Genomic DNA, 576716 nt, shown 5'->3' with positions numbered 1-576716 from the left:
TTTGGTGTACTGGGCATGGCATATTACTACCTTTTGGTACAACTTCAGAAGGTGACCAGATGGATAGCTAAACCACTAATTGCTAAACAGATACACCATATAGCTTACCAAGATAATATCGACCAGGCCTCAACATAAGGGAGACTGGTGAACCCTGTGGATCTTTTGCTGGACTGCAGCTGGCATCTTCAAAATGGGAGATCAGTATGAAGCAGGGAAATGCAATACTTTCTTCCATCTTAGAAGGGATAGCGACCTTCCAGGTGAACGGTTTATAACTTATAACAAATTGTTGGATGCAGTATGGAAGATGTGGGGAGCAGAATGGGAAGAACCTCAAGTGGATGATGTGCTGAAGCTGCTTCATACATTGGGCTTGGGACATAAAGCTCAGATTTTATAAAGAAGATGCCTCCTTCTTTTATATGGTATGGGCCTGGCCCAAGCTGGCAGATTACTGGAAAGCAGAAACCCTGACACTAACCAACCAAATTTACTTGTACATCAAATATATACTTATCAGCGTCATGCTTACTGTTGATCATGCCAAGAGCAAGAAAGGTGAAAGTGGAATGAAAATGTGTTGATCTGGCGATCCTGTTGGTAAAGCACCAGCTCTCTTGGTACTGGAAATCCTGCAGCCCGCTGACGATTTTGTATACTGCAAATAATTGACTTACGTACCATAGGCCATAAAAACCTGATCAATCACATGGTCTTTTCATACAGGATTGCCTATGGGTTGTGAAATCGTTTTTTGTAGGATCAGCTTATCAAGGTTTACAGAATGACTGTTTTAATATATCACTGACACCAAAGTTCAGACGAATTGAGGCAAAGGACTCCAAGGAAGATAACCCCAGCAGAGGCATTAGCTCTGCTTATAGATTATAGTATTGACATATCTGTACCTAACCTATAATAAAACATGAAACCAAAAGTAATAATTTTAGCTGTGTTCACATCACAATGCACAAACCTGCTATTCATTGTTGCAGGGTGTGTGCATGCTCTGGTCCTAAAATGGTCCTCAAATAGAATTTGTGAAATTGGTTTCACATAATTGGTCTATTTTAATTTCTTGTAGGCAATAGCACAGAAAATGCAGAAATGACCTGAACGGTAAATACTGTTTGTGGGCAGCAGTCTCTGTTAAAATCACCCACATACAAAACAAAAATACATGGCTGGTTACAACCCCGACCGGCCTCACTACGTCAGGAACGATGTTTCTGGTGGGGACAGCGGTCTTGAGGCTGGTCCACCTGCCAAGGTTGTAATTTGGTGGTCAGACCACCTGGAGTGCCGCAGTCCGACTGCCACTGTGAGGGTGCCGGTCCTAGGACTGCCAGCCTCGTAATGAGTTTGCATGTCTTGAGATGCCTTTTTTGCCATGGAGTGACTACTGAGATCATGTAGCCCAAAAATTGCTTTATCCAGCTTTGAACCAGATCTTGTAACAGTATCTTTGTCTTTTTCAACTTGTGACTTATGTAGGTCTGCATGAGTAAGATCTGATCTGTTGTTACAGACCATTTCCCTTATGTGACCCAAAAAGGCACTTCTGTGTTCAGCCGTCATATAATATCTTTTCACAGCACCTGCCTTGAAGTTGGACCTTGTCGTACTACCTGGAGTCTGTGTGTCTTTGTTGACTGTTACCTCTATCGCTTGATCGACTGGAATTCATCCAAATGGATTAACAACTAAAAAGCATCCATTCATGAAGTTGTGGTGTATCCCTGGAAGTTTCACTGCAAGGAATGTCATTTTGACATACTATACAGGAAGATATCTAGCATCGTGCATCCTGTCATATGCAAAACACCATGGGATCATAGAGCGTATAGCGGTAAAATATAAATGCCAATTTCCTTCTCAAGGAGCATGCAGCAGAGCCAGAAAGCTATTTTCAAAAATATCCACATAAGACATCCAAAATGCAGAGAGATCTCCATTGTCATGATGAAGATGTTCCGGGAATACATCCCAAAGCTGTGTTACTTTGGCAAAGGGTAGCCTTTTGCAAGAGGTTGTCTAATCTCTGTTGGCATAGGTCTTTTACAAAGTCATTAACATCCCCAGTGAAGGAGTAGACTACCTGAATGTTCTCTTTGTAATTCTTCTCCACCCAGGGGATAAATTCCAACCAAGCCAGCCTCAACATTGCTTTTTCCACCACTTGGGTACTTGAACTGCACAATTGTACAGGTGACCCTCTAATACTGATGATATTGATCCTGTCTGCTTCGATGCAAAGGTTTCGAAGGCCAGCCTCTTGAAAGCATTTTCCAAGAAGACCTTTCAGTGAGAGTCGTTACACGTATTACTTCCTTGTTAGGAATAATCACAGTTTTAATGTATTGAAATAGTTAATCATATGCTTCATCTCTCACATTTTTGTAGTGATCATCCGTTTGAATGCTAGATGTATGTTCCTCTTTTGCTTTAACCCTTCTATAGTTCCTATAACAAGATGTATTATAATGGGCTTCTGCAGCCACTATGTCCCTAGTACCAACTGCTAAGATCTTTGAATCACAATTAAGGGTTGAATACCCTTGAAGCCTTTTGTCAACTGTAAGCTCTGTGGCCTTGATTAATTTCTTATGCGTTGATGTTCCCTGTAGCACTTTATCCTTCCACAAAAGATAGATTCTTAAGCATACATCTTTGGTTTTAATGGTGTTCTTCTGCGTCTACTCATGCACTCACTCCTCCCAGCAGCATCCCTGACATTTGCTTCAGCTTTTTGCCTAATAGTCTGTAAATCTCTCTTCATGGTAAACCGGCTACTGGACTTCATGTGGTAAAATACTTGGGAAACCGTGTTGCTTTCCACATTTCTCTCAGAGTTCACAAGTGTGATGTGATTCCTTACTTGAGCTGCCTCTAACAAAGTTTTCCATGATGAGTAGTCCTGTGGGCTTGTCAGCGTTACTCCATGTTGGACATTTAACCATAAATGAATTATACACTAGGGATCAGAGGGACAGGATGTGTTTGTTTCAGTCTTCTTCATGATGCTGCACTGTCATTCACCACCAGCTCTGGAAAAAGAAATTAATTAAATGTATACATTTTACTTGGTGCACTTAATATAATCATAATTCCTATTAGAATTATCAATTTATTTAATGACATTTACTGTAATTGTCATTTTTAATAATACAATTAATAATACAAATTATGAAATATTTCCATTTACCTTAAAGAATCTTGGGAGTGGTAACTCACAAAAGGCAAAATGTTATGACTTACTATTACATATTTACCTTCTCTTGGCATCCATACCTTGCAACTAAATCATATTAGAACTCGTCACCCCAAGTGGTATGTATAATATGATTGGCTCAAGGCCTATGTATTAAAGACTATATTATGGGCCATATTTCTACTTTTGGACGCAAAACTGCGCCGACGCAGTTTTGTGTCAAAAATTTTACCGCCGGCTAACGCCACTTCTTTGCACCATGCATGCGTCAAATTTACACTTTAATGCACAGCGGCGCAAACCACAGGTGTGAGTCTTTTTTTTTTTTTTTACACAAACCAATGCGTCACGTCATAAAGAAAAACAACGTTAACACGGCGAAAATGACAGTGAGCCGGTTTATGACATCGCAAACCGGAAATGCGCAATTTTTTTACGCAATAGCGTCATAAAGCAGCGAAAACACAGCAAAATGTGCTAAGGAGAGCCAAAATGGATCCCAGATGCTTGAACAGACCCAGGAAGATGACAACCGACCTGGAACCGGCCAGGAGTACCCACACAAGACCCAGGACAGGGAGAAGAAGAAAAGAAAGTGTTGCTTCCGTGCAGAGGAGCAGGACATTCTGGTGAAAGAGGTGATGGAACACCAACACCAACTGTTTGTCACCTCAAAGTTGCCAATTAGTAGGAGAGAGGTAATGTGACAACAAATTGTTGATGTTGGAAAGGTAAAGCCAGGCCAGGAGGGTAGGGTACAACGTAAAACTGGCAGCCTGTCACACGTCAGCCAGTATTCTCCCTACATGAACTAGGGCCCAATTAACAACCTCTGGCCATATCTGCAAGTGGAATTTAACATTGACAACAGTTGCCATTACCACCTCTGCTGTGTGTGCAGGTCAAGTAGCTAATGGCAGTAACGTCCCCATGGATCAAACACACCCAAATTAGAGGGTTCAGGATGACAACGTTATCAATCCCCTGAAATCAATACAAATGTTCCAATCCTGTCAGATGTAATTGTCCATAATTGCTACAAACATCAGCCATTGTCATAAACATTAGGAGGTACACATCACAAATGTCATACCCATGCTGCATATGTCAGGGTCTACCCTATGCCTGGGTCATAATAGGTCCAGTGACACCATGCAACATCCCAAATGTCATACTGCTCAGATAACAGCATTGAGGGGGAAGACATATGTAACTGGTTACAGAAATACACCCGCACAGTCAGAGAAGGAAATGGAACACTGCTAGGACGATCAGTATGATCCAATAATCCAATGTAGCACACATTTCCCAACATCAGCAGTACACATTACCAATGCTGACATCCGTATTGTGCCATACCAATGCTATACATAGTATATGCTAGATCTCAGCAACATATAGGTGGATGTGAAATATCAGAGACTGGGGCAGTTCCAGAATGTTAAGTGTGGTGCTAGTGCCATCAGAACACCCACAGCCAGTGAAAGGCCTCACCATGAGAATGGAAGTAGATGGAGTTGAGTAGGACAAGAAGGTGGCAATTCACAATTTGTCCAGAACCAGCACCTAGAGGATGTGATGCTGACAAGTCCACAAACTGACCAATATACATGTGACATGCAGGTGGGGCATAGGCCTGGAAGAATGCTAATATGAAAGACAGGAACAATGAACAGGAACCCAGATCACAATGGGAAAATAATCGGAAGGCAGGCATGTCACATTACAAATCCCACAACACAGACACACTAATTATACCATATGTCATTACAGAGGACGATGGCTCTCCTGTGGATATGCCTGTCCAGGACTACCCTGATGACATGGATGACGAACTGACAAACATCAGCCAGCAGACCCTCCAAGATGTCCTTGGAGCCCTCCAGACTCCACCTTCAGTCACAAGGAGGAGCACAGAACTAGCAGCCATCACAGAGGAACCACCCAAATTGTATGACCTGCCACTCCAACACAGCAGAGGACTCTGACGACCCTGGCACCAGCTTTGAGCGAGCTGTAGTTGGAGTACAGTGGGAGCTGGCCAAGGAGGTGCGGGTAGGGATGCAAACTATGGCAGCCAGCCTAGAGGGGGTGCGTTTGTGCATGATGACAACTGAAGAACAGGCAGCAGCCATGCAAGGGCGAACAACAATCTTGCAGGAACTTGGAAAAAGGTTGAAGGAAATTTGCACAGCTGTATTAGAGTTGACCCAACACCTGCAACAACAATCCTGTCAACACGTGCACAAATGCAATATTGAACCTCTCAGGGAGAACCTGGCTCCCTACCACAGTGATGTGGCTGCTATTCTTAAGAACCAGCAGCTCCTCCTTGCTGCAGTACTGCCCTTAATAGCTCCACAGTTGGCAGCTACTGGGATGTCTGACTCCACGTCTTCAAACACTGAGGTGTGTGTTGCCCCTTTACAACCACCACCACCACCAAGGGCAGAGGAGACAACACACACATCAGAAGATGAAGACGTGGAACATATCTCCTTCACCTGTAAGAGTACCCAGTAGCACTAGTCCCTGCCACATGACCACCCATTGCCAAGGCCTTGTGCTTTGTAACTTGCCAGTCTTGCAACAATTGTACTCAAGCACTGTTCTTCAGCCCACTGTTTATCTTGTCACCCTGCCCTGTGATTGTCTCTCACTAACTCATTGGCAAATCCTGTCCCTCTGCACTGTCTGACACTTCACCCCAGCATGTCCAATGACATGTCCTTTTGCACTTGAGTAGGATCACAATGGAAGATGTCTCACTAATGGACTCACAATCATGGACAATGGACATATAGCACTACAGCACTTTAAAATAAATAGCACTTACATTACAACTTTGTCTCTGTGTAATGTGACACATCAACCGTGAGGTAGATCCGTGATGTTTACCTCAGGTCAATGATTATTGATTGTCAATACACCTGACCTGAACAAATGTTGGCTGATAACTATGCACAATGGTCTGGATTGTACCATCATCTGCCCTTCCTGAGGGTTATTTCAGAGGAAAATAGAAACTATACACCATAATGCTATGTTGGACAGAATAACTCTTCCTCAAGGGATGTCTAAGCCAGAAAATATTGCCTTAAAATTTTTCTTCAAGCCAAAACTTACGTATGTGACATTTGCCCAAAATTTTACCTAACACACACCATACTGCATGAATGGATGTGTATGAGTCTCCATACAAATATGTCAGTGGGCTGAACATTGTAACAAATTATAGGTGTGAGTTATGTATACCATACTACATGAGAGCATACTACCACTCACCTTATAAGGATTTGCTTGGACATCAGGCTGCAGGCAGACTTAACACAGTGTCCTCAATACCAAATCTGGTAGCAAAGTATGTGACATTGAAAACATACATCACAAATTAACCACACTTTGGGATCCATAGTACCTGTGAGTGGTGGGTGCAACGGATGGCAGAATCTTAGCAAAGTAGCTTTGGTGTAGCTGCCAATGTAACAGCTCAGTTGGGATTTGGTTACAGCATGGGGCACAAAAGCTAATACAGAAGAGACACTGTTCACTCATGCCAAGGCCCTGATCTGAAAGCATTTGACACATACTGTAAAGGATTACCTAAATATTTATTAAACAGTAAAAACAGAAGCTAAAACCAGGGGAAACACCTTGCTTAACCTAAACTATTTTAACTACACATTGCCCACAACTGGCCCTAACTAACCTAAGCTAAACTTACTTATCACATTTAACGAAACAATCTAAACATCAACCCCCTCACCCCCCTTGTAAGACGGGACACATGGAGGACAACATATACTAACCTAAACACATACTATCTTATACTAAACAAATATATATATTTTTGTAATTGTTCTTTATATTTATTTTTTAAAACACCAATACCCCAACATCATCTATCACCCACCCACCCACATACATAATAAAAAACAGATATAAAAAGTATCATACATCCACCCCCCACCCACTACTACTAACTAAATTAACAGCCTATACTAACCTAAAACTAAGCCCCCTAAACCCACTAATTAAGAGAATCAGGAAAGAGGAGGGAGGGGAGGGAAACATGGCTGAGGGTATATTGTCTACAAGTTGGCCCTCCGCAGGGTCTTTTTGATGGCACGAACCTTCCGATTTACTTGTGCCACCTCCTGCTGCAGGCTGGTCATTTTCCGCAACATACGGTCCAAGTTCCGTTGCATCTGTTGAAATGCTGCTGGGTCTAGGACTGCAGCAGGGGTGGTCTGGGTTCCAGTGGAGGAAGTATGTGCCCTTGTTGGTGCCATGTCTGTAGGTGGAGGTGCAGGTGGTGCTGTGACAGGTCCTGGAGCAGTGGAGGTTGATGATCCAGCAAAGGTGCCTGCTGATGTTGGTGCCACCTGGGTGGTAGTGGTGGTGGTGGTTGCTGTGGTGGACACGGAAGGGCCCCCTTGGGCAAATGCCCTTCACACTCCGGAGGCTCTTTCATGGTGATAACACCTTTCCATGTTGCGGAACCCCGACTCCACATCCAATATGTGGCGGTAACGCATCGCCCTGCGCTGAAACTCCCGAATCTGGATGGGATTTATATTGGCAGCTGTTAAAACAAATAGAAAACCAAACATTAGGTACTTCATTGTGTGATATGGCTCCAGAAGTAAATCAGACAATACATCTAATGTACCAGAAACAGGCCATATCATCATACAGATCACTGATTGTTCCTGAGGAAGTACATGCCAATGCAGCCTACACATGTCCTATCATTAAACAGCACAGCAATACTCTAAAAGATGGGTAACAACTTGAATGACTTTGGCATCATTGTTCAGCCATTTGTCAGGTAAAAATAATGCTGCAAGTCCTCCACCACTGACAGGCCAACTAATTACTATGTTCTTGATGACAATCAAGGGCCACAAGATCTGCGAGTTGTAAATGGAATTGCCAGGATAGAATGCAGTTGCTAATCATGAGTGGGTATCCTAGGTTTGGACAAGTGATTTACAGATTTACATGTCTTTGTACTAAACTTGGATCATCAGTCCTAGGTACACGTTTCACAACCCTATGCCTGTGGCTGGGGGGGGCAGGCAACAAATACATTCAAACAACAAGGACACCCAGGAAGCTTTGGACAGCTGTACTTGGGTTTGGGCAGCCCACCACAGGTAAGGAGGAAGTCCAACTAGGATACACCCAAACCTTGGACAATCCCATCCACAATTATGTTTGGAAATGCAGACCATTGTCAACATCATTTCCTACCAGTAACACATGACTTACAACAAGCAGATAGATGCAAGCACACATCTGGCCATGAGCTGCGTGCACACCTAGGCCATTTTACTCAAGTGCCTCATACTCGTAGCACAACATGTGGAGCTACATGCTGCTAGGAAGTCAAACATACAGTCAAACATGTTCAGTATTTGAATAGGGAAGCTGAAGTCTGTGGGTAAGACTTTGGCATCCCTATTCTGTGAGAATTAGGGTCTGACTTGCTGACAAAATCACAAACATGGTCCCCTGCTACATTTTCTGATTTTAAGTTTTATCCACAAAACTCATCCCTATTCACATGGCCGTGCCTACAGGACTGACCTACAATCCCAAATTCTGACAATACGCTAATGATTGGCCAACTCAAAGATGGGGAAAAAATGATACTCCACTCAAGGAACATATCCTATCATTGACCAGCGCATCCCACCTTGCTATGTGTCCAAGACACAGGAGTCAATCACACATCATCAGCAAACACAACACAGAACAGAAATATCAACACTTACTGGAGATGTCTGGGTCCGTAAATTGAGCCACCTCTCCGATAGTGTAGGGGGCAGGTCCACCTGTAAGGCATGGAAGGGAGAAATGTGCTCAGTGTCTGTGCACTGTACAGCACTTCCAAATACAAATACTATGTGTAATATTAACTCAGAAAGTCAAGCCTCTCAGACATGATGATATTGCATCCTACATACCACTGCAAACATGTACAGACCCGGGGACTCCAGTGAGTGATGCACACATATCTGCACACATGCAGTGGCCCTAACTATCATATGGTGGCAAGCATGCTCCTTCATTAGTTAGCAGACTAATTCATGGAGTGTATTCCTCTCATCATGTGTATCCATGAGAGGCATGCCAAGCCACTTTCCTGGAGGAGTGCAATACCAGTCACCCAGCTATTGTGACTAAAAGCAATTTAAAACACACAGGTGCAATGTACAGAGGGCCAGGGACAGTTGTTAGCCCTCAATTTGTATCAATTTCTTCATTTGATGTGCAACAGCTATGGTAAGTTGCACCAACCATAGAGATATGAACCAGTGTGCATACCTTTTGGCATCCATCCCTAATTTAAATGTGGCACTACAAAGTCCTAATATCAGTCTAAGATGTTACCTGAGGTCAGCTGTAACTTGTTATGTATGTGTCAGAATCCAGTTCAGACATGTATCCCAAAACATTGAGAAACACAATGGCCCTCATTAAAACCCTGGCAGTAAATCCCGCTTACTGCCGTGCAGAAGACCGCCAACATAGCACTGCGGCCACGGAATTCCGTTATAGGTATTACAACCCACAGCCCGGAATCCGCCACAATACAGACACCCACACAAGTCCGCCACACCAAAGGTCAGTGATAAACTGGCGATAACAAAACCGACACCATCACGCCAACAGGAATACGCCCACACTATCACGACCCACGAATCAACGCAGCGGTCTTTCAACCGTGGTAATCCATTGGCAGTACACACCGCGGCGCTCAAAATACACACATATATACAATACACAACCACATTGGACAATTCGAATTACACACACCTGATACACATACACACACCACACCCACACACCTAATCCAATATAAAGCACAATCCCACATTACATACAAACCCTTACTACCAGAAATTTGAAAGCAGGCCAGAGAGAGACACTACCTAAAACAACACCAGCATCCACAGACACACAACACCATCACTTACACAAAATCCACGCACCTTAAACAACACACACAACACACACCCTCACACATCACAACAGACACCACCTCACACATCACCCACACCACATCATGGCACCTCACCGACACCCCAGGTTTTCTGAGGAGGAGCTCAGGGTCATGGTGGAGGAAATCATCTGAGTAGAGCCACAGCTATTCGGATTACAGGTGCAGCAGACCTCCATTGCTAGGAAGGTGGAGCTATGGCGCAGAATTGTTGACAGGGTAAACGCAGTGGGACAGCATCAAAGAACACGGGATGACATCAGAAAGAGGTGGAACGACCTACGGGGGAAGGTGCGTTCTGTGGTCTCCAGACACCAGATTGCTGTACAGAGGACTGGCGGTGGACCTCCACCTCCTCCCCCACAACTAACAACATGGGAGGAGCAAGTCTTGCAATACTGCATCCTGAGGGCCTCGCAGGAGGACTGGACTCTGGTAAGGCAAATCTTTACTACCTTATTCCCTCAACCCCACCTGCATGCCATCACATACTCCCACCCTTACCCTCACACCCATGACCCCAACAACCCACAGATACCCCACCAACACAACCCGCACATCCCAAAACCAAGCCCTGCATGTAACACCAATGCATGAACACCCATCACCCAAGCATGTCCACTACAGAGACTCACTCATGCCCTAAAATCACCAATCACACAAGGACCAAGCCAATAATGCAAGCACTGGAGTAGAGGGTCAACCACCCATTGCACACAATGGCACACAAAAATACAATAATTATGCATTTACACCCCAACAGGACCCAAACCCAATGTCACTGGACAGGAGGTGCCAGACATATCCAGTACCCCCACAGAAGAGGCCCACAGTGATGACAGCAGCTCTGCACGCCTGGATCAATATGACCAGCCCGGCCCATCTGGGACCTCGGGACAGTTGGTTCCCCTGACACTGTCACAAGCCACCACAGGCCCTCCCCCCTCCGGAAACACCAGCACAGCACCCACCCAGCGGGCCCATCCGTCTGTCCCCAGGACACGTCAGTCAGCAGTGTGTCCACCACTACAGGGAATCCAGGCAAACCCACCAACCCAAGAAAATCAGGGACCTGGGGGCAGTGGCAGTAGGCACACGGTTCAGGGGACAGAGACACAGGATAACAGGGAAACTGGGAGGACTGCTGTGCGACAGGAGAGGACAGGCCCAGGGAACCCACTCTCCACGAGGCACTCTCCAACATCATGGGAGCTTACCATCATTCCCAAGAGACAATGGCAACGGTACTGGCCAAGTTTCAGGAGACCCAGTGGCTGCAGAGGAGGAACACTACCTTGGGATCAGGGAGGACTTGAAGTCCATTAACACCACCCTGGTCACCATTTCAGGGGTGCTGGCAGACCTTGGCAACACCAGGAGGGAAACTGTGGCACAACAAGGGGCCCCTCACACTAGCCTGGACGATGAACAGCCCTCCACCTCCCCCGGCGCTAGGGGACAGGAGGCACCGCCTCAGGAACAACAGGACACCAGCACCCCACCCCCTGCAGATGGAGAACCACCCCGCAAACGGTCCCTGAGATCCAGGAAAAAGACAGAGAACATTGCCAAGACCCCCGCCAGGAAATGAGACCCCCCTGAATGTCACCCTTCTTTCCCACTATGTCACCCTGTCCATCCTTAAACTGCCATTGCTCCACTTCCTATGCCCCTTTGGACAATGCACCTGTGAAACAAATAGACTGGACTCTGCCATGGACATTCCTCGACCATCCCCCCCCAGCCCACTTTACAACCCCCTCCACTTATTAGCACAGGAATAAACACACTTCAATCACAAAACAATCTGGAGTCAGTCTGTACTTTCACAAATGTGTAATTGCAATAACTATGGAATATAGCAATGTCAATTTACTTGTTCACATACCAATGTAACACAGCTGCAGGCCAGCAGTAAACATAGCAGAGGGCACAAAGTGGGACCCAGATCCGTGTAATGGAAAGTCAAAGTGACAAGTCAGGGTCCATACATTAAATGAAAATGACACACTTATGCTAGTTCCAACAATAGAATGAGATGTGGGAAGCAGTGACATCTTCTTACCTGTGTCTCACTGGAAGTATTGCATGATGATGTTGTTTCGGTTGTCGATATCCTCTTCTTCTGCCTCCTCTTCTTCACTTTCCACAGGCTCCACAGCTGCCACAAGACCACCATCTGGCCCATCCTCCTGCAGAAAAGGCACCTGGTGTCGCAAAGACAGGTTGTGCAGCATACAGCAGGCCACGATTATCTGGCACACCTTCTTCGGTGAGTAGTATAGGGAGCCACCGGTCAGATGGAGGCACCGGAATCTGGCCTTCAGGAGGCCGAAGGTGCGTTCGATCACCCTCCTAGTTCGCCCATGTGCCTCATTGTAGCGTTCTTCTGCCCTTCTACTGGGATTCCTCACTGGGGTCAGTAGCGATGACAGGTTGGGGTAACCAGAGTCACCTGCAAATGTTGAGGGACAACTGTTAGACACACACATTAACCTTTAGGGACAGCCCCATACCCAGACAGCAAATGAAACTGCGTGGGGACTTTAGGCTCACCTATTACCCACACATGGTGCCTCTGGATTTGGCCAATTACATAAGGGATGCTGGTATTCCTCAAAATGTAAGCGTCATGGACTGAGCCAGGATACTTGGCATTCACATAGGAGATGTACTGGTCTGCCAAACACACCATCTGCCCATTCATAGAATGGTAGCTCTCCCGGTTTCTGTACACCTGTTCATTCCTGCGGGGGGGGGTACAAATGCCACATGTGTCCCATCAATGGCACCAATGATGTTGGGGATATGTCCCAGCGCATAAAAGTCACCTTTCACTGTTGGCAAATCCTCCACCTGAGGGAACATGATATAGCTGCGCATGTGTTTCAGCAGGGCAGACAACACTCTGGACAACACGTTAGAGAACATTGGCTGGGACATCCCTGGTGCCATGGCCACTGTTGTTTGAAAAGACCCACTGGCCAGGGAATGGAGTACAGACAGGACCTGCACTAGAGGGGGATTCCTGTGGGATGGCGGATAGCTGACATCAGGTCCGGCTCCAACTGGGTACACAGTTCCTGGATTGTTGCTCGATCAAGTCTGTATGTGACTAGGATGTGTCTCTCTTCCATTGTCAACAGGTCTACCAGGGGTCTGTATGCCGGAGGATGCCGCCAACTTATCACCTGCCCCAGCGGACATGCCCTATGGAGGAGAACAGCGAGCAGAGAGTCATCCAACACTGAGGTATCACAATGTGTTATTTGCAGAAACGTTATTAATCCGCAATGTGCCGGTATCTATCTATATTCCCGGCCTAGATAGGTGTGATGCAGTTAACATCCATCCCATGTGGCCTCCTAAAATGGCGGCTGCCTGACCTGTAAGGTGGGACAAGGGGATATGAGGTGACTGCGCTGACGTTCTATACTGTTGCGGTGGGCAGTCGAAGACCACGGCGCAATTCTGCATTGGTTAACATTGGGCCCTATGGGTCCCAGGAGCCAATGACGATGTACGCTGGCGGTGACGGTACGCACCACCGCGGACGTGACCCCCATATTCTGTCTGTTCACTCGCTTGATACCTGACTGTCACCAGGAGAGGACCTACACTGCAAGTGCTGCTGTGACCTGTGTCTGGAAGTGACGATGGCTCATGTGTCTGGGGAAAGGGCCCCTGCCTTCACTTCGGAGCAGTTGGAGAAACTAGTGGATGGGGTCCTCCCCCCAGTACACGCAACTGTATGGTCCTTCAGACAAACAGGTGAGTACACTGTGAGCATGCTGCATGGGCAATGCCTGTTTTGAGTAGTGTGGATGGAAGATACATGAGGGGGCTGAGGCCTGCATGTGCGGGTGGGGAATGTATGTGCGTCAGGGCAAGTGTGGGAACTGGGGGCCAATGAGTATGACGGTCCGGACGGGTCAGTAATTTCCTTTCCCCCTGCACCATTCCTCTAGGTCAGTGCCCACCAGAAGAAGGGTATTTAGCGTGCTATCACTAAGGACGTCCGGACCCTGGGGGTCTACCACAGACGGAGCGCCCACTGCCAGAAATGATGGGAGGACCTGCGCTGCTGGAGCAAGAAGACGGCGGAGGCCCAGCTGGGGATGGTCTCCCAATGTGGGAGGGGGGCCCGTCGCACCATGACCCCATTGATGTTCCGGATCCTGGCCGTGGCCTATACAGGGTTGGATGGGCGCTTGAGGGCATCACAGCAGCCACAAGGGGGTGAGTACACTCTCATTCAGCTGACTCTGCGCGTATTACGAGGTGTCTGGGTGGGGGAGGTGGGCAGTGGGTTCCCCTAGGCCAGGGCGAACTTGGTCGGCAAGGTCCCTTGTGAGGCAGGCTATGTGGCAGCCCAACCCCACCAGTGGTAATAGCCATCTACACCTAGTCAGGCTCCTGTGACTTCCAGGTGTGCAGCAATTGGTCTTAGGCCTCCTACCCAATAGTCAGTTGAAATTTCTAGGAACTGTCAGTGCATGGCGTAGTGCAGAGGGCTGCTCCCTGTGTGTTGTGTCCACCAACTGTAGTGGTGTTGCATGCACTGAACATGTCTTTCTTCTGTCTCCCCCTCCCACTTTTTGTGGTCTCCCTATTCCTGTGTGCAATAGCATCATCAGGCGGAGGAGCACTGGCACTGGAGCAGGAGAGAGCTGCAACCCATTTGGCCCTGTATGGCGAAACAATGGAGTCTGAAGCCACCAGTGGGACGGAGGGCGAGGGGAGCTCCACGGCGGGGACAGGAGCAGACAGCAGTGACAGCGACTCCTCCTCTGATGGGAGCTCACTTGCGGTGGCAGGCACCTCTGTGCCCACCACATCAACAGGTACAGCCGCCACCCCCCCTACCAGCACCGTCCTCCCAGCAGCCCCTCAGCGTGTGTCCCGTGCCCGCACACCCAGGAGGGTGGGAATCTCCTTTGCCCCAGGCACCTCAGGCCCTGCCCCAGTCAGCCCTGCTGCCCTCAGTGAGGAGGCTATTGACCTCCTGAGATCCCTCACTGTTGGGCAATCTACCATTGTGAATGCCATCCAGGGTGTAGAGAGGCATTTGCAACAAACAAATGCATACCTGGAGGGCATTCATTCTGGCCAGCAGCCCAACAGAGAGCATTTCAGGCTCTGGCCTCAGCACTGATGGCAGCCATTGTCCCCGTGTCCAGCCTCCCCCCTCCAACTTCCTCCACCCAGACCCAATCCCCTGTACCTCAGCCTATCCCAAGCACACCATCAGACCAGCATGCACACTCATCAACACACAAGAGTGGACATGGCAAACATAAGCACCACACATCCCACAGGCACTCACACAAGCACCATCCCCATGCAGACACAGCATCATCCACTGCCTCCACTGTGTCCCCTCCTCCACGTCCTCCTCCTCCCTCCCTGTCTCGTCTCCACTCACAACTGCATGCACTACATCCTCAGCCACTACCTCCATCACCAGCACGCCCATCACCACACACCGCTCACGTGCACTCACCACCCCCACTACCATTCACACATCCCCAGTGTCCTCTCCCAGTGTGTCAGTGAGCCCCCCTCCCAAAGTACACAAACGCAGGCACACACCCACCCAACAGCCATCCACCTCACAACAGCCTTCGGCCCATGCACCTTCACCCAAATTCAGCAGATCTACACCTCCTACAACCACTACCTCTACATCCACTCCCAAACCCCCTCCATCTTCCCGTCCCAGTGTGTCTAAAAAACTTTTCCTGGCAAACCTTGCCCTCTTCCCTTCACCTCCCCCCCCCGTCCTTCCCCTCGGGCCAGGCTTTCCAGGTCCCAGGCCAGCACCTCAGCCACCAAATCCCCAGGCACAGTGGTGCCAGCAACTGCAGGGGTCATCGAGTGTGCCACCCATCAGGGCTGCCAGTGTGCCACGTAGCGAGGGCAAGGACATTCCGCCACCTGCCAAGGTGAAAAAGGTGCCCACATCCCGGAGGGAGAAGCCGAAAGTACCAGCCACCAAGGGCTCAGCAAAAAACAAAGGGGATAGTGGCAAGACAACTGCGGCACCATCAAAGCTGGGGAAGGGCCAAAAGCTGAAGAGCAGGTAAGGAGAGGGCATGGTGGCACCGACTGTGTCGCGCCGCTGCATGCGGCACGAGCCGAACATTCAGCTCGGGCTGCAACACGCGTTTCCAAGATGCGGCGCGCCCCCAGTCTGCTGTGTGCTTTCCGAGGCCCCAAATTGGGCATGGGGCCTCGCTCTTTTTCTGTGCACCGTGTTTTCAGGCATTTCTGACCCCCGCTCACCTGTTCTTTTCTTCTCTTTTCTTCTTTTCTTCTTTTCTGGGACATCTGGTTGTACCTTCCTTTATGTTTTTCCCCTTTCCCATGTTACCTTCTCTTCCCGCCATTCCTTGTTCCCTATTCTCTATGGTTCCTAGTCCATTCTGTTCTATGTACTTTTCCCTATCTAAGATGGTGTCCTTTTACTTCATGTTGGTCGTTTCCTGTTTATTGGTATTTAAGGGCTGTGATTCTTTCTCTCCTTGAGCTGCAACACTTTCTGTTTGGATGGTGTCTTCGCTCCTGCTTCCTCGTATTCTTGTACTGGTTCTCGATAGTTCAGAATACTTTTTTCTGTATTTGCTCTTGTTGAAATCTCTTCCTTTTTGTTCCTGTTTTAGGAACATAACCTTGTGGAGTTATTTTCCCCTTTTCTAGTTTTTTTCCCCTCTTGTGCTACTTCTGAGGGACATGGACTGCTCTTGGCATACCCATTGACTGCAGCACCATGGCTACCAGAAAGACTCGCCCCTACTTGGGTCAAGGCCGAACATTCAAGAACAGGATCCACGCCACTCGCTCTACGGCCTCCAGGGTAAAGCAGCACGTAAGTCGTGACAGATTGCAGCGCCCAATACTTCCGACGTCGTCTAACATCATGGATGATACAGTGGCGGCTGCTGCAGATCCTGATCAATCTCTTCTGGCAACCATTCAGCAACAGGCTCAGGAACTGCAACAATTACGCAACGAGAATGCTGCTTTACGTCAAGCTTTGGCCTTTCGCAGTGCGGATGTTCCGGCCGCCTCCACCTCTACTCGATGCATTAACTGTGTATTTCGCCTTCCAACCTACCCAATTCCCCCACGACAAGACAAAGGTAGGATATCTTATCAGTGCCTTATCCGGTCCTGCCTTGGCCTGGGCAACCCCAATGGTATCCTCCAATGACCCAGTATTATCAGACTATCCTGCTTTTGTGAGTCGGTTTAAACAGATGTTCAGTCGTCCAGGATTGGAGGCCTCTGCGGAAGAAGCCTTATGTGACATCCAACAAGGCTCACAAGATGTCCTCCAATATATTACCCGCTTTCGACAGCTAGCGGCTGAGACCACTTGGGTGGAACGAACTCTGGTGACCTTATTTCGTATAGGACTTAAAGAAGAAATCAAAGACGAGTTAGTACACTCCACCCAAGTTGAAGATCTTCGTGGTCTGATGGATCAGGCGCTTTCCATCGAATACCGTCTCCAAGAGCGACGTATAGAGAAGAGAAAGAGTAGAGGATCATCTCAGCCAAGCACTTCACTTGTCTTTATGCATCGTCCCGAGGAACCTCATCCTCCCGCCAGAGACGCTGAAGGCGAACCTATGCAGGTGGATACCACTCGAGGACCACTTTCCGTTAGCGAGCGGGAAGACAGACGTAAGAAGGGATTATTCCTGTATTGTGGTGCTGCCGGCCACATGCTCCGTTCGTCCTCAAAGGCAATCAGGAAACGCCACTTCCCGTCTTCTGTAAGAAGGGAGGGGATGGGATCATCAGCTATACCTTCCATCAGTTCCTTTAAGGACAATGCCACTACTTTGTTTATGTTACCTGTGACGTTACATTTACTGGACGGCCGTCAAGAGAGAACACTGGCTTTACTTGATTGTGGTGCCAGTGGCATATATATGGTCAAGACTTGGGCCACGACTCAACAAATACCAACACGACCCAAAGAAACCCCAGAACAAGTTCACACAGTGGATGGGTCTTTAATATCCTCTGGTCCAGTTGGTACCACCACCATGACACTGAGTTTACAATTTGGAAACCATCAAGAACACATCTCTTTTGATCTAATATCATCCCCCAGCCATACTATCATTTTGGGAATTCCGTGGTGCATAAGACATAACCCTTATGTAAATTTGGAAACCCGGACTATTTCCCTGTCCTCCAAGTTTTGTCATGAGAACTGCTTTGCTTCAGACACTTATTGGTCACCCAAGAGGTTGATGCCTACTGAAAGTATTACTGGAAGTTCCATCAATACAGTTCAAGGGGTTCCTGATCACTATCTAGAATTTCAAGATGTGTTCCAAAAACCAACCAGACCTGTGTTACCCTCACATCGAGATTACGATTGTGCTATTCCCTTGGAACCTGGAGCGATTGTTCCCTTTGGGAGGATGTATTCACTCACTGAACCTGAAAGAGAAGTACTAAAAGAATATCTGCAAGAAAACTTACATAGCGGTCTTATTGTACCATCGTCCTCTCCGGCTGGGGCTCCTCTCTTTTTTGTACCCAAGAAAACGAAGGATCTTCGTCCCTGCCTGGATTTTCGCGGGCTAAATAAAATAACTATAAAGGACCGTTATCCTTTGCCTCTCATTAAGGATATTCTAGAGGTAGTCAGAGGGGCTCAACGATTTACCAAACTGGATCTTCGTGGAGCCTACCACCTTTTGCGTATGAAAGAAGGAGACGAGTGGAAGACTGCTTTCCGGACCCCATTTGGTCATTATGAGTACAGAGTTATGCCTTTTGGTCTTACTTAAGCCCCCTCCGTTTTCCAAAGATTTATGGATTCAGTATTCTCTGATCTCTTGAACCATACGGTCGTCATCTATTTAGACGATATCCTTATTTATTCTAAACATCCTGAACTTCATTCCTCTCACGTTAAACAGGTCCTCCAAAGACTCCGGGAACATCAACTGTCATGTAAACCCGAAAAATGTGAGTTTGACAAGACTGAAGTCAAATATTTGGGATATCACCTTAGTCCCACTGTCATAGCTATGGACCAAGAAAAGGTACAAGCCATTCTAGATTAGCCTTCTCCTACCTCTATTAAGGAAACACAATGTTTTTTAGGATTGGCTAATTTTTATCGGCAGTTTATCTTGGACTTTGCAGAACAAATCAGCCACATAACACAAACATTAAAAAAGGAAAATCTAAAGAAAGGCTTTGTCTGGACCAAGGCGGCTGAACAAGCTTTTCAGAGTCTAAAAAAGGCCTTTACTCAGGCACCGATATTGAGGCACCCAGATACCAACAAACAATTTATTGTTGTTACAAATGCTTCCGAAAGAGCCATCGGAGCTGCCTTACTCCAACAGCAAGAAGATGATGGTCTTGAACATCCTGTGTTCTATTTGTCCCATGTACTTTGGTGTCAGAACAACATTACTCAGTACTTGAAAGGGTGTTGTTAGCTCTGAAAACAGCCTGCCTTGAGTGGAGACAGTTTCTTATGGGTTCCAAATAGCCCTTCGAGGTACGAACAGACCATCGCAATCTACAATGTTTGCGTAACATTTTATGCCAGTCGTCAGGCTCGTTGGGCCTTCTTCTTCAGTCAGTATGACTTTTATGTCACTTATATTCCTGGATCCCAAAACATTCTGGCTTATGCACTATCTCGCCGTTATCCAGATTGTACTTCTACCCCATCACAGTATCTTCTTGAGCCCAGTAAAATCATCAGAGTAGCTCAGTCTTTCCTGGATGAGGCACAACTGGAATACTCCAATCTGACTGATCAAGAAATAACGAAACTGAACATATGTAGGATGCAAGGATATTATTATTATAAGAACTTGTTGTTTCTCCCTACTAATGGAGTCAGAGAAAAAGCACTACAAATGTGCCATGATTCACCGGTTGCTGGTCATAGAGGCATTAAGGCCACACAAGAACTACTATTGTGCTCTTTCTGGTGGCCTACCTGGAAATCAGATGTCGAAAGATACGTTCAGGCTTGTCCCATATGTGCTCAAGTAAAGATTCCACGTACCAGACCTGCAGGATTACTACAACCATTACCTGTTCCACTGGCTCCCTGGCACACCATTGCTACTGATTTTATGTGTTCATTACCTCCATCAGCAGGAAACCGGGTTATCATGGTCAACATAGATTCTTTTACTAAAATGGCTCACTTCACTGCTCTGAAAAAACTACCTAATTCCCAAGAACTAAGTCAGATATTTATCCAACATATTTTCCGTCTCCATGGACTTCCAGACAGCATTGTCTCTGACAGGGGACCTGAGTACATCTCCCGGTTTTGGAAACATTTTTGTAAGACACTGAATATCAACATAGCACTTCATCAGGTTTCCATCCTCAAACCAATGGACAGACTGAGCGTCTCAACCAAGGATTGGAGCAGTACCTTCGCTGCTTTTGTAATTCTACTCAGAGCAACTGGAACACTTATCTCCCTATTGCTGAATTCTCCTACAATAACTCTGTCCATAGTGCCTCCAAAGTCACTCCTTTTTTCTGTTCTTACGGCTATCATCCTACCTCTTTTCCTACTACTCCTCAGTCTACCTCTTCTCTTCCTGCTGTTACTTCATTTTCCAGACGACTTTTACAGATTCATAGATTGATTCGATCTAACTTGTTGAACACCAAGAGATACATGAAGAGAATAGCAGACAAGAAACGGAGGGATGCTCCAGAATATCACCTTCAGGATAAAGTCTGGCTTTCATCTAAATTTCTACCGTTACGCCTTTCTCAGAATAAGTTCACACCTCGTTACTATGGTCCTTTCCGAATCCTTCAGCTGATCAATCCCATCACTGTCCGTCTTCACTTGCCTCGTACCTGGAGAATTCACCTGGTCTTTCATGTTTCTCAACTAAAACCCTATGTACCTGATCCTTACTCTCGTCAGTTTCCCTGTCCTCCTCCCGTGTTAGTGGATGATGTACCTGAATATGAGGTACAGGAGATTTGTGATTCTCGTATCTTTCACAAACGTCTTCAGTACTTGATTCACTGGAAGGGTTACCCTCTCAGTGAATGCTCTTGGGAAGATGCATGCTCTGTTCACGCACCTCTTCTGATTCGTAATTTTCACCCCTTGTTTCCGCACAAACCTGGGCCTTCGGGGGGGGGGACCTACTGTCGCGCTGCTGCACGCATCACGAGCCGAAAATTCGGCTCGGGCCGCAACACGCGTTTCCAAGATGCGGCACGCCCCCAGTCTGCTGTGTGCTTTCCGAGGCCCCAAATTGGGCATGAGGTCTCGCTCTTTCTCTGTGCACCGTGTTTTCAGGCATTTCTGACCCCCGCTCACCTGTTCTTTTCTTCTCTTTTCTTTTCTTCTTTTCTGGGACATCTGGTTGTACCTTCCTTTATGTTTTTCCCCCTTCCCATGGTACCTTCTCTTCCCAGCATTCCTTGTTCCCTATTCTCTATGGTTCCTAGTCCATTCTGTTCTATGTACATTTCCCTATCTAAAATGGTGTCCTTTTACTTCCTGTTGGTCGTTTCCTGTTTGTTGGTATTTAAGGGCTGTGAATCTTTCTCTCCTTGCGCTGCAACACTTTCTGTTTGGATGGTGTCTTCGCACCTGCTTCCTCGTATTCTTGTACTGGTTCTCGATAGTTCGGAATGCTTTTTCCTGTATTTGCTCTTGTTGATATCTCTTCCTTTTGGTTCCTGTTTTAGGAACATATCCTTGTGGAGTTTTTTTCCCCTTTTCTGGTTTTTTTTCCCTCTGGCGCTACTTCTGAGGGACACGGACTGCTCTTGGCGTACCCATTGCCTGCAGCACCCTGGCTACCAGAAAGAGTCGCCCCTACTTGGGCCAAGGCCGAACATTCAAGAACAGGATCCACGCCACTCGCTCTGCGGCCTCCAGGGTAAAGCAGCACGTAAGTCGTGACAGACTGAGGGACCAGTGTCACACTTTCTGTCCACGACCCCCCCAACCTGTATTGCGGCGAACACCGCTGGCTGCCCTGCCACCACAACCGCCACCTGCACCGCCCACAGCACCACTACAGCCTCAACGACAGTCCCCAGCATCTTCCCCAGTGGGCAGCCATCCGAGGCTGCAGGAGATGTCCTGCTGTGTCCCTAAGCAGGTGCTGACCCATGCACCGCCGCCAGCACTGCCGTAACAGACACCGCCGCAAGCACCGTCGCGACAGACACCGCCGCAAGCACCGCCACCTGCACTGCCCCCGGCACGTCTACAGCCTCAGCGACGGTCCCCAGCCTCTTCCCCAGTGGCTGCAGGAGACGTCCTGTTGAGTCCCTCAGCAGGTGCTGACCAATGCACCGCTGCCAGCACCGCCGCAACAGACACCGCCGAAAGCACCGCCACTGGCCCTGCTGTGTCCTCGGACACAGGCACCACAGCTGACGTGGCTACCATCCCCAGTGGTCAGTCGGCTGAGGCTGGAGGAAAGTTCCTGGCCCCTGTCCAGCTTCCATGAGGCATTTTTTCCATCGCTGTTTACACCTGCAGGTGGAAGGTGCAGCCGCAGCAGTGTGGGGTGTGTCGCTGCCTCCATGGCGTATCATGCTACCTGAACCTCGCAAATCTCGTGGCACGCACACCCAGGTGATGGAATTGTACCGGCCACACTGCACATGGAGCACTCTGGGCACAAAGCCCCCTCCAGAACCAGTGGAGTATCACATCCACTACCTCAGTCCTTGGCAGGATGAAGCACTCTGGGCACAAAACCCCCTCCAGAACCAGTGAAGAGATACATCTACTACCTCAGTCCTTGGCAGGATGAAGCACTCTGGGCACACAGCCCCCTCCAGAACCAGTGGAATATCACATCCACTACCTCTGTCCTTGCCAGAATGAAGCACTCTGGGCACAAAGCCCCCTCCAGAACCAGCGGAGACTGTTATCCACTTGAGAGACTGTGACTTTGCACTCCCCAGGATAAAGCAGTGGGCAAACCACCCACTTGAGAGACTTGAGAGACTGTGGCTTTGCACTCCCCAGGATAAAGCAGTGGGCAAACCACCCACTTGAGAGACTGTGGCTTTGCACTCCCCAGGATAGAGCAGTGGGCAAACCACCCACTGGAAAGACTTGAGAGACTGTGGCTTTGCAATCCCCAGGATAAAGCAGTGGGCAAATCACCCACTAGAGAGACTTGAGAGACTGTGGCTTAGCACTCCCCAGGATACATCAATGGGCATGGAGGCCCCTCGTGCGTCAGTGGCGTTGTGCATTCATCAGGCTGAGGTGCCCCCCTTTCCCCCTGAGGTTCCTGTATATTTTCGATCTGATGCCCCAGCAGTGTTCTCTCCGTTTCCAGTCAGGTATCATGTGTGGGCCTCGCCCATGCATTTTGGGCCCAGTGGTCCACGGACAATGATTAGTACACTATCCGGACTGTGTAGTTGCTGTACATATTTGTATATACTGCATTTTGACTTTTGACTAATGGATTTTTAATGATTACACTGGTTACAATCATTTTCTTTTGCCCTTGTGTCCTTGAGGTGTATATGTAATGTCCTTGTGTCCTTGTGTCCTTGAGGTGTATATGTAATGTTGCTGCATGTATTTGTGAGCATGTTGTTGTGTGTGAGGGTGAGGGTGAGGGGTGGGTGTTGCATGTTGCGTGTGTGTGTCACTCTCTTTCCTCCCCCCTCCCCTGTGTTGTAGGTGCAGTACTCACTGTGGTCACGCCGTTCGTACTCCTGGTAGAAGAGGAGGTAAACCAACATGGGTAACACATGAAGTTCGGGCTCCATGGCGTCCTTGTTCCTCGTTGGTTGTCGAGAGGTGAGTGTTTTCCTTTCTGTGTACTATTTCCGCCGTGCTTTTCATAGCGTTGGTTCCGCCCCGGAAAAGTTGTCGGATAGGCCTCTTGTAATACAGTGGGCGGTACTTTGTCTCCAGCCTGTCTGTTGGCGGTGTCCGCCGCGCTGTTTGTTTCTACCGCCGTGGCGGTCAGAGTTTTAAAGTGGCTGTCTATGTTGGTGGTTTCCGCCACGGTCGTAATCCCATTTTTTTTCCGCCGGTCTGTTGGTGGTATTACCGCCACTTTAACACCGACCGCCAGGGTTGTAATGAGGGCCAATATTTCTTGTAAAAATCTGGATTTAAAACGTGTTTCCTGATACACTCACAGACCATGCATGAAACATATGTTAGAGCCACCTTAGCATCATCAATTGACGTGAAGGCAGCACTAATTTATAGGCTCCTGTTGTGTTTTGTAAGTTAGTCTAGCTATTGCGTCAACAAATGACGGTAATGTGTAGGAATTATGGTATATCTCACAGGCAACTGTGGCCCATATTTATACAATTTTTGCACCACATTTATGCCGCTTTTTGACGCAAAAGCGCTGCTAACTTACAAAATACAATTGTATTTTGTATGTTTGCGCCGCTTTTGCTTAAACAAATGACGCAAATGCGGTGCTAATAAAGTAGAAATATGGGCCTGTATGTTTAACTTGCATTCCACATGTTCAAAAACATTTCCTGCAGCATATGAACAAATCAGCTACTGTCACTACAGAACATTTAAATGTGCACATTACTCTGATTTGTACTCACCAACAGGGCCACCAATCACAATCCCAGGTGGTGCAGCAGGTCTTGTTCCTGGTCAACCAGGTCAGCCCAACGGTGTTTCAGATGGTGGTTGTTGCGCGGTGTGTTGTAGATTTGCTGTAAATGGTACAGGACCTTTGCCCACCAGAGCCTCCTTGCCACTGTGTGATAGCCCTGTATCACACGACCACCTGCTTCAATCATTAACGGTAGCAAGTGGCACACCAGCCAAATAAAGCCACCCAGCTCCTCCTCTCCCATCCTGCCAAGAAGAGGCCTACCCAACATGTTTGCACCAAAAAAGGGAATAACGGGGAACAGAGGAGAATGGAGGGAAAGTAGGACAGGGAAATGCAAAATAACTAACCGAACACAGCCCAACTATCCCCAAACTAACACTACCCTCAACAGACTTCCAATAGTACAAAGACAAATGCAGATACCAGAAATTACCAAAAAAAAACTAACACAGGATACCACAGACACTTAGGAAACACAAAAAGACAATTTAAAGACCACACTGGAGACAAATTCACAAAATGCACAGAGAGACAAGTCAAAACACAGAGACACAGTCAGGAAATATCACAGACTGCAAAGTGAAAGTGAAAGTACACCCACTGTACCAATTCTGTAAACAGGATATCCTATTACATCACTTCCTGCCTCACATGCAGAGCATTTTTAATCTTATGCATCAAAATATTATAATGCTTACAGTCTGTGCGTAGTTTTTTTTTGACACACATGCTTAGAAATAACCCTGCATCCATATTTTGAAATATGTTTCATACTTAACCAATTTCAGGGGGTACAGTATGGGAATTACCGCTCAGGGCCAATGGATGTTTCATGACAATGAGCGTCATATTTTGATGCATATGCGTCATTTTTTTATGCAAGTGCATCTTTTTTGACGCGTATGTGTCAAACTTTCTGTCTTTAACTGGGTTTGGGTTATTTCTCATTTGTAATAGTACATAACAGGTGTGACAATACAGAGATAGGCTGATTGCACCAACATTGTGCATTCCGGTGTATGGGCACATGTGACAGATCATACTACTGCAGACCATGATCCTCTACTTGTACCGGATTTGCACTCTTCACTGACGGAATACATGGCCAAAAGTGTGGAATACAATTAGGTATTACCCAGTTTGGGCATGTTTTGCATCAAGAGAGGATAGCAAGGCGACGCAACTCAATACAGTAACTCAATGCCTATGGGTCAATGTGTGTGATTTGGCTCTTACTATTGTAGTTGTCCCACTGTGTGAACATCACAAGACACATTTTTACAAATCTGCTTGTATGCATGTGGAGTCAATGTGTCCAACCATCAGATGATATTCAGTGTGGAAATGAGAGAGGGAATGTGTTTGTCAAACACGTAGCAACAATTGCTGTGTGCACTTCCTAGGTTCTTTTGAACATAAGCACCACCAATGACAAAGCATGCACAGTATAGATAGCAGACGGTTGATCATAGCAATGTTCCAAAACTAAGCCATCACATGTCATGGAATGTTGGATACTACTTCTTAGGCATTTGTTTGTTTACTCCCCATGAGTCAGGCATGGCACAATGCTATGTGGGTATGGTGTTTGTGACACTGAGTCCCAAATACAGTCCACAAATGTTATGTCACGCCACAGTTGGAGTCATGTAAATGAGCCATGTCTCTCCTGTGGCAGTGGAGGACCAGCAGACCAAGCTGCACATGTTCACATATTTCCAGTGGTAAAATGCACAAAGGTGTCCGGTTCAAGTGTGTGGGCTAATGTTTAGCCTGCATCATTATTGGGGTACATGTTGTCACAGTTACTTGCAGGTCTAGTCATGGGTCTGTGGAGCAATTTCCTGCATCTACAAAGTATCCTTCACAGCTGAATTGAAGAAAAGCCAATGAGGAATTGAGAACACATATGGGGATATCCAGCTATGTCACTGCAGATGTGTTATGAGACTGACAACAGGGCAACCTTGGTGTGCTGAGAAAGTTAATGGATCAGGATTCTTAAACCAGCAGGTTTCCTCACAACATTTGTACACGGGTTGGCCTCCAAAATTCCCAGTGCATCTGGGAACATCAGTGCCTCTGTGCTGATTAGTCTCACAGCTATTCACCACGCAAGCCCCATCAATATGTGGGGGGCGATGTGAATCAGCGTGTGGACTGTCAGGGTCCTAACATGTGTAGACATTTCATGCACATTATCTGATGTTGTTTGTTGTGCTGGAGGCACTATACCCAATCCATGCATACAGCCATGGTACACTGTCACTATTTGTCACTCATGCATACATGAAACCCAGACAAGGGATCGGTCATGATTAAGCTATTTGGAGAAAAGGTCCACCCCATGGTACGATAAGTAAACTGATTATGCTATACAATGTATTTGAGTATACATTGTAGACCAACCTGCCACAATACGCCAGGAGGAAAGTGAGGACTGGGAAAGCAACTATGATACAATTGTAGCCACAGGGAAACTTTATGGTAACGCAAAGACGGGAACCAGTCAGGCTAACAGGATGCAGGGTCAATCAGGATCAATAAATTTAACAAGGCAAATACACATTGATCAGACTGAGGCTGGTCAAAGGTGGAACAACACTGTGGGAAATGAAAACTGTGTTTCTCCTGTGTGTTGGAACGTAACACAATAACCCAAGGGCTGTGTTACACAGCTGATTTATACAGCAATGCATAACAGTGTTATACATAAAATGGCAGCTTCTATGCTGTTCCAGGCAGCTGCAAGGGCTGTGCATGTTCAAGTGGCTGGTCTGCATGGAGGTGCTCACAGGTGTGTGCAGCTTCAGCCTCTCACAAGTCCTGTAGGTGAGAATCAAGTTCAAAGGGCCAACAGTACCTTTCACATGGGAAGCAATGTACAGGTGATTAGAGGTCCTACAGACTACAAGGCAGTACATTATGTAACCAGAAGTCCATGCAGACAGAATTACAATGACTATGGCATACCATACTAAAGAGGGAAGCACACTGGATTCACATTGTGAGTCTGGGGGGGTCATTCTGACCCTGGCGGTAAAATCCGCCAGGGCCAATGACCGCGGGAGCACCGCCAACAGGCTGGCGGTGCTCCCTTGGGCATTCTGACCGCGGCGGTACAGCCGCGGTCAGAAACGGAAAACCGGCGGTGTACCACCGGTTCTCCGCTGCCCTGGGGAATCCTCCATGGCGGCGCAGCTTGCTGCGCCGCCATGGTGATTCCGACCCCCATACCGCCATCCTGTTCCTGGCGGTTTTGGCCGCCAGGCAGAGGATGGCGGTATGGGGTGTCGTGGGGCCACAGGGGGCCCCTGCAGTGCCCATGCCAATGGCATGGGCACTGCAGGGGCCCCCGTAACAGGGCCCCACCAAGATTTTCAGTGTCTGCCGGCATCCTCATGGAAGGGTGTTTCCCGCTGGCGGGCGGCCTTCTGGCGGTCGCCCGCCAGCCCAGCAGGAAACCCAGAATAACCGCGGCGGTTTTTTGACCGCGCAGCGGTATTCTGCCGGCGGGACTTTGGCGGAGAATGACCCCCTGGGTGTGTGTAGAGGAGGGATTATCTGGGTACACATATTCCCTTTCCAGGGACCTCTGAAGAAGGGTGGGGAGAGACCGGGAACATGGGTGTGGCAGGACTTAGGACCTGGGCTGCCATGTGCAGGGGATGTCTTGTGAGAAATGCTAGTCATACCTGGGGCACTTGTGCCATCAATGTGCTGCTTATATGGAAACCTTGTTACACATACTCATTGCAAAGGTAGCTGATGTAACACTTACTGGTGTCAAGGGTCTGGTCATACCTTCTTGTCACCAATGCAATAGCACATCCACTGCCTCATGGCATTATTTTCCCTTATTGACTGATGGTGTCTTAGTTGTGTGCCATATGCTGCGATGAACCTTGTTGCCAACATGTATGTATGAAATAGCTGTGGTCCTCTGCTATTGCCCTTCAAATGTGAAATGTACAGGATATATGTCATTTACAGTTTGTGTGAATTTGGCTGTACATTCATAGGCATAAAAATTTATGTGGATTTTTCTGTATCCTAATCTGTATTTCTGCAGTGCTCCATGAGGCTACACTCTGATTCTGATAGTAAGGGATAATGTTATGTAAAAATGATTATCCATGATATAGTCATTAGAATAGGTGTTTATTGACATATGGTAAGACAGTGGTGATGGATGAGTAGAGTTAAAAGACATTTTGGACAATATGTAGTCTCCGACGCAATCCTGCAGCTGTGTTTGGATGGTCCCCCTCATGTTGCTGGACAGCATCCTCCTCTTCCTCCTCTTCAGGCATTTGTGGGTCGGGTTCATGTCGGGGAATGTTCCTTCTTACACATGTGTTGTGCAGGATGGCACAGGTCAAAATGATTTTGCACACCATTTCTGGTGAGTATAGGAGGCTGCCTCTGGTGAATGTCGAGGCACCTGAATCTTGACTTCAGGATGCCAAAGGTCCTCTCAACTATGGTGCGTGTCCTCCGATGTGCCTCATTATAGGCACGCTCTGCTGCTGTGCTTGGGTTTGCAAATGGGTTCATGATCCATGGCTGGATCCCATACCCCTGATCAGCTGAAAAAGAAAATGAGTGAGAACATGTTGATGTAGCTTGCACCATGATTATCACTTTGCATGGCAGTTGTTCTCTTGTGTTGTCTGTGACTCATCTGTGTTTGTGTTATTGTGTGGAATCCTAGGGTTCTAGGATGTACCATCAGCGTTGGGTTGTTTCCTTATCTGAACGGGTGTCTGGCTGATTTACCGGATGTCAGCAGTATTTTTGTAGAGTTGCAGTACATTGTGTACTCCCTTGCATTATGTCATGTGAAAGAGGTGTCCCTGTGTCTTAACTGGGAGTGAGATGATACTTCCATACACAGAATCAATTCCACAGTGGTGGTAACACGGTTTCATCTATATACCCTGGACATCCCATCCAATTTTACATATGCAATAGAATTATTTAAACATCAGTGAGACCCTTAGATTTGGCTAGGTGACAATGTACAACACATCTCCGTACATTGACAGCACTGACGTGTTGACAATTGACTATGCACTAATTTCAAATGTGTGACAAATTTTCAGCAGACCTATTTCTCTGCCCTTGCCAAGTCGACTCAGGTTGTAACGTGTACCTATACATCTGAACATGTTCTAGTTCAGCTGGCTAACTTGGTTGTGAGGTTGTCATTTTGAGTTTCAGAAGGTCCGTATGCCTGTACATCTGTTGTGTGTGTGTGAAATTGTCTCAATCCGTATGTTTAGGAATGTGCACTTTCAAAATTGTCACATCAATATTTGTTCTTCGCACAGTCCACTTGCTTATTGGTAGTGAGCAATATGAGAGCAGGAGTGATGTGAGATATTGGTACAGCCTCACTGTTTGCATGTCACCTTCATTGTAGTCATCATCATGCTATGTGTATCATGGTGTTTGACCCGCAGCATAACACATTACACACCCCTTACACAGTACGTATTGGTTGGAAGGGTGTTTGATTGAGTGTTATTGATGTGATATTGAAGGATTAATCTTCCAAGTTGTACTGCCAGTTGAGGCCATGTCATTGTCACTGTGTTGTTTTAAATTGTTCCCTTGTGTCTGTGGAGTGGCATCTGTTGTTATTTGGTACTGTCATTTGTTCATAGGTCTATATCCAAATGGGTCAGGATATCATACATGCCTACCAGTGTCACAACCTCAGTGTCTTCCTGGCCACGTGTCGATGTCGTGGTGTATGTGTTGTGTGTCCTAGAGGGTTGCTGTGCTGTGTGTATATAAGTAGGTTTCTGCACTTACCAACAAGTAGGCCATTTCCATATCGTCCATCCTGGAAGTGTTGATTGATGGTGCAGTGACGCAAGATGAATGAATCATGTACGCTCCCAGAATACTTTGCCACGATGTTGCTGATCAAACCCCAGTGATCGACAATGTCCTGCACATTGATGGAGTGTGTGTGCTTCCTGTTGCAGTATAGATGTTTGGTTGCAGAAGGTGGCACAAGGCGTACATGTGTGCAGTTAATGGCACCAAGCACGTGTGGGAAGCCATTAATTTGGTAAAACCCCTGTTTTGTCTCCTGCTGCTTCTGCTGTGTGTTGGGGAAGCTGATGTGGCGGGGTGTGAGGGAGATGATGGTTTCCAATACCTTGGGTAGGAAGGTGGAGAATGAGGGCTGTGAGATCCCGGCAACCAGGGCACCAGTGGTTTGAAAGGAGCCACTTGACAACATGTGGAGTACAGCTAGCAGCTTGGTTTCTGGTGGAATGGTGCGGGGGTCTGCAAGCTGGGTGCCAACTGTGGCTCAATGTTGCGCAGCAGCTGCTGAATGGCTTGCCAGTTGAGCCTGTACCTCTGGATGATGTCTTGTTGGCAGAGTCCGAGAAGGGTTGTCCTGGTGCGGAATATCCTCTCCTGCCTTCTGCGTTGCCTTTGGGGTCCCTGCTGGTGTTGTAGAAGCTGCTGTTGTTGGTCCTGTGCTCTGCGTCTGCGTGCATACTGGATGAAAAGCACCTCCATGTCTTCCTTTTGGAGCTCTGCTGTTGCTTCTGTGTGTCTTCATTAAGTACAGGTGTGTTTGCCCCATTTTAATGCCTGCCCTGACCCAGGCGTTATTTTTTGACGCAAATCGGGCTGTGCATAATTTTTTGCGCCTCCGCCTCCCGGCCGTGCGGGATTTTTGCACGATTGGGTAAATAAGGCGCATGGGTGTTTAAGTAATTTTTTGGACTGGAACGCCTACCATGCATGTCATTAATGCAAGGCGGTTTACCGCACCCAGAAAATGACGCACACAGCGGAATTTTGGCATTCGCGTGCATAAAAGTTTAAATATGGTGCACGGTTTGCGCTGAATGTGCGTCAAAATTTGTCAAAAGTATAAATATGCCCATATCTATCTATCTATCTATATATATTCATTGAAAAAAACAAAGGTTACAGGGACATTATAGTTACGAAATAGAATTGAAAAAAAACAGACATTCACTTAAAAAATGAAAGATTACAGGGATGTTCTAGTTAGGCTCACATTTGTAACGTACAAAATCATAGAAATCCACCTGTTATAGTTAGAGTTCTCTCAAGTAACTATAACTTGTGCCCTAAGGTAAATATAACTCGCGCCCCCTCCATGCACAGTTTTTTTTGTGAAATGTTTTACTGCAAATATTACATTGATGTTATCAGAGATATCATGAATGCCGTAATTTGTGGGATAATTGGCAGTGCATGGCGAGAGCAGAAGTTATTACCTTAGGGCTTGAGTTATAGTTACTTGAGAGAACTCTAACTATAACATGTGAATTTCTATGGCTTTGTACGTTTAAAATGTGAGCCTAATTATAACGTCCCTGTAGCCTTTGATTTTTTTATGTGAATTGTTATCGTTTTTTTAGTTCTAATTCCTAACAATACCATCCCTGTAACCTCTGTATTTTCAGTGAAATTGTATTGTTTTTATTCATGTAAAGTAATTTTCATTACTATATGTTAATCCAACCACCACTGAGCATGGCCAAGGGACCTGCAGCCCCCCTATAACTATTCAACCTTGTGCCACGCACGGCCTTTGGAAGTGTTTGGTGTGGTTGGCTGCAGGGCCTGTAGCCAGTCCCTGCGGCTAACTCCCCTAACCACACAATTGCACTCTGCACATGGCCTTTGGCCATGCCCCGCAGCAGTTGGCCGCAAGTCCGCATGGCCCCCTCCCCGGCCGAGTTTGGCACCAGTGTCCTCAACCCCTGGAGCCTGGCCTTCTAAAAAAAATATGGGGGGTAGGGAAGTCATGCAGCACCCTTCCCCTGGCCAATTTCAGCCCCGGGGACCCGCATTATTATATTTATTTTTTTGAGGAGGAGTCCATATGGTCCCCATTCCCAGGCCAATCTCGGCCCTGGGGATCCCATCCACTGGGGCCCAGCCTTCTAACATCTTTTTGGGGGGGAGAGTGGCCATGTAGCCCCCCCCTTCCGTGTTTGATTTCACCCCTAGGGACCCTATCCCCAAGGGCCTGTCCTTAATATATTTATTTTTTGGGGGAGGGGAAACGCGTTGCTCCCTTCCCCGGGCTGATCTCAGTCCTGGGGACCCCATCCCTCGGGGTTGCCCCACCGTCCCAGTCGGATACCTCCCTCCTGTGGGAGCCGGCATTGCTGTCACAGAGAGGGAGCTGCTAAAGATGTAGCTTCTCCTCTGTGAGAGCAATAGTTTCCTCTGTTTCCCTGCCTGCACTGCTGCAGGCAGGGAAACAGAGAAAACTTCTGCTTCTAGCAAGCAAGAGCTGTTTGACAAATCTCACTTGCTGGAACTGGAGTGTTTGCTCTGACTTGGCAGGAGCTATCAAAGCTCCTGCCAAGTCAGAGCAAACATCTATGTCCTGGGGGTGGGCACCCAAGGATGCAGCAGGAGCTGGCCCTGGGGGGTGGATGTTCCCCGGGCCATTAGCGGCTCCACGAGGAGCCGTGTGACCCCTCCAACATTAGAATTTGCCCCGTGAGGTGGTGGTTCCCAGGGCAGGGAGTCCTCAACAGACCCTTATCTTCTTGAAAATCAGTCCCAGGGAGGTAACAGTCCCTGGGGCTGTTGGGGGGGAGGCTGCGCAGCCCCCCCACATATCAATCTATGTTTGGCCCTGGAGAGGTGGTAGTCCCTGGGGCTTCGGGACGGCCTGGCAACCCCTTGCATTTCATTCTATGTTTGGTCCCAGGGAAGGAGGTGATCCCAAGGGCTGCAGGAGGGCCACGTGCCCAAGGGCTGCAGGAGGGCCACGTGCCCCCCCACATTCACAATGTATTTATCCCTAGCGAGGTGGTGGTCCCTGAGGCTTCAGAGAGGCTGCACGCCCCTTGCATATTATTAGAGTTCATCCCGGAGAGGAGGCAGTCCCCGGGTCATGGTGTAGTCCACGGGACCCCCCCTACTTCAATGAAAACATTTCGCCCTAAGGAGATGGTGGTCCCTAAGGAGCAGGGGGGCACATGCATTCAATGTAATATGAACTCCCAGGGATGTGACAGTTCCCCAGGCTTCAGAAAGCCCGGGTGGGGGGCCCATGCGCCTTCCTCCTTATTCTTGACATGCTCCTAGGACCTGGACCACCCGGGGGCTCTTTACAAAACAATTTCAGGAGCCCACTTTTTTTTTTATTTACACCGGATCCGTGGATCCACCATGTCTCTTGGTGAAAAAAAAAAAAAAAATGTGCTCTGGGGGAGTCCCTCTGAGACCCCAGCACCAGAGCTAAGAGGTCAAGGTGTCCCTACCCTTTTCTTTTTTTAGTCTTTTTTTCTGGGACTCAGCTGAAGCTGAGTCCCAAAATGGCTGCCAACACTGCCTTCCCTGAGGTTGGGGGGGTTTGCGTCCCTATATATACAAATCTGTATTTTAATTTCTCAAAAACTGCTAAATGGATTTACACCAAATAACAAAATGATTGCTTTCTGGACCAAGAGCTACCTTTCTGCCCAATTTGGTGTAGATCCGTCCAGTGGTTCATCCGCTATTCCTGTTCAAAATCCCTATGCCTACTAAATTCTCTCACCTTTGACTCATCCAAAACCTCTTTTACTACTATGATCTTCCTAACGCCTTTCTACCGACTCTTCCCTCCTCCATCTCTCCTTTACTCATCCAAAGCCTCATCCTATTATTATAAACTCCCAATTAACACTTCTGGATTTTTCCCTCCTCTATCCCTCCATTACGGTATTCAATCCAACTAGCAAAGTCACATGTCCTCTGCTCAAATTAACTTGTATTACTACTGTACTCATATTTTCCTATACTAATCCACCAATAATTCTTTTATGTTCTGGAGTAGCGTGCTACTATCCGAAGAGCACATAAGTGTTATATAAATTGCAAATTACAACACACAATACAATACAGAAAAATGCATTGGGAAAACGTGTTTTGGGACCCCTTCTTTTTCTCTGCCCCCACTTGACTGATCACCCCAAATCTTTCCAAACAGCAGTTGAAGTGAGCGTCATATTTGTTTGGGAAATTTCATGGAGATTTTTGAAACAGTGCCAAGGCTATTAGCAAAACAAAACAATCTTTTTCGGTAGAAACTAGGTCCTAACTAGGTCCTAACTATGACTACCTAGTAATGACTGCCAGTAGGTAATCTGGGAGGACTTTAATTTCATATCTCTGCTTGAGAAAATGCTAGTAAAACAATTCAAAACTATTTTTCAATATATTTTCAAAATCAAATGTATTGGTGAGCTCACATTTTTTAACATTAGTGTAAACGTAAATATATATAAATGTACTTTGTGCTGCCAAAGACAAAATTGACTTAGACCCCATTTTGAACCTTATTTCAACTCCATTGACTGAGTTCACATTCCTGGTTGAAGTGAACGACCCAGAAAGGCAGGGGTGTTGTCTGGTACTGACCATGAACCAGGGAGTGGCCAGGAACAACTGATAGAACAAAGATCAGCCCTTACGTTACCTCTTTTGACTTGGAGATGCCAAAGTGAGTCTGCTCCTATTCATGCCCAGAGCCCTCCTAGACCCTGTGCCACAACCCCAGCATAAATAGGAGAGCGATTTTAAAGAGAGAGGGAGACGCACTTGGGAAAGAAGGTTTTGGTCAACTTTGATTAGGGACTTCTATGAACTTTTACAGCAAGGAGAAGTGCTTAGAAAGGAGGTAGCCATAGGGTGAGAAAGTGGACAGGCTAGGAGAGGGAAACTTCTCCAAACACTAGCTAGAGCACAGATTACGAAAGGCACCTCAGTCTCATGAAGGTGCTCGCCCCCACTCTCATCCACCTCTGGACCTGGGCATTATTGCCTGCCCCTTCCATCACTTAATCAGGACCTTGCACCGCAGGATGTTGCTAGCACTGCATGACAGTAGTCATATCACTCAGGATTTTGGCTGTCACATATGTGCTGCTTAGTTGTTACCCTTCAATCACCAATGGAGTCAATTGTGTCCCCAGTCTGGCACCTCAAAGTTGTGATTGTACTCCCCATCTAAGAGGCAGGCTACAGCAGAATCCCAGGATCTACTGCAGGATTTGAGTATTCCAGCTTTTGAGGATCTACTGCAGGATACAACACTCCTGTAATCTATAAAGGCCAAATCCAAGACTTGACTGACTTGGTGCTTGGCTTTCCTCTCTGTTGATGAGGGAAAGCCTTTGTCTGCTCCTAGTTCTTTCACTGTGTTCCTGGCGCTCCCGTACAGATTATTTCCATGGAGAGACTGGGGATCTCTTGCCAGACATTTTATGTTTGCTTCAGTTCCTCAGCGTCACCTCAGTGACATTCCTTGTAATATTGGAATTTCATTTCTTTTGGAATGTTACCATTCATGTGAAATCCATCTAAATGAAAAAGAGTACATTTCAAGTTGACTTAAAAGCACAGAGTTGCAGCAGTCTTGTATTATGTTTAGTATGAAAAGTGCAGATGAAACAAGCTGCATGACTGCAAACTCCTACAGTTCCTTGTGTGCCTTCTCTCATAACCCTATCTCCATAACCATCTCTTTGTTGTCAGCGCCAAGCACAGTCTTTGGCAAGTTTGGTACTGTCAACTTGGAGGGAAAGTGGTAGGGTTCATATTGTTCCTGAAGCAACATTTGTATCTACAGGATAGAGGTGACTTTGTCCGATGCTCATCAGCACCTCTTCCAAACAATACTAGACCTGGGAAGAAAACATCTAAAGGAGAAGCCTCTGTTGAATCCTGGGCCCATATTTATGCTTATTGACGCAAAACTGCACTGAACCAGTTTTGTGTCAAAAATTTAAACGCCATTTCTTTGCACCACTCGGGCGTCAAATTTATACTTTGACGCTCGGCAGCGCAAACCACTGGTGTGAGTCATTTTTTTTTTACTCAAACCAATGCGTCACGTCGTAGAGAAAAACGACGTTAACGCAGCGAAAATTACTTTGATTCAGTTTACGACGTCACAAACTGGATACGTGCCTATTTTGCCACAATTGCGTAAAAAAACTGCACAAACACAGCAAAATGTGCAAAGGAGAGCCAAAATGGATCCCAGAAGCTTTGAGAGACCCCAGGAAGATGACAACTGACCAGGAACCAGCCAGGAGGACCCACACAAGACCCAGGAGAGGGAGAAGAAGAAAAGGAAGTGTCGCTTCAGTGCGGAAGAGCAGGAAATACTGGTGAAAGAGGTGACGGAACACCAGCGCCAACTTTTTGTCACCTCTAAATTGCCAATTAGTGGGAGAGAGGCAATTTGGCAACAAATTGTTGACAAGATTAACAGTGTGGCAGAAGTATGGAGAACAGTCATCGAGTGCAAGAAATGCTGGCATGACTGCAAGCGCAGGACCAAGGAAAAGATGGCAAGGAACAGGAAGGCAGCACTGCAGACTGGAGGTGGGAGTCCAGCACCGCAGGAGGCCCTGGACCACATGGAGGAGATGGTGGCAGCTGTCATCCCTGAGGAGATCAGCACAGGGATTCAAGGACAGGACAGCGCAGACTACCAGGAGACAACACAGATGCAGGGTAAGTGGCATGGGGAACTAAAATGCCTAAATGTTAACTGTAAGCAGGGGGGGACATACCTACTACACAATGCATGTAAGTCATGATAATCAGGAAGTGGAAAGGGAAAAGGGGCACGGCACGGTGGCATGGGCTGTGCAGGGCAAACCTGGGGCACAGTACAACACCACACCAACAACCTTTGCATTGGGGTATGCTGCCATGCCAAGGATGTTGGAAAAGCAAAGCCAGTCCAGGAGGGTAGGGTGCAATGTAAAACTGGCCTGCTGTCACAGGACAACTGGTATTCTCGCTACATGAACTAGGGCTCAATTAACAGGCTCCGGCCATATCCGCAAGTGGAATTTAACATTGACAACAGTTGCCACTACCACCTCTGCTGTGTGTACAGGACAAGTAGCTAATGGCAGCTACGTGCCCATGTCAAACACACCCAAATTAGAGGGTTCAGGGTGATGAAGTTATCAATCCCCTGTAATCAATAAAAATGTGCTAATCCTGTCAAATGTGAATGTCCATAGTCGATACAAACATCAGCCATTGTCATAAACATTATGAGGTAGACAGCAGTAATGTCATACCCATGCTGCACATGTCAGGGTCCTCCCCATGCCTGGGTCACAATAGCTGCAATGACACCATGCAACCTCCCAACTGTCATACTGCTCAGACAGCAGCATTGAGGGGGAGGACATATGTTTCCAGCTAGTGAAACACACCCGCACAGTCAGAAGAGATAATGGAACACTGCTAGGACCATCATTGCAATCTAATGTAGCACACATTCCCCAACATCAACATTACACACTACAAATGCTGACATCTGTATTGTGCCATGCCAATGCTATACATAGTATATGCTAGGTCTCAGCAACATATAGCTGGATGTGAAATATCAGAGACTGGGTCAGTTCCAGATTATGGGGGTCATTCTGACCCTGGCGGTCTTTGGCTGCCAGGGTTGCGAATGACGGAAGCACCGCCAACAGGCTGGCGGTGCTTCCAAGCCCATTCTGACCGCGGTGGTAAAGCCGCGGTCAGAAAACCAGGACCGGCGGTTTCCCGCCGGTTTTCCCCCGGCTGGGCGAATCCGCCAGGGCAGCGCTGCAAGCAGCGCTGCCATGGGGATTCTGACCCCCTTCCCGCCAGCCTGTTTCTGGCGGTTGTCACCGCCAGGAAGAGGCTGGCGGGAACGGGTGTCTTGGGGCCCCTGAAGCTTTTCACTGTCTGCCTAGCAGACAATGAAAAGCGCGACGGGTGCAACTGCACCCGTCGCACCGCCGCAACACCGCCGGCTCCATTCGGAGCCGGCTCCTGTGTTGCGGCCCTCATTCCCGGTGGGCTGGCGGGCGCTAACTTGCTTAGCGCCCGCCGGCCCAGCGGGAATGTCAGAATAGGGGAAGCAGTATTTTGGCTGCGTGGCGGCCAAATGGCGCTTCCCGCCTGGCGGGCGGCAACCGCCGCCCGCCAGAGTCAGAATGACCGCCTAAGTGTGGTGCAAGTGCCATCAGAACAACCACAGCCAGTGCAAGGCCACAACATGAGAATGGAAGTAGACAGAGGGTTGAGTTGTACAATAAGGTGGCAACATACAATTTGGGCAGAACCTACACCTAGAGGATGTGACGCAGACAATTCCCCAAACTGCCCACACTACATGTGACATGCAGGTGGGGCATAGGCCTGGGAGAATGCTAATATTAAAGACAGGAACAATGAACAGGAACCAAGATCACAATGTGCAACTAATAGGAAGTCAGGCATGTCACGTTACAAATGCCACAACACAGTCACACTAATTGTACTATATCTCATTGCAGAGGACAATGGCTCTCCTGGGGATATGCCTGTCCTGGACTTCCCTGATGACATGGATGACGAGCTGACAAATATCAGCCAGAAGACCCTCCAAGATGTCCTTGGAACCCTCCAGACCCCACCTTCAGTCACAAGGAGGAGCACAGAAGTAGCAGCCATCACAGAGGAACCACCCCAATTGTACGACCTGCCAGCTTCAACCCAGCTGAGGACTCTGGCGACACTGGCACCAGCTTTGAGAGGACTGTAGTTGGAGTACAGCGGGAGCTGGCCAAGGAGGTGTGGGTGGGGATGCAAAATATGTCAGTCAGCTTAGAGGGGGTGCGTTCGTGCATGATGTCATCTGCAGAACAGGCAGCAGCCATGCAAGAGCGTACATCAGTCTTGCAAGAACTTCAGTGTGAAGGAAATTAGCACAGCGGTAAGGGAGTTGACACAACACCTACAACAACAAACCTTTCAACGCGTGCACAAATGCAATATTGGCCCCCTCAGGGCCGACCTGGCTGCCTACCACAGTGATGTGGCTGCTATCCTGGCTGCAGTACTGCCCTTAATAGCCCCACAGTTGGCAGCTACTGGGGTTTCTGACTCCACGTCTTCAAACACTGAAGTATGTGTTGCCCCTTCAAACCCACCACTACCAAGGGCAGAGGAGACAACACACACATCAGAAGATGAAGATGTGGAACAGATCACCTTCACCCGTAGGAGTACCCGGTAGCACTAGTCCCTGCCTCATGGGCACTTATAACCAAGGTCCTGTGCTTTGTTACATGCAAGTCTTGCAACAGCTGCTCACAAGCACTGTTCTCCAGCCCACTGTTTACCTTGACACTGTGCTCTGTGATTGTCTCTCACTACCTCATGTCCCTCTGCACTGTATGACACTTCACCCCAGCATGTCCAATGACATGTCCTTTATTCACTTGTGTAGTATCACAATAGAAGGCGTCACACTAATGGACTCACAATCCTGGACTATGAAATATAGCACTACAGCACTTTAAAATAAATAGCATTTACACAACCACTTTGTCTCTGTGTAATGTAAGTGAGATTAGTGATGTTTGCCTTATGTCAATGCCCATAGAATGTCAATACAACTGCCTTGAAAGATTGTGGGCTGATACCTATGCACTGGGGTCTGGATTGTACTATCATCTGCCCTTCATGAGGGTAAAATCTGAAGTAAATAGAAACATTACAGTATAATGCTGTGTTGGACAGAATAAGTCTTCTTCAAGGGATGTCTAAGCAGAAAATCATTGTCTTCAAATTTTTCTTCAAGACAATCTTTAGGTATGTGTCATTTGACTCAAAAATGTTATCACACACACCACACAGCAAGAAAGGATGTGTACGAGTGTACGTACAAATAAGTAACCTGGCAGTACAATGTACCACATGAGATTATACCATCACTCACCTTATCAGGGTTCAAATGAACATCATGTTGCAAGCAGACGTACCACAGTGTCCTCAGTACCAAATCTGGTCTCCAAGTATGACAGATTGAAAACATACATCCAAACGTAAATACACATTGGGAACCATAGTAACCTTGAGTGGTGGGTGCAATGGATGGCAGATTCCTAGCGAAGTAGCTTTGGTGTAGCTGCCAATGTGACAGCTCAGTAGGGATTTGGATGCAGGATGGAACACAAATGCAAATACTAAATTGACACTGTTCACCCATGCCAAGCCCCTGACCCCAAGCATATGACACATACTGTAAAGGAGTAACTACATATTTATTTAACTGTAAAAATAGAATGCTAAAACTAGGGGAAACACCTTAACTAACCTAACCTATCCTAACTACATATTACTCACAACTGGCCCTAACTACCCTAAGCTAAACTTACTTATCACATTTAACTAAACACTCTAAACATGAACCCCCCACTCCCCTTATATGACGGGACACATGGAGGACAACACATACTGACCTAAACACATACTATCTTATCCTAAACAAATATATATATATTTGCAGTTGTACATGTTTGGATTGCAGTTGTTAAACCTTATAAGCAGAGATGAGTAGTTCCAGAATGAAATTATAAATGTGTTGGGTTAATTTGGGTTAGAATGTGATACTGTGACATATAAATTCGGAAACATGAACCCTCAACCGTATATGCCCATGATCAAGGTCCTTCAGACCAAAACGCGTAGGGCGGGTGTTTTTGTGCTTGAAAACAAATTTAATGGAGCCTAAATAAATGAACCTTTTGAAATATGAGGTCCCGGGGTGCGGTCGTTCATGAAGAATCTCATGGAATGCTTTGTTGATATATATATATATATATATATATATATATATATATATATATATATATATATTTGTATTTTTTTTAATACCCAAAAACCCCATCTTCCCCCACCCACCCACCCACAAAAAAACACATGCAAAAATATCATACGCTCCACCCCCCAACCCACTAATACTAACTAATCTAACAGCCTATTCTAGCCTAACACTAAGCCCCCTAAACCCACTAAATATAAGAACCAGGAAAGGGGAAGGGAGGGAATCATGGCTGAGGGTCTCCAAGTCACAAGTTTACCCTCCGCAGGGTCTTCTTAATCCCACACACTCTCCTCTTGATCTGGGACACCTCCTGCTGCAGCCTGTCCAGTCTGCGCAGCATCCGTTGCATGTCACGTTGCATTGAACGAAATTCCACATTGCCAATGACTGCAGCAGGGGTGGTCTGTGTGCCAGTTGTGGAGGCTTGTGCAGTTGCTGGTTCCATGCTTGGAGGGGAGGTGCAGGGGCTGCTGTCAGTGGTCCAGGAGCGGAGGACATTGATGGACCTGCAGTGCTGGCTGTCATCCTTACTGCCACTTGGGTCGTAGTGGTGGTGATGGTGGTGGCGGCTGTTGTGGACACAGATGGGCCCCCTTGGGCAAATGCCCTCCACACCCCTGAGACTCTCTCATGGCAATAATGCTGTGCCATGTGGCAGAACCCAGACTCTACATCCAGAATGTGGCAGTAACGCATCGCCCTCCTCTGGAATTCGTGGATCTGGTTGGTATCCATATTGGCTGCTGTTAAAAAAGATAAAGCCAAACATTAGTTACTTCATTGTGTGATACAGCTACTGTTGATAATAAAAAAATGCATCTAATTTAGCTGAAACAGACCATATTACCGTACAGATCACAGATTCTTCCTGAGGAAGTACTTGCCAACGCAGCCTACACATGTCCTATCTAACAGCACAGCAATGCTCAAAAAGATGTGTACATACTCAATTGCTCTAAGTATCATTGTTCTGCCATTAGTAACATAACAAATGCTGCAAGTCCTCCACATGTGACAGGCCAACTAATGACTATCTTCTGGATGACAATCAAGGGCCACAAGATCTGTGATTTGTAAATGGAATTGCCAGGATGGTATGCAGTTGCTAATCAAGAGTGGGTATCCTAGGTTGGAACAAATGAATTACAGAATGACATGTCTGTGTACTATACTTGGATCCTCACACCTAGGTACACATACTTCATAACCCTAAGCCTGTGCCTCGGGGGGGTGGACAAGCAACACATACTTTCAAACATCAAAGACAGCCAGGAAGCTATGGACAGCTGTACATGGGTTTAGCCAGTCCACCACAGGTAACGAGGGTGTCCAACTAGGATAGGCACAAACATTGGACAATCCCATCCACATTTATGTTCGTAATTGCGGACAATTGTCAACATCATTTGATACCACCAATACCTGTCCTACAACAAGCACATAGATGCAAGCACCCATCTGGGCAAGAGCTGCATGCACACCTATGACATTGTACTCAAGTGCCACATAAACGTAGCACACATGGAGCTAGATGCTGCTAGGAAGTAAAACATACAGTCTAACATGTTCATTAGTGAACAGGGAGGTTCAAGTCTCTGGGTAATACTTTGGCATCCCTACTCTGTATGATTCAGGGTATGACTTGCTGACTAAATTATGAAAATGGCCCTCTACAAATGTTTTATCACAAGAAATGTAACAACAAATGTCACCCTATTCACATGGCCATCCCTACAGGGCTGCACTACAATCCCAAAATATGACTCTACTCCACTGATTGTCCAACTCAAATATGGGAAAATAAGTCAAACTCCAGTCAAGTCACATATCAGATCATGTGCTAGCACATCATACCTTGCTATGTGTCCAACACACAGGAGTTAATCACACAACAGTTGCAAACACAACACAGAACTTAAATATCTACACTTACTGGATATGTCTAGGTCCGCAAATCGAGCCACTTCTCCAATTGTGTAAGGGGCAGGTCCACCTGTAAAGCATGGAAGGGTCAAATGTGCTCAATGCCTGTGCACTGTACAACACTTTAAAGTAAAATTACTGGTGTGACATTATATCTGAAATTCCAGCCCCTCAGGCATGATGATACTCCAACATACATACCACTGCAAACATGTATAGGCCCTGTCACTCCAGTGAGTGATACACAAACATATGCACACATGCAGTGGCCCTAACTATCATGTGGTGACAAACATGATTCCTCAATTGATTGCAGACTCATTTATAGAGTGTACTCCATTTCATCATTTGTTGTTATGAGAGACATGCAAAGCCACATTCCTGGTGCACTGCAATACCAGTCACTCAGATATTGTGGCTTGTGCATCAAGGGACAATCAGTTAGTGTGTGATGCTCATATGGTTTGAGTTAAGCTCATGATTTATTATGCTTTCTATGGTCCCTTACATGCGGGCCTGTGTTGTGTGCAGGTTACATATGCTACATTTACAGTGTACCCTGAGCCACATATGTCCCCTATGACACCGTAATGGCAGAGATCCTGTGCGTTACTTGATGACAATCTGACGCTAAACATGGATTGGCCATTTATCGAAATTAATACAACAAAGAAATATATGCTGACAGTATATATTTTGGTCATCCATGACAGAATGCATGGGCACAGGTGTAATCATTGCACCTGAAATGGATCACGCATTGGCCTGTGTACCCATATTGGGTATTGGAATTCACAGTTAGCCACATTCATCATCTTACATTAGCCAAGTTGGGAGATCAGTGGGTATACAGGAACCTGACACTGTCCCATTATTGAAACATAGTTTAGCAAATGACCTACTGTGTCAATCATGATGATGTAGGTTTGTATGTACCTGGGGAATGGCAGCAGTCACAGGAAATGCTGGTCTTCTGTTCTTAGCACACACCCATGTCTGTGATAGCCTTCATACTGGGAAGCTAGATATTGTACATATGCTGCACTAGATCAGAAGGGGTGTACCAAACGTAAAGTAGCAAAGTATTTGGGGTGTTTATATGTATAATGGAATTGGTCAGGGGTCCCTAGCACAACATCATGCAAGTAATACATTGTGACCATGTATTCCCCAACTTCAGGTATCCCATGATGACCCAATAACTTATGAGAAGTGCATGGCTATAAAGTAACACAGATGGCAAATGCATCAGCTCTGTTCCAGGTATTGTGCCCAAGGTCAATTTAAAACACACAGGAACAATGAACAGAAGGCCAGGGATATTTGTTATTCCTCAATTTGTAGCATTTGCTTCATGTTTTACGCTACAGCTATGGAAAGTAGCACCAAAAATTTCGATATGAACCCGTGTGCATTACTTTGGCATCCATTCCTAATTTAATTGAGGCACAAACCAAGTCAAACTATCATCCTAAGATATTAACTGAGGTTAGGAAGAACTTTGTACGTATGGCCCGGAATACAGTTCAGAAATTTATTCAGAATAATTGGGGACCACATTCATTCCTTGCTTTAGCTTGTGAAATACATCTCTTTCCTGGCACACTCACAGACCATGGATAAAACATATGTTTGAGCTGCATTACTATCATCTATTGACGTGAAAGCAGCACTAATTTACAAGATCAAGTTGTGTTTTGTAAGTTTGTGCAGCTGTTGCATCAACAAATGACAGTAATGTGTAGCAATTATTGTATAAATCAGGGCCACTGTATGTTTAACTTGCATTCCACATGTCCAAAAACATTGCCTACAGCATATCAACAAATCTGCTACTATCACTACAGAGCATTTAAATGTGCACATTACTCTGAACTGTACTCACCAACAGGGCCACCAATCACAACACCCAGGTGGTCCAGCAGGTCTTGCTCTCTGGCAACAAGGTCAGCCCAGCAGTGCTTCAGTTGGCGGTCGTTGCGCGATGTGTTAAAAATGCGATGCAGATGGTACAGCACCTTGGACCACCTGACCCTCCTCGCCTCCGTGTGATACCCCTGTATCACCCTGCCACCTGCTTCAATCATCAGGGGGAGGGAGTGGCACATCAGCCAAATGAATGCCCCCAGCTCCTCCTCACCCATTCTCCCCAGACGTGGCCTGCCCAACATGACAGAAATGATAGTACTAACAAAGGGTACAGAGGAAAATAAAGGTAAAGGAGGCAGGAAAATGAAAGTAAAGTAACCCACAAACAGCCCAACTATCCCCAAACTAACAATACCCACGACAGACTCCCAACAGTAGAAACACAAAATTAGACACCAAATAAGAAAAGTACCCACTTACAATGAACAACTGAGACAATTACAAATAAAACAGATGACAAATAGGATGGCACACAGGAGACAAAAGCACAAATTGGACAGTCAAAACTCTCAGCACAGTCACACAGTCTAGAAAAATCACAGACTGCAAAGTGAAATCACTGTACCATTTCTGTAAACAAAATATCCTATTACATCACTTCCTGCCCCAAATGCAGTGCGTTTTTACTATGAAGCGTCACCATTTTATGACGCTTACAGTCTGTGCATCCATTTTTTTTTAAGCAAATGCTTAAATATTACCCCGCATTCATAGTTCCAAATAATTTTCATTGGTAACCAATTTCATGGGGTACCGTGTAGGAATTACCGCTTGGGGCCAATAGATGTATAATGGCTGTGAGCCTCATTTTTCAAAGCATATGAGCCGATTTTTTAGGGATATGCATCTTTTTTGATGCGTTTGCATCAAAATATATGTCATTTACTGTGTTTGTGTCATTTCTCACATTTTTTAAGTACATGACAGTTGTAACTGTACAGAGATAGGCTGTTTGCACCTGCATTATGTATTCCAGTGTTTGGGCACACCACTCTACTGCGGACCATGATATTCATGTTGTTGTACCGGATGAGCACTTTTCACTGACGCAATAGATACCCAAATTGTTTAATGCAAATTAGGATTACCCAGTTTGAGCAGGCTGTGCATCAGTAGAGGATAGCAAGTCTACGCAACTTAATACATTAACTCATTGCCTGTGTGTCAATGTCCGTGAATTGGCTGTTTCAATTTTTGTTGGGCCTCTGTGTGAACGTCACAAGACGTGTTTTCATTAATGTGCTTGTATGCATGTGTTGTAAATGTGGATAACCATCAGAAACTATTCAGTGTAGATATGAGTCAGGCTATGTGTTCGTCATACACGTAGCATCTAATGCTGTGTGAACTGCTCTGACTTTTGGGACAATACATCTCCCATGACAAACTATGCACAGGATAGATAGAGGATGGTTGATAATGGCAATGAGTAAGCCATCACACGTACAGGAATGTTGGATACCACATCCCAGTAACTTGTTTGTATACTAGCCATGAGTCAGTCATTTGAAAATGCTATGTAGGTACAGTGTTTGTAGCACAGAGTCGGAAAACAATCCAAAAATGTAATGTCACTCCACAGTTTGAGTCCTCTATGTGACCTATTTTTCTCATGTGACAGTGGAGGACCAGCAGACCAAGCTGCATGTGTTCACATATTTTCAGTGGTTAATTGCACAAAGGTGTCCTGTTCAAGTGTGTGGCCATGTGTACCCTGTGTCATCATTATCCTCCATGTTGTCACTGTTACGTGCATGTCTACTCATTAGTCTGTGGATCCATTCCCTGCATTAACAGAGTATCCTTCAAAGCAGAATTGACCTATGTTTCTCATGTGGCAGTGGAGGACCAGCAGACCAAGCTGCATGTGTTCACATATTTTCAGTGGTTAATTGCACAAAGGTGTCCAGTTCAAGTGTGTGGCATGTGTACCCTGTGTCATTATTGTCCTCCATGTTGTCACTGTTACGTGCATGTCTACTCATGAGTCTGTGGATCCATTCCCTGCATTAACAGAGTATCCTTCAAAGCAGAATTGACTGAAAGCCAAAGGGGAATCGACAACACACATGGGGATAGTCGAGCTATGGCACTGCAGAAGTTTCGTGAGGCTGACAACAAGTCAACCTTGGTGTGCTCACAAACGTAATGGATCAGTAAACAGAACCCGTCAGCTTTCATCACAACATTTGTACACAGGGTGGTATTGAAAATTCCCACTGCAACAGGGAACATCAGTGCTTCTGTGCTGAATAATCTCACAGCTAGTCACCACGCATCATTGGGTTGCAGCCAATGTGAATCTGTGTGTGGACCTTGAGGGCACAAACATGTTTTGTTCATTCATGCAAATTAGCAAACGTTGTTTGTTGTGCTGGAGGAACCATTTCCAATCCATGCATACAGCCATAGTACAATGTCACTGTTTGTCACTCATGCATACATGAAACACAGGCAAGGGATAGGGCCGGGATTAGGCTATTTGAACACATGTCCCAGACCTTGATACCATATGTAAACTGATTAAACTATACAAAATATTTGTGGATTCATCATAGACCTACCAGACACAATACCCCAGGAGGAAAGTTAGGGCATGGAAAGCAACTATTAGAGAAATGTAGCCACAGGGAACCTCTATGGTTACACAAAGACAGGTAACAATCAGGCTAACAGGATGCACGCTCTGTCAGGAACTAACATGAACAAGGCAAATGCACAGTGAGCAGACTCAGACTGGGAAAAGCCTGAACAGCACTGTGGAAAATAAAAACTGGATTTGTGCTCTCAGCTGCAACGTTACACAATAACCCATGGGCTGTGTTACACAAGTGGTTTACATGGCAATGCACACCAAGGATATTCAGAAAATGGCAGCTTCTAAGAAGTTCCAGGCAGCAGCAATGGCAGTGCATGTTGAAATGGCTGGTCTGCATGGAAGTGCTCACAGGTGTGTGTGCAGCTTCAGTTTCTCACAGGTCCTGTAGGTGTGAATCCAGTTCACAGGACCAACAGAACCTTTCACATGGGAAGCAATGGGCAGGTGATTACAGGTCCTACAGACTACCAGGCAGTGCATTCTGGGTCCTGCAGTCCATGCAGTCAGATGAACTAGGACTATGGCATGCCATACTAAAGAGTGAACCACACTGGAGTCAGAATGTGAGTCTGGGTGTGTGTAGATGTAGGTATCAGGGTACAAATAGTCCTGTTACAGGGCCACCTAGTGAAGGGTGGGGAGAGACTGAATTAATGCCTGTGACAGAATTTATAACCTGGGATGGCATGCACAGGGCATGTCTTGTGAACAATGCTTGTCATACTTGGGGTACTTCTGCTATCCATTTGCAGCTTACATGGACTTCTTGTCACACATGCTCCTTGCAGAGATAGCTGATGTCACACTTACTGCTGTCAAGGGTATGGTCATGCATTCCTGTTACTAATGCAATTGCAAATCCACAGTCTCATGTATGAAGCAGGTTTTTTTTACTTGTGATTGATGGTGTCTTAGCCATGTTGCCAACATGGATGTGTCACATAGCTGTGCTACTCTGACATTGCCCTTCAAATGTGAAATGAACACCATATATGTAATTTACACTGTGTGTGAAGTTGGGTGTACATTCATACCCAACAAATGTGATATGGCTTTTTCAGTATCCTAATCTGTATTACTGGACTGCTCCATGAGGCTAAACTCTGATTGTGATTCCTAGGGATCATGTGATGCATAAATAATTACTCAGACCATGATTTAGTGATTAGATTAGCTATTTAATGACATATGGTAAGAAAGTGGTGATGGTGACTATAGTTAAAATAAGTTTTGTACAATGTGTTGTCTCCTAAGCAGTCCAGCAGCAGTGTTTGGATGGTCACCCTCATGTTGATGGAGAGCATCTTCCTCTTCCTCCTCTTCAGGCATTTGTGGGTCTGGTTCATAGAGTGGAATGTTCCTCCTTACACATATATTGTGCAGGATGGCACAGGTCAGAATGATCTTGCAGACCATTTCCGGGGAATATTAGAGGCTGCCTCCGGTGATGTAGAGGCACCTGAATCTTGACTTCAGGATGCCAAAGGTCCTCTCTACTATGGTACATGTTCTCTGATGTGCCTCATTATAGGCACGCTCTGCTGCAGTGCTTGGGTTTGCAAATAGGGTCATGATCCATGGCTGGATCCCATACCCCTGATCAGCTGAAAGAGAAAATGAGTGAAAATGTTGATGGAGTTGCACCATGATTATCACTTTGCATGGCAGTTGTTATCTTGTGTTGTCTGTGACTCATCTGTGTTTGTGTTATTGTGTGGAATCCCAGGCTTCACGGATGTACCATCAGCATTGGGTTGTTTCATTATCTGAACTGGTGTTTGGCTGATTGACCGGATGTCAGCAGTATTTTTGTACACTTGCAGTACATTGTGTACTCCCATGCATTATGTCACGTGAAAGAGGTGTCCATGTGTCTTAACTGGGGGTGACATGATACTTCCATACACAGAATCAATTCCACAGTGGTGGTAACACGGTTGCATCTATATGGCCTGAACATCCCATCCAATTCAACATATGGAATAGAACTTGTTAAACATCAGTGAGGCCCTTTGATTTGGCTAGGTGACAGGTTACAACACATCTCCATAAGTTGGCAGCACTGAAGTGTTTACAATTGACAATGCACAAATATCCCATGTGTGACAAGTTCTATGCAAACCTATTTTTCTGCCCTCACCGAGTTGGCTCATGTTCAAATGTGTACCTACACTACTGAACCTGGTCCACGTAATGTGGCTAACTTGGTTGTGGGGGTGAAGATTTAATTGTAAGAAGGTCCATATGCCTGTACATCTGTTGTGTATATGTGTAATTGTGTCAATCTGTATGTGTAGCAATGTGCACTTTGCAATATTGTCACATCCATATGTGTTCTTTGCACAGTCCACTTTCTTGTTGGTAGTGGGCAATGTTAGCCCAGGAGTGATGTGAGATGTTGGTACAGCCTCAATCGTTCCATGTCCTATTCAGTAGAGTCATCATCATCATGCTATGTGTCTCATGGTGTTTCAAATACAGCGAAACACACTGCACAGCCCTTACACAGTACGTATTGGTTGGAAGAGTATGTGATTGAGTGTTATTGATGTGATGATGGAAGATTCATCTTCTAAGTTGTACTGCCAGTTAAGGCCATGTCATTGTCACTGTGTGGTTTTAAATTGTTCCCTTGTGTCTCTGGAGTGGCATCTGTTGTTATTTGCATCTGTCATTTGTCCAGAGGTGTGTATCCCATTGGGTCAGGATATCAAACATGACTAGCAGTGTCACAACCTCAGTGTCTTCCTGGCCACGTGTCAATGTAGTAGTGTTTGTGTTGTGTGTCCTACAGGGTTGCTGTGCTGTGTGTATATAACTGGGTTTCTGTATTTAGCAACAAGTAGGCCATTTCCATATCGTCCATCCTGGAAGTGTTGATTGATGGTGCAGTGGCGGAAGATGAATGAATCATGTACACTCCCAGGATACTTTGCCACGATGTTGGTGATCAAACCCCGGTGATCCACAATGGCCTGCACATTGATGGAGTGTGTGTGCTTCCTGTTCTGGTATAGATGCTCCGTTGCAGCAGGTGGCACAATCCGTACATGTGTGCAGTCAATGGCACCAAGCACGTGTGGGAAGCCGTTGATTTGGTAGAAGCCCTGTTCGGTCTCCTGCTGCTTCTGCTGTATGATTGGGAAGCTGATGTGGCGAGGTGTGAGGGAGATGATGGCATCCAGTACCTTGGGTAGGAAGGCAGAGAATGAGGGCTGTGATTTCCCGGCAACCAGGGAACCAGTGGTTTGAAAAGAGCCACTTGCCAATATGTGGAGGACAGCTGGCAGCTTAGTCTCTGGTGGAATGATGTGGGGTGTTTGCAAGCTGGGTGCCAACTGTTGCTCAATGCGGCGCAGCAGCTTCTGTATGGCTTGCCAGTTTAGTCTGTACCTCTGGATGATGTCATGTTTCCTGAGGCCCAGAAGGGTTGTCCTGGTCTGGAATATACTCTCCTGCCTTCTGCGTTGCCTTTGGGGTCCCTGCTGGTGTTGTGGAAGCTGCTGGTGTTGGTCCTGTGCTCCGCGTCTTCATGCATGCTGGATGAATAGCACCTCCATGTCTTCCTTTTGGAGCTCTGATGTTGCTTCTGTGTGTTTTCCTTAAGTACTGGTGTGTTTGCCCCATTTAAACGCCTGCCCTGACCCAGGCGTTAATTTTTGACACAAATTGGGCTGTGCGCCATTTTCCGCCTCCGCCTCCGCCTCCTGTCCGTGCAGGATTTTTGTGCGGTAGGATAAATATGGCGCACAGGTGTTTAAGTCATTTTTGGGACGGGAACACGTACCTTGCATGACATTAACGCAAAGTGGTTTCACGCATCCAGAAAATGACGCACACAGCAGAATTTTTGCGTTCGCTGGCTTGGGCATCAAAGTATAAATATGGTGTTAAGTTTGTGCTGAATTTGCGCCAAAAATAATTTTGACGCAAATTTGGCGCAGACAGAGTATAAATATGCCCCCTGGTGTCTCTCTGGTACGAATAGACAGAAATTGCTCTCTTAGGGTCAGGTGGATAAAAACAGCTTGCATGTTTCAAGTACACAAAAAGCAGAAGGAATACAGAGTCCAAGAGGGTTCAGCTCACTAGAGAGAAATGGACCCTGCAGGAGCCCTGGCTGGAGAGAGATATGGTGCCTAGAAGCCTGACCCAAGAACATGTGAGCTGACATTTGGCCAGAAAGAACTTTTTTCAGCAGTTGAAGAAAAGTAGGACTTAGTCATGTTTTTCCAGAACCTTTTGGAGGCCTTCCTGTCCTAGCCCACTTGAATTTTGAGGACCAAAATAGCAACAAAATCTGAAGGTAAAATGTTGGACTGGTGTGAGGCAGCAAATAAATCCAAGCAATACAGCAACATCAGCGGTTCTGAAATTCAGATTTGCTCTGCTTGGAGGTATTGCAGTCAAAAGCTACACCTTCAGTGGGAGTTTGACAATGATGTATCTGACTTCAAGGAAAACTTGCCTATTTCAGTTTTGGACCTTGTCCCATGGTAGGACTTGACTTCCAGAAAAAAAGAGTAAAAAGTTAAAACTGTGAGCACGTTAACCTGCCTTTTCTATATGACCTCTGCCTGACTGCAGTCAGCCTGGAATTGCACTGAGGTCCCGGGACAATATTCAACTGTTAGTTCTATTTGGGGTTTACTTTTCCTATCTGATTTCAGCATTAAACCTTTAAAAAATCATATTTTCAGTTCCTATTTCCTAAGTTGAATTATTTTGGTGCTCATTAAGTTTGTGTCTATTACTCTTAATCAATTTGGAGTTTCATTACCTTGTTTTGTTTGCTTTAAAATTGTTGGTAGAGCTTGAACTTAACATGCACTCATGTGAGAATTGCCTACTGCTTGTGCCAGACATTCCAGGCTTTTAACAGAGTTTCTGTGACATGTGAGACCTAAACAGGGTGTATTTATTGAGTTGGGTGTCCTCTTCCTAAATTAATAATGCCCCTTCTGGCAGTATTTGTTTATTTTGCTGAATGTGAGTCTTTGTGAGAGAATAAAAAATAATACACACCAACTCTAGACTTCTTTCAGTTAGAAAAACAAAACAGTGATGGGTGGAATGCTTTAAATAAACTCAGTCATTGGTAATTTTTCAAGCAATGTTCAAGTCCATCATCTGTTGATCATTGTATCCCTCTAGAGACCAGTAATATGTAAATCAGACTAAAGAAACGGTCCTAATCTTGAAATATGCTTGTGGAGTTTCTCTAAAATAAATAGAAGCAACCTTTTCCCAAACTAAACATCAGACCATGCAGTTGTGGGAGACTTCCAACAATTGAGCAGTAAAGACTTTGCTACCATAAATAACTTTACAAGCCATTTCTCTGTAGGATGGGAAAATGTGAATAGGGCCATTTTAGAAATTAGGCCTCTAGTTCGAGTAGGTAGGCACTCTGTCCAAGGAAGGACCACATTCCTAGTCAAGGTAAGTCAGATACAGACTCTAACTTAAGCTGTACCCACCCTCTGGTAGCTTGCCACAGAGCAGTCAGGCTTAACTTAAGAGGCAAAGCATATTTATGCAACACACACACACACAAAGTAACACAATAGAAACACCACAAAAAGACTCCATACATGTTTAGGAAAATAGAGAATATATATCTGAGGAAAACAAGACCAAAATTTCAATACGTCCAATCAGTAGAAGTTGAGATATGGATTTTTAAACAATAAACTAAAAATAGTGCTTAGAAGTCAGCAGCGGTCAAAAGGTTACTTAAGGTTGGGAGGGACCGGTGCAAATCCAAAGTTCAGGCCAGCCGCAATGGAGTGCAGGTTGGATAAGGTTATGGGTAAGTCCTGCTGAAGTTTCACTTTCTCAGTTTGGTGCGAAGTGTCTATTTGTGGATGAGAGCTTCCAGGCATCACAGACGAATAGGCTGGAGCCTTGCGGTTACGAGCGATGATGCTGCTGTGCAAAGAGATGAAATTGCTCCAGCTCATGCCGATTCTTTGTGCGAGCAATGTGGTTCTGGTGTAAACAGGCCTGTTTGCAAAAAGCCTAATAGCCTGATAATGAAGAGCAAAAAGAGCAGAAAGTCCACGGATCCAGGGGCTGCCGCAGGTGAGTTGGAAGAAGTATTTTGTGTCCCTGAGCCGTCAGCAAACAGGAGGCAAACCAGCAAGCCCTTCAGGTCACTCTGGGTTCAAATGAGATGGGCCCAGTCTTTGTCCTCAGCAGGGCAGCGATCACCAGGCAGCAATGAAGCAGTTCCTCAGAACAGTCAGTTAAGAAGAGTGGCAATCCTTGTGGCACACCAGTCCTTACTCCAGCAGAGTTCTTCCCAGGTCCAGTAGTGTACTGATTTGGTGGAGTCAGAAACCCAGTTCTTATACCCAAATGTGCCTTTGATGTGAGAGTGACTTCAAAGAAGGGTCTTTGAAATGCACAGAGATCCTTTCTTCCTAGCCCTGGCTGCAGACAATCACTGGGGCTAATCAGCCTTTTGTGTGGGGACAGGCACTTCCCCATTCAAGTGTGTTAGCTCCCGTCCACCCTTTCTGCCCAGGAAGGCCCATTAGAATGCAGATGAGTGCTCAGACACACCTAACCTTCCTGTGTTTGTGTCTGTCTTGAGAGAATGCACAAAGTGTAGATGTTACCTCCCCAGGCATGTTTTGGAGACAGCCTCCAAGGCACACAGAGCTGTGAGGGCATAGTAATGCCCACTTTGTAAAAGTGGCATTTCTAAAATAGTGATGTTAAGTCCAACTTTACCATTAAAGAGGATTTATCATTACCATTCCAATATGAAACATGATATAGCTACTCCTTTCTGAGCAGGAATTACAGCTGAAAAGTATATTAAGGAAATTCCCAATGCTTGCCTATGAGAGGAGTAGGCCTTACACTGTGAAAAACGACTTTGGGAGTTTTTCACTAGCAGGACATGTAAAACTTAAAGGTGCATTTCCTGCCTTTTACTTACATGGTACCATGCCCTCTAGGCTACCTCGAGCCTAACTTAGGTGTGACTTATATGCAATAAAAGGGGAGTTTAAAGCTTGGCAAGAGGTTTTAAATTCTAAGTGGAAGTGACTGTAAAACTGCATGCACAGGCTCTGCAATGGTAGACTTGAGGCATCTTTAAAGGGCTACTTAAGTGGGTTGCACAATTAGTGCTGCATTTCATTTACAGGCCCTGGGTATACGGTATACTACTTTACAAGGGTCTTACAAATAAATAAATATGTAAATTGTGGATACACCAATGTTACCATGTTTAGGGGGAAGTACATGCACTTTAGCACTGGTCAGTAGTGCTAAAGTGCTCAGAGTCCTAAAGCCAACAAAACAATACAAAAAGTGGAGGGTAAGAGGCAAATCGTTTGGGGGTGACCCTGCAAAAAGAGCCCTTTCCAACAGCCTAGTAAAGATGATCATAGAAGGATTTAGCCAAATTATCTAATTTAAAACCATTCTAGCACATACAGCAAAACTTTCTCAATGGTGCTGTGCTGTCTCGCAATTTACCAGCATCTGGGTGAGATTAACCCCTTTGCTGCCAGGCCTTTCCCCCCTTCCGTGCCAAGCCTTTTTTGGCCACTAGGGAAAGTTCATGATTAGGCCCTCATAACTTTTCGTCCACATAAGCTACCCATGCCAAATTTGAGTCCTTTTTTCCAGCATCCTAGGAATTCTAGAAGTACCCAGAGTTTGTGGGTTTCCGTGAAAGAGACCAAGAAATTAGCCAAAATACAGCTAAAAGTCTTTTTTATAAAAAAATGGGAAAAAGGGCTTCAGAAGAAAGCTTGTGGTTGTTTCCCTGGAAATGGTATCAAAAATGGTTTACAGTGCTAAAATCACCATCTTCCCAGCTTTCAGGAACATGCAGACTTGAATCAGGAAACCACCTTTTTTAACACAATTTTGACATTTTAATAGGACGTACCCCATTTTTACTATTTTTTGTGCTTTTAGCCTCCTTCCAGTTAGTGACAGAAATGGTTGTGAAACCATTGCTGGATCCCGGACAGCTAAACATTTCCTAAAAGTAGACAAAATTCAGCAAAGGGTCATTTGTGTAGATCCTTCAAGGTTTTCCTACAGAAAGTAACAGCTAAATTAAAAGAAATATTGAAATTAAGGTAAAAAAACTGTCATTTCTGTGCCTATTTTCTTTTATAACTTTTTCCAGCTATGGCAGATTTTTTAAAGCAATATACCGTTACATCTGCTGGACTCTTCTGGTTGCAGGGATGTATAGGGCTTGTATGTTCATCAAGAACCCTAGGTACCCAGAGCAAGTAAAGGAGCTGCACCTTGCAATGGGTTTTCATTGTATACCGGGTATACAGCAATTCATTTGGTGAAATATAAAGAATGAAAAATAGGTTTCAAGGAAACCTTTGTATTTACAAAATGGGCACAAGATAAGGTGATGAGAAGCAGTGGTTATTTGCACATCTTTGAATTCCAGGGTCCGCATACTAGCATGTGAATTACAGGGAATTTTTCAAACAGATGTCTTTTTTACACACTGTCTTACATTTGGAAGGAAACAATGTAGAGAAAGACAAGGAGCAATAACACTTGTTCTTCTATTCTGTGTTCCTCCAAGTCTCCCAATAAAAATGATACCTTACTTGTGTGGGTAGGCCTAATGCCCGTGACAGAAAATGCAACATGGGCACATCACATTTTTACTTTTAAATCTGTTTTTGGGAAAGTGCCTAGCTGTGGATTTTGGCCTCTAGCTCACCCGGCACCTAGGGAATCCTACCAAACCTGTGCATTTTTTAAAACCATCCACCTAGGGAAATGCAGGATGGGGTGACTTGTGGTGCTCTCATCAGATTCTGTTACCCAGAATCCTATGCAAATCTCAAAATTTGGCAACAAAACACTTTTTAATCACATTTCGGTGATGGAAAGTTCTGGAATCTTAGGGGAGCCACAAACTTCCTTCTACCCAGCATTCCCCAAAGTCTCTTAATAAAATTGGTACCTCACTTGTGTCGGCAGGCCTAGTGCCCACAACAGGAAATGCCCTAAAACACAACATGGACACATCACATTTTCCCAAAGAAAATGGACATGTTTTTTGCAAAGTGCCTACCTGTGGATTTTGGCCCCTAGCTCAGCCAGCACCAAAGGAAAGCTACAAAACCTGTGCATTTTTTAAAACTAGACACCTAGGGAAATTCATAATGGCTCGCACCAGGTTATGTTACCCAGAATCCTTTGCAAATCTCAAAATGTGGCAAAAAAAACACTTTTTCTTCACGTTTCGGTGATGGAAAGTTCTGGTTCTGGAAGCCACAAACTTCCTTCTACCCAGCGTTCCCCCAAGACCCCCGATAAAAATGGTACCTCACTTGTGTGGGTAGGGCTAGTGCCCGCGACAGGAAATGCCCCAAAAGACAACATGGACACATCACATTTTCCCAACGAAAACAGACATGTTTTTTGGAAAGTGCTTAGCTGTCGATTTTGGCCTATAGCTCAGCCGGCACCTAGGGAAACCTAGCAAACCTATACATTTTTTAAAATTAGACAGCTAGGGAAAATCAGAATGGGGTGACTTGTAGAGCTCTCACCAGGTTCTGTTACCCAGAATCCTTTGCAAACGCAAACATTTGCCTAAAAAAAAAAACACTTTTTCCTCACATTTCGGTGATGGAAAGTTCTGGAATCTGAGGGGAGCCACAAACATTCTTCAGCAGAGCATTCTCCCAGGCCTCCCGATAAAAATGATACCTCACTTGTGTGGGTAGATCCAGTGCCCACGTTAGGAAATGCCCCAAAACAAAACGTGGACACAACAAAATGATCTATTACAAAACTGGCTGTTGTTGTCGGGGGGCACCTGTGTTTTTGGTCCCAGGTGCAGCGGTTTTCTAGGGAAACCTACCAAACCCAGTCATTTTTTTTAAACTAGACACCCGGAGGAGTCCAGGGAGGTGTAGCTTGCGTGGATCCCCCAACATTGTCTTACCCAAACCACAAATGTAGCTAAAAAATCACATTTCCAGTCTTTTCTTTGTAGGATCACTGTGCCTTTACAATGTTTCTCTCAGTCTTGTGGGTGGCCCAGGTGCCTGCAACAGGAAAGGGCCAAAACATGTAGAGATTGAGGGGATAGCACAGGCAGTAAATAAGCACAATTTTATTTTATACATTTTTAGGCTGACTCTGCTCTGGGGACCCACACAAGTGAGGTATCATTTTACTTGGGAGACTGAGGGGAATGCTGGGTGGGAGGAAATGTGTGCCAGCGCAGTGATCCTACAAAGAAAAGTGAGGAAAATATGCCTTTTTAAGTACATTTTGAGGTTTGCAGGGATTATGGGTAAGAAAATTTTGGGGGATTCACGCAAGCCACACCTCCCTGGACTCCACCGTTTGTCTAGTTTTCAAAAATGTCTTTGTTTGGTAGGGTTCCCTAGATGACCACCGCACCCTGGACCAAAAACGCAGGCATCCCCCTCAGCAAAAACAGGTAGTTTTGTAATAGATCATTTTGATGTATCCATGTCCTTCTGTGGTGTTCCAAACACTAAAATTGTGAAAAGAAACACACTTAGGTTACGTTAAAAAGACCCCTCACCCACCAACTTAGTCGGTGGCATGCTTCATCATCGGGGTCCGACCCGAGACACCTAGCATGTCACAGGTGTGCTTCAACGCTTAATTACAGCGGAGTAGTTTTTTTTCATTTTTACCATACATACTGGTTGGATTTGGCACGAGGGTGAGTGATGGTTCAGTAGATCAAATTTTATTAACAAGAGATTTCACAAAAATGAAATTCACTGTTAATAACTGAAAGGCCAAAAAACTGAACCAATGACTCACAGCTCGTGAGCTGTAAAGCCGCATCAAGGCACCAACCCCTTTACAGTCCATCAAGGCACCAACCGCTTTACACACACCTTTCATACATGACATGCACAAGACCATTCACGCCGCCAGCCGCGGGCCCAGTACCTTACAACACTCGAATCAACAGACAGCGCCATTCAAGGGCCCATCACTTTCATACCCCCAAATGCCTGACACAGCAATCACACCAGCTGATGGGAGTCTGTAGACTGACGTTTGGCTAGCAGTGTGTTGCAGTGGCCAACAGCAAGTCACTATTTACACTGCCAGCCAAGTGTCACTCCATGCACACCGCCAGCCAAGCGCCACGCCACGCACATCGCCAGCCAAGAGCCACTCCACGCACACCGCCAGCCAAGCTCCACTCCACGCACACAACCATCACTTCTTTTTTAAACAGCAAAGAAAGCACTAAACTACAAATACAAAAGTTCTAACTAAATACATGACAGGAATGCCAAAGGTGAAACTGAACTTATGAAAATATAAAACAGGCAATTTACTCTCACTGTAGTTCTCAGTAATTTTTTGGGGTGTGATAACTCCTGAAACAGCCACCCACACACAGCCCAGGCTTTGAAGGACAATCGTGGCAGTACATACGAGTCTCTTTCCAGATACCTCTTTGAGCACAGACTCTACATTTCGTAGCTGGAAAGTCTTTTTTGGGTGTGGGAGGAATATGCTCAACGAAGTGGCGATCTTTCAATCTAGCCACATCCTCCACCACTGCTTCTCTAGGAACTCATGCCTGTTCCACTACAACAAGGCTTGCTATGACAGACTCCTGAAATTTCACAAATGTCATGCTTGACTCTGGAGAACTATTCTTGAACACAACAAGAGCATTCAAAATTGCCAAATGGAAAAGTGAATTGCTAATTTCTTATACCAAACGTAAGCCTTACGAACAGCAGTGTAAGGTTCCAACCTTTAATCAACTCTATCAACACCACCCATGTGCTTATTGTAGTACAAAATGCACATGAGTTTGCACACTTTGGCAACCTGATCCCAAAGAGTCACAGGGGAAGTACTCTCATCATGGATGGTAGTTAGCATGTAGACATCCTTCCTGTCTGCAAATTTCAGAGCTAGCAGCTCATCATTCCGCAAGGCACTGCACTGTCCCATGTCAATTTTTTTACAGACAAGCTCCCTTGTATAGCCTTTCCAGTAAGAATGGATTGTGCCACAAGAAAGTGTCCACTCTGAACAATTCCTTGAACAACTGCATGCCAGTGTGGAAGTTATCTACGTACAAATGGTGAGCATTGTTAAACAGTTGTCTACCAAGTTCCCACACAATTTTCTCACTAACTCCAAAAGTGGGCGGACAACCAGGGGGGGTCAAAACTTGAATCCATACCAGTAGACCTGATAATTATAAACATATCATGTACTACTTTCAGACAGCAGATACAATTTAATTCCATACCGTGCCTCTTGCTAGAAATGTACTGCCTCAAAACCAAATGACCCTTGAACAGGACCAAAGACTCGTCCACAGCTATTTCTTTGCCTGGAACATAGACCTCTGAAAAACGATCTACAAAATGATCAAGGACAGGTCTAATCTTCAAAAGACAGTCAGAATCAGGGTGATGTTGTGGCAAGGCTAAAGCGTTATCAAAAAAATGCAGCATCCGAAGAAAAAGCACATATTGGTTACGACTCATGGTTGCAGAAAATATAGCAGTTGCCCTCAAGGGAGTAGTAGACCAATATGAAGTCAGTGATGGCTTCCTTTTCAGCTCCATCAAAAAAGTTAAACACAAACTGTTTATTCTTCTAGAGATACTGAATTCCAAAGAAAAGTTCACAACTCCAACCGTCAAAAAATATTCACAGCTTCATTCGTCCGTCAACACGTGTTTCGTCAGGGGAATACCACTTGACTTCCTCAGGACTTCCTACAACAACATTACCCATTATAAAAAATCATTAAGAAAATCATATACATTAGTTATAATCAGTAGTACACAACTTACAAAATGTCATTCATGCATGACAACAATAGTCATTTGGAGTAAATTGTTTTTTCTTACCTAAAACATGCAACTACTCAAACTGCTGGTCAACCACTGCCAAAACCGCAAGGAGTCACAGGAAAAGAAGCAAAAGCTTTGAACTAGAACAAAAAGGAGAAATAAAACATTATAATCACAAATGCAAATACTTTGCCAGTCGACTAACACCCCACCACCAAACATTTTGAAATTTCCCCAGGTGCCTTAGTGCCTTCCACCCCCCCTTGGGGGTAGATGGGCCTAAAAATAATAAGACGATCTGCCCCAAGGGGGGCAGAAAAGGTGTCAGATATATTGGCCCCAAAAGGGGAGTGATTCTTGCCCAAGAGTCCGCCCCCCACAAAAAAAACAAAAAAAAAATCCTTGGTGCCTTAGTGGCTTCTGCCCCCCTTAGGGGCAGATGGGCCTAAACAAAAAAGGCGTATCTGCCCCCAAGGGGGACAGAAATGGCCTACAGTGCTGTGCCCCCGCTGGGGGGCGACCTTTACCCAAGGAGCCGCCCCACCCTAACAAAAAAGCAAAAGTGAACAATCCCTGGTGTCATCGTGGCTTCTGCCCCCCTTGTGGGCAGATCGGCCTGAAAATAATAGGCCGATCTGTCACCAAGGGTGTCAGAAATGGCATAAAACATTGCCCCCTTTGCCCAAGGGGCTGCTCCCCATACTGAAATTGACTAAAAACAAAAATCCCTGGTGCCTTTGTGGCTTCTGCCCCCCTTGGGGGCAGATGGGCCTAAAGAAATAGGCTGATCTGCCCCAAAGGGGAACAGAAATGGCCTACAGTGCTGTGTCCCCTTTGGAGGGGGGTAACCTTTACCCAAGGGGCCGCCTCCTCACACAAATAAAAACAAAAAAAGCAAATAATCCCTGGTGTCATTTTGGTTTCTGTCCCCCTTGTGGGCAGATCAGCCTAAAAATAATGGGCGATCGGCCCCCAAGGTGGGCAGAAATGGTGTAAAACATACAGCCCCCCCAAAGGGGGTGACCCTTGCCCAAGGGGCCTCTCCCCCGTACTGAAATTGACTAAAAACAGAAGTCCCTGGTGCCTTAGTGGCTGCTGCCCCCCTTGGGGGCAGATGGGCCTAAAAAAATAGGTAAGGGTCAGGAATGGCCTACAGTGCTGTGCCCCCTTTGGGGGGGGGGGGATGTGACCCTTACCCAAGGGGCTGCCCAGCCACAGAAAAAAAACTAAAGTAAATAATCCTGAGTGTCATCATAGTTTCTGCCCCCCTTGGGGACAGATCGGCATAAAAATAATATACCAATCTGCCCCCAAGTGGGGCAGAAATGGCGCCAAGCTTTATGCCCCCTTAGGGGAGCGACCCTTACCCAAGGGGCTGTTCCCCCGTGTTAAAATCCCCCCTCAAAAAATCCCTGGTGTCTAATGGGCATTCCTGCTGCCCGATCGCAATGCGATTGTGTATCATGACTGCTGAAAAAGACATTGAGGGAAAGGAAAACCCTTTCCTTTCCCCAATGCCACTTTTAGAGGAATCCCCCCTGGCCGGAGGAGAAACGTACCTTCTTCTCCTGAGGCGTGCTGGAACCAAATGGCTTCCAGTGCGACCGGCACCCTCTGATGTTGTCGGCGCACAGTGGCGCGCTGACGTTATTAGAGTGGGGGTGAGTCGGGGTGGAAGACGAAGTGATTCCCCTTCTCCCCCGCCCTTAGGCCCATGGGGGAGTGCTAGCGCTCCCCCCATGGGCCGGTCCAGGACATATTGGTTACGTCCATGGCATCTGAGCACTGCGCCACAGGACATAACCATTACGTCCGTGGCGACCAAGGGGTTAATATAACTTGCTCCATCAAATACTAATCTTAATATAAGCTTTTTCACTGAATTGAGCCCCCTTTTTTCCAGATACTAATATTCGAAATCCAGCTGAGGCTTTCTTTAATAATTCCAACCTTTCACCAGTACGTATACTATTTTAAATATACCCCTTTTTCTTTCTATACATCATAGCACAGTCCTTACTGATGGTCTTTTCCTTGACAGTTCCCCAGGTCATTTTTTGCCCTGATGAGACCCTAGAATCCAGCATGAGGGTCAAAACGCTGTCGACACGTTAATCAGACAAGACCTCTTTGATTATGTTTTGAATTATGAATCAATGTATCGACAAGCATACTTCATAACTTAATAGGAGGCTGTCTTTGCGAGATACACCAAATATCACAGAACTAAAAGCAATTTCTTTATTGCTTTAAGGTGTGGTGTCTCTTTTCTCACTTGGTGGTCACTTGTTTCAGCTATCACTCTTTGCTTATTTTCCTAAAGTATGATTATAAAAATGATTCACCATTATATGCCGATGCAGCTTCCAAAGCATTAAAATCACTTTTTTCACATGTTGAAAGATTCTAGACAGATGAGTTTCGTCTTCATTTAAGAATTTTGTGCATGAGTTAACAAGTAGCAAGATTTTTCTGCTATAATATTTAAATTGATTGTAAATTAGTTTCACGTGGATATATGTTTTGTGATAATTATACCCAGGTTCACGTGGACATTCTGGGTTGCTCTTGTATTTGTCTACTATCCTCTTGTAGAGCAACCCGCATTCACAGATTGAGTAAATTTATTTATTTTTTTTGCAATTTTATATAGCACAAACCTGACCTGAAGGTAATGGGGTGCTTTACATGAGCACCAGTTACATTACACTAGGTCACATACTTTTTTAGGCACGGGAAGATTAAGGCCTTCATTATGAAATTGGTGGTAAATCCCACTTACCGCCACGCTGACTGCCGCCAACATACCGCCGCTGCAGCAGATATCAGTTCACCATATGACACACACACACCAGTCCGTCAGTATTCAGCCACAGACACAAATCCGCCACACCAAAGGTCAGTGATAAACTGGTGGTATGCAAACCCATACAGTTACGTCAACAGAACAACACCCATCACATTATCACCACGGCGGACAGTCAATGGTGGTAAACCATTGGCGGTACATACTGCTGCGCTCAAAATACACACACTCAAACAAAACAACACCACATTGGACAATTCAAACAACACACACCTGACACCCATACACACCACACACACACCACTAGAAAACACCCACCAACATTACTCACAACCCTTTACGACTAAACCATTGGCACGAGACAGACACCACGACGACAGACAAAACCAGAGCCACACACTACTTACACCTATACACCACCCACACACCCCACATCACACACCCCAACACATCACCCTACACACCCTCACCTACACAACTCACACAGCACACATGGCACCACAAAGATACCCCAGATTCTCAGAGGAGGAGCTAAAGGTCATGGTGGAGGAAATCATCAGGGTAGAGCCACAGCTATTTGGAGCACAGATGCACCATGTATATCTATAGCTCGGAAGATGGAGCTATGGCAGAGAATCGTGGACAGGGTCAATGCCGTGGGACAGCACCCAAGAACCAGGGATGACATCAGGAAGAGGTGGAACGTCCTAGGGGGGAAGGTACGTTCCATTGCAGTAAGACACCAACTCGCTGTACAGAGGACTGGCGGTGGACCCCCACCTCCTCCACCACAGCTAACAACATGGGAGGAGCAAGTCTTGGCAATCATGCATCCTGAGAGCCTGGCCGGAGTAGGAGGAGGACTGGACTCTGGTAAGCCAACTCTATACTACTACTACCCCAATACCTGCATGCCATCACATACCCCACCCTCACCCTCACTCCCATCACTCCACCACATCCCACACACCCCACCGTCACATCTCACTCATCCCAATGCCAAGCCCTGCATGTCATACCAATGCATGGACACCACTCACAGACCTGCATGGACACCTATCACTAACGCATGCACACTTGAGAGAATCAGCTAGCCCACCACATACCAACTTACACCAGTGAAAGCTGCCAGAGCAAATCCAACCAAAGAGCGCAAGCCACTGATGCACAATATGTCAGACACAGAAACAATAGCACATAATTTACATCCCCAACGGTATCCCAGCCAATTTCACTGGAGAGGAGGTGCCAGCAATGTCCAGTCCCCCAACTGAAGAGGCCCACAGTGATGACAGCAACTCTGGTCACCTGGAGCTGGATGACCAACCTGGCCCATCAGGGACCTCTGGACAGTCGGTTACCCAAACCCAGTCACAGACAACCACAGAGCCTCCCCTTCTGGAAGCACCACCACAGCACCAACCCAGCGTACCCACATCTCTGTCCCCAGGACACGTCAATCAGCAGTGTGTCCACCTCTACAGGGACCCCAGGGCACACCTCAAACCCATGACAATGAGGGACCTGGGGTCAGTGGCAGTGGGCACACGGTTCAGGGGACAGAGGCACCAGACAACCTGGAAACTGGGAGGAGTGGTGTGCGCCAGGGGGAGGACAGGCCCAGAGAACCGACTCTCCAGGAGGCACTTGCAGAGATCCTGGGAGCATACCAATGTTTCCAGGACACAATGGGCCAGATCCTGGACAATATGCAGGGGAACAGACGGCTGCAGGAGGGACAGTACCAGGGGATCAGGGAGGACTTGCAGGCCATCAACACCACCCTGGTCTCCATAGCAGGGGTGCTGGCAGACATGGCCAATATTATGAGGGAGGAAGTCTCACAACAGAGGGCCCCTGCCACTATCCAGACATCTGAACTGCCTTTCACCTCTGCTGCCGCTAGTGGACAGGAGGCACCCGCCACAGGACCAACAGCACCTCTCCCCCTGCAGAAGGAGAACCACCCCACAAACATTCCCTGCAATCCAGGCAGAAGCCAGAGACTATTGCCAAGACCCCCACCAGGAAATGAGACTCTTCTGATTGTCACCCTTGTGTCCCACTCTGTCACCCGTTCCACTTTGAAATGCCATTGCTCCCCTTCCTATGTCCCCATGGACAATGCACCTGTGCTACAGACTGGAACTATTTCCTGGAATTTACTCCATTATCACCCCATCCCATTGCACTTGCCCCTTAATATCTTAGCACTTCAATAAACACCCTTGAAAAAAATAGAAGTATTAAGTATGCCACATTTTTTAAGCATGTATACGTTTAACCATGTACAAACATTGCAATTCAACTGTACAGTAAATGTGCACATATGAAAGATCTGTAGTTGGCTGCAGTGATCACACCAGGAGTTATTGTGAGGCACCAATATATGTAAAATGAATTGCCAAAGGGTACAGTAAGTGGGCATAGAAGTGGGAAATAACAGCATGCCAGTGCCAAAAAATTTCAAAATAATGACAATGAATTGTGAAGTAACACTCTTACCTGCATGTCATTGGAAATATTGTCTGATCACTGCTGTTCTGTTGTCCTCATCCTCATCCTCATCCTCTGCTTCCTCATTCTCACTGTCCACAGGGTCCACTACTGCCACACAGGCATTTCCAGCCTCCTCCTCCTGCAGAAAAGGTACATGACATCTCAGGGCAAGGTTGTGCAACATGCTGCATGCCACTATTATCTGGCAGACCTTCTTGGGTGAGTAGCACAGGGATCCACCTGTTAGATGGAGGCACCGAAACCTGGCCTTTAGGAGGTCAAAGGTTCTTTCAATGATCCTTCTGGTGCCTCATTATGACATTCTTCTGCCCTTGTCCTGGCATTCCTCACAGGGGTCAGTAGCCATGATAGATTGGGGTGACCAGAGTCACCTGCAAATATTGAGGGACATCATTTAGACGCACACTATCCCATATGGCTCCCACCATACCCATACACCAATATCTACTGGGTGGGAACCAGGGCTCACCTATTAGCCACACCCTGTGCCTCTGTAGTTGGGCCATCACATTTGGGATGCTGCTATTCCTCATGACAAAGGCATCATGCGCTGACCCAGGATACTTAGCATTGACATGGGAGATGTACTGGTCCGCCAAGCACACCATCTGTACATTCATTGAGTGAAAACTGTTATGATTTCTGTACAGCTGTTCATTTTGACAGGGAGGACAAATGCAAGATGTGTTTTATCAATCGCACCAATTATGTTGGGGATATGTTCCATTGCATAGAAGTCAGCCTTCACTGTGGCCAAATCTTCCACCTAGGGAAATACAATGTAGCTGCACATGTGTTTAATCAGGGCAGTCAGCACAATTGAGACCATTGGCTGTGACATTCCTGCTGCCAAGCCCACTGTCATTTGGAAAGAACCAGTTGCCAGGAAATGGAGCGCTGATAGAACTTGGACAAGAGGGGGGATCCCAGTGGGGTGACGGATAGCAGATATCAGGTCAGGCTTTAATTGGGCACACAGCTCTGTGATTGTGGCCGTGTCAAGTCTATAGGTGAGGATGGCCTGTCCTCCATTGTTGCCTAGTCCACCAGCGGTCTGTACATGGGGGTATGTCTCCATCTCCTATTCATCTGCAGCGGTAGCAATCTAAGGGACAAAAGAGTGAAAAGCCGGTCACAAACTGAACAATGGGGCAGCAACAGTACGATGCATGCTGTCAAATTGTAATGGGTCAGTGAGAATTGTCCTGTATGTCCAAATTTAAACAGTGACACAGTAATTATCCAGGGCCTGCCACCCCCACCTGAAATGGCATCCTCCTGTCCTGTGTGGAGGGACAGGTGGAAGTGAGGTAATTCCGGTGACGTTTTGCGCCGTTGCAGGAGGCGTTTGAGAACCGCCATGCAACTCCTCATTGATTAACATTGGGCCCTATGGGTTACAGTGGCCAATAGTGATGTATGCCGGCGGTGACAGTATGCACCGCCGCGGACGTGACAGCCATTTTCTATCATATTCTTCACTTGCTACCTGACCTTCAACAGGAGAGGACCTACACTGCATGTGCTGCTGTGACCTGTGTCTGGAACCTACCATGGCCCGTGTGACTGGGGAATGGTCCCCTGCCTTCACTTTGGCGGAGTTGGAGAGACGGGTGTATGGGGTCCTACCCCAGTACGGACTGCTGTATGGGCCTCCAGACCAAAAGGTGAGTACACTGTTGGCACGATGCATGTGACATGAATGCATGGAATGGTGTGTGAAGGCATCGTGTAAGGGGGTGGGTGGATGTCCCCTGGGTGGCATACAGGGTGTGTGCTGGGCCATGTGTGTGTAAATGGTGATGTGAAGGGGTATGGTGGGCCATAAGTGTAACAGGCGGGACTGTCTGACTAATACTATTTTCCTGTATGTAATCCCTCTGCAGGTCACCGCCCATCAAAAGAAAGGTATATGGCGTGCCATCGCAAAGGACATGAGGACCCTGGGGATCTATGGCAGGCGGAACACCCACTGTTGGAAACGTTGGTAGGACTTGAGATGCTGGGCACAGAAAATGGCTGAGGCCCAGCAGGGGATGGCCTTCCAACGAGGGAGGGGTGCCTGTCGAACCTTGACGCCCCCTGATGGCCTCCAGAGCCAGTGGAAAAGTCACCCACTTGAGAGACTGTAGCCTTGCGCTCCCCAGGACAGACTAATGGGCATGTCTCCCCCTACTGAACCAGTGGTCTTGTTCCATCTCCCGGCTGAGGTGTCCCCCCTCCCCGTCCCCCTGAGGTGCTTGCCTATTTACCAACTGATGCCCCTGCAATGTTCTCTCCGTGTTGATGCAGGTGACAATTGGGGCTTTGAACTTTGGGCTGTGGCCATGTGGGCCACTCAAACTGAGGGCTGGGCAGTGTCCCTTGAACTGTACAGTTCAATCAATCAATCAATGACACTTATAAAGCGCGCTACATACCCGTAGGGTCTCAAGGCGCTGGGGGGGGGGGGTGCCGCTACTGCTCGAATAGCCAGGTCTTCAGCTTCTTCCTGAAGGAGAGGTGGTCTTGGGTCAGGCGCAGGTCGGTCGGGAGGGAGTTCCAGTTCTTGGCGGCCAGGTAGGAGAAGGACCTTCCTCCTGTAGTCGCTCTTCGGATGCGGGGGACGGCGGCGAGGGCGTGGTTGGCTGATCGGAGGTGGCGCGTGGGAGCGTAGAAGTTGACTCGGCTGTTGAGGTAGCTCGGGCCTTGGTCGTGTAGGGCTTTGTGTGCGTGGGTGAGGAGGCGGAAGGTGATTCTCTTGTTGACGGGGAGCCAGTGCAGGTCTCTCAGATGTCCGGAGATGTGGCTGGATCGTGGGATGTCGAGGATGAGTCTGGCTGAGGCGTTCTGGATCCGCTGGAGTCTCTTCTGGAGCTTGGCGGTGGTACCGGCGTAGAGGGCGTTACCGTAGTCCAGTCGGCTGGTGACGAGGGCCTGGGTGACGGTCCTCCTGGTCTCGGTGGGGATCCACCAGAAGATCTTCCGAAGTGTGCGTAGGATGTTGAAACACGCCGAGGAGACGTTGTTGACCTGCCTGGTCATGGAGAGGGAGGAGTCCAGGATGAAGCCCAGGTTGCGTGCATGGTCTGTCGGTTTGGGTGCGGTGCCCAGGGCGGGAGGCCACCAGGAGTCGTCCCAGGCGGAGGGTGAAGAGCCCAGGATGAGAACCTCCGTCTTGTCCGAGTTCAGTTTCAGGCGGCTGGTCGTCATCCACTCGGCTACCTCTTTCATCCCTTCGTGCAGGTTGGCTCTGGCGGCGGCGGGGTCGTTGGTCAGGGAGAGGATCAGCTGGGTGTCGTCGGCGTAGGAGATTATGCTGAGGTTGTGTTTGCGTACGATGGCCGCGAGGGGGCTCATGTAGACGTTGAAGAGGGTGGGGCTCAGAGATGATCCTTGTGGGACGCCGCAGATGACTTCGGAGGCCTCTGACTTGTACGGTGGTAGGCGGACTCTCTGTGTTCTTCCGTCGAGGAAGGAGATGATCCATTCCAGCGCCTTGTCCTTGATTCCGATGTTGCTGAGGCGCCGTACTAGGGTGCGGTGGCAGACCGTGTCGAATGCCGCGGAGAGGTCTAGGAGGATGAGGGCCGCTGTTTCTCCATTGTCCATCAGGGCTCGGATGTCATCGGTGGCGGCGATGAGGGCGGTCTCGGTGCTGTGGTTGGCTCGGAAGCCGGACTGTGAGGGGTCGAGGGATCCGTTCGTCTCGAGGAAGGCGGCCATCTGCTTGTTGACGGTCTTCTCGATGACTTTGGCTGGAAACGGGAGAAGCGAGATGGGGCGGTGATTCTTGAGGTCGGTGGGGTCCGCTGTTGGTTTCTTGAGTAGAGCGCTGAGTTCGGCGTGTTTCCAGCTCTCGGGGAAGATGGTGGTGTCGAAGGATGTGTTGATGATGTCTCGCAGGTGGGGTGCGATGACAGCGTCGGCCTTGTTGAAGACGTGGTGAGGGCAGGGGTCGGTCGGTGATCCGGAGTGGATGGAGTTCATCGTGCGGATGGTGTCTTCGGTGCTGATCGGGGTCCAGGCGTGGAGGGTGGTGGTGGGGGGTGGTTGTTCGGTCATGGTGTGCGTTGGTTGGTTGTTGAAGCTGTTGTGTATGTCCGCGATCTTGTTGTGGAAGTATGAAGCGAGGGAGTTGCAGAGGTCTTGTGATGGGGTGATTTCGTTGTTTCCTGCGCTGGGGTTGGAGAGCTCATTCACGATGTTGAAGAGTTCCTTGCTGTTGTGTGCGTTGTTGTCCAACCGGTCCTTGAATGCTGTTTTCTTGGCGGCGCGGATCAGCTGGTGGTGTTTCCGGGTGGCAAGTTTGTAGGAGGTCCTGTTGTCCGGTGTTGGTTCCCTTTTCCAGACTTTCTCGAGGGCTCGGAGGTTCTTCTTGGAGCACTTGAGTTCGTCGGTGAACCATGGGGCCTTCTTGCTGCCGGGTCTGCTAGGCGGGGTCCTCAGCGGGGCGAGCTCGTCCGCGCAGTTGCTGATCCACTTCGTGAGGTTGTCGGCGGCCTGGCTGGGGTTCGCTGAGCTGGCAGGAGGGTGCTGGCTCAGGGAGGTGGCGAGCTGGTCTGCTGTGATCTTGTTCCAGCTTCTGTGGGCGGCTTGTTGTTGGTGTTGGTGGGTCGTCGTTCTCTTGAAGGTGAAGTGGACGCAGCTGTGGTCCGTCCATTGAAGCTCTGTGGCGTGGCTGAAGAGGATGTCTGTGCTGGATGAGAAGACGGCGTCGAGTGTGTGTCCGGCGAGGTGGGTGGGGGTGGACACCAGTTGCTTGAGTCCCAGGTTGGCGAGGTTGTCGAGCAGGGTGCTGGTGTTGTGGTCGTTGTTGTTCTCCAGATGGTAGTTGAGGTCTCCCAGGAGGATGTAGTCAGCGGAGGGGAGGGCATGCGGGCTGACGAAGTCGGCGATGTCCTCGCTGAATTGCGTGCGTGGACCAGGGGGTCGGTAGATCAGGGTGCCTCTGAGGGTGGTGTTCGGGTTGGTGTGGATCTGGAAGTGCAGGTGTTCGGCGCTGGTCAGGGTGATGTCGGTGCTGGTCGTGATCCGGATGGTGTTTCTGTGGATGATGGCGATGCCTCCTCCCATCTGGTTGGCGTTTCGGTCCCTCCGGACGATCTTGTAGCCCTCTGGGATAGCGATGGCGATGTCGGGAGCTGAATTTTGATGTGGTTGATGTGGTTGATACTGCCCTAGAAGCTAAATATCTGTAACATTGGCTAAGTTATTTTTATACTGTGTTGATATTACTACACTCACTTTCATAAAGTAATTTTGTCCTTGCATTATTCAGCCGATTTAGGGGGAATAACTTGTTTTCTTGTGCATCTGGTTGTGTGTATGGTGTGTGTATATCGGGTGTGTGTTGTGAGTGTGTGTGTCACTCTCTTTGTCCTCCCCCCCTTGTGTGCTAGGCGGCTGTACTCACAGTGGTCGTCTTCGCTGTCGTTGGTGTTCGTGGTGGAGCAGCACGTAGAAGAGCATGGAGAAGACATGCAGCTCGGGCTCCATGGTGGCGTGGTTGTTTACTGTGTCTTTTCACTTCTGAGTTCAGTTTTCACCAGGCTTTTGATGTGGTTGATACTGCCCTAGAAAATGTGGCGGTTTCCAGGGTCATAATATGGTGAGCAGAACATTGACTTCCGCCTGGCTGTAGGCAGCTACCGCTGTGGTGCCTGTTGTTCCCACACTGGTGGTGAGTGTGGTAACGTGGCTGTCTATCCGAGATCTATCTGCCATGGTCATAATTTGGCAGTAATTACCGCCAGCCTGTTGGCGGTATTACTGCCACTTTTACACCAACCACCGGGGTTGTAATGAGGGCCGAAGTGATTTGCCCAGGATCACAGGTGGTTGAACTGACTCTGAGACTCAAATTTCGTTCCCCAGTTCAAAATTCAGCATCTCTGGTCATAACACTGCAGCTGAGTCCCTGCATACATAGTGCTGAACCCCTGCATATATAGAACAGAGTTTATGCACAGACAGAGCTGAACTCCTACAGACATTCTGTTGAGTTTCTTTTCAAATAGTTAGGCCCTGATTTATAGATTTTGACGCAAACCGGAGCTAAAGCAGGTTTGCGTCAAAAATTATAGTGCCGACTTGCACCATTCCAGGATGCCAGCCGGGCGTCATATTAATGGAATGGTGCTATCCGGCGCAAAGGGTGGGCTAGCGTCAAAATAATTGACGTTAGCCGGGTGGGGGTGGCGGTGGGGGAGATGGGTGCTTAGCACCAACAAATGACGCTAGGCTGGTTAGAGTAAAAAAAGATTACTCTAACCAGATTAGCGTCATTTTATGGCACCAAAACTACCATGCCACATGACTCTTGCCTTAGAAAAGGCAGGAGTCAAGACCACCCCACCCTAATGGCCAGCACAGGGGACAAGGGTCCCCTAGTCATGGCCATTGCACCCTGTGCCATCTATGGGGGACCATTTCTGGGCCCCTATAGCATTAAGGTAAATACCTAGGATGGGGTCCCCCATCCTCCGCTGTCCCTCTGGTGTGGGTGGGGTTGTCCCTGGAGCCCGAGGAGGGCACCTGTGGACTCATTCCTTGGTGTTCCACCCTGGAAATTAGCCCACAGATCCCCTAACACCTGGTATGACCCAGGCATTAAATAATGGCGCTAAGCAAGCTTAGCGTCATTATTTAGGCTCGCCTCCCTCCTGTGCACAACTTTTGCATGGGAGGATAAATAAGGCGCATAGGCCTTAGAGTCATTTTTACCCGGGAACGCCTACCTTGCATCTCATTGATGCTAGGTAGTTTTCCGCAGGCAAAAAATGACTTTAAATCCAACATTTTGACGCTAGACGGGTCTAGCATCAAAGTATAAATATGGAGTTAAGTTTGCGCTGAAATAGCGTCAAAACAATTACTCTATTTCAGCGTAAACAGAGTATAAATATGCCCCTATATTTCTTGCACTGACTGAGAGCAGAGTCCCTATAGACATGGGGCCAGATTGAAAGAAATGTGGTGCAACGCGGTGGTGCACCAAAATTGGCAGCGCTGCACTACCTCACTTTAGTATTTAAGGGAATGCGGCGCACCCCTGCGTTTCCCCCTGTGCTGGCGCTATATTTAGCTGCCAGTGCCAAATCAGCCATCCTTGCACCATTGTGCAAGGATGGCTGTGTTGAGGGTGTGAATGTTTATATGCGGGAAGGTGTCCTATCCAGCACATAAACAATCACTAATGGCGCTTTGGCAGTTCTGTGTGTGCTTCACAATTCAGCACACACAGGCGTGCCAAAGCGTCATTTTCAAATTATTGTTTATGTGCAGGAAGGGACACCTTCCCACACATAAACAATAATTTCTGGCATTTTGCTTTTTCTAGGTGTGCAGCAGAATGCAGCATGCATAGAAAAAGCAAAAAACAAGGAGGAATAAAAGTATTCCTCCTCGTTGTGCCTTGCTAACCCCACCCCTGGGGGTGGCGTTAGATTTTGGTGTTGCCTCAGGTTTATGAAATTTTATAAATCTGTGGCAGCGTCAAAATACAGTGGGTGTTGCTGTGGCATGCCCACAGCAACACCCATTGCACTCCCCTTCCACGCACAGTGCTGCATGAGAACGGGCCGTATTTACAAGGTGGTGTTAAGCCACAAAAAGTGGCTTAATGCCACCTTGTAAATACGGCTCTGTGCTGAGCGCCACAGGAGTGTCACAAAAAGTGACACTCCTGTGGCGCTAGGGGCCTGTAAATATGGCCCTTAGAGCTCAGACCCTGCACAGCATAAGTTGTGCTGATTCATAGATTGTGTTGAGTGAGTACACAGGCAGAGTTCAGCTCTCTCAGTATTAATTAATTCAATGTAAAATCTGAACTACTGTGGGGAATGAGCTACCAGTGACTAACTTCTAATCTGTGGGAGTAACACAGGCCTCTCACCAAGGTAAGTCTCTGACATGGCCTGTCTCTGATAGGGAGTCCTGAGGAAAATGTTAGAGAGAGGAGGAGAATGAGAGGGAAGGGACTGAGAAAAGACATTGTGGAGAGAGAGGAGATAGAGAATAGTGACAGAGACGAGCGAGAAAGTGTGAGAGAATATGAAGTAAAGAAAAGTGTGAGAGAATATGAAATAAAGTGAGAGAGGAAAAAGAAGAAAGGGGAATGTGAGTGAGATGTGAAAGAGGAGAGAAAGTATGTGAAATGGGAGATGGCAGAGTGAGTGATGTGCGAACAAGCAGCTAGCAATGATATTAAAGCAAACTTTACTGCACATTTTGCCTATTACTTTTGCCCAGCAATTGGGAAAGGTTCCCTGCAGAACAGCATCAGTAGAAACATGTACCTCTCTCAGAGAACAAGAACAGATAGGACAGCAGCAGTGCAAGCTTTGATTGCTTATAGAACAGGTGCAACTCTGGTGACAGCAGTGCACACTTCCCTTTCTTACAGAACATGTATGTCCTGGCCAGCAGCAATGTAAGCTTCACTACATAGCAGCCCCTCTAGTGCAAGCTTTCTTTCCTCACAGAACAGGTACCCCCTTGATAGCACAATTATGCCTCCCTTCGTTGCAGTGGATAGCTGCAGTGCAATCTCAACATCCAAACAGAACAGACACAACATTACAGCTGTAGTGCAAACGTTTATCGCTGACAAAACCTGTAAGGCAGAGGATGTAGGTTACACAGTTCTTGGAGCAGGTGCTAGATCCTTTGAAATGGGTATGTTGGTGAAAGTGTAAATGCTACTGCCCCTCTCACTGTGGTTGCATTCTGACAGTAATTGTGTAGGCACACTCATTTACTTAAGATGCCGTAAGAGATGCTTCTGAAATATCCTGAAACTTCTGATGCGGTGACATTGAGTCCTGCTGTTACCACACTGTTGGAAGCTGGCTCTTTATGTATCAAATATGCATATATCTTGCAAAGAGTCCAGGGGTTCCCTTACCGATGGACAGGGATTGCTCTAGCAATCCCAAGGTGCTCTTTTAGGGGGAGTGTGGCCACGCAGAGTGATGTGTTAAACATTTACCATATGCACACAGTCAGTAAATGAGACACACAACTCAAAAAGGAGATCCACAGTAATTTACAAAAAACTATCTTTATATATGGTTAGGCAATACAATCAGTAATGTCAGGTAAGAACATTTTGCAAGAAAAATATTTGTACATTTCAAAAGTCAATGTAGTTCAATTTTCAGAAGCATAATATATAGTGACTTACAACGGCCAATCTCCTGGACTTTAGGTAAGTATTGGGCAAGATTCAGGACCACACCAAAAGTTCACGCCGGGCGGTACTGGGGCTGCCTCTGCAGAGGTGTAGTATGGTGTTAGGTAAGTTGGGGCGTTAGGTGCCCCATGTAACTCAGTGGGGATTGATCCAATCCAAAAGATACAGCAGGTGAGGAATGGGGATCCAGTCGGGGGGGGGGGGACCAACAAATGGGTTCCAATCTTGAGATATCTGGGGACATGGGGACAGCTTGGGTCCACCTCTCCACGGGCCAGGGGTGATGGGTGCAGAGGTGTTATGAAGCATTGAGTTTTCTCCACCAAAGCACTCGAGGTGATGTCGGAGGGTCCACAGCGGGCAAGTCCAAGGTGGGCTTTGTCTCTTGAGGGATGGGGAACCACGCTGGCACCATTGGTCCACTTCAACTCGGCTGTGCAGCATGGGTGCAGTGGTGCTTTCAGGTGTCAGGTTTTTGGTGGTCCGGAGTCCTCACAGTTTGTCTTGGGTTGACTGAAAGATGCAGAGAAGCAGCTCTGCTGCTTCACAGGAGTTCCTGGGTTTTTGTTAAAAGCAGGCAGTCCTCCCGGGCTTTGAATGCACAACAGCTGCAGGACAAGACAACTTTGTCACAGTTTTGAAGGGCAGCAGACAGGCTGGCAGGACTGGGTCCAGGTCTGGTGTTTCTTTCTTTGCTTTTGTGGCTCTTCAGTGTCCTTCCTCATAGGTCAGCAGGAATCTGATTTCCTGGTGTCAAGGGCTTCCCTAAATACTACATTTAGGGGCATTTTAGGAAGTGTAGGCTAGTAGCCAAAAGGCTACTTCCCCTGGGGTCACTACACCCCCATATGACTACTTCCTGTGGGAAGATTTCTAAATGCTTTGGCAGTGCACCTTAGGGGTGGGACTGACCTGACAAATTGATGCACCTCTCTGAATACTAAATTTCCCACCTGCCTAGGTGCCAAATGCTCCCTGGGGCAGGAAGGTCATCAGTTCTCCTTTGTGAAGCAAGATCTGCATGCCAAGGGCGGTGGGCTTCTTTGAAGCCCCCTACCTTGGAATGCAGATTCGTAGGTCATCCTCTTGGGTGGGTTGTGCAGGCACCTCTCCCAGAGTAGGCTTTGTTTGTGACTGCCCAAAAGCAAAGACTCTCACCAGAATCAAGTCTAGTGGTGGCAGACTGGCTCAAACTAGTCAGTCGGCTCACTGGTAGTTGGTAGGTTTTCAGGGGGCTCTTCTAAGGTGCCCTCTGGGTGCATGTATTAATAAATCCATCACTGTCATCAGTGAGGGTTTATTAACATGAGATGTTTGATACCAAACATCCCTATTTTCAGTGAAGCCATCATGTAGCTGGGGAATTTATCGTGACCAGTGTCCAGCGCATGTACTTAAAATGGCTACCCTGTTCATTCACTACATCTACGAATCAAGAAAGTCATAGCAGGGGCATATCTGCCAATGCAGATGCAGGGATGACTTGCATATATTGCACGAAGTGTTAGGTGACATGGCACAAAGGCTGTGTGCCATATCCTGTTTTCATTTTTAGCTGCACCAAGACAGGCAGCCTTCAATGGCAGTCCGCATGTGCTAGGTGAGGGGTCCTTTGAGGTGGCACAATACATGCGGCAGCCCTTGGGGACCCTCGTTGGTGCTCCTTCACTAGGTACCAGGCATACCATTTACTAGGGACATACAGGGGGACAAAGGTATTGCTATATGGGGAACAATTGCACAGTTTTAGGGAAAGATATCTGGCACTAGGGGTATGGTTAGTAGGAACCCAGTGCACTTCCAGTCAACATTGCATCAAATACCAAGTGGGGGTCACCATGTCAGAAAGGGGCATTTCCCTACAACTACTGCTTTTTCATATCCTTGAGCCTTTATGCTGTCACTTAGTCTTACTTTCAGTGCCTTTATGTCTTAACACTGCTATGTCCTGTAGCTCATACTCTTGTCACTGCAAGCAAGTGCTGCTGCTATCATATACTGTCAGCTCCTGATGCCATCACTGAATATTGTTGTCAGTGGATATAACTCTCACTAGTGGCTCTGCTTTTCAGGCCATAATGAACAATGCTGTCATCCACTAGTGATTCAGCGGTCAGTCCTTCTGCTTTCCCATCCTCAGGCTTGAATGCAGCAAGCAGACCCTAAATTGAGAGGATGAATGTGTGAAGAAAAAAGCCTGTGGGAGCAGGTCAACTTCAAAGGTGTAGGAAGAGGGATTTCCTTCAGTAACCTCAGGCTTCATCATGGTTGCCACAACAGATAAGAGATTTAAGCACTCTGCTAGATGGCTAGCTATACCTTTGATCTTCCTGCAAGAGATCATTAGGCATCTGTTCAGGTGGAGGAACATGAGTTCATCACTGGCTGGTACTGCAGGTACTGTCCACGAGCAGGAGTGACAAGATCCCGGTGTGAGGGGGCAGCAGGTTGATGTGTATTCTCACAACTTCCCACATTCAAGCTCAATGCCTAGGTCTCCCCCTGGTTATCCTCAAATCTCTCAATCTAATCCTGCACCAGTGTCTTGTGCCGAGGATACTTACTGTAACAAGATATGATGTAATTTTTACACTGCTTCAGCTCCTTTATGAATATGACTGACATTATTTACAATGATGAATTTCTGATGTATCATAAGTATGTTTAAAGATTTAGGGCCCCACTTGATGTATGCAGTACTTCTTTGTCTCTATCACTACCCATAATATACAACACTCTGTTGCTCCCCAGTTAAGTTTGTGCTATAACAATATAAACTGAGATGTGGTTTTACATTGTGACATTCTGCTTATTCCACTTTATGAATGCCATTTCCTTTTCAATTCTTTGTGAACACTCGTCATTTTGTGACATTCACATAGAAGCCCTATATAGTTTCCTTTATCCCAGTACAGGTGCCACACCTTTAATAGGATCCATATAATTCTCCTTCTCAATGTCAGAGGGGGCACATTTTTGTGCTTATCGGAGAACCCCCTCATAGACATATTTTTGTTCTCTGAATAATTTTTTTATTTTATGACAAGACCGGAGGCTCCTATTATGCGTTTCTCTTCTCGCTTTATTAACACAGCAGTCAAGAAAGAAACTACAAATCCCATGTGGCTAACCTAGAGAGCCAATGGGATTAGAAACGTAGTACATAATATGTTAACCAATAGGAACACCCTCGTGCCATTATGATGTCACTTGACTGCAAGCAGCCTTCTTTTCTTGCTGCTGCAGTCAAGGATAAGTTCACTTTTTATTTCCTCTAACATTGTAAAACGGTTTATGATAATATGTGGTATTTATGGTATTATTCTTATAACCTGTATATTGTTATGTAGACGGCAAGTTTGCCGCACTGTTTATCCTGTGCTTCCTCGCGCTGGCGTCCGTTTTTTCCTGCTCTCGGGCGGCGACTAAACCGTTCCCGAGGCAGGAGCTTAAACAGTTTTCAAGCGCGCTGCGCGCGCGACGCACTCTGGCTTTTCCTCGCGTCTGGAGAATAACCGTCACTCGGTTTTCTTCCTGACGCGAGGAGGCCACTATAATTTATGTGCTCCGGCTTCAAATTACATGCCACAGCCATTCCTTCAACGCAAGCCGGTATTTCCCTTCGTTTGACAACACCTCCTTTGGGCCCGCCCTCCGATAGGAGGGATTTTGGTTTCCATAGCTCAATTGATTTTTTTCCTACTTTGTTAACCCCCGGTTGTCTGTATCCTTTTTTCAAGACAATTTCCATTAACTTCAACTGTTTTTTCTCAGGAGTTGTTCTCCTTATTTGAATACAATTTTTTTTTGTTTTTAAATGATAAATCTTAATATGGAATCTAATATTTCCTCTGGGGAACAAGGTGTGCCCAATGATATTGAGGATATTAGAAATGAACTTCGAAATTTTATAAAGAGTTCTGTTCAACAGGCTATGGCGTCATCCATGCAAAAACTATCAAAAAATTTAGAGTCAAATTTTTCTAATTTATTATCAAAATCTTCGGCCCAGTCTGCGGGGGAATGCAGTCAATGCCAGCCTGTCAACCCTACGGGTTCGACTCAAATGGAGAGAGAGTTTACCTCACATATGACAGAGGACGCAGTTCCTCACAAGGCTCCTGCCAAGGAGTATAATAATATGGTTCCTAAACTTTCCCTAAAACGGACAGCAAAACAACGCAATATTTCCCTACCCATACCCTCTGCATCTACTCCTGACTCAGATGACGATATCCCTGATGCGAATTCCGATTACGTGGTATCTGATAAAGATGATACCGATTCTTTTTCACCTCCCCCTCATAAGAAGCCTAGAGTCCCCTATGTTTCCCCTACTCTCTTTGATGCTGAAGGCTTCCCCATGTTTGACCCTTCCCACATACTCCGTCCCAATTCCACGGAATGGTTCCCTGCCGACCATGTTGGTCGTTACGTGGCTCAAAAATTATTTTCTCCCCTTGACAAGCAAACCAGAGCTAAACTCAAATCAGAATGCCCTCGCCCCGTGCTTCCACATAAGGCTACTTCTACCCCTTCCATCGACCAACAGATGCTGACCTTTTTCAACAAGCAGGGCAAAGACCCTCGCAAAGGGGTAGACAAAGCATGGTCGTCCTGTCAGGACAAACTGTTGGACGTCATTGGTCCACTTACCAGAATTTTTGACATGGTTGAAACGGCTAGACTGGATGGTAGTTTCTTAGATCCAGAAGAACTTTCTTTGTGGATCCAACGTTGTTTTTGTCTTCCCTAATACACAAGAGACAGAAGGGTTTCCTTATAAAATTAGACCCTAAATGAATCAACTTGGCTACGGTTCAACCTCAGATTCACACTGAGGGACAACTATTTGGGGACTCGTTCATCAAAGACCTCAGCAAATATGTTGCCACCTTTACTTCTTTGGACAAAGCACAACAGTCCATGAGAAAAATGTTCAGCCAACGTGTTTTTGCCAGGGCCGGTAGAGGCAGGGGCCGCTTTACCAGCCGAGGTAACACCATCCAAGGCTCCAGAGGGTACTACGGTTCTTACCAACAAGACTTCAGACCGCAATTCTATCCCCAGCGCAGCAGAGGTTATCGTGCCAGATCCTTCAGACACAATAGGACCGCCAATCCAACAGGTAAGCCCCCAAGTTGGTTCCTTTCCAACAGGGGGTCGCATCTTCCATTTTCTTTCAAATTGGTTAACAATTACTGCGGATGTGTGGGTACTAAATACTGTACAAGGTTACATGATAGATCTTTATTCTACCCCAGTGCAAACGTTCTCCATTCCTCTTCCCCATTTTTCCATAGAAATGACCCACCTAATATCTCTCGAAGTAAACTCTCTTTTGCAAAAACAAGCAATCTCTATTGCCCAACCCCATCCTTCGGGATTTACCAGCCCAATTTTCCTTGTTCAAAAGAAGAACAAAAAGATGCGTCCAGTCATCAATCTAAAACATTTCAATCGATTTGTAGTATACAGACATTTCAAAATGGAAACAATTCTCCACCTCAGAGATATACTCCTTCAAAACGACTGGATGATCAGACTGGATCTGCAGGACGCCTATTTAGTGGTTCCTATTCATCCAGACTCCAGGAAATTCCTTCAGTTCCACTGGCTCGACCAAACTTATCACTTTACTTCTCTACCCTTCGGGCTATCTTCCGCCCCTTGGTGCTTCACCAAGCTCCTGAAGCCTGTCGTGGCTTTCCTAAGGTCCCAGGGCATAAGGCTCTTAATTTACTTAGACGACATCCTAATTTTAAGTCAAGCTCCTCAGACTCTCCTTCTACACTTACAAACAACCTGCTCACTTCTAGAGAACCTGGGTTTCATAATAAACAGAGAAAAATCTCTCCTAGTGCCTTCCCAAACCATAGAGTTCTTGGGATTTCAAATCAATTCCATTTCAGCCACTCTGCTTCTTCCTTCGGCAAAAATAAGATCCATAAAGTCAGAGATTCTACAAGTCCTTCGCAGTTCTCTTATCTCTCTCAGGACTTTGGCTCGAATCGTAGGCCTGCTGTCCTCTTCCATACAGGCAATTTTTCCAGGTCCCCTTCACTATCGCTCCCTTCAAAGACTAAAGATTCAACACTTGAGGAAGGGTCTAGCGTACTTCGACCTCATTCCCTTAGACATGGAGTCCCGCACAGAGCTTCAATGGTGGATAGACCATTTGGATGCCTGGAACCGGAAAAGTATCTTTCCATCAGCCCCAGATCTTGTGTTAGAATCCGATGCAAGTCGTCTAGGCTGGGGGACACGATCTCGACTGGAGGTACATGGTCTTCCGAGGAGTCCAAATTGCATATCAATTGTTTAGAGATGCTTGCCGGCTCCTTTGCAATCAGAAGCCTGGCAAAGCACAAAGTGCACTGTGCAATACTCCTCAAGATGGACAATATTTCTGCAGTAAGATACATAAATCATCTTGGAGGCACAAAATCCAAACCTCTTGCGGATTTGGTAAAGAGTTTTGGGGAATTTTGCCTTTCAAACCATCTTTCGGTACAGGCAGAATACCTTCCAGGAGCTCTCAATTCGGTCGCAGACTGGCATTCTCGTCATCTACGAGACTCCAGCGATTGGAGAATTCACCCTTCAATTTTTCACAAGATTCATTCTTTATGGGGCCCGTTCTCGATAGACCTGTTCGCATCTCGACTGAACACTCAACTTCCCCAATTTTACAGTTGGCGCCCAGATCCCTTAGCCTTGGCATCAGATGCCTTCTTACAGGATTGGTCTCATTCCCTCAATTATGCCTTTCCCCCCTTTATCATGATCAACAGGGCCCTAGCTCATGCCAGACGTTAACACGCTTCTCTTATTCTCATTGTTCCGTTTTGGCAATCCCAAATATGGTTCCCGTCCCTTCTGGAACTATCAGTGGATTTTCCATTGTTAATTCCGTCCTTCCCAGAATTACTGTTGGACCCTCTCCTGCGTCCTCATCCCCTCATTGTGGACAACATTCTTACTCTATCTGCTTGGAAGATCTCAGGAATTCCCAACCTTTCCCTATCATTTCGTCAGAAGCTTCCCAGTATATCTCAAACTCCTGGGCCCCTGGTACCAAAAAAGCCTACAAGTCAGCCTGGTCTTTATGGGACGGCTGGTGTTTGGGAAGGCATCTTGATCCCTTTTCAGCAGATGTAATCTTTGTTGTTAATTTCTTGGCCGCAGAAGCCAGTAAAGGTAAAGCTTTCCGTACTATCAACCTTTATAGGTCAGCTATCTCTTCTAACCATATCCATGTCAATGGGAAACTGATAGGAGAACATCCGCTGGTGTCCAGATTATTAAAGGGAGTAAAATTTTCCAAACCTCCTTTACCTAAATATAACCAATTATGGGACGTTAATATTGTTCTAAAATTTCTGATGTCTTTACCGGATAATCCTTTCCTTTCTCTAAAGATGTTATCTGCTAAGTTAACAATGTTACTGTGTCTAGTTTCCATTAAACGTTTATCAGATGTAAAGGCTTTGGACGTCTCCAACCGACAGTTCACCCCTACGGGAGTGCTATTTTCGGTTGTATGACGTACAAAGACCAGTTTATCGTCAGTTTTTTATCCTTACTTCCCACAGCATCCCAAATTATGTGTGGGCCAATGTCTTAAAGTTTATGAACAGAAAACTGCAGATTTGAGAACATCCTCCTACCAACTTCTTATCTCCTTTAGGAAACCCTATCCCCCGGTTTCATCTGCCACCTTAGCTCGTTGGGTCAGGTGGATTATGTCCCTAGCGGGTATCGATATTTCCAGTTTTGGTGCCCATTCTACCAGAGGGGCTATGGCCTCCAAAGCCTTTGGGCAGGCTCCCGTTTAGAGGATATTCTGAAATCTGCAGACTGGTCTAATGACAATACCTTCAGAGTATTTTATTGCAAACCTGTTGACGATGTTTCATTAAATGTAATTAATATGCTTTAAACTCGCATAATAGGAGCCTCCGGTCTTGTCATAAAATGTAGATTTTCCTAGTTTATGACGGAAAGTCTTAATTTTATTAAAGACACGGAGGCGAGTATTATCCCGCCTCTAGTTTAAACACTGTTTTTCTCCCTCCCTTTCTTCTAGCACCAGTTCCAGCCGCTCAACCAGGGTCCTAGTATGATTTCTTCACACCTTGGGAAGGCTTCTTTCATCACAACCATGGGATCGTATTCTCCCGATTTATTGGAGCATTCCTTCCTTTGTAGGATTTTGGATTTTTCTTCGAACGTTTTTGCTTTCCTGATGGCTTTGTTTATTCTATGTTCTCTATTTCCGTTATTATTCAACAATTGACTTCATTCGCAAGAAAAGAGGGCTGCTTGCAGTCAAGTGACATCATAATGGCACGAGGGTGTTCCTATTGGTTAACATAATATGTACTACGTTTCTAATCCCATTGGCTCTCTAGGTTAGCCACCTGGGATTTGTAGTTTCTTTCTTGACTGCTGTGTTAATAAAGCGAGAAGAGAAACGCATAATACTCGCCTCCGTGTCTTTAATAAAATTAAGACTTTCCGTCATAAACTAGGAAAATCTACATTGTGTGTCTCATGTTGCTTTTAGTAAGAAAAGACACCTTTACAATAAGGCTTTTTCCCTGTGTGTCGGACATGCACACAGGCACAAGATTTATTGGTTCAAAACATCTTGTAGACATCTGATACTTGCACTTCTGGTGGATACTCTAGAAGTTCCAACAGTGCTTAGTGTCTGAGTGGAAATTATTGGCAAACCAGTACATCTGGCTTTAATGTGTTGACGTGTAAAAATACAGGCATGCATAAATGCTGTTTGCATGTGTTAGCACATTAAAAGCATACATTTTAGCAACGTGTGCTCTTATACTGGCTCTGAGAATGTCTCTTCCCACATTATGTGAAGTGGTGGCCCCACCACTGTCGCTTGATGTACTAGCCCCCGTCCCCCCACAGGTTCGGGTCTAGTTACGCCCCTGTTATTAGAGATGTAAGTTATTCTGTCCCAAGATCACTTATCACAAGCCTTTACCACTTATGATAATATGTTTCACAATATTCTAACAACTTCCCTGGAAGGCAGTCGGCCTAGGCCATAGCAGCCTCACTTGGGTGGCCAAGTGCTTTAAGCACAATACCCAGCGTTTTACATTTATAGGTTTATGTTAATATAGACCAGGGCACACCAAAAACGTAGTCCAGCAAAGTTCATCCAATTGGAAAGTAAATGAAAGTCCAAACCCACGTAGTTGGTGAAGATAGAATTTATTCTTAGCAAAAAAGTGCCATCCACAGCTACAGCCGACATGTGTTTTGTCACATTGACTTTATCAAGGCTGCAAATTAAATGGAACAATGAAGAAGCAAGAAATGAGAGAAACAGGTCTGATGATTTACACAGATCATAGGAAAGGTGATAGAAGTGAAAACAGCAAAAAACATACAACGAGTGATCCAGACTGCCAGACGAGAAAAATAACGGTGTTTGTAAAGAGTGAACTGTGCACAACAGAGTTTGTTGTGTAATGTGCACCCATTAGAAAAAGAGGGGGAAATTGAAGAAATCTGACAAATTGTGTGTGATAATATGAAGAAGTTGTTAAGAGTACTTGAGAAGAAACTTTATGTCCCTAACCAACAATTGTGAGAGTAGGAATATACTCGGGTGAGAAGTAATCAGAAAAGAGCAGCGAGAACATACCTAGTAGGAGAAAGGTCGTTCAAAAGACGGGGTGACGTCCAGTAGTACAAGACGATATGTGTATTTGCAATTCAAATGTGGAATGGTGTTTTAAGCCATCTGGGGCCAATAACGTCCGTATTGATAAACCGAAGAAGTGGTTGCATAATGTGTGGATTATGAGATATGGCCATGGTAAGCCTAGAGATGTGGAGAATTTAAAGAAAACATTGAAACACAAATAATATTGATATATATTACCGTAGTAGTCTCGGATGTTGTTACTATAGGTTCATCCGTCAAGTATTAGTGAGAAACAGTCCTAAAAAGATACTGAGTCATGCTATAAATAAACAGGAGATATAATGGTGCTGTATGGTTGTGCCACAAGAGTAAAAACGTGAAAAAGGTGAGAAAAGTAGCATCAAGAGAACAGATGATGCAGTTTTAACATATGTTGCCAGTTATACCAAAGACTTGTCGTTTATCTAAGCAGATGAAGTATTATGTAGAAGGATAGGGTTGAAAACGATAGCAGTAAGGGTGCTGGGGATACTACATCACAACCTGAGTTATTTCCATAAACCACATCATTAATAGCCGAGAAAATGGTAGTTCTGCTTATGGGCATTGCTGACAAGTAGTAAGGGAACCGTAATAAATTGCCATAATTAAATAAATGTATGGCTATCATGAAACTGAAAAGAAGTGGACAGTAAACAATTGTGTACTGTCCATATAATAGGTAAATTAAACAATGTTACAGAACTGTAAAGTTATTACAAAGGCTACGGAGTGAAAATGAAGGCGGAAAGAGGGCACAGCATTCAACGAGGCTTTAAGTGTGAAGGTATTGTGAAAAACGAACAGAACCTGTAAGTATACAATTGTGCGCTGTCCGTATATCCAAGGTAATGGCATATTGATACAACAGTAAAAAAACGCTCCACAGGTTACCAAATCAGCTAAACAAAATTGAAAAGAAAGGAAGGGGCATTCCCCGAAATTGTTGCATAAACGCGAGACTCCTAAGTTTGTAGCGCGTGCTCACCTCGTTATCGAGTTATCCGTGCTGCAAAGCGTCGTTACAGATTATGGGCCTCATTATGACCCTGGCGGGCGGCGGAGGCCGCCCGCCAGGATCCCGCCCTCCATTATACCGCTCCGCGGTCAGAAGACCGCGGAGGGTATTATGAGTTTTTCCCTGGGCTGGCGGGCGGTCTCCAAAAGACCGCCCGCCAGCCCAGGGAAAAACTCCCTTCCCACGAGGATGCCGGCTCGTAATCGAGCCGGCGGAGTGGGAAGGTGCGACGGGTGCAGTGGCACCCGTCGCGTATTTCAGTGTCTGCAAGGCAGACACTGAAATACTTTGCGGGGCCCTCTTACGGGGGCCCCTGCCGTGCCCATGCCATTGGCATGGGCACGGCAGGGGCCCCCAGGGGCCCCGCGACCCCCCCTACCGCCATCCTGTTCATGGCGGCTTTCCCGCCATGAACAGGATGGCGGTAGGGGGGGTCAGAATCCCCTCGGCGGCGCAGCGAGCTGCGCCGCCTTGGAGGATTCTAAGGTCAGTGGAAAACCGGCGGGAGACCGCCGGTTTTCCCGTTCTGACCGCGGCCAAAGCGCCGCGGTCAGAATGACCAAGGGAGCACCGCCGGCCTGTCGGCGGTGCTCCCGCCCCCGTTGGCCCTGGCGGTAGAGAACCGCCAGGGTCAGAATGAGGGCCTATATCTGGTACGCGATGGAAGCAGAGGTGATTTAAACCTCATGGACATGAGAAATAGAAATAGAACTGGGCAAGGAAAACGTGAGAGAGCAAAAGGAAAAAGTGGGTGGCGTTTTGCAGTGGAATTAAGTGTCAGTAGAGAAAAGATGAAGATTGTTAAAGTTTGTAGATAAAGAAACAAACATGTAGGAAGATGAAAAAAAACTGTAACATTTAGAACAAAGAATCCGTTGAGACATGTATTCTATTACAATTCCAACTAGTATAGGTCAAACATTTAAATATAAAGTTGGAAATGAGGTAGTCACCCTTGCAACCTAATATGTTATTAAATGTGAGAGAGTATTAGGGGCAAGTATAACTATATTTGCAGACATATTGATCACAAGACATAGCAGTCGTCACAAAGTGCCTTTGTAGAGGAGAGATGCATAACTGCAATATCAAATAACTTAACCATTAGAAAAATGTATCCAAGATGAACATCAATAATGAATGTTCTGATTACAAAAATACATGCAAGTCTTTTTCAATGTTCAGTCCCTCCTCCACTGCCCTAAGTTTAATGATCCAATTACTCTCCAAGCATCTGAGAGCCAAAGTTCTATTGCCACCACGGGGTGAGGTGTTAGCCACATCTATCCCATGTGCGGTGATCCCCAAAATTTCACGTTGGCCATGATTGGTGTTGTAGTGTACAGCAAAAGGATAGTTTGTGTTATTTAAGGTATGTATTTATGTACGAATGGCCCTGATGTGTTCTTGAATTCTCTCTTTAAGTGACCTGTTGGTGCTCTCAATGTATATTCGACTGCAAATGCATATTAAACAGTATACAACAAATTCTAGTATCGCAGTTGATGAACTTGTGGATATTGTAAGTAACCTTAGTGTTGTATTGGAAATTAACCAACTTATGTTTGATGTAACAACAAATGTTGCAGTGACCACACTTGTGCGATCCCAAAGGTGGTTTGGGTAGCCAATTGTCAGTAGTAACAGGTGGTAAAAAACTGACATAAAGAATCGCGTAGTGTGATGCCTTTGTTGTAAGTGATGCTAGGATTTCTAGTGAGACCCTTTCTGAGGCAATTGTCAGCCAGTAAGAAAGGCCAATGTTTGTGTAGAATTTTGTAAATCTGTGAACTTAGTGCACTGAAAGGAGTAATGAGGGATAATTGTCTGTGTGTTTTCTTCCTTTTAGATGCAGTCAAAAGATCTGCTCTTTTGATGTGACTGATTTTATAATTCGCTTTATTAAGAATTTTCTTTGTCTGAAACGCAAATTAATTTGTTCAAGTTCACTCTGAAAGACATTGTCCTCACTGCAATTACATCTAATTCAGGTGGTTTCTCCGAATGGGATGGCATTAACTTGTGAGGCAGGATGAGAGCTTGCCGCATGCAATATTGAGTTACAGGCTGTGGGTTTCTTGTACAATTTGGAGCAGATTCTATTTTGCTCAATGTATAGTGTTTCATCAAGAAAGTTTATTTGAGTAGTGCTGTGTTCTCCAGATAGGTTAATGTTTAATGTGTTGGTGTTAAGATGTTGCAGAAACCGATCAAGTAGGTCACTGTTACCTGACCAGAAAAGGAGTATGTCATCTATGTATCTTCCCCAGTATAAGATGTGTTGCGTCAAGTCTGGGGAGCATTCCTACCATAGATGTATTTTTTTTAAAAAGCCTATGTAAAAGTTTAGCAAAAGATGGGGAAAATTTCGCCCCCATTGCTACACTCCGTATTTGTCAGTACCAAGTACCGTTGTGTACAAAGATATTGTTATCAAGGACTGTTTCAATGAGATCAATCAACATATTGGAGTGTTCCAAAAGTGTAGCATCCCGTGTATCCAAAAAAAAGTTGGATTGCAACCATGCCTGTTGTTCTCGGGATGCTAGTGTATAGTGACGTAACATCTAAGGTCACAAGAAAGTGTCCCTCTGTCCATTCAAAATCACTGATTTTGCAAGTAGGTCTTTGGTGTCCCTGATGTAAGAGGGAAGATTACTGACAAATGGTTGTAAGAAAATATCTATGTATTCAGACAGTTTTTCTGTGGGGGATCCTATCCCTGAAATAATGGGTCTACCCGGTGGGAAGACACCCATTTTGTGTATTTTAGGAAGTATGGATATGCATGGAGAAGTTGGTGCTGAGTTATAGAGATAACGGTATTCCATATCCGTAATGAGACATCTGTCTCTCCAACAGATGAGTTTCTGATGTATGCAATTATTGACTTCCCTAAGGGGATTGTGTGTCAGTTTCTGATAGGCACATATGTCATTGAGTTAGTGATCTATCTCCACTATATAGTCAGACTTGTTCATTATGACTATATTGCCCCCTTTGTCAGCTTCTTTGATGATGATCTCCTGTTCTTTGGAGAGGGAATATAATGCCTCCCTCCCCAACTTAGTGATTTGGTGCACCATGTGTTTTCGACCTGTGTGATATAAGTCTTCAAGTTGGTCCAGATCCAGTGTCACTCGTCTGTAAAAAAATGTCTATGACATTGTCAGTCGGTAGGCAGGGTGTAAATGTTGAGGAAATTTTGAGTCCACTATCTATACCCAAGTTCAAATCAATCTCTAGATGGGTCAGAATGTCTAAGAGTGATGGAGAGGGTCCAGAGATGTGTTCTATAGAGAGTAAAGTTTGGATATTCTTTATGTCCTTTATGGCCAACTCACTATGTGTGGTATATGTAGATGTGTTAGGATCTGTTGGTGTAGTTTTACCTTCAAAACATTTGAACAGTTTGCAATTGCGAATAAACTTGCATAGGTTCACATGTAATTGTGTAAAGTTGGGCAACGATGCTGGACAAAGCCTAATCCTCTGCTTAGAATCTTTATTTGATGTTCATTCAGTTCAAAATTCGATAAATTAACAATAGATATTTCACTATTTTTGTCAACAGAAATCAAAGAATTATTCTGCATCATTTTAGGTTGCGGGAACTCGACCTGGTGGTGACCCCCTCTCGTTCTTTTGCTTGTTTCCCGACATTTATTTTTCCCTTTCCTTGTTGTCTTGCGTATGTCTCCTCTCGTCTGTGAGGGTGTTTCTGACCTTTGCGGTACCTCTCTAGCTCCAATAAAAAAGGGGATTTATGGCAAACTATACCAGTTGGTTGTCCTGAGGAGTCCCCGGTGTCTCCATTTGTGATACTGGAGACACTAGATAATTCTGTACCACTAGTAGAAGCATTAGAAGTTAAATCAGCAGTAGATTTATAATGGGACCCCTCGTTTCTATCAATTTTGATGTTATCAAATTTGCGCGCAAAAGTAAAGACCATTTTTATAGTTGTTGTCATCCCTTCTCAATTTGCGTAGTTTCTTGTCTAATATATTCTTGGTGTTTTTGAATAACCTCCTTCAGTATTCTATAATTTTTGTCTTTCGCTTCTGGCAGATTAATGTCTCTAATTTCCCTTTCTAATGACAATATGTCCTCTAAAATCTTGTCTCTCTTGTTTCTGGCATCCCTGATAAGGATGTCCATGATTCCAAAGGAGGATGTAATTAATAGCTGTTCCCATTCCTTGAGGAGTTCAGGACTCAGGTCCTCAAAGGAGGAGAAGAGTATAACTCGTAAACCTCTGGGTATTTGTTTGTTGTCAATATATTTTTGTGAAATGGTGTAATCCCACCATCTAGAAAGTTCTTGTTTCTTGAGACGTTCCAATTTAATGAATTTCATTTTTAAGCCTTCCTGTTTCTTTGTTGGTAAATTGATGGAAGAAGAAAGAGTACTAGTTTGGAAAATCTCTTCTAACATAACATCCCTGTTGTCATCAAATGAATCCATGTCATATACATTACAATACCAATCATGGCCAGCGCGAAATTGTGGGGATCACCGCACCTGGGATAGAAGTGGCTAACACCTCACCCTGCGGTGGCAATAGAACTTTGGCTCTCAGACGCTTGGAGAGTAATTGGATCATTAAACTTAGGGCAGTGGAGGAGGGACTGAACATTAAAAGAGACTTGCATGTATATTTGTAACATTCATTACTGACGTTCATCTTGGATACATACACCATAGCCTGTTACTGTTCATATCAAAGTATCTCTTCTAGATGACTGTGTTTTTTGTAAACCACATTCCTCTAAGAATAACAATCACCGTCCACTCACCGTCACCACTCAAAGGAGAGAAGGGCCTACCGTTACTCTACGAAAAGGGTGCTTGCATCTTGTATTCCTCTAAAAAAAGACCCCTTTGGCCCTTTTGTGAACACAATGCAATTGTAAGTTGTCAAGTTATTTTTATTGGAACCTTCACAAAGTTAATTAGAGAAAGTATGAACTTTGTAAAGGTGGCAAAGTTTTTTTGCAAAGGTGGCAAAGTTTTACGCTTTTCCACATTTACATATAAATCTGGACTTTTGGAACACTAGAAAGTAGGCTTTTCAAAGTAAATATTCATCATACATTTTCCATTGTGCTTAAAAAGTCGACAAGAGTTAAACTTTAAACTTTCAGAGAATACGTCTGCACACATTTTCAATCTTGGATTTGCATTTTGCAAAATTTGCTGAGGGCTAAATAAAGACCTTTACAAAACGTTGCTGCAAGAAAGAACTTACACACCTCTACACACAATACAAAAAAGTAAACTTGCATTTGATGTAAAATCTGATTAAAATACTCATGCACTTTTAAAGATGTATGCTTGTTGCATATCTTCAAGGTTACATTGTTTTGAGCGCGAAATAGGGAGCTAGTGAATAAGGTTGGTTTCCATGTCAGAAGAACCTCTTCTAGGAAAATGACAGAGGTCAAAATCGCTAACGGATAGGGGAGGGACTGCTGCTGAGGCTGTAGTGTTCCTGAGGGGTACTATCAGTGGTATTTGGTGGCAAGCTCCACCACAACATGCATGTACATATTGCTTAAACGGGTGGAATTGTCGAATGGACTGGCTATGTCCATGTATATCAAATTGATGTGTCCGATGATCGTGCAGGAGGCCTGGATCAGGGTTAATGTTTCTCCTGATCTACTTAAGAGAAAAATGCATACAGTTATTGTAGGAAAGGGGGTTATTAGTAGATAGAAGTATGCACCTTAAGCTAATAATAATACTTCAATTACTAATACCTTCCAATCAAGTCTTAATAAATGAATCCTAGATGAATCCTTAGTAGTTTGGCAACAAGTAGTCAGGCTTAATTTAGGTGACAGGTGAGTGTAAAGCATTTAATTTCACCAAAACAGTTAATAAGTAAAAGACCCAACACAATACAAAATAGTGACAACAATTTATAAAAATAGAGAATATAGTTAGCTTGAAAATTATACCAAAATGACAAACATCCAGTGTAGGTAACCAGAGATGTGAAGTTTCAAAGATTACATTGAAAAGATGTGCATTCTAGTTCCAAAAAGCATCAAGCACCATTTGTGGCTACCTGGTTGCTTTGTTAATGTTTTAGGCTGCCTGAGATAGAGTGTGGGTCAGATATGTTGAGCGCTAGGTCCCAATCAAAAGTAAACCTTCGCACTTAGGGCCTGATTTACACCTTGGCAGATGGAATACTCCTTCACAAACATGACAGATATCCTGTCCGCAGAATTACGACCTCCTTAGGATATAACGGGATTGTCATAAGGCGAATTGGATATCCGTCGTGTTTGTGACAGAGTATTTCCCTCCAACAAGATCTAAATCAGGCCCTTTTTCTTGAGCTTTTCTCTCAATAGCGAGACCTTCGGTTCCTTGGATCTGGAGTTTGATAGGATGACGGTGGCCTGTTTCTGCACGATGCCTTGGTGAGCCCCTGGAAGTCTTGGTGCTTGGCAACAACAACGAAGAGCTCCGGAGCTTTCAATGGGGCAAACCAGCACAGTCAGGCCGAACTGCGGTTTCACGTTGGCGGCTTGATTCTTGTTGATGAGCCGATCTACCTCTGGGATTTTTTAGCAAAACTTTGTAGAAAGTTTCCAAACTTTCAGATCCTCTTCCTTTTAGTTTCTTTTATGGAGAGAAGTGTCCAGGAGCACCACTCAAGGATTCAGAGACTCAGTATTGCCACTTGGAGGCTAGGACTCAATCTCCCCCAATGCACCAGCACAGTCCAGGAAAAATCCAGTCAATACTGGTCAGCTGGGATGATCCTCTCTTTGAGCTGGCAAATGACTTCTTCTAGCACTTTTGTACCTATGACTGCTCAGGGAATCCACTCCTCTTACCTTTGAAGCAGGCACAGACCTTTCTTTGTGGAGCCTTGAGAGTGTAGCAGGTGCAATCCTTTTGTGTGCCAGACTTCTGTGGTGCAGTCCAAGGGTCCAGCACGGCAGTCCTTCTTTTTCTGTTGTTCCAGGCAGTGATCTGAGGAGCCCCTGCAGCTCTGCCATATTTATCCTTCATTCTAGGCTGGCAGAAGGGGGGAAACTCCAACTGATAGGGGAAAAGTTACTTCCCTCTGACCAATCATGCAAGGTGTGGCATATTTTGGACCCAAAATGCACTGTTTTCACAAAACGCAAAATGGAGAAATTCTCTTCTTGGAGTCTGTGTCTGTGCAACCCAACCCAGAGCTGTGGCTAACATCTGACTTCACTCCCCTTCCAGCGTCTCTCCTAATATAATTAGGGGGCTCCAATCTGGCTGGTAAGGAGGTGGGGGCCTGGTCTGGGTTCTCCTGCCTTTGAAGTCCAGTTTATCTCCCCAGCCCCCTTCCTATCCCTGGCCTCTCCAGGAAGCAAATCTCCTCCCACCAATTGGCTGTATTGTTTCGGTCTCAGCCCTCTTCACACCTACTCAGGTAGCAGCATGGTTCAGGCTGTAAGAGGCTGACCAATCGGAAGAGGCTGCTACTGGGCTGATTTAGGTAACTTCAGGATAGTAAGTTCTAAAACTACTTTCTTGTAAGAGTTATAATTAATCCGACTTTGGCATGTTGTTGGATTTATTGTAACCATTATTTTGATACTTTGGATGATATGAATGATATCGGCAGCTAGTTCCCGAGTTCAGGTAGACATTTTTAAAGTTTAATGAAGCCTTCCCATGTTATCCTACAGGGCTAGCAGTACTACAATAGTGAAAACTACTCTTACTGCTGGTTCTTACCAGGGCATGAAAAGCACATTTTATGTTGTCCTTGCTTTTTAAAACAAGGCACCCTACCCTTGGAGCACCTACAGACTTTAGGGGTGACTTATAAGTTATTAAAATGTAGTTTTGGACTTTGGAAGTACTTTTGATTCCAAAGTCGAAATTGGACATAGACAGGCCTGGCTTTGCAATGACACCAGACACCACAGCAGGGCACACTTAAGTGCGTTGAGTCCACTGGGGTCTCTAAACCTGCGTGCCCTCCCATATATCCTTGGTCTTACAGGTAGGTTGTCTTGGCCAATTAAAATGATGCCAGTTACCATGTACCTTTAGAGCACTGGCCCTGGGCCTGGTATGCAGAGCCCAGGGCACTTTCAGTGTCAGTAAACACTATCATCAGTCAAAACATTGGGGTGATCAGGTCAAAAAGGATAACTTTTCTACAATTATTTTAACTGGAATTTAATTACTCTGCAATCATCCTGAAAATATGGCATGAATTAACATAGATATTCCTGGCATAAAAGGATTGAGAATCAATTGCTTTCTCTACTGTTCAGCAACCTTGGATGATGGACAGAAAATTAAGGTGACAGAAAACATTTTTATATAAAAGCAAGTCTCAATCACGAAAGGGGCCTGTACACAGTGAAACTCTTTTATTGAAAACTCAGAGGCTCTTCTTCTGGCCCTGTCTAATGGAATATAAACATTTCAAAGGTCTGTAAACCTATGTTCATACTGAAGAAAAGCTCATTGGAGGCTGGCAAACTAGGCTGTCTTTTCATGACATTTAATTTAAGCCAGTGAACTCTTACTCTTTCTGAGTATGAGCTCCTCTGGGCAATTTGAGAGACATCCCAGCTCAGTGGATGACAGGTACATACTTTCAGGTTCAGCTGCATTTCATTCATGCCTAAGTGACCTTATCAGATTACCCTGCTGTCTCAGTAAGAAGCACTTAGAGGAACAATTCCTAAAATGTACTGCAGAACTGCAATTTACAGAATGGCATAATTACATGGAAGAAAGAGTGCTTCCTTTTCTCTTCGTGAAATACTTTACCTGGAAGTAATGAACCAAATGTCAAAAGTGTATTTTACAATACACTCTTTTAGCTCTGTGTGCAGCTGCAGTGTCGATGAGAAGGAACGATGGGACTAGCCCCAGAAATTGAACTTTTTAAGGCATGGTCAAAAAATAAGGGATCTCCACTTGGAACTGCGTTGCCATTACAAAGTATTTTTCAGATTCTAGCCATAGGTGGGCGTACTAAACAATGTTCTTATCTATTTAACTGTTACACTTGTTCTTGTTGCTCCCTCAAAGGCACACAATGAAACTGGCTTTCCATTTCGTTCTACTTTCTCTGTACAGCGGGTACAGCTAACCTGAAAATAAGTCCCTTCAAGTTAAAGAGCTCGTTTAGAATATTTAAAAAACAAATAGCCTACGCGCATACCTTTGCACAAAATCACAGCATTATATTAATTCATTTTGCATTGACATAACAACAAGCACCAAAGCAAAGACGTAGAACTAATATTGTTGAGACATTGATGGAAGAAATTCAACAGTAAAGAAGATGATGGTGAAGGCCAAAGTAAAAGGTGAGAAACAGATATTGTTTATAACCGGAAAACAGGGGTTAAAAAAAGGGGACCTACATTTCAAGTGCTGGTGCAACCAATGCAGCGATGTGCATTTGATATTTATTAATATTCTGAGCCTAAACAGATAGCTGTCTTTGGGATCTAATATCTATGAATGTAAACCATACATTACCTCTGCTTGTACTTTTCGCTAAAGGGTCAGTCCTGCTCCAGGCAAGTATTTGGACATATACCAGCCCAATCACACCAGCCTCCCTCATTAGACCAAGGGGTCTCCAACTTACTCTGTAATAAGAGCTACTAATGTTCAGTGAAACTCATCAAGAGCTACTAATATTATTAGCATTGTAATAGTGACCACATCAGACAAGATTACGTTAGTGGCCACCATATGCAAGATAACTACCGGCAATCATCTCAGTCCATCAGGTGTGGTTACAAGCTGCAATGTATAAAAAGCTTTGTCAGTATATAATGTTTCTACTTGAGAAACACATAAGCGTTATAGCTGCAATGCCTCTGGTACCATGGTAATAATATTTGTAAAAGAGTTTCCCAATTCCACATTAGTTATCACTAAAATATCAGCCTTAAGTACATTTTGGAAACTCAGCCATTTTTCTGCAAAAATCAGCTTATGAGTTCTGAAAATAAACACATTTGTGTTTCAATGGTACACTCCAAATTTTGGTATACATATAATTGAACCAAATAAAAGTGTCTAATTTAGTCGTCTGGTGCACATGGGAGAGCTACTTAGAGGTGCCTGGAGTGGTACCAGTGGCTCACGAGCCACTTGTTGGTGAAGCCTACATCAGGCAATGCAATCTTTTAGCTAAAGCATGCCCTATTTGTAACAAATGATCTACCTCTTCTAGCAAGATTCTTATGATTGTAAAGCTGCAATAATGCTGTTTGCCTGACATGCTCACCGTGCTTCTCTCCTATAGGACTGGCTGTTCACACCATTCAGGACATCACTCTAAAACTTACACATCCGTGTACAGCAACTCTTGCTTAGGGAATAGCAAGTCAGGTTTGAGTAAAAAATCATGGCTCAAACTGGACTTGCGCCATTTTTAGACGCACAACCCCCATTGCAATGACTCCTGTCTTAGCAAAGACAGGAGTCATGCCCCCTTGCCCAATGGCCATGCCCAGGGGACTTCGGTCCCCTGGGCATGGCCATTGGGCACAGTGGCATGTAGGGGGGCCCAAGTTAGGCCCCCCTGTGCCACTTAAAAAAAAAAAAAAATTATACTTACCCCAACTTACCTGTACCTACCTGGGATGGGTCCCCCCATCCATGGGTGTCCTCCAGGGGTGAGCGAGGGTGGCAGGGATTGTCCCTGGGGGCAGGGGAGGGCACCTGTGGACTGCTTCCATGGTCAGAGACCATGGAAGTGGGCCCACGTGTCCCTTAACGCCTGCCCTCACCCAGGTGTTAAAAAACATTGCACATCAGGCTGTGAGCCGTTTTTTAAGGCCCGCCCCCTCCTGTGAGTCAAAATGACGCGGGAGTATAAATAAGGGGCACAGGCCTTAAAGTCATTTTTTGGATGGAAACGCCTACTTTGCATGTCATTAACGCAAGGCGGTTTCCTGCATCCAGAAAATGACACACAAGGAGGGATTTTGATGTTCGTGGGGTCGGGCGTCATTGTATAAATATGGGGCAAGGTTTGCGCTGAATGTGCGTCAAACGTTATGACGCACAAATTCAGCGCAAACAGAGTATTAATATGCCCCCTTGTCTTTACACTACCATAAAGAAACAATTTCTAGAGTAGTCATAGAAAATAATATCGTTAGCATCTACCAAATTTAAGTGTTCCATAAAGAAGCCATCCTCTTAATTGATATTTTAACAATTACATAAGTAATCTGATTACTCTACCAAAGTGCCCTTCATACATTATATGACGGGGTGGTTGGACTATTATCTCAGGCTGAGGTAGCCCACAATAATATGCCCCAAGGAACACCAAGTTAGTACTCAACACAAGACAGGAAAAACAGCTGCCCCCCATTACCTACAAACACACTGGTGTGCCATGTCCAAACTAGTACACACTTGCCCTAACTCTTGGGAAAATATGTATAACCCATGGTGCCCCCAAATATATAAACACTGTGTATTGGTTCGGACGAACTGCCTGTATTCTATTGGTCAATCATAAGATTAAAAACCACCTTGAAGGGGAGGAGGGTGTTATTCTCCCTTCCCTTTGTCCTTTATATAGACCAGTGGTCTCCAAACTTTTTAATGCCGTGCCCCCCCCAGTTGAGATATAAAAAAATCATTGCCCCCCTCAGAATATTTCGCAATTATTTTATAAAGATGGCAATGTTTAAATATGTCTAGACGTATTTAAACATTGCAGTTAAGTACTGTTGCCTTTTTAGTAACAATAACGTTTCTGCTTAAAACAAAACACTGTTATCTTTGTAATGCTTCTTTTGGCCAGAGCCTGTCCCCCAGTTTGAAAACCCCTTATAAAGACTGAGTACAGATCACTCACTTTTTCTTTAATGCTAAAAAAGCATGAAGTGAAGTACCAATACAGGGTAACTGTGGTCATTGCTTCTTTACCAGCACTGCTTGTCACAGACCTGCAGGCCCTTTTGAAGACCTCTGCCCACTCCTCATCCGAGTGTGTATGTTCCAATTTCGATTCCCACTTCATTTGTGCTGAAGTTCATGCAATAGGGTGGCTTTCCGAAGGAGTTTACAAATAACTGAGACAAGATATGTGTCATCAGATTTGGTAATAAGCCATTTTTCCAAGGGTGTCAAAAGACACTTACATATACCTAGATGGTTGGGTGCATCACCCAGTATCGTATTTGCATGTAGTGCATGTGTTGTGTCTCCGGTATACATTATATTATGTGTATTTGAAAAGTGAACTAAAACCTGCAACAATATCCTGGTGCTGAACAGGTGTGTGTACCTAATCCTGCATATGGCAGATTGGTTAATTTGAAGCCAGGTCTTCAGGTTCCTGTGGAATTCAAGGAGAGAGGAAGAGGCTCTGATGAGGAGTGAGAGACTGTTCTACGCTTTACAAGTTAAGAAACAGAATGTCTGGCCTTCAGATCTGGTACTGTGTTTGCATGGGATGTGTGCTAGTAGGAGTCCTGTAGAGTGGAGGTGTCTGGGAGGCTGGTGGAAGGAGCTCCAACGTTCAGGTAGGTGTGTCCTGAGTTGTGTAGTGCCTTGAATGGGGCATGAGGAGTTTAAATTGAGCACGTTTTTGTATTGAGAGGCAATGGAGCTCCCTGAGGTGTGGTGTGATGTGCGTTCTGTGTGGGAGGTTGAGGATGAGTCTGGCTGCTGAGTTCAGGATGGTTGGAGTCTTCTAGTGAGTTGCTTGGTGATCGCAGCATAGAGAGTGTTTCTAAGTCCAACTTGTTTGTGACCAGGACCTTGGTGACAGTTTTTCCAGTGTTGCTTTGGAGACATTTAAAGATCTTCCTCAGCATCTTCAGGGTGTGAAAGCATGATCCGGTGATTGTGTTGACTTGTGTGGTCATGTCCAGTTTGCTAGCTTTGATTTTTTTCAAGGTTCCTGGTGTGGGTTCTGAGTGTGAGTTTGGCCAACCATCAATTAGAGTTCCATGGTGATGTGTTCTTGCCAAAGATCACTACTTCTTCCTTGTCGATGTTAAGCTTGAGACTATTGACTTTTATTAGTTAAGTGACTTTGGCCATTCAGGCAGTGAACTTGTTTCTTGTATTGAGGTCTTGGCCAAGAGGGAGAGTATGAGTTGTGTGTCATCAGCCTAGGATGGATGTTGATGTTGTGTGAATGGATGACATTGGCCCAAGGTTTTATGTACATGTTGAAGAGGGTGGAGCTGAGTGATGAACCATGATGCATTCTGCAGATGAGTTTGCATGCTACCCAGGAGTATAGTGCTGACAGCTTGTGTTCTATTCATTAAGAAGGAAGAGATTTAGTGGAGAATGGGTTCTTGGATGCCAATCTCATGCTTGTACCTGCTGAGGACTGGATGTGAGTCTGTGTCAAATGCTGCAGGGAGGTCCAAAAGAATGAGGGCTGCTGTGTCTCCTCTGTCAAGGATCATGTATATGTTATCTGTATAGGCAATGAGTACTGTTTCTGTAATGTCCCACCATACCTGGCAAAGGTCTTAGATGAACTAATCAACACAACACCTCACCGACCACCTCAGCAACCAACAGCTGCTCAACGTCACTTAGAATGGACTGAGGCCTAGCCACAGAATGCCATAATCCTTCTTTAGTTGACCATCCTGGTCATAGAAGTTGTCTTTTCGCTCAGAGTTCTCAAGCTGCCACGCCAAACAGTGATGGCCTTTGCTTACTGGGGAAAACCTGGCATTGCCAATGATGGGAGTTATGGGTGGGGCATGGAAGTTAAGTTATAGGCAATAGCCACACTGTCGCAGATGCTCAGTGTAACTCTATGAATAAAAAAGCCATAAATCTCTCTTAGCCTGTTTTTCTTGGTCAGCCATGGGTTTTTGCAAACATGAATCCCCTTAACGGACTGATCCATAAAGCACTAATGCTTTTGAATGCCTATTAGGATGTTTAACACTATTCTTATCCTATAAACATACCACCACGTCCAGTTTTATAATACAACTTTGCTTGAGATGGCATCACTTTGTTTCCACAAAGGGCCCTGTGTGATATGTGTTAGTTTTCATGCAAGGTATTTGATCATGTAATTGTTATTACTTGCATTGTGTTCTGTATAGATTGTGGGTCATGTGAATGCATGGAGTGTTCATGTCAGTGAAGACTCCAGGCATCAGCTGATCAGGATCTGCCCTCTGTTACTGGAATAAGCCTTCTTGGAAAAGGAGCTCAGATGAAGATAGACATGATACAGATCTGACCAAGCCATACCCTAGTGTAATGAGTTTTAAATGTTGACAGTACGATGATGAAAAATAAAAACAGAATGAAATATGTCCAGTGGAGTTGTTATGATCAAAAAAGGTGCAGATTTTGGTTCACCTTCCATGATCGTTAGTGAAGAAGTTTGGAAAGATACAGTTGTCAAAAAAATAAATAGGTTGTTGGAGCCCAATACACAGCCCAAGGGATACAGTGGAGAGAAAATTGACATGCTGGGTTACCGATGGCTAACTTTCAGTTTCAAAAATAGCAATGCTAGAGGGGAGCTTTACATAGCAAAGAGAGGTCTATTCGTGTCAGGATGGCTAGACCAAGGAAATCTCCACACTGTTCTGGATCCTAATAGTGAGGAAAAAGTACTAGTGGTAGATAATGGATCTACTACTGGATAAGCTATGCTAGAAAAAATCCAAAGGTATTCAGTAAGACTTTGGCAATTTGCAAGGTTTTGCGCACAATTGTTCTAAAAAAGGATACTGTTCCTAAAGTACATAAAGTTAGGAATGTACATAAAGCTGTAAGGGAGGAAATCTCAAGAGAATTGAACAAACTGGTATCTATGGGTGTGATAGAGCCCCCAGAATCCTCAGAATGGATTTCTCCCTTGCTGGTGGCACATCAAAGCAATGGAAAGATCCTGTGTTTGTTAACCTTCAACATTTAATTGAGAACATTGTGGTGGACCATTTTCCCCTTCCCAAAATAAATGAAATGGTGATATATCTCAAGTATGCCAATTGTGTTTCCACAATTGACTTGTCACAGGCATTCCACTAGACTTCATTAACTTCTTTATCCAGACATTTGACAGCATTCACTACGGCAATTGGATGTTTCCAATTCATAAGGATGCCTTTTGGACTGGCATCTGCTGTTGCAGTGTTCCAGAAACTGTTCTGCAAGGAACATGGAGTTAAATGTTTGCAGGATGACATCCAGATTTTTGTGGAGAGCAAAGAAATTCATAATGAAAGGCTACAAAAGGTGCTGAGTATCGTAGCGAAACATCACCTAGCAGTAGAATATTCAAAATGCAAATCTGAAGAACGGTCAATGACTTATCTGGGCCATGTGATTGGAGAAGGTGGTGTTAGGCCCAACCCCTCTCTAATTGCTGCTATTGATAAGTTCCCTGCACTGAGCAACAAGGAAGAGGTCAGATCCTTTTTGGGCACTGCTGAGTACTGTGTCAATTTCATACCTAGGTTTGAAGAGTGTACCTACAATATTTGACTACTACTGAAGAAGAAGGCAAAATCTGAGTGAACATTAATTTGTGAGAAAGAGTTTTTGAGCACTTTTGATCTAGAGGGAGAAAACATCATTACAGCAGATGCCAAGGCTTGGCACTTGTATTAACACAGAAAAATAAGGAATGCCTAGAAACTGTGATTTCATTTGCTTCCAGGGCCTTGACTCCCACAGATGAAAAGGAGGCTCTAGTACGTGCATGGCCATTGGACCATTTCAGGGTTTTCATCTGGGGAAAACCATTAATCATACAATGTGACCACAAGCCATTGTTAACAACTGAGGGAACGATAAATGATTCAAAGAGACTAGCTAGGCTATCTATGAGAATGTAATACTATGCGGAAATGGGCAACGGTGGTTGGGAGTTACAAGTGATGAAGGCTGTGTGGGCTTATAGGGTGACAACTAATGAGTCTACAGGCTTTTTTTGTTTTGCTGAGGGGTAGGAACCCAGATCAAAATTTAACCCTGGCTGGTTAAGCAGTGCAGTTGTGGGAAATTGGTAGCCTGAGCAAGTGCAGATGAGGTTGGTTGAAGCGCACAAGAGAGACAAGTCATACTATGACTGCAAGCATTAAACTGAACATGTTGAAGTTAAAGTGAGAGACTGGGTGTGCATACAGAAACCAAACAAGGTAGCCAAAGGGGACAGTCAACTTTTTGATCCAGAAACGGTGGTGGAAGTTTTAAAGAAAGTGGTCAAGCGATTGCGCTGTAATGTGTGGGCGTGGCTTTGGGATCACAAGACTTTTGGAAAGATTGTGTACAGAAGCCAACAGTTTCTAGTGGATCGATGATGATTTGGATAAAGATATTCCCCATGTGTATAATCATCACACTGATGCTTCGGATGCAAGATATAATCCTCGTGGGTAGTCATCACGCTGATGGTTCAGGTATGTACGAGGATGGCAGATTTATGACTCTAGACGGCAGTATTTTTGGTTTCAGAGAACTGTCTTTTATTGTTCTTGAAACAGTATAAACGGTAAGTATTAGAGACAAAGTTGTTGAGAATAGGTAGGTTGTGGTGTTATCCTCTTGTTTGACTTCTTAGCTCGTCTTCTTCGCTTCGTTCTTCCAGGCCCTCGCGGGGAGCGTGGAAAAACAAAAGAGAATAGATACTGTAAGTGGGGAAGAGGTTTAGGCTTATTCTCTCTTATCTTTTTCCCTTTTCTCTCTCTCCTTCCTTGTCCCTGTCTCGGCTGTCTTCTTGACACCTTTATTTCTTTCCCTTGTTTGTTTTCTCTTCTGATTCTCCTGAAATGCTTTTTTCCTGCCTTTTCCCTCTTTTGCGTCCTGAGTAGGTCTTCTTTACTCTTGTATGTGGTTTTCCGTCTCTCTCTCTCTCTCTCTCTCTTTTATTTGTTTTAATAATAACTTAAGTAGACTTTTTCCGCTGTCTTCATCCCCTTTTCTCTTTCCTGCGTATGCTCTATCTTCTTGGTGCCTTATTTTCTGTCTTTCTTTTGTCTTTCCTCTATATAACTGAGTATAATGATGCTTTCTTACTCCGTCCCCGTTACCATACCCTTCCAATTCAGTGCTCCCCGTCCCAAAGTGCCCGTTTTCCTTTTCCCCTCCTTTCCCCACTCTTCTCCACCTCCCACCTCCCTTCCCCGCTCCTTTCCCTGCTCGCGTCTCCGTATCTGGAGTGGCCACGCTTCTCCTGAAGCGTGGCGGCTCAAGAGTAGGCTCCCCGGGGCCAGCGGTGTTCAGGTCTCCTCTGTGGTTCCTCTGCTCCAGACTGCCCTGTCGTCACACTCGTCCTGACGGCGGTCTTCGTGATACCGGGTTCCTCGTCCTCTTGCTCCTTCCGATCCTCCGTTGCCACCAGTTCCGGGATGTTCCGGCTCCAGCTCACGACCTCCTCTGGCATAAGCGAAACTCCACCTTTAACCCGCGGCTGTTCCCGCGGTTGCTGTAACCAACCAACCAAAGCGTTGGTGTCTCCATTAGTCTCCAGGTAATTTGTGGCAGAGTCAGCACAAGCAATGGAATTGTGTGGGTGGGAACGGAGCGACCCATCACAAACACTCCCCCTAGAGAGCGTCTGTAGACGACGCACAGCTGGAGGACACCGGGAGAGAAAGTCAACATTCGCCATGAGACGGCCCGGAGAATGGAGCACCTGAAACGAAAAGGGTTGTAAGGAAAGAAACCATCTCAGGACTCTAGGATTGGTATCCTTATGACGAGACAGCCAGGTGAGAGGGGCATGATCAGTCAGGAGGGTGAAGGGACGGCCACTAAGATAATAACGAAGGGATTCAATGGCCCATTTAATGGCCAGACATTCCTTCTCAATAGTGGGGTAGTGTCGTTCCCGCGGGAGAAGCTTCCTACTTATATACAAAACGGGGTGAACAGAACCATCAGGCTGGGTTTGAGACAACACGGCTCCAAGGCCTACATCAGAGGCGTCGGTTTGTAAATAAAACGGGCTACCGAAGTTAGGGCAACACAACACAGGGTCAGTAGCCAATGTCTCCCGGAGCCTCAGAAAACTGCGCATACTTGCCTCAGATAACGAGGAAAAGGTTTTAGGGGACCCATTCTTCAGTAAGTTCGTAAGGGGCTCAGCTATGGTGGAAAACCCGGGAATAAACCGCCTGTAGTAGCCGACGAGACCAAGGAATGAACGCACTTCTTTTTTTGATTTTAGTACCAGGATCTGTTGTATGGCTTCTACTTTTTCAATTTGAGGTCGGACCTGTCCTTGTCCCAAGACATAACCTAAATATCTTATTGAGGTACAACCTAACATACACTTTTCGGGATTGGCAGTTAAGTGGGCTTCCCTCAACGTCTGTAATACTGTTGATAAGTGTTTGAGGTGGTCAGTCCATGAGTCACTAAATATCACGATGTTGTCTAAGTATGCAGCTGCATATAAGCGATGGGGACGTAAGACCATATTCATTAACCTTTGAAAGGTGGCAGGGGCCCCATGTAACCCAAAAGGGAGGACGGTAAAATTATATAACCCAGAGGGTGCCGCAAAGGCATTTTTTTCTCGGTCGGTCTCTTTTAATGAGATCTGCCAATATCCTTTTGTGAGATCTAGAGTAGACATGAACTTGGCGTGCCCTATTCTCTCCAATAGTTCGTCAATGCGAGGCATAGGGTAAGCGTCAAAGTAAGTGAGCTCATTAACCTTCCTGTAATCTACACAGGAGCGTGTGGTCCCGTCTGGCTTGGGTACCAACACTATAGGGGAACACCAGGGACTACTGGATGGTTCAATAATACCGGATTGCAAAACGTTTGTAACTTCTTGTTCGGTTACATTTCTCTTGGCCTCAGGAATCCTATAGGGTCTTTGTCTTGCGATTGCCTCACTCTTAGTTCGAATACTGTGTTTGGTTAAAGTAGTGTGGCCAGGTTGTCGAGAGAATACATTTGCATAGGTTGTAATAGTTTGAGAGAGAGAATCTTGATATGTTTCATCAAGGGAGGTATTGATCCGGGGTTTATTATCCTCTAATTTGGAGGAAGAGGGAAAAGAGGGATACGGAATGTCTTCTATCTGATCTGTCATGATATGTTGTACTCTATGTATATTATCGGTCTCTGGCCATTTTTTTAACAAGTTTATGTGATAAATTTGTTCTTTTTGGGGTCGATGGGGAAGGGCCATCCGGTATGTTGTTGGGTTGATTCGTTCTAACACTTCATATGGTCCTTGCCATCGGGCTAACAACTTATCCTCACTACTGGGGAGAAGGATCAGAGCCTTGTCCCCAACATTAAGTGTACGAAGCACACTTCTAGTGTCATAATTCTTCTTTTGTTTGTCTTGTGCTTCTCGTAGATTCTCATGGGCCCTATCCCAAACAGACTGTAGATTTTCTCTTAAGTCTTTAGTATATGTCAGGAGATCTTTTGTTTCCTCCTCTCTTTTTTCCCATTGTTCTACTAACATATCTAGGAGGGTTCTAGGTGTTCTGCCAAATAACATCTCAAACGGACTATGTCCAAGGGAGGTTTGGGTATGAGTACGTATGGCATATAGTACGAGTGGTAATTTCTTTTCCCAATCCCTTCCGTCCTCTGCTACGCTTTTCCTAAGTAATGCTTTGATAGTCCGATTATATCGTTCCACTAGGCCGTCAGTTTGGGGATGGTAGACTGAGGTCCGGATTTGTTTTATGCCCAAGGAGTTACTGACCTCCCCCATAAGTCGAGACATGAAAGGCGTACCCTGATCGGTCAGTATTTCTTTAGGGAACCCGACCCTTGAAAAGAACTCGATCATGGCTTGGGCTACTACCTTCGTATGCATACTGGGAAGAGGAATTGCCTCGGGATACCTCGTGGCATAGTCCACCAATACTAGTATATATTGTCTCCCTCTAGCGGATGGGGTGAGGGGACCAATAAGGTCCATTCCTACCTGAGAAAAAGGAGTTTCTATAATCGGGAGGGGTTGTAAAGGGGCAGGGGGTTGCATTCCCGGATTATAGAGTTGGCATTTCTGACATGTTTGGCAGTATCTACCTATATCCCCATATACACCTGGCCAATAAAACCGCTGTAGGACCGCTGCTTCGGTCTTGTCTCTTCCGAGATGCCCTTCCCCTGTGTCACCATGGGCTAACTGTAAAACCTGCTCTCGGTAGCTACCGGGGACTAACAATTGTCTGCGGTCCATATTTCCTGATTGGGGTGTCCTATATAAAAGGTCATTATGTATGTGAAAGGTGGGTCCTACCCCTTCTTCCTCCCTGCTAAGAGCATTTTCCCATGCATTCTTTAATGAGGGATCCTCTCTCTGTTTTTGTCTAAAATCCCCCGCCACGGTTTATACCTTTCCCGTGATTCCTGGCGGGTCCGTGTTTCCCTGGTTCTCCTCCCAATGTTGTTGTCTCTGAGCTCTTTTCTGTCTTTTGCTTAAGTGCGGTTTGAGAGGTCGAGTCTCGGCTATCTCAGTATCATAGGGTATTTCCTCCCACCACTTCTTCATCATATGTTCTTCCCCGGCTTTATTCAATAACCGTGGAAAGGCTGCATAGTCTGTCCCGATGATGATATCTTCCTCAAGATGTGGCAACACCCCAACCCTGAGGGTTTCCTCCTCACCCCTCCACTGAAACCTAATCCTAGCTACTGGATAATATGACTGATCGCCATGGACACATGCTATCAGTACCTGGGTCTGGGGCATGGTTTGCCTTGCTTCTACTAGGTCTTGTCTTATAATGCTCTGACTACAACCAGAGTCAACTAAGGCTACTTTTTCTTGTCCATTTAGACGAATGGGAAGCGTATATGTAGGCTTAGTCTCTCCAGCCCAGAAAACCCTGCCTTTGGTGACACCAATTTCCATTGGTTCCTCTATATCTTTTTTTTGTGGACAAAACCGGGCGATGTGACCCCATTCTGAACAGTTATAACATTGAGGCCCGTTAGAAGGATAGGAGGCTGGAGTAGGATGGGGACTACGTATTCGCTCCTGTTCATGTGAACTTAAGGGTTGGGAAGGCACTACTTTCCCTATATTTGGCCGTGCAGAGGATGGGCCCAGATTTCGATTAGGATTAGCTCTAAAATCTGGGCTCCTGTGAAAGGCACAGGCTAGGTCAGTGGCCGTTTCGTTGCTTAACCTTGGGTGTTGCCAAACCCAGTTCCTTGTGGATGGAGGCAGTGCATCAAGGAATTGTTCTAGTACGATAACATCGAACATTTCCTCCTGAGTCTTTTCTGTGGGCCGTAACCATCGTCCCGCAGTGTGTTGAACCCTGTAATATAGGGCACGTGGATTTTCTTGTAACCCCCATTTCATGTGTCTGAACTTGCTCCGATAACTTTCGCTGTCTAGTCCTATTCTTTCTAGGATGGTCTTTTTGATCTCCTTGTATGGCAGTGTACCCATAGGATTAATGGCTTGATATGTGGCTTGTAGCTGTCCAGTCAATAATGGGGCTACATACTGGCCCCATTTTTCCTCGGGCCAGTTGGCTGAGCTGGCCACCCTCTCAAAATTAAGAAAAAAAGAGTCAGGATCCTCCTGGTCTTGATATTTTTGTAGCACACTGCTGGGCACATTCGGATGTACTTTGGTATGTGCGATGGTTTCTGTTAATTTGCTCAAGGCAGTTTCATGGACCAGTTGATTGTTGGCCATAATTGTGGCCTGACTTTTTTGGGCTGTTTGTAACGCCTCTCTCTCCTCTTTAGCGTCCTTCATTTGTTGCTCCCACATCAACTGGAGATGGCGTTGTCCCTCCGCGAGTTGAGCAATTACATCCGCCATGGTGGGTTTTTCCTCCATCTTCTTCTATATGTATACTGGGTTCAAATCCCACTTCTGACACCACTTTGTACGAGGATGGCAGATTTATGACTCTAGACGGCAGTATTTTTGGTTTCAGAGAACTGTTTTTTATTGTTCTTGAAACAGTATAAACGGTAAGTATTAGAGACAAAGTTGTTGAGAATAGGTAGGTTGTGGTGTTATCCTCTTGTTTGACTTCTTAGCTCGTCTTCTTCGCTTCGTTCTTCCAGGACCTCGCGGGGAGCGTGGAAAAACAAAAGAGAATAGATACGGTAAGTGGGGAAGAGGTTTAGGCTTATTCTCTCTTATCTTTTTCCCTTTTCTCTCTCTCCTTCCTTGTCCCTGTCTCGGCTGTCTTCTTGACACCTTTATTTCTTTCCCTTGTTTGTTTTCTCTTCTGATTCTCCTGAAATGCTTTTTTCCTGCCTTTTTCCTCTTTTGCGTCCTGAGTAGGTCTTCTTTACTCTTGTATGTGGTTTTCCGTCTCTCTCTCTCTCTCTCGCTCTCTTTTATTTGTTTTAATAATAACTTAAGTAGACTTTTTCCGCTGTCTTCATCCCCTTTTCTCTTTCCTGCGTATGCTCTATCTTCTTGGTGCCTTATTTTCTGTCTTTCTTTTGTCTTTCCTCTATATAACTGAGTATAATGATGCTTTCTTACTCCGTCCCCGTTACCATACCCTTCCAATTCAGTGCTCCCCGTCCCAAAGTGCCCGTTTTCCTTTTCCCCTCCTTTCCCCACTCTTCTCCACCTCCCGCCTCCATTCCCCGCTCCTTTCCCTGCTCGCGTCTCCGTACCTGGAGTGGCCATGCTTCTCCTGAAGCGTGGCGGCTCAAGAGTAGGCTCCCCGGGGCCAGCGGTCTTCAGGTCTCCTCTGTGGTTCCTCTGCTCCAGACTGCCCCGTCGTCACACTCGTTCTGACGGCGGTCTTCGTGATACCGGGTTCCTCGTCCTCTTGCTCCTTCCGATCCTCCGTTGCCACCAGTTCCGGGATGTTCCGGCTGCAGCTCACGACCTCCTCTGTCATAAGCGAAACTCCACCTTTAACCCGCGTCCGTTCCTGCGGTTGCTGTAACCAACCAACCAAAGCGTCGGTGTCTCCATTAGTCTCCACGTCATTGGTGGCAGAGTCAGCACAAGCAATGGAATTGTGTGGGTCGGATCGGAGCGACCCATCACAAGGTACAAGTAAGCATTTAGATGAAATCTCCATAGAGATAGAGGCAATGGAGAATGTAATGGAGAGCATTTGTTCTGATGCTGGAAGTGGCAAGTATGCCTGTGAAGGGAGTGATAGGTCTGGTTATGGTGATGATGGGCAAACAATAATGATCAGAAGACAAAGGAAGCCACCAATGTGTCTCAAAGATTATATTGTAGAAAACAAGTGTGAGTTATTTACAGTGTAGTGTGAAGAAGTCACTGAAATGTTGCTGTAGGTGAATATTTATTTAAGATATGGAGAAGAAGAAGAAGATAGCAAGTAGATGAATGGATCCCACAGTGCGATGTTCTCAACTGCTCCTTTCCTTCTCAAACCATTTAATCCATGGTATAGAACCATCTTATGTACCAATGCCAGTGCATACGGCTTGAGTGCTGTGTTATTGCAACTGCATCAAGGCAAGGAGAGAATTGTGGCTTATGCTTCGAGAACATTAAAGGGTGCCGAACAGAACTAGTCAGTCATTGAGAAGGAGGCTTTTGCCTGTTGGTCGGATGTTCAACACTTTAGAATAATTTTGTGTGGAAAGGCATTTGAATTGAGAATGGACCATAAACTCTTAGTGGATGTTTTTTCAACAAAGGGAGGTGCCAAAGCTACACCTTGCACGGCCAAATCGTTATTTAGACTTCAAAAATATGTATTCACGGTCAAATATGTTCCAGGTGCAAGATATTTTGAAGCAGATTGTTGATTACGCTTACCAAGAGAATCTTCAGACACCACATTAAGTGAAGGCAAAAGCGGTAATAATTGAGTCATAGCTACAATAGAAATGTTATCTGATGGTGCCATCTCAAGGGACTCATAGCTGAATGTATCAATGCCAGATGAAGAATTGACAAAAGTTAAAATTAACGTGACAAATGAGTGGAAAAAAGAATGGAATAAGGACATGTTGTTGGAGAAATATACATTTATAAGAAATTAACTTTCAGTAATTGATAACATTGTATATAGAGGTGAACGTTTTCTTGTTCCTAATTCACTTTGTGAAAGACCGATTTCATTATTACACGAAGGACATGGAGGTATATCTGCAAAGAAATGTAAAGCACAATCTGACTTCTGGGCGCCAGCGATGGATAGGGATATAGAGAGATTTGTGAGGAACTGTGTAAGTTGTTTGAAGAGTGATTAAACAATTGTTTACAAGCATCTTGTACAATGCGCTCACTATGTGTTTGTGCTAGTGAATGCTTTCATGCTGAGGATTGTATTGATAAACATATTGTCCTGTGTGCTTGTGCCAGTGAATCCTCTAGCGCCGAGGCTCAAATATAATCGTTTAGCATAGTGCGTTCATGCGGTTGCGCTGCAGTCTGTTGGTTGATGGAAAATAATTTATTACGAGTGCCCAGATGGTACTTGGCTATCAATGTAGTTGCCAAGTACCACTTCAAACTACTTTGCGATGTGATTTGAATGCGCAGAGCTTAACATTTATGCTGTAATATGTGCACACACAAATGCCTCTCTCCTGCCAACTGAAATTGTCAAGGTTTTGGTTCTGATTTACCTCAAATAAATGAACAAGGACCTCACGCACCAGCTTGCCAGCCTTATCATATACCAACACTTGTAGCTTCATGTCCTTGAGCTCCCTCAGTGTCCGAGCTGTGGGTTCCTATTTGAAAATCTTGCAGTCCTCACACACCAACATTCTTCTAGTGAACAGGGTCCAGTAATATGAGTCCCTCATCGCCAGTGAACAAGTTACTGAAATGTTGCTGTAAATACATATTTATTCAAAATATTGAGAAAAAGAAGATAGCAAGTTCACAACTTGACCCCACAGTGCGATGTTCTCAACTGCTCATTTCCTTCTGACATCCCCCTTGGAACTTCCAGAGTTCCATGGTGTACTTAAGTTTAAAGTATATTTAACAATATTGGATTATTCACTGTTGTGCAGTATTGATAATAATAATATAGTTGTTATTGTTGTTCCTTTTTGTCAACGCTTTAAAGAAATGATAAAGTCAATTCAAATAATAGTTATGTTAAGTTTGCTTTGATTGTTTTGTTTTATTGAAGGGGGTGTTATATGTGTTAATTTGCACGCAAGGTATTCTGTTGTGGAATTGTTATTACTTGTATTGAATTTGCTATAGAATGTGGGTCATGCGGATGCATGAAGTGTTGAAGTCAGTGAAGATTCCAGGCTTCTGCTGATCTGGACCTGCCTTTCGTTACTGGAATACACCTTCTTGGAAATGACTCAATTTTGTGTGTTATTCCACCGAATACCCCCTGGTTCTTGTGTCCTAGCACCAGGCAATAGTACACACATAAAGGATACAGATGATGTAGTCTAAATTTTAGTAGTCCTCGTGTCACAAAGGTCATCAGAATGTGACAGTTTATGCCTTATGTTAATCAAAGCACTGATGGATAGAACTTAGAAGCTCCACTGCCACGCAATCAAAATGTGCACTTGTTTGCACTGCAGAGTTCGACTTAGGTAGCATTTGAATAAAATCATATATTAAAAGGATTCAACTAATGTCATAATGTAATTTAGATTCTAGCCTAACAGTACATAGGGAAGCAATATTGAATTTCTACTGATTAATGAATTTAAAATGCGTGAAAAAATGAAAGGAATGCACTTCTCTGTCATACGTAGTGAAAGGCAGTGGAAAAGCCTTTTAGTTTAAAATGAAATGTATTATGTATTAAAATGAAATGTATTATTCGTTTTAATGAAGTGTTGATTCTGAATACATAAGTTTGCATATTACAGGTGTTTTATTAAAACAAATTAATTGAATGTAATGTTATGATTTCTTGCTTTAGCGTAAGTGAGGTCTGCAGAGCTTGCATTTTGTGAACGTGTTAGATATACTGATTCATTTTCTAACGTAAACTTTGTTTTAGGTTACGTTCCGCCCATTGTTTAGACAGAGGGAATGTATCCTGTCCCTCTTGAGAAATAACATTGTGGAACATGTTATACAATTGTTACAAACTTGTATGGAGTCACACGGATAGAAGTCGTTCTCATGGAAAGCTTTGAAAATAATTCATATGTTTCAACTTGGAGTCGTGTGATCGATTATTATTGGACGATGTCCCTTCAACATAACATGGACTGATACCTTTGGTGAATCCAATATCACAGTGCCCAGGTGGATTTTAGCCAGATCTCCTCCAGTTCCCAACTCTTAGATGATTGCAGATGCTTTGCTGATGAAGAGTCCCTGAATGCTGGGCCCCCTTGGAGAGGTATCTTCCTCTCTGTCTTTGCCCTTTGAGATATCTCTTTGAGACTTAGAGATCTTTTTTCATCAACTTCAGAAGACTTTGGATCAAGCTTCTGACATGCTGACACTTTTCCCTTTTTATTTATATTTTGCCTATCCTAGTTAGTAACCTGCAGTCCAAGATTATCTTTTTCAAATTTATTTTGCCCTTTTTGTGCTTTTTGTTTTTGCCTGTATGTGTTTAGACCTACACATGTATTTCCCTGATTTGGCTAGTTGTAGGGCTTTTCATAGCCTGAATTATGATTCTGTTATATTGAATTTACTAATGATAGCTAACTCTGAGCAACACATTATTTCTGTATCTCAGATAATTATTTTTATAATATATATTGTTTCTCTTAAATGTTTAGTTTTGTTAATGTTAATTCGCCTGAACTTATCTTGTCAGCTTGGACAACAATTAGTGATTATGTATCTTTATAATTTGGTATTGCGAACAGTCTACATGTCTTTAAGCTTGTGTTTATTATACAACTCCCTAACTTTATTTTTGAGTGGAGTTTTTCTTCCATGGCCACATGTTTAAATTCTTTGGGGTTTTACTGAAATTGTGTTAGTGGTTCTATCACACCACTTACTGGATCCAAAGAGCCATCCACCTTGAGAAGCATTGATTTTTGAGAAGGATGAAAATGCTCCAGCAGATCTGTTAGCAGTGTTATGGTTTGTTCCATACAGGGGGAGAAACATTTTTGTTCAGTGTTAGGGAGATAGGATGATCCTCATGTGATTGCCCTGTCCAAACATTATTCACCCCAGAAACTATCTCATGGTTCGCTCCGAAGATCAACAAAGTTCCAGTGTTGTGCTTACAAGTGACAGAGTGTGAGTATTACTAGGGTTTTGTGCTTGCAATGCTTTTGCTTGAAGATTGTGGTGAAGTGTATGTTGTGAAGTGTTTTGCGGACTCGTCATACTCAAAGTGATTGTGGTGCATTTTGCTAAAATAAATTCATGGTTTTCATGTTGATGGGTCTGTTGTGGTCTAAGATCCCGGGATAATGTGCAAGTGTAGAAGACACTTGGTTAATTTATTGTCTGTAGTAAGGTACCTGTCATGAGACATTGATGACAGGGCCAATAGTTTTTCATTGAGTGAGTGTAAGTTATAGGTTGGTGTTAAATGAATCCTGAGTGCAAATGGAGGATCTGTATCAACCGGAGTAAGAATTGCTGGTCATGTTTCACTCATTGTATAATTGTTGGAGAAGGGTAAGCCTGCACAGCTTTGAATTGTTTGAGTTCTTACATGCTTTGTGCATACAGGTTGTTAGTTTTTACTTGAAATATTTAGCATCTGGTGAATGTGAGCAATTTTGTGAGAGACAATTGCAAAGTGACTGCAGATGCTAAGAGAAGTGTGTGTGACTTCATTTTGTGTTACACTGGTATAGGTCGGTTGGTGTGAAGCCGCACTGATATTGGTGGACAGAGCCATGTTGATGTTGGTTGAGAACAGCTACAGCAAAGAATTGTGGGATTGAAGTTACTTCCTGATTCAATGGAAAGTTGTTATGATTAACCAAATTTGACCAAAAACCAATTTTTTAAAGTAATTTAAAAGTGAGTTAAGAGGGGATATATTTATTTCAGTTAAAGAGGGTATAGAAACGCCACCAGAAGGAAGTCCAGGTTATTTTAATCAAAAGAAACCAACAGAAAAAGCACAACAGAGAGCAGAAGCTGACAATAAAAAGATTGTAATGTATGACAGTGATTCAGATGATGAGTTAATAAATCAGTTAGTGCTAAATCATCCATCACTGCATCACTTGGTTGAGGTAGGAGCGAGAAGTGACGCAGTAAAAAATGTAGGCCCGAATGTGCCAACTGCTCTAGTTACACAGACCCCGAATCAGATTCTTCCAGTTACACCTGTAACTTCTGTGAAACAAGTGCCTGTGGTGTATAGACCAGTTCTGACTGTTAACATAGCTCAACTCGTATCAAGTCAGGTTGTAAATCAAGTTGTTCCAGATCCCAATGTGAGTCAAATGATGCAGCCACCTTATATAAATCAGCTTGTTCAAAATTGTTCCCAACATCAATCTTTTCCAATTTTTAGTCCAGTTCAGTCAATGTCAAATGTTACACTGAGTCAAACAGGACAACATTTCAGTATGTCTTAACAGGGCAAGGTGCTGGAATGACAATTCCACAAAATCAGACAAATCTTATGGTGCCTAATGCATTCACAATTCCAGTGACTATAGGTCCAGTTGTTCCCTTGTATGCTTCGGGTAATTCTGGAAGTAATTTTCGTTCAAAAAATGTCCCAACTGTTCCTAAAACATCAGCAACATCTGCTGGGATATCACCAATTGGTATGCAGAGATCAGTAAATTCAAAAAATTCAGAGATTGAGAGAACAGCCTCTCTTGTTTACCTTTGATCCCTCCATGAACTGCAAAACCTAACCCGATGTTAAATCAAGCAGGAATTACTCCTCATGCTAGGTTTCCTCAAAGAAACCCACTTCATCCCATGCTTAGACCAGATCAGATTCCAAATGTACAGTGCAGTACCCCACAAGAAGTACCTCACAGGAATAATATTAGTTTGCAAGGATTCACAACACAACAATTGACAGATTGGTTAAACAGTTTGAGTCCTCATGGTGCAACAGGATTGACAAATTACAATGCTGGAATAGAAGAAGCAGCAGAGAGAGATAGATCAGCAAATGTGCCCAGATTGAAATTAGAATGAAATAATCTTAGGAACGTTAGACACAGCTCAGTTGGAAACTTACACAGAAGACGAACTGTGTTTCATGTGTAAGGATGTTACTCAATTAGTAGGACAAGCTTATTTGAGATTAGCTGAGAAATATGATGTTGACCTAGAAAAATAAAAACCCTTAAAGAGAAGTTACAGATTAGATCTTAGATCAAAAGACAAAGTTAACCTGAGATTGCCCGCAATGAAATTGCATATTAGGGAATTGATCACATAAATACAGACATGGCGAGCATTAGATAAGTGGGAAGGCAGGTGGGCAAAGAAAAGAGATCAAAATTAAACAAAGCCATATTAGCCTATAGCAGGAGCAAATCAAGCCAAGGACAATGTGAAAAGACAAATAGAGAGAAATAACAGGTGTTGTTTATGTTTATGCACCTGGGAGTAGGAGTGTTATATTGTCGTTCACAAATGATTACCCGAGATTGAGAGAAAAGCCTGTGGAATGGTACAAGCAGACAGAGAAATTTGTTAAATTTTCAAAATGCCTGTGGGAAGATTTAAATATGTTGTTTGACATTGTGGTTCCGACTGATTTGTGAGCTGCGTACAAAGTGCACGTTGATTGACCTGACAGTGAACCTCAAAGATATCCTGTAACAGGTACAACGAATGAGGACGTGATGGAAAAGTATTACAAGGTGATTAAGTTTCTGACAAATAAAGTGTCCCCGAAAGATACTGATTGGCAGAACACTGACAGAACAGCCCAGTAGTTGAAAGAGTTGATTCATGCTTACTATGAAAGATTGATGCAGGCTTTCACACATAATAGTAATACTGAGACTGTGGAAGCTAAAGATATGGGTCATATTGTGTCCATATTTGTGCAGGGACTAAAGCCAGACATAAGTGAGATGATTCAGCAGCACTTGATTAGTTGGGAAAGTAAATCAATTGATGAAATTTTGCGCTATGCCAAATATTGTAGTTACGAAATAGAGTTGAAACAGAAGACACTTAAAGAAAAAGTTATGGTTGTGTAATTGAAAGCTGCATAGAAGCAACTCAGAATCCACATATGATGGTGAACACTAGTGCGATGCAAGGAGTACCACAGCAGGTAACAAATGTGGTTCAGCCTAGAGGTAGAGGACGAGGTGTCCAGATTGATCAAAGTGGAGGTGCTCTTGATGCCCCGACTTTGAAGAGAACTAATCCTTGGCATGCATACAGAAATGTGGGTCATTGGAGATGGGAATGTCCATATAGTAATGTGAATGTTCAAGAGCATAATGCTCGAGTTGCTCAGACACAAGGTAACAATCAGGTTCAAATTCAAAGAGTTCAAAGACCCTGAGTTCAAAATGAGAATGTGTCCCCAGGACAGCAGATGCAGATGCCTTAAGCCCAAATGACACAGCAGCAAGTGGCTTTTCCTCAGCAAAACATGAATCAAATGCAAATGTGAATCAGATAGCACCTAATTGACCTGAGTGAGAAGGAATTCACAGAAACATTTCAGAGTGATAGTTCCGATGATGAGGATTGCATGATAGGTGCATCCTTAGAAGTAGATCAACATGGTCCCTATGTAAATGCAAACATCATGGACCATGAAGTGTCATTCTTGGTTGACACTGGAGCTACACGTTCCACTGCTAGAGCTGCTGAAGTACCAAATTTGCCCCTCTTTAGGAAAAAGAATCCAAGCAACTGTCAAACCCCGCAACAGAGTATTTCCTTGTAAAAATAGTTTCATTCGAAGACGAGCCCCAATTTGTGGTCTGGTATTCAAGTCCCATAAGTTTGCTAAGAGGTGAACTGTTGTGTAAGCTGAACTGTTCCATTAGCTGCACACCCAGAGGAATGGCATTAAAGACAAATGAGGAAGATGTGCCCTACAAAATTGTAAAGCAGTATCCAAGTGTCACATTGTACCCAGCGATGACATGTAATGATTTGCCCAAAGATTTAAAAGAAACTGTGACTCCTGAGATTTTGGATTTTTCAGATAAAGAAATAGGACTCATCAAAGGAGCTGAGCCTATTAAAATATTAGTGAAACCAAATGCAGTGTTTCCGAAAACACCCCTTTATAATATGTCCACTGAATCAATTGCTTGAATTACTCCTTTTATTAATTGTTTAATTGAGCAGGGTATCTTATGAGAAGTCCATGTAACTTTTCCATTTTAGGATTGCGGAATCCCAATGGAAAGTACTGCATAATTCAAGATTTGAGAATAATCTACAGGATTGTCATTCCATGTTGCCCCGAATCCAGCAGTGATTTTATTCCAAATTCCCTGTGAGGCGGAATGGTTTACACTCATTGATCTTTGCCGGGCATTTTTTTTAATTCCCATTCCAATTTCGCATTTAAATTCTGTAGTCGTATTTTGACATGGTGTCAAACTCCTCAGGGGTGTAACAAGTCACCATCCATTTTCAAACAGATCTTGAAAAAGAATCTGGAGTCCCTTAAAATACCCTATCATTCAGTCTTAATACAATATATTGATGACCTGTTGGTTGCATCAAATACTCGAGAAGCATGCAGAAGAGATACAATTGCCTTATTGAATCATTTAGGAGAGATGGGTAATAAAGTTTCCCCTGCAAAATTACAGTATTGCAAGAAAGAAGTTCTGTACTTGGGTTATTACATTGAGAAAGGTGTGAGGAAAGTGTCACAAGAGAGAATCTCCACAATCATGCCAATGAATCTTTCTGCAACACAGAAAGAAGCCTGAATGTTTTTGGGAATGCATGGCTATTGTCGTCTGTGAATTCCAAACTTTTCCCTTCTGGCCAAGCCTTTACAGAGGTTAACACACAAGGATGCGATGATCCAGTACATTTGGATGACAACTGCATATGTGCCTTCACAGAACTGAGAGAAAGCCTGTGCCGAGCCCCAACTTTGGGAATGCCTGATTTAAATAAATGCTTTTCTTAGTTTGTTTGTGAAAGAGATGGATGTATACTTTCAGTTTTGACACAGTTGCATGGAAATGCAAACAAGCCTGTGGCTTAATTTTCTGCTATACTTGATCCTGTAGCAGCAGTGTTGCCTGACCATTTTAAGGCAGTTGCAGCATTCAGTGTCAGTAGTGAACAGAGTGAAGGCACTTTTATGGAACTCCCACAGAATGTTTCTATTCCCCATTCAGTTGAGATTTTGTTAACCTGTTCCTGGACACAGTAATGCCACAGGCGCATTTAACACATTACAAGCAGGTTATACTTTAACATTTTAATGGTCCAGTTTGGAGTGAGAAATCAAACTCCAGAGTCAAACGAGGAGCAAGTGCTTAAGAGATTATAGTTAGATATTTTGGTGTCCTAATTCCATCAGTAGGTGTGATTTTGGATAACCTCAAGATTAGAAAGTTGTCAACAATAGACACAGTAGGTGTCATCTTGTTAATAGACACAGAATTGGCTGCTATGAGCTCAATGGTTTTGCAAAATCATCTTGCTTTAGACATATTACCCTGCAAAGGATAGCAGACTTTGCAAAATGTTGCATGCACAACAATGCTGCACGTATTTGCATGAAAAGAGTAAGGAGATTTATTGGAAAAATGACTAGCTTGAAAAAGGACACGAGAGAATTGACAGCAACAGGTGCATGGGAAGCTATAGGTAATGGTTTTACAGACATTGTGTCAGAGTCACCAGATCCTCGGGGTCTGCGCACGTTCCCACCATGTCCACCACAAGACAGCTCCAATACTCTGATTAGAATGTCACAGAGTCTAAGAGAGTCCAAGTGGGGAAAAGGGGATTAGGTAGGGAACAGCTGGGAAAGAGACCTGTAGGAAGCAAAAGGTTAAACAACACAACATCAGAATAAAATCACATTGACTTTCACTAGATTATGGTTCTTAGTATTGTCTTACTGTCACCATGGATACTCTAAGGAGTGACTTTAGCTAGACCACAAGAACTCTGGATACCTGGAATAAATCAAGGGTGATTAATGCAATGTTTCATAAAAGCTTTTGACACATTGGTAGATGGTTTAGTAATTTGGGAAGAGGTATTGTGGGAACCATTATGAGACCCCTATTGATAGTTGTCCTGTCTGCTTTAGTTGTAGTTGGATTTTACAAGTTGTACAAGAAAATTAAAGAAAAAAGAGCCAAGAGGAGACAGAGCAAAGAGGAGATAGAAATTGAGACTATATAGAGTCTTATAGTAAAGGCAAGCAGTTAGAGGATTTCAGAAGATCGTACCTAAAATAAACCTCTGAAATGTTGGGCTGTCTAATTGAAAATGAGAGTGGGAGTATTTTGTGAGTGTGCCATTGCTATCAAAGGGGGGGCTGGTGTAGTCTAACTTTTATTAGAGTCCCTCGTGTCACAAAGGTTATCAGAATATGATAGTGTATGCCTTATGTTAATCAAAACACCGATGGATAGAACTTGGAAGCTGCACTGACACACAATTGAAGTGTGCATTTGTTTGCTTTGGAGAGTTTGACTTAGGTTGTATTTGATTTAAATCATATGTTTGAAGGATTAAACTGATATTATAATGTAATTGAGATTCCAGACTAAAAGTTCATAGTGAAACAATACTGAATTTCTAATGATTAATGAATTTAAAATGCGTACAAAAATGAGAGATATGCAATTTTCTGTTATACTTAATGAAAGGCATTGGGAAAGCCTTTTTGTTTAAAACTGAATGTATTATTCATAATAATGGATTGTTATTAATGTTTGTAGGAGGCTGGCCTGGTTTGTAGTGGGCACCTTGGTTTCTTACACCTTATACCAGGTACAGTTATCCCTGATTAGTGAAGTAGTTGTGTTCTAGTAGCTTAGGCTGATAGAGGTAGCTATAACAGAGCAGCTTAGGCTGAACTAGGAGACATGCAACGCTCATGCAATACCACTTATAGTTACACAGTACTTATACACAAGTAAAGATAGTATTCAGTGTTACCATAAATAAAGGAATTTATTTAGGTGACACAGTACCAATAATATCTTACAGACAATAATCCTTCTGGAGGTAAGTATTATACACAATCTATACACTAGACACCAAAATTAGACAAGTAAATAGTCATAGAACAATGCAAACAGTATGAAATCCTATAGAATGCAATGGTAGAAAATAAGTATAGGGGCAACACAAATCATATACTACAAAAGTGGAAAGCGAATCACCAATTCCCCCCTAGACAAGTGTAGTGTGTGCAGAATCACTGGGAAGTAAGAATACAATAAAGGTAAGTAAATTACCCCACCCCAGAGCCCAGAAAAGCAGGTGTAAAGTACTGCAAGTTTCTTTAGGACACACTACACCTCGTTTTGGGGATTTTTCAGCAGCCAACCAAGTCTGCAAAGAACAACTGCTGGATTATTGGACCTGAAGACCTGCAAAGGAAGGGGACCAAGTCCAGAAGTCGAAAGAAGTTCCAGGAAGGACAAGAGCCCCTACCAACCCAGAAGAGGGCGCAAAAGAAGAGTCCCATGTTAGTCAAAGACTGCAGAAATGTACCCTATGAGGATGCCAGTGGGTTCCTGCATGATGCAAAAGATGTCCCACGGCGTGAAGATTGTTGCAGGGGAGATTTCGTGTTGAAAGTCACCAACAAACCTTGGCTACGACAAAAGTGCGTTTTGCCTCAAAATTATGCTGGATGGACCCAGGAGGGACCTGGGGGCCTCAACTCTGTGTAAGGAGGAAGAGGGGACTCCCAGCACTTTAGAGAGCCCTCAGGATGCCAGCCAGCACCCCCAGCAGCCTCAGGACCTGGGTTCAAAGGAGGTGAAAAATGTGGTTAATGCAGCACAACAAAAGAAGGTTCCATGCTGCCGGAGAACAACTCAGCGAGTTGTGCTTCATAGGATGGAGTGCTGGGGACCTGGGCCAGGCTGTGCATGAAGGAATTTTGCAAAGAGTGCACAGCAGCATCAGGAGGCGAAGAAGATGCAGTACAAAGGGGTACTGTCACTCTCAGGGAAGGCAAGGTCTTACCTCCTCCAAATTGCATCAGCAGGACCTCAGGATGGTCTATGTTGATGGTGTTCACCCTCTGTGTCCTTAGGAGGACGCTCGTCACTGTGAGAGGAGTCCCAGGGTACCGGTTATCGTCTTGGAAGGTGCCTGCTTGGAGCAGGGGAGTGACTCTGTCACTCCACGGGAGATTTCTTCAGTCCTTCTGGTGCAGGATGAAGACAGGGAGTCCCCAGAGCATGCACACCATGGAAACTGTTGCAGTTGCTGAGTACTTGGCACCTAATATTCAGCAAGTGAAGGTTAGACATATAGGTGACTTATAAGTTACTTAAGTGTAGTGAAAATGGCTGTGAAATAACGTGCACTATTTCACGCAGGCTGCAATGGCAGTCCTGTGTAAGGGTTTGTCTGAGCTCCCTATGGGTGGCAAAAGAAATGCTGCAGCCCATATGGATCTCCTGGAACCCCAGTGCCCTGGGTACCTAGGTACCATATGCTAGGGACTTATGAGGGGGGTCTAGTATGCCAATTGAAATTGGTAAATGCAGTCACAGGACTACATTGACAAATATAAAAGCAGAGAGAGCACAAGCACTGAGGTTCTGATTAGCAGAGCCTCAGTGACACAGTTAGGCACTACACAGGCATACACATTAAGCCGCAAACTATGAGCACTGGGGTCCTGGTTAACAGGATCCCAGTGAGACAGGCAAAACACACTGACATATAGGTTTTTATCTATGAGCACTGGGGTCCTGGCTAGCAGAATCCCAGTGACACAGTATAAACACACTGACACACACTCACAAACAGGCCAAAAGTGGAGGTAACCAGGCTAGAAAAAGGCTACTTTCCTACAATGTTGAATTCATAAGTTTACATATTCCATGTGTTTTATTAAAATGTATTAATTGAATATAATGTTGTGATTTCTTGCTTTAGCATAAGTGAGGCCTGCAGAGCTTGCATTTTATGATTGTGTTAGAAATGCTGATTCATTTTGAAACGTGTGCTTTCTTTTAGGGTACATTCCCATGAGAAGACTAGATATTGGTAATAGATCCCATTGTCTACACATAGAAAGAATGTATCTTGTCGCCCCTTGAGAAAGAACATTGTGGAACATGGACTGACATTGTATACAATTGTTTCAATCTTGGGTGGAGTCACATGTATGGAAGACGTTCTCATGGAAAGCTTAGGAATAAATGCATATTTGCAACTTGGAGTTGTGTGATCAATCATTATTGGATAATGCCCCTTCAACCTGACATGGAAGGATACCTTTGGCAAATCAGAATGCTTTGTGACTTTTGATATGACAGTATCCAGTTGGATTTGTCAGATCTTCTACAGTTCAAAGTTGCTAAATACTTGCAGATGTTTTGCTGATGAAAAGTCCCTCGGGTCTTGGGAGGTATTTCCCTCACTCCCTTTGCCCTTTAAGATGTCTCTTTGAGACTTATAAATCTTTTTTTTCCAGCCCCTTCAGAAGACTCTTGATCGAGCCTCTGACATGCTGACACCTTTCCCTTTTTATTTATCTTTTGCCTATCCTAGTTAGTGACCTGCAGTCTGAGATTATCTTTTCCAAATTATTTTTGCCCTTCTTGTGCTTTTTGTTTTTTTTCTGATGTGTTTCGCCCTACACATGTATTTTCCTGAATTGACTAGTTGTAGGGTTTTTCATTGCTCAGCCTAAGCTAGGACTCTGCTAAATTGAATTTACTGATGATAGATAACTCTGAGAAACACATTATTTCTGTATCTCAGATATTTATATTAAAACAGTATATATTGTTCTTCTTGAATGTTTAGTTTTGTTAATGTTAGTTTGCCTACATTTATTTTGTTGCCTTGAACAACCCTTGGAGGTTATGCGTGTCATTACGAGTTTGGCCGTGTCATGACCCCCATGTTGGCGGTGGCGGTCGTACCACCAATAGGCTGGCGGAGAAGACCGTCCGTCAAATTATGACAATGGTGGTATCCACAACAGAATACAGCCAATCCACCACCAGCACCGCCTGTGCGATCAGACCTCCACAGATGACGTTAGCCACCTGCAGGCCGGCGGAGACGATGCTCCCACCGGACAGATTACAAGGTTGAACAACGCCAAGGTTTCTGCCACAGTCATACCACCATGGAAACCCTGGCGGAAACCAACTCTATAAAAGGAGACACTCACCATCAAGAATACATAACCGTCTGGAGCTGCCATGGAACATGAACTACACTTCTTCTTGCTGCTCCTGCTCGCTCAACGACTCCGGAACCAGCAATGACGATGACAGCAACCGTGAGTACTCACACTTACCTGTCACTGGTGCAACATGCCAATGTATCTACGCACACACAATACACACGTCTGTTCAATTTTCTACATGAGGCTATGAATGCTCAATTTTCGACATGAATCAATAAAATACAATCATTTTAACAAGACCTGATTATGGAATTATCTGATCTATGACTTATATCACAAGCATGGAAAGATACATTTTTTTGGCTATTTCAAAATACAACTGAGTGTTGGGTCCTCCATTTCAATATTCAAACCAGCTTTAACTGGTTTCCTGAGGCCTAGGGGGTTGGTCGTCAAGACCCGAGCACCAATTACATTAGTAGTTGTATATACAATTAAACACAAGGGTGCAGCACTAATTGCCTTGACCCCCTTTGTGTCTAAAACATCTGGAACAGGTGGTGAAGGCGACTTACACACGTGCCTTCACACTGACACACACACTCACACACAGCCACATACAGACACCCACATACAGAATACACACACTACTGCCCACAAACACGACAAAAACACACACCAACCACCGTATACACAGTACCGGCACAGTCACACACAACAACACACAACACTACCAAATGACACAATTACACCACAAACCCAGCACCTCAAAGCACTTCTAAGCATCCACAATACACGCCTCCACTTGACAAATCATACATACAACGTGACAACACCAGAACACAAACACGCACAATTACACATCCATACAAAGAAACATACGTCATACCCTGCAAACATACCTTACAATGGATCTGACATACCAATCACCAGACACACTCACACACATAGTACAACCATACAAGGGTACACAACACTCCAAATCACACATGTCAACATAATCACAACACCAACACAGATCCATGTCCCCAACTCATACATGCCCATCACACAATACACACCCATCACTGCACGACAAATGCAATGCACACACCCACACATGCTGCCCATGCACAACTGATTGCACAACCACTACACACACAAAACTAACTCACACACAGACAAAAGCAGCCAAGACCAAAACAGCCCTAAGAAAAGAAAGGCAAAATAAAGATGTAAACTTTGAACCAACAACTGGTTGGCCAGATATACGGTAATAAAAAATAAATATATATACAGCACTATGCACAAACATTAAGGCCATAGGCCAGTCCAAACAAATATGTGCATCATGCACATTTGGCACTATGGCACTTCCACGTGCCCCAACTTGACTCCTGACTGCCATATAACCTCCACACGTAGGGGCATCAAGGGGACAGGCAGGCACCTCAGGGATTGGGGGGCGTGCGGGGGCTTAGGCTTAGGTTTGTGAGGGGGATCTTTGGGCTAAGCTTAGGGGAGGGCTCGGAACTCTTGGGAGGGGTTGACTTCTTGTCGGGGGCATAGCTACTTGCAGGGGGGCCAGGGGAGGACTTGGAGGTGGAAAGGGTGGAATTGGGGAGGGACACAGATCGTTTGGGGGTCACACGGGTGGGAGAGGAGTAGGAAAAAGGCACAACTCTGAGAGACAAAATGTCTTATACACACAGGAACGGTCATGGCAAAAGGGTTTGGAAGTGGAGGGAGAGGGAGTGGTTGCCTGAGGTGTTTTGGTGGATGTCTTGGGTGCATGTGTGTGTGAGGTATGCTTGTGTGTGCTGGGTGTCTGTTGGGTGGGTGAATGTGGGTGTTTATGTGTCTTAGGAAGAGGGGGATTAGAGGTGCTGGGAGATGCTGTGGTGGATGGGTGTCTGTCTGTTGGGGTGGTGACTGCAGGCATGGTGGATGTGCTGCATGTAGGTGTGCCTGTGGTATCTGTGGATGTGGTGACTGGGATGGATGTCTGGGGGTCTTCTATGGTGCTGACTATGGGTAGGATAGGAGTTGTGGCTGGATCAGTGAATGTTGGTGTGGTGTCCTCAGGTGTGTCCGGTGTTGTGTCTGTGAAGCTGGGGGTAGTGGAGGAGTCAGTGCAGGTAGTGACTTTTGGTGTGTCTGCAGGTGGGCGTTGTTTCTGTGTCGGCCGGTGGTGGGTCTTGTGGTGCATGTGTTTGTCAGCGTTACCCTTGGATGTTGAGATGGATGCATGCTTGTCTGTCTGTGTGCTTTGGCTGGATTGGGGAATAGAGGTTTGGCATTGGGAAGAGAAAGGTGAAGGGGAACAGAAGACAAAGGGTGACTGGCTGCTGTCAGTGTGGAGGCCAGAGCCTAAAAAGGATCTCTGCGAATGCCTTCCAGGAACACATTGCTCTGTTGGACCTGAGTTGACAGTTCCTGGATGGCATTCACAATGGTCGGCTCACCCACAGAGATCGACCTCAGGAGGTCAATAGCCTCCTCACTGATGGCAGCAGGGCTGACAGAGGCAGGGTCAGAGGTGCCTACAGCGAAGGAGACGCTCACCCTCCTGGGTGAATGGGTATGGACAACTGTGTGGGGAGCTACAGGGAGGGCGGCAGTTGTAAGTGAGGTGGCGGACAAAGATGGTGCTGCGGTGGTCCCAGAACGGTCCGCCACCGCCAGGGGATGTCCATTCGAGGAGAATTCCAAGGATGATGACGATGATCCTGTCTCCCCCGTGGCACTCCCCTCACCCTCTGGGCCACTGGGTCCCTTGCTGTCGGTGGTATCAGCACTCCGGGTCCCATGGCCAGCATCATTCCCATTCGCCTGTGCCCCGTCTCCTTCACCTGCTGATGCTAATGCACACTGTTGGACTTTTTGCCTTACGCAGGGTCATCCCCAGTCTTTTTGCCTCCTTCCTCCTGGTTTTTCTGACCTCTCGCTGTTGGCTCTAGGACTCTGAGCACTTTATCACTGCTGACCAGTGCTAAAGTGCAGGTGCTCTCCCATCTAAAGTTGGCATGATTGACTTATACCTAATTGGCATATTTAATTTACCTATAAGTCCCTTGTACAGTGGTATCTCTATACTCAGGGCCTGTAAATTAAATACTACTAGTGGGCCTGCAGCGCTGCTTGCGCCACCCACTGAAGTAGACTTTTAAACATGTCTCAGGCCTGCTAGTGCAGGGCCTGTGTGCGCAGTTTTCTACCACAGGTACCTGGCATCTAAACTTACTTGCTAGGCCCAGAACTCCCCTTTTACTACATGTAAGTCACCCCTAAGGTACGCCCTAGCTAGCCCTATGGGCAGGGTGCCATTGATGTAGAAAGGCAGGACATGTGCCATATTGCTTGGCCAGTCCTGGTAGTGACAAACAACCTAACTTGGTGTCTCACTACTGTGAGTGCTGCCTTCTCATAGGATTGCATTAGAAATGCCGTGCCTTATGTGTAAAGGGTATTGTCTGATTTATGAGGGGTAGCGTAGGCGTGTTTGGTATGGTTGTGATGGTGATAATAAATACTGCTTACTGGTGTGGGTGTATTTTTTATTACTATCACAGAAATGCCACTTCTAGAAAGTGCACATTTATCTGTGCTTATTACTCTGGTGTTTTGCAGCTTGACTCCAATCCACGTCTGGGCAGAGTGACAGTTGGGGCTTTGTGAATACTTTTCAGACAGCCTGTACACAGGGAGGGTGGAGGTGTCACAGAGGTGCATCTGCATACTGAATAGTCTTCCTGGGCTGAGAGAAGGGAGAGGCGGGGCACACCTACAATTGTAAAGGCTCTGCCCTGGCCTCACACAATAGGGTCGTTAACCCCCCACTGATGTTTGGAGCCTGTGCTGAAAGGAGAGAGGGGGCTCTCCCAGAGCCAGTTGTAACTGGCTGGAACCTCCTCTCCCTACCATTGTAAAACACTGTAAGAACTGACTATGAGTACCGGGGAATTTTCCCCACAAACTGGACACAGAATGCTGATGAATGGACTCACCAGGAAACCACCATGGACTGCTGCTGCTGTGCTGATCTGTGACCTGCCTGGTCACTAGGAGGAACTGCCACCATCTGCACCCCTTGTGCTGGCCTGTACCTGGGCCCACCAGCCCTGTGCTTCTTCTTGTTTTGTTGTTCCAATGGGTAGGGTGTTGTGGCCCCTGACCCCCTCCACGATCTCTACAACTTGCCTGCAGTGCTTGGAAAAAGCACTCTCTCTAAAAAGTGCTGCAAGAGATCACCACCGCAGCCCGGGCTGCAGATTTGCCTGAGCGCTTTGGGAATTACGTTTATTCCTGCCCAAATCACTGCCAGGTTGAGAAACAAGCCCTTGTGCTTCCTGGAGCGCTCCCCTGCTGAAAGGTTCACCGCCGCGGCCCCAGGGCACGAAGGAAAACTCCTTTCTGTTCTGAGGAGCAAGCGTTCTCCTGTTGGTGCCCCCGGGGCGAGGACCGCTCGTTGGAGCTCCCCCGGGGCACCAGAAGGCCCTGCCTTGGGCCGGAGTGAAGCCGGAGACGGGCAGGAGAGGAGGAAGCCTCTCCATGCCCTGCCGAGCCCAGAGGGGCTCTCTGTGGGATCGCGGGCGGGCCGAAGCCTCGCCGGAGGCTCGCCCTGCACCGCCGGTCCCTGGCTTGGCCCTTGTGTGGGCCAGTACTGATTTCTTTGGGCTCCCCCCTATCGTGGAGGGCCAGTCAAGGCCCAGGGGGGCCCTACAACGGCGCGTGTCCCAGGAGGGACCCGCCCCTGACACGGAGGAGGTGCGTGGCGCCCCCCCTCCTTTTGGCATTCTCCCTGGATGGTGACCCCCCTCAGGAGGGCCGGTGGAGGTCTAGGGGGGCTCCCAGGGATCGCGGGCACCAGGAGGGGCCCATTAGGAGTACAGAGGGTGTGTGTGCCACCTCCTCTCACCCAGAATTGCTAGGAGGCCCCCGTTTTGCACAGAGGAGCGCCGGGGGCCCCATTTCTTTTCATTCAATAGGCACTGGAGGTGCCTTCATCAAGTCAGGTACTTCTACGTGACAATATATATACCACAAGTTTTTACTAGAGACTTTATTGCATTATATATTGCCTACCTGTTCTATGATGTTTTTATACATGTGTGCAAATGTTCCTTTTATGGGCATGACTTGCCAATATGTTTACCTAACTTGCCATATGTTTTCTAATGTTCCTACTATGGGCATTTTATGATATTCTTATGACAAGTGTCCTAATGTGATAACGTGTTTCCTGACTACTGCTTATGTTGCAGAATACTGTGTTATGTGTGACTACTGCTAATTTTCAGAGTAACTAATGTGTAACGTTCTGACAACTGCCAAGGTAGCAGGATAGTACTGATATGTGATGTTTGGTCTGATAATTACGTTGTGTACAATACAGTATATTTTCATATAATCTGGTGTTGTGTTTCCTTTGTGGTGGGGATATGGCGTACCGTGTGTTGTGTTTGTTGTGCAAACGCTTTACAAATTGCCTCCGGGTTAAGCCTGACTGCTCGTGCAAAGCTACCAAGGGGGTGAGCAGGGGTTATCTTGGACGTGTAACTCCCTTGCCCTGACTAGAGTGGGTAAGTTCTGCCTGGCTGAGGTGCATACCCTAACCAACCAGAAACCCCATTTCTTACACACACAAAGAAAGAGAGAGGGAGAGAGAGACAGAGAGGGAGCGAGAGGGTTATCACATTCTTCACATACGCACATTACAACATGCACATCTGTAGGTATACATCTCCTGGCAAGGCAATCCATTATAGAAAACCACGGATCCTACATTATGTCACAACGAGGTACTGCTAACCATCCCTGTATGTCATCTTTCTCACCAATATCATAATCCATGTAAGGTAGCACAACTGGAGCATTCCAACAAGTTACCTGTAAAGCTATGTCAGCATGCTCATCATGCCCAGGCTTAAGCTGAAATTCTGACCTCATCCTGATCATAACTCTCCATACTCCAATCACCTTTAGGAAAGGCAGTTGACCGATCACACCATATCATGAATGTTCTGAATCAACATCTGACCAGTCCATGTCCATTAGTAATGTCCCATGTAAGTTAAGACAACTCAATTCATAGACCACACAGCACCTGTCATTCCAATCAAATGCCTGACTAAACCCTCTGTACATATATGCCATAGTGGATACAATCTCTGATGAAGCCACAACAGATGTCACCTATATGGTGACATCTGATGTTTATAATCCATGTCTGGAGAATATCCATGTCACTACATGTACCAAATCCCAGACACTACACACAGATACACTGCATCACATCATACATGCATGTACAGCTACAGTGGTCTACATAGCACATATGAGACATCCACTGACAATCACAGAGAGCAGTGTAAGAACAACTAAATAAACGCCAGCCAACAAATATATAATAGGGCACATAACATTTCACCTGACATGCAGATACAGTTCTGAGACATGACAACATGAGTAAACCAACATCACTCACACAATTCCTGACATGTGATTACCTGTACCTAAGTCCAGACAACACACATATCTCACTAAAAATACATGTACACATGGACCTACTCGACTGGCATTGCACTGACAGCATATCCACAACAACACCTGCATGAGAAAAATCATTACATCTTGAATTATGAGGTGAGCCTATACCAATTCCTGTAAAAACTGCCTACATCAGCTAGGCTAAGGGTAGCAATGATTGTCCCACGCAATAAGATTTGCCCCCAAGTAATCATTGAGACATGCTGAAGGAGGCTAATACCATATGTTACACTGTTCTTGGTAGGGCATTGGCAAATATAGCATGGCCATTGCATATTGTCAAAGGGTATGTCAGCCTAGCCACTTACCTCCTCTACAAAAAAGCCATTGTGATAAAAGTGAATTGCCCACATGCCAATCGCATGGAAATACATGGTAAGGGCAAATATACAAAATCAGACACCCAAAGTTGAATGTCTTTCCGTTGCAACCTTCACATACCCCATAGTATGAATATGAAATGACAATGGGGATACATCTACAAACTTATATGTACAGGCCTATACTGGCCATATCTGTGAGATGTCAGCCTCACATGGAGTCAATACCTGTACCAGGACAATAATTAACTAGCCCCCGTACCAAATATGTCAGGCACTCAGTAGAAAATACAGGTGAGCTACACAGGTGGGAGTGGTGTGACACCTTAGAGCTACATTATCACATATGCTAGTGTATGGACCTGCAAATACTCTATGGGAAGGATGATACAGCAGCTTACATCCATATATATGGCTGGGTGGAGTCACATATGTGGGATTTTCGTTTGTGCATCTCCATATGCAGTCATAGATATACCTTGACACAGGTGATCTCAACGTACACATGGCCAGCCCTAATGCCAGATATCCATCTAATAGTCAGGCAATGTGAGTACTATTTATTCCCACTAGTCTACATACTTGTAGCACCTACTACATTGTCACAGCTGCTAAAATGTGACAGCAAACACCATACTACCAGAGCCAAGTACAAGGATGCAGCCAGTACTTACCCCCTTGCGGCTATTTGCTCCCCTCAAACGCCCATCCACCTCAGGGTAGGCCACCACCAAAATGTGGGCCAGGGTCCGACAGGCAACCCTCCCTCGTTGGGAGGACATCCCCAGCTGGGCCTCATCGATCTTCCGGGCCCAGCATCTCTGGCCCTCCCACCACTTTTGGCAATGGGTGTTCTACCGGCTGTGGACCCCTCAGGGTCCGCACTTGCTTGGCGATGGCATGCCTTAAACCCCTTCTTCTGATGAACGTTGACCTGCATGGATGACACAGACAAAGGGAGAAAGTCATGTACACATGCACCATACCAATAGGAGTGGTCAGTAGACAGCTGTCACAGCAGGTAGGCTCTCATACCCATCCTCTTTGCTCACATGCCTTCACATTATGCCATCTGCTGGCATCTACACCCTCACAAGTTCACATGCCCAAAGCAACGTCACACACAAAACCTATCAACACATGGCTAGAACATTGGACTCACCTGCTCCTCTGGTGTCCCATATAGCTGTTTATACAGGGGTAGGACCTCCTGCACTATCTTCTCTAGCTCTTCCGGGGTGAAGGCAGGGGCCCTATCACCTACAGTACATGGCATGATGGCTCCCAGAGGCAGTACACATTAGCTCATGCCGTGGGGGTCTTGCTGGCAACAGTTTCAGGAGTCAAGTAAATAATACTGCAGAAAATGGCGGTCACAGCCACCATGTACAGGACCGTCACCACCGACGGTCATGCCCATTGGTCCCAGTCCGCCAAAGGCAGCAATGTTAACCAATGGCAAATTGCACAGTGGTTGGACCACCTTCCGCCATGACGACTTCTGACAGCAGACTTTGGTAACTTCCAACTGTCCACTACAGTGGGTCAGACGCCTGCCATTTTGGGCACATGTAATTGATGGATGTCCTTAATTATCTGCTTCAGTCACTTACTCCCCCAAATAACTGGGTAACCGTATGTAGTGCCATCATAGTTGTGCAAAATATTGTGCAAAAATGTACCTACTGATGTGTTGAGGGAGTATATATGGTGAGAACTATGTAAAGCTACTCTGAGGTACGTAGGTCACTGGTAGATATTGGTAGAATTCAAAACATATTTGTGATTAGTGTAGGACAGCTAAGTCTTACACACATGTACAATAACATTTGTTTCATATGTGCAATCCAAATTACATGTTAGTCAATGTTCAGCAATGTGGTTGAATTAGGTGCATATCTATGGGCTGTACTCTATATGTCAGACCTGCTATGCATCCTCTACAGATGTTAGGTGTCATGTAGTACACAATTTGTTAATGATGTTTGCATACTGCATAACTCATTGTATATTCTCTCCCCACAACATAGTTATCCTGCCATGAGGAGAGTGAGACAACCAACAGTGTACCGCCCTCTAGTAGACCTGGAAGTCATGGAGGATAGGCATGTCATCCAGTTATGTCATCTGAATCGTCATACCATCATGGATCTTTGTACACGGAGCCAGATCTGAGGCCAGCCATTTGCAATCCCTATATCATACCTCCCATCATTTAAGTCTTGTCAGTGCTACACTTCCTGGCTACAGAGTCCTTTTAGAATACTGTCGCCTTAACAGCAGGGATGTCTCAGCCCATGTTTAGTCTGATGTTGAAGGATGTACTGTGCATTGCTGAAACACCTAGACAGGTACATCAGGTTTCCCCAATGAGCGGATTTGGTCTATGTGAAGGCAGACTTTTATGAGATGGGGCACATTCCTCATGTGGTAGGAGCCACTGATGGCACCCATGTAGCTCTGGTCCCTCCCAGTCCCAATGAACAGGTTTATAGGAACAGGAAGAACTATCAGTCAATCAACGCACAGGTGGTGTGTGTGGCAGACCAGTACATCTCACAAGTCATAGCCACGTTTCCTGGATCTGCGCATGATTCCTACATCATGCGTAACAGCAATGTCCCACATCTGGTGGCACGACTACAAACAGAGAGGGCCTGGCTGCTTCGTAAGTTTGCATTGTATTGTTTGTTTGTGTGTTACGTCACCTGTCACCACAATATAGCCAGTCGCTGGACCTATGTATGAGTTGTTCTACCATTGTGTTCACAGGTGATTCAGGCTATCCAAACCTTCTTTGGCTGTTGACAGCAGTGAGGTACCCAGCCACACCAGGGAAACTCTGTTACAATGAGGTCCACGGGAGGACAAAGCATGTAATCAAATGAACATTTGGGCTCCTGAAGGCAAGCTTCAGGTGTCTGGTCCTATCTGGAGCCCTCCTCTACCCGCCCCACAAGGTATGCCAAATAATCGTTGCCTGCTGCATGTTCCACAATCTAGCCCTGAGATGTCAGATACCATTGATAGCAGATGAGAGTGAGGCAGCTGGCCACTGGCTGGAAATGCTGATATGGCAAGTGATTAAGAGCCAGAGGAAGAAGGAGCGGGTGACTCTAGGGCAGATCTCATCAATCAGTACTTCCACCTACACACAGGTATATGAAGTGGAACTTTAGAAGTGTTGAATGTGCACAATTTGAAGTAGGTGGCTGCCATAACACCTCCTGACTTAGTTCATCAGTGGGGATGTAATGAGCTCCAATGCCTATATGTGAGTTGTGGAAGCAGACTGATAGATTGTAATATGTACAGTAAAAATGATCTGCTCTATCATGTCTTGTTACAGCTGATCCTATCATACACTTCTGTAATGGACTACTCAGTATTGAGATACGTTTCTTGCATTCTCCTATCCTCCTTTCCTTCCACTCACTGAAATTGCTATTTTGTGTTTGGCTCTGCAGCCTATGGCTTGAGGTATTCATTGTCAGTAGCCAATGGTAACTGCTGACATTAATGAGAGGTGTAAATGACAGATAGACGGTAAAATGGGCATAGTTACAGTGGGATGGAACATTGTTCCTACTACCTTCATGTGAGTGAAGCTGTGACTTCTTAGTCCTTTCCTGTTACCAGTGGGGTTCCGGGATGTGAAATGTTTTTTTACGTGTCATATGAAATTTGTGGCCCATGTGTGATGATTGGATAATGGCCTCTTGCTACACACTGGTTGGGGTACTATGTGATGACCATGGGACTTAGCTGTGTTTGTATTCTGGCCAAGGTGCAGCAAACTGTATAGTGGCAAAGGTGAGCAACAATCCTACAGGTATTATGGGCAATATGTTAGTGTATGGTTAAAGTATTGGGTTCCTCAGTGATGTTATATGTATGTTCCATGGAATATGTGGTCAGGTAGCTATCGTATAGGTATGTGAAGAGCCTGTACCTGGTGATCTATAGGTCCAATCTGGGTGCAACTTCTTTGTAGGTGGGTTATCACGGGCATGGCTTCTATGACCTGTATTTGTGCATTGTATGCTACCATGCCTTCCATCCTGATAGTACTCTCTGTCGTGCTCTATTTTCAAATTGGAATACTGACTAAACAATGGTGTTGACCTGGATTTCAACCTCTCTGACATCTGCCCTGTGACATTTCTGTTGTCATGTGTTTCCTGCTGAGGGAGCCTCTGCCTGATGACCATTTCACTAGCTGTTCGATGCAGGGGGGCATTACCAGACCACAGTCGGAAAGCATGGCTATCGTTGATGTATTATAAAAGACACATATACAGTAGCTGTGTTAAATTGTGATTTATTTTGCATATCAGAATACTAAAGGTCAAAATATAAGTGTTAAAATGAAAATTAAGGTGATGAGTTAGGTCATGGTAGATGGATTCATTAGAGTAGCAGCTGGTCCAGTTGGTTACACATTTCCAGTGTCCTTAGACCATGAGAAAATGGAGTCATGTCTCAGAACAGGCTACAGGGTGTCTCAATGGCACACAAGGGTGAAATTTCAGGAGAGGCTAACTTCCTGGCAGTGGGTTTGGTCTTGGCAACTGCTCCAGCCAGAGGCCTGGGTGAATGCCCACATTTGCAGGGGGGGGGGTTCTTCAGCTACAGAGGGAAGGGTGTCTGAGGCATGTGGTCCCCCTGGCAGGGCCTCCATTCCACTAGCTACCACAGATGTAGATGGAGCAAATGTTATGTTGCTAGTGTAAGGGGCCTGATGGTGTGTCCCTCAGCACTCCTGCAATGGTAGCCATGGTGGCATTATGTGCCTGCCTCTGCTGAATGACTTCATGGTGGTATTCCCTCTGCAGCCTCTGATTCTCCCCCAACATGGTGATTATTTGGCCCAGCCTGTCCTGGGAACTTTGGTATGCTCCCAGGATTTGGGAGATGGTTTCCTGGTCAGTGGAGTGCCTTTGAATCCCCATTCTCTGGCCCAAAGCATCCTTCCCACACACCCTACCCCCAGGTGCCTATGCCCCTGACATGGTGTGCCCACTCCCAGTGGTAGCAGGGCCTTCATTGTCAGGGATGTCAAAGTTTGACTCAGGTCCCTGTACTGTGGGGCACACAATCGATTGAACAGTCCTTGGGACAAAGGTTGGGGGGCGAATGGTTGCTTGAGATGTGGATGCACCAGGGGTGGGAGGTGTTGATGTGGGTAGGATGAGGCAGGGAGTTGTTGACTAACCAGGTCTCCCAGCTGGGCTAGGTTGTTTGTCATTGTCCAGACATCCAGGTGTGTTGTCCTCACTGGGGCCTTCATCCTGAGGGCGACTGGCAGTCTCAGGTATCCTCTCCATGGTGGCAATGGCAGGGTTACCTTTGGAGGGAGTGAAACACAGAGTTCAGGTTAGAATGTGTGTTTGGTTACCTCTTTGTGAGTTGCAGACAGTGGCTTTACATGATTCCCTGCTATGACAATGACAGATGCTGCACAGCATACCTTTGTTGTACATACTACTCTGTGACATGATTACCATCCTCCATGTTGGGAGCTGTCATACAAGTTTGGTACAGATTGCACTGCATATGGGTTCTGTTTTTGTCTGATAATTGATGTGACTGTTCACAACTGTTAATAAATAGTCAGGCTTGCTAGATGTCACACATTGAAGCTGAACAATGCATAATGGTGCCCTAGTGGGAACACAGTATGTGTGTATACAAGGGTAATAGTCCTGTAACTAGGTGTTCTGCATGTGCATTGACTCAGCCATCTTGCATTTCAACCAAGGTCAGTCAATTTCTGGATTGGGATATTTGATCTGTGGCAATTAGGAATGGTCACTCAGCTGTAGCTGTATTTTGTATTGTTTGCTATTGTGAATGTGCCATTGCATTGCTGTAATTGCCATGTACTGGTCCTCACTAGGACACCCTATATGGTTTTAGCTAGTACTTTAGCTGTATATGCATGAAATGTGTTGTGTTGTGTACATTCCAAGTTTTCACAATAATGGGTTAGTGCATTCTGGGAGTCGTAGTGATATGATTAGCCAGCAGTTAACGTGCCATTGCCAAGGGCTGTGAGGGCAGTTGGGCTGAGTGGAGTGGTGGCATGCAGGAGAGGGGCATTAGGTGATTAGGTGGGAGGTGTAGTAGGATATTTAGTTTATTAGGGAGTATTTGGGTGGTGATGAAGCATGCAGGAAAATACAGATGTGTGACATGACTGTTGTGGGTATTTACCAGACTCCAGTCCCCCAGGTCTTCCAGTCAGGCCCTCAGGATGCAGTATACCCATGACCTTTTCCTTCCATTATGTGACCTGTGGGGGAGGAGGTGGGGGCGCACCACCAGTCTTCTGCACAGCTGTCTCATGGCGTGATGCCATGGAACGTACCTTCCCCCGTAGGTCATTCTACCTCTTCCTGATGACCTCCTTTGTGCATGGATGGCTGCCTACTGAGTTGACCCTGTCGACTATCCTTTGCCACAATTCCAGTTTCCTGGCAGTCGATGTTTCTTGGACCTGTGCTCCAAACTGTTGTGGCTCTACCCTGACAATTTCATCCACCATTACCCTCAACACCTCATCAGTGAAACATGGGTGTTTTTGTGGGGAAATGGTAGTGGTTGTGTAGATGGCGTGTGGGGGTGTTGTGAGTATTAGGGTGTAGTGTTGAGTAATTGGTGAGGTGTGTGTGCTGTGTTGTGAGGGTGAGACAGTTGTCACGAGTTGTGTGTGCTAGTGATGTGTGTATTGTGTTAGCTGTGCTGATGTCGGGTGTGTGCAGAGTGTGATGTGCTTATTTGGTAAAGGTGCTATATCTATGATTTTCTCCTATACTATAGTTATCTAGTTCTCCTTTACTCTAGTTTTTGTTCCAAAGGTATGTGGGTTTTGTAGGGGGTGTTATATAGTGCAGTGAGTAGGTATGTCTGGTGTGTGTATGTACATCAGGTGTGGGATATTCAAGCTATCTAATGTGGTGTGGTGTTCTCATTGCTGTGTGTTCTGACTGCAGCGGTTCGCACCGCCAATGGTTTTCTGCCATGAAAGAACCACAGTGGTGATTTGTGGCTCATAAACTGGTGGTTGGATTTGTGTCGGGCTGGTGGTGCTGGTGGTGGGACCGCCTCTTTCCTGCTCTCCAGTGTCCTGATGGTTTCGGATTTTAGGCTGAATTTTGGAGGTCTTCACAGTTTGACTCTTAATACGAGAGTTGGATTACCACCAACATGGCGTTCTTTTGGCAGCTGCCACCGCGGCAGTCTTCCCCAAAAAAATGCCAAATTGTAATGAGGCCCTAAGTATCTTCGTAATTTGGTACTGTGAATAGTCTACATGCTTTAAGCTTTTATTTGTAATAAAACTCCCTAACTTTATTTTCGACTAGAGTTTTCCTTCTGTGTCCACATTGGTCATGGTGTTTAAATTAATTGGGTTTGTATTGAAGTTGTGTTACTGCTTCTACCATACCACTTACTGGTTCCAAAGATCCATCCACTTGGATGAGCATTGTTTCCTGGAAGGATGAAAATGCTCTAACACAGACTAATGGAAATGGTAAACCATTCGTGACCCCCCCTTATTCATTTTCACTATTCAATATCAACCTTTTTTCTTATAATGAGCCTAAATATGTTTTGGTTCCTTTGTTACAGTATTTTGCCTGTTTGCAAGTTTGTTTTCTTGACCCTGTTCCTGTTTTTTCTTCCATTCGTCAAGTATTTCAGATCTCAGGCCTTACCATATTCACCTTTATGTCTTCAAGGCACTCAGCTGTTTCATGTCTGAAGAGCCTTCTGAATTATGAAGTAAGACTAGTGTTTAAGAAACAGTACGACCTAACAAAGCACGAAGACTAAAAATCAAAACGGGTTTGTGTTGTAGCTGCGCGAACAGACGCCCACACGGCATCATTATTTATAAGCTGAATGAGCTGGTTACAGAAGTGTTCACGGCAAAGTCGTTTAGTAGAAGGGCAGGAGTAGCGAGCGGCCATGTTCCAAGTGTTGAGAATAATGAGTGTCATTAAACACGAACTGTGCAAACAGTTTATTTGATGGATGACAAATAACAACAGTGAATGCCTAAAGCACAACAGGTGGCTGCAATTCATCCCTTCCTCCCTCTGCAGGGACAAGTGTGCACAAGATCAGGGCGGGAGCAGACAAAATTACTAGTGTAGGACTGTTCCTGGATATTTTCACTGGCCTTTCAACGCCCAGTGGTTTTTAATCTATGTACTTAAGCTGCCAGTCTCATATTTGTAGTGTGTTTAATGTATTTGACCCACATGTCTATGGAAAAAAATCACAAGTTTACAGGACTAAAACTAAGGCCCTTATTCATACTTTTTTAGCCCCGCATTTGCGCTGCTTTTTAATGCAGAAGCGGCGCAAACTTATAAAATACAATTGGGGGGCATATTTATACTCTGTTTGTGCCGAATTTGCGTCAAAATGTTTGATGTAAATTCGGTGCAAACCCTACACCATATTTATACTTTGACACCGACCCCGTGAACGTCAAAATTCAGCAGGGTTCGTCATTTTCTGGATGCGTGAAACTGCCTTGCGTTAATGACATGCAAGGTAGGCGTTCCCATCCAAAAAATGACTATAAGGTTTGTGCGCCTTATATATACTTCCGTGTCATTTTGACGCACAGGAGGGGGCGGGCCTTAAAAAATGGTGCCCAGCCCGATTTGTGCCGTTTTTCAACACCTGGGTGAGGGCAGGCGTTAAGGGACCTGTGGGCTCATTTCCATGGTCTCTGACCATGGAAGCAGTCCACAGGTGCCCTTCCCTGCCCCCAGGGACACCCCCTTCCACCTTCGCCCACCCCTGGAGGACACCCATGGATGGGGAGACCCATCCCAGGTAAGTACAGGTAAGTAGAGGTAAAGATTTTTTTTTTTTAAAGTGGCATGGGGGCCTAACTTGGGCCCCCCTACATGCCACTGTGCCCAATGACCATTCCCAGGGGACAGAAGTCCCCTGGGCATGGCCATTGGGCAGGGGGGCATGACTCCTGTCTTTCCTAAGACAGGAGTCATTTCAATGGGGGTTGGGCGTCAAAAAATGGCGCAAGTCCGTTTAAAGCCATGATTTTTGGCTCTAACCTGACTTGCACCATTTTTTGACGCACAACTCCCATTCTTCCCTACGTCTGCGTTGCCCAGTTAGAGTAATTTTTTTTTACTCTAACCAGGCTGCAGCGCCGGCTAATGTCAATCCATAAATAAGGCGCCCGCCCGGTGCGTTAGAATGGCGTTAGCCAGCAGTACATTTTTCGACGCAAACCAGCGCTGGTGCTGGTTTGCATCAAAAAGTATAAATATGGGCCTGTATTTTGTACGTTTGCGCCGCTCTTGCGTCAAAAACTGACGCAAATGTGGCACTAAAAAAGTATAAATATGGGCCTAAATGTGCACTTTAGTGCAGAACCCCATCACTCTCGAGGGTAAAAGCCTTTTTGTAGAAACACCTGACTGTTGATGTGTCATTTTTTTTTGTTATTATTTGCTAATGTCTTACTTTTAAGGTGGCACAACAAAGCTCCAGAACTACAGACACTGATAATACAGTGCTCTAGAAGAACACCCCTATGTTGGAGGCACCCTCCAGAAGGCCACTGATTGGCTTCAGCATTCTCATCAATTACCAAGTCTACTATACCAGCTTCGGATTCAAGAAGGGGCTGGAACCAGTCAACTCTGGCTCATTTCTCCCAATTCATTCTCTGGCTCGCCCATCTCTGCGTGAACACCAAATGCAATGCCAGCTTCCCCAGCACAGTTGCTGTCCTCTTTGACTTGGGTGAGAGTATGTCTGCCAAGGGCCAAAGTGCTACATAATTAAAATGAATAAAAACAGGTTCAGTGCAGGTTAGGTAGGCTAAAAGATATTCTAAAATTAATTGAAAAAAACCTCTATTCAGTAATTGCTTAATGCAGTTTTACAGTGACTACATCTTCTTGCCATAATGAGCACCGTACGAGATAAGCGAATAATTATGGACATTAAAAGTGGTGGGACATATGTAACGACTTGTAATTGCAGTGTACAAGCGAGTGAAACGTTCAAGCCCAACCTCATCTAGGGGCCGTATTAAGTAAACAGTGCACTTTCACTGTTTGAGCAATGGTGCACCTTTCAGTAGGTGCGCTTGGCACTCACAGGGACAGTGCACCATATTACAGATATATGCTGTTTCAAGGGCAGTTGCAAACTCATGCTGCCCCCAGGACAGCGCATTCAAATGAAATACAGAGCAGGTGCTTCAAAGCTGCTCCATGTTTCACAGTGCAGGAGGCACCCTGCTTGCAATTTGAGGGGGGGAGAGGGATCCCTTTGCAGGGAAGGGCAATAAATGACTACACCCACCTGCAGGGAAATGTCTGGGGGCTCCATGGGAACCCATTTATCCTCTACAGCGGGCTGCCTTTAGGACTTTCAGTGCAGCTCCTAAGGGCAAGTTTGCCTCTGCACCTGCATCGATATTACCGTACAGGTGCAGAGTCAGAGTGAAACCCTCATTTGCATGGGCCACGCCACCATGCAAATGTGAGAAGACCCCCTTATGATAGCACTGGCACTACATGTGCCACACCACTATCACTATTTCAAAAGGGGACGCACAAGTGGCTCTGGCCATTCTGTACTACCACTGTGACCCTGGGTGCACAAAGTGGGCGCAAGCACCTATTACTCCTCCAGGGCAGAATGCATAATGCAGCCCAAGGGATTCTCTGCAGGCATGGTGGTTCTCACCTGAGATGATTTTGTACGCTCTTCCCATGAAATGTTTTAAAGGATGGTGGGAAAATGTTGCATTTTGCATCACAGTTTACCTAAAAATTAGGCCTGAGCGGAGTGAACGGAGTCCAACTTTGCAGAATTCTGCGGAGTTGACAAAAACTCAATGGAATTCTGCGAAGCCGGAGTTCCGTGCCCAACGGAGTCCTCATGAATGTGGCCATCTCGGAAGCGCTAAACAAGGTCATGCCTGGTCAGCCAGGCCCAACTCAGCTTAGCGCTTCTGAGATGGCCGCATTCAGGAGGGCCGTAGGCAATGAAAGCTGCAGTTTCAGGCCTCTTTTGCATTGGCCTGTCCCGAGTGCAGTGCAATGCACACGGGACAGGCAGGTGCACAAGAGGCCTGAAACAGCAGTTTTCTTTCACTGCCTATGGCCCCGGCCTGAACTCAGGCCAGTGCCGTAGGCAGTGAAAGCTGCCAGGCCTGTTGTGCATCAGCCTGCCCTGTACGCAGTGCACACGGGGCAGGCCGGTACACAAGAGGCCTAAAACGGCACACGGGCAGGCAGGTGCACAAGAGGCCTGAAACTGCAGCTTTCTTTCGCTGCCTAAGGCCCTGGCCTGAATTCAGGCCAGGGCCATAGGCAACGAAAGCTGCCAGGCCTGTGGTGAACCAGCCTGCCCTGTGTGCACTGCACGCAGGACAGGCTGATGCACAAGAGGCCTGAAACTGCAGCTTTCTCTGACTACAGCCCTGGCCTGAATTCAGGTCAGGGCCATTTCAGTTGTTGTTTGTGCACCAGTGTGCACAAACAACAACAACAAAAGTGACTAGGACTTACCTACGTCTTCCCAGGGGGTCCTCCTCGTCGTCTGACAGCGATGAGTCCTCTCAGCAGCTGCTTCCCTTCTCTGCTTCGGTGCAACGCTGCAGCCCAATTATGGGCTGCACAGCCCAAGCGCGGACTGTCTGGTGGCAGGGCTAGCAGGTTTTTTTGGACAACTCTGCACTCCAAGCGGAGCAGAAAGTTCAAAAAACTCCGTTAGCTCTGCCAGCAGAGCGGAGCTCCCCGCACACCCCTACTAAAAATGTCCCAAACATCCTCAGGTTTTATAGGTTGTTAAAATATCTGGCTTAGCAATTTCACATGTCCTTTTTTCCAAAATGCATAAAGCACATCGGTCACTTGTACATTTTAGTTCCTTTTCTCTGTTTTTCTTTGTAAGTATATTCTCAGTCTGTTGATTTATCAGAAAGTGTACTTGGAAAAGGCTGAGGGGAAAATAATCAAAAGACTTACAAATTTAAATTGTAGAGATCTGAGGTAGAGCAGTACTTAAAGGTTCCGATAGCAGATATGTTACACCAGTCTTCCAGGCACAGTACTCAGACAGCAAACATGATAATTTTGTGAAACATTTTATCAATACCGATGTGGGAATAATTCCACAAACCTAGTAAGTTCCCTTAGGCACCAAGGAATAACATTCGCAATAAGAATTACAAACTTATGCCAAATTATCACTGAAACAACATCTTCAAACATCGTTCGGAAGGAGACAATTTTTTTTTCCAAATCATTAGGTAATCAGACTCTAAATTTCAAGTATCTATTTGACTTCTTATTGTGGATAAATTAACTCAATTCCCTGAATGAAAAGCTGTGTATTGTCATCAAATACTCAAATATTTTACTGATACTAATGAGTAAAAACTGCCTTCCATGCCCATGTGTCATTAAAGATGTCAGACGTCAGAGATTTTCTAATTTATCGCCCTGTGTGGAGCCCATTTGACATTCCATCCCCACATACTTCAGTGTATTTGGTGGGTGAGGGACACTTAGGGCCAACACTGGCTTCTCTCGGAGGTGACCGCAAACCTCAAGTGGTTGCATGTAGTGTTACTCTTTCTGAACGCTCCTAATGTCTTGCCATGCATACGTTCCATTTTAACATTCCACTTCCTAACCTCATACATCGATATATTAGGAGGGCAAGGGGCCTGAAGTGCTGACATTGACTACAATCTGCAATGCTTGCAAACAGGAGAGACCAAAAAAGCCTCCAAGAGCCTGGAGCCACCCCTGCCACTGATTCCAGCTACAGCTGGCTTCAGCCCTTTAGACTCCCCGGGACCACATAAATTATTTGAGCCCTTCTAACTCCTTTACGCAGTGTGGATCTGACTAAACATTCGCTCACATCTCTGTGTACTTGGTGGACAAGAGACCTGAAACACTCACATTGACTCCTCTAGTAGTGTTCATGAACATACGAGATCACAGATACCTGCAGTGTTCCAGTGTCCTTTTACTAGCTCTGCGTCCAACTAGGGGCATTTAAATAACCCGGGCCATCCTCAAAATTACCCTGCTCTAACTGCCTGCCTTGGGCGAAGCCTTTTTTATATTCTACTCCCACCTCTATATCTTGGTGTCCCTAAAGGACAATAAGTCTGAAGTATTAACATTATGTGCTTCTTACCGTAATCATGCAAATCAAATGCTGCAAACAGCTGCAGCAGACTGGAGTCTCACTGTCACTGTAGATTCCTACTAGGTGTGTGTTTGAAACTGAAAACACTGAAAGACTACATTGCAGTGCGAAACCTGAACCTTCCTGTTTATCCTGTTTGAAAGCCCTTTTTCCCCTCCTCTTCCTCTCCATGCTTCTATTTGGTGGAGGAGGAGCCAATGAGGCACATCAAATGCTCCCTGCGAGGTTTGTGATCATCAGAGACCACCAGAACCTAAGCTAACGCCAAGCATAGGGCGTGGAGTGTTTAAGCACACATTGGCCACTTGCAGCATGCTAGGCCTTGGCACAGCACAGATATCCATACTTGCCAAAGCCCAGAGAAGATAGTGGCTTGTCCTTTAATTTAACTATTGACTTCTAGGCACTGAAATGTTTAGGAGGGTCTAGTGGAAGCATTTATCAATCCAGTGAAGACTTTAGCAACCTAATTTTGTATTTTACAAGTGGATAGATTGATTACATTATACCGAGAACACAACATTTTATGTTGCTTGACACATATATTTTTTTAATGATTAGTGCAGATACCTAAGCATATTTTTACAGACTTCCAACCTATGTTGCCAATCTAATCCCTTTTTTATGGTGACTACGAGTGCTCAGAAAAGTTCCATATCAGCACTGTGGCATTTGGCCCTATGTGTAAGTAGGCCCTCTCAATTAGTATAGGCCCACACCTATCGCTTGAAAACATGAATTAGTTCATGCAAGAGGTCGAAACTCTCTTTGTGAATGTTTCTAATAAAGCTAAGGATGCCACATTATCGAATCAGTTAATGGAGAGTAACAAATTGTTTTCTGTTAAGACACCCCTGATTGCCTAGACTAGACCTTCAAGTGACGTTGGTGATAAGCCAAAACATGAATCAGTTCTCAAAACAATGGAGACACTTTGAAAAAACAAAGCTTACTATTATAAAGTCCACTCCAATCTTCTTTATAACAATTAAGACTTTATTGTTTATTCTTCACTCTGTGCCTTCCTCCTTCTCCTTCATCACCTTCTCTCACAGCTTCTCAACATTCTATCACACACTCCAGATCTCAACCACCTCCAGAACCTACCATCTTTAGTTCCCACAAGGGGTGGACAGATCATACCATTATGAACTAGGCCTAACAGTGTATAATACATATTGATGCCAATGACATTAATAATTAATAACTATATTTATCTAATAACTATATTTGTCTAACGATATTACCTCAACAGAACTACATGCATATAATTTAGTAATTAAAACTCCAGACTAGAATATAACACATCTTCCCCACACAATAATATAACCAAAAATACAAAGGGAAGGTTTTACATTAAAAGTGATTAATTAAATCTACATCATAACAGTTCCAGACCTTTGAAATTGAGTAAGTTTCAAAAACATGAAGTTTTGCATAATAGTTGGATTCAAATATAATCCTTACTCCATGCGGGAGGTTTGGTCGCTCGGCAACTAGGAGCTCTCAGTCCGCTACTCCGAATTATTGACTGCTTTGGTTCCTTCCCCGTTGGAATTTCATCTGCAATCTTGGTAGTGATTGGTACATATCTCGCAACCCTGTCCATGCTCCAGCATTGTCCATTTTCTAAAATAACAACATTCTTCTTTACTGCTTTAATGCAAAATGATCCCACGAACTTGGTCTCTCCCATTCCCCTTCTCGAGTAACCAGCTGGTTTCCTGATCATAACTTTATCCCCCACCATCCAGTATTGTTTTTTAACCCCTAATTTGGTATTATACCTTTCTTTATACTTTTCCTGGTTCACTTCTATATTTGTCTTAGCACCTGGAGATGTATTTTTGCACCGTACTCCCCCACCCAACCATGAGGGATAGAATTTGGTACATGGTACTCTGCCTCGTAATGCTGAAAAGGGTGATATTTTCGTTATAGAGTTGGGAGTGGTGTGATAGGCCCATAACATTTCTCTAATGGTGTTTTCAATGTTCAATCTGTTAATACTTGCTAACTGGATACATTCTTTAATCATTCTATTAGCTCGTTCTGCTAAGCCGTTGGCTCTGGGACAATATAAAGCTGTGGTGTAATGTTTTACCCCAATAGAATCCAGGAACTGTTTCATTGGGCTTGAAGTTAATTGGACCCCATTATCTGTTATAAGAACTTCTGGGATTCCTTCTAAGCTAAAAACATTTTTCAGGAAGTTGATGACTGATTCAGTAGTAATTATGTTAACTAATTTGGTTGTGATCCAATGTGAATGATAGTCTATAAGTACAATTACAAATTTTGTAGACAGACCAGTGTAATTAAGAGGCCCAATAATGTCTAATGCTAATTTAGACTATGGCTTGACAGGAACCTGTACCGGGGAAATGGGTATCTTGCGAATGAACTTGGACTTGTCGCTTAGAGCACAAAAGGAGCATTCTTTAACTTCGTTCTCAATTGTGGAATCCATACTAGGAAACCAGAATCTTTCTCTTACTCGGGCTTTAGTAAGACTTCTTCCTAGATGACCTTCGTGAGCTAGTTTTACTATTTTTTGTCTAAGATTCCGAGGAGGTATAATTTTGTCATTCCTAAGCATATAGTTATCTTTCTCATTAATTTCCCATCTTACCTCCCAATAGTCTTTGATGATATCCTCTAAGTCTTTTCTCATCTCAGGCCATCCCTCTCTCGCTTTCACCCTTAACAGAGCCAAAGAATCATCCTGTTGATATGCAGACTTCCACTCCTCATCACTAATGGATGGTAAGTCAACTGCTAGAATAGGGTACTCTATAATATCAAAATTTTCTACACAGTCCATTGGGCTTCTTGAGAGGAAATCAGCTGCACAGTTCTTGTACCCTGGTAGATATTCTACCGTGAAACAGAAATTCTCCAAGGCTAGAATCCATCTGGCTATCCGGGGTGTGCTATTATTAAACCCCTTGGTAGAAAATACGTATACTAATGGCTTATGGTCAGTGCGTAACGTGAATTGAGTGCCCCACAGTAAAAATTTAAAGTGTTTCACTGCCCAGAAACATGCGAGTGTCTCCCTTTCGATTACCGAATAATTGGCCTCAGCTTTGCTCAACGTCCTCGACGCAAACGCTACTATCCTTTCCTCTCCGTCAATAATCTGCGATAAGGTGGCCCCCAAACCTAATTTGCTGGCATCAGTTGTAAGGAACGTTTTCCTACGGTGGTCAAAATTGCATAAGTATGGAGCATTCACAATGGCTGATTTGATATTCTTAAAAGCCTCGTCCTGGACTTCGTTCCAAACATAAGGAGCTTTGTTTTTCAGTAGCTCTCTAAGACTCGCAGATACTGTTGAGAAATGTTTTACATATTTTGCCATAAACTCGGCAAGGCCCAGGAAGGACCTTAGTTCGTCTTTGTTTTTTGGTGCACTGGCATTCACAATTGCATCAACAAGGGAAATTTTGGGTTTAAAGCCATCTTTTGATATAACATGCCCTAAGTATTCTACTGAATTTACTTTCAGCCTACACTTTTCTTTCTTTAGTGTGAGCCCTGCTGCTTTTAATTTTCCTAGGACAACCCTAAGTATTTTGTCATGTTCCATTGCCGTTGCTCCGTATATAAGTACATCATCTTGGAAGAAAAGGGTATTGGACACGTTGCCCAAAATGTTCTGCATAATTTTTTGGAAAACAGCTGCAGCTGACGCTAGCCCGAAAGGCATCCTATTGAACATGTAGGATCCAAATGGGGTGGTGAATGCTGTGAGCCATTTAGATTCCGGGTGCAATTCCACTTGATGGTATGCACTCGAGAGATCCAACACAGAGAAGTATGAAGCTTCCCCCATAGTGCTCATTATTTAGTGTATTCTTGGAAGAGGATGCCTCTCAACCCAGATATTTTTGTTTAGGTCTCTTAAATCCACACAAATTCTAATTTCATTTTTGTTATTTTTCTTGGCCACCACAATGGGGGCCAACCATTCGGAGCATTCGATGGGTTGAATAATTCCCTGTGACTCTAACCTTCCTAATTCCTCTTTGACTAACTGTTTAAGCAGATGTGGAATCGGTCTGGTTTTATGCACAGTGGGCTTATTTTTGGGCTTTAGTTTAATTCTATGTTGAAAGTTTTTTAGTAATCCTAACCGCTCACAAAAAATATCTGGGAATTCTCGAATGAAAGCTTCTCCCAAATTAGAATTATCAATGCACTGGACTTGTTCAGAATTATTGGGATCTAATGTTATTCCCAGTTCTTTTTGATGTTGCCAACCTAAAAGATTGGAACCTTCCTCTACCACATATACTTTCCCACCCGTGGACCTATCCTTGAAGGAAATGATACTTTTAAACATACCTTTCAGGATTATAGGGTCTCTGTTGTATCCCTTTGGGCTTATATCCGGATTCTGTAACTCTATTACGCCATTCCTTTGAATTTTGTGAAAGTTGTTTGTATCTATTATGGTGAATGGAGAACATGAGTCAGCATACATTCTTATGTTCTCATTATCAATTGCAACTGTACATACAGGATATTGGTGTTGATTATATTCTCGCTATTTACCTGTAAAATAATTTTCTTAATTAGTTGCGGTATTTCTTCAGATTTTTTGTTGTCCCCATACTTGGAACTATCTTTACACACCCTCGCGAAATGACCTCTCCTATTGCATTTCCTGCAAATTGCCGATCTAGCCTGGCAGGATGTGGAATTGGCAAGGTGATTGTTACTGCCACACCTATAACAAGTGAAATTTGTTTTATTCCCATTATACCTTTGGGATTGTTTCTCATTACCTTTAATTTTTAGAATTTTCTCCTCTTTTACTTCTTCCACCACTTCATTTACATGTGTTTCAAGGGGAGCAGAATTAATTTCCTGTAGACAAACTGCTGTGTGTTCAATAGACTTGGCTAACTCAATTGCTTCTACTAACCCAGGTTGCTTCTGTAAAAGCTTCTCTTGTATTTTAATGTTGTTAGTACAACGAACTAATTGATCCCTAATTTGTGAATCATTTAACTCTCCGAACTCACATAACGTACTTAAACCTCTTAAGGCCACAATATAGCTTGTTACACTCTCCTGCTTGCCTTGGCAACGGGAAAAGAATTTATGTCTTTCTAAGACTACATTGATTCTGTCTCCAAATTGCTTTTCTAGCTTCGAGTATGTAGTGACATACTCGTCCTGGGCTTGTCCCTCAGGAAAGATTGGATCAGGGAGGGACTCATATATTTTCCTCCCATGAGTTCCTAGATTATGAAGTAAAATATGTTGTTTTCTAATGGGATTGAACTTATCCCCACCAATTGCAATTAAGTAAGACTCAAAAATTTTGAACCAATCTTTCCAAGGTACATTTGGTTCACCCATCTCATTCAAAAATGGAACTGGTTGTGACATTCCCGCTGCTGCCATTGTTCAGGTTATAACACACTCTTACTGCTGACAATGTTCTATTATTGTTCTATAAATTTACCACAGAGCATACAAGATTACCTTTAATTCATGTTAATATGTATAACTTGTATAAGAAAACTCTTTAAATAAATGTCCAAATCATTAGATATGCTGTACTAGTCAGCGTAATTACTTAACCGGCTTCTCTTCAAATGCTGTGCCTGTCAGCGATGTAAAACTAGAGTCTTAAAGTATGATTTTGAAGAAAAGCTGTGCCTGTCAGCGTGACTGTTAACAGGCAATTGCACCACTTCACCTGCTCTGCCTGTCAGCGATGTTGAATTGATTTAATGCACACGCTCGTCAGGAAATTACATACGAAGGATTTAATTTCAGGAATCCTTATCAGAATGTTCACTTCTTTTGAATCCCCGTGTCGTTAAACTATGTTTGACCTTTCTTCGCCGTAGCGCTCGAGTTCAATAGAAATTCTAGTCAGCTTCATGTAAATAGAAGCTTCGTCGCTTGTGGTGAATTCTGAATACACGCGGAGTCAATCTGCATGCCGCTCACTTCGGCCCCCGAATGCCTGGAATTCCTTACACGGCGCTGCTGCACCTTCCTTTGCCGTGGCGCTCGAGTTCGAATGGAATTCTAGTCAGAAATTCCTCACACGGCGCTGCTCCGCCTTCACCCCGCTTGTCTGGACCCGCTAAGACAATTTATATGCCGCTCACTACGGCCCTGAACAATTGAATTTCCTTTGACGGCGCTGCTTCACTCACAAGCGTTTAATGCCGCTGGCTCTTTAACAATTTCGATCACCGGTAAGGCTTTGATTTGCGCTCAGTTTTACCACAATTCTTCTTCTGTATGAAATACCGCAAAATGCATATCACGAACTAGATGACAGGACGCGTTAGATGTTTACACGTTCCTATTAATGTCTTACTCGTTAATGATGAAGGCAGATAAGTAATTCAGGGATAGATTAATCTTCACGTTGCTTGTAATATAAATATAGACTACTTATAGACTACTTATTTCAGAGTAATCTATTTTACTGATTTGGTTAAATAGAAGGACACAGGACAGGTGGAGTGTCACCAACCTGAAAAGGGGTGAAGAAGGATGTGCCCCCTTACGCACTCCTCGTCGCCAGTATTATAAAGTCCACTCCAATCTTCTTTATAACAATTAAGGCTTTATTGTTTCTTCTTCACTCTGTGCCTTCCTCCTTCTCCTTCATCACCTTCTCTCACAGCTTCTCAACATTCTATCACACACTCCAGATCTCAACCACCTCCAGAACCTACCATCTTTAGTTCCCACAAGGGGTGGACAGATCATACCATTATGAACTAGGCCTAACAGTGTATAATACATATTGATGCCAATGACATTAATAATTAATAACTATATTTATCTAATAACTATATTTGTCTAACGATATTACCTCAACAGAACTACATACATATAATTTAGTAATTAAAACTCCAGACTAGAATATAACACATACCTTTTAAGTGCCAAAGTATTTTGTCTCCCTTAGTTGATTCCTGGACTTCTTTGAATGGCTGTGAACTTTAATTTGAGCATGATTCACAGAAAGGCTGGGCTGCAGAGTGTCACCAGATATGAGGAAATGAGCAGATCTAGATTCTGGAAGATCTAATACCATCAGGGTCCCTGCCTGTCTCTGTCCAAGAGGTGGTCAAGAAGCTGGAGAAGGGCATCAGCTAATTTGTCTCAATTCAGGTAGCTGGATCACGACCCACTGCCAATCAGAGTCATTGCATTCTGCAAGTTTCAAAGTTCCAGCCAATCAGATGGGGCAGAATTTCCCAACTAAGGCCCTGGTTAAGATTGTGTCTTGAATCCGAAGAGGTTGGTAAAAAAAAATACTGCCCCCTCACATGGTGTTTCCTTGAATTCTTTATTTTCATATGGAGATTTCAGTTGCATGAAAAGAGGGACAGTGAAAACTAACCATGGAAATTGGAAACAAAATTACTGATCTCCCTGGTAATTGTTCAATGCATAAGGGACCCTCAGGGTCTTATTTGTAATGGTCTGGATTTTCCCATCCTTCAGACTTACTGAAACCCAAATATCTCTAACTCCGAGTGTGGGGAAAATCCAGGACATCTTGCAGGCCACTAGTAATGATGGCTTGAGAGGGGTTTCTGTAAAGTCCATCTTCTCAAAATGCATTGTTGTGGCTGCTGTCTACACGTTGCTGACCAGATACACCTTCTAGGCGTCGTCCATAATGGGAATCCTTGTTTACTCTCTACTTACTTGTACTAGTATGATGGATTTCTTTGTTGTCTACCGTGAGCACCATTTACTTTTACCATGAATGACTACAAAATAAATAAACGCTGATAAATAACATGGGTAATTCTATAGACAGACCCACCACCAGTGTTTGTAAAGCACTTTCTGTGCGCACACATTCCGATGATTGGAATAACTTTTGTAAAAGTTATGCGTAAGTGAACATCTCACACACAAAAACATAAACACATAGTGGTCCCTGTCTGTCGCAAGTATCTGGTCTTCCTCTACATGGTGAGGCCAAAATGAATCGACTGTGGCTGCGGGTACTTCATTTAAAAATGTAAACTTCTTGTACTGGCAAAGGCGAATAGAGAGGAAGTCAAGTGGCATTACCAAGGCTGGAGAGACCAATGGAGGATCTCCATTCCTCTGTGCACACCAAAGGATTGCTGTTATGTCAGATACTGATTGAGAAGATAAGCATAACTGGCACATTTCAGTGGTTCTTAAGTTGTTTTTTGTAACCTTAATTTTGCTTTAACGGTGTTGTAAAGTGATTTTCAAGGTGTTTATAAACATCATTTCAGTTGCTATAACCGAAGTTTACCATAACTCAATTGTAACCTTGTTTTTTTTTAGTGAATTTCAGTTTTTTATCAAGTACTATACCCAGCTTTTATGAAAGTATACCCTAAGCTGCTTTGCACGTCCTTCAACCGTGTGCAGTGGAGTTGGCTGTAGGGCCTGGCAGGTGACCATGCCTTGTGCCACATCGGATGTGGAATGCTTACCCTGTAGAAGGCTGTATGACCTGTGGTTCTGATGCTAGGCATGGCCCTTGGTCAGCCCAAGATCCAACTTGACATGGGCTGCCAACTCCCGTTGTGCATGTCCTTTGGCTCTGCTCATCAGGGCAGGAAGTCCTTGTTATTATTTTTGAGAACTTTTTATGAGTTTGCGCACACAGTTGTGGAGTTTGTAAACTCCTGTAAATTTGTGTACCTTTGGCAAGGGTCTTCCATGGTTTTAAAAACCTGACAATGAGTCTGCAAACCTCGTAGGAGGTCAAACAATATTCTAAGACTTTTTGATATGGGTATATAGACCCAAGGCTCGATTGGGGACACAAACCAAGCAACAGGGTACATGCGCTCGGTGTCAAACGCAGCATTTTTTATTAGTAAGCTGGGTGCTGAGTGCTACCCAAGCTCTCTTGGAGGTGCTCTGGTTTCATTTTTCAGGACACGGAGACTGAGTCCGATAGTGGCAGCCGCAACTTTGTTGTTCTAAGTGCAGGCAGCTAATCTGCTTTATTCATCTGCCTCAGCTTTAGATCCACAGATTTGAAAGAATGAGAAGAGAAACCACTCCCTCAGCAACCAGATGTGAGTATTTTAAAACCCATAGGACCCTAACCTATTATGTAAACACAGACAACATAAAAATATAAATAGTTCCTCTTACATAACTTTGGAGATCATTGTTCTGTGGAGAACGAGGACATAGTAAATTGCCATGTACATACTCGCCAACCAAGACAATAACAATGACAATAAACTTAACATACACAAATATCTAACACAATGGTTGAACTCACGCTATCATCACGTGATATAAATGCTATCACGTGTATAACAGTGGACAGGCAAAGAAATCCTGATTTAAGAACCAGTGCAACAAAATGCATGAACAGGGTTGATGGCACTTTCAAATGTCCATAGTTTAGGGTACTATGGACAATTGTTAAGGGTTATGTAGAGGACAGCAGACTAGATGGTATTACTTCCTAGCATGAGATTTCTTCGTTTTCATTAACCAGAGACTGTAGGTCCTGAAGGAGGTTCACTGTGATTGTTAGGCATAGTTAGGACAGCTGAAGCACTATAAGGGATGACAGGGGTACTACTAACTTCCTCGTTCCCACCCCCTTGTTTATGTTTTGTGCTGTCAGGACATCCATTAATACAATCAATCCATTAGGATAGCTCTAGATAGTTTTAACCCTATTTTCCTTCTCCTCTCTGGTTGATCTGGAGTACATACTCTACTTTAAAACACAAAAAACTCTCGCTCCCACACATTGTGTGGTTGAGCCCACTTTGGACTCAATTGGGTCCAGGGTGTGGGAAGCCCGATGACGAACCATGCCACAGTTCGATGTGGATGAGGTCCCTGCTTTTCCCAGAGAGATCTCTGTAGGGACTGATGAGAATTTATGAGACAATAGAAAGTTTATTTCTGGACATTTTGGAAAAATAGACTTTGGTGCACAACATTGTACCGAATAACCGCATAGGGTTAAATTGTGAACTGACATAGCAACATGCACCTAAGGAAAAAAGTACAAATAACCTTGTTGAACTATGTTTGGGACAAATGTAGGAGTAAACTAAATGATGAAGAAGACTAAACTAATAGGGGAGGAATATATACTGTGGGTAACATGAGAATAGGGGCTAAAACCAGACTAGCCATATATCTGGAAGCATATTTGCAAAGAGTTCATGCAATGCAGCACAGCAAGTAAAGTTGCTGTGTTGCATGAATGGGAACGAGCAGAGCTGCATTATATCTAATAAGAAATTGTGCAGTTGTGCTCTCTCACTGAATTGGTGAACTGGTGACTGCCATGCATCCTTGTGCCATAGTGCAAGGGTGTCTGCCTTGTAGTCAGCTTTAAAGCATTTGCAGAATGCAGCACATATGCAAAGGGGAAAAACAAGGAGAAAACATTTCTCCTTGTTATGCCTGAATCGGGAGACGAGGCCAGGTTTTTGGCATAAATTCCGATCTACAACCCTTTGTAAATAGAGATTTGAGTCAAAATCCATTGGTGGTTGCAAGGCAACACGCATGCACCACCCATGAAACTCCTCCTCGATGTAAAGTAACGCAAGACAGTGCATTGCACTGCATTACTTTGGGTTACAAACACAAATCGTGATTTGTGGTGGTTTGTAAATCACAGCAGAAGAGTTTGCGTCGCGTTGTGTTAAAATAGTAACACAAATCCAACACAAACTGTTTGTAAATTTGGGCCCGTTCTTCTGGGTCTGAGGCACGCATATCTGGCAGGTTCGTGCAGCCAGTGCTTTGATATGTACTTATTCAATACTTATTCATATTTTGAGCCTTAACGGAGGACTGCCCTTTGGCTCCCTTTATCGGTGACTGCAAAGCTTCCAAAGTTGCTTCCTGTTCTCCTGCCAAACTTATCCTGCTTCTCTGCTACAGAACTGACTGTTCACCATTAACCTCTTAACATCACATATGAATGTAAAGCAACTCTTATTTAGAGAATACCTCATTTTTGGATGATCATATCACCCAATTCCAAGACGCATCACAGATCCTCATATTCAGTTAATTCTTTAACGTCTGTACCCATAAGCCAGGCTTCCTGTATATTAAGCAGTGCTTTCCACTCAACAGTATCATCACCGTATTTGTTTCAGGCACACCTACAAATGGTCATCGTCAGACTGCACACACTAGCTAGAACCTTTACACCCTCATGCGCTACAATCCTAAAAGTCATACAATTGTCCTGGCACTGTCAAAGTAACTGTCATCTGCAACATCAAGGTAGGCCCTGGAACCATCATAAATGTACCACACCCTCTTGCACACAACATTGTATACCAATTTCCCACCATTATTGTGATATGTGTACAGAAGGTACTTTACTTCAGCTGAACAAATGGAAACCAAGGACCTCTGCAAAGTAAAAGTGGAAAAGCCCTTGGAAATCCGCACCATTTCACATAAGACACTGCAACCAACATCCAAGTCTGAACTCATTTTATCTTGAAACTAATAGACGCAAACTATTACTGATGTAGTCATAGAAAATATTGTCAACACCTATCAAATTGAAGTATTGCGTAAACAGGTGTTCTTCTTTCAAAAGTGCCGGACTGGACTTTTGGGCAGGATAGCACTGACAAGTGGACAAGCTTGAAACCGCCAGTGTGTGGGCCCTTTTTTTGTTCCCATGGGCCGTGATGGAACCAAAAAGTGCTTGCCCTTTCAAACTGCACCATCTGGCAGTGCCAGACTGCCTGAAAGGCCTGTCCAATGACATCATCAAACGGCTACTCTACCGATGTGCACTATGTATTACATGAAAGCAGATGATTAACCTTTCATCTCCGACTGATGTAACCCACAATATTGTGCCCTAAGAAACGGCAAATTACAGTGCAACACTAGTCGGGAAAAACAACCACGCCATGCCTCTGCACATCCTCCCACTCATACACTGGCATTCTACTTCCAATTTAGTAAATATTTGCCCTAACTCTTGGGACATTTTGTGTAATTTATGGTACTCCAAACTAAACAAAAACTGAGTATTGCTTTTGCTGAAGAACCTATAATCTGCTTTCCATTATCAAGCTAATAAAGACAACAGTAGGCATGACAGCACTCCACTCATCATAGGCTGAGTAGTTCTCACTTACCTTTCCCTTTTGTTAACATGTTTCAGCATATTATGGCTAATGGGTCCCTTGAATGCATCATGACAAAAAAGCACTGATACTCCCTACCAATATCTGTAGTAAATGCCTGTGAGATGTTTTTCTTTCATTAAAGATTAAAGTCAGCAACCTGTGTATTATTGCGAGTGCTGACGTCATTCATATCACTTGTGCAGAGGTTCTCAGTCTTTCTGGCATCCCCTTGTGTGAGCACACGACCGACAGGTGTGACCCCTGCCTTTGTGCCACTTCTCGGTGATCGACAAAAATATCAGGAAGTAGCTGTGCCCAGGAAGTTGCAAAGCAACTGAAACCACCTAATAAAGGTTTAATACTATTCAAATCCCATAAACCTACCACCGTGTGCAATTTTGTAATATAACCTTACTGCGGATAACTTCCACAGTATCACTTTGATTTCTCGGACAGGTCTTGGGCCTGACGCTAAGGAGCAGCATGCTGCAGACTCTGTGCCATTCAGGAGACAAAGTAAGTTATTGGGAATGTATTTTGCTCATTTCTCAATACATTCTTGACTCACCGATCCTTATGTTTACTACTCACATAAATATTGTATTTTTATTATTAGGCCAAAATGTATTTTGCTTCCCTTTTTGACTTTGTTTGGCCATTTTCATCTGTTTCGAAGTTTGATCTCTTGACTCTATTCACGTTTTTTTCTCCACTCTTCAAACGTTTCATATATTATACCTTTTTCCGTCTCCATATTCAATTTTATATTTTCTGGACATACTTTTTCGTGTCTGATATCCATCTGAATTATGAAGGGTAAAGCCAAAGTACTAGTGAAATAGTATGATGATACAACGACACTGATAAATAAAACTGTCTCAAGACCAATTTGATTCGTTGTGCATTAGCAGATGATTCATTATTTGAAAGCTGAATGCTCAGGATGGACAAATGCTCGTGGCAGCGCCTTCCATAGCAGGGAGGGGCGGTGAGCTGCCATGTTGCTGTGTTTTGAATTATGAGTGTCATAAACACGAACTGTGCACACAGTTTAGATTATGGATGACAAATAACAACAGTTATTGCCTCAAGCAAAACAGGTGGCCGAAGGTCACCCCTTCCTCCCTTGGTAAGGACAAGTGTGCACAAGATCAGGGCGGGAGCAGACAAAATTACCGGGAAAGGACTGGGCCTGGGTATTTTCACTGGCCTTTCAGAAACCTGTGGAATTTATTCTATTGAAGCTGTACATTTCATGTTTGTATTACGCTTTAATGTATTTGACGAAAATACATTTACTCTTTACTAAATACACTTTGAAGTAGCAGCAGCCAGTTGATCACTGTTGTTATTATTTGCTAATGTCTCGCTTTTATGGTGTCACAACAACGCTCCAGATCTATGGGACCTAAAAATACACTGCTCGAGCACAACACCCCAGTGATCGAGGCACCCTGCAGAAGGCCACTGATGAGCTTGGGTGTTATCAGTGATCATCGTGTCTGGCATACCAGTTTCAAATTCAAGATCGGGCTGAAACCAGCCGGCTCTGGCTCATTTCTTATAATTTATTTCCTGGCTTTTCCACCTCTTTTTAAACACCACATTCACTGTAGGTCTCCCCAGTACAGTGCCAGTCTCCTTTAACTTAGAAGAGGTCATGTCTGCTAAGGGTTGACATATTATGTAATTAGAATGATTCAAAACGTGTTTCAATGAAGGTTAGCTTGGGCTAAAAGCAATTCTAAATATAATTTAGAAAATCCTATCAAGTAATTGCTTTCAGCACCGTCCCAGGCATAAATAACAAACTCAGTTTGCACCAAGTGCGTGGGCGAATTGAGCACTGTACATTCTACCTCCTCTTGCATGTGCAGGCCCATTCTACTTGGAAAGGCTAGTGGGAAAAAAATCAAGTTGTAGAGAACAGAGTAAGACAGATGTTGGAGGTTCATATAGCATTGCTGTCATTAATATTACAGAGAGTTTATATATTCAGACAGCTGATATGTTACATTAGTCTTCCAGGATCAGCGCTCAGACATCAAAAGTTGTAATCTCAATTAACACTTAATCCATATAAGTGAGAAAATGCTTCATCACAAGATATGCTTCCATTACTTATCGTTAATGGCATTACTCCTAGGCCTACTCCCTCGCCTTCCTTAACAACCAATGAGAGGATCCTTTGCCTCACCTAGACCCCTCCCCTCTTTTTTTAAAATGTCCTCCTCCCCCCGCCCACTCCTGTACAGAAACAAGCCAAATGCAACTCAGTTGTCCTGTATCAGGAGGGAGGGAGGGAACTGTAAGGAAGGTGAGAGAGTAGGACTAGGAGTAATGCCATTAACGATAAGTAATGGACGCATTACCTCCTGTACCTCCCTCGGCTTCCTTATTGACCAATGAGACATAGCAAGAAAAACAGGAGACAGACAACTGAGTTGCAATGCATAAAAAAACACATTTAATTACAACCAGTTCAGAGACAGAAAGAGCCTTTTTTTTCCCTCCTAGAGGACAAAATCCTGTGCCCCAAAACAGACTCCAAACACCCCAATTCAGCAATACGGTAGTGGCGAACAAAATGGATGGAGATGCCCAAGTAGCGGCCCTACAAATCTCCACCACCGAAGCGCCCTGCAACTCAGCAACAGTAGCAGCCATACCCCGAGTGGAATGACCCTGAATCCCAGAAGGAGGCACCACCCCTTTCAAATCATAGGCCAACAGCACCATCAACCGTATCCAGTGACTTAGGGAAGCAGTCGAAGGCTTCTTCCCTTTCCGTGCAGGACCAAAATTTACAAACAAAGAATCCCCTTTACGAAACGCAGCAACCACCTTCAAATAAAACAACAAGGCCCGTCGCACATCCAAAGCATGTAATCTGACCTCCTCCTCCGAGGAAGGGTCAGAACAAAAGGCAGGGAGAATCACCTACTGGCAGCCATGAAAAGCCGAATTTACCTTAGGCACAAAAGAGGGAACCGGAACCAGCACCACCTGATCAGGAAAAACTTTGCAAAAAGGAAAGGAGCAGGATAACGCTCCCAACTCCCCCAAATGCCTGGCCGAAGTAATAGCCACCAAAAAACAAGTCTTCAAAGTCAAATGTTTTAAATCAAGCTCCCCCAAAGATTTGAAAGGGGGGGGGGGGTTCAGCAACACATCCAACACCAACTGGAGATTCCAGCCAGGAAAAGAATGTACAGGTCTCGGAAACAAATTCATCAGACCCTGAAACAATTTGGGCATCAAATGACCATCATCCTCCAAATTCCACCAAGGACCCTGAAAAGCTTGGATCGCCACCCACTGCACTCTCAACGTAGCCATCGACAACCCCATACATGCCCCATCCTGCAAAAACTGCATGATCACAAAAAGAGAAGCCACCGTAGGGTTAATATGCTGCCGTAAACACCAAGAGGAAAAAACCTTCCACTGACGTCCATAGGAATGTAACGTGGACTTACGCCTAGCAGCCTGTAAAGTCACAGCCAAAGGACCAGGAACCCCTAGTCCAGTCAAACCCTGCCATTCAACCTCCAAGCCGTCAAGTGCAGCCTCTGCAATGATCCCCGGAAGAGGCAACGAAACACCAGAGGAGAGGGATGGAGAGGAAGAGCCCACTCCGTCCTTGAGACCAACCACTGAAGCAGAGGAAACCAATTCGCACAAGGCCAATGGGGACCAATCAAAATTACCTGAGCCCCCACCTGCCTGACCCGGAAAAGAAAGGATCTGATCAACTGAAAAGGGGGAAACGCATAAAGAAGACCCTGCGACCACAGACAAGTCAGACCATCCAATGGCCACTAGTAGGCAAACAAGTCCACAACCGGACGACCCCGTCTCTGCACTAGACAATGGAACAGAGACACCCCAAGGGAGAAATCAAAGGAGGAAGGAATGACCCTGCTCAATCGATCTGCCAGAACATTGTCCGCCCCCTGAATGTATGTGGCCTGAAGAGACAGAACTGATTGCTGAGCCCATAAAAAAATGGCCTGAGCAACCAGATTCAGCTAGCGGGACCTGGTCCCCCCCACCTGTTGATATAAGACTTGGCCACTAAGTTGTCCGTCTGGACTAACACAGCCACCCCTGCAAGATCACTTGAAAATACCCCAGAGCAGCTGGAACGCAGTCAACTACCTCCAATTCTATGACCTCTCCGATTCTCTCAGAGACCAAAACCCCTGAACCTGTTCCGACCCCAGCCAAGCCCCCCACCCTGAGAGACTGGCATCGGTCGTCAGCACTACAGGCACCGGTGGAGACAAAATAACCCCTATTTGGAGAGGAGCCAGCACCATCCACCAACTAAACTCCCAGCGAATGCAATCCGACACAGGAATGTGGGCCAGAAGATAGCAAGGATCCGGAGACCACCGGGAGAGCAATCAATTGACCAGACAAAGTAGATGAAACCGGGCCCAAGGAACCAAGAATATTACCGAAGCCAAGTGACCCTGTAGGCATAATCACTGACACGCCCTGGGAGCCACCTGAGACAGCACAGCATTCACCTGATCCTGAAGGCCCCTACACCTCGTCTCCAATACAGTTACCAACCCTCCCAGAGTCAGAAATTGAGCCCCAATAAACACCAGGTTCTGGGAAGACACCAAATATGATTTCCCCGAAATGATTAAGAGACCGTGACCCTGGAGGACCCCCAAGACCCGTTCCACATGAAGCCTCATGAGATCGTCATCTGGAGTCTGTATCAACAGATCATCCAGGTAAGGATACACAAACACCCCTTCCGCATGCAGAAGAGCCACGAGAGGAGCCAGTACTTTTGTGAACACCCTTTGAGAGTACTTCAGGCCAAAGGGAAGAACACAGAACTGAAAATGGTACGGGCCGATTGCAAAGTGCAGAAACCTATGAGAGGAAACTGCAACAGGCATGTGGAGGTAAGCATCCTGAAGATCCAGAGACCCCAAAAAATCCCCTGGAGTAATCAGAGGAAGAATATCCTGAATGGTCAACATCCAGAAGTGCACAGTCTTGATCCAAGAATTTACCCATTTGAGATTCAAGACAGGTTGAAAACCCCCAGTTAGGTTTGGAACAAGGAAAAGAACAGAATAAGTCCTGTTTCCCCATTCCTCCACTGGCACCCTGCAAATGGCTCCTTTGAACAGCAAATCTTGGACTCCCTCCACCAAGGCCCCCGGTCTGCCGTCTTCCACAGGCAAAGGAGTCGGACGAACCCCAGTGTCCGGGGGAACAAGATCGAACTCTATGGGGAATCCATACTCCACAATGTTCAGGACCCAATGATCGGTGACATCCCTTCGCCATTCAGACAGGAAATGCTGCAGTCTTCCTCCCACCGGCCACTCTCCATAACCTTGATTGTCAGGAGCCCTTCTTGGGAGCACCCTTTGCCGAGGGAACTGACCTCTTTGGAGAAAACCTAGGCTGAAACCTACGCTTCCTGGAAGAAGAGGACTGAGGAACAAACTTGGGAGAGGACCTAGAATGCGACTTCCACCCCTTGCCTGTTGCAGAACTTCCCTTATAAGGCAATGCATGCTTGCGGTCCTTAGAGGCTTTCAAAATCATGGCAGGCTATTGATCACCAAACAGAGCCTGGCCCCCAAAAGGAAGTCTCAGGAGAGCCGCCTTCGCCCAAGTATCGGCCTTTTATTGCCGCAACCATAGAAATCTGTGGGCTTCAATCACTGCCCCAGAAGCCATAGCTGAGGAGCGGATAATATCAGAAGAAATATCTGCTAATAAAAGGACCTGTTGTTCCATAACCAACAGTAAGGCAGAACATTCCGACCCATCCTGCACAGCCACAGCAAGTCTGTCAAAGTCCTGAACCAAGGACTGTGCAGAATAAGCAGAACAAATACAAGCCAGAAGAGTCAAATTCCCTGCAGCAAAAGCCCTTTTCATTCCAGAGTCAACCTTCCAGTCAGTGGCATCAGAAAGAGTACAGTCTTCAGGATTGACGGCGGTTTTACCTATCAAAGTAGCCAGCATGGGATCCAAATGCACAGAAGGAGGCAGAGCATCCTCCCCTTCCAGCAAATACAATTTCTGGAGAAAACGCAGAATCTGGGCTTTGTCAACCTCCTTCCACTCCCGGAAAACCATGTCCTTTACTGGCCACTAGACGTGCATAGCAAACTGCGAAGGGGTAACATATTGAGGAAATAAGGTAGAATCCCCCCCTACAGGCTGAAAAGCAGGAAAACCCAGATCGTCACGTACATGAGCCAAAATGCTCCACATCTCTTCACGAGACAAATATTTGCCCCCAGAAGAGGTAGAAGGACCATCCTCCTCTAATGAAGATGAGCCAGCAGCCTCCACAGAGTAAGGAGCAGCAGTAGAACGACTCGACCGGACAGCCCCAGCCTGGATTGCTCTTGAAACTGCCACCTCAATCATATCTTGAACCTACTCTCTAGACATAAGAGGAGCAATCCCGGCAACATCACTCCTGACCACTCTAGCAGACAGTAATGGAACAGGAACCCCCGCTCCTCAGATGAGGAAGAGGAAGCAATAACACACCTACGTTTAGCACCCTTCTACCCCAACATGTTGGAACACAAGAAATGCCCAAATCCACCTTCTGCACTTAAAAAAAGGGCAAAAACACCACCTCTGACCACCAATCAGAAAGGAATCAGAAATAGGCCCCCAATTACGAAAAACTATTAAAAAAAAATAAAAAAAACGCGGGCAAAACACTGTGCCCCAAAACAGACTCCAAACACCCCAATTCAGCAATACGGTAGTGGCAAACAAAAGTGGATGGAGACGCCCAAGTAGCGGCCCTAAAAATCTCCACCACCAAAGTGCCCTGCAACTCAGCCACGGTAGCAGCCATACCCCGAGTGGAATGTCCCTGAATCCCAGAAGGAGGCACCACTCCTTTCAAATCATAGGCCAACAGCACCATCGACCACACCCTGCGGCTCAGGGAAGCAGTAGAAGGCTTCTCCCCTTTCCGTGCAGGACCAAAATTCACAAAGAATCCCCTTACGAAACGCAGCAACCACCTTCAAATAAAACAACAAGGCCTGCTGCACATCCAAAGCATCTAATCGGACCTCCTCTTCCGAGAAAGGGTCAGAGCAAAAGGCAGGGAGAATCACCTCCTGGCGGCCATGAAAAGCCGAATTTACCTTAGGCACAAAAGAGGGAACCGAAACCAGCACCACCTGATCAGGAAAATCTTTGCAAAAAGGAAAAGAGCAGGATAACGCACCCAACTTGCCCAAATGCCTGGCCGAAGTAATAGCCACCAAAAACAAGTCTTCAAAGTCAAATGTTTTAAATCAATGTCCCCCAAAGGTTCGAAAGCAGGGTCCAGTAACACATCCAAAACCAACTGGAGATTCCAGCCAGGAAAAGAATGTACAGGTCTCAGAAACAAAAGCTCGCCTTACCACACAGAAAGTGAGAAACCATGCTGCCGGGTGTCCGTCCTGCTCCGCGATACTGCGACTGGAAGCACAGCCCCAGCCACAACAGAGCCGGATGACAACGCTGCAGCAACACCGACTGAGGCAGTCAAGCACACCTGTCATCGAAGTCGCCCAGCCAGAAAAATCGGCACCAGAGGCTCTGCAACCGGCACTGATAAAAAGTACGACCCCACCAACCCCCGGCCACGCCAAGGAGGAGAGAAAGATAAGTACAAAGGTTTGCATTAAAAAAGAAATAGGAGTGGGCAGGGGCAGGGAGACCTTTTAAAAAGAGAGGGGAGGGGTCTAGGTGAGGCAAAGAGGCCTCATTGGTAAATAAAGGAGGTGAGGGAGGGACGGGAGGTAATGAAATATTAACTATCACAGTAACATCCCTAAGGTGGCAAGAAACAATGTAAGAATCAAGACTTCCAAACTCACCACAACTCTTCATTGAAACAACATCTTCAAACATTGTTTGGAAATAGAATCATTTGTTCCCAATACATTAGTTAACCAGAATCTGAATTTTAACTGTAAACTTAAAATTTTTCATATTGGATATATTAACTCAATTTCCTGACTCAAACGTTATAATTTTCATCAAGCACTGAAACGTACTCCTGCTACAAATGGAGAAAATCTGTCTCACATACCTAGGTAGCATCATATCTCAGACATTTACTTACTGCTTGCTCTCTGTGAATTCCAGTTTGACACTCCACTCCAACATACCTGGGTCGGCCGGCGGCCCTGAGGTCCAAAAAGCAGTTGCTCTTTACAGTGTTCACAAACCTCATAACTACATAGACCAGCAGTAACTGGGGTGTCACTCTCACCCTAGGTTACAAGCAGGAGTGTGGGTTGAAACTTTAACTCCTTCCCCGCCATGGACGTAATGGTTACGTCAATGGCAGCGCCTGTGTGGCGCCATGGACGTAACCATTACGTCCTGCCACCGGCCCTCGGGGGAAGCGCTAGCGCTCCCCCGAGGGCCGCCCCTCCACCCCCCCAGGCCAGGGCTGAAAGGGGAATCCCTTCCCTTTCCACCCCCAACCAAACCCACCCCCGTGACGTCAGCGCGCGAGCGCACGCTGACAATCACAGGAGCCTCCCCCATCGAAAGAGAGGCTTCAAAGGGAAGGAAATGTATTTCCTTTCCTTTGAAGTCTCTCCAAGCGTTTCAAAAGCCGGATTGCTTGCAATCTGGCTTTTGAAACGCCCACTAGACACCAGGGATGTTTTCTTTTTTTTTTAAATTGGCATAAGGGAGCGTCCCCTTGGGCAAGGGTCGCTCCCGGGGGGGCTTTTTTTTTAAAGGCCTTTTCTGCCCCCCCTGGGGGCAGATCGGCCTATTATTAGGCCGATCTGCCCCCAGGGGGGGCAGAAACCTCTAGGCACCAGGGATACTTTTGTTTTTTTTGTTTTTTATTTTGTTTTGTTTTTTGTTTTATGTGTGGGGAGCGACCCCTTAGGCAAGGGTCGCTCCCATAGGGGGCAAATTATTTTTAGGCCATTTCTGCCCCCCTTGGGGGCAGATTGGCCTATTTTTATGAGGCCAATCTGCCCCCAAGGGGGGCAGAAACCACTAGACACCAGGGAGGTTTTTTTTTTTTTTTTTTTCACGCAAGGGGAGCGACCCCTTAGGCAAGTATCGTTCTCCTGGGGGGCAAATTTATTTTAGGCCATTTCTGACCCCCATGGGAGCAGATCAGCCTATTTTAATTAGGCGGAAACCACTAGGCACCGGGGATTTTTTTTGTTGTGCTTGTTTTACAGATGGGGAGCGTCCCCTTAGGCAAGGGTCGTTCCCCTGGAGGGGCAAATTGTATTTAGGCCATTTCTGCCCACTTTGGGGGCAGATCGGCCGATTATAGGTCAATCTGCACCCAAGGGGGGCAGAAACCACTAGGCACCAGGGATCTTTTTTTTGCGCTGTCACGCAAGGGTAGTGACCTTGTAGGCAAGGGTCGCTCCCCGGGGGGGGGGGGTGGAGGTACAAATTTATTTTAGGCCATTTCTGCCCCCAGGGGGGGCAGAAACCTCTAGGCGCCAGGGCAAATTTTTTGTTTGTTTGTTCTTTTTAGAGATGGGGAGCGACCCCTTAGGCAAGGGTCGCTCCACTGGAGGGGCAAATTGTATTTAGGCCATTTCTGCCCGCTTTGGGGGCAGATCGGCAGATTTTAGGTCAATCTGCCCTCAAGGGCGGCAGAAACCACTAGGCACTAGGGATCTTTTTTTGCACCATCACGCAAGGGGAGCGACCTTGTAGGCAAGAGTCGCTCCCCGGTGGTTGTGGGGGTGCAAATTTATTTTAGGCCATTTCTGCCCCCTTGGGGGCAGATCGGCCTATTGTTATTAGGCTGATCTGCCCCCAGGGGGGGTAGAAACCTCTAGGTGCCAGGGCAATTTTTTTGTTTGTTTTTTTAGAGATGGGGAGCGACCCATTAGGCAAGGGTCGCTCCCCTGGAGGGGCAAATTGTATTTAGGCCATTTCTGCCCGCTTTGGGGGCAGATCGGCAGATTTTAGGTCAATCTGCCCCCAAGGGCGGCAGAAACCACTAGGCACCAGGGATCTTTTTTTTTTGCGCCGTCACGCAAGGGGAGCGACCTTATAGGCAAGGGTCGGTCCCCAGGGGGGCAAATTTATTTTAGGCCACTTCTGCCCCCCCGGGGGCAGATCGGCCTATTGTTATTAGGCCGATCTTCCCCCAGGGGGGGGGCAGAAACCTCTAGGCGCCAGGGGGGGGGTTTCTTTTTTTTTTTTTTTTTTTGTTTGTTTTTTTAGAGATGGGGAGCAACCCCTTAGGCAAGGGTCGCTACCCTGGAGGGGCAAATTGTATTTAGGCCATTTCTGCCCGCTTTTGGGGGCCGATTGGCAGATTTTAGGTCAATCTGCCCCCATGGGGGGCAGAAACCACTAGGCACCAGGGATCTTTTTTTTTGCGCCGTCAACCAAGGGGAGCGACCCCGTTGGCAAGGGTCACTCCTGGGGGGGGTGGGGGCAAATTTATTTTAGGCCATTTCTGTCCCCCCTGCAGCCGGCTGAGCTAGAGGCCAAAATCCACAGGTAGGCACTTTGCAAAAAACACCTCTGTTTTCTGTGAAAATATGTGATGTGTCCACGTTGTGTTTTGGGCCCTTTCCTTTTGTGGGCGCTAGGCCCACCCACACAAGTGAGGTACCATTTTTATTGGGAGACTTGGGGAAACAACGCTGGGTGGAAGGACATTTGTGGCTCCTCTCAGATTCCAGAACTTTCTGTCACCGAAATGAGAGGAAAAGGTATTTTTTTGGCCAAATTTTGAGGTTTGCAAAGGATTCTGGGTAACAGAACCTGGTCAGAGCCCCACAAGTCACCCCATCTTGGATTCCCCTAGGTGTCTAGTTTTCGGAAAAGTGCTGGTTTGCAAGGTTTCCCCAGGTGCCGGCTGAGCTAGAGGCCAAAATCCACAGGTAGGCACTGTTTTCTGTGAAAAAAATGTGATGTGTCCATGTTGTTTTTTGGCCCATTTCCTTTCGTGGGCGCTAGGCCTACCCGCACAAGTGAGGTACCATTTTTATCGGGAGACTTGGGGGAACGCTGGGTGGAAGGAAATTTGTGGCTCCTCTCAGATTCCAGAACTTTCTGTCACCGAAATGTGAGGAAAATGTGTTTTTTTAGCCACATTTGAGGTTTGCAAAGGATTCTGGGTAACAGAACCTGGTCAGAGCCCCACAAGTCACCCCATCTTGGATTCCCCTAGGTCTCTAGTTTTCAAAAATGCACAGGTTTGGTAGGTTTCCCTAGGTGCCGGCTGAGCTAGGGGCCAAAATCTACAGGTAGGCACTTTGCAAAAAACACCTCTGTTTTCTTTTAAAAAATGTGATGTGTCCACGTTGCGTTTTGGGTCATTTCCTGTCGCGGGCACTATGCCTACCCACACAAATGAGGTATCATTTTTATCGAGAGACTTGGGGGAACACTGGGTGGAAGGAAATTTGTCGCTCCTCTCAGATTCCAGAACTTTCTATCACCGAAATGTGAGGAAAATGTGTTTGTTTAGCCAAATTTTGAGGTTTGCAAAGGATTCTGGGTAACAGTACCTGGTCAGAGTCCCACAAGTCACCCCATCTTGGATTCCCCTAGCTCTCTAGTTTTAAAAAATGCACAGGTTTTGTAGGTTTCCCTAGGTGCCGGCTGAACTAGAGGCCAAAATCTACAGGTAGGCACTTTGCAAAAAACACCTCTGTTTTCTTTAAAAAAATGTGATGTGTCCACGTTGCGTTTTGGGGTATTTCCTGTCGCGGGCGCTAGGCCTACCCACACAAGTGAGGTATCATTTTTATCGGGAGACTTGGGGGAAAGCTGGGTGGCAGGAACTTTGTGGCTCCTCTCAGATTCCAGAACTTTCTGTCACCGAAATGTGAGGAAAATGTGTTTTTTTAGCCAAATTTTGAGGTTTGCAAAGGATTCTGGGTAACAGAACCTGGTCAGAGCACCACAAGTCACCTCATCTTGGATTCCCCTAGGTCTCTAGTTTTCAAAAATGCACAGGTTTGGTAGGTTTCCCTAGGTGCCGGCTGAGCTAGAGGCCAAAATCTACAGGTAGGCACTTTGCAAAAAACACCTCTGTTTTCTTTAAAAAAATGTGATGTGTCCACGTTGCGTTTTGGGGCATTTCCTGTCGCTGGCGCTAGGCCTACCCACACAAGTGAGGTATCATATTTATCGGGAGACTTGGGGGAACGCTGGGTGGAAGGAAATGTGTGGCTCCTCTCAGATTCCAGAACTTTCTGTCACCGAAATGTGAGGAAAATGTGTTTTTTTAGCCAAATTTTGAGGTTTGCAAAGGATTCTGGGTAACAGAACCTGGTCAGAGCCCCACAGGTCACCCCATCTTGGATTCCCCTAGGTCTCTAGTTTTCAAAAATGCACAGGTTTGGTAGGTTTCCCTAGGTGCCGGCTGAGCTAGAGGCCAAAATCTACAGGTAGGCAGTTTGCAAAATTTAAAAAAATTTGATGTGTCCACATTGCATTTTGGGGCATTTCCTGTCGCGGGCGCTAGGCCTACCCACACAAGTGAGGTATCATTTTTATCTGGAGACTTGGGGGAATGCTGGGTGGAAGGAAATTTGTGGCTCCTCTCTGATTCCAGAACTTTCTGTCACCAAAATGTGAGGAAAATGTGTTTATTTAGCCAAATTGTGAGGTTTGCAAAGGATTCTGGGTAACAGAATCTGGTCAGAGACCCACAAGTCACCCCATCTTGGATTCCCCTAGCTCTCTAGTTTTCAAAAATGCACAGATTTGGTAGGTTTCCCTAGGTGCCGGCTGAGCTAGGGGCCAAAATCTACAGGTAGGCACTTGGCAAAAAACACCTCTGTTTTCTGTCAAAAAATGGGATGTGTTCACGTTGTGTTTTGGGGCATTTCCTGTGGCGGGCGCTAGGCCTACCCACACAAGTGAGGTATCATTTTTATCGGGAGACTTGGGGGAACATAGAATAGCAAAACAAGTGTTATTGCCCCTTGTCTTTCTCTACATTTTTTCCTTCCAAATATAAGAGAGTGTTTAAAAAAGACGTCTATTTGAGAAATGCCCTGTAATTCACATGCTAGTATGGGCACCCCAGAATATGTGCAAATAACCACTGCTCCTCAGCACCTTATCTTGTGCCTATTTTGGAAATACAAAGGTTTTCTTGATAGCTATTTTTTACTCTTTATATTTCAGCAAATGAATTGCTGTATGCCCAGTATAGAATGAAAACCCACTGCAGGGTGCAGGTAATTTATTGGCTCTGGGTACCTAGAGTTCTTGATGAACCTACAGGCCCTATATATACCCGCAACCAGAAGAGTCCAGCAGACGTAACGGTATATTGCTTTAAAAAATCTGACATTGCAGGAAACAGTTACAGAGTAAAACGTAAAGAAAAATTGCAGATTTTTTCACCTCAATTTCAATATTTTGTTTTTTCAGATGTTATTTTCTGTAGGAAACCCTTGTAGGATCTACACAAATTACCCCTTTCTGAATTCAGAATTTTGTCTACTTTCCAGAAATGTTGCGGTGTCTGGGATCCAGCATTGGTTTCATGCCCATTTCTGTCACTGACGGGAAGGAGGCTGAAAGCATAAAAAATCGTAAAAATGGGGTATGCCCCAGTAACATGCCAAACTTGTGTTGAAAAATTGGGTTTTCTGATTCAAGTCTGCCTGTTCCTGAAAGCTGGGAAGCTGGTGATTTTAGCAACGCAAACCCTTTGTTGATGCCATTTTCAGGGAAAAAACCACAAGCCTTTTTCTGCAGCCCCTTTTTCCAATTTTAAAAAAAAAAACGAAATTTTCACTGTATTTTGGCTAATTTCTTGGCCTCCTTCTGGGGAACCCACAATGTCTGGGTACCTCTAGAATCCCTAGGATGTTGGGAAAAAAGGACGCAAATTTGGCGTGGGTAGCTTATGTGAACAAAAAGTTATGAGGGCCTAAGGACGAACTGCCCCAAATAGCCAAAAAAAGGATTGGCACCTGAGGGGGAAAAGGCCTGGCAGCGAAGGGGTTAAACACCTCTATCTATCTATCTATCTATCTATCTATCTATCTATCTATCTACTATCTATCTATCTATCTACCTATCTATCTATCTATCTATCTATCTATCTATCTATCTATCTATCTATCTATCTATTTCTCTGTGAATGGGTACCCCAACAGGGTTTCCCAGTGCTAAGTAAACAGTATGTGGCAGCCAGCAGAGTTAAAAAATCCAGATCTTCAGATGTTTTCAAAACTCCATCAACGAGGCACACATGCAAAGCTTTAAAGGAATGGTGTTTCATAAGGTGGGACCAGGGATGGCAAAGGACCTCCCACCTTGCCTTAAAAGTTTAACATGAAGTATTATAGCAACATTCAGACTATTAGAATGAAGAGTGTGCTTCAGGAAGTGGGGATGAACCATCGAACTTAGATAGATGGGACCAAGGCTGCACAAAGGGTCAGATGTATCAAGCTCCTTGGTTTGCATTTCTTAAATAGTGAATTTTAAGAAATCGCTATTTTAGAAATGCAAAATGGGATGTATGGAAACTGCGAGTCGGTAATAGCGATTTCTTAAAATTCGCAAACGCAATTTGCAAGTTGCAAATTCCGAATCGTAAAAAATAGCGAATTGGTATTTGCAAATCGCAAATTGTGAAAACGGCAACCCGGAACAGCCTGATGACATCACAGCCAGGAAGTGAGTTAGTCCAGGCTGTTCCCAGAAGACACACCCACAGGAACAGGCAGAGAAACACAGCCTAGCACCAGGGAGGCAGCCTTGTGAGCCAGCCAGGACCACACAGCAACATGGCCACTGATGGGAATGTGAAGGTGAAAGGTGACAGGAACCGCAAGCTCAAAATCAGTGAGCATGAATTAGAGGTGCTCACTGAGGAGGTGGTCAGGAACCACAACAAACTTTTTTGGGAGGAAGTCACTCCAGGTACCTGAAAGTGAGAAGAGGAAACTGGTCACACATCCAGACCAAAATATGCACAGTGGGTGTTGCGCAGCGCTCCGTTGAGGAGATTCGCAAGTGATGGTACAACTTGTATTCCCATGCCAAAGAGAGGGTAGCCAGCAGGCTAAAGGAGGCAAGGAGCACCGGAGGAGGACCATCCACCCAGACATCGTCTACACCAATGGAAGACATGGTAAGGGCAGTAATGATGTGTCTTCCCATATGTGCATGTACAAATGACCCTTAAAAATAGCTATTGACACTATGCAGTGTGATAAGTAGTCCATGCCATCTTACATACAATACAACAATGCCTTATGGGAGTGGTAGTCCACACCCCTGAAGTGCAAATACCACATAAATAGCAAGATAGTGTCAAGCCATTAGAGAAACAACACAAAAAAATCTTAGTGATACTATGTCAGTGTACATTTAATACTGTTATGCAACTATTTGTGTAATAATCAAAAATGACATGCTGCACATTGTCGTTGTAGATGTTTCGTGCCCTGACGCAGCAGAAGGTGGAAATGTGGGGGATAGCGAAACACAGCCACAGTCCGACTCAAAAACAAGTGAGTCCTTCATTAATGCACCAACTAGACACAGGGCAAGAGTGCTTCCTCTCCCAGAGTATAACCTGGACTCTGATGAAATGCTGGATGAAGAACCCACACCACACCCAGAGGCTAAAATCACAGTAAGATAGCAGTCCCTGCCCCAGCGTCAGTCCACTCCCCTCAGGAGGCGTCACGAAGCAGGCAGACAGTGCGCTGAGGAAGGTGAGGGCCCATCACTCTTTGGCGACCTTGAAGCTTCCATGCTGAAAGTGCAGCCCCTGCAATGTAAACACATGAGGTCAATGCACAGGCAGTTGGTGTCACTCAATCATAACATGGGCGCAATGCACAGGCAGTTTGAGTCTCAGAATGACAACATGGGAGTAATGCACAAGCAGTTAGAGTCTCTTAATGAAAACATGTGCAAGCTGCATGATGGACAGCAAACAGCAGCAGAAAACACAAAGGAGATGACTAATGCTATTAGGGAACTCTGCACTGTGATTCAGCAGGAGCGTGTCAGCCACTGTAGGCACCATCACCAATTTATGGGCAGGTTGGATGGGTTCTGCAGATCTGTCAATTGGCTCTCTACCTCAACTGCCTTGATATCATGACATGCTGTGGGCATACAGGTGGAGAGGGCACATTGCAGTCGAGACGTTGCACAAGGATTGGTGCAAATAACCAATGTTTTGGAGACAATGCAGCAAACTGGGTGGTGGGGATAGTGAGGAGCTGTTTAGCCTCAGCAGTCTCACAGCCCCTGTGATGGATCCTAGGCGTCGCAGTACCAGACACAGTACTGTCTTTGAACCCGCTACAAGAGGTGCCACTGAGGCCACTGAGCACTTAAGTGGAGTGCGTGGACGTAGGAAGTAATGATGAGGGGGTATGGAGGACTAGTTTAACATGTAGCAAAACAGTTATACTATGATGCTAATAGTGTGACACTATTACTCGCACCCATTTGTGTATAGTGCATAGCTATGTCCTAATCACAAATATATTACCTGAAGTCAAGGCAATAAAGATGCTACCTACAGCAATATATATAATAGACGTGGTATTGTCATTACTTACATCAGAAATGGTTGCGCGTGATGTCAGAACGTCTTTGTCTGCCCTCTACTGTACTGCTTCCGTCTACTGGGTGAAGGGGTGGCAAGGGATGACCATCCTCATCTGAGTCCGGCTCGGTGGGTTCCACAGGTATGCCCCTCGTTGTAGCAATGTTATGCAACATAGCAGATGTCGCCACGATTTTGTAAGTTGTTTCAGGGCTGTATTGTAGTGCACCACCACTCTTGTGTATGCATTTGAAGCAGCTCTTCAGCAGACCAAAGGTCCTCTCAACAATGTGCGGGTTGTCCTGTGAGCAGCATTATACCTCCTTTCGGCTTGCGTTGCAGGATTCAGATAGGGCGTCAGTATGAATGGCCGCACGGCATAGGCACTGTCTCCTGGAATGACAGGAGAGTAACATGAGTACTTGTTGTACGTGACATCACATTTACATCAATGCTACGTTGTCAACTATTACATTACCCAGTAGATATTCTTCGCCAAACTACCCAGCTCGTAGTCTCGTGTAAATTCCACTGTGCCGAGTCATGTGTGCTACCTGGATATCTGGCCACGAGATCGGGTATAATGTTGGAGGCATTGCTAATTACTTGTATGTTCATGGAATGTGATTTTTTACGGTTCCGATAAACATACTCTGTGGCTAATGGTGGAGAGATAGCTACATGTGTTCCATAGATGGCGCCTATTACATGTGGGAATTGGACAATCTGGTAGAAATCTAATTTTGTCTGAAGTAATTCCTGTGGGGTGTTGGGGGATCTTTTGTGCTGTTGAATTTTGCTCAGCATGGCATTGAGAAAAGCATTGAAAAATTGTGAGAGAGCACTGTGTGAGACCCCTCCAGCTGCTTCTACAACACCTTGATAGCTCCCTGAGGCTAATAGGTGCAGGGTGCATAATACCTGCACATGGGTGGGTATACTATTGGTCCTGTGTGTATTGCGCTGCAGTATGGGTTGTAGATCAGCTATCAGGTCAAGCATCATGGCTGAGCTTAATCTGTACTTCTCATATATCTCCTCCTCTGTTTGGTCAAAAAGGGTAATGTGCACTCTAACAATGTGTTCCTATCTCCTCCTCCCTCTCCTCAAACCTGCCAGGATCCACATCCTCCTCACTATCACGTAAAAGGCAGCCATTGTGGGAAAGAGGCTGGGTCATTCTGGGCCTCTTTAAATAGGTTGCACCTGTTTACCACCTGATTTCACTTTGTGGTCAATTGCATGTGCAAAAGGCCATTCTGTGAATATTCGCTATTTGCGAATTGTTGATGCATTGCTTTGCGAGACAGAATTTGCGCATGCAGATTGCGATTCACGAAATCATGTAGCTGTTTGCAATACACAGAATGCGACCCGCAAATTCATGTTGCAGTCGCAAGGAATCGCTATTTTAGCAGTTCCTTATATTTTCACTACAAATGTCTTTCATACATAGTGAAAGGCATTTTTTCATTAGCAAACAGCCGAATTTTGCCATTCGCACCATTTGCGAATGCAAAAAAGTTTGATACATCTGGCCCAAAGTCTTGTGCATATAGAACATTGCTTTGAACTGAATGCACTTATTAATGGTAGCCAATGGAGAGTTGGTTGAAAGGAAACAGCAATAGATTTAGGAACATGGCAGAGATGGCAGGCTGACATCTTTTGTAATATTTGAAGCCTGTTCACTGTCTTTATGTTGGCACCCACATAAAGAATTTTTCCATAACCCAGCCTAAAAATTATCAAAGACTGCAGAATGGTTCTTTGATTTGAGGAAGAGAGCAGCCAAAGAACGTTCCTCAAACCTTTAAATAGACTAGCAGCAGGCAGCGATCTTATTAATTTTGGTGGTTCATAGTGAGCTTAGAATGCAGCCCAAAGCCCATATTCTTGACCAGTGAACCCTCCTAACTTTTTATTCTGCTTGAAGTCCTTTTTTCGTCCTTCCACTTCCCCCTCCATACACCTATCTGGGGGAGGTGGAGCCAAGGGGGCTCACATCAGCTGTTCCCTGTGAGGTTTGTGATCAACACCAACCACAAGCACCTTCATCGAGCCGGAGTCTTGTTTCCACCCATGATTCCTAAGCATGGTGCATGAGATATTTATGTACACAACGGCCATTTGCAGCATGCACATCCTGGAGGAAGTACTGACCTATCTGCACCCAACAAAAACCACAGAATACTGGCCTGGGCCACATCATTTTTCTTAGATATTGGCTCCTAGGACAATGAACCTGCTGCGGGGTCCAGTGCAAGCATTATCTTATGGTTGTATGCTCGATCAATTTAAGACTTTTGCAACCCAGGAGGTTTTAATTTTACATTTGAACAGATGGATTACACATTCCCCCAAGATTTCTAAACTCTATTAGAGTATGTTGTAATAAAGCTAAAAGTGCCACAGTATCGAATCGGTTAGTGGTGAAGAACTAACCAATTTCGGTTAAGACATCCCTCATCGTCAACTCTTCAAATGGTAAAAACTGCAAAATGTTCATCTTCAAATGAAACTGTAAATCAGGTCCTTCTATAATCTGATATACTTACTGTTTCTAAACTTGCGCCAATATTTATGGCCTTTATAGTGCAGAACAGTGCAGCAAGTCACCTTGCTGTGCTGCACTTCGTCAAAGGGAAAGGGCAAGAATGTGCCATTTCTATGGCATACAGCACATTCCTGTCCTTTCTCCCCGTGTTGGTGCCTTTTTGGTAGCCTAGCACTGTTGCGTAAGCTCTCATTATTATCTTGAGACTACTGGATTTGACCTGCAGAATCACCTGAGGTGTGGGAGACTCAGTCTTAACCCACTTCAGGTGCACCTGTCGCCCCAATATGGGTTTTGCTCCGGCTAACTAACTAGTGCCTCATCTCCACCAAGGAGCAGGGATGATTGGGCAGCCAAGCGCATGACATAATTGACTCCTCAAGGAAATCGTGGTGACTCAGGTCTCATCCGTTTTCTCTCAGTTACATTAGTCTCACATACACAATGACATAAAGAGGCAGTATACGTTTCAATAAGGTTTTAATGAAGCGACTGCATCTTAGATAACAAAGCATGTAATGCAATAACCAGGACAAGGAGAGTGAAGCATAGGAATAACACTACCATATTGTCACTAGAGTCAATAGACTAATTCCTACCTAGGGTATAATAGAACACAGCATGTTAAGCTCTAATTCTGCTCTTTAGGTTCCCCTGGGAAGACATCATCCCCCATACCTGAGCAAAGGCCTGAAGTCTGCATAAGCAGCTGTAGTGAAGCGTTCAGCAATCATCATACAGTCGTGGTCCTCTGGCTGGAATCTCCCTATAATGTGTAAGGGACAGGGAAGTGTTTATATAATAAAGCAGATGATGTTCTGGGAAAATGTCCCTACGTAAGGATGTGTGTTTTTCTATGAGCACCAGAGACAAAACATTTACCACGTTCACCGGCAACCTCTCTTACTGCAGCCTTGAAAGAAACACAGAGTGAGCAAGAATGTCTTGTTTGAGAACGTAGTGCTGGCCTAAGCAAAAACAGCGAGATAGAAATAAATAAAATAAGACTGCAAATGTGGCTATTGATAAAATAATAAACGAAGCTGAATAAAATATATCTAGGTTAAAGAGCACAGCGGCAGGCCTAGTATGCTAAATTAACATGCATGAAGCTATAACTAAAATAGCTGCACAAAAGCCCCAACGCAGGCACCCTTGCACCATGGTGCAAGGGTTACTGTGTTGCATGAAGGATTGTTCTTGTGCAGGAAGGGGCACAAAACAGCGCTGGGAGGCTTGAGGACAAATAAAGATATTTCTCCTTGTTGTACCTCCCCTGGGGAGGTATAAGGTTTTGGGGAATCCCTAGGTTTGCAAGGGCTTCTAAAACTGTGGATGCCTCAAAATCCATGAGTGTTGCATGGGAACACCCACTGCAACGCCCATGGAGTGCTGCCCTAACTCAGAGTAAAGCAATGCAGTGATTTGCATTTTCTTACCTTACTCCATCACTATGAGGCCATTCAAAGACACGCAGAGTGTTTTTTTGCCTCATACATATGATTTAAATGTTTGCGCCACCAATGCGTCAGAATAAGTGAAGTAACAGAGGTGCAAGGGGCTTGTAAATATGCCCTCTAGTCTCCATTTCCTTACAGGTCAGTAATATAACTTAAGCAGCTAACTTAATAGTCACCAGGTGGAAGCTCAGTGGCCCCGCCCAGTGGCCCCTTTCAGTGCTTCCAAAGTGCTCAAGGAGGCAGTTGTTGAGTTATTAGTGTTTCCGAGTCCCAGGCTGTGGTTCCTCATCCACTTCCTAAAGCAGGAAGGGTTATGGAAAGGTGAAGCACAGGATCTGTTTGATGTGGAAAGGCAACGCAGACATGTATTAAAAAATAATGGGAACAGCCATTGAAGTGATCTTCCACACTTAGCTGTAAATAATATTTACATTCACATGTGTACTGCAGAAATTTCCAGCAAAATCATTTTTTCAGGAAACGTTCTGCAGAAATCGAAAAGGAATAAAATATTCGAATATTCATTCACTGGAATATTCGTGCAATATGCACCACTGTATTGAAAATGTTGCACTTTCTGTTGTAAAAGCCGAAGTTCAGTCACCCTGTCTTTCTCCTGGGGATTCAGCCACCACGAAGTGCTTTAATGGTACTCAAAGTAACACCCCCTGTGGGTGTCTCATTCTGTACTGACGTTTAATGTTTTTCAGGAGATAATTGATGTAACTGCTACTTGCCAAACACAGTGGGTTAAAGTATGATTTTAAATGGGGTTTGGGGGTGATCTACTGGCTTTATTTTTTTGTTCACCAACCTGCCAAACCAAAGACAAGAAGGTTAACTTTGAATAAAAGTGTACACACACATTCTTTGTTTGACAGACATATCACGTCTCATGAATTCTTATGCCAGATTGGATTGTAACAGAAAAATGGTAAATCGAGGAGGCAGGAAAGTAGGTTAAAGGGACAGTTATTTTGTTAAAGGGGCCTCAACCACCGAAAGTAGAGTTGAGGTGGTTAAAGAAGACAAGCATTGGCAAAGCCAATAAGTCTTGCCTATTGGATTTATAGGCTTTGCCAATGCCTTTTAGCCAAGCTGTGCACCATCATCAAGATGCTTTGCAGCATGACAAAAAGTTTTTTTTAAAGGTGCAATGACAGGGCTGAGTATTTCTTAGACACATGCATGTTCTATTATTCATATGCACCTACAAAATGACACAGTACCTTTATTTTTTTCTAATACAATATAGATTGAGAGATAACAAATTAAATAGGTGTAGCGCAAAAGTGTTTTTAAATCAGTTGGACCAGTAGCAATTTGCTGGTTGTCCTCCACATAAAATAATAAATACATTTAAAAAAGACCAGTACTTAAGAGAGATGCACACATGCAAGATAGCAACATGAGTGGAGAAGCACACAGGCGAGAAGGAGCTACACAAAGTGAGACAAGGAAGGAGGGAAAAGAATACGAGGGAGACAGCAATAAAACACATGCAATCTCATGGTTTACCCAAAAAGAAAAAAAGTCGTGCCTGATAAAAAAAAAGGCAGTGGAAGTGGAAGAACACAAGAAATAAGAACATGAACTGGGAGGGACAAACATAAAATGAGGAATTAAAGCCCTCGCAAGCTACCGAAAACCTAGCAAATAAGAGTGACAGTAAAGCTATCCAGGGATTATCAATGGCCAAGCTCTAAACCTAGTCTAAACTGAAAACAGGTCTTTTCACGAACCAGACAGCGTGCACTGTCTGCTAGGCTATACCTAACAATGGAGGAGGATCAGAATGGGTACAGAAGTGAGGAGATGCATCACTCTGCAAAAGCTGACCTAAACCTCCACAAATTACTTTCAATGAAGAGAAACCGACGAAGCAGAAAATGAAAAAACGAGACTCACAGTAAAATGTCTAATACAAAACGTATTTTTGTCTCCTTGCTTATGTATTCAGCTGTAAATGTTAGCGCTTTATTGATAGAGTATTCAACTGCATGCATAATAGAAAAATAAATACGAAGAAGATGGTGAGAGTACCAGGGGGTGAAGGGAGTTTAAGGAGCACAAGGAAAAGAAATAAGTGTCACAGGAAGTAGAACGTATGGTTTGTAAAGAGACAGCCACAGCATAGGTCTTACTACTGTGAATTTGTGAGTACACAGACTAAAGCTGTCTCAAGCCAGACCCAAGTAGTGGGAAAGAAAAGTGACAGTTGGAAAATAAATTGAAATAGGGTAGGACGAGTGGAGAAAAGGGTGAGAGCTGAGGCTAATGTGAGAAGAGAAGACAGGGAATGGAGATAATTCCTCATTTCTCTGTGGGAAAAGGGGCTCGACAGAGCATACAATGAAGGGTTTAATTGGACTACGAGAAGGCCCTCATGGGGGTTGTCGGTAGTGTCAGTGGTGCCTCGAGGCAGCTCGTGCTCTTGCAACATACTGCAGTCTTCTGTGAAGGTCAATTAATGAAGTACATACTATATCTTATTGGCAGGGCTCACCAGATTACTGTCCAGCTCTGTTTTCTAAACACTAGGCCCCCTGCACCATAGAGAAGAAGATGTCTCTTATATTGCATGACAATAACACCACGTCCACTCCCTTGACCTAACTACTACCATGCAAAGTGAGTCTAGAAAAGCAGACGAGGTAAGAATAATAATAATAATAATGCACTTACCATGATGATGTATTGGTATAGGATGCAACCGATGCAATAATATTGCTGGTTAGTGTTATCGACCCCGATATATAATATCATACAACCATCACTTCTGTGAGTGTCTCATATCAATATAGTTACAACAACCAGCTATTCCCCTCGGTGATGTTCAGAGTCAGTGCATAAAGGGACAGCTATTTTAGAGGCAGTTTTGGCCTTTTACTGTCAGTGCCCTCAATGTCCACTAGTGCCCCTGCCCACCAGTGCTGTTAGCCGTAAGTACCCATTTTATTGGTGCCAAAGGACCTAATCCACATGAGTTCTAATAAGTGGCAAGACTCCTTTGTTCTAGTTTATCCAAATACAGATTGATGATGGTGCTGTATTGAGTCAGTACCAGTATCTTCAGTGCTAAGAGTGACACGCATTGCCCATGATGCCTACTGCCAGCGTCCATCATCAACCGCATTTATCAATGACATTATCCTCACTGCCCATCATGGCCGTAGGGGACAGCGTTTATTTTTTGAGTTATGTTAATTTGTATATTGCACATTCTGTCATTAGTGTGGCTTTGCAGCGCTAATGGAGTCCTGGTTTTGAGGGTGTAGTTGGGGAATTGCAATAGAATCCATTGGTCTATCTGCATGTTTAACCCAGCGCTATAACCAATAGCACCCCGGCAGCACTGAGGTGACGGAGTAACACTGCACATCAAGCCAAACCTTTATGTCGTCTATGGTTGGGCTTCCTCGGTCAATATCAATACTTATAGGGACATATTTATACTTTTTGACGCAAAACTGCGCTAACGCAGTATTGCGTCAAAAAAATTAGCGCCGGCTAACGCCATTCTGAAACGCCATGCGGGCGCCGTATTTAATCAATGACGTTAGCCGGCGTTAGCCACCGGCGCTGCCTGGTGTGCGTGGAAAAAAAACGACCTACACCAGGCAGCGCCGGCGTAGGGGGATATGGAGCTTGGGCGTCAAAAAATGGGGCAAGTCAGGCTGAGGCAAATTTTTCGCCTCAACCCGATTTGCGCCATTTTTTTTGACGCCCAAACCCCATAGAAATGACTCCTGTCTTAGCAAAGACAGGAGTCATGCCCCCTTGCCCAATGGCCATGCCCAGGGGACTTCTGTCCCCTGGGCATGGTCATTGGGCATAGTGGCATGTAGGGGGGCACAAATCAGGCCCCCCTATGCCACAAAAAATAAAAAATACCTACCTGAACTTACCTTAATGTCCCTGGGATGGGTCCCTCCAGCCTTGGGTGTCCTCCTGGGGTGGGCAAGGGTGACAGGGGGTGTCCCTGGGGGCATGGGAGGGCACCTCTGGGCTCCTTCAGAGCCCACAGGTCCCTTAACGCCTGCCTTTTCCAGGCGCTAAAAAACGGCGCAAAAGCGGCCATACGTCATTTTTTTTGACCCGCCCACTCCCGGGCGTGAATTTTGCCCGGGAGTGTAAATACGGCGCACATGCCTCGGAGTCAATTTTTTAGACCTTGCATCTCATTAACGCAAAGTAGGTGTCCACGCAAAAAAATTACGCAAACTCCATGGACTTTGGCGCTAGACGCGTCTAACGCCAAAGTATAAATATGGAGTTAGTTTTGCGTCGGAATTGCGTAAAAAAAAACGACGCAATTCCGGCGCAAACAGAGTATAAATATGCCCCATAGTGTCCAGAAATGTCCTTGGCACCACTGCAACAAAGCCCATAAATGCCATTGTTCAGCACAACCCTAGTGTCCAATGTTAAGAATACGACCATTGTTTATTGAACTGTGTCAGTCACTGCCAATTTCTATCAACGCAAGGGGACAGAAGCTACAATGCCACGTTACCTACAGCTGTTACTTACCCTGGGGAGACTACCTTGGGAAGTCGGGAGTAGTACCTTTCCATGCTCTCCCACAGATCTTGGGATGGAGTTTGCTCTTCGAGTTTCCCTCCACCAAACTATCATTTCCACAGAGACACGCAATCCCATATTGAGGGTGGGGAGTGAAACAGATATACACAGGAAGGGGTGGATTTGTAAGGCAACATACCGTGATATAGACTCATAGAAGGTACACTGAGAGATGCACAATAAAAAGGATGGAGAGTGGAGAAACACACAGAGAGAATGTGATGTCAGCTGATCTTTGTTATTTTTGTGGTGCCCATTGCATTAAAATCAAGGATTGCAAGGTTTGCATTTTTATAGAAAATTTATAAGACTCCTGGGGGCATATTTATATTCCGTCTGCGCCAAATGTGCATCAAACATTTTGACGCACATCCAGCGCAAGCCTTGTCCCATATTTAAAGTTTGACACCCGAGCCCGCGGACGACAAAAGTCCGCCGTGTGCGTCATTTTTTGGATGCGGCAACCCGCCTTGCATTAATTATATGCAAGGTAGGCGTTCCCGCCCAAAAAATGACTTAAACGGGCGTGCGTCGTATTTATGCTTTCGGGCAAAAATGACGCACGGCCGGGAGGCGGAGCCGGAAAATGACGCACAGTCCGATTTGTGTCAAAATGTATCGCCTGGGTCAGGGCAGGCGTTAAAATGGGGCAAACACACCTGTATTTAATCAGAACACACAGAAGCAACAGCAAAGCAGCAGAGCAGCAAAAGGGAGACATGGAGGTGCTTCTCATCCAGCGTGCACGCAGACACAGAGCCCAGCAGCAACAATAGCAGCTACCACAACACCAGCAGGGACCCCAAAGGCAGCGCAGAAGGCAGGAGAGGATATTCCGCACAAGAAAAACCCTTCATGGCCTCAGGGAACATGACATCATCCAGATGTACAGGTTGAACTGGCAGGCCATTCAGCAGCTGCTGCGAAACATACAGCCACAGTTGGCACCCACCTTGCTGACACCCCGCACCATCCCAACAGAAACCAAGCTGCTTGCCGTACTTCACATGCTGGCAAGTGGCTCTTTTCAAACAACTGGTGCCCTGGTTGCCGGAATATCACATCCATCATTCTCTGCCTTTTTGCCCAAAGTACTGGATGACATCATTGGACTTACACCCGCCACATCTGCTTCCCTAACACAGTGCAGAAGCAGCAGGAAACAAAGCAGGGGTTCTACCTCATTAGTGGCTTCCCACACGTCCTTGGTGCAATCGACTGCACACATGTACGCCTTGTGCCACCTGCTGCAACTGAACACCTCTACCGCAACACGAAGCGCACACATTCCATCAATGTGCAGGCCATTGTCAATCACCAAGGATTGATCACCAACATCGTGGCTAAATATCCTGGGAGTGTCCATGACTCATTCATCTCCCATCACTGCACCATCAATGAACACTTCCAGGATGGACGGTATGGCAATGGACTACTTGTTGGTAAGTACAAAACCCTACTTATATACACACTGCACAGCAACCCTCTAGGACACACAGCACATACACCACAACAGCAACATGTGGACAGGAACATACTGAGGTTGTCACACCGCTACCCATGTTTCTTAGGTCACCATTGAACCTGTCACACATCTGAAATTACTGTACAGCCTAATGTTAAGACTTCAATGATCACAACGTTTGGAGTGGTTTGCCTAAATGGATGCTAACATGTTACCACCACTGTCAATTTTAACCTGTGTAGGAACTATCATCTCACTCCCAGTGAAGACACAGGGACACCAGTATCACAAGTCACAATGCTAGGGAGGGAACACTGTACTGCAAATCCCAAAACATACTGCTGACAACCGGTCAACAGCCAAACACTTGTTCAGCCAAGGAAACAACACAATGTAGATGGTATATCCTACTAGCCTAGGATGCGACATAATAACACAAAAGAGTCACAGACAACACAAGACAACTACTGCCATGAAAGGTGATTTCAATGGGGCTAGCTACATCAACATGATCCCATTCATTTTCTATTGCAGCTGATCAGGGGTATGGCATCCAGCCATGGATCATGACACCTATTGGCAACCCGAGTACTGCAGCAGAGCGTGCCTACAATGACGCACGTGGAGGACACGCACCATAGTCGAGAGGACCTTTGGCATCCTCAAGTCGAGGTTCCGGTGCCTCGACATCACTGGTGGCAGTCTCCTATATTCCCCGGAAATGGTCTGTAAGATCATCCTAACATGTGCTATTCTGCACAACATATGCAGAAAAAGGAACATTCTCCTCCTGGAACCCGAGCCACACATGCTTGAAGAGGAGGAAAAGGATGATGGTGGCCTGCAACATGAGGCCCCTCCTTGTGACTGAAGGTGGGGTCTGGAGGGTTCCAAGGACCTCTTGGATGGTCTCCTGTGGAATGTTTGTCAGCTTGTCATCCATGTCATCAGGGTATTCTTTGACAGGCATACCCACAGGAGATCCATCTTCCTCTGCAATGAAACGGGGTACAATTAATGTGTCTGTGTTGTGGCATTAGTGATGTGACATGCCTGCCTTGTGATGAATTCACATTGTGATCTTGTTTCGTGTTTATTGCTCCAGTCTTTCAGAAGGGCATTCTCCCACGCCTATGGCCCACCTGTATGTCACATGTATAGTATTAAGTTATTGGACTTCTCTGCATCATCTCCTCTAGTATAGTTTTAGGCCAAATAGTGAATTGCCACCTTCTTGTCCTACTCAACCCTCCCCTACTTCCATTCTCATGGCGAGGCCTTTCACTGGCTGTGGGTGTTCTGATGGCACTGGCAGCACACTTAACAATCTGGACCTGCCCCAGTCTCTGATCTTTCACATCCACTTAAATGTAGTTGACATGTAGCATATCCTATGCATAGCAATGTTATGGCACGATATGGATGTTGGCATTGGTAATGTGTACAGCTGATGTTGGGAATGTGTAGTACATTGGATTGCCCTGATAATCGTATCAGTGTCCTATTTCCTCCTCTGACTGTGCAGGTGTATTTCAGTGACCAGTTACATGTGTCCTCCCCCTTAATGCTGTTGTCTGAGCAATATGACATTTGGGATGTTACACTGTGACCCAGGCACAGGATGGACCCTGACATATGCAGCATGGGTATGTTCTTAGTGCTGTGTAGCTCCTATTGTTGTTGACATTGGCTGATGTTTGCGACAACTATGGGCATTGATATTTGACAGTACTGGGGCCTTTGTCTTTTTTCAGGGGATTACTGGAGCTGTCATCCTCAACCCTCTAATTTAGGTGTGTATGATCCATGGGGAGGTTACTACCTTTGGCTACTTGAGCTGCACACAGAGCGGAGGTGGTAGTGGCAACTGTTGTCGTAGTTACATTCCAGTTGTCGGTATGGCTAGAGGTTGTTAATATGGCCCTAGTTAATGTAGGGGATATGGTGGCTGACGTGTGCCAGGATGTCAGTTTGACGTTGTGCCCTTCCCTCCTGGTGTGGCTTTCCCTTTGCTCCATCGTTGGCATGGCAGCATGCCCCCATGGGACTGTTGTTGGTGTAGTGTAATGGTAGGCCCCAGCTTCTGTCTGTGCAGGCCATGCCCCCACGCCATCCCTCTTTACCCATGCCACTCCATGTATATGATGACTTCCATGCCTTTTGTGGTCAGTATCCCCCCTGTTGTAGTTGACAATAGTGCATTTTAATTCCCCATGCGACTTACCCTGCATGTGCGTTGTCTCCTGGTAGTCTGCGCTGTCCTGTCCTTGAAACCCTGTGACGATCTCCTCAGGGATGACGGCTGCCACCATCTCCTCCATGTGGTCCAGGGCCTCCTGGTGTGCTGGACTCCCACCTCCAGTCTTCAGTGCTGCCTTCCTGTTCCTGGCCATCTTTTCCTTGGTCCTGTGCTTGCAGTCATGCCAGAGTTTCTTGCACTCGATGACTGTTCTGCGTACTTCTGCCACACTGTTGATCTTGTTGACAATTTGTTGCCATATAGCCTCTCTCCTACTAATTGGCAATTTTGAGGTGACAAACAGTTGTTGCTGGTGTTCCGTCACCTCTTTAACCAGAATTTCCTGCTCCTCTGCACTGAAGCAACACTTTCTTTTCTTCCTAAAAGTGTCCTGGTTCTTGTGTGGGTCATCCTGGCTGGTTCCTGGTCTGTTGTCATCTTCCTGGGGTCTGTAGAGGCATCTGAAGAGGCATCTGGGATCCATTTTGGCTCTCCGCTGCTGAAATGGCAGTGTTTGCGGGGCTTTTTGACGCTATTGCGTCAAAAAACGCTGCATATCCGGTTTGCGGGGTCATAAATCGACCCACATTCATTTCCGCTGCATTAACGTGGTTTTGCTTTACGACTTGACGCTGCGGTGTGCATCAAAAAAAATTACTCACACCTGTGATTGCGCCGCCGTGCGTCAAAGTATAAATTTGACGCCCGCATGGCGCACCAAAATGGCGTTAGCCGGCGGTATTATTTTTTACGCAAAACTGCGCCGGCGCAGTTTTGCATCACAAAGTATAAATATGGCCCCTGATTTATTGTATTTATTTTTCCACATTCCCATCTGTATATTTGCATATTTATTTTTCACAAAGCTTATCTGCTTTTATCCATATCTATTTTGTTTTTTGTAAACAAATTAAGCTGAAACTACAACATTTCCGAATATATTTAACTGACAAATACACTCACACTTGAATGCCTGATAGGTTTCAATGATACGAACACCCACAGGTGATAAAAAAATCAATACACCCATACGAAGACATGCGCAATTACATATCAATCCTATGCACATCTACTGCTGTTCATGCCTTGTCACTAAAATGTCTTTTTTTTTAACTCCCTTACCTGTCAATTCAAACAGCTATTGGTCTGGCAATCAGGACTGACAGCATTTTAAATTACTGAAGAAACAACCTAATTTTCATTTGTTTATCCACATTTAAAAATAAATACATACAGGAAAATTTATGTTTTTCCATCTGTATTTAGCTGTAAAAATCAGTAAAAACTTAAAACAGGGACCCTTGAAAATAAAACATGGATTATAACATTTAAATCTTGCATGCTAATTGAAAAAAACATATTTTAAACCTTCTGTTGAATTTCCAAACCTCTAGTTAAAAGCTCATGTCAATTGGCAATGCATTTTTAGATTTTGGTTCCAAGTACCACAAAGGTAACAGTCTTAGATTTATGCACTACCGTGAAAGTGTTGATGTGGGGTGCTCAGCTTGAGCAATCTTCTGAAGTGCAAGGTAGCTTGAGTGCACACACATGTTAGTACCTGGAGAGAGATGAGTTCCTAGGATATCTTAAGGGGTTTGGGAAACTATGCATTCACAAGGAGGGCTAGAGATCCTACAACATGTCGTGTCTCAGCTGTTCATGCCTGTAACCCATAACAAAGGACCACAGCCTAAGTTGGAAAATGGAGACAATTGACGGAGGAAAACCCACTATGAACCTACAAGACATCACCAAAAGTAAACAGACATCAGTGGGTACAGTCAGATTAAGAATGGCTGCTGTGTACCCATGATTACTGCATTCTTGTGCCCTAGGCCCCTGCCTTCTTGCAGTGGACAAATAGATGTTGCTAAATTTTTCAAAAAAGAGATCCTCACCTTTAAAATCTGACTCTTGTAACGTTACCATTACCTCATCTCTCCTGGAAGTAGAACATATATTACCTGCTTTCAGCAAGGCAGTGGTGATCATGGACTCTGACCTCTTCCTCCTTCCCCCAGCAGATTAAGGTATCAAAGCCTCCATTTTTACCTGAAAAATCCTTGTCACTTTTCCCCAAACATTAGTTTCCAACAAAGGGAAGAGGATGCCCTTTATCCTTTTCATTAGACTCCAGTGGCAAATCAATTCTCTCAGAGAACCAGCATTTACAAAGTAATGCTTAAACACTGAAATATAATACTCTTAAACACCTATCAATATCGTAAATCATACTTGACATACTTTATACTTTTTTTCTCAATATAGGTCACTCTTACCAATAGGGAAGACAATTTAAGTAATTTTATATCAACTTTTCCTATGTTAGTTAATCACATTTACCACTAGCTTCCACTTTTCATGTAATTCATACAGGGCATAATATCACTTTGGATATAGTTAACACAGCATGTCAATTCAAGTATTTCACTATCACTGTAATTGACTTACCACAATAGTTGGTGCTTTCCTCTCCCAATTTCTACCATACGCAATCTATTCCAGTTGGTTATGTCATAGAGCAGGACATCTTCGTTCACAGCCAGTGAGGATTTCACCCAACCCTCATGCCTCAGTCTGCCTTCCTTTAATTTCACTAGTCTGTGGCCCTCATTATGAGTCTGGTGGTCTTCAGAACGCCAGACTCACGGTGGCGGTCGGACCGCTGCATTCCAGGTGGCCCGACTGCCACATTATGACCCTGGCGGTCGGAACCCCAGTGGACCGCCGCCACTGCTAAGAACAAGGTTCCCGATGGTGTAGGGGGAGTTGGAGCGATAGTCAGCCACGGCGGCGCTGAGTTCAGCACCACCGTGCTGATCACAAGTCCAGTTTCTGCCAGGCTTTTCATGACGGGGACCGCGTCATGAAAAGTCTGGCAAATACACAGTGCTGGGGGCTACAGGGGTGCCCCTGCACTGCCTATGACCATGGCATGGACATTTCAGGGCCCCCACTGACCAGCAACCTTGGAATGCACACTGCCTGCTACAGCATTCCATGGGTGCTGGGGGAACCCTCTCGACGACGCCAATGGACTCGGTTCCATAAGGAGCCGAGGCCATTGCAGCCGCAGGGTTTCCACTGGGCAGATTGGCAGAAACCTCAGATTTCTGAGGTTTCCACCTGTCAGCTGAGTGGAAACATTATAATTGGCCTGGGGAGACCCCCCACTCTGCAGCGGTCTCCTCTCCACAGGGCTCGTGGGCCAACGGTCAGCCCGCCAACCTCGTAATGAGGCCCTATGCCACCTCTCTATACATTCACTCTTATCCGTCCAAGCTATCCTAGGACAGTACAAAAGTGGGCAACTAATACACTACAGGATTCACCAGTCTCAGTCCAGCAGTACCACAGATCACACACTATTAGCAATAGCAACTACACACAGTATTTACTCCATCCTTTATACAACAATACTGATTTACCAAAGTCTCAATGAAACAAAACTACATTTTGTAACAAAATCAAGGAAAAGCTATCTTTATACTATTTCTTCCTATGTATTATCACTTGGTGCTGACTTCGTTTATTCCAGTATAAAAAAAATATTTTTTTCCTCGGTATCTCTCCAGGCATTGCTTAATCCACCTGTGGCCATGAGCCATTTCATTTCAGTGTCGTTGACCAGTGACCGGCAATCATCTCTAAATCTGACAGAGAGTAGTAGCTGTCTTGATACAATTACAACAATATATACATAGCTATAAATTATTTTCTTGTAAATCATTGAACCTTATAAAAATCAATACATTGTTCTTCCTGGGACTATAAAAAAACATAGTGGTATGGTTCCACTATTTCTCTACGCAAAACGTATTTCCTTGAGGACTCTCTGCCTCACCCTTTGGGTTAGCTTTCAGGGGCTGCTCCTCCATTAGGGAATAGGAGCGTCACCCATACCCCCCTGCCAACTGAAGAAGCTGCAAAACCTTTAACAAGTGAAACAATAATAAACCATGTTTAACATTGTTTTGTTTGTTAAAGGGGCGGGCCACGGGGGTGACAAGCATTGAGGGGAGGGTACTGTGCACTTCCCTCAATGTGCATGTATGTTTGGCCGGCTGTCAAACACACATGCGCAGTAAGCTCTCTCGAGCCCAGCAACACAATTGCTGGGCTGGAAATAGCCTGCACAGGCACCCAGTCTGCCTGGAGTGCCCTGGCTGGGCGTTACCAGCCAATCCTGATGCAGCTCTGAGCAGCGTCACGACTGGCAGCTGGGCAGGCTGGGAGCCTGTGCCTGCCTGCAGCAACGAGAGCAAGAGGAGAGGCGCGGGAGCGGAGCAGATACGTTTTTAAAATTATTTTTCAAAATATTGAAAAATAATTTTTACCCATCCCTGCGCGCTGCACCCACCCCACCCCTTGTGACCGAAGCAAGCCCCTACTGCTAGCTTTGATGCTGGTCCAATCTTCCTCTGGCTTATACTCTACACATAATAACTGTTAGAAATGGGGTCTTTGGTTGACAGTCAGGTTACCCCCTGTTCAAGCAAGGACCCTCACTCTAGTCAGGGTAAAAGAGAATCACCCTCAGCTAACCCCTGCTTACCCCCTTGGTAGCTTGGCAGAGCAGTAGGCTTAACCTCAGAGTGCTAGGTGTAAAGTATTTGTACCAACACACACAGTAACTTAATGAAAACACTACAAAATGACACAACACCAGTTTAGAAAAATAGGAAATATTTATCTAAACAAAACAAGACCAAAACGACAAAAAATCCAACATACACAAGTCAAGTTATGAATTTTTAAAGATTAAACTCAAAAATAGCGCTTAGAAACAAAAATGCTTCCATGAGATGTTAACACGGCGTCGTGACGGAGTCGTTCCCAACAAGCTGACACCAGCGGCGCTGGACACGGAGTCGTGTAGACCCCCAAGTACAGTACCTTTGGTGAAGAGTGAAAACAAGCCGATGCGCGAAGTTGGGGATCGAGGCGTCTGTGCGAAACGTTGAATCCGTGCACTTCGAGCGGCGTCGGTCACGACGTGGTGCGGCGACTTCTACGGAGTCGCGGACTTCAGCGGGCTGCAGCGGCGTCGGGCCTGCGAAGAGCGTCGCGTTCCAGCGAAGGTCACGGCATCGGTGTAGGCAGCGTCACCGGATTCAGCAGCGGCGTCGGTCCGGAGTCGTCCGAAGTCTATTTCCTTGGATTTCTACCAGCTTTCCTTTCAAGGGCCCAGGGACTGGATAGGGCACCACTTGTCAGAGCAGGAGTCTCTCCAGAGACCCCAGGTGCTGGCAGAGAGAAGTCTTTGCTGTCCCTGAGACTTCAAACAACAGGAGGCAAGCTCTAAATCAAGCCCTTGGAGATTTCTTCACAAGATGGAAGGCACACAAAGTCCAGTCTTTGCCCTCTTACTCTGGCAGAAGCAGCACTGCAGGAAAGCTCCACAAAGCACAGTCACAGGCAGGGCAGCACTTCTTCCTCAGCTATCAGCTCTTCTCCATGCAGAGGTTCCTCTTGGTTCCAGAAGTGTTTCTCAAGTCTGTAGATTTGGGTGCCCTTCTTATACACATTTTAGTCTTTGAAGTCACCTTTCTTCAAAGGGGACTCACACCTACTTGTGAAATCCTGCCTTGCCCAGGCAAGGCCTCAGACACACACCAGGGGGTCGGAGTCGGCATTGTCAGAGGCAGGCACAGTCCTTTCAGATGAGAGTGACCACTCCACCCCTCCCTCCTAGCAGAGATGGCTAATCAGGAAATGCAGGTTACACCCCAGCCCCCTTTGTGTCACTGTCTAGTGCGAGGTGAAAAACAACCCAACTGTCAAACTGACCCAGACAGGGAATCCACAAACAAGGCAGAGTCACAGAATGGTTTAAGAAAGAAAATGCTCACTTTCTAAAAGTGGCATTTTCAAACGCACAATCTTAAAATCAACTTTACTAAAAGATGTATTTTTTAATTGTGAGTTCAGGGACCCCAAACTCCACATGTCCATCTACTCTCTAGGGGAATCTACACTTTAATCATATTTAAAGGTAGCCCCCATCTAATCCTATGAGAGAGACAGGCCTTGCAACAGTGAAAAACGAAATTGGCAGTATTTCACTGTCAGGACATATAAACTGCATTACTATATGTCCTACCTTATCCATACACTGCACCCTGCCCTTGGGGCTGCCTAGGGCCTACCTTAGGGGTGCCTTACATGTAAGAAAAGGGAAGGTTTAAGCCTGGCAAGTGGGTACACTTGCCAAGTCGAATTTATAGTGTAAAAATACACTTACAGACACTGCAGTGGCAGGTCTGAGACATGATTACAGAGTTACTTGTGTGGGTGGCACAACCAGTGCTGCAGGCCCACTAGTAACATTTGATTTACAGGCCCTGGGCACCTCTAGTGCACTTTACTAGGGACTTAACAGTAAAACAAATATGCCAATCATGGAGAACCAATTACGTACACATTTTAAACAGGAGCACTTGCACTTTAGCACTGGTTAGCAGTGGTAAAGTGCCCAGAGTAACAAAAACAGTAAAATCAGAGACCAGCACACATCAACAACCTGGGGAACAGAGGCAAAAAGTTAAGGGAGACCACGCCAAGGATGAAAAGTCTAACACGTGTCCCCCCCAGCTAAAAGTGGGGAGCAACTACCCAACCTCATGGGAGTTCTCATCACTAAGGCGGAAGAACCTGGACAGACCATCAGCATTGGCGTGCTCTGTACCAGGACGATGTTCCACCGTAAAGTCCATCCCCTGTAGTGAAATGGACCACCTCAACAGTTTTGGATTCTCACCCCTCATCTGCATTAACCATCTAAGGGGCCTGTGGTCGGTCTGAACTCGGAAGTGAGTCCCAAATAAATAGGGTCTTAGCTTCTTCAGTGCCCAGTTAACAGCAAACGCTTCGCGTTCTATGGCACTCCACCTACGTTCCCTGGGTAGTAACCTCCTGCTAATAAAGGTTACGGGTTGATCTAGGCCCTCTTCATTAAGCTGTGAGAGTACTGCTCCAATACCATGCTCTGAGGCGTCTGTTTGCACAACAAACTCCTTGGAGTAGTCAGGTGCCTGCAGCACAGGTGCTGTGCACATGGCAGCCTTCAGGGCATCAAAAGCGTTCTGGCAAGCCTCTGTCCAGATCACTTTCTTGGGTTGCTTCTTAGAAGTCAACTCAGTTAAGGGGGTAACAATGGTACCATATCCCTTAACAAACCTCTGGTAATATCCTGTGAGACCTAAAAAGGCTCTCACTTCAGTCTGGGTCTTGGGAGGCTCCCAAGCCAGAATTGTGTCAATCTTAGGCTGTAGGGGTGCCGCCTGGCCACTCCCCACCTGGTGTCCTAAGTACACCACAGAACCCTGCCCTATTTGGCACTTGCTCGCCTTAATAGTGAGGCCTGCCTTCTGCAGGGCCTCTATCACTCTCCAGAGGTGTTGCAGGTGTTCCTCCCATGTGGAACTAAACACAGCAATGTCATCCAGGTAGGCGGCACTGAACTCATCCAGTCCTGCCAACACCTGGTTGACCAACCTCTGAAAGGTGGCAGGGGCATTCTTCATCCCAAAGGGCATCACATTGAAGTGGAAGTGCCCATCTGGGGTAGAGAATGCTGACCTCTCCTTTGCCCCCTCAGTTAAGGCAATCTGCCAGTACCCAGATGTTAAATCAAACGTATTGAGGTACTTGACAGCTCCTAACCGATCAATGAGCTCATCAGCTCGGGGATGGGGTGTGCATCAGTCTTGCTGACCGCATTGAGACTCCGGTAGTCCACACAGAACCTAAGTTCTGGAGTGGCACCAGGAGTAGCAGCCTTTGGGACCAAGACCACTGGGCTGGCCCAAGGACTGCTGGAGTGCTCAATAACCCCTAGGGTTAACATTTTGGAGACTTCCTCCTTAATGCAAGCCCTGACCCTGTCAGTCACCCTGTAAACCTTATGTTTAACAGGTGTACTGTCCCCAGTGTCAACATCATGTGTGCACAGGTGTGTGACTCCTGGGATCAGGGAAAACAGCGAGGCGAATTGTCCCAGCACGTGGCGACAGTCCCTCTGCTGGTCCTCAGTCAGGGAGGGGGAGAGGATCACTCCCTCCACAGACCCATCTTTCTCTCCTGCAGACAGGAGGTCAAGAAGAGGCTCACTCTCTTCCTCCACCCCGTCATCTGTCGCTAGGAGCATGGATAGCTCAATTCGCTCAAAGTGTGGTTTGAGGCGGTTGACATGTAGGACCCTCAAAGGGTTCCTGGGGGATTGCAAGTCTACCAGATAGGTGACCTCACTCTTTCTTTCCACCACCTCAAAAGGCCCAGTCTACTTATCTTGGAGAGCCCTAGGCTCCACTGGTGCCATGACCCACACTTTTTGTCCAGGCTGAAACTCAACCAGAGTGGCATTCTGGTCGTACCACCGTTTCATATTCTCCTGGCTTGCTCCAGGTTCTCCTGAGCGAGACTCCTGAAGCGGGCAGTCTGGTTTCTTAGTGCCAACATGTAGCTAAATACATCCTGGGGTGGTTTACTAGGAGCTTTCTCCAAAGCCTCCTTCACCAGACTGAGCGGTCCCCTCACAGGGTGGCCATAGATGAGTTCAAAGGGGCTAAAGCCAAGTCCCTTTTGAGGCACCTCCCTGTAAGCGAACAGAAGGCATGGCAAGAGGATGTCCCACTTACGCCTCAAGGGCTCTGACAGGCCCTGAATCAAGCCTTTCAAGGTGCGGTTGAATCTCTCAACCAGACCATTACTTTGGGGGTGGTAAGGGGTGGTGAACTTGCAGGTTACCCCACACACCTTCCACAGAGACTTCATATAAGTGGATATGAAGTTTGTACCTCTATCAGATACCACCTCCTTGGGGAACCCCATGCGGGTAAAAACTCCCATCAAGGCACGTCCCACCACGGGGGCAGTGACCGTCCTTAGAGGAATGGCTTCTGGGTACCGTGTGGCATGGTCCACCAAGACCAGGATGAACCTGTTGCCCATGGCTTTCTTGGGATCCAGAGGCCCCACAATGTCAATTCCTACCCTTTCAAAGGGAGTACTGACTACAGGTAAAGGTTGGAGGGGAGCTTTGCATTTCCCCCCACTCTTGCCACTTGCCTGACAAGTCTGACAAGACCTACAATAAGCAGCTGACTGCTTGTGCATCAAGGGCCAGTAAAAGTGGGAGACAAGCCTCTTATAGGTCTTGTCCTGCCCTAGATGTCCTGCCAAAGGCACATCATGAGCCAAACTCAGTAGGAAGGCCCTGAAGCACTGGGGTACCACCAGCATACGAGCTGACCCAGGCTCAGGAACCTTAGGCTCACTATACAGGAGGCCATCCTCCCAATATATCAGGTGAGTACCTGGCGCCTCGCCAGCCGCCTGGGCTGCAGCCTGCTGCCGTAGCCCCTCAAGAGTAGGGAACTCCTTCTGCGCTGTGCAGAATGCTTCCCTGGTGGGTCCCCCTTCCTGCTGCCACTGCGACAGCTCAGGGACCTCCCCCAGTTCAGCCACCTGTTCCCCCTTAGGCTCCGGGGCATCACCCTCAGGCTCTGCCTCCTCCCGGACCGTGGGAACTTCTGGGGCCGTTTTCCCGCGCCCCCTGCCCTTTCTCTTCTTGGCGGTCCCCTGGGCCACTGTTTCAGGCTCCAGGTGCTCTTGACTACCCTAATTGGCTGCCATAGACCGGGTGGATACGCATACCCACCCAGGCAGACCCAACATCTCCAAGTGAGACCTGTGTTCCACCTCCTTCCAAGGTCGTTACCTAGCAAACAATCAACAGGCATGGTTGGACTCACAGCTACTTTCCAGGAACCTGAGACCCCCCCCTTTCAAAGGGAACCTGCGCCACTCTGTAGAGGCGCTCAGAGTTGTCTACCGCAACTACTTGGTGAAGTACCCGGGGATCAATCTGCTCTTCAGACACCAGGTGACTCCTCACTGTAGTCACACTGGCTCCTGTGTCTCTCAGAGCCTCCACCCTCTGTCCCTTGTTGGTCACCCATTGCCTGTATTTCTTAGTGTTATCAGGCACTAGGTTTCTCTGGACCATCTCACTGTCCCCTAGTGAGACAAGGGTCATTTCTGCTGGTTCCCACCCACCTGAAACCAGCTCCTCCCCAAACGCTACACTGGCCAAACCCTGGGACGGTGCACCAGTGGGTGCCGGTGTACTTTTGGGGCATTTGGGGTCCCCCCTCACATGACCCACCTGGTCACATGCATAGCACTTACGTGGGGGACCACCTGCCACTGGCTTCCCTTTGGACAACCATGGCTTCTTTTCACTGGGGGGTTGGGAATCCTTACCCGGGGAATCAGTTTGGGGCCCTTTAGAGAACTCCCCCTGTTTGCCCTTACCCCCCCCCTTTCTTCTGAGAGGGACCCTGCCCCCCCTTGGCGTGGTCTCCCCCATACCTCTTCTGGACCCTGGTGCTCTCCCAGCGGTCCGCTTCCTGCGCAAGCTTCCTGGGGTCAGTCAGCTTGCTGTCAATGAGGTGCTGGCGCAGCTCTGGAAAACATAAACTGTACAAGTGCTCCCAAGCAATTAAATTGTAAAGCCCCTCATACGTGTTTACCTTACTGCCCTTCACCCAACAATCCAGTGACCTGCAAAAAGAATCAACACATTCCAACCATGTTTGGGATTCCTTTCTCTTGTAGGAACTAAACTTCTCCTTGTACTGCTCAGGGGTGAGACCATACCTGGTGAGTAAGGCCTCCTTCATGACAGGGTAGGTGAGACTCTGAGCATCCCCTAATGCCGTCAGTGTGTCCCTCCCCTCTGCCTCGAAATGCTTCCGCAGGGCTGCCCCCCAATGAGCTTCAGGGACCAGGTTCATGTGGAGAGCTGACTCATAACCCTTGAACCACAAGTAGATATCATCCTCCCTCTTATAATCCCTCACAAGGTCTTTTGGGATGTGTACCCTTCTCTCCGGCTGCACTGTAGGATTGCTGCCACCATCCCTACTGGACTGGCTCCTCTGATCTAACTCCTTTAAGTTAAGCTCATGAGCCAGCTGCATCTTCCTTTCCTCAAGGACTGCTCTTCTCTCATCTCTTTCGTTCTCCAGATTGAGCTTCTGCAGCTCCAATTGGTATGCCCTCTCTGCCTGTCTGTCCTGCAACTCCTCAGGTGTCAGACCCTTGGATGAGACACTGCTACCTGCCCTGGAGACCTCATCCCTGGACATAATAGGCCCACCCACAATACCATTGTGTACTGAACACTCTTCCTTATCCTACTCATCTCCCTCATCCTCTGTGTGCCCTTCAGTGCTCTTGGCTGTCACCCAGGCCCTCAGCGCCTTTTGCAGCTCCTCCTTCCTGGATGAGCTCTTAATGGGACAGTCAAAACTTTTACAGAACTGCTTCAACTGAGCTTTGGTATAACTCTCCAATTTCTCAAGGTCAAAGTCATCTCCAACTGATGCATCTCCAATTAGAGACATGATGAAAGGTAAAAAGAGTGCAAAGTTCCAAATGCAGAAACAAGTTCCCAAATGAAGTTCAAAGTCAATCAAGGATCAGCGAAAAAAACAAATTGGACGTAGGGAAAAATCCACAAAAAGAGAAAAAGCAAAAATCTCAAGACAAGCAGTATGTGGTCACGTAGTGGTCTGAACTCAAACAGTAGTGTACACTTAATTACGGTATGTCAAGTACAAATACAAGTCCAAATCCTATCGCTGCTTCCAATGTTAGAAATGGGGTCTTTGGTTGACAGTCAGGTTACCCCCTGTTCAAGCAAGGACCCTCACTCTAGTCAGGGTAAAAGAGAATCACCCTCAGCTAACCCCTGCTTACCCTCTTGGTAGCTTGGCAGAGCAGTAGGCTTAACCTCAGAGTGCTAGGTGTAAAGTATTTGTATCAACACACACAGTAACTTAATGAAAACACTACAAAATGACACAACACCAGTTTAGAAAAATAGGAAATATTTATCTAAACAAAACAAGACCAAAACGACAAAAATCCAACATACACAAGTCAAGTTATGAATTTTTTAAGATTAAACTCAAAAATAGCGCTTAGAAGCAAAAATGCTTTGATGAGATGTTAACACGGCGTCGTGACGGAGTCGTTCCCAACAAGCCGACACCAGCGGCGCCGGACAGGGAGTCGTGTAGACCCCCAAGTACAGTATCTTCGGTGAAGAGTGAAAATAAGCCGATGCGCGAAGTCGGGGATCGCGGCGTCTGTGCGAAACGTTGAATCCGTGCACTTCGAGCGGTGTCGGTCATGACGTGGTGCGGCGACTTCTACGGAGTCGTGGATTTCAGCGGGGCTGCAGCGGCGTCGGGCCTGCGAAGAGCGTCGCGTTCCAGCGAAGGTCACGGCGTCGGTGTAGGCGGCATCACCAGATTCAGCAGCGGCGTCGGTCCGGAATCGTCCGAAGTCGATTTCCTTGGATTTCTACCAGCTTTCCTTTCAAGGGCCCAGGGACTGGATAGGGCACCACTTGTCAGAGCAGGAGTCTCTCCAGAGACCCCAGGTGCTGGCAGAGAGAAGTCTTTGCTGTCCCTGAGACTTCAAACAACAGGAGGCAAGCTCTAAATCAAGCCCTTGGAGATTTCTTCACAAGATGGAAGGCACACAAAGTCCAGTCTTTGCCCTCTTACTCTGGCAGAAGCAGCACTGCAGGAAAGCTCCACAAAGCACAGTCACAGGCAGGGCAGCACTTCTTCCTCAGCTATCAGCTCTTCTCCAGGCAGAGGTTCCTCTTGGTTCCAGAAGTGTTTCTCGAGTCTGTAGGTTTGGGTGCCCTTCTTATACCCATTTTAGTCTTTGAAGTCACCTTTCTTCAAAGGGGACTCACACCTACTTGTGAAATCCTGCCTTGCCCAGGCAAGGCCTCAGACACACAACAGGGGGTCGGAGTCGGCATTGTCAGAGGCAGGCACAGTCCTTTCAGATGAGAGTGACCACTCCACCCCTCCCTCCTAGCAGAGATGGCTAATCAGGAAATGCAGGTTACACCCCAGCCCCTTATGTGTCACTGTCTAGTGCGAGGTGAAAAACAACCCAACTGTCAAACTAACCCAGACAGGGAATCCACAATCAAGGCAGAGTCACAGAATGGTTTAAGCAAGAAAATGCTCACTTTCTAAAAGTGGCATTTTCAAACGCACAATCTTAAAATCAACTTTACTAAAAGATGTATTTTTTGATTGTGAGTTCAGGGACCCCAAACTCTACATGTCCATCTACTCTCTAGGGGAATCTACACTTTAATCATATTTAAAGGTAGCCCCCATATTATCCTATGAGAGAGACAGGCCTTGGAACAGTGAAAAACGAAATTGGCAGTATTTCACTGTCAGGACATATAAACTACATTACTATATGTCCTACCTTATCCATACACTGCACCCTGCCCTTGGGGCTACCTAGGGCCTACCTTAGGGGTGCCTTACATGTAAGAAAAGGGAAGGTTTAGGCCTGGCAAGTGGGTACACTTGCCAAGTCGAATTTACAGTGTAAAAATACACTTACAGACACTGCAGTGGCAGGTCTGAGACATGATTACAGGGTTACTTGTGTGGGTGGCACAACCAGTGCTGCAGGCCCACTAGTAACATTTGATTTACAGGCCCTGGGCACCTCTAGTGCACTTTACTAGGGACTTAACAGTAAAACAAATATGCCAATCATGGAGAAACAATTACGTACACATTTTAAACAGGAGCACTTTCACTTTAGCACTGGTTAGCAGTGGTAAAGTGACTAGAGTAACAAAAACAGTAAAATCAGAGTCCAGCACACATCAACAACCTGGGGAACAGAGGCAAAAAGTTAAGGGAGACCACGCCAAGGATGAAAAGTCTAACAATAACCAAGCAAGATCCACAGATCCACATTGTCTATTCTTCTCTACATGCCTAGTTTCAGAAAATCCCACATTGATAAATTATTCTTTCTGGTCCAGACAGGATGGCTCTGCTATTTCCTCCCGGTAAGAATCAGAACACTTTTCCTTCACCTGCAGTTTTTCCGAGCTCTTAAGATGTGAACGTTCCAATTCATCTGACTCCTCCCACTCAGCTGTTTACTGAAAAGAGACACTAAATAACAAAACAAAGCTGATCAGCAGACGGTAGCATGTAATATCATGTGCAAATCCATCTATGTTACACCCTCTCGAGTTCATGTCATGCCTAAATGAAGGACCACGTTCACAGTGGTATGACTGGAGCGCCCCACATGCACTCGAAAACAACACTCGAGGTTTCCCACATCCATCATACTATAAACATACACTCTTTCGTGCACTCAGATTAAGATTGGTAGCCCCTCGCCTGCAGAACCTATTGGCATGTCTGAGCTACACCAGTGTCATAAAGCAATGGACCAATGTTATGTTGCAGTACACGTCTTAGCACGTTTCTTGCAAGTGCCCTTCTCGTGCTGTTTGTGAGAACCAAAAATGAAGCCAAGCATTCACAATGCACATTGCTAGTTCTGCTATTAATAAATTATTAATATGTGCACATCAATTACACCATTTGGGAGGCTCACAAACAATGTCACAGCTATTTGCAGGTGTTCTTCAATTGCGGATCCCACAATTTGAGAGGGTGAAGTTTGGAGTCAGAATGCATCCACCACCGTGGCTGTCCTTTAATCCCTACCAAGAGATGATTACCTCCTCCTCTGGTGAGACACTGTCATTGTGTACTTGATGCTCTGCAGTGATGGTCCAGGGCTTCTCTTTCCTAATGCGCTACAGAGAACTGTGATGGGCATAGAGTGCACCCTAGTACAAGTTGTGTGGGTTATGTAATGTGACCCCTGCAGAAGGAGATGCAGCTTGAAGTGCAGCCAAGTGACACCCCATGAGCAAAGGGCAGGGCTCTTTCAAGCCTGCAGAATGCGCATAGGCTCTGTCCAGAAACTCAAAGTGAAGGGAGCCAGTGGGTGAAGCAGGCAGACCTGTTACTCCATGGGGTACGCCGTGGTGGCAGGGAGTAAACTATAAATGACAAATATAAATGAAAATGTAATTGCCCAATGGATTGAAACAGCTCACCTAAAGCCCCTCTATGAACGACTATTGTGTGGACATTTTTTGGAAAAACAATAGTCTGTGACAAAGCAAAGCTGTTTCATGCTAGACTTAAAAATGGCTGGCGAAACTTCGCAGAATGTAAACCTTACTGTACGATTGGAAGGGGAGCATTCTGCTATCCTGTTGCTGTTAGTGCAGTCAGGAATCTTTAAATCCTGAAAGGTGTTTGACTAATTGTCTAACCTAATAATTTTACATATATAACTAAATTGCTAGGGAAATGAGAAAAAGAAAATATGTTCTACAGTTCATAGAAATTATTACTTTAACTATACAATATTTTGTACAAAGTAAATGTTCTTATGTGATTACAAATGCACCTTTTGCCATTTGGCCTCACCCTCGTCACAAAAGGTATAGCTCCCAGGTAGTTTCTCGTCATGCATGAAAAACTTTCAACTGGTTTTGGCTTTTTAGTCAATAGTTCTTTGACTACAGTATTTTTGAGCCCATACTGAAAATGTTAAAAATTAAACTACAAAGAATTTAAGTGTTCAGGGCTAAAATGCTAGACTAGCTAAAGGTACCACAAATTATACTGGGTTGTTTGTCAAACAGACACAGGGTGGGGGTGTCACGTGCCAGTCACAATATGTATTTCATTTTTCAAAATAAGCTATTTTTGTACCATGATATTTCCAAAAAAGAGCGAGTGCTGGGGAATGTTTTTCTCTGCCACTGGAATTGCTAATTCACTCATGTTGACCGGTTGCCAAGGCCAAAATTAACTAAAAATCATATAGAAATGTGTATTTCTCTGCAGTGCTACATTAAGCAAATGGAGAAAATTGTGCATCACCATATTTACAGAGTCGCACACTGATGATGTAATTGGTCACCCATGAAGGAAAAATGCAATTTTAAGCATTGCACCATAGCGCAAAGGTGAGTAAACGGTATCAGATTTATTCGCGAGATTAACCCTCTAGTAGAAATTAGTACGTAGGCACAACCTGCTAAAGGGATGCCCCTAAAATCTGTCATTTTGTAGATGTGGCACATTATGTGTGGAAATATTACAAAATATTCTGCAATACCACTATTAGCAAATTGGTTCATTCGGTGCTAGATTTCATCACAAAGGTCAAGATACTTTAGCAGATCTGGCTTTGCATGGAACCATGATGGTGTATGCGCTGTTCCTGTCCCAGTACACCTACTTTGCATACATTATAAGCAGGGCCACTGGAATTCTGAGATTTTGTGACCTCTACTTTTTTGTGTATAACTATGGATTTTGGGTCCTTTGCCATATTATCCGTCGTCTGCATATATTCTGTAAGTTTTCTAGCTCAAACGGATCAAAACGTTTCTAAAAACGTGGTGACAGGTGTTTGCGCTCAGTGAAACGGCCATTCGCGAAGGGTAACCGGTCCAGACAGTATTACCATGTGTAAAATGACACGATAATGAAGTAAGTCTCTAAAAACAGTGCCGAGTTGTGCTCTATAATTTGGAACCAAGATCACAGTTGACAGCTCGCAGAAGCCATTGCATGCTCTAATGAATTCCCAGGACAGGAGATGAAGTGCTCTGGAAACTCTTAATTAGTCACTGTTTTGTTTTGACCACAGGGCATTTGTTAACTAACAATCCTCATCGACCAGGCACTTGCCGTCCAAGCACAAAAAGGCATTTCATGCTGATGTGAGGACAACACCACGACGTGGAAAAGTCAACATTTACGGAAAACACACACAATTGAAAAAACTGAACCAAGCTCACAAATATGTTGCCAGGGCTGCGCTGTCAGCGTCCCCCCGGCAGTTACGACAGCAGTGCTCGGGCCAAGCCCCCGCAGCAGAGTGAGGCGGCTCTCGTGTAAATAAAGCGGGACAGGGCTCCTCTCCTGAGCCCCCGCCTCTTCAGGTGCAGTGCTGTGTGTCCCTGTGGGGAGGCACGAGGAGGCGGGCACATCTCAGGACCGCCTCCCGTGCCCTGCTGGGAATATGAGCCTGTGCTGCTGTGCTCGTCCACACAGGCAGCTCTTTGCGGTGTGCACGGGCCCCGTCTCCAGAGGAGCGCTGTGCTGTGTGTGCTCAGAGACTGCACAGTCCGCCAGCTTCTGAATCAGAGCCGTGCAGCAGTACTCAGGCTGAGTGAATCCTGTCTCTGGCGCAGAGCGGCACCTCACTCTCAAGCTGCAGGCTGGGCAGCAGAGTGCACGGGACCTGTCCCGGGAGAGCGGTGCGGCAGACAACATCGGGCACGGAACCGGTCCCGGGAAGAGCTGTGAAGCAGACTGCAGAGTGCACGGGACCTGTCCCGGGGAGAGCTGTGCAGCAGACAGCATCGGGCACGGAACCGGTCCCGGGAAGAGCCGTGAAGCAGACTGCAGAGTGCACGGGACCTGTCCCGGGGAGAGCTGTGCAGCAGACAGCATCGGGCACGGAACCGGTGCAGGGAAGAGCTGTGCAGCAGACAGCAGAGTGCACGGGAGCTGTCCCGGGGAGAGCTGTGCAGCAGACAGCATCGTGCACGGGACCTGTCCCGGGGAGAGCTGTGCAGGAGACAGCATCGGGCACGGAACCGGTGCAGGGAAGAGCTGTGCAGCAGACAGCAGAGTGCACGGGAGCTGTCCCGGGGAGAGCTGTGCAGCAGACAGCATCGTGCACGGGACCTGTCCCGGGGAGAGCTGTGCAGCAGACAGCATCGTGCACGGAACCGGTGCAGGGAAGAGCTGTGCAGCAGACAGAAGAGTGCACAGGACCTGTCCCGGGGAGAGCTGTGCAGCAGACAGAAGAGTGCACAGGACCTGTCCCGGGGAGAGCTGTGCAGAAGAGTGCACAGGACCTGTCCTGGGGAGAGCTGTGGAGCAGACAGCATCGGGAACGGAACCGGCCCAGGAAAGAGCCGTGCAGCAGACAGCATCGTGCACGGAACCGGTCCAGAGAAGAGCTGTGCAGCAGACAGCAACGTGCACGGGACCTGTCCCCGGGGAAGAGCTGTGCAGCAGACAGTAACGTGCACGGAACCGGTCCAGGGAAGAGCTGTGCAGCAGACAGCAACGTGCAAGGGACCTGTCCCCGGGGAGAGCTGTGCAGCAGACAGCAGAGTGCACGGGATTTGTCCGCGGAAGAGCTGTGTAGCAGACAACGTCGTGCACAGGCGCATTCCCGGGAAGAGCTGTGTAGCAAAACAGTGACAGGCCGCATATGGACTGGGCTGCGCCGGCGAGCTGGGACTGACGGTAAGGCTTCTATTTCAGGTACCGAGCCAGTGGGCAGCAGTGGAAGCTGAGTCCATGCCTGGTCAGCTTCTTGGTGTCGGTGTCCATAGCTTTTGGGCCCGTCCTCTACCCCATAGCAGTGCCGTTTGTTTCCTGCTATTGAAAGCAACTGCATGGGCTGGACTAAACTTGTATGGGGGCTAATCGGTAAGAGCTATGCCAGCCCGGTGCCTGTGAGGAAAGATGGCTGCGCTTTTCAAGTCTGCGAAGGGCACTGTTTAATACTATCCAATTTAAGTCACCATTTTATGGACATTGGGAAGATGAGAGGCAGGTTTTCCCGCTGGGTTTAAAACCTGTGCCAATGGGTTGAAACAGCAGTTCCTGGAGTGAATGCGTTAATCAGGGAAGCCACCAGTCCCAGTATTTGTGTGCTTGTGGTGACAAGAGAGTCCCCTTACACAACCAAAGATCCGGGCACTAAGATGACGCACTGCCTTTCTGGAAGATATGACTCTAGAAAACAGGTCTGTGGTAAAAAGCCCAAATAGAAATTCCAGTCCTAAATATGCGCATCACCCTGCCCAGGGGAGCCTCCCTCTCCCTCTACGCGCGCTCAGTGGTGTAGCTACCACCGGTGCAGCAAGTGCAGTAGCACCAGGGCCCCGAGCCCTGAGAGACCCATTGAAACGTGATACGTGCTGAATTTTGGAACCACAGAAGCAATCGAATGGGTCATTTTTCCTGACGTACTCCAGGACCCGGGGCATAGTTACCACGGTACTGCAGTTGCTCATGTTCGGATAACTGCTTTCCATTGTCGTAGTTCGCAATATACCGTGCTCTAATAATGCCCTTCCATCCTGGCTTCGACCTTATATCAGAACTGCACTATGTACCGCCAGCCTAGCGCCACATTAAAAGTATATTTAGTTCAAAGCGTTTCACTGTAGAATAGAACAGCATCCATGTCCATTGTTAGATTGCTGGGTTGGCCGATGCACCTGCTGCAGAGATTTTTTTATAACTGTAATATCGTCATCCTGGGTAATCCAACGGACCCCCTTTTCCACTCAGTTCTGAAATGACTCTGAGTATTATTGAGTTGTGCTATAACAATATCTCTTATTTAATAACTCAAGATAATCACGTTTCGTGTCCTATAAACACATTTTCATGCTGTGCCATCTGCTGAAACGTTCATGAATTGAGCACTTACGGAGTCACTTCTATTTTTGTAGAGCAAAACAAGCTTCACTCTCAAAAGGTTAGCTCAGATGGTTGGGCTTCTGATACTGAGATCCATAAGCTATCAGTAGGGCAAAAATTAAAAATTCTATAACTCACCTCAGTTTCTCTTTCACTTTAATCTTTTACAAAACCCGCCATGCCCCATAATTACGAGTTGGTTATGGCTGCCAAAGCATGAATCATAGAAAGGTGTCCGTACTCAAGGCTTCAAACAAGATTACGCAGTTTACTTAGGTATGAAACAGAGGCGTATTCCAAAAGGATGCCCCCACCCCCCAGAATGTTAGAAGGGGTCTCCAATATCTCACAGATTTTCATAGTCTTTGGGTGTAATAGGGCCCCTTGAAGGGTAGGGGTCCGTCTTCCCTGGAGGGATGTATGAGCATCTGTTACGTCCCTGGTATCAAAGTGCCATTTGCTGGCTTCCTCCCCACTGCTTATAAGAACTGCATAAGATCCCCGATTCTTGCAAAAGCTCACTTTTTGCTGGAAAAGAATGCGTAGTGCTGTTGGATAAAAAATAAAAAAAAAACAGAACTGAATAATAGTCTCTCTCAAGAAGTGCCGAGACCTGGACTTGTAGAATCCTGGGCAACGGCTGCTAAGCGTTATATTAGAATTCCTTATTCACATATTTAAAGAGGGCACTGTAACAGGGCGTATGTCTGATAACCTCTACGTCGCCCGTGGTACCTCTAACCGGTTGGACTTCCTAGCCATAGCACCTTACATGCTTGGTCTTGTACCTCCATAATTACAAGGTGAAAACTGAAACCTTAAGTCCTGGATTCAGAATGCTATAGCCTAACTGGATTCAAAGTGCTAAGACCAAAAAATCGGACAGTCGATGGTACCAAACCTGAAGTGCCACCGCGTGGCACCTGTCTGACAAGGCTGAATAAATGGCAGTCAGATTTGTTTGTGCATTTATATCATTAGACAAAATAAGTTTAGATTGACAAGCTTTTGAAAAAAACACATTGCACAAACAGAGGTAGGACTATAAGGCCTTGATTTATACTTTTTGCCGCAAACCTGCGTTAGCACAGGTTTGCGTCAAAAACTTTACCACTGGCTAGCGCCATTCCTGGACGCCAGCCAGGCATAATATTTAAGGATTGACGCTAGCCGGCCGTAAGGCCCGATTAGCGTAAAAATAAATGACACTAGGAGGCGTAGGGGAAACAGAAGGTTGTGCATCAAAGAATGGCGCTAGTCAGGTTAGAGTCAGAAAAATGACACTAACCTGACTAGCGTTATTTTTTGACGCACAACCCCATGGACATAACTCCTATCTTAGGAAAGACAGGAGTCATGCTCCCGGCCCTCCAATGGCACTTAAAAAAATAAAAAAAACTTACCTGGACTTACCTGGGATGGGTCCCCCCATCCTTAGGTGTCCTCCAAGTGTGGGTGGGGGTGTCCCTGGGAGCAGGGAGAGGGCACCTGTGGACTGCTTCCATGGTCTCTGACCATGGAAATCAGCCCAAAGGTCTTCTAGCGCCAGCCCTGACCAGGCGTTAAATAATGGCACTAAGCAAGCTTAGCGCCATTATTTAAGGCCCTCCTCCTCCCATACATGATTTCTGTACAGGAGGATAAATAAGGCGCTAGGGCCTTTGAGTCATTTATAGCCTGGATACGCCTGTCTTGCATCTCATTGACGCAAGGTAGGTTTTCACTGTAAAAAAATGACGTTAACTCCAATATTTTGACGCTAGACAGGTCTAGCGTCACAATAGAAATATGGAGTTAAGTTTGCGCCGGATTTGCATTAAAAAAATGACGCAAATCCAGCACAAACAGAGTATAAATATGCCTCTAAGTTTGCACTGACTGAGCGGCACATAAAGACTTAAATAGCTGTGTTCACCAACAAAGAAAACATAGGCAATGACGCACTAAGGGGAATAAAATGCAACATTTTACACACACGCTGCCTGTCATCTGTGGTAAGTAAATTGTTTTTGATATTGGCGTCTGACTAATCCTGCACTGGAGCACATGAAAATCTGTCTCAGTCTGTGTCCATCCATCCTCTCTGAATACTGGGGCAGGTGTAGTGTGATGAAACCCGTCGGGGCAGATGGTGAAAAACCAAGACTGTGCTGGTAAATCCGGGACACTTGCCCACATTAAGTAAGGGTGTTGCAGTAATTGGGGGATGTGCAGGCTTAAGAAGCATTCGGTGGCGAGTGTCTGTAAGTCAGGGCCCTTCTCAAACTGACCGCTCCTACCTTTGTCACTGACTTGTCCCAGAAGCAACATCACAGGTAGAGGTGGACATTTTGAATGCAGACTAGGTTCAAATGCCTGGAGCACTGGCTAAATTGCTGCTGTAATAAATGGAAGATCCTGGAAAGGAAAATATATTTTAGGGACTCATGGCAGACCCCTTTCTTTTCAACTCGAAATAATGTTTGCTTGGTTATTTAGTTGCTCTGTAATTTGGAAACCCGAAAAATGGACTGTGTCCTGCAAACAGTGCTTGATTTGGAAATAATAAAAATAATAATAAATAACAATAAAAACAACAACAATAATAAATAACATAAACGTTAGTATTAATGATAATAGTAATAATAATAACAATAATAACAACAATAATAATAGTGATATTAAAATAGTAATAATAATTATATAGTAGTAGTAATAATAATAATAATAATAATAATAATAGTAAATGAGTGGGGGGGCAAGAGTGATTCTTAGAAGCCACCACCAGTGCTGCTGATTGCTGGAGTTGACGATACAAGCCTGGCTCATCATGACGTCACTTTATGTCTCTTTCTGCCAATACACTACAACTACCTTGGCCACATAACATTAATGCTCAGATTTAAGAAGGCCTAGCGCCTCCTTGAGCCACATTAGCGGCTTTTTTTACGATGCCAGTGTGGCTCAATGAGGCAAAATTTGCTGCGCCAGATTTACAAAGTGGCGCAATGCAGGCGTTAAAAGGTGGCACACCTTGTTCTTAATGGGCCCCTATGTATTTTGCAGGATGAGCGCCAACATTTATGGTACTAATCCGGCAATGTACAACGATAGCGTAAAACAATTTATTGTCCCTAACCTCCACCATGGTGTACCGTATGTCAACAATGGTGCACACATGGTGGCGTTGGGAGGTGCTAAGGGGTCAAGAAAAGTGGCTCGGCATATAATGGTGTGCCACGTTTCTTAAATTTGAGCCTAAGTGAGCAGTGAAAGTGTTGATTCAAGACAGGTTTTGGGCTAATTAATGTCTTAAATAGTTTCAGAGCTGGAACAGCATTATTTCCCTCCCTGGAGTGGGGCAACTGCTGGTCACTGGAATTCCACATGAATTACCTGCTTTTGGATGAAAATGTAGTAGTTTCACCACCACAACAAAATACAACAGAATATGTACAAATCTTATTTTCACACGCAATACCAGCTAAAACAGTCAACAATCATAATATGTTTGTAAAAGCCGTTTGCTGCAGCCGTTCTTACCACTGTGGGCATACAACGGCACCAATTAAAATGTATTTTGTAATCCGCCTCAATGTCTTTTGTTTCATTCTTGCAAAGTCTTTTCATTCCTGCTTCATGCTTCTGTCATTTTTTGCATTCCTCTGCTTCCTTGTTTTCCCTTCTCTTCAGTTATCTAACTTCCTCTGGGTAAAGACTGAAGTTGACAAATAACTCCTGTCCCCAAGAATGAGTGTGGGCGCTCACCACCTGCAGTAACCTGCGCAAGTTAAGCGCTACTGGTAATGAACCAGCACCACCTCGGAAAGCGAGTGTTGAAAAGTGAGAGTCCCAGCTACTCGCAGTGTCCTGTTCTGGCTTTTATAAAGAAGGCATGCAGGCACTGCGAGTCTGGCAGTGCCTGCCCCAGGCCTGACTGCGCAGCGGGCCTGTGACTGCAGGCAGCCACGGGCCACCTCAGATCTAATCTCGGTTTCTGCTGCAGGCCCTGACCGGGCGAGGCAGCGGAGGGTGCGCCGGCTCTGGGCTTCTGGAGACTCGGGTATCTCGGCGACCATCTGACAGTTCACGTAGAGGTGCTGCTGGCCGCGGGAGATCACGAGCCTCAATAATTTGAGGCGCTATTTATTGTGGTGAAGGAGAGAGGAGCGGCACTCGCTCAGAGAAGGGGAAACAAGCGTGAGCTCGAGCGCCAATTGTGGGGCCTTGTGTGCGCCTCAGGCGAAGAGCGCGCTTTGAGGCAGCAGACGAGGGCACAGTGAAGTTGAAGACTATAAGGAAATAAACGTGTGATGCGATGTGAGAGGTTTTGAAATGTGAGGTGAAAGATGCCTCGAGAACGTGACTGAAGAAGCCCAGTGGAATTGAAAGCACTGTAGTTCCATGAAAGGACTGGAACTCCAAAGGCAGCTCTGCATTCTGTATTTACCACAGTCGTCTTATTTTGATACCTATATATAAAATATGAGATAATGTAATATTTATGCAATACGTTTAAACACTAGCAAGTGCTCGGAAGCGTAACAACCCACCTTACCTTTGCCCACAATGCCACCTCAGTTTGTACCCAGTCAAATGCAAATCATCTAAATCCTGCTCCAGTTGGAACAGTCCGGCCTGAACTGCCAGGCCGGATCATCCTTTTCATCTGCAAAACAAGCAACCCAAGACCGGTTTTACCCAAGCTACACCTGAGGAAGAAGCCCAATCTGGTTGAAACAGTTCTTTCGTTGCTTGTGCTCTGGTTCATAGAGGACCTGACTTTGCAGTAAGGACTCGTCTGTTCCTATTAGAGAAGGAGGAAGGCTCATTTCAATATGTCCGGGGCTAATCTGAAGGGCATGGTGGGCAAAGAAACTATGGGTTGGAATGCTACACCAAACATTTGCCACTGGTTAATGGGAAGCATTCATCCCATCACCTTTTGTGTGTTTAATGTAACACCCTAAGTGACCAATGGTGTACCAGACATGGGTCCCGTGCTCAATGCGCCACTGGAACCGAGTTGGTTGCGTGTGTTCCAGTTTAAAGAAGACATGGGTCGGTAGCTGAGGCTTGACTGTTTGTAATGGACCAGGGTCAAGCCTAATTTGCATATGTTGGAACTTTTCTGAGGTGACATTGTGGGTAAACAATGATGGGTTAGGGTGCTACCCTGAGCTATTGCCAGTGGTTAGACAAATTGAGAGCATTTTACCATCATCTTTTGTGAGTTTTATCTATATTATGACACAAGATTATTTAAATTATGTGACACGAATTTCAAATTATGCAACACATTCTCCAGCAGTATAATTTTCACCTTTTTCAGCACAGAGTAAATTTTGGGTGAAATATGCAAGTTATGTGGCACATCTAAATCCATAATTGTGGTAGTCACTGCAGCCACTGAATCGCATAAATTCATGGGTCCTCACCATTGTCCACAGTTTTATAAACAATGTATTCATGAAAGGAAAACAAAATGAAAACCTTCAAATTCCATTGTTAGCTGCACTTTGAAGAAAACAGTTTTTTAAGCTACTCCTTTCAAAGCAAACATGTAATATAAAAAAACACAAATGTAATGTAAAAAATAAATAACAGCTTGTGCATAATGTGGTTTAGATGACATTTAAAAACCACTCACACTTCGGCCTCATAGTTTATTATTTCACTAGAAATCCTTTTTATTGCATTATTATCTACATTACAGTTACCCATTATGTATCGCCTATATGTCTGCTTGCATTTGAGGCATATTATTTTTTCTATTTCAAAGTATGACCACGTGTTACTGACTCACGCACAATGGACATGTCCTCCTGGTGATTTGAACCACATTCTTCTGTAAAATATGCACTTGGGGTTCTTAAGGTCAGCCCTCGGGTTAAAATGTGTAACACAATACACTTCAGAGGTGTTACAGTTCACTACCCTATGTTGTGAACAGGGCACACAGGAACCTCTTTAAGTGCTGTTTTGCTATCAGGGGGCTTTGGGCCAGATGTACGGCAGTATGTTTTGCGAGCAAACTGTGAGACACAAAACCAAATGTACAACAGTGTCAATGACACTGTGTGAGATTCCCAATGGGGTCGCAAATGACCTTCCTCATCAATATCCATGAAGTAGGTCGCAATTTGCGACCCCATTGGGAATGGCCCCACTCACAAGGATGGTGGTCTGCTCGGGACAGCAGACCACCATGTCTCTGACTGCATTTTAAATAAAGCAGTTTAAAAAAAAAATTGAGCCTGTTTCCCTTAAAGGAAAATGTGCTGCATTTCAAACAAAAAAAATGAAAACTGTTCTTTTCATTTTTGAAGAGTAGGCAGTAGTCTGTGGGATAATTGTCTACCCTTCAAAAATGTTTGCACTCCCCTTCGCAAAGGGAAAGGGGTCCCAATAGGTTACTACCAACTTGACGTTGGTGGTACCTGAGAATGTTTTGCGTCCTCATTCCCGGTCGCAAAACATTCTTACATGGCCCTGCAACTCGCCCCTTCCGTATAGCAACTCGCAATCCCTATTTTGCGAGTCGGTAACTTGCCGACTCGCAAAACTGCTTCATACATCTGGCCCCTATGTCTCTGCTCCTATTCTCTGCTAGCCGCATGTGTGATTTTGTACACTGAAGAAGCAATGCGGCACTCAAAAATCACTAGGCGTGATACATTCTTTCTTTATTAAGTCATCAGGTAGAACCTTGTTTCCTGGCATCAGACACGTTTATATCCAATAGCTCAATAAAGAAAGAAATGTTCATGGTTTGCTGACTTCTGGGTAACTTTTTGAACTTTTCTTATGCAGCCTTAATTGATAGTTGCCACAGGAGAGGGTGGGAGCAAGGAAGGAGCACAAAGTACAAAGAGAACATTCAAACAAACTGAAACAGGTGAAACAATATGAATAAAATGCATGTTTGCCATTCACCTGGGAGAAATTCCACACAAATGATTGAAGGGTCTCACATTACGTTTGATAACAGCCACGGTATTTTATAGCGTCCATTGGTCGTTGCCACGTGAATACAGGATCTTACTCACCATTAGGGTCATTGTGCGGTATTGGTTAGAATATACCTTATAATAGCAGACTCTGTAAGCCACCACTAGACTGCATTTCAGCCAGACTTATGCAGCAGAGGAGGACCAATTTATGCGGCAAAGCTGACTAAATTATACGGCAAGGAAAGACAAATTATGTGAATTAATGTGGCACATTTTTTTATAGCATTACTTGAGAATTTTGTCTTTTTTCATGTTAACATTGTCTGGGCCAAGGTTGCCACTCATTAGTGGCAGTTTAACATCTAAATACTATAATAAGCAACTGAAAGATGATAAGTCAACCTTTGCTTAGGGTCTTCCACTGTGTGGTAACAGAGGTTGCTGCAATATTAGTAACCTTTGATCCGCTTGAGCTAGAAACCATAATTTGTGTTAAAAACTTCGGATTATGCAGCAGATGATCCATTATGTGACACATGCTGCAATTAATATTTTTCCGGAAAACTTCAGAACCTCGTAATTCCGTAATTCCAGTCGCCTTGATTATACCCCACACTTTAGAAATGCGCCAAGGCCAGTTTCTTTGGACGGTTTTAAAAGGTGTTTTATATCGAAGATTTTTACTTTTATCTTTAAATGACCACAGTGCAACATGACTGATCCGGGTTGAAGGCTTTTGCTTATATTTTCTTGTGGTGATTTGTGTGCTCCTGGGTTTAGTGTCCGGCAGCTGTCAGTGCCTCTTGTGTGAGGCACAGCATGAGTGGCAGCCGACGCCTAAGGGCCTGCTCAGGGAGTCAGCTGCCAATATATCACTCTAGCACCTCGGGCTATGTGTTTTTTATGAGTTGGATACACATCTTAAGCAATTCAGGCCAGTTACAGAAATCAGGAAGCAAGCGTACACACACAAAGTATATGCACCCACCTTTACAAATAGCAAGAGGCCCAGAGCCCAGTTTAAAAAAATGCAAATCTCTTTTTAGTGGAATTACATTTTAGAATTGAAACTTTAATTTATTTCTTGTAGGATCATTTTGCAAATGGGGTGCATTTTAATGTAAATATAAGGCAATCTGCATTTACCCAACACCAGCAGTATCTTTGGCACCAAAGAAAGGGTATAGCCGTCCAGTGAGATTATGAGGGGTATTAATGTTTATTTTCAGTACCACAATCTTTACGACTGGAGAAGGACTCAGAATGGTAAGTGGCCTTTTGTGATAACAAGAATTACACTTGCATAGTGCATGCCACCATTTGTCTTGTCTTTATGTGCTGGTAACAGGTCTTAATTATTATCCAGCTCAGTGGTACTTAATATATCGGACTTAGAAGAACACCAATCTGGGTGGACTCCCGGTTGGAAGCTGTGACTTTAAGGTTAGACTGAGATTTTTTTTAACAATGGATGCATTAGGCCACTGAGCTGTGCGACCAACTGTCCTGTGTAGTTACAGGTGATGGGCTGTCTCATTTTGCACTACCTGGGCACTTTGGTGTTACAGAATCCTCGATGCCCACCGCCACAGACACATCACTCCCCTTCTGAGAGACCTACACTGGCTCCCCGTCAACAAAAGGATAACCTTCAAGCTCCTCACCCACGCACACAAGGCGCTCCACCACACCGGTCCAGCCTACCTCAACAGATGACTCACCTTCTACACCCCGTCCCGCCAACTCTGCTCAGCCGACCTCGCCCTCGCCACCGTCCCCCCATCCGAAGAGTGACTACCGGAGGAAGATCCTTCTCCCATTTCGCCCCCAAGACCTGGAACACCCTTCCCTTGCCCCTACGACAGACCGAAGACCTGTTGACTTTCAGGATCGGCTCAAAACCTGGCTATTTGAGCAGTAGCAGCACCCCCCCCACCCCCCCCAGGCACCTTGAGACTCTCACGGGTGGTAGCTTGCTCTACAAATACACTGATTGATTGATTGATAGACAGAAGGGGCCACAGATGCTTGCACAGTCTCTTCTGTAAAATAGAGCGTGGCAACCTATATTTAGCATCAGCGTAATTTCAACACCTCGTCAGGGGTAGTAAGCGCTATTACAAATACTATTACAATGCTAATGGCCATGCTCTCATTTGCATGGGGTTGTGGTTCCATGCAAATAAAACACTCATTTGCATTGGCATAAGTGTCATATTACAGATGTGGGTGTAGAGGCCAAGTGACTGTTAGGAGTCTCACTGTCTGAGCCTCAAATAAAAGTGGTGGAGAGTCAGTAAGACCCCTAGGTCACCCCTTTGAAGTGGGGGCGCAGGAGCCACAGGGACTCGTCCATGCATCCCACTGACCCTCGGGTAGGTCGCTCCCCTGCTCACGCAGCGCCTCCAGTCCCTTACTGCCTTCCTCTCCTGTGAGTGTGCTCCCCCCTTCTTGCCCGTGTACCCCGAGTGCTTGAGCTTGTGCTGGTGCTGACTGAAATCCCTTTTCTCTCCTTGTATCCCATGCGTGTGCCCCCGAGTGACTGAAATTCCCCTTTTCTCTCCTTGTATCCCGTGCGTGTGCCCCCGAGTGCCGTGCGCCGTCCTCCCCCCTCAGCCCCTCCTTTTTAGTAGATTGTAGTAGGCTCTTGTTCCCTTTTCGCCGTCTTGCCGCTTTTCCCGCCGCTCCTACCGCGCTTTTCCCGCCGTTTTTTGCCGCTCTTTTTTGCTGCTCTTTTTTGCCGCTTCCAGCTCCCCTGCCCGCCCACCTCCCGCCTCCCAGCTGACCCCGCCTCCCCACCTACCCCTTAAATGGCGGCCGCTGCGAGGCAGAGGTAGCGACCACTGACCCTCGGGTAGGTCGCTCCCCTGCTCACGCAGCGCCTCCAGTCCCTTACTGCCTTCCTCTCCTGTGAGTGTGCTCCCCCCTTCTTGCCCGTGTACCCCGAGTGCTTGAGCTTGTGCTGGTGCTGACTGAAATCCCTTTTCTCTCCTTGTATCCCATGCGTGTGCCCCCGAGTGACTGAAATTCCCCTTTTCTCTCCTTGTATCCCGTGCGTGTGCCCCCGAGTGCCGTGCGCCGTCCTCCCCCCTCAGCCCCTCCTTTTTAGTAGATTGTAGTAGGCTCTTGTTCCCTTTTCGCCGTCTTGCCGCTTTTCCCGCCGCTCCTACCGCGCTTTTTCCGCCGTTTTTTGCCGCTTCCAGCTCCCCTGCCCGCCCACCTCCCGCCTCCCAGCTGACCCCGCCTCCCACCTACCCCTTAAATGGCGGCCGCTGCGAGGCAGAGGTAGCGACCACTGACCCTCGGGTAGGTCGCTCCCCTGCTCACGCAGCGCCTCCAGTCCCTTACTGCCTTCCTCTCCTGTGAGTGTGCTCCCCCCTTCTTGCCCGTGTACCCCGAGTGCTTGAGCTTGTGCTGGTGCTGACTGAAATCCCTTTTCTCTCCTTGTATCCCATGCGTGTGTCCCCGAGTGACTGAAATTGCCCTTTTCTCTCCTTGTATCCCGTGCGTGTGCCCCCGAGTGCCGTGCGCCGTCCTCCCCCCTCAGCCCCTCCTTTTTAGTAGATTGTAGTAGGCTCTTGTTCCCTTTTCGCCGTCTTGCCGCTTTTCCCGCCACTCCTACCGCGCTTTTCCCGCCGTTTTTTGCCGCTCTTTTTTGCCGCTCTTTTTTGCCGCTCTTTTTTGCCGCTTCCAGCTCCCCTGCCCGCCCACCTCCCGCCTCCCAGCTGACCCCGCCTCCCCACCTACCCCTTAAATGGCGGCCGCTGTGAGGCCGCGCAGCGGGCGCGCCTAATGCAAGCCCGTCTGCGCCCGTCCGTGCCTGGACCGCGCCCAGCGCCCGAACCCCTGGCCCCCGCGCCCCCCACTTGACCTATGACTCCGCCAACCTCAACCCCGGCCGTGCGCCGGGCTGCTACCGCGCCACCCCCAAACGAACCCACGGACCCTTCACCTGCAGCAACTGCCGCTTCACCTGCCTACGGACCCACACCGCCACCACCAAGAACGACGCCCCCGGAAGCAACCTCGAATGCATCCTGGTCAACACCCGCTCCGTCCACAGGCACGCCATCGAACTGTGGAACCTCATCAACTCAACGAACCCAGACATCGCCTTCCTCACCGAGACCTGGATGAACCCCTCCTCGGCACCCGACATCGCCATAGCCATCCCCGACGGCTACAAAATCATCCGGAGAGACCGCTTCAACCGCACCGGAGGAGGCATCCCCATCGCACACAAAAGCTCCATCAGCATCTCGACCCACACCGACAACTCACTTCCCGACGCCGAACACCTCCACTTCGCGATCCACATCGACCCCAAGACAACCCTAAGAGGCACCCTCATGTACAGACCACCAGGACCCCGCACCAAGTTCAGCGAAGACATCGCAGACTTCGTCAACCCCCACGCACTCTCATCCACCGACTACATCCTCCTAGGAGACCTCAACTTTCACCTGGAGAACCACACCGACAACAACACCACCGCCGTTCTAGACAACCTCGCCAACCTGGGACTGAAACAACTGGTCAACACCCCCACCCACTACGCCGGACACACGCTCGACCCCATCTTCTCCTCAAGCAAACACATCACCTTCAGCCACACCACCGAACTCACATGGTCGGACCACAGCTGCGTCCACTTCAGCTTCAAGAAAACCACCGTGCATCACCACACCCGGCAACCACCAAAAAGATACTGGAACCGAATCACCACAGAACAACTCGCAGCAACGCTCTCCCTGAACCAACCCACCAGCACCAGCAACCCCAACGAGGCCGCCAACAACCTCACCAACTGGATCTCCGACTGCGCCAACCTCCTGGCCCCTCTGAAGACCCAAACCAACACCAACAACCACAAGAAAAACTCCTGGTTCACCACCGAACTCAAAAACTCCAAGAAAGAATGCCGCCTCCGCGAGAAGACATGGCGCCTCAACCCGACAGAGGAAAACCTGACAGCTCTCAAGGACACCACCCGCCAACACCACCAACGCCTCCGCACCGCACGAAAAACAGCCTACCAGAACAGACTTGACAACAACGCCCACAACAGCAAGGAACTATTTGGCATCGTCAAAGAGCTCTCCAACCCGGACGCAGAAACCAACCCCATCCCTCCCTCACAGGACCTCTGCGACTCCCTCGCGACCTTCTTCCACCGTAAGATTGCCGACATCTACAACAGCTTCACGACCACCAACATGAACCCGCCCCCGGAAGCCGCAAACGACATCTCCACCATCCTCGCCTGGAACCCTACCACCACCGAGGAAACCACCCGCGTCATGAACTCGATCCACTCAGGATCACCCTCCGACCCCTGTCCTCACCACATTTACAACAAGGCCGACAACATCATCGCACCCCACCTCCGAGACGTCATCAACGCCTCCCTCACCACTGCTACCTTCCCTGAAAGCTGGAAACACGCAGAACTCAACGCCCTCTTAAAGAAACCTACAGCAGACCCCACTGAACTCAAAAACTTCCGGCCTATCTCCCTCCTACCGTTCCCCGCCAAAGTGATTGAGAAAATCATCAACGCTCAACTCACCGCCGCCCTGGAAACCTCCGACTCCCTCGACTCCACTCAGTTCGGATTCAGGGCCAACCACAGCACCGAAACCGCCCTCATCGCAGCCACGGACGACATCCGAGCCCTGACCGACAAGGGTGAAACCGTGGCCCTCATTCTCCTGGATCTCTCTGCAGCCTTCGACACGGTCTGCCACCGCACCCTGATAGACCGCCTCTGCAGCGCCGGCATCAGAGGCAAGGCCCTGGAATGGGTCATCTCCTTCCTCTCCGGAAGGACCCAGAGAGTCCGCCTCCCCCCCTTCAGATCCGCAGCCACGGAGATCATCTGCGGCGTACCCCAAGGATCCTCCCTCAGCCCCACCCTATTCAACGTCTACATGACCCCCCTGGCAAACATCGCACGCAAACACGAACTCGACATCATATCCTACGCCGACGACACCCAGCTCATCTTATCCCTCACCAACAACCCCACATCAGCAAGGACCAGACTGCACGACAGCATGAAGGAAGTAGCGACCTGGATGACAGACAGCCGACTGAAACTGAACACAGATAAAACGGAGGTCCTCATCCTCGGCCCTACCCCCTCCGCATGGGACGACTCCTGGTGGCCCCCGCCCTAGGCAGCACTCCCCAACCGACCAACCAAGCACGCAACCTCGGCTTCATCCTGGACTCCTCCCTCTCGATGACCAGACAGGTCAACTCGGTGACCTCAGCGTGCTTCAACACCCTCTGCATGCTCCGCAAGATCTTCCGCTGGATCCCCATCGACACCAGGAAGACCGTCACCCACGCCCTCGTCACCAGCCGCCTGGACTACGGGAACACTCTGTACGCCGGCATCACCACCAAGCTGCAGAGGAAACTTCAACGGATCCAGAACGCCGCAGCACGACTCATCCTGGACATACCTCGCCACCACCACATCTCCGGACACCTGAGAAAACTCCATTGGCTCCCGGTCAACAAGAGGATCACCTTCAGACTCCTCACCCACGCACACAAAGCCCTCTACAACCTCGGACCCAAACTCATCAACTCCCGCGTCTCCTTCTACACCCCTCCACGCACTCTGCGCTCCACCGGTCAGGCCTTGGCAGCCGTTCCCCGCATCCGCAAAACCACCGCCGGAGGAAAATCCTTCTCTTTTCTGGCAGCGAAGACCTGGAACTCCCTGCCCAGTCACCTCCGCGCCATACCCGAACACCTCCCCTTCAGAAGGCAGCTCAAGACCTGGCTCTTCGAGCACTGACCCCCTCCCCCCCAGCGCCTTGAGACCCTTATGGGTGAGTAGCGCGCTTTATAAATGTGATTGATTGATTGATTGATTGATACCGTCACTCAGTACATCCACCTGCAGGGGGATGGGGGCTCCTCAGACTCCTCTAAAAGGGAGCCTGGGTTTGCCGCTTAAGTAAAAAGTGGACCAACAACTTTAAGCAGCTGTTGCCAGTCTATTGCCGGTAATAGAATGCACTGTTTTGGTTTACAGATCGTGCAGCAAGTTAAAGGTTGTCAAAGCACAGAGTGGGACAGTGCACCTTGTTAAGTGCGCCTTCTTAGTAGTATGACATCCATCTTCCATATCTGCAAACACAATAATGCACTTTTCCAGGAAAAGAAACTTACTTTTTAATTTTTTTCTGTTTTTTTTTGTGGGTAATGAACATGGTTTTTATTTTCTTCTACTTAGTACTTTCGATCCCAAGAGTCTTTCTTGTAAGCAAATTGTCAAATGTAATACAATTAATTATTACATCTAAAAATTAAAACGTGCCATGTAAGCAAATTAAACAAATAAAATAAATAAAGAATATTTAGGGTCGTGCGTAAGCACAGATATCCACATGTTAAACGCAACCACTTTACTCATCCTATCTGTTACATGATTTACTGTGTGACAAATGTTGAAAGTGTTTACCACTATGGAATAATCACACCTTTGTCTGGGATTTTCTAAGAAATCATATTTTAACATTGGGCCTTGGTTAGTAGTGGGTTGGTTAATTCCGACCCATGCGCAAATTCCTGTTTACGGATAGGTGGGAATTACGAGTTACAACGCGAACGTGGCCTTGGGCATCAGAGGCCATTTTACTTCTTTTTTGTGTGTGTTGAGCAGTACAGAGCGAGGCAAGGCGCACAGCAGCACTTTGCATTTGCAGGGCAGCCAGAAAAATGACGTGGACGAGGTGCCCCAGCGAAAAGCAGGTGAGATTGTGGGGGAGGCGGAGGAAAGGGGGCTGAAGAGCAGAAGCACGAGGAGAGGGCTGCCCTAAAAATAAACACGCATTGGTAAAGGCAATAGGTTTTGCATTTCAAAGACATTAACCGCTCTTTTGGTTTTCCAAAGCTTGTTGTCGATGATAACTATACTTGGCAATTAACGATAAAATATTTCTGCCTCAATGGTTTAATTAGTCTACTTGATGGAAGTCCTGAATCTCTAGGCATAAGAGAAAAAAATATGGGTCGTATTGACAAAGGTGCATCTACATTTGAAGATCTCCTCGCGCAGATCTCCCCATAGATGTATTTCCCATTTCTGTGTGCAAATCTCCATCTACATATATGCATACTTGGATATTTGAATCCACATCTAAATGTAATTTACTGCTTTGTGCTACTGACACACTCCTATTGGAACGTGCTTGGAATGCACAGCTTTCCTTGTGGATTCCATAGGAAATCATGTGATTTGTAATAAAGATGAATTCTCTCTGTATAGTTCTGTCCGTTGAAGACAACTCAGTATCGGGAGAAATAATTCTCCTATGCAAAAGCACATTTTTCATTTTTTTCTCCGTGGTCAAAATATTTTTCTCGGTGGAAAATACTCCATACACCGCAACGAAATGTGGGTTTATCCATTACCCTTCCCACCTTGGAAGTGTATTTACACCAGCCCTTAGCTTGAGTAAAAATACAACCCTTTCCAGCTGCATAGGGAAATGTGACGAGTTTGTGAATTCCCACGTGTCGTACGTGTCATATTCACAAGCTAGAAGGGTAACCACAACTCGGAATGCCCGGAATGACACCCCTTGAGAATGACATATGGGTACAGAGATCTCCACACTCAGTGAGGAGTGTGCATCTTCCATTAATCCCTTTTCAATTCCTGGCAGGTTTAAATGAGGTAAATTCTGTATAAACGTATGTTTACGACATCATTTACCTTTGTGAGTGGACCTCTTCTTTGCCTGCCATATTTTTCTGTGAATGGGAGAGACCTATGGCCCCAGACATACCAGTAGATTTTATTTCTAGTTTCTGGACCCCTCACACCAATATAATCGAAACTCTAGCCTGGAGTTAAACCTATTGCAAACATAAAACCATACCTTAATCCCATTCATCGCAAACCATAACTAGAGCCATATTTTTCAGAGACATTTTTGCTACCGCCTTTTGTACACTTCAACAACAACAGCCTTGGTAGGTTAACAAGCCTGCATGTGCTGTTCTTGTTTGTTGTTTCCACAGCTGGATAGTGGCAGAAGTAAATATATTGCACGATTAATAAAAATCTCAAAAAACATGAATTACAAAGAACATAAATGTGGTGTTAGTTCATAAAAAGGTAAAATAGAGCAGTAAAAAATGTCATCTATAAAATCCATTAAAATACATTAGCTCATATAATTTTCAAAAGCACTATGACTCAGGGCGGCCTTATTTAGAGTTTGGTGGATGGGTATTCTATAAAATGTGGTGGATATCCCATCCAATGCATTACAATTGCATTATAGCCTACAACATTTATAATATGGCGGACGGGATGCCAGCCACGTTTGTGATGAAATATCCCGTCCACCAAATTCTAAAAAAAGACCTTTAATCTAAGACTTGAACATTTACTTAAACGATGGGCAAATCAGGGTAAGGGCAAACTGAGTTCTAATCCCGGATTTTCGGAACATTGGCCCCCAAATAAAACCTCCTTTCCCAGAAAGAGGTGGGGGTGCACAATATGCCTCATACAATATTGTGTGAGGCTCGTTCCTAATCTGCAAATACCTGACTTTATACCGATGCCCACCTTTTACTCATTTCAATGAATGGACATTTAACAAAAGCACAGATCTTTGGATAGGATAGTGTGAACTTTGCTCGAAGCTGATGTCAGGGTTGGGTCACTTCACTTACCTTTGCACACAGCTTAGTTCATTATTTACCCTGTGAATTGGGAAACCAAACTGAAAAGGTGATTTGTTAACAATCATTTTCCTTGATAGGCTCGGGTCATAGTGTTTTGCGTGCCAAGGAGGGCAGCATGTTGCTCACTCAAGACACCCATAGTTTCTTAGTTTTCTCTCTTTCCTGGGTAATAATGATATCCACAAAATACAATTTTCAAACTTATCAATAAGAAAAATACTAATCCTCGATTGGCGATACAAATTGAAAGTAGTGCTTACAGATTGTTCTCCATTAAGTGAGAAAAGTCCGCCACCAACTTCAATGAGAGCACAATGATCATTAAAAATTTAAGAAATCCGAGCACAACGGATGCTTCTTAATGGCCCTGTAAGCAATTGGTGTGTTGGTTGACTGGGGTGTGAGCCCTGGTCAAGCAGCAACCACAACCCTTGTCAGGATAGGAAATAAGCAAATCACAAACTAACCTGTTCTTAACCCCCTGGTAGCTTGGCACAGAGCAGTCAGGTTTAACTTAGAGACCATGTGTAAACTATTTGTGAAACACCTCAAACAGCAACCCAGTGAAAACACACCACAAAGGAGCCCGCAACAGAGTTAGAAAAATGGAGTAGATTTTAATAAATAAAACAAGAGCAAAACAACAAAAATCCAGTTAGTAGAACCAGGGCTATTGAATTTTCCAGCTTCAAATAGAAATAGCACCAAAAAGCACAAAGCGGTAGTGGGGATATCTGGTTGTGCCAGACCAGGACAAAGTCACAAGTTCAGGCTGATTGCAATGGCACGCAAGTTAGCTACAGGGACCCGGTTAGGCCTGCTGAGCAAAGTACCTTAAATCCAGGTTCCACAGCATTGCATAGATCTGCATCGACGGTGTGTTGCACAGCCAAGGCGATGGATCGGTTCTGAGATGCTGCGACGCTGCAGTGTGAGGTCCTTTTGAGTCAACGTCGAGGATCCCATCAAAAGGGCTTGCGATGCAAAGCCCAGTGTTGGGGATGTGATGCCCAGTCAAGGTGATGCATCAATTCCAAAGAGCGGCAAGGCTGCGATGCAGAGGTTTGGTGTCATCATCAAGGCTGCCGTTGAGATGAGAGGTTATGCTCCAGGGAAGCGTTGTGCAGCAGCGGTTTTGAAGGAGATGCTTCAGACCCAAGATGTGGGATGTGGTGGCAATACAAGACTTTTGCAACGGGTCCAAGCCACGCAGCAGCGGTGATGTGCATGTTCTGCTCTAGGATGAACAACTCAGCTAAGGAGATGTGTCGATTCTGCTAGGGGATGCATCGCTCAGCAGAGATGATGCATTGGTTCCACTGGTAAGCACCTTAGGCCCACTTACAGGCATCAAGGACTGGGGTGCCATCACTTGGCAGGATAGACTCACGGATGGCAGAGTCCAGGTGCAAAAACACAGTTGTTGGAAGTCTGTTATGTCCGGGAATCTTCAAATCAGGAGGTCAGGCAACTAGCCCTTGGAGTTACACTGGGTTTGGTTCAAGCGATACAGGTCCAGTCCTTCTTACCTAAGCAAGAGGGCAGCAGATCAGCACAGCAAAGCAGGAGTCCAGCAGAGTGCAGTCTAGCAGAGAGGCAGCCCTTCATCAACACAGCAGTTCTTCCTGGCAGAGTATCCACAGGTCCAGAAGTGTTCTGAAGTAGTGGTGTCTGAGCCCAGTATTTATACTCTGGTGCCCTGGAATGGAAGGGGGGAGGAACTTCTAGACAGTGACTTCAAGTCACTACTCAGCTCCCATTGTGTGTGGCTGTCTAGAAGAAATACACAAAACCTAACTGCTAACTACAATCAGTCATTTGACCAGAGACAGGCTCCAGACACCAACTGGCTAAGGCAAGAAAATACCACTTCTAAAAGTTAAATTACAATTTTAACATCCGACTTTAAAAAAAGTTAAAGTTTTAAATTGGGAATCTAGGGACATTAAACTTGAAGGAATTATCTGTTCCCATTGAGAAATTACACACATGCAGTAAGGCAACTCCAATGGTATTCTATAGGAGAGATAGGCATTGTAGTAATGAAAAAAAAAATTCAGAGGTTTTCACTACAATATGTATGTAAACATAAAGGTACGTATTCTATTTTTTAAATACATTGCACCATGCTCTCTGGGCTGTTCAGGGTCTACCCAGGGAAGAGTTATATGTATTAAAAAGGAAGGCTGCAGCCTGTCAAACAGCTTATTTTGCCAGGTCGAAATGGCAGTTTAAAACAGCACAGGCTGGATACATGTTTAAAGGGCTACTTAAGTGGGTAGCACAATCAGTGCTGCAGGTCCACTATTAGCATTGAATTTACAGGCCCTGGGCACAATTATCAGGGACTTATAGTTAACTTAAATATGCCAATTGAGGAAAAGCCAACACTACCATGATTAGAGTAGAGAGCAAATGCACTTTAGGAGTGATTGGCAGTGGTAAAGCTCTCAGAGTCCTGAGGCCAACAAACACAAATTCAGCAAAAATAAGAGGAGGAAGGCAAAAATGTTTGGGGATGACTCAGCAGAAAGGACCAGGTCTGACATGACCGATTGATGTGGTACAGTACCAGAAACTTAGAGTTAGATGTTTTAAGCTTTTTTGAGTTCTCAATTTGCATATTTGGCCTGGTCACAATCACAAAAAAGCCTTTTTGGTATGTATTAAACTGTGATTCAGTAGCACGATACCAAATTGAAATTTAGGTTTGCGACCAAATACTCTATCGATATTTGGAAGGGGTGTGTTTAGGGCTTTACTTTCAAATACTGAATTGGAATGGTATGTATTAATCTTTTGCAACACAATTTTAGTCGCAAATTGTAAGGAAAATGGTTTATCATATAGAAAACACAACACAATATAAATCTACCAAAAAATCATACACATACATTGTATTTTTATCTTTAAATAGACACCTCAATGACAAAAATCCACCAGAGGGTTCCAGAGGTATGATTTTTTTAAAGAAGCACTAAACTGCAGGTTTTCACTTAGTGCAATGAATCATCGTAAGCTACAGCAATGTGAGGTCTAGGATTAGCCATGACAAGTAACTTGAAAATGGCTATAAGGGCAACCTTCTGGTGACCACCTCCAGCAGGGAGCCATAAGGTCCAGTTAAACAGTTACCTCAATTTAAAGTAGTCTCCAGTCCAGTTCTAGGGTTTATTGGCAAACTGCATTAGGAATCAATGGAGTGGTCCTGGTGCAGGATGGTGAAGATGCTCCAGGATGCTGAACTGATGTCAGGGATCTTCCTGTCCCCCACCCCATGGTCAACAAACATGGTGGGACGACTTTGGCTGTCCCTCAAAGTCCAGGTGAAGTCCAGCCAAAACCAGTTGCCACTGGTCTACTGGTCTCAGGTTATAACAAAACTAGCAGTTCCCTTTAACTTGCTGTAACCTCTGTGCTGGGTGACTGAACTGCACTGCAATGACTTGGGTCAATCAGACTCTGATTCACCTTTTGAGGGTGAGGACTTATTCTCCCAGGTTGCACTGCAGCAGTCAGTGGCAGTCAGGGGTTGCTCGCTACCAACTATCCCAGGCAGGCTTCTTTAGCTGTGGTTGTAAAACCTATGCTAGATATCAGGCACACATCTGCATTTTCCACTGCACAGGATGCACCGCACACACACACAGAGGTGTGTGCGTCATGCTAGGCAGTTTAATTGCCCTCCAATCTGGGGAGAGAGCAGGACAGTGCCATCTCTTAGCAGATATGGGGCAGATTTAAGAAAAGTGGAACTGCACTCAGTGCAGTGCCACTCTTCTTGCTCCCCATAGCACCCCCGTAACTCCACCATGTGTGCACCATGTCTAACATAAAGTACACCATGGCAGTAGTTAGAAAACTAACGTCAGAATTGTTGATGCTAGTTCGGAGCTTTGCAGGATTAGCGTAAAGTTTTTTTACCCTAATCCTGCAAAGCCCATTGAGTCCCATTATGAATAACGGTATGCCTCCTTTTAACACTTTCTCTGAGCAGGCGTTAAAAGTGCTGAAAAACATGACACAAAGAAATCTGTTAGATTTCTTTGCACCATTTTTTCACCCCCTTCCCCCACCAACGGGGGAACGCCCTCTTTGCATACATTATGCATAGTGCATGCATGATGTAGTGCAAAGGGTTACAAAGTGCCACTTTGTAAATCTGGCACAGCATTTTTGGCCATCTAACACCACATTATTGTAAAAAAATGATTCTAATGTGTTGTAAAATGGCGCAAGAGGCTCTTAAATCTGCCCCATGGTGCTTTCCTGCCCTCTAACTCAAGCTAAGAGGTGCAACAACAAAGCTTTGCATGACATCTTTGTAAATCTGCTTCTTTATGTGTTATTCCCTCACCTTTTCAACACTTGGCAGCTTTTGGCCATTATCCTATGAACCTTTACTGGGGGCACCTGCCTCAAGCCACCTTTTGTCATGGCTGTAGCTGGTACCAAGAAATTAGGAATGCTGTAGCAGGTGAAGGAGGAGTACATCCCCTGTCGTAATCAGTCTGAACCATAGGCTACCACTGCAGACTAGTACAGTAATCACTGTGACATCTCATCCGCACACCAATGATTAGAATTGTATAGACAATGTTTAAATTTATCCACGGCTGACACTGGCACTCATTTTTTGTGACCAGGACTTAATTTTATTCATCAGATGTTTACCCACAGGAAGACAGAAAGGCAACAAAGGAAAGAAGGAAGAGTAAAGAGAAAGGAAAGGTAGGCAAAGATTGAGAAATGGAAAAAGCAAAGCGGATAAAAAATCTTTAAGAGTGGCATAAAGACACAGGCGAGAGGTGGAGGAAAGAGGCATGACATGTAATCAATAATTCAAGAATTGGCAGCCTTCGTATTTGGCAACTCTAACATTTTGCAGCCCCCCCCCCCCCCATATGGGTACTCAATTAGAGCACATGTTTTACCATAGGGTAACATTGTGATTGCCTTCAAATAATCTTTCAAGTGTTTTTCCCATAGGGAGCAGATAGAGACCTGGAGTTTGGGGTCTTTGAACTTAAAATTAAAAAATACATGTTTTGGTCACATTGGTTTTTAAATTGTAAGTTTGAAAATGCCACTTTTAAAAAGTGGGCATTTTCTTGCTTAACCATTCTGTGCCTCTGCCTTTCTGTGGAATACACGTCAGGGTCAGGATGACAGGTGGGCTGTTCACTCTAGACAGTCACACAAAGGGACCTGAGGTGTGCCCCGCTTATCCTGATGGGTCTCCTGAGCTAGAGTGGTGGGAGGAGCTGACACTTGAATAGGGCTGTGCCTGTCCTCACACAAAGCACTCTCCAACCCCCTGGAGTGTGCCTGGGGCCAGGGCAGTAAAGTCAAGGCTGTGTGCACTACAAAGACTTCTCTTTAAAGTTTGCCTTCTTCAAAGACAGAAATGGGTATAAGTACTGTACCTCTGACAACACAGAGTTAGAACACTTCTGGACTGAGGACATTCTGCCAGGAAGAAGAGCTGGATGCTGTAGGGGGGAATACCACTCTGCCTGTTGCTTTGTTGGGCTGGCCTGCTGCTTTCAGCTTTTGTCTTGGGAGTGAAAGGACGGGACTTTGTTTTCCACAACCTGCTTTCCAAGGTCCCCTAAGGGCTTGAACTTAGCTTGCCTCATGTTAAGAAGTCTCAGGGACATCAAACACTTCTTCTGCCAGTGCCGTTCTGCTGAGAGTCTTGACTTTCCAAGTGGTGTCATCTCCAGTTCCTGTGCCCTTGGAAGTGTAATCTGGTGACCTGAATAAGAAAATCCATGCACAGATGTGCCACGGCAGAAAAATTGATGCAGCACCTGTCCCGTGGCTGAAGAATCGACGCACTGCCTGTCTTGCAGCTGCAGAATTGATGCAGCGCTATTTTTACCATGCAGCGCTCCATCAACACAGCACGTCTGAAGGAACTGACGCATCGCTTTGCTTTTGGCACCTCACCTGCATCATCTCTGTTTTTGACGTATCACAGGTACGTTGTGCTAAAAAGATACAACCATTGATTCGTATGGAGTAAGACTCATTGAAACCTTTAAAAAGTGATATACTTACTTGTGTATGTTGGATTTTTGTCACTTTGGTCTTGTTTTATTCAGATAAATATTGGCTATTTTTCTAAACTGCTGCAGAGTTCTTTTGTAGTGTTTTCAATGTGTTACTGTGTGTGTGTACAAAAGCTTTACACATTGCCTTTGAGATAAGCATGACTACTCATGGCAAGCTACCCAGGGGATGAGCAGGGGTTATCTCAACTGTGTGGCTCCCTTACACTGACCAGAGTAAGGGTCCTTACTTGGATAGGGTACAAACCATTGCCAACTAGAGACCCCATTTCTAACACTCCCTCATTCTTTACCCCCAGCCTGTCTGTTGATTTCCTTCACTTGTTCTCACCTTTGTGTGCTACTTTCCCCAACCTGACATGCTCCACGGTGCTCCCACTTCCCTCACCCCATCCAAATTTGTTTCAATTTACTAGCACCTCCTCAAGGTCATCAGTTGCTCTACACACCCACTCCCCATTTCTCTCCAGTCCTGATTTCCCACCTGCTTCTTAAATGCTCCCCTACCATTTGCAGTCCTTAAAATAAAAAGAAATGCATTTACGAGAAAAAACAAATGTTTTTTCTATACTGCTCTAAGTGGTGCCCACACTCTTGGAACAGAAAATAAAAAAATAGTGCCTGCATCATTCTGTAGGTGCACACAAGTGTGACGATGTAACATATATATGTCATCACACAGGTACTCGCATACACCATCGCAAATGCTCATGAATCCAGCATGCCGTGACTGCCAGCAGCTTTATGACACCTGTACGTGTCACATCATTACCTTTTTTAATCAGGTGCAGAATTTCTTTTCATCAGTGGAAGCATTGTCAAGCCAATAAGTCAAAAGGTTAGACCTCTTCACTTTGCTAATCCTTTTTTTTTAATGTCATGCATCAATTACATTTCCTTCTTAATGAAATGTTCTTTCACACAATGACCATGTTGTGCGCAAAACTGTGTTTCTCCATTTAAGACGTTCCAAACAATTAAGTTCCTGGTAAGAAAAATGAATAGAATGGGCCTGGTGTGGGTTCCAGTTTTGATTGATGTGGTGTTACTGCTACTCGCCACTCTCTTTAAATAAGGGAGCATTAGCATTCAATAGGACTCAGATTGCCACTACGCATAGGCGGGGTGGGTGGAAACAGCAAGTGGGCTAAAAACTCCACCTGCTCTGTTGAGCTAGGTGAAATGGCCCTTCAGAGAATACCGGATCTTCTGTGAGCTGAAGTGCAGTATTAAGCACCTATGATCTGCTTATTTTGCTATTGGTGTGGACGGTGCTGAACTCTGAGGAGCATGGAAGTAAGGAAGAAGTTAACTGGAGTAATCGAATTTGGCAAGGCTTCGGTTGAAAACGTAGAGCTGGGACATCTCATGAAAAATATAGTTCCAGTTTGTTACAGTGCACTTTTTACATTGATTCAGTCTAATTTTCTTGTTTTTGTTTTGATGGTCTCTTCTCACCATCTCCTTTGTCTCTTTTTCATTATAATGGTGCTGTATAGTAAGGGTCACTTGTCCTGTTTGTGGATGGCTTAAATATACTTACCAAGCTGAGGGAATCATTTAAAGTCATTGAAAATTATGGTTTAATTAAGGGTTCTACAAGATTGTAATGGTACATTTTTCATTATGCTTTACATATTTACAAAGCTGTGAAAGTTCATTTGAAAATGAAAAATTGCTGACTGGGCCTTGTCTAAGACAACTGTCTGTTGTGAGACATATTGATAGCTTACAATGGGCTTTGAGCCTGCTTACTGCTTGCCATTGGTTGTCTTCATTGTCACTCTCATTTGCTTGATTCATATTCATTAGTGTGTCTGTGCTTTCCTTCCTCTTCTGTTTATTCCTCTCCTGGACTATGCGCGCATTACTGTGTCCTTCCTCTGCTCGCTTTTTAAGGTGTTACTTTTTTCTTTTTGTTAAGCACTCTTCAACACCAAGGGATATTTTCACTGCCTGGGAGTGAAGGACTACACCTACCTCACTCCTTTGCCACACTGCTCATGATTACTGCTTGGAGAAGAAGAGAGGGTATATAGTGCACTGTTTTCCCACTGTGTGGGATGCTCCAGACAGCATGCTTAGGAGGGAGGAACTATACCTCCCAGGTTTCTATGCCACCATGTTTCTGATGGTCGCTGGGGGAGTAGTAGTTGGCACTATATAGCACATTGTATTTCCTACTGCTTGGGATGTGCACGGGCAGTGCCTGGGTGAGGACTGAGCCAAGATCAGGCCAAAATTGAGCCTCCTGTCCCCTTCAGAGCCTTGAGAAAGCTGGCCTGACGCAAACCTTTGTCTTCTCCTAATCCTAAATAATCTCTGGCAACTTTATTTCTTTATGGGGAAAGGAAAGGCGCTTTCTCTCTCTATGGGTAGTTCATATAACAAGAAGCATTCTGCCCCTTCCTCAAGGTTTCTTTTTTAGGATGTGCAGTGGGGACTATTAACGTGAACATCGCAGAAGCTGAGAAATGTCTTTTAAATCCAGTGCATAGTTTGCCTTCTGATATTCCTGAAATGTCTTCTGCTACGATCTCATGTTATGCTATGAGTATGCAACGAATCACTTCTCCTTGTCCATATGTGTTTAAAAAAAAATTTGTGGTTGAAGCTGAGATTGATGCAGGTATTTCTAATACTTCTGATATTGGTAGCACTTTATATACACAGAATTCTGAAAGGAAAATGCCTAGTTTTTTCTCTTCTAATTCAGGAGCTTTTAAAATGTGTTTTTCATGTCGCATTTTTATGGGTTGTTGATTGGTAATGTTTTGCCTTGTGTTGTTGCTACATTTGAACCTTGTTTCAAATGCATGCATGCTCGGTGCTTGCTTATTGAAAAAGTTGAAGGACATTCAAGTCAGTTGGGCATTGAGTTCGCTGTGGACTCTTTGGCCCTTAAATCCTTCAATTACTATGTCTCCTGCAATAATGCAATCTGATAATTATGTGAATACAGCAAATGAGCCCCCATGGGTCTCTACTGTGCACTCTATTTCTGCTCCAAATAACTCATCGCGTACAGACCCTGTGGTTGTCCAATCTTGTGTTCCTAGGGAAGATGTGTCTAATTTGAGGACACAAGGATTGCTTTATTTTCTGTAACATCATGTTCCAAATGCTTTTATCACTGCTCACCCCCTGTGCTACCACACCAGTTGCCGACAAACTATATACTTTGGCCAACTTGAATTGTATTCTACCTAATCTAATATTGTTTTTTGTTTTCATGTTTATAATGAGTTGGCAAGTGGAGCAACTGCACTGAGGAGCGAGTGCTGGCAAATGTTTCCTGAAATTGTAGGCTGTAATGAAGAAAGCAACCCTTTTTAGGCTGTAGCCTTCCAAACAGTGCATCTGTCTGGTTGCAAAAACATTTTCAGGGACCTTCTGAATGCACACCATGGCATTCCACCTTCAGCTTGCTTATTATTGCCTTTCTGTTTTGTCACTTACATTTGCTTGTTTTCTGTTTGGTGGCTTTATTTGTTTTAGCACCATTGGCACACCTTTGCCTTTCCAGAGGAGCATAGCCACAGTGCCTGCAGTACAGGACTGCCGTCCAGCCTCAGTCCATGCAGCATATCCAGGACTGCATTGAGAGGTCTGTAGTGCTTTTCAGGACCATTCGAGCCCACAGCCTGTGCATGCAGCACTACTATGGAGACACGAGCTGGGCTAACCTACAATGTATTGGAGTGAAACCCTTTGGAGCACCAAGGAATGTTGTGCATGAGGCTGATATCAAGCCTCAAGGTTCAGCTGCGTGTAGCATGGCCATTCAGCATTACATCAACAGCACTGCTTCCAAGCACCATGCCAGGCCCTGCAGAGCAGAGAATTGTCACGGCTTTTCAGTGCCACTGGTGGGTGCATGGCTTTGTAGTGCTTCCCATGGAACTCTCTCTAGGTTTCTCTCAGAGACACAATATATTTACAATATGCATTTTTAATTTTTTAATTTGAGGAATTGATTTATATGTTGGTGGTACAGATACTCCATCGCAAAAGAGCATACATACCACCAGGATAATGGTCCGCCTACCACATTTAAAAGTGGGCAGACCTTAGGTTTAGTTACAGCAGAGAGTACTCCGTCTCTACCGTGATTAAGTCCCTCATATGGGCCTGAAGAGTAAGGGCCGTCAGAGGCAGGCCTCTCATTCTGCCCACCAAAATTAGATGGGTGAAACTAGAGGCTAGTTTTCACTGCCTGTCATGGCCAGGAAAATGTCTAAACAGGAATCAGACCCTGAGTCTTTAAAATCCTCTTGTTATAAGTGGACAATCATTCTGAAAAATAGTTGCTTTCTTACTTTAACTGTGTGCCTTTATTGATTGCCCTTCATTTTCAGAGATAAGCCTTTACACTTTGTTAAAAGTGCTATGATGTGGTCAATTCTGGCTGCGCCATAGCGCTTTTTTCTTTACCTTTAACCATGTTGCACAACAGCTAAGCAACATGGCTAGCAAAACATTGCCAAAGCCAATAGATCTCACATAGGCGAGAGATACTGGCTTTACTAATGGTTATTTCTGTGGCATTCCTTTTTCAGATTCTTTTGTCTGCATACGCACCTTAGTACACAAATAAGCATCGGCAAAGCCAATAGCACACAGTACAAATGCCAAAACTGGTAGCTCTGCCAATTCTTGTTAAGCTTTATGAATCTCTGCGAAAAACGGGGTCTTTGGTCAAAAATAATTATTCAGCCTCTGACTTGTAACCAGGGGAAGCTTTAGGGTAGTGCAACAAGTGCAGCCGCACTGGGCACTGACCTGGAAGAGGGGCGCTGACCTCAGATTGGTGCTGTGCTTAACAATAGCTGAAGATATAAAAGCACCTGCTTCAGAGTTCCTTGTGCATCCAGCTTTCAAGCAGCAATAAAAATGTCAAGATAACTCTTGTGATAAATGCTTCTTCTAGAGAAAGAGAAATATAGAGAGCTCAATGTTTTGTCTAGTGGCAGTTTTGACTCATCATAAACTAACACAGAGGGTTAATATGCCTGCTGCAAATAACAAATCTGTATTTTATGTTAACAGCAGAGTGAATTAGTAAAAACATCCTTTACCAGTGCTTTAAGATAAATGAAATACATGTGAGAGAAGGACTAAAGAGAGATGAGGGGCATTTTTGCTGGGTGGTAGTGAGGAAATGTGAGAAGGAGGTATTGGGGGCAACCAAAAAAGATTGTCGTTCCAGCTGCCACGAATGCTAAAGCTGTCCCTGCTTGTAGCTGACAGTGCAGCATGTTATATGCGCATAGGTTTGGCATATTTGGCTCTGTAAACAGTCAGTCAAATAACAATAAATGAAACCATGTTTGATGACCACCTTCTCTTAATGCAAACATTCCTGAGCACTGTATGTGTTTGCAAAATGTTTTAGTGTTATAGGTATGGAAGTGCTGAATGTTTATCTTGTACAGAAGAAGAGATGTAAAATATACGTGTTTGCATACCGTGTTGAATACCTTTTCATATTCTATAGAAATATCATACTTGCACTGATTATTCTTTATATTATGTCCTTGTGAAATGCTATGCAGCTCATTAAAGCACAGATGGGGCCACAAACTATTAATACAGTTAGGCATGGCAAGATAGTCAAGTGATAGATGAGAATTGTTCATTTTATAAATGTGATGTTTTATGAAATAGCACTCTATAATCCAGCTTTAAAAAAAAAAAAAAAGAGATCACAATATCTGAAGAAGTTATATGTTAATTTTTAAAAACATGACATACCATTCCTTTTGTGTATATTTTAATAGTTTTCCTTGTTAGAACACTTTCTCTTAATTTTTTAGGGTTTTATGGTTGTTTTTACTTAGCTTGTCATTTATTATAGGACCATCTTCAACCCATACCAAAATGCAACAGAGGTCATGTAGAGGTGGACGGGTCTCATGGAATTTCACTCTGTGTAATTCCACAGAGTCACAAAAAAACTTAGTGAGATTCTGTGGAGTTCCACCAACAGGTGTAAATATGCATGTTATGCTGCTTGCTCTGCGATTGAGTGGCGGTAGCACGGTCTGTGCTGAAAAATCAGCGTGAACAGCACCACACTGTGAGCAAAGATAATGTGGCCATTTGAGTCACTTTTGCTGCTTGTCGAGTAGAAAATCTGCATGAGAAGCAACCCTCTGACCTCGACCACTTGTGACTCCAAATCTCACTTGCGCTCACGTTACTGGAGCCTTGAGGGAGAAAGATTCTGATTGGCCCAAACTCCGTGTTACAAGAGTAATGCAGAGTCTCCCAAAGTCCAGCAGTTCCAACAGAGGAATTACATTTTCCGCCCAGACCTGAGGTGCTGTACATTTTCCTACTTGCATCTGACAGATGGGCTACTCACTGTGACCCGAAAGTGTGAAATGAATTTGCAATGTTCCCAGATGCATCCGAGGAAGTCTGTGTTACCTAAGGTGACAGGAAAATTATCAGAGATCTCTTCCATTACATTGGCTTCTGATACAAGTGTTGTGTTCAGTTCACCTTGCATGGGTAAGGTGGCTGAAGTTTTACTCTAATGAAGTTGGTCCCTTTATTGCCGTGTAATGGATGGAGTACCTAAAATGTTTAAGAAAGCTGGTCAGATTGGTGAGTTTTTAGGTCTTGATGAGAGATTTGTTTTTTACCTTACAGTAGGCTTTGAGCCCACCCATTACATACCATAGGTTGGCTTCATGCTGCTGTCATTTGTTTGCTCTTAATATAGTCACATGTGTGGGCTTCACTTCCTCTTCTTGGATTTGTCCCTCCCCTCAAGCATGGACCCATTTCTGCTCTCTCTTTCTGCTGATACACTCTGTGCTGCCTAGTGCCAACGCAGGCACATTTGCACCAATATCAATCTGTTTGTCTCCACTCAGGTTCAATATAAACTAGAGCATAACTGTAAGGAATTGGGTTATTAGTTGCAAAGGATATGAGTTCTCAAGTAATAAGTCCACAATTGTCTTTGAGGAAAAAAAAGCAACCTCGATTGTAGCACTTAACTCAGGGTTGCAAAGCAGAGCAATCCAAGGCCTACTCAGGGGAGGTGGTGTGGGCTAGCAATCCCAATTAACCCCTTAGCTGCTGGGCCTTTTCCCCCCCAGTGCTGAGCCCTTTTTTGGCTATTTGGGGTAGTTCGCGCTTAGGGCTTCATAACTTTTTGTCCACATAAGCTAACCACGCCAAATTTGCGTCCTTTTTTCCCAACATCCTAGGGATTCTAATGGTACCCAGAGTTGGTGGTTTCCCCTGGAGGAGACCAAGAAAATAGCCAAAATACAGTGAAAATTTAGTTTTTTCCAAAAAAATGGGAAAAAAGGGCCGCCGAAGAAGGCTTGTGGTTTTTTCCCTGAAAATGCCATCAACAAAGGGTTTCTGGTGCTGAAATCACTATCTTCCCACCTTTCAGGAATGGGCAGACTTGAATCAGAAAACCAAATTTTTCAACACAAATTTGGCATTTTACTGGGACATACCCCATTTCTACTATATTTGGTGCTTTCAGCCTCCTTCCAGTTAGTGACAGGAATGGGTGTGAAACCAATGCTGGATCCCGGAATGCTAAGCATTTCTGAAAACTAGACAAAATTCTGAAATCAGCAAGGGGTCATTTGTGTAGATCCTACAAGGTTTTCCTACAGAAAATAACAGCTGAAATAAAAAAAAATTGAAATTGAGCTGAAAACAACAGCCATTTTTCTTTATGTTTTACTCTGTAACTTTTTCCTGCGATGTCAGATTTCTGAAAGCAATATACCGTTTTGTCTGCTGGACTCTTCTGGTTGCGGGGATATAAAGGGCTTGTAGGTTCATCAAGAACCCTAGGTACCGAGAGCCAATAAATGAGCTGCACCCTGCAGTTGGTTTTCATTCTATACTGGGCATACAGCAATTCATTTGCTGAAATATGAAGAGTGAAAAAGAGGCATCAAGAAAACCTTTGCATTTCCAAAATGGGATCAAGATAAGGTTTTGAGGAGCAGTGGTTATTTGCACATCGCTGAATTCCGAGGTGCCCATACTAGCATGTGAATTGCAGGGCATTTCTCAAATAGACGTCTTTTTTACACACTCTCTTATATTTGGAAGGAAAACATGTAGAGAAAGATAAGGGGCAATAACACTTGTTTTGCTATTCTATGTTCCCCCAAGTCTCCCGATAAAAATGATACCTCACTTGTGTGGGTAGGCCTAGTGCCCGCGACAGGAAATGCCCCAAAACACAACATGGACACATCCTATTTTTTTTATAGAAAACACAGCTGTTTTTTCCAACGTGCCTACCTGTAGATTTTGGCCTCTAGCTCAGCCGACACATAGGGAAACCTACCAAACCTGTGCATTTCTGAAAACTAGAGACCTAGGGGAATCCAAGGAGGGGTGACTTGCGGGGCTCGGACCAGGTTCTGTTACCTAGAATCCTTTGCAAACCTCAAAAAGTGGCTAAAAAAAAAAGTTTTCCTCACATTTCGGTGACAGAAAGTTCTGGAATCTGAGAGGAGCTACAAATTTCCTTCCACCCGGCGTTCCCCCAAGTCTCCTGATAAAAATGATACCTCACTTGTGTGGGTAGGCCTAGCGCCCGCGACAGGAAATGCCCCAAATCAGAACGTGGAGACATCACATTTTTTCATAGAAAACAGTGCCTACCTGTGGATTTTGGCCTCTAGCTCAGCCGGCACCTGGGGAAACCTAGCAAACCAGCACATTTTTGAAAACTAGAAACCCAGGGGAATCCAAGATGAGGTGACTTGTGGGGCTCGGACCAGGTCCTGTTACCCAGAATCCTTTGCAAACCTCAAAATGTGGCTAAAATAACACGTTTTCCTCACATTTCGGTGACAGAAAGTTCTGGAATCTGAGAGGAGCCACAAATTTCCTTCCACCCAGCGTTCCCCCAAGTCTCCCGATAAATATGATACCTCACTTGTGTGGTTAGGCCTGGTGCCTGCGACAGGAATAGATCACACAACGGTCAATGTTAGTCCTTACGTGAGGCAGCTGTTGACCCTGGGGTGATCCATTCCTGACACAGGCACTAGGTGTAGGCACTCAAGTGGGGTAGTGTTTTTATCAGGACAGGTGAGGAGTCACTGGGTGGTAGGAATGTTGTGGATCCCAGCATATTCCTGTAGTTTGTGTGACAGAAATGCGAGAAAAATAGAGTTTTTTTTCAACATTTCAGCTTTGCAGGGTATTCTGGGTAAGAAAACTTTGGGGAATCCACACAAGTCACACCTCTGTGGACTCCCCCGAATGTCTAGTTTCCAGAAATGTTTGGGTTTAGTGTGTTTCTCTATATGGCCGCCGAATCCAGGACCAAAAACACAGGTGCCTGCCTTACAAAACCAGTTTGTTTTGCCATAGACAATTTTGATGTCTCCACAATATGATTTGGGTGGTGGAATTTGGGGCTGAACTAAATTGGGGAGCTCCCAAGAGAGCACTCTCTCTCTGCTTGCCGCCGCATTCACCTGCTCTCTGGGTTGGCCTAACCCACTATTACCCAGTTGCACGAACAGCTTGCGAAGGGACAGCAGGACTGTCCTCATCACCTCCCTCATAATGTACTGGAAGAGGAGTTTTCGAATGGGACTCCTCTGACTGAAAAATCACTCCCAGAGTCTGCGCCATTGTCCTACCCCTCAGATGCTGTCTCAGTCTCTGATCCTATGTCAGAGCGGTCCTCTATAACCCGAGTGCAGGCAGCAGTCATCCATCAAGATGCCATCTCTGCTATTGGCTAAACTGTTGCTCTAAAACACTAGCCTACGTAGACAGTCACAAAATCGATGGTGTGTGGGAGATACGTGCAACAGTAGAGGCCACCTTACCTGCGCTTCTTCCCTCAATCACCACGTACTTTCAAGACACTCAAAAAACACATACCATTCGTCACAGTCTTTAGCACCTCCTGCGCCCAGTCCAACAATCATTATTGGTGCTCCCACTCCCTCCTCCTCGGATTCCCTCATTACCACCCAGCAAAAGTGCCCTTCATCTCTCCATAGACTTTACTAATGTACTCAGCTATTTACATAAAATACAGATGTGCTCTTTGCAGTAGGCATATAAACCTTCTGCGCTTCTTTATGGCACTAAAACTGCCACTAGACAAGTCGGACCCTTTTCCCCCCAGGGAAACCACACACATATTGACAAAAGTGATATATATATGACAGCCAACCACCTGAAACTCAACTCAAGCAAAACCGAAATAATCCTCTTTGGCCCACACAAAAACACCTGGGACCCCCCATGGTGGCCCACCACGCTAGGCCCTGCACCCAGCCCCGCCAACCACGCACACAACCTCAGCATCATCCTAGACTCCTCCCTCTCGATGACCCAACAAATCAACGCTCTTACCTCCTCATGCTTCAACAAACTCCGTATACTGAAAAACATTCAAATGGATCCCCACAGAGACCAGAAAAACTGTCACTCACGCACTCATCAGCAGCAGGCTTGATTACGGAAACGACCTCTACGCCGGCACCACTCTAAAACTCAAGCGCAAACTACACGCATCCAGAACTCAGCAGCACGACTCATCCTCGACCTCCGCCGACACGAACACATCTCTCCACACCTCAAATCCCTCCACTGGCTCCCCATTGACAAAAGGATCACCTTCAAGATCCTCATCCTCGCACACAAATCACTCCACAACACAGGCCCTGCCTACCTCAACGAGAGTCACCTTCCACACCCCCACACGAAACGTCCGCTCAGCTGACCTCTCTCTCGCCTCTGTCCCCCGCATCAAACACACCACCACCGGGGGCAGATCCTTCTCCTACCTTGCACCCAAAACCCGGAACGCACTCACAACCCACCTTCGCAAGACCCAAAACCTACTTCTTTTCAGGAAGGGCCTCAAAACCTGGCTTTTTGAACAGTGAACCTCCCAGCCCCTTTCCCTCCCCCCATCCCCCCCCCCCCCCCCAGCGCCTTGAGACCCTCACAGGTGAGTAGCACGCTTTATAAATCTCTTTGATACAGATCTACCTCTATATATATATATATATATATATATATATCTACATAGATATATCTATAGATATATCCATGTACCTAGATATATCTATCTACATAGATATATATAGATATATATATACATATATTTTTTTTTAGTTGTTGTATGGTTTCCCTACAACATCTAAAAAAAATTGCCCCCACAGGGGATCACCCTGCCCACGGGCGACCCCCTGTCATTTCATTTTTTTATTTATTTTATTTAAAAAAAAAAAAACTAAATCCCCCAGGGGGCACCTACCTTTTAAAAAAAAAAAAAAATTATGCCGGGGAGGGGGGCTGGTGGGGGGGGCGCCCCGTTTTCCGGGGGGCCGCCCCCCAGAAGTGAAATCCCTGGTGTCTAGTGGGATTTCCTGGCCCCCGATCGCAGCTGTGCTGCGATCGGGGGCCAGGAAACCATTTCAGAAGGCCTCGTAAGAAAGGGGAGAGTCTCCCCTTTCTTACGAGGCCTTTTCAAAGTGTTTCCTGGCCCCCCGATCGCAGCTGTGCTGCGATCGGGGGGGCCAGGAAACCTGAAAGTGTTTCCTGGCCCCCGATCGCAGCACAGCTGTGACCGGGGGCCAGGAAACACTTTCAGGAAGGCCTCGTATGAAAGGGGAGACTCTCCCCTTTCTTACGAGGCCTTCCCGAACGTGGAAAAGGCCGTTTCCCCAACAAAGCAGGAAGCGGCCGCAAGGCTGCTTCCTGCTTTGATGGGGAAAACACCTTTGAAACGGGGGGCGGGGGGAGACACGGTAGCTTCCGTGTCTCCCGGGAGGAGTAAAAAAATAAAAATAAAATCCTCGGGTGCGACGCACCCGAGGATTTATTAATGCCCTTCCTGGTGTCGGCCACTGGTCGTGACCCGCACCAGGGAGGGTGTGTGGGCGTCGGCCAGTGGCCGACGCCCGCACCAAAGCGGTTAACTGAAACGCAACAACAACAACACTAAATACATTACTTTCTAGCCAGTGCTTGTCACCACAATAATTAGAACAGTCATTATTCAGCCATGTATCACTCTTAAAACCAATGGGTGACAGTAACAATGTTCAAATGGATTAATTATATTGATAAATATGGCATAGTACATCACCAACATAATCAAGAAAGCATTTTCAATTAATATGTCTGAGCTTTTCTTCTACACTTTACAGATTACTCTAAAGATCATAAGTTGTACCCTTAAGAATAACCACAAGGGATCCTCATTCTTATAAGCCAGAGCCTAAGAGCAAAAGGTCCAACTCAGAGAATGCTAAAAATAATGGACACTTCTACTGAGGTCATAGTTTTATGCTCCGGTAAACTTGGTGTTATTTTCCTAAGACCATTCCTGGGTGACCCCTGCAACTTCTGCATCCCTCCACAACACTTGAGCAAAAGGATGATGGCGGCCCTACCATTGTGGGCCTCTACAAGCAGAAGAAAATATGAGCCTGATTCCCAAATGTATACATACACTTGGTAGTAAGTTTACTACTTTCTCTGAATTCAGCTGCTATGCACAGAGTTTTATGACTCTGCACTCCCTTTATTTACGTGTGTGGAGTTCTCCTTACCTGGAGACTCAGCACTTGTGGCAGAGAACCCCACACACATACGTATAGGGAGTGCTGAGTTGTGTAACTCCACATATGTTTGTGAATGATATTTTTAAATACAATTGTAGTACTACAAGACATACTACAAAGTGCAGTTTGTTAATCAGGCCCTATTTAAATTCACCGACGCAGGGCATTGTGTCGGTTCACCCACAGTTTTTTTCTCAACTGTGGTCTGGCGTTGCAGGGCTTTTTGTATTCTTTTGTCTTTTAGGTGCACCACCCCCACCCACAACACTCACAATATTTGCTTCTTTTATTTTTAAACATAGGGCGGGGAGCCCACTCCTGCACTCCCAAGCCAGCTCTTCATTTCTCCCAATCCACTCTTTTGCTCTGGGTATAAAGGGGGGGTGGTTAGGAGGTGCTGCTGGTTTCTGGCCAAACATTTGTGTTGCTCTTTCTTGAACTGGGAACAAAGAATGCCAAAGAATGCCTCACTCTTAGTCTGAGTAATTATTTTATTAAGGCACTTCCCAGATATGAAAAAAAGCACATGAATATATGAAAATAAGCATTTAACTCAAATGAAGTAAAACATGTAGATGCACAAGAAAAATCATAGCAGCTAAGCAATCACAGACAGAGATGTGCAATGTAATGTATCAACAGTGAATATATATATATATATATATATATATATATATATATATATATATATATATATATACGTGTACGTATATATGCTAAATAATCAAAGTTCAAACGCATCATCATGGGGGTTATATCCATCATTCTTGCAAGTGCAGACCAGCGGAAGCCTCAAAATAGCCAAGGCAGGAGACCACACATGGGATCAAATTCTCCCAGGTAGCGTGTCTGCTCCACAGGTGAGTTCCTTCCTTGGCGCTAAGTTTCCTTGTTTTTTTATACCTTAAACTAACTCTAGAGGAAGTTTCTAGTAACCCCCTCCCTTCTATTATGGAATTCAAATGCTTGTTCTTGGTCTGTGTCGAAAACACAGAGAAGAACTGGCCAGGCCCCAATGCGCAGTCCTGAGACAGAGCTGTACCTTTCTCTGATGAAAACATTCTCAGCCTTATACTCTCCTATCGCAGCCACATCCCCCGTAATATATTCTAGCATGGTATGGCCCTGCTCTGGTGAGAAGAGCGAAAACACGTTCAGTGTAGAAAACAAGCTTTGTGTGGAAAAACATCTGCATGGCAGCAGGGCACAAAATGGAACCACTCACATAAAATGAGGTCAATCGTCAAATGATGGCTAACTTTAAATTGCATCACACTCCACCCTTTGACCATTTACTTCATTTTGTGTGTGATCCTATTTTATTCCCTGCTCCTGATGGTGTCCTAGCAGTCTCTGGGACACCAGCAAAGGCTCCACATGCAATCCTGGTGTTGATCTCAGGCTATACCTGGCATGAGAGCAGCTCCAGGATTGGCGTGAGTGGCTTGGTCTGCCATTCAGACAGTTCATGGGACCAACACAGCTGGGTTGGAAAAACCTAAGTGTGCATGTCTGGACGGCCTAAGACGGCTGGCCAAACTGACATGAGTCCAGTGGCTCCACTCAACTCCTCCTCCCCCTTCCATGGCCTGGCCTCGCCCCACCCTGCACACGCTGGCTCAGCCAGCAGCTGAAAAATAAAATGATAATAAAATATTGTTTTATTTTTCAGCTGCTGGCTCTGAGCCAGTGGCGCAACGCTCCTCCGCCATTGCAGAGAAGCCGCCGCTGGTCATTCACAATGTTTATGACCACAAAGATATTATTAGTTGGAAAATTAGGTGTACGAGTTTCTTAGAAAGGAAGTGAGTTCCATGACTGCAGAATGTCTCACTCTACTTACTTAAATACAAATGTGATACAAACTAATTCAGTGCAAGGGCCCACAAGAAAAAAAAAATGAGTTAAGCAAATAGCACCACTCAAGGCTGTTTGGTCAAGATATAAATGTTAGTATTCGTACTAATGTTCAAATAAAGGTAAAATTTACACATTCCAAAAAGGAACTTTGAATAATGTAGCCTGTTTTGTGACACACAAAACTTAGGGCCTCATTTACTAAGCCCGTGGCACAGGGCGGCGCAGCATGTGCCTTGCTGTACTGCCCTGCACCACTGGGAAAGGGCAGAGGAGCGCGTATCTTTATGATATGGCACATTTCTGTCTTTTCTCCCTTCGCTGGCACAGTAATTGCTGTCTAACACCAACGCAGGCACCCTTGCACCGTGGTACAAGGGTGCCTCCGTTGTAGGGCTGATTGTTTTTGTGTAGGAAGGAACACCTTCCTGCACAAAAACAATCACAGACGGTGTTTTCCTCTTTCTATGGGTGCTGCAGAATGCAGCACCCATAGAAAGAGGAAAACATGAGGAGAAATAAAGATATTTCTCCTCGTTGCGTCACGCTTACGCCACCCCTGAGGTGGCGTGGGAATCTGACGCATTCCCAGACTTGTAAATCTGGGATTGCGTCAGATTCCCAAGCAACACCCATGAAACGCCCATTTCATGTAGTGTTATGCTTGAAAGGGGTCCATATTTCTAAGACCATGAAAAGCAATGTAAGGTGACTTTCCGTGACCTTGTAAATATGGGCTGGCACACTGCGCCACCACAGCGTAAAGAAAGTGACTCTCCGTGGCACAATGTGCTGCTAGGGCCTCGTAAGCGTTTGCCATTTCTGCCTTTGCGCTCTTGGGGACTATTTTCCAAGGGTCACGCAGGCGCATGCGTGGAGCTGCCCTGTTTTGTGCTGCGTGCATTATAGTTTTTAATGAGAATTAAATCGGCTCAATGCTCTGCGCCGCTTTGTGCCACGAGAGCACTCTCATAAAACCTTGGTAAAATAACCCTCATAGCCCCTTGATACAATCGTACTAGTTGTTAAAGCGTTTTACTCCTACTGGCCTACATTCTTCGGTGGATTCCAGGGTTTTCTTCATTGTGTGATCCTGCCACCGTTGAGAGACCTCTGCGCTTGAACATGCTACTTCAAAGCTAAGAAGGCTTTTCAATTATTCAACGGCATGCTGCAGACTTGCCACCACGCACATTACACGGCAGTTATTACAACCTATCAGTCCTCCGAAAGATTTTGGATAGAACGAACAACGCAGCACCACGTTTAGTTGAACATTACGCTGCAGAATAGATGAAAGACGGACCCCCTGACATGCTCGTTCTTGCTGAGTGGTGTAGCCCATGAAAACGTGTACCAATTAGAAACTCTGTAATTTCAGGCTCTCTCTGCATTTGAATTTTGATTTTCCCGTCTTTTAGATATTTAGACAATGTTTATGGACATATATTTTACCCGTTTTTCATCACTGTGACAAATATTTGTTTTAGTTTATTTCTCATCCAGAATGATCCGTGTTCACTCAGGGCCTCACTGCACATGCCTGAAGGAGAAGCTTAAGAATTTATTACAAGTGTCCTGTCCTAGTTGTACTCTGGGCCTGCTAAGAAAATGAAGATTTGCCATGGAAGTCTTTAACTCTAGATCTGATTTCCCCAGTGATTTTTCATTTTTGCCCTCAGATCTCAGAATTCCAATGGGGATGGTAACTGCTTTTACCCCCAAAGCTATTAATCCTCCATTCATGTTAAAGGCCTTCGGACATGATTTCGAGTTTGTTGGATTACTTACTCCATTATAAACATGAGCAGTATTCTATCCACCTTATTAAAAGTGCTTTATATCCTATAGCAATATTAAGATGGGCGGGATATCAGTCACATTTGTGTCAGAATAACCAATCCGCCAAACTCTTAATCAGGCTCTTAGCGTTCAAGAGGACACTGTCTAGATATACTTACTGTCCAGTATTCATCCTAGCTCTCTTTGTGCAGGGAATTTCAAAGAAAAGTGGTACAATAGTGATTAAGGCACTCAATAGTGTATGTATCAACCACTAATTAAACAAATCTGAGTTTAAGAGAACCTCCAAGCCAAAGCACTTCTAGAAGGGAAAACAAGCAATCCCAGATCAGTTTGACCTTATTTGGCCTTATCGGTGAGGTATTGCGTGGATCCTGTGGAACAGCTGGCAAGGAAAATTTGGCCATACTGTTGACATCTTCGAGTAGTTCTCCAACCAATCGTTTTTCACTGACTGTCAAAGTCTACCCCGAACTACCAGGTGAAGCTACTTCTAAAATGGAGCACAAGCAATCCCATTCCACTTTCGATCCCGTAGTGGAGTGAGCACGGGACCTACATCTGGGCCTGTGCTTGGTCATCCAGGGCATTAAAAGAAGGACATTAAAGGTGATGCGAGTAGTGCTTGTGGATAGTTTAAACCACTTACAATAACTCTATCATTTTTCAGTGATTGTGCCACACCAGATGGAGGCCTACCTTCTGCAAATCAGTACTGACTCTGCTGCCCATGGGAACAGTCCGTCCTGAAAAGCCATTTGAAGCCACCTCTAGAAGGGAAGACAAGTAAGCCCTGACCAGTTCGCATTTTCTGGCCTATCCTGCAGCACAGTGAGTAAATCACCTATTTCTCGGCATATTCTTGGCAAACCTGGGCATTAAATCAAACGCCCAAAAGGTGTTGTGAGGAATGCCTGCAAATTGTCTACAACTCTGGCAGTTTCTCTGGGTAGCATTCCAACCCATCAGGTTTCACCTGTTGTACAACTTATTGCTGTTGTGATAGTTTCAAGCATGCACCAGCTCAAGTACCTCAGAAGTACCACCACACTTTATAACATTAGCCTGCAAGCATAGCCTCTGAGTCTTGCTCCATAAACGTGACTGAGGTGAAGGGAGCCACCTAGCCTGTGCCAACTTAACAGCTGAGGGATTCCTGCCAGGCAGATGGGGATCTCTAAATGTGGTGGATGGCCCTCTGCCAGGGTGGTGGAGGTCATGACCTACTCTGTCCTGGTGGGCGGAGGGACTCCCACTAGGGCTTAAATAAGGGAAAAGTCAGCGATATGTCACTGGAACACAAGCCCTTCAAAGCATTTGTAATTTTCTTCTCCCAAAGTATAGTATTCATCTGTGGATCACATAGCACGCTAAAAATCATCCTCTGCAAAAATATGTACTCCTCCGTAAAACACAGAACCACATTTGAGCTGCCAAAATACTTTGGCCCATATTTATACTTTTTTAGCGCCACATTTGCATAATTTTTTTACGCAAAAGCGGCGCAAACGTACAAAATACATTATACGTACGTATTTTCTACGTTTGCGCCCCTTTTGCGCCAAAAAGTGACACAAATGCGGCGCTAGAAAAGTATGAATATAGGCCTTTGTTTGTATTAAATAAGCAAAACCTTAAATTGTATCTCTTTGGTCACATAGTCGTGAATGTGAGGTGTATCGGCCAAAACTTTATGTTTTTCTTTCACTGTTTCTTTCTATGAGGTTGAAAAGTGCAGCTTATTGTAATGCTTTACTGACTTCAAATAATATAAATAGGCAAAAAACTCCCATGATTCCTACTAGTAACCCAATAAAATAGCAAACAAATCTAACATCCTGAATAAAAACAGAAAATGTGTTCTATTATTTGATAAAGTGTTAAAGGTTGGATCCATTGTTAAACATTTATATTTCACGTTGTGGATATTTACTTATCAGTCTGGCAGCCAATAAATGTTTGCCCATATGGCTTCAAGCACTTTTTAAATGTGTGCCTGACTCTTACTGAATACAAATCCTGTTGATGAAGCGATATGTCGCACCTTCTATCTTCAGGTGTGCCTGACTCTTACTGAATACATATCTTATTGATTAAGTGATGCTAAATAGGAACTAAGAAGCAGTATACATTTCCTGTCCTTCTTTTTCATGTATGTCTGACTCTTACTGAATACATTTCCTGTTGATGACGTGATACTGAATTTGAATTTATAAGATGCACAAAGTTACTACTCTTCTATGATTTAATACAAATAAGGAATTTGTAAACTGCATGAAGCTGTTACCCATCTTGGCCCAAATTATGAGCGGGTCAGTGTTTTCTTCCCCTTCAGCAAACCGATGTTTGCGCTGGGGTCGGAAATCCATATGAGATGTTTGGTATTTAGCACACCCCATAATTAGCAGGTGCATTAAATACCTCACCCTTCGATAGTTTTCGGCAGGAATTAACAGGGAAAACACAATGTTATTTTCCATAACTTTTGGATTTGGTGCAGAAAGCATCAACATTTACATGTCATTCTCCAGAAGCTCTAAATAGGTGTTATTTATCGCTCCCAATAAATTTAGAATTTCCAGCAGGCGCTATTTGGAGAAGAAAGATTCTTATAGATGCTCTTATCACATAACTAGGGCTGACTGTTGTAAAACATTACAGTTCCATGGCTTCAGAACTCAAAACTCACCTGAGTGAGAGCGAAGAATGTGCACTCATGCACATATTTATTCAGTAAAGTTCTAATCCAGGCTACAGTAAATGTGAGTTTAACCTTTGATTTCCCTGAGTGGATTTTCACACATCTTAATCAGAATAACTTGAAACGCAGCTTGTCAAAATGACATTATGTGCCTTTTTGAAAAGGCATTGTAATATTTAAGCCTGTCCTTTTTTGTCCGAAAGCCAGTGCAACTTTTTTATACGGATTAATTATTTTTATAGATTTGTATACATTGCTTAATCACCTAAGTCATTTATGTGTTCGTCTCTAAAAATCTCATTGGCATTATGGCGTAAATAAAGTTACAACTAGTTGCTTTGTAAACAACCTTTAAACTGTGGGAAGGCATACAAAAGGAAGTCCCCTCTCCCAGAAACTGAAAACTGCAACGTTGCTCGTGGCAACTAATTACCTGCAAAGGAATGGTGTCCAATGAAATCCAAATAATGGAACGTGCCCACCACTTCATTTGACGGCACCTGTGCTCGTTTCTATAGTTTGTTGGCTTTTATCCAAAAAGAGGGCTCCACCTCGCATCTGTGTGGCTCACGAGGAGAAAGGGAAGCAACATTGCCGATTTTGTTCTTTCTGGTTTGGAATGAGATCTGTGAAGAGGCAATCGTCTGGAAAATTAGAGCAAATCCTAACCTTGGGCAGTTCAGCTGCTAAGAATATTAGTTGATGGATTGCATTTTCAATTCAGCTCAAAATCCAGCAGAATAGCTAAGATTTTCGAATTGGTTGAGTACTACACAGGGTAAACCTGGCTGATTTTAAATAGAAATGCATGCAATTGATTATGGTGCATGATAAAGTTCAGAAAAGTAAAAAATAACACGTACAGCGCGGAATGGGTCTTGAAAGAATTGCCTAGTTCTAAAGGAATTTAGTTTGCTTTGTTGACTGATGTGTTTCCAGAGCTTCTTAAGTTTAATAGTTTACCACTTAAATCAAGAGATGCAGATAAACTAATAACACGTTTGCTAAGGTTGGATTATCAGCTTTTAGAATGACCGGGCCAAAAATCCCAGAGTTTCTAAGCATGGAACACTTAAATGTTGGGAGCTCCATTGAAAACGATGGAGTTCTCTGGGCTTCTAATGGCAGATAGAAGCCCGGAGCTCCATTTGTTTTCGTTCACAGCTATTGCTGTGAAAAAGGCGTCACAGGATTTCCCCTCGGGCTGTGTGAGACCTTTGTTTTAGTTATTAGAACATTCTGCCCTCTAGTGGCAGATTGCTTTAATAGTCTTACAGCCCTCCTTAGCTTCGCTATAGTGGCATTAAAGTCCCACTCCCTTGTTAAAGGCCCTCGCCTTCGGCTCAGGCCCTTAATGCTGGAGCACGTGTTTAATGGCCAGCATAACCCACTATTGTGGGATATAAGGCTATATTATTGTCCTCTGAAAGTTACTAGGCACACAAACGCAGCTCTTGGCTCACATGTGCATCTAACTTTTCTGCCCTGTCCACCCCTCTTGTCACAGCACAAATGGGGCACGCAACCCCCCACATCCCTGAGCATGGGGCCTATTGTGGTGGCACCAATTGCACTTCCCTGAAGCCAACTCTGTATGCAGTTGAGTATGCAGTTGATCTGTAAGCCACTATTGATATCAAAGATCCCTGTTGTTGGTATTTTTTTGGTGTTACAAGTGAACTTTTACGTAAAGTACCACTCATCCATTGACTTGCAGCAATAACAGCAAGCAGTGCTTAATTTGAGCTGGGGATTGCTAGTGGGGCCCACTGGCCCTCATTTTTGTGGATCAGCACTTATTTTTCCCCATCAGACTTTAACCGAGAACAAGAGATAAAAAATACACAAAGGAAAGTGAAATACTTAAAAAAAATGTGCCGAAGGAAGAAAGGAGGCTTGAGATAAATTGTCTGTGAATGTCTTGTAGCGGATTTTAGAGGTATGAGGTGAAATAAGACTTCAAAGCTTTGGAATTTGACATCCCTGATATCAGATGCGCAAAATTCTGAGCAAAACTTTGGACACTGGCACTTATTCTTTTACAAACTAAGCACTGACAGCATTGCCTTGGATACAGCAGCGAAAGAGAATGTGTCTAAACTGTGAGTAGATAGAAGTGTTTGCAGGGATAGATTAGATAATTCTACAACAGGTCGCATGGCACCAGTGTTACGTAGAAAGGAACGTAACATGGGCTGATGCATCTAGTGCTGCTGATAGAGCAAAAAATACAGGGATAGGTTAAAGAGGCGTGTGCTAGCCAGGGGGAATAAAATGTGCTACGAGGAAGGACGCCTTTTCAGTTAATAGGAAGTGACAGAAGCCCAACTGGAAGAGGGTCAGCAAATTATTACATGGCCCATGATCCATTACTCCAACATCTAGCAATCCTCTGCTGGGACAGGTACCACAAAGAGGGACGGTCTTCACCCCCCCTAAGCAGTTTCTACATCCTCAAGAGGTTATGCTTTCAGTGTTAAGCATTGTTGGCAAATGTGCTATATGAGGTCACTTGCACAGGTCTTGCTTTTAGTGTTGGATGCCTCAGTATCACACTGATGTTAGTTATATAATGCGAGAGAGTCTAGGCACACTGGGGTTAGCAATCTGCTAAATATTTTGCATAGTTTTATGTTATATCTCATGCACTTTTATCCTCAGTAACATTAGCTGTCTGTGTCTTTTGATGCAGCTGATGTGAGTGACAAGTGTATTAAGGGAGTACATTGTTGTGGTCAATTTCTGTTTGTAGTCACAATGAGCTTCGCACAGACTGCTCTGGCAAACTAATTTCCCAGTTGCTAGGGGAGGTAAACATCAAGGACTTGGTTTGTAAATATCTGCACAATCTGTTAAAACAAGCCAGTCACAGACAGCGTGTTAATCATTCTAGTGATCAATTCAAATTAAAACCCGTCTCCCCACAGCATTAAATGGTTTAAACTGTAAATGATTGTTCCTACTGTAATCTATAACCCTCCTCTGTCTCTTTTGGATGTTTAAAAAGGCAAAGTGTCAATCGCTCTCCTTTTTCTCGTTGAGACACAGTGAAGATAACATGCACATGATGAAATACCTTTTGAAAATTATGGATACTAGTTTTCTTTGATTGTGTTAACTACTGGAAAGATGGCGGCGATTGTGACCTTTGCCCTCCAGAGCACCTCTTACACACCAGGAGCAGGATAAACATCTTTAGCTTGGAGGCTATGACAATTGGAAGGAAGCGAAAAGTCCCCCAAAAGGCCTCGAGTGCCATATATGTTGAATTTCAGAATTTACAACGAGGAAAGGGTGTGTGTTCAAAGGAAGTGCAGTAGACAGATCATTATTTTTAAGTAAGCTTTCAAAACTGATGAATGTGTGATCATCACTCACGATGTCCTTTGTGACAGTCTTACTTCAAAGAGAGAAACCTACTACAATCAGAGAAATAATGGAAGGATGAAGGTACAAAATGTAGTATTCGCATTTCAGAAACATTTTTCTTGCTTCTTCATTTCTAGTCAAGTCTTGACTTGAAAGCTTATATGTAGCAGATGTATGTATAGCTAATCCGCCTTGATTACATTCTCCAAAAGTGTAGTGGGTATATTTATGAAATAGTGGTGCAGCGTACCAAATCACGTTGCTGTGCTGCTTCACTGGGAATTTAAAGCAAGGCGGTGCATTCCTGTCCTCTCCATTGTGCCGGGGCACAATGGGCTGCCTAGCGCAAATGCAGGCACCATTGCACCGTGGTGCAAAGGGCACCTTCTGTCACAAAACCAATCCTGAGAGGCTTTTTTTCTCTTTCTATGTGTGCTGCAGAATGTGCTGTGATTTACGCTGTATTGCCTTACTCCAAATTTATGGAGCCACTCTGGGCTAATCAAGTGACTGCCTTAGGGTGTACGAGCGATGCAAACCATCTCATAAATAGGCCCCTGTGCAACTTGTGAGTACAACTGCAGTAAATTAAGCCAGTGACCACATTATTCAGTTATTCTGTTAACACTGTTTCTTACCCCTCACCTGGAAGTGTGTTGAATATTTAAATTTAATCTTCATTTCTCTAGTTAATGTCCCCCAGCATACACCCTGTCAGCACAAAAAAACGAAATTAAGGTTTCAACAATAACAGGGTGAGTGCGAAGCAATTTCAGATTAGGAAGTGTAATTGGTGTAAGGAAAATAAGCAGTAAGTAATCAAGGCAGTGCCTCTTCAGCCATTCCCTTCTTCCTGTCCACACTACAATGAGGCTGTGTTAAAACAATAAGTGTGTGAGTAATTATTCAACATTGCACACATCTTCAAGGTAATGTCACATATCTGTTTTAATAAACAGTACAGCATGACTGTTGAGGGCAGTCAGGGACAACAGCTGCAGTCACTATGGTCCCAAAGTCCAAGGACCACCAATGCCCCAAATGCAAATGATAGCTGGAAACTGAAGGAAATAAGCTGTCTTAGTTGCATTCCAACAGTTGTCCTGGATGGAGCCATTCTCAGCCTCTGCGCACAAGGTAGCTTCCCAGAGTTTGACAGCCTTTGCATGGCACAAGGCAAAGAGGACCACTGTGAGTTGGAGGCAAGAGTGACCACAGACATGAGCAAAGGCTCAAAAAGAAAAGCAGAAGCCTTACACCCTCACCAAAAGATGCAAAAATTAAAAAAGAGACTATCATAGAGTTAGTTATCAGTAGAATGACAAAGGTAGATCTGTACTGCTTGTGACGCATCCAGGGGCTGCCAAACCTCCTTCTTGGTGGAAGAGGGGGCTGGAAAACAAGAGGTTAGAGTAGTTTCCTGATCTTGATGAAAGGAAGACACTATTTTAGGATCAAACCGTGGACCTAGATGTATCTGGAAAGACATGGAAATAAGAGGCCTTGGTAGACAATGGCCCTAATTCACCAATCTGATGGCAGAAGTATTGGTCATCAAAAAGACTATTCTCAAGGTTAAAAACTTGAATGTAACCCAAGCTCAGTGGCTCAAAAGGAGGAAGCTGCAGACCTTTAAACCAGTGTCTGGCAAATCTTAAGGAAAAAAACACTGATGAAAGAGAATGGTGCTGGAGAACAAAATCCTGCAGTAGATGATGACCATGATCTTTCTCTTCTGAAAGTTCCTCTCAAGCTGCTGTCTCTGCCTTTACAGCTGTCCACTGGTCCCAAATGGCATAAACCGCCAATGTAACAGTGAAAACATCTTGAAGGAATTGCAAGACCCTCCTGAATGCACAGCCACAAGGACCTAAGAAGAACACCAGGATGAAAAAGAAGCCTAGTGACGGATGTGGGATTGCAAAATGAACTGCCAGCGGGATTCCTGAATTGAAAATATTAATAAGGAGAGAGCTAGATGATGAAACCCCCTTCCATAAGGTGTCAAGCTGCCAGAAGAAGAGACTAACTGGAAATCTGGAAGAGAAGGGGAATTTGGAGCAAGTAAGGATTCTGAAGAAGTATCTTCTACGGAGCAAGAGCCATGTGCCTCAGCAGAGAAATCACTCCATGTAGGGTCAGATGAGAACCACCAGAATGGGTTCTTTCGTCTCCCCTAACAAACTGAACCAACAGCGTGAAAATGAAAGGAAAGAGAGTTAAAGGATAAAGTAGCTGATGAGGCCAAGGGAAGGTGATTTCATCCACCCCTCAAGATCCCATCTCTGAAAATTAAGACATGAAGCAGGGTAGGACTGCACTTCTGGCCCTGGCAAAGAGGTCTATCAAAACTCATTCAAATTTAAAAAAAGATAGGATGAGCCTAGATGAAGATGTGCTCTGAAGGGCACACCCTGTTCAGATGATCTACCATCACAGCATCTACTCCCCAAATGTGGGTGGCAGGAAGAACCAGTATGTAGCTTTCTTACTAAAGCTTGACCTGGAATGCTAAGGAATCCACAACCAAACATTCCACCTGGTTCTCCTTGTTGAAATTCTTGCTTCAGTCCTGTTTGAGTACTTCAAGATAACTTGACCCTGTAAATTAGCCACAAGCCAGAGGAATACCAGGAGCCCCTCTGCCAGTTCATTTCAGTTAGAAGAATGAACATTCTCTGAGGGGAGCCATCACCCCTGAACAAGACACGAGTGTCACAGTGCGTCCAGGCTTACTTGAATGTGTACTAAAAACCACAGATGCTGGGAGGAATAGAGGAACACATCATGCAAAGTTTGTGGTAAGTAGCAACCACTTTAGATCATTCTAGATATTGATGAAGATTGCTGCCATGCTGTTAAAGTCCTGACAAAAAAGGGAGCCAGTTCTAGTGCAGATTCTAGATCAGTGGATTCATGTGCTTGAGAGCCTATGACACTGCAAACATACACAATGCCTGCAGAAAAGGGAAGAACACAGACTCTAAGATGGTCACACCATGGCTCACAGGGAAGTCATCAAAGATGCCCCAGGCTAAGACTCACAATATTGCCCAGCATCTGAGGCAGTCTCTGACCAGAGTGCACTCCTGACTGAACAGAATGAACAGCAATGCAGGATGTTAATGGCTGTGAGGGCAGTGAGAAATACAGCTCCACTAGCATCTGGAATCGTGCTACTATAAATTTGAGAATCATGGTCAGCATCTGGCAAGACTTCTTGGAATTTATGATGTAGCCATGTTGCAGCAGACGATGATGAATCCTACTTTTGTCAGGTAAATCCCCCACAGTGGAAGGGGAGTGAACCAGCAAATTAGCCATGTAAGGATACAGCAGGATCCCTGCATTTGGAGAACAGCCACGAATAGAGTTAATACCTGGGTGAATACGTTCCGAGCGAATGTCAGGCCAAAGTGCAGCACCCAGAACTGCTAGTGGAATGTCAGCTAGTAGAATCTCCTAAAACTCCGGTGGGCTAGTAGAACATGGAAATGCAGACATGCCTCCTGAAGTTCGATGGCTGTTAACCTCTCGGCAAGAAATTCCTGGGAGACCTTCCATCGCAAGGTGCTCATCTTGAAATAGACTTTCCTAATGAAGCAGTTAAGGCCCTTGAGGCTGATGATCAACTTGAATTGTATGGAACATTTCAGAACCAGAAATTTGGATGAATGCATTTCCAGTGTGATCGCTACTGGGCAAACTGGGACCACATGCAGCTCCTGTGACAGATCTAAGCCATCTAAAGGATAGCCTCCTTCAATACTAGATACATGGCCAGTTTGTGGCAAATACTGATTATCAGAACCTCAACATAGTCCTACTGTCAACCTTGGTGGACCATGTTTAGCTCTCAGATGTCCATTATGGACTATGTCAAAGAGTAATAGAAGAATGAAAGGTGTCCCACAAGTGAAACTTCAGGTAGGGGAGTAACATAGTCAGGGCCATTGTATAGTCTTGGCAGATGGGATGGAAAGCAGTGGTCTTCTTGAGATGGAAAAGAAGAAGGTGGGAATCAACCTTGACCTGTCAGAACATAGGGGGAGCTTTGGTGTTATGTTTGTGAGTAGGGTGGTAGAAAATCTCCAGTGGGTTAGGCTGGGATTTGAAAACCTGAGCATGCTGCGTGTTCTTGAATTCCCTTTTGCAGACGATCCAAGAGCTTGGGACATGCTTAACCAAGCCGCAAACAATAGCATACACACATTCCGTATTCCACCAGCCTTCCTGTCTCTTGAATGAATCTGTGGTGAGCTGCCACTTCAGAAACAGTGGCAAAGGTAGAGCCCTTGCAAATAGCCATCATCACAGTAGATAGCAACATAGCTTGTAAATCCCAGCCGGACAGAAAGTTAGCTTCCTCAGCCCCAGTGTGTACTGCAACATTCATCAACTAATCATGCTTGTCTAGAGATTTGGAGAAATAAGCAGCGTAGATGCCAGCTTTGGGGCCAAGATTCAAGTCTTCATGGCTATTCTTCAGGGCTACCTCCAGCTGACTGGATTAGCCAGAGGGACCTCTTCTGTTACAGCAGATGAGCACCTATCCAGATTGGTCAGCAAGGGATTCAGATTGACTGCTGAAATAAGATCCATTTGATCCTTGGCCAAAGGGTATAGTTTAGTAAGGAATCTGGACGACTCTAATGTTTCACGCTACTTCATTCCTTGAGCGTAAGGGTGTGGACCACATGGTTCACAGGCAAACATGACAGGGATTAACCTAAACTGTTGTAACATGCCAATCGAGTGTGGGGAAACTCGTTGTCTATGGGCAGCTGAAGATTTTCAGCCAAATATTTAAAGACTGCAGTATGAAGGGAATGATGTACACGCTAGCCCCTAGGATTGGAGACACGATTAGAGGCTTTGTTACCATGTTTTAGGGGTAGACAGAAGAGACATCCCATGCTGAGCCAGAAGTAGGAGAAGGAACCTCAGGGACAACCTGTTCTCTGACAACCTTAAACGTAAATATCAGAAGGGCCTCAATGACTGATGTAATCGGAGCCTGAATCTGATATACAGGAAAAGGGAGAGCCCCAATCTCTAATCTGTCATGCTTATTATCACCACTATCCCTATAATCCTAGGAGGTATAGTACCGCTTCGATAAATGGTTCCTATGCTCCATCTTCACTTGCAGTCACACAAAACACACATGGCAAAATAGACAGACCCTGAAATATTCTCTGTGCTCAGCTAGGATCTCAGATATCAGTAAATTGGGGGGTAATTGCTGTTGAAAAAGGTGGCATACTCACCACCTTTGTGCCCATCAGAAGGTGCAAGTACCCATCCCTTGGGTTTTAGAAACCCAAAACAGGAGGAGAGTGGACAAGAATCTGACAATGTGCTTCTAGACCCCCTCACCATACACCGCAGGTAATAATGGCATAAAAGGGAGTCTAACTGCCCTGTAATTACACCCTATTAATGCTCTCAAATCACAGTCACCAAAAATGAGAAGAAAAGCCCTGCTTGCTCCAAATATTAGTCAAACAACATGAAACACAAAGTGCTATTTTTCATCTTTACTTTCAGTCAGGCAGATTCAGGCTGACAGCAGGACTTCCTTGACCTTGAGGAAGTCACCATTGACAGCTCACCCTGGCTCCAGACACCACTTGGAAGGGCAGGAAATGAGGCTTGGAGAAGCTTGCCCCTTGCACAGAATTACTCCACAGAGTAGGTCTACCTAACAGCAGAAAAGGGTACAGGGGAGGGTGAAACAGTCCACCTCAGCTTCTTTCCTGTTATCTGTCTTCCGGAACAAACACTACTCCCTGCCCCTCTGAGCCACGTGCCTTGGTTAAAAAACACAGCCTGAGTTCCATCAGAAAGCTAAGGTGCATATTTGACCAGGGTAAAGATAAAACACGAGGCCACAATTACTAAACTTGGGGACCTCTACTCCTCGGAGGATGGATTGCCTGAAACTTGGTTAGAGGATCTGACTCAGGCCCTCTAATCACCATCTGTAGGGACAGACAAAAGAATTGGATGGGTGATATGCATACTCTTCCTTCTGGCTCCAGTCATGAAGGAAGGGCCTAAGGGAAAGGCTACACTAGTGTTAGGGATCTTTAATTTTTAGCCTATGCTTACCTAGACACCCAGTCAGTTCCTATAGGTAGGAGTCTGGGATTCTGGATGTATTTCTAATCCCACAAGTGGCTGAATTGTACGCACAATCAATCAAAAGCTGTTATGATTATACCCAAGATGCAAATCCATACTGAGATTCTACTGACAAATGATGAAACATATTGTCTGATTTAGAGTTTGGTGTGTGGATTACTTCGTCACAAAAGTAACAGACATCCTGTCTTCCTTACTACAAGTGCCATAGGATATAATGCACTTGTAGTAAGGTGGGTGGCATATCTCTTATGTTTGTGATGGAGTAAACTGTCGGCCAAACTCTAATTCAGAATTGCTCTGCTAATGATCACCTCTCCATTTGAAAATACACGATGAGCAGAAGTCGGACCACTACCTGGTTGTAAAAGTATAATTACCAACCACATATAATTCACAAAATCAATTAAGACCTAGCTGTTCCTTGATAAATACAGGCTTTTAGCTTTCATAATCACCCGCATACTGCTGCTCAGTAAATTCGTAAGTGATCCTATACCTTACCTCCTTACCTCGTGAAATATTGTACTGTGGGGCTCCTTCAATAAGGGCAGACTGGGAAACCATAACCAAGAATGCTCAGACCAGCCCAAGCTCCATTTGTTCCCTCTTGCAATCTTTCTCTTTGGATCCATCCATCAATCAATTCTCCCTCTCTCTCTTCTCCAACTCTGATCACTTTCTCTCTACCTTCCCTCTCCGTCCTACTCTCCCTTCCTCTTTTTCTCTCTCTTGAAGCCTTCCCGTACCTGTTGTAATTAATCTCGACTGCGTAAAGTGACAGAGGAACCGGAAGAGGTCCTGGCCTGTCACAACCAGGATCCTAGAGCTCCAGCCTGATCTCTCCAGCCCTTGCCTTCAATACCAGGATTGGGGTACAATGTCCAAACCTCACGCACAATACCAAAACATGCCATTAATATGCCACTCATAAACCAAGACTTTTCTATCTGTGAACAAATAGCATTGATACTAGACCATGACGAAACTGATTTGTAAAGGCCAAACAACTATTTAAATGTCAATACAATATATTGCAATGACAAGAGTTAGCCTCATCATTACGTATTTCATCCATACTTGATTATGAGGGCTTTATCTTGTCGTGCCACATATTTTTTGCATCTCTTGAAACACATGTACATTGCAGCCACCTACCACGTTTCTGGCAAATTGAGAACTTTCCTTAGTCGTAGGCTGTTACTCTAAGTGATATTCTGAAGCTAAGCAAGACACTCAAAGAACTTTACAAATGTCAACTGTCTCTAGGCACTGTAGTACCTGGAACCATCCATCAATAGATATGTTTCAAGATGGTAATGCAAGGGAAGAATGTTCTTTAACAAGTTGTAGCACTGCTCCAGTCTGAATTGTGTTGCATTTCATTTACACTGTACATCTACCACGGTCAAAGAAAAATAGTTAAGCTAGCTCTGTGTTAGCTGGTCTGTGTGCTCTACTGGGGCAGTACAACTGGATTTTCTTGGAAAGGTAAAACAGAGCTGTATTGCTACGTCATTTGTGAATAATGCATTGGCAATGAAACCTAATTGTGTCATGATCCCTCAGCCAGTGAAGCGGCCTATGGTCACCGAGATGTGGTTTCATCTCTGATTGCCACTAACTATTAGAACCACAGTGATTTAGCCACTTGTAGATTTTTGCTGAGTTAGGTTGGGGGTGTCAATCCATAGGCAGTTGGTGTTTCTCACTTTTGGTGGTAGAAAATGAATACAGCTCTTGTGACAAGAGGTGGAAATGAATATAGTTCCCCACATACGAGACCTGAACCTTGTTAAAAGGATGCATTGATGCTGAAATGTAGACCTGGCATGAAATGGTTTGAAACACAGCGTGCAACCAACCCTAGGCCACATGAAGCAAGGAATTCATGGGATTTAGTTTAGCCACCAGGCGATCCGACTCGCTCCAGAGATATTGAACTTAAACTAAATATAGGTTGTATTTAAAGTGCAGAGGGAGACTAGCAAACCATTAAGGAGCATGAAGATTGTTGCATTTGTGGCAACATAAGGTGATCAGTCTTCCCACTACTGCAACTTATTTTATGTACTGTAATAGGGCTGTATAGTACAGAAAGTGTTGTTATTTTTCATGGCCATCACTATGTTTTTTAAGAAGTTGATGATTCTGTCACAATTTGTGGTGAGAATAAAAAGCAGTTCTGGCCACATACTCTAAATCAACAAATAAGTACATTTCAGGATATCGGCCACGGAGCTTTTTTGGTCAAGGTTCACCATTCATCAAAGAAAAAGATCCTCCCTCTGTTACTACATCTTCAACTAGCAACAAACTGCATATTCCTACTTCCTGAAAAGGGTTGTTTGCACTGGCACATCATTTCATCGAAACTGGGAAATACTCCGATGGTGGCAAACTGAGAAACTATTGCCCACCTTGAATTCTCCACCTCCCAAATACATGGCACTTTTATCCTTATTACGTGGTTTTCTTGGTTTCTCTCTGGCTTCAGAAAGGGTCCTGAAGCCACTTTGGAAGTGTGCAAGCACTTTGACTTTGCTGTTCCTGCTACTCCAGTACTACGAGGTTCCCCATACACAGCCCCATTACAATATTTCCATTTTCACTGGCACTGCATTAACTATCCTTCTGTAAAAAGGTTGTATCTTATTTATATGTCAAGGCTTACGGGTAGGGGACTTGCTACTGTGTGATTTATTGGGGAAACAGGGCTCCTAGAGGTGGGGCAAAAACAAGGCACATTCAGTGAGATCATGAGGCAGACTGGCGCCTTTAGTCGTTGGGATAATGGCATCTTGCAGCAGCCCAGGCAAATGCATAATCACTAGTTGGGACACCACTCACAAGTCACTTCTGGGAAGCGGACACTATGGTAGAACCCTCCTACGGCTATAGTCACACAAATCATATTTAAAATCCAACAGCATTCTCTTTCTGCCTGGAAAAGTCACATTGTTGTATAAGGTATCTCTCTAGGAAGAAGCTCGCAACCAGCCTTTTGTTACCTTTACATATCCTGTACATATCCTTTCATCCTCAATCTATATGCTCGTGTGTTTTGTCTACCTCTCCTACACTGCAGTACCCCAGTCCTTCCCTGGTGTTCTCTGCTGGGTATGAGGTTCAAGGGAAGATTGGGGTCTGCTTCTTTTATATTACCTCATTCAGTGGTGATCATGATGCTATGGGCTACTGATATTTATAGCTGAATGTCACCATTAGACTGTTGGACAGATTAATCGTCCAGAATGCAAAGTGTAATTTTGATGGGCTAGACGTAAACCCGCTTTAAACATTTAAAAATAGTTCTGTATGAGATAATATGACATTCAGGAACGACTTCATTGTCAAAGCAGCAATTAGGCAAGTGGAGCAAAATGGTGATTAATATGGCACCACACAGGGAAGCTAGAAATGACCACATCTTCTGCTGAAGCTAACAAAATTCTGACAATTACCTTGACATGCCAATCACTCTGTTCCACAAAAAGTTACTTTGATATCTGACTTGACTGAAGAAGGCCGTTTAGATGTGTTTACTGCATGTGAAACATAGCTTAAACAATACACAAGTCCAGGGCTTATTTTGGCATATATTTTATGTCATGAGTGCATACCAGACGGTGGGGGTGAAATGATATGTATTGTGTGCAGGAATCTAGACATTTCTATAATTCAGCTTCCTCCTAAGGCAGCAAATAAATTTAAAAAACCCTCCCCCAGTGCACAGTATTACACATTTTCCTGTATGGCCAACCAGGTTATACTTGGAATTTGCCAAAGATTTTGGCTGATTTTATATGTACTCTTGTGGTTTCCATCTCTAATATCATAATGTTGGGAGAATTTCCATCTGGGGACATTTCTCCTCTCTTGAATCCATGTAGATTCTTAACCTTATCAGTGTGTTGATGGGGGCCACACATACCGCATGTGCATGCTTTGTGGATCAATCATATAGAAATTACTTTTCAAATCAAATAATTATTCCAGGCTGTGATTACAACAAAACCTATTTCTTGAGTTTTTAGAGCTTGGTCTAAACCATCCACCACTGAGTTTACCGTTAAACTTGCTGAGATGGCCCCATACCTTGCAAACTTGCCCTAGTTCTGATTTTCAGCTTCACAGTGACTGGCTTTTAAATACTGTTAACATTTTATCATCTCTTAAAAGCCTCAACACATGTTGAGTTTCTCCATCTGGACTGTAGTATTCGTAGAAACGGTGGTATTCTTTAGAACTGGCAGCTCCTAATAAGCCTGAAAATTAATTGAACAATGCTGGTGGCATAATTTTGATCCTGATGTTAAAAATGCACAGCATCAGAAACTTGACATATATAAAAAAGACAATTTTTGTGGCCGGCAGTAATTACTGTGAAGAACAAGTATTATTATTGTCTATTGTCGTTAAAGTAGTTTTTAAAATAGTAAAGAAGTTCATTGAATCAACATGAAGTAACATTCTTATTTCACCTGCTCTTGAACTGTGTGAAAACCTCTCAGTTGTTCAGTTGTTCGCAAAAAAAGACTTTTCCTCCTCTTCAACCATCCTCTCTTCTCTTACCTGGCAAAAAAACAGGTGTAATGAAGCATCTGGCAACATTGAGAATAACTTAGTTTTCGATTTTTTAGTAACATCACTGATGTTCTTACTGCCACCTGGAATAGAACAATGTTGTTCACTACTCGCTCCATGCCCTTAGAAATTAGTGACGGAGACAGTGACCATTATTTTTATGGTAGTCATAAAATAAGTTTCTCTCCGTTACCTGCTATTATGTCTAATTGTCTTATACAGGCCAGGACCTTTCTCCCCTGAGGAAATCTACTACAAACCGTGGAATAATGGGTAATTTTCACCCTATTTCCTTTCTGTGCATTCCACACAAAACAATTCTGGAAACACCAGTGAATCTCCAATGCTCACTGCATCTGGAACTTAGCTCAACATTTGACCTGGCCGTTACCGTTGCCCATGGTACAGAAGCTGTCCTTGTGACGTGTAATTAATTATAGAGCGACATTGTCATGGTGTTGCATATTTCCTTTCAGCGGCCTTTGATACAATGAATCAGGTCTTTCATCAGCCTTCGACTCAGTGAAACATTGCAGCTTCATTGGCATTCCCTCTTAAATGAGGATGAAGTCTAGGCTTTGGACTGGAGAGGCTCTTATCTCAAAGGTAGGAATCAGGTGTTTGCCCTATCTCCTGTTCAATTAACGTATTGAATTCTTAAGTGCGAAGTGCTTCTGGGGTCGCCCCTGAGTCCTACACTTTTAATGCATATGTTGTACTTTTAGCAGCGCTAAGAAGATAGTTTGGGATCACTATCTTTACATACACAAATAATTCCTTATCAGGTTGGATGGAGCCACCATGCAAAACATTGTAAATTGCTACAAATGCAAAATTGTAGTAGCTTCATGGACAGCAAAGAATGATCTCGTGTTACAAGCAGATAATCTGAGGTCTTGCTCAAACAGGCCATAAGTGGGATAACCATGCTAGAAAGAGGCTACTTCCTCACAGTGGTTTTCTCCCACCCCTAGGGACAAGTCCTACAATTTAGTAGTTGTTTTTGACTTTCTTTTCCCCTCAAAATAATGAAGTGAACACGTTTTCTCTTATTAAATACTCAGAACAAAGGACTACACTTTTTGCATACCCAGGATAAGCTGATAGTTATTCAGGCTGCCATTTCTTTCAGGCAGCATTATCACTGTATGATTGCTTACAGGCCTTCTGATATACATCTATTAAACATCATCTAGCCAAAGTTCATTATCTTCATCTTCTGGTGGAAAGGAGATTTATGTTGAAAAGTCTATTCACGGTATATGGGGCTATTTTCTTTTTTGGTCCTTTGTGCCTCCACGGCCAATTTAGACCTTAAATTCCTTTCCAAGCCTCACACTCAGCTTCTCTGCCCCTTTTGACTGTTCCACATTTTTCTGTGGGTTTGCCTTGCCTTAAGACAACCGTTAAATAACCTTCCAGTGGCCCTCCATACTCATCAGAATAATATAGACTTCAGAATAAATTTGTAGCTATATTGGATCCTGTGAATTTGACTGTGCTAGTATTGAGCAAGTGCTGGGCCAGGACTCCTTAGGGTAACAGAATTATCTCACAAAATATTTAATAAATTAGTCATTCATTGATATTTTGAATATTTGCACAGGCAATTAATGAGAATGAGGGATGGCTCATGCCCAATTGTAAGAGGTAGAAAGTTGAACTGATTTCAGGTAATCACTGTTGGTTGGTATCGATTGGTAAATTTAATTTAGTGTATGTGTTCTTATTGAAAACATTAAACACTTTGACTTCGTTTTCACCCTTAATTGGTCACTTACACATACATGTACATAAATAAAGATTATCAGACCTATCCAATATGACAATTCCTCTGCCTGATCCTAATGTACCGAGTCTAAGTAGTATATAACCTTACATTAGCTTTCTCAGGAAACAAAGTAGGGGGAGGGGTGTCTGTGTGTGTTTTTGTTTTTCTCAGCCGTGAGGCGGATCACAACGGGGTAGCGACTCCCCTTACACCCAATCCCAGTTGCTTCGACTTGGCGTAGTTCTTTCTCCAATTTCGCCAGCAGAAAAGAGTCATGACCACCATCTTCGCTCATTAATAGCGTTTTATTGCATCATGGTAATAAACTGCAAAAATGTTTGCTGTTTATCACCATGATGCAATAAAACAAAAGCGGAAGACGAACTGCGCCAACAGGAAGCAACTTGGATTGTATATATACAAGGTGAAGGTGGTGAGAAAGATTATCACAAGAGCACATGAAAATGTTGATGAAGCCCCTGCCTTTTTCGAAATGAGCCCTACCAAGGCAGCAGGGAAGCGTATTTTTGACGTCACCCATCTAATGAGATACATGATCTTAGTTTGCTGAGTGGCCCACCAAGGTATCAATGGGATCTTGCCCTCCCAAACCCTGGTCTCCCGTGTGAGGTGGTGACTCCCTGAATGCATTGGCTAAAAACTAGAATGTGCATCAGTAAGTCCCCGGTTACACTCTCTGAAGCAAGCTCTGTGAGTATTTTGAGCCCCACCGTACAGCATTGTCACTAAATTCAACAAAATGAGCAACAGAGAGAAAAAATATGTGGCCATGGCGGGGTCACACCTATAATGTCTATAAAGAGAAGTAAAAAGAAATCCACATGACTCAGTGAGAACAACTCGAGTTGATTTTAAGCTCAGCCTTTCTAATCTTCAAGCAGAGCAATAACATCAGCAGATGAGGTCAAACACTTTCCCTCCTTCATTCGTCACGAGGGTATCCTTAGGATCAGTAACTGTGTGTAAAAGCCTTATGTGCAAATGACGTGATGTTTCCGTGACTTATTCCTCGTTATTGTACACAGCGTTTGCTGTAATTTAACCATTTTATGTGTTCATAACTGTGTAAAGTGCCCTAAACGTTGACAATGTCCTGTCATGGCCTATGCACTATGTAAAACCTCAATAAATTAACATCAAATAAAAATAAACAACACCAGCTAATGAAGAGGTCAAGCTATCCCACACACTTCCTCTTCCGCCTGGCCTCCTCTCCACTTTACCTTTTTCTGAAGTGAAAGATGCCTGTGCTTACTTCGGTTGCACAAACGTTTACCTAACATCCGGGCTCTTACCAAAAACAAACCGTACTGCTCAGACAGCCCCTTCAAGAATCGAACAAAGATTGTACACCCTTACAATGAATGATATGGCGTTGAATAGCACTTTTGTCAGATATTAACCGCTCCCGGCATCTTCTGTTCGTCCGTCTTTGATTATTATATTTCAAAGATCCTGCTAAAGCTACACGGATTGTTTTAATCCTACTTGCACTTTTGTGTAGACTTGCACAGGTAGCGCTCCAAGGCCGTAGGCCGGAAGCGCTCCTGACCCTGTTGCTCCTCAGGCGGTATTTGCACTCGAATCTGAATGATCACTTCAGCCATGTCACGATGCCCCTCACAGGGGCTCTAAGTAGCTCTTTAAACACGCGTTTGATGCTCAGCGCTTCACTTGAGCATGTCTGAGACCGTGGCTGACGCTGCCAGGCGCTCCTGCCCCAGGACCCTTCTCGCCCTCTTTCCGCTCTTGACCCTGTCACGGGCTCGTCAGCCGAGCATTCTCTTGTAGTGAGTGAGAAGGCATACTTAGGTTATAATTTCATGCTTTTCTGCAGTGTTTCACATTCTATTTGTTCGGAATTTGGGATAACAATTGACGTTATATTTTAAACACGATGCGATGCTTTTAAATGGTACAGAACAGTTCACAAAATGATATGATTATTTGATACACAGCCGACATAAGATGTAAAAAATGCAGAGCTGAATTTTTAGTATAGTCTGATCTCGAAAAATTCAAGAGAAAAATGCACAGACCTTCAAAATGTTGTATTTGGAGTGTAATGACTGACCCAGTAAAACCCACAATCCTTTGCATATCACTTTATAATTTTTCACCAGATTGAGTCAACATCACATTAAAACTGTCACATTTAAATAATATTCTTGGTTGGTATTTTCAAAAGAAAGTAATGCAGAGAACATAACTCCATTTCCTCTGGGTGAGCAATCAGAGCTATTCTAGCGCAAATTGCCCCAACCACCCTCACCCTCTGCTCTCTGTGTTTTCTCTCCCTCTTCCATTTCCCCTAATTCCCTTCAAAAAACCTAATAAAAGAGAAGACAGACTCTGATCACAAAACATTTTTGACTGGTGCTATTTCATGTCCTCGGTGGTAAAGTACGGCAGTGGTTGCTGCAAACACCTTTTGCCAACAGTTTATGAAAACAGGATTCAGGATGGGGCAATGTCTAGCATGAATCTAGCATGGATATTTGAGTGTACATGTTGTGCAACATTTTACTATGATTGTGATCTCTTCTGTTGGGTTCCGTGCTGCTATGCATTTGTGCTGCATTATTGATGTGATTTTGTTATGTTGTAATGTAGTTTTTTGTGGTATTCTGTTTGTACTGTTTTGTTGAGTTGTGCCCTGTTATGTTTTAGGTTATGTTGCTTTGTGTATGCTATTCTGTTGAATTTTGTTGCTTACTTTAGATATGCCAACAAATGCTGCTACCTTTCCTGCCAAAAGCGGTAGATGCATTGAAATTGCCTGTGTCAAGCAACCATTTACCAATGTCCACGCTGATAAAAAAGAGCTGCTCCAGCTCTTCAACTACTAAAGACACCAGTCAGCTCAAAACTGTGGCAGAGATTATGTCTTAAAAGAGCGGTTCCAGTGCTCCCTGTATATGATAAGGCCCAGTGCTACGAGTAACCCAGTTAGGTCAGATCTTCATGACTCAGTAAAATGATGCCCCCAGAAAGGGCGCTCAGACTTCTGAGAACACCAATGGCTGTTGAAATGCTGAATTGGTTCATAAGAGTGAGGGGTACACCTATTGCATGTGAGGTGTTTAATGTTTAATGCCCATACATATGTCAAGTTCTCTTAGTTATGCACTAAAGTTAGTACGAAGAAGTAGGAAGCTGAGAGAGGCACTCTCTCCTCACTGATCTCAAATTGCGCTGCCTGCATTTCGTACAGTGACTTGGAAAAATTCTGAGTTTTATTATGTACTTTAGACACAGCAAAGGCAAAGAAGGTGCTCGACTCTGAGCTGGGCTAACGTTGTGTTTCACTATAATAACCTTCGAATCTCAAGACTTTTCTTTGAATTTTCGCTGTAATATAGTTAAATAAAAAATTGTTTTCATTTTTGCTTTTTGTATTGTAATAGATGATTCACAACTAAAACGTAAAGGGTGTTTTTTGGCAGGGCACAGGATGAGCCCTCTACTTTACATCATACTACATTCTTTTACCAACTAAGCATTGAGAGACTGAAATGCAACATAGGCAGCGGGTATACAGTAAATGTACAATTTTTTTTTAGAAATATTACTTGTATAAGGCACCAATGTGCGGCTTCTACTTTCATATCAGACACCTAACCATCAAAACACACTCCAATTATTTATGATGTCAAATTCTGCATTTTAAAGAACGATATTTGAGAGTGTTTCTCTCTTCTTTTTCATCACTAAATGCAAAGCATAGAGAGAAATTTAACTGCCCCTCTGAATATTGTTATGTTTTTTGTTAGTGTTCTTGCACTTTGTGCAGAGAGACCTCTTTTTGGAATCCTCATACTGTTGGCGCGTCAGACCTTAATAAGTAAACTTACAAGGGGACACGAATAGGTCAATGAACCTTTTGACTCGCATTTAAGATGTTCCCACCATAGATTCAGTATATGCAGATCAATTATCACTAATTAATCAGTAACATCAATAATCAATGATAATCAATAGCATTAGTAATCAATTGGAGTCAGTAAATATCACACACCATGACCTTTCAGTCATGAATAACCACACCTTTTAGTAAAAGTTAGAATATTTATTTCCCTACATTAACAATGCTAATGTCATGTAAGATGATCTCAAAATCAAATGATAAACATACAGAAACATCACTGGATGCCCAAAGCGGCGAAAGAAACGCAATCTAATCAAAGCTTGAACAATTACACATTCTAAGGTTACGGTGCCAATTAATAACAAGAACAGTTGTGCAAATGATATCACATACATGTATATTCAGCAAAGGAAAGACATCGACTAGTACTCCCTATAGCAGACTTTCGTTAGTGAGGATCCTTATCTAACACCAGATTAGCATTAGCATTTTGGGCTTCATGCAAAACATTTCAGTCAACACAAATTTAGAAAACATCTAACCATGGCTGTATCAAAATAGTGCAGTTGGTACCTAGAAAGAAAAAGCAAATAGGCATAACAAAACACATGCGTAACTGTATACCTCTCCTCAAATATATTGACAACTAAGATAGTCTTCGTCATCAGGACAACAGTTTGGTCAGCACGGCATCAGGATTCAGCATCAAAGTTCAGGAAATGCAAAGTCTTTAAGCAATTCGAAAGAATAGAAGTAAACCCTCAAGTCCCTATTGGTCAAGGGGTCGCATGTTCACACGTTGTCCAATAAAACTAAAATATCAAATCTATAATTTCTACTAGTACTCGGTTCGCATGTTGCTTATTGGCTTCTCTTGTAATGTCCTCATCATACGGCTCGTCAGGTAACAATATGGTTGCAGCTTGTACTCCAGTCAGTGCGGGTATTGTTCTCCTCCTGAGAAAGTCAGTCCATCACATATTAATCTTATAATGTTACATTTTACAAGAACAGCATCTTCTAGCATGAAAGAGACTTTTAGCTACAAGCACACTTGGTCAGCTCAGTGGAATAGCACAGTTTAATTCTCTAAGCAAATGTTTTGTTAATCGGTTTAGAAATACAGCTTGACATGATGCCGTGCAACTAGGCCAAGACCTCCGCTAAGTTAAGGCCTATAATTAATAAAGCTAATACATAATGCATAACCCTTAATATGACATATTACTACATTAATCAAACATAAGCTCCATATTTTATATTAATTAGCCATTAATAATTACACTTTGTGAACAGTGGCGGTCACTCACGTGGACACATTTTCAAACGCATGCATTATTTTCTCTATAGTTATACATTTTCCTACGCAAATTCATTACTCAGAATACATGAATATTCATTCATATTTTTACTAGACCACCTGCTTTAGCAATACTCCCAGCATTGTTGAAAGCATTTATGAGCACCATCTCCCAACCCTCTACTGTGTAATCAATGGATTCCTGCCAATGGAGTTCAAATTATATTGTATTTTACTTAGAAATCGAAATGTTCTCTCCCTGTATTGGGACTAATCACCAAAATCACTACTTTATGTAATGAATAAGAGAATTATAACCTGAACTCAATCTTCGATGATGGGTTAGTCAGGGTATATTAAGAGCTTATCCGCATGACATAGTTTTAGATTATTTTCAGAAGAATGCTAAGAACATGCTATACCTATTAGGATTCTCAAAGATCGCATCGGCATTGAGTGCATAGTCCTCAAGTGGTTTGCCACCCATCTGACTAACCAGTCTCGCCAGATAAAAATCAACCATTCCTTTTCCAGATTGCTGATTTGATGCAGAGGAGTCCTAAATGTTTCCACGCTAGTTCCAAACTCTTTTTACCCTTTACATCAATCTTCTTAAGTAATGATTCCGAGTCTGGTGGGTGGCAAAAGTACCACATGAAAGTTTGCTCTGTCTGATTTAGAGCGGATAAGTTTTTACACACCTCTTTTTTATGAGTGTGGGAGAACCACCCCCGATTTCCAGTCAGAAAAATTTCATTAGGTTTTGGCTTCAATATCATAAAGTGTTCCTCTTCCCTTCCCTACTTGGCCAACCCTTTCTCACTCTGCATCCCAAGCACTGGTCCCAGCACACATTTATCACCTTCTCAGGGCAGGTAGCACGTGTATGTGTTGAAACCCTACTGAATTGGGAATTCCATGTGGTTTTACAACTAGAAAAAATGGTCGCTTATGGTAATTCCTAGTTCTATGGGGTTTTTATTCTAGTTGCATGGAACTTGTGTGGATTAACCACATAGTAACAGTAAAATTTCATGGAATTTTACAGTTAACCCAGTACCTTGCAACCTGAAATAAGGCTGCAAGTTTCCTCCTCAAGAGCTCAGGCATCTTTCATCATCAATATGTGCATTACATTCAGGTTTATCCTAAGATTCTGCCTCCTAATGATGATATCTTACATCTTACCCAGACTTTGCATAGATTGCTATACCAGAGGAATTCACATCAACTAAATTAAATTTACATAAAAACTGAGGGCCTCATTTACAACATATGGGTGCAGGGCAGCACAGCAAGCCTTCTTGCTGCGCTGCCCTGTGTCAAAACAAAAGGGCAGGAATGCGCTGTAGCTACAAGATATTACACATTCCTGTTAATTTCCCCTGCGCTGGCGCACAAAATGCTGCCATGCACCAACGTGGGCACTCTTGCACCGGACCATAATATGGGGCTTTGCATGGCCCCCCTTCTTAAAAATTAGAATGATAACTGAACTGAACCACAAACTGGAAACAGTAGCGTGAATCACACTATTAAAGACATTCATCAACAAAGGGGCCCATAAGTCCATATTGCATTTAAATAAATCTATTTTCAAACAGTCGGGGCCTGGGGTTTTACCCCCCCAGGCTCTGCTGGATAGCCAGGGTCCCTCCTGCAGAGAAACCATACCAAGCTCCATGTCCACATAACTTTGAATCATAATAGCAATTTGGGACAAGATTTGTGTAAAGTGTGCAACCCATGCCTCACTATTTTTGTAGCAGCTAGTGTAGGTTATTTTCTGATCAAAAGAGTACAAATTAGATACAGCTCCCCAAAAAGTTTTACTATCTCTGGAGCGTGTCGTATTCATAAAGTCTTCCTATTGTTGGGTAATAATTGAATTTTGCCTATGCGCTGTTTCTATTTTACATTGATTCAGCACAGTAACTACCAAACAGTCTCTAGGGTTCTCTGCCAAAACGTTACACAGTAAGCGATTTACAGAAAAATATTTGTGGTCAGACCAGTGGGGGACCTGAGGCACTGCTCTGTTAGGCTTACAAAGGGACTGCCTAATCATTGTGCATAAAGCTACGAAGGAACTAACTATGCCTCCTTGGACAAGAGCCTCTACCAGTCACCCAAAAACTAGCTCAAGATTTCCTGATATTACTTTCTCCAGAAAAAGGGGGGGAGGATATTGCACTTTCCAGCACAGTCTAAGATTATTAATAGTCATTTTCAAATTAGTATGGGTAGGTATGGTTTTAAAATCCTTCCTAAATGGAACCAAGAGTTCTAAAACAACTGGGTTCTGGGTTATGATCCCCACAGTTGATGTTGATAACAGTACTGCAGTGCACTAGGGGAACGAAATTGTGGGAGAAAATAATGAAATCATTCACTGAGTGACAATTACTACCCCTGAAAGTCAGGAGGGCCAGGTCATTAGCCCCCACCATCTCCATCGTGTTATACAAATCAGCAGAAGCAATAAATCCTGCCAATTCCTTGCCTCTCATATCACCCCCTCCCAACCTGATCCCTGCTATGTTTCGCGTTTGGCAGTTTTCCATTAAAGTCTCCACCCAAACATACATCCAATTGCTGCCCCTTATTGGCTGGCAGATTTACAAGAGAGAAGATGTAATTAAAAAGTAATGGAAGTCCTTGATTAGGGGTGTTGTAAAATCTTTATTGTTAAAATGTATAAGATAAAGAGACAAATCCCCTTCAAATAGAACCACTTAGTAGCCCTTCCCTCGCACATTTAGAGCTCCAGCAGCACCACTGAGCAGTACATTGAACCCTATAGTTAGATCGCCTGATGCTCGCCCTATACAGGACGGAATGGCTGGTGAGCTGTAACAGAGAAAACCTTTGACAGCTACAGGGTTCACATCCCATGTGTCTTGCAGTAACACTATGTCAAAAGAACTGATGAAATCGAATCAATCAGATGATACTGACTTACTGCAAAGGGCAGCAGTATTCCAAATCAGAATTCTTAAGGGTCACTGATAAGCTGGCGTGCAGTTTGTTAATGCTGGGAGTATAGAAGATTCACAATTGTGCACAATGAGAATACTCTCCGGGTCTTCCAAAGCAACTATACTAAACTGGACAGAGAAGGGCTGTTTCTGAACTGATGAGCTTGCAAAATGATGTGTTTTCCTACACCCTGGGCTGATTAAAAACTCTTCCCCTAACATAGCCATGGGTTCATCATGTTAGTTGATTGCGTTACAATCTGATAAAGGGGCATACCTGTTAGCACAGATCAAGCCTTGAAAAGAATGAGGCTTAAAAATAGGTAAAACAGTTAAGGCCGGTTGCTTAAATTGTTTTGGAGGCTTATAAAAGTAGCCTGAAGTATGTGTGACTATATTAGAACTTCTGAAAGAGCTTGCAGCATAGGAACTCAATAGGCTCCTCCCAAAATTAGGTTGCCTAAAATTAACGATAATACAGTCCCCGGAATATCCTTAGTAGTGGAGCCTAACCAGTCTACCCTCCCAACCGTTATGATCTCATGCTCGCTGCAGTGTTAGCATTTTTATTTGCCCTCAGCCAATGCACAACCTTGTTTTGCGCCTGTTCCCATGTCCCCATTTCAAAGGAGGCACGGCAGCCATTACTAGAGCATACAGACAGGATTCCAGTGGTAAGTTTAAAACAGTAGTGCTAGGCGTGCTGGCTTTACTCAGTCCTCCCTCTGAACAGTGGATGCGCCATCTTGTTTGGCTGTTACAGAGTATGGGCGATTATATGATGGACAGGTATCAAAACTTCCCTTGCCTCTAGACTGTTAAGATGGCCACGACACTCCCTCCAGATTCGGCTGTGACCTATTCTGGGCTAAGAGGCTGGTTGGATACAGCGGGCTCGGTCCCCCCATCGTAGGCTTGCCAGAAGGGGCACTACTGATTAAGTCTCCCACAGGTACAAGGGCGCAAGCAGAGGCACTCCTGAGTGTGAGCAAGTTAGGTAAATGACCTTCAGTCACTGTCAAACACTCTTTTATGGGGCCCAGATGTTTATCCAAAGCCTTTGCCATCAGGTTGCATAAATGTTCAGCTTAAATGTCCCCTTAAAGAGGCGTGTCACTTACCCTCCTGGCAGCCACACGATTGATTTGAGTATGGTACTTTTCCCAGTCCTTTTATGTTTGATCTCAGGTTCCAAGGGCGAATTGGATCAGATGTTACTAGTGCAAGCAGTCTGACTGCAAAGGTTTGAGCCCCTAGCTATATCGCTGTGCATGGGTAGTGGGCTTTGTACATTATTCAATTCGTCCTCAACATTGCAAGGTGTTTCTGGGGCTGGCCTGTGTGACTCAATAGTACAATGGCCCATGCTTTTGGGTATGCCGTCCACATAACTCCCATGCTCCAGAGAAAGCCTTTGCGCCGTTAGTGCAATTTCATTACTTACAACCCCAATTGCCCTTTCGAGCATAGTGTCAATGCTAGTTGGTCTATGAGTTTGCATGGAGCAACCATTCACCTTGCGTTTGCCCATGTTAAATAAGATGCAAAGTTCAAATTATCACCTGAGTTGGCTAAGTAAAGTTTCTGAAGCAGTTCTTAGAGGGGTGGCCCAGCCTTGTACGGCCGTGAATGGGTGCAGACAGGCCCGCCCTTAGCCTGGACCCATACCACATGTGTCCTACACAGTGGGACTCCCTCCATGTTAAGTAGGGCTAAAAGTCCTGAGATGTAGCCCAGCAAGAGGTTGTGGTCCCAGCGATCGTAATTTCCAAGATCCCCTTATGGTCGCAGCCAGATGAGCAAGTTCTGTGAGTAGTGCTCCTCCCGTCACAAGGATTCAGCAGATTGACCTGTCAAGGCCCCTTACCAGGTCGAAAACACCTTGCAAACAGGCAGTGCAAATATGTCATCCTTAGCATTTGTCATATAAAAAGGAAAAAAAGAAAATAGACTGCCACCTAAAGATGGAATCGTTGTCCTTGCAATAAATAAGACATATTGAAAAGAGATTCTTTGTTATGTAATGTCTGTAGTGATTTTTTTTAAATAGCAATCTTTTCTGTTGTGCTTAGTATTTTTTCTTCTTCTTCTTCTTCTTGTTATTATTGCTATTATTACTAGTGTTATTATTATTATTAGTAGTAGTAGCATTATTATTATCAACAAGAATAAATGACCACCTATTTCTTAAATTCCTGGCAGCATAAAAGTTATACTTTATTAGATAAACCTTAAAAATAAGTGTAGGCAAAATAAATAGCTGTTTTAAAGTTAGTATATTAAGGCACACTTTAAACAAGTTTTGCAACTGAAGAGAAAGAACTGTTTGTAAGCGAATGTGAACAATGTGCACACACTTAGTGAAGCCACTAAAAGTAAAGGGAGCCCATGGTTAAAGTGAACTGAACCACTGCACATATTGTATGCTGTGGGGAATAGAAGTAAACTATGATTTACATTGTAACACACACATGAATATACCTCCCTATATGTGTATGTTATGTATGTTTTTTAGAGAAAACAGTAGTCTGGTGTGACAGCTAAAGTTGCCTCAAAGGCCAGACCTAAAAGTAGTTTCCTCTAATATTTAGACTGTCAGCAGTTCTGAGAGGAAACCCTGATTCAATGTTGGAAATTTGAAACAGCCACCTTTATGACCAGAGGGTACTAAAGCTTAGGAGGTTAATCTGTAATGACAGACACAGAGTGTTATAAGAGGTATACAGTGTGTTGCTTTCATCATGCGTAACATGTTCATGGAGGTCGATATTTATCTTTGTACTTTGGAAATCCATCTGTTTTGGAATGGGACAAAAACTAACCAAATATCCAGTGAAGGTCAGGTAAGTAACACACAACCCCCAAGTTCTTGCGGCTCAGCTTATTCCCCAGCCCTCCAGGGGGTCCCCAACCCTACGAAGGGTGTCCCATTTAGCTCACGGCCAAGGAATATCTGTGAGATATCAGAAACCTGGAGGGCCCTAATCACTTTTTTCAGGGGGGTGGGCATCATTTTGCAGTAAGTCACTGATGAAGGTTAATGTTTGGATATAACATCCTTACAGGTGATGCCTGGAATGTAACAAATAATTCACAAAACTATAGAAGTATGGATTTCAAGTGGGATTGAGAATGCAACTACCACTCCGTCAACTGGTATCTTTTCAACGTGTCATCAGTTCCTGATGACAGGAAATAGATGAGCCTGTGTGGAATTAAATTAAATGAGCTACAATGCAAAAAGACACACGTTTACAAGCACACACAACATTCAGCTTAGAGACTCAATTGGCTCTGTAGATCCACTGCAGTGAAATTTATTGTAACAGCACATTACATTAAAAATGTTTATTAAACTTGAAAAAATATGTAACATATTTTTTGGATAACTTTTATTGTAAGTTAATTTTATATATTTATTTAAAATGTACAAGATTAAAATTGACAGCACTATTAGCTTATTTTTACATATTTAAATACGTCACATATAAATTACATAGTTTGAATTAAATTAAATCCCACCTAGTGAAAAATATGTATTTTTATTGTATATTGCTGGCTAATAAAATGATGTATATTATTGATTAAAAGGAATTAATTATATTTTAATAAAAAGTAATGTTACAATAATTTGTAATTCAAAAATGTTATATTAAATTACATTAAAATACAAAATGTTATTTTTAGATAGTTGCTTGTTACATTAAATTAAAATTGGTTATATATTTAACTATACTAAATATTTTGAAATATTTTGATATTATTTCCTATGTGGTTTTATTTTAGATCCCTACTGCTATTATTTTCTATGTGATGATGTTGCAGTGCCAGTGGATGGCCTTGTGTGCTGCTGGACTTACTACTGCTCCAGTAGTAACTTTACATTTATAATAGGTGGCTCCACCCCCTGATTAGGGGGTGGGGACATGTAAGTGTACACTTGAATTTTGTGAATAGCCCAAAGTTGTAAAGTTCCTCAATAGTGCAAGGGTACATTTACTAGAAGTAAATCTACATGTGTAGATTTACCTTTGTGAATATACCCTTTTGTGTAGGCTTTATGCTCTGTTTGCCACATGCCCAGGCCTGAACCAGGAACAAGTCTCAAGCTTGAGGGTTTAGAACTTCCTGCAATAGTGGCAACATTTTTAAAATTGATATTTACCAGTCTACCTAATTCAATCTTGAGGTTTGCTGTTTGAATGGAATTTGGGGTGGGCTCAGTCTCCACCGCAGTCAGATAAGAACACTAGGCAAGGGATTTGTGTACAAATGTGTTTGCAAGTTTCATGTGGAAATACAGGTAGAGAGTAAATTATGGTATTTGCATGGCATTGATAATTTAGCTTTAGAATTTGATGTACCCAGCTGGAATTCCACAGTATTATGTACCAGGCATTTAAATCTGTTTCTAAAAAGACCTAGAATTATTGTATTGAGTTTGGTTATGCATACTTACAAAACATGAAGACCATTGCAAGGCACAAAGATTGTCTTAAAAACGTGATATGTGAAAGACATTAATGTGATTGAAATAAGTAGGTATCCTAATGCTTGATAAACATCCCAGGCCTGATTCTCAAAGGTAAATGTAAACTTTTGTGTAAATGTAAATGATAGACCTGTCCTGCATCAAAAAAACACAAACTTACACAAAAGTCGAAGCTTATCTTTGTGAATGCGACTCCCCTTTGTTTTGTCATTTCTGAATTTTATTTAAGGAATCATATCATTGAATATTTGAGAAATTGATTATTGGATAACTTAGTTTTTGATTAAAAGTCATGACAAACAAAAATAAACTTACACTTGAATTACCTATGTGCACAATATTCACAACTGATGGCCTTTGTTATTGCTATTGCAGTTGAACACATCCTAACGTCTTAGGCACCGCATATTTAGCCATTAAGGTAGAGATCAGGTTTGCTTAACATTTCACGGTATTCTTGTTTTTTAAGAGTTTTTATCTTGCCTTTCCAAGTTCATTTTCTTGTTCATGAATAATTCATTTCCATTTCCATTTCCACGAACCATTCAATACTTACCAGGTGTGTGGCACTGTGAATGACATGACTGTGTACAAAGTGAAAAGAAGGTTTGTTCTCTGACACAAACGTATTTCAGTCCCTTTTGCTCAATTCATGGGATCTATCTTTTGGTAGTCATATTACCCTCTTTTTTCTTATCAACTAGTGTATCTGCTTGAAAGAAACTTTAGTTGTACGGAAGTTTTTCTCTGATTTAATATATCTCTCCCAGCTCTGTATCTTCCCTCTATTCCCTACTGTTAGTGAACTGCAGGTGGGTAAACTAAATAATCATCATTTATTTCCTAATTTAGCTAAAATATTGTTTACTGAGCAGAAAAAAATTGGTATGAATACAACACGTTTTTTTCACAAGATCCTGCATAAGGTGCTATCCCCTTCATGAGAAGCCCATTTTATATTTGTTTAAATGATAAGCGGACCAGTTTCATGCTTGGTGTTCAGTTAGATCATTCTAGTGGCACTACTTCCTTCCATAAAGTAAGACATCTATACTTTATTCTACATTTTTTATTGTGTTCAACTGTGCCTCCATTATAATATACTCTATTTAATAAAACGTGTAAAGATCTCTCTCTTTAGGTTTTTAATTAAAATACAGGTGCATAGAATGCTGAAAGTTTGGAAGGCAGCATTTAGAAAGATTGTTGAAGTGAAGAAATCAAAGACTGCTTCTTTGCAGTTGTATTCTCTTCAGTGGTTCCTGAATTAGACTCAAATGTTTTGCAAAGCTCTTTAGTTTTCAGTTCTGTCTTGGACACAGCTCCAGATTATTCTCAACTAGCGTGACACAGCCGTAGGCTGATGAGTGCTCCAAGGTAAAGTGTTGGAGGGTGGTGCAGTCTATTTCCAGTGAAAGTCCCTCTACTGCAGAATCCTGCCTTTTCACTTCAGACATACAGCTTGCTGTATGTCAGAATAAAGTTAATTTGTACCAGGAACTGTATAAGTGTCCACATTATCTTTCTTGCTTGTATATGTGTATCTCACTTTAAGGTGTTTAAAAGTATCTGAAAACGTAGGAAATGTAGGAATTTGGCCTGCGCAATTTTTTAGGCTTCCTTGAACATACAGACCCAGTCAGTTCTTAATTTGTAAAACAATAATCCGTGCCGAGTCGCAAACTTTTGCTTAGAAGTCCGAACCTGGTGCTGTTGAAGCTTGGGGCGCCGAATACCTAGGCTGCATAGTCTTGACACGATCTCATGCCTCTTCTTTAATACTCTACCAGACACCCCCACATAATCTAGATGTCTGGTAGGACATTTTTGATTGTATTTTGAGACTGGATTCCTTAGTAGCCTGTGCTTCTGGCATTTTCTGTCAACTTTCCCGTGCCTTGTAACCATGAGTTTCCATCTTTGGATGCCTAATCTTCAGGAACCAGTGAAAATACCTCCCCGACATTCTAGTGACTACTGTTCAAATGTTGTAACCATGAAAAAAAGTGGACCATATTTACCTATAGAAAAATAAAACACCACATTAAATGTTATAACAGATCTTTCTGAGAAAATATGTGCACATCATAGAAAAACATTGAAATGTTGGCAGAGGGCCAATAATGGTTGGTAACGACCTGCTGCTCTAAATTTCCAATGTTAGTCTTATTGTTTCTCCCTATTTTTTGGGGGGGATATTCCTCCCTTAGTGACTAAAATGCTCTATTAACTTTATAGCCCTTCTACCTTAGGCTTTGTCAGTCATTACAGGCCCTTTACCATGTTATGTCGAGTAGATGGCCTTTAATTACTCGTATAGCCCTCAGCAGGGGACTATACATCTGTAATCACTGCTTACAATAGAATGAGCACAATAATTAGAAATGTTGTATAATATTAACCAGATAGGGGTTACAACTTCGCTCTAATGTACTTGCCCAATCAACCCGATTCATAACGATTTTTCTGTGGATAGATTTGATTTATCTCTGGCTGACTCTGGGTTGTAATGATACTGTGGGCTGTTCTACAAATTCTGGAAACATTTTCTATCTTACAAAGTGAATGTTTTGCCATATATTGCCTAACAATGCCTAGTATATTTGACCTATACTGCCACTGGCATCAGAGGGCATCTAATGTCATGCCAACAATCTTAACTATTTTAGAGAAGTTAATTCTGCTGCTTTTTTGTGTGAGCCATACCCAAATATGTGTCAGCTCAGTCAAACTTGAAAGTTAAAGCGGAAGGTCATAGTTTTGGATTAGAGTGGGGAAGATTGACCTTTCAACAGATTGATCGAATGAGCACAATTTTCTTGGTTAATAGTAACATTTGTCATCGGTGGAAGTGCGCAATTTTGGTCTCCAGGGTATTCTTTTATGAATGGTCCCCATATTGTTATTTCCAAATCTTTTGAGGAGAGCAACACATAACCACGTGACCTATTAAAACAGCATCTACGGTTTTGCTATTAACGAAAACGCAGTAATAAGTATCCTTTAACAGCATGATCATTTTATGTTGTGAAGTTTTTGGGTGATAATTCATACTGATGAAATGCTGGACAACCCTAGCAGAACACAACACTAGGTCGACAATATGAAATCGGACACTCGGTTTCAGGGCAGAAATTTGAGTTGTCTCAAGTTGTGCCAAATACTAAGAAAACTGCCTGCAAACACGTGTTAAACAATATGCTAACAATATTTTGCAAGAATACCATTAACTAGGCAACTAAGACTGAAAGGTTTTATTCTAAATTTTAATTAGAAATTGATCCACATTTTTACTGCGCGGTTGGCGGTAATTAAAATTGTAAATGTCCATTCATAGGAAAACAATACTCCTGAGTAAGATTTCGGATTGTGAGTACTTTAAAAAATACTCAAGCTGTTTGTATGCCCTACTGCATTTTGGAAGCCTGCCAATGCGGCAAACTCATCCCTGACTTTCTCAGGGAATGCAGCAAGCTGTGATATCTGAGCCACCTTCTGTTGGTGGTATTAGCAACAGAATGAATGCATCCGATTTTCTACTGGGCGTGCACAAAGAATGCTGTTGTTGAAGGGAGAAGACTAGAATCTTTTCCTTGTGGGACCTGGAAGCACTGACTTTTAAAAGGAGACCAACAGATGTAATCTGCCTTCCCATTAACGTGACCCCATTTCTGCCCCATGTAATGAAGTTACAGGAGCCCTTGGAAAATGCCCGCTAACATTGTCCATGGTGAGTCAAGGGAAACGAAGGTCAAGTGGTGACAGCTGTTGCTTGAAATGACTAAGCCCTATTTTTCTGCAACGCTTTAGCACCGTTTATTTTTTTATTTATATTATAAAGCGCATTTATGCCATTTAAGGCTTGATGGTACTGTATTAAACTGCAGGCAACCTGATTTACATCACTGATTGGGCTTAAAGGCTCCGCTTTAAAATAAAATATACATTACATAGCATAATAAAAATGATTGGTGAATGCTAATTGCGTTCATTAACTTGATAAGTTCAACTTGGTGTCACAGATGTGGGTTGATTTCTGAAAGTTTTTTGAACATACATACTATGTCTTCTAACACTTGAACAAAGGCAGTGGTTTGGATACCCTTGCTATTGTTCACTGCTTCGCTGACGATGAACTACTAAATAAAGGACATTATTTTAGTCTCGAGAAAAGTTGTATGTACCTCTGATGGGCAACCCATATCCGATTGCAGACACACAAATGTTTAGGGGTGTACGGAATTGATGTGCAGAAAGTTTCAGTGGATGTAAGTTACATCTTAGAACTCTAAGGACTTTATGTGGTTTCAGTTAATATTTTCATTTATGCAGGAGAAATGCCATATTGTTCAATGTCTGCAACCCCTAAAATCGAGTTCAATAAAATCAATTGTAACTGGTCATTTGGAATTCACACCAGAGGTAATCAATGCCTAAATCGGAATTACCCATATTAAAATGCCTGCTATGTTATTCACATTTGTGTGATTTGAGTAGCTCTAAATACCACGTTTAAGGCATCATAATGAATTTTCTCTTTGGATGTCTTTTTTTACAGATACGATTAGCTATCAAGCAAACTAGAGGAGCATCATTTGATACTGTCTGTTGTTTTGTTGACATATGGTTCTGTGTGGTTAGTACCAGTATAAATCCCATGACAAGGGTGGGAAGTAGGAGTAAACAAGGCATTGTTTGCTTATATGTTTGGGAATGGTGCAAGCATGTACACTTAGGGCATTCATAAACGCTAACGCCACACCTTCCTAAACTGGAAATAATCAGAAACTTCATAACTCCCTTTTCAAATTGGGAAGGGGAATGGATCATCCTGGGATTTACTGGGGCTGCAACAGAGGGGTTTTTCCACAATGAACATGTTTTGCCTGTTGAAAGAAAATGTAAAAATAATCTGTGTTTGCACAGGGGGCTCAATTTCCCTTGTTCCAAAGTCGATGTTATGTAGATTTCCATACAGGGAAAATAGGAGCCCATGGGAGATGTCACATGAAATTCTCAGCATATATCTAGAAACCTGCACCTGGTGCACTTTTTGAGACAGGCAATTATGGGCATAGATTTGTGTGAAAATGAAGTCAATTCGATTACACAATCATTCACTTTCATGTGTATGGGTGTATGTGCTGAAGGACGTTCTATGGATTGAGAAACTTCAGTTGTCTACTGATCAGCAAAATTATAATGCTATTCATGTATACATCCCAGCCCAGTTGAGTGTCTTAGGATATTTTGCTGTGAGGAGGTTTTTTATTTATGCTCTTTTTATCTGAATATTTTCGGATGTATGTTGATGTGGTGTGTGGGAGTGCAAGAGCCTGCGAACAATATGAATTTGATGCAGTGTTGTGCACATGATGTGGACAGGTTTCTGTCTCCTGTGTGATGTCTAATTGACGATTTGGAAGTGAGATGAGAACTAATGATTTTTGATCGTGCTGGGAAATGAGAACGCTCATATGATAATTGCATAAAGGAATGTTGGTTGCGTTTAGTAAGAGTTACTTTTTATTTAATGATTGTAAGGTTGGGTGTTGGTTTTAGGATGGGCAGAGAAAGTAGCCAGAGGAAAGTTTTTTTATTCTTCAGAATCAAAGAGGGGTAAATTAAAGTTCACTTTCTTGATCACACTGTGTTGTCCTGTGCAGTCTAACCTACCCCTCTGTTCCCCAGCTATTCTAACACTGAATCCCGTGCTCAACTAGCATATGCCTTCCAGACACACAGATGAATGGCGGCATAAAGGTCTCAGACAGCACGACCTTCCTAGCCGATGACTATGCTGGTATAACTGCATGCCCACCCAAGTCATAGATTCTTAGCAGAATATACTATGCTTGCATCAGGACTTGATATAGGACATTCATTTAATGTGTGTGAATGGCTGATGATTGATAAAGTTGCATTCCTTTGGTATGTCATAGTAGCACATTCTGACCCATATTTATACTTTTTAGGGTCGAGCCTGCGTTGCATGCGCTCGCGCATGCGTAAAGCAGGGAGACTCTTTAGTGTTCAGAAAAGGGCTCGGAGCCCTATCAACATGACGTCAGTGTTTTTTATTGGTTCGTGGGCTTGCCTAATAAAATCTGCTTGCTTTAATTAGTCGGAGGCACGCATAGATCATGCCTTTTCCGGTGGCTAGCCCTCCTCCAGCGCAGCGACCAAGTACAGAAAACATGCGAGACTCGCTGTTTTCCATCGGGCTCGTGGACTTCTTTTTCTCTAATTTACGAGAGCAATCTCGCTTGGCAGAAGTCGAGCGCTTTACATAGTTAATTTCACTTTTTCGGGTTATGTACATAAATGCACTTTTGCCCGAAAGGTGAAAAGTCGGGTTAGGAGTTTACAACGCGATCAGCTCGTACATGAGCAAACGCGAGACCCGTTGCATTGTAAATGCTTGTTTGTGCTGTATTTGCGTCATTTTTTTAACGCAAAAGCGATGCAAACTTACAAAACACAATTATATATGGCTCAAAAAAGTATAAATATGGGCCCCTGTGTCTGGGTACTCTTACGTGCAGTCATGGGTAAGAGATTAACTGAAGTGGAGGAACCATGCATTGAAAGTGTCTGTTATTTTGTGTTTGGTTGTTAATTGCTAATAGAAAGTTTGGACATCTTTAAGACTGAAAATGGTTTGCGCGAGTTGAAGTGAAAGTAAAGTGAGTTGGCTTGGGAAGGTATTAGATGCATTTTATGCGTGTTTTGGGGTGTGCGGAAGACTTTCGGTTACTCTCCTTGTGTTCAGGAAACAGACTCGTCCTAGCATTTTGCCTAGCCGTGAATAGGCTGTCTGTGGTAAATGGTCATGGTTTTATTCGAAGAAGTACTTTCAGTCGCAAATGAATGTTTACAGCACAAATTACCTTTTATACATCTCCGTTGATATTTACTCTATCCAGGGTCTCAAACACCTCCTCTTCCAATATGTTTTTGGGAATGGATCACCCCGACGCATGCCAGAGGTCTGGGGAAAGGCTTTCTCCATGGTGACAAATGTTTTACCTGTAGAGACAAAACGTGTCGTTTGCTCAGGAGGCTCCATGCTCCTTCTCCATTGTGGAAAACCCCTCAGAGGAGATAGCAACCTTTACAAAAATGTCGCATGACTTTCCCAGAGGTGTGTCAGCTTTCTAGGCAGGCTTTTGGGAATGTTTGTGAATCGAAAACGACATGGTGGAGCTGTAAATCTCATCTGGCACTTTTACAAGTGTTTTTTTATGAATAAGCACCAGAGTGTTTTGTATACAGGCTGAATGTTCCGGCTCTTATACCAATTCTGCATGTGTGACAGATGTCATTGTTTCACTACTTTCTTCAGAAGCATGTTATAAAGTCAATCAACCAAATGAAGTGGTTAAATCTGGTGATGGCAGTAGAATTATTGGTCCTGATGTTATAAATCAGGCCGCAAAGCATTTGCTGTGTTTACACAGTGATTCCTTTGTGACCTGACCTTGTTTTCATGCTGTGATAGGTGTATTAATAAATTGCAGTGTAAAATGGCTTTTTAGTAGGATTTGCAAAAATCCTGCCTTATGTGTATTAGGCAGAATTTCTTTTTCAAACTCCATAGAAGGTCGCAAATACAGGGTAGGAGGCCTTTGAGGGGACCAGACCTCCACCTATTTAATTTGCATTTGCGCACTCTGTCGTTTCAGTCCCTGTCCCATAAAAGGACAGTGACTGCAATAAAAAATTGGGTGTAATGCTAATGATCATCAACAGAAAACATGCAGTGGTCTGTCTTCGCCTCTGGCTGCCAGTAGCTGTGATTCACAATGTGAAGCCTGTCCATCGGGACATCTTTCACCTTTGACAATTGGTGCTCATAAATAGTCTGTGGCTAGAATTCAGGTTGCAAACCATTGATACATGTCATAAGATACTGCTAGGAAAGGGGATCCCTTTTCTCTTCTGCACCTATCTTTAGGTCTGACATTAGACAACACCTTTTGATTTTACTCAAATTCTATGTACAATATACTTATATTTTTAAAGGGTTTCAACAAGCCCTCTTCATCCATTGATCTGTTGCTGTGTTGCTCACATTTGTCTTAATTCCACTACAGCGAACAGCTCGGAGTCGGTCAGCCCACTTAATCAATTAGCTAACTTCACTGTGAGTTATGACATTCTCCTTTTTCATGAAGAGATCAAATACTCAAAAAGTAGTCCCCTTAACTGCCAGGAACTCCTATGGCAATGTGTGCTTTTTGATACCATAAATAGTTTGCCTGATGTTTTGTTTCTATATTAACACAGACACGACAATCCTCCCAACAATTAAGTATTACAAAGAACACGGCAAAACAAAACAGGTATTGGCAATGTCCAAATGTTGGCAGCCACCTGTCGACCTATTGGTTTTCCAATACTTGTTTGATGGGTGTGAGGGTCTGTAGACGGGTAAACCATTCCCCCTTTCCTCTGCTTTCAGTTTACTAATGTGTCACCTAGTGCTTGTTGTGACTTACTTTACTCTTATCAGTCTTCCTCTGCCAGTGAATTTAGGGAATAGAAACACATTTTTAATTTACTGCTGCAGAAATCTACTGCTCTGAGCACAGCAGAGCACTGAGTTACAAAAACATTTCATTTCTTGTTTTGCTGTGTGTCTCATCTGCATGCTCATGTATCTTATCTCATTATCACTATTTGGGATCACAAGGTTGCATTGTACTACAGCAGTAATTTCAGACATGTTTAAAAATGGTGACCAACTTAGATGTTTGTATAAATTTGCTTGCTCGCTACACTCATGTGCTTCTCAGGATTATGTGCTTTAATGTCTACACCAGGGGTCTCCAACCTTTTCTGTAATAAGAGCTACTTATGTTTAATGAAAACCAGCAGGCTCTATTAATAATTTTAGTGTTGTACCAATGACTGTGACATTTAAGATTGCATTTGTGGCCCTCATATACAAGATTACCAGTAGTGATCACCTCAGTTTGTCAGGCCAGCAGTATTATAAAAAATGCTTTGTCAACATGGAAAGCTGCTCTGTGGATAATATACAACAGCTAAAGCTGCAATGGCCCTGGCACCAGAACCGACTTTAGAGCTGGTGGCGCCCAGCGCAGCAATCTGTGTTGGCACCCCCACCCCCCAAAAAAAACTTCAGTCTCCACATACTCCCTCACAACCACTTTCCACCAGTGCCCCTAAACTCCCCATAAGATCTCTTTTGCATGCATTTTATTTGGTTTATAGGGCTATTGATACCAATGTATGGTATCAGAGCACTTTATATCACTCACATGTTATACAGAACCAATGAACCATACATGTGCAATTCAGTCTATAAAAATGTTACATAAAACAATGAGGATTAGAAGGTGTAGGAGTCATATGTCACTGATACAGACAGGCAGTATATTTTAAGAGTATTTGGTCTGAAGAAGCACAAACCCAGGATTTAAAATGTACCACATTGTATGGTTTTACTAATAAGAATGTATTTCTACTCAAATGAACCCTTTTTAGGGAAATTAGGTTAATGAAATACTGGGGGAAAATTTAATGATCTAACCTATACCATGCAGTTTGCATGCAGCTCTTTGATGACATTCATGGCTCACTGTGCTATATTTGGGATGTAACCTACAAACTGCAAGTAACAAAAAGTATCTGTGACAAAGTAACCCAGTCAGCTATCCCTATAAAATGCAGTTCGGTGATGTGTGTGGTACTCGTTCTTTGCAGCAGGCATATTAACCCTGTGCGCTACTTTATCATGAATGGAAACTGCTAGACAAAACTTCGATCTGTCTCCATGAGAAACTTAAATCACCAGAATAATCTTGACATTTTTACTGTTGCCCAAAAAACTGCTGGATACAGAAGGAACTCGGTGGCTGGTTCTTTTTAAACCTGTGGTATTTTTATAATGCCCTCCCCACTGCCCCCCCCCCAAAAGTCAGCACCAGCTGCGGCTGCACTGGTCGCACCGCCCTAGAGCCTGTCCTGCCTAGTGCCAAGGTAATAATCTTTGCAATAAGTCTTCCCTGTGCTCCTTGATTTATCACTCAACTAAGAGCTAGAAATTTAACCATGTCTCTCCAAACATCACTTCTAAGTTCTGAAAATATTTTCATCTCAAATATATGATTATAATTTTGCTATACCTATAATAATTAAACCAATCAAAAGCTTCTAATTTGTCGTACTGGACTATGCACAGGAGAGATACTTTTAGGTAGTTAGGGAGCTACTAGTAGCTCGTGAGCTACTCTTTAGTAAAGCCTGGTCTACACCGTTTATTCAGTAATCAAGTTTTCACTATACTGTGCTTCCCATTGATACAAACCAAAAAGTTATGACCACACTGGTCATACTTTTTAAAAGACACTGAGTCCCAGAATGATGGTTGCCTTGAGCCATTCCAATGCCACATTAGCATAATTTGTTTTATGCAAATGTGGCGTTGGAAGGGCAAAAACAACACGCCATATTTACAAAGTGGTGCAATGCTTGCATTGCGCCACTTTGTAACCCCTTGCACCACATTATGCCTGCACCAGACTTAACGTATGCAAGTGGGGCGTTCCAGCGCCAGGGGGCTGTAAAAATAGCAAACAGAAATCTATGAGATTCCTTTGTGCCATTTTTAATGGCATTTTTTAATGCCTGGTAAGTGCAGCCGTTAAAAAGAGGCTCCCATTAGTTACAATGGTCCTCTGGGTACTTACCAGGATTAGCGTTATAACTTTTTACGCTAATTCTGCAAAGCACTGGACTAGCGTAAAAAATTATGATGGTAGTCTCCCTGATTACCGCCATGGTGCGCTGTATTTTAAATACGGCACACACATGGTGGCATTAGGGAGGGCGCTAAGGGGGACAAGAAAAGTGAGGCTGCACTGGGTGCAGCGCCACTTTTCATAAATCTGCCCCTGAGTGTTTATATTGTCCACTCTGGTGGGCCCCCACTGGTTACAGTACATCCACATCTTATTTTCAAGACAAACATCCATGATTCTATAGTATTAAATGTAAAAAAAAAAGTCAAAGAAAATCCAAATTAACCAGGATTTATTTAAACTGTGTGACAGTTAAAAGCTCAGGCGAATTGGCTTCAATAGGCTTTAACCAGGATAAAGTTACTGTTTAAAAATGTACTTTGTAAACTAGGTGTTACAAATCGATTGGATGTGCACTGAATATACTAATAAGTCTAAGAAGTAACTTTTTACCTAGTTCCTAAGCGGGGGAAACATTATTTATTTTTAACATCAACTCCAAATGCTTTCCTGTTGTACAGCTGCCCCTGGTAAAGTGAAAATAGATTTGTTAGGCCTTTTCACTAAACGGACATGCTTTACTTTAAGCTTTTACATGTCCTTCTCCTAAATACTATACACCTTGACTTGTGGGCACTCAAGGCTAACTTAAGGGGTGATTTATCAATACTTCAAAGGGAATCTAAGCATGTCAAAAGGGGTTTAGTTTGGCAGGTTTAATTTGCAGTTTAAGATGCACAGCCAGTCTACAGGTGGTAGACCTGCAGTCATGGTCTGGGTTCTCATTTTAGTGGTGGTCCATAATGTGCTGCAATCCAATAGTGATATTTAACTTACAGGCCCTTGGTATGCTTGGTACCATATTTAGGGACCTATTGGTGAGGTAAATATGCCAATATGGTTCAGTGCCAAATTCAGCATGTTTTAGGGGTCTAAGCACTTGCAGTGTGGCCTGGTTAGCAGAGTCCCAGTACACAGAGTAAAAAAAACAGCAGCATTTGTCCAAACAATGGGGGTGATTTTGCCAAGAAGAGTAATTCCCTTGCATACCTATACTTTTCATACTTTGCATCTTATTCACAAATATTTTTCATGACCATTTCTAGCCTGGAAACATGAAAACTGGACACACATTTTGTGTCCATGGGAGAGGCAAGTCAAACAATTGATGTGAGCTGTGGCTGTTCTCCCACACCACAATTCAAATGATTCCATAGAAGTAAAGTTGTTTAAATAAAGAAGTCTATGGCTCTCATTTGGTAGCTTGGGCTGAGTAGCATGCAGTCCCCACAAACAATGTGTTATGTGCTGTATTTATCAATGTAACCAAACAAAACAAAGCACTATTAAAAGATGCCAAAACATGACTTTTTGGCAATTAATGTCAGTGTTAAAAATACATCATCAGGTTGGGAAGGAAATGGATGTTTTTTTGTTCACTTCAATCTCATATGCCCTGGATTGTTTGTTCATCCAGTTCTTTAAAGTTATATTAACAGAACCGTAGTGTTACTCAAAACATTCTTGGCCTGCAAAAATAGCAGTTGATTTCATTTGCCTTAAATAATGTTTTCATTTAACATCCATACTAAAGATCTCCAATTTTGTGACAAGATATTTGTTCTTATCAGTGATCTGAGATATCAAGTATAGGATAGGCAGTTTTTATGTCGTAGAGTTAACTGGTTTTTTTTTCCGAGGTCCCCATTATGAGCCACCAGAACTCAGGTTGGGAGCGGGGCTTGTGAGAGGGAGTTGGGGGGAGGGGGTAAGCTCTTACCTTGGATTACAAAATGGGACCTGATCATCCCTTTAAAAATGAGAAATTACCAGGGGCATCATTTTTTTCTGGGTTTGGGCCTAAATAAATTCCACGTTTCTCCAGAGAGTTTCACCTGGGGCTAATTTGCATAAAAAAGTATAAATATGGGCCTTAGATGCAAATCAGCACTTGGGCAGATTTGCAGCAAAAAGTTTACCGCCGGCTAACACCATTCCAGCGCGCCAACCGAGCGCCTTATTTATGGAATGATGCTAGCCAGCGCTGAGGCCTGGTTAGCGTCAAAATAAATGACTCTAACCGGGCAGCGGAGGCATAGGGAAGAATGGGGGTTGTGCGTCAAAGAATGGTGCAAGTCAGGTAAGAGTCAAAAATATTGACTCAGACCTGACTAGCGTCATTTTTTGACACACAACCCCCATGAAAATGACTCCTGTCTTAGCAAAGACAGGAGTCATGCCCCCCTGCCCAATGGCCATGCCCAGGGGGCACAAAGGCATGTAAAGGGCCCAAGTGAGGCCCCCCATGCCACTTTAAAAAATAAAAATAAATACTTACCTCTACTCACTTCAGCTTACTGTAGATGGGTCCCCCCATCCATGGGTGTCCTGCAGGGGTGGGCGAGGGTGGCAGGGGGTGTCCTGCAGGGGCAGAGAAGGGCACCTGTGGACTGCTTCCATGGTCAGAGACCACAGGTCTCTTAACGCCTGCCCTGACCCAGGCGTTAAAAAATGACTCTAAACTAGTTTAGAGTCATTTTTTAAGGACCTCCCCCTCCCGTGCGCCATTTTTCCACAGGAGTATAAATAAGGCACAAAGGCCTTAGAGTAATTTTTTGCCCTGGAACGCCTACCTTGCATCTCATTAACACAAGGTAGGTTTCCACAGTAAAAAAATGACTCAAACTCCATAAATTTGTCACTAGACTGGTCTAGCGCCAAACTATAAATATGGAGTTGAGTTTGGCCGGATTTGCGTTAAAAAAAATGACGCAAATCCGGCGCAAACAGAGTTTAAATATGCCCCATAGTATTGAATTAATTCCTGAAGAAACATATACCAACATAATCATAATATGCTTATGGCCACATGGAACTATTTAAATTGACTAATTAGTGAATGAAGATAGAAACGGGAAAGGAGTGCAAAAGCAGCCCCATATCCTTGAAACATTATGTATTAATGGAGCACAGTGAGAACTAAGACATCCATCATTGTGAAGTTTTAAAGGTGCTAGTTATTGCAGGAAGAAGGGAGTAACCAAAACATCATTAGCAGGCTTCACAGCCTCACTCAAAAGAAGAAAAAAAACTGGGCAACTTGACAAACTTGTAAATGTACGAAGGTGACATTTAGAAAGAGTTATAAATGGCTTTTCAACCAGCCCTGACAAGAAGTAAGATTTATTTCGAAATTATATTTTCTAATGAATCGCTGTGTCCCAACGCTGTTAAGTCTTAAGAACTGCAGGTTTTTCGCTGCAACAAATGTCGCTCCGATGCAGTTTTCACTTGCATATCTACAAATGTGTTTCTAGACTCGAACAGGAAAGTACAATCTTGAAATCTGTTTTGTATCACCGAGGACGTTTGAAATGTTCTGTACACCAAACCTTTAATATGTGGAAAAAACTATGAAATCACAACGTCGTGGTCTTTCAAATGTCAAATGAGATGATTTGATTTACTGAGCTTTGACACCATGTTTTTTGCACACACAAACCACAAACTTACACCATTAAAATTAGGACAGCTTTTAAATGCCTTCTAAGTGTACAAGCATAAAGGGAAGTGCATTCGAAGCCAGCATTGTACTGAATGTAGCATAAAAGTAAAGACTCTGGCCGCACTCTAATCTCCCGGAATGGAATTACCAGCGGGAATACCATTCCAGGAGTTGATAAGGTGCCCGACTGGTATGTTACTGTTACTTCTCAGGCTGACGTCGGGCATTGTTGCATTGCGGGAGTTACAGCAGGAGTCTTGACATCATAAGCAGTTTTTACGGCTCAGGAGTGGGTAGTGCATTGAATTAGTAAGGCGCTTTTAGGGTTGAGAGATGGGTGTGTGGGGGAGTTAGAGGTTTTAGGGTTAAAGGAAAATAAGTTTAAAATGAACTTAAAATTAAAAGAAATGTAATTTACTTTAAATAAAATAATACCAATTTAGTATTAATCTAATATTAAATAATTACATGTATATAGATACTCACACCGACACACCCTTACCGACACACAGGCACACACATACACACACGCTCAGGGGTTACGCTAATACTTGCAAACTTACCTGGGAAGTAATGGCAGTTCTAATGCAATAACCTACAGGAACACCAGCTTCAGGTTTACTTAATTTGTATCTGCACCTGGTAAAACCACGGCTATTGACATAAGGCATCAGCACAGCGAGGCCAGACCTCACCCTGATGCCTGTGTTGCAGTAGGCATGCTGCAGCACAATGCTGTCAAAGGTCTGAGGCAAAATAGTGTGATAAATAGATTACAGTTTGACTACAATCCAAAAGAACTTCCAAATCGCATTCTTTTGAAGTTACGTTTTAGGAAGTCTCTTCTCTGTTGGCCTTCTGAAGTAAAGATGGTTGCTGATGATCCATATTTTGTTTAGGAGCATGTTCCAGAGATGGATGTTTGTACAGAAAAGGACTTTCCACACCCAAGCAAGACCAGATCTGAGTTTTCTCTACTGACAATAGTCTGGCTATGGATAAGACTGCCTGTTCATGAGTACAGACTAAGAATTGTCCACTAAACATACATTTGATGCTTAAGTGTTCCACATCAGTTTCACAAAGTTCTATGTGTTTCAAACTGGACCTGCAACATATTGTCAATACATTTCAATCGAAATGAATATTACAGTTGTAAAATTAGTGCATTTGAATGGGTTATTTTTTATGCAGAACTACCCATTGATGTATACTGCTTGAATCCTGGGAGCAGACTTGATCCTGTCTCACAGCTTCAGAGCAGAATGATTAACCAGAGAACATGTTATGACAGATACAATTGCAGAATTACAGAGTACTTAATAGGACTTGGTTCTGGTAGTTTTCAGTCAGACCAGAGATGCCAAAGCTTTGGAGAGGTTCATAACTAAATAAACAATGAAGATTACTTCTTAAGCATCACCCTGTGGAGGAACAGACCTTTTAGTGATACTGCTATAGTGTTATGCGTTTTTTGGATCCTTCACTTTGGAGTTAGCCCAGCAGCATGATTCTGCTTACTCTCTACTAGCTTGACAAATCCAGTGTGCTTCAACCTCTTCCTGATGTCCTCGGGCATATGCCCTACTAAATATTGAAGTACAGTCTAGAAATGGTAGGCTTGTCTTAAGCATGGGTTTCAAACTAAGGGCCTGATTACGCCCTTGGCGGAGGGGATTAGTCCGTCACAAAAGTGACGGATATGCCACCCTCCGTATTACAAAATCCATTATATCCTATGGAACTTGTAATACGGCGGATGGGATACAATTCATGTTTGTGACAGAGTAATACCCTCAGCCAGGGTTTTAATCAGGCCCTATGACCTTGAATACTTTGATTATGCTGAATTGGAATATGACTTTTTTTAATGTTGTCATGATATGTCACAAACAGCAAAGATGCTTTATGATGGTTTAATTAAGAAGGATGGTCTGGGTTCAGTAGAATAGCTACCAACTAAACTTTAAATTAGGCACTTTCTCAAGATTGGTTGTCACTACATATAAAACAAGCATTGGCAAGCCCAATAGGTCTCACCTTTTGGCACTAATGGTATTGAAATGTTTTTCGCCAATGCTTTGCAATCGTGGTAAAAAAGAATACAGATGAACACAATAACATATACCTGTGCATGCACATGTAAGCGTCACATCATGATACTTTAGTTGCCCGGCATAAGGACACATGCACATTCATATGCAAACACACACACACACACACACATATATATTTATATATATATATACAATTATTTTTATATTTTGTGTTCCAGCATGGCCCACACCACTTGGATAGGTAAATAAAAAAGAAAATTAAATGTTCGCTAAAGCGCACTTTTAAAATCGAGCGGTCCAGCAGCAAATGGCAGCAGCTGGACCCTCCTAAATAGAAAAATATATATTTTTATTAGGGCCAGAATGGGAGAAGGTGGGGCTCAATTGAGGACTGTATGGGGAAGAAGGCAACAGGGAGGAAGCAAAGGAGGAGCTAGAGGAAGGAAGTAAATAAATAAAAAAAGGTGAAAAAATGAAATACGTAGAAAGTCTAATGCGAGGAAAGTAATCAATGAGGTTGGAGTGGGAGAAGAAGGGAACAACATGGTGTGTCAGGGTAAATTTGAGAGGGAAACAGTACATGAGGGGGAAATCAAGAAAACACATGATCTCTCATAGAGGGCTGAAAGAAAAAAGAATACAGTTGATCCCTGAACATATGCTGTGGAAGGATACAAAACATACAATCAACTGAGGGTAGAGAAGCTATGCTTCAGTCAAGGGCCAACACAAAAAGAGGAAAGAAAGCCATAAACATTGACAAAAAGCCAACCAATGGTAAGCAACGGACAGGCCATTAGCCCACAATAGGTTTTGGTATGATCCACAAGAGTCTTTTCAAAAACAGACACCTAAAGCCGTCTGCAGGTGAGATCTAAAATGCCCACCATTGCCAAAAGAGTTTACCTTGGAGGTACGGAAGATCTGTATGCTAATTGCAGTGTACACTAATGTTATCAGTGTAGCCTAATTTGTAAGTTGTCTATGCATTTGTTATTGCTTACTGAACCCAGGGTGTAACAGATCAACGCAGTTAATATTAAGTAAATAACTTTCAAACCAACATTACCTAATTAGTGACATTTCTGAATAGGGTATGAAGACCAATAGGAGGCTTTTACCTTCCATTTAGCACTCTTTATATACAGCTTACATTAAATGTAAGTTAGATCATCAACAGTGTGCAGACAGTTATGTAGAACAACCTATTTGATGTGATCTATGTTATTATGCTTAAGAGTATTTTAAGCTTTAAATATCTCCCATCTGACATACAAATTAGGCTTCAGGGATGACCACAGCCTCCATTGTGCATTTGCCAGACACCTTCTCTTACTGAGAAATATACATTGGGTAGAAAGTGCATCGAGCAATGCTTACATCTATGTATTATAGTGGCCCCTTGTTTTATGACTGTGATGGAGTTCACTTATAGTTAGGTATATTGCACTTCCTACACTTGAATGCTAAAGTTATATCCAAGTGAATCCCTAGGTTTTACCTATGTGTGTGTGTATTACCTTTTTAAATGAATTTGCCCACTAGCAAGTGCATCTATATAAAAGATTTAATTTGATGAACATATCATATTTCACACCTAAACTATGTTCTTTCACACACAAACTACCCAACTTCAGATCCTGCAATGGGTGTTGTCCTTGCACTCTGAGACCAAGTTCCTGTTTGTCATAGACTGTTAAGCATCACTTAGACTGGACTGTTACCAAGGTCATTATTTAGGCCTTCTTCAGTGTTCCATAAATCTCCTGTACCCTTAAATATGCATTTGGTGACTGGCTACAAAATCAAACCTATGTAGCATATTTCTCCAATACCACACAATACCAATGGCTTCCTGTAAAACTGTCAATAATTTTCAACACAAGGTGTGTGTTGCACAAAATTCTTCTCTAAGTAGTGGTGGCTTTCAATACCAATTGCTCATATTCCATGAGTGGACTTTGAGACCCGCTGAAAATATAATGTATAACATTAAAATTACTTGCATAGGAGAATGATACTTTGCAGTTCAAAGAAGTCAAACCTTGCACCTATCAAACTATGCAACTAGAACTACTAACTGGCACTCCACAAACAGAGAACGCCTAGCTTGATTGTTGAAAAAAGAAGCTCTACATCAGCTGAGACTCTTCAAATCAAATAAGAGACTTATTCCCAATGAAGACCTAAACCGGCTTTTACAGGTACTGGTGATCTCAAGACTAGAATATGGAATCTCTATCCTCTCTGGCCTTCATGCAGTATGGATAGCACCTATGAAATCCCTCCGTCATGCTGCTGCAAGACTGGGAACTGACACAAAGATGTTTGAAGACATCACACCAACACATATTAAACTCCAGTGGCCCCCATTCCAAGCCCACTTCTCATTTAGATCTACTGACATTGCCTTCAATGTACTGAAAATGAAAAACCCTCACTATTTGAAAAGCATTCGAGTAATAGATAAAAACACCACCACCTTCATCTGGAACCAATGTGCTGCAAAAAATCCTCATTGTGATTCTGGTTCTTTTTGAATTTGGACGCTTAGTTTTGGAATGACATACAATTAGCTAGCAGACAAAACCCATCCTTCACTTCATCCAAAAACAGGCTGTCCACTTGAAATTACGTGATCTGTTAATGGGCTTTGACTCTGCTTTTTCATTGCACACCTAGATGAATGACCACTCCTCACTGCAAGCATAACACTAAGAAACTCACTGCCAAATCCATTATTTAGGTCATACTTAAAAAGCACATTGGACATTACAACTTTCCCCTCTTTCTGATGATTGCATTTTGTCTACTGGAGTATACCCCATACCTAAACTCTGACATGCCTTGCAATATATGCTTTATCAACATATCCTACACTTGAAACTTCTTCCCGATGACCATTATATTTATGCACCTTTGTTTGTTCTTTCAAAGTTCTATACCTCTATATATCTTGCACCATATTCCAATGCAGTATTCTCTATATGTGTCATTTAGCCTCTATGGGCCAGATGTAGCAAGCCGTTTGCATGTCGCAAACTGCGAAAATCGCAGTTTGCGCCATGCAAACGGCCTCACGCGATGTACATTCACAAATTGCGAGTCGGGACCGACTCGCAATTTGTGAATGCGACTCGCAAATAGGAAGGGGTGTTCCCTTCCTATTTGCGACTCGCATCACAATTCAGAATTGCTTAGTGACCGCGAATGCGGTCGCAAAGCAACTCGCAGTTACCACCAGTGTCACACTGGTGGTAACTCATTCGCAAAAGGGAAGGGGTCCTCATGGGACCCCTTCCCCTTTGTGAATGTCGACAAAAATATTTTTTCAGAGCAAAAAACTAAACCAAATGGTTTTGGTATTTTTTTCATTTTGCAACTCGTTTTCCTTTAAGGAAAACGGGCTGCAAAATGAAAAAAAAAACTGCTTTATTGAAAAAGCAGTCACAGACATGGAGGTCTGCTGTCTTCAGCAGGCCACCATCCCTGTGAGTGCAGGGACTCGCTATGGGGTCGCAAAATGCGACCCACCTCATGAATATTGATGAGGTGGGTCTTTGCGACCCCATAGCGAGTCGCAGACGGTGTCTGAGACACCGTTCTGCATCCGAGATTGCGACTCGGAAATTGCGAGTCGGACTGACTCGCAATTTCCGAGTCGCAATCTCGGACTTTCCTACATGTGGCCCTATATTACTAATGTAGATTCTTTACTGATTAATATGCACTCATATACTTTGTAGGATATTCTAATATCTTCCTGTGTTTGGACCCAACTAGAGAAACATTAAAACATAAAATTAAAATAAAAAACACAATTAAGTGATGCAGCTTAGCTGTCACTCAGATTGTGCCCAAACAGGTTGTGTCCATAAAGTGCTTAATATACTAAGAGAATACTTGAGTCATTATAACCCATATAATGCCTGTTTTGGAATTGTTCTCACTCAAAAGCACATTATTAAAATTAAATAACTACAAAAGCAACCAGGAAACGTTGCTGTCTAAAACCCTTCCATGAAGTGATTATGGTACCATTCAATTTTTGTCGTACAAATTATCTTCTGCATTTTCAACTAAGATCACATGCTGAATGTGCCTTTAAAAATGATCCTGATTAATTCGTAGCATCGTTTTCGGCACACTGACATTGGGAGAGCACCATTTTACCTAAAATAAGAAATTCAACAATGAGAAGTAAAAATGTTGCATTCTGGACCAAGCCATGAAACCAAAATCAATAAATACAATTGTCATCTTTCCTTTAAATACCACTCCTCTCATTTACAACTTGTAAAAAGGCCTGCAGATCCCAGTGAATTAGCCGGGCCTTACAAACTCAAATGCTTCAAAGGCCGACATTCTCAAGCACCTACTCTATTGCTTTTTGAGGACTTACTCCAAGGTGGTAGAGAAGCCAGTGTCTCAACAATTCATCCGGCATTCTATTGGTCAAGTCCAAAACAGTGAAATGTGTATGTAGGCATGTATGTTGCATTTCTGTAGTGCTAACCTAGCCAAATGCCAGTGGGGTACTGTACAAGGTCAAAAACAAACATAAAGTAAATGAGTCATAATGTCATAACACAAAATGTGATATCATGCAACAAACAAATAAAGGTCGAGCTTCTAACATATATCTAACAGTCCAAATATGTAGTTATTTGGCTAGTAGGGAAACTGACAACATCCGTAATTGCCTTACACACTTCTGCTGGGCATTGGATTTCTTTTCCATCCTAGAGATATTTGTCAGCAATTGAGTAAAGTACCGTGGTATGACCCAACAAACAGCAAAGACATACACCCCCATCTTTCACATAATGTATGAACAATCATTATCACTACTGACCACGGATCTTCTCAAGTCATCTGGCTGCTTTCTGTGATGGAAACCTCAGACCATTTAAAAAGGCAGCATCTAATTAATCAAATTCCAATAACATTATGTGTGTTTCTTAGAAGATAGGGATGGGCACCATCTGTTCAAATGCTAAACGTTTTATTGAGCATATTATAGTAAGACAAAGTCAAGGGTTATACAAGATTTATTATAATAGCTCTCTGAAGTTTGATTACTAGCAAGCCAGAAAGGTCTGCCCCTCTATTCCGTGTGAGGCAATGCCTAAAGAGAAAGTCGACTTGTAGCTGCTAATGCTGCTTTTCTCAACGAGGACAGCATCCTGAGAACTTATACTTGCACTCACTGTTTTCTGTGGTGTGAGCTCCTTCTCTCATTGGTCTATCATTTAAAAGGTTTTTAAAAAGCCAATGTGTATGGTAATAAAAGAATTATGCCGAATCATATGCCTGTATTGGAAGATAAATCAATGGTCGTACCGGTAATGAGGTTTTATAGAGTAGAAGTCTTTGGAGGAAGCAAGTCTTGCATCTGCCATGTTTTTCAGCGTTGTCAATTAAATAGGCAATTATCATGTCCAGTGGAGGCTGTCTAATTAGGACAACTTTCCTCTTTTATCTTTTTTTGGCATCATTTGCTAACTATGCAATGTCTGTTCAGTACATTTGCTCCACTCGAATAGATCTGCATAATGTTGATACACACAGTCTATGGCAGCTTTGATTTGACAGAATTCCAGCGCAAAATAGCATCCTTCAAAATCAGCGAAAACATCATTGAAAATGAGTCATACCCTTCTGAGGAGGGCAGACAAGCCAACTGATGGATGAACATATAGATATATTATACATGAGCTTGTTTACTGAGCCATGCATAGATTTGTTTTCTGGAACTCTTTCTTAAGTGTAGCATTCCAAAGTAGGAGCCCGATAAATAGGGTAGGTATGGAGACATCTTGGGCCTTACACTCATGCACACTGCATGCAAACACGCCATCCACAAGTCTCATCCACTAAGATGCTAAAATTATCTGAGTCAATATCAACAAGAACCGAGCTTTTTAAAAGGCAACAAAAAATTGGATAAATACTCTACCATCATCATTTTTTTAAACTGAAATATTGACCAAAAATAAACTTTCCTTTGTAAAGACATACTCCCATCCTTTTTCTTCAGATCACTATCCTCCGTGGCTCTCACTACCTACTTGGATTTTATCAGTGTCTCCTCTGCACCAGAATTTTCACGTCATCGCTAAGGACGCCATGTATGGGTCACCAGGTGTCACAGTTGTGTTCGCAGCTTGTCCCTTGCAACACTCTACACTGCCTTTGCGTCCCCTGGCCTCAGATGGGGAAAAAATGTAATGCAAAGCCGAATATAAATAGTTTCAGGATGAGCACTGTTTACTTTATGTTGCTGAAACTGTCGCGTATGCTCTTATTATTCTAATGAGACTACTGGATTTTTGAGCGGCAGAATCGCCTGCGGTATGGGAGACTGAGTCTGACCCACTGCAGGTGACACCTGTTGCCCCAATCCGGGTTTTGTTCCGGCTAACTAGCAGTGCCTCATCTCCATCCAAGGGCAGGGATGAATGGGCAGCCGAGCACATGACAAAATTGGTCACTCAGGTCTCATCCTTTTTTCTCAGTTACATTAGTCTCACATACACAATGACCAACAGAGGCAGTGTATATTTCAATAAGGTTTTAATGAACTGACTGCATCTTAGATAGCAAAGCATGGGCTGCAATGACCAGGACGATACAGCATGGCAAGATTAAAATTGTGACAAGGAGAGTAAAGCATAGAAATAACGCTACCATATTGTCACTAGAGTCAATAAATTAATTCATACCTAGGCTATAATAGAGCACAGCTTGTTAAGCTCTAATTGTGCCCTTCAGGTTCCCCTAGGAAGACATCATCCCCCATATCTGAGCAAAGGCCTGAAGTCTGCATAAGCAGCTGTAGCAAAGCGTTCAGCAATCAGCACACAGTCGTGGATCTCTGGCTGGAATCTCCCTCTAATTTGTAAGGGACAGGGAAGTGTTTTTCTAATAAAAAAAGCTGATTTTCTGAGAAAATGTCCCTACGTAAGGATGTGTGTTTTTCTATGGATGTCAGAGACAAAACTTGTACCACGTTCACCGGCAACCTATCTTACTGAGGCGTTGAAAGAAATCCTCCAGTAGTCGTGCTGGCGGTTGGAGGTGCATGGGCAGTTCTAGCATCAGCCCCACCCCGCCAAAAGGACTCCACCAGCCGCATTACGACCCTTGATGGGGGGGCATTGCCGGCGGTGGAAGTGCCTGTTCCCATTCCCTGCCAGACGACCTCCTCGCCGGACAAGGTAAGTCAATCGTCCAACAGGGGAGGGGGTGGGAGTATGGGGGTGTTGTGTGTGCATGTGTGAGTGGGTGTTGTCTGCGTGTGTGACTGTAAGTATGTATGTGTGTTTGAAAGCATGTGTGTATGGGTGTCTGAATGCATGTATGATTGTTGAAGTGAGTGCAAGTATGGATGCGTGTGAGTGAATGCGTGTATGTATGCTTGTGAGTGAGTGAATGCATGTATGTAAGTGTTGGTGAATGAGTGTATGCGGGGTGCGTGTGGGCGTGTGTGTACATGTGCGTGTATGCGGAAGGGTGGGATGAGCTGTACTGGACGGGGGTTCTGGTTTTAAAGGAGGGTGGGAGGGTATTGGGATTGTGGGGGCGTTGAGGGAGTCGCCTGCCAGTGACAGGAAAGAAATTTCCTGTCACCTGTAGCCTTTCTACCAGGGTTTTTGTGGCGGTGCTACCGCTGCAGAAACCATGGTGGAAAGCCGACTTGTGATACCGCTGGTGGTCTTCAGTGGACTGCTGGGTCGGAGATGCTAATCTCTGGCCTGGCTGTCCAACCGCCCTGCCTGTACAGGCGGGGATGTGGCGGGTTGGCAGAGGCCAACCCGCTACACTCATAATGTGGTGGTCTTCTACTAATGTGGTGAGACCGCCACCTTGGCCCTGGCCACCGTGGCCCTGGCGGTATTCTGACTGCCAGGTCATTTTGAGGGCCTCGTTTTTAAACAGCTTGTCATATTTCATTATAAAAATAATGAAAAGGTTTCTGCTTGAACAAAACCTTCACTTTCATGCTTAGCAACCTTGACAGTGCCTTTCAAGTAAACATAAATCAAAACTTTGTAACAATGATAAGGAAAACTGCACACCAATAACATAGTCCATGTTCAATATATGGGCCATATTACTAGAGTAGGCCATGACAACAATTGTTCTTTAAAAATATTTTTAAGTGTTTTGTGGTAGTCATAATTAGGGTTTCTAGTATATTTCTATGTTTTGTTACACTGTATCCTTTACTTTGATAGAAAAGACATGTATAATATTTCCCTTGCCTATCATATCAACATTCTAATTAATATGTAGGTGGTAACTAAAATGGACGTTTATTTGTCCCAGTAACTGGTGTGCCATTAAGCGAGACTTGTGGTATTTTTTTTAATTTCCACTATGCCTGGTGTTTTAGGGCATCGACGTCCATTATTAAAACGCAACACGGCACACACAAATTCCTGGTTTATGGGATATATCATGACCGAGCCTGACAAGTAATAAGGGCGAAACAGTTTGTCTGTGACATCATTTATGTTATTTATGGCATGTTCTCAGAAAAATCATAAATCTATTCCTCCCACCGGTGGCTCGGTTTCATAGTAGCAGGGCGTAGGCCGCCTCTGCAGAAATGTATTTTAAAGATGTCACTTTAACACTCGCAGGTGTGGACCGACACATTAATACAGAAACGATAAATACACTTCTGAAACACAGCTGTCATTTCTTCAAAGGGCCGTTCGTTTAGATTAATTTGTAAGCTTTGTAAAAAGAAATGTAAAACATCCAGACGAAATGTTCCCATTTTTTTTTTTTACTAGTTATTTAAAGTTAAAATGCTTACCCTATGCACGCCAAAACATTTTACAATTACTTGCATTTTGATCGGGAGAGATTGAAGGGCAGTCCCAATTGCTGGGCATGAGCTCTTTTCGCTGTTAGATGTATATAGCGTACTTTCAAAGTTAACCCCTTCCTTTGTTGGAGCGGTGCTGAGAAGACAGTAGGGGGACGACATTCAATCGGCAATGCTGTGGCGCTGGTTTTCTTTTGTCATAAACGTAACTGCTTCCTGTGCTACATTGGTATATAGCACCAAATGTATTAATTAGTGCCGGCTACTTCTAGTTTATATCTTCTCAAAGTCTATGCCCTTATGTATTCAATATAACACCTGTCTCTGTTTTACCTGTATACGACTCTTTGGTATGCAGAATACCTTCTGTTGCCTTCTTAACATTTTCATTTACTTCCTAAGGTTGGTTGCTTTAGACTCAGACCATAATATAATATTTGTCCACACCAGGTGTACTCGCCAACATTTTCCGAGGGACCACAAAGTTTGATCTTTGGTGTGACCAAGGGCTGCATTGATTGCAGCAGTCGGTTGTGTAACAAAGGACCCCGAAGCTCTGGGGGGCCCTAAGTACAGTACCCTGACCTGAGAGCTCCTGAATGCATCTGGAGGGGGCCCTCCATGTACTTTGCAGGGGGGGGGGATCCCCTCAAGTTTTATTTCCCCACTGAGCAGAGTAGTGGTTTGGTGGTGGGGGGGGAGTTTAGTGTAGGGGAAGGGAATGTGTACATCTAGTGGCTAAATTGCACAATGCAAAACCAGAAAACCTGGGCTCAATCTCGGCTTCCCCTCTTGACCAAATTGTGTGATCCTAGGCAATAACATTATTCCAGTCACCAACCTTTTTCTTCATTATCACAAAAAGGTAGACCTTGAGATACATGCCTCTAGGATGCGTTGTATAAAACCTTCTCCTATATTTGATGTAATAAACTTTAATATGGTTCATGTATAATGTCAACCCAGGCCACCCAAAGGGTGAACATATCAAGTGACTTGGCTCTTAGTTCAGTATTGACTTTGTTTTCAGGGTGGGCAAGCATGAATGTTTCAGAATACGTGTTTCAAAACCATCCCTTTTTGAAAAATACTTCTTAATGCAACCCACTGATATAATCAGATGTAGTAAGGTGAAGTGGTTCTGCTTTTTTGAATTTGGAATTATGAAGAGACTTTAATATATTTGTACATGTTTGTTGCAAGATGTCTTTAAAGCCTAAAGGTGTTAATAAAGTTAAGCAGTACAGGTCCCACTAGTTACTTCCTTTATTTAACATCAATTAACCTTTAACTAAATGAGTGCCAGTTTATTGAATCTATTTTTAATATTAGTGCTCAGTCGAGTAAAGAGTAGCTCAGTGCTGCTGTTGAGCAGGGGGGCCGCCTGTAAATGTCAGGATGGTCGCATGCAGGTCCTGGGCCATACTTTGAGTATCACTTGTCCATACTATGCAAATTCAAATGTAAGTTCTAAGAAATACCAAATACAGTGTTGTCTGGCTGACTATTTATGTTAATTGGTGCAAGTATTTGATTACAATAGAGTACTATGTGGCGTGTACAGCACCCATAGCCTGTCATGCAAAAGTGATAGTAATACACAAAGTACATTAAAATGACATACACTTCATGAACCTAAAGCAACAGCTAAGATCTGTCTTTCTATGAAGAATGCATTTGCTTTCTTTTAACTTATAGGTAAAGAAAACAATCATGTTCTGTATACAGTGCAACTATAATGAATTTAAAGTGCAATGAGTCAGTGTACTTTTGCGATGTATCACCATCACTCATGAATTGCAATGCAAGCACAATACAGGAGTTGGAATAAAACATCAAACAACCAAAACATGATGTGAGAGAAAACACTCTTCTGGGGAGGAGCCAAAGCTCACTTAGGCCCTTATTGTGAGTGTGGCGGTCTTAAGCCCACCACTCTCGCAGTGGAGGTTTCAATGCCGCGGTCCCAGCATTGATGACCACTGCATTACGGGTACGGAGGTTTGCCGGGAGCCAAACCACCACAACGCTGCCAGTCCCGCTGGTGCGGTCGGAACAACGCAGCTGGCGGTAAGCTAATCTGGACCGGCTGCATGCCTAAGACCACCGGCCATATAACGAGGCAGCAAACAGCCAGGGTTTTCGTTGCATTCACCCGGACATGGAAACCCTGGCAGTAATGCACCTGGCGACAGGAATGCTCTTTCCTATCACTGGCACATGCATCCCCACACGTCCACACACTTGCAGACACAACCCCCCTCTTGCCCACACACTTCCTGACACACACTCCCACCTGAGCGCACACATACATTGAAACAACCCCACCCAACCGAACACAAACATACATGCATCCCAACCCAACCAAACACAAACAAGCATGCACCCCCACTCGCTCACACACAAACGGACACACACCCCCACTCGCTTCCACACAAACATACACACACCCCCACACACTCACACACAAACATACACGTACCCCCACCCAACTGAACACAAACATACATGCACCCCCACTTGCTCGCACACAAACATACACGCACCCCTACCAAACTGAACATAGACATACACGCACTAGCCTCTTGCTTGCACAGAAACATAAATGCACCCCCACCCAACCAAACACAAACATACACACACCCCCACTCACTTGCACACAGACATGCATCCCCACTCGCTCGCAAACATACACGCACCCCCACCCAACCGAACACAAACATACACGCACCCCCACTTGCACACAAACATACACCCCCCCACTCGCTCACACAAAAACATACACGCACCCCCACTTGCTCGCACACAATCATACATGCACCCCCTCTCGCTCACACACAGACACGAACCCCCACTTGCTCTCATGCATACATTCACACCTCCACCACGCATACAGTCACACACACACACGCACACCCATTCCAACACAGACACACACATGCTCCCACACATACGTGCACACACCACACACATGCACCTACCACTCACCCCCCCTTCAGTTTGATCCACATACTTGTCTGGGCCACCCAGCAACCCACATCGAGGTGGTCGTCCAGGAGCAGGTGGATGTCGGCGGTTCCACTGCCAATGCTGCACCGCTGTGCAAGGACTGCCCTGCCAAATTACTGCTCATAATATGGAGGGCGGAGTCCTTCTGGCATGGTGGTACTGGTGGTGGGACCGCCTCTCTCTTCCCGTCGATCGGCCTGGCAGTGGGTGTAATGTGGCCGTATTCCAGAGCTCTCCTGTGTGTGCCTCGTAATAAGGCCATCAGGAGACTGCCATCACTGGTGGTATTTTGGCAGCCGCCAGTGTGGGGGTCTTGCTGAAATACCACCAAAGTCGTAGGGAGGGCCTTAATGTTTATTTTATAGTATTGAAAACAAATGGTCCGACAGAGAGCCAAAGCTCTCTGTAACCAGTCTTAAAAAATAGTTTATCAGTTTTGTAATGGCATTTCGTCAATCTTTGCTTTTCATCCTTCCACTAAAGTCAAACAAACCTATATATTCTAAGGTCTGAGAAACTTGAAGTTTGGCCTGAAGTGAAAAACATGGAAAGTCAAGGGATCGACTTCATCTTGATGCCAGTGCACAAATCTAACAAAGAAAGGTTTATTTTTTCCATGAGACACTTTACAAAAACGGTTGCATTTTGGCAACAGGTTCGTTAATCCTTGTTCTAGAAATGCTCTTTAAAACTGGACTCATGCATTGCTGTTGGCAGACGTGAGTGAAGAGTATGTGCAAACTCAGAAGCATTTAATAATCTCTATAGCAACTGACCTGAAGCTCCCCTTTAGTTAATTATTTATGGAATTCGGTTTGTGAGAGAGTTCTGTATGCTGCAAATTGGCATCTCATTTGAGCGACTTCAGTGAACTCGTTATTCTGACAGTACAACAGCACATAACAACAGTTGTGCTGCATGAAAGAAAATAGAAGGGAAACATTTTAAAAGTTAAGAAATACATGAAGGTTTAACTCTAGATTGGTGGTACTTCGGTGTATGGTAGTAGGCCTTGACTTGCGACATGACTTGACCTGAAATTGAGCAGATACGTGCAGCCCAACCAACACTTAATAAACTCATCACATGTATGCAGAGGGATCCCAGAGGGGATGGGGCCAAGAGTAGGGGTAGGGCTGTGAGACCATCACAGTTATGGAGGGATGTTGAAGAGGGCAGACTTTGGTGGGGTTGGAGGTGGGGGGTCAGGGTTTCATGCCCAGCATTGCCACTCCACACCATCCACAAACATCAGATTAAAAGCTTCTCAGGTTAACTCCTTGCTCTAGACAGGCTTGAACATTGGTAATGTATCTTCTAAATGAATAGTGTCCACACATGAGCTGAAAACCTACTCTGTAGCTCATCCTATGCTGACCGTGCAATATTAGCACTTCACCAGGTGACCTTGCGAACAGTGCTGATACCGTTTGATACATGGTAGCACTGTGTGAGATGAGAGGACTGCATGTAATTCAGTAGAGAGGTGAAATCTGCAGGAGTTTTAATCTTGCCCTTGCCCTCTCCCTCTTTGTGCTGCAGGTGCCACTTTCTGCAAAGTGAGAACCTCATTACGAACTTTAAAGGATCTGGGGGGAGGGGGTCAGCTTTATTTTGCAGACTGTAACAGACATCTTGCTTGACAGGATGACTCTTTGGGCCTTGTACTGGATTTTAAAGCACATTTTCCACTCCTTTGCTTGTGGATAAGTAGGTGATGTGACCTGTAGGCCCTACTTAATAAAAATTTGGTTTAGGGCCAAAACAAACTCAACTAAGTCAATAGCTGTATATATTCAATCCCCCTTTCCTGTTAAACTCATAATTACATACCATTCTTTTATGTTGATGTTTTATCTTGTTTAACAACATCTTTTTGTGTGTAAGGAAGAAGAGATGATTGCCAATGAAATCAGATTTCACAAAGTTACACTGATTGGTATTGTTTGAATGTATATCTTCATTCATAGTAAGCCTTCCATCTACAGGGTATAGGTAGGGTAGGTGCCTCGGAGTTATACTTCAGCTAGTGTTTGACTGTTTATAGTAGAATATTATCATTGAATGTATGTGCCTGGACACCAGTCGGTATAAACAGTCATGCTGGGCATTTTAGCAGGAGCTTTGCAAGAAGACCTACTGCTCAGTAAAATCCTGTTCAGTTTTCAAATTTAGGAACAAATATCCACCTAAAGTTCATTGTCATTCAACATATTGTGGATATCGGGCTGAGTTTTACTGTTTGATGGAGCTACAAATGCAATCATTTTGTTGATCTTAAGAAAGGAGTATACTCCGCTTATTTCTTCAAAGTGGCACATGCTTTTTGCCCTGAATTTGTTTTAGCAAATGTATACATTGAAAGCCATGCAGTGATTAATAGTCTTCCATTTTATCTCTGTGCAGACATCCTTTCTTGGAAAACCTTCTGGACTCCACTGACAACTGAAAAGGTGACTCAGTGGCTTGAAAAGGAAAACGATGTTCAGACTTAGACTGCCAGGTAAGAGCAAATATATTTGTCTCTTAACTCCTGTCTGCCATGAAAAATGAGCAGGTGAAAGGTGTGTGCATTGAGCTAAGTCGCAGTAGCGACCTTGACTGCCCGGCCGAAACCGGTTAAGTGGAAAACAACCTGTTATTTAGAGGTTACTTGTGAGTACATAGTTATCTCTCATCATACATTTTAGTTTAAAAAGTCTTCATTTTTCGTTCAGTGTTAGTGCATTAAGACTACTCCCCAGAAGAAAAAAAAAATCACCCAAATGCGAAGACGTGAGGGCCTCTGTTGCACACTGTAACCAATCTTACTTCCAGCACCAATACGTTTTGAATCCTTCTAAAGGTTCTCTGTACTGTTCTAGTGTATGTACTGATGCATGTATACATAAACCTACCGGCGCTGAACATGGATGAGAGCCCAATCAGTGATACAGTGTTCCTTGAAAAAGCATGTCTGCTGCTTCTTCCTGGATTGGAGGAGAGTGGGAGTCTTTCTGATGCCAATGGAATTGTTGTTACAGGTTCTGGGTGTGTAACAGGAACTGACATTTGGTCTTCAGTCTAGAATGTCCTGGTTCTGGTGCTGCCTTCTGGTCCTTGTCCGAGGCCAGCATGTTGGGGTGTTATTTCTGACGGTCTTGTGGGTGATGCAGCTGGTCTTTAAGATGATACTGGCCTCTGGTGGGAGCCAGTAAAGTTGGTTGATAAGTTTGAATAAATTCACAACCTCCATGAGATGTGCGGCTCTGAGAAAGATGCATTCCAAAGTATTTCAAGTTGAGCACACACATCATTTGCTCATTCTGATCTTGCTCTCCGTTTTACTGCCATCTAAAGACAAGCAGTTTGTTGTAAACAAAAGCATAGAAGTTAATTCTGGCGAGGAGCTTTAGCACCCGGTTGAGTGCTACAATCAGCCTAGCTTTATTAAGGTTGTGTAGGTGCTTGCGTGGTACTGTGCAGTTCTGCTTTGCACTTGGCCATTTTAAGGGTAAGTACATAGATGCAATGCTTCGCGTCGGGTGGTGCAGCATTGTGCCAGATAAGCAAAGAAATGGTGATGAACCCCACTTGGTGGTTTAAATTGGCAGCCTTCTTTGCTAATTTCCTGCGAATCTAGTTCAATAAAGCTGACAACACAATGAGGCCACCACAATCTCCACAAATCAAAAACAGTTTTGTCATAGCAGGAACATTTTTGATATGTTGTTTTATACTAAAAAAATCTTCTATACTTGAAAACTCAATCCTACCCCTACTTAAGTATAGCCTTAATCACGCCAAGCTAAGGTGTTTACAGCATCTGGGATTTTTTTTGGCTTGTTGGCATTTGGTTTGGGGAAATAGGATGATCTTAATAATGCTTTTCGAGCGGAGAAGAGTCAGATTGTTTCCACTTCACTTCCCTTTCCAGATTTGCACACCAGCTTCTTGTCACCCCCAGAGCAGGCTCAGTGGTCATTAGATAGAATTGATAACTTGTGTGATAAAGCGAACTGCCATGGAATACTTCAGCTAGTAGCACCTCATTACACCACCATTTCAGAGCAGAAGGGATCTAAAACGCTTAGAATCCATTTAACTCACAGCGTTCACATTATACAAGGCGTAATGTGCTACAAGTTGCACAGATACACTGTCATAGTGTACATGCCAGCCACACCTCTACTTGGCAAAAACAAAAAGTGAGAGAAGGTAAGTATTACGCATCCATTCTAATTTGAAAATTTGACATTCTGCTTCACCACGGTGGTGGAACTATCTCCGCTTTCATTTAACTATTCTCCATTGATAAATGCTTGCCCTTTGCTGAATCTTGAAGTACATAACATTTAGAGGGGCCTATCCCTTCTCCAAGCAAGGCCTAGCATCAGAGAAGGGGTAATGTCTTTCTTTAAACATAGGGCTTAATTAGCCCCAGTGGCTGCATGTGGTGTGCACGGGCACTAATAGTTGGAGGCCGGGTTTTATATTTTTCATTGCCACAAATTGGTGCTGATCAAGAGAACCAATGGGAGAAAGATGGAGGAAGAGTAAGACAGGACAATAGTGAACAACTGAGAAAGCAGGGATGAAAAAGAAGCTGCAGTAGTGAGATCAATACACAGGATGAGTAGGGTGGCGAAAGAATCTGCAAAAGGTTGAATCAACACTGACAGCGGTTTCGAAAATGTAGACGCTCTACAAATTGAATATTGGTTGTACACAATGTTTTTGCCCGGACTTTGGACCTAACTTTCCCACACTTCTAGCTTCAAAAACCACTAATGACAGCAGGCTTTCTCACATTTAGTGCCTGTGATAAAGTAATCGCCTTTTCACGTGTTTTATGCTGGGACCCCAGGAGCCCAGGATGTCAGAGGAACTCGCCAGCAGTTTAGTTTGCTATAAATATCCAGCGAGTGAGAGCAGGAAAGAAGGCGTTTTATCACCTTGTTTGGAAACAAATCTGAATGTTCGCAGTATGTCCTTAATGTGTTACTGTAGAAGGGGAAGTGCGCGCGCGGCGTCACAGGGGACCAAAGGTGTCACGTTGAAGGGTGAATTCTGCAGGGTTAGGCTATTGTACCCCACAAAAGCGACTGTCAGGAAAATAGAGCTCACTTAAAATAAAATAATTAACAGTTATCAAGATAAACAGATATTTAAGGTATCATATACCCAGCTCATCAGTCACTGTCACGTTCTAAATAAAAGTTCTTGGTATTTTTTTAAACAGGTTTTCTAGATTGAATTACTCGTAAATATTTCTTATGCGTCACTCATTTCTCGAAAATGTGAAGGGGCATTTTCTAAGACAGACATAATTGTTTTTTAGATATGTTGAGGAAACTGAGAACGGGAATGCTTTGACAGCCAATGAGTACATGCATGCAAAACAGTGGGTTGCTTTTTACCTTTCAACTCTGATTTATGGTACCTGTCACAATTTTGTGACAGTAGATTCAACAAAAGTGTACACAGTACATAATTAATCAAGGAACAGACGCAACTCGACACGGTGTGTACTCTACTCATGCATTTTTCATTGGTCTGCTGCAATCCTGTGAACTGACCTCCTGCCATTTTATTAGCATAGAAGTTAGGAATTCGTTCTAGTGTGAACTTTGCTCTAATATTTCAGTACCCTTTAAACCTGCTATGTCGGTTTATCATGTGGACAGAGTGAGGCCGGTTCCTGAAAATGCAAGAGATGTCTGCAGCAGACATCTCTAAACATGGCCGGTCGAGTACCTTCTCCATGGTGGGAGTAAAGTACTCTGCCACGATGACAGTAATTACTCTGTCTGCCAACATGTAAATCAGACTCTTAGGGGGTCATTCTGACCCTGGCGGTCACCGACCGCCAGGGCCTGCGACCGCAGAAGCACCGCCAACAGGCTGGCGGTGCTTCCTGGGCCATTCTGACCGCGGTCAGAAAAGGGGAACCAGCGGTTTCCCGCCGGTTTACCCCTGGCCCAGGGAATCCTCCGACCCCCTTCCCGCCACCCTGTTCCTGGCGGTTTTTACCGCCAGGAACAGGATGGCGGGAACGGGTGTCGTGGGGCCCCTGGGGGCCCCTGCACTGCCCATGCCACTGGCATGGGCAGTGCAGGGGCCCCCTAACAGGGCCCCACAAAGATTTTCAGTGTCTGCTTTGCAGACACTGAAAATCGCGACGGCTGCCACTGCACCCGTCGCACCCCTGCAAATCCGCCGGCTCCATTCGGAGCCGGCTTCCTCTTTGCAGGGGCTTTCCCGCTGGGACGGCGGGCGATCTTTTGGAGATCGCCCGCCGGCCCAGCGGGAAAGTTAGAATGACCGCCGCGGTCATTTGACCGCGGTGCGGTCTTTTGGTGGTCTCCGTCCGGCGGGCGCGCCGCCCGCCGGGGTCGGAATGACCCCCTTAGTCTTGTGCTCTCAATGGAAACCTTCCATGCATTACCCAAGTATGTTCGTGGTGGAGATAGGGTGGAAAACAATTAGATTATTAATAGATAGCAGCTAATGATTATCAGTTTGTGAAGATGGAAGGGTTTTTAGTTATGGGTCATGGGTTGGGATGTGGGCAGTCCACACAAAGCTTTGTAGAAAATTACAAGAGTACTTGCAGATTGTGTTGGAGTCGAATAAGAACTTGCTACTTGAGTCCAATGAGTCCAATAAAGGGATGGAACATATGAAGAACTAATGAAGGACAGTAGGTATTTGTTGGACATAAATCAAAGTTGTTTCGTTTTGTGCAGGTTTAATTCAATATAAGGGTAGCTGTCCTCTCAAGTTAGTACTTTATTTATCTAGTTAGTTTTACAGTTACTGGGGGAAGAGAGATCAATCTGCAGTTAAGATTAATTTTGAATTAAAGTCTCTAATAAGGTAGATAGGATTGCAGGGATTCCGTCTATAGAGGGAGCAGACATTATTCTTTTTCTATGCCTCTTTTTTTGGAATATGGCACATTAGGGTGTCTATATAAGCTAGGCTAAGAATGGTTATTTCTTGAGTATTTTTGTAAATTCCATATGGTAGACAGTGGCCTTATTTCTGCTTAGAGAGAATTCCATAATTGAGCGCAATGTATTGAGAAACTAGCCCATAAACTGTTTTCTTTTTGTAAGGTGGAATGACTAGTCTTGAACATAGATTCTTAGTTTGGGAGTATTAGGTGATCTTCATCTGCTATAATTCAGGGTCTGGACTATTTGTGAGTGGGAGCAGGGTGGTTGTTTGCATCCTTGAACCCACAATTCTGGTCAAGGGCACACACTGTATGCTACAGTATGGGGAAATTAACGTGAGAAAATCGCCTTAAATGTCTAGCAGATTGCATTTTACTATGGCTATAAACAGGAAAACAACTCTCCTGCTAGATGTAAAGCCCCTATATTATGGTTGTATCTACTGCACAAATATAATCCCCTGAATCCTGTTTTATGTCAAATACATTTTAAAACAAATATACATGGAAACATCTGTGGCATAAACCATGTAATACAGATGTGCAGAGTATAATATTTTATTTATTACCATTGTTGATGGAGGGGAAACACATCATGATTCACTTTAGGCTTTGAGCCATGGCTTCACCCCACACTCAATAGTGGTAATTCACTACACACAAGCACACATATCCTAAACTTAAAGCTAACTGATACAAGATGCATGGATAAACAAGCACAGTGTCTAATACGTTTCTTCTACTACTATTTGGTATCTGCTTTCTGTTTGGCTTGCTTATCATATGGTAGCATTATAACCATTCATTTAGACCTTAAAAACTACCCCTCATAACGTGTACTTACAGATACTAAAGGCATCACTTCTGTGCTTTTTGTTGATCACGTGCCAGGGTCATAATTTTACCAAAGGGCATAATTTGTATGTATTTCGAAATGGGCTCCAAAGTAGTGATTAAACAGTATGCAGTAAAAAACCTTCATGTGTGTACAGGAGGTGACATATGTACAATGAAAAATATTGTGGTTGAATATTTTTCTCCCTTAAAGTTTGCTTGTCTTGCAATATTGTACTGGTGCTGTTTCAGTGCCAGAGACCGAGTTGTGTTTCTTTGGATGTTTGTTTGCTTGCTGCGGGGAAGCCAGGCGCGGTCAGTTCCGTTCACAGCCTAACCCCTGTACTTTTTGTTGAAGTGACATAGATAGTGCTGCTTAAACAAACCTCTCTCCTTAGCAAACAGGGCCAAAGGTGCCTCAGACAGACTGACTTAGAAAGCTTGGAACAATGACTTGCAGTTTGGATGATTTTATTTCAATCCACTTCGTGCAAATACCTATACATACAAGCAGAAAACACTGAATGAACTCAACAATATGGGAACCTCTGTTATGGAGCATGTGCAGGACACCGTATCATAAACCACCGAATTGCCAGAAAAATGCATCGTAGTCCTTTAGCTCAATAATGATAAACCTGACAGTGGATACACTTTGGGCTCACTAGTTAAATGGTTACAATTGTCTCTGTCTAATGTTTGCCTCACACTTGAAGTTAGATATGGCTGATTTTGTATTGGCTCTTAGGGTTTGTTCAGGAGTGCAGAAATACTGCTAGCCCAGTATCCAAACAATGCAGTGCCTGCTGGTCCCCACCTAAAATGGTTGCATCTAAATATTTGCTTGCTATGTGTATTTTTACGGAAAAATATAGGTATAGGTGGTTTTGATACAGTTGCAAAACGGGGCAGTGAGTGCAGTTGCATGGTCAGCGTCTGTACTGTAAGGTGTCTATTTGGTATTGCCAGGCACTGGGACTGAGCTGGCCGCAGGAATGTTTTATGCACAAACGTGGTTTTAGAAGGGGCTCTGCTTAGGTTGCCATCATAGCCGTGGTAAATGTTTCACCTGCTTTCGAAATCTGAATGGATCTGGTAGAGAGCTCTGTGAGGCTAGAATGTCTGATAAAAACACAATTTATGTCCGCTTGTTTTTAGAACAAGTAATCACCAACATGCACCTGGCTTAATGATTCCATTGACATTTGGTGGCCAACAGTTCAGCACAAAAAATTATCAAAAGGTCAATGTCTGGTTAATAACCATATAAATGTAGGCCTGGAATACATTTAGTTTTTTTTTTGTTTTTGTAAAGAAAATTACTGAAGTGGTTTCTCGGATTTAAGTATTGCTTGCCATTAATTCGAAATTGAAAAGTTTGAGGTAGAGGTTTTCCTCTAATGAATAAACAACAACAATACTCATCACAAATGTAACTTTGAAACCATACAATTAGGAGCCCATAATTTAAAATGAATGCTGACACTTAAAATTGAAATCACACTTGTTTCTGAAGGGCCACCAGTTTTCTTTCCTTTTTCTCAGGTTCTTTCCCTGTATTCACCTGCATTAAATACCCTTTTCGGCCATTAAGGCGGTTTATAAACCCATCAATCAATCAGTCAGTCAGTCAATCAATTAATCGATTGTGGAGCCCTTTCAGGTACTCCAGGAGACCAGCATTTATTACAGTAGGGAATTTGACAATAGATAGGTGGGTCATTAGTTCCCTTAGTCAGTGCATTTGGGAGGTGTACTGCCTTATTGCAGAGTCTCTGAGGTGTAACAGAATCAGGTTACAATCCAGGAAGAAACAAAGGGCTGCTGGTGGGTTTTTGGTGAGAACTCTGAGGCTGATTGATATGGCATCCTAGAAATTCAGTGTCCCTCTTTTAATCCGTGGAGGGGTGTATTTTTAGATGGGTGGAAACTACTGCTGTGGATGGATGTCATCCGCACTTGTGAAGCTTCTTGATCATATCTAGGTAAGTTGCAAGCCTTTTCACCGTTTTAATAGCTCTGCCTGCTTACAGATTTATGTTGCCTTTACTAGCTCAACTCTGCTTACCTTGAGTTAATTTTTTCGTGTACTATTTTAGGTGTGTTTTCCAGTGGAGTAAATCCAAAGCTCAGGTTTCAGAATAGCAATGCCAAAAGTCAACGATATTTAATTATTTAAGCACATAAATGATTCGTTGAAGCTTTACGCTTTTGGACACATATAGTGACTCATAATTTGAAATACCTATAAGTCTCTACAAATCTCTATAATTGCACTTTTAGCCACGCAAATCGGTAAATATTGTCAGACACTGATAGACAAACAGAAGAAATTAAAGTTACAAATGACTTCCTGATGTTTCTATATATTGTAATTCACCAATATAAAATCTGAAAATAATTATATCTTTCGGGTGGGATCACTGGAACAAATATTTGTAAGAGCCTCTGAAACTCAGACCGTTTAGGAACATTTTAAGAACAGACATTTTTATATTTGCTTGCTTTATATGTCTCATATTACAGCAAACTAAGGGGCATATTTATACTCTGTTTGCACCGAATTAGTGTAATTTTTTTTAACTCTAATTCGGTGCAAATCTAACTCCATATTTATACTTTGGTGCTAGACCCCTCTAGCACCAAATTTATGGAGTTAAAGTCATTTTTTGAAAGTGGAGACCTACCTTGCCTTAATGAGATGCAAGGTAGGCGTTCCCGTGCAAAAAATGACTCTATGGCCTTAACGCCATATTTAGGGGCATATTTATACTCTGTGGCATATTTATACTCTGTTTGCACCGAATTAGCATCATTTTTTTTACTCTAATTCGGTGCAAATCTAACTCCATATTTATACTTTGGTGCTAGACCCATCTAGCACCAAGGCCCTGATTTATACTTTTTTTGCACTGCATTAACGCCATTTTTTGACACAAAAGTGGCGCAAACTTACAAAATAATGGCCCTTATTTATACTTTTTGCTGCAAAACTGCACTAACTCAGTTTTGCACCAAAAAGTTTAGCACCGGCTTGCACCATTTCTGTGCACCAGCCGGGCACCATATTTATGGAACGGTGCAAGCCGGTGCAAAGGGTAGGCTAGAGTTTTAAAAAATGACTTTAGTCGGGTGGGGCTGGCAGTATAGAAGAAGAGGATTTAGCACAAAAAATGGCTTTAGGTAGGTTAGAGTAAAAATAAAATGACTCTAACCAGATTAGCGTCATTTTATGGTGCTAAACCTACCATGCCACATGACTCTTGCCTTAGAAAAGGCAGGAGTCATGCCCACTACCCCAATGGCCAGCACAGAGGACAGGGGTCCCCTGGGCATGGCCATTGCACCCTGTGCCATGTATGGGGGCCCATTTCAGGGCCCCCTATGGCACTTTCAAAAATAAAATGCACTTACCTGTACTTACCTGGGATGGGGTCCCCCATCCTCGCAGTCCCTCTAGTGTGGGTGGGGGTGCCCCTGGGGCCTAGGGAGGGAACCTCCTGGCTTATTCCATGGTGTTCCACCATGGAAATAGGCCCACAGGTCCCCTAACGCCTGCCCTGACCCAGGTCTTAAAAAATGGGGCAAAGCAAGCTTTGCCCCATTTTTTGACCCCTCCTCCCTCCCTTGCACCATTTTTGCATGGGAGTATAAGTATGGCGATAAGGCCATAGAGTCATTTTTTGCACGGGAACGCCTACCTTGCATCTCATTAAGACAAGGTAGGTTTCCACTTCCAAAAAATGACTTTAACTCCATAAATTTGGCGCTAGACGGGTCTAGCACCAAAGTATAAATATGGAGTTAGTTTTGCACTGAATTAGAGTAAAAAACAAATTACGCTAATTCAGTGCAAACAGAGTATAAATATGCCCCTTAGCATTAAAAAATGAATGCTAATCTGGTCAGAATCATTTATTTTGACTCAAAACTGCCTAACGTCATTTTTTTTAAGCTAGCCTACCCTTTGCACCGGCTTGCACCATTCCATAAATATGGTGCCTAGCTGGTGCTAAAAAATGGTGCAAGCGGGTGCAAAACTTTTTGGTGCAAACCGCGTTAGTGCAGTTTTGCACCAAAAAGTATAAATAAGGCCCACAATCCCATGAAAGAGGTCGGACGTCAGCAGACCAAGGTGTGATTACCTATGGAAGTTTGCAAACACAGACAAATAAGTCTTTGAGCATTCACAAACTCCTCTCCAACATTTTCCCACTGTAGAAATGGTCAGAGATTTACACAAGTCAAGGGCTGGAATAAATCCCTTTACAAGTAACTCCCCCAAATCTGAGGTGGTGTAGTGGAAGTGGTTTCTTGATGTGAAAAAATGATTCCTAATGGAAAATATCTCGTTGCTGTGCCTAACTGCTCTGTGGTGCTGCATGGGGAAATGGGAATGCACAAAAAAGCCACACGACTTTCCCCGAAGTTCACCTGGAAATCTGAGAGCATTGCCGTTTTTGAGCTAAACAAGAGATTCACCAAAGGGACTGCTATGTTTTTTGTGAATCCCGATCATTGAATACATGCTGACCATCTGCATCGATCATCGCCATCTGTAGCGGATCTTTATAAGTCTAAGGCCACTGATTTTGGAATGCCATGATCCCAAACCTAACAACGGAATCACATATATGCAGATAACCAACCAACCTTTTAAAGTTCACATTGAGACGAACGTCATGTATCATAGAGGTCGCAAATAAATACCAATACATAAGAGTCATATCCAGCAGATTGTATCTTGTCTTTCTGACAATCCTGCTTGAAGATACCTTTTATTTTTTTTTAAAAGTCAGCACTCTGCAGTTACTAATTCGTGATGCACATCCCTTTATAAAACCATTAAATAGATCAATCAATCAGTGGTGCGTGTGGCCCAAAGACAATGGAGACATGTTCAGATTTTAAATTACGTAAAAGAGCCCTGGGTGAAAAGGATGCAAACCAGTGAAAGTTGAACTTGTAAGAAGGAATAGCAGTGTGCCAGTAACAAGCACAGATGAATGTTTGCCAACCAGAAGACTTTGAAAGTTCAATAACAACCTAAAGCATTTACATCATTGAGAAAGCAATAGAAAACCTCCACTGGAATTCAGCAGCCCTCCTCTCTTTTGTGTATGAAGGATTCCAAAAGCTAGTTTAATACAAGCAGCAGCTTTCAGTAAATAAACAAGGAAAGTTTGTCATATCAAAGAATAAAGGCTCTTACAGATGTAACAAATGTGCTGCCAGAGGTAACAGCATTAGAGGCAATCATCACAGGTCTCAAGTGCCAACAAAGGCTTGCAACGCATTATATATATATATATATATATATATATATATATATATATATATATATATATATATATATATATATATATATATATATATATATATGTATATATATATATATATATCACAAAGTTTTATCTTTCATAAAAAGCCCTTGTGACTTGGTCTATGTGGAAGTAACATGAAATAAGAATAATAGTTTATAAAAGCAAATACAAGCAGAAAGCAGATGAAGCAAGCATGGGACAAAAATACTAGGCACTTACAATTTTTATATAGTAATCGTGTTGAAAGAAGCTATTGCTCCTCCGGGCGTTGAAGCTCTGTGAAAAACCAGTGTGGTGTGACTGCAAACCATTTAAAAATAAAACATATTTATTAAGGGATATTGCATTGCACTGTACAATGATTGCCAGCCTCTTGAGAGTGCTAAGTTGTGTAGTAGACTTTTATTATAGGCAAGTCTTTAAGATTGTTTTATTCCAATAAGATATTGGGGAATGCAATTTCTTATTTCACTGTTGGGGCCATAGAATGGGCGCGTTCTCAATCAAAATTCAGTGCGATCTGCTCTCTTTCCTGGCAAACAGGTAGGTGGATTTAGCCTTCTAACTATGTTCCAGGACTTTCCACATCATTGGCCTCCAACTACTGGAGACCTAACCCATTGTTTTGTTTTTTTACCTGAAAGTTCATTGACTCATCTGGTGTGTAAGTTGGAAGATCATTGATTCCTGACAAGGAGTCATGGTTATCAAAGCTAGCCTCATCAACAACTCCTCAGTGGTGGGGCACCTTGCGAGTGCCATTCAAGATGGCTGCTGGACCTTAAGCCTTCCAGTCGACCTCAGTGGCTTTTATTAAAACCTGGCACTCTTTCTACATTTAGCGATATTTTGAATGAGGATTTCAGCGTCAAAAGGTAACGACTTTCACATGGCATATCTTGTTTTGCTGCTGGAGGCTGCGTTTTGCAAAATAATGTGACGTGTTCATCACTACCCGCCATTTTCTGACAGAATTCCTGAGGTGAAATACAGTATGTCTGCTGGTCTCTAACTTCAGGTCTACGAGGTCTATGAGTAAGACAATCATTTCCAGTCGCTTTATATTATTGTTGTTACTTCTCTACAACAACACATATATACAATTTGACTGACCCTTTTAAAAAAAAAAAAACACATGGATATAAAACACTAATATTGATACTTGCCCTGGGCTTATCTCTTTCAATAATTGTTCTCATTTTGTTTTTCATGTTTTAAAGGCAAAACATTACTTGTGTTCATCACGATAAATCAACTTTCACTTATTTTACTACATGGGCAAATGTCCAAAGCAGAAGGATAAAGAATCTTCTATTTCCTCCTCTTCTAAGCTCATTGCCGGTTCCAAAATTCAAAAGTCTAATTTAGCTCCTAAATCTTTGTCGATTCTAATGGAAAGCGCAAGTGATATAGGAACAGGTTACTTGTCCTCATCTTTTGATGCACCCCACAAGAAACTTTCTACCACAATTAAAGACCATAAAAATGACACAGAATCACCTCCAAAACCACCTTCACCTTTCACTCTGGATGACGTTATGGAGGAGCTTTGAGCCTTGAAGCCCTTTGAGGTAGAAACAAATGCCTTGCTTCTACGAATTGAAGAAAAATTATCTTCTCATGACCAATGTATAACTGCAACAGAACAAAGGATTACCGATCTCAAACAATCCATTCCAAATGTTGTCATGCTCACAAAAGAAATCGAACTTCTCAAGCGGGTCACTAAGGATTTGTAAAACAGGAATAGAAGAAATAATCTTTGTTTATATGGTATCCTGGAGAGCGCAGAAGGATCAAATATGATTTTTTTTATTATAACGGATACTGCCTTCTATTGTCCAATTACAAGATCATAGTCCACTTAATATCCAAAGAGCACATTATCTGGGCCCAAAACATTCTGCAAGTGAGAAGGATATCAAGCCAAGGGGTATCATTATTCTATTTCTTCAGCATACAGACATAGTGCATCATTACAGTGTGGCGGTCTTATGACCTCCCCACGTGTGGTGGCGGTCCGGACCACAGCGGATGCAGCGGTCCGACCACTACATAACAACCCTGCCAGACCTCCCGCCAGGGAACTGCCCGCTCCACCAGGATCTTTGATCCCGGTGGTCTGGCAGTGGCAGAGATCCTAGTCCGTCAGGGGAGCGCTGCATGCAGCACTGCCCTGCTGATTAAAACTTCGTTCTCTGCCAGCCTTTTCATGGCAGTAAAACTACCATGAAAATGCTGGCAGAGAACAGGTGCAGGGGACCACGGGGGCCCTGCACTGCCCATGCACTTTGCATGGGCAGTGCAGGGACCACCTTGCCCAGCAAGGTTGTAATGTGAACATTGTGAGGGTGCTGGTGTACCCTGCTGGCTACAGCATTGCCGCCAGCTTGATTACGAGCCGAAGACAATGCTGTAGCCTGTTTACCGCTAGGCAGGAGGGCGGAAACGTATAATTCTGCTACCGACCTAGCCGGAACAACTTAATGATCCGGCAGAGAGGTCACCACTATGGCAGCGGCCACTCTGCTTTTCCACCCGCCAAACTCGAAATTACCCCTTTATGCGGATTCTCGTGGCAGCTAAAAATGCAAAAATTCTACAATGGTCTGATCAGAAGGACTTCTTCTCTCAAGGCGTCTCTAACATAACAACTGCCAGATGAAAATGCTTCCTGGAGTTTTTGGCACAACTCAAACCTCTGAATATACGATACGGCTTACTTCATCCATTTATTTTTAAGATAACTTATAAAGAAACATCTCATACATTTGAAGATCCACCTAAACTACAGGACTTCCTTCATCAGACCTGTCACAAGAATATGGAACTTGGAGCTACAGCTAAATGATCATCAATATTTTTGCATTTATTATACTGTTTATATTTTTTACTTTATATTATCCCTTTTTATCTTGATAGTGTATAATATCTCGTTCATTAAAATATTACATTCTTACCTATTGCCCCTATGATTTTCCCAGTGTCTAATAACTCCGGATTTTTTTTATCTCCTATGTCATTAATATGTTGTAATAGTCTGTTGATAAATGCATATCCCTACCTCTGTTATTTCCGGCAAGTTCACTAACATTCTATTTTCCTCATGTTCCTGTATTTATCCAGTTTTCATTCTATGTAATCATGATTGAACTTAAAACCCTTTTCATTATCAATTTATATATAATGTTGTTTTTATATCTTTTCTTTCATTGACCACCAATACTACTATGGTCTTGTTTGCCAGGGTCGAGTTGGGTGACATCCTTTTTGGCTCTCCACACTCTCAGTATCCTTTCGGATAGATCTCTTTTACCTTACGGTTTACTCTGCAACTAAGGTTCTTTTGCCCTAAGTTGCCTCCTCTCCTAATATGCTTTTCAAGGGTTTTTTGCCCTCTTTCTCTCCCTTTCTCTATCTCTGTTTTATGTTCAAGACTTTTTCAGAAATACTTTCTTAAATTCTGAAACTTCTTATGCTTGCTTTAAAGAATTTCCCAAATATCTCTAATGTATATTGATGACTTTGTATGACACACCATTTAGAATTACGATTTGGAATGTTAAAGGTTTGAGGAACCCAGTTAAACACCAACGAGTGCTCTCTCATCTTTCTCGTTTACATCGCCATCTAGCACTTCTGCAAGCCACTCATATTACAAATACAGATTTACACAAGCTTAAGAAGCGGTGGAAGGGGGTCACATATCTTTACCCATCAGTTCAAGATAAAAATGGAGTAGCAATCCTATGCCTTAAAAGATTAAATATTAATTTTGTAAAGCAAGAGACCGATGATGATGATTGGTGGGTTATTATTTTTAATTACATGACATTTTATATACCATTATGAACGTATATGGACCCACAAATTCAGACCCTAGCTTTTGGAAAAAGGTATCCCTAAAGGTTGTAGAACATTACACCGATAATTTAATTTGAGGGGGAGACTTTAATGCTCTTCTCAATCCCTTTCTAGATCGCCATTCTACAACTACATTTATTTCTAACAACACACATAATGTCTTTAAAGATATAACGAAACATAAAATTCTTGAAGATTAGCACATCCCTCTCTTCAGGAATAAACTTTCTATTCTATTCCCAACAGATCCCAAGCTAGAATAGATTATATTTTCCTATGGTAAAATTCTTACACAACCCAATTTACATTCAGAAATAGGTTCCATCTTAATCTCAGATCATGCTCTGGTCTCTACAGATATAGAAATTCTCCAGAATTCTTCCCTTAAATCTAGATGGAGGCTTAATAACTCTTTGGTTTTGGACAAAACTTACGTGTCCACATTTCAGGAATGTATTCTTCAATACTGTACATACAGTAATACAGTAATGATACAGGTGAAACTTCCTTTCAATGTGTTTGGGGTGCTTTTTTAGGCTGCCTCCAGTGGTTTCATCATTAATTACATTTCCAACAAACGGAAAGCTATGGAAAAATAATTAGTTTCCATTTTAAGTAATATTAAAATACTTGAACATAAATTTCATACTTCCAAAAAAAAAGAAAATGGACTTTCAAGCGCTAGTTGCAGCTAAGATTCAATTTAATAAAGTTACAACAGAAAAGGCATGCAGGACTCTTTTAAAAATCAATGCACGTTGTTATGGAGGTATGAACAAATCTAGTTCTCTTTCAGCTAACAATCTTAAAGGTAGAAAAGAAAATAGTTCTGTTAAATCCTATCACCTCACCGGGAGACTCTTTTACGTGATTCAGATATTATATAAACGTTTGTAGAATTTTATAAAAATCTTTACACCCCAGAATCTACACCTTCCAAAGACTTAATACATAACTATGTTTCTCACCCTTCAATGCGCAAACACTCTCAGGGAGATTTATCTCTTTTAGATGCTTCACTAAGATTGGAAGAATTATTTACAGCAGTCAGAAGCCTCCCATCTGGTAAAGCACCAGGTCCTGATGGATTTACTGTAGAATTCTACCTCCAATTTGCAAGTCTAATCTTTGCTAAATTATTTAAACTAATTAATAATTTCATCTCAGTTAACAATTATTCTGCTGCTTTCACTGAAGCAATGATTTGTGTCATCCCTAAAAAAGACAGAGATTTATCTCAATGGAAAAACTATCGTCCCATCTCTCTAATAAATACAGATTGTAAAATCTATGCAAAGGCACTCGCCATTAGATTAAATGATACTATACCTGATTTAATTGAGGTCGAATAATCTTGTTTTGTCAAAGGCAGGGATAAATTTGGGCATCTTCCTAAATATTCTCAGTAAGGCCCCCAAACTCAAACATTTTTTAGTGGAGATAGCTTTGGATGGTGAAAAAGCACTTGACAAAGTCAACTGGAAATTTCTGATTTAGGCCTTACACTGGCATGGTTTTGGTGTAGGATTTATTAAATTAATATCCTTATTATACTCTTCTCCACTCTCATCTGTATTAGTCAATGGAATTCAATTATCATACTTATCTCTTAATAGAGGTACACAACAGGGGTGCCCTTATCTGTGTTGCTTTTCATATTAGCACTGGAGCCTTTTTTACATAGGCTCAAACACTCTGACAGCTTCTCTGGTTTTCATTATAAAGCTATCCATGTTAAATTGAATGCTTATGCAGACAGTATTTTACTTTACATCTCCAAACCAGAATCCTCCCTCCCATTTCCTTTTATCAACTACATCAATATTCAGAAGTCTCAGGATATAAACTTAATATAGATAAATCTGAAATAATGCCTTCAAATAAATATTGTCTTAAAACCAAATTTGTGAATATCGGTTTGGCGCAGCGACCCAATAAAATTAAATATTTGGGAATACTATATCGTAATAACCTCAGGGACACAATTAAATTTAACATGGATGTTATGCTTTCTAAAATCACTAAGCTCTCCCCAAATTGGTCTCTTCTTTTTTATCATGGTGGTGTGGACTTGATAATATTAAAATGATGTTTCTCCCAATAATGCATTTTCTCTTAATGATGTTACCTCTTAAAATACCCGGGAAAGTATTTTAAGTCAATTGACAAGATTTTAACACAATTCTTATGGAACAGTAAAACACCCCATATTTCTTTAAATCGTTTACAGATACCTAAAAATTTGGGTGGAGTTAAATTCCCCAACTTTGGCCTTTATCATAAAGCATTTAATATTAAACAATGTCAAGGATGTTTTCAAAATGCTTTGGAGCCTCAAACCAAGTTATGGTATCAATTAGAACATGCCTTAATTTCTCCTTTTCTTCTTGAACATATCCTATATATGTCGCAACCCCCTAAATATTGGAAACCATCATTGATTTCATACTCATGCTCTCTTTTTCAACCTTATCTTATAACTAACTCTTTTTCATAGAAAACTTTTTACAAAGTCCTATTTGGTATAAAAAACATCTTTTGCGTGATAGCCAACCACATTTTTGGTTTACTTGGTTACAAAACGTTAGTTTTACTGTCTCCCAAGTCCTTCTACCTAATGTGGTCATCATTCCCTTTAGTACTCTTTCCTCCACTCATAATTTACCTCTTACATGTATTAAACAATACCAGATTTTGAAAACCCTTCTTTCACATACACTAACAACTTTTTCTTCTTCCTTTTTAAATCAAACTAATCTACAGTCATCCCCAAATCTCAACATAACCTGTTCCAAAGCAGCAATAATACATAAAATGCTAGTAACTTCTCCAGTAGATAGGCCTAAATCTAAAAAAGAAATTTTATGGGAACAAAATTTACTTTCTGATTGGCTTATCTCTCTATAGCAGTGAATATGGGATAATATCCACTCTACTGCAAGCCCAGAAAATCTCACTCAAATTCTCTCTTTTTTTTTACAATAGATCGTTTTGTACACCAGCACACCTTTTTAAACTAAAATTACTTAAACAGACACTTGTTGGCGTTGTAACTCCATTTCAGGTACTTACATTTCTGTGCTCTTTTCATGTTCCAAGGTTACCCTGTTTTGGGAAAATGTTTTATTTACAATTGAAAATATCATTATTTTTCATGTTCCCTTTTCCATCAATGCGATGTTTTAGGTAGGTTGAGTGGCTTCATAACAAATGGTGTCATAAATTAATAGATCTGCTAGTAGCTATTGCTTACTAGGTGATCACATCCAACTGGAAGTCCACTGAAAATGTTTCTTACCAGCATTGGTGGAATTTGATGTGTCACAATCACCGTTTGGATCGTTATAATCTATCATCACCTTTATTGGTGGCCATGAGGGAAAAACTATGGGAACCATTAACAACATTATTATTATCACCTTCTAAGATCCTTTACTAAGAATTATTTAGTCTCAGTAGATTATGTAACTTCAAAGTGTTAGTTTATTAACCACACTGTTAAATATCCTTTTCTCATACAAATTTTTTTTTTCTCTTTGTTTTTCAATTTCTCTCATTATGATCTCTTTAAATAGTATTTGATGTTTTGGTATTTATTATAATAAATTATTGTATGAATTTTGATACTTATATCTGGCTATTACTTGTTCTTCTTCCTTTCTTTCTTTTCTTTTCTCACTCTTTCACCCTTTCTTTAATATTTTTACATTGCCACAATTCGTTTTGCAGTTGTCTATATTATTTAGCACATTCTTCTTTTATAGGATATATTTGATTTGTTGAGATCAACCTAGTTGCGAATATTTCATTTAGTTAACAAATTGTTATACCTGAATTCTGTTAATCATTAACCTTTATTTTAATAAAACACTATTCAACTTAACAACTCCTCAGTGGTAATTCCCAAACAGTGGGAGGATTTTTCAGAGCAAAGATAAGTGCAGGTTGAAACGCATGCCAATGGCATTAGTTTGGAGTGTAAAAGCCAGGTCATCTCAAAATATAAACCCAATATGTTTTAACTTAACAAATGTGGCCTTGTCATCCCCAAATTTGATGCCAACTAAAGGGGATTTTCTGAACATGTGCCCCACCCAGCACAAAGATTTCATCTTTACTTCTGACAGAGCAAGCAGAGGTACCTATGTCAGATGTATCTGGTGATTTTTACATGGCCTTACTGGTTCTTCTGAAGTCAGATTTGAGTGTCTGTTGTGTTCTGTGGTGTAAAAATACACTAGAAAGTAATCCTGGTACACAACTTCATTTGTGCTGCCTCTCCTGTTTTGCATAAACAGTGGTGCTTGGCAGTTGCTATAGCGATCGTTCACACTTCTTGTCAGTTGTCTATAGATAATTCCTCCTTCACGTGGGTACTGGCTCCAGATGCTAGTCGCCACATTGTTGTGTTCCGTGGTGTAAAAACACACTTTAAACTAATCTTTGAACACAACTTTATTAGCCTGGAGCTGCAGGCAGGCACGTCTGCATCAATCTTCTCCTAGTCGTTTTTTCTCTTAATGTTCCATGTTTTAACTCATTTGACCATACACATAGCAACACCTAGACAACGGTAGAACATGAACAGTATAACATCACAGTGTCTTTGATTATTTTTGTACCTGCACATCATGCTGTTCTAGCACTTGTCATAAAGGGTGCTTCTACAGTACAAGGTGAGCAGCAGGTGTGAAAGGATAGTTGTGGTTTTCTACATAATTGGGTGATTGGAGTGGTCCGAAGCTAACTAATAGGTTAGGGTCGAGGGAAAGGATGAGATTCACTTTTAGAGAAGTTCCAAAATTCTTATGCCCTCCTATTTTGTAGGTGCCATATGCTGCTGCAAGGTCCAGGTGTATTAGCAAAACTTTCTGATCGTCATCCAGCATGGTGAAAACCTTCTCCCTGATGATGGCCAATGTAGTTTCAGTTTCTCTTTCGAGGACCTACAGCCTGTCTGCTGATTTTGAAGTATATCATTTCACTCTGCATATTCTTGTAACTGTTTTATCGCCATTTTCTGGGATTTTGCATGATAATGGAAGCATAGCGATTGAGCTTTACTTAGTTAGATCTTTCCATCCGGAAGATAACTTGCCCTTTTTAACCTTCAGTGTACTAATATAAGTGAATTTAACTAACAGAGTTAATTGTGATAATGTGATGTTTCATACATTCCACACAGTTTTCTCTTAAAAAGGTTATTTCATGAAATATGAGATCTGACACCTCTCAACAGGGAGTGAGCGCACAATTTTAGACATGTGGCAGGTTTGGAAAAAGAGCTCTAATCCTTTTCAATAATTTCCAAAATCTGACTTAAGGTAATCAGACAGCTGGAAGGAGTTCAGAACAGGACAGCCTTGGCCAAGTACTTATATTATGCAACAGAGAGAGATAGTTTATTTTAGGCAGGTGACCTTAGGCATTTGGTCTGCCTTGTTGGGTGGACGCGCTCGGGCAATCAGACACACTACAGTGCAGAGGGTCATGTTCAAAGCAATGGTATTTTGAACTCAACTCTCTACCCAACTGATAAACAGTGGAGCAAGAGCATAGTGTAGTATGTATTCGGTGTGTTTCAGACTCAAGATCCATTCAGCAGTGTCGTTTTGACCTTTTACACCTTGGTCATTCTTTTGACTGAGAGGTCCATTTAGATGCATGAGCAAAGTCAATGCAGAAGACCATAACTGCAAGGAGACTAATGTGAACCTGTACATTAAAGTATAAGAACCTCAGGTTAAAATTTGTTCCAATAAGAGGCTCAAATCTCAAAGATAATTCCCACCAATCACAATGACAGGAAAGCTATGGAATTTAGGGACAGATTTATGAAAAGTGGCACTGCACCCAATGCAGTGCCACCTTTCTTGCGCCCCTTATCGCCCCCTAATGCCACCATGTGTGCACCGTATTTACAATACGACACACCTTGGCAGTAGTCAGGGGTACCAGCGCTAATCCGGTGCTTTGCAAGATTCGCGTCTAAACCTGCAAAGCACACTAACGCCCATTGAAAACAATGGGAGCCTCCCTTTAATGCCTGCTCTTAGCAGGTGTTAAAAATGCAGATAAAAGTGACACAAAGAAATCTCTTGGATTTCTTTGTGCCATTTTTCGGGCCCCCTTAGCGCCGGGACACTCCCCTTGCATACATTATGCCTGTCACAGGCATAATCTGGTGCAAGGGGTTACAAAGTGGCGCAATGCAAGCATTGCGCCACTTTATAACTATGGCGCAACATTTTTGGCCTTCCAACGCCACATTAGCGTAAACAAAATTATGCTAATGTTCGTTGACATTGCACTAGGCCCTCTTCAATCTGGGCTTAGTGTTTACCTGTATACATTCCAGTTACGCTTGATACGAATATGACTCCTCGAAGGTATTTTCAAGTATATGTGAATATTATTAAAATTGCTGTGCTAATGTACATTCTTTCACATGTATTCAAGCATGGCAGCTACTGTTCTGGAGAAAGATGTGTAGGGGGGGGTTAAATTCAAGCTTTTCTGTTACGAAGCCATTAGAATACTTGGGCCAAGAGCATGTAACATTTCGGAATCTCATTAATCTTCCTGGGAACCAGTTGTCCCTAATTTGCTCATCTGGCACTTTTTCTATCTTTGTCTGACACTCAAAGAAACTCTGAATACATGTACATATATTAAAGTTGCTACTTTTCATGTCATAAAAACAAAGTCAGTGCTTTCATCCTTTTTGCCCATGACTTGCGAATATAGGGCCAGATGCATGAAAATGCAATTTAGCATTTTTTAAATAGCGACTTCATAGAAATCCCTATTTAAAAAATGCAAAATGCTAAGTGCAAAGACACTGATTTCCTAAAGTAGGAATTGCTATTAGGAAATCAGTATTACGAAATCCCATTGCATTTGAGTCAATGGGCCAGTTTTTCATTTCCTAGTTAGAAATTTCTTATTAAGAAATCGCTATTTAGGAAATGCAAAATCAGGGATGGAAATGGGAAAAAAGCCCCCCTCGGGCATCCCAAAAATAGGGTTGCACCTGTTGAGCACACATATGACTCAGGGGCATGTGAGTGCTCTAGTGCAATTAAAAAAGCACCCTTGGGTGCTTTTTTGAAATTGCATCTGGTTACTACCCACTTCAAGTCGGTGGTAAGTACATCTCCAAAATGCCCAAATCGCATTTTGGAAATGCATGGTACGTCAAAATAGGGAATAAAATAGAAAATCCCTATTTGCATTTTCTATTCTGGGAATCGCAAATTGCGATTTCTACAAGGTAGAAATTGCAATTTGCGATTCCTGAAAGGGCTTTGTACATTAGAAAAGCCCAGTTTGCATTTCTTAGTGGCCCGAAATTCCGATTGGGACAATTAAGAAATGCAATCAGGCTTCGTACATCTGACCCATAATTCTGAACTCTGCAATCAGCATTCCTGCTTTGCTTCTATATTTATTTCCAGTTTTAGTTGCATTACTATTTGCCTGTATACCATACTGCAAAACGAGAGAATGATGGTTGGTACATAAGAAATAGTACTTTTAGTTACTTCTACATAAAAATGATAGAAAATGTGAAAATATAGAGAACTAGTACAACACACGCTGAGGGCTATTCATTTCATTAGGCCTCTCGGTGTTTGCTTTGGGGCTTATTCTCAAAAGTATTTTGGAGTACGTAAAATAGTACTCCGGTGGTAATATTTTCCATACACTTACATGCCTTTGTGAATCGGTTCCCTTACCACCAAAATGGGAGGAAAATGAGAATAATCTTGGGGTCTTCGTATACAGTTAGTACAAATACAAAGGACTGTACCTTCTTTTATCTTTTACTGATAGGAAGCTGGATGTTTCAGGGATGATTCACAGTATTCAAAATATGGTAGTCATTATGCATTTATGGCCAGTCACGGCTATATTCAGCCAACCGAATGCCAGGACAGACCAAATGAAATGGACGCTGATTAATTTAGTTTCCCTCTGACAGGCACCAAGATAGCAGCTAAGTCCTTAGTGAATTGCTATTCCTATTAGTCTGAAAATAGAGTCATGACTGTGGCCAGAAAGTATTGAAAACACATAAGGGATGCCCATAGTTTAAAGCTTCTCTATTTGAGACTGGGAATGCCAAGTACATAGAACAACAAGTAAAATAGATGAATATACGCAACATATGTTTTATAAAGGGCTGTCGGCCTTGAGTACTTTGTATATTAGATGTTGGTGGTGGAACCGTGGGTGAAAGAAAATATACATAACCATGTTCTAGCACTTGTAGTGCCCCCTGTCTACACAAGTGATGTCAGAGATAGAAAGGAGCACCTGGTACCTTGATGGACAAGAAGAATTAACTGCAACACTTATGGATGATACTTGGATTTTACATCTGATTGCTTTGTGACGTACAAATACATGTCCTATAAAACATGACCAACAGATGAAAATATTGAACATTTGCCCTTTAAGATAGTAAAGAGAACCTGGCTATGAGTTTGCCACATCTAACATTTTAAAGCGTTACAACAGAGATGATAGCAGTACCATACCATGTAGAAAGAATCTTCAATGGAAAGATTTCAGGACCATTGTTCGGCAGTTAAGAATGTGATACCAATAGCAGGACTAGAAAAACAAGTGATCAGACTGCAAAGGTGTGCAACAGTTTGTAAAACAGTACTCCTGTAGGACGAGTTTTCATACCAATAGACACTTTTGTGAACTGGCCGTAAAACATTCTACTCCTTATTGTAAAAGTACAAAATGTGCCCAGTCCTTTCTGTTGCACTAAGTGTATGTGAATCTTCCCTGAATATTCCCATTTTGCTCCCATATTAGATGTTCAATGCCAATTCACAGAAAGCATGGAAGAGTAAGTAAAAAGGTACTACTTGAGTACTACTAAATTGGCCCCAGAGCAGACCTGCCAACTTAAAAAAAAAAAATTCACCGTGTGGTACGGCGCGGATGGTCACTTTTGATGGTGGTGGGTCGTAAAATTGCCTTTCGATGGAGTGTCCAGTCTCTCATCAAAAAAGCAAAATAAACAACATCGCTGTCACTAGAAGATAAGAAATAAACATTTTCCTTTCTTTCATGTCTTCTAGTGTCAGTGTTTTTGCTTATTTTGTTTTATTGACCAGCAACTGAGTAAGATGAATGTAGGATGCAGGATGGTCACCGAACAATTGTAACTGGCAACATCTGGAGCAACCACTCTTCACGTACACGCTGCAGTCAGTCCGGACATGCTAAATGGCCTGCCCCGTGCACACAGTTGTCAACAGGCGGCTCTCTCTTGGCAGCGGTGCTCTCACTTTTCACTCCCTTGCTGCTATCATAGTGTTGTCAGCTATGCAGTGCAAAGGGAGTTAGCACCTCACCAGAGAGCAAGAGGGAGACTGTCACAGGAAAATGGCCAATCACTGTGTGGCTTCAAAACAAAGCCACTGGTGATAGGTCAGGTTGTGCAATTCTCCTGCCCCTGTGTTGCCACTTGAGCCCGAGCCATGGGAGTATAGGCCAACCTCTAAAACCAATCCTGATGCTGCTCTCTTAATGTTTATAAGAATAAACAGCATGAGAGCAGCATCAAGATTAATTTGGCTATGCGAATCCTACACTCCATAGGAAACTAGAGAGTTGCATCTGTGCTCTCCCTTCTCCTAATACAGCATAGAATTGAGAGACTTCAAGTGCACTTGTTCAGCTGAACGTACCAAAACAACCGCCCGACTAGTCATGTGGACTTCAGATGCATTGGGCGTGTTCAATGCAGTCTGTCTTCTGCTACCATTGTCGGTGCCCTGAAAGACATCACCTGACCTGGCACAACAGAAAGAGCTCCGCGGTGAGGACATTGGGAACAGCAGGATAAACTAGTGAGTTTATTTATTACAACTATGTGATGTGTGGCTTATAGCAGGGGGCACGGCAACACCCTATTGCTTTAATGGAGAAACCACCCCTGGTGTGATATGGGGGAGAAGGATCGGAAAAGCATGGCCTCATGTTAAGAGATACCTAGGAAGCACTCTGTCCCTCAGCAAGACCTCCACCCCATGTACAAAAGAATCCTAAATAAAAAGGCAAAAAGGGTCACTGAGCCTGTCACCAATGCCCTGAAGTGTTTTCACACCCCTTAATGGACATCGGCTGCTCAGAACTTCAAAAGATGGGCTGGAAAGCAACTTTGTGCAGTGGCTTCCATTTTGCTTTCTCTGCCACCATGTGGTTTTGGCTCTTCACCAGGTGCTCGTGTAAAGGGAGACGAAACCGTGTGACACACGGCGGCACCATGTGAGTTGGCAGGTCTGACAGAGATTTAAAAGACGGACTTATGAGTACGTATACTGAGGCTGTGAAAGGAGGGGTCAAAATTCGCACTACACCAACTAACTGAAATGGAACATTTCAGCCCTGTTCACCCGTCAGGCTGGCACAAGATTAGCTCCTCCTGTAATGCATTTGTAATACACAGTAAACAAAGTTCTGAGCCAACGAAGCTGAACGTTATGTGAACCTTAATTTCCTGCAGTCGAACAGGATCCGCATTGATAGCGAATATCTGGCATATTTCCCGGGAGAGGCCTGATAAATACATTTTCATCCAAGTTTACCACTGATCAAACAGTAGCAATCTCTGGGCTGGGGAGTGGTTCAGCCAGAAAATGTAGTTACAACCTGAAATTTCGAAATGTAAATGTTTGGAAGCTGGCGGAAGTTGCACCTGGGTGCCAAAGGGTGTTAAAAAAGATAAGTTAAATTGCCATAAGTTTTGTACTAATGTTTCCATGTAACTCACGCTCTCCGCCTCTCCTTACCTTGGGCTTGTGCTAAGGCACATCTTGTAACGTGTATAGGATGTGTGCTTTTGTACAGGGTTTGGAATGCTGTTGGCAATTGGTTTAAGTACAACATATCGCGCTGATAACGATGACATGATGTGGCTTGAGGTGCTGCTCTATGTGGGCAGGTGTTAATTAGTCAGTGCATTAGAAACATGCAGCTCAAAAGTGATGACAGGCATGGGCAGGTTTTAAGTGCTGGCGAAATTCACTTGAGAAATGCGGAAATAAGGGTCCCACAGGCATGGTGCGGTTGTATAACCTCCTAGCTACATAAGAAGAAACTGAATAATGGGCATTACGTGTTTATTTGTTTGACATCCATACACGGTGCGACAAAAGGCAAAGATCTGCTCCTTTAGATCATACACTTCTCACTTAACATATATATACAGCCTCCTTAGTAATATTTTGAATTGTCACAGAATTGTGTGGGTGTTTGTGCGCACCCCATGGGACCCGTAAGATTGAACCATCTGTGAGGACCGACTTCACTGAGGAAACCATTTCTTACTTCGCCTTTTCGTGTTTGGGTCTCCCAGTTCACTGATGAAACTTGTAGAAAGTATTTACTATTTTTCCAGTTTGTTGTTATAGCAAACAGAACTTATTTTTAGGGTTAAATATGTAACATTAATGTTTCGCCTTTTTTTTTACAGCCGGGCACATGCCATTTCAACCTAACCTACATAGGAAAAGTGGAGCCCTTTAAACTGGAATGACTTGCACTTGGTTTCCAGTTTCGTTTAAGGTAGGAGCTGCAATTGACGCACTGTTATTGTTGACCTTTAAGAACATGTTACTACTGTATTTCCGAAAAGAAAGATCATTCCAATTGGCATTCTCTTTGGTAAGCAACGCTATTTTGTTTATACATCTTTTAACTTATGTTCAATATAGAAACACATATAGACAGCATTTTAGGAACGCTCCTTAATACACCTACCCATCAAGTCCTTGACTCTTTTTCTCCTGTTCCCTTCATTAGGAGATGTAGTTAAATTCCAATATGTGCTGTGCTGTAACTTCTGTTAGCACAAAAATAAGAATTATGAGTAGTGAGATAACTATCGTATCCACTGGGAACATTTCGGTAGGTCAAACTTGCTGAAAATTGTTAGTGAAAATATGCCGACAACCACTGATACATCAAGATTTTGGCGCGATAAGTTCCAGAACCTCATGTTAATCCCCATCAACTGAGAATAAACTTTGGGCTAGATTTACAAACATTTTGCACTGTGTTTACATCACAAAAGGGACGCAAACCAGCAAGAAACGTTATTTATTTTCAAGCGCCGAACTTGGATGTTGCCTAAATGCAACGCAAAGGTGCACGAAGGCCAGCCTTGCATTACTTAGCATCAAGGAGGTGTTACATGGATGGTATATGAGCGTCCCCATGCAACTACCCAGGCCCATGAGGGCTGCAGGGATAAACAGGCCTTTCAGCTCCCTCTCAGCGATTAATACATTGCACAAGCAGGTCTTCATGCAAGCTCTCATTAATCAATACATTTGCCTGTAGGAGCCAGACCCAAAAAGAGAATTGAAAGGGCGTGATTGTCAGTCACTCACTTTCCAGGAGAGTGGAGGAGTGTGGAAGAGCAGGGCCGCCATGGTTCCGGCGGTGGGTCCCCTCGAGGTATTGAAGGGTACTGAAGGCTTGCCTTGGCTCTCACCAGTCCGGGAAATCAGAGCACTGGCTGCCAACATTCTAGCATGAACATGTCAGACGTTTTTGCGAGGTCTAGGTCATATATTTCATGCAGGACCTCACCTAATTTGAGCACCTGCTTTTAAGTTAGAAAAACAGTCTCCAGCAAGGTAAGTGAAAACACTGTAACCACAGCAGCTGGTACCATCTAGTGGCATAGCCATGTTCATTTTGTCACCATTCATGAAGAGGAAAGGCTTTCTTTAAAGTCTATAAATACATTTGTGCAGCACAAAGACGGGCCCAGGTGAACACAGGGCCTCAAGAATAATACCCACTATGCCTCACTGTATCACAACCCTGCCTGGCCCTGAACCAAGACTATGGTGCTATCTACAGGCCGATTTAAATGCACGTATTTCCATTCCCATGCTTAAAAAACACCAAAAAGATGCGTTGACACTCCTTAACTGCATACAAAAGTATTGGAACATATGAGATCTGTTTTCATGTGTTATTTTGGCACTTAACATTAGGTAAAAATTTTGCCTTCCTCTTTACAACAGCAATATTTATTGTGTCGTTTTGATTTTTTACTTCATTCCAACAGCTACATGTGTATAATGGATCTTCAGAAGGTCTTGTCTACTTCATTACCTCCCGTCCCTCCCTCGCCTTCCTTTTAAACCAATGAGGCCTCCCGTTCCCCCTAGACCCTCCCTTCCCCTTTAAACCCCCCCCCCCCACCCTTACCTCCTCCTGTTTCTTTCGTCTAGCCCACGCTAGACGTTTTTTTCTTTCCCTTACCTGCACGGCGGGGCCTGGAGGTCTTCGTTAAAGGTGCTCCTCGGGGTGCAGAGCTCCACGAGGAGTACGGCAGCTGACCGCGTTGGTAGGAGAGCAGCTGGGCTGCTCAGAACTACGCGGAATGAGGGCCGGCCGACGGGGTCGACCGGCCCTTTGTGGCTGGGGCTTTCATTTCCGGGTTACCACGCTACTGAGCAGCGAGGAGCTGCGGGATGGCGATTTTTGGGCTGAGATGCCAGGAATCGGCTGGTAGGACGGGCGTTCTGCCCGCAGTTTTATTATTTGGCCAGGAATGTTTGACCTTTTTGGGGATTGGTTTATTTCTAGGGGGCAGGTCCTAGTCACTATATATGGGGAGTGATTGGGATGTAAGACAGTGTTTATTGGATAGTCATGCCGAAGGTTCAGGCAAAGAGGCGTAGGATTGTCTCATCTTCCTCCTCTGAGGAGGAGGGTGCTGCTGGAGTTTCCACTCCTGGGGGCTCACAGTTACAGGATAGGGGCACTCCCCTCATGTCCAGGGAGGAGGTGTAGGAGATGATTGAAGTGGCTGTTACCAGGGCTCTTCAAGTAGGGGTGAACAGGACTGGTCACTCTAAGATTTCTCATTCATCGGCTGCTACAAGGAAGTCCTCGTCTGACAGTGAGGGTGATGTGGCTCCATCTACGTCATCTGGGGGTAAATATGTATCCAGAGAGGAAATGTGGGAAGTGATGGCACATGTTCGGGACAATTTGGGTTTCCCAGTGTTTCATCCTTCAAGCTCGGATTCTCACTTATTTCCTCAATATCAGACCCGTTCCAAGTTTGCCATGCCTTTCCAGGGACCTGTGAAGGATATGGTGTTTCGTGAATGTAAAGATGTGGATAAAGCTCAGGTTCCACGATTCCTGCAGAAACTGTATTTACTTGAGGGTGAGGATGTATTACCTCCTTCGGTCCGCCTGGATTCAATTTTAGCTACCCTGATTGGTAAAACGGCGGTAAATCGGGAGGATTGTGTGCCTACGGATGCCACGGATCGTAAAGTGGATTCAGGTCTTAAAAGGGCATTTGCCGGTGAGAATCTGGCACTAAGGGCAGGTATATATTCTGCTTATGCGGCTCAGTCGTTGGTGCAAGACTTTGATAAGCTGGCGGTGGCTGTTCAGGAAGGGGCAGAATGTTCAGAGCTCCTGGCTGTTATGGAGCAACAGGCCAGATTGTTGGCGGATGTTTCTTCAGATGTGGTCCGTACTTCAGCGCTGGCCTCTGGGGCTTTGATTGGGGCTCGTAGGTCCCTCTGGTTACGTTCCTGGAAGGCTGACCCAGGGGAGAAGGCGGCCTTGCTGAGACTGCCGTTTGAAGGTCGTAACTTGTTTGGAGAGCAGTTGCCATCCATGCTTTCCAAGGCGTTTAAGGAACGGAAACATGCCTTACCTTATAAAGGGGGTTCTACTTCTAATAAAGGGTGAAAGAAGCATTCCCGATCTTCTCCGAATAGGGAGGCCAAATCCTTTTCATTTAGGAAACGGCGTTTTCAGCCGCGTTTTTCTCCTAAGAAGGCTGCTCCTGCGAACCGGGGTGGTTTCAAGAAGGGGTCCTGACAATCACTGTGGGCCTGGCATAGGGCCGGTTGGGGGGAGGCTGAGTCACTTTCTTTCAGCTTGGGAGGAAAGTATCAACGATCGTTGGGTGCTAGACATTGTGGCCAATGGTTATGTCATCGATTTTGTGAGGGTTCCTCCAGATTCAGGGGTGCGTCCCACCCCTCTGCCTTCAGGGGGGTCAAGGAGAAGGGCATTATTGGACGGAGTAAGGGACTTGTTGGTCAAGGGGGCCATTTCCCGCGTTCCACTGAAAGAAAGGGGTCGGGGAACTTATTCGGTCCTCTTTCTTGTGCAGAAAGTTTCAGGGGGTTTTCGACCAGTGTTCAATCTGAAGGAGGTAAATACTTGGATCAGGACAGTGCATTTCCGCATGCTGTCTCTTCAGACTATCTTTCCATTGGTCAGGCAAGGGGACTTTCTTGTGTCACTGGACCTGCAGGATGCTTACCTGCACGTGCCTGTGGCAAGATCTTCTCAGAGGTTCCTGAGGTTTGCTGTGGATCAAGAACACTACCAGTTTTGCGTTCTTCCTTTCGTTCTGAAATCTTCTCCTTGGATTTTCACAAAGGTGCTGGCCCCCCTGGTGGCTTTGCTACATGCAGAAGGGGTGTTTATTCATCCATATCTGGACGACATTTTAATTCATGCCCAGTCACGGGTCCTGTTGCAGAGACAGGTGGACCAAGTTCTCAGGGTCCTGCAAAACCACGGGTTTTTAATCAATTGGGAGAAATCAGATTTAGTTCCGTCCCAGGATCTGGTTTTTCTGGGGGCTCGGTTTCAGACTCTTCTAGGCTTGGTATCAGTATCAGAGAAGAGATTGGGTGTACTCCAGACCTTGGTCAGGAAGGTTGTATTACTGACTGCGCCACGAGCTCTTCTTTGGTTGCGACTGCAGGGTCATTTGGCATCGGTGATATTTCTGGTTCCTTGGGCGCGTTTCCATCTCCTATGCCTGATGACGTGGTTCTTGAAAAGGTGGACTCCGGGGTCCGGTTCTCTGAAGGACAGGGTTCCGGGGTCCAGATTGATTCGCAGGGAGTTGCAATGGTGGTTGGATGCAGATCATCTTCGGGTAGGGGTTTCTTTATCTCCTCTGAGGCCTGTGGTGGTGACTACAGATGCCAGCTTCTCCGGTTGGGGTGCGTGGACAGGGTCGGCTCAGGTTCAGGGGTTTTGGTCCCCTCGGGAGGCGAGTCGGTCATCGAATTGGTGCGAATTGAGAGCGGTCTTTCTGGCTCAGGTCCATTTCCAGGGGTCCCTGATGGGGACGGCGGTTCTTATTCGGACGGACAACTTAGTGGCCAAAGCTTATGTCAACCGACAAGGAGGGACCAGGTCAAGGGCTCTGTTCAGTCTAGCCAGGAAGATTTTTGTGTGGGCTCAGGAGTGGGTTCCTTCTCTCAGGGCTACGTACATTCGGGGGGTGGTCAATGTTCAGGCGGATCTTCTAAGCAGGGTGATTCCTTCGTCTCAACTTTTCTCCCTCCGGAAGTCTCTGTTTCTGCATCTGGTTCGGCTTTGGGGGCTTCCAGTGTTGGATGTGTTTGCGTCCGCAGAAAATGCGAAGTTGGATCGCTTCTGCTCCCGGTTTCGGTGTCCCCAGGCCTGGGAGGTGGACGGGATGTCATGTCCTTGGCCGAGGGGTCTGTTGTATGCATTCCCTCCGTTTCAACTTCTCAGGGCTTTTCTGTTGAGGGTGAGGGATCTGGGCTCCAGGGTTATCCTGATTGCACCTCTTTGGCCGCGAGCGAATTGGTTCCCGTTGTTACGGCTGATGGCAGAAGGTAGGATGTGGCCTCTGCCTCTTTGTCCATCCCCCCTGGAGTTTCCCTGCCTCTCAGTGGTGTCGTTGAGGAGGTTGCACTTGACGGCCTGGAAGTTGAACGGCGGGGCTTGACGGGTCTGGGGGTACCTGTAGCGTTGAGTTCTACATTGTTGGCTTCCAGGCGGCGTTCCACTTTACTTTCCTATGGTAGACAGTGGCGGGTTTTTTCTTCTTGGTGTTTGAATCATGAGTTGGATCCTACCTGCGCGTCTATCTTTGAGGTGATGCAGTTCCTACAGGACGGCGCACAATTGGGTTTGTCAGTAGCATCTCTGAGGGTACAGTGGGCGGCGATTCAGGCATTCAGAGGTCCGTGGCGGAATCTTCAGGATGAAGGGCACCTGATGCCTAGATTCTTTCAGGGTCTGGTTAATTTGTTTCCTCGCCCAGTACGTTCCTTTCCTTCCTGGGATCTTTCTTTGGTTTTGGATGTTTTGACAGAGGCCCCGTTTGAGCCACTGGGGGACTGTGATTTACGCCATCTGTCTTTGAAGACGTTCTTTTTGGTAGCCATTACTTCGGCTCGTCGGTTAGGGGAGTTGGGGGCATTGGCCTGTTCCTTTCCTTTTTGTAAGGTTTTTCCCGATCGGGTAGTTCTGGTTCCGGTTCCTTCCTTTATTCCGAAGGTCAATTCTTCATTCCATTCCCGTCAGGAGGTGATCCTTCCTTCATTTTGTCCTGATCCCTCCTCAAAGGAAGAGGTCCGTTTGCATTCGTTGGATGTACGCAGGGCTTTATTGGAGTACCTGCGGGTGGTGGCTTCTTTTCGTAAGGGGGATTCGCTTTTTGTGAATTTCGGTCCGGCACGTAAAGGTGAGAAACCTTCCACGGCTTCCTTAAATCGGTGGGTGAGATCTTTGATTCTGTTGGCCTATTCCTTGAAAGGGGTAGTGCCGCCTCAAGGGATTCAGGGTCGGTCTACCAGAGGTATGGCGGCTACAGTGGCAGAACTACAAGGGACCTCCGTGGTGGAAATTTGCAGGGCCGCCACTTGGGCTTCACCTTTGACGTTTGTGCATCATTATAGGCTGTCGGACTTGGGTAGTTTGGAGACGGTATTAGGTCACCGGGTCTTATCCTCTATGAGGTAATAGGGGTAGGGTGTTTTGGTGTCCTTGGGGCAGGATATGAATAAAGGTTCTTGCAACTCAGTGTCCGTCTCCTGTGTTTTTCTTGCTATGTCTCATTGGTTTAAAAGGAAGGCGAGGGAGGGACGGGAGGTAATGCGTCCATTTTCTTGCGATAATGGCATTACTCCTAGTCCTACTCCCTCGCCTTCCTTTTCCGTTCCCTCCCGCTCTCCCGGTACGGACTGTCCGAGTTGCTGCTTGGGCTTGGTTTTTGTACAGGAGGAGGTAAGGGTGGGGGGGGGGGGTTTAAAGGGGAAGGGAGGGTCTAGGGGGAGGCGGGAGGCCTCATTGGTTTAAAAGGAAGGCGAGGGAGTAGGACTAGGAGTAATGCCATTATCGCAAGAAAATGGACGCATTATATCTAAACAGCTAGGTAGTTTTTTAAGTGAAATCTCCCTTTGCATTATTCCACTAACCTTCTGCAGGCTGTTTGTTACATTCTCAATAACCGAGCATGTTTACTGCTCACTGACGAGCATTACTGTTGCGCTGCAGAGGTTATTAATCAGTTAGAAAGTGCTTTTACGTTAGTTTCCAGGTGGCCTAGTGTAATGAAAAAATCTGCAAATGTTAAACAAAAAAATTGTTTAAGTAAGGTCAATAAGCGTTGTAGTTCCATGACATTTTGCAGTGGAATGACGAATATTTATGAAAGGCTAGTTCAAATAGAGAACTATGATAAGATATATTAAAAATAGAAAAAATAATAATAATAATAATATGCCTTTATCCTTAATATTAAACCTTAACCATGTATGATAATTGTTCAAATAGGTACACCCTTTGCACAAACTATTTACATTCTTTAATATGTCTCAGGTTCGACGCATATCCTGACAGACGGTCGGTTTGTCAATAGCTCTCAAATGATCATTATTTGGGGAATACTGCCGTCCATTTTGTCACAATTGAGAAGTTTTTGAGACCCTCACATCTCTGGTCCTTTAGAAGACATTCTCAAGTCTGAGGGGACCTGATAAAGAGCCCTCACCACTGAAGGATACTGACTAAGACAGTCGCATTTGAAGAGTTTTGAAGAAGATTCCTCATTTGTAAGGGGCCCTGCAAAAAACCCACATTATTGAGGGACCCCTACCAACATATCATATCTGAAGATTCGTGACTGGTCCCTGAACGTTTGAGAGGCACTTCAAAGACGTTCATTTATATTGCAAGCTTATATTTACAAAATCAGTTTGGTGCATAATTATGATTGTTAGTAAATGGAGTACTATGTTAATGGTCCATGAATTTGAATACTGAGAAGAATGAGAGACCCATTAAATATATGTGGCTTCCACAGTAAGATGCTTCCATACGGGAATAAATATTAAGACTTTTGCATATTCCTTGATCTGGTAGATTTACCGTTACTATAAAAGAGCAAAAAGAAACATACAATCTATGTTGCGTATGCCACAGCACAATAAATCATTTTTGGAATCAAAATCACCTTGACCAGGAAAAGCCAAGAGTCTTTGATCAGTGACACTGCCAGGAAGGATAAAGACACCCAAAATATAATTTAGTCACCAGCATATAAGTATAATAGATGAGCATATGTGTAGAAGCTCCCTTGAGATGATAATTTAGGGCCAGATGTATCATTTTTCCAAATAGCGATTTCCTAATTGCGATTATCTGCAAATCACAATTATGTAATCGCTATTTGAATGTATGAAACTTCAGGAGTTTAATTTAGCAATTCCCAATGCCTCTCAAATCGACTTACCTCATTAATATTCATGAGGTAGGTCGCAATTTGCAACCCATTGTGAATGGCTATAATCACAGGGATAGTGGCCTGCAGGGCTCAGCAGACCACCATGTCTGTGATTGCTTTTAAATAAAGCATTTTTTTTTTTAATTCAGCCTGCTTTCCTTAAAGGAAAACGGGATGTGTTTAAAAAAGAAAAATTAAAAGTTTTCTTTTCATTTTTTAAGAGTGGGCAGTGGTCCGTGAGACCACTGCCTGCTCTTAAAAAATGTTTTTGCATGCATTTACTTAAAGTAGATGATAAAATGCAAATGTTTTGTGGCCGCATTTGGGTCACAAAACATTCCTACATACCGCTGCGAATCGGTATTAGGAAGGGACGTCTTTGACACTCATACTGAAAAATCAATGCGAGCTAGAAGCAAGACCTGTGTGAACTAGGTATGGGGTTGGTATGACTGTTGCCCCCTTTTTATTTTAGATACAGGCAAAGCTTTTGGAGAATGCTGGAAATATATGAGCCTTGACCATTTACCATTCCTGGATGAAAGCAGCATTGACTGTAGGGCTTGTGTTTCCTCTCCACCTGGATAAGCAGTAAAGTTGGCAATTAAGACAAGATGCTAGAACATGCATATCAATCATCTTTTACAAATAGGATATAGACCTAAAACTTATTTGGCTTATAGGCTAATATGTCTGTCTAGATAGGAATGACGCGGTGGAGGTCGGACCGCCACCAACGCTACCAACAGCCTTTACATGGCAGTAGCCCCGCCATGTAAAGGCTGGCAGAGACCAGGTGCAGAGGGCACTTGGCATGGGCAGTGCAGGGCACCCCCTGGCCAGCCCCGTCGCAATGTTCACTGTCTGCAGACAGTGAACATCGTGATGGGTGCTAGTGCACCCTATGCACAACAGCATTGCCGGCGGCGCTATTAAGGGCTGTAGACAATGCTGTTGGGCGTTTCCCACTGGACCAGCAAGCGGAAACATCATTTCCGTCCATTGAGCCAGCGGATGGAAAGATTGTTTCCGTCGGCTGAGCCAGCGGGAAACTCTTAATGGGGACTGCAGAAAGACAGCCGCACTGGTGGCAACCTGCCCATCGGGACTTCAGCAAACTGGCTTATCTGTCCACCAAAGTCACAATGACCCCCTTTGTGTTGGGAAAATCTGCCAAGGTGGTTTACTATTTAGAATACTGCTACTTTGCAGAATCTGAATGCTCTTCATTCCAGGCTATTATGTGTTTCACTCTCAAAAGAAGTTCTTCATTTTCTTGTGTTGTATGAGGGAAATTACAATAAAAAATGGCTTCCACAGGTGTTATACCTTTTGGCTCAGTAGAATTAAGTAAAATAAGTAAACTGGTAAAATGGCCTAAATGTTGACTTTCCACATTATCACATTGTTTGATAAGGACCTGCGAGACACTGGTTATTTGAGGAAAGTGTATTGTGAATGTTTCTAAAGCCCTGATTTAGAGTTGTTTAGTTTGTGGTGAATGTGGTAAAACCTGAGAAAACTAAAATGACAGAATTTCCACCACCATATGAATAATAGTGTGGAAATTCCACTGATGGTTTTATCTTGAGCCACTTGTACAATGATATATGATAGGGATACTCTACTAAAATTGATTGGTTGGTTGAAAGTCAACCTATTTACTACGATTGACTGTAAAACATGTACTAAGTATAATATTATTTATTACCAAAATATATACTGCGTTAATATAGTATTTGTTAAATGAGAATATAATTCAAAAAAATATCCAGTACAAAAATATAGTGTTGCAAAATTTTGGGAAAATAATAAATATATTTTAAGTAGTAGTAAATAAACTCAATAATATGTTAAATATTTCAGATATACATATTATTTAAAATACTTGTTTAAAGAAACAAAAGCAAAATAATCATTACAAATAAATCCCTTTAAACTATATGTTTCATATGTATTAAAGAAATAAAAATAATCTTTGTTTTAAAATATCTTTATATTTAACACATTTTACTTATCCATATTATGTAAAAGACATGATATATTTAGAAAGATTGTACATTATTAATAAATATATAAAAACTAGAAATTTAAAATAAATCATTTTGATTAAAACACCATCAATAGAGACATACTTAATGTCTAATAAATAATATATTTTTAAATGAACCATCTGTATCTCAAAACACATACTCTAAATTCATCCAAGCCAGTAGTAAAAAAATCTACATTTTAATTATAATCCTAAAAACATTAGAAACATATATAGGGCAGAGTCATAAAGATAACCCTACACTTATGTAAATATACAAATGTTTGTTTTCTCTTACACTTTTGAGTAACTTTACCAGTTTTTGCTATTCACTATTTCCAAGAGTAAAGTTACTCAAAATTGTAGACTTACATGTCCGCGCTCCCTGAAATAGGGAGTGGAGTCAGTAACAATGTCAAATACAACCATGATATCACTAATAGTAATACCGTTATGACCTTATTTGGCATTCCACACACCTGGCAGAGGCCTCTGCATTCCAGGAAGAGATCTCTGTAGGATAAAGTACAGGGAAAAGTTTAAAAGTGTACTAAACTATCAATAAAATAGATACCATATTTTTATGTTAATTCATTTTAAAACAATATAATGAATTGTTAAAGCATTAAAGTCATTTTGAAATAAAATGTAATTATTTTTAATATATTACATTAAAGTATTTGTCTGAAATGTAATTACAAAATATTTTTTACCCAGCATAAATATAAAAGTTGTGTATAGAATAATTAACAGTAAAGTAAGTATTTTATTAAATATTAATGTTGCATTAATGTTTAGATTTAAAACATTTCTAAAATAAATTATTAATTATGTTTTAGTTTTAGACAATTTTTTAAAACATTTAATAAAAAGTATTTCTATTTTAAAAAGCATAAATAATTTGATGTTTTTTACCTTAGTACCTATAGGCTTTTATATTTCCCTACCACCATTATTTTCTATGAGAGGGTGTTGGTGTATTAGTACTTGGTCATAGGTGGTACTGGCCTTACTGCAGCTCTGAGGTGGAGTACATTTACAACTGTTTTGGAACAATATTGGCTATGGTAACTATGCAAGGGCAGTGAATATGAATAGTAGCGGGCTTACCCTTTTGCGGGTAGGTGCATGTTCTTCCCTACACTCTCAGAACATCTCCTTTCTTCTCCCTAAACATTTCCCCTTTAGTAGTATTGCCTATTAAAATGTACACTGATGTGTGCGAAGATCTCTCATTGGAGTGAACATTTCATTACATAAAAGATAGGAAAGAGAGAGGTGTAGACCTCCACACATAGGCATGTGGATTTTGCATTACAATACCATTACTGTTGTAGTACTACTAAACATATGAAAAAAAGACTTAGACCCATATTTATACTTCTTTAGCGCCACATTTGTGACAAAAAGCGGCGCAAGTGCGGTGCTAAAAAAGTATAAATATGGGCCTTAGTGAATGCGCGGATGACACTATGCTAATTCTATGCTTGAAAACTGTGCTAGAAAAGCAAGCATTTTAGATGTAGAGACTTGGCGTGTTGATGGAGTTGTAGAATTTTCATATGAAGGAATTGTTCTCCACTTAAACCTTGCGGACCACCCAGGGTTACCTGCTCCTTGTTACACTCTAAGCCTGAAAGTACCTTGTTTTGACTTAAACTGCTTGCTCCCCTGCATATGGACAAAGCTATACCTTTCTGACAAGCTCTAAAAAGAGCTAAAGACATGACAGGGGTTGCTTTTTTTCATGTCAGGTCAACTTGGAAGGTAGTCTGCCATCCAAACTGTAATACTGGGACTGAAATGGTAATGGAAAAACGAGTTTGTCAATTTTCAGCTCAGCATGAGTGGCACTGTGTTAATCCTATGCTTAAAGACTTTGCTTTATAAAAGGCAAAAAGCTTTGGCGCTTCTTAGCTTAGCATACATGACACTGTGTTAATCCTATGCATAAAAACACTGTTAGAAACACAGACATTTGAGGTGAGCAGATTCAGAGTGTTGCTGGTGTTGTCTGGTGCTCCATAGAAAAGAGCTGCTCTCCGCCAAACTTGGTAACTACCCAGAGTTCCTTGCTTCCTGTTTTGCATAATTTATGTGGCATTCTAAGCCAAAAAGAGTAATATTTTGACATATACTGGATGCTCTCATCTGTCTGGAACAACCTGTACCTCTCTGATGAGCTCTAACTAGAGGAAAACACATGTGTCAGGGATTGTTTTTTGTAATTCCATGTTGGCTTGGATGTTATTTTACCAACTCAAAGCTTTAATACTGTTCCTTTGGGAGATAAAAGGCTTTTGTCATTTTTCAGCTCAGTGTGGATGGCACCAAGCTAATCCTGTGCTTAAAGACTTTGCTGTAAAAATGTCAACGGCTTTTTCCCTTTCTAGGTCGGCTTGGATAGCACTGTACTTATCCTATGCTTAAAAACAGTACTAGAAAACAGACATTTGAGGGGAGCAGATTCAGATTGTTGCTGGTGTTGTATGCTCCCTGCTCCCATACACATATAGGTAGTAGACATTTACAAGTCTGCCCATCAAATAGTACATAATCATTGGTATTCACCCTTTAGCCAGCAAAATACTACATGATCTCTGCTGTTTAGCCTGCCACAGGCTAAATAGAAGATATGGCTATAGTTTGACCCACAGTCAGATAAGCAGTGTGAAACGGGTCTCTATTTAGCCAGCATAAAGAAAAAAGGAACTCCAGACAATGGTAGGCAGGTGACCATCTTATAAAAGGGATACATCATGTATTAAACATTTGAAAGTAAGCTGATTTGCAAATGTGCAATAGTTTGTACAGAGGTAAGTGCATTGATTAAGCCAAGCTGTTTATAGATGAAAACAATAAAATCAATTTTGAATAAAACCATTTATGTTATTTTAATATTCAAATAAGAAGTGCTGAAATCTAACCCACGGCGGCGGCCGCAAACCTCAAAGGAAGGGGCGGGGCAGGGAGGAAGGGCAATAAAATAATAATTAAAAACAAAACCTACCTGTTCCTGTCGCTGCCACTGCCACCGCCAGCTGCCTCACTCCTCTTTCAATGGTGTTGGTTACCCAGCACCCCCTGGGACACCAGCAAAGACTCCCCAAGCCATCTTGGTGCTGCTGTCATGCTATACCTAGCATGACAGCAGGATCAGAATTGGTCCTAGCAGCTTGGTGTGTCCCTCGGATAATGCACTGAAGTCTGTGCAGTTTATCCAACCTGGCTATGCAACATAGCCAGGTTGGAGAAACCTAAGTGCACGTCAGTTTGGCCGGCCTACGATGGCCATTCAAACTGACATGTGCACTTAGTGCACTCACTTCACGCCTCCTCCCTACTCCATATGCTGGCTGAGCAGCTGAAAAATAAAACTATAGTAAAATATTGTTTTATTTTTCAGCTCCTGGCTCAGCCAGTGGGGTGACGCTCCTTCGTCATTGCGAAGAAGCCGCCCCTGAATCTAACTCCTGTTTTAGGAGCTTCAGGATGTGGAACACAGATATTTTGTGCTGCAGTCTAGGAGTATCTGGGTGTTTGCTAATAATAATGGAGCATGGTTTTAAAGCATGTTGCATATATTTTGTATTCACTTATGGAGCCACATTGTTTTGCTAATGTTTATTCTTTTGGTGATGTTTGAGTGTTGGGCTCTTGAGAGTTGCACTCTTTTTGGGCTTCTTACAGAAGGCCTTGTGCTTGCTTTAGGCTTCTTTTCAAGGAAAACTGTGCTTGCTTAGTATTTCAGACAGGGAAACACAGAAGCAGTTGACAGGCTGCAGGAAAAAAGGAATGAGGACAGATAGGTTGTATCTGGGACAGACAGGGAGGAATACTTACAGTAAACAATTAGTGATTGGGAAGCACAGTGCTTTGGGACACTTGCAGGAGGTAAATTGAGTACAACACAGTAATGCCACTTATATGGAATGGGGAAGTGAAAGCGGTAGAGAGGTAAATAATGCATCTTGTTAGTTTACTCAGCTGCCTGCTGAATAAATACACTTTTTCATACTATTCACTCAGTAGAGTTGATGTCAGGCATCGATGCCATTTGGCATGTGTCATTAGTGGCTATTCAGCCACAATAACATTTTAGTTACCCACACAAATAACTTGAGTTTGATCTTTTGATTTTTAACATACTAAGAAGTGTTTTATGTGGGCAAGGTTGTGTCTCTGCTGAATCCTCATTTCTGTCCCTGACAGTGCTGTCTTAGTTAAAGAAATATGGGAGCCAAAAAAAAATCTGACTGGCAAGCTTGCAGGCTGTTTTTGACTAACAAGCAAACCAGGGGACTTGACAAACCAGGGGAGCATGGTCCGGAGGACTGATAGACGAGAATTAGGGTGAGGAGGATAAAAAGGTCCAGGAGCCTATGAAACAGGAGACCCAGATCCAAGGGACTAGGGACTGGAGTACATGGGAATGATGGCCAGGACCAGGAAGTACAGAGCCAAGAAGTTCTTAGACAAGCATGAACTAGAGGTCAAGAACCATCTGAACTAGGAAAGGTTAGGATGATCTGTGAAAGGACATGTTATTGCAGAACCATTTTGGCAAGGAGCAGAAGGACAAGGGGCAGCATTGTCAGGACCACATTGAAAAAGACTATGAAGATCAGAACCTGTACGGAAATGGTCAGTATGTGTAGGATACTGGGATAAGCAGGACTGGGTCTGGGAAGACCAGCAGGAGCAGTGCCAAGGGCACACAGAAGACCAGAGCAAGAGAACTAGGTAAACCAAAAGGATCATGACTTGGAGGACAGGAACCAGTGCCAAGTGGATCATAAAGATCAGGACCTAGGGGGCCAGGGCTTGGATTACCAAGGCAGGCAGAGCAATCATTACAAGTAGCATGACCAGGGTGAGGAGGATCAGATGTAAGAAGGATAATCAGAAAGTGGAAGACCAAGTAGACTGGACAGTGGTGGCCAGGAGGACTGGGACCAAAATGACTAGGCTCAGGAGGATGCAAACAAAGAGAACCTGAATCAAGTGCGTGTAGATCAATAGCTGCAGTACCAGAATGGCTAAGTGGACAAGGAACAGATCCAGGAGAACCAGGGCAACCCAAACCATGACGACAAAGATTAAGAGTGTGGGGACACAAGTAGCAAGAGGGTCCTGGGCTTGCGATACCAGGCTAGGAGGTTGATGGTGGGGAAGAGTAGGACAAGGTGACCGGACCAAAAGAACCAGAAAGGAAAAGGGCTGGGTATGTCAAGACTGGAAGAACCAAGAAGGGCGATGATGGCTATAAGACAAAGTTTATGATACTAAGCACAATAGGACAGGAAGGACCAGGACAACCAGACGCAAGGAGACCAAGACCAGGATGGCAAATGTGTCAGGTCCAAGAGAAGTAGGCCCAGGATAATCCAAATTATAAGAACCAGGACCAAGACAATCGGAGACAAAAGGCATGGAATCTTGAAAAGGACAAGGACTATGAAAAACAGGAATAGCGTGACCTTGGCCAGGAGTGCGAGGTAGTTGAGACCAGGGACACAAGCAACCAGAGTGAGAAGGAAAAGTTCTAAGAGGACCAGGAAATAAAGGACTAAAGGGACCAGGAAGATTAGAGTAAAGAGGATCAGGACCTTGAGTACCAGGACTAGGAGGACCAGGGTGAGGGAGAAAAGGAGTATTAAGACCAGGGACATCAGAGCCAGGATGATAACGGCCTAGAGGTCCAGGCCACAGGATTAGAAACAGGATGCCCTGGAAGATGAGCAACATGATATCCAGGACAGGAGGATCAGATAAATAAGGACCAAGATAAGTTTGTGTAGAATCATAAGGACAAGGAACAGAAAGACAAGGGCCAGGAGAATGAGGAACAGATCCAGGAAGGCAAAGATCCAGGCCAGTAGGACCATGTGGGGTAGAATAAACAAGGAAAATGAGATGGTCAGTACCAAGAATACCATGAGGACCAGAGCCCGGAGGACCAGGACCAGAACAAGGAGGATTCGAAAGATCAATGCCAAATAAACCAGGAAAAAGCCTAGGAGTGCCAGGGGGACCATGACCATAGGATCAGGGCCCAGAGTTCCAAGAAGAGCAGCAAGACCAGGACCTAGTGGTAGCAGGACCAGTTTGGGACCAGACCAGGACCAGAATGACCAGGCCCCGCACAAGAGGACTTGATAGGGTGAACCTGGATCAGTGAATGTAGGACCAGGTAGACCACAAGGACAGGGACCATGGCAAGAAATATGAAGATGACCCAAACTAGAAAGACTAGGCATACCAGCCCTTGGTGAACCAGGATAACAGGGCTAAGTTGATAAGGGCCCAGTAGACCAGTAGGATCAGAGTTAGGTCAGTAGTACCAGGTTCAGGAGGCCCATTAAGGGCCCTGTAAAGATTACTATGAGGATGAGGCAAGAGGAGGGTCAGCAAGACCAATGTCAGGAACGACTACACAACCAGGAGCATCAGATTCAGGAAACCTGTTCCAGTGTGACCAGAATTAGTTAAACCAGGACCAGGATGCGGATCTGGAGGACTAAAACAAATCAGAAATGGAGGACTTGGAGCAGGGCTAGGAGGATAACACCTAAAGGCACAAAAAGACCTGGAAGAGAAAGGAGACCAGGAACAGTAGGATGACTATGTGATTCTAGGCTGCATTTTTTAGGATATCCCTTTTAAAAATAGTTCTCATGGATGCTTTTTATGCTGCCAACCTCAAGAAACCACCTCATCTTTGGCCCACATATAGAACCGCTAAGTATTTACTGGAAATAACAGAAGATGCAAAGTGAATAAAAAGCCTGAGCCATTACACTCTGACCTCTGAGTGATAGAAGATGGTGTCTGTTGCTGGCGCAGTTGTCTGAGGGTTGGCCTAGGGACATAGGTACTGAAACTTGGCAGAAGAGTTTACAGGTAAATAGGTGAAAATTAGTGTGGGATGTGAAGATTGGCAGAAAGGGTTTGAAAGATGGCTGAAGTCAGGAAAATGGCTGATGGATTACAACGACATCCAAGGGCTATGTTAACCAGCAAAGGACTACTCAGGATCATAAGAAGGCTCTAATGAGCAGAAGCGGGATGATGGAGACTCCAGGTAGATCTTCTCAGATAACCCTACGAGGGAGTCTGTGTGACATCTAGATCTTTCTGCTGACATTCCATGTGCGTGTACGAGTGGTGGGTATGTAGCAAGTGCATAATAGTAAGATTCGTTGTGTGGTGAAAGTCTAAGTGCATGGACCAGTGAGATGCATTATGCATGACTTGATGGAGGGAAGATGCAGCTTTCCTACAAAGAGGGAGCATAATGAATACATCCCTGGGAATGAAGGGTGAACACCCCGAACTGAAGTGAGGAAGAATGGAGAAACTGCAATCAGTCCTGAAACCTTAATAGTGGATCAAGATCCACTGTCTGGAAAATGAGTATTATAGTGGAACTGCAAAATGATCAATTGGTACGTCACAAGAACCGAAGTAACAAAATATTTCTGTCTTATTTCTTACAATATTTGTAATAATGTCAATGAATTAAAATCTTTCTGAGCTTATTTTCTTCTGTGTCTTTGATGCCTTTATTGCTTTCTCTAATTTACTGGGAAAATGAATTCATATTCCTGTGACATTAAATAAATTTTCGCCCCTTTTCTTGCGGCTTCTCAACGGAAAACGTCCTTTGGTGGCCTGCCACAGTAGGGACTGACGAAGGAAGAACGTTATACCATCTCTCTATTTAGAGTAAAACCTGGTTGTAAGGGACTGGAAAGACAATAGTGATGCCGTCAACCTGGGAGAAAAATCCAAGCATGTGAGACCATTTGTGTTTTTGTTTTTCAAAAGCAAACTCCGGCTTTGGGAGTTTGCTTTTGAAAAACAAAAACCTTTGGACATTTTTGCTGGCTGGACATCCTGTCTGATGATACTCTCCTTCAAAGGTTTTGTGCATAGACAGGAGTTTTCAACAGGCCAGCCGATACCTCTAAATTTGACAGGCGAAGGCCAATCAGGATGGGTATTGTTCTCCACCATCCTAATGGAGTTTACTACATTCTCAAAACTCTAAATCAGGCTCAAAGCTTTAACTACTATTGTGAGAGTGGAAAGTAGCCTCTCAATTATAAAATGTTGGTCACTCCATAAGAGACTCCATGCAATTGTTTCTATTGTGATAAAATCACCTATAAAATTAGATGGCTGTATGTCACTGGGATACAACATTTCTAGCCCTGGTTTCTGATTTAGCAAATCATTGTTTTCAGGTCTGATTTCGCTGGTATGGCCACTTCTACTGGAAACATTAAGGCCTCCTGCCAGTTGTCCTCATCTAGGTCCCCCAGCTACCAAGTCCATTTATCCAACAGCTTCTCAAAGAGGCTTGAGTGTTTCTCTTTATGGTGCTATAATGTTAGGGAAATCAGTCTACCCATCCGACTAACAGTCTCCTTTCCAGTGGGGAGTCCTTCTGCGTCTCCTCCGCCAATGACACGTATGGCCTCGTTACGATGGTGGTGAAAGGATTCCTGCATTACAGAGGTGTTTTTGTCTGTGCGGGAAGGGACACCAGAATGCAGCACACATAGAAAGGGAAGTAATAAAGATATTTCTCGCTGTTGCATCATTCTTGCGCCACCCCTGAGATGCATGCATTTAACTCCTCTTGCACATTCCCAACCTGTCTAGTTGAAATACCCAGAAGTTAACCACACTCACTTGTGTCCCTTTGTAGTATTTCTGAATTTTTGGTAAGACAATGTCTTCCTCGTACTTGGATCGCTGAAGAATTCTCAAAGCAATGTGTGGTTGTCCTTCTGTCCATAACAGCGTTCGCACCAGCATGTGTAGCCTGGCAAAATATGTGCCTGGGATCTTATATGGACTGTTCTGGAAGAAATAGGAACTGGGAGAGTACCATCATTTTAAACATCGCAGCCTTCCCGAGCAACAAGAGTGGTAGTGACTGCCAGTGTTTTACATCTTGTTCCAGATGTTCCAAGTGGGGTCCCAAGTTTGCTTCCAAGTGTGAACCCAGATCTTTAGTGATGGAAATCACCAGATATTTGAACCTACCCTTTTCAACCCTCAGGGGCAAGACAGAAGGCTCCCCCTGGTCCCAGTCTCCCACCAGAAACAATAAGGATTTGCCCCAATTATTGACAAACCCAGAGTGTTCCCTCAATATATGGAAGATGTCTCGCAGTCTGTGTAGCACTGGAGTCACTTGCGTCAGGTATGACAGAATGTCATTGGTGTATAGTGATTTTGCGTTCCTGACAGCCTGTCCCTTCCGGCCATCCCCAGACCTACACATCTATCTGCATCCATTCCACCCAACCTTCTATTGCCAGCGCAAATAACATCAGTAAGGGTGGACACCCCTGCTGCATTCCCCTTCGCACATTGAATTCCCTGGAGGTGTGACCATTGACTCATAGCCACCGGTCTATCGTAAAGTAGTTTGACTCATCTGATATGTTTGGGTCAAAAACAATCTTAGCCAGTATCCCAAAGAGATATATCCATTCCACTGAATTGAAGGCTCTAATAGCGTCAAGGCTATCACCCGGCCTGAATGTGAGGCTACCGCCAAATTGTTATGAAGCCGCTGTAGATTCAGTGCATTAGAGTGATCCGGTATGAACCTGTTTTGGTCTGGGTGCACCACTTCAGTTAACACCATCCTCAACTTGTTGGCCAGCAGCCTAGCTAGGACTTTAACATCTGCATTAGGCAATGAGATTGGTCAGTACGAATCGCAACTATCTTGGGATTTGCCAGCCTACAGTATGAGAACCATTGTCACCAATCTCATATCTTCCGGCAGTGCTCCCATCCGAAAAGCCCCCACGAAGACCTCATGGAGGGGAGCCGCTGTCCACTTGCTCAAGTCTATCGGGAACCCATTTGGGGACGGAGCCGTGCTTGACTGCATCTGTCCCATGGCTGAGAAAACCTCCTCCACCGAGATATCGGCTTCCAGACCTCGGATATGATGCTTAACTAATCTCCTCATTGGGCAGTGCAATAAATGCCAGTAAGTCCCGCTTTGAAACTCGCAGACGGATGCTTCTAAGTGACTAGCAAACTCACCATTTCTTCTGAGACTGCCCTTAACTCTCTGATAGACACATTTTTTCTTTCTTTGCTCCCGATCCATGCCAATAGTTTCTCTGCTTTATTCCCTGCCTCATATATCCCTTTTTGTTTTACAAGATATGCCGATTGAACCACATGATGGGTAATTGCCTGATTTAGGTATATTTTCGATCCATCTCTTTCTTACCTGAGGGCGTAGGAGAGTCTGCATGTTCCCTCTTTAAACTGTGTCAAATCTTAATCTAGCATGGCCTTTCCACTGTGTCTCTCCCTCTGACCCCCAATTTACCTGGTGATAATGACACCTCTGATTGTGGCCTTGTACGCCTCCAACAATGTGATATGACTCCATACTGTGTTTTTATTCTCGTCAAAATAAGGCTTAGAGGCCTTGACTAGGTTTTGTACTTCCATCTCATTTATTAGGCACCATGTTACCATCTGCACCGCCCTCAAGGTGACCACACATTAATGGACAGTGTTACTTGTAGGAGGAGTGGTCACTGATTCCCTGGGCTAAATACTCTGCTATGCCAAACCTGGAAAGCGAGTCACTTGTGGTAAAGAAGTAATCCAACGTAGACTGCATATTGTGCACCCCATGTAGCAGGAGTACCCTCTCTCATCAACATTTAGGGCCCTCCAGACATCACACAATCTCATCGCCTGGGTAAATCCCTCCATCCTCCCTGTGGTCAATTCCCCTTCCACTCTTGAACTCATAGAGCAAAGCTGAAGTCACCACATAAGTCTGTGAGTGCCGGGGGAGCCTCTACAAGAAAACTGCTCACTGTCTGGATGGTCACCACCTGAGGTCCCGGAGGCGCATAGACATTGACCAGTAGTAGAGATTCACACTTGTGGTCTCCCAGGATCACCAGGTCACACCACGTGTGTTCGTCCATCTACCTAATTAATGGAACAGGAACGTCTTTCTGGGAAGAATTGGTTCCCCCCGTGAAGGTGTATTGTGCATGTCTAATCAATTTGTATTTGCCCCTCCCCATACTACAGGGTTGCCTATCAATGAGGTGTGTCTCTTGCAAGAATATGATGTCAGGTTTGCACCTAAAGACCAAACCTCTATTTACCTTGTGTCCTAAGCCTTTAACTTTCCAGATTAACAGCATTAAGTGCTGCATATGCGTCATGATGGGTGTGTAACTTATATCCTTTGTACATGCATGGTCCAAACTGCCTAAGGTCCCTCCAGTACTGTGGTGTTTCAAAGAACTGCAAACTACTCTAGTAATTACCCCAACCCTTCCTTACCATCTCTTTGTTTTAAAACTAACAAACCCCCAACTCACTGAACATCTGGTCCCAAAACCATAACAACTGAGAACCTTTTCATACTGCTTCTGCTGGGGTGCAGCCTAAGGCCGCTGTAGCCCGGCAGTCCAAGTGTCCACATATTATCCCAGACATTCTCTATGCAAGAAGCGGGCTCCCTAACCCACTGGAACTGGAGGTGCTCATTTTGACTTTGGCGTTCTTTTCGAAAGACGGACGAAGCTGCGGGCTCCGAAAGACCACCATATCATGATGTTGTGCCGATTTCTGCCCGATTTCGGGTGGAAATCCGACACCGTCGGCCTAGCTGACATCATAATACAGGTGGTTTCCACTGCCGGCATTACTACCCCAACAAGAGGCCGCCCTCCATATTATGGTCTGTAATACGGTGTAGTGGTTTCCTGCATGGTGGTGGGGTGCCGGCAGTGGAAAGCGGCGGTATCCATCCTCTCCCAGACGACCACTTTGCCGAAACAGGTAAGCTGATCTTCTGAAAGGGGGTGGGGGGTGCTAGGGCAGGGGGTGTTGTGTGAATGTGTGTGGTGTCTGCATAAGTGTATAAATGGGGAAGAAGGGGTGTCTGTGTTTGCGCTTGTGAGTGCGTGTATGCTGAGGGGGGAAGAAGGTGTCTGTGTGTGTGTTTGTGAGTGCGTGTATGCCGAGGGGGGAGGGGGTGTCTGTGTGTGCATTTGTGAGTGCATGTATGCAGAAGGGGGTGTGGTGTGTGTGTGAGTGCATGTATGCCAAGGGGGGAGAGGGGTTTTGTGTGTGTGTGTGAGTGCGTGTATGTCTGTGTGAATGCAGAGGGGAAAAGGATGTGTCAGTTTGAGTGCATGCATGCAAGTGTATGTGTCTGTTTAAGTGCGTGAATGCAAGTGTATGTGTCTGAGTGCATGTGTGCGTGAATGGGTGTTTTCATGTGCATGTGTGTGAGTGAATGAGTGCATGTGAGTGCGTGTTTGGGTGTGAGTGTGTGGGGGATTATGTAAGCGAATGCTTGGGTGAGTGGGGGTGTGTGAATGTAGGTCTTAGGTCACTTGGAGGGGTGTCTGCAAGCAACAGAAATGGAGATTCCTGTCACCAGGTGCATGACCACCAGCATTTTCATGGCGGTACGACTGCCACGAAAATGCAGGTGGTCTGCCGAGTCGTAATACCGATGGCGGTATTTCAGCTACCACCAGGCTAGAGGTGTCCTGGTGCTACGGGCGGTGTTTCAGTAGTTTGGCTTTGGCCATACTGCCAAAGTCGTTATATGGCAGTCTTTACCGCCGGCCTGGGCCAGGGCAATGAGGGCCTGAGTCAGCCATGCACCAAATTACCTATGACAACCCACACATTCTTGAAACAAAAAATCTTGACTATTATTAGTCTTTAAGCAAGTGACAGCCTTTGATAGCACCAATCAGCATATATTTCTGGAACTACTGGAATACCACATGGTCTGTGAAGGAACAGTGCAGAAAACGTTTATCTCTTTCCTGTCTAATTCCTCCCACTAGATTAAACTGGGCAAATTTACTCTATATCCCCATGGTAAAATGAGTTCCCAAGGATTAATACAACCTGTCCCCAACATGTTCTCTTTTCAAGCACCTTTTCAAGCTCTTAGTTTCATACCATCAATATGTCAATGACACGCAGATTCATCTCAGGCTTACTTACTTTAGGCATTTTCATATCTAGCTAATGATAATGAAAGGCATAGAGGCCTGGCTGACCTGCCACCATCTCAAAGTCAGCGCACTCAAATATCAGTCTTTATTCATCCCCTCTCACTCGTCGTTTAAAGGGGCCAGCTTTCTACCCCAGCACATTGCCACTCTGCGCTTCACCAGCACCAGGAGCAACCCCACTAATCTCCTGTACTCAGGGGGAATCTCCCTGATATAGCCCAAAAGTGCAAACGAAGGAGATCTCTGTAATTTGAGCCCGACCATGTCCTCCAGTGCATTCAGCACGTCTGTCCAAAATCCCGCCAGTGTTCCACAGCCCCACGCCAAGTGCAGGAAGTCACGCTGCACACCTATCGCAGTGAGCATCAGACCTAACACCCATCCTCTGAAGACTGCGTGGCGTGTAATACAAGCGGTGCAGAAATGTAAAATGCAGCAGGCATAATCGAGAATTGGGGGAGAGCTCCCGCATATGGGCACAGAAGTATCTCCATACGTCTTCTGACAGGGTTTCCCCCACAACCAGTTCCCACTGCCCTCTTGCCCTGGAGGGCACCAAGGGCGCTGCTGCCTGCATAAATACAAGCTGGTAATAAGACCGGGGAGATGGGGACCTATACAATAACTCCAAAACAAGGCAGCTCTGTGCGCTTCATTGCATTTCTTTTTCTTTCTTTTTTTTTCTCTAGGCCATGTAAATCTGGCTTTGCTTGGCTCAATGAATCTCTAAATACATTTTGTGTCAGGGCTGCATCAAAAAAGTGACGAAAGCCCACCGCAAAATTATTGTAGATCAGGACCCTTGTCATCAATCCGAGGTTAACTACTTGGTGAAGATCACCAAATAGCATTGACACTTCTTAGATATTTAAAGCCTTTTATCGCTGAAGAGAACCTAAAAACTGTCATTCAATGCTTTTCTTACCAAGACTAGACCATGGTAACTCACGCCTTTACTAAAAGCTGCCCTTCCTGCAGAAGTCTTCTAAAGTTGGAGCCACTTTGTTCATGTGTCCCAGTTATTATTACTCTTAAATGGTTTCCCTGTAGGGCTACGTGCATCTTTATACTGCCATGCCTGATACACCCGTCATTAATTCTCCTCCAGTTAACAAAAACTGAAATTCTCTGATCTCTGCTCACTAATTTTAACATTAAAATATTAGCAGGGCACTGGAAGGGTTTATGGCGTGCTTTCCCTATAGACAGAAGAGAATAGGTTTTGAAGCTGATTTTTATGTTCCCACCAAAGCTTCACACTTTTTTTGATATTAGGAGCTTGACCATTGGTATCTTGAGGATTAAATTACCATGACCTTTTGCTATGGTGGATTTATGTCCGGTTTCATCATGCCATTCCTTTAAATCATAAGGTGATTAAAGAGTGTTCGAAAATGGAGGCGAGTGCCTCATTTCAATGGTTACACTAAATTAAAAAAACTCCTGAGTTGTTTGACTCTATGAGATGCAGTTATGGTAAAACCTGGTCAAATATGGTGTATTAAATCGAAGCAAGTTTATGTGGGAATCAAATGAGCTGGAAAATCCATCCTCATTTACATCATGTTGCCACATAGTGACGACCTTGACAAAAAAACCATATTAAATCTTGGTCTTCTATTCATGTGAGTGAAACCTTCTTCCAAGGTTCAAGACGGGCATTGTACAACAAGCGTTTTTTTCCCTAATGACCGGGCTTTTTCTGAAGAACTCATTTTTGCCCTTGTGACAATACTTCTTCACAAACAATATGACAGACAAATAACTTTTGTTCTTTTGCTGCTATTACAAAACTATACGCAACAAATTACATAGCGTGCTTTAGTGCGAGATTTTTTGGAGTTGTAGATAAGCTTTTTATAGCAATTATAGACACTGCTAGTATTGTTAAGCGCGCTGTCAACTTAAAGAATGCACTCTAAAGCAGATTTTATTTGGTTTCTATATATTAATATACTTGATGATTACTGCAAGTATTTACTTTTGTGAATTTATGTATTCTAAAACTGTACTTTTGCTAAAGTTTGAATCTTTGTTTTTATGGTTAGTTTTGAACTAAAATAAGAATATTTGGAAATCAACAAAATAAAAAATTAAAAAAATCTGCATATCCTAAACTGTATTTAGGTGCCATATATATAACACCTAATGCCAAGACATGTAATGCACACGATTGACTGTACCTCGTTTGCTCACTGTTCATACAAAAATAAGGTCAAGGTGAAATATTTCATAACACCAGCATAAAGGACTGACATTGCCGGATCTGTGATGCCCAAAGTTTCCTCGCATCATTACGCTATTATATGAGGCTTAGTGAAAAATTACACCCATGATTCTTCCTGGCATCTCCCTGCTTCTGCATGTGCTATGGGTGTGGCATCCTGGAGCAGAAAGTCGCCATGCATCAGTAAATCAAAAGACTCTGATAGTGCTGGCCCACAGGTACCAGCAATGGAGCAGTGTAACCCGGGGGACTGTGGGTGGGGCTTCTCACAATCAACGCATCACCAATGGGGAAGGAAGGATGTCAAGTTTGCACGCAAAGAAGAGTTTCTTAAATCTGTAGTTTATTGCAGCCTGTGTCAATTCTATTATTTCCCATTAAACATCGCCTGTCTTTACTCCTGTTCTTGCTTTATTTTACTCTACCCACTATGTCTTTGGTTTAACATCCTACATCACTGTTTTTGTTGCATCTGCTAGACATTTGGCTTTGTCCACAACAGCAATAAGATCTATCAGTTCAGAATTTGGTCTGCACCACGATCCACTCCAGCAGTCCTCAGGAAACTGCTAACAAGTCCAAGTCAAACATTCAACCTACATCAGCTGTATGTCATACTTTACATAGCATACTCCTAAAACATCACAAAATCATAAAGGGCACCTCTATGCTGATGTACAAGCCCCCTATGTTTCAGTCATGGAGCAACTCATTGAATAACAGGCCAAGATTTACAAACATATTAAATCTGGTTTTGTTACTTTTCTATGGCAAACCTGACACCAAGGGTGTCATTATAAGTTTGGTGGAGAGAAAGGGCCGTTTGCCAAACTCCTGTGGTCAGGTTCCCGGCAGTGCGGTCTCATTTCCGTGGACGCCATTAAGAGTTTCCCGCTTGGTCAGCGGGCAGAAACAGAGCTTCCACCCACTGGCCCAGCGGGAACGGGCCTACAATATTGACGCCAGCTCATAATAGAGCCGACGGCAATGCTGTAGTGCATAGGGTGCACCAGCACTCGTCGTGATTTTTACTGTCTGTGCAGCAGACAGTGAAGCCCGTGATGGGCTGGCAAGGGGGGCCCCTGCACTGCCCATGCCAAGTGCATGGGCAGTGCAAAGGCCCCCCTGGGGCATCCTGCATCCCATTTCTGGCAGCCTTTATATGGCGGGGCTACTGCCATGTAATCACTGGTGGAGAAGTGACTCGTAATCCCCAGGGCAGCGCAGCTTGCAGCGCTGCCCTGGCGGATTAGGACCGCCAGCACCCCCAGCCCCTCCAGTGGAGGTGAACTGTTAATCGGACCATGGCGCAACCGCCATGATCGTAATGTGGCAGTCTGGTCGCCACATTAGTGGCGGTCCGACCGCCACCATGGCCCTGGTGGTCTTAAGACTGCCAGGGTCGTACTGAGGCCCAAAGTGTTCAGGAGGAATTTACTATTCAATGCAAATTGTGATTTGCGTTGTTTAGTAAGTCAAATAAAGCAAGTGTAGGAAACTGGCCCTTGTTGCAGTTACCCCCCCCCACGCTTTTTGCCTGATGTCTGATGCTAACTTGACTGAGTGTGTGCTGGGGTCCTGCTAACCGGGCCCCAGCATCAGTGTTCGTTTCCTAAAACTGTACCAGTGTTTCCACAATTGGCACACTTCTGGCACATAGATAAGTCCCTTGTTAAAAAAAAGGTACCAGTGGTACCAAGGGCCCTGTGGCCAGGGAGGGTCCCTAAGGGCTGCAGCATGAGTTGTGCCACCCTAAGGGACCCATCATCAAACACATGAACATTGCCATTGCGGATTGTGCATGTTGGTGGGGTGAAAAAGGCAAAGTTGACATGGCCTCCCTCTCAGGGTGCCATGACCACAGAACACTGCCTGTGGCATAGGTAAGTCACCCCTCTATCAGGTCTTACAGCCCTAAAGCAGGATGCACTGTACCCCAGGTGAGGGAATAGCTGCATGAGCAATATGTCCCTACAGAGTCTACAGTAAGTCCATTCTTAGACATTGTAAGCGCAGTGTGGCCATACTAAGTACATGTGCTCGGTGTTGTCTTTACGAACTCCACAGCTCCATGATTGCTTCACTAAAGGCTGAAAAGTTTGGTTCCAAACTTCTCAGCCCAATAAAACCACACTGATGTCGGTGTTGGATTTATTGTAAAAAGCACACAGAGGGGATCTTAGAAATCCCCACTGTATTTTACCTAACCCTCTAGTGTAGGGATGACTGGTCTGTGCCAGCCTGCCACTAGCAGACATGTTTCTGACCCCATGGGGTGAAAGGATTTGTGCTGCAGGAACTGTAACACTTGGCGGTGAGCCTCAAACGCTCAAGCCTCCTGTTACAGTGACCCAGGGCACTCCAGCTAGTGGAGATGCCCGCCCCCCAGGACCAAGCCCCATTTTTGGTGGCAGGTCTGGTGGGAAAATTAGATAAAACAAGAAGGAGTGAGCACTCCAGCTAGGACCACCACTAAGGTGTTCAGAACTCAAGTGACCCCCTCCCTGCGAAATCCTCCATCTTGATTTGGAGAAGAGGGACCAAGAGGGTTAGGAGTGTGTCCCCCTCCCAAAAGTGAGTAGGCACAGGAAGGGTGTTGCTACCCTCGGGGACAGTAGCTATTTGCTACTGCCCTTTGACCCCTGTAATGCCCATAAATCTAGGATTCAGGGGCTCCTCTGAACCTCGCTCACCAAATTCCTGGCAACCTCAAGACAAGACTAAAGAAGGAGGACTGTTAAGTCGAACTCCCAGCAGTAAAGAGTCCAGATGACAACTGACTTGGCCCCAGCCCTACCGGCCTGTCTGCAGCTTCAAGGACTCTGCTACAAAAATCCAAAGCATCCTACATCACCAGTGACCTCTTCAAACCCCCAGAGGACTGCCTGACCACCAGAGGACCAAGAACTCCTGAGGACAGCGGCCCTGTCCAAAAGAAACCCTCCAAAATGACCCCCCTGACCGCAAAAGAACTGGACGAAGATTCCTGATGCCTAAAGGTACCCGCAGCCCCCTAGCCTTGGGCAATCCAACCAAAGATGCAGCAAAGTTTAGCAGGGAGCCCTCCCCTAGTCCAGCCTGTGGTTTACCAGAGCCTACCCCCTGAACCCAGCCTGCAGCATCTTTGTGACGCCCATGATCCCCCTATTGGAAAGCATTGGCAGCCCAACACTGTGTTTGCACCCTGCACCTGGCCACCCCTGTGCCGCTAAGGGTGTGTGTTTGGTGCTTGCCTGTGGCTCCCCCAGTGCTCATCTAAACCCCCCAGGTCTGCCCTCTGAAGTCACAGGTACTTACCTGCAAGCAGATCTGTTTCCGAGTATCCAGAGTCTCCACAGGATCCTCTTCTAAATCAAACTTAAAATTTGACCTCTGCACCCTGCTGGCCCGTGTTGCTGGTGGTGTAAGTTTGGGGCCATGCTGAACCCCGACCAGTGGAAATCCTAACTCCTGGAGAATAGAACTGTAAGTTGAGTACTTACCTCAAAACTGCACTAACACTTCCCCCCAGGACTGTTCTGAAAATTGCAGTGTCAACTTTTAAAAGTGAAAAGTGTTACTTGCCTGTAAACTGTTTTCTTTGCCAAATCTAAACAAAGTGCTATAGATACATATGTTCGATACTTACTTGCAAATGTACTTACCTGCAAAACGATCCTTTTGGTTCTAGAAATGAAGTAACAAAATATATTTTTCCAATATAAATACTTTGACCTGGAGTTAGTCATTGAGTGTGTGCCTCATTTATTGACTGTGTGTGTATACAACAAATGCTTTGCACTACCCTCTGATAAGCCTAACTGCTCGATCACACTCATGCAAAAGAGAGCATTAGTATTATCTACTTTAGCCTCTGGGGGACCCCTAGACTCTGTGCACACTATATCTCATTTTGATATAGTATATATAGAGCCAGCTTCCTACAGCAAAGTTGTGCAATGCTCTGCCTTGTGTTACCTAGTGTCAAAGGGGCATTCCATGGGTAGTGTATGGGCGCTCTCATACAACCACGGATGGTGCATGGGTGCTTCCATACAACCATCCATGGGTTTTGACGCACATCTCTATTTGCCAAGAATCGTGGGCAGGAATTTGTGCCAAAATCGTATGCCTCTTCGAAGCAAGCATAATAAGGTGAAATGTGTTAAATTTCTTCCTTTCTTACCACTTTTCATGTGTGCTGCATGGTACAGTGGAAAATGTGCATTGATTTCTAAATAACCTCTAAACATACACGTTCTCCTCAGTATAACATATTCCCTGTTCAGAGAGAATTTTTATATGACAGTGGAAATCACCTACCTAGTTTCAAATTGAAATAGAAAATAGTGGAAGTTTCTTTTGGCCAGGTGGAACCCTTCCTAAACCTTAAATCCACCTCTTGCCAATTAAGCCTACCTCGCATCACCAAAAAGTAATGTAACTTTCTAATCACCCCACAAGGCAGTACTCCAACAGGGAAGAAAGCCTGTACAACTAAGAAGAGAGCTCAAATGATCTTGGTCATTTCCATGAATTAATTAGTTTCTCCCAACTCTTAAAGTATAGTTAACTTTAATTTACCTCTGGTGGGAAACGTTCTAAATAATGCATCTCTTATTGCTCAAACATAGAACTAGATACTTGAATTCAGTTTTAGATGTGTACATCTCTCATAACTCAAAATAGAAATAGATAATGGAATTTAGTTTTCATTTTTTTTAGCAAATTAACATATTTCGTTACAATATGAAATTAAAATCGGACATGGACATAAGAAATTAACGTAAGTTAACTAATATTAAACTTTTAGGAGTGATGAAGCTGCAGCGCAAAATTTCAGCTTTCGTTTTTATACCCAGGCCTCAGACAATGTTGGGTGATTAGATGAGCTTCAGTGGCTTGGCCTTCAGTATTTCCAACGCTCCTGAACTACTTTGCCATTTCTAGTAGAATTGGGTTAGTTGATAAATGTTCAGCTCTTACTCCGTGGTACAATACAGTACTGTAAGGCATCATCTGCATATAAGTACGTTGTGTGCTACCTGTTAGCTAGTGATATGCCCTGTTCTTGTCTCACAGCTCAAGGTGCTCACCAATGGTTCCATGGCAATGGTGACCACGGTCGGGGATAGTGGACATCCCTGCCTTGCACAACTGGCTGTTAACCATTCTTTTAAAATAGTATGGCCAATGTATATTCTATCTACTGGGTTCTAGTACAAATAAACTCATCCTATTCCGATCTAAAAAGATATGGCCGTTGTGAAGTGTTGAAGACCTTCTCGAAGTCCAGTGATGCCACTCCCGACATCAGTTTTTGGGTAACTCCTCCATTATGTGGAATAATCGTTTGAGGGTTGGGAGCATATTTAGTCCCCAGACAAAATAATTTCGGTCATAGTGCATTAATGTTGACAATAGTAATAATATCCAACTGAGGAAGTTATCTTGATGAAATGTTAATATATTGGTCGGTTTATTAGGTGTGTATCCTTGCTTCATAGCGGATTCATTAAGTTTGTCTTTTTCACTACAAGTACCTTTTTCATTTCACTCAGGAAATAGCATTTGAGGCCAGACCTTACTATGTTGAAACATTGCTGAGAAAACCACAACTTACGTCTGGGGCTGACATAATCTTTGGGCTCTCATACTGGGTGACGTGCAGTTCTTGAATGTTATCGCAAAGTGTTCAGGAGAAATGATGATTGCTTTTTAAACTGCCTACTCAGCCCGGTACACATGCAGTCCCACAAAGCAAACACTGCTATCTTGTGCAAACACCTTTTCAGTTTTCACGAGGGGTGGCCATACTTCTGTCATTAGCACAAGCGCAAGAAGTAATTACAAAAAGGCGACTGAAGTCTCATAACAGGGAGAGAGATACACATTCTGAAGGAGTGATTAATGTATGTATTGTACATTTTATGTGGAATTGGACTTTGTGCTGCAGATGCTATGCCACCCTCTGGGACTGTATTTTCTAATCAGAGCTCCGAATTCAACCTTTGCCATTGCTCCGGTGGCTCCAGGCGTATTTGAAATCCTACAGAACTTCCTTGTCCAACACAGGGCCAGGAAGAGCTATACTGTCCACCATATTTTCAGAACAGCCACTGACTATATAAACCAGGGCCGTTTAGATTCATTGAATGAAGCTTTATTCCATGGACACAGTATGAAAATCTTGAATGGATCCAGCCCTCTTGCACCTGCGTTGACACTCTTGATGTAGTGGCACTGTGATTATTTGGTTTTGACCAGCTGGTTCTTTTCTTACATTTTCTTCTTATTCATATTGAGGATTTCCTATGATGGATTCCTGAAGTTTTCTTACTTTAACATATTGTTAGTTTGACATCTCTTAATGTATTTGTTATTTACCTGAACCAGCTTTCGACGACTTTGGCAGCAAAAGGTTTCTCTTCCAAATCATACCACCCTTTATTTCTTTGACCTAGAGGTTCCCTTGGCTGTTTTGCCAGATTTATGTTTTCTAAAAAAATATCTAAGAGAGAGAGAGAGAGAGAAAGAGAGAGGGAGAGAGAGAGAGAGAGATAAAGCATGGGGCGAGTGATTTTTTGGGAAACATAGATAGATAGCTAGATAGCTAGATAACTAGATAGATAGATAGATAGATAGATAGATAGATAGATAGATAGATAGATAGATAGATAGATAGATAGATAGATAGATAGATAGATAGATAGATAGATAGATAGATGTGCTTTCGTTAAGCCCTTTTGAGGTTTCGCCTGCATAGGGCTTAGGCTGTGGCAAAATCTTTTGTCTTTGAAAAGAAAATCTGAAAAGGGACTTCCAGCCTGCCCACAGGCTTACACAACCCACCCACAGCCTTCCCATTTCCTACCAATGGTTGCCTTCTCCAGTCACCATCCTTTCCTTGCTTCTCATTGGTCAGCAGGAATCCTTTCGTTGTCAGGTTGTACTTCCTCTCTTCTCCTCCAGGCTTTGGCGGTTCTCTGGAGCTTGAATGGAGTTTGGACGAAGTACTCCTTCCGATTAGCAATCAGTGAATGGTCCCAGTGTCCTTTCACATGCTGCGGGCTTCTGAGATACTTCTTATTTACTTTCTTCACAGCAGTCGGTGTACCAGCATTGTCATCCTTTGTCCTTGTTAATTGGTTTCGCTTGCACAGCTTTTAACTTCGTTCTTTTATTTTAGCAATTTAGGATACTGCTAACACCGCAATGTTTGTGTATCTTCCGTTTGCAATACCAACATACAATGTGGTAACTGAGGAATATGCTGGCAACAGAATCATGAGTTATTTCCCGATTGCGATAAGGAAGGGATTTTCAACCAGACCCTGCCTGGTTGGCACCCAGAGGAGGCTTTTCACCATGATGGAAATAGCACCCTTTAAAGTGTCAACAGCCAATATCATAATTCATCGTTCATTCAACAGTGCACCTACTGTGAGATGTGGGTCACATACATATAACATTTCCACATAATAACTTTGCGTTGGAATGCTTTCTGGAACAAAAATGACAAATTAAGCTTTCCATATCTTATCTCAGAATTGAACAAGGCATAATACAAAGCCAGGCAATGTACAATACAATCAGTTCAAAATAAGAAAACCTGAAAAACCAAGGCCCAGATTTATGAAAAGTTGCGCTGCACCTAGTGTAGCACCACTTTTCTTGCGTCACTTTGCGCACCCCCTAAAACACCTATTTGTGTGCCGTATTTAAAATACAGCACACCATGGCGGTAGTCAGGGGGACTAGCGTCAGAAATTTTTACACTAGTCCGGTGCTTACAAAGCACCCAGAGGTCCATAGAACACAACAAGAGCCTCTTTTTAACGCCTGCACTTAGCAAGGATTAATCAATGCTGATAACAATGATGCAAGGGAATCTTATAGATCCCTTTGTGCCATTTTTACACCGACCCCCAATGCCGGAATACACCCCTTGCATACATTATGCCGGCCCAGGCATAATGTGGCGCAAGGGGTTACAAAGTGGCGCAATGCAAGCATTGCACAGCTTTGTAAATGTTGTGCCGCGTTCTTGCCCTTCCAATGCCACATTAGCGTAAAAAATGACATTAATGTGGCATTGGATTGGCGCTAGGCCACCATAAATCTGGGCTCAAATTTGTAGAGATTGTCAAAGAATGTGAAGAAAAATCGGAACTTTGCAAGTACTGGGGAGATGTTTAACACATGACAGCTGGAGTGAAAAACTTGGTACATGCTGAAGGTAATTGGGAGCTGCACGTGAAGACTGTGGAGTCACTGATTATTGTGTTTTGTGAATTTGATTGTATAAATTACCTGACAAATAGGTCATGGTATTTGGAAAGAATGAAGAAGCTAGAGGTGGAAAAACCATACCTCTACAGAAAATTCATCCAAAGACATTTTGTGGTGAAAGATAGAGAGGGAAGGTTCAATGCTGTTTCTCCAGATATGAAACTGGAACAGATGATATAGAGATCACAGAAAAGCTCCAAGGGAATTGTTGTTCAGGCACATGAAAGTGAATATGTTGCTCAATTGCAGTTAGTTTACCATGAAGTCCTTTCTATTAGCAATGCTTTCCAAGAGATGACAAATTCAAAATTAATGGACCATTGTGAAACTGTTCTTCACCACAAACTGTGGGAAAGAGAGGAGAATGTTTTATTAAACATGTTGGCAGCCTTCTTTATTTCATGAAGCAGCAAGGAAACCCCATTGAAATGACTGAGCCTGTGCTACTACACATCTTTGTGACCAAACAGTATGTGGATAATGACCTACTGGATGTCCTGGAACATGGATCGAAACTATACACAGAACTGAAGCAGGAGAGATTTGTATTGAAAGAGAAAAAGCTGTTTGACATAATCACTAAAGCTAAACTTCCATGTTTTAATTGCCATAGTAAGAATTTTGTCCACCCAGCCACTACAAAGCAGGTTACAAAAAAAAACAAAAAAAACATAGGGGTGAATTTATGAAGGATATTACATTATATGATCTTCTTCCACCAAACATATTATTTGATGGAGTTGCTGCAACCAAACCAGTGAAGCACAAACTTGTACAAGAGATCGAAAAAAAAACCTTTCACCTGAAAAATTGACATTTGAAAAGGTGTCCTTATTGAAAACTGCTGCTGTTGTGGTGTATAGGTCACAATTGCAATTGGTCAAGATTTCATCCATGCAAATCCTTGGAGAGGTCATTCAGACAGTTCTACAGATATCAAAGTCAGTGTGCACCTTGCAAGAACTGCACATTGTCTTTGACAGTTATCTTGAACTGTCAAAGAATGTGAGAGAAGCAAACAAATTTCTAGGGGTGTAACAATTGACCTAGCCTGCATAAAAAATTCAACGACTATACCGGTGTAACTTGAGAAATTCTGGTCATCAACATCGAACAAGATGAACTTTGAGATGTTAACTCGCCAAAACATTGCTGATGCTTCAGTGAACACTATATTTCCAGTTACTGCAACTGGAATGACTGTCAATGAGGAGTTGCAGCCTGCAGAAATATATTCAACAGGTACGGGCCATATTGTTCAAGAACTAAATAGCAAATTGGAGGAAGCAGACCTTCGTGCTGTGCCACATGTTAAGCGGGCTGTTCAAAATGGTTCCAATTGAGTCATTGTACTGTCAAATGACACAGATGGTATTATTGTGCTACTTAGACTTGTTGCACTGTTCATAAGTGAAGGATTGTCAGAGTTATGGCTACATTATGGAACAGGCGTGAAAAGACACTTAATCCTGCCTCATGTTCTGTAGAAAAAACTTGACCGAGAGATGCTCAGTGTTCTTATCAAAGCACATATTCTTACAGGTGATGGCACTATGAGCAAAATTGGAACTAAACATGGAGCTTTAACTGCTGAACCTGCAAAGTTTCTGAAAGGATTTGCTAAAACAGAAGAAGAATGTGACTTTAAAGACTTAGAAAAATACATTGTGCATGTGTGGAAAATGAGTTCTAACTGTCACACATTTGACAATCTTCGGTACAGTGAGTTCAAGAAATCAGTCCTGCTAAGTGACCTTCCACCGGCATCAAATTCTGTGCATGGACACATTAAAAGAGGATTCTACTTGAACAGAAAATATGTAAATGTTTTGGACCATGCATATGTAGCAAAAGATCCATGTGAACCCGGGGGAAGATATTGATTGGGTGCTAAAACCTATGAAAGTACGAAAGCCTCTACCCCCAGAACGTACATGTAAGTGTACTCCCAAAACCTGTGCTACAAAAAGATGTCCCTGTCAATATGCTCTTCTCAAATGTTCAACATTTTACAAATGTACCATGTGCGATTGCTGTGATAAACATTATTTTTTCATATTCAGACCATAAACATTGTTTGGTTTATACATAAAAGGATTAAAAACATTATTATTTGTTTAACGTCTATATTTCTCTCTTCATCCTCGATTGTAGCCCATTTTGGAAAATGGTGGAAGGGTTGCTGTGAGGAGTTATTTTCTGTCTCTATAAGACTACTTGACCCCCAAAACCTATGGTTTGACACCAAAATTAAATATGTAGGTCTCATGGTTCCTGAAATCACTGCAACACATCGTCCATTTTTAACAATGTTGTCCAGAAAAATTTGGCCTGGATCAGCTATGTCTACACAAGCTAAATTACTTCTCTAATGATCCAAAAACACAAATAAAAAAAAAAAAGCTTGGGACAACAATTTTTTTGGGTGGTATATTAGGGGGCCAAGATCGTTATTGGCCTCGGCTGCCCAGAGACAGTTGAATCATTGAGGCCCACAGTAATGCTGCCCTGCTGCTTGAAATGTATTTATAATTTCCACAAACCCAACCACATTTTATGTTACTTTGTTCGAATCTCTGGCATGTCTATTTGTATCCTGATTCCTTATTCCCTATTGGTTAGCGAGCTGCCAAAAATCCGGCAAGCGCAGTGGCATATTTTTTAACATTAAACAACCACAGTCTCAGTTTGCTGTGGGAGAAAAAAAGAGGAACAACTGGGGGAAGATGAAAGAGTCCCTTATTACTATGTCTGATAAATGCAGGACAGCTGTTTCAAGCCATGATTACAAAAGGGGCTCTGAAGATATTTACTATTACAGCAACAAGCTGCTTTTCCTGAGTACATCAAATAACTCATACTCTGAGTTTCCCTCTAGTGACTTTAGGAATTACTTGCAGAATTGTTCATTTCCACACCATATTTTCCTCATGTATCAGAATTTATAGCATGTTTGATAAACTGCATTATATTACTTGGAAGTAAAAGTAACTTTGGCTTCAAGCAAACATGATTTTGTCCCTTTAACTTGTACGATGGAGCTAGTGCTGTTAACTTGGGAGAGGTTTTAAAAGAGCCATAACAATATGAAGTAATTGTCCTCTTTGTTTTAGGTGCTGGGGTTTGGGCTTGTAGCCTGCAGTGACAATCATGCACTTATGTCACCAGTTCCTCGTTGTTGGCTTTCTTCCTGTCCTCATCTTATCCGGTAATTTAGCCAAAAATATCAACTTCTACAATGTGAATCCTCCAATGGACCGTAAGTAGCTACCACAACCTTAAAATAACTAAAACGTGACATGATAGCTTTGCTTCATTGTATTTTATGGTTATGTTAATGTATAATAACCAATCAGCTTGTCAGTCATGTTCTTTTTTTTGTATGTCAAACTCCATAGAATATAAAAGCAGTTTTGACCGTCAAGCCTAAATAATGAGCGCCTCGTAATTAACGACTGCTTTGCAAACGCTTGTGTACATTGGTTTCGCATTACAAGTTGGTCACAGTTTGCCGCACCCAATAATTGCCAGGTGCAATGAAGTCTGCACCCCCTGATAAATGTAGAGGGGTGGGTCAAACTTATTGAAATTTACTATTAGAAAAATGCTGGTAAAATATTAAAATATGTATCTTTTGGTGCAGAAAGCACCAACATCCTTGTTATGCCACATTTTAGGTGCTATTTACTACATCGGTTAACTTATGAACACTAGTTATTTTTTATGACTATAATAAATACTGCCTACCTGTCTGGAGCACTCATGATGCCAAGGTCTTATTTTGAATACATTGAGAATCTGATTGTAAGGAAAATTTGAAAAAGGTCATTACTAAAGGTCCATGATATGTAGGTTAAAATTTGGCCAGGACAAAGTTTACATTGTAACATCTAAATTTGCTTAATTTTTAGATTTTGACTTAATGCTTGTTACTTGAAATTCTCAAAATTACACCCTTACCCCACTTCGAGTAATTATGCATTTTGGAAAGTAATGGCAGGGACAGTAAACTTCTGCCCCTTAAAGTTCACCATTCATGCAGCTAATGTCAGGTGGTTGCAAATCTGGCCTTTGAATAACCCCTGTTGCATTCTGCTATATTATCAGCACTTTGCTGAATTGCATTAATTGAGTAAATAAGGTGCAGCTGAGATGCACCCCTGAGTGCCCCACAGTAAATTGGAATTTTGAGTTTGGACTTTGATACTTGAACTTCCCCCTGATTCACAAATGTAAACCCCTATTTCCTGCAGTGTGTGTCAATTGCCATACGCTTGGAAACAACACAACATCCCTCATTATTTATTTACACTGTTTTGTATATGTGTGGCAAGACTGTATGTACAAATATTACCTATGTTTTTTTTAAATTCTGTTTCCTAATTACAACGTCTCTGTAATCTTTGTTTTTTTTTCAGTGAGTTTCTATGTTTTTTTAATGTACATTAGTTTTCATTCCTATACATTAAACCAACCATCATCGTGCACATACTTTGACCATGCACAGGGGGGTAGCCCGAAGGGCCTGGGCTGCAGCCAGTCCCTGCGGTCAACCTGTGTACCCACTCAACCCCATGCTGTGTGGCTGTGAATATATATATATATATATATATATATACATATATATATATATATGTTTTAGCTGACATTGTCATCTAATTACAACCTCCCTTTAAACTTTGTTTTTTTCTGTGAACATATATATTAACGCATCCTTGTATTGCATTTCATTCTCTGCATGGATACCAAAGGAAGACTGTATTTATATTTCTCCGATCCCAAAAAGAATGATACAAGTGTATACTTGGTAATGTTGTAACATCATATTTTAATTGACAGTGGTGAGGCTAGTACTGATATTTCAGGGAGCTTCAGTATATTTTTACAACTAGGCTCTGCTATATAGTGGCCAAAACATAAGATCAAAAAGAAATATGTGAAACAGTACTACTGGAGTACTCCTATATGTACTACTTGTCTTTGTGAATGGGCCCAAACCACCCACCAATGAAACGTGTTAAGAGGCGTTACACAGCGCAGATTTGTGTCAAAAGTATTCCGCCGGCTACCGCCATTCCAACGTGCCAGCCGGGCGTCAAATTTATTGAATGACGGTAGCTGGTGCTGCGGCCTGGTTAGTGTCGAAATAAATGGTGCTATCCGGGCAGCGGAGGCATAGGGAAGACTGGGGGATGTGCGTCAAAGAATGGTGCAAGTCAGGTTAGAGTCCAAATATTGACTCTAACCTGACTAGCGTCATTTTTTGACACACAACCTCCATGGAAATGACTCCTGTCTTAGGAGAGACAGGAGTCATGCCTCCCTGCCCAATGGCCATGCCCAGGGGACCTCTGTCCCCTGGGCATGGCCATTGGGCACAGTGGCATGTAGGGGGGCCCAAGTGAGGCCTCCCTATGCCACTTCTACATAAATAAAAAAAGACTTACCTCTACTTACAGTAGATGGGTCGCCCCATCCCAGGGTGTCCTCCAGGGGTGGGCCAGGGTGGCAGTGGGTGTCCCTGGGGGCAGGGAAGGGCACCTGTGGACTGCTTCCATGGTCAGAGACTATGGAAATGAGCCCACAGGTCCCTTAATGGCTGACCTGACCCAGGCGGGGAAACATCCTTTTTTACTACTTTTTTTTCCCGAAGGTCGTGGTTAACGAAAGCGCAACAACGCTTTTTTTAACCACGACTCCGTTTTTTTGTGCCTTAACTACGTATGTTCTGAACAACGAACATGCGTGGTTAAGGTACAAAGAAGGGAGTTGGCGAAGGTAAGTGGTAGGTTTAGGTTTTGGGGAGGGGGTGGGGGGTCAGGGGGTTTTAGGTTTTGGGGTGGGGTTGGGGGGGTGGGGCGTTTTTGGTTTTGGGGAGGGGGTGGGGGGTCAGGGGGTTTTAGGTTTTAGGGTGGGGTTGGGGGGGTGGGGCGTTTTTGGTTTTGGGGAGGAGGTGGGGGGTCAGGGGGTTTTAGGTTTTGGGGTGGGGTTGGGGGGTGGGGGTTTTTGGTTTTGGGGAGTGGGTGGGGGGTCTGGGGGTTTTAGGTTTTGGGGTGGGGTTGGGGGGGTGGGGTGGGGTGAGGGATGTAGGGTGAATGGTGCCTATTGCTAATGATTTTATCAGGAATGCCTTTACAACGAAGTATCGTTGTTAAGGCATTCGTGGTAAAATCATTAGTAGTAGCAACGAGGTCGGTGTTCCGCCCTCGTTGTTAAGGCAGTAATTGTTTTTTAATTTGTTGTTTCGTCGTACAATCACCCAGTCGTTAATAAATGACTATAAACCAGTGTAGAGTCATTTTTAAGGCCCTGCCCCTCCCGTGCGTCATTTTTGCACAGGAGTATAAATAAGGCACAAATGCCTTTGAGTCATTTTTTTCCCAGGAACGCCTACCCTGCATGTCATTAATACAAGGTAGGCTTCCACGGTAAAAAAATGACTCTAACACCATAAATTTGTTGCTAGACGGGTCTAGCGCCAAAGTATAAATATGGAGTTAGGTTTGTGCCGAATTTGCGTTAAAAAAAAATGACACAAATCTGGCACAAACAGAGTATAAGTATGCCCCTATGTCCCATTGTAGGTGTTTCAGTGCCAGTTCAGAAAGGCTCGTAAGAGTACATTACAGACGACTACATGAGTACTCCACTAGTACTCTCTTACATGTCTTTGTAAATCGACCCCTGGATGTTTCATTATAGTCTGTTTTTTCAGGTGCTTTATAATGATTGTAAAGCATGATTTTCTCTTTTTTAATCTTACGTCTTCAAATTTATTTCTTAAAGCCACCCCGTTTCCAAACAGTTTTAAGTGCTTCACCTGCGAGAATGTGGTGGACAATTATAACTGCAACCGATGGGCCGAAGACAAGTGGTGTCCTCAACGTAAGTGGTTGTATGCCATTTGGAGTTTCTTTTAAAAGAAAGATGTCCTACATATGCCAGATTGTGCGCTATAAAATGGAAAATAATAACATAAAAAGGCACATGCCGTTTGCACCGAATTTCGAGGCTTTACTTAATAGCAGCAGTATTAATCTAATGACATTTTGGGGTTGCAAGGATATAATTGAGTTTTTTTCTTATTTAAAAATAGGATTTCTTTTTTAATGAACTCTTTGCAGGAAATTAATTAAACACTTTGACAACTGAGGGTTCATGATCCGATTTAGAACGAAAGTGGGACTAAAGATCAAGTTCAATAAATGTCCTAATCTCAGTTTTAAAATCACTTGGGTTGTCTCAGTTCTTGCTGCCTACTGCCTCCCTGTGCGGGTCCTAAACTGCTGTCTAATTTGCAACAATAAATAAATATATAAGTGCAAGGATCAATGTTTTTCTTCTTAGTAGCATGCTGCAGGGGTGGCCAGTATCAAGGTAACGGAGTCCTAACACTTCTCAGTTTTGAGTCAACCTCTTGCCTCTTTACTCCATCATCCAACAATGACTGTCTCTTGAACTCACGCTGCATCTGACCCATGTGTAGTGTGAACCAAAAGAATTGCTTGAACCTTCTCTTTTCACCTCTTAATGTTAATCTTAGGCTTTTCTAAAAACTCACAACTAATCATTACAGTTTGGGTCTTTAGTGTGGAGGTCGGGCATCGGGGTCAGTTTAGGCTCTCATAGTAGGCAAGTGATAGCAGTCAGTTACAGGGCACGTTGAACATAGTTTCTCACTCTCAACCTGAGGCTGGGTTACATAAAGTGCCCCGGGGGCGCAACAGGCGTTTTTGCCTGCATTGCGCCTACCTGGGGCACTTTGGTATTACAGAAGGGGCCGCAGATGGTTGTGCCTGTGCGGCCCCTTCTTTGATACTGATAGCGCTGCCACACTTATAGTGCCAGCCCCATCTTCAGAGGGCATTCCCTCATTTGCATGGGGGCATAGACCCATGGAAATGAGGGAATCACTTTGCCTCTGCGCTCGCACCGAATTTTTGATGTGGGCTCAGCGACAAATATGCCTTTAGAAGGTGCACTGAAAGTGCCCCACAAAAAGGTGGCACACTTAAAGTGCGCTTTCTATAGGAATCCCTCTAGGGGGGGTGAGAAAAGAGGTCCCATGGAACCCTCAGACATCCCCTTGCAGGTAGTTGCAGTCACGTTCTGCACCCACCTCCAAGGGGATCTCTAATACCCCTTAAAAGTGCAGGTGGGGTGCCACCTGCACAGAGAAACATAGAGCAGCTTTTAAACAGCTGCTCTGCAGCTGCCCTGGGGGCAGCGCTTACAGTATAATACAGTGCACACTCCTTGTTTGCACTGGGTGCATCTTTTGAAAAGTGCACCCAGCGCAAGCGAGGAGAGTGTGCCATATTCTGTAATATGGCCCCTGGACACATCCTTAACAGTTTGTGTGAAGGAAAACACAAATGATGGGAAACTTGGGTGCCTTGAAGTGACTCTCTAAGTCCCCTTTGGTGTTCCTCTGATATGTATTTTATTTGTTTCTCCATCCGGAATTTGCAACTGATTATATTCACCTATGTAAGCCTGGCTGTATGTGCAGAAAGGGTTAGCTTGACACAGTCTAAATTTTATTTCTCTGTGTTTTTGGGGTTTTCCCCAGGGTAAAAATATTATTGAACAACAACGCCACATTAGTTTCTACAGGGGTACCTTTGTTTGACAAACATTATTCATGGGAACGGAGTAAAGATTATTGCTCCATAGTTATGGAGTGGAACATTTTTATCCACCAACCCTTGCTGTTGGTGTGGGTATTTGTTTCACCAAAGGCAATATGTGTAGGGTGGTTGAAATTGTGTTTGTTATTCCGAACTCCTTAGTGGCATTAGTAAAAATCGCATTCTAGAGCTGTTATGCTATACAACCCCCTAGTATCATCTTAACATTTTTCCACCCACTAAAAGGTTTTGCTGAAGGCCAGAGAAATATTTTAGGACTGCCCTCCACCTCAGTCGTAGCCCTAATGTGTCTTATCCAGGAGATGTTTGTGGTGTCATGGAAAGACAGGGGAAAGATACTCCTGTAAGTAATGGTAATTTAATCAACTGTAGCTTGTAATTGAGCCTCCTAGTGTAGCCAATATATTAATGCAAAAAGGAACCTGACAGGCATTCTAAATTGCATTCTCAAGAGAGAAATGTGTGTACAAACAATCCAATAAAATGAGACTAAATCAAATATTTACAATCATTTTGGAGGTCAGCGTTGCAAGAGGCCGAAACTACATATCGCAGCTATACCAAGCATAATTGTTTTTCACCTTGAACCCACTTGCCTGAAACCCAAAATAATCTTTCTAAACTTGAAAACACTCATGTCCTCAGAGAGCAATGGGAAGTGTAGGAAGCTTCTCAGTATCCAAAGAGGAAGAGACACCTGATAGAGCGGTCCGTAGTAATAATTTTACCTGTGTTCGGACGCTCTTTAGGCCGATGAATCTTTTGACTAAGTGGGAACTCTCTGTACTCTTAATCGATCAATTTCATCAAATCAATAATCAATAACGAACATAAGCAATACCTTGATCAACATAACACTTAACAATTTATCCAGAATACATTTCGGCGAACCCTGACCTTTCAGTCAGGAATAACCACACCAGTTTATTCAAAGTTAGTGAATTTATTTCCCTATATTAACAAAGCTAGCACAATATAAATGTGTCTCAACACCAAATGATAAACATATATGAACATTAATAGCTGTCCATAACGGCGGAACAAGTGCAATCTATGTAGCATTTGAATCACAAGGCATTCGATAATAGCAATGCAAATCACTAAAACTATAATTTGTAGTGAACTAATTGCATACATTTAGTCAGCATAACAAGATCTCAAATTGCATCGTGCGACATATGGAATCCTCGTCTAACCTCAAATTAGCATCGGCATGTGGGACTTCATGCAAAAACAATTTAGCAACATTAATTTAGAAAAACTCCTAACTAGGGCTCTTATCAAAATCAGCAGTTGGTTACCTAAAAGAAACACAATGCAATTTTACAATTTCCTTTCATATTTACCAATTACGATCAGCAATCAAGGAAGTCTTCGTCTCACAGGTACCGTTCTTCGGTCGGCATGGGTACCGTTTCGATCAGCATGGGACGGGGCAAAGGGGCAAGGGTGGACGGGGCAATTGCCTCACGGCGGCAAGGTAAAACTACTACTTCATGCAAAGGGATCAAAGTTAAAGTCTCTAGGGCAAGAATCATTAAAGTCTCTTTCTCTCGATTAGAGAAAGCATCAAAGTTTCTTTCAAAATGGCGTCGCAGCAAAGTGGGCCATAATAGCTACGAAGTCTACAAAATGGCGGGATGTCCAATAATGGAGAGAGAGAGTTTCCTCTCGTGCACCTGGGTTTTATAGACAACAGTTCAAATCCAGTAGGGTCTTCCATTGGAGGGTTCATAGGTTAGCTTCAAATTGTCCAATCAAAAACGACAGTTCTCAAGCTTTTACTTAAGCATACATTATCCTTGGAGATGGGTACGCAAGTTGCAACATAGTATACCAATTAGCTCACTTTCAGAGCCTCCATTGTCCGCACCTGCAAATCGACCTTGGAGTAAAGAGAAAATATGCCAGGGTGGCACGAAACCTTAAGATAAGCATGTGAACGATCTCAGTGGAAAAGTACAGCTTCAAGCAAAAATACACGTTTAATAGCACATGGAAAAAAAAATACGAGCATCTAAACCGTGAGACCAGGCAACTAGGCCGAAGCCTGCACTAAAGTAATGCTAAGCTAAAACATTTCAAACAAGCAAATCATAGCACACGTTTACGATTATGTCGGATTAGTGCAATTCTAATACACCACGTTATATAAAGCACGCTTATAAATGTTGTCAAACTACTCTGAGGGCACACTTTGTCCCCGTACAATCTTTATTAGTTCGGTTAAAGTCACACATGATTATTTCACACTACGTTTACGCGTTAATAAATGTAAAACCTTCATTTTCTGCTTCATCAATCACTCCTCTGATGACTACTAGTCATCACACCAAACCACGCCCACACATTTTATTACATTAAAATTCTGTCAGTTCTCTTTTCCTTTTAATTCCCCTAGTTTGCGCCTTGTATTCTTCTGCCATTCTTTTCATAATTTTCTCTTCTTTTCTTCTCTTAATTCTTTCCATAATCATTATTATTCCCCTTTTTATTCCCCAAATTCCAAATATGCAAATTATTACTATTAATATCCCCTCTATTATTTTCAGCAATATTCCGTTCCAAATTCCCCCAATCCAATGTCCCACTGAAGCAAGTCCTTTTCCAACCTTCTCCCACACTCCTGGTTCTTTCAGGGCCAGATGTAGGTAAGTCTGGTTTTGCGAGTTGCAATTTGCGAGTCATAGAGACTCGCAAATTGCAACTCGCAAAACCACATGCAGAAAGGTGTCTCAGACACCTTCTGCGAGTCGGTATGGGGTCGCAATGACCCACCTCATTAATATTAATGAGGTGGGTCGCAAATTGCGGCCCCATACCGACTATGGGCACTCGCAAACATGGAGGCCTGCTGTCGTCAGCAGACCTCCATGTTTGCGACTGCTTTTCAATAAAGCAGGTTTTTTTTTTTCAAAGTGCAACCCGTTTTCCTTAAAGGAAAACGAGCTGCACTTTGAAAAATAAACCGAAACCTTTTGTTTCGGTATTTTTCAGGGCAGGTAGTGGTCCATTGGACCACTGCCTGCTCTGAAAAATTATTTTTGTGATCATTCACAAAGGGGAAGGGGTCCCATGGGGACCCCTTCCCGTTTGCGAATGAGTTACCATCCACTTCAAGTGGATGGTAACTGCGAGTTGATTTGTGACCGCTTTTGCGGTCACAAATCAACTTACATCGCGGTGCGAGTTGCAAATAGGAAGGGAACACCCCTTCCTATTTGCAAGTCGGAAACACATTTTGCGAGTCGGTTCCGACTCGCAAAATGTGTTTCTGCATCGCGCACAGGCATTAGCGCCTCGCAAACGGCGTTTTTCGCCGTTTGCGAGGCGCTAATGCCTTGCTACATCTGGCCCTTAGTTCCTTCAAATCTGCACTTTCTTTTGTTAAATTAGCAAGCATAGTTTTAATCTTCACACTGTTGTCGGGAATATATGTACAACAGTGGCGCGCACCAAGCATTTTGCAAACGCCGCCATCCTTTGCTAAAAGAATGTCTAAAGCAAGCCTATTTTGAAGAGTCATAGCTCTTTCCGCTGCAAGTTCAGCATCAATCAAGATTATAGCACCTGAAAACTTCGTCAACATGTTATCCACTATAGTAGACAACTTTCTTATTTTGATGGAATTCAACACGACTCCCAACGAAGGAATCATGGCTCCAAATATATCTCCTACCACAGCAGCTGCGGTCTCTCTTTTCTGGATACGATGGGATCCAGATGTCTTTTGAATCATCGATAGGTCATCCAGTTGATAAACCTTTGGGAACACTATACCCAAATAACATCTCCCCCACCATCCCTTTGGAAGACGATAATAGGCATTATACCCACAAATGTAATATACACCTGGAATGACAGGGTCAAGTCCGTTCATCATGAATGTCCATTTGGCCTTAAAAATAAACGTATGTTTACACTCACTTGCTCCTACAAAAATATTGTCATAATAGGATTCACCCCGATATATACAAAATTTCCCTACATGCCAAGCATCTAAAGCTATTTTTCCTTGTGTCTTTATTGCAGCAAAATCATAATTATCTACTGAAGTCCTCTTATGTAACTCCTTTTCTAATTTCGCCTTCATTTGTGCTCTTCTATCATCTGTGCGATCTAAAAAGCTTATTTCTATTGCAGAGAGCGAGCAGGTAAGGTTTTCCCTATGAGCGTGAGCCGTTTCAAAAGGTTGCATCGGCTCGAAAAATTCCATCATTATTTTAGCATCCCAATCTTTAGCAATCTGGCTTAGCTGCGCTATTATAGGAACATATGCAAAGGTGACATCATGATTCGAATAAAAATACTGTATGTTAGTTTGACCATAAAATCTAGACATTACTATACTACACGTAATCCCATATGTAAGTGGCATGTGGTGATAAGTCACCCCTTCCTTTACTGATGTCGGTATCTGTGTACACACATAACAATCCTTCGCATCCATAGTCTCAACATATTCTGTTAGCAAGCGATAGAAAACGTTATACGAAAGCTCCTTCCTATCATGCAAGAGCCTCTCATCTATTTCTAATCTTTTCAATGCGGTTAGTTCAGTGACAGTAACAGGAGCAAAAGTTGAAGCCTCAATATTCTCACTCTCACCCTTTCCATGCATTCCAAGCACAATTGCCATTATTATTAGTACACATGTAATTACCAAGCCTATACACACATATTTACAATATTTCTTTCTATTGTTTTGCGTCATGATCTATATAGAATCAGAGAGCTGGAAGCACCTATAAAATAAAACTATTTAGCAATTCAGTTACAAAGCTGAACGAGCGCAATGTTCACACCGTCTTCTTCAAAAGGCCAGTCACTTTTCGGTTAGCAGCATTTGTCTCAATTCGGCAATAACTCAGTCTTTATCGGTTTAGCAAATGTCTCATCCGGTTTAGCAATGTCTCAGCTAGTTGTTTGTTTCACGTTATATTGTAGCAAGCAATATCATGTATTACTCTTTCAATCGACAGAGTCCATAAAACTTTTCTTTTCTATTGGTATCTCTTCTTCTTCTTCGTTCTCGATGCTTAGAGATACAAATTCGTCAGTCCAATCGTCATTGGCTACATATGCCCATTCAGGACCGGAATACCTCCTGTTTGGTATCCTTTTCCTTTTCAATTTCGCCTCTCTTTTCGATTCTGCCTCGCTGGTACTTTCCTCTTTTGTCAAGTCCTTTTCTTCACTCGGGGATGACGCCCCGACAATTACTTCTTTTCTTTTCTCTTTCACTTTTGGCCTTCCTCCCTCGTTCAAACTTTCTTCAGTCCTTTGTTTTATTGGTGATATGCTTAGTCTCCTCTTTGCACCATGTCCATTTGATGGACCTGCGATCTTTTCTGTGGAGGCTTGAACTTTTTCGTTTTATTCTGCCTTGTCCCCTCCTTCTGGGGAATCAATCACGTTCTCTTTTTCCTTTTCTGTATCGTCTGCTTCTGGGAAAGCCCTCCTCTGATCAGGCTCTCCTGCTTTTTCACCTCTTTCGAGCCCTTCGTCACCGTTACTTTCATCAGGCTCTTTATCACTTTCAGCTGCTTCAGGTTCTTTGTCACCTTCAGCTGCTTCAGGCTCTTTGCTACCCTCAGCTGCTTCAGGCTCTTTGTCACCTTCAGCTGCTTCGTCGCCGTCTGAACTTTCTCCTTGGTCTCCCCCAAGCGAGTTGGTCTCTTCGTCCTCAGAGAATATCTCTTTCTCTCCCGTTTCTGCCTGTTCACTTTCAGTTCGGTTTTGCTCTGTCTCAGCACTGCTTTGTCAGGCACTGGTAATTTCAGCGCTTCAACTTCCTCATCTGTGGGACACAACACCTTCTTTGTGTGACTGGCGTGAATCCAGTTGGGAACCCCCGCACACTTCACAGCGGTAGTTGTCGTCAGGATCACTTGGAAAGGGCCTTTCCAACGGGGTTCCAGACACGACTTTCTCACGTGCTTCTTTACCACGACCCAGTCACCTGCTTTCAGTGCGTGTCCTGGACCTTGGATCGGTGGCAAGGTGGTCGCTTCCACCTGGTGAGAGAAAGAGCGAACCACGTCAGCCAGACCCTTGCAGTAGTCTAACACCATATCATCTGTAATATTCAAAAGCGCGTTTGCGGGAACTGCAGGAAGCCTCATAGCCCTGCCCATGAGAATTTCGTGCGGAGACAATCCAGTCTTTCTATCAGGGGTGTTTCTCATTGACATTAGCACTAAGGGCAATGCGTCAGGCCATTTCAAATTTGTCGATGCACATATTTTCGCCATTCTTGATTTCAGTGTACCATTCATCTGCTCCACCAGTCCTGAGGCTTCAGGGCGATAGCTACAATGCAGCTTTTGCTCAATGTTCAGCGCTTCGCAAAGTAACTTTATCACCTCGTTATTGAAGTGACTTCCCCTATCTGATTCTAAAGAGATCGGGAATCCGAAACGTGGTATTAACTCTCTCAACAATAGCTTTGCAACTGTAAGGCTGTCATTTCTACGTGTGGGGTATGCCTCAATCCAGTGACTAAAAATGCACACAATCACCAACACATACTTTAGACCTCCATGCACAGGCATCTCAATGAAGTCCATCTGCATACGACTAAAAGGCCCGCTTGCCCTACCAATGTGGCTCGCGTTCACAACTGTTCCCTTTCCTGGGTTCATCTGCTGGCAAGTGACACATCGATGGCAAACTGCTTCTGCAGCTTGACGAAATCTGGGGTTAAACCAATCAGTTTTGAACAATCTTATCATGGCATCTCTCCCTAGGTGAGCTTGCCCATGATAGAACCGCGCAAGCTGTGATAAGAGACTGTTTGGCAAAACAAATTTTCCCTCATTTGAAACCCATAACTCGTCTGGTCTTTTTATACATTGTGATTTAATCCAGGAATCTCTTTCATCCTCTCTGACGCTATTCTGTAATGCTTTTAATTCATCTATTGTGTCTACGACCTTCAGGGCAAATGCTTCAGCTGGTTCGAGTTCTGGCTCACTTATCGAATTCCAATCATCCCTGAGTAATATACAGTTCAAGGCACAAAATCTTGCGACTTGATCCGCATATGCATTTCCCAGAGAAACATAGTCCTGTCCTTTCGTGTGAGCACTACATTTTACCACTGCAACTTCGGCTGGCACTTGAATGGCGTGTAACAATTCCCTTATTCTCTCCCCGTTTTTCACTGGGGATCCTGAAGAAGTCAGGAAACCTCTTTGTGACCATAGTTGTCCAAAGTCATGCACAATCCCAAACCCGTACTGACTATCAGTGTAAATGGTGACTTTCATCAATGCAGACAGTTGACATGCTCTTGTAAGGGCTACAAGCTCTGCTACTTGTGCAGAATAGACTCCTTGAAGCCATCCCGCTTCCAAGACCCCTGTTACAGTACAGACAGCATATCCTGCTTTCAAAATCCCCATCCCGTCTCTTAGACATGAACCATCAACAAAAAGAATTTGGTCATTTTCATCAAGCTTAGTATCCTTAATGTCCGGTCGAGGTTTTGTGCAAAATTCAGTCACCTGAAGGCAGTCATGCTCGACGTCTTCAGCGTTCTCAATTTCGACATTTTCTCCAGGGAGCAACGTTGCTGGATTCAACGTAGTGCACCTTTTCAGCTGCACGTTTGGTGAGCCCAGAATTATCGTTTCATACCTTGTGAGTCTAGCTCCAGTCATGTGCTGCGTTCGGGAGCGGGTCAAAAGTATCTCAACTGAGTGAGGGACCATGACTGTTACTGGGTGTCCCATCACTATTCCTTCACTCTGAGTGAGGCTGATACCAACTGCTGCTACGGCGCGCAAACACCCTGGGAGTGCTGCTGCGACCGGATCCAAAGTAGCTGAAAAATACGCTACTGGTCTGTTTACGCCACCATGGGCTTGGGTCAAGACAGACAAAGAACATGCATCACGTTCATGACAAAACAATGTGAAAGGCTTTGTGTAGTCAGGCATACCTAAAGCTGGAGCCCTGCACATGCATTCTTTCAATTCAACAAAAGCATCCATCTCCTCTCCTATCAGCTCAATTTGATCCAAGGCATCCTTCTGGGTCAATTTCAGTAAAGGCTTTGCTAGAGTTGAGAAGTTGGGAATCCACTGGCGACAATAACCCACCATTCCCAAAAACTTCCTCACCTCCCTCCTTGTCTTTGGTGGACTCATTTGAAGTACACTCGTTATTCTTTCCTTCATTATTCTCCGTGACCCTTTCTCTATCTGGTGACCCAAGTATTTCACTTTCTTCTGACAGAACTGCAATTTGGAAGGAGACACTTTATGTCCATTCCTTCCCAAATGATTCAACAGAGCAATGGTATCGGCTGTGCAGCCACTTTCTGTCTTTGATGCAATCAATAAGTCATCAATGTACTGTACTAGGGTTGACTCGAATGGCAATTCTAATGCTTCCAGGTCTTTCTTTAGGATCTGATTGAATATTGACGGTGACTCAGAAAACCCTTGAGGAATTCGACACCAACTGTACACTCTGTCTAAGAATTTGAAACAAAAGAGGAATTGGCTGTCCTCATGAAGAGGCACCGAGAAGAATGCTTGTGACAAATCGATGACTGAGAACCACTCAGCATCACAAGGGACCTGGAACATTATCACAGCCGGATTCGGTACTACTGGGCAGCACTTGACTATAATGTCATTTATTTTCCTCAAGTCCTGCACGAGTCGGACCTTTCCACTCGGCTTTATTAGTCCCATTATTGGTGAATTACATGGACTGCTTAACACTTCTTTCAGTACCCCCTGTTTTACAAATTCGTCAATAAGTTGGGCAACTTTCATGAGGGTGTCTTGTGCCATGTGGTACTGTGGGGTCTGGGGAAAGATTGCATTGGGCTCTACAGTCACTTTCACTGGTTCCACTCCTTTCATCAATCCCACCTCTTTCCCTGTCATGTCCCACACTTCCTTTCCGACTGTCTCCCGTAATTCAGCTGGGATGTCTTTTTCAATTATCATCGGGAAAAGACAAATCAGAGGATACTCTTCATCGACAGTTTCCATCTCATCCCCCTCTACACTGTCCTCTTCTTCCCCATCACTGCTCGTCTGGATTGTTATTCCTTCGTTCGAACACATTATCGAACAACCCAATTTGCACAATAGGTCTCTCCCCAATAGTGCTATCGGGCTTGAGTCACATACCACAAACTGATGTACCCCTTGATAGTTACCGATGCTGACTGGTACCGGATCTGTTATTGGGTTCGTCAGGTGCCTGTTCGCTACTCCCACCACTTGAACTGTCCTCCCTGAGAGTGGCAAATTTGGTACTTCACTGCTCTTAACAGTTGAACGTGTGGCTCCCGTGTCAACCAAGAACGAGACACGATGACCCATTACTCTTCCCTCTACGTACGGACCCTTTTGATCAACTTCCAAGGATGCTGCAAGCACACAATCTCCTTCTTCTTCTGAACTTTCACTCTCCCATACATTGTTTATTCCACTCTCACTGTGTAGTGGGAACTGTTGTACGGTGCCATTTGTACTCATTACCTGACCCGAGACCTGTGGAGGAACCATCACTTGCTGCTGACTCATTGGTGCCAAGGGTATCTGCATTTGCTGATTAGGTACCATAGGTAACTGCTGTTGCATTGGCTGCATTTGCGTCATCTGCATACGGGGCATCTGCATCTGCTGCGGCTGCATAGGTTGCAATCCCTGCAACTGATTTACAGTCTGAAAATTTGGGTTTGGACCTCTCAATTTCGGTCCCCTCATTGTCTGAAATGCATTGACATCATTGTTTTGCTGACCAACACTCACACCTGCACCTACACCTTCCTGCACCACCATCGGGCACTCGCGTTTCCAATGACCGACAATTCCGCACACGTGACACGGCATCACCTTCTTCATTGCCTGCACACCCGTCACAACAGTGTTCAAATCCGGACCATTATTCACAAAACCTCCTCTGCCTCTGCCTCTGGCCTGTGGCTGAAACGCCATGTTTCCCTGCAACTGCGGCTGTTGTTGCGGTACCTGCTGTTGGAACCCTTGCATCCCTTGCAAACCTTGCAAACCTGTCTGAGCTGCCTTAAGCTGCATCATCATCACCTTCTCTTTCAACCTTTTCTGTTTCACTTCGATTTCGTCACTACAGTATTTCGCATAATTCAACACCTCATCAATCGGTTTCGACTGCCAGCAAATCAAATGCGACTTTATCATCTGACTTATCTCTGGTCTCAACCCTTCCACAAATCTGAACACAAAATGAAGCATGTCCTTCGCCTCGATTGTTTCCGTGCCACTGTAATTCTTAAACGCCTTCAACAACCTCTCATAGTAACTATGAATCGATTCTTTAGCCTCTTGGGCAGTTCGGTCAATCTTCTGCCAATCCACATTTTTCGCAGCTACCTTCGTCTTCAAATGCTCAATCACCTTATAGTACAAGCTCATCACCATAGGCGATGGTGCACCCGTCTCCCTGTCTCTCTCTGGTTCACTTGTCGGCCAACCTACAGCTCTTTTGAAATCCTCCCACAAATCTGCCGGAACCACAATCTCAAACAGAGTGTTCAGGTCTTCCCAGAGACATTTTGCAAGCTTCACAAACCTGTCAGTCTGCTGATACCATTCAATCGGTTTCTCTCTCAGTTTGGGAAAATCATCCGTAAAAGACTGAATGTCGCTTCTGTGCCATGGTACATGTATTAACTTTCCCCTTGCTGTCTCCCTCATTGGTAACATAGTTACTGTATCACTACTCTGCGGTCTTTTCTCATTGTGCTCTGTAGCACTGTCCCTCCTCTTTTCCTTCCTCTTTACCCACCTGCTTTCCCACTTGTCTAGACACCTCCACACTTGGGCACTCTGCAGCAATTCTCTAAGGTGTGCCTTCATGCCTGCTGACCTCATGTGTTCAAAATCTGTGGTCCCAAAATCCAACCTGTAGCTTCTGCTCAAGTGTTTTGTCTTGTCTATGTCAACCCCGTTTTTGTCAGCTATTTCCTGCAAGCTTTTATGTACCTTGTTCACTTCCTTCGTAATCTTTGGACATAGATACCTCAACTCCTCTTCCGAGTAAGACTCTAATCTATTCACACCCATAGTCCCTTCCACCAATTCTTGTGCTTCCATGTTCAACCTCATCCTATTCATATAATCTTCACCCTTCCCACTGGCTGAGCTTTGTGTGGAATTTAAACTGTTGAACCATTGTGTCAGCTGTTGCGCATTCACCCCCATCAGCGTAGCGTTCACATCGACTGCCATTGATGGTTGCGGCAACTTTTCAGTGTTCTATGTTAGAGGTATTATCAGTGGGGGGCTCGACCTCACCAGTGTTGACTGAGCACATATGGGACTAAACTCCATCAAGGTCCCAGATCCATTTGGCTGAGCCACTATTGGAGTTATCCCTGGAGTGTTTTCTATGCACCTTCTTTCTGTCCCATTCTGCAGCATTGATCCCTTACTGCTCATACCTAAGTTAGGCTGACTATACAAAGGTACCGGTGGACCTACAGTAATGGGTAGTGATATCGCATCTGGGTTTTGTCCATTTCCCATGTTCTGTGGCATGTTCATTCCCACACCATGGGTCATCATTGCCGGCATGCCCATCTGGCTCCCCGTCATCTGAGTATGTGCGTTTCCCCCTTGTATCTGCTTTTGAGGCATCAAAAACTGGGTTGATTCAACTTGTGACAATGTCTGGTTGTGACCATTCTGTACTCCCCTTACGGTTGGATCTAGAATCATTCCTGCACTGTTATCACTGTTGTAGTACCCTGGCATCTGCGGCTGATAATTTTCTGCTGGTTTCAACACAGGCACATCTGGATATATTCTCCTAACCTGCGGTATCTGCGGGGTGAACGGCAGGCTCGGGTCCTTAGATCCCGATGATGCTCCTGAACTCTGAGTTTCACTGTTCTGTACCGATGCCGGAGGGGCAGAACTGGTACTTGGACCTTGTCCATTCTCCGCATAAGGTGGTGGACGGTCGTTCAGCAATTGCATTATTAACTCCTCATCCTCTAACTCCTCTTCTCTTCTCAACTTTTCCTCGTCCTCTCTATCCTTTGAACACTTCCTGTCCGTCTTACAGGTAGCTTTCTTACCTGTCTCCTCTTCTTCCTTAGTAATTGCGGGAAACAATTTTATCCCCTGCAATACATCTGACCTCCACACCTTCTGTGCATTATCCCACCTAGCATCCGCTAGTGTCTTTTCCACCTTTCTCATCCTGGTCTCAAACTTCTTCTGCTGCTGCTGTCTGGCCATTAGTTCCCAAATCGCTAGAGCCTCGAACTGGGCTGGCCTTGGAGGCACCTTCATGTCGTACATCGTGAATCTCAAATTCTCTAGGATCCTTATATTGAATGTCCCATGTATCGGGAACGCTACGCTCCCATGTTTCTCTGTCAACTTGTGCCATTGCTTTAGCCAAAGGCACGGAGCTACCCCCTTCTCTTCCATTACAATGTAAGCTGGTGTACCTTCGGGCGGCGTCTCCTCTCCTACGCTCGCTTTAATATAAGACTCCCCCTTCATCGCACTCCTAAATGCTTTAAAGAATTTCATTTTGTCGTCCTTTTATTTCACAAAGTTTGTAATCAATAGGTGACTTTAATTCCCGGAATACTCTTCACCTGCCTTTCCCCTTCCAATCGGACCCCACGGACTGCGTCCAATCCGTGCGCGACCCTTCTCTGCAACCAACCTATCCCAGCGCGGCTCCTAGTGACGTCACACTCACACACACTGCGGCTGACAAAGCCTCGCGGCTAGTCCTCCTTCACTCACCTCCTCCCGTAACAACTTCTTGCGTGTATCGCAAGCTACCAAAAACTAAAACAGATCTGTCGGTTTACTACAGGAAGGGTAACACAGTCGCTTCAGGACCTTAGGGACTTTTCACTAGCCTCTGCCGCTATTCCGTCTTTCTCGGTCCCCACGTTCGCAAGCAAATCTGACCCGCAGACCTACTCTCAACTTGTCAATGATCTATTCTAGTGCACTTAGAATCTTGTCAAAGCCCGAAGTCGAAGTTTCTTTCACTCCCTAACACACGTACCGACTTGTTGACCACGCCCGATCAACCTACTAAACCGCCCAGACCACAACATGGATCAACATACTCCGGAGTCTCTTGACCTCGCAGGGCCCGTCTCAACAACAACAACCACGTGGACCTTTTTATGCACAAAGCGCCACACGCACATGAAGTTCGACGACTTCCCTACTCTCACACTCGGAGTCGCACCTCCGCTATCTCTATGAAGTTCGACGACTTCTCTACTTCTACACTCGGAGTCGCACCTCCGCTATCCTCTAAAAGAAAAAAATCCCTCGCAACCTTTTCACACACCCTGCGGCAATAAGCTGTGCAAGCGCAAAACCCTAACTTCACTCATACCATCACTAGTACCGCCAACGCTGATTCCACACCTCCGTTCTCTCCATTCGCAAGCTCCGAGATCCCGGGAAAGTCGCGGTGGACCTAGCCCATCATCATTCTGTCAATCTGTTTTACCCAAGAAAAATCTAATTCAACTTCTCGAATGGGGTCTCAAAATGCGTAACCGTTAATTCAACACCATGTACTCTAGGAGTACAGGGTCCCAAAAGACGTAACCGTCCTCTGCTACCATCTACTGATAGAGCGGTCCGTAGTAATAATTTTACCTGTGTTCGGACGCTCTTTAGGCCGATGAATCTTTTGACTAAGTGGGAACTCTCTGTACTCTTAATCGATCAATTTCATCAAATCAATAATCAATAACGAACATAAGCAATACCTTGATCAACATAACACTTAACAATTTATCCAGAATACATTTCGGCGAACCCTGACCTTTCAGTCAGGAATAACCACACCAGTTTATTCAAAGTTAGTGAATTTATTTCCCTATATTAACAAAGCTAGCACAATATAAATGTGTCTCAACACCAAATGATAAACATATATGAACATTAATAGCTGTCCATAACGGCGGAACAAGTGCAATCTATGTAGCATTTGAATCACAAGGCATTCGATAATAGCAATGCAAATCACTAAAACTATAATTTGTAGTGAACTAATTGCATACATTTAGTCAGCATAACAAGATCTCAAATTGCATCGTGCGACATATGGAATCCTCGTCTAACCTCAAATTAGCATCGGCATGTGGGACTTCATGCAAAAACAATTTAGCAACATTAATTTAGAAAAACTCCTAACTAGGGCTCTTATCAAAATCAGCAGTTGGTTACCTAAAAGAAACACAATGCAATTTTACAATTTCCTTTCATATTTACCAATTACGATCAGCAATCAAGGAAGTCTTCGTCTCACAGGTACCGTTCTTCGGTCGGCATGGGTACCGTTTCGATCAGCATGGGACGGGGCAAAGGGGCAAGGGTGGACGGGGCAATTGCCTCACGGCGGCAAGGTAAAACTACTACTTCATGCAAAGGGATCAAAGTTAAAGTCTCTAGGGCAAGAATCATTAAAGTCTCTTTCTCTCGATTAGAGAAAGCATCAAAGTTTCTTTCAAAATGGCGTCGCAGCAAAGTGGGCCATAATAGCTACGAAGTCTACAAAATGGCGGGATGTCCAATAATGGAGAGAGAGAGTTTCCTCTCGTGCACCTGGGTTTTATAGACAACAGTTCAAATCCAGTAGGGTCTTCCATTGGAGGGTTCATAGGTTAGCTTCAAATTGTCCAATCAAAAACGACAGTTCTCAAGCTTTTACTTAAGCATACATTATCCTTGGAGATGGGTACGCAAGTTGCAACATAGTATACCAATTAGCTCACTTTCAGAGCCTCCATTGTCCGCACCTGCAAATCGACCTTGGAGTAAAGAGAAAATATGCCAGGGTGGCACGAAACCTTAAGATAAGCATGTGAACGATCTCAGTGGAAAAGTACAGCTTCAAGCAAAAATACACGTTTAATAGCACATGGAAAAAAAAATACGAGCATCTAAACCGTGAGACCAGGCAACTAGGCCGAAGCCTGCACTAAAGTAATGCTAAGCTAAAACATTTCAAACAAGCAAATCATAGCACACGTTTACGATTATGTCGGATTAGTGCAATTCTAATACACCACGTTATATAAAGCACGCTTATAAATGTTGGCAAACTACTCTGAGGGCACACTTTGTCCCCGTACAATCTTTATTAGTTCGGTTAAAGTCACACATGATTATTTCACACTACGTTTACGCGTTAATAAATGTAAAACCTTCATTTTCTGCTTCATCACACCCAAGCTTGAAGACTTTATTGCCCTTCTGCCTCCTACATGCACCACTCTCTCATGCCACACAAACCAATGAAGGACTTGAACCTACCCCAATCAATCCAGTCACTAATGTGCTCATTGTAACCACAATTAGTACAAAAACATGAAGGATCAGGGTTACCCATGTCACCAATCCCACTAAAACCTCCAAATGAAGCACCCCCCAACCATCAGCCCACTACAAGAGTGGCGTCTCCCATGTTTTTTGTGGGGAAGGTTTGCTTCTTTTACCTTTGCTTTTCATCTACGTGTGAAGAGTCTTACGCCATTGCTGACCATGTTGCATCTGCTCTGTGTAGGTGAAAGAAGCTTGCTCTCTATGCATGTGATACCTGTTCTGGTAAAGCACTGCGGCTGTCACAAGGGGTGGTAGTTCTGTGTGTGGGGGGAATAAAGCAAATTGTATTTACTGCATCCATAGCGGTCACTGTTGTTTAAGAGAGTGTGTACTGTTGCTGCATATGCTGTATTTATCCTCCATGACAGAGAGAAACAGACTCTGTTTCTTCCCTGGTGTGTTTGTGTGTGTGATGCTGGTGCCTGTGTAGGGGCTGTCTTGAATGTGGATAGGAGCTTTTTATAATAAAGTATTTTTCCTAGAAGGTGGTGTTCTCCACTTTAGTGTAACGTGGTATGCAGGCCGCCCTGTCCACTTAAACATTTACTGGTGATGCTGTATTAGGCATAATAAAAGATTTCTGTAGCTGTGCCTGTTTTAAGCAAGTGGTGGAAGCTTGGACTGCTGTTGCTTGTGTTGTTTCCTAATCAGTGTGTGAGGGAAGCCTGTTCTGCGAATTTCTGTGCTGTACCTGTTGTGTGTTAGTGAACATTAGGAAAACATTTTAATATACTCATTCCAAAGATATTGTCGCTTTCAAGCTGTACACCACCATTTGGCATGTGACACTGAACGTCCCTCGTGTGCTGAATTGTAGTTTTCTCAGATCGCGTGCAAGAGTTTCTAGGAACAGTTTGGTGCGCGCTCACAGATGCCATCACTTCTGTGCTATTAGTATTTGAATACATTGTTTTTATCTCTGGCTAAGTACGCTTTTGCGTGAGAAGACCTGCACTGCCCGCAAAACATGAATGTTTTTGTGATTTAATGCACAGATACTCACTATTGTTTGACGGTACATCGCTTTGCAAGTCACGGCAGGAGCAGATCTGTCACAAAAAAATGTGCCACCAAAGAGGAATGTCGCAGCGTGGGATGCCACCATCACAGGGAATATGGCCACACGGTAAGATCTTTGTTAATGGTGACATCATGGAGTTACAGAGTTTCAAAGGCAGATCCACTTGTGAACAGCTGCCCCACCCTGGTCAAAAAAGCATATAACATGAACATGTGTAAAACATTTTCCAATGTATTCACCCCTGAAGTTAGTAGGGCCCACAAGGGCAATTTTCTGAGTCTTTGGGCCACATCACATTCAAGCCCATATTTATACTTTTTTAGCGCCGCATTTGTGTCATTTTTTGGTGCAAACTTAGAAAACACATTTGTCAAAAAATGACGCAAGTGCGTCGCAGTAAAAGTATAAATATGGGCCTCAGTGAGCACAGAGAGTTCACATTTCCGACACAATTTCATCCACATTTTTGGGCTGACAGGAGTCTTAAGTAGCTGAAGAGCTGCAGCAGTGTTATTTCTTCACCTAAGTGGTTGCTTATCACGGGAACTATAAAGCCATGTGCCGCTATTGAATGGCAGTATAGCAGCCGTTGTTGCCATACCTAATGTGCATGACGGTTCATAACTCAATAACATGTAGAAAGCAACAAACTACAATTCAAAAATAACAGGGCGCATCACAGCAAAACAGCTAGACAACATATCAACCGAAGTACAACACATCATAATTACATTGCACTAATGCAGCACAAAATCACAGTAGCACAAAAAAAACAGAACACTATCACCACACCAACAAAATGCAACATAACAAATATGCACAAGTGTTTGTGCCACTCATTACCACCTACAGAACCCTGTTTTCATAATGCGGTGATTAAAGGTTCTTGCAACGAGCACTGCTTAACTTACCACCAAGCCCCATGATTTAGCGCCAATCAAAAATGCTTTGTGATCTGTCCATGAGGCTTTAATTAGAGGTCCTTTTCAGATCTTTTGTGTCAGCAAGTATCCCAGAATGGAGAAGCAGTTCATTTTTTATCTATTTACATCAGTTTACCAGGTTACGTTTGCTGTTTGCAGGAACAATTGTGAACTTCTGTACATGTATGAAGAAGAAGTCAAAACTGTGGGCCAGATTTACTAAATTCTCACGCAGCGCAGTGCAACAGCCAAAAATGCTATGCTGTGTTGCAGGAGAGCGCCATATCCACAGAGATATGGCTCTCTCCTTACCGCTGGAGGAGAATTTAGCTGCAGAGTGCCCTGCAGACACTTTTGCGCCACAGGTTTGGTAGAGGAAGGATTCCCTTCCAATACAAAATACTATGCCTAGGAAACTTTTCCTACTTTGCATGTGTGCTGTGCAGTGCAGCACACAAGCAAAGTCGGAAAAGAAAGGAGAAATGACAATATTTCTCCTTTTAACATCTGCTTTCGAGTGACGTTAATTTTTAACGCAAAACCTGTATAATTTTTGGATAGATAAAGTTTTGCATCAAAAAGCATGGGTGGTTATATTGAAATCTCCATGTACTACCACCCATCCAATGCCCATGTGAGGCTAAGTAAAATAAAGCAATGATCCATGCTTTTTGCATTACTTTTAGGCAGTTTCCGCAAGCTTTGCGCTGAAAAGTAAATAACAAAAAAGAAATGACAAAAAAAAAATAACAAAAAATAACAACCAGCAATCATAAGTAGTTCTGGGAATGGGAGCGGACTGAACCAAAATAACACCTTGTGGTTGCGACATTACCAATAAACAAATGTATGCCTTTTGGTGCAAGGTAACCAGGTACTAGGTCAGTGATAAAGTATTAAAGTTCCACAGGATTTGGTTGTTTCCAGTGCAAACATTTATATGTTGGTTGCTGGGATAGGCGGACTGTTGAGTGCTTTCTTCTTGGTGGGTGGCACCGAGGGGAAGACGGCCAAAAGCTTCAGCTGGGTGAGGTGCCTGATCTGTGGTATTTCCCAGAGCTCCCCCGTGATTGCAATCTTTCTGCTAGATAGGAGAGGCCTGCGGGCTGGACTCGAGCAGCGTTCGTGAAGAGATGATTGTTTGGGCTGCTGTGGATTCTGGTGAAAAGAGAAAGAGCATGCGTGTGGATTGGTAAATTGCAGTTTATCTGTGGCATTTTTCTGTCCAAAGATACCCCTATGATAGCCGGGTTCCGGCGTATTGTACATTTGTCAGGATGCTGTGAATGTTTCTGCGGGTGGCAACTAAAAAATAAATAAAGGTAGGTTCGTTGTCAAAGCAGCCTCACTACCTTATCGGTACTTTTGTTACGACCTAGCAATACGTATCACAGCGCCTTATAAATTATAAAATGCTATGTTATTTAAACAGTTCACAAAACAATATAACGGCAAAGCAACTATTTAACAAAAGGGCAATGCGTTCCCATAAAGGATAAGCATTTACGGCTTCCTCCGAATGATTGACTATCACTTAAATGAGACGCCTACTGAATGTTTATGTCACAGTGAAAAAAAGCATTTCTAGGGCAGCCCGAAAAATAGCATTCCTTTCTGAACTGGAGCACATTGGTTTTGTTTCCCATATTTATGCTTGCAGTGTACTTACCTATGTTTTTTTTTCTTATGGGGGGAGCATATATGAAAGTAACTACCCTCTGCCGCACATAATAAGAGTATATCAAGACTCTGAGAAGTTCCATGGCTACATAGCAGAAGTCCACGTTTCATTATAAAGTCACACAAATTCGAGTAAATTGCAGAGTTATTTTTTAAGAGCTGCAGGCTATTTGATTCCTTCTAATGCAGAAACGTATTAAATAATGCTCCTTTGCCTCACTAAATGCACATGTTTTTCCTTCCATGCATGTGATCCCTTTAGTAACCTCCCATCGCATATGGGGTAAGGCTTTTATGACATCAGCAAAAATGACAGCATTTTCTACTATGTGCAATACCGCCAGCTGTACCAACTGTTGGGATAAAAAATTCCCATGCATGGTGATGGACGTGCACCCCTGCTCTTAGTGCCCCAGCTGCAGCGATATCTGTATCTTTGCTACCGTTTTTTCATCCTGGCGTAACACTGGTCTTGAGTGTGTGCCATGATATAGGCTTATCTCATGGATTGAGGTCTTGTTAGACAGGAAGGGGCGTTAGCCTGCTAGTGGTCCAGGGTTACTGCCCTTAACAGGAGTTAAGTAGCATGTGCACGGTGGTAGCAGTATACTGTTTTGTAATAGTGATCAGTGGACTAAGCAGGCATTTTTACAGTGTCACTCATGTAAAATTCCGCTTTTGTATACCTAACACGATGGCCTAAATGATATTAGTATGTAGATTGTGTGAGCGTGCTGTAATATGTGTGTACTGGTGTGCAGGGGCAGCTCATCCACTGAGGCAGAGGAGCGTCGCCCCACTGGATTGTGGAAAAAGGAAAAATAAAATGATAACGCTATGTTGATATCATTTTATTTTTCCTGTGAGAAGGGTGGGGCTGGACTGGAGGGAGGGGGCCGAAGGAGAGGTATGTGCACTTTAAAGTGTGCATGTCAGTTTGCCTGGCCATGTTGGGCCGGCCAAACAGACAGGCGCACTTTGCATGTTCTCTGTCCGGCTGTATTGCACAGCAGAGTGGAGCACATGCCTTGGCTCCCACTCCCAGTCTGAGCGGTGAAGCAGGCCGCTCAGACCAATTACAACACTGCTGTTGCTGGTGACAGAAGCATCATGATTGGCTGGGAGCCTGGGAACAAGAAGAGGACGAGGACGGAGGGGAAACAAATGCATCTCCCCCACAGGTAAGCTTTTTATTTCTTTTTTGCATGGGCAGTGCAGGGGCCCTCCTGGCCAGCACCATCACAATATTCACTGTCTACTTTGCGAGGGTGCTGGTGCACCCTGTGTTCTACAGCATTGCTGCCAGCTCAATTACGAGCCAGAGACAATGCTGTAGGCTATTTCCTGCTAGGCCAGCGGGCAGAAACTGGGGTTTCCACCCGCTGACCTATCAGGAAACTCTTAATGGGGCCGACGGGAAGGTAGCCACTATGGCGGCAACCCCTTCGTCGGAAGTTCTGCAGAAGGTGTAAACCATCCGCCAAACTCATAATCAGCCCCTAAGACACTAAGGCCCGTATTTATACTTTTTTTAGCGCCGCATTTGCGCCGCTTTTTGACGTAAAACGGCGCAAACCTACAAACTACAATGGCATTTTGCAAGTTTGCGCCGTTTTTGCATCAAAAAACGATGCAAATGCGGCGCTAAAAAAGTATAAATACTGGCCTAAACCACTTCTGTATCTGTAAACTGAGGGGCAAATTTGCAAACCCCATGCGCCGCTGGTGTATCACTTTTTGTGATGCACCGGTGGTGCTTAGTGCAGGCCCATATCTACAAGACCACGCAAAGCCACTTTGCGTGGCTTTTCATGGCATTGTAGATATGGTGTAAGTAAATTCTGCACAAGTTGCTGCATTGCCTTACACTACGACAGTGAGGCGTACCATGGGCTTGGCGTTGCAGTGGGTGTTCCCATGGAACGCCCATGGGTTTTCACGCATTCCCAGATTTACAAGAATCTGTAAATCTGGGAATGTGTCAAAACTGTACACTGCCCCAGGGCAGACGCAAAGAGGAAAAATATCTTTGTTTTTCCTCATTGGTTTCTCTTTCTAAGTGTGCAGCATGTGTGTGCAGGAAATTCCTTGCACATTTTCCGCACTGGTTCCTCTTTCAATGTGTGCTGCAGAAGTGTGCAGGAAAATCTATCCCAGGATTGTTTTTGTACAGGATGGTGCCTCTTCCTGCAAATCCTGCTGACAAAGCAGACACCCTAGAACCATGGTGCAGAGGTGTCTGTGTTGGCGCTAGACAGCAATTTGTGTGCCAGCACAGGGGGAAAGGACAGAAATGCACCATATCTTGTAGATGAAGTGCATTTCTGCCCTTTCCATGTGGCGCAGGGCAGCACAGCAAGGTCACTTGCTGACCTGCCCTGCACCACAGAGCTGGTAAATATGCCCCTGAATATAAATAGGGGGCCTTGACCCTCCTGTCAAACTGTAGCTGTATATCAGCATGGAAAAACTCAGCACAACGTCTGTCTGCTGTGACCAGGACTGGGCCCCCATGTCTGCTACTCTCTCTGCTGGATATGGGGACATCACCCAGGAGAATCAAGACCACATGCCTTGGAGCATGAGCACTTGCATCTGCCTAGCTGCAGAGACTAGAGGACCCTGTGACGAAGAGGAGAGTGCCTGGATGGAGTGAGGTCTGGTGGGGAACCTGACTCCTGTCTTTGCTAACACAGGAGTCATTTCCATGGGGGTTGTGCATCAAAAAATGACGCTAGTCAGGTTTGAGTCAATATTTTTGACTCTAACCTGACTTGCACCATTCTTTGACGCACAACCCCCATTCTTCCCTACGCCTCCACTGCCCGGTTAGAGTCATTTATTTTGACGCTAACCAGGCCGAAGCGCCGGCTAACGTCATTCCATAAATAAGACGCCCGGCTGGGACGTTGGAATGGCGTTAGCCGGCGGTAAACTTTTTGACGCAAATCAGCGCTAGCGCTGATTTGCGCCAAAAAGTATAAATATGGGCCAAGATACGAAAAATGCAGAAACAAGCATTCCATCTAACACATACACAAATGATAACACATTTTATTTAATTTGCAAACACATAAAATAAAAAAAACATAAAATTGTTAATAGGAAGGTTGGAGCTTTTCTAAATTCGATTGAAGCCACACATCGTTCATACAATATTCTGTTTGATGCACCTGCACTGCTCCCATGAATAAATCAGAGGATACTAATTTAATTTTTAGCCCCCAATTTAAAATTCCTTGACATTTACCTACATTTTAAAATTTTCAGTTGTACATATAGCTACATTATTTATATACACTTTATTAATCTGTTCGTATTAGTTAACTTTCTAAGGAGTCACGTACCCCTAGGGGTCCCCGGACCACAGGTTGGGAACCACTAGCGTAGATCTTAATTAATGAGCAGTAGGTCTGTAGCTGACTTAATTCAGATGGGTCAGTTCCTGTGAGTCAGTGGCATCTGATGAAATCTTTCATTTTCGGTTGATTGCTGACCTGTAGAAGATCTGTTTCCGCTTATAGCAAATGACTGAATATGTTCCAGGTTTAACCGTTGAACTCCTAATAATTTGCCCATATTCTTCAGACATTTGAGTTTTTGGGATGATCAACTGAGGATGTGCTGTTATGACGTCTGTGGTTGCATAACTGTTAACACTGTTTGAAGGTAACATTGACCTCTGTTCCCATAGGCTTTGCACACGGTGCACTGAATTTTAAATGTAATCACTTGCATGACTTCGATTCAATCTGGGGTATGAAACTGAATCCATTGAAGACTATGGGAAGACTGGTCTGTATTATGTTGCGGTATTCCGACCAAGTCCTAACCAATGCACTGTAGTTCTTTGCGGCCTTTATTGTGAAAATGGGTAGAATTTCCTCAGTAGTGATAAATTGGAGGTAGTATTTTTGACCACCTCATTTATATGTGGCTCGAAGTTTAGGTCTGTGCTGAAGATGGTGAATAAACATTTTCACAGATATAAGTGATATTCAAAAATCTGTGCTATGTTCCCTAAAAAGCCACCATTCCACTCATTTGATCTCTCAGGTGCATTTGTTTTTTTTTATATTGCAGAGTCCTGAATACTGGCAGAGAGGTGCAGCAGGTCCGCTTTCTACACTAGGGCCCATCTAGAAAGAGTGCAGTAGGTGAAGTGTTCCAGTGCTCAGGGGTCTTATTGAACCTTAGTAACAGCTGACTTTTTATTACTAAACCAGTGAATAGGAGGAACACTTTTCTTGCTTGTTTTGTGGCTCCAGCATGGGCATCTTTTGGACAGCACATGGAAGCCACTGCAGCCTGAAAGCAAAAAAATAAAAAACGTTCAGAGGCTGAGTTGAGTGCCACATTACTAGTAGGGAAGGGCAAACAATTCTGCTCCACGGGCAGAGTTTGCAGTGTTTTGCCCACTCCGCATTCCGCTTGGAGCTCCAGCAAAACTCTGCCAACCACTGCATGGCATAGTTTTTTCTTGTACGCTCCTTGCCAGTGTTAAGTTGCTAAGCACGAGTGAGAATTTGCATCTCCTAGCATGATTTTCGGGTGCTAGAATGCGTCCTGGTGTGATTTCTCAATGCGGGCGGTCGCTACTCTTGCATGGAAAAAGCTGCTGCTCAAGTAGAAAATCTATTTAAGCAGCAGAAAGAAGCAGTACCCTCCAGCACACCATGTGGTGCTGTTTGCACTGATTTTACAGCACAGGACAAGCTCCTGGTGCTAAAAGTCAGAGCGATCAGCACAACATACCGAAATGCTATATAGGAAATCACTGATGGCTGACAGCTGCTTCCAGCATTCGAACTGTTAATAGAGAGTAGCGGCAGGAGAATTTTCACAATGGTCCTCTTCCATTTTGACTACAATTGACATAAATTCTCTCCTAGAGAAGAGCTGCTAACAATAGGTCAATACTGCAGTTGTCGAATGCTAGTTCAGCTACTGATCTCATATTTGTCACCTGAGCACAGGATCGGTCTGGGGCAGAAAATAGTCCCATGCACCAAAATAAAGTGGGCCACATTTATAAACTGGATAGAACAAAAAGTGGTATTCATTTGTACATCGAACAACTCCTGGGTTTTAAGGCATTTTGTATGTGTTGTCCTTGACGAGTGGGGAACCATAGGAGTTTGTGCTTGCTGTGGCCAATGTGAGTGCACTACGTGCAGTGGGAAGAAGTGGAATTACATAATTATGCCACAATTCGTGGCAAAATTATAACACAACAATGGAGAGACAAAGCAGTCAACCAGAAGGCGAGCAACTATTTTTCATGGAAATTGTTTTTCGTGCTTTTTTACCAAAATGCGTCCTCATGTCAAAATGTACCATGGGCCTTTAGTTGACAATAAAGTAAATTGCTAAATGACAGATTTGCATTTCATTTAATTTCCCCAAAAATGCACATATTTATGCAACAGCAGTTTAAGTGAATTTGAAACACTATTACAGATAAATCTGCTGTCACTAGCCATCAGTCTTCTCATAGCTGTCTGGACGAAAGGAACCACCATCTACTGTGGGTGAGGTACACTTTAGATACTTTCCCAGCTGATGTAACCAGTGCTGCATCCTCATAGCACCGACGGTAACATGCGGTCAGTGAGAAACGTAAAAGACTGACAGTGAAAATCTTACAATTTTTCAAAGTATAGTTTTCACATATTAAAGAAATGTGACATTTTGCCCAGTTTTCTGGAAGATGCATTTGTTGGTTCCTGATACGAAATCTCAACAGAAGAATGTCCGTTTTCTTGGAACAAACTGAGAGCAAACTTCCTTTTATTTTCCACGTGTGGTAACTATGGGTCTGATTTAGGACTTTGCAGACAGGGTACCCTGCCACAAAGTTGTCAGAGTATCCTTTTTGCCAAGCTGACTCTCCACCAGCTCTATTGAACGTCGGGGGTGGTGGACTGTGATATTTCTGATTGCGGTGCCCATGCCACCTCTGCCATATGAAGCCTCCACTGACAGCCTGTGAGTGGGCCATCATTGTAGGTGCATCAGATTGACTATCTATTTAGAGTGGATGGTCTGATGTATTTTTTTATTCTGTTTAGGACCAGCTGTGAAAGCCTGCCGTTCCTGTACTGAAAAAAACAGCGATAACCCCCACACTCTCGGAAAAACCTTCTGGGCTAACAGGGTCATTAATATTTTGTTTTCTAAAACCAAACTTTCGAGTTTGGGAGTTTGTTTTCAAAAACAAAAACAATCGGTGAGCTTGAAACATGGTGCCTCTCACCAAACCTTTCATGCTTTCACAGGATCCACCATGGCACATTGCTCTTTTGAATGAAGTTTTTTAGGTCAAACCTATCATACAGTGCAGCTGTCCGGTTGCAAAGGTATATTGGGGACATCCTGAAAGCTTCCCTGGGAATGCATTTTACCTATTACTTATCATTCACTTTGTGTTTTACACATCTGCTTGCTTTCTTTTTGCATTCTTTCATGAGTGCTTGCTTTCTGGGAACTCTTTTTTTCTTTAGCGTGCGGTACTCAACAGTACATCGTATTTTCAGTTGTCTCTATTGAATGCATGTCCAGGAAGCAGTAAACATGCTGTTTTTCTATGAAAATGTTTTCTGCCTCCTATCTTTGTTGCATGACTTACTCTACTTATCTCGGCCACTCCTCTACCAGTTCATTAATCTTGCAAGCCTGTGTGGAACAACGTTCTGTCGACAGGCTTTTTTATTTTGATCAATGCCCTTTACGAATAGCGTAACTTAAAAAAGGTTTCTTCCTCAATTCCACTCGCATGCCATAGGCGCCGGCATTGGGGGGATGCTGAAGAACACCCAAAATAAACATGCTGGAGTTCAGAAGTGAATGAGAAATAAACAGGTGTTTAAATAATGATTTTATCTTGTGATATTTATGGTGCAACCAAATACTGAAGTCAAATATTTGACTCTGTCTTCCATGGAGTTTGGTGTTTACTTTTCTTACTCTGACTGCAAAGTGAGAGGATCTATGTGAGGATCTTGCTGGGCACTGGGGTTGTGAAACGTTGGGTGTTAATACACGAGCACTGAAAAAGAGTAGTCTTCATCGATGAAGCATTTAGACTGTGTTAATTGTAATTCACATTTTAACAAAACATTATAACAGATTTTAACAGGATCCACTGAAAACAGTGCAAGGGCACATTCAGAGGACTTTCACAACTGTCTATTATTACACAGCAATATAATCAAGCAATAAAGGAAGGATGTGCATGGACGTTGCAAACAACAATTAGACAGATCACACCAGCTTTTCTCAATTTCGTGAATCGTGATATTCCTGTGAAATTTGTAGAAGCGGGCGATGCCCGCTATTTTTGACAGCTGCCACGATAAAACACTTAGTTGTTTTGTTTTATTTCTGTAGCAGACCTCCTGCCCTAGGACGGGATAAATCACCATCTCAGAACCTGGCATACAGTAGCAGAGAGACAGCTTTCCACCCCCTCCGCCCTGCTGCAGTAATTATTTGGTAGCAAGAGCCAGGACTCCAGTGTGTCTCTTAGAGACACAGCTGGAAATCCAGGCCCTCCTGTCTGTGAAGCATATCTCGAAGTTCGGGATAGGCACACATTTGTAGATTTGTGCAATTCTGCCACTACATGGGCACCCCTCTCTACTGTTTTACATCAAAGATTAATGCCTTGATTCAAAAGAGGGGAGAGGGCTACCCACGCATGTAGTGACTGAATTGCACAACTAAACCAGAAAAGATGGAATCTGTTCCTGCTTCCCCAAGTGACCACATTGTGTGATCTTGTACGAATATTTTATTTCTGCAACTCCCCTTTTTTCCCCATTACCACAAATGACAGCACCTTGAACATGAGTTAAGTATGTTTGCAGTACCAAATCCTCTTCCACTCGTGTTTAATAGGCTATAATGTTGCTCCATACTTTAAAATAATTCTACATATAGGATTCAAAGGATAACTTACTTTCCTCTTAGTTCACTGGTTGTACTGTCATGATGATTGGGCAGTGGGGGCAGCAATGTCCTATTAAAAAAACATCACTTTTAATAGATAATCTCAATTCAGTCATAGAATGTGATGTAGTAAGGTTAAACATTTATGCATGTTAAAGAAATTCATTTTTATGAATTTTGAAATGATTGTATCCTATTTATACATGATGTTTACTGCATGATTTACATGTTAAACATGTCCATGGCACGGTTCATACACAGGTTCCTATAGATATGCCAGAACCTTGGCCCGGCTATCCTTATTAATTTGTTTGTCGAAGACAAAAAGGTTATCATAAGTCTAGTTCCTTGGGGTGTACAGAAATTTGTGCTCTCATGAATATTAATCGTCCTTTTCAAGCCGCCTTGTGGCAGTCACCAGGGTTTCTAGAACAAGATTGGATCCTAAGGTTATGATCACTTTTTGTTACTCAAGTAGGCCTTAACTCCATGTTGATACAAGTATATTTTCCAGTCATAAGATGATGTGGTCTGCCTCCCCCATCATGCTGCAAAGCTGCTGGGCAGCTGTCCACAGCATCCTTTGCAACAAAGAACAGTGCCCACTTCCAGAAAGAATGCACAGTGCTTTCATCGTCTAGGGCCACCGTTGCAAAGTGCTTGTATTGTGTGTGACCACATCATTCTAGATGTGTGGTAACAGATAAGATAGCTAGTTGGCAAGCAAGGGCAAACACTGTTCTTTACTGCAAAGGATGCTGAGAGGATAGATGTACATGTATAGGCAAGTATATAAATATGTGGATAACACATTTCCACAGACCTGAAGCTAGGTTGGGGAGTGTTTCTATACTTTCTTCTAAGGTGACTCATACTTTAAACATAACACCAAATCAGAAACTAGCAGAGAAGGCTTACCACACGCTGTGGTAGAGAGGCAGCGACTCAGATACAGCATAGTAGAGCAGTGTAAAATCTGTGTCTCCACTAGAGACTAAGGGCATACTCTATAGGGCAGTATGGAATTAAACCCCCAAAATAACTCTACAATGTAGCCCACACCATGTGCATTCCTCACTTCACCTATACCCACTTTACATTCACCTATCCATTGACCCCCACCCTGCTGCCATCAATGCAGCCCTGGGCCGTACTACAGACCATACCTTTTGGTCCCTGGAAAAATCTTTGCGAGTACCGATGGTGTACAACATCACTAAACACCACTGGCAAAGCCAGTAGTTACCAAAGACAAGACATATTGCCTTTGCCAAAACTTGCCTCCCCCATGTACACTTTCAGGGCCAATGACGTTACAAGATATTTATAGCTGTAATTACCTGCAACCAACCATGGAGAGATAATGGGAACTCCCTGTTTTGTTTATGTTTAAGGAAATCTGTTTGTACATATATCATCTCCATAAGAGCACTTAATTACATACACTTTTGCTTTTTAATGAACAGCATATCCCCTACTAAGCAGGGGCACACAAGCCCATGCCGCCCCTGCAGCAAAGTGGGAGAGGGCACACTCATCATGGAGCCTCTCCAGTGCTTAACTTGTAAAAGAATGAGTGTTCGTGACCAAAGCTCTGCTCAGAAGCTCATGGCTAGTACTATGATATGTCAGCGTGCCGAATACCAAGGCTGTGTAGTCTTGATCCCACCTCATGCCTCTTTAATCCACTACCCGGCCCTACCTCCCCCTTTATCACACTCCTGCAGGTTCCTGCTTTCTGCCTTTTTGACCTTTTTCCATCTTTCTCTGCTTTCGTCTTTCCATTTTTTCCAATTTCCAGATTTCCGTGTCGGGGGGACCTCAAAGTTTATATGCTTTTTATTTATCGGGTTCCACTGAAGGCCCCTGTCTTTGGGCCTAATCACTGCATCTGCACGACAATGAAAGCAATTAGAGAGATGCTTAAAATGCCCTTAGGTGTGAAATGAGCCCTGCTCTGCCCTGCCCTGTTCATGAAAAGGATGATATTATGCAGGGCTCCAAACAAAAGAAAGAATGATGTTGTGGACATTGCTTACCTAGGATGAAGGGAAAGGAAGCAGAGAAAAGAACAGAGGTGAGAGGTGAATAAAAGGGGCAAGAGAAATGTAATGAAGTGAGCAAAGAGTAGTAACAGAGGTGTGTGAATTCAGCATTGAAACAAGAGGTGCACACAGAGGACCAGAATCAATATGAAAAAGAGGCTGGAACAGGGTTTTAACTGGGGTGGTTCCCTCGAAGTCCTATACCTGGTAGTATTTTAAAACGGACATTGAAACGGATCCCTGTCAAGCCTTATGTTTATGTCCGTAACTTTGACTGCAAAAACACTGATCCAGTGTTTGAACAATGAATGTAAAACATGTTAGCAGAGTCGAATTAGCTTTTAGGGCAAACAGGCAGTGTCTGATGGGATGTTGTGTGAGGTCAGTAAATGGGACTTTTTTAGCAGTTAGTGGACCTGCTTTATGGTCAGGTGAGCCGGTTTCTACTATTGATTTTTCTGATATTAAAACAAACATTGCCTGCAGCAAACTCAAATTCATGCAATCTTCAATACCTTGCAAAACGCTGATACATGTCTTTACATGTTAAAAACTGCCCTACTTTTAAAACATAGGGCACTTTTCTAGCTGTGGGTCAAAAAGGTGTTAAGAATACATGACCATTCAATACATGACCTCTCTATAGAGCACACAGTCCAGTTAAAGTTATGATTCTGTTCAAATGTGTAAGAAGGAGGTACTCATTGGGCAAAATATTGACATGGTGAAAATAAAATAAATTATTGTTATTACTCATTTATCTTAAACTGCTAGCAACCATTGACAAAGCCAATAGTCCTGCTGGTTTTAGGTGCATGTCAGTTATTGTGTTATATTTCTGAATTCAATCACAGAAAGTATCAGTCAGGCGAATCACTATGGGAATAAAACACAGCTAGATTACATGTTTTCAGCCACACTCTTAATTACATAGATCACACCACTTTTACCAGACCCCCTTCCCACTTCTTTGTATCCCACTTACAGCTCTGGGATCGAGAGAAGGTAGATGGGGGAAGACGAAAGGTCGATGTAATGGGCGGAATCAATGGAAGGAGCCTGGTGGATAGATAAGGAGATGAAGTGAAAGGCACTGTATGCAAAAGGCAGTGATGTAAAAGGGGTAGAATCTATGCAAAAAAGGTAAGAGGCAGGGGCAACTGGTGAACTTTGAAAGAGACGGGCCCCAGATACCTCCTCAAGGAGGATTGAGCAAGTGAAGCAAGTAAAGTTGACTCCCTCTCTGGGTTTTCAGAGACATTCTCCCCAGAGACTATTTTGAAAAGCAGGGCTAATTGATGCACCTTACAGCACCGATGTCACAAAAGTTAGACGGAAATACAGAGGTTCCTAATGAAATATACATTAATTTGAGGTGTGCCAGCAAGCCTTACCCTTTCTAATGGTTTTGTGGTTTCACCCTCTCCAAGAATACTTAGAGAAATGGTGGAAGATAGCATTTTAGTCCAATTTACCTGAAACGTGGTCAAAAGGCCACGTGTGATCCATTCTAACCAGTCTAAACCATTTTCCTATGCCTCCTTCTCATTTAAGAACTGCACTTCTGTGTTCTCCCTTCTCCCTCTTATAGCCCCCACTTTGCCCTGTTGTGCAACATTCTGCTACCTTGGCACCTTTCTCTTAGGTACACCATTATAACAGGATGTGTACGCTACTTGTGTTGTCTCCTCTCTGCGTAGTGAGCAAAACAGGAGTAAGTACCATTTGATTATGGGTCCTATTATAAACATTACTGCTAAAATGGGTGACTATTCTTTGCGCAACTATTTTTGGGTGTAAATTACCCTGACCAAAGTGAATGCTAACAGACACCTCCGTCTGGACTCAAATCATAGCGTCTAAATAAGAAAGGGGAATCATCCACGAATTCAGCATTTCAACTCATGTCAGAATGTAAGTTTGTGTATGGAATAAAACTAATTTAAATTTAAGATGCAATATTCAGCAGGTCACAAGTTTCAATTGGCTAATAATAATACATATTTACAGAGCTTAGTACTGGCAAATGTGTGATTTGAAATACTATATAGAAAGGTTATTGTTTCATTAACTTTTACATGCTGTTGAAGCATTCCTACCCCTTGAAATGTGTTCCTTATAAAATGTAGCTATTGCCAGTCTAAAGTAGTTAATCAAATTAATATATGTCTGAATTACACCAAGGGCGCTCCCTGGTTTGTGCAAAATATCAGTGTATGTTCAAACTCAGAAATAGGAAATACTGTAGCACAGGAGGTACATGGGAGAGTACTACCAACACACTACACTGATCCATTGTCCTGGCTTTTAAAATAAACTCAATGTGCAATCATGGCTACTACTTAACAAATAAATCTTTATTCACATATGCAGCAACGTTATGCTATTGGACACTCAAAAAGCAAACATGCGGTGATGTTTTTTTCTGGAATTTGACACCATATGATCCCAGGTGATTCTCGATGAAAGATTTTTCACACAGTGTGATCGTAGGCTAAGAAAGCTGACACACTGTGTGACCATCTACAAACTATGCCAAGGCCTTAGTGTGGAAAAAGTGGAACAAACCATGACCAGTAGTGAGCAAAACTGAAAGGAGAAACCACAAGCAGTAGAAACAGTCCAATTTACCAAATGGTACTGAGGCAGGCTTCTATGTACTGGATTGTCTCTTCTAGTGCACTCAACCCCTGTGTCTGTGTCTCTGAAAATGAGTTTGCTGACAGACCATCAGAAGACAGGATAGGAATAGGGGCTGACACTTATACAGCCCCACTCTATCATAGCTTCTGATAGGGCTTGAGGTGAACCCCCAACTGTGCTCCTATGTTTCACAGGTGTGCGCTTCAGAGGGCTTGCACAGCTTCTCTATAGTTTGTGAATGTGTGAAGTGTTCGCGAAGGAGCACATCACTCATGAAAGAAAGCACCCAAAATGACAGATCTGTTTGTTTTGGTGTTTATACTGTTTGCCTTTCAAAGCTTTTCAAAGCAGCTTCTTTTCGTGCCTGCCTCTACTGGGCAGTGGTGTTCTAGCACCCTCCAGCACCAGCTGTCACTGGTAAGAGGATTGGGAGGAGTTAAGAGGTAAAGAGGAGAGAATGCAGAGGTGAGGTGAATGTAAGCTGGTCTGAACCAACAAGAGAAGGTAAGAGGTGGGGCAGCAGATGAGGTGAAAAATAGAACACGGAAGGGAGAGCTGGATGTAAGTGAGCAGAATCTGCAAAAACATAAGAGTATGGAGAGGAGGTAAAAAGCTAAGAAAAAAGCTTCAGCAGGCTTAAAACTTCACAGCACCTTTGGACATCTCTTTGTTGCCCCTTTCCTAAAAATCCTTGAAAAAGAAGTCAACCTCCAAATTTCCTTCATCAAAAGTAATTTACTCGTTGACAAAAGCTGATTGGCTTCTGACAACTCCAGGAGTTAGAAGTAGCACTTCTTGCTGTGTCAGATGATCTGTGGCTGACTCTTTTTCAAGGAGGTAGGACTAATGTAATATTACTAAGTCGTAGGGCCAAATTAGACCTGTTTCCCAGCTGGTGCTTATGAATCAACTACTGCAACCTAGGGTGTAAAGTTTTCCCCTGGTATGGCTTACTTCTATCTTATTTTGGAAATCTGAATTAATCCACTCACCACTTATTTATGTTACATACTAAATCTCTGACTTGTGGAATTTCGTGGGCCTCCACTGTTTAATCTTTATCTTTTCACGTAGCCTTACTCATTCAGTCCTTTGGTGCTTTCCTGATATCGTACTCATATTGATATCCTAATCATCATATCCCTCAGTGACAATCTGATCTCTACCAAAGAATATATTTAGACTTGCATGCTAGGAGTTGATTTCTGGATAAACACAAATTCATTAAAACCTTATAGCATCAAATCAAAGGTCCTCATCTTTAAAGGATCTCATTCCGGATGGTGTTCTCTTTGGTGGCCGATGGCACTGGGTCAAACCCCCACAATGGCAGAGTCAGCAAAAATCTTGGATTTGTTTTCCAGCGTCTTATATTTTTTCAGAACAGATAAACCATGTTTCATCCACTTGCTTTTTTCTACATCAATAAGCAACACAAATCATCCCTTATATCACCTCCCATTACAGTGTGGTTGTCCTATAGCTAATTATCTTCTCACTAGATTATGCAAATGCTCTCTATCTTGGGATCCCATCTTTATGCGTTCGGTCTCCTTACATATCATTCAGAGCAGTGCTAGGCTACTCATCTGAGGCTGCTGAGTCACTTTGCCATTTCTTCTCACCTTTCTTCCGAGTTTTTGGTTCGAAACCTTCTATCTGCAAGACACTGTCCATTTGTCATTAGGCATATAACGTTTTTCTCGTTCTACAGCACTCCTTATGCTCATTTCAGAATCCTAAACTCTGTAACAACCAAGCTCCTCTGTTAGTCTAAAATTTAGAGGGCACTGATTGGAGCCAGATCCTTTTTCATTCTAGTTGCACAGGACTGGAACTCTCTCCCTCTCAAGCTACAATATAACTCCAGTCTTTTGGAAAAACAAATACAATTTTCCTTTGTCCACATTAGTAAAGTCTTCGTCTCTCCTTTGGAAATCCCATAGTTGCAGAATGCTCTGCTAGGTAACATTTTCCTTCATCCAATCCAATAGAACAATAACTGGAGGAATGTGCTTAAATTGCACCATTTGCTGCATTTTTTCAAAAAGGCCCGAGGAAGGGGGAGGAGAGGAAGCCCACATATCATGTAAACATATTTTTAAAGCCTAGTAGGATCAGGCCAATATATCTGCCCCAGACTGGTTAAGAGTGTGTAAAAGTGCATAATTTGTCACTAACTGTTCAACAAAATAGAACCATACATACCAACTACTAGTTATGCTGTCCTAACGGAAACAATTAGTGAACATCAGGGTAATTGTGTCAGTTTTGGGAAGATGTAAGCTTTTACACTTATTTAATTAATTTAATTAATTTAATGTATTCCAAATTAATAGATATTTAAAATATATGTACATATTGTATTAGGATTATTATTGATATTTTAACCATTTTACTGATATCCAAATTAAGTAGGTAGCTTCTTGCGAAGAGCTTCATGGATGCCAGATACATTAATGGTCAATTGATGTTACATCCTGTGATGTGACTACCTGTGAGGTTACATCATATTCCAATTAGATTTGCATGTTCCTATTCTGCCAAGGGCTCCCGAAATCCTAGAACCTGCCCTGGTGGCAACTACGGACTCAAATGAAGCACTAAGGGGCATATTTATACTCTGTTTGCGCCGAATGTGCGTCAAATATTTTAACGCCTATTCAGCGCAAACCTTGTCCCATATTTATACTATGACACCTGACCCCGCGGATGCCAAAAATCCTCTGTGTGCATCATTTTTTGGATGCGGGAATGCACCTTGCGTTAATAACATGCAAGGTAGGCGTTCCCTTCCAAAAAATTACTTTAAGGCCTGTGCGCCTTATTTATACTCCTGCGTCATTTTGATGCGCAGGAGGGGGCGGGCCCTGCCACCCTCGCCCATCCCTGGAGGACACCCATGGATGAGGGGACCCATCCCAGGTAGGAACAGGTAAGTTTGGGTAAGTATCATTTTTTTTTTTTTTAGAGTGCCATGGGGGGCCTAATTTGGGACTCATACATGCCACTGTGCCCAATGACCATGCCCAGGGGATGGCATGGCCATTGGGCAAGGGGGCATGACTCCTGTCTTTGCTAAAACAGGAGTCATTTCAATGGGGGCTGTGCATCAAAAAATGGCGCAAGTCCGGTTTGAGCCATGATTTTTTACTCAATCCTGACTTGCACCATTTTTTGACGCACGACCCCCATTTTCCCCTACGCTGGCGCTGCCTGGTTTGAGTATTTTTTTTTTACTCTGACCAGCCCGCAGTGCCGGCTAACGTCAATCCTTAAATAAGGTGCCGCCTGGTGCGTAGGAATGGCGTTAGCTGGCGATACATGTTTTTACGCAAACCAGCACCGGCGCTGGTTTGCATCAAAAAGTATAAATATGGGCCTAAGCCTCCCATTTAGCCTATGGCCTGCGCATATTTGTGACATATGTGAGTGTTAGGGCTCCTACACCACAATCCGCATGTGATGGGGGGAGGGCATCATTTTGTTCAGTAAAGGTTTGTTTTATAGTATTTAGGCATATATTTAGAAAAGACGTGGAAAGGGACTCTTTCTTGTTTAAACTTGCTGCACTGCCAAATGGAATTCATTCTATATGTCTCTGCTGTCATTGCCAGTTGAATTTTTGTTACTAGGCTAATTTCTAAAGTGGTGCATTTAACTTTCAGAAGGAGGTTGAATAATATATAATTTTAAAGTGATTACCCAATAATTTAAATCCGAAAAACAGGGGTTTCGAGGAATGTAAAAAGTGACTTGCCTGTAATAATATCTCTGGTAGCTGGTGTCTCCTGGTGTTTCTCAAAGGCGTATCACTGAATGCCATAGGTTATTCTGTTTAAATTTTAAAAGCAAACTTCGATTTGAATCTCATGATGGTTGTTAACCGGAGTTTTTCAAGTTCAAAGGTACCTAATCTGAAAAAAAGAAGAAAAGGGAATTTGCTCTGTTTAATTACTTTAGTAAACCATCCCCTTGATATAAGAACATATGGAAATTAAACAAAGCTTGAAAAAATAATGTATTTTTGCTAATACCTGTCTACCACTCAAGCAAACCTTCCAGCTGACATGTAAGGCTACGGTGCCTAGGGTGTTGCTGGGGAAACATTTTTGATTTATAGATCTGCTTACCCCTTACTGCGAGTTAGCTCAACTTGTTAACCTTTGCATACAAGCTGCAATTAACAGATTCAGATCTTTATAAACATTATACAAAGTGTAATGACCTCACTGTGGTAGTAGCATTCACAATATAAAATACAAGCATTGACCAAACAAAAGGTTTTTTTTTTATAACTGAACATGCTTCTTCATTGATTGAAAGGTGTATGTTCACTGATGTGTGAGTATGAGTGTGTGAATTTGAAAATGCTTCAATGGGGGGATGAGTAGATAAATGAGTGTATGGATGAACGAATGCATGTGTGTTTTGGTGCATGGATGAGTGAGTGCATGAATGTGTGAATTAATGAGTGTGTAGGTGAATGCACTAGTAAAGCCAATAGGTCAGGATTTTAATTTGTTTAAAAACACTTGTAAATAAAGGCAGCTATGGAGAGAGAGTGAGGCAACATGGATGGAGAGGCATAGACTGGTATTGCAATGACAGACACAATCCATGTTTTGTTAGCTGTTTGTATTGATAATTGTAAGGCAACATAGGCTTTTGTGGACTTTGTCTAAGGCATGAGGAAGAGCATCAAACAGCAGTGTTTCGCTCCTCAGCACCCAAAAGCATCGCCATCCATTGCTTGTGTGTATATTCTTCCTAACTACCTCTGTGAAGACTTCTTGTACCAGTGTATATAGACGAAAAGCATTGTGCTTTTGGTGGTGGCAGAGGCCTCCCTCCAGGACCGGCAATCCCTCTACAATGATGGCAGGTTTAGTTGTGCTATCACGACAAGGCCACTTGAGAATCATGCAGTGCCAGAAATGACCATTCGCCTTCTTATACAGAGGCAATGGAACACAAGACGCTCAGGTCCCTTATTGTGATGACTGTCCCAGGAAGGAGTATAGGAGGCATTGACACCTCTGCAAAAGTGTTAGCAAGGCAAGCTCCAGCACAATGACGCAATTTTGAAGACAAGCGTGCACTCCTCCCTATGTAGACTCACACATCTAATGCACTAATAACATTGAGGTGTGTCAGTGCAAAGGCAGTACTTCAAAAGTTATCAACGATGGTTATCAACACCAGTGGTTAGGGGTTACTGCCTTATTGACTCTTTGTAATCTTGCAGCAGTTGTGTAAATTCTGCAGTGCTGCTAAATCAGCCTCTTGCAAGACCTAAACTCAAACTATTTTTATTTCAATATTGGCAGCTACTTTAAGCTCAATGTTTAGAAAACCCAGTTGTAAATTATTTGTTCATGTGGTCATTTCAGCTCAAAACACTTTATTAATATTTTCAAATAACACGATATACATTGAAATGAAATACAAATGCAATTTATAATACAGAATAGAACCAAGGGCTAATATCATCCTTAATAGGAGAAAGGTAATGTATACCAAAATGGATAAAACAACATAACGCAGGCAATGTATTGTTCATAATTTCATTCAAAGGAGATCACCAAGGAAGACCTATGTTAGTTAGTGAAGAAATAGCCAGGTTCATTCCTCTCTATAAAATTCACCCACTCCCACCAAGTGTGAAAAGGCAATCCAGCTGATTCCTTCTCAATATGGTCATTATCTATTATTACTTGAATGAAAATCTTGTTGAGGTTATTTATTTTTAAACTGATACAACTCAAGTAATGATGTTACCTGGCTGTCTAATATGCCTACAATTGATAATAAATCGTGCTTGCTCTGGTAACTCCGCTAAAATGTCTGTTCTCTTCCATTGCTAGGAGTGCACTTCCTGCTGCGAAGGGATGATCTGCAACGTGGAGGTACCAACTAATCACACCAATGCAGTGTTTGCAGTGATGCACGCCCGCAGGGCATCCTCAAGTACTGTGATGAGAACTGCAAGCCTTCCAATGCTGGCATCCGTTCTGCTAGCGCTACTGTTGCTATGACAGCACTGTTTACATAGCAGACGTGGGCCCAGCAGCCAATCTTCTAGAACAATGTTTACATAGTCAATGTGAATCGAGCAGACAATCTTTCAGAGCACTATCAAAATATATATGCTATCAATAACATTTGAGTGTGTGCTGTGTTTCATAATGACAATTTAAAAAACGAAACGCACTCTGGAAAAACTGACAACTGCTCCTTGAGTCGAAGCACTCTACAGTGACCTGCACAGCAGCGTGGTGGGCCCTCATTCGTTCCAGGAGCAGACATACCGTTGGCTGGCTGCCTTACTACGAACCTGTTGGCAAAAAGAACTCATGGAAACAACGGATATTTAGCAAAACAAAGTGAAACCATCACATTAAACCACAATAGAATTTGGAACTGGGATCTAAAACATTTTATATAATGCCGACGGCTTTGAAAATAAAATATTTACATAATTGCTTATGCTTTTTGCCAGTTTTGTGCCAGGAATAAGGGAAATGTTTCAAGAACGGCTTCACAAATTTCATGATGAAAACATTAGAAAGATGTGTACAATTCTTGATTTTTGGATCACCACTACTCTGTCCCTGAAATGCGTACGGATATTTCCCAGATCAGGAAGACTGGCCTCAAGAAACACAAACATCACACATGCCCACAGACCCGAGTTTTTACCGTCTCCCGCCTCAAGTTCACGCTGATTGAATGTATGTCAGTGGGGAAAAACATTCTTCCAATTATAATTTTTTTTTTTAATCTCCCACTTTCCTCTTGTAAGATGTTGGCATGCGTTTAGAAAACTGCGTGAAAAAAATGCTACCATTTCACCATTGCATACTTTTGTGTCCTGCACCATGTTTTTTTAACTCACCGCCGATGGACACTACAGCTTGATCATCTGGATGATCAGATATTTTGTAGTGGGTTCACCTAGGCTTGACTAGATACCTCACATTTAAATTGAGTCCTTCCAAGCTACAGCGGGCGCCTGTGCTCTGATGTTCTGCTAATTCACTTTGTGTGGCACGTCATCTTATATAATGTATTTATTTTCTTTCCTATTTCTACTGTGTGATCTATTTTCTTTCCTGGAGGTAGTTCGTGTATGTCTATACCTAACGTTTGTAGCTGAATTCATTGTAAGCCCCTGGTCCTCCGTGTTAGTATTGGCTCTCTGATTTCACTTTCTCGCTGCACGAGTGTGGTGCTCAGAATTGGGGCAATGCTTGAAAGTAAGGGCATATTTATACTCTGCGCCAAATGTGCGTCAAAAATGTTGACGCACATTCAGCGCAAACTTTGCCCCATATTTATACTATGACACCGGACCCCGCGGACGTCAAAAATCCTCTGTGTGCTTTATTTTTTGGATGCGGGAAACCGCCTTGCGTTAATGACATGCAAGGTGGGCGTTCCCGTCCAAAAAATGATTTTAAGGCCTGTGCCTTATTTATACTCCTGCGTCATTTTGACGCACAGGAGGGGGCGGGCCTTAAAAAAACTGCCTAATTTGGGCCCACCAACATGCCACTGTGCCCAATGGCCATGCCCAGGGGACAGAAGTCCCCTGGGCATGGCCATTGGGGAAGGGGGCATGACTCCTGTCTTTGCTAAGACAGGAGTCATTTCAAGGGGGGTTGTGCATCAAAAAATGGCGCATTTCCGGTTTGAGCCATGATTTTTGACTCAAACCTGACTTGCACCATTTTTTGACCCACAACCCCCATTTTCCCCTATGCCGGCCCTGCCTGGTGTGTAATTTTTTTTTACTCTGACCAGCCTGCAGTGCCGGCTAACGTCAATCCTTAAATAAGGCACCCGCATGGTGCGTAGGAATGGCGTTAGCCGGCGGTAAATTTTCTTATGCAAACCAGCTCCGCCACTGGTTTGCGTCAAAAAGTATAAATATGGGCCTAAGTATTTATTTAGCATAAATGTGGTGTAAAACTTTATTATAATTTTGGCTACACCATTTCAGAGGCGCCACCACACCCTCTCCTCCTCACAATCATGTGACAAAGTTCTAGTTCTTTATGTGTGATGTGGCTCATGAGGCCTTATTTCTCCCATCCTGAACTGTCCCTTGGTCTTCTGGACTACGAACACCTAGTTTTATGATTTGCTGTGGAAAATGGCTTATACGTGCTTTGAGGAGATCTGTGCGTGGAAGCGAAACATGTGGACATAGGTACCAAGTTTTATAGGCTCTTGGAGACTAAGTCATAAGTTCAGAGTCATAGGGTCAGTCAAAGCCCTTAATATTGTTTATTTATCGCAAAAAGACCTTTTCAAGGCTGAGAGAGGCGGCAGAGCTGTCCCTCTCCGATAGTGAGCAGATGAAGATGGTGTGGAGAAACTGAGAAAGGCAGAAAAACTCCGGCGGTTACTTTTCTTCAACCTGCTGAGGGAATTCTGTGACCCGCATGAGGCTGTATTTGTCAGCTTTCATAAGAGCATCAGCAGGAAAGCAAAGGAAATACATACAATTAATGTATTAGTGGCTTCTCTACGGCTCTAGAATGGGGGAAATAAACGTATTCCCAACTTCTGTTCTTGGATTATTGGGCATCAGGGCATCCCATGTGCCACCTCGTCTCTTTACCTCAGAGGGCGGCAGAACAAACTTGACTATTTGCCAAATGCAACCTAGCCACCTATTGGCCCACCCCTACGTGTTTTCATCGGCTTTCTGGGGAACGCTGTAATAGAGTATGTGAACAGCATGCACACTAGGCATATTAGCATTACCTGTCTGAATGTTTTGATTAGAGAGGGGGTGACCAGTTGAGATCCGAGTTGGCTGGACCCATCCCAGAAATGCTGGATAACCACTGACTATGCAGTGATTCTCACTCAAGTTAATTGCATTTAAATTTACCAGAAGTGAATATCCTCGAACTCTATTGGACACTGGGCTAAAGCTTTGGCACTCATCTTCATCAATTTGGCACAACCCATTTCCCAATAAAACCATACAGTGCTTGATATTGAAACGCAATACTTTGAAGATTTTCAACTATGCAGTTAATTTCGACTACATGGTTCTAATTTTCGGGGCCTTCTGAAAGAGCACTAGGCACCCATGCCACAGAATATTATGGTTAGAATAAAATTGTATTGCGATTTGAATATGCAATGAGCTGTGTTAGTCTTTCACAAAATAAAACAATACATATGTTCTGCATTAACACGGCATTATAGGGGTCTGTTAGTGGGATAGCCTTGTCATTTCTACCCTTTGGTGTCCATGTACTATGTGGTGAGAGAAATCATATTTTTAGATCTATAACTTTCTTGTTCAATAACTTGTTTAAATCCAGCTACCGATCACTCTGGTATTGAGAGAGATATTTGGATAGATAATTCTTCTTATTTCATTACTCAGCCAATGCATTGTGTTTTCCTGGGGTTCAAATTCCAATAATATCCCAATCTTTAAGGTCTGGTAACATATTTACTGCATTTTTCTTGGTGCCAGTCCACAGAGGTATTTTAGGAGATAATTATGTTTTTCCAATCCATGTCTCCATCAAGTGTCCCCTCCAGTCTTACCACTAGAGAGGAAGCAGGGGTGCATGTGTGGTAAGGTATCACCATAGAGCATGTGAGAAAGAAGCCTCTTTCTAGCATGGTTACCCCCACCTTTGGCCTGTTTGTGAGTGTGTGTCAGTGTGTTTTTACTGTGTCACTGGGATCCTGCTAGCCAGGACCACAGTGCTCATAGATAAAAACATATATGTCAGTATGTTTTGCCTGTCTCACTGGGATCCTGCTAGCCAGGACCCCAGTGCTCATAGTTTGTGGCTTAATGTGTATGCCTGTGTAGTGCCTAACTGTGTCACTGAGGCTCTGCTAACCAGAACCTCAGTGCTTATGTTCTCTCTGCTTTTAAATTTGTCACTGTAGGCCAGTGACTTCATTTACCAATTTTAATTGGCATACAGGACCCCCCTTATAAGTCCTTAGTATATGGTACCTAGATACCCAGGGCATTGGGGTTCCAGGAGATCCATATGGGCTGCAGCATTTCTTTTGCCACCCATAGGGAGCTCAGACAAACCCTTATACAGGACTGCCATTGCAGCCTGCGTGGAATAGTGCACACACTATTTCACAGCCATTTCCACTACACTTAAGTAACTTATAAGCTACCTATATGTCTAACCTTCACATGCTGAACGTTAGGTGCAAAGTTACTAAGTGTGAAGGCACCCTTGCACTAGCAAAGGTGCCCACACATAGTTCAGGGCCATTTCCCCGGACTTTGTGAGTGAAGGGACGCCATTACATGCGTGCACTACATATAGGTCAATACCTATATGTAGCTTCACAATGGTAACTCCGAATATGGCCATGTAACATGTCTGAGATCATGGTATTGTCCCCCCCCCCCATTCCAAGTCTGGTATTGGGGAGCCAATTCCATGCGTCCTGAGGGCTCCACCATGGACCCCCTGTACTGCCAAACCAGCCCTCTGAGGCTTGCACTGCAGCTACAGCTGCTGCCACCTCACTGACGGGGTTCTGCCCTCCTGGGGTCTGGGCAGCCCAATCCCAGGAAGGCAGAACAAAGCATTTCCTCTGAGAGCAGGGTGTTACACCCTCTCCCTTTGGAAATAGGTGTTACAGGCTGGGGAGGGGTAGCCTCCCCAGCCTCTGGAAATGCTTTGAAGGGCACAGATGGTGCCCTCCTTGCATAAACCAGTCTACACCGGTTCAGGGACCCCTTCTCCCCTACTCTGTCAGGAAACTGGACAAAGGAAAGGGGAGTGATAACTCCCCTGTCCATGACCGCCCCAGGGGTGGTGCCCAGAGCTCCTCCAGTGTGTCCCAGACTTCAGCCATATTGCTTTGCAAGGTGTGGGAGGACTCTGAGTGACCATTGCCAGCAGGTGACTTCCGAGACCCCTCCTGATAGGTCCATCCCTGATAAGGTAGCCAGTCCCCCTCTTAGGGATATTTAGGGTCTCTCCTGTGGGTTCTCTTCAGATTCTGCTTGCAAGTTTCCTTCAGGAATCCTCTGCAACAACTTCAGACTCTTCTGACCTTGGATCAACCGCAACCTGCTCCAAGAAATGCTGTAACTGCAACAAAGTGTCTACAAGAGACACTTTTCTTCAGCAACCTCAGCTCCAAGTCAGCAACTGCAAGAGTTTCCATGGTGTGCATGCTCTGGGGACTCCCTGTCTTCATCCTGTACCAGAAGGACCAAAGACATCTCCAGTGGAGTGATGTAGTCACTCCCCTGCTCCAAGCAGGCACCTTCCAAGGTGACGACCGGTACCCTGGGACTCCCCTCACAGCAACAAGTGTGCTCCTAAGGACACAGAGGGTGGACATCATTGACATAGACTGTTCTGAGGTCCTGCTGACGCAATTTTGAGGAGGTAAGACCTTGCCTTCCCTGAGAGCAATGGTACCCCTATGTGATGTGTCTGCCTCACCTCCTGAAGCCTCTGTGCACTCTTTGCAAAATCCCTTCATGCACAGCCTGGCCCAGTTCCTCAGCACTCTACCCTGCGATGCTCAACTCGCTGAATTGTTCTTTGGCGGCGTGGGACCTTCTTTTGTTGTGCTGCATCAAATGCATCTTGCATCTCCTTTGAACCCAGATTCTGCAGCTTCTGGGGGTGCTGGCTGGCATCCTGAGGGCTCTCTAAAGTGCTGAGAGCTGCCTCTTCCTCCTCACACAGAGTTGAGGCCCCCAGGTCCCTCCTGGGTCCATCCGGCACCATTTTGATGCAAAAAGCACTTTTGTCATAGCCAAGGCTTGTTGGCACCCTCCAACACGAAACCTCATCTGCAACAATCATCACGCCGTAGGACATCTTTTGCATCATGCAGGAACCCGCTGGCATCTTCCTAGGGTGCATTTCTGCAGTCTTCGACTAACCAGGGACTCTTCATTTGAACCCTCTTCTGGGTTGGCAGGAGATCCTGTCCTTCCTGGAACTTCTTTCGACTTCTGGACTTGGTCCCCTTCCTTTGTAGGTCTTCAGGTCCAATAATACAGTAGTTGTTCTTTGCAGACTTGGTTGGCTGCTGCAAAATCCCCAAAACAAGGTGAAGTGTGTCCTAAGGAAACTTGCAATACTTTACTCCTGCTTGTCTGGGCTCTGGGTTGGGGTAATTTACTTACCTTTACTGTATTCTTACTCCCCCAGTGATTCTGCACACAGTACACTTGTCTAGGGAGGAATTTGTGATTCACATTCCACTTTCTTAGTATATGGTTTGTGTCGCCCCTAGTCCCATTTTCTTCCATTGCATTTTATAGGATTTCCTACTGTTTGCATTGTTCTATGACTATTTACTTGCCTTATTTTGGTGTCTAGTGTATATATTGTGTATAATACTTACCTCCAGAAGGAGTATTGTCTCTAAGATATTTTTGGTACTGTGTCACCCAAATAAATACCTTTATTTTTGGTAACACTGAGTATTGTCTTTACTTGTGTATAAGTACTGTGTAACTATAAGTGGTATAGCATGAGCTTTGCATGTCTCCTAGTTCAGCCTAAGCTGCTCTGCTACAGCTACCTCTATCAGCCTAAGCTGCTAGAACACTACTACATATCACTAATAAGGGATAACTGGATCTGATATAAGGTGTAAGTACCCAAGGTACCCACTACAAACCAGGCCAGCCTCCTACAGAGCACATGTGGATAATCTTTCCAGCTATGTGGATGCAGAAAACCTTTCCTGCCTAGTACACATCTGTCTACTCTAAAGGGAGATACATCATTGGGGCGGGATGCCCATTTATTCAATCTTCTAAGTTGAGCCAATTGGTAATGCTTTCGTAATTTAAGCATTTTGATTTCTCCTTTATGTGGGGTCCTTCAGAGAGCTCCTATTGCAATCTTGGGACCTCATGCCCATTGTGAGGTCCTCATCAAAACATCTTGTTTTTTTAAAGAACCGCTTAGTAATAAGATATGGTGTGTGTTTAAACATTTTAAGAATGTGAATATTTGATATAAGTCTGCTCTTCCTTGTAAGGAGATAGGGGTTTTATGTATGTAATGTCTACCAAAAGGGTGTGAATTAGGGGCTTTAGGTCCTCAGCATAATATGTTTGGGTATCAGTGGATAACTATTTAAAGGGCTTGCGTTCGAATCTTAGAGGGATAGGGAGTTTTGCCCTTGGTGTTCAGTGGCCCAGGGAATACAATGAGGATTTCTCCCAAGTGATTCCCACACCTGAGAATTTAATTTATTTATCAAAGTTGCGTCATCCACTTATTTGTGCATCTATGCATGTTCATTCTGCCAATGGTTCTATCACTAGAGCAAACAGCATAAGTGACAGAGGGTCTCCCTGAATTTTCTACTGGTGGATAGGGATTGTGTTAGACTGTGTACTGTTATTGGGGATCAATTACATTATTATCTTAGCTAAGACTCTGGGCAGTTTTTTAGTTTCAGTATTCAATAGTGAGATCGAGCTTTAGGATGAGAACACTTCCTAGTTTCCCCATCCTTGTGCATTAAAGTTAATGTTGCTATTATGAAATCTAATATTAAGATACTTTCCTTTTGCAAGCTTAGAAACATGTTTAGCAGCATTTTACTTTAGAAAATGCTGTAGGCGGACCATTCTGGCTTGATGTTTGACTGAACAGCTGTTATACAGCAGCTGTAAATTCTTCTATTAAGATATTTTACAGATCTTGGTTATGTTATATTCCAGTATGCAATGTGGACTGTCCGAAATTAACTAATTCCTAGGTCAGTTTAGAATAATAATGTGTAGGTAGTCTCTAAATGCCTCAACGATTTCATTTTACACTTCTCTTTGTTCTTACATGTGTGCCACAAACTCTGTATGTGACTCAGTCTCTCTTCCCATATAATTAAAAAGCCCAAAATATTTCCTCGCCTACCCCGATTTCATAAAATGTCCTCTCTCAACCTAAGTATTGCACCTTGCATCTTTAGCAAGTATTGCTTTTTGTTTCCCCGGCTTTTCTGTAATCATCTGTCCAGTTGTTTACCTGATTTGTGTGCAGCATGACTCACTTCGAGTTCGAAAATATCTCTTTCTATAATTTTACGTTGTTTCTATTGTTCCACTCCTGTTCCCCCTTTCTTGATAATACACATTCCCCTACTAATGCTACAAATGTTTCTCAGAAAGTCCTTGCACTTGAAACCAACTCTTCAGTTTCTTTAAAATAGTGTTTGCATGTCTACAGTCTTTTGACACGTGAGGTGCCAAGGGTCTGCACGCCAATCTCCCATTTATTTCCTATTTCTAGTGTGCAGTGTTACCATAAGTGAGAAATGGTTTGAGATTCCTCTGGCTTGGTACCTGCCATCCCCAAACCTCTTGGCCATGTATCTTCCATTGTAATGTGTCCATGTTTTCTTTCAGAGGAAGTGCCCCGGTGGCCCCCAAAGATGGTGCAGGGGCACAAACGCACCTACTACGTGGGCGGGAAGGCATCTCTGGGTCCTCCCCGAGTGGAAGAACGTTTCCAGGCAGCCACCTGTGTCGGCATGGGCTGGCTGCCCCCAAACTACTTGGTTCTAGGTAATGCAGCCAAACTATTGGGGGAAAGGACCCCCACACTTCCCGTCACTGTGGAGGACCTCGCCAGGTTCCCTTCTCACGAGCCCGAAAAGCGACACACAGCTGCCCACCTCCTCAGGGGGACGCTGACTCCCGTGCTCTGAATCATGGCAGGGAAGTAACCCCTTATGAGGGTTCCTTCCTGCCCTGCTGCTGGGTTGAGTAGAACAAGTCCCCACCTCCTGCGGGAGACCTTAGGTATACCTCACGCTCGAACACGTACTTCAGCACAGCAGCTGCCCGCAGTCACATGGTGCAGCTACTCTGCAGCTACTCTCTCTCCTGTCCTGGTCTGGACTGGCAAACCACTTTCCTGGGCCGCAGCAATGGTGGCCCACTAGCTTCACACTGTGGGACAAGCAAGGTATAGCACGACTGTCTGTGTATCCCTGATGGCAGGAGTGAGTGCCTCCTTGTGCCCAGGGGCACCACAAAGAGCGCGTTTCCTCGCTCCTCATGACATCTCCCAAGTTGGTGGTGGGGGGGCCACACAGAGTGACTAAGGCACTTCCTTGTGCCCAAGCAGGGGCTGTTTTCAAAAGATTAAGGGGCATATTTATACTCTCTCTTCGCCGAATGAGCGTCAAAAAGTTTGACGCACATTCGGCGCAAACCTTGCCCCATATTTAAACTTTGATGCCCGAGCTCGCGGACGTCAAAATCCCGCCGTGTGCGTCATTTTCTGGATGCAGGAAACCGCCTTGTGTTAATCATATGCAAGGTAGGTGTTCCCATCCAAAAAATGACTTAAACGCCCGTGCATCGTATTTATGCTTCTGGGCAAAAATCCCAGGATTTGGAATGGCCGGGAGGCGGAGTCAGAAAATGACGCACAGCCCGAATTGCGTCAAAAAGTAACGCCTGGGTCAGGGCAGGTGTTAAAATGGGGCAAACACCCTGTATTTAATCAGAGCAACAGCAGAGTAGCAAAAGGGAGTCATGGAGGTGCTTCCCATCCAGCGTGCACACAGACGCAGAGCATAGCAACAACAACAGCAGCAGCTACCACAACACCAGCAGGGACCCCAAAGGCAACGCAGAAGGCAGGAGAGGATATTCTGCACCAGGACAGCCCTTCATGGCCTCAGGGAACATGACATCATCCAGAGGTACAGGTTGGACTGGCAAGTCATTCAGCAGCTGCTGCGCAACATTGAGCCACAGTTGGCACCCAGCTTGCTGACACCCCGCACCATCCCAACAGAAACCAAGGTCCTAGCTGTACTTCACATGTTGGCAAGTGGCTCCTTTCAAACCACTGACGCCCTGGTTGCCGGGATATCACAGCCATCAGTCTCCGCCTTCTTGCCCAAAGTACTGGATGCCATCATCGGACTCACACCCCGCCACATCTGCTTCCCAAACACACAGCAGAAGCAGCAGGAGACCAAATAGGAGTTTTACCTCATTAATGGATTCCCACACGTCCTTGGTGCCATTGACTGCACACATGTACGCCTTGTGCCACCTTCTGCAACTGAACAACTATACCGCAACAGGAAGCACACACACTCCATCAATGTGCAGTCCATTGTGGATCACCAAGGATTGATCACCAATATTGTGGCAAAGTATCCTGGGAGTGTCCATGGCTCATTCATCTTCCATCACAGTACCATCAATCAACACTTCCAGGATGGACGATATGGCAATGGACTACTTGTTGGTAAGTACAGAAACCTAATTATATACACACAGCACAGCAACCCTCTAGGACACACAACACACACACCACGACAGCAACATGTGCACAGGAACACACTGAGGTTGTGACACCGCTAGCCATGTTTGATAGGTCTGCAGTGAACGTGTCACACATCTGAAATCAGTGTACAGTCTAATGTCAATACGCGAATGATCACGACGTATGGAGAGGTTTGGCTAATTGTCACCTTGCAAAATGTAAGTGTCTCACTGATGTTTAAATGAATCCATTGCATATGTCTAAAGGTATGGGATATCCAGGGTACATAGATGCTAACGTGTTACCACCACTGTCAAATTTAATCTGTGTATGGAACTATCATCTCACCCCCAGTGAAGACACAGGGACACCTGTATCACAAGTCAAAATGCTAGGGAGTGCACACTGTACTGCAAATCCCAAACCATACTGCTGACAACCGGTCAGCAGGCAAACGCTCGTTCAGCCAAGGAAACAACCCAATGCAGATGGTGAATCCTAGAAGCCTAGGAATCAACACAATAACACAAAAGAGCCACAGACAACACAAGACAACTACTGCCATGCAAGGTGATATGAATGGGGCAAGCTACGTCAACATGATCCCAATCATTTTCTCTTTCAGCTGATCAGGGGTATGGGATCCAGCCATGGATTATGACACCATTTGGCAACCCAAGCACTGCAGCATAGTGTGCCTACAATGAGGCACATAGGAGGACATGCACCATAGTCGAGAGGACCTTTGGCATCCTCAAGTCGAGATTCAGGTGCCTTGCCATCACTCGTGGCAGCCCCCTATATTCACCAGAAATGGTCTGTAAGATCATTTTAACATGTGCCATCCTGCACAACATTTGTAAATGAAGGAACATTCCCCTATTAGAACCAGAGCCACAAATGCCTGAAGAGGAGGAAGAGGAGGAAGAGGAGGATGCTGGCCTGCAACTTGAGGGGGAACAACAAAACACAGCTGCTGGATTGCGTAGGCGCCAACATATTGTGAACAATTTCTTTTGAAACACCTCACCATCACCACTGTAGCAACATATGTAAATAAACACCGATACTAATCACCATATCATTGTCTGGCTAATAAGTTTTGCTTACCTTTATCTCTAACTATCAGAATAAGAGTGTAGCCTCATGGAGCATTGCTGACATACCGATCAGGACACAGAAAATTCCAAAGCAATTGTGATTCGTATTATACAACAGTCACATACACACACACTGTAAATGACATATATCCTGTACATTTCACCTTTGAAGGGCAACAGCAGAGGACCACACCTATTTCACACATACATGTTGGCAACATGGTGTCTTAGTTGTGTGCCATATGCTGCGATAAACCATCAGTCAATAAGGGGAAAAAAATACCACATACATGAGGCAGTGTATGTGCTATTGCATTGGTAACAGGAATGTATGACCAGACCCTTGACAGCAGTAAGTCGTACTGCACCTATCTTTGCAAGGACTATATGTGACTAGAGTTCCATATAAGCAGAACATAGACAGCAAAAGTGCCACACCTATGACAAGCATTGCGCACATGACATTCCATGTACATGTCAGCCCATGCCCTAACTCCTGACACACCCATGCTCCTGTTCTCACCCCACCTGTCTTAAGAGGTCCCTGGAATGGTAATATGTGTACCCAGATATTCCCTCCTCTACACACACACAGACTAACAATAGTAATCCAGTGTGCTTCACCCTTTCGTATGGTATGCCATAGTCCTAGTACATCTGACTGCATGGACGTCAGGTCAAATAATGCACTGGCTTGTAGTTTCTAAGCACTGTTATCAGCTGTAGATTGTTTCCCATGTGAAAGGTACTGTTGGCCATTTGAACTCAAATCTCACCTACAGGACTTGTGAGAAACCGATGCAGCACACACCTGTGAGCCCCTCCATGCAGACCACCCATTTGAACATGCACTGCCCTTGCAGATGCTTGGAACAGCATAGAAGCTGCCATTTTGTTGATTACACTGTTATGCATTGCTAGAAAAATAGGCCGTGTAACACAGCCCTTGGGTTTATGTGGTACCTTCCAAAACACAGGACAAACACAGTTTTCCATGTCAACTGTCTTGTTCTTCATCCGACCAGTCTTAGTCAGACCACTGAGTATGTACCTTGTGAAATTGCTGGATCCTGATTGACCCTGCATCCTGTCAGCCTGACTGGCACCTGTCTGTGCGCTACCCTAAAGGTTCCTTGTGGCTACATATGTAGCATACTTGCTTTCCCAACCCTCACATTCCTCCGGGGGTATTTTGTCAGGTGCCTCCTCTATGCATACTCCAATACATTGTATAGCATTATCTGCTTTTTTATTGTACCATAATTGTGAACTTGTCTCCAAATACCCGAATCATGGCCTATCCCTTGTCTGGGTCTCATGTATGCATGAGCAACAAAGTGTGACAGTGTACCAGTGTATGCAGGGATTGGGTATGGTGCCTCCAGCATAACCAGCAACCTCTGATAATGTGCATGAAAATTCCACACATGTTAGGACCCTGACAGTTCACACGCTGAATCAGATTGCTCACAACATATTGATGGCATGTGCGTGCTAAATAGCTGCGAGATTAATCAACACAGAGGCTATGATGTTCCCAGATGCAGTGGGAACTTTACAGGCCAACCTGTGTATAAATGTTCTAATGACACATGCCGGAACATGACTCCTGAGATATGATCTCACTCAGCACACCAAGGTTGCCCTGTTGACAGTCTCATAACACGTCTGCAGCGACAGGGTGGGACCATCCCCATGTAGGTTCTCATGTCCTCATTGGCTTTACTTCCATTGATCTCCGAAGGATACTCAGTAGATACAGGAATAGCACGCCACTGACTCATGATGAGACCTGGACGTAACTGTGACAACATAGACCCCTACAAATATTCAGGATTAACATTGGACCACACACATGAACCAGACACCTCTGTGCAATTGATCACTGGAAATATGTGGCCACGTGCTGCCTTGTCTGCTGGTCCACCACTGCTACAGGAGAGTTGTGGCTCACTCATATGACCACAACTGTGGCGTCATATTACATTTGTGGTTCACCTTTGGCTTTCCATGTCAAACCCATGGTACCCACTTAGTCTGTACATGTGCCTGACTCACGGTGGGTTTACCAACAAGTGCTTCGGCAGCAGTATCCAAATTTCCAGGACATGTGATGGGCAACTTTTAGACCATTGACATGAACAAGCATCTGCCATCTATCCGGTGCATGCTTTGTCATTTGTGGTGTCTACGTTACCCAAAATCTTGGAAGTGCACACAACTGATGTTGCTACATGTATGACTAACACATGTCCTCTCTCATTTCCACACTGACTTGCATCTGAGGTTTGGACACATTGACTTCACATTCATACAAGCATATTTGCAATAATGCATCTTGTGATGCACACACACTGGGTCAACAACTACATTAGTATCTAATGCACACACATTGAGCCATAGGCATTGAGGTATTGTACTTATGTGTGTCACATTGCTATCCTCTCCTGACGCCAAACATGCCCAATTTGTGCAATACATATATGTAGGCCACACATATGGCCATCTAGTGCGTCAGGCAGGAGTGAAAATCCTGTTAATGAAGTAGCGGATCATGGTCCGCAGTAGTATGATGTCTCACATGTGCCCATACACTGTCAAGACCAAAGTGGGTGCAATCAGCCTATCACAGTTGTGTCACAAATGATACATAACATTAAAATGGTAAAATGACCCAAACCCAGTTGATGCCCTGAAATTTTGACGCATACGCATCAAAAAATGACGCTTATGCCCGAAAAACGACAAATAATGCCCTGAAAACACCATTGACTCTTCCACACTGTACCTCAGAAAACTGGTTAAGTGTTAGACTATTTCCAAATATATGGATGCGGGCTCATTTCTACTCCTGTGCATAGAAAAATATGACGCCCAGACTGTATGCATCAAATTTTTGACGCATAATGATAAAAACGGCCCCCATTTTAGGCAGGAAGTGATGTAATAGGATATCCGGTTTGCATATTATGTACAGTGGGATGACGTTCACTTTCACTTTGCAGTCTGTGATTCTTCTAGACTGTGTGGCTGTGTTGAGAGTTTTGTCTGGTAAAATTGTGCTTTTGTCTCCTGTGTGGTCCATTTCTTGTCATTTTGGAAATAAAATATTGTTCTTGTATCCTGTCTGAGTGTTTATTGTGTACACTTGTGTTGTATTGTATTGTCTTTGTTGTTTTTGGGAGTCTGTTGTGGGTAGTGATAGTTTGGGTTTAGTTGGGCCGTTTTAGTTGTTTAGTTTAAGTTTTTCATATTCTACTTTCCCCCTATTCTCCTTTGTTCCCCTTTATCCCCTATTTCCCTTTTTCTGTTAAGTTGTTGGGTAGGCCTCGTCTTGGCAAGATGGGTGAGGAGGAGCTTGGTGGTTTCATATGGCTGGTGTGCCATTTCCTCACCCTTATGATTGAGGCAGGTGGGCGGGTGATACAGGGGTATCACACTGAGGCACGGAGGCTCCAGTGGGGAAAGGTCTTGCATCACCGCAACACATTTATCGGACACCAAGGAATGACCACCAGCTGAAGCACCGCTGGGCTGAACTCATCTCCAGGGAGCAAGATCTGCTGGACCACCTGGGTATTGTGATTGGTGGCCCTGTTGGTGAGTACAAATCATGTACATGTGCACAATTAAATGCTCTGTAGTGACATCAGATGATTTGTACAATATCTGCAGGCAATGTTGTTGAGTGTGCGGAATGCTTTGGAAACATACAGGGTCATTTATGTACTATGTTAAGGACCACATTTGCTAGCTGTTAGGAAGCAAGTGCTCTGCAAACTTACTGAATACTTTTGCTTAATGTAAGTTGGTGCCGCCTTTGTGTCAAACAGCAACACAAATCAGGAGCCAATTATGTAGAGATATAGGTCACATTTGCCTGTGAGGTATAGAATTTCCAAATCATTACCAACATTTGTTGACACAACAGCTAGACTGACTTTTGAAACACTAAACCCAAACATATGTCTCATGTGTGTCTGGTGAGTGTGTAAGGAAAGCGATCACAGAAATTCTAAAAATCTTAGGGATTATTGTGGCCCTTCGTCATTTCAGATACATGTCAGATCTGGATTTAGAGACATAGGGAATAAGTTCAAACTGCCCTCAGCTAACATCTTAGACTGGTATTTGGTGTTTGTTGTTCCACCTTTCATTTACGTATGGCTGGCCAAAGGTATGCACATGGGTTCATATCTCTATGGTTGGTGCAACTCATCATAGCTGGGCCACATCAAATGAAGAAACTGTAACAACATGAGGGCTTACAACTGTCGCTGCCCCTCTGTACATTGTACCTGTGTGTCATAAACTTGTCATGGGCACAATGGCTGTTTGACTGGTAATGCACTCCTCAAGGAAAGTGGCTTTGGATGTCTCTCTTGGATTCACATGATGAGACGAATACACTCTATTATTATGTCTGCTCACTAATGAAGGAGCATGTTTGCCACCACGTGATAGTTAGGGCCACTGCATGTGTGCAGATATGTGTGTAAAGCTCACAGGAGACCCATGTCTTTGGAATTGTTGGACAGTGCACCGAATTTGAGCACATTTCTACCTTCCATGCCTTACAGGTGGACCCGCACCCTACACTGTTGGCAAGGTGGCTACATTCGAGGACCCAGACAACTCCAGTAAGTGTTGACATGTCTGTTATGTGTTGTGTTTGCTTGTGATGGACTCCTGTGTGTTTAATACATAGCAAGGTGTGATGCGCTGGCCAATCATTTGTTTTGTTCCATGAGTGGGTTTTCACTTTATCACCATCTTTGAGTTGGCCAATCCTTATCCTCTTGTCTTATTTAGGGATTCTAGGTCAGTCCTGTAGGCCCGAAATGTGAATGGGGATGAGTCATGTGGATAACACTTGTATCAGCAAGAGTCGCACTGGACCTAATCTGTGATTTAGTCAGCCTGTCAGACCCACATTCTCCCCGAATGGGGCTGCTAAATGCTTACCCACAGGCTTCTGCTTCCCAGTTCACTAATGTAGTTATTAAACTGTAGGTTGAACTTCCTAGCAGCATGCAGCTCCACATGTAGTGCTACGAGTATGTGGCACTAGAGTGCAATGGCCTAGGTGTGCATGCAACTCATGGCCAGGGGTGTTATTGCATCTCTGTGTTAGTTGCAAGTCATGGCTTACTGGAAGTATATGATGCGGACAAAGGTCTGCATTTCCAGAAATGTGTGGCGCTGGGATTGGTCAAGGGTTTGCTGCCTCCTATTTGTAGATACACCTTATCTGTGGTGTGTGTGTAGAGCCAAACACATGTCCAGCTTTCCTAAGCTTCCTGGGTGTCCATGTTGTTTGCAATTGTTAGTTGTTAGTCCACCCTTCCACCCTCAAACACAGGCATGGGTTTGTGAATAGTGTACCTAGGACTGATGATACAAGTTTGGCACACAGACATGAAAATCAGTGTATCTTTTGTCTGAACCTAGTATACACACTCATTTTTCCCACATGAGTACTATACTAGCAAGTCCATTTACCACTTGCAGTTCATGTGGCCCTAGATTTCCATCCCGTACAATGACATTTGTAGCCCTGGCATTGGCGGAGGATGTGCTGCATGAATGTTAGCTGACAACTGGCAGAACTATGATGGCAAAACATGGCAGTTGATACCCATCTTGTAGGGTTTGGATATGCTATGTGTGATAGAAGCTTTGTAGGCTGGCCTGCCATGTACTTCCTCAGGGACAATCAATGGTCTGTATAATGATATGAGCTGTTACAAGTACAGTAGATGTATTGTCTGATTTACTTCTTGTGCCATTTCACACAATGCAGTTCCTAATGTTAGTTTTTCTATTTGTCTTCACAGCTGCAAATATGACACCCATCCAGGTGTGGGAATTTCAAAGGCGGGCAATGAGGTATCAGCACATACTTCAGGTAGAGTATGGTTACCGAAGAATGGCCCTCAGATACCGGCACGAATGGGCCTCTGGAGCCTGGAGGACATTCCCACAAGGCGGACCTTCTTTGCTCACCACAGCCACCACCAGCACCACCACCACTACCACCAGGTGGCACCACCAACAGCTGGGACCGTTGCGGCAACCACCACAGCAAGTGCTCGAGGCCCTAGCACAGCACCAACTGCAGGGCAGCCCACAGCCGTGGACACTACACGGCCCCACACGTCCTCAGCTGGCACCCAGACCACCCCAGCTGCAGCTATTGACCCTGCTGCTTTTGGTGAGATGCAGCATAAATTGGACAGTGTCCTGCGTAAAATGAGTCGGCTGCGGCAGGAGGTGCGACATGTAAACCGGCAGCTGCGGTCAATCAAGCGGACCCTCCGGAGTGCCAACCTATAGACATGTTGACGGACATGATTCCCTCGCCTCCCTCCTATCCTTATTCTTATACTTTGTGGGGTTAGGGGGCTTAGTGTTAGGTTGGTATAGACTGTTAGTTTAGTTAGTGTCAGTGGGTGGGGGGTCCTGATTATTTACACTGTTTCTTTTTGAGTGTGTGGGTGGGTGGGTGGGGGGCAATGCTGGGGTTCTTGTGTGTTTAAAAAAACAACAACAAAAAACATTTTAAAAAAATATAAAAATAAAAAAAATATATATATTCGTTTAGTATAGGATAGTATGTGTTTAGATTAGTATCTGGTGTCCTCCATGTGTCCCTTCTCATAAGGGGGGGTGGGGGTTGACGTATAGAACGTTTCATTAAATGTGATAAGTAAGTTTAGCTTAGGTTAGTTAGGGACAGTAGGGTAGGTAAGGCTTATCCCCGAGTTTTCTCTTCTGTTTTTACAGTTTAATAATTATGTAGTAAACCCTTTACAGTATGTGTGACATGCTTGTAGATCAGGGCCTTGGCATGAGTGTACATGATTTCTTTTGTATTACAATTTGTGTCCTATGCTACAAACAAATCCAAAATGAGCTGTAACATTGGCAGCTACCCCAAAGCTACCTTGCAAAGATTAGACCATTCATTGCAACCACCAATCACAGTTACTATGGATCCCAACGTGTTTTTTTCAATAAGTATGTTTTCAATGTCACATACAGTGCTTCCAGTTTTAGTATTGGGGACACTGTGTTATGTCTGACTGCAGTCTGATGTTCAAGGAAACCCTTATAAGGTGAGTGGTAGTAAGCACTCTTGTAGTATAGTGTTCATGACTCACATAGATCATTTGTTACACTGGTCAGCATGATTACTTATTTGGATGTAAACTCAGACACCTCCATTCATGCAGTTTGGTGACTGTTCGCTTAGATTTGTGGGCAATGTTATATGTGTTAGTTTTGCGTGGAGGCAACATTTTGCAGGCACTATTTTATGGCTTAGATATCCCTTGAGGAAGCATTATTCTGTCCAACATAGCATTATGGTGTATGGTTTCTCGATTCATCAGATATTGCCCTCAGGAAGGGCAGAGTATGGTAGAATCCAGGCCACTGTACATAGTTAGCAGACTACATTATTTCAGTACAGTTGTATTGACAAGCTATGTAATTTGACAGGAGGCAAAATTCAGTGGTCTACTGCACGGTTGATGTGTCACATTACACAGAGACAAAGTGGTTGTGTAAGTGCTATTTATTGAAAAGTGCTGTAGTGTTATATGTTCATTGTCCATGATTGTGAGTTCAATATAGTGACATCTTCCATTGTGATCCTACACAAGTGCTAAAGGACAATTCATTGGACATGCTGGGGTGATGTGTCAGACAGTGTAGAGGGACAGGATTTGACAATGAGTTAGTGAGAGACAATCACAAGGCAGGTGACAAGATATACAATGGTTTGCAGAACAGTGCTTGAGTACAGCTGTTGCAAGACTGGCATGTTACGAAGCGCAGGACCTTGGTAATAGGTGGCCATGTGGTAGGGACTAGTGCTTCCGGGCACTTTTACGTGTGAAGGTGATCTGTTCCATGTCTTCATCTTCTGATGTGTGTGTTGTCTCCTCTGTCCTTGGTGTTGGTGGTTGTGAAGGGGCAACACACAACTCAGTGTTTGAACACGTGGAGTCAGACATCCCGGTAGCTGCTACCTGTGGGGGTCTTAAGGGCAGTACTGCTGCAAGGAGGAGCTGCTGGTTCTTGAGTATAGCACCTACAACACATTGGGAACCATAGTAACCTTGAGTGGTGGGTGCAATGGATGGCATATGCATAGAGAAGTAGCTTTGTTGTAGCTGCCAATGTGACAGCTCTTCTGGAATTGGGAATAACCATGTCTATAATGGGATTCTGATGCAGGATGGAACACAAATGCAAATACTAAATTGACACTGTACCCCCATGCCAAGGCCCTGATCCCCAAGCATATGACACATACTGTAAAGGAGTACCTAAAACATTATTTTACAGTAATGAAGGAAACTTAAACTAGGGGAAACACCTTAACTAACCTAACATATCCTAACTATACATTACCCACAACTGGCCCTAACTAGCCTAAGCTACCCTAAGCTAAACTTACTTATATCATTTAAATAAACACTCTAAACATCAACCCCTCACCCCCCCCCCCCCCTTATATGACGGGACACATGTAGGACAACATATACTAACCTAAACACATACTAACTTATCCTAAACAAATATATATATTTTTTTGTATTTTGTTATTTTTTTTTTTTTAATGTTTTTTTATACACAAACCCCAACATCATCCCCCAACCACCCACCCACCCACAAAAAAACATGTAATAATATAACCCACTCACCCCCAACCCACTTATACTAACTAAACTAACAGCCTACTCTAACCTAACACTAAGCCCCTTAAACCCACTAAAGATAAGAACGAGAAAAGAGGAGGGAGGGGAGGGAATCATGGGTGAGGATCCATTATTTACAAATTGGCCCTCCGCAGGATATTTTTGATACCCCGCAGTCTCCTGCTATTGCGGGACACCTCCTGCTGCAGCCAGTCCATCCTGCGCAATATTCGCTGCATGTCACTTTTCAGTGTCTGAAATTCCACACTGTCTATCATAGCAGCTGGGGTTGTCTGCGTACCACCTGTTGATGCCATTGCTGGTGCTGGTGCCGTGGTTGGAGGGGGAGGTGCAGGAGGTGCTGCTTGTGGGCCTGGAGCAGATGAAGTTGAGGGACCTACTACAGTGGCTGTCATCCTTGGGGCCACTGTGGTCTGAGCTGTGGTGGTGGCTGTTGTGGGCAATGCTGGCCCCCCTTGGGCAAATGCCCTCCAGACCCCTGTGGCTCTCTCATGGCGATAACGACGTGCCATATTGCGGAACCCAGCCTCCACATCTAGTATGTGGCGGTAACGCACTGCCTGCCTCTGGAATTCCCTTATCTCCTGGGCATTCATGTTTGCAGCTGTCAAAATAGAGAAAGCCAAACATTAGTGACATCATTGTGTGATACATCTACAGATGATATTCTAACACTTCATCAAAAATAGCACATACAGTCCAAATCACCGTACAGATGATATAATGTCCCTGAGGAATGACATGCCAACGCAGCCTACACATCTACTATCTAATAGCACAGCAATGCACAACAAGGTATGTACTTAATTAAATGATATGTGCCTCTTTGTACTGCTATTTGTCACATAACAAATGCTGCAAGTACTGCACATGTGCCAGGCCAACTAATGACTATCTTCTGGATGACAATCAAGGCCCACAAGACCTGTGATTTGTAAATGGAACTGACTGGACAGTATGCAGTTGGTAATCATGAGGGGGCATTGTAGTTTGGAACACATGAATGTTTGAATTACATGTCTGTCTTCTACACTGGGATCATCACACCTAGGTACACATATTTCCTAGCCCTAACCCTGTGCCTCAGTGGGGGATGGACATGCAACACATACTGTCAAATATCAAGGACAGCCAGGAAGCTTTGGACAGCTATACATGGGTTTAGTCAGTCAACCACAGTAGGGAGGGTTGACAACTAGGCTTGACTCAAACATTGGACAATTACATCCACACTAATTTTCTAAATGTGGACAATTGTTTACATCTTTACATCTCACTGACACCTTTTCAAAATCATGCACATTGATGCAAGCACCCATCTGGCCTTGACCTACATGCACGCCTATGACATTTCACTCAAGTGCCACATGACCGGACCACAACATGTGGAGCTAGATGCGGCTGTAAAGTCAGCCATACAGTCCTACATGTTCATTACTTAACAGGGATGCTCAAGTTTGTGGGTAAGACTTCGGCATCACTGGTCTGTGTTTATCAGGGTATGACTTTCTGAATAAATCATGACACTGGCCACCTCCAGATTAATCTTTGTCATACATGTAGCAACTAATCACCTAGTTCACCTGACTATGCCTATAGCGCAGCACTGGACTCCCAAAATATGACTCTCCACCGCAGAATGTCCAACTCGAACATGGAACAAAATATCAATCTCCAGTCAACTCACATATCAGATCATGTGCCAGCACACCATACCTTGCAATGAGTCCAACACACAGGAGTCAATCACACAACAGCTGCAAACACAACACAGGACAAACATATTAACACTTACTGGATAGGTGTGGGTCCACAAATTGAGCCACTTGACCAATTGTATAAGGGATGGGTCCACCTGTAAAACATGGAAGAGTGATATGTGCTCAATGTCTTCTCACTGTACAAAACGTGGATCAACAAATTACTGTGTGTGACATTTTATATGATAGAGCAGCACATCAGGCATGTAAAAACACCAACAGACTTAGGGGGTTATTCTAACTTTGGAGGAGTGTTAATCCGTCCCAAAAGTGACGGTAAAGTGACGGATATACCACCAGCCGTATAATGGACTCGTAATACGGCTGGTGGTAAATCCGTCACTTTTCCGTCACTTTTGGGACGGATTAACACCTCCTCCAAAGTTAGAATAACCCCCATAGTCATGCAAACATGCATTGACACTGTCACTCCAGTGAGTAATAGACACACATATGAACACATGCACTGGCCCTAACAATCATGTGGTGCCAAACATGAATACTCAATTTTGTGCATAATTATTTCTAGAGGGTACTCCATTTCATCATTTGTTAATATGAGAGACATGCAAAGCCACATTCCTGGTGCACTGTAATACAAGTGACTCAGGTATTAGGGCTTGTGCATCAAGGGACAATGAGTTACTGTGTGATGCTCATATGGGTTGAGTTTAGTTCAGGAATTATTGTGCTTTCAATGGTCCATTATATGTGTGCCTGTGTTGGATATAGGTTACATATTCCACATTGGTAGCGTACCCAGACCCGTATATGCCCCCTATGACAGCATGATGGCCGGGATCCTGTGTGATACTTGATGACAATATTACGCTAAACATGGATTGGCTATTTTTCTAAATCTAACCACAAAAAGTCGTATGCTGACAGTGTCTAATCTGATCATCCTTGACAGAATGCATGGGCACAGGTGTAGTCATTGCACCTGCAATGTGTTACTCTGGGCCCTTTGTACCTATATCAGGTATTGCAAATCACAGTTTGCTACATTCATTAACTTAGAATTGCCAAGTTGGGTGATCTGTGGTAATACCACCGAACTGACACTGTCCGCTAATTAGAACATGGGTCAGCAAATGTCCTACTTCTGCAATCTTGATGAGGTAGGTATCTATTTGAAAGCACCTTGGAAATGGCGGCACTCACAGGAATGCTGGCCTGCTGATCTTAGCATACCACCATGTCTGTGATAGCCTTCATACTGAGAAGTTAATAATTGTACATATGCTGCACTATATCAGCAGGGATGTACCAAACGTAAAATAACAAACTATTTTGTCACTTTAAATGTATGATTGGAAGCAGTCAGTGGTCCTGTAGGCGGGTGTCTTCCACCACGCCTACCAGCTCCTCCGACTGGCGCCGTTCGCGCGCCTCGATCGGGGAAGTCTTGCGTTCCCATGGCGACGTGGGAACGCCTACAGACGCCTGGGACTCGGATTTCCGGGTCGCGGGCATTGAAAGGGAGGAAGGATGCCGATCCGAGGCAGAGGAGCTTCCCTCGGCATCGGGAAGAACGAAAGGAGACCGCGAGCAGGAGAGCGAGACGGAAACAAACCCCGAAGGCGACGAGACCGCGAACCAAAGGATTTCCAGGGACCTGGACAGTGCCTGCAACTTCGGCCGGATCCCAAGAGACGAGCACTTTCCGCCACGCCCCTGGAGGGACGTGGCTCAACAAGGTACGGTCCTTGTTCCAAGGACACCATAACCTAGTAAAAATACAAGGGGTGAGGGGAGTGAGACAAGAGGGGAGGGGTCTGAGGAGGGTGTTTGAAGGGAGACACCGGGAGAGGCCGCACTAAAGACCAGCAAGGCCTACAGGGGAGCACTAAGGGTGTTTTGGACAATCGCACATGTTCCTACTCTCCCACTCATACACGGCCAGGTTTTTCTCTCTCTCTCTCTCTCTCTCTCTCTCTCTCTCTCTCTCTCTCTCTCTCTCTCTTCCCCACTCTCTCGCTCTCTTCCCTGGTTTGTCTTTTAGTTATTTAGTTGTTTGTCAGAAATATCCCTTCTTCCAACTTACCTTTTCTTCCGTTCCTTTTGGTTTCTCGGTACGCCTGGGAGTCCACCGCCACACAGCGCCAGTCAAGAGGGGAACCTATAAAAGACACGGAGAAAGAGACATTAAAGAGAGAAGTCCTGTGGAGTTAACCAACAGTATATTTTGTTTTCTCTCTCATTTTTTTTTCACAAACTCTTTAATAAATAAGCGCTCTCACTTAAAACAAGTCTCAGAGTCCTTCATACCACACACGCCCCGCAACAGGTCCCTTGCACAGCATCATGCAAATAAATAGTTTGTGACCATGCATTCACAAGGTTCAGGGATCCCATGATGACCCATTCACTTTAGATTTTTTTGGCTATAAAGTGACACAGATGGCAAATGCACCAGCTCTGTACCAGCAATTGTGGCCAAGGGAAAAATGTTGTTGGGCCATACTACTCAATGATAGGATTTCTACACCTACTCCGAAAAGCTACAAGATGAAACTGTTTAGTGCTACTGCAATCTGGTAGCATCCAGGAACAATTAGGTTTGGCCATGTGAAAGATTTTCTGTCCAGATGTAAACTCACAGAAACAATTAACTTAAGGCCAGCTGCACAAACAAAGTCAAAATATCAGCCTAAGACATTAACAGAGGTTAGGAAGATCTTTGTACATATGGCCATGAATACTGTTCAGACATGGTTTAAAAAAATGGGGACTATATTGGTTCCTTGTTTTACCATGTGAAATACATCCCATTCACCGGTGCACTCACAGGCCCTGAATCATAAAATGATTTTTGCTGCATTACCATCATCTATTGATGCCAAAGCGGCACTAATTTACAAGATAAAGTTGTCTTTTTTAAGTTTGTGCAGCTTTTGTGTCAACAAATGATGGTAATGTGTTGCAAAAATTGTATAAATCAGGGCAACTGTTCAACTTGCATTCCACATGTCCACAAACATTGCATGCAGCATGTCACAAGATCTGCTACTGTCTCTCCAGAGCATTGTACTGTACACATTAGTCAAATTTGTACTCACCAACAGGGCCACAAATCACCACACCAAAGTGGTCCAGCAGGTCCTGCTCTCGGGCCACCACGTCAGCCCAGTGATGTTTTAATTGGCAGTTGTTGCGCTGGCTGTTGAAGAGTCTTCTTAGGTGGAACAGCACCTTTGCCCACCTGAGCCTCCTAGCCTCCGAGTAATACCCCTGTATCACCCTGTCCCTTGCCTCCAACATCAGGGGGAGGAAGTGGCACACCAGCCACACAAAGGCCCCCAGCTCCTCCTCACCCATTCTTCCCAGACGTGGCCTTCCCAACATCTCTACAACAATAAGGATAGGAAAGGGTAAAGAGAGAAAACAGGGAAAGGAGGTATGGAAAGGAAACTTACAGAACCCACAAACAGCCCAACAATACCCCAACTAATAATACCCACTAACACACTCTCAACAGTACAAAGACAAATCTAATCTCAAAAAATGACAAAAACACACTTACACTGATTAACACAGACACTTACAAAACAAACAGAATACAATGGCAATAGCACACAGGAGACAAAAGCACAATATTCAGAGACACAACTCAATACACAGCCACACAATCTAGAAGAATCACAGACTGCAAAGTGAAAGTGAGAGTACACCCACTGTACCATTTCTGTAAACAGGATATCCTATTACATCACTTCCTGTCTCAAATGTGGTGCGTTTTTATTATATTGCGTGACATTTTTTTTACGTTTATGGGCTTTGCGTCAATATTTTTTGACGCATATGCATACAAATTCCCCTGCATTCAATGATCAATACATTTTTAATGGATAACCGATTTCATGGGGTGCGGTATTGGAATTAACGCTAGGGACCAAATGATGTATTATGGGTGTGAGCGTCATTTTTGAACGCATATGTGTTTTTTTTACGCTTTTGCATAAAAAAAATCTATCTATAACTGTGTTTGTGTCATTTTTCTTTTTTAACATACATGCAGCCTATAACTATACAGAGATAGGATGTTATGACCTGCAGTGTGTGTTCTAGTGTTTGGGCAAATGTGGCAGACCACACTAATGCGGACCATAATACTCATGTTGTTGTGCCGGGTTAGCTCTCTTAACTGACGCAACAACAACACAAACTTTTGGAATAAAATTGGTATTTCCTAGTTTGAGCAGGTGTTGCATCAATAGAGGATAGCACGGCTACGCAACTAAACAAATAGACTCATGGCCTAGGTGTTTATGTCTGTGAATTGGCTATTTAAATTGTTGTTGTGCCTCTGTGTGAACGTCACAAGAATTTGTTTGCATAATGTGCATGTATGAATGTGTTATAATTGTGTATAACCATCAGGTGCCATTCATTGAGGTACATCAGTCATGATATGTGTTTGTCATATCTGTTGCGTCTTATGCTGTGTGAACATCCCTGACTTTGGGGACAAAACTTCTCCCATGACAAACTATACACAGGATAGATAGAGGATGGTTGATAATAGCAATGTTACAAATGTAAGCCATCACATGAAATGGAATGTTGGATACCACTTCATAGTCACTTGTGTGTATACTACCCATGAGTCCATCATTAGAACATGCTAGGTAGGTACAGTGTTTGTGACACAGAGTCCCAAATCCACTCTAAAAAAGTTATGGTACACCACAGTTTGAGTCGTGTAAATGACCTATGTTTCTCCAGTGGCTGTGGAGGACCAGAAGACCATGCTGCATGTGTTCACATATTTCCAGTGGTTCAGTTTACAAAGGTGTCCAGTTCAAATGTGTGGCCATGTGTACCCTGTGTCAGTATTGGCCTCCATGTTGTCATAGTTACGTGCAGGTCTAGTCTTGAGTCTGTGGAGCCATTCCCTGAATTAACAGAGTATCCTTCAAAGCAGATTTGACCTAAAGCCAAAGATCAACTAACGACACACATGGGGATAGTCCAGCTATGGCATTGCAGAACTTTAATAAGGCTGACGACAGGGCAACTTTGGTGTGCTTAAAAACGTTATGGATCAGTAATAGGAAACAGGCAGCTTTCATCACAACATGTGTACACAGGGTGGAGTTAAAAAATTCCCACTGCAACAGGGAACATCAGTGCCTCTGTGCTAATTAATCTCACAACTAGTCACCACGCAAGCACCATCAAAAGGTGATGGCAGAAGTGAATCTGTGTGTGGACGATCAGGGCACAAACATGTTTTGTCCTCACATACACATTGGCAACCCTTGTTTGTTGTGCTGGAGGCACCATACCGAATCCATGCAAACAGCCATAGCACTGTTTGGCAATAGTGAATACATGCAAAACCAGACAAGGGATGCGGGCTGGATCAGGCAATTTGAACACAAGTCCCAGAACTGAATACGATAAGTAAAATGATTAAACTATACTGTCTATTTGAGGATTCATCGTAGACCTACCAGACACAATACCCCAGGAGGAAAGAGAGGGCATGGAAAGCAACTATGAGACAAATGTAGCCACAGGGAACCTCTATGGTTAACGCAAAGACAGGAACCAGTCAGGCTCACAGGATGCAGGCTATGTCAGGAACAAACATGAACAAGGCAATTACATAGTGTGCACCTTCAGTCTCTCACAAGTCCTGGAGTTAAGAATCAAGTTCAAAGGGCCAACTGGACCTTTCACATGGGAAGCAATGGACAGATGATTATAGGTCTTACCAACTACCAGGCAGTGCATTATCTGACCTGAACTCCATGCAGACTGATGAACTATGACTAAGGCATGCCATACTGAAGTGGGAAGCATACCGGAGTCAGAATGTGAGTCTGGGTGTGTGTAGATGAAGATTCTCAGGGTACAGATAGTCCATTTACAGGGCCCCCTAGAGAAGGGTGGGGAGAGACTTAAAACATGGCAGTGGCAGGACTTATTACCTGGGATGGACTGCGCAGGGCATGTCTTGTGAGCAATGCTTATCATCCCTACGGCACTCGTGCTATCTTTTTTCAGTGTAGATGGACTTCTTGTCACACATGCTCCTTGCAGAGATAGCTGATGTCACACTTACTGCTGTCAAGGGTCTGGTCATACATTCCTGTTACCAATGCAATAGCACATCCACTGCCTCATGTATGAAACACTTTTTTGGGGGGCGTGGCCAACATGGCGACCGGAGCGGCAGCATAAAACATAAACCGCGCTGGCAGCCGTAGCTGCATATTGGAGGTCGCGGCCGCTTCGTTGGCAACGAGCGGTCTGCTGGGTTGCCGTATCCGCGGCCGTGGCTGCAGCCTACATACTCACCGAGTGAAGCCGCTGGCCGCCTCCTGGGTTAAGCGCCGGAAGACGGATCCGCGACCGACCCGGAGGCCATGTCGCAGGAGCTCCGGCCCTGCGAACAGTGCCAGAGGCCTGCGCTCGCCCTTGGCCGCATCTTGGGGCAGCGGCGGCGGGCGGGGCTGGTCGGCCGCGGCGCTGCGTCCCACCTGTTGATGCCTGCCGGAACGGGCTTGTATTTTCATCGGCCTCCGTGTAAGGTTCTCGTTGCTGGTGGCTGCGCCCCGGCTCCCCCGCATGCTGGGAGGGGGTGCGTCTGATGCCCTGCTGTGCCCCGAGGCTCGGGGTAGCTGTGGCCTGCCTCGAGGAGGCCTTTCAGTGAAGCGGCCTAGCAGAAGACAAGCAGCAAACATGCAGATCAGTACCTGGGCCTCAATTACCACCAAAGATTCCACAGGCCTGAGACCTCGCCTAGCACTCGTTTAAGCTTCACCACACGAGTGGTGTAGTAAAAGAAATGAAGACGAAAGTCAAGCGCGCAGAAGGAAGGTGAAGCGAAGGGAAAAGTGAGGTGAGCCTTTCGGCGACATTTATCGAGTCGCAGAGCGCAAATGTGTTGACCACCTCCCCCTGGACCAATTCACACGGAGCAGCTGATAGCCCCAACAAGGCACACGAGGTACCGCCCCCACCCATCCTGGCCCTATATTTAACTCCCCATTAGCGCCACTAACCCCAAACCGCGCAAGTAACCGCCAATATTCTAGGCCATTATCTATCATCCTGCATTGGCCTACCATCGCTTTGTTTGACCTCAGAGCCCATGCTGAGCTGAGCTGAAGTGCTCCTCGTGGCCCAGCCGCATACGACACTTCTCGTTCAGCTGCTGCTCCGTCGCCCCTGTGTGGCTATTGGGCTTCGCCGTTTTATGCGGTGGTAGAAGTATAACACGCTTGTCCCCTATGCTGATTGGAATCGAGTGGCGTGGCAGGCATACGACAAAGCGCTAAAGTATTCTGCTAATCACCAGGAACTAGTCCGTTCGCTTCTCTATCACAAACCTGTACATTTGGCCCGGAAGCGGGGGAGTCGTCTCCCAAACCTCGCGTACCACTTTACTGACGCTAGTATATCACTCCTGGCCTTCAATAGTTATCTATATCCCTGTGGAACTGAGACTTTACTACGCCGCAGCTTGCTTCTTAGTTCGTTCTTCCTGCATTGCCTCCAGCCGGTCCTACTTTGTTAGTGACCTCTTGGAATCGCACTTGTCAAATGGTCAAACCAAAAACCCCACGTGCACCTCTGGGTAGAATGGACCCCGGCACCCCCCCCTCCTCTGAGGCCCACGTCACCATGCAACTGGCTTTGCAGAAGATGGAACTTACCTTACAATCACACACGTCACAGTTTGAAAAGATATTTCAAGCCATTCTAGACACCAAATCCACCCTAGAAGCCAAAATAGGCTCGGTGACAGAAGACCTCAACATATTCCGAACTGATCAACACGCATTGGCTGACAGGGTTGCCGAACTAGAAAAAGACTCTGCAACCCTCACCCGGACTGTGAAAGATCTCAAATCACAATTGGCTCATTTAACAACAGAGGTGGACTTCTTAAAACGCAGAGCTGAAGATGCAGAGGGCAGGTCCCGGCGCAACAACATTCGCTTGGTGGGGTTCCCTGAGCGTGTCGAAGGCCCCAGCACAGAATTATTCATAGAACAATGGCTCACGGACACAATTCTTAAAGACAATATCCCTAAGTTCTTCTCCGTCGAACGTGCCCACAGGGTCCCCGGCAGACCCCCTCCACCTGGCGCACAGCCTCGCCCGTTGATAGCAAGACTCCTCAACTACCATGATAGAGACCTCATCCTGCAGCTATTTCGCAAATCTGGCCTGGTACGCTTTGAAAACGCAGTGATTACAGCTTACCCTGACTACACAGCAGAAGTTCAGAGGAAGCGGAGCTCGTTCTATTGTGTTAAAGAATCCCTTCGCAAACATAACATCAAGTACGCGCTGATGTTCCCAGCCAAACTCTGGGTACAAGATGACAAGCGGGTACTTTTCTTCACTACACCGGAAGACGCCTGGACCTGGCTGCATGCCAAGGGCCTTGCCGACCCGATAGATACAAGCACTCCGGGTGAAAATTGGTCTTCTCCCAAGACAAGGCGTAGGCAACGCAAAAAACAAGGCATTAAACCCTCACATAAACAGTCACAAACTGAACGTTCCCTTCTCCTGCAGGCCACATCTAGATTTGTTAACACGTCGCCAACAGTCCTGTCCACTCAAACTGACGGGGAACCAGATCACGATGTAAATTCTGACTCAGCGAAATCTACACAGGGACCTACTCTCACGCCGCGCACAGCAGATGATATTTGCTAAGCCAATTAAGCACCACCTATCTCCGCTCCTTATATACAATAATATGGCCTCCCTCCCCCAGCTGTCCAGAAATGCCTTGGCGGCACCACCGATCCTTTGTTACAGTGCGCTGCCCACTTGTGGTCTTGGGCGGCGTACTATGCACCGTGAGCAACTCGGGCAGGGTAATCCCATGACTTTGAATTAATGCGCTTCGGCACCCCCCTGCTCCATATGGACTGTTCTCCCAAACCGGCAATCGCTGGAATCTTTTTCGATTCTCCATTATTTCAGTTGATGTTATATATTGTTTTTGAGTGCATTTTTTTGGGTTGTTGGTTTTGTCACACGCTAATTAATCGTAAACACAGTAATAGATGCGCATGTCACATTCACCATATTAATAGGTTTACATTTAACAACACTAAGGATATTAACTGGCTAGCCTTGGAGGGTAACCAACACAATGGGGGTTATTCTAACTTTGGAGGAGGTGTTAATCCGTCCCAAAAGTGACGGAAAAGTGACGGATTTACCACCAGCCGTATTACGAGTCCATTATATCCTATGGAACTCGTAATACGGCTGGTGGTATATCCGTCACTTTACCGTCACTTTTGGGACGGATTAACACTCCTCCAAAGTTAGAATAACCCCCAATATTTCCACAATGGGGACGGAGGACATACACCTTTCCGGTTTTAATAAATTTAAAATTGCTGCATGGCTTCCCAAACTCAGCAAGGTATCTTGAAATATAAGATACTCACATGGAATATTAAAGGCATGGCAACACCGTGTAAGCGGCAAAGGATTCATGCATTTCTTAAGAGACATCAGGTACACATAGCCCTACTACAAGAGACACACCTCTCTAAATCCACGTTGGAAAGCACACGCTCAAAATGGAAAGGACAATTGCCCGGCACCACTTCATCGTCTTTCGCTCGTGGGGTGGCGATCTGGATTGCCCCTGGGGTCCCATTTATCACACCTCGCACACAATGCGACCCAAACGGCAGACATGTGATACTAGAAGGCGTCCTTGACAGGTCCCCCTTAGCGCTAGTAGCGATATACTCCCCAAATTCAAATCAACGCGACTTCCTGAGTACGCTCTCCACTGGCAATCTTAGTGACCCCGCACTAGAGTGTATATGGGGAGGCGACTTTAACAGCGTTCTAGATACTCAAATAGACCGCTCATTTCCCCCACTCGCCTCAGCTCCATCCAATCGTGCCTCGCAGGCACTGGCAAGCTGGGCCTCCAACAACGGTTTGAGAGACATCTGAAGGGTAGGTCACCCCACCCACCGTGAATATTCCTATTACTCCTCTGTACATAAGTTACATACCAGAATAGACATGATTTTTGTATCCGCAGCCGTAATCCAGAAAGTGTGCACGACCGAATACCTGGTACGCACCATATCAGATCATAACCCGCTCTGCGCAATAATGGCCTGGGGCCACATGCACACTCGCATACCAACATGGCGACTGCAGACAGAAGCTCTCTTAGACCCCCCCTTATATGCAGAAATGTCCAAGCGACTGGCTGATTACTTCTCACTGCATAAAAATACAACCTCATCTCGCGCTACAGAGTGGGATGCCCACAAGGCGGTAATACGCGGACACTGCCTGGCGGCCACAATGAGGGTAAGAAGGACACTCACCAAAGAACTACAAGTTCTGGAGGTTAAACTCCGCAAAGCGGAGGTTGAGGTCTCCAGTAACGAGTCCACACTAGCAGCACTGAACTTGCTTAGAGCTGCCCATAGAGAAGTAGACACCAGACTATGTAAGCACGACTACAGACACTACATGACACGACAACACGCTGAGGGAGATAGATCAGGTAGACTGTTAGCGTGGCTGACCCGCCAACCCTCGCAATCATCACCCATTGGTGCGATACGCCTGAACTCCGATGTCATTATCAACTACCCAAGCAGGAATCAACGAAGCCTTCTCCACATATTATCGCACCCTTTATACGCCTCTTTCCCCCCTATCGGAGCGGCAATTAGCTGACATATTATCACTCGTCTCCCAAAACCAACGTGTCACTGACAATGCCGCCACTTTAGACGGTCCCATTACTATAGAAGAACTGCGCTCAGCTCTGGCACAAATGGCACGTAGCAAAACGCCTGGCTCAGATGGCCTACCGGTAGAGTATTATAACTCCCATGCTACTCACCTCCTACAACCACTCATAGAGGTATTCAACGAATCGCGTAATAAATTACAATTGCCAGACTCCATGCGCGAAGCTCTAATAGTCGTCGTTCCGAAGGCGGGCCGCGATCCTCTCGACGTTAAATCATACAGGCCGCTCTCTGTCCTCAACACAGACTGCAAACTATTGGGGAAAATATTGGCAAACAGGCTACTCACTTACTTATCAAGCTTAATACACTCTGATCAGTCTGGCTTTATTCCAGGGAGAAGCAACTTTTTAAATATTAGAAGACTACTTCACATAATGCACAGCAATACAGAATTAGAAGCGGTGGCCCTCTCCCTAGATATTGAAAAAGCGTTCGATACGTTGAGCTGGGATTATCTTCTAGGCACACTCAAAGCGTTTGGATTTGGCCCCGGTTTCATCAGTTGGATCAAAACGCTCTACTCCAAACCCACAGCTCGAGTCAAAAATGGACGTGCTATTTCTGAAGCATTTCCCATAGGCAGAGGTACCAGACAAGGTTGTCCATTATCCACTTTATTATTCGCCATAGCCATGGAACCATTAGCAATTAAGCTACGTAGCTACGCACACATATGGGGCATCACTGAATCTAACACACACCATATTATATCCTTATACGCAGATGATGCCCTGATATACCTGCGTAATCACTCCACCTCCATGGCAAGGGTGTTGCTAGTGCTTGACTCCTTCGCTCTCACCTCTGGTCTACGTGTCAACTGGTCCAAGTCAAGTATTTTCCCCCTTACCCCCATACCAATCAACCTTCACATGGAATTACCGCAATATCAACTGCCATGGTCACACACTACCTTTAAATATCTCGGGATACAAATTTATCACTCCATTACCGATCTGAAAGAGGGCAATATTGACAGGGCACTCAGTTCTACCTGCAGCTCATTGTCGTTTTGGAGCTCACTTCCCCTATCCCCCATGGGTCGGGTAGCAATAGCCAAAATAATCATCCTCCCCAGGTTCTTATATTATTTCACTGCCCTTCCACTGTGTTTGCCACGCTTGTTTTTTAGTAAACTGCACTCATTATTAACTGACCTGCTCTGGGGCAAAGACAGACACAGAGTAGCGTTAGCTATAACACAATATCCGCAAGAAGCGGGCGGACTGGGCATGCCTAACTTCGAAAGATATTATGCAGCTGCTCAGCTGTTGTGGTTATCCACATGACTCAGGGAAACTCCCCCTCCTAAATGCATAATGCTGCAGGCATATATAGCCCCGCAAACAATACTGTCCTCACTTTTATCCGGCCCTAACTGCCTACCCTCAATACCCATATTGTTGGAGGCAGCTCGTTTCTGCTGGCGTAGATACATTCAAAGCAAGACCCCCTCACCTCCTTATTCCCCTCTGTTACCGCTGTTTCAGTTGCCGGGCACCCAAATACTCTCATCACATCATGATACACGGGACATAAGTACACTGAATGTGGGCGATTACTACTCTAGTGCCACAATGCGCACCTTCGCGGACCTAGTGGCCGCTGGGGTTATGCACACTGGAGCCTTTTTGATGTATAGCGCCATTAAACGGCTACTCAATAACCTCTGGGGTTCTGGCAACAACGAACCACCTGAATCCCAATTACTTACCACTATCCTTACCATAGGTAGCACAAAAGGCATCATAACTAAACTATATAAAGAACTGCTAGCTGAAGTCTGCTCTGCCCTGCCGCTTGCCAAAGCACGCTTGGATTCCGTCCTCCCTTCACCATTACCACAAATAACTTGGGTCGCGGCTCTCACAATGATCAAGTCAATATCTCGCAATCCCCGATTGCGATACACCCAATTCAATTATATGCACCACTCATACCGATCCCCGGCCCGCATCCAAAGAATATACCCGAGCACAAACCTGACATGCCCCAGATGCGCTACTCCTGCAGCAGACTTTTACCACATGGTCTGGAGCTGCCACTCAATAAACTCGGCTTGGCACCCCGTGAGGGATGTCACAGCAGACATTTCGTCCCACACTTTGTTGCCCACCCCAGACTCTTGTTTACTTGGCATACGTCACCGTACCAAAAGCGATAAACATCTACACAGATTTATCGATCTAGCATTTGTTGTCTTCAAGCGCCTAATAGCAACGCACTGGAAGGCCCCCCGCGTTCCATCCCACTCTGCTTGGCTCCGCGACTTACATAGTCGGGCACAAGCCGAAGCTCAGACACTACGCTCATTACAACATTAAGGCCTACTACAAGATGGCCCCGAAGTCTGGGACACCTTTGTGGTAGCAATAGAAGCTAGGGATGACACGTACCCACCCTAAACTAGTAACTGTACATGTAATATCTTTTTGCTCAATATTTATATCACACTATTCTCAGCTGCCCCACCATCATTCACTCTCTGTATTAACTTCCTCATTTCCCCCCTTAATGCAACAATGTAACACTTTAGGATGCTCCTCCTACGGCTATGCTCTTATGCAACCCATGCCTAGCCTTGCTTATTACTAGATTGGCTAAGCGCCCCTTCCTGCCCTACAATTCATACCTCAACTATGTCTCCCCGGCCCCCATACACAATAGATGTATCCTTCTCTTCTTCTCCACACCCTCCAATTGGTGTAGCCAGCACCAGGTGTGATATTAGCGGTGTTCAATTGTGACTTTAATCATCTCTTGCACTGTTTCAAGTTGTATTTTTAGCACTTCATTGCGCAATCGCGCTGTACAAGCTCATATTTGTGTGTAAACAGATCGCAAAATTATGAATAGCAAAATGTACTGTTGTGTGTGCATAAAGTTTAATAAACAGATTTAAATAAAAAATGTATGAAACACTTTTTTACCTTATGATTGATGGTGTCTTAGTTGTGGGTCATTTGCTGCAATGACCATGTTGGCAACATGGATGTGTCTCATAGCTGTGGTCCTCTGATATTGCCCTCCAAATTTGAAATAGACAGGATATATGTCATTTACACTGTGTGTGAAGTTGGCTGTACATTCATACCCATCAAATGTGATATGGCTTTTTCTGTATCCTAATCTGTATTTCTGCAATGCTACATGAGGCTAAACTCTGATTATGATTCCTAGGGATCATGTGATGCATAAAAAATGACCCAGAGCATGATTGAGTGATGAAGTTAGGTGTTTAATGACATATGATAACAAAGTGGTGATGGTGACTATAGTTAGAAGAAGTTTAGTACGATGTGTTGTGTGTGACACAATCCTGCAGCTGTGTTTGGATGTTCCACCTCATTTTCACAGACAGCATCCTCCCCTTCAGGCATTTGTGGGTGTGGTTCATAGAGGGGAATCTGGAGTTCAGGATGCCAAAAGTCCTCTCAACTGTGTGCGTGTCATACAATGTGCCTCATTATAGGCACGCTCTGCTGTAGTGCTTAGGTTGGTAAATGGGGTCATGATCCATGGCTGGATCCCTTAACCCTGATCAGCTGAAAGAGAAAATGAGGGTAAATATTTGGTTGTTGGTTGCACCTTGATTATCACTTTGCATGGCAGTTGTCATCTTGTGTCATCTGTGACTCATCAGTGTTTGTGGTATTGTGTGGGATCCTACGCTTCTGTGATGTTCTTTCTGCATTGGGCTGTTTGACTATCAAAACTGGTGTTCGGCTGATTGACCTGATATCAGTGGTATATTTCGAAACTTGCTGTTCAGTGTGTATCTCCCATGCATTATGTAATGTGAAAGAAGTGCCTTCACTGGAGGTGACATGATACTTCCACACACACACAATCTGTCAAAGCCCAGCTCACCTGAGTTCTTGTTCAGTTCTGATGGAGGTTGAAGACAATCCGACCCCACCCTGAAACTGCTTGTTCCAGCACACTAGTTTTTAAAACAGTGCACTAAGAACAGAAGCTCAAGGGAAGGGGGGAAGTGGATAAAATAAAAAATAAAAAGACAACACCGTTCTTGCGTTTCCACTGTTGAAGTGCTGCACAAATCTGCGGCCCTTTCTGACTTCTGTAGAAACTGGTGCCTAATGAAACATAAACAAAGAACAGATAAGTGCAACCTATTCCTAAATGGGTTCCTGACTATCCCTTTATTTATTAGAAATTCTCTTCTAAAAGTACCTCTTGGATCCTGGTCTCTAGTTTCCAGGTTTGGAATGTGTTACTGCTCTGGGATGTGTTTTCTATTACTGTAAAGCTTCTAAAACATTAAACAAATACCGTTATCAGAATTACCAATATCATACATTCATCATAATATAACTAAAGCCTAAATTCCCAATAGTAGACTCACTTTTCCCATATTTCCAGAATCTTTTATAAAACAAATACTGTACTTTTACATCAAAATACAGCATGTAATTTGTGCAAGTCCTTGATTTACTGTTTGCCTTGCTGTCAATGGTTTTCACTGTTCGATTCCCAAAAGTTCCATAAAAAAAAAACAATGTCCGCTTCACAAAGTTCCGCAAAATACTCCTGCAACAAAGAGCCTGAATCACAATGCTCGTGGAAGGCACTTCGCCTCAAACTGTCTATACACGAATCCAGAAATTGCCGTCAAAGCTTCCTCAGGTAATAAAAGGTTTTGCACTTACTTGTTGCTGGCAAGAGATACTGATCAGTCTAACCTTGTCTTCTTTCTCTTTTGCAGGTTACTCGTAGGAGAGAGGCTGAGGCAAGGAGGAACCGGAAACCGGAAGAAGGAAGAGCCAGCAGCTGCGCCCATTGAAGTCAAAGAAAGTCTGTAAAGAGCAGGAGTGCCAGCGCCGAGGGATCTGTTCTCAGGTAAGCTGGAGGTAGACGAGCACAAGCACTGGGTGAGGCTCGGGGATGCCTTTTATAGACAGGGCTGGGTGTGGCTCAAACAGCTGGGTGTGGTTTGAAGGGCTGGGTGTGGTCCTCACATGCTGCACATGTTCTTGGAAGGTGTGCAGAGCTGGGTGTGGTTTGAAGAGCTGGGTGTGGTCCTCACATGCTGCACATGGTCTTGAAAGGTGTGCAGAGTTTCAGTTATTATGCAAATGAGTTGGATTAACACATGGCCTAGGGAGGAGTGTTTTAAAGAAGCCTTGGTAAAAGCAAGGCCCAATGTGTAAACAAAACAGCACATTAAACAACATACACAGAAGCCTAGGGGGGGGGGAAGGTGAAATAACAAGAAAGGCTTTTAATAGTAAGTTTAAAAGGGAGCTATTACAGAACCCACTAGTGCAGTGAGAGGGGACATGCTCTTTGCTGTGTACAAACCCTAACACAATCGATTCCACTGTGGTGGTAACACGGTTGCACTACATGGGCTGAACATCCCATTCAATTTGACATATGTAATTGCAGGTGAAATACAACAGGGAGGCCCTTTGATTTGGCTAGGTCACAATGCACAACACATCTCCATACGTTTGCAGCACTGAACTGTTCACAATTGACAATGCACAATTATCCCACGTATGACAAGTTCTATGCAAACCTATTTTTGTGCCCTCACCGAGTTGGCTCATGTGCAAACACGTACCTACACTACTGAACTTGCTCCAGGTAAGCTGGTTAACTTGGTTGTGGGGGTGAAGGTTTTAGTGTCAGAAGGTCCATGTGCCTGTACATCTGTTATGTATATGGGGAATTGTCTCAATCCGTATGTGTAGCAGTGTGCACTTTGCATTAGAGTCACATCCACATGTTTTCATAGCACAGTCCACTTCCTTATTGCTAGCGGGCAATATAACCCCAGGAATGATGTGAGATGTTGGTACTGCCTCAATGATTCCATGTCACCTTCATTATAGTCAGCATCATCATGCTATGTGTGTCATGGTGCTTGACCTTCAGCAAAACACACTGCACACCGCTTACACAGGACGTATTGGTTGGCAGGGTGTGTGATTGAGTATTATTGATGTTATATTGAAAGATTCATCTTCCAAGTTGTACTGCCAGTTAAGGCCATGTCATTATCACTGTGTGGTTTTAAATTGGTTCTGTGTGGCTCTGGAGTGGCATCTCTTGTTATTTGCATCCGTCATTTGTCCATAGGTGTGTATCCCATTGGGTCAGGATATCAAACATGACTACCAGTGTCACAACCTCAGTGTCTTCCTGGCCATGTGTCAATGTAGTGGTGTTTGAGTTGTGTGTCCTACAGGGTTGCTGTGCTGTGTGTAAATAACTAAGTTTCTGTACTGACCAACAAGTAGGCCATTGCCATGATGTCCATCCTGGAAGTGCTGATTGATGGTGCTGTGGTGGAAGATGAATGAATCATGTACACTCCCAGGATACTTTGCCATGATGTTGGTGAACAATCCAAGGTGATCCACAATGGCCTGCACATTGATGGAGTGTGTGTGCTTCCTGTTGCAGTATAGATTTTCCGTTGCAGCAGGTGGCACAATCCTGACATGTGTGCAGTCAATGGCACCAAGCATGTGCGGGAAGCCATTGATTTGATAGAACCCCTGTTTGGTGTCCTGCTGCTTCTGCTATGTGTTGGGGAAGCTGATGTGGCGGGGTGTGATGGAGATGATGGCATCAAGTACCTTGGGAAGGAAGGCAGAGAATGAGGGCTGTGAGATCCCGGCAACCAGGGCACCAGTGGTTTGAAAAGAGCCACTTGCCAACATGTAGAGGACAGCTAGCAGCTTGGTCTCTGGTTAAATGATGTGGGGTGTCTGCAAGCTGGGTGCCAACTGTGGCTCAGTGTGGCGCAGCAGCTGCTGTATGGCTTGCCAGTTTAGTTTTAAATCTGATGCGTTGTAACCCTATTTTAATATCGCTTTCTCTTCTCGTCCATGCCAAAACCAACTTCAGTGGTGATAAATTTAACTTCATCTCAATCTCTTTCTGTTATTAATTTAAATAAATATATTTTTATGACACTTTAACTCTGCATCATCTTGTTTTATCGTAATTTATGTCTAAAACAATTATTAAAAAATAATATAAATTAGGTTTGTGTACTTATTTTTGTATTTCTATTATTTGTTTTTAACCCCTTAGCTTCTGGGCCTCCCCTTACCCACAGTGCTGAGCCGGTTTTTGACTATTTGGGGTAGTTCACGCTTAGGCCTACATAACTTTTTGTCCACTTGAGCTATCCATGCCAAATTTGCGACCATTTTTACAACATCATAGGGATTCTAAAGGTACCCAGAGTTTGTGGGTTCCCCCGGAGGAGACCAAGAAATTAGCCAAAATAGAGCGAAAATTGAATGTTTTTCCAAAAAATGGGAAAAAAGGGCTGTAGATGAAAACATGTGGTGTTTTCCCTGAAAACGGCATAAAAAAAGGCTTTGTGGTGCTAAAATCCCAAACTTCCCAGCTTTCAGGAACAGGCAGACTTGAATCAGAAAACCACCTTTTTCAACACAATTTTGGTATTTTACTGGGCCATACCCCATTTTTACTATTTTTTGTGCTTTTAGCCTACTTCCAGTTAGTGACAGAAATGAATGTGAAACCAATGCTGGATTCTGGACAGCTAAACAGTTAGGAAAAGTAGACAAAATTCTGAATTCAGCAAGGGGTCATTTGTGTAGATCCTACAGGGTTTTCCTACAGACAATAACAGCTGAAACAAACAAATATTGAAATTGAGGTAAAAAAACAGCCATTTCTCTCCACGTTTTACTCTGTAACATTTCCAGCCTTGTCAAATTTTCAAAAGGAATACCCGATACATCCGCTAGAATCCTCTGGTTGCGGGGATATATAGGGCTTATAGGTTCACCAAGCAGCCGAGGGACCCAGAGCCAATAAATGGGCTGCATCTTACAATGGGTTTTCATTGTATACCGGGTATACAGCAATTCATTTGGTGAAATAAAAAAAATGAAAAATAGGTATCAAATGAACTTTTGAATTTCCAAAATGGGCACAAGATAAGATGTTGAAAAGTAGGGGTATTTGCAAATATCTGAATTCAGGGGTCCCCATACTAGCATATGAATTACAGGTCATTTCTCAAATAGACTTCTTTATTACACACTGTCGTACATTTGGAAGGAGGAAATGTAGAGAAAGACAATGGGCAGTAACACTTGTTCTTCTATTCTGTGTTCCCCCTTGTCTCCCAATAAATATGGTACCTCACTTTTGTGAGTAGGCCTAGTGCCCGCGACAGGTCACACCACAAAAAAGGAACCTAGGAAAACATAGCAAACCTATACATTTATGGAAAGTAGACACCTAGGGGAATCCAGAATGAGGTGACTTGTTGGGCTCTCACCAGATTCTATTAACCAGAATCATTTGCAAACCTCAAAATTTGGCAAAAAACACTTTTCCCTCAAATTTCGGTGATTGAAAGTTCTGGAATCTAAGAGGAGCCACAAATCTCCCTTCACCTAGCATTGCCCTAAGTCTCACCGATAACAATGGTACCTCACTTGTGTGGGTAGCCTATTGCCCGTGACAGGAAATGCCCCAAAACACAACGTGGACACATCACATATTCCCAAAGAAAACTGACCTGTTTTTTGCAAAGTGCCTAGATGTAGATTTTAGCCTCTAGCTCAGCCGGCACCTAGGGAAACCTATCAAACCTATTCATTTTTTAAAACTAGACAGTGTGGGGAATTCATAATGGGGTGACTTGTGAGGCTTTCGCCAGGCTCTGTTACCCAGAATCCTTTGCAAAATTCACAATTTGGCAAAAAAACACTTTTTCCTCACATTTCAGTGATGGAAAGTTCTGGAATTTGGGGGCAGCTACAAACTTCCTTCTACCGAGCGTTCCCCCAGGTCTCCCAATAAAAATGTTAACTCACTTGTGTGGGTAGGCCTAGAGTCTGTGACAGGAAATGCCCCAAAACACAGCATGGACACATCACATTTTCCGAAAGAAAACTGACCTGTTTTTTCTAAAGTTCCTGACTGTGGATTTTGGCCTCTAGCTCAGCCTGCACCTAGGGAAACCTACCAAACCTATACTGTAAGGAAATGCCTCCTTGGCATGGTTACCCCCTGACTTTTTGCCTTTGCTGATGCTATGTTTTGAATTGAAAGTGTGCTGAGGCCTGCTAACCAGGCCCCAGCACCAGTGTTCTTTCCCTAACCTGTACTTTTGATTCCACAGTTGGCACACCCTGGCATCCAGATAAGTCCCTTGTAAGTGGTACCCCTGGTACCAAGGGCCCTGATGCCAAGGAAGGTCTCTAAGGGCTGCAGCATGTCTTATGCCACCCTGGAGACCCCTCACTCAGCACAGACACACTGCTTGCCAGCTTGTGTGTGCTGGTGAGAACAAAACGAGTAAGTCGCAATGGCACTCCCCTCAGGGTGCCATGCCAGCCTCTCACTGCCTATGCAGGTATAGATAAGTCACCCCTCTAGTAGGCCTTACAGCCCTAAGGCAGGGTGCACTATACCATAGGTGAGGGCACCAGTGCATGAGCACTGTGCCCCTACAGTGTCTAAGCAATACCTTAGACATTGTAAGTGCAGGGTAGCCATAAGAGTATATGGTCTGGGAGTCTGTTTTACACGAACTCCACAGCACCATAATGGCTACACTGAAAACTGGGAAGTTTGGTATCAAACTTCTCAGCACAATAAATACACACTGATGCCAGTTTACATTTTATTGTAAACTACACCCCAGAGGGCACCTTAGAGGTGCCCCCTGAAACCTTAACCAACTATCTGTGTAGGCTGACTGGTTCCAGCAGCCTGCCACACTAGAGACATGTTGCTGGCCCCATGGGGAGAGTGCCTTTGTCACTTTGAGGCCAGTAACAAAGCCTGCACAGGGTGGAGATGCTAACACCTCCCCCAGGCAGGAGCTGTAACACCTGGCGGTGAGCCTCAAAGGCTCACCCCTTTGTCACAGCACCGCAGGACACTCCAGCTAGTGGAGTTGCCCGCCCCCTCCGGCCACGGCCCCCACTTTTGTCGGCAAGGCCGGAGGAAACAAAGAAAACAACAAGGAGGAGTCACTGGCCAGTCAGGACAGCCCCTAATGTGTCCTGAGCTGAGGTGACTCTAACTTTTAGAAATCCTCCATCTTGCAGATGGAGGATTCCCCCAATAGGATTAGGGATGTGACCCCCTCCCCTTGGGAGGAGGCACAAAGAGGGTGTATTCACCCTCAGGGCTAGTAGCCATTGGCTACTAACCCCCCAGACCTAAACACGCCCTTAAATTTAGTATTTAAGGGCTCCCCTGAACCTAAGAATTTAGATTCCTGCAACTTACCTGAAGAAGAAGGACTGCTGAGCTGAAAAACCCCTGCAGAGGAAGAACAGAAGACACCAACTACTTTGGCTCCAGACTTACCGGCCTGTCTCCTGCCTTCCAAAGAACCCTGCTCCAGCGACGCTTTCCAAGGGACCAGCGACCTCTGAATCCTCTGAGGACTGCCCTGCTTCAAGAAAGACAAGAAACTCCCGAGGACAGCGGCACTGCTCCACAAGAACTGCAACTTTGTTTCAAGGAGCAGATTTAAAGACCCCTGCAACTCCCCGCAAGAAGCGTGAGACTTGCAACACTGCACCCGGCGACCCCGACTCGACTGGTGGAGAAACAACGCTTCAGGGAGGACCCTCCGGCGACTCTATGACTGTGAGTAACCAAAGTTGTCCCCCCTGAGCCCCCACAGCGACGCCTGCAGAGGGAATCCCGAGGCTCCCCCTGACCGCGACTGCCTGAACTCCATTTCCCGACGGCTGGAAAAGACCCTGCACCCGCAGCCCCCAGCACCTAAAGAAACGGAACTCCTGTGCAGGAGTGACCCCCAGGAGGCCCTCTCCCTTGCCCAGGTGGTGGCTACCCCGAGGAGCCCCCCCCTTGCCTGCCTGCAACGCTGAAGAGATCCATTGATCTCTCATTGAAAACCATTACAAACCCGACGCGTGTTTGCACACTGCACCCGGCCGCCCCCTGAGGGCGCTGCTGAGGGTGTACTTTTTGTGCTGACTTGTGTCCCCCCCGGTGCCCTACAAAACCCCCCTGGTCTGCCCTCCGAAGACGCGGGTACTTACCTGCTGGCAGACTGGAACCGGGGCACCCCCTTCTCTCTATTGAAGCCTATGTGTTTTGGGCACCTCTTTGACCTTTGCACCTGACCGGCCCTGAGCTGCTGGTGTGATAACTTTGGGGTTGCTCTGAACCCCCAACGGTGGGCTACCTTGGACCAAAAACTGAAACCTGTAAGTGACTTGCTTACCTGTTAAAACTAACAATAACTTACCTCCCCCAGGAACTGTGAAAATTGCAGTGTCCACTTTTAAAACAGCTTATTGTGTTTTATGTGAAAAGTATACATGCTAATGAAATGATTCAAAGTTCCTAAAGTACTTACCTGCAATACCTTTCAAATGAGATATTACATGTAAAATTTGAACCTGTGGTTCTTAAAATAAACTAAGAAAATATATTTTTCTATAACAAAACCTATTGGCTGGATTTGTCTCTGAGTGTGTGTTCCTCATTTATTGCCTGTGTGTACGTACAACAAATGCTTAACACTACTCCTTTGATAAGCCTACTGCTCGACCACACTACCACAAAATAGAGCATTAGTATTATCTCTTTTTGCCACTATCTTACCTCTAAGGGGAACCCTTGGACTCTGTGCATGCTATTCCTTACTTTGAAATAGCACATACAGAGCCAACTTCCTACATTGGTGGATCAGCGGTGGGGTAAAAGACTTTGCATTTGCTGGACTACTCAGCCAATACCTGATCACACGACAAATTCCAAAAATTGTCATTAGAAATTGATTTTTGCAATTTGAAATTTTTCTAAATTCTTTAAAGTCCTGGTAGGGCCTTGTGTTAGTCCCTGTTAGCATTTCTTTTAGAGTTTAAAAGGTTGTTAAAAGTTTGAATTAGATTCTAGAACTAGTTTTAGATTCTTAAAAAGTATTCCAACTTTTAGAAGCATAATGTCTAGCACAGATGTGAATGTGGTGGAACTCGACACCACACCTTACCTCCATCTACAGATGAGAGAGCTAAGGTCACTCTGTAAAATAAAGAAAATAACAATGGGCTCCAGACCTACCAAACAACAGCTCCAGGAGCTGTTGGCAGAGTATGAAAGAGCCAACCCCTCTGTGGATGGCAACACAGAGGATGAAGATAGTGAATTGGAGGAAGATTCCCCCCTACCAGTCCTATCTAGGGAAGACAGGGCCTCTCAAGCCCTGACTCCACAAATATTAGTCAGAGATGCTGGTTCCCTCACAGGAGGGACCAACTTCTCTGAAATCACTGAGGATAACTCCAGTGAAGAGGACATCCAGTTAGCCAGGATGGCCAAAAGATTGGCTTTGGAAAGACAGATCCTGGCCATAGAAAGGGAAAGACAAGAGATGGGCCTAGGACCCATCAACGGTGGCAGCAACATAAATAGGGTCAGAGATTCTCCTGACATGTTGAAAATCCCCAAAGGGATTGTAACAAAATATGAAGATGGTGATGACATCACCAAATTGTTCACAGCTTTTGAGAGGGCTTGTGTAACCAGAAAAGTGAACAAATCTCACTGGGGTGCTCTCCTTTGGGAAATGTTCACAGGAAAGTGTAGGGATAGACTCCTCACACTCTCTGGAAAAGATGCAGAATATTATGACCTCATGAAGGGTACCCTGATTGAGGGCTTTGGATTCTCCACTGAGGAGTATAGGATTAGATTCAGGGGGGCTCAAAAATCCTCGAGCCAGACCTGGGTTGACTTTGTAGACTACTCAGTAAAAACACTAGATGGTTGGATTCAAGGCAGTGGTGTAAGTAATTATGATGGGCTGTACAATTTATTTGTGAAAGAACACCTGTTAAGTAATTGTTTCAATGATAAACTGCATCAGCATCTGGTGGACCTAGGACCAATTTCTCCCCAAGAATTGGGAAAGAAGGCGGACCATTGGGTCAAGACTAGGGTGTCCAAAACTTCCACAGGGGGTGACCAAAAGAAAGGGGTCACAAAACCTCCCCAGGGGAAAGGTGGTGAGACAGCCAAAAACAAAAATAGTAAAGAGTCTTCTACAGGCCCCCAAAAACCTGCACAGGAGGGTGGGCCCAGAGCCTCTTCACAAAACAATTCTGGGTACAAGGGTAAAAACTTTTATCCCAAAAAGGCCTGGTGTCGTAGCTGTAGTCAGTCTGGACACCAAACTGGAGACAAGGCCTGTCCCAAGAAAGATACCACTTCTAACTCCCATCCAGCTAAAACTGGAATGGCCAGTCTCCAAGTGGGATCAACAGTGTGCCCAGAGCAAATCAGGTGTCACACTAAAGCTACATTAGTCTCTGAGGGTGGGGTGGATTTAGCCACACTGGCTGCCTGGCCCCCTAACATGCAAAAATACAGGCAGCAGCTCTTAATTAATGGGACAAGTGTAGAGGGCCTGAGGGATACAGGTGTCAGTGTCACCATGGTGACAGAGAAACTGGTTTCCCCTGGCCAATACCTGACTGGACAAACCTATCCAGTCACCAATGCTGACAATCAAACTAAAGTACATCCCATGGCAATGGTAACTTTAGAGTGGGGAGGGGTCAATGGCCTGAAACAGGTGGTGGTCTCCTCAAATATCCCAGTAGACTGTTTGCTTGGAAATGACCTAGAGTCCTCAGCATGGGCTGAGGTAGAACTGAAAACCCATGCAGCCATGCTGGGTATCCCTGAACTGGTGTGTGTCAAGACAAGGGCACAGTGCAAGGCACAGGGTGGAAAAGTAGAGCTGGAGTCTAGAAAAATGGCCCAGCCTACCAAGAGAAAAGGAAAGTCAGCTGGGAAACCAGCTGCAACACAACACCAAAAAGAGAACCTCTCTTCTCAGGAAGAAGTTCTGCCCTCTGAGGGAACTGAGCCTATGGAACTGGAACCTTATCAGGTTGAGCTCTTAGGCCCAGGGGGACCCTCAAGGGAAGAGCTGTGTAAGGGGCAAGAAACCTGTCCCTCTCTTGAAGGCCTTAGGCAGCAAGCTGCTGAAGAGTCCAATGGCAAGAAAAATGGAACACATAGGGTCTATTGGGAAGATGGACTCCTGTACACTAAGGCAAGAGATCCCAAACCTGGTGCCACTAGGAGAGTGGTAGTGCCTCAGGGTTTCAGAGAGTTTATTCTGACCTTAGCCCATGATATTCCCCTTGCTGGGCATTTGGGACAAACCAAGACGTGGGAGAGGTTAGTCAACCACTTCTACTGGCCCAATATGTCCCTGAAGGTTAAGGAGTTTTGCCTCTCCTGCCCCACCTGTCAAGCCAGTGGTAAGACAGGTGGGCATCCCAAGGCCCCCCTCATTCCACTTCCAGTGGTGGGGGTCCCCTTTGAAAGAGTGGGTGTGGACATAGTTGGTCCACTAGAACCTCCCACAGCCTCAGGAAATATGTACATCCTAGTAGTAGTGGATCATCCTACTAGGTATCCTGAAGCTATTCCCCTTAGGTCGACTACTGCCCCTGCAGTAGCCAAGGCCCTCATTGGTATCTTTACCAGAGTGGGCTTCCCTAAGGAGGTGGTGTCTGACAGAGGTACCAACTTCATGTCAGCATACCTAAAACACATGTGGAATGAGTGTGGAGTGACTTATAAGTTCACTACACCATATCATCCACAAACTAATGGCCTTGTTGAGAGATTCAACAAGACATTAAAGGGCATGATCATGGGGCTCCCAGAAAAACTCAAAAGGAGATGGGATGTCCTCCTGCCATGTCTGCTTTTCGCTTACAGAGAGGTGCCTCAGAAGGGAGTAGGGTTCTCACCCTTTGAACTTCTGTTTGGCCACCCTGTAAGGGGACCACTTGCTCTTGTTAAAGAAGGCTGGGAGAGACCTCTTCATGAGCCTAAACAAGACATAGTGGACTATGTACTGGGCCTTCGCTCAAGGATGGCAGAGTACATGGAAAAGGCAAGTAAAAACCTTGAGGCCAGCCAACAACTCCAGAAGTTGTGGTATGACCAAAAGGCTGCACTGGTTGAATTTCAACCAGGGCAGAAAGTCTGGGTTCTGGAGCCTGTGGCTCCCCGGGCACTTCAGGACAAATGGAGTGGCCCTTACCCAGTACTAGAGAGGAAGAGTCAGGTCACCTACCTGGTGGACCTGGGCACAAGCAGGAGCCCCAAGAGGGTGATCCATGTGAACCGCCTTAAGCTCTTCCATGACAGGGCTGATGTAAATCTGTTGATGGTAACAAATGAGGACCAGGAAGCTGAGAGTGAACCTCTCCCTGATCTCCTCTCATCAGACCCTAAAGATGGCTCAGTGGATGGAGTGATCTACTCAGACACCCTCTCTAGCCAACAGCAGTCTGACTGTAGGAAGGTCCTGCAGCAGTTTGCTGAACTCTTTTCCCTAACCCCTGGTCAGACACACCTGTGTACCCATGATGTGGACACAGGAGACAGCATGCCTGTCAAAAACAAAATATTTAGACAGTCTGACCAAGTTAAGGAAAGCATCAAGGTGGAAGTCCACAAGATGCTGGAATTGGGAGTAATTGAGTACTCTGACAGCCCCTGGGCTAGCCCAGTGGTCCTAGTCCCCAAACCTCACACCAAAGAAGGAAAGAGAGAGATGAGGTTTTGTGTGGACTACAGAGGTCTCAACTCTGTCACCAAGACAGATGCTCATCCCATTCCTAGAGCTGATGAGCTAATAGACAAATTAGGGGCTGCCAAATTCTTAAGTACCTTTGACTTAACAGCAGGGTACTGGCAAATCAAAATGGCCCCTGGAGCAAAAGAAAAGACAGCATTCTCCACACCTGATGGGCATTATCAGTTCACTGTTATGCCCTTTGGTTTAAAGAATGCCCCTGCCACCTTCCAAAGGTTGGTGAATCAAGTCCTTGCTGGGTTGGAATCCTTTAGTGCAGCTTATCTTGATGATATTGCTGTCTTCAGCTCCACCTGGCAGGATCACCTGGTCCACCTGAAGAAGGTTTTGAAGGCTCTGCAATCTGCAGGCCTCTCTATCAAGGCATCCAAATGCCAGATAGGGCAGGGAACTGTGGTTTACTTGGGACACCTTGTAGGTGGAGGCCAAGTTCAGCCACTCCAGCCTAAGATCCAGACTATTCTGGACTGGGCAGCTCCAAAAACCCAGACTCAAGTCAGGGCATTCCTTGGCTTGACTGGGTACTATAGGAGGTTTGTGAAGGGATATGGATCCATTGTGACAGCCCTCACAGAACTCACCTCCAAGAAAATGCCCAAGAAAGTAAACTGGACTGTAGAATGCCAACAGGCCTTTGACACCCTGAAGCAAGCTATGTGCACAGCACCAGTTCTAAAAGCTCCAGATTACTCCAAGCAATTCATTGTGCAAACAGATGCCTCTGAACATGGGATAGGGGCAGTTTTGTCCCAAACAAATGATGATGGCCTTGACCAGCCTGTTGCTTTCATTAGCAGGAGGTTACTCCCCAGGGAGCAGCGTTGGAGTGCCATTGAGAGGGAGGCCTTTGCTGTGGTTTGGTCCCTGAAGAAGTTGAGACCATACCTCTTTGGTACTCACTTCCTAGTTCAAACTGACCACAGACCTCTCAGATGGCTGATGCAAATGAAAGGTGAAAATCCAAAACTGTTGAGGTGGTCCATCTCCCTACAGGGAATGGACTTTATAGTGGAACACAGACCTGGGACTTCCCATGCCAATGCAGATGGCCTTTCCAGGTTCTTCCACTTAGAAAATGAAGACCCTCTTGGGAAAGGTTAGTCTCATCCTCTTTCGTTTGGGGGGGGGGGTTGTGTAAGGAAATGCCTCCTTGGCATGGTTACCCCCTGACTTTTTGCCTTTGCTGATGCTATGTTTTGAATTGAAAGTGTGCGGAGGCCTGCTAACCAGGCCCCAGCACCAGTGTTCTTTCCCTAACCTGTACTTTTGATTCCACAATTGGCACACCCTGGCATCCAGATAAGTCCCTTGTAAGTGGTACCCCTGGTACCAAGGGCCCTGATGCCAAGGAAGGTCTCTAAGGGCTGCAGCATGTCTTATGCTACCCTGGAGACCACTCACTCAGCACAGACACACTGCTTGCCAGCTTGTGTGTGCTGGTGAGAACAAAACGAGTAAGTCGACATGGCACTCCCCTCAGGGTGCCATGCCAGCCTCTCACTGCCTATGCAGGTATAGATAAGTTACCCCTCTAGTAGGCCTTACAGCCCTAAGGCAGGGTGCACTATACCATAGGTGAGGGCACCAGTGCATGAGCACTGTGCCCCTACAGTGTCTAAGCAATACCTTAGACATTGTAAGTGCAGGGTAGCCATAAGAGTATATGGTCTGGGAGTCTGTTTTACACGAACTCCACAGCACCATAATGGCTACACTGAAAACTGGGAAGTTTGGTATCAAACTTCTCAGCACAATAAATGCACACTGATGCCAGTGTACATTTTATTGTAAACTACACCCCAGAGGCACCTTAGAGGTGCCCCCTGAAACCTTAACCAACTATCTGTGTAGGCTGACTGGTTCCAGCAGCCTGCCACACTAGAGACATGTTGCTGGCCCCATGGGGAGAGTGCCTTTGTCACTCTGAGGCCAGTAACAAAGCCTGCACTGGGTGGAGATGCTAACACCTCCCCCAGGCAGGAGCTGTAACACCTGGCGGTGACCCTCAAAGGCTCACCCCTTTGTCACAGCACCGCAGGACACTCCAGCTAGTGGAGTTGCCCGCCCCCTCCGGCCACGGCCCCCACTTTTGGCGGCAAGGCCGCAGGAAACAAAGAAAACAACAAGGAGGAGTCACTGGCCAGTCAGGACAGCCCCTAAGGTGTCCTGAGCTGAGGTGACTCTAACTTTTAGAAATCCTCCATCTTGCAGATGGAGGATTCCCCCAATAGGATTAGGGATTTGACCCCCTCCCCTTAGGAGGAGGCACAAAGAGGGTGTACTCACCCTCAGGGCTAGTAGCCATTGGCTACAAACCCCCCAGACCTAAACACACCCTTAAATTTAGTATTTAAGGGCTCCCCTGAACCTAAGAATTTAGATTCCTGCAACTTACCTGAAGAAGAAGGACTGCTGAGCTGAACAACCCCTGCAGAGGAAGAACAGAAGACACCAACTGCTTTGGCTCCAGACTTACCGGCCTGTCTACTGCCTTCCAAAGAACCCTGCTCCAGCGACGCTTTCCAAGGGACCAGCGACCTCTGAATCCTCTGAGGACTGCCCTGCTTCAAGAAAGACAAGAAACTCCCGAGGACAGCGGCACTGCTCCACAAGAACTGCAACTTTGTTTCAAGGAGCAGATTTAAAGACCCCTGCAACTCCCCGCAAGAAGCGTGAGACTTGCAACACTGCACCCGGCGACCCCGACTTGACTGGTGGAGAAACAACGCTTCAGGGAGGACCCTCCGGCGACTCTACGACTGTGAGTAACCAAAGTTGTCCCCCCTGAGCCCCCACAGCGACCCCTGCAGAGGGAATCCCGAGGCTCCCCCTGACCGCGACTGCCTGAACTCCATTTCCCGACGGCTGGAAAAGACCCTGCACCCGCAGCCCCCAGCACCTAAAGAAACGGAACTCCTGTGCAGGAGTGACCCCCAGGAGGCCCTCTCCCTTGCCCAGGTTGTGGCTACCCCGAGGAGCCCCCCCCTTGCCTGCCTGCAACGCTGAAGAGATCCATTGATCTCTCATTGAAAACCATTACAAACCCGACGCGTGTTTGCACACTGCACCCGGCCGCCCCCTGAGGGCGCTGCCGAGGGTGTACTTTTTGTGCTGACTTGTGTGTCCCCCGGTGCCCTACAAAACCCCCCTGGTCTGCCCTCCGAAGACGCGGGTACTTACCTGCTGGCAGACTGGAACCGGGGCACCCCCTTCTCTCTATTGAAGCCTATGTGTTTTGGGCACCTCTTTGACCTTTGCACCTGACCGGCCCTGAGCTGCTGGTGTGATAACTTTGGGGTTGCTCTGAACCCCCAACGGTGGGCTACCTTGGACCAAAAACTGAAACCTGTAAGTGACTTGCTTACCTGTTAAAACTAACAATAACTTACCTCCCCCAGGAACTGTGAAAATTGCAGTGTCCACTTTTAAAACAGCTTATTGTGTTTTATGTGAAAAGTATACATGCTAATGAAATGATTCAAAGTTCCTAAAGTACTTACCTGCAATACCTTTCAAATGAGATATTACATGTAAAATTTGAACCTGTGGTTCTTAAAATAAACTAAGAAAATATATTTTTCTATAACAAAACCTATTGGCTGGATTTGTCTCTGAGTGTGTGTTCCTCATTTATTGCCTGTGTGTACGTACAACAAATGCTTAACACTACTCCTTTGATAAGCCTACTGCTCGACCACACTACCACAAAATAGAGCATTAGTATTATCTCTTTTTGCCAATATCTTACCTCTAAGGGGAACCCTTGGACTCTGTGCATGCTATTCCTTACTTTGAAATAGCACATACAGAGCCAACTTCCTACATATACATTTTTGAAAACTATATACCTAGGGGAATTCCGAATGGGGTGACTTGGAGAGCTCTCACCAGGTTCTGTTACCCAGAATCCTTTGCAAATCTCAAAATGTGGCCAAAAAAACACTTTTTGCTCATATATCGGTGATGGAAAGTTCTGGAATCTGAGGGGAGCCACAAACTTCCTTCCAACCAGCATTACCCCAAGTCTACCCATAAAAATGGTACCTCACTTGTGTGGGTAGGCTATTGCCTGCGACAGGAATGGATCACACAAGGGTCAATGGGAGTGATCCATTTCTGACGTAGGCACAGGCACACAGGTGGGGTTGTGTTTTTATCAGGACAAGTAGAGAAACAATGAGTGGTAGGAATTTTGTGGATCCCTGCACACTGCTGCAGTTTCTGTGATGAAAAAGCAAGGAAAAGTTGTGTTTTTAATCAATGTTTCTCTTTTGCAGGGTATTCTGGGTAAGAAAACTTTGTGAAATCCAAACACGCCACACTTCCATGGACTGCCTCGGGTGTCTAGTTTCCAGAAATGTCTGGATTTGGTACGTTTCCCTGTGTGGCTGCCGAGCCCAGGACCAAACACTCAGGTGACTGACTTACAGAAGGAGGCTGTTTTGTGGTAGGTAATTTCCGTTTTGGGTACTTCCCTGTTGTGGTCACTTTCTCAGTCACTAAAGTGAGGCAGTATTTCGCTGGAGACTTAGTGGAATGCTGAGTGGTGGAAAATTTGTGGCTGCCTGCAGATCCCAGGACTTCCTCTCACTGCAATGCAAGGCAAAAGTGTTTTTTAAGCAAATTTTGCGATTTCAACGGGATTCTGGGTGAAGGAAAACTGGTGAGAGCCACGCAAGCCCTACACCCTTGGACTCCCCTGGTGCTAGTATGTTGAAGTTAATCCACCACTCACACTGAATGCTTTTAGCACCACCAGAAATTATGGTGTCAAAGCATGAATACTTATCAAAGTATCTGAATATTGAAACCAAGCCTTCTGAAGGTGGGCCATAAAGCCACGTCCAGGAACCAACCTCTTTATGGTCCATTCACATGCCATTCATGCACCACAAACAACCCGATCATACCGCCAACCACGGGCCCAATCCAACCAATCACTGCACTCACATTAACTTACTGCTGCCAGACAAGGGCCCATCACATTCATACGCCACAGAACGGAATAAGTTTTACTACATTTTGCCACCTGTCAAGTAACCGCCTCCTTCTTCCTGAACATTACCGAAGGCATGCGTAACGAACCTTTACTAATGACTCCCACGACAGCCACCTGAGGCTCAGGAAGACATGTTTTTCATGCACCTTTAACGCACTCACTGTGCTAAATCCAACTCCTTCCAGTTTGTGGATGCAAGTTGGGAGTGTCCGAGTATGCCGTACAAAGCGATTCCTCGAACTGAGTGAGCACAACTACCTTTGAAACTAATGGAGAGATGCTGGGGAATTCTCATGACGTTCCTTAAAGAGAAGGTCATAGGCTATGAAAAAGGGTAGCGTTTGGCACACAGGGAAGTCCGTGATAACGTAGCATGTGTCCCAGCCAACATTATGTGCAGTGCTGTGAGTGTAATGCACTTATCTTACAGCAAACTGAGCATCTACTAAGTTCTGATGGAGGATGAACATGAAAAGCAGGTCAAACACTGACCCATACGTGTCATTGTTCTTCAGTGCTGGGATGGCATCAATGGGTTTGAATCCATAGGTGGTGTAGATGATGTAGTACTACCTTTACTATCTGCCTTCTACCTATGTAATATCCCTATGAAGGCACACCTACTATACGCTTTCCTTACCAATTCATGTCTCTGTCCTCATCAGAGTCCTGACTAATCCTGTATAATTGCCAAGTGAACCTGTATTAGTTTGTGGATGCAAGTTGGGGGTGTCCGAGTATGCCTTGGGAGGCCTATTCCTCAAAATGAGCGAGCATATCTACTGTTGAAACTAAGGCAGACATGCTGGTGAAGAAATCTTAAGGTCTCTAAAGTAAAAAATCCAACAAATATCCTGTGGGACTCATTCACCAACACTTCTACTTTCGCTTTGAAAGTGAAGCTACAAATTGAGTTTGCACAATTTCAAACAAGTAGAAATGTTGGTGAATATGTCCAACAGGACATTTGTTTGACTTATTACACTTACTGTAGTTCTCGTTGGCAATCATGGTTGTCATTGTGTAGTATACATAAGTTCCCTAACAAATACTTCAAAATTCATGATTTTAACATTCTGCCACACAGGTACTCTGTGACAATGTGGCATATGTTCTGTCCACTAGTATGTGTAGTATGGGGACTATAATGCACGTTAATTGAACAGAACACCTACCACGTTCTGACGGTGGCTATAGATCTCAAGCAGGCCATAAGGAAGTCCATGATTTCCTGAAATAGATGAAGGAACAGTCTGGGGCTCCTTGCCTAACAAAGCAGTGGCCCATGGATGTTCGGTATCCATGCACAGCCACTGAAAGGATTACCCAAAGGCAGCTCCACCTCAGTCGTTTCCCAGAATTTTGCTTTAATATGATACAACGTACAGCAAGTAAGGACACAGAGGCCTGGTTGGGATGGGCACTGGGGACAGTAAAACTGACTCTCCTGCCACTTTCCATGCTTCGAGCACACTTTACAGCAACAACATGAACGATCCTTTTTGGGTGTTTTAGGAATGCGATCAGCAAAGTGTCGCTCCTGCAGCCTTGCCACATCCTCCAGAACATATGAGGTAGAGGTTGCTGCTGCTTCTGTAACAGCTGTGAGGCTTTCAATTACAGACAACTGGAAATCAAGGAAAGTCATGAGTCTTCCTGTGGTTGTCTGACGGTAAACAACATACACATTGTATGTTGCCATCTGGATCAGGTGGGTAAACAGTTTCTTGTACCAAGTGTGAGTTTTATGACACACATTGTATGGTTGAAGAACCTGGTTGTTCTTGTCCACTCCGCCCATGTACTTATTGTAATCAAGTATACAGATGGGCTTGTGGACTTCGGCCATCTGACCCCAAACCGTGTTGGGGGAAGTGCTCTCATCATGAATTGTAGTGATCATGTATACATCACGCCTATCCAAGAACTTGACTGCAAGCAGTTCATTAGAATGCAATGCAGTAGTCTGGGATTTCCGGAGCTTCTTGCAAACAAGCACCTGTGGGAATTCTTTGCGTTTACAACAAACTGTACCGCAGGCCACAGTGCCAGCTTTGTAGAGCTCACTGAACATCTCTACTCCTGTATAGAAACTGTCCACATAAAGGTTATAATCTTTGTAAAGGAGTGGCTGGACAAGTTCCAATACAATCCTACCTGTGACCCCTAACGCGGGAGGGCAACCTACAGGATTTAGGGTAGAGTCCTTCCCTGTATATACTCTCAAGCTGTACAGATGGCCAGAAGAGCTCTCACACAGCATGTACAGCTTTATGCTACAGCGAGCTCTTTTGCTCATAATGTACTGTCTGAACAGCAGCTGTTCTTTGTACAGGATCAAGGACTCATCGACTGCTATATTCTTTCCAGGAGTATAGATCTCTGGAAACCTGGCAGACAAATGTTCCATGACAGGCCGAATTTTGAACAACCTGTCATGGTCTGGATAGTACCAGGGCAAAGCAGCAGAATTGTCATTGCAAAAAAATGATCTCTGCTCATGTATGGTGCGAAGGTGGGGGTTACCCAAACCGTGCGAGTCGTCCAGTAGGACTGCAAGGTGGGTTTCTGCACTAACCCCATTTTGAGTGTAAGGCCCAAAAATATCTTCAGCGAAGTGGGAGTCCACTGGCGTGCACTAGAACAGAGCCCTAGAGTGCCTCCACGCTCCCTCAGAAATTGGTCTGCACGTAAATTTGTTTGCTGCACAATTTCCTGAAGGAAGTCGACATCCAAAAATAGATGGACGTAGTCGACTGGCAAAAAGTTGGCCAAATCGACTTTCCATCCAGTGTCACCAGTAAAAGGTGGAATTTGGGGCTGAACTAAACAGGGGGCTGCCAAGAGACCACTCTCTCTGTGCTTGTGGCTGCATGCACCTGCTCTCTGGGTTCGGCTAACCCGATATTGTCCCCCTGCACAGACTGTGCTTGCGAAGAGACAGCACAGCTGTCGTCATCGTCTCCTTCAGAATCACTGGAGGAGGTGTCATTGGATGGAACTCCGCCGACTGAAAAATCACTCCCAGATTCTGCCCCATCGTCCTCTCCCTCAGATGCTGGCTCAGTATCTGCTGCTCAGTCTCTGATTCTACACAAGACGCAATTTCTGCTACTGGCTAAACTGTCCCTCTAAAGTAATAGCCTAGGTAGAAGGCAGATCGAGCCACAAAATTGCTCGTGGGTGTGTGTGTGATGCGTCCAATAGTAAATGTCGTCACCTTACCTTAGCTTCTTCTCCGATTCGGCAGATTCTCTGAAGACAATGAAAAAAACAAAAAAGACAAAGTATTACTTCACCTTACCACATACCCATCATCACAGCCTTTAGCGCTGGTAGCACTGAGTCATTTTTGATGCTCTGCCTCCCATGACCACCTCTTCTAATTCCCTCAGTACAACCCAGCAAAAGTGCTCCTCAAATCTCCATAGTCCCCCTCGCACATACATTTTCTTTGGTTTAAAGCGCAGGTAACGCTTGGTTTTACTAAACCACTCAGCTAAATACATATAAATGTATATCCTTTGCAGCAGGAAAATAAACCATCTGCGCTACTTCATGGCGTCAAAACTGCCAATAGACAAAAGACAGGTCTATTTCTATCTCTCTCTCCATATATATACATATATATATCACTTTTTAACTTTTTGTATGTGTGGTTTTCCTGGGGGGGGGTAATTGTGGCTCCCGGAAAACAACACATGTAAAAATAAAAAATAAAAAAAATGTAAAATATATATAAATACATATCTATAGAGATTTGTCTCTCGTTTTATATATATATATATATATATATATAGAGAGAGAGAGAGAGAGAGAGAGACTGACTCTCTACATCACTTTTTTTTCATTCATGTGTCAAGCACAAATGTATAAATAAATAAAAAAAATCACATGTATAAAAAATAATGGCCCTATAGGGGATCATCCCAAGAACTGAGCCCAACATTTTCTTTTTAAAAAAAATATATTCTCTGGGGGGGGGGTGCAATTGCCCCCCCAGGGAAAACTATTGCAATAAAATTCGGCCCCAGGGGTGGCCCGTGTTTGAAGGGCTGCCCCCGCCATTTTGTTGTTTTTTCTTTTTGAAAAGAAAATAATTTCTTTTATTATCTGGGAGGCGCAATCGCCCTCCAGAAGAACCCCAATTTATGTATTTTATTTATTTATGCCCTCACAGGGATTTGGGGGGGCGGCCCATTTACGCGGGGGCTGACCCCCCCAAACGAGAACCCTTGTGCCTAGGGGCGTTTCCTGGCCATGGATCGCAGCTGTCCTGCGATCCATGACCAGGAAACTGTTCCAGGAAGGCATTGATGGAAAAGGGAGACTCTCCCCATTCCATTGATACCTCCCTGGCATCTGGGGAGGCCATTTTGGCTTTTTTTTCCCACTGGAGTAGGCAGAGGATGCTTACCTGCTCCTCCGCTGCTCCAGTGGGGAAACATGTGATGTCAGTGCGTCATCACAGAGGGGCATGTGGGAGGATGGTAGGAGATGCAGAAGTTCTTCAGCGTCTCCCATGGTAATAAAAAAATATATATATTCTCCTGTGCATTGCACTGGAGGATTTTTTAAAACCCTCACTGGTGTCGGCCACAGGTCGTGACCCACACCAGAGTGGTAGTGTGGGCGTCGGCCAGTGGCTGACGCCCGCACTAAAGCGGTTAAATACCATGCATTAATTAACTTGAATGAGAGACTGTAATCACTTATCACAGGTCCCTGCTTTAATTTCTTATAGTGAGCTTGCATTTATGCTGTCAATTAAGTTTACCAGTCAGCGTTGGGTGGAGTGGGGAAGGCTTCTGAGTTCTTTGTAGCAATTCATAACTGGATGACTGTGAGTTTCCTTAAAATGAAGGACCACTTGACTGAAATCTTGATTGCAAATAGTGACAAGTCATATTAGTCAAGCAAGGTCAGCTGGCAGTGTTATTCAAGGGTAAGCAACCTGGGCTGTGATTTTCAAAGACCAAGCGAGGTACAATTAAAAAAAGTCTGTTCTTTCTGTTGTTTGCAGCTGTGCCTTTTGTGGAAGATCCTGACCATTTCCCAATGATTCTCTTGCACCTTGATTATGGCAATCCTTTAGGTCTTGCTTTCTCAGATATTTTGGTTATTAATATGCAAAATATATGGGGCACGACTGTGAGACTGTATAAAGGTACTATGTGCTATCCACCATGCTTTTCACAAGATTTGCCCAGTTGGTTTGTCTAACAGGCTGGTCTCCCATCTCTCTGCAAGGGCACTCAGATTTGGCAGTCTAATCAACCATGTGTGCTGCGTCATGTATTAGGTCAGAAGCTGTGGAGCAGTGCTCCGTTAGAACATTGCATTGTGGAACTTGCACAAACAATAAAAAACAGAATTCAACCTGTTATGAAATCTTAAAGGTTGGGCTTGAAGGTACCGAAACTGCAACAACGATGCAAGGCATATAGACATTTCTGTAAGGTCTCTCTGCTCACTAGATTGACATGCAGGTTGGGTTATTCAACCTTTCGTGTACCTCAGTCTAGAAGAGGGAAATCACTGTCAAGCGTTTTTACTTATTCAATGTTTTTGTTGTCTTTGTCAATGTTGTGGGTCTCTGCAGGTGTCTGCTGTAGGATATGTCTTTGAATGTAGAGCTTAAATTGCATCGCTTTGTGTGTCCTGCAGATTTTTGTGTGTGGCTCTATCATGCATAAAGATGGGCTTCATGCTAGATTGTTGGCTAGGTAGTAGCCATTCCAGCATCAAATTCATATCAAGTCTACTGACTACAACAACTCTATGCATTGGGCAAAACACATTTTACTCTCATGCATACAACGTGACTCCAAACAATATATATTTCCTAAGGATTTGCCATGTCAATAGATTGAGTTATTTTAACACTTCCTTCTTCACAAACTGTACACATTAAACAACATGTATCACATCATCATGGACACCTTGGCATCATCACCCTCCACGTTACACTGACACTTTACACTGCATCAGCGTTACACAAACCCCATGGTATCCTTATGCACACAACATGGCTAGAAGCCATTATGTTGACCGAAGAAGTCAACTGACTTGGTTCATACATAGGCATATAGAATGGTATCAAAGCCTTATTATGGTCACAAAATGCCTTTGAATATAACAGCTATCTGAAGTTGAGCAACAGAAATATATATCAGCCCATCAGAGCAAGCCTAACAGTAATGTCCTTCAGCACACACAAATATGCACATGAAGCTTAATGCAAATCAAGACAGGATCTAGCTGGCCATTGTGTGACTTATAACCTCAAAAAAAACCTTAGGCCAGAGAGGATAGGTAGGAATGAGAGGGAAAGGGCCATCGCGGATTGCACTCGCCCAGCTCAATTTACAATAAACAAGAAGCAATGCGGATTAAATCACAAGTCACTAAAGGGCATTACCCATTTTAATTAGTGCACTTTGTCTGTCCTGCATGTGTGTTCTGGGAGGAACCAACATATTTAAAAACAAAAATGATAGGTAAGCCCTGATGCACCTACCCAGATGTTGTGCTACTTCAGAGAGTTTCTTCTTTCATCAATAATGATTATAATGATGAATGCCCTTCCTACGCTGTGCTAAGTGCCTATGCTTGGTCTTGTGATGAAGTGGGATCTGGAATGTGAGACTAAAAATCTCTGAGGGTGTCTCAAGTGCTCCTTCAATGATTGAGGACCACGGAGATGAATAAAAAATCTAAATTAGGATGCCTGAGAGACTTTATACTCCTGCATAGTATGGATCTGGGTCAACATGTTTCTGCCAAATGGCCCCAAGCGGGGTCCATGCATTCAACAGGACTAGGATCCCGGCAATGTATATTAATTGTGCCCACTCATTTATACAACACACATACAGCTCACATATTTCAACATGCAGAAGAAAGTGTGGAATACATGCATTTTATGTTTTTGTATTGTTTCCTAGAAGGAACAATAAAAGAAATGAACAAACACAGAGAAGAAATCATACGAAAATAATAAATTAAAATGAAAAGCCCATGTTGCGTGGTAACAGGGACTCAATCATTATTTACATGTGCCAGGGTGAAACAGCAAACACACGTGTGAAATGCGGCACAGTTAGGTGGCACGGTATAATCCTCACAGTGATTAAGGCAGATCTCCTTGCATCCATCATTTTGGTCTCACCCTTAGAGATAGGGTGTCAGGCCCTCCCGAAGTTATGTACTGGAGAACCCTTTGTAGTCACACACTGGGTAACTGTGATAGCAATATCTAAACAAGGGATTAGTCAATGGTAACAATAAAAAAGCTGAAGGTAATGATAAAAAAGCCTCCTGGGGCATTTCGAAGCCCACTACTAACTTCATCAAAGGGCAATCTCTGCTATTCATCCTAAGTCTCATGCACACACCCCGAATTTTACATACGCGTGGGGATGCCTAGTATTTGAAGGTGTTGCTTTTATTCCCACAAGGATGCCCAGTGCAAGCATAAGTGTGCTTGTTAGTGGATGGGTAGAAGCGAGAGTGCACACGTGTGCACGTGTGCCCACGAATTTTCAACTTCTATTTTAAAAACTGCTGAGAGGCCACAAAAGTCTTAAAGCTGTGTATGCCATTCCATTTAAAAAAACATTATAGAACCCGAAGTATTAAAAAGAGATACAAAGAGATCTTTGAGTCCTTGGGCTAATCACAGGCGCACATCGAGATTAAATTAATTTGAGAAATGAGCCGACAAGCTGTATATGAGAAATCAATGTCTGCTTTTGATGCAATATAAATTAAGTACCAGAATGAGATAAATATCTTTCACCGTTGAGTATGCTTATCAACTCTGTGTGAATACATTTTGCTCTTGATAAAAGTGCACTACATTTTTGTTACAGCACCTAAACGTGTTGATCGGATTTATTTATATTCTACATTGTAAACAACAAGGAGTTGTTTCTGAATATTATGTCCAAAGAGGAAGATGTGTACAAAAATGTTAATTTGAGGAAGCTACAACTGTAGAAATTTAAGAATATTGTTTTTTGAAATGTGCTATATGTGACTATGAGTGTATTGTCTTTATGTATTTATGTTTCTTAAATGTCTGGAAGAAATCTAAGTTGATAGAATGGTAGAAAATTTATGAAAATTTATGAAGCATGCAGTATGATATGAACTTTATAAAAATAAAAAATAAACATGTTTAATTGTATAAGAGCAGATTTTCCATATCTGATTGAATTGTATTGGCTAAGTGTGACTTCTTTTGTGATAATAAGAATTTGTTCCCACCCTGACCCCTTGTTTAAGGTTTTTAATTTATGGGTACCTAATAATGTATATGTGACAAAGTATTTTTCCATAGAACTAAATATTTACCACTGGAATAAAAGTGAAATTGCCTTCATGCAAGGCATTTTTGTGAGTGCAATGGTATATACTATGTACAATACATATTTGAAAAACCCTTCACATGCATGACAGTAGGCATCCTCAAAATCATTCTGTTATGGTTATATGTGAATAGAAGTTTCTTTAAGTGATGATGTCAAAAGTGGAATGCTACATCATGTAGGATTCCATGTGGGATGGTTGGAGTAGAGGAGAAGTATCTAAACTGGTGGTACTGGATTATTTGTTGGTGGATGCCTATTAAATGTCTTTAATGAAAAAGGAAACGGTTCTGCGTCAAATGGCGACAAGCTGACAGCTGAGGCATCCGCCTGTTCAACAAACCTATGTGTGCACTGTAAACATTTCCCGGCGGATTGATACAAGCGTCGGATTTCAAAAGGGTATCGTATTTTGTGTCTCGATAATTGGCATTTGGTGACTGGTGGCTCAGTCGGGCAAAATAATTTATAATACACCATTGTGAAGTGAAGTGTTCGTCCTGCTGTTTTATAATCACAACAGACGCCCTGTCCACGAGCGCATACCGCGAGCACAATTAAACTGTGTATGCATGCAGAGAGTGAGAGCAACAGAGTGTGCCTCAAAAGCCGCGTATACATAAAGACGCGCGCTGAAGCGGAAGTTCTCTAAAGCAAAAGTACAAATACCGCACTGTTACTGCTGTTAATGTTTTATTAAGGATTTTTTTATTCTCTCTTACCTTCGCTGCTATTCGTCTTTGGAGTCCTCGTTTGTTGCAATGGTGATGTCATTTCCTATTTGCACTCTGGGACATTGAGGAAGTGGAAAGGGGAATTAAACGGTACCTCTCAGGAAAAACAAAAACAACAAAGAGGTAGAAAAGTGGAGAAATTAATTAACTGATTTTCAATGACATTAGTTAATAAATTTTATTAACTTTCTACAAAGATTAATATTACATTTTTTTGTTTTCTTTTGATGTTTGATTATATTAAATATGTTGCATCAATCTCCTCTCAGTATGTCTCAACCACCACAAGTTTTATCTGAATGAGGTGAGCCGATATTGCCTTGGAAAAAATGTATAAACTTGTTTGATTCTTATTTAATTGGTATTGGTGGTGAGAAATTTTCCCCGGCAAGGAACCAAGGCATTCTTTTGCACAATTTAGGGATTGAAGGACAGAACATTTATGATGGCCTCAATCTAATAAACATTGATACTGCTGAAGGGGAACCTAGAGATGTTTTTGAAATGCCACTCATGATGCTTAAAAAATATTTTGGAGGTCGTATAAACATTGTTATGGAGAGACATTCGTTTTTCATGAGAATACAAGCTAAAGATGAGAGACTTGGTAACTATATTGCATCACTCAAGACGTTAGCAAAAATGTGTGATTTTGCTGATCTAACTGAGTCTCTGATACAAGATCAACTTGTGCATTGTTCCAACAACCCAAAAGTTCAAGAGAAATTGTTAGCAAAGAATCCATCTGTACAAGAAACAATAACTATTGCCGAAAGTATGGAACATGCCATCTTCTGGGCAAAAGAAATGAAAGATGCGGGTTCCAATTCTGGTACTCTTATGGAATCTGGTTCTACGTACATTCTGGCAAGAGTTTCAACTTGTGATAGTGTTCAAGAAAGTGATCTTGTGCAGAAAATATCTGGAAGGATGAAGATTGGTGGTGATGCACAGAAAGAATCCAAGATCACATGTTACAAGTGTGGGAATGTTGGTCATCTGGCAAATAACCCCAAATGTTTTGTCAGGAATATTAATTGTAGAAATTGTGGAAAGAATGAGGCATTTAGCAAAGGTTTGCAGGAATTTTAAAGTTAATATGGTGGATGAGACACAGGAAATCAACAGACGATATGACATGTTGATTGTGGAAGTAACGGAAACCAGCAATCAGATGGGAGTAAAGAAAACAAATTAGTCATGCTGAAGTGTGATATTGGGATTGGAGGAATGACTGTTCCAGTCCTTGCAGACTCGGGATCTCCTTTTACATTAATTGGTGATAAAAACTGGAAAACAATCTTTGGAAATGATAAAATTGAGTTAATTCCACCAGACATCGATCCTGTGGGATATGGTGGACAGAAAATTGATTTATTTGGATACTTGGTCATGTCGCTAAAATTTAATGGGCGTGAGACAGTGGGAAAGGTTTATGTAGCCAAACGTGGTGACAATCTTTTGGGTTGGCGTCATCAGAGGTATTTGGGCATTATTTTGAATCTGAATGCTCCAGATCAAGTTCTTTCTATTTCAAATTTAAGTGATGATGTTGAGATTGTAAATTATTTCCTAGAAGTTTTTAGTGATAAGCTGGGGCTGTTGGGAAAGTCTAATGTCAAACTAGTTGAATACAAGGTGAGGAAAGTACCACATTTGATGTTGGATCCGTTACAAGCAGAACTCAACAGATTATTGGAGTTGGGTGTCATAGAAGAGATTGAAGCCTCGGAGAGGTTGGCTCCTATAGTTTTAGCTCCCACGGATAACAGGTCAAAAATAAGGTTGTGTGTTGATCTTAGAGGTCTCAACCAATGTATATGGGTAGACCGTCAGCCTTTATCTAATATCAGTGAAACTCTGACCATGCTGACTGGAGCCAGTGTGTTTAGTGTGGTAGACTTCTCAGCAACTTCTCAGTAACTTTTCATTAGATTTTACTTCATGAAGATTCAGGGTATCTTAATTCCTTTGTTAGTCCTTTGGGAGAATTCCGGTTTATTAGAATGCCTTTTGGGTTAGCTTCTGCTGCTGCATGCTTGCAAAGGGTAATGAGGGAAGTACTCAAGGGTGTCAATTCTTTTTTATTTTTTCCAGGATGACATACTTGTGTATGGTGAAAATACTGACAATCATGATGCTATTTTAAGAGCAGTACTTGAGAGGTTGAAGGAAAATGGTTTGACCTTAAAGAGATAAAAATGTAAATGTAGGGATGGTACTGGTTTGTTTCTATGTCACACCATCTCTGGAATGGTATTAAGCCCAAATTAGAGTTGGCTAAATCAATCACGTCAGTACCGACACCTGTTGATAAGGATCAAGTACGATCATTCCTTGGACTTGCCTAGTATTACTCTAAGTTCATAAAAATGTTTGCAAGTGTTGTTCAGCTCTTAAGAATGATTCTGAAGAAAGGTGTGAAGAAGCGTTTAATGCAGTGAAAGGTGATATTGGGAAAATGCCCACATTAGGCCATTTTGATGTAAAACTAAAACATTATTGTCCACTGATGCCAGTTTAAAAGGCCTTGGGTCAGTTCTCTCACAAGTGGTAGATGGAGAAGAGAAGGTGGTAGCTTTTGCATCACGTTCTCTTAAGGGATCGGAGGAACGGTATTCAGTGATAGAGCGTGCAGCATTGGCCTGCACTTGGGCTATAAATTATTTTATCTGTGAGGTTTACCATTTGTACTCAGGAGTGACCACAGGCCTCTTGTACAGATGTTTGCCTGCCATAATATTGTGAATACTACACTACAGATTTAACGCTGGGTAGAAAGTTTGTTGGATTTCAGTTCCGTTGTAGAGTATTATCCAGGAAAGAAGAATATTCCAGCTGATTTTCTTTCTAGGTGATAATTAACTGATTGTAGTCCGGATCAATAAATTCCTAGACTATGGGTTAAAGAATCTGCTATCGACAAAGGAGAATGGAATGAGGAATGTGGACAAAACACAGTTCGCAGATTCGTTTTGGATTATGTGGTACAAGGATGGCCTTGTTCAAATAACTGTCAGGAAGGTACCAAAGCATTTTGGTGTGTTAAAGATGAATTGAGCATCATAGAAGTCAATTTGTATGGGGACAGCAGGTTGGTTCCGCCTATAGGCTTGTATGAGAAATTGATCAATTTGGCCCATGAGTGACATTTGGGTAGGAACCTTACCAAAGCCAGCATTAGGGAGTGTAATTGGTGGCCAGGTTTAGACAAACAAGAAGTAATGACAAGTCTAAAGTTGTACGGACTGCTCCTTTGTCCCATGTTTGTGTTCCAGATGAACCATGGTTTGAATTAGGATTGGATTTGGTGGGATCATTTAAAACTTTACCACCAAATGAAAGATTTGTTATTGTTTTAGTTGATTACACTTCTAAGTGGGTCACTGCTAGTTGTGTACATTCCATTTCCATTAAAACCGTGATAGAGTTTTTGACTGATGTGTTCACTTGTGACGGTATTCCAAAGGTGATAGTGACTGACAATGGTGTTCAGTTCACTTCACCAGAAATGAGGAATGTTCCCAAAGACATAGCAATTTCTCATTACCGTACTGTACTGTTTGCTCCTGAGACTAATGGTTTGGTTGAGAAAATGAATCAGTTAGTGAAGGCAAGTTTTCAGACAGCTCTTGGAAATAAGGTGCCTTTGAAGGTTGTGCTGAGAGAACAATTGTGGGCCCAGAGAAATGGACCAAATGCTGTTACTGGGATGTCTCTTTTACCTGTATTGAAAGGCAGATTGGCAGGCTCTAAGCTGAATCCTTTGTAGTTACTTTTTAGAACCAGAGATGGTGCGTTATCAGATCATTCTAAATTTGTTTGTGCCAGAGTGATTGCAAATCAAGCTAAATATAAGAGAAGGTTTGATGTAGGACGATGTGTGAGGCAAAAGAATTGGTGTGAAGGTGATTTGGTGTTTGTCAAGAAACCCAGTATGGTGTCCCAAAGTAGAATCCAAATATGTGACTGAAGAGGATTATAAGAGTGAAGAAGAATGTGGTGGTGCTTGAGGGTGGTGAAGTTTGGAGTATGTCTTGTATAGCTAAATGTACTATGCATGAAGGGGAACTAAGATGTAGTTCACCCAGTTTGTGTGAGAGTGAAGGGTTGAGGAGAAGTGTGAGGAATAAGACTTATCCTAAATATTTTGGGGATTTTGTGAATTAAAACATGTCATATTCGCACATTTTATTGATTTTTTTGCATAAATTCTGTAGAGGAATTATTCTGCGATTATTATGCAATTTCTTCATGTACATAGTTTCCTTTGTTCTTTCTGTTATATATATTTTATTCATTTCTATTATGATAATTCCCATATTGTTGTATTTGTTGTATTATTTGGGTTTTGTGAAGGAGGAAGATGTGTTATGGTTATATGTGAATAGATGTTTCTTTAAGTGATGATATCAAAAATGGAATGCTACATCGTGTAGGATTCCATGTGGGACGGTTGGAGCAGAAGGGAAGGGAGAAGTATCTAAACTGGTGGTACTGGATTATTTGTTGGTGGATGCCTATTAAAAGTCTTTACTGAAAAAATAAATTACTCTGCATTACATTCCAGGTGTATTCTTGGAAAAATACAACTGTTGCAGGTTTTCAGAAGTCCTCCTAACAATGTATGACTGGTGCAGGTTTCCAGGAGTACTCTTTAAAACCTTTTTAATTTCTTACAAATCTTACATCTGCATACATGTTAGGTAGAAAACTTGCAGATACAGATTTCCATTTTTTAAATAACTGAGCAATCAGACTCAAAGACATTATGGTGGTCATTACAACCCTGGCGGACGGTGTTAAAGCGGCGGTAAGACCGCCAACAGGCCGGCGGTAAAAAAATTGGAATTATGACCGTGGCGGAAACCGCCAACAAAGACAGCCACTTTAACACTCCGACCACCATGGCGGTAGAAACAAACAGCGCGGCGGTCACCGCCAACAGACAGGCGGAAGACAATGTACCGCCCACAGTATCACAACCTACCAATCCACCACTGGTGCCACCTTTTCTGGGGTGGATTCACCGCGGATAAAAACACGGCGGAAACAGCCATTTCAAAGGGAAAATGCTCACCTCTACACACTCCACGAGTAAGGAGGGCACCATGGAGCCGGAACTCCATATTCTGCCAGCGCTAGTCTTCCTGCTCCTCTACGAGGATCATCAACGCCGGCGGCGAAGACCACGGGGAATACTGCACCTACGACATAGGGGAGGGGGGAGGCAAAAACACAGGGACACACACACTCAACACCCCAACCCCCACCCCGACCCTCACCCACTACACCACACACACCAATGCATATCTATACATCACAGTAACCTCCCAACCCCCCCGGAAGAATGCAAAGACAAAAGGAAATGAGTGGAACCATTGTAATAAATCAAAATACAGAAAGCAAATATATACATATATATATATGTACACAATAAACAAAATACACACCACGATTAGTAGTGCAGGTATTGCACCATTCATAGTCCGTGGACCACTGGGCCCAAAATGCATGGGCGAGGCCCACACAAGATACCCGATCCAAACGGAGAGAACACTGCAGGGGCATCAGATAGAAATACAACAGGCACCTCAGGGGGAAGGGAAGGGGGGGGCACCTCAGCCGGATGAGTGCACCACGCCAGATCCACGAGGGGGCTCCATGCCCATTAATGTATCCTGGGGAGTGCAAAGCCACAGTCTCTCAAGTCTCTACAGTGGGTGGGTTGCCCACTGTTCAATCCTGGGGAGTGCAAAGCCACAGACTCACAAGTCTCTACAGTGGGTGGGTTGCCCACTGTTCAATAATGGGGAGTGGGAAGCCACAGTCTCACAAGTCTCTACAGTGGGTGGGTTGCCCACTGTTCAATCCTGGGGAGTGCAAAGCCACAGTCTCACAAGTCTCTACAGTGGGTGGGTTGTCCACTGTTCAATCCAGGGGAGTGCAAAGCCACAGTCTCACAAGTCTCTACAGTGGGTGGGTTGCCCACTGGTCAATCCTGGGGAGTGCAAAGCCACAGTCTCACAAGTCTCTACAGTGGGTGGGTTGCCCACTGGTCAATCCTGGGGAGTGCAAAGCCACAGTCTCTCAAGTGGATGCTGTTCTCCACTGGTTCTGGAGGGGGACTGGTGCCCAGAGTGCTTCATCCTGTACAGGACAGACGGAGTGGATGCTGTTCTCCACTGGTTCTGGAGGGGGACTGGTGCCCAGAGTGCTTCATCCTGTGCAGGACAGACGGAGTGGATGCATGTCTCCACTGGTTCTGGAGGGGGACTGGTGCCCAGGATGCTTCATCCTGTGCAGGACAGGCGGAGTGGATGCATGTCTCCACTGGTTCCGGAAGGGGACTGGTGCCCAGAGTGCTTCATCCTGTGCAGGACAGACGGAGTGGATGCTGTTCTCCACTGGTTCTGGAGGGGGACTGGTTCCCAGAGTGCCTCACTCACCCCGTGACGGTCCCAGTTGCGTCACTGCCCCTGCCGCTAATGGGCTAGCGGTGCTTGCCATGGCGGTCTTTGCCCTGTTCAGCGGTCTTTGCCCTGTTCAGCGGTCCTTGCCCTGTTCAGCAGTGCTTGAGTTGGCAGTTTCTGACCTGTTCATCGGTGCTTGAGTTGGCAGTTTCTGACCTGTTCAGCAGTGCTTGAGTTGCCAGTGTCAGACCTGGTCAGCGGTGCTTTCCATGGCGGTCTTTGCCCTGTTCAGCGGTGCTTGAGTTGGTAGTTTCTGACCTGTTCAGCGGTGCTTGAGTTGGCAGTTTCTGACCTGTTCAGCGGTGCTTGAGTTGGCAGTTTCTGACCTGTTCAGTGGGGCTTGAGTTGCCAGTGTCAGACCTGTTCAGCGGTGCTTGAGTTGCCAGTGTCAGACCTGTTCAGCGGTGCTTTCCATGGCGGTCTTTGCCCTGTTCAGCGGTCCTTGGTCTGTTTAGCGGTGCTTGAGTTGCCAGTGTCAGACATGTTCAGCGGTGCTTTCCATGGCGGTCTTTGCCCTGTTCAGCGGTCTTTGCCAAGGCGGTCCTTCATTGTCCAGCTGGGCTGTGGCTTGCGGGGCCCTCCTGGCCAGCTGGGCTGTGGTTGGCGGTGGCCTCCTGGGCAGTGACTCTGGCGGTGGCCTCCTGGGCAGTGACTCTGGAGGTGGCCTCCTGGGCAGTGACTCTGGCGGTGGCCTCCTGGGCAGTGACGATGAGGCTGGCGGTGGCCTCCTGGGCAGTGACAATGGGGCTGGCGGTGGCCTCCTGGGCAGTGACGATGGGGCTTGCGGTGGCCTCCTGGGCAGTGACGATGGGGCTGGCAGTGGCCTCCTGGGCAGTGACTCTGGCGGTGGCCTCCTGGGCAGTGACTCTGGCGGTGGCCTCCTGGGCAGTGACAATGAGGCTGGCGGTGGCCTCCTGGGCAGTGACGATGGGGCTGGCGGTGGCCTCCTGGGCAGTGACGATGGGGCTGGCGGTGGCCTCCTGGGCAGTGACGATGAGGCTGGCGGTGGCCTCCTGGGCAGTGACGATGGGGCTGGAGGTAGCCTCCTGGGCAAAGACGATGGGGCTGGCGGTAGCCTCCTCGGCAGTGACGATGGGGCTGGCGGAGGCCTCCTGGGCAGCGGGGATGATGGCGGTCTTCTCCGCCGTGCTGCTCCTCCCAGACTTTGGAGATTTCTTCTGCCCCTTCCCCACCTTGGGAGGAGTCACAGCTGAGTCGACACTCCCCCCGGGACCCCTGTGAGCGGCTTTGCTGGCTGGAGTCTTCCCCCTCTCCCGCCGGGCACTGTCCAACTTCTGGTGCTTCACAGGGGGGGACTGGCTGTGCTGTGGCTCCGTGCCACACTGGCTGGCCTGGTGGCCGGTGCACTCCACATACCTGTAACAACAGGCACCACTGGTCCCGGAGATTTTTTGGCTGAGGTGCTAGTACGGGACCTATGAGTTGGACGGGGGAGGAAATAGGTTAAGGGTGGACAGGAAAAGTTTTTGGGAGACACTGGGACAGGTAGCTGGAGGGGTTTGGGAGTGGAGGAAGAGGTGGTGGTTGTAGGAGGTGTAACTTTTGTGGATTTGGGTGCAGGTGCATGGGCTGGAGGCTGTCATGAGGTGGATGGGTGTTGGGTGGGTGTGTGCCTGCGTTTGTGTATCTTCGGAGGGGGCGTCACCGACACACTGGGAGAGGACACAGGGGACGTGAAAATGGTAGTGTGGTGGTGAGTGCACATGAGCGGGTGTGGTGGTGGGTGTGCTGGTGCGGGACGTAGTGGCTGTAGTGGTAGTGCATGCAGGTGTGAGTGTAGATGAGACTGGGAGGGAGGAGGGAGACGAGGAGGACGGGGACACAGTGGAGGCAGTGGATGTTGGTGTGTCTGTATGTGTGTGATGCTTGCGTGAGTGCCTGTGGGATGTGTGGTGCTTATGTTTGCCTGAGCTTCCCTTGTGTGGTGAGGTGTGTGCTGGCTGGTCTGATGGTGTGCTTGGGATAGGCAGAGGTACAGGGGATTGGGTCTGGGTGGAGGAAGTTGGAGGGGGGAGGCTAGACACAGGGACAATGGCTGCCATCAGTGCTGAGGCCAGAGTTTGAAGGGTTTGATGAAGGGCAGCCTGACCAGAATGAATGCCCTCCAGGAATGCATTTGTGTGTTGCAACTCCCTTTCTACACCCTGGATGGCATTAAAAATGGTAGACTGCCCAACAGTGAGGGACCTGAGGAGGTCAATGGCCTCCTCACTGAGGGTAGCAGAGGTGACAGGGGCAGGGGCTGAGGTGCCTGGGGCGAAGGTGATGCCCACCCTCCTGGGTGAGAGGGCACGGGGCGAAGGCTGAGGGGCTGCTGGGAGGGCGGTGCTGGTAGGGGGGTGGCGGCTGTACCTGTAGAAGTGGGGGGCACAGATGTTGCCGCCACCACAAGGGAGCTCCCATCGGAGGATGAGTCCGTGTCTCTGGTTTCAGATCCTGTGACCGCCGTGGTGCTCCCCTCGCCCTCCGTCCCACTGGTGTATTCTGAGTGCGTAGTGTGGCCCTCCATGGCCATGTGGGATGCAGCTCCCTCGTGCTCCAGTGCCACTGTACCTCCGCCTGATGATGCTAATGCACACAAGAACAGGGAGACCACAAAAAGGGGGGGGACGACAGAAGAAAGACAGGTTGAGTGCATGGCTTACCGCTACCGTTGGCGGACAATACAGACACAGCAGCCCCCTGCACTACGTCGCGCTGTTGGGCTCTACAGATGCAATTCCTGGGAAATGGCCTACATGGCTATGGTCGACATCTGCACACATAGATGACACAGGGGCATGAATAGCTGTACTTGGCACTCTACAGAGGTGGGTTGGGGTGCCACATGGCCTGCCTTACAGAGGGGCCTAGCCTACGGAACTCGCCCTGGCCTAGGGAAACCCACAGCCCTCCTCCCCCACCCAGACACCTTCACTGCACTCAAAGTCCGCTGAATGATAGTGTACTCGCCCCCTTGTGTCTGCTGTGATGCCCTCAAGCGCCCATCCAACTCAGGGTAGGCCACCGCCAGGATCCGGAACATCAGGGGGGTCTTGATTCGACGGGCACCCCTCCCACGTTGGGAGGCCATCCCCAGCTGAGCCTCCGCCGTCTTCTTGCTCCAGCGGCGAATGTCCTACCATATTTTACGGCAGTGGGTGCTCCCTCTGTGGTGGACCCCCAGGGTCCGGACGTCCTTGGCGATGGCACGCTAAATATCCTTCTTCTGGTGGGTGCTGAACTACATGACATGTACAGGGGAAGAAGAGAAGTCATTACCAACTGCACCTTCAAAGTGAGTGGCCCACATCCCTACCCTTGCCATGTGGCACATGCATTCACAGTCCTTCATGCACGCAGAACTGTGCCCCCTTCCTTCTTACAACCAGCCCTCTCCACACAGGTATAGCCCATACAATATGCTCCCTGTGTACTTACCTGTTGGTCTGGAGGACCGTAGAGTAGGTGTACTGGGGGAGGACCCCGTCGACAAGCTTCTCCAACTCCTCTGCAGTGAAGGCAGGGGCCCTTTCCCCAGACGCACGAGCCATTGTCTCTTCCAGAACGAGGTCACATCAGCACTTGCAGTGTAGGTCCTCTCCTGTCGAAGATCAAGTATCGAGTGATTCAACAGCTAGAAAATGGCGGTCACGTCCGCGGCGGTGCGTACCATCACCGCCGGCGTACATCGTCATTGGCTCCTTAGACCCATAGGGTCCAATGTTAACCAATGCAGCATTGCGCCGCGGTCTTCGACCGCCTACCGCGACGTTGTACAACGCCAGCGCAGTTACCTCACATCCCATTTTCCCAGTTTAGAAGTCAGGCAGCCGCCATTTCAGGGGCCCACAGGGCCTAATTACCAACTGCCTCACACATATCTAGGCCTTGTCTAACAACACAAATACAGGCCACATTTTGTGTATGAATGGTGTTCTGTGTAGACTGTGGGTACATACCTCTGAGTTGTTTGACTCTGTGGTCGTTGTTGTCCTTCATGGGCACTGTCCGCTGGGACATGTGAGGAGATGGCAGAATCCCCCGGTGTACCGACCGCTGGTGGACCTGTCGACAATGGAGGAAAGAAGTTTGATCATCACCTACAGGTTTGACAGTGCCACAATCCAGGAACTGTGTACCCAGTTGGAGCCTGACCTGATGTCAGCAATCCGCCATCCCACAGGAATCCCCCCTCAAGTGCAGGTGCTATCAGTGCTCCATTTCCTTGCAAGTGGGTCATTTCAAACAACAGTGGCCATGGCATCAGGGATGTCCCAGCCTATGTTTTCCAACGTGTTGTCCAGAGTGTTGTCCGCCCTTCTGAAACACATGCGGAGCTATATCGTTTTCCCTCAGGTGGAGGACTTGCCTACAGTGAAAGATGACTTCTATGCCCTTGGACATATCCCCAACATCATAGGTGCCATTGATGGGACCCATGTAGCTCTGCCCCCCCCCCCCCCACAGGAGTGAACAGGTGTACAGGAACCGGAAGAGTTATCATTCCATGAATGTACAGATGGTATGTTTGGCAGACCAGTACATCTCCCAGGTAAATGATATGTTCCCTAGCTCTGTGCATGACGTCTACATCCTGCTGAATAGCAGCATCCCTTATGTGATGGGTCAACTCCAGAGGCACCGGGTGTGGCTATTAGGGGACTCTGGTTACCCTAACCTGTCATGGCTACTGACCCCAGTGAGGAATCCCAGGACCAGGGCAGAGGAACGCTACAATGAGGCCCATGGGCGGACTAGGAGGGTGATCCAGCGCACCTTCGGCCTCCTGAAGGCCAGGTTCAGGTGCCTCCACATGACAGGTGGTTCCCTATTCTACTCACCAAAGAAGGTGTGCCAGATCATTGTGGCCTGCTGTATGCTTCACAACTTGGCTTTGTGACGACAGTTGCCTTTTCTGCAGGAGGATGGTCCAGATGGCAGTGTTGTGGCAGCTGTGGAGCCTGTGGACAGTGATGAGGAGGAAGCAGAGGAAGAAGACATTGACAACAGGGACTCAGTCATCCAGCAATATTTCCAGTGACACACATGTGAGAAAACATTCCTGCCTACTACAAGTACTTTAACACTTCTACCTCTATCCTGTCTGTCGATTTCAACCAGTGTATGGTCACTGAGTTGTCATTTTCCCTTACGGTTTCACAGGTGTGGTTTCCAACGTGTGTCATCTGCTTAGATTCCTCATGGACTTGAGATGTGTGACATAGGTATGTTGACATTAAATTTGAAAAAGCATTTTGTCACTGTCATTGCTAATACACAATTTCGAAATCACAGATTGACTCCAGATTGTTTTGTGCTTCAAGGGTGTTTATTGAAGTGCTCAATATTGGAGGGGGTTGTAAAATGGTGAGGGGGGGTGGTGGAGGAAAGTCCAGTCTATTAGTCTCACAGGTGCATTGCTCATATGGGCATAGGAAGTGGAGCTGGGGCAGTTCCAATATAGACAGGGTTACAAGTGGGACAGTAGTTTGACAATCAGGGTGGTCTAATTTCTTGGCGGGGGTCTTGGCATCGGGCTCTGTCTTGTTCCTGGATCTCAGTGACAGCTTGCGGGGTGGTTCTCGGTCTGCAGGGGGGGGGGGCTGCCGGTGTGGTGGTCCTGTGGCGGTGCCTCCTGTCCACTAGCGCCAGCGGAGGTGGTGGGCAGTTCATCGCCCATGCTAGTGTCAGGGGCCCCTTGTAGTGCCACAGTGTCCCTCCTGGTGTTAAGTATTTCCTTCAGCACCCCTACGATGGTGCCCAGGGCGGAGCTGATGGTTCTGAGTTCCTCCCTGAACCCCAAATACTGTTCCTCCTGTATGCGCTGGGTCTCCTGAAACTTGGCCAGGACCGTTGCCATCATCTTCTGGGAGTGGTGGTATGCTCCCATGATGGAGGAAAGAGCCTTGTGGAGAGTGGGTTCCCTTGGCCTGTCCGCCCCCTGTCGCACGGCAGCCCTCCCAGTGCCCCTGTGTTCCTGGGCCTCCGTCCCCTGGACCATGTTCCCACTACCACGGCCCCCAGGTCCCTGTTGTTGTTGGGGTGGTGGGTTATCCTGGGTTCCCTGTAGTGGTGGACACACAGCTGATTGACGTGTCCTGGGGACGGAGGTATGGGCCCGCTGGGTGGGTGCTGTGCTGGTGTTACCAGAGGGTGGAAGGTCTCTGGTGGGCTGTGCCTGTGTGAGGGGAACCGACGGTCCCGAGGCCCATGATTGTCCTGGCTGGTCATCTGGATCCAGTTTGACAGAGCAGCTGTCATCACTGTGGGCCTCTTCTGTGGGTGGGGTCGAGATGTCTGGACCCTCCTGTCTGGTGACGTTGGGTAGTGGTCCTGCAGGGGTGTAAAAGCATGATTATTGCATCTGTGTGTGTCATGGGTGGGTGACCGTGTACCCCAGTGCTAGCATTCCTGTGTGGGGGCTTGTGTGATGATGTTTGAGGGTGGTGTTATGGGTATGTGCAGTGGACATGCTTTAGTGATGGGTGTCCATGCTTTGTTGTGTCATGCAGGGCTTGGTGTTGGGATGTGTGGTTTGTGTTATTAGTACATTTGTGAGGAGTTGGAGTGATAGGGGAGGGGGCGAGGGTGGGGGTCTGTGATAGCATGCAGGTAGGGTGGGGGATATGATAGTTAAAGGTTTGACTTACGAGAGTCCATTCCTCCACCGACTCCTGCGAGGCCCTCAGGATGCAGAATCGCCAAAACCTGCTCCTCCCATGTTGTTAGTTGTGGGGGAGGAGGTGGGGGTCCGCCCCCAGTCCTCTGTACCTCCAGGTGGTGTCTTGAGACCACGGAGCGCACCTTCCCCCGTAGGTCGTTCTACCTCTTCCTGATGTCGTCCCGATGTCTTGGGTGCTGTCCCACTGCGCTGACCCTGTCGACTATTCTTCGCCATAGCTCCATCTTCCTAGCTATGGAGGTGTGCTGCACCTGTGCTCCAAATAGCTGTGGCTCTACCCGGACGATTTCCTCCACCATGACCCTGAGCTCCTCCTCCGAGAACCTGGGGTGTCTTTGCCGTGCCATGGGGTGGTGTGGGTGATGTGTGGGGTGGTGTGTCTGGTGATAAGTGTGGTGATATGTAGTGGTGTGTGGTGTTTTGTGCGTGGAAGTTGTGTGGGTGATGGTGTTGAGTGCCTGTGGCTGCTAGTTTGTGGATGGTGGTGTCTCTCTCTGGCCTTCTTTCGGAATTTTTGGTAGTAGGGGTTTGTGGGTGATGTAAGTGTGTGTGTTATATTGTATTGGGTGTGTGGGTGTGGTGTGTGTATGTGTATCAGGTGTGTGTATTTCGAATTGTCCAATGTGGCGGTGTTTTGTATGTGTGTGTGTATTTTGAGCGCGGCGGTGTGTACCGCCAATGGAATACCGCGGTTGAAAGACCGCCCCGTTGATTCGTGGGTCGTGATAGTGTGGGCATATTTCTGTTGGCGTAACGGTGTCGGTTTTGTTTTCGCCAGTTTATCACTGACCTTTGGTGTGGCGGACTTGTGTGGGTGTCTGAATATTGTCGGATTTCGAGCTGTGGGTCATAATAGCTGTGGCGGAATTCCGCGGCCGCGGCGGTGTGTTGGCGGTCTTCTGCACAGCGGTAAGCGGCTTTTACTGCCAATGTTGTAATGACCCCCTATGTCTGTCCTAGATCATGTTGAGTTTATATACTGTTAAATAGATGGCCTCTCATTCCACTGCCATACCATTCCACTGCTCTGTTTACAGTGTGGCTGGTGCTGAAAACTTTTGTAGGAACTGTCTTCAGGGCAATCTCCTTGACAAATGTGTGAATGCAGGAGTTGCCTAGCTCCATGAAGATCACAAAGCTAAGAATAAAACATAGGTGGTCATTACAACCCTGGTGTTCGGTGTTAAAGCGAACCGGCGGTAAAAAAAAATGGAATCACGACCGTGGTGGAAACCGCCAACATAGACAACCACTTTAACACTCCGACCGCCAAGGAGGTAGAAACAAACACTGCGGCGGTAACCGCCAACATTATTACAAGGCACCAATCCGCCACCTTTTCCGGTGCGGATTCACCGCGAACAAAAACACAGCGGAAACAGGACTTGGAAGGGAAAACGCTCCCCTCTGCACTCCCCACGAGGAATCAGGACGCCATGGAACCCGAGCACCAGATTCTTCCAGCCTTTATCTTCCTGCTCCTCTACCAGGAACAACAAAGACGCCGACGAAGACCACGGTGAGTACTGCACCTACGACACAGGGGAGGGGGGAGGGAAAAAAGAGTGACACATACCCGCAACACGCAACACTCCCACCCCCACCCTCACCCACTACAACACACACACAAGTACATGTTGATACATTACATTAACAACCCCCAAGCCCCCCTAGAAGAATGCAAGGACAAAAGGAAATGAGTCGAACAATTGTAATATATTCAAATACATTAATATAAAATCTATACATATATAAAGATATTCATACTCTAAACAAATATATACACCAAGAATACAAGTCCAAGATATTCCACCATCATAGTCCGTGGACCACTGGGCCCAAAATGCATGGGCGAGGCCCACACTCAATACCCGAACAAGACGGAGAGAACACTGCTGGGGCATCAGATAGAAATACAACAGGCACCTCAGGGGAAGTGAAGGGGGGCATCTCAGGAGGATGAGTGCACAACGCCAAGTCCACGAGGAGGCTCCATGCCCATTGATGTATCCTGGGGAGTGCAAAGCCACAGTCTCTCAAGTCTCTCCAGTGGGTGGTTTGCCCACTGCTGCATCCTGGGGAGTGCAAAGCCACAGTCTCTCAAGTCTTTCAAGTGGGTGGTTTGCCCACTGCTTTATCCTGGGGAGTGCAAAACCACAGTCTCTCAAGTCTCTCCAGTGGGTGGTTTGCCCACTGCTTTATCCTGGGGAGTGCAAAGCCACAGTCTCTCGAGTCTCTCCAGTGGGTGGGTTGCCCACTGCTGTATCCTGGGGAGTGCAAAGCCACAGTCTCTCAAGTGGATAACAGTCTCCACTGGTTCTGGAGGGGGCTTTGTGCCCAGAGTGCTTCATCCTGCCAAGGACAGAGGTAGTGGATGCCTTTCTCCACTGGTCCTGGAGGGGGCTTGGTACCCAGAGTGCTTCATCCTGCCAAGGACTGAGGTAGTGGATGTGATACTCCACTGGTTCTGGAGGGGGCTTGGTGCCCAGAGTGCTTCATCCTGCCAAGGGCTGAGGTAGTGGAAGCAAATCTCCACTGTTTCTGGAGGGGGCTTGGTGCCCAGAGTGCTTCATCCTGCCAAGGACAGAAGTAGTGAATGTATCTCTCCAGTGGTTCTGGAGGGGGCTTTGTGCCCAGAGTGCTTCATCCTGCCAAGGACAGAGGAAGTGGATGCCTTTCTCCACTGGTTCTGGAAGGGGCTTGGTGCCCAGAGTGCTTCATCCTGCCAAGGACAGAGGTAGTGGATGTATCTCTCCACTGGTTCTGGAGGGGGCTTTGTGCCCAGAGTGCTTCATCCTACCAAGGACAGAGGTAGTGGATGTATCTCTCCACTGGTTCTGGAGGGGGCTTGGTGCCCAGAGTGCTTCATCCTGCCAAGGACAGAGGTAGTGGATGTATCTCTCCACTGGTTCACGAGGGGGCTTTGTGCCCAGAGTGCTTCATCCTGCCAAGGACAGAGGTAGTGGATGTGAATCTCCACTGGTTCTGGAGGGGTCTTTGTGTTCAGAGTGTTACATCCTGCCAAGGACAGAGGTAGTGAATGTATCTCTCCACTGGTTCTGGAGGGGGCTTTCACTGGTTATGGAGGGGGCTTTGTGCCCAGAGTGCTTCATCCTGCCAAGGACAGAGGTAGTGGATGTGAATCCCCACTGGTTCTGGAGGGGCCTTTGTGCCCAGAGTGCTTCATCCTGCCAAGGACAGAGGTAGTGGATGTGAATCTCCACTGGTTCTGGAGGGGGCTTGGTGCCCAGAGTGCTTCATCCTGCTCGTGGCGGCCTCAGTAGCATCGGAATCTTTGGCGCTCACTGGCCTGTGGTGCTTGTTGCGGCGGTGTCCTGTTCAGCGGTGCTGGTGGCGGCGGTGTCCTTGGCAGCGGTGCTTGTGGCGGCGGTGTCCTATTCAGCAGTGCTTGTGGCGGCGGTGTCCTTGGCAGCGGCGGTTTCCTGTTCAGCGGTGCTGGTGGCAGCGGTGTCCTGTTCAGCGTTGCTGGTGGCGGCGGTGTCCTGTTCAGTGGTGCTGGTGGCGGCGGTGTCCTTGGCAGCGGTGCTTGAGGCGGTAGTGTCCTTGGCAGCGGTGCTTGTGGCGGCGGTGTCCTTGGCAGCGGTGCTTGTTGCGGTCTTGTCCGCCGTGCAGGTTTTCCCAGACTTGCCTGTTTTACTGTGCCCCTTCCCCACCTTGGATGGTGGCGCAGCTGGCTCCACACTCTTAACTGTACCCCTGGGAGTGGCTTTGGTGGAAGATTTTTTTCCTCTCTCCCGCCAGGCACTGGGCAACTTTTTGTGCTTTTAAGGTGGGGGACTGTCCGTGCTCTGGCTCCTTGGCACACTGGCTGCCCTGCTGCCTGGCGCACTCCAGAAGCCGGTTACTACTGGCACCACTGTTCCCGCAGATGTTGTGGCTGAGGCGCTGGGTTGGGACCTGGAGAGGCGGGCCCTAGGAGACTGAAGAGGGGTGGCGGAGGTGAGGGGAAGAGGTCAATGTTGGACAGGAAAAGTTTTTTGGACACACTGGGAAGGATAGATGGAGGGGGTTTGGGAGTGGAGGAAGAGGTAGTGGTCGTAGGAGGTGTACGTTTGGTGACTTTGGGTATAGGTGCATGGGCTGGAGGCTGTTGTGAGGTGGATGGCTGTTGGGTGGGTGTGTGGCTGCGTTTGTGTACGGTGGGAGGTGGGCTCACGGACTCACTGGGAGAGGACACAGGGGATGTGTGAATGGTAGTGGGGGTGGTGACTGCACTTGAGCGGGGTGTGGTGGTGGGTGTGCTGGTGATGGAGGTAGTGGCTGACGATGTAGTGCATGTAGGAGTGAGTGGAGACGAGACTGGGAGGGAGGAGGGAGGAGGGAGACGAGGAGGAGGGGAACACAGTGGAGGCAGTGGCTTTTGGTATGTCTACATGTGTATGATGCTTGCGTGAGTGCCTGTGGGATGTGTGGTGCTTATGTTTGCCTGAGCTTCCCTTGTGTGTTGACGTGTGTGCATGCTGGTCTGATGGTGTGCTTGGGATAGGCTGAGGTACAGGGGTTTGGGTCAGGGTGGAGGAAGTTGGAGGGGGGAGGCTAGAGACAGGGACAATGGCTGCCATCAGTGCTGAGGCCAGAGTCTGAAAAGCTCGCTGATGGGCTGCCTGACCAGAATGAATGTCCTCCAGGTATGCATTTGTCTGTTGCAACTGCCTCTCTACACCCTGGATGGCATTCAAAATGGTAGACTGCCCAGCAGTGAAGGACCTGAGGAGGTCAATGGCCTCCTCACTGAGGGCAGCAGGGGTGACAGGCGCAGGGGCTGAGGTGCCTGGGGCGAAGGAGATGCCCACCCTCCTGGGTGAGTGGCCACGGGGCAAACGCTGAGGGGCTGCTGGGAGGGCGGTGCTGGTAGAGGGGGTGGTGGCTGTACCTGTAGATGCGGGGGGCACAGAGGGGCCCGCTACCGCAAGCGAGCTCCCATCAGAGGAGGAGTCCGTGTCACTGGTGTCCGCTCCTGTCCTCGCCGTGGAGCTCCCCTCGCCCTCCGTCCCACTGGTGGCTTCTGACTCCGTTTTGTGGCCCTCCAGGGCCATGTGGGATGCAGCTCCCTCCTGCTCCGGTGCCACTGCTCCTCCGCCTGATGATGCTAATGCACACAAGCACAGGGAGACCACAAAAAGGGGGTGAACACAGAAGAAAGACATGTTGAGTGCATGCAATACCACTACCGTTGGCGGACACTACAGACACAGAAGCCCCCTGCTGCACGCCGTGCACTTGAAGTTCCCTAATCAATCACAGGGCCATGGGTTACAAGGCTATGCCCGATTGCTGCACACATGGATGTCACAGAAGCCTGACTAGGTGTAGTTGCCTCTGTACACAGGTGGGGTGGGGGGCCACAGGGCCTGCCTTAAGAAGGGACCTTGCCTACTAAACTCGCCCTGGCCTAGGGGAACCCACTGCCCACCTCCCCCACCCAGACACCTACAATGCGCGCTGAATCAGCTGAATGAGAGTGTACTCACCCCCTTGTGGCTGCTGTGATGCCCTCATGCGCCCATCCAACTCCGGGTATGTGACGGGCACCCCTCCCACGTTGGGAGGCCATCCCCAGCTGGGCCTCCACCGTCTTCTTGCTCCAGCGGCGAATGTCCTCCCATCTTTTCCGGCAGTGGGTGCTCCGTCTGTGGTAGACCCCCAGGGTCCGGACTTCCTTGGCGATGGCACCCCAAATATCCTTCTTCTGGTGGGTGCTGACCTACAGGAATAGTACAGGGGAAAAGGAGAAGAAATAACCTTCTGCACCGTCACAGTCATTGGCCCGCATCCATACCCTTGCTATGACGCACATGCACTCACCGTCGTTTCATACACGCCTCATTCTCCCCCCCCCCCTATCTGTCATCTACACCACTCCAAGCAGTCATTGCCCATACAGCATGCTCACAGTGTACTTACCTGTTTGTCTGGGGGAACGTAGAGTAGCGTGTACTGGGGGAGGACCCCAACCACTAGTTTCTCCAACTCCTCCGTGCTGAAGGGAGGGGCCCTTTCCCCAGACACACGAGCCATTGTCTCGTCCAGACTGAGGTCACAGCAGCACTTGCAGTGTAGGTCCTCTCCTGTCGAAGATCAGGTATCAAGTGAGTGAACAGAGAGAAAATGGCGGTCACGTCCGCGGCAGTGCGTACCGTCACCGGCGGCGTGCATCGTCATTGGCTCCTCGGACCCATAGGGTCCAATGTTAACCAATTCAGGATTGCACTGCAGTCTTCGACCGCCTACCGCGACGGTGTACAACACCAGCGCAGTTACCTCATATCCCCTTGTCCGACATTACAAGTCAGGCAGATGCCATTTCAGGGGGCCACATGGCATTAATTTTGACTGCATTACACAGATCTAGGCCTTGCTTAAACACAAATACAGCCATATGTCAATTTGAAAACATTTTACGATTAAGTTGTGTTTACGTACCCCAGAGTTGGTTGACTCTCTGATCGCTGTTCTCCTCCATAGAGCACGTCCGCTGGGGCAGGTGGGGAGATGGCGGCATCCTCCGGTGTACAGACCGCAGGTGGACCTGTCGACAATGGAGGAGCAATATGTATCATCACCTACAGACTTGATTGTACCACAATCCTGTAACTGTGTGCCCAGTTGGAGCCGGACCTGATGTCAGCTATCCGCCATCCTACAGGAATCCCCCCCTCAAGTGCAGGTGCTGTCAGTACTCCATTTCCTAGCAAGTGGGTCTTTTCAAACAACAGTGGCCATAGCATCAGGGATGTCCCAGCCTATGTTTTCCAACGTGTTGTCCAGAGTGTTGTCTGCCCTGCTGAAACACATGCGGAGCTACATCGTTTTCCCTCAGGTGGAGGATTTGCCTACAGTGAAAGGTGACTTCTATGCCCTGGGACATATCCCCAGCATCATAGGTGCCATTGATGGGACACATGTGGCCTTGGTTCCCCACGCAGGAGTGAACAGGTGTACAGAAACCGGAAGACTTACCATTCCATGAATGTGCAGATGGTGTGTTTGGCAGACCAGTACATCTCCCACGTGAATGCCAAATTTCGTGGCTCAGTACATGACGCTTACATTCTGAGGAAAAGCAGCATCCCTTATGTGATGGGGCAACTCCAGAGGCACTGTGAGTGGCTATTAGGTGAGGACATGGACCCAATACAGTGTGACTAGGTGTCTGGGGATGTCCCTAAGAGTTAGTGTGTGTCTAACAGTTATCCCTCGCCATTTGCAGGTGACTCTGGTTACCCCAACCTGTCACAGCTACTGACTCCAGTGAGGAATCCCAGGACAAAGGCAGAAGAACGCTACAATGAGGCACATGGGTGAACCAGGAGGATTATAGAGAGGACCTTCGGCCTCCTCAAAGCCAGGTTCCGGTGCCTCCATATGACAATTGGTTCCCTATTCTACTCACCAAAGAAGGTGTGCCAGATCATCGTGGCCTGCTGTATGCTTCACAACTTGGCTTTGCGACTACAGGTGCCTTTTCTGCAGGAGGATGGTCCAGATGGAGGTGTTGTGGCAGCTGTGGAGCCTGTGGACAGTGAAGACGAGGAAGCAGAAGAAGAGGACATAGACAACAGGAACACGGTGATCCAGCAATACTTCCAGTGAGACACAGGTAAGAAGACAACACTGCCTGCTACATCTGATTTAATTCTTCTACCTATCATCTGTCTGTCATTTTCACCCAGTGTATGGACCCTGAATTGTCACTTTGCCTTTCCATTTCACAGATGTGTGTCCCACTGTGTGACCTCTGCTATGTTACCTCATCGACTAGAGCTGTGTGACATAGGTATGTTGACAATAGAATGGACATTGCTATTTTCCTCAGTTATTGCAAATACACATTTGTGAAAGCACAGACTGACTCCAGATTGTTTTGTGATTCAAGAGTGTTTATTTAAGTGCTAAATATTGGAGGGGGTTGTAAAATGGTCAGGGGTGATGGTGGAGGAATGTCCATGGCAGAGTCCAGTCTATTAGTCTCACAGGTGCATTGTCCAAGGGGACATAGGAAGTGGAGCTGGGGCAGTTTAAGTATGGACAGGGTGACAAAGTGGAACAGAAGGATGACAATCAGGGGGGTCTCATTTCTTGGCGGGGGTCTTGGCATTGTTCTCTGTCTTTGTCCTGGATCTCAGGGACCGTTTGCCGGGTGGTTCTCCATCTGCAGGGGGTGGGGTGCTGGTATCGTGGTCCTGTGGTGGTGCCTCCTGTCCACGATTCTGCACAATAGCTCCATCTTCCTAGCTATGGTGGTGTGCTGCACCTGTGATCTGAATAGCTGTGGCTATACCCGGATGATTTCCTCCACCGTGACCCTGAGCTCCTCCTCAGAAAACCTGGGGTGTCTTTGCGGTGCCATGGGGTGGTGTGGGTGATGTGTGGGTGATGTGTGGGGTGGTGTGTGTTGTGGTGTGTGGGGTGATATTTAGAGGTGTGTTGTGTGAGGTGCGTGGATGTTGTGTGAGTGATGGTGTTGAGTGCCTGTGGATGCTATTGTTCTTTCTGGTGGTGTCTCTCTCTGGCCTTCTGTCACAATTGTTGTCGTAAGGGTTTGTGGGTGATGTGTGTTTTATATTGTATTGGATGTGTGGGAGTGGTGTGTGTATGTGTATCAGGTGTGTGTATTTGGAATTGTCCAATGTGGATGTGTTTTGTAAGAGTGTGTGTATTTTGAGCGCGGCGGTGTGTACCGCCAATGTAATACTGCGGTTGAAAGACCGCCGCGTGGATGCGTGGGTCGTGATAGTATGGGCGTATTCCTGTTGGTGTGATGGTGGAGGTTTTGTTATCGCCAGTTTATCACTGACCTTTGGTGTGGCGGACTTGTATGGGTGTCTGGATTTTGGAGGATTCAGAGCTGTGGGTCATAATGGCAGTGGCAGTATGCCGTGGCCACAGCGGTGTGTTGGTGGTCTTCTGCATGGCGGTAAGTGGCTTTTACCGCCAAAGTTGTAATGACCCCCATAATCTGATAGAGACTTCTATTTGCAGATTTCATACCTTAGAGTTTTCCCCATGAGTCAGACTGGATCCAGAGATTTTTCGTTGAGCAGTACCCCTGCATGCCGGCAGGTGGCGTCGGTCGACTCAGCGTGCGGTGTTGGTGTTCTGGTTGTCATGATGACGTCACAGTCATATGTAGGCATCACCCCAGCATGCTGACAACAGTTCTTTTCTTTTCTTTCCGCGCCACGCACAGATCCAGAAAAGAGCTACCTTCAGACATTTTTTTATTACCCTCAACCTTTTTGTCGTCATTTCTGACTTTTTGGTGCGTCAAGGGATGTCGGGGAACACCGGGTTCAAACCGTGTGACTCAGCACCTCGTGTGTTTGTAGACCCTGGGGTGCGACCACGACCCGAAGTCATGCTCCGAGTGCCGGGCCATGAACCCAAAGGCTTTGAGGGAGCGGTCCCTGAAGCACATGGCGGCGCGGCGTTCGACTCCACATCGCTCCCGGTCTTGTTCGAGAGGAAGGTCACGAGACCGCACACGGAGACTTCACCACTCTTCGTCATCCAATTCTAAATCTTTGGAACACTCGGGTCATAAAAAGAAGTCGACAAGGGCCAAACGTTCTTCCACTTCACCCCATCACTCGGCCGATGAGACGAGGGAAGGGCATTGATGTTCTAGGCTTCCATCCACGGAGCCTACTTCTCTGTCCGCTCCGCACCTCCCCGACTTTCCGGGAGTCAGAGCCACCCCTGCCCAGCTGAAAGACTTTTATGAGGCCTTGTGCCTCATCTTTGGGCAGACCACCCCCCTGTGGCACTTTTAGGGCCCAGGTGATCAGATAGGGGCACCCTGGGCTATGTGCTGATGGCTTCAACTCCAGCAACTAAGGGCCCTTCCGGATCCGTTGTCGGCCAATGCGACCTTACCCCGCACCGGCAAAGACTTTGATGCTCCCGATGCTGGCTGGGGCCACAATCAAAGTTGACCAAATCCTCATCCCCTGATGACCCACCCAGAGCCGGGACGGCGTCACTCGACGCTGGGTCTGACTTGGACGGGGTCTTTTCAACCAAGGTTGGATTCTGACCCTTTTTATTATGGGTACGAATATGAGGAAGGATTGGAGGGGACACTGGACCCTAATGGAATACCAGCTAAACAACCCTGACTTTGACTGGGCACAGGAATTGGGCGAGGCTAGTGGTCTGGATACTTCTGCAGATGCTGGCATGCTTTCTCCTCCTGCCCTGGCTACAGCAGAGGGGGCATCTTACACAATGGTGGGCAGTACGGCAGCTGAGGTCCTTGGCATTGAGCTTCCTTCTGTTGCAGGACTAACCTCCTGATGGAGGTGCTTCAGCCTGGGGCTTTCACTTCAGAGCCTCCCCTTCCATTTCATGAAGCCCTCAGTGATGTCCATCAGGGTATTTGGTCCAGACCAAGCACAGGGGCACCTGTGAATAGGACAATAGCACACCGCCATCTGCCCACCCCAAAACGACCCTAAGTTCCTGTCCCAATGACCCACACCTGGGACCCATGTCATCCAGGCTTCTTCTTCCTCTGGCACATTCCCTTCCGCTCCCCCGGATAGGGATTCAAAAAGACTGGATCAACAGCCAGTCTGGATTTGATAACTTTTTATAAATGCCTGTGTGGGAAAAGGCCCTTTTTGCAGGTTTATCTTTAGGGTCATGCCCAAACTTTTTGCCTCTGACCACCTGTTTTTGACTGTGCGCTGTATTTCATTTTTGCTGGCCTTAGGACTCTGGGGGCCAAATTTATACTTTTTGATGCACAACTGCGACAACGCAGTTGTGCGTCAAAAAGTTTACCGCCGGCTAACACCATTCCAATGCGCCATGCGGGCGCCTTATTCATGGAATGACATTAGCCGTCGCTGCAGACTGGTCTGAGTAAACAAAAATGACTCACACCAGGCAGCGCCGGCGTATGGGAAAATGGGGGTTGTGTGTCAAAAAATGGTGCAAGTCAGGTCTGAGGCTAAAATCAGGCCTCAAAACGGACTTGCACCATTTTTTTTGATGCACAATCCCCATTGACTTGACTCCTGTCTTAGCAAAGACAGGAGTCATGCCCCCTTGCCCAATGGCCATGCCCAGGGGACCCATGTCCCCTGGGCCTGGTCAATGGACATAGTGGCATGTAGGGGGCCCAAATCAGGCCCCACTATGCCACTTAAAAAAAAAGGTAAAAAATACTTACCTGAACTTACCTTTAGTGCCCTGGGATGGGTCCCCCATCCATGGGTGTTCTCCAGGGGTGGGCAAGGGTGGCAGGGGGTGTCCCTGGGGGTGTGGGGGGCACCTCTGGCACTCCTTCTGAGCTGTGCGCCGTTTTTTAAGACCCACCCCCTCCTGTGCATCAAAATGACGCTGGGGGATAAATAAGGCGCACAGGCCTTAAAGTCATTTTTTGGAAGGGAACGCCTACCTTGCATATCATTAACGCAAGGCAGATTCAAAAAATCACGTACATGGTGGAATTTTGACATCCGCTGGGTCGGGCGTCAAAGTTTAAATATGGGGCAGTGTTTGCGGCAAATGTGCGACAAAATTTTTGACGCACATTAGACGTAAACAGAGTATAAATATGCCCCTGGGTACTTTACCACTGCTCACCAGTGGAAGTGGTCCATGTCTAAATTGTTTTGATGATTGGTTTATCCGTGATTGGCATATATGATTTACTAGTACGTCTCCAGTAAGGTGCACTATGTGTGCCGAGGGCCTGTGAGTCAAATGCTAATAGAGGGCCTGCAGCACTGATTGTGCCAGCCATATGAGTAGCCTTATAAACATGTCTCAGACCTGCCACTGCAGTGTCTGTGTGGCCAGTTTTAAGCTGACACTTCGAGCTGGCAAGTGTACCCATTTGCCAGGCCCAAACCTTCCCATTTTAGGGTTGAGCGCAAAGCGCTCTGTCCCTGCTGTAATCTCTCTATGGGCTTGTAACCATGCCCACCACTGGCTCATGAGTTTGGTTGGTTTGTGGGCTTGCCTTTTAAAATTTGCTTGCTTTTATTAGTGGAAGGCGTGCATACGTCATGCCTTTTCTGGTGTTTAGCCCTCCTCGAGCGCACCAGCCAACTACTAAAAACATACGAGGCTCTGTGTTTTGCGTATGGTTTCTGGACTACTTTTTTCTATTTATTTCCTATGCAGCGCTTTGCATCACATCGACCCTGTCACATGGATAATTGCATTTTTGCTGATAATATGTTTGACTGCGAGCAAACTTCTGTTTTACTTTTTATTTTCAATTTATGTGGCAAGAAATGTCCAGTTTGGAATTTACAACGCAAATGGCTCTTACTCGAGCAAATGTGAGACCATTTGCATTGCAAATGCTTGTTCTACATGTAAGTCACCTCTAAAGTAGGCCCAACGCAGCCCCATGGGCAGCGTGCAAGGTACGATGTGTACTGGTGTGTTTTTCATGTCTTGATAATGAAATACTGCTAAATTTGGTTTAGCAAGGCCTATCTCTCCCATAGGGTAACATGGAGATTACCTTGAAATATCTTTCAAGTATAAGTTCCCATTGGGAGCAGTTAAAGATTTGGAGTTTGGGGGTCTCTGAACTCCCAATTTAAAAATACATCTTTTGGGGAAGTTGGTTTTTCAATTGTAAGTTTGAAAATGCCACTTTTAGAAAGTGGGCATTTTCATGCTTAACCATTCTGTACCTTTGTCTGTTTGTGGAATACACATCTGGGACAGGATGACAGTTGGCCTGTTTCTGAATTCACTCTAGACAGTCACACAAAGGGAGCGGAGGTGTGCCCTGCATATCCTGATGGCTCTTCCTGAGCTAGAGTAGTGGGAGGAGCTGACACTTGCACCTGAATAGGACTATGCCTGTCCTCACATAACGCAGTGTCCAACCCCCTGGAGTGTGCATAGAGCCAAAGCAGGTAAAGTTAGGGTCTTATTCACTACACAGACTTTTCTTTAAAGTTTGCCTTCTTCAAAGACAGAAATGAATAGAAGTACTGGACCTCTGACAACACAGAGTTAGAACACTTCTCGACTGAGGACATTCTGCCAGGAAGAAGAGCTGGATGCTGTAGGAGGAAATGCCACTCTGCCTGTTGCTTTGCTGCTGTGCTGGCATGCTGCTTCTGTCTTGAGAGTGAAAGGACTGGACTTTGCTTTCTACATCCTCCTTTCCAAGTTTCTCTAAGGGCTTGAACTGAGCTTGCCTCCTGTTAGGAAGTCTCAGGAACATCTAAGACTTTATCTGCCAGTGCCTAGGCGCTTATACTGAGTCCTGACATGCCAAGTGGTACCAACTCCTATCCCTGGGCCCTTGGAAGTGTAAGCTGGTGATGTGAAGAGAACCCCCACGCACTGTGGCTCCATCAGCACAGCGTTTTGGGTTTTACACACATTGTCCTTGGGTGTCAATTTCTCAACTGGCCCTGCAAAGAAGTAAGGAACCGAGGCTGAGTTGTTTGGAAATCAATGCATCGTCTTTCCTGTGAGGAAAGAACTGATGCATCACCTCCCCTGTCAGTAAGGAACCGACTCATCGTCTTACCTGTGAAGAAAGGATTGACGCATCACCTCCCCTGTGCCGTAAAGAACCAATGCTTCACTTTGATTTTTTGGCACCTCACCTCCCCTGCAGCCTGGATCGTCTTTGTTTTTGACCAATCCCAGGTACTTTTTGTAAAAAGATACAACCATTGATCCCTATGGGCTAAGGCTCATTTAAACCTTTAAAAAGTACTATCTTTACTTGTGCATATTGGATTTTTGTCCTTTTGGTCTTGTTTTACTCAGATTAATATTTCCTTTTCCTCTAAACTGGTGTGGAGACCTTTTCTAGTATTTTCACTGTGTTACTGTGTGTGTGTGTGTGTGTGTGTGTACAAATACTTTCCACATTGCCTCTGAGACAAGCCTGACTGCTTGTGCCAGGCTACTAAAGGGATGAGTAGGGGTTATCTTAGCTGCGTGACTCCCTTGCCCTTACTAGAGTGAGGGTCCCTACTTGGACATGGTGCAAACCACTGCCAACTAGACATCCCATTTATAACAGTCAGCAATGCTTCATGACAGAAAGCTTAGGTCTTGCTGATAAGCCATAGTGCATCTTGATACGGGTGTAGGATCCACAATGACCACTGAAAACCCAATCTTCAATGACTGCAATTGCCTCAAGGCCCCATGGGCCGCAGTTTGCCTTAGGTCAATAGTGAGACAACTCTGAGCAACCTCACCCATAATTGGACAAAGTCAGTCCTGGTCCTCCAAGGAAGCAAGCACTTCAAATGGGGTTTGCACTTACACATTAAAGAGTTGTTTCCTTGTCCCCAAATAACTATCACTTGCTGGGATGGATCTTATTGAGAACACTTGAGGCCTGAAAAAATATCCAGGAGGAAGAACCTGGATGGAACCTGTACCTCTTTGATGAGAATAAAAATGTTTTAGTAACAATTTAGCTAGGATGGTAATGAGTGAAAGGGAGGATGAAGGGATGGATGGCCTGGAGGAATGGATGGATGAGTGACACAGTTGATGGATGAGAGAAAAGTTGGATGCATGGAAGGATGAATGAAAGGATGAATAGATGAGAGGGGGATGGATAAGTGAAAGGATGGATCACTGAGTGAAAGGATGGATTTTTTGATGGATAGGTCTGAAGACAGAAGGATAGGTTTGTGTATGGATGGGATGACTGATAGACAGAATAGTGACAGACTATGTTGGATGAAACCCTCAATGGATGACAGAATGTAAGGGTGAAATGGTGATTATCAGTGGGTGTATTGAAGGATGAAAAGATGAATGGATAGATGTTTGGATCAGGTAGATGGAAGGATGAAAAGATTAATAAATGGATGTTTAAATGGAAGAGACGAGCAAGCTCTTCTGGGGGGGTTGCGCTGACTTGCCACGCTTGCTTAGTGCCATAATATCTTTGGTTCAAAGAGGGGGGGGTATTTTTTCCCTTGATTAGTAAGATATGTTGCTGTTTTGATCTCTTCCTTTCATGCAACGCAGCGCAGCAATTTTAGTTGCTGCGCTGCGTTCCATGAATTTTTTGTAAATCTGGGCTTTGGTGTTGCTTCCTGTTTCTCCATATTAGTTCTTCCACTGGGAAGTGCGAGGGAGTAAAGATTATACTTTATAGGTCATGCTTCTCATCACAGTCCTCACTTCCCTTTCTGTCTCCTATTTATGATGTTGATTGCTGTGGTACACAACTGTTGGAGTGTGTCTTTTAAAATCAATATTAACGTGAAAAGCTTGCAATATATTCTGTAATGAAGCTGAAAGAAAATGTGTTAACGTAAGAAGTAATATACGCGTTTGAAATGTGCCCACGCGGAGTGCCCACCAATGTATACGAAGACTAATGAAAGTTATTAACGATGCATAAATCATGTACTACCGTTTTGAATTTGTATTAGCATATCTTAATTAGAATCATGTATTAGGAGTTTGTTAACTTAATCACTAGGCCTTAGTTTAGCGAGGGTCTGGGTCTAGCTGCCTAGTCTCATATTAAACTGTGTTTTCCTAACGTGCAATGTGCTAACTTCCTGAAGGACACGAAGCTGTACTTTTCCAGAAGCTAGAGATATGTGTGTGTAGCCTCAGTTCTTTCTCATGGGACCCGACTTGCTCAAGGAGAAATTCTTGCTGAATGTAACAGTGTAATTCGTAACAGGTGCAAAGCTGCCTAGACTAGGAGAGGACAATGGGGCTACTGACTGGAGCATAAAGTGTAACTTTTCTTACCTGACATTCCACCCGATGAAGACATCAATTACAAGAGCCAATCAACTGCATGAGAACTGTGTTTTGTGGAAAATTCTAGTAAGGTGCGTGGAGAATTATTGGACAGAGATAATGATGCACCAAAATTGATCCAATGGGAAATTAAGGGCTAGTTTGACAGTTTTGATATGACAGCATGACCCGAGGAGAAATCAGCCATTATTGGGACACTTTTGCCATTATTCTTTTAGACTTTGATGATCAGATATCTTAACCATCCTCTATTGAATCCTTATCTGATACTTACTTCTCCTCCATACGAGGGAAGGGCCTTATTCTTAGCTATGCCATACTGAGACTTCGCCCGTCCTGTCTTTGCTGATGCCAATTGACTGATGTCCTGAGGGCGAAGACTGATGCTGATTGCTGATTCGTTGGAGGGGTAACTATCTGATCCTAATTGTAATTGTCTGTTTGCCTTTTCTTTCTAGGTACCAACTGCTTTTTTGATAGAGGCCAAATTTGTGTTTACTAAATTGTTTTGCATGATGCCCAACATGCTGATGCTAATTCGAGGTTAGTTAAGGTGTTCACTAAAATCTGACGCAAATAGACAAATGACTGGGTTCTTGCTTTGTTGAATCTTGCACAAATGAGACTTTGCTAAACTTCTTCTTATTAATGATGTGATAATGCTGAATAATTGTTCCCTATGTATTGATTAGGTGTGTTCTAATTACAAGTTTAAAAAGCTACTAATGAGATTGATTGCTAGTGAAATTAACGGAAATTACTTTAGATTGTAACAAATAGGGAAATAAATATCCTAGCTCTTAACTAACTTGGTGTGGTTATTCATGACTGAAAGGTCATGATATGTTCACTTTATTGAATGTTATTGACTAACTTGTTGATTAGGTATTGCGAATATTGATTGACTTATTGTCATATTGATTGTGATGCCAAAAACATGCCTCGTACAGAGAGAATTTACAATGAATCTCAAAAACATCTGCTTTGTAAATGCACTAATGAACTGCCTTATGGTAACTTCACAGGGCTGAGGCTGGGAGTTAAACCTTGAATAGTGACAGAACTCTTCATTTGGCGAGAGTTGTGAATATAAGGGCCCCTCATTTTAGGAGGTAAAGACGGAGACGGATTTTAGAGGTAATTACTTTTCTTTCCACTCTGCACGTAGCGCATGCGTTGTTTTTTCACACTCTCGACATTTGAAATTCGTTTGAATTAAAAATAGGAGCTCGTGGCAACTGCTGTTCACGGTCAGCGTGACAAATAAAACAGCTACACTGACTATTTTAGTGGACATATTCTAGTTGTCACAAATAAGAATTATTTTAAGAACTGGTGAGGCAACGTGAATATATCTTGACTTTCTCGTGGGGAGAAGTTAACACATGCTCCTAGTAGACAATGCGTTTCAGTGAAATTATAGATTCAGTGGAACATTGGTTCATAGATTTTCTCTAGCTCATAAATCATTTTTGTCCTGTTGTTATCAAACGCACCTTTCAGAGAACAGGTTCCTAAAAACACAATTTTTGAACACGGTAACTTTTTCCCCAGAAGAAACCAAACAAACTGGACACGCTTTATCTCAATCACACAGAAGCACAGCCATACCTTAACTCGTTTTTTTCTCTGAGTCATATTAGCTGTTTTGAAAGTAAAACAAGTTTCCGTTCCTTAAAGTAGGATTGAATTAATTTGAATGTCATTACATGGGGGACAGCGGCAGTCATTATAAAGAGTATTTGTGGTGGAACTACAGGATGGTGTGAGGTGTGGTGGGGTGGAACAGTTGTTACACAAGTGCGCATCTGTATTCATGATATACCGTTCAAAACATACATTCTTCGGGCCTCATTTACAAGGTCAGTGGTGCAGGATGGCGCAGCATGTGCCTTGCTGCGCCGCCCTGCGCCACTGGGAAAGGGCAGAAATGCGCCGTATCTACAAGATATGGAGCATTTCTGTCCTCTACCCCTACGCTGGTGCAAAAATTCCTGCCATGCACCAACGAAGGCACCCTTGCACCATGCTACAAGGGTGCCTGCATTGTGCGTTTGATTTTTTAGTGCAAGAAGGGACATCTTTCTGCACAAAAACAATCACAAGGGGTGTTTTCTTCTTTCTATGTGTGCCGCAGAAAGCAGTACACATAGAAAGAGAAGGAAACGGGGAGAAATAAAGATATTACTTCCTGTTGCATCACTCTTATGCCACCTGTGAGGAGGCATAGGAGTGTGACCCATTCCCAGACTTGAAAATATGGGAATGCGTCAGATTCCTTTGAGTTCTATGGGTGTTGCATGAGAACACCCGAAGCAACACCCATGGAACGCCCCTTTCACGCAGTGTTGTGCGTGAAAGGAGTCCATATTTGGAAGGCTATGAAGAGCCAGGCAAGGTGGCTTTGCGTGGCCTTGTAAATATGAGCTGGCACACTGCGCTCTCGGAGCATAAAGAAAATGATGCTCCGGTGGCGTGGTGTGCCACCAATGCCTCGTAAATAAGGCCGTTCATATTTAACATTTGTACCTAAAATAAATAGCTGCTTGTTAATGTTGGAAGACTGCTTATCCTAGATTTCTCAAGGTTGCACACGTTTTTTAAAGTGCACAATCAAAATATGGAATGCATGTTCCTGTAGGATGTATTGGACACATCATGAAAAGTGTAAACCAATTTTTAAAATGTTTGCAACTGTTGGTTAGGGTATTTTAAAGTACTTTGTATGCCTACATGTTTGACAAAATGCCACTGCTTAACAGAGCTCTAAATGTAGTATGCTATTTCCAGTGAGGTTTACAATTCAGTCAAAGGAAGGGCCTGATTTAGATGTTGGCGGTCGCACGCCAAGCCACGTCGGATGCAAGCCCAAAAAGACCATCCTGTTGTCGGTCTTCCATCTGCCACATTTAGATGTATAGTGACTGAGTCGCAGAGGAGCACTCTTCCTAGCAGTCAGGCAGGCAGGTTCCACCAGCTGTATTTAGATGTTACAGTTGGACAGGCGGTGTACTGGCAGCAGTTTGTTGATAGAGGGAGGACATTGGACCCAATAACAATGGACATCAGACAATGCCAATAGCAATAGAAAAGAGGTAAGACACACACACTCTACCCTTCACATATGCATCCCCCTACATCACACACAACACAACACACCACATATGCCTCATTATCCATTGCCATTACACAACAACACAGCATCTACATGCCACAAACACACATACACTGCACCCACACAAAACACAGCCACCACAACCAACACACTCATCTCCACAAACACACGCATACACAAACACAACTACACACACTACAACACCGACAGACACGCAACAACATGTACTTAAGTTCTGTATGCAGCAACACAACACACACAACATCCATGCCATATGCAAGTGCACACATACTGACACAACCACATCACACCGACATCTCCCTCAACCTCACCCAGCCAATCGTGTGTTGTGCACACATTTACACACACTGACTCACACACACAGTTCAAGCACAGCATGACAGTTACATGCTGCCTTGCACTGTGCACACATCAGCACAGTTGACAAGTGTGAATGTACCATCATTGTGGTGTCAACATTCATTACGCAATGAATACGGATGCTATAATGACAGTTGTGTATGTGTTTGATATGTGTTGTGTAGCAGTCTGTCCCCACCCATGTCTGACCCACCTGTGTCCCCGGCATATGCATGTCACAGTAATTTAAAAAAAATCACTGTGACATGTACATGTCTGCAGTGGTCCCGTGCCCATATGAAATGACCCCCCACCCCAACATATACAGGCAATGTGGATTGTATACCTTTGTGTGCAGCGACGGGGTTGTGTTTTCTCCATGGTCCCAAGGCAGCAGCAATGGAGGATACTGTCCACTCTTGTCCAGCCAGAAATGGAAGTTAAATCTGTTTTCACCCCCTCGCCCTCACAATCCACCAAGTAAGAAGTAAAGGTCGGCCACCACTTTTTGCTTGGCAGCATGACACATCCAAATCTGCTTAGTAGTAAGTGTGACTGAAGTGCCGCCGTCTGCCACTCTTTAGTATGGTGCTGTAGCGGCTGTTGGGATTCCTTGACGGAGTCAACAGTACTCAGGCGGGTTACAGTCTATGGAACCACCAACATCTAAATACGGTGGGCGGACTGTCATAGCGATGAGTGTGTTTTCAATCAAAAATCTGACAGCAGGACCATTTCCACCAACATTCAAATCAGGCACTAACTGATTTACATTTGTGGAGTCTGTTGATAAATCATCTGACTTAGTATAATAGCAAAAGCATTCTAAAATATATTTGTACATCTGCAGGCTTAACCCTTCGCAATGATGGAGATTTTCAAATATATCAGTATTTATGAAAAGTTTCCAAAAGTACTCCTGAAAAACTGCAAATGTGGCTGGTCTCCAGGAGTACTTGGAAGTAACATTTGTGAATTCCTTTCTACAACTGTTATAGACACTTTCCACACTCAACTTTGTACATAAGGGCATGGGAAAATTGATTTGTATTCTTTTATTTGTTTTCTTCACAGTTAAAATATTTTTTCTTGTAGAGAACGCAATGGACCCCCAGTTTTGTTCCCTCCCTTGAAAAGAATATATTCCTGCAATGCAGGAGTAAATATCTGAATTCAGGAGTTGGGGAAAAAATTGAATGCTCAAGAGTTTCCGGGTGCCCCCAAACATCCCGGAACGCCCCAACAGTGAAAAGCCTAGTTCCTGTTCCTGGAATAGGATTTGCACATTCATAATATTAGACTATTTATAGGTAATATTGGACATAAGCCAATTGGTTTATAGTGTCTCAATTATTTGCCAGTAATCGCCATACCCCTAGTCCAGATTGTCTTCCCTCTGTTTATTACTAATGAGGTTTATTCCACCTCTTGAGGCAGAGAATAGAACAGGAGTGCTGATATGGTTGTCTCTCCCCCATGTGTTGCACCCTATACGGATGACCACTGTCATTGACTCCAATGTTATCCCCTGCCCAAAGGCACTCACATCCGTAGTCAATATCTTTGGAGTGTCTTGCTGCAGGTAAACCTCTTCTGGGACAGGCCACCGCCTGAGCTCTCTCATGACATCCTCTATAACTAGCACGAGACAATCATAATCCTCTGAACTCTGATTCCAGAATGAGTGAAGATGGACCCACTTCAGACAAAGGTGCAGCTTTGCCCATGGAACCGTAAAGCAGGGACATAGTTTTGGGGGGTGGGAAATTAATTAGGTATAGGTACCGGTGCTTTCAGTTGGGAATGGTGCGGTGTCTGTCGGATTTCACAAGGATTTTTTTCATAAAAATGTACAAAAATGTACACACACTCTTGCCCTCTCTGCTTTGAAAGTCTTCGAAAAAGTTGTTTATTTGACTAAATATTGTGTTTTCTCTCTCTTACTACCCTGAGATAGCGTAGCTTATATAATCTATATTAACATGAAATGTTTATGAATTAATGTGTGATAATGCCATATGGAAACTGTAATAGTAATTTTTGCTTAAACATTAACCTGAAATGTGACCACGGGAAGTGGCCGCCAATGTATACATAATATAAACATTTTAGTCATCATTATTAGTCTATGTTTAAATAAGTTTGTACTAATGATTGCGTTATTGAATCTGTTCTGAAATCCTCATAGGCCTTAAGTTAGCATGAGCTGGAGCTTAGCTGCTTGGCTCTCATATTAAATGTATTTTTCTATCTTGCAGTGTGCTGACTCACAAAAGGACATGACCCCGTATGTTTTTTTTCTTCAAACTAGAAGACGAATGTAACCATGCTAGATCCGTTCCCACAACTTTTCCTTGTTTGCAGAATAATGTTAAAACAAAATGAAACAGTGTAGATTAATTTAATGTACAAGGTCATTCAAACCGGTGAAGCCCTCAGATTTGCCCATTTTACACTTTACCTCCTTAAAAGGGAAGTGCCATTTTTGCCCCAGAGCTGAGTCCTGACTGATGGCGATTTGACTAATGGCCTGAAGACGAAGACTGAACCTGTGCGCTGACCTAAACTTTGGAGGGTAATTATGACAATGCAATTGTGATTTGTCTGTTTGCTTTTCCTTTCTAGGTACCAACTGCTTACTTTTGACAGCGACCATAGTTAGATGTTTTCCAAATTGGTGTTCTAAATTGTTTTGCATGAAGCCCAACATGCTAATGCTAATCAGTGGTTAGGACAGGTGTTCATTAAACTGACGCAAATAGACAAACAACCGAATCTATGCTTTGTTGAACTGACGCGTTATTGACACTGTGCTATATTGATCTATGTTCACGCCTTGTTATGTTCTGATGTTTGTGATTCTCGCATTAATGAAATCTTACCAAAGTTGCCACATCGTGACTATGCTATTATGTTTCTTGGATTTGAGATTAGCGCATCTGCTCTTAGATTGTAATTAATAGGGAATAAAACTCATACAATTCTACTAAACTGGTGTGGTTATTCATGGCTGCAAGGTTATGGTAGAATCTTGAATTGATTAATGACTTTGATATACATTGTTGTGGTAAATATTAATGACATTATTGACGTATTGATTGACATATTGATTAGCTATCTCGTCCTAAGGTATCTCTCAACTGGGTCAAAAGATTCATTGGCCTAAAACGAGTCCTGATGTGTAATAAATTATCATAAAGGGACGCGTTAACAACCCTTATCCTTACCAATCCACATTTGTCTCCAGTTGATCGCTGGCTGAGAGATGGCTGCTCTGCTGTCTGTAGCTTAACAAATTCTCCAAAGAACAACAACTTGAAGTATTGTTACTACTGCCCATAACAAAAGCAGAGCCACCACTCATTGAATGGGAAGACTGGATTGGGATGTTTGAAACATATAATTAAGTGTTAGATGGCCAAAGCTTCTCAAAAGCAAGGAAAAGGGCATTATTGTTGAACATATTGGGGGAGGAGGGTCAACATGTATTTAAATACTAACCAGTAGCTACAGAATCAAATGCTGACCATATATAAGATGTTTACAGTATTGTGAGACAAAAAAGGTTGGAAATCAGATTTGCCATAGAAGTGAATTCATTGATGGCTAGATACAAATCCTACACTCAACCCCAAAGAAAAAATGAATTAGTGGATGAGTTTGTGTCAATACTCAGAGAGCTGCCAGTAAAGTGGAGATTTGGGAACATGACAGATTAACTAATTGGAGATGAATTGGTTGTTCAATGCAAAGGTAAAAAAATGCAGGAACGTCTGTGAATTGTGAAAGACCCTATGCTCACGGATGCCAGTGACATTGCCAAAGTGGTTGAACAATCAGAAACGTGCATGAAAGAAATGGCAAGGAGGGATGAGAAGGAGCACATTCTTCATGTAGAAAAAGACTTGGACATTGCAGCTATTCAAAAACGTAGTACAAGTGTGAGCAAGAATAGACGATTGATTAAATCTTGTTATAGATGTGGCAGTAATTTTCACACTGCAGACTCAAAAAAATGCTTTTCACTTAAAAAAGACTGTCATAAGTGTGGCCATAGAGGCCACTTTGCAGTTGAATGCAAACAAGGGAACAAGACAAGTGTGGCTTCAGTGGGGGAGGAGCATACAGTGCAAACTGGCAGTGACAGAATCCTGAGTTTGGAGAATGTAACAAAGGAAAGCGAGAATGGAAAGTAATGCAGACCAAAGGCCAGGTTTCACATTAACAGGTAGGAAGTGGAACTTATGGTTGGCTCTGGCTCAATGTATACGATTATTCCCGAAGTGATGTTTGATGAAAACTGGCCAAGCAAATAATTGTTGCCCAAAGATATCAACCCTGGGTGATTTCAAGGGGAAATTATTGACTTGGTGGGGTACATGTACTCCACCAAACGTTTTGGGGCAAGAGAAACAACTGGAAAGGTGTATGTGTTAAAGAGTGGTCCACAAGTTTTAGGGTGGTTGCATCAATATGATTTGTGTTTAGTTATCAACCCTAGGGCGACCAATCAGGTGATGGTGGTGGATGACATAACAGTGAAGGACATATTGGATGAAGCAAACATTTTTATTGGAGGAATTAAGGTGCCTGAAGGGATATGTTAAATATTTAGGGGGTGATTCTGACCCCGGCGGTACAAGACCGCCGGGGCCAGGGTCGGCGGGAGCACCGGCGACAGGCCGGCGGTGCCCCGCAGGGCATTCTGACCACGGCGGTTCGGCCGCGGTCAGAAGAGGCAAACCGGCGGTCTCCCGCCGGTTTACCGCTGCCCTTAGAATCCCCCATGGCGGCGCAGCTTGCTGCGCCGCCATGGGGGATTCTGACACCCCCTACCGCCATCCTGTTCCTGGCGGTTTGCCCGCCAGGAACAGGATGGCGGTAGGGGGTGCCGCGGGGCCCCTGGGGGCCCCTGCCGTGCCCATGCCAATGGCATGGGCACGGCAGGGGTCCCCGTAAGAGGGCCCCGCAAAGTATTTCAGTGTCTGCTAAGCAGACACTGAAATACGCGACGGGTGCAACTGCACCCGTCGCACCCCTGCCACTCCGCCGGCTCAATTCTGAGCCGGCGTCCTCGTTGCAGGGGCATTTCCTCTGGGCCGGCGGGCGCTCTTTTGGAGAGCGCCCGCCGGCCCAGAGGAAATGTCTAAATGGCCGCCGCGGTCTTTTGACCGCAGTGCGGTCATTCAGCGGCGGTACCTTGGCGGACGGCGGAGGCCGTCCGCCAGGGTCATAATCAGGCCCTTAAACCTGATTCAGTCCCTGTTCAGCATAAAGGTAGGCGAATTCCACTAGTAGTGCGGGAAGCAGTGAGGGAAATTGTTGGACTTTTTGCCTTACGCAGGGTCATCCCCAGTCTTTTTGCCTCCTTCCTCCTGGTTTTTCTGACCTCTCGCTGTTGGCTCTAGGACTCTGAGCACTTTATCACTGCTGACAGGTGCTTAAGTGCAGGTGCTCTCCCATCTAAAGTTGGTATGATTGGCTTATACCTAATTGGCATATTTAATTTACCTATAAGTCCCTTGTACGGTGGTATCTCTATACCCAGGGCCTGTAAATTAAATACTACTAATGGGCCTGCAGCGCTGCTTGCGCCACCCACTGAAGTAGACTTTCAAACCTGTCTCAGGCCTGCTAGCGCAGGGCCTGTGTGCGCAGTTTTTCTGCCACAGGGACCTGGCATCTAAACTTACTTCCCAGGCCCAGAACTCCCCTTTTACTACATGCAAGTCACCCCTAAGGTACGCCCTAGCTAGCCCTATGGGCAGGGTGCCATGTATGTAGAAAGGCAGGACATGTGCCAAGTTGCGTGGCCTGTCCTGGTAGTGACAAACAGCCTAACTGGTGTCTCACTGCTGTGAATGCTGCCTTCTCATAGGATTGCAGTAGAAATGCCCTGCCTTATGTGTAAGGGGTATTGTCTGATTTATGAGGGGTAGCGTAGGCGTGTTTGGTATGGTTGTGAAGGTGATGATAAATGCTGCTTACTGATGTGGGTGTATTTTGTATTACTATCACAGAAATGCCACTTCTAGAAAGTGCGCATTTATCTGTCCTTAAGACTCTGGTGTTTTGCAGCTTGACTCCAATACACATCTGGGCAGAGTTACAGTTGGGGCTTTGTGCATACTTTTCAGACAGCCTGTACACAGGGAGGGTGGAGGTGTCACAGAGGTGCATCTGCATACTGAATAGTCTTCCTGGGCTGAGAGAAGGGAGAGGCGGGGCACACCTACATTTGTAAAGGCTGTGCCCTGGCCTCACACAATAGGGTAGTTAACCCCCTACTGATGTTCGGAGCCTGTGCTGAAAGGAGACAGGGGGCACTCCCAGAACCAGTTGTAACTGGCTGGAACCTCCTCTCCCTACCATTGTAAAACACTGTAAGAACTGACTATAAGTACAGGGGAATTTTCCCCACAATTTGGAGACTCTTAATCATCTTTGAACTGGACACAGAAATGCTGGAAGAACTCACCAGGAACCGCCATGGACTACTGCTGCTGGGCTGACCTGTGACCTGCTTGGTCACTGCAGAGGACTTTCCACTTGCTGCACATTCCTTGAGCTGGCCTGTTGTTGGGCCCTCCGCCTGTGGGCCTTTTCTAGTAAACTTGGCTCCCCAGGGGCTGAGTGCTGTGGCCCCTGACCCCTGCATTTTCACCCTGAAGCACGAGGGGTGCTTCCCCTGGTTGGAAAACTGAGCTCTTTGGAAAGTGCTAATCAGGGGATTTCCTTAGTGCTGGAACGCGCTTTCCCCTTGCTGGGGCCTTGTGCTGCTGACCGTATATTTATCTTTTTGCCAAAAGGAAATCACCGCCGCAGCCGGGCCCCGTGAATCACTGAAGCGTGTTGGAGAGCGCTGCAATTTCAGCCTCAGGGCACTTGCCGACAGACAGAGGAGCTGGCGCGCTCCTCCTCATGCCCCCGGGGCACCCGAAGTATCTTTGTTTCTCATCTCGGAGCACAAGTGCTCCTGTCGTGCCCCCGGGGAGAAGCGCGCTCCGTGGAGCGCCCCCGGGGCACTGGCAGGCACCTACTTTGGTGCCTACCTCTTCTTCGATGGCCAGACGGGCTGCACCTACAACTGGACGTCGGGCGGGGGGAAGGAACCTCATCGGAGGTTCCCTCCGGCCCCAACAAGGCCGTCCTGCTGTTTCTTGGACCGCTGGTGGGGCGGGAGCCTTACCAGAGGCCCCCTGTGCCACCGGTCCTTGGCGTGGTCCTTGTGGAAGGTCAGTCAAGGCCCAGGGGGGCCCTACAAGGTTGTCGGGTCCCAGGAGGGGCCCACCCTCGAATCGGAGGAGGTGCGTGGCGCCCCCCTCCTCCATAAAAGTAGTGGGCAACCTTGGCCCCCCTCTTGAGGGCCGGTGGAGGCCCAGGTGGGCTCCCAGTGATCGCGGGCCCCAGGAGGGGCCCATCAGTAGTGCAGAGGGGGTGCGTGCCGCCCCTCTCTTCCCCAGGATTGTAAGGAGGCCCACATGTTTTGCAGAGGAGCACCAGGGGCCCCTTTCTTCTTTGTCTTGTAGGCACTGAAGGTGCCTTTATCATGAACCAGGTACTCCTAAGTGACAATATATATACCAAAAGTTCTTATTAGAGACTTTATTGCATTATATGTTGACTACCTGTTTTATGATGTTTTTATACATGTGTGCAAATGTTCCTTTTATGGGCATGACTTGCTAATATGTTTCCCTAACTTGCCATATGTTTTCTAATGTTCCTACTATGGGCGCTTTATGATATTCTTATGACAAGTGTACTAATGTGTAACATTCTGACAACTGATAAGGTGGCATGATAGTACTAATATGTGATGTTTGGTCTGATAATTGCGTTGTGTACAATACAGTATATTTTCATATAATCTGGTGTTGTGTTTCCTTTGTGGTTGGGGTATTGTGTCACATGTGTTGTGTGTGTTGTGCAGATGCTTTACACATGGCCTCCAGGTTAAGCCTGACTGCTCGTGCCAAGCTACCAAGGGGGTGAGCAGGGGTTATCTTGGACGTGTAACTCCCTTGCCCTGACTAGAGTGGGTAAGTTCTGCCTGGCTGAGGTGCATACCCTAGCCAACCAGAAACCAAATTTCTAACAGAAATGTTACAAGAAATGTTGTCAAATGGTATAATTGACCCAATAGAAACTTCAAGGTGGATATCTCCGTTAGTGATTACCGAAAAGACAGATGTTTGGTATAGGTTTTGTGTAGACCAGAGGATCCTTAATTAAGATGTTGTGGTTGAAACATACCCTCTTCCTACATAAACAAATTAATTCTAGCTTTGGGAGGGGGTAAGTATTTCCCAAAGTTGGATTTAAAAAATGTGCATCACCAGATCAGATTTCAGGAGGACTCCAACCGCTTACAGGATTCATTCCGATAGAAGGCACGTTCCAATTCACTTGAATGCCCTTTGGTTTATGCTCCACTGCGAGTGTATTCCAAAGGATGATGAATGAGGCATTCAAGGGAATGAGTTACATTTTGTATTTCCAAGATGACATCCTCATATTTGGAGATACCATAGAACAACACTATGCTGTACCTAGACAGGCTTTACACAAATTGAAAGAAGCAGGTCTTACATTCAGACAAGGCAAATGCAAGTTTTTGGTTGGTCAAGTCGATTATTCAGGATACAACAGATCAGCTCCGGGTGTGAGGCTGAAAGACGATTTATTGAATGTAATAAGATTGGCTCCAGCACCTAGTGACAAAGAAAGATTAAGATCATTTCTAGGACTAATAGTATATTATGCCAAATTTGTGAATATGTTTTCTGACAAAACGGAATGTCTGAGGAAATTATTAAAAACAAGGAGTGTGCTTGAATGGAAGCATGAGCAGCAAAGATTCTTTGAAGGCATTAAAGGTGAAATCTGTAATGCTAGGATATTAACACCCTTTGATACCAGGTTAAAAACAGTGCTCACAATAGATGCCAGTGCCATGGATGTAGGGGTTATATTGTCACAAATACACAGGAAAATTGAGAAGACTATGGCAGTTGCTTCAAGGACTCTGACAAACTCAGAGTGGAACTACTCAGTAATAGAACGAGAAGCACTGGCAGCGACGTTGGGGGCAGAATATTTTCAGACGTACCTGTGGGGAATATGATTTAAGTTGCGAAGAGATCATAAACCACTGGTATGGATTTTGCTTCCCAGAGGTGCAGGTTAGGATTCAGCATGCCTAGCAAGAATGGCTGCCAGACTTTAAGAATTTTGTTACACTTCAGAATATATTCAGGGGAGGAAGAATCAACAAGCAGATTGTTTGTCAAGATTATCAAGAGATTGGCAGGAAGTTGACGGACCAGCAGTGTAAGCCAAGGAAAGTGAAGGAGCAGTGGCTTCAGTAGAGGATGTGGCAGAAGTGTGTGGAGTCACAGTCATTACAGTGAGTGAATTGGTAGAGAAATGGATGCCTTACCTTAAGATACTAGATGAATTGTCGATGAGTGGGGAAGGAGTGGTAATGTGGGGAGAGACCTTTTTACCCCCACTGGGATTAAAACATAGACTCATAAAATTGGCTCATGAAGAACATTTGGGTCCAACCAAAACTAAGAAAAGGCTAAGAAATCAGTGGTGGTGGCCAGGCATGGATGAGCAGGTGGACAAGTGAGTTGAGGATTATGACATATGTAAGAGAGGTGAAAAAAAGTTGAGGGTAGGGACTCAATCTGATGTAGGTGCTATTCCTGATTCAGGTGAACCTTGGCTTTCCATATGCATGGACATTATCGGGCCCATGTATGAATTGTGGAGTGACTTGAAATTTGCCGCGGTGATAGTGGATGTACACACTAAGGGGGTCATTCTGACCCTGGCGGTCATGGACCGCCAGGGTCACGAATGACGGAAGCACCGCCAACAGGCTGGCGGTGCTTCATATGTCATTCTGACCGCGGCGGTAAAGCTGCGGTCGCCCAGCCGGGGCTGGCGGTTTTCCGCCGTTTTTGCCCCGGCTGGGTGAATCCGCCAGGGCAGCGCTGCAAGCAGCGCTGCCCTGGGGATTCAGACCCCCGTACCGCCAACCTGTTTCTGGTGGTTTTCACCACCAGGAAGAGGCTGGCGGTAAGGGGTGTCTTGGGGCCCCTGCACTGCCCATGCCACTGGCATGGGCAGTGCAGGGGCCCCCAACAGGGCCCCATGAAGCTTTTCACTGTCTGCTTAGCAGACAGTGAAAAGCGCGACGGGTGCAACTGCACCCGTCGCACCGCTGCAACACCGCCGGCTCCATTCGGAGCTGGCTCCTGTGTTGCAGGCCACATTCCCGCTGGGCCGGCGGGCGCTAACATGGTTAGCGCCCGCCGGCCCAGCGGGAATGTTGGAATGGGGGCAGCGGTATTTTGGCCGCGTGGCGGCCAAATGCCGGTTCCCGCCTGGCGGGCGGCAGACTTGGAATGACCCCCTAAGTGGTTAGCTGTCAGGTTCATGAAAGAAATAACCACAAAGACTGACAATCACATTTTTGAGGGATAGATTCTGTGAAGAGAGTATTCCTTCTAAGACCATAACTGACAATGGCACTCAATTGACTTCTAAGAAGATGCAGGAGTTTTTGAAGTTGTGTGGGATACACCATGCTCACACTTCCTTATATAATCCCCAATCTAATGGTATTGCTGGAAGTGCAAACAGATTGGTCAAATGTACTATACAAATGGCAGTAGCTTTTGAATAAGATGTCAATACAAGGGCGTGGGAAATGGTGTGGGCATATCGCACAAGTGAACATGGAGTTACCCAAAAGCCACCTTTTGTGATGAGGAGAAGCAGAGTTCAATGGACCAAGTTCGGGCCAGATTTACAAGGCCCTAGAGCCTCTGAGCAACACACTAGTGTCATTCTTTTTACGCTAATGTGGCATTAAGGAGGCCATTCTCCTTCTCCATATTTACAAACTGGTGCAGTGCTTGCATTGCACCACTTTGCGTCCCCTTGGGCCACATTATGCCTGCACCAGGAATAATGTATGCAAGAGTGGGTATTCCCCTGCAGAGAGGCCTGTAAAAATGCACAGTGAAATTTACAACATGCAATCATTTTAATTAGTTTAGACGAGAGGCATGTTATCTTTTAGAGATTGAGACCAAGATGTGAAGGGTTAAGTTGTTCCACACAGAAAATTAATGTAATGTACATGCAATGAATGACGTGTGGTATTGTGGTGATTTCCAGCTGCTTTAGAGTAAAAAAGACAAGCTGTCAACTTTTGATGAAATGAGATGGTATTGCTCTTAATGCAATAATTGCAAATGTTTTGTGTGTAACTAGACAGAAACACAATTAACTCCTGGTTGGCGCAGTAGAGAATAGTGACTTCTGTATAATAGTGCTACGAGGTCACAGCATGCAACTGAAATCACTGTTAATATGCACATTATTTATAAATGGTATTATGTACAGTGTAAGATAGGCTGGCAACAATGTGCAGATATTTACTGTTCATTATAAAGCATCAGTTAACTTCCAATTTCAAGGGTTTTGCAGTAGTTTCAAGGCATTTCTGAGCTCTTCATTGCTTAAAAGGGTGTGGTGTCTGATATATACATTCATGCACTTACTTCCTTGCTTGGTTGTACTTGGGAGAAAGTATCACTCTAAGTGTCACACATTTAGCATTTGAATGTCACTTATTAGTGAATTAAAATTTTGGAAATGCCGCACAGAGTGCTTTAAATGGGCCAGTACTCACTGGTACTAAGTATCAGCACTTGTGAATCTTCTGCCCTTGAGTACCAGAACTTCTCCGTGGTCAAAGAGAGTTGCTGTACTGACAAGGCAGCAAGGCAAGCTCAGTCAAATGGGTATGTCAGAAAGAAGCACAAAACAGCAGACAAGTCAATTCGTTTTCATGTAGCACTCTGATAATTGAGTGCTAATCTACCCTTAGACTGTGCTTATGAAGCAGCGGCCCCATGCATTGATTCAGAGCTGCCGGGGAGTTTGGGAGGGGCCAGAGTCTCACTGTAATTATTGACAAAGAGTCCAATCAGGCTTCTTGAAGTCAATTGCACTGTAGAGTGTGAAGAGCACCAGCTAATAGCCATACATAATTGTTAGACCTGACAGCCTTAGGGTGGTCACCCCTAGCTTTTTGCATGCCTCCCTCCACCTTTTGGACACTGTTTTTGCTGGTTTTAGGTCTCTGCGCCCTTTACCACTGCTACCTAGTGCTAAAGTGCATATGCTCTCTCCCTTAAAACATGTTGACATTGGTTTATACCAAATTGGCTTATTTAATCTACTTGTAAGACCCCAGTAAAGTGCACTACATGTGCACAGGACCTGTAGATTAAATGCTAATAGTGGCCCTGTAGCACTGATTGTGCCACCCACATAAGTAGCCTCTTAACCATGCTTCAGGCCTGCCATTGCAAGGCATGTGTGTGCAGTTTCACTGCCACTTCGACTTGGCATTTAAAAGTACTTGCTAAGCCTTAAACTCCCCTTTTTCTACATATAAGTCACCCCTAAGGTAGGCCCTAGATAACCCATAGGGCAGGGTGCTATGTAGATAAAAGGCAGGGCATGTACCTGTGCAGTTTATATGTCCTGGTAGTGTAAAACTCCTAAATTTGTTTTTACACTGCTGTGAGGCCTACTCCTTTCATAGGCTAACATTAGGGTTGCCCTCATATACTGTTTGGGTGGTAGATTCCGATCTGAAAGGAGTTCCAAGGTCATATTTAGTATGGACAGAATGGTAATACAAAATCCTGCTGACTAGTAGAGTTGGATTTAATATTACTATTTTAGAAATGCCACTTTTAGAAAGTGAGCATTTCTCTGCACTTAAGTCCTTCTGTGCCTTACAATCCACGTCTGGCTGGGTTAGTTGACAGCTCCCTTGTGCATTCACTCAGACAACCCCAAACACAGGATGCTCAGTCACACTTGCACACATCTTCATATTGAAAGGGTCTTCTTGAACTGGGAGGGTAAAGGGCCTGACACTTACATGTCAAAGGAAAGTAGCCTGCCGTCACACAAATGACTGCCACACCCCCTACTGGGACCCTGGCAGACAGAATGGAACTGAAAGGGGACCTTGTGCACTTCTAAGACACTCTTTGAAGTCTCCCCCACTTCAAAGGTGCACTAGGGTATTTAAGCAGGGTCCCTGACCCTACCAACTCAGACACTTATGGACAATATACCACTGGAGAAGAATCCTTAAACCAGAACCTGCAACCTGCCAAGAGGAACTGCCTGGCTGCCCAAAGGACTCACCTGACTGCTTTCTGCAAAGGACTGCTGCCCTGCTGTTACCCTGCTGCCTTGCTGCCCTCTGGCTCTGCTGAGAAGAGCTCCCCAAAGGCTTGGATAGAGCTTGCCTCCTGTTCCTTGAAGTCTCTGGACCAAAAATACTTCATCCTGCAAAAGAACTCCTTGCGTGTCGAAAATTCGACGCACAGTTTGCAAGAAACTATGCACAGCCTGCATCGCAGTGAGAAAGTCACTGCACACCAAACCGGAATGACGCAGCCCGGCTCCCCGACGTGGAGATCGAGGCAGCGCCAGCATTGTGACTGGAACTTAGATGCACGGCCCACGGAATCAATGCAAAGCTGAGCAGGAACGACGCAGCCCGACTTCCTGAGAGGAATCGATGCAAGCGCCAGAAGGCCGGCAGAAATTTCCACGCATCGCCCATCAGATCGATGCAGCTCCTGTGACTCTGTCCTGCACACCCAGGATTTCAGCGCATCATCCCCGGGGTGTCCAGAAACCCCGCAACCTGCAGAGGATCTCAGTCTACGCACTGGAAATTGACACAAAGCCTGCCTTGCGTGAAAAATCAATGACACATCGTCTGTGTGCGCCGGAAAAATCAACACACACCTCCCTGTTTTCCACACATCTCCTCCTCTGCGGCCCCTTGCGGAGAATTTGAACGCAAACCAAGTACTTTGGGCTTGCAAGAGACACTTGTTGCTTTTTAAAGACTAAAGACTTATTTTATTATTTCCTACAGTGATAATTCAAAGTGTTCTTATCTAATCTTAATCGTTTTTGACCTGCATTTAACCAGATAAATATTATATATTTTTCTAAACAATGTGTGGTGTATTTTTGTGGTGCTATACCGTGTTATTGCATGATTTATTGCACAAATACTTTGCACATTGCCTTCTAAGTTAAGCCTGACTGCTCAGTGCAAAGCTACTAGAGGGTGCGCACACGATAATTTGGTTTGTGTGTCACTTGCCCTGACTAGAGAAAGGATCCTTGCTTGGACGGGGGTAATCTGACTGCAAACCAAAGACCCCATTTCTAACATTGGTGACCAGGGGTGAGGATAGGACTTGTATTTGTGCAGTGACATACAATAGCTGAGTGTACACGCTGTACCCACAGTTGAAGGTCGACCTGATTTTTATCTTTCTCTGCAATTTTTTTCTCTGCTTGATTTTTAACTAAATCCTCATTCAATATGTCTCTGGCTGGGTCTCAAGCAGGGGCTGAAGAGGAGACATACACTGTCAAACAGCTGAAGGGGTTCTGCAAGGGGTTGGGAGTACCCACCCAGGCGGCCTCCAAGAAGGAGGAGTACCAAAAGGCGCTGAGGGCCTGGGCAGAAGCCCATTCAGAGGAGGATGCTGAGGAGGAGGAGCAAGAGGATGGCCCTTCAGAGGATTTCTTGCCAGTAGTGGGGGATGTTACCCCTGGAATTCTGCCCCCTAGTAAACCAGGAAGCAGTGTGTCTAGCCATGGTCTGACCGCAGAGGAAAGGAGTAAAGAAAGGGAATTCGAACTACAAATGGCAAGGTTAACAACTGAAGCTCAACAGGAGGAGAGGAGAACAGAGAGAGAAGCCAAACAGGCTGAAGCTGAGAGAGAAGCGAAGCAAACTGAGGCTGAGAGAGCTGAGGCTGCAGCTGAGAGAGCCTTGGCTGAAAAGAAACTTTTGTTGGCTCATGAACTGAGTCTGAAGGAGCTGGATATTAAGGCGAGACAGTCTGAGTCCAGCAGTTATTGCGGCAGCATACATGCAGGACCTGCTGGGGAAAGGAAGGTTTGTATACCTAAAAATGTAGTGCCAAGTTATGTGGTGGAAGATGACATTGACAAGTTGTTGGCTGCTTATAAAGTTGCACTAAGGGCTCATGCGGTCTCTGAAGAACAATGGGGGACAGCCTTGTGGTGGTATGTACCAGTAGTGGGGAGGGACACACTCCTTGTATTGGATCCAAAAGATCAAAAAAGATACACACCTGTGAAAGCCGCTTTGCATGCCAAGTTTGGGGTGACTCCTGATAAGTACCGTCACAGGTTCAGGGACAGCACCAAACTCTCCACACAGAACTGGGTAGACTTGTTTGATTTCTCCAGTAAGGCACTGAATGGATGGGTGCGGGCAGTAAAGTAGATGACTATTTGGGGTTATATAATTTGATCCTGAAAGAGCATATGTTCAGTGTTTGCTTTACAGAGCTGCACTAGCACATAGTTGACAGTAAGCTGACTGATCCTAGAAAGCTTACTGAGGAGGCGGACCTCTGGGTTAGCACCAGAGTGTCCAAAAAGGTATCTGGGGGACACCCACAGAGGTGGTCAGGATTCCTAACAGAAGAAAGAGGGGGGAGAAAAACTTGAAAACAAGGAATTCTCAAAAGGCCGCCAAAACAAATCCCAGGGGGGTGGTGGTACCCAGTCCCACCCTGAGTCTGAGAGGAGACCACGATTCTTTGACAAAAAGAAAGGGAAGTTCTTCCCCAAATGCTTAGAGTGCTTCAAGTTGGGACAATCTAAGGGCGACTCTCAGTGTCCCAAAAAGGCACAGCCCACCACTGGAGGGCAGGCACCTGGGTTGGCTAGTGTAGCGCTTAGGGGGGGGGGAGATGGTCCAGGTTAGCTTGGGTGAACAGATAGAGGCGTCACTAGTGTCCCTGGGAGAAAAGGAAATGGTGCCAAAAACCCATATGCCTGCCAATACTTCCAAGTATAGGCAGTGGGTAACCATTGATGGGCAAAGGGTGGAGCCTCTGGGTGACACAGGAGCCAGTATGACTACTGTCAGGGGTCAGCTGGTGTCAGCAGAGCAAGTCATCCCTAATACATTCCACCAGGTCGTAGTCGCTGACAATCGCTAGAGCCACCTACCGGTAGCTCTGGTTCCCTTAGAGTGTGGGGTGGGGTGGGGTCTTTGGTACTCTAAAAGTAGCTGTGAGTCCTTCCATGCCTGTAGATTGTCTGTTAGGCAATGATCTTGAGCACACTACCTGGAAGGAGGTAGAGCTCAGATCCCACCTGGAGATGTTAGGTTTGACTGAGTGGGTCTGCATGACCACACAGTCCGTGGCTGCCCAGGAAGGGAGTCAAGGGCGTCTGAAGCCTGGGACAATGACCCAGACAACTGCACCGAGAAAGGGCAAGGGGCGCGGGAAACCAGACCCAGATATTCCCATGGTAGTGGACGGGGTCGCAGAAGAGGAGGCCCCTGAGCCAACTGGGGAGGATATTGCCAACTTGGTTAACCTGCCTGAGCTTGCTGGCTGGCAGGTGGAGGGTGGGCCAACCAGGGATGAATTCTACAAAGCGCAGAAGGAGTGCCCCACTCTTGAGGGTCTGAGGCAACCGGCCTCAGCCCAAGCAGCAGGTGGAGCCTCTGGCGATCACCACATATATTGGGAGAATAATCTCCTCTACATTGAGCCTAAGGTACTGGCTGCTGGGGCAGCACATGTGCTGGTTGTCCCCCAGTGTTACCGGGCCTTCCTACTGGGTCTGGCTCACAACATCCCTCTGGAAGGACATTTGGGGCAAGACAAGATCTTTACCAGGCTTGTCACCCACTTCCATTAGCCTAGAATGCGGGTAGCCTCAGATAATTTCAATAGGGCTTGCCCAACCTGCCAGGCTAGAGGGAAGACAGGGAAAAGGATTAAGGCCCCCCTGATCCCACTCCCCATCATAGGCACCCCCTTTGAAAGGGTGGGCATCGACGTCATTGGTCCCTTGGACCCTAAAACCACCCTAGGCAACAGATTTATCCTGGGTTTGGTGGACCATGCCACCCGCTATCCAGAGGCAATCCCTCTAAGGATAGTGACTGCACCGGAGGTGGCCAGAGTTCTAATGGGAATATTTACCTGTGTGGGGTTCGCAAAGGAGGTTGTGTCTGACAGAGGCACAAACTTCATGTCAGCGTACACGAAGAGATTAATGTGGGGTAACCTACCGGTCATACCACCCCTTAACATCCTAAAACCAATTTGCTTGTTGAGAGATTCAACAAGACCCTAAAAGGCATGATTACTGGCCTACACCTGAGGCCATGAGGCATAAGTGGGACGTCCTCTTGCCATGCCTTCTCTTTGCTTATAGGGAGGTGCCCCAAAAAGGGGTGGGGTTCAGCCCCTTTGAACTTCTCCATGGTTACCCTGTCAGGGGACCATTAAGTATAGTCAAGGAGGGATGGGAGAATGCTCCCAAGAAACCTCCCCAGAATGTGTGCAGTTACATGCTAGCCCTCCGCAACCAGACACAGCGTTTCTGGAAACAGGCTAAGAGCAACCTTGAGGCCAGTCAAGAAGTGATGAAAGAGTGGTATGACCAGAAGGCCACTCTGGTAGAATTCTCACCTGGAGACAAAGTATAGCTAACTTTTTGCCTGCCTCCCTCCACTTTTTGGGAACTGTTTTTTCTGGTTTTAGGACTCTAACCAGTGCTAATATGCATTTTTCTCTCCCTTAAAACATGTTGACATTGGTTTATACTCAATTGGCTTATTTCATCTACTTGTAAAACCGCAGTAAGATGCACTACATGTCCACAGGACCTGTAGATTAAATGCTAATAGTGGGCCTGCAGCACTGATTGTGCCACCCACATAAGTAGCCTCTTAACCATACCTCAGGTCTGCCATTGCAAGGCCTGTGTGTGCAGTTTCACTGCCACTTCGACTTGGCATTTAAAAGTACTTGCCAAGCCTTATACTCCCCTTTTTCTACATATACATCACCCCTAAGGAAGGCCCTAGATAACTCATAGGGAAGGGTACTACGTAGATAAATGCAGGGCATGTACCTGTGCAGTTTGTATGTCCTGGTAGTGTAAAACTCCTAGATTCGTTTTTACACTGCTGTGAGGCCTGCTCCTTTCATAGGCTAACATTAGGGCTGCCCTCATATACTGTTTGAGTGGTAGATTCCGATCTGAAAGGAGTAACAAGGTTATATTCAGTATGGCCAGAATGGCAATACAAACAAAATCCTGCTGACTGGTGAAGTTGGATTTAATATTACTATTTTAGAAATGCCACTTTTAGAAAGTGAGCATTTCTCTGCACTTAAATCTTTCTGTGCCTTACGGTCCACGTCTGGCTGGGTTAGTTGACAGCACCCTTGTGCATTCCACTCAGACAAACCCCAAACACAGGATGCTCAGTCACACTTGCATATATCTGTATATTGAATGGGTCTTCCTGGGCTGGGAGGGTGGAGGGCCTGACACTTACATGTCAAAGGACAGTAGCCTGCCCTCACACAAAGGACTGCCACACCCCCTACTGGGACCCTGACAGACAGGATGGAACTGAAAGGGGACCTTGTGCACTTCTAAGCCACTCTTTGAAGTCTCCCCAACTTCAAAGGCACATTTGGGTATATAAGCAGGGTCTCTGATTCAACCAACTCAGACACTTCTGAACAAGATACCACTGGAGAGGAATCCCTGAACAAGAACCTGCAACCTGCCAAGTGGAACTGCCTGGCTGGCCAAAGGACTCACCTGACTGCTTTTTTGCAAAGGACTGCTGCCCTGCTGTTGCCCTGCTGCCTTGCTGCCCTCTGGCTCTGCTGAGAAGTGCTCTCCAAGGGCTTGGATAGGTCTTGCCTCCTGTTCCTTGCAGTCTCAGGACCAAAAAGACTTCATCCTGCAAAAGAACTCCTTGTGTGGCGAAAATTCGAAGCATAGCCTGCAAGAAATGACGCACAACCTACATTGCGGTGAGAAAATCACCGCACGCCGAACCGGAAGGACGCAGCCTGGCTCCCCGAAGTGGAGATTGACGCAGTGCCAGGGTTGCGACCAGAACTTCGACGCACGGCGCACTGAATCAACGCAAAGCCGAGTCAGAATGACGCAGCCCGACTTCCTGAGAGGAATCGACGTAAGCGCAAGAAGTACGGCAGAACTTTCCCCGCATTGCCTACCGGATCGACGCAGCTCCAGTGACTGCAACCTGCATCATCCCCAGGGCGTTGAAAAACCCTGCAACCCGAAGAGGATCCCGGTCTATGTGCCGGAAATCGACGCAAAGCCTGCGTTGTGTGAAAACTCAACAACGCATCGCCTGTGTGTGCCGGAAAAATCAAAGCACACCTCCCTGTTTTCCACGCATCTCCTTGTCTGCGGCCCCTTGCAGTGAATTTGAAGGCAAACCAGGTACTTTGTGCTTGCAAGAGACATTTGTTGCTTTTTAAAGACTAAAGACTTCTTTTATCATTTCCTACAGTGATAATTCAAAGTGTACTTATCAAATCTTAATCGTTTTTGACCTGCATTTAACCAGATAAATAATATATATTTTTCTAAACACTGTGTGGTGTATTTTTGTGGTGTTATACTGTGTTATTTCATGATTTATTGCACAAATACTTTACACGTTGCCTTCTAAGTTAAGCCTGACTGCTCAGTGCCAAGCTACCAGAGGGTGGGCACAGGATAATTTGGAGTGTGTGTGACTTGCCCTGACTAGAAAGAGGGTCCTTGAATGGAAAGGGGGTAACCTGACTGCCAACCAAAGACCCCATTTCTAACAATTGTGATTGAGGGAAATCTAAGTGAAGGCTTCCTGCTGTACAGCAGAGTAAGCCAGCATTTGTTTGGAGCCTTGTTGAGGAAAAAGGTGGTGGTGGTAGTAATACTGTGGCAGAACGTGAGGGACGTCAGCTTATGTAAGCATTTCTAAAAACACAAATATTGAATGCCCTGTGTGAGTACATGAGTGCTTGTAAGTCACTGTGTGTGTTATTGTATGCGTAAGCGTTGTTTGTTCTCTCTGAAACAGCAAATCTATAGCTGCCAGGCCTACCATCCCTGCATTACCACAGTCTGGCTGTGAAGTGAATGTATAGGGATTTGATTGTAGCAAGTGCAGCACCACTCTCTTTCTCTATCTGTCCAGTGCAGATTTTTTTATGCAGTGTCTCAACACAACTGCACTTTGTTTTTAGGAGTCCATTTTCTCTTGGGTTAGTGGCCTAGCCGGGAGAGGCAGAGGTGGACAACCAACAAATTAACAAGGAGAGCCCAGTCAGAGCTTAACCAAGAGTCTGGCTTGGCATTATGAGCCGTGCATAAGTCGAGCCTTGAAAACATTAAAATTTAAATACAATTGTATTCTTTAACATGTGGAAGCATTTCACCTTGGTACATAAGCTGATATCGTACCATGGAGTTTATTATAAGTGATAGTGAAGTTAGAAACAGTTGTGCTCCCACCATGACATCAATCCCACTAGTAAAAGTTTAAGGAAGTCAGTTTTCATGTGTACATTTTATATGGCCTATTTTATTTTCATGAATGAAACAACATTATAGTGTATTAAATCTAACACAAAATGTGATTTTACGGCATACACCTTGAATTCACATATTTGAATATACTAGCATATGTCATAATGAAGAAAAAGAAGGTTTGGTGAAATAAAATATTTGCCTAGGATCACACAAATTGGTCAATTGGGAAAGCTGGGATTGATCCCAGAATTTCGAGTTTCACATTGTGGAATTCAGCCACAGGATGGCTATATTTTTTTTTCTCTCATGTTTTAGAACAAAAGTCATAAAGGTTTATACTTTACACAGAAGATTAGAGTTTGAGTGGCAGGCAGATCCAACATCAAAGATTACTTCATTTTGGGCTTGAGGGTGCAAAAGGACCTGGAAGGTGTCTAGCGTGATCCTGGCTCGAATTTTCAGCAGTTTGCCCACCTCTATGAAGAAAGAATCGGATTTTACAGTGACTAAGGAGCTTTAAAGTAGAGCAGAGCCATCTAGGAGCAACTGGGTAATGTTTGCTAGGTGGCAATGAGACAAGTGGTTTTACCATAGATAAACATTTCCAAAAATGTTACGAAAAATAGCTTGTGCAAGTCATATGTGATGTAAGTGTTGTACCATTAGAAGCCCACTTCTATTGTGCTATGCAGCTGAAGTAAGGGCAAATAAGGATAGAAAATCCAGAGAGGACCCATATTAAGGGCCTCCATTGCCTATAGAGTTTGGGATGGATTTGCCATCATGTATGCTTGGCTGTTTCAAAAAAGCTGATGGTGCTTCTTTTCATTGTAGCACTCATTTTTATGCCCAGGGAATATTGTTGAAGTAGTTTTTCCTCAATAACAAAATGAACTATGCCAAGATTGGTTGATGCCCAGTTTTCAAGCTAGGATGTGATTACATTTATACAGTGTCCTAAGTAGGCAGATCTTTGAAGGCTACAAGCTGGCTGTTGGGATCTGGCACCTGCAGGAGTGAAGGTCAGTCATGATTTCAGTCACAGACATTTCTTTCCAATCTTAAATCTAGAAGTAATGTAACAGGAGTTTTCATCAAGTATCCCTTTAAAAGTGTCCATTTTGTTGTTTATTGTCCCCTAAAAATTAGACTAAAACCAAGGTCTGTTTACTGGAATCTCCAACTTCTACGAAAAAACATCTATTGCCATACTTTGTCAAGGGTGTAATGCTGGTGGTTTTGCTAGAATGAAATTAAGTTTCATCTTAATGCCAAAAGGGAGACAATGACGCTGGCTAATATTAAGGCCATAGAGTGGAGTAACTTGCTTAAAGACAACGTGGTTGGTGTAAGGTGGTTTGAAGTTTTTGAGCACAGAGTACTATAGAGCTGTTAAAATGCTATCAAAACAGATAAATGCAAAAAGAACAGTAGATGGAAGGAATGTAGACCAAATCAAACATTCACCCCCAGTCACAGATCTGGGTTTAATCCATCAGTTTTTTTGCTAACCATGCCATTCCAGTTTGGACCCAGCCATGTGCAAATCAGTCTTGACCCTGGTCTCAATGGGAAGAGTCCAGCCCGAACTGCCAGGCGGGTCCTCCCTGGACCAGAAACAAGCATCCTGGGACCGATTTCAGGGTATCACCCCTCTTCAGCCAGGCTAGCTTGAATCTGGTGGCACAGTGAGCACGGGACCCACGTCTGGGCATACCCTTCCCACTTAGGGCGACAAATGTAAAAAGAACAGTAGATGGACGGAATGTTGACCAAATCAAACATTCACGCCCAGTCACAGATCTGGGTTTACTTCATCAGTTTTTTTGTTCACCATGCCATTCCAGTTTGGACCTAGCCATATGCAAATCAGTCTTGACCCTGGTTCCAATGGGAACAGTCCAGCCCAAACTGCCAGGCCAGGTCCTCTCTGGTCCAGAAACATGCATCCTGGGAGCAGTTTCGGGGTATCACCTCTCTTCAGCCAGGCTAGCTTGAATCTTGTGGCACAGTGAGCACGGGACCCACTTAGGGCGACAAATGTAAAAAGAACAGTAGATGGACGGAATGTTGACCAAATCAAACATTCACGCCCAGTCACAGATCTGGGTTTACTTCATCAGTTTTTTTGTTCACCATGCCATTCCAGTTTGGACCTAGCCATATACAAATCAGTCTTGACCCTGGTCCCAATGGGAACAGTCCAGCCCAAACTGCCAGGCCAGGTCCTCTCTGGACCAGAAACATGCATCCTGGGACCAGTTTCGGGGTATCACCTCTCTTCACCCAGGCTAGCTTGAATCTTGTGGCACAGTGAGCACGGACCCACGTCTGGGCATACCCTTCCCACTTAGGGCGACAAATGCAAAAAGAACAGTAGATGGATGGAATGTAGACCAAATCAAACATTCACCCCCGTCACAGAATCTGGGTTTAATCCATCAGTGTTTTTTGCTCACCATGCCATTCCAGTTTGGATCCAGCCATATACAAATCAGTCTTGACCCTGGTCCCAATGGGAACAGTCCAACCCAAACTGCCAGGCCAGGTCCTCCCTGGACCAGAAACAAGCATCCAGGGATAAGTTTCAAGGTATCATCCCTCTTCAGCCAGGCTAGCTTGAATCTGGTGGCACAGTGAGCACGGGACCCACGTCTGGGCATGCCCTTCACACTTAGGGCGACAAATGCAAAAAGAACAGTAGATGGATAGAATGTAGACCAAATCAAACATTCACCCCGTCACAGATCTGGGTTTAATCCATCAGTTTTTTTGCTCACATGCCATTCCAGTTTGGACCCAGCCATATGAAAATCAGTCTTGACCATGGTCCCTAAACTGGGGTGGCATGGTGAGTAGAAGAACTATGTATTAAACCCAGATCTGTGACTGGTAGTGAGTGTTTGAAACGTTTCAACACTCCGTCCATCATCCTTCTGTGTTGCTAAAATTGCCCTAAGTGTGAAGGGTATGCCCAGACATGGGTCCCTTGCTCACTGTGCCACTGGATTCAAGCTAGCCTGGCTGATGAAGGTTGATACTCTGAAACCGGTCCCAGGATGCTTGTTTCTGGTCCAGGGAGGACCCGAGCTGGAGGTTCGGGCTGGGCTGTTCCGATGGGGAACAGGGTCAAGACTGATTTGCAAATGTCTGGGTTTAAACTGGGGTGGCATGGTGAGCAGAGGAACAATGGATTAAACCCAGATCTGTTACTGGGGGTGAGTGTTTGAAAAATTTCAACACTCCGTCCATCATCCTTTTGTGTTGTTATCAAAACAGATAAGGCTGCCATGTATTTAGAGTGGTGGAGTGGGCAAAATACAGGTGGTTTTCAAATGCTTATAATTAAAAAATGCCTTCCTGACTTGCCATGACATCCTCTTTGTACGGTGTCTTCTCTCCTCGAAGCTTCGGATCCAGGATACTGCACTACTCAATCCTGGTGCTGCCCTCAAGCTGTTAAACAGCATGAGAGAAGAATCAGAATTGGAGGGCGTGGCTCTCTCAGAGCTTTTAAGAGCACTGGAGGCCTGTGCTGTCTCTAACCCAGCTGTCAAGACAGCTAGGTTAGAGAAGTTTCCAATGTGCATGTCTGGCTAGCTGCTGCAAGACGGCCGTACAAAGGGCATGCATGCTTCAAACATCAGTGCAGAGCTTCCTGCTGCTGCTCAGCAACAATTGCCCGCCCCGTCCTGGCACTCAGTTCAGGGCAGGTTGCTGAAAAATAAAATGGTAATAAATAAACTTTTTTGCCATTTTAGTTTCCAGCTGCTCAGGGCATTTTAACAGCGGGGTGACGTTCCACCGCTCTCATGGATGTGCCACTCATGAAAGTAACCATACAATACACTACTGCTCATTATGTAAAAATTCAAAATGTCTTTCATGTGCCTAGCACAGAAGCAATCTATATACATGTAAAATTTGAAAGATAATATTAAATGCACCCTTTTGTATGCATAAGGACAAATGGAATACTCAAAAGATGCCAAAATGCTTTGGTATAATTATGCACATCAGCACAACAAGAAAATCTTAATCTAATTAAATATGTGCTTCTGGTGACGCCCCTTAGCACCACCCAGAGCCCCGCCCCCAAGCCCTTTTCCTCAACTCAATTTGGTGAGTACGTGCACTTATTTTTTCCATTTAAAGCACTGGCCACACATAAGCAATCTGCAAACTTGGCAGCTATGTGAACAATGGAGAGAAGTCAATGGCATGCAGGCCTGAACCTGCAGACCCACTGAGCATGCTCCTGTCAGTTTGGAAGAGAAGCTAACATAATATGTCTGCAGAGAGAGTTGTTAGCTCTCCAGAGGACCCACGAAAGACCTCAGGCCACAATGCAGAGATGGATCCTTTTTTCTTTGCACCCATTCCCTGCATGGCCATAACACAAGGATCATCAGGTTTTAAAACTCACCAAGAGAAGCTCAAGTCCCACAAGAACTGTGCCCTCTCCTCTCTGTCCCAGCAGACAGAACAAGCATTTGCAATGCAATGGGTCTCACAATTTTCTTGACTACTTGAGCGACTGTTATTGTAAATTCATAAGTGGACTTTTTTTGCCGCATATAATTTGGTCTTTTCCTGCCACATAATTCCAGTGTCCCTACATATACCTCCCTAGTCCCTCTGCAGTTTCAGAAACAGCAGCCAATCTGATTGACAGTACATTCCATCATACTGACATTTGAAAGATGGTGTGAAGGTGCCCCAGCTCTGACACCAGTTAAGAAGTACTTGTCTGACTTGTGACTGACTTTTCCGCATCCCTCAATACACCCAGGCATCAGTGGGCGGCATGGGTTTCCACCTACTGGAGCATGGCTGCCATAGAGCATGAAGGAGAGACAAAAGAAACAATGTGATGTAACTGGTAGTCATGCACAGCGCTCTAATACCGCCAATCGAGTTTGTGATGTATAAAACTTTAAAGTGCAATGGCCGCCGTGAGCATGCGTGCTAAGGAGAGAGACAAAAGAAAAAAATAGTTTGCCCATGATGAAGTATATCAGCAATCTTGCAATTATCCATGTCCATGTAACAGGGTCAGTCTGCAAGGTGGTAACAAAACCGCCCCAAGCCGGAACAAACAAAGCATTTACCAATGACAGCAAGCCTAAGAACGAGTGAAAGTGATGGCCGAGATATTGTTAAAAGCCCACAGAATACTTACAACAGGTTGAAAAGCACTTGCACGCTTGACCTAAAAAGGAACAGGAGGAGCACTGCTTAAAGATAGCACTGAGAGTGTCCAGCACATGAGGGATGGACAAACATATCAGCACTACTGTTCTTTTTTCTGTCTTAAGAGGTGGAATAAAACTCACTAGTAATAAAGGGGACGAGGACAATAGGGCTTGAGGGTAATTGTAGGCCCACGTTTTGTGATTCTTTTTTACTCATAATTCAAGCCATTGATGTGTACAGGGATACAATCAGTTTTTTAACTATCTGGGTCCTTTGTAGGGGTATGAGGGAGAAACAGTCACTTGTGCTGTACGTTGCTCTAAATTAAGCAATAACATATTATCCCTATTGATATTAATTTACACTGAAGAAAAGTCAGAAGGGGAAAATCCAGTCACTGTTGTAAGTGGGCAGTGCGTGCTTGTAGACGTGGGCTTTGAAGGTAAAATATCCCTAGGATGTCCTTTTCTTTAAAAGGGGCCCCTGTTTACCTTTATGCCGCAGCACAACAAGGAACAAAAAACTAATCTCAAAACGAGTGAACGGTCATGGGATTTGCTTTACAACTATCTCTTGTTTAGTCCTGTTTTAGCCAAATCCACTGATTTTCAACCTGTTTTCAATAATCATCAGCTTTAAGTAATAATTAGTCACTCCATATCTCAGGACAAAATGCCATAGGCAAAGTCACAAGCAGATGAAGGAACTCTGAAAATAGATTACAGCTAGTCAGTTATGACTGACTCATTCAAAAAAGGCATGACTACTAATTAGATTATTGTCAATTTCCAATGTTTTTAAACTAATACTCAGCAGCTTCAAGAAGTAATTAGTCACTCCATATCTCAGGACAAAATGCCATAGGCAAAGTCACAAGCAGATGCGGGTGCAAATAAAGAACGCACTTGCTTTTAGGAGCACTGTGAGGGACCAGACACGGACTTTTTCTTAATGATATTTGCACTCAGGTAAATATATTGCCTGGACCCCTGACAGCAGGGCCGACGTTTAGATTGGGCGAGCTGGGTACAGGCCCAGACGCCTATTTACAGAGGGGCACACTGAATTTGCCCAGAAAGCTACTGTAAATCAATAATTTTGTTTCAGTGGTGCCCGCACTAGTCCTTTTTCTTCAGGTGCTGCATAAATTACCTCGTTCACCTTCCTTCTTTCTTTTTCTCACTTCCTTGTCGGGCCCTCCTAGAGCCTTTCACCTGTCATTTAGCAGCTGGATAGGCGATTCAGGTCAGGGGAGGGAAGGGGACCAGACCTGTGAGCACAAACGCCCCTCTGACACCCCACTAACGCATTCAGCAGCAGCAAAAAGCAGGCAGGAGATACAATCAGCAGGGGCATAAGGTTTCCTTTGAGAGTCACCGCCTATGAGCCCATTGGTTGCCCAACACATGCAAAACGTGAGCTGTTGTGGTGCAAAGGCATCTGTTCTTTCCCATGCTATCTGAAGATAGAACACTGCCCTGCTCTCATGCCACATGGACTGACCTCTTCTACTTCATGTTTTGCTACTCAACAAGGGCACACAGGGTACTGTTGGCAAGCAATGGGGTAGTAAAAGATCAATAGGAGATAACCGCTATATCAAGCATGCAACAAAACAATGCAAGTAAATAATGAGTGACCCAGACCCCTGCCTCACAACTCTGCCACTCGTTCGATGTTTCCTTTAAACAACAAAACTGTGCTGATGACAAGTTCCAGTGAACATAGTGATTCAGGTGCACAGTGTTACACTCCTGAGCCAGTGCAACCCTACTTTGTTTAATTCCTTCAGCGTTGCAGGGGTTTGGAATTCTATTTTAGGACCGGAGGCTCTGCTTATGCTATCTCTCTCTCTCTACTGATCCAAAAAAGCAGCCAATCAAATTACATATAAACGAAAAACTACACACCCCAAGATGCCTATCAAGTGGTCGCGTGGTCCAATCACCAACTCCAACCTTTGTCCATAAATATCCTGACCCAAGATGCCACTTCCTCTTTCTTTCCTGCTCCACAGCAGATAAGTACCTTTTTCCTCACTCTTTGATTGTTTTGATATATACATGTTTATTTTACACTTTCAGGGTTGGAATCACTTGGCGACACGATTCCGCTCGCTTACTTTATATTTTTGAATGCTTCCTGCACTGTTAATTTTTGGCTTTTGCCGCTTTTATGCCCTCGTTTTATTATGTGGAGTGGGAGCTGACTACGCGCTGCATGCGTAGTCTTTCATCTTTTTCTATTGCTTCGCGCCCTCGTGCGTCAGACATGAGCCAATCGTTTCAGTTTCCTTCTGCTGGGAGATCAGCTCGTGCTTTGACTGCGCGCTGTGCCGCAGACCTGTTTTCTTCTGCCTTCTTTGCTCCCTGAAGCCCAGTTATACTTCTAATAACGTGGGCTGTAAAACTAAAGAGGCTTGGCCTAAAGTGCTTCACAGGCAGCTCCCTCAACACTCTATTGGGCTGTATTGTTGCCTTTTAGGGGTTTTTGCACTCCTCCTATTGTTTAAACAGATTTAAATATTTGATATTCCATTTTTTCTTTTTTTTCATTCTTATCATGGCTCAATGGAGTGATCAAGATGCAGAGTATTACCCTGAAGAGATCGGTAACCGACTGGAGGTTCACCTTGTAGAAGCCCTTGATACTAGGGTTCAACAATCTGTTAATGATGCCCTGGTGAGAGCCTTAGGACCTTTTTCAGGTCAACTTTTTGACTACGCCCATTCCCAGGGTTGGCTTCAAGGACAACAACCGCAACCTGAAGGGGCAAAACTAAAATCAAAATCAAAAAATGTTGAAGGCTCTAATGCAGTTTCTGGTGATTTACACGCTGACGCTTTTGACAAATTGCGCAAAAAACGTGGGGCTGAACACAACTATAACTCTAAAAAGGATACTTCTTTTTCCCTGACCTCCTCGAATAAAGATTCCTCTTCTAATGACTCAGATGACTCGGATGCTCCGGGTCCCAGTAAAAAAGCCAAGAATATGGTTCCCCCTTTTCAAGTTTTAGATTTTGATCCTTCTGAGATTGTGCATCCCAGAGCTTCCAATTGGGTTCCTCCTCCTGAGGTGGCACAATATGTCCAGTCTAATATTAGACGGAGTTTTGACAAGGAGGTACGGTCACGCCTTCGGGCGGAATGCCCTGGACCAGATCTGGAGGGTAAGGTCTCCGATACACCCGAGATTAACCCCACTATGGTCACATTCATGAATTCATGAAAAAATTTGCAAAATACCCAAAAAAGGGTTTGGATAGGTCGTGGCGTAGTTGCCAAGATAAACTTCTGGACCTGACTGGTCCTTTGATGAAGATTCTGGAGATGGCCTTTATTGCTAAAGAATCAGAAACTACTGTGGACACGGATGTGCTGATTGACTGGGCCCAGAGAGCCATTTGTCAACTAGGCAATACTAATTGTGCTATTTCATCAGAACACAGGAAGTCCATTCTCATGTGTGTTGATCCTAAACTATCTGATTTGGCTTCTTCTGAGGCAGGCCCTTCTGCTAATGGTCTTCTTTTCAGGTCTTCCTTTATTAAAGAGTTGGCCAAGTGTTGCTCTACCTTCTTTTTCTTGGACGAGGCTCAAATGTTGCTTAAGAAGGTGCTCAAACGGGGCCTTTTTGTCAGGGGCGGTCGTTATGGAGGACGTATACCCGGCCGAGGAACTTTCAATGGTCCTCAGAACTACTAACCCAGAGTGAGAGGAGGTTGATGTGGAGATCAAGATTCCACCTTCTACCCTACATGCTGCAGAGGATGTCGTCCTAGATACCGCAGAGGTCCCCACAGGGAACAACAAGGAGCAATCCAAGACACAAGTTACTCAGGTGAGCATTATTCCATTCTCTCAGGTGATTCTTGGGGGCAGAGTGGGATTATTTCTAGAAAATTGGAAAAATATTTCTGGAGATCCTTGGATTGTCCAGACTGTTTTGGGTTTTTTGTCTGGAGTTTATCGGTACTCCCAAACAACTAATCCCTCCACGTCCGATGTCTTTTTCCTTCGCAGATCAAACCTTTATAGACAAAGAGGTTCAGGCTCTATTGGACAAAGGAGCAGTATGTTTTTCATCCCCTCATCCTTCCGGTTTCCTCAGTCCCGTTTTTGTGGTGGGCAAAAAGGAGGGAGGTCATTGTCTAGTCTTGAATCTAAAGGACATCAACTATTGGATCTTATACAGACACTTCAAAATGGAAGGGATTCACATGTTGAGGGATATTCTATTAGAAGGAGATTGGATGGTCCGTTTGGACCTGAAAGATGCATATCTTTCAATTCCCATCTTTCCTCCCCACAGGAGATTTCTGCAATTCCTGTGGAAAGGCCATTGCCTTGATTTCCTTGCACTTCCGTTTGGCCTCTCATCAGCCACCTGGTGCTTCACAAAGCTGTTGAGACCAGTGATGGAATGACTGAGATCCAAGGGTGTACGATTGATCATATATCTGGACAATATTTTACTGATGGCTCAGACTCCCCAATCCCTTCTGATTCATTTAAACTGGACCATCAACCTTTTGCAGGATTTAGATTTCCTTATCAATGCGGAGAGGTCATTGTAACCGACTCGGATAATAGAATTCCTGGGATTCCAGATAGACTCATTCCGTTGCCAACTAATTCGCCCCTTTTAGAAAATTTGCAGCATCAAGAGGGAACTGAGGTCTGTCCTTGCCAGCCCGACTGTATCTTTGAGGACCATTGCCAGAATAGTGGGACTTCTAGCCTCTTAAATTCAGGCAATTTTCCGAGCTCCTTTACACTATTGTGCTCTGCAGAGACTCAAAATTAGACATCTGCAATAGGGTCGGAGTTATTCAGAGCAGATTCCGTTAACTGGCGAAGTGAAGAAGGAGATTCTTTGGTGGCTCCAGCACATGGAAGCCTGGAACGGCAGAGCTATTTTCGGTTCTCACCCAGAAGTGGTGATGGAGTCTGATGCCAGTCGTTGGGGGTGGTGAGCCTGTTGCAGCTCTCTAGTGACAGGAGGTCGATGGTCAAAGTGGAACAGACTCTGCACATCAACTGTCTGGAACTTCTAGCGGGCTCCTTTGCCATAAAGAGCCTTTCTCCACAGAAGACAGATTGCTTCATTTTGTTAAGGATGGACAATATCTCAGCAGTGAGATATGTCAACAAGTTGGTGGGGACGAAGTCCAGGATTTTGGCAAAATTGCCAAGGATTTTTTGCATTATTGTCTGACTCAGCGTCTGGTGGTCCTAGCGGAATATCTCCTGGGGGATCGGAACACAATAGCGGATTGGAATTCCAGGTATCTGACTGATTCCAGCGACTGGAAACTAGATCCAGTGATTTTCTCTCAGATAATCAGGGAGTGGGGCGCTTGCGAAGTGGATCTATTTGCTTCTTGTCTCAACTTTCAGATTCCAAAAGTTTACAGTTGGCGAGCAGACCCTCTAGCACTGGCGACAGATGCTTTTCTTCAAGATTGGTCTCAGATTCGGGGGTATGCATTCCCTCCTTTTCTGATGATTGCCAGATTACTGTCTCAGGTGTGGAGACAGAAAGCAGAGATCATTTTGGTGACGCCAATTTGGAGAGCTCAACCTTGGTTCCCAATTGCTCTACAGTTAGCTTGTGCTTCCCCGCTTTTCATTCCTCCTCGTCGGCATCTTCTATTGAATCTGGAGGGCCTTCAACATCCACTGATCTTATCAGAGAAGTTGACACTGCTGGCTTGAATGATTTCAGGTCAAGATGGAGTTCCCCAGGCATTTCGCAACAAGCTGCGGACTTCATTAAACAGGCTTGGGCCTCAAGCATGCATAAAAGATATTCCTCAGCCTGGCGTAGATGGTATAGTTGGTGTGATGGAAGGGGTCAAATAATGGTGCAAAGCTTGCTTTGCACCATTATTTAACACCTGGGTTAGGGCAGGTGTTAGGGGACCTGTGGGCCTATTTCTATGGTGGAACACCATGGAATAAGCCCACAGGTGCCATCCCCAGGCCCCAGGGAGACCCCTACCCACACCAGAGGGGCAGCAGAGGATGGACCCCATCCGAGGTAAGTATAGGTAAGTACAGTTAAGTATTTCTTTTTTGTAAGTGGCATTGGGGGCCCTGAAATAGGTCCCCCTACATACCAATGGGTGCTATTGCCATGCCCAGGGGACCGTGGTCCCCTGTGCTAGCCATTGGGGTAGTGGGCATGGCTCCTGTCATTTCTAAGACAGGAGTCATGTGGCATGGATGGTTTTGTGTCAGAAAATGACGCTGGGCTGGTTAGAGTCATTTTTTATTCTAACTTGCCGAACGTCATGTTTTGGTGCAAAACCCCCTTCTCCCTGAACGCCACCCCAACCGGGCTAACATCATTTTATTTTTACTCTAACCTACCCTTTGTGCTGGCTTGCACCATTCCATAACTTTGGTGCCCGGCTGGTGCAAAAGAAAGGTGCATGCCTGTGCAAAACTTTTTGATGCAAAACTGCGTTAGTGCAGTTTTGCACCAAAAATTATAAATATGCCCCTTGTTTTCATGCACTGTCAAGGATGGGACAATGGAATTCACTTATTGCAATTACCAATATGGTAATTACATTGCCCGACTTCTGACAGTGCTGGATGGTGTACGATTTCCTTGTTACATTAATTCTTTACTGCATGGAAACTGAAATTGTTATGGTCTAAGAACTTATGCTTTAAAAAAAAATCTGGGTGGACCTGAAACCATCGGAAATGGGCAAAAATGTCCTAAAATTTGCACCCACTTAACACTGATTAAAAATATTTTTAAAATATCAGTCAAACGACAGGTCTATTTCATCCAAAAACAAGATGAATGTCAACATCAGATATTAAGATGAGTATTTAGCATTCGCTATGGCTGCATTTTCTGTGTTCACATTTATTTGCCATACGGTACCCTTTGCCTGCCCGAATCCTTAGTTGCTTTGTTCAGATGAGGACAACTTAGCTTCAATGTAGGATATGCGTACTTCACCTACAACTAATTCCATCAGGACATGCACTGAGCCATTGTAGCTGGCTGTTTAGCTGTAAAATAAATTACTTATGTATTATTTAATTGAAATAAAAGGTTTAACATGACTTCTTCAACTACTGCCCCTAGGAAGCATGGACCCAACCTACGCTCTATCCTCAGTGGGGGTGCAAACCTTATTTTCAAAACTGGCACACCTTAAATCTATTGAATACATAATTCCACATTAGTCCTTCATGAACGGTTGAATACATTTTATTGAATACAGTTAAGCCATGCATAGCCCACTAAACCCGACAGAGGGAACGTATTCTTGTAGGTTTACAGCTAAGAGACCTAGTAAACAGAAGCTCTAGGTACAGGAAGGAATCCTATTCTTCTATGCATTCTCAGTAAGACACCGGGATTTGCTGATTTTTTTTCCAAACAAAGAGAGGTTAGTTATGCGTGTGTGGGTGTGTTTGTATCGGTTCATTGTAACACGAGAGTGCATTTAATTTGTTCTGTGACCCCACTGGGATGTCATCCGAGTACTTCATGCACATACATGAGCTTATTGACATGAGTCAACCCATGTCTAAACAAGAAATCTCCCACTTCCAAGAAGTACGAAGGGATATTGGCCCCAAAAAAGGAAAGGGGCTTGCATGCACCCTTGTTTAAGGTCGTTTCCAATGTGTAGCTAGTCGGAATTTCACCCTCATCAGCCACTTGAATTTATAATCACTTGCAAAAAGGCTATAATCTTTGACAGTCCATGTGACATTCCAAATTATTTTAATTTATGTCAAAGGATGTCACAAACCTCGTGGAAAACAGGCCAAAAGTCAGCAAAACAACTGCACTGCTGTCTACCAGTAATTGCCATGTTTAAGGGCGATTATCAGAACCCCTAACCACATGGGCTTATTTTATTAATAGTATCCTAAGTTATTATTCGTAGTAAAATCAGTTTGGAAACTGTTATCACTCTGCCATCTAGAAAAAAGCTGCTTAGCAACGGAAGGGCTGCTTCTAAATCCTCTATTTAAAAAAATGGGGAAACTATTGGGTTCACTATTAGGGGTTCATAGCATGCATTTTATGAGTAATTGCAGGGCGAACTGACTTAATACTGCTGATCCTCCTCATTGCTGTAGCTAAAGTCATGAGGTCTTTCAATAGAACAAATGTAATCTTGGTCCGACTTTGCTCCTCACTATGGACAATGCACCTCTCACTGAGAGCCAGTTCTAGTCAGCCACACATATCCTGAGACCAGCATGCAGCTGAGATGAGCTAGCACTTTCTTAAATACAAGATGACAGGATTTTCTAACATTTGCAGGCTCAATGCTTTGTAGTAAAATTTGCTGGATGCTTATTTCATATCATCCTTTCAGGAAAAAATAAGAAATCTCTTGTATTGATATTTAGGAGCTTCGTATTCTGTATGAAGATGCAGCTCTATTTTTGTTTTACTGGGACTGTGTATGTCTTGCAGCTTCTAACTTAAGAGAGGGGCTGTTGTAACAATTGGACAACCTTCTTTGCTCCCCACAAACGGGAATCACAAATAGAATTATTATGTTTGACAGGTGAGTGGGTTACACTTCTCTGCACGTTTGAAACTCAATTTACTCATATTGGCATTTGTAGTTCGCTGTAACATTTGTAGGTCTTTTAGGGTGGTATTAATATATCTGTCCAGTATGTGGGAAAAGTTACATTTGGATCAAACGTAGATTGACGAGTGACAAGTACTTTACAAAATCAGATGTTAAAATCGCGCTTACCTTTCCTTAAAATGTATTTATTCTTTGGTTTATATGAATGCAAGTCGATGTTAGAAAGGAACATCTTCTAAATTATACTTTTGCTGCACGAATCATCATATTACAAAATATGCACTATTTCTAACTTAAAAGACAAATAAATATAACCAATTCCTACTTTTTGAAATGTCTATTCATTTTCTTCATTAGAGGGTATTATACGCACGTTACCGGACTAACATAATTTATCTTGCATAGCCTTTCTATTCTTTTCAGTATTTTACCAGCTGTATAAAATAAATTAAGTCACTAACGCTTCCTCCTTAAATCAGTAAAACATGCATTTGCAATGCTTTTAAAATTACACACAATTTGAATGATTATCGCACATCGATTTATTTCCATTGCGTGTCTCAAATTTAAAAAGTTTATATGACATTTTCCTCAGGGACAATAAAATGACAAAATAACTCTTTGCACAACATAGCCATCTCAGGGCAACATGCATTCTTCATTTATGTGAGCCAGACTAAAGCTTACACGTTTTGGGGTGGTGTGCATAGAAGTACATTTAAACGTATGACTTGGCTCCAGGAATGTCTGAAGTAATTTACCCATTTAAATTGCATGCTTAGTTCCAGTGATTAGTTGATCTACCTCAGCTTTTCTTTTTGGGCACATCAAGGAACTATCTTATATAGATACAGATCTTATATTGATTTTCAAGCTCCCATAATTTGGAAAACAAACGGTACCGTTACCAGTGGTGGCCGGCACCTCCGTAGTGGTGGGGCAGGCAAATAGGTGCATGCACGCACGCTACATAAAATAAAAAGCCACTTACCTTGGATGCAACAGACGAACCATCCTCCTCGCTCTGGTCCTCTTCTCTCGTCGAGACTCCAGTGCCGGGCCCCAGCCAACTCCTTTAACCAGTCCTGGCGCTGCTATTATGCTGTAAACAAGCATGAGAGAACCACCAGGATTGGAGGGAGTGGCCTCTCTTGGTGCTCCCAAGAGGCCTGTGCTTGCCGTCATCCCAACTGTTTAAGACAGATGGGTTGAGAGGTTTAAGGTGCGTATATCTGGCTGGCCCTCACAACACCGCTGGCGAAAGAAGCATGCACACTTTAAACTAGTGCTCAGCAGCCCACCACTCCTCTCTGCTGCTGCTATTCAGCAGGCACTGGCCAATCCTGACACTCGGTTCAGGACCGGTTGATGAAAAATAAAACATGGTAATAAATTAACCTTATTACGATTTTATTTTTAATCTCTGGGGACAATTTAGATGATGGGCTATGCTCTTCCACTCCAATGGAGTAGCCGTCCCTGACCATCACCTCTATTTTGGGAGGGCTGTCTTACAATGCAAGCCACATTATTTGCAACACTAGAAAAGTTCTGTTCTATTATAAAAACCAATGGAATTAGCATCAAAGTTCAATTTATGGAGCTATCCAAAATATTAGTTATATGGTTATATTTACTGCTCTCCATGATATGATTTCCCAGATTTTCTCAGTTGCCCTCACCAACCATCTCAGTCTAAAAAAGCTTTTTTGTGAGACTAGGTCCACAAAATGTTCACAATCAGGGTTAGCGAAGGCAGCCTGGAAGTAAGCAAACACTCCCCAGGATGTCCGAAAATTTAGATCCCATATAAGTGCAGAAGCAGGGCTTTGGTAAACAGGCGGCCAGATGTGTCAAGGCCTTGTGTTGCCCGTGCATGATGCAAGGTGATGTAATGGCATTGCAAGTACTTAAGTGAGATTTACTATGGCACACAAATTACCAGCACTCGTAAACCTGGGAATGCATCAAAATGGTACGCCTTCCCAGGGGGGTCTTAACGAAGAGAAATGTTTATCTCTCCTCGATATTTTCCTTTTTCTGTATGTACTTCATTCTGTAACTCACGTAGAAAGAGGAAAAAGCCTCACAGGATTGTTATTGTAGGGAAAGTTGTCCGTTCCTGCACAAAAACAATCCTAGCTGTAAGACCGAAGCCCTTTCATGATGGTGCAAGGGTGCCTGCATAGGCTCAAGACAGTCATAAGTGTGCCAACGCAATGGGACGCAGGAACACACCATTTCTTAGTATGTATGACACATTCATGCCTTCTCTGTTTGATGCATCACAGTGAAACACAGCAAGTTGTCTTGCTGCATTACATTGTGCCAAATATTAGCAAATCCGTCCCTACATTTTTTGTGTTTTAGATACATATAGATCATGCAACATAAACGCCCTTAGGTCCTGATTTAAGAATAGTGGCCCTGATTTAGGAAAAGTGGCGCTTCATGTCATGAAGCGCCAATTTTCTTTTGGCGCATTGCGCCCCTCTAACACCACCATGTGTGCACCATATTAAACATACGGCGCACCATGGCGCAGGTTAAGGACAATAGAGTCATAGGCCCCCATTACAACCCTGGCGGTTGGTGTTAAAGTGGCCGTAATACCGCCAACAGGCCAGTGGGAATTACTGCCAAATTATGACCATGGCGAAAAGATCTCTGATAGCCAATGTACCACACTGACCGCAAGAGCGGAAACAACAGCGACCACGGCGGTAGCCGCCTACAGCCAGGCGGAAGTCAATGTTCTGCCCACCGTATTAAGACACAGGACACTGCCACCTTTTCCGGGGCGGTACCAATAACATCTAAAGCCTGGCGGAAACACACCTCAGAAGGGAAAGGACTCACCATTGGAGACACAGGGAACAACTACGCCGCCATGGAGCCTGAGCTGCATGTCTTCGCCAAGATCTTCTAGGTGCTGCTCCACCATTAACATCAACGCCAGCAAAGACGATGACAGTGAGTACAGCCGCCTAGCACACAAGGGAGGGAGAAAAAAAGAGAGTAACACACACACACAACACCCCTCCCCCAAACACCATACACACAATCAGCAGCATCACAAAAACATTTTTACCCCGCAACTCGGATGAATAATGCAAGGACAAATTGATTTTAAAAAAGGGAATGTAATGAGAGCAACACATCAAGAATATTATCTTGTCTAAGTTATTTGATATTTACATATGTACACAAAAAGGGATACAGCCCAGTCCACAATGTTTGTAGGACACATGGCCACAAGCCAAAATCCAAGGCCACACATGTCAGCTGAATCAACACGGAGAGAACACTGCAGGGGCATCAGTTGGTAAATACGCAGGCACCTCAGGGGGATGGGGGAACGGGGGATGGTGGGGCACCTCTGCCGTGAGATTGAACACCACTGGTTCTGGAGGGGGCAATATGCCCTGTGCTTGGTCCTGGTGAGTGCAAGGCCACAGTCTCTTGAGTGGGTGAATAACCTACTGGTTCTGGAGGGGGCAACATGCCCTGTGCTTGGTCCTCGAGAGTGCAAGGCCACAGTCTCTCGAGTGGGTGAATACCCCACTGGTTCTGGAGGGGGCAACATGCCCTATGCTTGGCCCTGGGGAGTACAAGGTCACAGTCTCTCGAGTGGGTGAAAATCCCACTGGTTCTGGAGGGGGCAACATGCCCTATGCTTGGTCCTGGGGAGTGCAAGGTCACAGTCTCTCGAGTGGGTGAATACCCCACTGGATCTGGAGGGGGCAACATGTCCAGTGCTTGGTCCTGGGGAGTGCAAGGACATAGTCTCTCAGGTGGGGGACTTGCCCACTGGTTCTGGAGTGGGCAACATGCCCTGTGCTTGGTCCTGGGGAGTGATAGGCCACAGTCTCTCAGGTGGGTGACTTGCCCACTGGTTCTGGAGGGGCCTCATGCCCTGTGTTCTTGATCCTGGGTAGTCTTGGCGATGTGAGTGTCACACACACTGGTTCTGGAGGGGGCCTCGTGCCCTGTGCTCATGGGTAGTCTTGGTTATGTGGGTGTCATAACCACTAGTTCTGGAGGGGGCCTCGTGCCCTGTGCTCTTGATCCTGGATAGTCTTGGCGATGTGGGTGTCATACCCACTGGTTCTGGAGGGGGCCACGTGCCCTGTGCTCTTGATCCTGGGTAGTCTTGGCGATGTGGGTGTCATACCCACTGGTTCTGGAGGGGGCCTTGTGCCCTGTGCTCTTGAACCTGGGGAGTGCAAGGTCACAGTCTCTCAGTTGGGTGTAATACCCACTGGATTTGCAGGGGGAAGGCCGCACAGCAGGCCATGGATGCAGGATTACATACCGTCCGCTGGCGGTGACGGCTGCTCAGTGGTGGTGGTGATGCTGCTGGTGGGGGGAGGCTCCTGCCCATCCCCTGCAACCTCAGACGGCTGCCCATTGGAGGTGGTGGTGGTGCTGCTTGGGGGGGGGGAGGGTCCTGCCGATCCCCTGCAACCTTGAACGGCTGCCCACTGGAGGTGGTGGTGGTGCTGCTGGTGGGGGGAGGCTCCTGCCCATCTCCTGCAACCTCAGATGGCTGCCCACTAGAGGTGGTAGTGCTGCTTGGGAGGGAGGCTCCTGCCCATCCCCTGCAACCTCGGACGGCTGTACAACCATGGTTGGTGGTGGGGGCTCCTTTGCAGTTCATGCCCCTGGCTCCTTGCTCTTCCTGCCTTCTGCCCCAGGCTCCTTGCTCTTCCTACCTGCTGGTGCAGGCTCCTTGCTCTTCCTGGCAGCTGGGGCTGGCTCCTTTACCTTCTTAGCAGCTGCTGGGGCAGGTTCCTTGATCGTTCTGGCAGCTGGGGCAGGCTCCTTTACCTTCTTAGCAGCTACTGGGGCAGGCTCCTTGGTCTTGAGGCTGCCTGGTGCAGGATCCTTCATCTTCAGGACATGTGGCCTGGGTCCTTTTCCACCACAAGTGGGTGTGGTGAGGACTGGACACCTCGACTGGGTGGCTGAGGCGCTTGGCTGGGTTCATCCTACCCTGCCCATACGTGCAGGATGGGGGGAGGAGTAGGGAAGAGGTCAATGGTGGATAGGAACAGTTTTGTAGGGACATTGGGGCGGGAAGAGAGAGAAGGAATGGGAGTGGAGTGGTTGTTGGAGATGTCTGTTTGCTGATTTTGGATGCAGATGCATGGGCTGGATGTTGTTGTGAGGTGGATGGCTTTTAGGTGTCTGATTGCTTGCGTTTGTGTACCTTAGGAGGGGGGGACAGACAAAGTGGGAGAGGACACATGGGACGTGTGCATGGCTGTTGTGGAGGTGTCTGCCAGTGAGGTGTGTTCTGCTTGGTGTGGTGATGATGCTGGGAGTGGATGATGATGTAATGCATGCAGGTGTGAGTGTAGACGGAAGTGGGAGGGCCTGGCCTATGGGCACCCACTGACACACATTCCCCACCCGGATACCACCCTATCATGCGTAAGTTGTAAAGATGGGCACTGTACTCACACCCTTGTGGCTGCTGTCAAGCGCCCATCCAGTTCAGCATAGGCCACCGCCAGTATGCAGGCCATCAGTGGGGTCAGGGTTCGACGGGCACTCCTTCCTCATTGGGAGGCCATCACCAGCGGGGCCTGCGTGGTCTTCTGTGCCCAGCATCTCAGGTCCTCCACCGTTTCCGACAGTGGGTGCTCCGCCTGCTGTAGATCCCCATGGTCTGCACATCCTTGCCGATGGCACGCCATATACCCTTCTTTTGATGGGCGCTGACCTGCAGAGGCAATTCACACACGTAAATTGAAATAGTCAAACAGTCCTGCATGTTACACTTATGAACATACCCCTTCACATCACCATTTCCACACACATGGCCCAGGACACAATCCATACGCCGCCCAGATGACATCCACCCACCTCTCCTTACACAAGGCCTTCACACACACCACTCCATGCATTTATGCCATATGCATCGTGCCCACAGTGTACTCACCTGTTGGTCTGGTGGCCCATACAGCAGTCCGTACTGGGGTAGGACCCCACCCAGCAGTCTCTCCAACTCCTCTGAAGTGAAGGCTGGGGCCCTTTCTGCAGTCACACGGGCCATGGTAGGTTCCAGACACAGGTCAAAGCAGCACATGCAGTGTAGGTCCTCTCCTGTTGAAGATCAGGTAGCAAGTGAGGGATGAGATAGAAAATGGAGGTCACGACCGCGGCAGTGCACACCGTCACCACCGGCGTAGATCACCATTGGCCACTGTACCCCATAGGGCCCAATGTTAACCAATGAGGAGTTGCACGGTGGTTCCCGACTGCCTCCCACAACAGCGCATAATATCTGCAGAATTACCTCACTTCCACCTGTCCCTCCACACAGGACAGGCGGACGCCATTTCAGGGGCAGGGGGCAGGCCCTGAATAATTGCTGTGTCACTGGTGAAATTCAGACATACTGTTCAAATCACACTGAGCCATTACAAGTTAACAGCATGAAAAGTTCTGCTGTAGCCCCACTGTTAAGTTTTTGACCGGCTACTCACTCTTTTACCCCATAGATTGCTACCACTGTGGATGAATAGGAGATGGAGGCATACCCCGTGTACAGACCCCTGGTGGATTTGGCAACACTGGAGGACAGGCACATTATCCTCACTTATAGACTGGACAGGGCCACAATCACAGAGCTATGTGCCCAATTGGAGCCTGACCTGATATCTGCTATCTGTCACCCCACTGGGATCCCCCATCTTGTGCAAGTGCTATTGTAGGAGGCTGGACTGGCTTGTAGTGGGTACCAAGGGGTACTTACACCTTGTACCAGGCCCAGGTATCCCTTATTAGTGTAGAGGGGTGTCTAGCAGCTTAGGCTGATAGAAAAGGTAGCTTAGCAGAGCAGCTTAGGCTGAACTAGGAGACGAGTGAAGCTCCTACAGTACCACTAGTGTCACATGCACAATATCATAAGAAAACACAATACACAGATATACTGAAAATAAAGGTACTTTATTTTTATGACAATATGCCAAAGTATCTCAGTGAGTACCCTCAGTATGAGGATAGCAAATATACACAAGATATATGTACACAATACCAAAATATGCAGTAATAGCAATAGAAAACAGTGCAAATAATGTATAGTCACAATAGAATGCAATGGGGGCACATAGGGATAGGGGCAACACAAACCATATACTCTAGAAGTGGAATGCGAACCACGAATGGACCCCAAACCTATGTGACCTTGTAGAGGGTCGCTGGGACTGTAAGAAAACAGTGAGGGTTAGAAAAATAGCCCACCCCAAGACCCTGAAAAGTGGGTGCAAATTGCACCTAAGTTCCCCAAAGAGCACAGAAGTCGTGATAGGGGAATTCTGCAAGGAAGACCAACACCAGCAATGCAACAACGATGGATTTCCTGATGAGAGTACCTGTGGAATAAGGGGACCAAGTCCAAAAGTCACGATCAAGTCGGGAGTGGGCAGATGCCCAGGAAATGCCAGCTGTGGGTGCAAAGAAGCTACCACTGGATGGTAGAAGCTGTGGATTCTGCAAGAACAACAAGGGCTAGAAACTTCCTCTTTGGAGGATGGATGTCCCACGTCGTGAAGAGTCGTGCAGAGGTGTTTCCGTGCAGAAAGACAGCAAACAAGCCTTGCTAGCTGCAAGGGTCATGGTTAGGGTTTTTGGATGCTGCTGTGGCCCAGGAGGGACCAGGATGTTGCCAATTGCGTGAGGGGACAGAAGGGGCGCCCAGCAAGACAAGGAGCCCTCTCAGAAGCAAGCAGCACCCACAGAAGTGCCAAAACAGGCACTACAAAGTGGAGTGAATTGGAGCTCACCCGAAGTCACAAAGTAAGGTCCCACGACGCTGGAGGACAACTCAGGAGGTCGTGCACTGCAGGTTAGAGGGCCGGTGACCCAGGCTTGGCTGTGCACAAAGGAAATCCTGGAAGAGTGCACAGGAGCCGGAGTAGCTGCAAAACACGTGGTTCCCAGCAATGCAGTCTAGCGTGGGTAGGCTAGGACTTTCCTCCACCAAACTTGTACTGAAGAGTCACTGGACTGTGGGAGTCACTTGGACAGAGTTGCTGAGTTCAAGGGACCTCGCTCGTCCTGCTGAGAGGAGACCCAGAGGACCGGTGATGCAGTTCTTTGGTGCCTGCGGTTGCAGGGGGAAGATTCCGTTGACCCACGGGAGATTTCTTCTGAGCTTCTAGTGCAGAGAGGAGGCAGACTACCCCCACAGCATGCACCACCAGGAAAACAGTCGAGAAGGCGGCAGGATCAGCGTTACAAGGTCGCAGTAGTCGTCTTTGCTACTTTGTTGCACTTTTGCAGGCTTCCAGTGCGGTCAGCAGTCGATTCCTTGGCAGAAGGTGAAGAGAGAGATGCAGAGGAACTCTGATGAGCTCTTGCATTCATTATCTAAGGAATTCCCCATAGCAGAGACCCTAAATAGCCAGAAAAGGAGGTTTTGCTTCTTAGGAGAGAGGATAGGCTAGCAACCCCTGAAGGAGCCTATCAGAAGGAGTCTCTGACATCACCTGCTGGCACTGGCCACTCAGAGCAGTCCAGTGTGCCAGCAGCACCTCTGTTTCCAAGATGGCAGAGGTCTGGAGCACACTGGAGGAGCTCTAGGCACCTCCCAGGGGAGGTGCAGGTCAGGGGAGTCATCACTCCCCTTTCCTTTGTCCAGTTTCGCACCAGAGCAGGGCTGGGGGATCCCTGAACCGGCGTAGACTGGCTTATGCAGAAATAGGCACCATCAGTGCCCATGAAAGCATTTCCAGAGGCTGGGGGAGGCTACTCCTCCCAAGCCCTAACACCTTTTTCCAAAGGGAGAGGGTGTAACACCCTCTCTCTGAGGAAGTCCTTTATTCTGCCTTCCTGGGCCAAGCCTGGCTGGACCCCAGGAGGACAGAAACCTGTCTGAGGGGTTGGCAGCAGCAGCAGCTGCAGTGAAACCCCAGGAAAGGCAGTTTGGCAGTACCCGGGTCTGGGCTAGAGACTCGGGGATCATGGAATTGTCTCCCCAATGCCAGAATGGCATTGGGGTGACAATTCCATGATCTTAGACATGTTACATGGCCATGTTCGGAGTTACCATTGTGACGCCATACATATGTTGTGACATATGTATAGTGCACGCGTGTAATGGTGTTCCCGCACTCACAAAGTCCGGGGAATTTGCCCTGAACAATGTAGGGGCACCTTGGCTAGTGCCAGGGTGACCACACACTAAGTAACTTAGCACCCAACCTTTACCAGGTAAAGGTTAGACATATAGGTGACTTATAAGTTACTTAAGTGCAGTGGTAAATGGCTGTGAAATAACGTGGACGTTATTTCACTCAGGCTGCACTGGCAGGCCTGTGTAAGAATTGTCAGATCTCCCTATGGGTGGCACAAGAAATGCTGCAGCCCATAGTGATCTCCTGGAACCCCAATACCCTGAGTACCTCAGTACCATATACTAGGGAATTATAAGGGTGTTCCAGTATGCCAATGTGAGTTGGTGAAATTGGTCACTAGCCTGTTAGTGACAATTTGTACAGAGATAGCATAACCACTGAGGTTCTGGTTAGCAGAGCCTCAGTGAGACAGTTAGGCATCACACAGGGAACACATACATATAGGTCACAAACTTATGAGCACTGGGGTCCTGGCTAGCAGGGTCCCAGTGACACATAACAAACATACTGAAAACATAGGGTTTTCACTATGAGCACTGGGCCCTGGCTGGCAGGATCCCAGTGAGACAGTGAAAACACCCTGACATACACTCACAAACAGGCCAAAAGTGGGGGTAACAAGGCTAGAAAGAGGCTACTTTCTCACAGCTATCAGTACTCCATTTCCTGGCAACTGGTTCTTTCCAAGTGACAGTGGGCTTGGCAGTAGGAATTTCACAGCCAATGTTCTCAATAGTGGTAACAAGAGTGTTGTCTGCCCTGATTAAACACATGTGCAGCTACATTGTATTTACCCAGGTTGAAGATTTGGCCACAGTGAAGGCTGAGTTCTATGCAATGGGACATATTCCCAAAATAATTGGGACGATTGATGGAACATATATTGCATTTGTTCCCCCCCCGCCAGAATGAACAGGTGTTCAGAAATCGGAATAGTTTCCACTATATGAATGTGCAGATGGTGTGCTTGGAAGACCAGTACATCTCCCACGTCAATGCTAAGTATCCAGGGTCGGTGCATGATGCCTTTGCTCTGAGGAATAGCAGCATTCCAAATGTGATGGCACAACTACAGAGGCACAGGGTGTGGCTAATAGGTGAGCCCTGGTTCCCCCTCATTAGATGTTGGTGTATGGGTATGGTGTGGGCCATATGGAATAGTGTGTGGCTAAATGTTGTCCCTCAAAATTTTCAGGTGACTCTGGTTACTTAAGGGGACTTTTAAAATTAAAATAAAGTCTCCCCATTCTAGCCTATGGAGGCCATTTACTACAATGAGGGAAAAAACGATTTTGGCTGTTTTTACCTCACCAGGGCTTATAAAACTATTTTTAGAAGGTCCCTGCTTATAGTTACATGGCACCCAGCCCTAGGGGCACATAGGGCACACCTTAGGGTTGACTTATATGTAAAAATAAGGTAGTTTAAGACTTTGGAACTACTTTTAATTCCAAAGTCGAATTTGCATATAACTTTAATTTAGAAGCTGCCAGCAAGGCTGGCCTGCCTTTAAAATGACATAGGACACCTCAGCAGTGCACCTATGGGTGCACTACCTATGCTGGGGTTCCTAAACCTACATGCCCTACCACATACTATGGATTTATAGGTAGGTTGACTTAGCCAATTATAATTAGCCAAATTTGCATACTGATTTTACACAGAGCACAGGCCCTGGGACTGGTTAGCAGTACCCAGGGCACCATCAGAGTCGGGAAAACACTACCAAAAAGTGGAAAATGGGGGCCTCTGCAATCAGCCCTGTTCTCTCACACCCACACTTGCGGATATGATAGCGCAGTTGGCCGAGAGTCAGCGACATCTACAGTTGGTTTGGGAACAACAGCTGAAGGAAGCTAAGGAAGAGCGGGAGGCCCTACAGACAGCCCTGGAAAGCCAGGCCACCATCATGGCTAATAACCAACTAGTCCATGAGAACGCCCTGGGAAAATTAACAGACACTATCGCGCACACGAAAGTGCATCCCAACGTGCCAAGTAGCGTACTTCAGAAGAATCAGGAACAACAGGACCCCGACTCATTCTTTACAAACTTTGAGCTTGTGGCAAGTACCGCCAACTGGCCCGTGTACAAGTGGGGACAGTACATAACTCCCTTCTTAACTGGTACTTTACAAGCAACCTACCAGGCGGTAAACCCCAGAGGGGTCACAGCCTACAATGAGATAACGAAGGCCATCTTAGAATGTATTGGGTTGAATCAAGAAAGCTACAGGGTCAAGTTCCGTCAGATAAAATGGGTATCCCAGGAGAATCAACGTACCTTATACTACAGGGTGCACCATGCTGGGGGCAAGTGGTTACACCCCACAGAGACCACAATAGAGGACATGTTTGACGCCATCATACTCGAGCAATACCTGGAAGCCCTCCCTCCAAATACACGTAATTGGGTCAGACAACATCCCAACCTGACCAACCGCACAGCCATAGACCTCGCTTGTGCATACCATCGAGCCCCGGACTTTCGAGGAACCCAGTCTAGACCAACAACATCCATTGCCTCTCGAGTGGGTCCAGCAAAAGCAGTCCATCAACGACCCATGGTGCCTCCTGGTACCGAACGTCCCACCCCTATACAACCCTTCTTTCCTCAAGATCCCATAACGTGACCCCAATGATTCCACTGTTTAGAATGGGACCATATTGCCCGTCACTGCCGGTTAAAGAAGGAGAAAGAAGAGCCCATGGAGATAGGAATGATGAAGGGACGAGTGCTATGGTCTGGTACCAAGAAAACAAAGTATACCATAACAGTGGGTCTTAACGTCAAAGAAAGAACTGCCTTGGTAGACTCATGGTGTAGCCAAAGTGTGGTGAAACCAGAACAAAGAAATCCACACACCTAAGTCCTGATCACCTGTGTCCACGGAGATCAACAGTCCTACCCGGTAGCCACGGTCGCTCTCAATTGGAGAGGAACAGAGGAACGGCTCACAGTAGGAATTATTCCATCCCTAGGGGAAGATCTAATCATTGGTACTGATTACGAGGACTTTCTTCCATTATTAGCAAAAGCCAGCCAGGAATATCTAACTAACCCATGGTGGGAAGATGCACCATATGTGAAGGCAGAGGTAGAAGAGAGGCCCCAGAGGCTAAATCTTAGTAGAAAACAAAAGCGGGAGCAAAGACGTTATTATCACACCAACTCGGCTCCTGGTTCTCTCCGGCCAGCCCCACAACCATCCACGGTATTCACCGAAGTTGGGAGTTTCAGACAAGCTCAATGTGAGGACCCCACCCTGAAAAACACATGGCATCAGGCTTTAGCCACGGATGACACATTGGTAGGTCCCACTTTTTCCATAGAAAATAAGGAGGGCCATATGGGAAGAGAAAAAACTGAGGCGGCTATATTACGGCGTTTTTATTGGCCAGGTGTTTACGGGGACATTAGAAAACACTGTCAAGAATGCCCGAAAGGTCAAATAGTTAATCCATCACCCCATGGGGTGGCTCCTTTACAACCCCTACCCATTATTGACACCCCCTTCTTCCAAGTAGGCTTAGATATTGTGGGACCCTTAACCCTGTCAGTGAAAGGTCATCACTATATCCTGGTACTGGTGGACTACGTGACCCGATATCCTGAGGCTATCCCCATTTCCAGTATGCATACCAAGACGATATCCCAGGCAATGATTTAGTTCTTTTCCAGAGTCGGTTTCCCAAAAGAAATGCTAACAGATCAGGGAACTCCTTTCATGTCCCGACTTATGGCCGAAATATGTAATTCCCTGGGGGTCAAACAGATAAGGACCTCAGTATATCATCAACAAACGGATGGTTTAGTGGAAAGGTACAATAAAACCATTAAAACATTGCTACGAAAAGTCATCACCGAGGCAGTCAGAGATTGGGAAAAGAAGCTACCATTGGTTCTCTATGCCATCCGCATACATGTCCAGTCCTCCACGGGACATAGTCCTTTTGATTTACTGTTCGGACGACAACCCTGTACGCTTTTAGAAATGTTGGCGGAACATTGGGAGGAGTCAGAGGCAGAGGCCAAAGACATCCTCACCTACACGAAAGATCTAAGAGATAACCTACACCCCTTATGGGAAGAGGCCCACACCGCATTAAGGGACGACCCAAATCAAACAGTAAACCGTGTATGATTCGAAAAGCACGCCCTGAAGTTTGAGGGTGGGAGACAGGGTGCTTGTGTTATTACCCACCAGTGAAAACAAACTGCTTGCCCGGTGGCAAGGACCATATAAGGTCCTAGAACAAATCAATCCTACCACGTATAAACTGGAGATACCAGCCGAAACAGGCAGAGAACAAATATACCATATCAACCTCCTTAAGAGGTGGTATGAGTCCACTAATGATCACCCTACCCTGTACATAACTAAAGAGCCCGAACAGGACATACCCATATACCCAATTCCAGACATTCCAGCAACTGAGACACCCCTACCCCAATTAAACTCTTCCCTCACTGAAACCCAACTTAACCAGCTCAAAACCTTAGTCAGTACAAGTCTCAATGTGTTTTTCAAAACACCAGGTCACACTCCCTTGATTCAACACCCCATTCGCACCATTACAGATACAGTAGCCCGTCAACGACCGTATAGAATTCCTGAGGCTAAAAGGCAGACAGTAGAGCAAGAGGTGGAAGCTATGTTAAAAGCAGGTATAATCGAACCTTCATCCAGTCCATTGTGTTCCCCGGTGGTGTTAGTACCAAAACCAGATGGAAGTACCAGATTCTGTATTGACTTCAGACAAGTCAATGCGTTATCCCATTTTGATCCTTACCCGATGCCACAAATAGATGAGCTCTTAGACCGCCTAGGCCAAGCCCGATATATGTCCACCCTGGACCTGACAAAAGGCTACTGGCAGATTACTCTGATCTGAAGACAAGGAAATGACGGCTTTTGCTACTCCTTCCGGTCTTTATCAATTCACGGTTCTCCTGTTTGGCCTACATGGGGTACCAGCCACCTTCCAAAGGCTTATTGACAGGATACTCCAACCTTTTCACTCAGTTCGTTCCTAACCTGAAGACTTATTGGAATTGTCCCAGACTTTACATATTCAGTTAGAAAGTCTGAATGCAGCTCTGTTCTTATCATTTTCTTTTTAAGATTCAATATTTTATTGCGTTTATCACCATCATTAGGAATGATTGTAACTTTATTTCAATTCCTCCCATTTGTGCTGATAATATTGTTTAGTTGATCCTCACTAAATCGAAAGGTCTTAAAAGCATCCATGGATGCTATGTATGTCAAGTATCTCTCCAAACAACTAGTTGTACTATACTCCAAAAACCAAAAAGAAGGCCCCTCACACCAAGGGGACAGAGCACCTTACGCTAATCGAGAAAGGAGTCTGCCAACCAGCGCACTAAATGACTACCCCTGCCAAGTATGTGTAAGTATTGCAGCATCAGGTGTATTGGAGTTTTTTGAGTTATTTCCCCTCACATCTGTCTCAGTGTGCCGGTGATGGAGCGGTGTAGGAGGAAGGCACCAGGAGGTAAACTACTTTCCTCCTTTAAGACATCATATGTGAGGAGAGTGTGGTTATCATAAACATCCCCTAGTGTATGGATTCCAACTGCATGCCAGGAAGTCAATTCTGCTGTTGATGTGATGTGGAATACACATTTTGTTCCTGGTAGGGCAATGGCTGGTGCGTAGGGAGTCACCTTTCTGGTGAGATAGAGGTTTCTGTGGAAACAGAGGCATGCCACACGCAGTAGTGTGGCTTCAGGTATGGGATGTTTCACACTTGGATTGAATAGGTGAAGTATGTCAGGAAGTTTTCATTGGCAGGATATTGTGGCCGTATCTGTCAGATTTCGGGGAGTTAACCAGTGAGACAACCACTGTAACTGGGCTGCGAGGTAGTAGAGTTCAAAGTTAGGGAGTGGGAAGTCTGCCCTGATCCCTGGCTCTGTATAGTTTGGTAAGTGCCACCCTGCAGCGTGAATCGTGCAATAAAAAAAATCATATTGTATGCACAAACACACAAAAAATGAGGCTGGAATGTATAATGGAAGATTTGCAAAAAAGTAGAGCAAACAAGGTAGTGCAACCATTTTTAATAGAGCCACTCTGCCTGTCACTGATAAAGGAAGAGTTTTCCAGAGGTCATTTGTGACTTTAGAGAGGTCACTGTGTGCAATAGGTTGCCATCTAGCAAATTAGCATTGGTATGGTAGACCTAAATTCAAACATATCTGAAGGCAGCTGGTTGCCATACCATAAAAGGGAGGGAGCTGCGGGGAATGGGCCAAGGTCTGGTGCGGAAGACAAGAATGGGAATAGACAGAGCTTAGTTCAATTAACCTAGAGACCAGACAATTCCTCGAAAGTGTAAGTGTTGTGGAGAATGGATGTGGGAAAGTGTGTGAGGGCAGGTAAGTAAATAAGGAAGGTCGCCCGCATAGAATGATACCACAAGTGTACCTTCCCTCATGGGTATTCCCCACTTGTGTTCCTGTGTACGAAGGGCTATAGCTAAGGGTTCCATGATCAGGGGGAAGAGGAGTGGGGACAGGGGTCATTCTTGCCGTGTGCCTCTCTCTATGTTGATGGGGGCAGGAATCAGGGGTCCTGTTCGCATTCTGGCAATTGGTGAGGTGTATAATAGCTGTACCATGTTCATGAAGCAGGTATCTAATCCCATCTTTGTCAGGACTTGAAGGAGATAAGGCTATTCTAGTAAGTCGAATGCCTTCTATAGATCAAGTATCAGCAACAAAGGGTGGGCGGTGAGCTCTGCTCCGCTAGCGGAGCGAACAGAGATTTTGGCACTCCGTGCTCTGCTTGGAGCATGCAGGTGGCCCAAAAACTCTGCTAGCCCCGCCAGCGGAGCTCACCCGGTGCGCACTGCAGCCCAGTTATGGGCTACAAAGTGCAAGCGTGTATAGTCTGTGATAGTTCATGGCTGGGCTGCAGTGTGCACTGGCAAAGGATCCAGGCCTCCCTCTGCCAGCAGCCCGGGAGCAGGGAGCAGAGGGAGGCAGAGAGCCAGGCAACTGGGAAGGTGGAGGAGAGGACAACGAGGACCCCCTGGAAGACCCAGGTAAGTCCCTTTTTCTTCTTTTTTCTTTTGTGCACACTCGTGTAAAAGAGGCCTAAAATTGACAGCTTTCGCTGTCTGTGGCAGGGAAAGCTACTGTTTCAGGCCTTTTGTGCACCGGCCTACCCAGACCTCTTGTGCACCAGTCTGCCCCATGTGCAGTGCACACCTGACAGTCCAGTGCACAAGAGGCCTGAAGCAGCAGATTTCACTACCTACGGCTTTGGCCTGAATTCAAGTCAAAGTTGTAGGCAGTGAAAAAAAGCTACAGTTTCAGGCCTCTTGTGCACCGGCCTGCCCTGTGTGCAGTGCACACGGGTCAGACTGGTGCATAGGAGGCGTGAAAAGGCAGCTTCCACTGCCTACTATCCTCTCCTGAATATGCCCAATCTCGGAAGCGCTAAGCAGGGTCGGGCCTGGCTAACCAGGTCTGACCCTGCTTAGCACTTCCGCGATTGAGCGCATTCAGGACTCTGGGCCTCACAGAACTCCACCTCCATGGAAATCCACTGAGTTTTTAATCAACTGTGCAGAATTCTGCGGAGTGTAACTCCGTGTACTCAGCTCAGACCTTTAGGCAGCCTTCTTGGTGCCACAACGATGATGCATGTTTTGGAAGCCAGAAGAAAAGGCAGAGATTGAGTAAAGTAGCACGGGATGGTACAAACTCATCTGGGACCATTGGCGCCAGTTGGTCCGCTATGATCTTGGCCAATATTTTGTCATTATAATCCAGAAGTGCCAGCGGTCTGTACAAATTAAGATGTGATGGATCTTTGTGTGGTTTCAGTAAAGAAATTAGAAAGGCCTTGCATAGCGAGTGGGGAAGGTGTGTTGTGTTTAGTGCTTCCTCATAGAGATGGAGCAAGTGGGGTGCTAGTAATGGGGCATATGCTTTTTAAAATTCGGATAGTAGTCCATCTGGACCAGCGGTTTTGCCAGTGGACAGGGCATAAATGGCATTTTGGACCTCTGACAATGTGATGAGTTTGTTAAGTACCATTCCACTGGTCCAATATAGCCTGTGGTAGGGATGGACCCGATAGGAATGAGTCACTAGTAGCAGAAGAGATTAACTCATTAGATCAGTGCAAATTGGTGTAATGATACGGCATCTCGTCATGGATTTCCAATTGAGTGTAGAGCAATGTGCCTGCCTTGCTTTGTAGTGCTTCTATGGGGCGCTGGGGCCCATCCTGTTTTGTTGACTAGGCCAAGGGGGAACCAACCCTATCAGCCATGACATGTGTCCTGGCTGAGTGGTTGTGTAGTTTAGAAAGCATTGTTTTTCTAGGTGTATCATTTACTCTTTTTGGGTCATGACAAGTGCTGGGCGGCTGTTAGTGTTTTGTATGACTTCATTCTCCAGGAGGACCAGTCATCGTTCCACTGTTGTTACCTCTCCATCTAAATGTTTGCATATGTTTCATTTCAGTCCCATGCACTGACCACGAAGGTTCACTTTGAAGGCGTCCCATTCTGAGGCTCGTGGACTTGTGGAACTCTCATTCTGATCAAAGTAGTCAGCTATCATACGGCCGACAGACTCACAGAGCAGAGGGTCCTCAAGAGCCACTGGTTGCAGCCTCCATGGGGGTACTGGAGGGGGGCTGGGGTCCCAATCTAGTTAGAGATATTGAAGATTATGATCTGCGTGTGTTTGGCTCAAATAATCAGTGCGGGGTACTGGTGGGTGGCTGGGGTCCCAATCTAGTTAGAGATATTGAGGATTATGATCTGCGTGTGTTTGGCTCAAATAATCAGTGCGCTGTACATATTGTGCAAGGTTAGCAGTGCAGAGTAGCCTGTCAATGTGTACATGCAGCTCGTGTGGGGCAGAGTAGAAGGAGTAAACTCCAGTGGAGCCAATGCGGGTGCACCAGATGTCAAGGAGGCCCCAGTTATGCAACCGGTTAATAAGGGTATGAGCATTAGAAGTTTTTGTTGTGCAGGAAAGAGGAGGAAAGAGCAGTCAAGAGTCACATCCAAGACACTATAGAAGTCCCCTCCCAGTAGCCAGGGTGTACCCCCTCCCCAAAGAGACAAAGCTTCTGACAGGTGTCCTAAAAAAGAAATTAGGTCAGTATTGGGAACGTAAGTGTTGCCAATGACGACATGTTTGCCGTTCAGTCAGCTTTTCACAAACACATATCTGCACACTAGGGGGCATATTTATACTCTGTTTGTGCCGAATATGCGTCAAAAAACTTTGACTCACATTCAGCACAAACCGTGCACTATATTTAAACTTTGACGCCCGCAGACGTCAACAATCCTCTGTGTGCGTCATTTTTTGGATGCGGGAAACTGCCTTGCGTTAATGACATGCAAGGTAGGCGTTTCCGCCCAAAAAATTACTTTAAGGCCTGTGTGCCTTATTTATACACCTGCATCATTTTGAGGCACAGGAGGGGGCGGGCCTTAAAAAATGACACACAGCCTGATGTGCGCCATTTTTTAACGCCTGGGTGAGGGCAGGCATTAAGGGACCTGTGGGCTCACTTCCATGGTCTCTGACCATGGAAGGAGTCCAGAGGTGCCATTCCCTGCCCCCAGGGATACCCCCTGCCACTCTCGCCCACTGCAGGAGGACACCCATGGATGGGGAGACCCATCCCAGTTAAGTAGAGGTAAGTTGAGGTAAGTATTTTTTTTGTTTTTTTAAAGTGGCATATGGGGGCCCAATTTTGGCACTGAGCCAAATGACCATGCCCAGGGGACATAAATCCCCTGGGCATGACCATTGGGCAAGGGGGCATAACTCCTGTCTTTGCTAAGAGAGGAGTCATTTCAATGGGGGTTGTGCATCAAAAAATGGAGCAAGTCTGGTTTGAGGCATGAATTTTTGCCTCAAACCTGACTTGCACCATTTTTTGACGCACCCCCCCCCATTTTCCCCTACGCCAATGCTGCCTGGTTTGAGTCTTTTTTTTTTTACTCCGACTAGTCCGCAGAGCCGCCTAAGGGGATTCCATGAGACTTGCGAACACATTGTGCATGTGCCTTTAATTCACCCAGCTTATAATCTTGTTTTAGTTCAAACATTTTTATTGAGAGAAAAAAAGCAGTTCGAGAGTAGATAGTGAAGACACACTACAGAGAACATTTTGTAATCTTGTACGTCTTAAATGGAAACATGTGAGATATATGGTAGGTAAGTATTGTGATGCAATAACTGCTGTTGGTATAACATTTGTCATGCATGATGGTAAAGTCGAGAGATACATTGAGAGTATATTTCTAAAGTAGTTGGGAGCTGAGTTGGATGTCTCCCTATGGGAGAAGGATGGAGGTCCCAGAGGCCATATTTATACCCCCTTTGTGCCAGATTAGCGCCATTTTTGTTACGCTAATTCGGAGCAAACCTAACACCATATTTATACTTTGACACTAGACTCGCCTAACGTAAAAATATCCCAGTGCGCGCCATTTTCTGGATGTGTGAAACCACCTTGCGTCAATGAGCTGCAAGGTAGGTGATCCCGTCTAAAAAATGACTTAAACTCCCGTGTGCCATATTTATCCACCTGCGCAAAAAAGACGTACGTCTGGTAGGCAGAGCCAGAAATTGGCGCAAATCCCAATTTGCGCCAAAATTGAACTCTTGGGACAAGGCAGGCATTAAAATAAGGCAAACACACCACTACTTAAGGAAAACTCACAGAAGCAAAATCATAGCTCAAAAAGGAAGACATGGAGGGGCTATTCATGCAGCATGCACGAAGACGCAGAGCACAGGAGCAACAGCAGCAGCTACCACCACACCAACATGGACCCCAAATGCAACGCAGAAGCAGGAGAGGATATTCAGGACCAGGACAACCCTTCACAGCCTCAGGGAACATGACATCATCCAGAGGTACAGACTAAACTGGCAAGCCATACAGCAGCTGCTGCGCCACATTGAGCCACAGTTGGCACCCAGCTTGCAGACACCCCACATCATTCCACCGGAGACCAAGCTGCTAGCTGTCCTGCACGTGTTGGCAAGTGGCTCTTTTTTGTAAACTACTGGTGCCCTGGTTGCCGGGATCTCACAGCCCTCATTCTCTGCCTTCCTTCCCAAGGTACGTGATGCCATCATCTCCCTCACACCCCTCCACATCAGCTTCCCCAACACACAGCAAAAGCGGCAGGAGACCAAATAGGGGTTTTATCAAATTCATGGCTTCCCGCACGTGCTTGGTGCCATTGACTGCACACATATCACGATTGTGCCACCTGCAGCAACGGAGCATCTATGCCGCAACTGGAAGCACACACACTCCATCAATGTGCAGGCCATGGTGGATCACCGTGGATTGTTCGCCAACATCATGGCAAAGTATCCTAGGAGTGTACATGATTCATTCATCTTCCGCCACAGCACCAGCAATCACCACTTCCAGGATGGATGATATGGCAATGGCCTACTTGTTGGTAAGCACAGAAACCTAATTATTTACACACAGTACAGCAACCCTGTGGGACACCCAACACATACACCACTACATTGACACGTGGCCAGGAAGACACTGATGTGACACTGGTAGTCATGTTTGATATCCTGACCCAATGGGATACACCTATGGGCAAATGACAGATAAAAATAACAAGAGATGCCACTCTATAGCCACACTGGACCAATTTAAAACGACACAGTGACAATGACATGGCCTTAACTGGCAGTACAACTTGGAAGATGAACCTTTCATTATCACATCAATAACACTCAATCCCACACCCTTCCAAGCACTACGTCCTCTGTAAGGGGTGTGTAATGTGTTTTGCTGCAGGTCAAACACCATGAGACACATAGCATGAAGACGCTGTCTCTAAAGAAGGTGACATGGAATCATTGAGGCAGTACCAACATCCCACATCACTCCTGGGGTGACATTGCCAGCTGGCAATAAGGAAGTGCACTGTGCTATGAAAACATGTGGATGTGACACTAATGCAAAGTGCACACTGCTACACATACGGATTGAGACAGTTCCCCATATACATAACAGATGTACAGGCAGATGGACCGTCTGACACTAAAAACTTCACCCCTACAACCAAGTTAGCCAGCTTACCTGGAGCAAGTTCAGTAGTGTAGGTACACGTTTGCACATGAGCCAACTCGGTGAGGGCACAAAAATAGGTTTGCATAGAACTTGTCACACATGGGATAATTGTGCATTGTCAATTGTGAACACTTCAGTGCTGCCAACTTATGGAGATGTTTGTGCATTGTCACATAACCAAATAAAAGGGTCTCACTATTGCATTTCACCTGCAATTATATATGTCAAATTGGATGGGATGTTCAGGCCATATAGTGCAACCATGTTACCACCATAGTGGAATCGATTGTGTGTGTGGAGGTATCAGTGAAGGCACACAGACAATTCTTTCACATTACACAATGCATTGGAGATACACACTGAACTGCAAGTTTCTAAATATACAACTGATATCATGTCAATCAGCCAAACACCAGTTTTGATAGTTAAACAAGCCAATGCAGAAAGAACATCACAGAAGCCTAGGATGAATCACAGACGACAAACGATAACAACTGCCATGCAAAATGACAATCATGGTGCAACCAACAACCAAATACTTACCCTCATTCTCTCTTTCAGCTGATCAGGGTTATGGGATCCAGCCATGGATCATGAGCCCAATTACCAACCCAAGCAGAGCAGCAGAGCAGCACCAGAGTGTGCCTATAATGAGGCACATTGTAGGACACACACCATAGTTGAGAGGACTTTTGGCATCCTGAAGTCCAGATTCAGGTGCATGGACATCACTGGAGGCAGCCTCCTATATTCCCCTGAAATGGTCTGCAAGATCATTTTGACCTGTGCCATCCTGCACAACATTTATGTGAGAAGGAACATTCCCTTCTATGAACCGGATCCACAAATGCCTGAGGAGGAGGAAGAGGAGGATGCTGTCCATGAAAATGAGGGGGAACATCCAAACACAGCTGCAGGATTGTGTTGGAGACAACGCATCGTACAAAACTTCTTCTAACTATAGTCACCATCACCACTTTGTTATCATATGTAATCAAACACCTCACTTCATCACTCAATCATGTTCTGGGAAATTATTTATGCATCACATGATCCCTAGGAATCATAATCAGAGTTTAGCCTCATGGAGCATTGCAGAAATACAGATTTGTATACTGAAAAAGCCACATCACATTTGATGGGTATGAATGTACAGCAAACATCACACACAGGCCCTCATTCTGACCTTGGCGGTCGGCGGAGAGGCGGCGGTCGGACCGCGAACAGACCGGCGGTATTAAAAATGGCATTCTGACCGCGGCGGTCACCGCCGCGACCGACCGCCACTTCCCCACTCCGACAGCCACGGCGGTCATGACCGACGGGCTGGAGTCTGCGCACTCCGGTCCGGCGGTCGACCCAAGACCGCCAACGGTATCATGACCCTGCTTACCGCCGCGGTTTCTGGCATTCGGGAACCGCCATGCGAACCATGGCGGTAGGCACTATCGGGGCCAGGGAATTCTTTCCCTGGCACTGATAGGGGTCTCCCCCACCCCCCACTGCCCCCCCCGAGTCCTCCCCCCACACCCTCCACCCCCCTGCCACCCCTCAGAGGTGGTACGAACCCCCTCCCCACCCCCACCCCGACATGCACATACACGCACCCCGACATGCACACACCCCCAACATGCACATATACACACCCCCTACACACACACATAAACGGGGACACATACCCGCACACATACATGCCGACATGCGCACCCGCCGAACTACACACATTGCCCATAGGCACAGCAGCACTCCCCGCCCGCATGCACGCACTCACACACCCCCTCTACACACTCACACCCCCATGCACGCACACATCACACAACACCCCCCCACCCCCTCCCCTCACGGACGATCAACTTACCTTGTGCGTTGGTCCTCCGGGAGGTGACAGGAGCCATGGGGAGGTGACCGCCAACAGAAGACCGCCAACAGAAGACCGCCACACAGAAATGTGGGTCGTAATTCTGTGGGCGGTGTTCTGCGGGCGTGGCGGTGGAGGTTGACCAGTCTCCACTTTCCCGCCGACCGCCAGTGTGGCTGCTGGCGGTTTTCCGGCGGAACGCTCCCAGCGGTCAGAATGCGCACAGCGGCATACCGCCGCGGTCGGCGGTCTTCACCGCGGCGGTAACTCGGCGGTCTTGCGAAAAGACCGCCAAGGTCAGAATGACCCCCACAGTGTTAATGACATATATCCTGTCTATTTCACATTTGAAGGGCAATATCAGAGGACCACAGCTATGAGACACATCCATTTGCCAACATGGTCCATTGCAGCATATGACACACAACTAAGACACCATCAATCATACAGTAAAAAAGTGCTTTACACATGAGGCAGTGGATGTGCTATTGCATTGGTAACAGGAATGTATGACCAGACCCTTGACAGCAGTAATTGTGAAATCAGCTATCTCTGCAAGGAGCATGTGTGACAAGAAGTCCATCTAAGCTGGAAATGGATAGCACGAGTGCCCCAGGTATGATAAGCATTGCTCACAAGACATGCCCTGAGCAGTCCATCCCAGGTAATAAGACCTGCCACTGCCATGTTTTCAGTCTCTGCCCACCCTTCTCTAGGGAGCCCTGTAAATGGACTATCTGTACCCTGAGAATCTTCATCTACACACACCCAGACTCCCATTCTCACTCCTGTGTGCTTCCCTCTTCAGTATGGCATGCCATAATCATATTTCATCAGTCTGCATGGACTTCAGGTCCGATAATGCACTTCCTGGTAGTCAGTAGTGCCTGCAATCAGCTGTCCATTGCTTCCCATGTGAAAGGTCCATTTGACCCTTTGAACTTGATACTCAACTCCAGGACTTGTGAGAGAATGAAGGTGCACACACCTGTGAGCACTTCCACACAGACTAGCCATTTGAACCTGCCCTGCCCTTGCTGCTGCCTGAAGCTGCCATTTTCTGAATCTCCTTGTTGTGTGTTGGCCTACAAATCACTTGTATACCAGAGCCCTTGGGGAATTGTGTAACATTGCAGACAACAGCACAAACTGTTTAAGTTCCCATAGTGTTGTTCAAGCTTTTCACAGTCAGAGTCTGCTCCCTGTGTATTTGCCTTGTTCATGTTTGTTCCTGACAGAGACTGCATCCTGTTAGCCAGACTGGTTCCAGTCTGTGCATTAACCATAGAGGTTCCCTGTGGCTACATTTGTCTCATAGTTGCTTTCCATGCCCTCTCTTTCCTCCTGGGTATTGTGTCTGGTAGGTCTAGGATGAATCCTCAAATGTATGGTATAGTTTAATCAGTTTAGTTATCGTATTCTGTTCTGGGACATGTATTTGAATGGCCTAATCCAGCCCCCATCCCTTGTCTGGTATTGCATGTATTCATTAGTGCCAAACAGTGACAGTGTGCTATGGCTGTATGGATGGATTCGGTACCTCCAGCACAACAAACAAGGGTTGCTAATGTGTATGTAAGGACAAAACATGTTTGTGCCCTTAAGGTCCACACACAGATTCACTTCTGCCGCTACCTTTTGATGGGGCTTGCGTGGTGACTAGCTGTGAGATTAATCAGCACAGAGGCACTGATGTTCCCTGTTGCAGTGGGAATTTTAGAGCTCACCCTGTGTACAAATGTTGTGATGAAAGCTGTCTGTTTCCTATTACTGATCCATAAAGTTTTTGAGCACACCAATGTTGCTCTGTCGTCAGCCTTATAAAGGTTCTGCAGTGCCATAGCTGGACTATCCCCATGTGTGTTGTTAGTTGATCATTGGCTTTAGGTCAATTTTGCTTTGAAGGATACTCTGTTAATTCAGGGATTGGCTCCACAGACTCATTACTAGACCTGCACGTAACTGTGACAACATGGAGGCCAATACTGACACACGGTACACATGGCCACACACTTGAACTGGACACATTTGTGCAATGAACCACTTGAAATATGCGAACACATGCAGCATGGCCTGCTGGTCCTCCACAGCCACAGGAGAAACATATGTCATTTACATGACTCAAACTGTGGTGTACATAACAATTTTAGGATTGGATTTGAGACACTGTGTCACAAACACTGTACCCACCTAGCATGTTCAAATGCCCGACTCATGGGTAGTATACACACAAGTGACCATGAAGTGGTATTCAACATTTCATTAAATGTGATGGGTTACATATCTGACATAGCCAATATCAACCGTCCTCTATCTATCCTGTGTATAGTTCATCATGGGAAATGGTTTGTCCCCAAAGTCAAGGAAGTACACACAGCATAAGACGCAACAGATGTAACAAACACATATCATGACTGATGTACCTCAATGAATGGCATCTGATGGTTATACACAATTATAACACATTCATACATGCACATTACGACAAAAGTTTCTTGTGACGTTCCCACAGAGGCACAACAACAATTTGAAGAGCCAATTCACAGACATAGACACACAGGCCATGAGTCTATTTGTTTAGTTGCGTAGCCTTGCTATCCTCTATTGATGTAACACCTGCTCAAACTAGGAAATACCAATTTTATTCCAAAAGTTTGTGTTGCTGTTGCGTCAGAGAGCTAATCCGGCACAACAACATAAGTATTATGGTCCGCAGTAGTATGGTCTGCCACATGTGCCCAAACACTAGAACATACACTGCAGGTCATACCATCCTATCTTTGTATAGTTATGGGCTGCATGCATGTAAAAAAATGAAAAATAACACAAACGCAGTTTAAGACAGATTTTTTTACGCAAATGCGTCAAAAAAGACACATATGCGTCAAAATATAATGCATATGTGTTAAAAAATAATGCTCACACCCATAATACATCAATTGGTCCCTAGCGTTAATTCCAACACTGCACCCCAGGAAATCGGTTATCCATGAAAAATTTATTGATCCTTGAATGCAGGGGAATTTTCCTGCATATGCGTCAAAAAATATTGATGCAAACCCCTTAAGCGTCATAAAATTACATGCAATATAAAAAAACGTCCCGCAATTGAGACAGGAAGTGATGTAATAGGATATCCTGTTTACAGAAATGGTACAGTGTGTGTACTTTCACTTTCACTTTGCAGTCTGTGATTATTCTAGACTGTGTGGCTGTGTCTTGGGTTGTCTCTGTGAATATTGTGCTTTTGTCTCCTGTGTGCTATTGCTATTGTATTCTGTTGTTTTGTAAGTGTCAGTGTTAATCTGTGTAAGTGTTTTATTGTCATTTATTGTGATTAGATTTGTCTTTGTACTGTTGGGAGTGTGTTTGTGGGTATTGTTATTTGGGGTATTGTAGGGCTGTCTGTGGGTTAGTTACGTTTCCTTTTCATACCTCCTTTCCCTGTTTTTCCCTTTTTACCCTTTCCTGTCCTATTTTGTTGGAGATGTTGGGAAGGCCACGTCTGGGGCAAATGGGCGAGGAGGAGCTAGGGGCTTTTGTGTGGCAGGTGTGCCACTTCCTCCCCCTGATGTTGGAGGCTGAGGGCCGGGTGATACAGGGGTATCACACGGAGGCAAGGAGGCTCAGGTGGGCAAAGGTGCTGTTCCACCTAAGAAGAATATTCAACAGCCAGCGCAACAACCACCAATTGAACATTGCTGGGCTGACCTGGTTGCCTGAGAGCAGAACCTGCTGGACCACCTGGGTGTGGTGATTGGGGCCCCTCTTGGTGAGTACAAATTTGACTAATGTGTACAGTACAATGCTCTGGAGTGACAGTAGCAGATTTTGTGACATGTTGCATGCAATGTTTATGGACATGTGGAATGCAAGTTAGACAAACTGTGGCCCTGATTTATAAAATGTTTGCAACCCATTACTGTCATTTCGTGACACGAAAGCTGCACAAACTTACAAAAGACAACTTTATCTTGTAAATTAGTGCCGCTTTGGCATCAAGAGATGATGGTAATGTGGCACAAACCAATTTATGATTCAGGGCCTGTGAGTGTACCAGGAATGGGATGTATTTCACTTGCTAATACAAGGAACCAATGTAGTCTCCAGTTTTTTTAAACCAAGTCTGAACAGTATTCATGGCCATATGTACAAAGCTCTTCCTAACCTCTGCTAATATCTCAGGCCGATATTTCTACTTTGTTTGTGCAGCATTTTGCATTATTTCTAGATGCCAAAGTATAGCACACTTGCTACAATCAATTTTTTTTTGTACTAATTCCATAGCTGTAGCGTAAACAAATGAAGCAAATGCTACACAAACAAAGATGCATCTGGTCCTAAGTTCATTGTTTCTGTGTGTTTACGTCTGGACAGGTAATCTTTCACATGGCAAAACCTAATTGCGCCCGGATACTACTAAATTGCAGTAGCACAAAACAGGTTAATCTTGTGGCTTTTCGGAGTAGGCGTTGAAATCCTATCATTGAGTAGCATGGCCCAACAACATTTTTGCCTTGGGCACAATTGCTGGTACAGAGCTGGTGCAGTTAACATCTGTGTCACTTTATAGCCAAACAATTTTGTAAAGTGAATGGGTCATCATGGGATCCCTGCTCTTTGTGAATGCATGGTCACAAACTATTTATTTGAATGCTGTTGTGCAAGGGACCACTGACTGCTTCCATTATACAATTTAAATGATGAAATAGGTTGTTATTTTACTTTTGGTACACCCCTGTTGATATAGTGCAGCACATGTACAATTATTAACTTCTCAGTATGAAGGCTATCACAGACATGGTGGTATGCTAAGATCAGCAGGCCAGCATTCCTGTGTGTACCGCCATTCCCAAGGTGCTTTCAAATAGAGACCTACCTCATCAAGATTGCAGAAGTAGGACATTTGCTAACCCATGTTTTAATTAGCGGACAGTGTCAGTTCGGTTGTATTACCACAGATCACTTAACTTGGCAATTGTAATGAATGTGGCAAAGTGTGATTTACAATACCTAATATAGGTACACCTATACCCATGCATTCTGTCACGGATGATCAAATTAGACACTGTCAGCATACATCTTTTTGTTGTTTTGAATCAGATAAATGGCCAATCCATGTGTAGTGTCACATTGTCATCAAGTAACACACAGGATCCCTGCCATCATGTTGTCATAGGGGTCATATACGGCTCTGGGTACACTGCCAATGTGGCATATGTAACCTACATACAACACTGGCACACATATAATGGACCATTGAAAGCACAATAATTCCTGAATGCAAATCAACCCCCATGAGCATCACACAGTAACTCATTGTCCCTTGATGCACAAGAATCAATACCTGAGTCACTGGTATTGTAGTGCACCAGGAATGTGGCATTGCATGTCTCTCATAATAACAAATGGTGAAATGGAGTGCCCTCTAGAATTAATTAGGCACAAAATTGAGTAATCATGTTTGGCACCACATGATTGTTAGGGCCAGTGCATGTGTGCATAATTGTGTCTATCACTCACTGGAGTGACAGTGTCAATGCATGTTTTCAGTACAATGTCTGTTGGTGTGTCCACATGCCTGATGTGTAGCTCTATCATACAAAATGTCACACACAGTAATTTGTTGTTCCAAGTTATGCACAGTGAACAGACATTGAGCACATATCACCCTTCCATGTTTTACAGGTGGACCAGCCCCCTATACAATTGGTGAAGTGGCTCCATTTGCGGACCCAGACGTATCCAGTAAGTGTTAATATGTTTGTCCTGTGTTGTGTTTGCAGCTGTTGTGTGATTGACTCCTGTATGTTGGACTCATTGCAAGGTATGATGTGCTGGCACGTGATCTGATATGTGACTTGATTGGAGGTTGACATTTTGGGCCAGATGTAGGTAGGAACATTTTTGCGAATCGGAAATAGTGACTCCATGAAAATCGCTATTTCCGACTCGCAAAATCAAATGCATGAAATATTTGCGATACCAATTTGCGAGTCGCAGAGGTGTCGCACCTCAATTTGCGACCTTTGCTTTTAGCGAGGTCGCAATTTGCGAGAAGGCTGTCGCAAATTGCGACTGACTCGCAAATTGCCTGCAGGTGCACCACAACAGTTTGGAAACCCACTTCCTGGCTCTTGGTGATGACATCAGAACCAGGAAGTCATCAAATACACCTGGGAGGAGGGAGGACCACACCCATTTCAAACTGCTTTGCCACACCCAGGGGAGAGGAGCTGCAGCAACAATGGACGAGACAGGCAGTGCTGGCAGGAGAAGGAAAGTGAAATTTTCCGAAAAAGAGTTGAGGTGCTGACTGAAGAATGCTGCCTGCATCATGATGAACGTTCTGGTCCGCCGATGTGCAATGTTATATCACCTCTCATTCTGATTGCCAGGTGTTAGGTACGGGGTAAGTATCCATGGTCACAGGGCATATGCAGTGTCACCTGTTTGACAAAAATAAGCAATTTTAGCAGGGCATGATTGGTTTCCACAGTGACCTGTATGTAAGGCTACAGGGTGTAGTCAGCAATACCTAATAGATATCCGTCTCCAAACGCCCCATGTTCTAGGCGTTGGTGTATCCCACTGTGCCTGAACATGTATGAGTCATGTGTTCTCCCTGGAAATTTAGCTACAATGTCAGTAATGACATTATGGGCATCACATACTACCTGGATGTTTAGTGAATGGGTACATCTCCTATTGCGAAACACATATTCCAGATTTGCAGGAGGGCAGATTTGTATGTGTGTCCCGTCCACACACCCTATAACATGGGGGAAGTTGGCAATTCTGTAGAATTCCAACTTGGTGCTGTTAATTTCTGCCTCATTCCTGGGTAGGTATATATATCTGGACATGTGTATGAGTATGGCATCTAGGAATGATCTGAAGAATCATGAGAGTGAACTTTGGGATACCCCACCTGCCACTACAATCACCCCCTGGTAGCTACCCGAGGCAAAAAGGGGCAGTTAGCACTTGCACATGTGTAGGGATGGCGCAGCCGCGCATTGTCTGTCGTTCAAGCTGAGGATTCAGTAGTTCAATTAATTCTAAGATTGCAGCACTGCTCAGTCTATATTTGTCATATATCTCCTCCTCAGTTTGTTGAAATAGTGTCTGACTGATTCGGTATGTCCTCTCCTGTCTCTGCCTCCTCCTCCTCCACTGCTGGGCGGCCTGGACTCTCCTCCTCCATGCTATCACGTACAGTTCAGCCATTTTGAGTCACCCAGATGCCTTCTGGGTCTCCTTTTATACTTTGGTTCTGGTTACCACCTGCTCGGAATCAGTGGTAATCTGGATGTGCAAAATGGGCTTTTTGCGACTAGTCGCAATTTGCGACTGGCTTTTGCATATGGTTTGCGACTCGCAATTTGCGACTTCCTATTTACGGGTCGCAAAATCAGGTCACAAATTTTGCGAGTTGGTAATGGCTCGCATCGCTATTTGCATTTCAGAAATGGGATTTTTGCATCCCATTTCGGATTTTGCGAGGTCGCAAATAGCGATTTGGGCCATTTGCGACTCACAAATGTTTGCTACATCTGGCCCTTTGTTCCATGTTAGAGTTGAACATTCTGTGGCGTAGAGTCATATATTGGGAGTGGAGTGCTGCACTATAGGCATGTGCAGGTGAACTGGGTGATTTGTTGCTACATGTATGCCAATAATTAATTTGGAGGTGGACCAGTGTCATAATTTAGTCAGCAAGTCATACCTTGATTTACACAGACCAGTGATACATAAGTTTTACCCACATACTTGAGCATCCCTGTTAAGTAATGAATATGTAGGACTGTATGGGTGACTTTCTGGCAGCATCTAGCTCCACATGTTGTACTCCATTTATGTGGCACTTGAGTGAAATGTCATCGGCGTGCATGCCGGTCAAGGCCAGATGGGTGCTTGCATCAATGTGCTTGATTTTGGAAAGGTGTCAGTGAGATGTAATGATGTTTACAATTGTCCACAATTAGAAAAGTAAATGTCGATGTGATTGTCCAATGGTTGAATCAATCCTAGTTGGCAGCCCTCCTTACCTGTGGTGGACTGACTAAACCCGTGGACAGCTGTCCAAAGCTTTGTGGTTGTCCTTGATGTTTGAAAGTATGTGTTGCATGTCCAACCCCCCTGAGGCACAGGGTTAGGGCTAGAAAATATGTGTACCTAGGTTTGATGATCCTAGTGTAGATGACAGACATGTAATTCAAACATTCATGTGTTCCAAACTACAATGCCCCCTCATGATTACCAACTGCATACCGTCCTGGCAGTTCCATATACAAATCATAGGTCTTGTGTGCCTTGATAGTGAGCCTGAAGATAGTTATTAGTTGACCTGGCACATGTGGAGTACTTGCAGCCTTTGTTATGTGACTAATAGTACAAAGATGCACAGATCGTTTAATGAAGTACACACCTTGTTGTGCATTGATGTGCTGTTAGATAGTTGATGGATAGGCTGCGTTGGCATATCTTTCCTCAGGGACATTCTATCATCTGTACTGTGATTTGGACAGTATGTGCTATTTTTGATGAAGTGTTAGAATATCCTCAATAGATGTATCACACAATGATGTCACTAATGTTTGGCTTTCTCTATTTTTACATCTGCCAACATGAATGCCCAGGAGATACTGGAATTCCAGAGGCGGGCAGTGCGTTACTGCCACATACTCGATGTGGAGGCTGGGTTCTGCAATATGACATGTAGATATCACCATGAGAGAGCCACAGGGGTATGGAGGGCATCTGCCCAAGGGAGGGCAGCATTGCCCACAACTGCCACCACCACGACAGCTCAGACCACAGTGGCCCCAGGGATGACAGCCACTGTAGCAGGTCACTCACCTTTGTCAGTCCAGGGCCCACAAGCAGCACCTCCTGCACCTTCCCCTCCAACCACGGCACCGGCACCAGCAACAACTTCTACAAGTGGTATCCAGACAACCCCAGCTGCTGTAGTAGACAATCAGGATTTACAGACACTAAAACGTGACATGCAACGAATGTTGGGCAGGATGGACAGGCTGCAGCAGGAGGTGTCCCGCAATAGCAGGAGACTGCGGGGTATTAAAAAGATCCTGCGGAGGGTCAATTTGTAACTTTTGGATCTTCACCTATGATACCCTCCTCCCTCTTTCCTCGTTCTTTTCTTTAGAGGGTTTAGGGGGCTTAGTGTTAGGTTAGAGTAGGCTGTTAGTTTAGTTAGTATAAGTGGGTTGGGGGTGGAGGGTGTTATATTATTACAGGTTTTTTTGTGGGTGGGTGGGGGATGATGTTGGGGTTTATGTGTCTAAAAAAATACAAAAAAAATTACAAAAATATATACATTTGTTTAGGATAAGTTAGTATGTGTTTAGGTTAGTATATGTTGTCCTACATGTGTCCCGTCATATAAGGGGGTAGGGGGTTGATGTTTAGAGTGTTTAGTTAAATGTGGTAAACAAGTTTAGCTTAGGGTAGTTAGGGCCAGTTGTGGGTAATGTATAATTAAGATAGATTAGGTTAGTTAAGGTGTTTACCCTAGTTTAAGTTTAATTTATTACTGTAAAATAAAGTTTTAGGTGCTCCTTTACAGTATGTGTCATATGCTTGGGGATCAGGGCCTTTGCATGGGTGTGCAGTGTCAATTTAGTATTTGCATTTGTGTTCCATCCTGCATCAGAATCCCATTATTGACATTGTTATTCCCAATTCCAAATGAGCTTTCAAATTGGCAGCTACAACAAAGCTACCTCTCTATGCATCTGCCATCCATTCACCCACCACTCAAGGTAACTATGGTTCCCAATGTGTTGTAAAGGTTGGTGTGTTTTTAAATCTGTCATCGTTTGAGTCCTGTATTGAATTCTTGCCCACTGTGGGACATCTGCCTGCAACCTGATGTTCATGTGAACCCTGATAAGCTGAGTGATGTTGTAATCTTATGAAGTTCTGTATACATAACTCACACCTATCATTTATTACATTGTACTCCCAGGTTACATAATTGTCTATACACTAGTACACATCAATTCCTGCTGTATGGGATGTGTGTGTGGTTAAAGTTTATAGTCTGATGTCACATACATAAAGATTGTCTTGAAGTGAATGTTGGCCACATTGAGTTTTATCTTATACATACTCTGGAGCTGACTTTGTCAGTTCTACACAGCATTATACTGTTTGTTCTCTTTTAACTTCAGAAATAGGCTTAAGGAAGCCCAGATGATGATACAATCCAGACCCCAGTGCTTAGTTATCAGCCCACATTCTTTCTACACTGTTGTATTGACATTCTATGGCCATTGACATGTTACATACATCACAAATCTCCTACACAGTTGAGTGTCACATTACACAGAGACAAAGTGGTTGTGTAAGTGCTATTTATTTTAAAGTGATGTAGTGCAGTATTTACATAGTCCAGGATTGTAAGTCCATTAGTGTGACGACTTCTATTGTGACGCGACACAAGTGCAATGGTGAGGGACACGTCATCGGACATGCGGTTGTGAAGTGTCATTTAGTGCAGAGGAACATGAATTGCCAATGAGGTAGTGAGAGACAATTGCAGTGCATAGTGGTAAGGTAAACAGTGTGCTGAAGAACAGTGCATGGTATCCACTGTAACAAGACTGGCATGTTAACAAGCACAGGACCTAGGAATTCAGTGCCCATGTGGCATGGACTTGTGCTACCGGGTACTCGTATGGGTGAAGGTGATCTGTTTCATGTCGTCATCTTCTGATGTGTGTGTGTGTCTTCTCTGCCCATGGTGGTGGTGGATTTGAAGGGGCAACACACACTTCAATGTTTGAATTCCCAGTAGCTGCCAACTGTGGGGCTATTAAGGGCATTACTGCAGCAAGGAGGAGCTGCTGGTTCTTGAGTATAGCAGCTACATCACTGTGGTAGGCAGCCAGGTCGGCCCTGATTGCATTTGTGCACGCAGTGAAAGGTTTGGGATGGCAGGTGTTGTGGCAACTCCCTAACTGCTGTGGTGAAATCCCTCACACATTGTTGTAATCCTTGCAGGAGGGATGGTAGCGCTTGCATGGCGGCTGACTGTCCTGCAGATGACATCATGCACGTGCGCATCTCCTCAAGGTTGGCTGCCATATTTTGCATCCCCACCCGCACCTCCTTAGCCAGCTCCTGCTGTACTCCCACCACTGTCCTCTCAAAGGTGGTACCAGTGTCCCCAGAGTCCTCAGCTGGGTTGGAGCTGGCAGGTCGTACTACTGGAGTGGTGGGTGGGTCCTCTGTGATGGCTGTTGTATCTGTACTCCTCCTTGCGACTGAAGGTGGGGTCTGGAGGGTACCAGTTTGGCAGTTGGGATGTTGCAAGGTGGCATTGCAGCTCTTGTAACACAGGCATGGGGTAGACCCTGGAATGTGCAGCACGGGTATGACATTACTGCTGTGTACTTCATAATGGAAGTAACAATACCTGATGTTTATTGCATCTAAGACATGAGCATTTGACAGGATTTACACTTTGTTAGGAATTACAGGGGATTGATAACATCGTCATCCTGAACCCTCTATTTTGGGTGTGTTTGATCCATGGGCACCTAACTGCCATTTGCTACTTGACCAGCACACACAGCACAGGTGGTAGTGGCAACTGTTATCAATGGTACATGCCACTGGCAGATATGGCCTGAGACTGGAAATTGAGCCCTAGTTCATGTTGTGACAATACCAGCTGTCCTGTGACAGCAGGCTAGTTTTATGTTCTACCCTACCCTCCTGGACTGGCTTGGCCTTTCCAACAGCTTTGGCATTGCAGAGTACCCCCATGCAAAGGTTGTTGGTGCAGTGTTGTGCTGTGCCCCTGGTTTCCCCTGCGCAGCCCGTGCACCCGTGCTGTACCCCATTGCCCTTTCCACTGCCTGACTTCAATGGCTGACATGCATTGTGTAGTAGGTATGTCCCTCCCCCTGCTTGTAGTTAACATTTGGGCATTTTTGTCCCCCATGCAACTTACTCTGCATCTGTGTGGTTCCCTGGTAGTCTGCGCTGACCTGTCCTTGAATCCCTGTGACAATCTCCTCTGTGATGACGGCTGCCACCTTCTCCTCCATCTGGTCCAGGGCCTCCTGTGGTGCTGGACTCCCACCTCCAGTCTGCAGTGCTGCCTTCCTGTTCCTTGCCAATTTTTCCTCGTTCCTGCGCTTGCAGTCATGCCAGCGTTTCTTGCACTCAGTGACTGTTCTCCAGACTTCTGCCACACTGTTTATCTTGTCCACAATTTGTTGCCAAATTGCCTCTCTCCTCCCAATTGGCAATTTTGAGGTGACAAAAAGTTGATGCTGGTGTTCCGTCACCTCTTTCACCAGTATTTCCTGCTCCTCTGCACTGAAACAACACATCGTTTTCTTCTTCTCCCTCTCCTGGGTCTTGTTTGGGTCCTCCTGGCTGGTTCCTAGTCGATTGGGATCTTCCTGGGGTCTCTGTTGGCTTCTGGGATCCATTTTGGGGCTCCTTAGCACATTTTGCTGTGTTTGCGCCGCTTTTTGACGCTATTGCGGGGAAAAATGTTGCCTATCCAGTTTGAGACGTCGTAAACTGGATTAAAGTAATTTTCTCCACGTTCACGTCGTTTTGCTTTACGACATGGTGCAATGGTTAGAGTAAAAATAAATGACTCTAACCTGTGGTTTGCACCACGGAGCATCAAAGTATAAATTTGACACCCGGGTGGTGCAAAGAAATGGTGTTAGCTGGTGTTACACTTTTTGACGCAAAAAGGCGTTGGCGCAGTTTTGCGTCAAAAAGTATAAATATGGCCCTAAGTGTGCCCGAAGTGAGTGTAGGGAGAAGAGGCAGAGAGGCGATAGAAAAGATGTGGGGAGAAGTTAAAGAGAGAAAGAGGGATAAGAGAGGGTTGAGTCAACAGAGTCTGGAGTGAGGGTAGCTCTACTAGACATATGCATGTAGCTTCGTTCTGCCTTGTTGGGGTAGTGGAGTTGTGCGGGTTGTGATGGGACTATGGGAGATCCACTTTTGGTAGTTGTAAATCAAGTGCAATCCATAGGTAGAGCGATTTTTAAGTGTTATGTGGTTTCTTGTACATTATATTGTCCGCGCTCCTGTTGAGGATAAAGTGTTCCTCCACTTATTGAAGAAGATTTCTGTGGTCGATTTCCATTCCGGCCGCACTGTTTCGGAACCCAGGGCAAGCATTAGATCTCGTAGCTCGGAGTCATGTTTGGGGAGACCAGTATCAAGTGTATGTACCTTCAAGCCTAAAGTTGGAGTTCGGAAAGATGGTGGGATTTGGACCTTAACGATGCCACAAATCATCTGGTGTACTTTGATCCAGAGGGGTTGAACCAATTTATATACGAAAAACATATGCTCTACTGTGCTGGGGGATTTCCCACAGCACCAGCAGCTATCTGATTGTAGAATCCCATGATTGTGCTATCTGTACGGAATCCAGTGTGTTTTGTGTATTGCCCAGAATCTATGCTGCATGATTGCTGGTGTAATTTTAGACAGAAAGGATGAGTGCCAGATTATTTTCCAAGTAGCGTCCGAAAAGTGTGATGTGAAGTTTTCTGGCATGTATGGGGGCATTTCTTTTACAAATTGTTGAGGTGTATTCTAGGGGGATCAAGTAATTTATATGTATGTTATGCTGGATAGCCTAGTCTTTTGATATTTTCAAGTAGGTTGGGTAGATCTGGAGTATGTAGTTTAGTTGGAGATCTAGTAGCTCTTTTAATGTTTGGAAAATCATGTAACTTAATCCATGCAAGTTCATGTTGTGTGCTCAGTTCAGCAAAAGGGATAGGTTTCGTCAGAGTGCCTAAGTCTCCAACAGAGTTGATACCCCTTTTGGACCATTCTTCCCAAAACACAGTTCTTCTGCCTAGCTTGATTTTGTGATTGCGCCATTGTGAAGCTAAAGTGGAGTAGGTGATACAATTGTTCAACGTTTTGTTGATTCGCATGAGGGCGGAGGCTGTGTCAGTGGTTATGGGAAGGGAATGAGCCATGGTCAGTTTCTGGAGTCCTCTGATGGTGATGGTGGAGCTCAGGGGGATAGGATTCAGTAAGTGGGATTCAATTCT

General features: G+C 44.7%; 1 protein-coding gene and 2 long non-coding RNA genes across 3 annotated transcripts; 1 reads left to right on the top strand and 2 right to left on the bottom strand.

Moving 5' to 3' along the window:
* Positions 1-170762: 170762 nt before the first annotated feature.
* On the bottom strand, positions 170763-201081 carry LOC138285375 (uncharacterized). Its single transcript, XR_011201584.1, has 3 exons — positions 200975-201081; positions 171927-172306; positions 170763-171121 (listed from the first exon to the last, which is right to left on the bottom strand). It is a non-coding gene; the product is annotated as an uncharacterized lncRNA (long non-coding RNA).
* A 56-nt stretch (positions 201082-201137) lies between these two features.
* Positions 201138-410932, top strand: LYPD6B (LY6/PLAUR domain containing 6B). Its single transcript, XM_069225222.1, has 7 exons — positions 201138-202439; positions 304432-304528; positions 330488-330579; positions 367262-367407; positions 370935-371033; positions 389181-389311; positions 410315-410932. The coding sequence occupies exons 4-7, from the start codon at positions 367299-367301 to the stop codon at positions 410483-410485; spliced, it is 510 nt and encodes a 169-aa protein (XP_069081323.1). The 5' UTR covers positions 201138-202439; positions 304432-304528; positions 330488-330579; positions 367262-367298; the 3' UTR covers positions 410486-410932.
* Positions 410933-446323: 35391 nt separating this feature from the next.
* LOC138285373 (uncharacterized) lies at positions 446324-472897 on the bottom strand. The gene is made up of 3 exons (XR_011201583.1): positions 472837-472897; positions 466968-466997; positions 446324-446651 (listed from the first exon to the last, which is right to left on the bottom strand). It is a non-coding gene; the product is annotated as an uncharacterized lncRNA (long non-coding RNA).
* Positions 472898-576716: the final 103819 nt, after the last annotated feature.

This window comes from Pleurodeles waltl, chromosome 3_1 (assembly GCF_031143425.1).
Source record: "Pleurodeles waltl isolate 20211129_DDA chromosome 3_1, aPleWal1.hap1.20221129, whole genome shotgun sequence".
Lineage (NCBI taxonomy): Eukaryota > Metazoa > Chordata > Amphibia > Caudata > Salamandridae > Pleurodeles > Pleurodeles waltl.
The sequence above is the reverse complement of the archived record's forward strand: the minus strand, read 5'-3'. Positions and strand labels throughout refer to the sequence as shown.

Coding starts and splice junctions, on each gene's coding strand:
- LYPD6B (XM_069225222.1), top strand. CDS start 367,299: ATGCACTTATGTCACCAGTTCCTCGTTGTTGGCTTTCTTCCTGTCCTC. Junction 367,408..370,934: donor TGTGAATCCTCCAATGGACC/GTAAGTAGCTAC, acceptor TATTTCTTAAAG/CCACCCCGTTTCCAAACAGT. Junction 389,312..410,314: donor ACAGGGAATATGGCCACACG/GTAAGATCTTTG, acceptor TTCCATTGCTAG/GAGTGCACTTCCTGCTGCGA.